Consider the following 576,716-nt stretch of genomic DNA (forward strand, 5'->3'; position numbering starts at 1 on the left):
GTCGTGCTGCTAGCATGTTGATCCCTGGAGTAGAGCAAATTATACCATCCTCTGTAAAGGAGATCGTCATATTTAACCTATTCATTATGTCCCTCCCCAGTATATTTACTGGTGAGGTACTATAATATAAAAGTGGAACTGACAGATCATAATCTCCAATAGATAAGGGAACGTTATCAGTAAAGGGAACCAACCCTTTAGCCCCAGAAAATCCTTGGGTGTTCATGGCTTCGCCTGACATCTTAAATTTACCTTCCCTTATGCAAGACCGGGTTGCCCCGGTGTCAACAAGGAATGATCATTTTTTGTCACCTATCTTTACCTCTATGCGTGGCTCCTCCGCACTATTAGGTGTTACTGACAGGATGGGACACACCAAGGCCGTCTGTGGGCTGTCCTATTGGGGGTACAATGATTGGCCATTCCCTGTGTAAGGGTTGTGTCCCAAGACCGTCACCCTACCCAATTGCGTTTGTTCAGTTTGGGGTTGTTGTGTTAGCGCTACTTGTTGTTGTTGCAGTGGCTGTTGTTGTGTTATTTGTTGTTGTGGCAGTGAATATGTTTGTGGCTGTTGTTGCGTTATTTGTTGTTGTTGTATGCCCTGCTGTTCTTGAGATGGCCTAGGTTGTGCCTGTTCATTCCATGCTGGCGTTCCTGGCCTGACCCTACACGTACGTGACATGTGTCCTAGTAATCCACAACTCCAACACACGGGTGGTTCCCTGCGCTGCCATGGGAAGCTCCCTGTGTTGTCCTGGTATACCGGTTGCCCTGTGGGGTAGGAATTTCCAAGTCCCCCCACCTGCTGTTGGGTATTATATCCGTATCCTCTCCCTCTCATAAATCCTCCTCTCCCCCTGTTATAACTATAATACCCAGCTCCTTGCATTGGGTACCCTCCTCCCACGTTTGGTGCGTGTAATTGCAGTGGCGGCACTTGCTGTATTATACTTTGTGGAGGTGCTGTTTGAGCTGGATCTTGTGCAGCCACTACTTGTGTGGGGCTTTGGGCCATTGGTGTGGGCGTAGTTATTAGTGCCCCTTCCATTATGTATTTAGTAAGTTTTTTCTGTACTAGTTTGGCCTCTTCTGTTTTCCTGTCCTCTTCCTTTTGTTTCATTTTTCCTTGCCATATCCTGCAGTGATGTACTATAGTCAGCTGTATTTCTGGCCATGGTTTTGCTTCCATTCCCACTACTTTCTTTAGTTGTTTCTGAACTCCTTCTGGGAGCCCTTGTACTAGTATATGATAAAATATGGCTGGTGTTTTATCCCATTGTTCTCTAGTTTCCATGCGCCACTTCTCTTGAATATCCTGGATATAATCAACAGGATCCTCATTCTCACGCATCTTACGGGAAGTAATTGCTCCTATGTCTGATGTGTCTGGGTACTGTACTCTCAGTGCCTGCCATAGCGCATGTCTGCAGTTTGCAAATGGCGCCCCATCATGCGATGTGTTCGTCATTGTTACCCCATGCAATCCCGCTCTCTTCCAGATGTCGTCCGCTCTATCCCCTAATATTGATATTAACAGGCCCTTCACATCTCCCACTGCTAGTTTCTGTCCTGCTGTGTGTTTTTCCATTTCATATATCCACTTACCCGCACCTCCACTTAGTGATGGGAGCCTACATTTTATATTTTCTTTATCCGTATGCTTCCAAGGTACATACTGCGGTCTAACCCCTCCTCTCTCCAACAGTGGCATTAAGTTGTGTCTTGTGTCACCCTTTACGCTCCATAATATTGAGTCCTCACACCCCTCCTCTTCCCCCGTTTCCTTTACCACTTCAAATTCTTCCTTACTACCCCTGCTCCTACCTCCCTCTCCGTCCTTTCCCCTTTTTTCGTCATTTCCTGTGTTTAATATGGGTATGTTTATTTGTCTGTCTTGCCTGCGGCTAGGGAGGTCTCTAAGCCGACATGCATAGGGAGTCAATTCGTCCATGAAGGGCGCAAGCTTTATTGTGCGCAGCGAGCGTGTGGCGGTTGAGCATGTAGGGTGCGATGGGGGAGGGCGTGATGGAGATGGCGATGGTGTGGCTTCATGGGTTTGTTTTTCCACTAGTTGTTCCACCCTCTCCTCACTTCGTTCCAGCTCCTCCCTTCTCTTACTGATCCATGGCGAGTCTATGTTTGTTCTAGTGAGGTACAGCTTATCTAAGCTTTCCCTTTCACTCTTTCTTCCTCCCCTCTCTACTCCTTCTTCCTCCTCACTGCAAAAATCAGTCATAAATGGTATCCCCCACTCTGCCTTTTCCCCTTTTACTGTTACTGTTTCTAAGTCTATTATCTCCATTTCTCCTCTTCCTTTGTTACCAACTGTTCCCCCTGGTGTTGATGTTGTTGCTACTTCTCTACTTCTATATACATCCCCCCATTTTTCACTCTCCCTATTACTCCCTCCTCTTTCCCCTTCACTCCTCTCCTCCATCTCCCTACTATTTTCCTCCCTTTTCCTTTTTAGTTCCTCCATCACTTCGTTGCTCATCTGTTCCAATATTCTTTCATCCTCTTTCTTCCTTTCCCATTTCACCCTTTCTCTTTCTATTGCTTTCCCCTCTTCATATTTCTTAGCTGCCTGTGATACTACCCTCCTCCTCCATATTTCCATTTCCCTTTCTTTATCTTCTTCTTCCTTTTTTTTTTCTCTCAACACTACTCTTGACACCCTGTCTGCTGCTGCTTTTACCCTTTCAGCTTCTATCCTTTGCTCCTCATTTCGTTCCCTTAATTTGTCCAATTCGTCTTTACCCTCTTTCCTTTTCCTCACTCTCTCTTTTTGCTCCTTCTCAAGCTGTTTTATTAATTCATTCTGCTCATCCCTTAGCTTTGCCAATTTTTCCTCCAAAATCTCTTCTCTTTGTCGTAATAGCTCCTCCCCCTTCATCTCACTCTCCCTTGTACTATCCTCGTCTGTTCTCTTTACTCCCTCCCTCTCTTCTCCCGTTAGTGAACCCCGTAATTTTAATAATATCTGTGCAGCTACCCACTCATCATGTCCTATCTCTACAATCTGCTCTTCACCAATCCTCCCCTCCCCCACTGTCATCTTCCTATGAGCCACATATGGTGGAGGGCTGTATGCCGGGTTCGAGTATCCTTCAGCCGCCCTTAACTGTCCTTCTATTTCTCCTAATTCTCTTAAAGGGTACAACCCTTCTCCCTCTGTTTTCACTCCCGGTGTTATGGGTATCTCGTTGCTCGGTTCCTTTTTTATGTTGTCTAAGTTATCAATCTTTTCTCCTCCCTCTCCTTCATTCCCCGTATTTTTTGTCCTTTCACACCCCTTTTCCCCATCCATTCCTTCTTTCTTAATCTCCTTTACTTCCGGTGTTTCCCCCATAGTGAACATTCCATTTGGTCCTGGTCGGGACCCCTGGAACATCCTCCATAAGTTAAACACCTCCACATGGCTCGCCAACTTCTTCCCCTTGTATGTATTGTGCAGATGGTTTAGCAGTGAATGTTGGGCATATGGATCGAAACTACCATTAGGCGGCCATGGTGTTAACATTTTGTTATCCGTCCCCTGGGTCCACTCTATGCTGTACTTAATTAATTTCTCCCTATGGGGTGGCAGTGTGGTGCATATGTGTTGTAGTGGGGTAGTGAGGGTGTTCCCCCACCCTCCCGACCCTGTCCCGTATGACATAGTGGTGACCCAATTGTTACTCTTCCCTTCACTATCAGTTTACAATTTACAACCTTATATTGTTTACCTGGCCCCGTAAGTGTGGGGACTTACGACAATCCTTTGACAAATTATACAATAATAATAATTTAAAAAAAAAAATAAAAAATAATAAAACACAAATATATATATATATGTATAATTTTATATTGTATATTCCTTCCCCTACGGCCCCCTGCGGCCGAGGCGCACGCAGCCCCCTGTAGCTGCGTACCCCTTACGACGATCTTGTACAGTCGTCCTGATTCCTCGTTCTCCTCCCCCTTTTACACTTGCCGTGGCCGGCGTTCTCCGTGCGCAGCCACGCCCCTCTCCCCTTCTCCTCTTCCGATCCACTCGTTTATCGTTTATCTCCGTATCCGCTCCCTTATCATGTTTCTCTTCCCCACCACTCTCAAACCCAAGGTTCCTTGTACTCGCGATATTCTATTAAATCCCTACTGGTGACGTCACCGATGTCTTTACGCTACTGGTACATTCTCATTATTAGTTTCAAAATACACTTGCAATCTACCCCCGCTAACCCTACAGCTGTCTTCCTGTCTCTCCTGGAACAAGGTAATCTCATCAATAATATAATCGGACTGCGCACGCTGCGTCGCCTCGCGTGTGATACGCCCCTCAACAGGAGGGCTTAACCAGCCAATTATCTTCCGTATTGGGCAACTATGCAACTAGCTACCGCCTACAGGGAAACGTCATCTACCTATCGAGTTTCTTGCTCGAACAATAGGGAACCTCATCTACTCATTGATCAATAAATGTCAAATCGTAGGAAACCACACACACCCACCCCTACACGTTTGTCGCGATTTAGGCCAATCAATGTCTACGAGCGGCCACACGTGATGTTTTCGTGCTCCGCCCCCCTCTTTCGCGTGACGTAGCCGACTGCTCTCGCACTCGTCTCGCCACCATTCATTCCATTAGCAACACTCAGTTGTTAAACCTTCGCCGCGCATCTGTACAATACCTCCCTCCTCCCTTATTTACTTCCTCCCCCTCCCTCACAATTTCGCATTGCTCGTTGTGCGTGTCATGCTCACCAAGTTCTCTCGATGCAGGGCCGCTCGACTGCGTGCACCCCTCCAAGCGGCTCGCCACCTCCCCTCGTCTGGACCACGTCTGGACACTCGCCAACCGCGGGCGGGATACTTCTCAACCGGCTCCCGAGGGCCAATATCCGGATTGCGCTGTCCGGTCTTCTCGCAGCTCCGCGATGGTCCTGTAGTCCTCAGAAGGGGGCAACGGCAGAGGGGGCCGCGCCGCCGGGCCTCCTCGCAATGGGAGTGCCTGGAAAAAGTAAAAAATAAAAAGTCGATCTTAAACAGATCTCAGCAGTGCCTCCAACTTGTCGGGGGGAAATTCTGCCGGGGTCGGCCGGGCCGTCCGCGGACCTCCAGGCAGGGAGGCCCCAACTCCTCCCGTTTATATCCCAGATGAGATGAGATAGAGTATGAGACGCACACAAGGAGCAAGTTGACTCTGCTGTTTATTAGACAAAACGGCAGGGATGGGTCAAGGAGCGTACGCGTTCGTCCTGACACACACACAATCGTGGGGCTCGCAGGCCCTTTTTACTGTATTATGACGCGCTACTTGCGTCACTTCAGAAAGTTAACAAAAAACCTATCGCCACTCTTAATTGGGTGTTCGAGTGGTAGGGTTAGTATAGCACACATATAGAGAAAGATATTAGTGGACAAGGTGTAGTCAGGTGGTATATCTGGGTTGTCCCTACAATTAGATACATGAGAATTGTTACATGAAGACTCCTGAGGATTGGCTAAATTTGCTGTCGTCAGTGATAAGAGCCCCATGTTCTGATTGGTGCGCCCGTGAGCTTCCCAGCCTGGGACCACCGTCGTTCCCAGCTCTCGGTGTACCTGTAAGTTGCAACAATGTTTCACTATGGGTACATGCAGACAATGTGAGGACTTATTCATAGCTGGACGGGGGACCGCTCCCACTGTTGCAGATGTCCATTGAGCCTTTCAAGTGTATCTGCCAATGTCTCGTAGCGAGGGATCCAGACGCCTCTGTTCTCCTGGGTTTGGCATCTCGTCAGGTTCAGCTTGGTCACGTGGGGAGGGACCGTGAAAGAGGCAGAATTCTGCACAATTAATATTGTTTTTCTACTGCGCGTCTGGTTTAATTTGTCGGTGTGACTTTAACGTTGGTGCGCGGAGTACGAGGTTGCAACATCGTGCCTTTGATGATTTGCTCTTGGAACGTGGGTTTGCAACATTGCGACCTTGGCTGGTTGCTTCGCCGAGCTCATTCTGCAGGATCAGCAACTGACTCTTGCCTTGTTGATGTCCACGGGAGCTCTTGTTTGAGGCCTACTTGGGCCTGGTGCATAAGTTGTCCGTTTGGTGCACAGGTGCTTTAGGTTATAGGAGCATATAATTTCATGACCAGTATTGTCTTCATTATACTTCTCATGGCGGTAACTGGTTTCAAGAGAAGCGTGAGCAAGCTAGTAGAAGAGTTCATTACGCGTCTTGCGTTTCTGCATTCTGAAAGCCTATGTAAAAATAATAAAGATGCACGTCCGTGAATATGCCTGTTGCCTACGTCATAGCACTGAGTATATTCTTCGTGTAGGTTGGTGTGGGAATGTCCAATGTGTACATTTGTACAGATGTGTTTCCCGTTGTCTAGGTCGTCATGGCATCTCTAACGACGTGTAGATTTTAGTCTAGTTGATCCGTGCCGCAGGTGTCGGCATGGCCAGTGCGGGCTGCTGGGCAAGCAGATGGACACATCCGTATGTTCCTGTACCAGGGTATCTGGTCGTCTGGTAAATGGACAAACTCTTCTCGTGGCGGGTGTTTGGGTCGTGACCCTCTAGGCCAAGCGCGAGAGGCGAAGGACGGGAGCCTGGTCTTCCATTCTCCCACTTCAGTCCCCCCTCTGGTCGACTTGTCGACCACAAACATATCCTTCTCGTTATCTCCTCTTACTCGCCATATCTTAGTTATTCCTCCGAGATGTCCATAGTGGTTTACATGATCTTCAAAGGACCAATACATATATTCACAGGTACCTCCAGGAGTACAGTATACCCATCTTCCTATGTAGCTCCTGGGGTTTCTTGGGTTCTCGATCTTCACTGATGGTGGGTCTAGATGGTTGGTAATTATTTGGGTGCGCAGCTTCTCCCTCTCCTGTATTATTACACCTGTATGCTGGCTGTCATCTGCTGGCATCAAGGGGTGCATTCCCACCATTTCCAGCAACTCGTCAGTAGTGCGTGCCTTTCGTGCCTTCCAAAATCTAATTATGATCAGGGTAGCTCCAGCCAATATAGTACAGCCCACTATTATTTTCAGTCCATCTGACAGCCAGGATGGCATCCATGACCATAATAGTGAAAACATGCTCTTATCCTTGTTCACACCGTTGCTTTCATCCATCATTTTGGAGTGCATCTGGGCCAATTGCGAAACTGCTTCTGTCAGTGTACCATTGTCAGCATCATTGGCAGGTATGAACGTGCAGCATGATTGTCCTATCTTTGCACAAACTCCTCCTTCCATTGCTGTGAGAAGGTCCAGTACATATCTGTTCTGGAGTGCTACCATCCTTACAGCTCGCAGCTCCTCTTTTATTGCGTTGAACCCATTTACTGTAGAATTGATGGTCATCATTAGTTCCCATCTAGTTATTTGGAGCCATTTTGCGTTTGCGTAAGCCTGTAGTCCCGGGTGTATTATTGAGGAGAAGAACATTGCTGCTCTGCTAAATAGTCTGTGTTCTGGCGGTATTGATGTTAGTGCCGTTTCCGACCTTCCCCACAGGTAATTTCCTGTCAGCGGCTCTCCTTGTCTTTTTCTTCTATTTAGGACAGTGTCATTGCTGTTGGTCCTGTTCCCTTGCTCCTCCTGAAGTGGTGCAGATCTCTTTCTTCTCTTATCCCCTTCATTCATTCTAGGAAATTTCGCCACATTGACGTGCTTCTTAGGTACCACTAGTGATGGTACATTGACGTGTACCATTGTGCACACACCATTCCACAGGGGAGGCAGTGTATGGTATGCCCTTTCTCCACAGGCCCAATAATGGTCCATTATTACTGCTGTTACCGCTCCCCCCTCAGGTAACTCCGTCACACTTGCACAATTGGTGTTATATCCTACGTCCACCTCTCCTTTATGCTGGTAGCATACCTTGGGCGCAGTCAACGGTAGTATCGTTATTGGGTCTTCATCTTCTTCTACCCACGTGAGCATTGGTACATACTTGATCCACGTCGTCCAACATCGGTGATTGTGTGTCTCGATGGTTGAGATAGTTTCTTTTGTTACCATGTTGCTGCCAATCACTCCTATCTCCCAGCTGTTGTCCAGATACACCTTTCCTGTTATCGTCAGTAGCGGCCTCTCCCAGCATCCTTGTTTACCCGGAACTTCAGTGGCGTACCAATCACATGGTAGATACTGCAGTGTTACTTTCTGTGTTTCTCCTTTTGCAGGGCCACTTGTTATATATTTGAATGCTTCAGCATGTAAACTGTCTTGTGATAACTCAAGTAGGTCTTGAGGAAGTTGTTTTCATATGGGTATGAGTCTCGTGTTTTCCATGTCATGTGCACTACAGTTCCTTGGAATCTTCCTTTCGTCTGGAACAGTGCCAAGTATATTATGCACTGCGCTATCTTCTCATTTATTTCTGTGGCAACAAATGTTCGTGAAGCACTCATGGCGTATGGTATTAATGAGCAGACGTAGCAGCTATCCTCAGTTGTCTGCTTACCAATGCGGGTCATGTGTTGGTACCATATGTTGTTTGTGACGTGTGCTGAATCTTGTACATAATTATCAATACCTTTATTGTCTGAGTATGTGCTGCGTTTAACTCTATTTTGCTTGGGTGCAATGTTACTACTACCACCTGACGTAACACCTGTTGCAGCAAGGAACGGGGGTATATTAGGTTTGGGTGCAGCAACAAAATTGATAGCACAGCTGTACTGCCAGACAGAGGCAGCCAAAAATCCGGTGATCATCAAAATCCCTATTATTTTTATTACAACTGCTAATCTCACCGGCATTTTGCTCTTACCTTGCTGCAGTCCTGGCAGCGTATTCTTGCGACGTTAAAGTTGCCCGCCTAAAAATTCTCAGAAATGCTCGTTTTTAGATGTTAGTTTTGTTTTATTTAAGCTCTCCCTATCAAATAGTCATTCAGTGCCCAGGCGAAGAGCTGCTCCCACGCTACTCTAAGTGATTGGTCTCTTAGGACCGGCAAGTATGGGCGGAGGTGGGGCATGTAATATTCTATGGCCAGGAGGAAGGCTGTGTAGTAGACACGTACCCTTCTTCTCTTTAGGTATGTTGGCCTTTTTATTTCGTATACAAATTGGTGTGACAATTCTTCTGGGTAATCATCGTCTGGGAGTACCATCTACGCCTGGACAGTGGACTTGTTAATTAGCTCTCTACTTAACAATACAATAATACGCAGTTCCTGTATGTGCGAGAGAAAAAAGAGAACATTCACGTGTTTACATGTGTATTTGTGCGAGAGAACATTCAGTTTAAGTTGCAATTATACAATAATACGCAGTTCCTGTATGTGCGAGAGAAAAAGAGAACATTCACGTGTTTACATGTGTATTTGTGCGGCCAGTGGCTTTCAGTTTAAGTTACAACTGTCCTTGGGACTCAATGGGCGGGGGGGGTTTTTTGCGCTCAGATGGCGGAAGTATTTTTACTCTTTGAACGTGTGACCATGGGGTGGGCAGTGTAGGGATCACCCCTTTCTTCATCAGTTGTTGTCTCTGGGGTAGCTGGGTAGTGACACGGTAAGGGAACAATTGGGTCATTGTCTGTGGTAGAACTTTCTTCCGCTGTCGGGGATGTTGTTGCTGTTCTTCCAATGGACCTGTCGTTGGCGCTGGGGCGGGTCTGCAGTTTGTATATCTTTACATCATGTAGGTGGTTCCAGGCACGCTTGTCCTTTAGTTTTACTGCTCTTGTTGATACGTCTTCTACCAGATGTGGGCCGGTGAACCTTTTGTCATTCCACCTCCTATTGAAATTGCGAAGTAGCACGTGGTCACCTTTGGCAAGTTTGCACAAGTTCTCTTTTTCTAATTCTGTACTGGCGCCTTCTTCTTTATTTCTGGTGGACCCGCCCCGCGTGCGCTCGAGCTGTTGAGACACAAACACAACACTAGTAATCAAAGACGACACATATTGATACATTTCATCACCTAGTACACTCGCTGAACTTTCGTGGTCAGTGAATGCCCTTGACGTTGGCGTTAGGGGAAGGCGCATTTGATGTCCAGTAACCACCTCGTGTGGGGTGAGGTGGTGGTCGGACCCTGGCCTGTTCCTTAGTTCGAATAGGGCTAACGGAAGGCAATACAACCAACTTTTCTTTGTTGTTTGTTGTATCTTTGCAATTGCCTCCTTCAATAAGCCATTTAGGCGTTCACATACACCGTTAGCCTGTGGGTGATATGCACATGCAAATTTGTGCTTTATGCTCAGCAGGGCTGTGATATGTTGGAACATTTCGTTTGCGAAATGTGGGCCGTTGTCTGATCTTAACACCTCGCACACTCCCCACCTGGGGAAGACCTCCCTTACTATGAATTTGGCTGCTCTAAATGCATCTGGGTGTGAACAGGGCCCTGCTTCAATCCACCTAGAAAATGGGCATACTACTACAATCATGTACCTATTACCTTGACATATGTTGATCATATCAACATAGTCAATGTGAAGGTGCCGAAAAGGTCCTTCTGGCCGGGGTATGGTACCTCTTATCACTTTTAGGGTATGACCGGCCGTAAACTGTTGGCATGTGAGACAATTGCTGATAAAATTTGACACATGAGAATTTAACTCGGGACAGAACCAATCTTCTCTAATTCGTGCTGCAATTATTTCCTTGCCTGTATGGGCTGGGTGATGTAATTGGCTCAGGGCGGTATTTAAAAGTGCCAACGGTATTACAACCTTCCCAGTACCACCCTGGCGCCATAGTGCGTCGGTTGGTGACATTGTACATCCTCTTTTTACCCATATTTCCTTTTCGGCCATTGGTGCAGCTGCTTGTAATTCCATAATCTGTGTGGCTGGGAGATGGGTCCCTCTCTGTGAGTCTGTGGGGTTCCATATCTCACCAAAGTATGCAGCATATTTCGCATGTGCCTCTGCTGCTGCATTCCCTTTTGAGACGTGGTCTTCACCATTGGTGTGTGCGGTGCATTTTACTAGGGCTAGCTCTTGGGGGTCGTTTATTACTTCAATTAATTCAGCCAACAAGAGGGCATGTTGCACTGGAGTGCCATCAGCTCTCCTAAACCCTCTTCTCCTCCATTTTGATAGCCCTGAGTGGACAGTGGATGTAACATATGCACTGTCGGAATATATTGTTACACGTTTGTTAAAACTTTCCTTTAATGCCAATATTAGTGCAACTAGTTCAGCGGCTTGAGCAGAGTAATGCTGTGGTAACTGTACACACTTCATAGCCACACACACCGGCGCCTCCATCATTTTTACCACTGCTGCCCCAGTCCTCCGTATCCCATCTCCTTGATCAATAGTTGATGACCCATCAATAAACAAAAGCTCACCTCCCTCTAGTGCATTTTCTTCAACTTTTCTAGTGCATGAATATATTTCATTTAGTTGGGTGCAGTCGTGGGCGTAATCTCCCTCCTCAATTATTTCTGCTAGAAATCTTGCAGGGTTAACAGTGCTACATCTAACAATCGCTAGTTCAGCCCTAGACAAAATGATCTCATAACCTGATGCCCTTTGTGTCGTTAGTGTGGACTTGGGTTTATTCAATATTACAAATAGTGCATGTTCCACAAACAGTGTAGTTGGACACCCCATGGTTATTGCTGATGCCTTTTCTACTGCAAAAGCAGCTGCAGCGATACCTTGTTCGCAAGGGAAGTGTCCTAACATCACGGGGTCTAAGTGACCGCTGTAAAATGCTACTGGTTTATAGCCCATGCTTGTTTTTTGGGCCAATACTGCTTTCATTACTGCTGAGTCGCAATGTGAAAATATAAAAAAGCGTCGCTCATAGTCTGGGGATGCCAGTACTGGAGCTGTTGATATCGCGTCCTTCAATTCGTCAAATGCCTCCCTCATTTCCATAGTCCACCCCAAATTTTTCTCCCCTTTATTTGCTTCCTTCAAACCCTCAAGCAGGGGTCCTATGTATGAACTGTAATCAAATACCCATGCTCTACAGTAGTTGCATAGCCCCAGAAATTGCTGCAGTTCTCTCACAGTCTTTGGCATGGGAGTGCTTGAGATGGCCTGTGCTCTTTGTGGTGCAATCTTTCTTCCATGTTGGGATATCAGTTGGCCAATGTAAAGTACCTGTTCCTGACAGTATTGTATTTTTTCCATGTCTACCTTATATCCCTTTTCAGCCAATATAGTCAACATTTTTAAAGAGTCCTCTCTGCATTTACTTTCGTTTATACTGCAAATTATTATGTCATCCACATACTGTAACACTGTGCTTTCCACCTCAACGTTACCCAAATCCATCTGTATTACTCTATTGAAAATTGAGGGTGATTCACAATACCCCTGTGGTAACCTGGTATGTTTCCATTTTGTATTTCGGTAAGTGAAACTTGTCAAATCTTGTGAGTCGGGGTGTAATGGTATTGAGAAAAATGCATTTTTAAGGTCTATTACTGTAAATCGTGATGCTTCTGCTGCAATGCCACACAATATTGTGGCCGGGTTTGCTGTTACTGGATATTCTGCTTCCACTATGTTGTTCAAGGGCCTGAGGTCCTGTATGAAGCGCCAAGACCCCCCTTTAGCCTTGCGCACTGGGTACACAGCCGTGTTACATGGTGATTCTGAGGGGACCAATATGCCATTGTTTATAAGGGCCGTTATAGTTTCATATATGCCCTCATCTGCCTCTTTTGACAATGGGTACTGCTTTACTCTTGGTAGTATGGCACCTTTTTTCAATTTTATCCGTACACCCCCTATGCTTTTTATGCTTCCTACGTCATAAGGGCTAATGGTCCATAATGATTTGGGCACCTTTGACATATCCTCCTTAAAGAAAGGGACTGGGGTGCATGCAGGTGCCTCAAGTGCCATCGCAATTTTCTGCGCTATTTGTTTGTGAGCCACTCTTAACCATATTTCTACACTCATCATGAACACCATTTCCCCCTCCTCCTTTTCTTCTGAGAACAGCTCCTCATCTGACACCTGGGTCAACCTACATCCTTCTGCTAGTGCTATCACTGCCCTCCATGCTCTTCCTTCTTTGTCTTGGGCGTGCACAGCAATATACTCAGCTGTTGCAATAATGCTCTCAATGTCTATTACAAACACCTTTCCTTCTTGTTCATTAACAGGTGTTTCTGGTCGGAACAGATAAGCTGCTGGCCTCCTCCATATTTTCCCTTCTATCCCTGGCATCCATGCAAATGCCATGTCTGTTCCATACTGGAATAGCTCGCCATCTACTGGTTCCGCCCTAATCGCTGTCTGCCCGCAATATGCTTGCATAATCTGTCGTGCTGCTAGCATGTTGATCCCTGGAGTAGAGCAAATTATACCATCCTCTGTAAAGGAGATCGTCATATTTAACCTATTCATTATGTCCCTCCCCAGTATATTTACTGGTGAGGTACTATAATATAAAAGTGGAACTGACAGATCATAATCTCCAATAGATAAGGGAACGTTATCAGTAAAGGGAACCAACCCTTTAGCCCCAGAAAATCCTTGGGTGTTCATGGCTTCGCCTGACATCTTAAATTTACCTTCCCTTATGCAAGACCGGGTTGCCCCGGTGTCAACAAGGAATGATCATTTTTTGTCACCTATCTTTACCTCTATGCGTGGCTCCTCCGCACTATTAGGTGTTACTGACAGGATGGGACACACCAAGGCCGTCTGTGGGCTGTCCTATTGGGGGTACAATGATTGGCCATTCCCTGTGTAAGGGTTGTGTCCCAAGACCGTCACCCTACCCAATTGCGTTTGTTCAGTTTGGGGTTGTTGTGTTAGCGCTACTTGTTGTTGTTGCAGTGGCTGTTGTTGTGTTATTTGTTGTTGTGGCAGTGAATATGTTTGTGGCTGTTGTTGCGTTATTTGTTGTTGTTGTATGCCCTGCTGTTCTTGAGATGGCCTAGGTTGTGCCTGTTCATTCCATGCTGGCGTTCCTGGCCTGACCCTACACGTACGTGACATGTGTCCTAGTAATCCACAACTCCAACACACGGGTGGTTCCCTGCGCTGCCATGGGAAGCTCCCTGTGTTGTCCTGGTATACCGGTTGCCCTGTGGGGTAGGAATTTCCAAGTCCCCCCACCTGCTGTTGGGTATTATATCCGTATCCTCTCCCTCTCATAAATCCTCCTCTCCCCCTGTTATAACTATAATACCCAGCTCCTTGCATTGGGTACCCTCCTCCCACGTTTGGTGCGTGTAATTGCAGTGGCGGCACTTGCTGTATTATACTTTGTGGAGGTGCTGTTTGAGCTGGATCTTGTGCAGCCACTACTTGTGTGGGGCTTTGGGCCATTGGTGTGGGCGTAGTTATTAGTGCCCCTTCCATTATGTATTTAGTAAGTTTTTTCTGTACTAGTTTGGCCTCTTCTGTTTTCCTGTCCTCTTCCTTTTGTTTCATTTTTCCTTGCCATATCCTGCAGTGATGTACTATAGTCAGCTGTATTTCTGGCCATGGTTTTGCTTCCATTCCCACTACTTTCTTTAGTTGTTTCTGAACTCCTTCTGGGAGCCCTTGTACTAGTATATGATAAAATATGGCTGGTGTTTTATCCCATTGTTCTCTAGTTTCCATGCGCCACTTCTCTTGAATATCCTGGATATAATCAACAGGATCCTCATTCTCACGCATCTTACGGGAAGTAATTGCTCCTATGTCTGATGTGTCTGGGTACTGTACTCTCAGTGCCTGCCATAGCGCATGTCTGCAGTTTGCAAATGGCGCCCCATCATGCGATGTGTTCGTCATTGTTACCCCATGCAATCCCGCTCTCTTCCAGATGTCGTCCGCTCTATCCCCTAATATTGATATTAACAGGCCCTTCACATCTCCCACTGCTAGTTTCTGTCCTGCTGTGTGTTTTTCCATTTCATATATCCACTTACCCGCACCTCCACTTAGTGATGGGAGCCTACATTTTATATTTTCTTTATCCGTATGCTTCCAAGGTACATACTGCGGTCTAACCCCTCCTCTCTCCAACAGTGGCATTAAGTTGTGTCTTGTGTCACCCTTTACGCTCCATAATATTGAGTCCTCACACCCCTCCTCTTCCCCCGTTTCCTTTACCACTTCAAATTCTTCCTTACTACCCCTGCTCCTACCTCCCTCTCCGTCCTTTCCCCTTTTTTCGTCATTTCCTGTGTTTAATATGGGTATGTTTATTTGTCTGTCTTGCCTGCGGCTAGGGAGGTCTCTAAGCCGACATGCATAGGGAGTCAATTCGTCCATGAAGGGCGCAAGCTTTATTGTGCGCAGCGAGCGTGTGGCGGTTGAGCATGTAGGGTGCGATGGGGGAGGGCGTGATGGAGATGGCGATGGTGTGGCTTCATGGGTTTGTTTTTCCACTAGTTGTTCCACCCTCTCCTCACTTCGTTCCAGCTCCTCCCTTCTCTTACTGATCCATGGCGAGTCTATGTTTGTTCTAGTGAGGTACAGCTTATCTAAGCTTTCCCTTTCACTCTTTCTTCCTCCCCTCTCTACTCCTTCTTCCTCCTCACTGCAAAAATCAGTCATAAATGGTATCCCCCACTCTGCCTTTTCCCCTTTTACTGTTACTGTTTCTAAGTCTATTATCTCCATTTCTCCTCTTCCTTTGTTACCAACTGTTCCCCCTGGTGTTGATGTTGTTGCTACTTCTCTACTTCTATATACATCCCCCCATTTTTCACTCTCCCTATTACTCCCTCCTCTTTCCCCTTCACTCCTCTCCTCCATCTCCCTACTATTTTCCTCCCTTTTCCTTTTTAGTTCCTCCATCACTTCGTTGCTCATCTGTTCCAATATTCTTTCATCCTCTTTCTTCCTTTCCCATTTCACCCTTTCTCTTTCTATTGCTTTCCCCTCTTCATATTTCTTAGCTGCCTGTGATACTACCCTCCTCCTCCATATTTCCATTTCCCTTTCTTTATCTTCTTCTTCCTTTTTTTTTTCTCTCAACACTACTCTTGACACCCTGTCTGCTGCTGCTTTTACCCTTTCAGCTTCTATCCTTTGCTCCTCATTTCGTTCCCTTAATTTGTCCAATTCGTCTTTACCCTCTTTCCTTTTCCTCACTCTCTCTTTTTGCTCCTTCTCAAGCTGTTTTATTAATTCATTCTGCTCATCCCTTAGCTTTGCCAATTTTTCCTCCAAAATCTCTTCTCTTTGTCGTAATAGCTCCTCCCCCTTCATCTCACTCTCCCTTGTACTATCCTCGTCTGTTCTCTTTACTCCCTCCCTCTCTTCTCCCGTTAGTGAACCCCGTAATTTTAATAATATCTGTGCAGCTACCCACTCATCATGTCCTATCTCTACAATCTGCTCTTCACCAATCCTCCCCTCCCCCACTGTCATCTTCCTATGAGCCACATATGGTGGAGGGCTGTATGCCGGGTTCGAGTATCCTTCAGCCGCCCTTAACTGTCCTTCTATTTCTCCTAATTCTCTTAAAGGGTACAACCCTTCTCCCTCTGTTTTCACTCCCGGTGTTATGGGTATCTCGTTGCTCGGTTCCTTTTTTATGTTGTCTAAGTTATCAATCTTTTCTCCTCCCTCTCCTTCATTCCCCGTATTTTTTGTCCTTTCACACCCCTTTTCCCCATCCATTCCTTCTTTCTTAATCTCCTTTACTTCCGGTGTTTCCCCCATAGTGAACATTCCATTTGGTCCTGGTCGGGACCCCTGGAACATCCTCCATAAGTTAAACACCTCCACATGGCTCGCCAACTTCTTCCCCTTGTATGTATTGTGCAGATGGTTTAGCAGTGAATGTTGGGCATATGGATCGAAACTACCATTAGGCGGCCATGGTGTTAACATTTTGTTATCCGTCCCCTGGGTCCACTCTATGCTGTACTTAATTAATTTCTCCCTATGGGGTGGCAGTGTGGTGCATATGTGTTGTAGTGGGGTAGTGAGGGTGTTCCCCCACCCTCCCGACCCTGTCCCGTATGACATAGTGGTGACCCAATTGTTACTCTTCCCTTCACTATCAGTTTACAATTTACAACCTTATATTGTTTACCTGGCCCCGTAAGTGTGGGGACTTACGACAATCCTTTGACAAATTATACAATAATAATAATTTAAAAAAAAAAATAAAAAATAATAAAACACAAATATATATATATATGTATAATTTTATATTGTATATTCCTTCCCCTACGGCCCCCTGCGGCCGAGGCGCACGCAGCCCCCTGTAGCTGCGTACCCCTTACGACGATCTTGTACAGTCGTCCTGATTCCTCGTTCTCCTCCCCCTTTTACACTTGCCGTGGCCGGCGTTCTCCGTGCGCAGCCACGCCCCTCTCCCCTTCTCCTCTTCCGATCCACTCGTTTATCGTTTATCTCCGTATCCGCTCCCTTATCATGTTTCTCTTCCCCACCACTCTCAAACCCAAGGTTCCTTGTACTCGCGATATTCTATTAAATCCCTACTGGTGACGTCACCGATGTCTTTACGCTACTGGTACATTCTCATTATTAGTTTCAAAATACACTTGCAATCTACCCCCGCTAACCCTACAGCTGTCTTCCTGTCTCTCCTGGAACAAGGTAATCTCATCAATAATATAATCGGACTGCGCACGCTGCGTCGCCTCGCGTGTGATACGCCCCTCAACAGGAGGGCTTAACCAGCCAATTATCTTCCGTATTGGGCAACTATGCAACTAGCTACCGCCTACAGGGAAACGTCATCTACCTATCGAGTTTCTTGCTCGAACAATAGGGAACCTCATCTACTCATTGATCAATAAATGTCAAATCGTAGGAAACCACACACACCCACCCCTACACGTTTGTCGCGATTTAGGCCAATCAATGTCTACGAGCGGCCACACGTGATGTTTTCGTGCTCCGCCCCCCTCTTTCGCGTGACGTAGCCGACTGCTCTCGCACTCGTCTCGCCACCATTCATTCCATTAGCAACACTCAGTTGTTAAACCTTCGCCGCGCATCTGTACAATACCTCCCTCCTCCCTTATTTACTTCCTCCCCCTCCCTCACAATTTCGCATTGCTCGTTGTGCGTGTCATGCTCACCAAGTTCTCTCGATGCAGGGCCGCTCGACTGCGTGCACCCCTCCAAGCGGCTCGCCACCTCCCCTCGTCTGGACCACGTCTGGACACTCGCCAACCGCGGGCGGGATACTTCTCAACCGGCTCCCGAGGGCCAATATCCGGATTGCGCTGTCCGGTCTTCTCGCAGCTCCGCGATGGTCCTGTAGTCCTCAGAAGGGGGCAACGGCAGAGGGGGCCGCGCCGCCGGGCCTCCTCGCAATGGGAGTGCCTGGAAAAAGTAAAAAATAAAAAGTCGATCTTAAACAGATCTCAGCAGTGCCTCCAACTTGTCGGGGGGAAATTCTGCCGGGGTCGGCCGGGCCGTCCGCGGACCTCCAGGCAGGGAGGCCCCAACTCCTCCCGTTTATATCCCAGATGAGATGAGATAGAGTATGAGACGCACACAAGGAGCAAGTTGACTCTGCTGTTTATTAGACAAAACGGCAGGGATGGGTCAAGGAGCGTACGCGTTCGTCCTGACACACACACAATCGTGGGGCTCGCAGGCCCTTTTTACTGTATTATGACGCGCTACTTGCGTCACTTCAGAAAGTTAACAAAAAACCTATCGCCACTCTTAATTGGGTGTTCGAGTGGTAGGGTTAGTATAGCACACATATAGAGAAAGATATTAGTGGACAAGGTGTAGTCAGGTGGTATATCTGGGTTGTCCCTACAATTAGATACATGAGAATTGTTACATGAAGACTCCTGAGGATTGGCTAAATTTGCTGTCGTCAGTGATAAGAGCCCCATGTTCTGATTGGTGCGCCCGTGAGCTTCCCAGCCTGGGACCACCGTCGTTCCCAGCTCTCGGTGTACCTGTAAGTTGCAACAATGTTTCACTATGGGTACATGCAGACAATGTGAGGACTTATTCATAGCTGGACGGGGGACCGCTCCCACTGTTGCAGATGTCCATTGAGCCTTTCAAGTGTATCTGCCAATGTCTCGTAGCGAGGGATCCAGACGCCTCTGTTCTCCTGGGTTTGGCATCTCGTCAGGTTCAGCTTGGTCACGTGGGGAGGGACCGTGAAAGAGGCAGAATTCTGCACAATTAATATTGTTTTTCTACTGCGCGTCTGGTTTAATTTGTCGGTGTGACTTTAACGTTGGTGCGCGGAGTACGAGGTTGCAACATCGTGCCTTTGATGATTTGCTCTTGGAACGTGGGTTTGCAACATTGCGACCTTGGCTGGTTGCTTCGCCGAGCTCATTCTGCAGGATCAGCAACTGACTCTTGCCTTGTTGATGTCCACGGGAGCTCTTGTTTGAGGCCTACTTGGGCCTGGTGCATAAGTTGTCCGTTTGGTGCACAGGTGCTTTAGGTTATAGGAGCATATAATTTCATGACCAGTATTGTCTTCATTATACTTCTCATGGCGGTAACTGGTTTCAAGAGAAGCGTGAGCAAGCTAGTAGAAGAGTTCATGACGCGTCTTGCGTTTCTGCATTCTGAAAGCCTATGTAAAAATAATAAAGATGCACGTCCGTGAATATGCCTGTTGCCTACGTCATAGCACTGAGTATATTCTTCGTGTAGGTTGGTGTGGGAATGTCCAATGTGTACATTTGTACAGATGTGTTTCCCGTTGTCTAGGTCGTCATGGCATCTCTAACGACGTGTAGATTTTAGTCTAGTTGATCCGTGCCACAGGTGTCGGCATGGCCAGTGCGGGCTGCTGGGCAAGCAGATGGACACATCCGTATGTTCCTGTACCAGGGTATCTGGTCGTCTGGTAAATGGACAAACTCTTCTCGTGGCGGGTGTTTGGGTCGTGACCCTCTAGGCCAAGTGCGAGAGGCGAAGGACGGGAGCCTGGTCTTCCATTCTCCCACTTCAGGTGGGTCCAGGGAGGTTTGTTCAGATGTATTTTGTGTTTACAATCTGGCAAGCTAGCTCCAGATGTGAGAAAGGGTTGACGAGGAGGAGCTAATTGAAGAAGAGAGGGGGTAGTACTTGGAAGCAGCCAGGGGACTAGTGGTCTATTACAAGCTTGAATTTCAGATCTTGAAAAGGATGGAGTGGACGTCAGGTAAGACGTCGGGTAAGGCAAAGGAGAGAAAATGGTGGACAGTATAGGGTAGTATTAGCTTAATTAAGGCAGTGGACGTGTGTGCTTGAGTAGCTTTTTGATGAAATGTCGGACCGTTGTTTTTACCTGACATTCAAAGTTCAATTAAGAGTCGAATGTGACGCCCATTGTGTGCGGTTGTGGTTGCTGTCGACTGGGGCTGCATGGATGCTGCCCATTTGAAGCAGAGACTGGTGGTGTTTTAGTTGCCATATGTCAGTATTTGAGTTTTTCTCCCACTCGGGAGCAGGAAAACCATAGTCATCCGATCCTGGATTTGTATCAGGCAATCTGGGATGAACAGGACATTTCCCAGAGCTTTTCCCGGGTGCATGTGGATTTGGTAATTCATTGAATACAATAGGAATAATGTCTTGAAGCAGCGCGCCTTCGTTGCTTCCTTCACCATCGGAGGCACCGTGCCTGTAGATAATGTGGCGTTACACAGAGAGGTCGAGACCGGTGCCAATGTGGCCAGTTGTCTCTCATGGAAGCTGCTACACAAGAGTAGGTAGAATGCCTGAAGCACACTCCAATACTAATTGAACTGGAGGGGTCCAGAAGGACGAGAAGCTGAATTCCCTAGTTGGGGGCTAATGAGAGGTGCTCTCATAAGGGGGTTAAGGGCGCTGATCTTTTTCCTGATTTCTGCAATGTTATTTGTGAAAACAGATCAATGTGCTCATCAGAGTCCAAGGAAGGAGATTTGAAAGAACATGGATCATGGCTTTTAGGTGTTCCTTAAGGAATTTGAACAGTTCTGCAGACACGTGTTCTCAGCTTCTGGAATGCTCATTTGGTGATGGGACTGTTTCGTATATTGTACTAATTTTTGATACTCTCCAACATGGATCCAACATGGATTTTTCAAGCCAATGCATCTCTTTTGCTGATACAGCCGTGCCTCTGTTTCTCAATTCTTCTCTTTTTAGGTAAGCCATGTGTTTGTCATATGATTTGTCCGTGGCTATGTATTCAGATTGTATTATTTTTTTTTGGAGGCATGCGTAATAATTTATATATTTGTCAGATATTTTTATAATGTGATTGTGTTCAAGTAGGAACCCAAAATGGTTGATGTACCCTCAGAGATGCCGCGCCTTAAATTATTTAGTAGATTTTGGGCTGCTCAATATAAATTAGGATTTTATGGCAGCAACCAATTCCCAAACTGGCAGTATTTAACCTCTTTATCTTAGTGCATGTAAAGATATGACTCCTCTTCTTCTATTGAGGCAGCTCGGGTCTCCCTGTAAACCCAAGGCACTTTACCAGCTGTTTCCACCATCTTGGGCACAAAGACTCTCTACAGAGCCCCGTTGGATGACCCTGCTTCCAGCACCTCCTCAGTTACTCTCTGTGGCAGTACAAAATCATCCTTCGCCAGCTGTGCCTCCTCTCCTATTCCCAAGAGGACCCCCAATGGCTCTCCAATCACAGGCAACACCTACTGCGGCTGTCGGCAACCCATCCTTACAACCACAAGACGCACAACATTTCACTCAAGACCCTGCATTTAACGTCTTCCGCAAGTGAACGCCCTTTTCCTCCTCCACCTCTTCCTCCAAATACGATGCCCGGCCGCCCAGGAATTACGCTAGACAAAACAACAAAGACAAGGACCAGGGCACACCAATGGAATCACACAAGACTCACAGACCATTTGAAGTGGCTCTTGGCCATGCAAAGGAAGGCGACTAAAACACAGGAAGGTTTCTTTGGTTCATAAACATGTGGAAAGGTTTTTTATTGTTTTCACATATGCTTCAGACAGTCATATATACATAGAAAAGTAAAGAGTTTTTGCACTGTAAGAGAAAGACATAGAAGAGGCCTAATAGGACAAACACACCGGCAAAAGGAATTAGGAATTCTGAAGGGAGAGGATCGTTTGGGCTTTTTTTGGTAGCACAAAGGGAAAATGTACCAGGGAAAGAACACAGAAAACTCTTTTTACTCTTTTTGAACTATGAGGTAAAATAAGGGTTAAAAAGAAAAGATGACAAATGGGGAATAACTAACAGTCAAACAAAACAGGTGACAAAGAAGCACCAACAATGAATGCACCGGTAATAATAAATCCACCAAAACCTCCAGAGTCCAATCAAACCCCTCCAGAGTCCAACCAAACTCCTCCAGCGTCCACCCAATCTCCTCCAGAGTCCACCCAAACTCCTCCAGAGTCCAACCAAACTCCTCCAGAGTCCAACCAAACTCCTCCAGAGTCCACCCAATCTCCTCCAGAGTCCAGCCAATCTTCTCCAGAGTCCAGCCAATCTCCTCCAGAGTCCACCCAATCTCCTCCAGAGTGCACCCAACCTCCTCCAGAGTCCACCCAATCTCCTCCAGAGTCCACCCAATCGCCTCCAGAGTGCCCACAATCTCCTCCAGAGTGCCCCCAATCTCCTCCAGAGTCCCCCCAATCTCCTCCAGAGTGCCCCCAAATTCCTCCAGTGTCCCCCCAAATTCCTCCAGAGTCCACCCAAATTCCTCCAGAGTCCACCCTATCTCCTCCAGAGTCCACCCAACCTCCTCCAGAGTCCACCCTATCTCCTCCAGAGTCCACCCTATCTCCTCCAGAGTCCACCCAACCTCCTCCAGAGTCCACCCTATCTCCTCCAGAGTGCACCCAACCTCCTCCAGAGTCCAACCAACCTCCTCCAGAGTCCAACCAACCTCCTCCAGAGTGCACCCAAACTCCTCCAGAGTCCACCCAATCTCCTCCAGAATCCACCCAGTCTTCTCCAGAGTCCACCTCTGAGTCCACCCGATCTCCTCCAGAGTCCACCCGATCTCCTCCAGAGTCCACTCAAATTTCTCCAGTTTTAGGGAGGATTCTCTGTAAAGGCTAATTTCCCAAACCAACGAGTCCCCCAGCAGCTTTGCTGGATTTTTGGGGTTTATTTTTTTCTCCTGCTGAGAGTGAGACTCTTTTTCTCCCACTCTTAGACATGATTTGAGGTGTTCCTTTGACTTTGTATGTGTTTTATGGGCTATGGGGTCCTTTACCCCATAGGGCTTCATGTGTTTTTGGTATGTGGGTTACACAGCACCCTCCGTGCAGTAACCCAGGGGTGTCGTAGCGACCCCAAACATAGACTCCATACCCTGGGACTGACCACTGTCTCCAAGGGCATGTAAAGTCACCATTGGCTTTACTAGTCTTAAATTGTGAACAGAACCAGTACAACCCATCATATTGTGGACGTACTGGTCGGGGCAATTCGATTGCCCCGGGGTCTGTTGTTCGAGGGGGCACTGTCCAGTCCCCCCCGACCGAGTTTTGGCTGGTGGCAGTGGATACTACTTTTTATATTCGACCTCAAATATATTCCTATGGGATTATCCCATTGTTCGAGGCTACCACTTTTTAATATAGCCTCGAACATACCGCCGGTTTATTAAATTAATATAAATTCACCGGTTGGTATTTTTTGCCGAAACTCTCCAACCCAAGTCGAGCCCTGTCATGATCTCTGCTTCCAAAAGGTCAGGGTTTTCCCAACTCCCTTGGAAGCAGATCCATAACCCAGGTTCCGAGGGCCAACCAGTCCCAATTGGGACCTTTTGGACGCAGTCCTGGCGCCAGTGGCACCAGGCTCATAAATATGCCCAGTCCCAGCGCTGGAAGCGCCGGGCTCATAATGCTTGGGTGGACTTACCTGCAGCAGACCATGCTGCTTACTTGCCTGCCAGCTGAGCCTCTGATCCTCTTCTGTTTGGAACTACTTTTCCTGTTGGGTGGGGCAGGAGCCACTCCCTAGATTCAGAACACTGGAACTCTTCTGGAAAGCAGGGACTCTTTTCTTACCTAGGCGTGGCTGTGGAAGGAGACACCTAAGCACTACATGAGGCTATTTAAACCACACCCGGTGGATGAATCTTGCTTTGGGTTATTCTGCATCCTCTGCAGCAGAACGCTCATCGTGTCTTCTGCATCGGATCCTGGGCCTAAGGAAAAAGGCTTACCATCCTGAATCCAGTCTTCAGCAACTCCTATAAAGACAAGAAAGAACAGGTTAGCATTCCGGCATCTGAAATAAAAAGGCTTACCATCCTGAATCCAGTCTTCAGCAACTCCTATAAAGACAAGAAAGAACAGGTTAGCATTCCGGCATCTGAAAGACAAAGGCTTACCTACTCTTCGTGCGCACCGGAGGTCTTCACACTGCATTCCGGCATCTGAAAGACAAAAGCTTACCAACTCTTTGCACGCTCCGGAGGCCTTCGGCGCTGCACCCTGCATCTGAAAGACAAAACAAGGTGCGTTTAAAGACATTGGGGCACTTTAATACTCATGTGCCATTACTCCTTTCCACATCAACCCCAGTGGGTATTCCGGCACCCTGCAGCCGCTCCGAACTCGTACCTGCAAAACAAAAGACAGTTAGAGCGCATCGTGAAGCAGGCAACAAGCGCTTACTTACGTGCTTCCAGGCGCTTCTATTCATCACACGGACTCCATCTTCAACTCACTTCAGCCCGTCATCCGCCATCGCCGGAACCTGCAAAACAAGAGACATCATTACTAAAGACTTTAAAGACAATAGAATTACTCGAAACTTACCGTTCGTGCAGTAAACGACGGACAGCAGTCCTCTGAAGTCAAGAGGCCTGCGCTACCGATCCAGTGAATAAACTGGTTACAGCACCCTGTCCCGAGGCAGATGGAGAGCTCGGCATTCACTTACCTAAGGTGAGAGCGTTAACCTTTGGGGGTCTACAGGAGAGCAAAAAAGGAAAGAGATAGGGACACCCCAATAACCCCAGTTCATTAATCCCATATTTTCTATCTGCAGACATCTTACTCTTGAAGTCAGGCATACAGTGCACAGAGGTCCAGCCCAAAGAGCCAACCGGGTGCTACACATCACCTTTGAAGATACGGTAGTCGCCCAGTCAAGACCGGTGCCTCTGCGAGAATCAGGTGAGCGTTACAGAACGCAAAGCCTACCGCAAAACTCTCGCCCAGGCGCTATGGAAACCTCGGATACTGACCACCTAGCCCGGTTACTTGGGGAACTAAGGGCAGAAGTGCATGCAGCTCGTCAGGAAACGAATGCTCTAAGAAGGGAACTAATTATTTCCAAGGAGAGAATAGACGGTCTTGCTAGACAATTGCTACAGTCACAAGCCGGACAAACCCCGTTACCCGCATCAGGGGCAAATCTTCCTTCAACATCCTGTATGAATCCAGTGCAGATCAACCTACCTGGGAATGTACCTCTGGCTCCGCCCGAACGATTTTCTGGTGACCCAAAGAGGTTTGCAGTATTTATCAATCAGTGCCGGTTGCACTTCTTATGCCGGCCAGCAGCCTTTCCAACTGATCAAGTAGCTTTTGTACTTTCGTACCTTAGTGGCAATGCGGCAGACTGGTCGATCCCTCTAGTTAATCAAGATGATCCATTTCTCCATGATTTTCAAGCCTTTCAGCTTAGTATGGAAAAACTGTTCGCAAGACATTCACAAGGGCAGGCCTTGGACAATGAGCTTCTTTCGTTGCGACAGGGTAATCAAGACCTTTTGGCTTATATTGCATCTTTCAATAGACTAATAGTGGAAACTCAATGGCCTGAGGACAAAAGGATTACGCTGTTTTACAGAGGTCTACGTGGAGAGCTCAAAGACGTTTTAGCCCAAGTAGTGAATCCCCCACAAGACTTTTCGGATTATATAGACTTGGTCGTTCAAATAGATCATAGACTGCAGAACAGGAAGGCCGACCCTTCCAAGTTTGATGCTCGAGTATTTTCCAAACCGCCAACTCCTTCCAAAGGAGTAGACTCCGGGGAACCCATGCAAATAGGGGGTCTGAAAGGTCCTCTAACACAAAAGGAGCGGGAAAGGAGAAAACAGTTGCAATTATGCCTATATTGCGGAAACTCAGGGCACTTTCTTCGAGACTGTCGGGTGAAACCTGCCAAGAAGGCAGTAGGAGTTGCAGTTACCAAAGTTACAAACTCTGAGCAGGGAAACGACCTCGCCCGACAAGAATAGAGGTCCTCTTGCCGAGCGTGAAAACCAGTTCCGTGACCTCGCATTTCGTGATACCTATGGTCCTCATTAGCCCTGATAATCCGGATCGATTACATGCAATTGAAGCTTACGTCGACAGCGGTGCCATCGGCAATTATGTGGATCATGAAATGGTTTTGAGGATGAATCTAACTCTTTGTCCCAAGGCTGTAAAGGACGTCATTACTACAGTGGATGGTACGGAGATAGCCTCCGGGCCAGTAACGCATACCACTCAAGAGGTGACGCTAGTAAGTCAAGATGGACACCATGAGAAGATCGTGTTCGATGTGATCAAGGCCCCTCAGTTTCAGATTATTCTAGGAATACCTTGGTTAGAGAAACACAATCCTCTGATCGATTGGCGAGCAAGAACGGTCCAGTTTCCAGAATGTGTCTCTACTTGTCACCCTCCACCTGGTGTTGCACTGGCAGCAATTTCTTCAGAGACTCCCCAGTTACCTCCCGAATACCTTGAATACCAAGATGTTTTCCGGAAGGATCAGGCTAACACTCTACCTCCTCATAGGTCTTATGACTGCCAGATAGACCTGATACCTGGATCTACTCCTCCTTGTAGTAGAATTTATGCCCTCACCGAGCCTGAGAACCTTCAACTTCGACAATACCTGGATCAATACCTGGCAAATGGGTTTATTCGTCCTTCCAAGTCCCCTGCTTCTTCAGCTTTGTTCTTCGTTCCAAAAAAGGAAGGAGACCTTAGAACTTGTATCGATTATCGCTCCCTGAACCAGATCACCGTTAAGAATAGATATCCATTACCTTTGATCCCTGAACTCCTGGACCAAGTCAGAAAAGCATGCATATATACAAAGCTGGATCTTAGAGGAGCTTACCACTTGGTACGAGTAAAAGAGGGCGATGAATGGAAGACTGCCTTCCGCACCAAGTATGGGCTATTTGAATATCAGGTCATGCCCTTCGGACTTTGCAATGCCCCGGCAGCCTTTCAATATTTTATGAACGATGTCCTCAGAGAGCTCATAGATGTGTGTGTTGTTGTTTACATTGACGACATCCTCGTTTATTCTTCATCGGAATCTGAACATCGGAAACACGTGAAAATGGTCCTCGAAAGATTGCGTCAACACAAACTTTTCGCTAAGTTGGAAAAATGTGTTTTCAACGTGACTGAAGTTGAATTCTTGGGATTCATATTATCACCTGGCGGAGTACGTATGGATTCAAAGAAGGTCGATGCAGTTCTCAAATGGCCATCACCATCCTCCGTAAAAGGTGTGCAAAGCATGTTAGGCTTCGCTAACTTTTACCGCAGGTTTATCCCCGAATTCTCTCGAATAGTCCAGCCCATCACTGCCTTGTTAAAGAAAAACAAACGTTTTGAATGGTCTACCGAGGCGGAACAAGCTTTCCAGGATTTGAAGACTAAATTTATCTCTGCACCAATCTTAAAACACCCTCGCCCCGAACTCCCCTACATTGTGGAAACTGATGCTTCAAGCCTTGCCATGGGGGCAGTTCTATCACAAAAGGACCCGGTAACCAATCAGTTGCATCCCGTGGCATTTTGGTCCCGCAAATTCTCGCCTCCTGAAATCAATTACACGATTACTGACAAGGAACTTCTGGCTATCAAGTCTGCCTTTAAGGCTTGGCGGCATTATCTGCTGGGGGCCCGACACACCGTTACTGTGAATACGGATTACCGAAACCTGCAATATTTGAAGACCGCAAAAGCCCAATCCTCTAGACAACTCCGTTGGGCATTATTCTTTGCCGAGTTTGACTTCATAATTACCTATCGACCTGGTACAAAGAACGGTAAAGCTGATGCCCTTTCTCGGATGGGAGTGGAAGAACACTTGATCAACCCTAAACCTGTACCAATCATTCCCGAACAAAGAATTCTGGGTGTAATCGCCACAGAATCCATAGAGGAAGTTAAGGATAAAGCCAGGCAACTTGTAACTCCAGCAGACATACAGAATTGGCATCTGCAGGGAAAGGACTTTGCAGTAAATGACAACTTATTGTATTTCCAAGAACGATTATACCTACCCAGCACAGATTTACAGAAAAAAGTAATCTCCTGTTATCACGATTCTTTAATGGAAGGTCATCCCGGTATGGCCAAGACCTCAGAAAAGATCAAGCGCTACTTCTGGTGGCCGTCTTGGAAAAAAGATATCAGAGACTTTATAATGTCCTGTGGAGTATGCGCCCAAAACAAGAGTCAAAAGGAAAGACCAGCAGGCCTCTTACGCCCTATTGACATCCCACCTCGCCCTTGGCATACGCTTTCTATGGACTTCATCACCGATCTACCTCAATGCTCCGGATACAATACGATTCTAGTAATCGTGGACTTATTCTCCAAGATGGCGCATTTCATTCCGCTCAAAGGCTTGCCAACAGCAGCAACTCTGGCCCGAGAATTTCTCGACAATATCGTCCGACTACACGGTTTTCCTTCGGTTCTAATTTCGGATCGAGGTAGTCAATTTATTTCTCATTTTTGGCGAAGTTGCTGTCGGTCGGCTCAAATTGATGTGAGACTATCGACCAGTCACCACCCTCAGACCGACGGACAAACCGAGAGGACCAATCAAACTCTGGAACAGTATTTACGCTGCATGCTGCAACAAACTGAAAAAACTTGGAAAGACATCCTTTGGATAGCCGAATATGCCTACAATAACTCTGTCCATTCGGGAACTGGGAAAACACCGTTTTTTCTTTTGTACGGCAGTCACCCTCGAACCTCGGAGTTGGATCCCCTCCAAGATCTTGAAACACCAGCAGTAGACTACCTGCATTCTACAATCACCCAAGCCTTTAAGGAAGCTGTTTCTCACCTTCAAAGGGCTAAAGAACAATACAAGAAAGGAGCAGATCAACATCGGAAGGAAGCCCCTCAATATCAAGTAGGGGACCAAGTCTGGTTATCCACCAAATATCTACCTCTAAAAGGGCCACGCACATTCAACCCAAGATACCTTGGTCCCTATTCCATCACTACCATAGTAAACCCAGTAGCGGTCAAGTTGGACTTGCCCCCTCACATGAAGATACATCCGGTCTTCCACGTCTCTCTATTAAAACCCGTGCAACCTCAAACCCGACTAACTAAATCTCCAAAACCCATCCTAGTTGATGGAGAACTCGAGTTTGAAGTCAAAAGCATTCCGGACTCCAAGATCTCAAAATCTAAACTATTTTACCTAATTGACTGGAAAGGCTACGGCCCCCAAGAGAGATCCTGGGAACCTGCTGAATATGTCCACGCTCCTCGCCTAATCAAAAGATTTCACCGAACATTTCCTGACAAGCCAAAACCCCAGGAGAAGCCCGGTTTGGGAGGGGCCTTGAGGGGGGGTACTGTCATGATCTCTGCTTCCAAAAGGTCAGGGTTTTCCCATCTCCCTTGGAAGCAGATCCATAACCCAGGTTCCGAGGGCCAACCAGTCCCAATTGGGACCTTTTGGACCCAGTCCTGGCGCCAGTGGCACCAGGCTCATAAATATGCCCAGTCCCAGCGCTGGAAACGCCGGGCTCATAATGCTTGGGTGGACTTACCTGCAGCAGACCATGCTGCTTACTTGCCTGCCAGCTGAGCCTCTGATCCTCTTCTGTTTGGAACTACTTTTCCTGTTGGGTGGGGCAGGAGCCACTCCCTAGATTCAGAACACTGGAACTCTTCTGGAAAGCAGGAACTCTTTTCTTACCTAGGCGTGGCTGTGGAAGGAGACACCTAAGCACTACAGGAGGCTATTTAAACCACACCCGGTGGATGAATCTTGCTTTGCGTTATTCTGCATCCTCTGCAGCAGAACGCTCATCGTGTCTTCTGCATCGGATCCTGGGCCTAAGGAAAAAGGCTTACCATCCTGAATCCAGTCTTCAGCAACTCCTATAAAGACAAGAAAGAACAGGTTAGCATTCCGGCATCTGAAAGAAAAAGGCTTACCATCCTGAATCCAGTCTTCAGCAACTCCTATAAAGACAAGAAAGAACAGGTTAGCATTCCGGCATCTGAAAGACAAAGGCTTACCAACTCTTCGCACGCTCCGGAGGCCTTCGGCGCTGCACCCTGCACCTGAAAGACAAAACAAGGTGCATTTAAAGACATTGGGGAACTTTAATACTCATGTGCCATTACTCCTTTCCACATCAACCCCAGTGGGTATTCCGGCACCCTGCAGCCGCTCCGAACTCGTACCTGCAAAATAAAAGACAGTTAGAGCGCATCGTGAAGCAGGCAACAAGCGCTTACTTACGTGCTTCCAGGCGCTTCTATTCATCACACGGACTCCATCTTCAACTCACTTCAGCCCGTCATCCGCCATCGCCGGAACCTGCAAAACAAGAGACATCATTACTAAAGACTTTAAAGACAATAGAATTACTCGAAACTTACCGTTTGTGCAGTAAACGACAGACAGCAGTCCTCTGAAGTCAAGAGGCCTGCGCTACCGATCCAGTGAAGAAACTGGTTACAGCACCCTGTCCCGAGGCAGATGGAGAGCTCGGCATTCACTTACCTAAGGTGAGAGCGTTAACCTTTGGGGGTCTACAGGAGAGCAAAAAAGGAAAGAGATAGGGACACCCCAATAACCCCAGTTCATTAATCCCATATTTTCTATCTGCAGACATCTTACTCTTGAAGTCAGGCATACAGTGCACAGAGGTCCAGCCCAAAGAGCCAACCGGGTGCTACACATCACCTTTGAATATACGGTAGTCGCCCAGTCAAGACCGGCGCCTCTGCGAGAATCAGGTGAGCTTTACAGCCCTTTGTTACACTTTTTGGCAGACTTCACCACAGAAGCCTCCAAAAGTGGTGCCACTCTGTCTGGGTACCACAGGAGGTGTGGGAGGGCGTTTAGGCACCCTGGACTGAGTTGCCTTGGCAACTCAAGTCGCACTCTGGTGTGATTGGCCTAGTGGTGAGCCACCCGGCTCACCACTTATCATGTTTGAGTGACAGCAAGGACTGATGAATGGGGGTTTTCTGCATAGAAGCAGGACTTTGGGGACTGGAACTTCAGAAGTCGCCACAGGACCTAAAGAATCCGAGGAGGGAGAAGCCGAGCTGACCTGCAACGACAACACCACCGGTGGAGCCCTGCTGAACCGTCTCACCACTTTTCCCGACGACAGAGGAGATCTCCTGTCCGGAGAGTCTTCTTCCTTTGACTGGTGGGGATAACCAGTTTGCCCGTCTTTTCACCTTCCTGGACCATCTCGTGGCCGCCTTGCCTGTGCCAAGCACCCCGGCAACCGGAATACCACGGTTTACCACTACCGCGAAGAAAAGGGTAGTACCTTGTAACCGGAAAACTCTGTGGCTGGTTTCTTCCCTGGCAGTGCAATGACCTTCATCTTTCCTCCACCTCGAGACCTCCTCTTCCTCTGGACGAAACACCATCTTGCACCTGCTGCCAGGAACAACTGCCCCCGCTGGAGCGTTCTTCCCATTTCAGGTACTGTGTCCCGCCTGGCTTCCCTTGCGACAGATCGTTCGGGGTGACAGTAAATCCTCGACTTTCTAACCTGGGTTAGCCTGGGGCCTGTTAACTAACTTTTCCTGACTTGATCTCAATCTTTTGTGAACTATCTACAAAGACTCTTTGGGCATAACCCCACTGTGTGATCCTGGACACATTTCGCTTGCTCTCTCTAAGAGTGGCCCTGGCATTTGAACTTCCTTGCTCTCCAGTAGACTTTGCCTAACCTGCCTCACTGTGGTTCTTTGAAAAGTATTGAAATTGTGTGCTTTCATAACTCTGCCTTTTCTATCCCTTTTTCTATAACTTATTAGAGTGCCATCTTAGGTTAAGCGCTCACCTCTGTCTGAAAATAAGTGGCGTTTCTCACTAAAACTTGTCTAATAAGTAATTAGGGTTGTATATATATAAAAAGTGACTGTGTGTTGAATTTACTTACCTCTTTTTGTGCTAGTGTAATTTACAAGTGTGTCTTTAAATAAATAACTATATATACTTACACACAAAGCTCTGGTCAGTGTTTGCTTGTGCTACTGTATCTCTGTATCTATTGTGTATACTCTATATACTGCCTAACTCATCTTGAGAGAAGTCTGACTGCTGAGCCACAGCTAGCAGGTAAACCTGGGTGGTACAGACTGCTACCAATTGGGTTTACTGCCAACCACCTGTAGTCCTAAATCTTTTGCAGTGGTCCCTAAGGGAACTGCACAGGTTTCTGCCTAACATCCAGAGTCCACCCAAAATCCTCCAGAGTCCATCCAAAATCCTCCAGAGTCCACCCAGAAGCCTCCAGGGTCCACCCAAACTCCTCCAGGGTCCACCCAATCGCCTCCAGAGTCCACCCTATCTCCTCCAGAGTCCATCCAAAATCCTCCAGAGTCTACCCAAACTCCTCCAGAGTCCACCCAAACACCTTGAAAGAACACATACTGTAGGCCTTCCCTGTACACCCCCTGCTCTTACAGAATAACACACCACACACAAAGAAAATCACAATGAGTTGATCCTGTACGAGGGTCACTAGCCACTGGATCTCCCTAGAAGACTAGGGATTCTGGTTGTCCACCAAAGGAAACCCATGCCACAGTATCCACATGTGGATTTGGCTGGTGTTTGGGGCAGCCAATGAGTTCTGTGAGATCTCACGGGCCCAATGAACCCTGTTCATGGTGTTCTGTTTAGTCGGCGAGGTGGGCTAGGCTGGGACTTCCTCATTCCTTTAAGCCACCTGAAGCATGCTACATTGGAAGTCAGCCTGTAAGGGCAAGTGCTCACGGCATACACGGTTCCTAATGAGTATAGGCCTGTGCCCTAATCTGTTTATGGAGTTGCTGGACATGGGAGGAATAAGCCATGTACCGGTACATGGATGAAACACAGTTTTCATTGCAGGTTAGATCATTGCAAAGTGCCCCCCACTTACAGCAATATTTGATCCAGGGGGCTGTTTTTCTTAAAACGTCCAGCGATTAAACCCAGCTAAGAGTGAGTTCTTGCTTATTTCAGCTAAATAGTGTAAACTCCATGGTGATGATTCCCAAAGAAGTTGATAGTAGTAACTCCTACTTACTATTCGATTCACAAAGTAGTTGCTGATACTATGACTAATGCCTAATGCCTCCCTTATACTATCTTGACAGTTCAACACAACAAGGGGGAATTACTCCCTTCCCCTGGTTTCGGTTATCAGGAGAATGAGGCTCTTGCGCAACCTCTGAAACACTCTTCTCTCTCTCTCTACCACTTGTGCAGGGCCTCCCTCTAGCCTGTACCCCACTACAGAGTCTTTCAAATGTGGCAACCTGTTCCACGTCCCTACTCTCAACTCTCGTTTTGCTGCCACACACTCCTCTGACATCTGCCACCTCCTTGAAGAACATGACCTGGATGTCCTCGCTCTCACCAAGACATGGTACATGGTTCACGGCTAGTTCTGTCACACGTTTTGACATGCTCCTCCCTGAGGGCTATAAGATCCTCTCCGAACCCAGAACCAACCGTCCCGGAGGTGGAATAGCTCAAATGTTCCCGAAGTGGGTTCCTGCTTCTGACATTCCTATGTGGCTTACGATATCCAGTGATTCCCACGAATACAAAACATCAAATGTAAAAGCCTCGATAAAAATGCATCGAAAAAATGCTTTTTTTGTAGGTAAAGGTTTTGTTTTATTAAAATGGGTTTTAAGGGGTAAAAAAACAGGGATTGTGGGGGATCCCCCATTACATTTATTTATTACAAAAATGCATTTTTTCGATGCATTTTTTTCGAGGCTTTTTACTTCAATGCTTTGGATATCGAGGCTATCACGAGAAACTTTGGCTCACTCCTCCTTTGAATGTCTGGTCTGGATGCTCTCTATCTCTCCTGGCCTCTCTCTGACTCTGGCCACCATCTACAAGCATCCTGGCCAGGTTGCCCTCTTCCTCTCAGTGTGGGCTGACCTCTCCACCTCCCTCCTAGCCTCTACCTCTAAAATACGCCTCCTCCGAGACCTCAACATCCACCTGGATGCTTCTAAACCCTCCTCTGGACAACCTATGCAACACTCTTCTCTCTCTCTCTCTCTCCATTCTACCCTCTGGTCCAAGACACTCTGCCGAACACACCCTGGATGTCCACATATTATCTCCTCAGACATCCCCCTCTCTAACCCTCTCACCACGTCACTCTGTTGGACCGACCACGTTCTGCTTTCCTCTAACCTGAAACTCTCTATCACTCAGGCAAAGTCCACCCCATCACTGCCACCTACCTTCACGGTCATTCGACCCAGGAAGCATGTGTCAGTGGATGCCTTTGCCTCTTCTTTCTCTAAACCTTTCACTCCTGCGGTTAACTCACATACAGACAGAGCCCTCTCTAACCTGCATCTTTCTATCTCTAACACACTTGACACCCTTGCCCCTGTCATGAAAATCCGTCTGAAGCCTACCTCCAAGTGCAACTCTTGGTATGACACTGACCGCGCCCCCCTGAAACGCAAGTGCAGGGTGGCTGAGATGAAGTGTAGGGCTCTGGCGCATCCACTAACCGACTGGCCTGCCGCCTGCTCCAAAGGAAAGACAGACTCTCTGTCCTGTCCAAGAAAAGAGTCTACATCCAAGCCCGCATTCCGCAGCCTCTAACAACACAGCCAAACTCTTTAAAATCTACAAAGACCTGGCCAATCCTTCAGCAGTCTCCACCTCTCCTGTTCCCTCCCATGCCCTCTGTACGGCCCTGGCTTCTCACTTCACCACTAAAACATCCTGTCTTCGCTCTCCTCCTCCTCTCTCTCTATCTATCTCGGCCCCCTCTGGCCACCTGTCCATCTCCTCCTCCTTTCTGCTCTTTCTCTCTGACAACACTGGACAATGTTTCTAGACAAGTCTGATCCATGAAAGTGTCATCCAAACAGCTGCTCCCCTGCTCCTTCAGAACCATCAAGGACTACAATGACACCGCTGCTGCAGCCTTGGACGATTTTTACAATCACTCTTTCGCCACTGGATCTCCTCAAGCATTCCTTTGTGCACACCCTCCTCAAAAAGCCTTCTGCCGATCCTACCTGCCCTGCAAACTATCGCCTGATCTCTATCACTCCTTTCCTGGGCAAACTCATGGAAAATCTTGCCATCTCCAGGCTTACTCTACGCACTGAATCTGTTGGTTGTGTCCACAACCATCAGTCTTACTTCAGAGCAGCCAGGGACACAGAAACTGCTCTCCTGAACACCCGTGAAGATCTTCTGTCTAATCTTGACTCCAGCCTTTCTTTTGTCCTCACCCTCCTTGACCTTTCCTCTCCTTTCGACATGGTAAATCATGCCATTCTGATCAATCGACTCTGTGAGAACATGGGCATTACCGACCAGGCCCTGGAGTGGTTGATCTCCTTCCATCCGGACCCACCCTCCCCGGGACAACTTGGGTCCTTTCCCTCCACCCCCTCTCTCTCCACATGTGGTGTTCCCCAGGGCTCTACCATCTCACCCTGGCTCTTCAGTGTCTATTTGGCCCCTTTGGGCCACCTGATCTCTACTTTCTCTGCTAACTTTCAGTGCTATGTGGATGGCACTCAGCTTTCCTTCAGGTTCCCCTCAGCCTCCTCTCCTCTCTCGCTCATTCCAGATTGTCTATCCCGGATTCAGGATTGGTGCGCCTCCAACGATCTCTGCCTTAATGCCAGTAAGACAGAGATCCTTTTCATTGGGACCCCTGCTCCTGTTTTCCCTCTCTCACTGTGGCTGCTCTCTTGGGACCCTATTCCTTCGCCTTCCTGTGAGGCAAAAAACATTGGTGTCATCGTCAACTCCGCTCTCTCCTTCTCTCCTCAGAACACGGACCTTGACAGGACAGCCCACTACCAGCTGAACCTCCTCAGAGGTATTCCTCCTTTTCTCACTTTCCCCCAGAAGCCATCTGCAATTCATCCAGAACAGGACTGCAAGGCTTACACTTGGCCACAAACCCAGACACAGTATCTCTCCAGTCCTAAAAACTCTCAACTGGCTCCTGGTGGCTGCAACGATCAAGTTCAAGACCCTCTTCATCACCCACCAGGCTTTCTGGGGCCAGGGCCTGCACTTCATTCAATTCTCTCTTCTGAAATACCTTCCTTCTCGAGCCCTTCACTCAGCTACCTCCAACTCGCTGAGGGTTAGACGCTTCTTTAGGCAGAGAGTGGGGGTAGAACTCTCTCCTCTGCAGGTGCCTCCCACTGGAACGGCCTCCTTGCCCCTCTCAAAATTGAGCCAGATCATCTGGAAGCAGCTCAAGACCTTCCTTTTTGCCTCTGCTTTCTCTCTCTCCCGCACTTGCTGTCCTAACTGTCTGTTTGACTTACAAGTGCAAGGGAAAAAAGAAATTTAAAACTTACATTGAAAAATCTTAAATATCATAAAGAAGATTATGCTCAATCAAAACAACCTAAATTGAAATTTAGGTTAATGGGACCAAAGTCAGATTGGCCCAATCAGATGCTGAGGCCATGCTGGTGGCGAAATCCACTCAGAGAACGCCAGAGGTGTATAAGATAATTAAATCTGCTGATACTCCACAGATTGCTTTAATGAGTAACCCAATCTCAGAGGGGAAGTGGATAGAACCCTTCAACAAAACATTTTCCGAACGAATAACAGAAGGGTTCTGCACTATCCAGAGAAGGCTGCAAACTGGCTTTTGCCTTTGATCAAGCTGAAACGATTTGACTAATAAATAAGTGCAGTAAATCTAGGGCCCGGGCCCAGATGGGCTAAATAACGCCATTCTGAAACCCCATCCAGAACGGTGGGCTGAAGTTTTGAGTACTATCTTCTCTTACGTTATTGAGAGAAGATGTATCCTGTACACATGGAGAGTGGCGATTGTCATTCCGATCTATTAAAAGGGTGATAGAACAGATCCACACAACTACAGATCTATCGCCCTTTTGGATGCTCCCGGGAAAATGTTCGCCTCCCTCATTCTGCAGCAGTTAAATCTGTGTGTAAAAAGTAGTGGCTATTTTGAGAAGCAGCAGACAGGATTTTTAAAAAGAAGGCCAGTACCCCAATTAATGAGTTACTATTAAGCCTGTACAAAAGAAGAGAGATTTCAAAGAAAAGAAAGATCGATAGCCTAGATCAGAAGTGTTAATGGAGGAAACGGAGAGTGGAACTGCCCGTCCTCTCTGGTAGACATGGTGGAAGGTCTTTATTTAGGAACATCTATGAAAGTCCTTTTGAATCAACAGGGAGATTTAACAGATAGGATTACGACAGGGAGAGGATTGAAACAGGGGTGCATTTGGTCCCCTGTGTTATTCAACTTCACCTTGGATCTCCAGTTGGACTCGGCTTGCAGTTCCCCTAACTGTAACAATGTCTATCCCATTCCTAGATTGGTCTCTGTGGATGATGTAGTCTTATTAGACCAAACTCCCATAGGATTACAAAGACAGCTGTCAGCCTTGCAGATGGATGCCAGTGAGAACTATTTGAACATTATTTGCAGTAAATTAAACATTTTGATGCTAACTACAAAGAGGTCTAAAAAAGTGAGGCAGTATAATGGAAATTTCAAGAAGCAGACTTCCCAAGATTGATTCCTGTAGATACTTACATTTTAATTTTAATAACAATGCTTGTGATGAATACAATATATAAGCATTAAGATTGAAAGCCATGCACTGGCCACTCGCGCGAGTAATTCATGGGACGTTTGGCAGATTTTCTTCCTTGCCAATGATACAGTTTTATAAAATTAAGAAACGTAAGGTTTTCCCAACCCTGACCTATGGAGTGAAGTGTTGCAAAATATCCCAAAGACGATATGGAATACAATTGAAGGGACATTTTTGAAAAAATAAAGTATTTTCCCTTCCTGGTAGTTTTCCAGTACAGATAATTCGCTGGGAGTTGGGTTTATTATCCTTACAGGCAGTCGTAAACTAGAAGGCATTATCAATATATAGGAAAACTATATTAGCTAAGTCTGACAACCTGTTTCATAGATGTGATGTGGAAAAGGTCAAAATGGATGCTACAGTGTCAAATTGGATAAAGGAGTGTCTTACGATAGCCGATGATGAAATGGTAGATATCACTGAAAATCCCCAGAAAGCACAAAGAAAAAAGTATGGAAGTAGACTGTATAACAACATGCCAAGAGTGTGCTAAATAAAACTTTTTTAAGCATTATAATGGCGAAGTGAATACACTCAACTAACTCCCAAGCTATCTGAATAAATTCCCAAACGCTAGGAGTAGATTCGATTAATTCTACTAGTTACAAAATAAATGGTGGGAATAAGAGCTAAATGGGAAAAAAAGACTTGTAGATATTGTGGTAACATCTTGCAATTAGAAACTCTTTTCCATCTTAAAGTAGGGTGTCCAGGTTTAATGGATAAGAGAATACATTGTTTGGGAGTTTTTTGTTACAACAACACACATCATGCACTAATGGGGAAAAATTGTTAATGTTGCAAAGTGGATACTTTGTAAGAACAACTCTAGCTGTGATAAGATTTTTTAAACATTGATTTTAGTACAGAACTATATATTAACATACATGATTGACTGTTTTGGAACTAATTATGAATTCTATTTTGTTTTTATTGTTTTCTTTATTTAAATACTTTTTTTGTGATGAGATTAAGTTGATTTTATTTTAATGTAAGTGATTGTTTGACACGAAGAGTGTTTTGGTTGACTGTAATTGAAAATTTCTTTTGTTTGATTTTAGCAAAAGGTTTGGTTTTCCAAGCCAAACGCTGTAATAAAAATATTTTTCAAAATCATTGATTTATAAAGTCCTTTCACCAAAGCTCTGTACAATAATGAATAACGGTACAAATGTATTAAAAATAATGTAATGAATGGAATAAAATGACAATTGTCAAGAAAATAAGGGACCTTTAAGAATAGAGCAGAAAATAGACAGCCTAGGCGAAGATCGAATAGGAAGGATTTCCAGTGTTTGGGTGCAAGTAGAGAAAAGGAGTTAAAGCGAGATTGTGTACCGTGGCGTAGCAAATGACAAGAATAAAAAGGTTTGAGAGTGTAAGGAGCAGACAGAGACATAGATTGATCCGAGAGAGGAGAGTTAAGGTGGAGCTGTATACATTTAAAGACAACAAGGAAAACATTAAAAATTATGGGAGTCAAAGGTCAGCCAAGAGATGGATTGAAGAGACGCATAAATGGTAGTGTGAGAGGAGAGAGAAAAGAGAGTGTGAATGGAAGATTTGAAAATATAGTGCAAGCGAGTGACTTGACAGACTTGAAGGCCGATTAATAAAGTGGAACAGTAGTCACTGCGAGAAGAAATCAGGGTGGAGATAAGACGTTTAATGATGGAAAGGGTGGGCTTTCCGAATATGGTAGAGATGTAGATGACAACAATGAACAGTACTGGAAATGTGTATTAAAAATTAAACTGTGGAGTCAAAAATTACACCAAGATTACAAGCAGATTGTGAGAGAGGAATGGAGGAAGGGAGAAATAAGAGGGGGTCAGTTAGACAGAATTAGAGCTAATAGACAAGGAACTAGCAGAATGTCAGTCTTGGAAGGGTTAAGTTAGAGGAACAGAGGATGTGTCCATTACTGCTTGGCTAATTAAAAGGTACAAAGGGCAGAGTGAAGGGAATCAGAAAAGGAGGAGAAGGACACAAAGGCCAGAGAGTCTTCAGCATGAGGTGACAGAAAAGACTGAAGGAATTACCCGCTGAAGCTAGAGGAGAAGTGGCCTAGGACAGACAATTAACGCGTACTGTAAAGGAAAGTTAGTGGACATTTTTCTGGCCCAAGAAATTGAAAATCAGCGATCAGACAGATAAGAAGGATACCAATTGAGAACTGAACCCAAAAAGCCCAGAGGTAAAAGGGTAGAGAGAAGTGCTGGGTGATCAACAGTGTCAAAGGCTGATGAGAGATCAAGTAGGATCAAAAATAAGTGTTAAGGAGTCTTGATATTGTGCTTCATAGTGGTGAGTTGGATTTATAATATCACTACTACTAGTATTCTAGTATTCTGAACTACTGATCAATTCCACAGAATATCTAAAGGAGAACACCAAGTTTACACGACCAGACAGGCACAACCGAGGGCCTACTCACAGGTGACGACAGGAAACTGAGCCCCCTCAGACTTGCTTCCACAAAATTACTCAACCGAATATTAATAATACTGATATTAAAAATCCAACTAACCACTATGAACTATAATATCAAGACTCTTTAATGGTCTCAATGTTATGTTATGTTAGCAAAGCTTCTAAAGCGCACGTACACCCGGGAGCATCTTGGCGCTGAGGAGGCAGGCAGAAAGGAACGCAGCTAGAAAAGCAGGGTTTTTAATCCTCAACGAAAAGCAAGATGATTGGTGGTGTCACGTAACGGTAGGGGAAAGTCATTCCACATTCTAGCAGCAGCGACAGAGAAGGCATGGCCACCCTCACGGGCCAGCTTAAAATAAGGTACAACCACCCGCCGGGTGGTAAGAGAGTAGAGAGTGCAAGAGGGCTGATAGGGAGCGAATTTACTTGGCAGATATTCAGCTCCAGATCCGTAAAACGCCCGATGTACTATGCACATAGACTTAAACAGAATTCGCTGAGCAACAGGGAGCCAGTGAAGTTGTCGCAGTACAGGGGTCATGTGGGCTCCAAAAGGAGGGCGGATGATGGAACGAGCTGCAGCGTTTTGAAGCAGATGCAGCCGGCCAATCAGATAGGCAGGTTGCGCCAGATAAAGTGAGTTGCAGTAGTCAAGGACACTAAGGACCAGGGCTGCTACAAACGGTGCTTGACTGGCAGAGGGGATGAAAGGGAGGACTTTTTGAAGAACCCTAAGTTTGAAATGACCTGATTTGCAAACTGCTCCGTCTTGCTCATCCATGGTCAGGGTAGCCAAGAAACAAACTCCAAGGTTTCTAACTGATGGGACGGGTATAGGAAGTGGGCCCAGTGATGGGGGCCAGAAGTCGGCCGTCCAGAACACATGAGGGGTAGAGGTACCCACAACCAAGACTTCAGTTTTTGTGCCATTTAGCTTGAGCCAATTCAGCATCATCCATAGACCAAGTTCCTCCAGACACTTTTTTAATCTGTAGCTGTCAACTTCCTTTTCTTGTTGAGGCTGAGTGTCCCACTTTCCCTCCTCCACCTCCTCACCTGAGTAAACCATGTCCTCTTCCACTGGGCTCAATGATCGGTGGGATCTGTAGTCCTTCTCCTTTTTGTTTTGAAGTTTGAGTCTCGCACGAGAGGAAGCCACAGTAAAGGCTACTAGAGAGCACTTCCCTGAGGACCCCCCTCCCGGGAGGGACAAATTAGGGGGAAAAGCCAAACGTGGCAAAAAACCCTCTGAATTGTGGGCAGCTGGTCTTGAAGGTGCAGGATTCGAGTGGAAGAAAGTATTCGTCCAAATGTGGAAACAGGAATCCGGAATAATTGGAGTAGAGTTCAGACAAGACTGAAAGCCCAAAGCGTTAGGCAGCAGAACAGAAAGTGAAGGGAGGATGCGGCGAGGCCGCTAGGAAAGTAACCTGTATCGTGGCCCACGCACTGGAAAGTAGCATGAACAGGAAGGAGGACAGGCAGAGAGGAGGGAAGAAGAGTAAGAAAACAAGAAAAGAAACCGGAAGAGTCCGGGACACAAAAGCGTAGCGCAACAACGGCAGCAAAGGAAAACACAGCTGACCGAAAGGTTGCAACGCGCAGATGTCAGGAGGAGGAGTTCCTAAATAGGTCTACGTACATGCGACGTAAAAGAACTAGACCGCTGCATGTACGTAGTTGAAGGCGTGCTGGAAATCAGGAAGTGCGGTAGTGAATCCAACGGGGCCATAGACGCCAATATCCGAGGCGTCGCATGACAGTATGCCTCCTCAAACCCCTCGGCTTGCCCGGGTGAGCCCTGTGAAACTTCCTGAGTAGCAAGGGGCATGAATATGCGAAAGGGGTTCCCAGGAGTCTTCTGCAGAAGAGAACCCCTTCCAATGTCCCAGGTATTCTAGGCGACCCTTATGATATCTGGAATCTCTCAAGTGTGATACTTCATATTCCGGTGCTTCAGGAGAGGATGGGACAGAGAGAGGTCGAGAAATGCAAGTCTGGTCAGCACTCCTGAGTAGTGAAGCATGAAAAACCGGGTGAATGCGTTTTAGAGCGTGAGGCAATTTAAGGCGGAATGCCACAGGATTGATTTTGGCAATGATGGGATAGGGTCCAATGAAGCGTGGCGAAAGCTTGGATGGGTGAGACCATCGTGGTAAATATTTAGTAGAAATCCATACTTTAGAACCCACTTCACATTCAGGAACCTCTTGTCGATGTTTATCGGCTTGCCTCTTATAGGTCTTGAGACTCTCTGTCAAATTCTGCTTGGCCTTCTCATGGGTGTCTTTAAGACGAGCCAACACTTCATCCACTGCCGGAAGAGAAGTTGAAAAGGTAAAGTGAGGGATGATAGATCGGGGGTGAAACCCATACGTACAGTAGAACGGGGACATACCACTTGCGGAGTGACTGGCGTTATTATATGCAAATTCTGCTGTAGGTAGTAGGTCCACCCAATTGTCCTGTTCCAAGTTGGTGTAGCTTTGTAAGTACTGCTTCAAGGTTGCATTCAAGCGTTCAGTCTGCCCATTGGTCTGGGTGTGATACCCAGATGATAATGCACGTTCAATACCCAGAGCTTTGAATAGGGATTTCCAGAATTTAGAAACATATTGGCTTCCGCGGTCTGAGACGATCTTATCAGGAAGACCATGAAGTTTAAAGATGTCTCTGATGAAAATCACGGCCATCGCATCTGCCGTGGGCAGGCCTGAAAGGGGAGAAAAATGAGCCATCTTGGTGAGAGAATCCATGGTTACCATAATGCAGGAACAACCTTCAGAACGCGGTAGCTCCACGATGAAGTCGCTAGTAATATGGCTCCACGGACGGTCAGGAACAGTATCCTGTTTCAACAAACCTATGGGTCGTTTAGTGCTATATTTGCTCTGGCTGCACACGCTACAGGTCTCCACATACCGTTTAACATCTCTGGAAAAGCCTCGCCAATAAAAGGCCCTGCTGACCAGATCTAAGGTGCTGGCTTGTTCCCTGTGGCCGGCTGTCTTATGGTCCTGGCACCAGGGTAGCACCTTCTTTTGCAAGTCTTTGAATGGTACCCACAATCTTCCCTTCCTGAACAATAGGCCCTCCACCTTCGCTAAACCTCTTGGTTCGGTTTGCGTAGCTGTGGCCTCTCTAACTTGTTGTAGAAACATAGAGGTGGTTGCTATGATTCGATTCCTGGGGAACAGTCTTTCTGGAGTAGCGGAGGATGCACTGGAGTGATGAGTCTTCCTTGAAAGAGCATCGGCCAATGTATTCTGACTCCCTGGGATATATGTGATGCTGAAATCATACTGAGAAAAGAAATGAGCCCATCGGGCCTGTCTAGAGTTTACACATTCCATAGACTGTAAGACCTTCAGGTTTTTGTGATCCATTCTGATTACAAAGGGATGTCTTCCCCCTTGTAATAAATGCCTTCAGACCTCGCATGCCTTCTTCATGGCCAAGAGTTCTCTTTCGATAACTGAGTAGTTTTGTTGGCTCGAGGTCAGGGTCTTAGACAAATAGGCCACTGGATGTTCTTCGTTGTCGTTTTCTTGAAGCAAAACCTTCCAATGGCGGCTGTGGAAGCATCTGTTTCAAGTATGAACTGTTTCTCTTGATCTGGTTGTCGTAGAATGGGAGCACTGCAAAACCTTTTTTTCAATTGTTGAAAACTCTCTTCTGCTTGGGCGTTCCAGACGAATGGTATGGAATTCTTTTTTAGAAGGTTTGTTATGAGTAGAGTAACCTCGGAGAACCCTGGGATGAAACGTCTGTGGATACAAATTTGCCATGCCCAAAAATCTTTGTACCTCTTTAATGGACGATGGAGCAGGCCATTTGAGAATGGCATCTACCTTCTGTTCGTCCATCTGTACTCCATGTGGTGAGAGAACGAAGCCCAGAAAGGTTACTGTTGTGACTCCAAAAACACACTTTTCTTTCTTGACCAATAGTTGATGTTGTTTGAGCCGCTTTAATACTTCTTTCAAATGAATCAGGTGTTCTGGCATGTCTTTGGAAAAAATCAAAATGTCGTCCAGGTATACGACAACTGACACATAGAAGATCTGAAAAGATTCTGCCTATAAACCTTTGGAACACTGCCGGTGCGTTTACTAACCCAAAGGGCATTACATGATACTCGTATAACCCAAAGGGTGTCCTGAAAGCCGTTTTCCACTCATCCCCGGCGCATATTCTGAGCAGATGGTAGGCGTTGCACAGATCCAATTTGGTGAATACCGAGGCACCCTGGACAGCCTCTAAGATGTCAGGGATGAGTGGCATGGGATATCTATCCTTCTCTCTTACTTTGTTCAGTCCTCAGTAGTCAATACAAGGCCAAAGGTCTCTGGAGTCTCGTTTCGGTATGAAAAACAATGGTGCACCGGCAGGGGATTTTGAGGGTCTAATGAGACCGTTGCAAAGGTTATCATCAAGATATCTCCAGAGTACTTCCTTCTCCGTCTTAGAGAGTGCAAACATCCTTCCAAAAGGCACCAGAGATCGGGGCACCAGGTCTATGGCACAGTCCTCTGGTCTGTGGGGAGGTAATACTGCTGGAGAGCTGTTGGCAAATACCGGATTGTACTCTTCTAACACATGGGTGAGAGTATGTATGCTGACAGTAATGAGGAGCGGGCTGGGAAAGGTCTTCACTGGCTTATACTGCGTCCTGTGAAAGCATTCGGTGTGACAATGGTTTGAATCAAATCTCAAACAGTTAGTCTTCCAATTGATGTTCGGATTGTGTTGACGTATCCATGTAATTCCTAATATTAGAGGGAAGTGTGCGGTTCTGATTATGTCAAAGATAATGATCTCCGAATGCTTGTGAATGCTGAGAGGTAAAGATTCTGTGGTCTGGAGAATGGGTCCCGAACTCAAAGGTCGGCCATCCACTCCTTCGACGTCTTGACCGTGACTTCGATCGATGCATTTAGTAGCAGGTGGGAGAGGAGAGTGAGCAGGTTCATCTTTCAATTCCTCCTTAAGACCACGGCGGAAGATGATATACTGAGATTGATCAGACCAACCGGTCTCCATAGCCAGTCTTTTAAACGAAGAAATGTAAGACCTAACATCAGCCTGACCTTGGCGTGCATCTAACAATTCTTCCCGGGCTGCAAATGAGAGTTCTGGACACTTAAAAGTATGTTTCAAAAGTTCCAAGAACGCCCTGAAATCCTGTAGTATTGGATCGTTCCCAGTGACAAGAGGTGTGGCCCAAGCTAGGGCATTGCCTGTCATGTTAGATATTAGAAATCCTGTTTTTGCATGGTCTGAAGCATATGTGCGGGTTCTAAAAGCAAAATACACTCTGCATGCATCAAGAAACTCTGTTAGTGTCTTAGGGGAACCTTCATATTTGCCCGAGGATAGGGCCATCAGTGGCAAGTCAGTGGACCGAGGTTCTCTTGCCGCTACCATTTGCTTCAGTAGATTGTTCCCGCCTTCATGTTTTGCATCTCTAATGAGAGGCTTTGTACTGCGGCTACCAATTCTTGTACTTGCTCTGAAGTAGCCATAGTGGGTACTTGGCGTTGCAAACTGTCAACTTCCTTTTCTTGTTGAGGCTGAGTGTCCCACTTTCCCTCCTCCACCTCCTCACCTGAGTAAACCATGTCCTCTTCCACTGGGCTCAAGGATCGGTGGGATCTGTAGTCCTTCTCCTTTTTGTTTTGAAATTTGAGTCTCGCACGAGAGGAAGCCACAGTGAAGGCTACTAGAGAGCACTTCCCTGAGGACCCCCCTCCCGGGAGGGACAAATTAGGGGAAAAAGCCAAACTTGGCAAAAAAAACCCTTGGAATTGTGGGCAGCTGGACTTCAAGGTGCAGGATTCGAGTGGAAGAAAGTATTCGTCCAAATGTGGAAACAGGAATCCAGAATAATTGGAGTAGAGTACGGACAGAACTGAAAGCCCAAAGCGTTAGGCAGCAGAACGGAAAGTGAAGGGAGGATGCGGCGAGGCCGCTAGGAAAGTAACCCGTATCGTGGCCCACGCACTGGAAAGTAGCATGAACAGGAAGGAGGACGGGCAGAGAGGAGGGAAGAAGAGTAAGAAAACAAGAAAAGAAACCGGAAGAGTCCGGGACACCAAAGCGTAGCGCAACAACGGCAGCAAAGGAAAACACAGCTGACCGAAAAGTTGCAACGCGCAGATGTCAGGAGGAGGAGTTCCTAAATAGGTCTACGTACATGCGACGTAAAAGAACTAGACCGCTGCATGTACGTAGTTGAAGGCGTGCTGGAAATCAGGAAGTGCGGTAGTGAATCCAACGGGGCCATAGATGCCAATATCTGAGGCGTTGCATGACAGTAGGCTGTTTCAAGTTTGGTTAGGCCAAGACGGAACAGTAGCTGGCTATCATCCGCATATGAATAGAAGCGGAACCCATGAGACTCGATGAGGAACAGCAGATACCTTATATACAGATGTTGAACAGAATAGGGGAAAGCGCCGAACCCTGAGGGACACCACAAGAGAGGAAAACAGGAGCAGAGCAGAAAGGAGGAAGCGAGACTGACTGTGAGTGATTAGTAAGAAAGGCTATGAACCAATTGAGGACTTGACCTGAGATTCCGGCCTCAGAGAGCCTTGAAATAAGAAGAGAATGATCGACGGTGTCGAACGCAGGCGACAGATCTAAAAGCAGGACTGCTCTAACACCCCCCTGATCGACAAGATGCATAAGGTCATCCATCGCCGAGTTAAGAACAGACTCGGTCCCTCTACCAGGTCGGAAGCCAGATTGAAAGGAGTCAAGAAACTTTGTGGATTCCAAAAATGTCGATAGTAGTGGCGATACAAGTGCCTCCATAACCTTCATCAGGAAAGGTAGGAGTGAAATGGGACGGTAATTGGCCATTATTCCGGGGTCGAGAGAAGGCTTTTTAAGTAAGGGGATCACTAAAGCATGTTTAAGTGAATCCGGAATCACTCCCGTAGTAAAAGAGTTGTTAACTGCTGACGTGATCAAATCAATCAGGTCCACAGACGTCTCCTGCAAAAGGGCAAGTGGTATAGCGTCAGTAAGGGATGCAGATTTGAGCTTTTGAATAATAGAAATAGAAAAGTATTGGAAAAGAGGGGGAAAGATGACAAGCAACCTCCTGTCGAAGGGGGTGCTGGGAACGCTGGGGCGTCAGCATTGCTGCAGCCTCCACCATGATATTATCTCGAATGGTGGTTATTTTGGAGAGAAAGAAAGTGGAGATCGAGTCACAGAGCTCTTGGGAAGGGGGGACTGTATCTTGTGCTAATTTTGGCATGGAAAGAGATTGCACTAGATCAAATAGGGCCTTGGGCTTGTTAATAACCTCCTCAATGGTTTGAGCGAAGTAGGCTTTGTTTGCATTTACCACTTCACCATGATAGGCAGCTAATGTGTTCCTGTACAGGATTTTGGACTTAGGAGAGTAGCTGCGGCGCCACTTTCTTTCCATCCCAAGCGCAAGGTAACCAGGAAAAAACACATTCAGATACCACACGAGGTGTGGGCAACACCTCAACCACCGGCAACCTCGCAGCTCAACTAAAACTGCTCAAACCCAAGGAAACCCAGAGTGAAGCGCAAGTTGAGTCAGAGCCTAATGCCCAACCCACCTTTACTAAATAAAATAAGTGTGTTTTGGAGTTGAGAGTTGAAAGAAATGAGTGAGTAACTTTAAGAAGAGCAGTTTCACTGGCGTGAAGAGTGCAGACCCTAGATTGATAGGGAGACAGAAGAGAGTGGTGGTCAAGATAGGTAGAGACCTTAGTGTGCACAACCCGTTCAAAGAATTTGAGATAAATAAGAAATGAGAAATTGCTGATCATTAGCAAGAGTAGATGAATGGAGAGCAGACTTATTGGGGGCAGATAAAATACCTACATGTTTAGAAGTACTGGGGAAAATGGAGGTAGGGCAGGAGAGTTTATAAAGGGTAGTCAAGACATAGAGGAGTTGTGAAAAACCCTTAGGGATAAGGGAAGAAAGAACAGGGTCAGGAAGAGAGGCAGTGGGATGCATTTGAGGAATAAAGCGAGCAGTATCAGAACTAGAAAGAATAGAAAGCAAATGAAGTAGTAACAGATAAGGGCTGGGGGAAGGTGACTCACTAGAAACAGTCAAATATTAAATATATTAGCGCAGGATTTAGACTTTATCAGTAAAGTAATTATCAAAATCAGTAGGCAAAAGAAATGAAGAGGGGTCAGTTAGGGGAAGAAAAAGCATACAATTCAAGAGTTTAAACAGGAAACGGGGTTCAGGGGCGAGTTAAAGAATAAGGTTGTAATAATGTTGTTTTTTGGAAACAAGCAAAGTAGAATCATAGACAGAGTGCATGAGGGAGAGAGAATGAAGGCAATACAACAACAGGGTTTTTTCCAATATCTCTCAGCATGTCCAGTGAGTCTGGGACGTAAACGCAGCAAGCCGACCCCACTAATTTACATACTCCTCCTCGCTTTGCCAGGATGACATCTAATGCCATCCAGTTCTGAAGAGCCACTAATCTTATTGCTCTCTGTTCTAGCGTCATATTATAGAGTATGTCAGTGGTCCGATTGATGGTTCTCTCCAATACTCTCGCTAGTCCCCTAATATCTTCTGAATTCGTATTTTGCCCAAAAAATGGTACAAAAGATTTCATAATATCTCCTAAAGTTTGCGCCAGAGTATCCCCTTTTACACCTCGTCGTGGCGAGTCTTTGAAATTTCTGTAGTACTGGCAATAAATACCCCAGGTAATAGAATCCCTAAATAACAGGTTCCTTGCCAATCCCTGGGCAACCACAGAAATGCCACATTACCGCAAACAAAATAGACAGGTTCGCCTACGTACAGAGGTCTGTTTTCACTAGTCAAATTCGCAACGTTGGCGCACTTTCTAAAATTACCCATTAACCGTGTTCCATTCCTCTGTATGCAGAAGGATACTGAATCGGGGCTGTGATTAACAGAGTAAGATGGAGGCGTGGCATCCTTATTGCCTATCGGAGCCATTTTGAAAGAGTTTAAAGACTGAAAAGGACGAGACAATCTATCAGAGGGCCTAACAGAAGCAGCGTTTGGCTTGCTTCTATTTGCAAAAAGCGAGCATCCCAGGGGCATCAAAACATTATTTTCAAAACTATTTAAATTTGTACCATCAAAGTTCCCTGAAATGCTGTCATTCCATCGACCAAAAAACAGTGCTCTAAGAGAAGCGTTACAGGCAGTTGTCAGAGGCAAAGGGTAAATATACCAACCTAGCCCTTTATCCCCATGTTGCGGTAAATGTGTACAGATACAGCAATTGGTTTTATTAAAAATTGTATGAGTGGCATTCATGATTAATAAAAGGGTATTATTCTGATAATTCCGTCTATGCAAATAATCTCTAGGCGACAAAGTATGCAATTGCACAGAAGGAGTGGGAATCACAGATACATTTTCAATAGGTAAAAAGTCCTCTAACGGATATGCTTCTTCCAGATACCATAACCCAAACCCAAAAGTCATTACAAATCCAGTAATTAGTACGAGAAGGCAACAATACACTTTGGGGGTCCCCTTACATACTTGATCAGTGTCTCTGCTAGTCATATTTTTATCTAAAAGTTCAGTACGAGCGGCAGCGGGTGCAGGCATCGTAGTCTTCAATCGAAAAAACACCAATTGTTTGTTTGCTGGCGACTCCAGTCGCGCGTCTTCTTAATGTCTTTCCCACAACCCTTAGCCGACAGAATCTTTCCGTACAATCGGGCCAAAAAGACAAGCCCTCAAATGATTTTTTCTAGTCGCACAGTCAGACCATGCTGTACATTTATTTCCTTTGGCGCAAATTATATTTTGCCGTTTCTGGTGAGAACAAAGTGTCGTCACTTCCTCCTGGAAGTGGTGAACGGACGGAAATGGGATCAAGAAAGGATTGATTCGGAAGTTCCACTGTTGGGGAGTGCGGAGACAAGATGGCCGTTTTGCCCGGCCCTGCGGATTCTGAAGCGGTCTCCGATTCTCCCTTGTTGGTTGTTGCTGTTTCAGGCACGCGGGTTACAGCAGTGGGAAGAGATTTTGTGTCTTCTGTATCGTATGGCACCGGCTGTGTGATCCGTTTGGTGTGCGTCGCATGGATCCAGTGTTTTCGACCCGCTACCCGCACGGCAGTCTGGGTGACTAGCAGGACTTGGTAGGGACCCCTCCAGCGAGGTGCAAGGCAAGATGACCTCTCAAAAACCTTCATGAGGATCCAGTCCCCCGGTCGTAGACTGTGACCAGGGCCCTCATGGTGTACAGGTAATGCCTCTCGCACCTGGTGATAAATTGAAAACAGATTTTTAGTCAACTGGTTACAGTAGTCTGAAAGAAGCACATTTTCTATATCCCGTAGTGAGCAACTTTTTGGCATACCCCAAATATTAGCAGGTCTCCCCATTACCACCTCAAAGGGATAGAGCCCAGTCTTAGTTTGAGGGGTCGTTCTCATCGATAACACGATCGGTAAGGCGTCTGGCCATTTTAGCTTGGTGCCAGCACACATCTTAGCGAGTTTGTTCTTTATAATGCCATTGTGCCTTTCCACTAATCCGGCACTCTGGGCATGTCTAGCTGAATGGAACCGTTTGTCAATCTGTAGTCCTTTGCAAATTTGCAGGACTACAGTGGCAATAAAGTGTGGCCCATTATCAGACCAGATGACTCTCGGCAGCCCGAACCTAAGAAAAAACTCTTTCAACAGAGTTTTTGCCGTGGTTATGGCCGTTGCATCTTTAACCGGATAGGCCTCAACCCACTTACTAAATGCGCAAATAACAAAGAATACATATTTAAGATTGTTACACCGTTCCATTTCAATAAAATCAAAGTGAATAACCTCAAACGGGACAGAAGGTGGAGCGAAACTTCCTCTAGGAGTCGAGGTACCTTTCCCTACATTGTGCTGCAAGCAAACCATGCAGTTCTGGACAAAACGCTCCGCAATTTTGAAAATCTTATCATTGGCCCATACACTGTGTAGCATTTTTGTTAGTTTCCTCGCACACACATGTGTCGGACCATGAGCCGTAATAACCATCATTGTAATGTAGGCGTCAGGGAGTAACCATTTCCCTTCAAAATTGTCTACCCAACGCCCATCATCATCCAATCTTCCTGCACCCTCGATCCATCTCTTAGTTTCCTCTATAGTAGCATCTGCTTGAATATCTTTTACAACATCAATACTTTCTCCCAAAGTGCAAACATTTACAACTTCTTTTACAGCATACATTTCTGAACTGAAATCAGTGGCAGTCTGTTTAGCTATCTGATCGGCGAAGGCATTCCCTTTTCCTACATCATCTGTAACTTTTTGATGTGCTGAACATTTTATGATAGCTAACTGAACAGGGAGTGCAAGTGCTGAAAGTAATCGCACTATTAAAGTGCCGTGCTGGATTTTCGTTCCATGCGAGGTCAAGAAACCTCGTTCTTTCCAAAGTCTACCGAAATTGTGGGCCACCCCAAAGGCATACTGGCTGTCAGTATATATATTCACTGTACGCCCTTCGGAAAGCTCAAAAGCTTGTGTTAACGCTATAATTTCTGCGGCCTGCGCAGAGTTATGCATAATTCTTTTGGTTTCCACAACCATGCTTAAAGTAGTGACAGCATAAGCAGCCATGGATGTACCGTCTGGAAGTTTAAAACAAGAGCCATCACAAAATAGCTCTCCTTTAGGGCTATTCAAAAGCGTGTCTTTAAAATCGATTCTGCCTTTAGTGTCTTGTTCTGTCATATAAAGGCAATCGTGTGACGTATCGTCATCATCAACAATATTTTGTGAGACAGGTAAAAGTTCCGCCGGATTTAATACGCAACACCTCAAAATTTGAATGTGGGGTGCAAACAAGATCAGTTCATATCTTGTCAATCGTGCAGAAGTGAGGTGTTGCGTTTGAGTTCTATTCAATAGAATATCTACAGAGTGAGGTACCATTAGGATTAACGCATGACCCAGGACCATTCCCTCACTCTGTTTTACAGACACAGCAGCAGCAACAGCGCGCAAACATCTTGGCAAAGGGCATGCTACAGGATCAAGGGCGGAGGAATAGTAGCCGCACAGCCTATTCTTCCCTCCATGTTCCTGCGTTAACACAGCCAAAGCACATCCACCACGTTCATGCATAAACAATACAAAGGCCTTATCATAATTCGGAGTTCCTAAAACCGGCGCCGAACACAGCGCAGATTTGAGCAAATCAAATGCTGTCTGGTGTTCCAAGGTCCATGGCAATGGCAGAGAAATGCCCTTCTTTGTCAAAGCCAACATTGGTTTAATCGTTAACGAAAAATTTGTGATCCACAATCTACAATAAGAAGCCATACCTATCAAGGCTCTAACTTCCTTTTGCGTATTTGGGACAGGCATACCATAAATGGTCTTTATTCGTTCAGGTGTCAACCGTCTTCCCTCCTTTGACAGGAGATAGCCTAAATAGGCGACCTCCTGGCAACAATATTAGAATTTCTTAAGTGAAGCTTTGTGGCCATGTTTTGCTATATGACAAAGAAACAACACGGTGCCTTCTTTACAGGCATTCTCAGAATCAGCAGCCAAAAGGAGGTCATCTACGTACTGTAGTAACGTGCAAGTAGTAGGCAACTTGAGGGTATCAAGCTGCTCTTTCAATGCCCTACTATAAATACTTGGACTCTCAGTGTACCCTTGTGGTGCACGAGTGAATGTAAAGGAGCGTCCACCTAGGGTAAACGCAAACAAATACCTACTATCCTTGTGTATAGGAATACTCAAAAACGCGTTTCTAAGATCAACAACGCTAAAGTGAGTGGCAGAAGCCGGAATCATGGTTAATATCGTTGTAACATCAGGTACAATAGGAAATTGAGGAGCCACAATTGTGTTAATAGCGCGTAAATCAATTATAAAACGAAAGGGAATCGCATTATCACCTTTTTTCTACACTGGCAAAATGGGGCTGTTACATATGCTACCCGTAATCTCCTCAATTACTCCACGATGTACAAAATCAGAAACTATACATTTCAAAGCCTGTTCGCCTTCAACTGAGATCTTATATTGCGGGATGCGAGGCAATTTTACTCCATGTTTCAAAATAATTTTAACAGGTTCAATTTGGAGACTACCCACATCATTATCATCAATTGCCCATAAGCATTCTGGAACATTACTAAATTCTGGTGGTAAAGGTCGAGTCAAAAACTGAGAGGCGAGTGATTGCTGGGGTGAAATTGTTAGACGAATCCCATCCGGAGAACAATGAATTACTGCGTGTAATGCCTTCAACAAATTTAGCCCCAGCAAGTTCTCCCCACAGTTTGTGGTAAGTAAAAATGGACACTGTTCCGTGAAGGGACCCAGTGTTATCGGTACCGGCAAAGAGACCGGATAAACTACAGGTGTGCCTGAAAACCCTAAGGAAACGTTGGATTGCCCTGATAGGGGAATATTTGGAACCCGTGAATGGTCAATGGAACATTTCTGTGCTCCGGTATCTACTAAAAATAGATGCTTCCTATTTCCCACCGCCATCTCAAAGTAGGGGCCTTTCTAATGAACGGGAATAGGTGTAGGTTCCAAATCCTGCTTCGGGCAATCCTAGCGGAACAAAATATTATCAAAAGGAAGTTCTTCGGGGAGGTACGCGGCAGAAGGGTGATCAAAAATGTTTCTATTATCCACATTCGAAACTTGCTTATCTTGTGAAGGAGATTGCTGTGATTCTGGTGCAAACTGACCTCTGCCAGGGCCCCCTGCACCTTGGCGACCTCTGGATCCTCTACCCATGTTCCCAAATGACCTTTGCTGTAAGGTCGGATATTGTGCGCGCCAGTGGCCTTCCTGCCGGCAATAAGCACACTGGTTAATGGTCACCGGAGCCAAGGGCGCACTTCCCTGTGGAATGTACTGACCTCTAAATTGATTACCCCCTCTAAGGTTTCTAACGATCTGCTGCAATAAAACTTTAGTTTTCAAGTCATCCTTTTTTTCTCAAGTTTCTCTTTTTCAGTGTTTACACGATTTTCATAATACTGAGCCATATGCAATACTTCTGATTGGGACTTTGCCTGCCAAGCGCTTTCAGAGGACATAATCTGTAACTGGATGTCAGGCAGCAATCCACGTACAAATTTGTCGACAAACAACCTTTTCCCTGACTCTGTGCCCAAATCATGTCCACTGAAATCCGAGAATACCTGCTCGAACCGATTGAAAAAATCGGTAGCACCCTCAGACTTTCCTTGGACACAGGCCGTAAGCTTGTCCGATATGATTCTTTTTTCTGGAACCATAGTTTTCAATTTTACAATAATTCTATCAGGCAAGGTTAATATCACTTGAGGTGGTCGTTCGCCAGCTGGTCTTTCTCTGTCCAGCATAGTCATGTTATCCCATGTATCTCCCAACCCAGGTATGTCATCTACGGTCCTAATCTGCTTCCACAAATCAACTGGCAAGAGTACGGGAAATAATAGGTCAATATCACTTAGAGTGAATACCGACGACTGTAAGACCGACTCTATTTCTTTATAGAATCCGGTCGGATTTTTTCGTATATCAGGAATAGATTGCTTTATGGTGTTCACTTCCTGTCTTGAAAACGGGACGTGAACAAATTGTGAAACGTAAAGTGCAGGAATTTCTCCGGCTACTATACCTCGTGCAGCATCAGCCGCAATCTCAACTTTTGGGACAAATGTCGGAGGGACCTCTCTCATAGGTAACTGAGAAGTAGGCAGCTCTGAACGCTTACTAAGCAACAGAGCCAAGTCAAGCGCTAAGGCAGTCGAAGAAGTATCAATCGAAAAATCTCTCTTATAAACCCTCAACAATTCTGCGGGACAACAAATCTTTCTTCTTACACACTCATTCTGCAGGTGCTCTACCATCACCTGTATCACTTTCTTTTGCATTTCTAACGTATATTGACTGTATGTGTCATATACTTCATCTGGAGTTATCGACATATCCGAAATCCATCTTATCGCATCCTTTGTACAATTTTGTGCTTCCTCACCTTTTAATTCTCGACGAGGAGAAAACCGTTTCTGTAAGTACATAATACCTAAACTATCACCATCTACTTCCTCGTTCTGTAACTCTTCCAACTCCTTCCTATACTCAAAAATCCTCTCGACATGCTCATATACCTTCTCCGCATCTCTGGACAATGCTAAGGCGTTCAAGTCCCGTAACGCTTGTGGGAAATCTACATCATCTAGTCTATTCCACATTATACTTAAATGAGTCCCTAATCCTTTGATAAAAACATTTTTCTCAGGAATATCTTTTAAATTTTCGAGTGTGGAAGAAACATCAGCTTGTTCACCCTTCTCCATAAAATGTTTAGCCCAAGCAGTCAATTAATTCCTCTTGTCTGGCGACACAGTATTACGAGTCACAACCCTTGGTCTTGCTCCCTGGTCTACTACAAGCGATGCAAGATCACTTGGAAGAGGAAGAGTAGGCACATTCTGAATAGCAACAGGTGAAGGCAAGAGGGCAGGCAAAGGGGCGACGGCTGGAAGAACAACAGGAAGAACAACAGGGAGGACCGGAGGAACTATGGGAGGGGGAACTACAACAGGAAGGGGCAAAGTGCCAGGAGGAGGAACATATGGAGGTGGCGCGGAGGCATCTGGCCTTCGTTCATACAAAAGTTTATTAATCAATTCGTCTGACATATGAAAATCTTTTGAAGGGTAGATTTTCTGAATGCCTAATTGAAATGCCCTGTCCGTGTTCCTAACTGACTCCAATTGCTTATTTTGATCATATAACCGTGCCTTTTTGACACTCGTCATATGTCGACGCATATGTTTCTCTCTACTCTTTTGTTGCTGCAAAGCTTCTATTTTCCAACTGTGCAACGGGTCAAATGCTGCAGGCCTAGCCTTTTTCTTTACTAATACAGACTCTAAATATTCTATACGAGGGATTTCAAAACTACCATTGGTTGGCCACCGAAGATTAGAATTATCTCTGGTTTGTCTGTGCCAAATGACATTAAATGCTATACTACCAAAGCCTTTCTTACAGTACATAGTACATGCCGGCGACCCCTCCTGTGGTGCGGGACGGCTATCTTCCAAAGATTGTCTGTCACTGCGGAAAAATGCCCTAAAGCAGGCAGACAATTTCCCAGGCATATCAAAGTTCTGGTGTTACCTGGTTAAATAATTGTGCTCGCGAGTACAATGCTCCAAATTCAAATTTGTCAGGGTTAAATTAAGAATCAGGACACGATTCACCTGACCAAAGGACTGGGAGGCCCGATCGGGTTACTAAGGACAATGCAAAGGACCCACGTGTCTTGTGATTTTCGGCAAATTTACCCACCTCAAATATATGGACCCTCGTCAAGACGTCGTCTCGGGCTATAGCTCACCGTCCAGGGATCGGATCGTGCAATTTCATTGAGGAATTCACTTCTCGTCTTAGAGTAGCCGGTTCTGTTGACACCGTCCGATCCCGGTCCGCTAGCCGAGCTAACCTTCAACGAGACAAAGTCAATCTTGAGGGTCCCTATTCGGGTGCCATCTGTGGAATCAGAAAAAATACAATATTACGGCTGTTACACCGAGCAAAGGAAAATACACCGACACAGGCTTATAAAGATTCCCAGAATCTTTATTACAAAACTGAACAGTATTCAGCAAAGTACACAAATAGCTATTTGGCCGTCAATACATCACAGAGACCACCAGCAGGTCCAATATGAGCAGAGAGGGAATTTCCTAGTTGGACATCGGTGCTTTTATACAATTTGTAAAATGATGTCCAGCCCCCTTACAGGTTAATCATGCACTGGGCTAGGGTCGCGCCAGGTTCACTTTCCTAATTTACATATCTCGTGCATGCGGTTTACTTTTCAATACATTTACTAACACACTCTATTATTCTTCAATTTAACATTTACACTCTTTATATATATTGCTTTAATACAGACCAAACAATGATTTGCATATTATATTCGGATAGCATTACTGTTCTTGTATACTTGTAGTTTAACATTGCTAATTCAAGTAATCCCCTGCTCCGAGGTCAACAAAGGACAAGGTCTACATGACCCTAACATGTAGCCTGAGGGCAGGTTGGACATTAACTTCCCTACAGAGGTTGCAGAGATTAAGGCAAGAACAAGGACACACGAGACGGCCATATTAGATTACAGGGCGACTTTGTATACAACCCTAAAATGGCGGTTTCTAACCTAAAATGGAGGCTTGATTCAAGATGGCGACTTACATCAATTTCTAAGGTCAAAACCTTGCCGCCGAGAGTTATTTGCGTACAATTTTCAAGCAACTTGGCCTAGGCCAATATACATACAAATCGTTTGTAATAAGAGGCATAATTTAATATCCGGTTTGACAGGAATGTCTCAATGCTTCACAGCCTGTACCTTCGCTCTGAGAGGTTGTTTCTTAGCTCCACCGACCAGGTGGCCTAGGTAAATCACTTTGCCCTTTGCTATCTGGCACCTTGTGGCCTTGATAGTCAGACCCGTGTTCTGCAGCACCTGAAGCACTTGTTTCAGCTGGGATAAGTGATCATCCCAGGTGTGGCTGAACACAGCAATATCTTCTAAATAGACGACACTGAAGTTTTCCAGCCCAAACAAAACATGGTTAACCAAATGCTGAAAAGTGGCAGGAGCATTCTTCAATCCGAGTGGCATCACAGTGAACTGAGTATGTCCTTTTGGGGTTGAGAACGCTGACATCTCTCTCAGTCTATCTGTCAGTCCGACCTGTCAGTACCCTGCCGTAAGGTCAAAGGTACTCATTTACTTGGCAGCACCAAGCTTGTCAATGAGCTCATCTGACTGAGGAATGGGGTGAGCATCTGTCTTTGTGACAAAATTGACCCGCGTGGAGTCCACACAAATTGGAATTCAGTCTTCCCACCACTGTTATTTTTAGGGATCAGTACCACTGAGCTAGTGCAGGGGCTGTGGGATGGCTCTATCCCTTCATGGGACAGCATCTTGGAAACATCCTCCTTGTTGTTGTCCCTGACCTTATCAGACATCCGGTGAATCCCTCGGTGTCCAGTCATTTTTTCGAATACAAAAGTTTCGAATGGAAAACTTTCTATTTTTTTTCTTCTAAATGCCATTCTTTCGAATGACAATTTCTTTGAAAAAAATTCGAAAGTTTGCCTTTCAAAACTTGGGTTAGGGTTATGGTTGGGGCTTGGGTTTGGGATGAGGGGTGGGAAGGTGGTGTGGGGGTTGGGGGGGCTTGCGGGGAACCCCCCCAATATACACTAAAACCTTGAAACGTTACATGGAGATATCCAGTGCTGAAATTACAGCACTGTACACCTCCATGTAACGTTTCAAAGTTAAAAAAAGCATTTAAATGCCAATGTGCACAAAAACTTTGAAACTTTACCATGGAGCTGTCCAGTGCTGAAATTACAGCACTGGATAGCTCCATCTAACGTTTCATCATTACCAAAAAAAAACATTGAAATGCTACTTTTAACATGTAAAAGTGCATTTCAATCGAAACCAATCCATGACTATTGTTGACGGATTGGTTTCGAAAGAAATTGTACTTTGCATGTTAAACATAGCATGTCACAGCTTTTGTTTTCAAAACTTTTGCTTCGTAACTTTTGTTTTTCAAATCTTTTGATTCGAAACTATGAATCCCTCGCTTCACCTGTTTACTGTCTCCAGTGTCCATATCATGGGTGAACCAATCTGCGCGACCAGGAGTCAGCAAAAACAGACCGGAAAACTGTCCCAGTAACAGGTGACAGTCTGTCAGTTGCTGTTCTGACAGGTCATTTGTACGGTTGACACCTTCAAATGACCCATCTGTGGCTTCAGTGTGCAGGAGGTCTGGGAGGGGATCAGTCTCCTTCTCAGTCTTTCCATCCGCTCATAATGCCATGACCAAGTCATCCTGGCTCTAATGGGCTTTTAGCTGCTTGATGTGAAAGACTGTGCACATCTGTTTAGTTTGTTTCTCGTCAATCAGATAATTTACCTCACTGACTTTTTCAAGCACAGTGTAAGGCCCAGTACACTTGTGCTGAAGTGCACTGGGTTTGACAGGTTCCACAATCCACACCTACTGCCCTGGAGAATTAACTGTCACTGTGGCCTTCTGGTCATGCCATTGCTTCTCCAGCTCCTGATTAGCCTTTAGATTCTTTGTCGACTGTTCCATGTGCTTTGTCGTTCTAGACCGAAGGCCAAGTACATAGTCCACCACTGCTCATGTGAGGGATCAAGGGTTGTCCTCCCATCCCTCTCTCACTAGACTGAGGGGACCTCATAAAGGGTGTCCAAACAGAAACTCAAAGGGGCTAAACCCCCCCATTCTCTGGCACCTCCCTACAGGCGAACAGAAGGCATGGCAGGAGAACATCCCATTTTCTCCTCCTGTGCTCTTCCCGGCCACCTGTCATGCCTTTCAGGGTCTTGTTAAACAGCTCAACAAGCATGTTGGTTTGTGGATGGAAGTATGTGGGGAACCGGTAGGTGACTCCACACTCTTCCCACATAGCCTTCATATACTCTGATATGAAGTTTGTTCCCATGTTAGAAACTACTTCCTTGGGGAAACCAACATGGAAGAATATCCCAATCAGAGCCTTCACAACCACCGGGGCTTTGATGCTCCTCAGACGGACAGCCTCAGGGTACCTAGTGGCATGGTCTACTACCACCAAGCTATATCTGTTCCCTGAGCTGGTTTGAGGATCCAAAGGACCCACAATGTCCATACCTATTCACTTGAAAGGTCACCCAACCAAGGATAGTGGGATTAATAGGGCCTTTGTGGCACTGTCTGACTTGCTAGAAGCCTGACAAGTTGGGCACGACAGGGAAAATTCCTTAACATTTACACGGACCTGCCGCCAGTGAAAGCACGCAGACAACCGGTCTGATGTCTTACTCCCAAGGGACATGCAAAAGGAATTTAGTGAGCCAAATCCAAAAGGAATTTCTGTGGCATTAGGGAATCAACAACCTTCTGGTGCCCTCATCCTCAGAGTCTTTTGGCTCACTGTGCACAAGTCCATCCTCCCAGTACACTTTTAAACAGTCCAGGGGCCTCATCCTTAGCCTGCACTGGCCCGCTAGAGTGGGACACTCTCTCTGGATTTTGAAGAAGCCAGTCTGATCTGGGCCCCTAGCTGATGCCAACCTATCCAACTTGGGCAGGCCCATCATATCTGAACTCACATGGTCCTCCACCTCAGGTGCCTGTGCTGTCCCTGCTACCAAAGTTGGGTCGTTAGCGACTACTCCCCTCTTTCCCTCCACAGTAGGTGAGCTAGCAGTCTATGGAACCGGACCAGGGGCTACTGGCCATGCCAGTCTCTCCAACAAGCCTTTGGAAGCACTCGAGGCCCTTGGCCGCTGAGAGACTTCAATCTGGCGGCCTCTTTGGCCCTCAATCTGGTAGCCGCTGAGACCATCTCCAGGTCAAGAAGATCATTACCCAACAGACATGGGACATCGATAGAGTCTTTCACAGCTACACAGCGCTGGTTCATTTGACCTCATTAGCTGAACCCTACTATCGCCGAGGGGGGAATCGTACCAAAACTGCAACCTCATAAGGTCAACTGGTACTGACACTGCGCCTTTGCGCATTACAAAAATGCCGAGCCCCATTACCGCGACTAAGGGAAGCGGGGCTGCAGGGGTTTTCCCTGCTCCTCTTAGTCATGGCAAGTGGGGTCAGGGGTTGCAGGGTTGTCCCCTGCTTCCATTAAATGGAGAGTGGGGGACAGGAAAGGGTAAAAAAAAAAGAAAATAAAAAGGACCCTGTGGCGCCAGCGCTGACCCATGTAAGTGGGTGGGAACTGACGCCGCAGGGATCGAGGGAAGTCAGTGGCACACTTCTGTGTGTGCCACTGTTAAGGTAAGTGGGCAGGGGGGAGTCGGGTGAGGGGGATGCGGGCTACAGTGGTCTATCTGATCACTGCGCCGCACCGCAATGGTCATCAACATTTTCGTCGGCAGAATTACGGGCGGCACAGTGATCACATAGATTCCCAATGGGCACTTACTCTTTCAGTCAAACCCACTGATGCGACAATCAGGCCCATCAATATACTGTTCTGGTTGTACCCCCTGCCATGTGACAGCAGTGATGCTAGCTGCAGTGTCTCCAACTGCCAGTGTTGTCTGTCCATTGATATACACATGTTCTAAAAACAGTTGAGTATTATTGGGAACTGGGATCTCTCTCGAAACCCGGTACCATCCCCACTCAGTGTAACCAATACACATTCAGCGACTCCTTGGCCTACTGGGAAGTCCTCTTCTAGAAGGCCCACACTAATAATGGCATCCTCCATGAGTTCAACATTCACTATGGCTTGCTTGGGTAAGCTCTTGCAAGCAGGATCCCCTTTCATATGGCCCAGCTCCTTACACACAAAACAACCTTTGTGTTATGAGAACACAGATGTCCCAGTTTTAGAGGTGCCTGCGTTCTTCTTTTCTGGGTGCACGGCTGAACTAAGGTTGTGTGATTTCCCTTTATTCTTTCGGGGACCTGACTTTGAAGAGGATTTGGTTGGACCTTTGTCCTTCCCATCTTGGTTACCTTTCTTCTCTGAAGATTTCTCTTCGGGTTTGCGTGTGCTCTCCTGAGCCTTTTTCTGGACTTGAGCACTGACAAACCTGTCGGCATGCTTTAAAAGCTTGCTAGGGTCTGTAATAGTCTTGTCCACAAGATGCTGGTGTATGTCACCCTCACAATTCTTCAAGACATGCTCACACTCAATAAAATTGTACATCCCTTTAAATGTGTGAACTTTGTTACCAGACACCCACCCGCACAGATATTTCAATGACAAGTGTGTGTGAACACTTCAAATGTCTGCCCACTTTTCTTTCCAAGCTCTCTGATGCTCTTTAGATACGGTTCTGTTGTTTTACCGAACTTCCTGAGGAGGGACACCTTCATGCGCTCATAAACGGGCCTTTCCTCAGGAGTTAACTGAAGAATTGCATCAGTCCCTGGTTTCGGTAATCGACTCATCAGGGCTGCACCGCACAGTAACTCGTCCACCTCTTGTAGCTGAAAAGCAAGCTTGAAAGCTTCAAACCAGTCAAAAAAATCCTTCCTCTCCTTGTAACCCTGCACTTAGTCTTTGAGGATGTGGCACCAGGGATTATCCCAAGCACCCTGGTTTGAGCCACTAATGCTGCTTTCGCTAGAGGTAGATCTGTTGGCCTCCTTATTCTCCCTGAGCGCCAGCTTGCTCAGCTCTATGGCGACCTTGTGCTGCTGTTTCTGTTTCTCTAGCACTGGCCTAATCTCCTCCAGCAGGAGCTTTTTAGCTGTTACCTTGTTAACCATGGTGACAATTACCGGGCCATGTAGAGACTGTGCTGAGGCCTGGGACCTGCAGGATGCTGCACGAGCCCCTGTAGTGAAACCACTCTATCTCCCCAGAGGGATGGTTTTTGAGAAACATTGCTCATGCAGTCTTCCTCGTCATCTTCCATGACCCTTCCCGGAAGGTGTTCTTCATTCGGGTGTCTGGGGCCCAACCCGTCCCTTGGGGTCATCTCCCAACTGCCTTCGCTTCTACCCAAGCTTGGAGGCTGGTCAGCAACTCAGGTCTATTAACCTTAGTGCTGTGGGGCTGTCCACTCTCGTGACATAGGACACACATTACATCCTTGGTAATGCCTTTCACTGTCAAGAGCCATGATTATTACAAATGCCTAGCAGTGTTCTAAACTAAGCTGTGCAAAAGGCTCCAATTAGATCCAATCGTCTGCCACCAATGTAATGAATCAACTTCTGGGGCACCAGTGGTCCAGGGATGAATATCGGTTTCTAAGCCATCAATCAGCCATAAACCTCTAGTACACCAGAAGGGAACTGAACAGATTGGAAACAGAAGCGAATTATAAATCTCCTTGTTCAATTTTGGTAACGTGGACGGAACAGCAGGCTTACGTATGAAAGGGTGTGGATCACTGGTTAGTTGCAACACAGCGGAAACACAATTATTACCCAATCATAAAAGGGACTGTCCAGTCAAGGTTGTATCAAAAATATCTACTTTATTTATATCACAACACACATTGTTAACAAGACTACAAAATACAACCCACCCTAGAAAGGAATACAGAGGACATACAGTTTCAAAGAAGGAACAGGGATTCACTCTGGATACTGACAGTCTGTATGGTTAATAAACACAACAGTTTAAGGTTACTTGGCTTCAGCACAAAGGGAGCAATGGCTCTTAAAATGTCTCTAGCTGCCTCCCAGGAAGGACCAGGACAGAACCACAATATACCTTGTGTTGTAGGTTTTCTTTGTTTGGTTTCAGTGCACAAGAGAGCCCATCTTTTGGCACATCATCTGAAGACTTCTCAAGCAGTAGCAAGAAGAACTCACCATTGGACTCTGGCTGAAGGTAAAGTCTGCCTTAAATGTTCCGCTAGTGAAGGAAAGCCAGGACCTCCGAAGAGGGAAGCAAGATCTCTGCCCTTAACATCTCAGAGAACAGAGGGCGATACAGACCTCAGAGGACCCTCTGGCTGCTCCAGAACCGGTACCCAGCCAGTACACTGCATGCCCTGCTAGGCTCTGCATCAAGCTTCCTAAGTAGAAAGCGCCAGAAGGTCCCTGAACCTCCAACAAGGACGACACAAGTCTATTGCAGAAGCTGGGAGAAGTGCCTCGACAAGCACCTACTGAAGTCCGCCTTAAATGACATTTTAGAGCCAGTCAAGGTACCTGAGCTGCAACTGACTGCAACATTGACCATTATCAAGCCACAGTCGCCTAAAGACATACGAGACGTCTTGGCCAGTGCTTCAGAACAGATGAGCGGCACTGAGAAACTGATTCCTGACCCTGAGTTGCTGTGTAGGCCAGCATGTAGCCGTTCGTCAAGTCTTGCTGCCTGGCACCCGCAGCTGACTCCTGTCTTGAACTCTGTCACAGAAGCCTGCAAAGCGCCCTGAAGCCAACTCGACCCTGTCGAGCAAACCATAAACTATTGTGGTTATTAACAATACTGACTACCATCCTGTCAGTATTTAGAGTGCATCCCTTTTCCTTCTTTGAAACTGTCTGTCCTCTGTATTCCTATACAGGTGGTGTTGTATTTCGTAGTCTTACTAGAACTGTCTGTTGTGATATAAATAAAGTCGATATTTTTGATACAACCTTAACTGGACAGTACTTTTTATCATTGGGTAATTTTAGTATTTTTCGTTGAATATCAACTAACCAACGATCCACTACCTTTCAAAGAGACGCCTGCCGTTCCATCCACGTTACCAAAATTGGACAAGGAAGTTTATAATTTGCTTGTTATTCCAATCTGTCTGGATCCATTCTCGTGTGGGGCTGATTGATGGTTTAGAAACCGATATTCATCCCTGGATCACTGATACCCCAGAAGTTAATTCATCAAAGTAGAAGAGATTAATGGTGGAAATCAGGGATCTACGTGGTTATTGTGTGATGCATATTTTGCATAAATTCCGGATCCGAAAATGTCGAATTCGAAAATGGTGCAGTGCAGTGATCACATGGATCACTTTCTCCTGCATCCCGCTACCCCTTCTCCCTCTACTTACCTTTTTGGCGGTACACTTCTGTGTGTGCCGCCGACTCCCCTCTATCCCTGCAGCATCAGTTCCCTCCCACTAATGTGGTACTGAGCTGGCGCTGCAGGGTCCTTTCTTCTTTTTTTCTCCTGCTTTCAATGTCATGGAAGCAGGTGACGCACCCACAACTCCTGAAGCCCATAATGTCGAACAAGGGGAGTGGGGGACATTCCGCAACCCCTGCTGCATGTGTTCGATATTATGGGCTTCATTTTTTCCCATGCCGAATGTGCATTAAATGTGCATTCTGCTTTTTTTATTCTACATTTTCGGCTGACACAGGAATTCGGACCAGAGTGGACAGTCGATGGAGCAGAGTCCGCTGCAAGACGGGAGAATTCAGGGAGAAAGGGAAGGGTGTAAGATAAGAGTACGAACAAGGAATAGCAACAAAATGAAGATTCTGACATGTGTAACAGGGAGAAAAGCTGGAAGGAGGAAGGAATAAAGAGAAGGTGAAAAGGGAATGATCGGAAGAGAAAACAAGGAGAAGCAGTAATAAGTGAGTGAAAAGGGTGAAAAGAAAATATTAAGGGCCTCATTCCGAGTAGGGAGGTAAAGGATACCGGGCCACAGTAAGGAGACCCGTGCCGGTAATCCCTTACCGCCCTACTACGAGGTCCCTTAGCGGGTCCCTCCTTCAACGCCTGGTCTGACCAGGCGTCGTGGACGGGACCCGTTAAGGGACCAGGGTGCAAATAACGGGCTTGACATATGCCAGCCTGTTATTTGCGCCCTCCCCATTGAGACCTATGGTGGCTCGAATGGGAATGGGAAATGGAATTTTCAATAGGGACTTACCGGTCCCGCAAAGGTCGGACTACACCGGTAAGTCCCCATTGAACCAAACTGGAGTCGGTACCGGTATGGGAGGCAGTCATGGCGCAAATAGCGCCATGACTACCACCATACTCGTAATGACCCCCTTAGAACCAGAAATATGGGTCCAGCTTGTAGGATATTGTATAGGATGATAGGATCGGATTTTGGAAGAAATGGAGAGTATGCATGGGTTGTCAAGAGATGGAAGTGAAAGTCACCAAGAAGAGAGAAAGGAATCTCAAGTGGGAGAAGAGGAGGTATTCAGGCATCGTTCCAGAAAGATGTAGGCGGTCCTCGGGGCAATAAATTATCAGGAAATCAGGAGGAAATGGATAAGAAAGAGGACAGGGGATGGGAGAAGGAAGACCATGAAAAGGACGAGAGCAATAGTGCGCCAGTTTCTCTGCCTTTGCCCATGATGTGCTCGTTTGGTCACATTTGGTACTAGAGGAAGTAAGAGAAGCAGGACTTGTTATGTCAGTGGGAACAGTGGTGTGCCCAGGCTCTCCTGACTGGGGTGGCCCAAGTGGGGCACTGACTTATGCAGGGGTGGGATGAAGCATGAGCGCACACACACAGACACACACATACACACACACACACATACATACATACATACATATAAGGGTGGCACCTGGGGTGGCCAATCAGATTCCAGGGGTAGCACGTGCCACCCCACCCCACTCCCTGGACACGCCACTGAGCGGGAAAGGTCTAAGTTTCAGTTCGGCATATGAATTGTACATTTGGTTGAAACCATGACGAAAATAAGATGAGACTTATTGCATATTGAGTCTTTGTTAAGTAAGCCGATAGAAGAGCAAGGGGTAGAAATTAGGTTAGGTAGGTTGTGAGAGCAGAAGAGCGCACAGAGGTGCAGGCGGCGCAATGACTAGGATTTAAAGTAGGCGTCAGCAATGAGAAAGAAAGAAGAACAGTAAGCAAGAAATTCAGTACGTAGTGGAGAGCAGGTTGCAAGATGATTGGAAAAGCACATAAAGCCTGAGTGCAAGTAGACAGGTGGCAAAAGGAAGCTGAATGAACCTGATTGTGAAAGAGAGACAGCCTTTTGGTAACTAGAAAAAAACAGTAGACCCAGAGATGTTACTTAGATTTCCCAAGTAGACCCAATCAGGAACAAATAGGACTAAAGGGAGCCCTTAGAATCAGCACCCTTTGAAGAGTACGCCCAGAGCGAGGTCGCCCTTATGGAGATGAATAAATAGGTGTCGTGACCGAGTCACATGACCAATCGCAAATGGTGTGGTTGGCTGGGACAATGTAGCGGCCAGGAAGTGAGATGGAAACCGCTGGTTGGGACTGAACCCAGCTCACACAAGTCCTCACACTGCACGAAGCAGGGCCAGCATCTCATGGAGACACATGGTGATTGCGCAAGGCCCTCCGCACTATGTATGTATATATGTATGTATGTATATATTTTTATAAAGCGCCGGTAGCCCGAGGGCATCAGGGCGCTTGAACATTACAACATAGAAGAGAAGACAGCAGGCATAAAGAGACGCGAAACAGTTGGCATGGAAGACCTGACAGCCACTAGCGCTAGAGATCTTATCTGAAGGAGCAACATTTACATCCTGGGGGTGTGGGTCACATGACCAGTCGACACAAGCCCTCACATTGCAGGAAGTAGGGCCAGCCGCCATGGAAACAGGTGGTGAGCGTGCAAGGCCCTCAGCGCAGAGAGCAGAAGCTTACATCCTGGGGAAGTGGGTCACGTGACCAGTCCTGACACAAGTCCTCACATTGCAGGAAGTAGGGCCAGAAGCTCATGGAGACACATGGTGATTGCGCAAGACCCTCAGAGCAGGGAGCAACAGTTACATCCTGGGGGCGTGGGTCACGTGACCAGTCCTAACACAAGTCCTCACATTGCAGGAAGTAGGGCCAACAGCCATGGAAACAGGTGGTGAGCGTGCAAGGCCCTGAGCGCAGAGAGCAGACGCTTACATCCTGGGGGAGTGGGTCGCGTGACCAGTCCTGACACAAGTCCTCACACTGCAGGAAGTAGGGCCAGCAGCTCATGGAGACACATGGTGATTGCGCAAGACCCTCAGAGCAGGGAGCAACATTTACATCCTGGGGGCGTGGGTCACGTGACCAGTCCTAACACAAGTCCTCACATTGCAGGAAGTAGGGCCAGCAGCCATGGAAACAGGTGGTGAGCGTGCAAGGCCCTGAGCGCAGAGAGCAGAAGCTTACATCCTGGGAGAGTGGGTCATGTGACCAGTCACGGATGGGTATGGTGGGTGGGCCATGTTGGCGTTCATTTGATAGGAACACAATCTTTTCTGCTTTTGACTTTAACATGTCTGCCTTTTAATTGGGGGACAGACAGTGGGATTGTGCCTCCATCTCGCTATATGTACAGGTTACACCTACATAACAACAGTAGGTGCATTTACTCAGTGCAATGTCATCCCCCACCCATTCCTGTTATGCCTTCTGTGGGCCCATTACATACTTTTTTTTACCGAAATTCTGAGGATATTTTGATTTGCAAAGAGACGTTACTCATTGGGTGGGGGGGGCACTACAACCTGAGCAGAGCAGTGCAGTTGTTGCCTCCATCATGGTGGTGCATTTATATGTGGCCGGCAGGATTCTCTCAATCTGGGCTGACCAACTCCAGGCCTCGAGGGCTGGAATCCTGATGGGTTTTCAGGATATCCCTCATTATTATTTATGAGGAAAAATATGCATGCATTTTGAATCATTGTATGCAAATGTATCTCATGAATATTAATGAGGGGTACCGTCAAAATCCAGCATGGATCCGGCCCTCGAGGCCTGGAGTTGGACATTCTGCATAATCACTCTGCTCACACAGGAAACAGACTTGTTGTAGCCCCTTTTCCATTGGTGCCAGGGAGAGCCAAGGCAGAGTGCGGCTTTCGGCATTCAACTTACTCAAATTGGGAGGGCTTAAGTCCTCCCCACCCCCAAGCTAGTGGCTGGCTCTGCCACCACTGTTGGTAGGTGCCCTTTCTACATTAACCATGACTCAATTGATACATAAGTGATGTATGCTTTCGAGGGCTAATATGGGGATTCTTGATGGTCTTATTTGAATCGCTCTTTGCAGACCTCAATCCTTAGATTGACTCATGTTGTACAGGTCAAAGGTATAAGATTCCTGGACCCTAAGAGCACTGGCTCGAAAATCCCTTTACCGTTCCAAGCACTGATTTTCTTTTTCTTAAAAAGATTTTTTTTAAAGATGGGTAGGGTAAATAGTATATACTGTTGATTTCCTCAATCAAACAGGAACTGAAGCAAATATGAGATTATACAACAGGTGTTCCTGCTTTCGTTAAACCAATTAGAAATTCAAAGAATATTTTTTACTACACAAAATCAAAATTATTAAATCATGGGACACAGACATTGTCAAAAACATCATAGGAAACCGGGATTGTTTCTGGAATAAATATAGTACATATGAAAGAGATGAGCATCTAATAAAGTGCAAAAGGTGGTATCTTACAACGTAGCCTAATAAAGTGTGAAGTGATTTGTGCAGCAAATCAATATACAGGTAGCAGGCTTTTTACCATCAACATATCTGTGGTGGTTGAAAGCAGTATATTCAATAACCACTTTTACCATAGTTACTCATATCCCCTTATTACGTTCTCAATTTCCAAAGTGACAGGTGGCGTAGGTGGTCTATGTCACATTAACGTTTCGGCTTTGTTTTCTTTTTGTACGCCTTCTTCAGACCCGATCGAAATCTCTTCTATAGATCGAAATGACGTCCAAAACCAAAATTGGAGGGTCTTCTGGGAATGTTCATACACTCATACCGTATTTACCTATGTTTAGAGAGACCTATTGTTAATTTCCTTTGTACAATTAATTTTCACCTTTTTTCATATCTTTTACTTTCACTTCCCAAGCGACCAATGTAAGATTTGTGAGCAGACAGGCTGTGTCAGCAAATATTACATAACTCAGCTACAGTGCAGAGGTGGCACACATGACTCTGTGGTCTGTGTTCCTGAACAGATGCGTCCTGGTTGGACTTCAAAACCACGCATTTCTGTATAAAAATACATATGGTATCTCAAAATCAGATATGTATACACTGAGACAGGTATACCAGACATATCACGTGTATTCACAACTATTTTTATAATAATGGTCCCACTCTTTTGGATGTCTAATAGTTAGTTCAAAATGTCTTAAAGCTAAGCATAACATTTTTTTAAATCGTTTGTCTGCCAATAGATAGTAGTCTGTGTATAACATGGCTGTTAACAAAGCAGGTGTAAAAGACTCTTAGAATCACTGCCCCCACACAATTGCGTGTCAAAAAAGGAGCACAAGGGCAAAATATCTTAGTGATATTGTTCAGCTAATTTGGGCGCTCACCACTAATACGTAAGCGTGATACCTAGGATTCACCGCTAATACATACGCATGATACCTAGGATTCACCGCTAATACGTATGTGTGATACCTAGGATTCACCGCTAATACGTACGCGTGATACCTAGGATTCACCGCTAATACATACGCGTGATACCTAGGATTCACCGCTAATACGTACGCGTGATACCTAGGATTCACCACTAATACGTAAGCGTGATACCTAGGATTCCCCGCTAATACGTACGTGTGATACCTAGGATTCACCGCTAATACGTACGCATGATACTTAGGATTGGAATAACGGGTCACGCGTCGGTCTGTGTCATTTTTTCAAGCTGTGGAATAAAAAGATAAACCGACACTATTCTATGGGTTTTGCAGGCTGATTGTTAATTACCTGCACTGTGCCTCCGTTCAAAGTGCACTAGCTATGTTTTAGCCACATAATGGCTCACCTCTGTGGCTTTTTGGCATCCCACATGTCTAAGTGGAAGCTCAGAGCAGTCTGTATAATCAGCTTCAGTTGATGATTCTATGAAAAAGTATGCATAACATCATTGTTGTGTGTTAGTGGGGGAATCCCTGGCCCCCACTGTGATGCTCCGTAAGCCCCGGGCTCCCTCCGCCGCGTGCCTTCCCTTAAGGGGGACAGCACCACACTCCTCCTTTTTCATGAGGACAAATAAACAATACCATAACACACTGCACACATCCAAGTAACACAATGACCACACTAACACCCTTAACCCAACTAACTAAACTTCCCAATGAGCCCCTTTATTCACAGTCGCCCCCTTACCCCGCTCAGCAGGTGTCTCCATGTCGGATCCTTCACGAGTCCAATACAAAGTCACTGAAGCGAGCAGGCTCCCCTCGCCCTGTCCTCAGGGGGTACCTCCTGCTCGCCTCGGAGTTGGGGGTCACATTGTCGGCTGGCGTCCTCACCAGGGATCGAGGGAGGGGATCGGCACCAACGCCTTCGTCGGGTATGTCCCCACAGTCCTGGTCTGCTGGTGCCTCGGCCCTGGGCTCTCCCAGCTTCTTGAAGAAGCTAACGTTCCGAGTGACTGATGCTCGGGCGTCAGACGCAGTCACCATGGACCCCTTGACTGTTATCATGTCAAGCAGCTCAGGTTCATAGGTTAGTAACAGTTTCCCATGGAGGTGCCTGTTCTTTATCAGGACCTCGTTCTCGCACAAGTTGTTGTTGTTGTAGACCTCTCCTCTCATTCTCTTGTGCAGTTCTCAGTTGCCGCTCCAGCTCCACCTGTTGCATGTCAATGACCGCCGGCTCCTTCTCCCCCACTTCAGGTATCAATCCTCTTGGGCATCTCTTGAAGAGAGCTTCGGCAGGGGCTACTCCCGTTGAGGTGTGTGGGGTTGTTCTGTATACTCTCAGGAATTGGTAGAGCGCTCTCTCCAGACTCTGTCCTTGCCCATGCGTGATCCGAAAGACCTTGTTGAGCGTGAGCATCATCCTTTCTGCCTCTACATTGGCGCGTGGCCACAGGGGTGTAACCTTCCTGTGGTGCACCCCGTATCCTTCCATTAGGGCCGCAAACCGCTCTCCTTGAAATTGAGCCCCATTGTCTGAGCAGAGTATTGTGGGAAGACCATGGGCCGCGAACACCTTCTCCACCGCCACCACCACCACATGCTCAAAGGCCACAGACTGGATGAACTCCACCTCAGGGTACCTGGAGTACTCGTCCACGACCACCAGGAAGTGGGTCCCCTGCGAGGTAGACCCAAAGTCGATATGGACCACCTCCCAGGGTTACGTGCCGCGTGGCATGGCCTCTATGGCAGGCTCCCTCTGGGCAGGTGACGCTGCCTGGCACCACACGCATGATGTGACATAGTCATCCACTCGCTTTTCCACCTCGTTGAACCAGACTTTGAGGCAGAGTCGGGCTTTGGTCTTCACCGCCCCTTGATGGTCTTGGTGTGCGAGACCTATCACCTCCTGTATTTTCGCCTGCGAGACCCCGATTCGATCACCTCTGAGCAGCAATCCTTTGTCTGAGAATGACAGCTCTTCTCGCACTCTCCACAGCTGCTCGAGGAACACCTTCGCTTCCTGTGTGCGTCCAGCCAGCGACTCCAGGACAGTCTTCCATTATCCTTGCTGCAGAGCTGCCTTTAGTATGCAGAAACACTCGTCGTTAGCTGCGGCTTCCAGATCCTCTACCGGCAGGGCATTTGGAGTGGCCGCTTCGACTACCAGCTGAACATGGTCACTGGCCCCTTCTGCGCAGTTGTCATCTTCTCCGCCCTGGCGTCTCCCCGGATGGCGAGAGAGGTAGTCGGCCGCATTATTTGCCCCCGCTGATACACCAACGAGACCCCATATTCCAACAGGGCCAGCATCCACCTCTCAATCCTCGCCAGTGGCTTTGAGGAGGAGCCAGCCAGGATCGGCAAGAGGGGCTTGTGGTCAGTGACCAGAGTCACGGGCCTTCCCAGGATGTAAAGCCAGAAATGTCTGCACCCCCACAGGACAGCCAGCGCTTCCCGCTCTATCTGCGAGTCCTGCCCCACTTGCATCAGAACCACTCCAAGGCCAAACGAGCTGGCGTCCACGACAATCTCAGAATGCAGGGCCCGGTCGAAGAAGGCCATTGTGTCTTCCTCAGTGAGGGCGCTCTTAAGGTCTTCGAACGCAGCCTGTTCCAACGGGCCCCACTGCCACACCGTTTCCTTGTTGGTGAGAGCCTGCAGCGGCTCTGACCTGGATGCAAGGTTCCTGATGAACCGGCCACAGTAAGTGACCATCCCCAGCAAGCTTCTCACTCCAAACACATTCTCAGGTGGTTTCGCATCTTTGATGTCCTGCACCTTCCTGGGGTCTGGAGACACTCCACCCTCCTTAAACATGAAGCTGAGTCGCTTGTACCGGTACAGACCCCGGTGAGTCGTGAAGGTCGTGATGTACCTTGACTCTGGATGCAGAGGGACTTGATGGTAACCTGCCCTGAGGTCAAACTTCGAAAGAAAACGAGCACCCTGCAGCTCAGCGATAATGTCATCAATCGTGGGAGTGAGATGGCGTTCTCTCTTGATGGCTTTATTGGGAAGCCTCATATCCACTCAGATCCTCACCGAATTCCGGTTGCTTCAGTGTCCTGGCAATCACAATTGGGGACATCCAGGGTGTCGGACCTTCCACCTCTTCTATAATGTCCAGGTTCACCAGATTGTCTAGTTCTTTGTCCGCCTGATCCCTCAGATGTAATGCCACCCTGCGGTGTTTGAGAGGAATTGGGTGCACCGACTCATCAATGTGAAGTCGTACCGGGTCCCCAACCATTCGGCCAATTCCTTGGAAAAGTCCTGAGTACTTGTCCAGGAGCGTTTGTATGTCCTCCACATACACGGAGTATGCGAAGCACACCAGTCCCAAAGCTTCTGCCGCTGCACAGCTCAATAGGGTGTTGGTACTGACTGGGGTGACAAAGAACCGGGCCTTGATTTCGGAACTTCCATGCCCCACCCAAGCCACAAATGCACCATCCAGGGAAATAGGATGTGATCCCCCAAATGTGAAAATGTGCGCTTTCGGGGTTAACAGTCTAGGGGGGCAGAGCATGCCATCATAATGCTGACGGGCCATAAAGTTGACCGAGGCCCCCATGTCCACCAGCACCAACACTGGAGAGTCATTTACAGCGACAATGCATCTCAGCTGTCTTCGGCCCTTGGACTGGAGGGCATCAATGCTTGAAAAAAAGAAGGTATTCTTCTCTTCCTCCTCATCCTCATCACCGGGTTGGGCAGTTTCCTCCCCTTGATCTACTTGGGAAATGTTGGGAGGGCGAGACTGTCTGAAGAACCCAGACCGGACGGGGCCCCTGGGGATCATCACTGGCAGGGCCGCTCTGCACACCCTTGCAAAATGGTCCATCACACCACGCCGTCCACATGGCCTCCCTGCAGCTGGGCATTCCGGCGGGGTGGGGCAGGTCATACCCGCACTTGTGACATGTCTCACCTGGCTTTCCGCCCCTATCACGGAAGTTCCCAGGCGGTCTTCGGGCACCTCTACCACCCCGACGCACCGCACACGCTTCTTCTGACTTGGTTGCGCAGGACCCCGCCTCCATCCGTGATGCACGTACCTCAGAAACCTCCTGGCAGCGGCCCAGCTCCAGGATGCGGGGAAGGGTGATGCCAGGTATCCTTAGCACCTGTCTTTTTAGCTTGCCCATGGAGCACCCTTGAATCAGTTGATTCCTGATCATGTCATCGGCGTTGTCCCATGCGCAGGCCACAGAAAGTCTCCTGAGGCGACCATGAAAGGTGTCAAGGGTCTCGTCTTCCTTCTGCTTGGTGGAGAGCATTACAAACCTCTCGTAATCCGCATTGGCCAGAGGAAGGAAGTAGTTCTGCAGGGCTACTTTAGCTGCCGCATAGGTGCTGTCCATCGGTGGAAGAGAGTCAAAGATCTCATGAACCGCTGGGCCGGCGGCATACAGTAGCATGGCCAGCTTGCTGTCATCGCTGGTTTCCATAGTGGCCCGAAAATACATGTCCAGGCGATCAACCCATCTCCACCACCTGGGCCCCAGGCTGGATGGGGGGCCAGACACATCAAACTTGGGAATGGGTGGTAGCGCCACCGGAGCCCTCATCTGGGCCATTGCTGGAGGTTGGGATGGTGGGTTTGCTTGTCCTTGTGGAACAGCCTGGACCCCGTCCTGATTGGCCTGGTCATTCATGGGTTAGAGCACACAGGCACAACTTCTTCATGCACAGGGGCCGCAACTCACCCAGCCAGCTTCATCTTCACCTTCCCCACCAGGATCACGGGCCTCCAGGCCACCTTGATCTTCAAAAACCCCCACCGGTCTTCCACCAGTGCGCACATGCACTTACCTGCCTCCAGCCGTAGTGTTGGTCCAGTGGCCAGCTGTTAGTGTCCAGTGAATGGGGATTGTCCAAGAATTGAGTCAGTGAAAAGCCTAGGTCAGAAGACACAGAATAGCAGGCCTCCCTCCCAGGGCTTACACTTCACTCGGTGAAAAGTGTCAAAAAATCACAAAAATATGCAAACCTTTGGCATCTCCATGTGGGCATAGCAGTTAGCTATCCAATGCTCCAAAAACTGTGCCCGGATGGCACTCACAGGCCCCACCAGAGATCGGAGAAGCTCCCAGTATCAGGGGACAAAATGGCCGCCGGGCGTGGGCTGCCCTTCCCCCTGCGTGTAGAACGAAAGATTTTCTCCCTCGTTTGGTGAAAGAATTTGCATAAATAAAATCACCGCCGGGACCGGGCGTAGCGTAATGATCGTTGCCACTGTTGTGTGTCAGTGGGGGAATCCCTGGCCCCCACTGTGGTGCTCCGTAAGCCCCGGGCTCCCTCCGTCCCACAGAATGACTCGGAGACGAGGTACACTGCTCGTGCTTCCCGGTCGCGAATGCCGCAGCCGGCAATGCCCCCTTTATTAATAGTGCACGCGGCACTGTGCAACATCACGCCGCCGCGTGCCTTCCCTTAAGGGGGACAGCACCACAATCATCCTATTTAGCAGTGAGCGTACGTAAGGCAACCGCATACTTTTGCTGTTTTAATATTCTATAAATGTGTAAATGCATACGTTGCTTCAACTTACATTAATGCAATGTTTCAAAAGTTCAAAGAGGCCAATGCATAGATCCGGGCGGGTGACCTCTCGTCCTTAGTGACAAATAGGTATTTTGCAGGCTGAGAGCAAGTTCTATCTGAATGTTGTTATGTTTTTGACGTGCTCTGTGGCCCTTCACAGGCCGTCACGTTGCCTCAGGACACTAGCGTAAAAGCGAGCGCCATGTTTAAGTGCTCATCTCTGTAAATGTTCTTCTTTTAAAGCATAGCGATCGTTCGTATGGGTAATGTACATTTCATTCATAAATGCACGTCTCAAACATAATATGCCGGGGAATTATGAGGTGGGTATTACAGCACCGATTCTGGGCAGTTCGTGGCATGGTGTAAGGCGAAGGGAATGAACACGATGTGTCCCACCTTCGCAGTGATGGAGTTTTTGTTCGCCTTAGCCAAATAAGGCCTACAAGTGGACACGGTAAAGGGGGATCTAGCGGCCCTTTCCCTGTTTAAAATAGTACATCTTTCTAAATTAATCGTCTAAGGATGTATGCTTGGTAAATTAATATTTTGTTCTGTTTGTGCCCCATGTGTGGTTTGGGTGGTAGGCCTCATTTAGTTTCCTTCTTTGTGGATTGCTTGTGAACATTACATTTTGTAATATGTACATGTTTTTAACGTTGTGATGTTGTGTTCTTTACCATGTTGGGCTGTTAACCAAACACAGAAAATTCTATTGTGTTGTTTGTTCTTTTCAAATTAGTTATATTGCTGTAAAATGCGTGATCATTTTCTTTTGCATTATGCCTTTATCAAGTTTAACGTTGCTGTTGGTGATAGATGTTTTTTCAGTTTGTATTAAATATTACAAATTGTTTGCCAACTCATGTATGCATGCAGGAATTTCCTTTCTCATTATGTGATGGGAGGGAGCCATCAACTACACCATGGGCCTGCATCCTGCATCTCTCCAGATGTTTTGGACTACCACTTCCATGATGCTTCACCATTGACTATGCTAGCTAGGGTGCATAAGAGATGTATTCTTCAAAGTGTGGGGATCTTTTTTTGGTGTGTACCTGCTCAAGTGGACCTCAGCGCCCTTTTGCTAATAATTTGTGATTCACAATTCCAGTCGCATGCCTGGGTAACAACGGAGTTTGCCTGGACCCTTACTCTGTTCACAAAATGTATAAAGGAGCTGTGTTACTCGTACTAATATCATGCGCCCTTGTCGTAACGTTGAAAGGTAGGATCAATCAATGCTTCTTGTACTCCAAGTTAAGTTATTGAGCTTTTATTTCTACATTGATTCTTAGAAAAATGCCCTATGTGATTACACGTGTTTCGACAATCTGTCTTTTTCGAATCAGGGCTAATCTGTTTGTTTCAAAGTTCATAAATTGAATGCTTTAGTTCAATGGTCATGGGTTAAATCCCTGCTACCAACGAGCGTGTTCCGTCTCTAACAATCCCCCTGATTTAACCCATGACCATTGAACTAAAGCATTCAACTTATGAACTTTGAAACAAACAGATTAGCCCTGATTTGAAAAAGATTGTCGAAACACGTGTAATCACATAGGGCATTTTTCTAAGAATCAATCTAGAAATAAAAGCTCAATAACTTAACTTGGAGTACAAGAAGCATTGATTGATCCTACCTTTCAACGTTACGACAAGGGCGCATGATATTAGTACGAGTAACACAGCTCCTATGCATAAGAGATGTAATCCACGACACCTGGAGCTCCAAAGGTTGCAGGTACATGAACTACACTCGCTGATGCATCTTACTTTTGGAAAATGCGGATGGCACAGTATTAAACCCAGGTACATGCCTTAAATTGACACCTCTCCTACGCCCCAGTCCGCGTGAAGGCAGACGTCTGAATGATCTATGCCCTATTCTTGCCATACACCTAACAGAATGGGGCAAAGGATATGGGCAAAGGATATGGGTGCCTGAATGCGTCTTCGGAATACAGCTCGGGTGTCAGTGGTGGGCGTTGTTGTGAGCTCGAAGTACTTGTGTTGTGGTGTTTTGCTAACCTTTATCCTGTGAAAAGCCAGGTAAAAGCGTAACCACATTGGGCTAGCATTTGCTCCATTAGGCAGTCATGTCCCTTTGTTCTTTGTTATGTTATGTTATGCTATCAGCATTTATCCCTAATAATATTTCCATGGTCTCCCGGTGCACCGGCAGATCTGAAAGAGAGTTATAGTGGTTGGGGATGGCCAGGAAAATGCAAGATGCCCTTGCTCTTGTGTAGATGCATGCGGACCAGAAGAATTGTGAGCTCTGCGTGCAGGTAGTATGTGGGTATTCTGTGTTGATAGCATAAAAGGCCTCTGTGTCTTGGCAAAGGAACACTGATGTGCCTATGATGCCCTTGGACACTGCACAATGAAAAGTGACGTTTAAGGAAGGAGGTGGATTTGTGCAATAAATAACCAGGTGATAATCTTACATGTCACCCACAACATAAACCTCTCTGAGTCTCAAACTCGATGACTGATTTGTTGGCCCGGTCTTTCTACTCTGCACTTGCCACATTCTGCTGCCAAATTGAGTCGCATGCAAATGTGGTGGTTGATCGATGATTCATCCAATCCATGAGCGAGTGGCCTCCATAGTGTGTTTGAAGAGTCAATTAAATGATTTTCGTGTGCATGTGACATGTTAGGATCTGTAATATGTAGTTTCATGTTGATTGCCGATCTCTGTTACACACACTAACATGCTCAAATTCTACATTCTGGCACACAATACATATGCCAACAAAGCCACTCACACAAATGGCGAATGAACACCCTCTGCATAGTTCAGACATGGCACATCAAAATACTACACCTCGACAACCGAGTTAAATACCATACCACAGACCACAGCACCCTCCCTCCATGAGCAAACAAGGATCCTATCCATAAATGCCTTCATGTTATCAACGCAGAAAACCCAGAAACTGGCCTGCACGCAGATCTCAAGGTTCGTCAGGTCCGCATGCATCAACACAACAGCAAAGGTATCTTGGAGTTTTTCCTTCTATCCCCATCCACCATAACGCTGTTTCAGATCCGCCGGTGCACCTGGAGACCATGGGAATATTATTAGGGATAAATCATAATACCATAACATAACAAATAACAAAGGGAAATGATTACCTAACAGAGGGAGTGTTAGCCCAATGTGTCCATTGCCATGCCACTGCATGCCGCTGGTGGATTGCAGAGGGAGTGTTAGCCCAACTTGTCTACTGCCATGTCACTGGTGCTTTGTAGAGGGAGTTTTCGCCCAATTGTCTATTACCATGTCTCTGTTGGATTGCAGATGGAGTGTTAGCCCAATGTGCCCATTGCCATGCCACTGGCGGCTTGCAGAGGGAGTGTTAGCCCAATGGTCTATTACCATGCCGCTGGTGGATTTCAGAGAGAGATTTAGCCCAATGGCTCTATTCCGATGCCACTGGTGGTTTACAGAGAGAGTGTTAGTCCAATGGGCCTATTACTGTGCAGCTGGTGTTTTGCAGAGAGTGTTTTAGCCCAGTGGGCCTATTACTATGCCACTAGTGGTTTGCAGTGGGAGTGTTAACCAAATGACTCTATTGCTGTGTCGCCAGCAGTTTGCAGAAGGAGTGTTAGCCCAATGGGTATATTACCATGCCGCTAGTGGTTTACAGAAAGAATGGTAGCCTGATGGGTCTATTGCCATGCCGCTGGTGGTTGTGACACATTGCGGGATTCATCCCTTCTCCCCAAGGGGGAACCCCCATTGAGGCTAGGGAGTTAAACCCACTCCACAGTACCCTCCTTAGGGGTAGATGCAAGTGGGACCTCACCGTGAGAGACTCCTTCTTTGGGCACAATTGACTCCTGTTCCATTCAGTAGCACCCTAGAAATCATCCCAGCAATTCAGTTTTGACTATATCTTATGAAGACTTGTATAAATAAAAAGCCAGTATTTGTTATTTTCAAAAGGAAATTGTAAATGCTTCTTTAAATGAAATATCTCATTTAACTTGGATGAGGAGGAGAGAAGCCTTCTGACAGAGAGACACTCTGGTGTACACCGGGGAAGTCCCTCAACTATGTCACATGCGATAGGGGAATAGACTGGATAAGAGAGCAAACCTGCAAGATACAAACCAGCGGGGAAGCTGGTACAGAGGCAAAGTTGGACGCGCAGCATCCTGGACCCAGAGGAGAACAATAAACTGAAGTAGGCATGCTGCATCTTATCAAGAGGTGAACGAGAGAAGAAAAGTCATATGCGGGGTGTTCCGACAACCAGAGAGAGAGAGAGAGAGAGAAGGAAAGTGGTGGTGTGACCACAAAAAGCTTGTGGTGAACCAGGGGGCCCAGAAACAACGCAGAGACCACTCTGCAACTGAAGAGGTGGAACCTAATGGTAACAGAAACACCAAACCACCATCCTTGATGACGGCACAAAGGAAGAAGCATTGAAGGAACAGGAGAGACCAGCCAGGCAGAAGGGAGAGCCAACCCTGAGCGAGTAGAAGCCCTGGTGACATTATACGTAAGAACAGTAGGTAAAAGGGTAAACAGGAGACCCAGGAGGGGGACGGAGAAGTGTCACAGTCAAGATAAATAAACTGTAATATTGAGATCCACAGTAGTGAATAAGAATTGTTATTGAACTAATCATACTGGTCCCAGTAAAGACCAAGAGACTGTAATATTGAAACCCAGATGAGTGAATGGGAATCATTATGGAACTAATCATACTCAACCAGTCACGATAAAGAGGCTGTAATATTGAAACCCAGAGGAGAAACTGAGAATCGTTATGGGACCAATCATACTCGTCCCAGTCAAAGTAAAGGGATTGTAATATTGAAACCTCAAGGAGTAAATGAGGATCATCATTGGAAGGTTAATACTCACATCAGTCAAGACCAAGGAAGTATAATTAAGGAAGAGAGTAAAGCTTTAAGTGAAAAGCACGAGGATAAGGCTGGATCAGAGTATATGTCCAAAGACATATATCAAATAGGATCAAGCATTGTGAACTATATATAATGGAAGAGAATACTAGAGAATTATAACTATTGGATAACTTGACCATGGGAACAGAGGAAAACAACTCTCTGTGGAGAGACCCAAGAGGAGTGGAATAAAGTAGCAGAGAACCCTTTTCTGAGACAAACTAAACAAAAGCCCAATAAAGTATTGAACAAACTGTAGGAGCTGATCAAAATAGTCAGCAGAGACTGAGAATTAGAACTCAAATTGGTCCAAAGTCCAAGATAAGGGAGTCATTTTGCTGTCTTTATTTTCACAGTGTTAGGGTCAGTTAAGGTTAGTTTTGGACAGGGGACAGATTATGTTAAGACATTCACTGATGACTGAAGAGCAATTTAGCTATTTTTTTTTAGGTAGGGACGCCTTATAGAATAAGGGGAGTTAGGCATTTTACTTTTCTTTAGTAAGAACCTACAGTGCAATGGCTTATCTGAGTCTGAATCCTTCATCTGACCCGCCGCATGGTTTGCAGACACAGTGTTAGCCCAATAGGTCTATTACCCTGGAACTTGCGGTTTGCAGAGGAAGAGTTAGCCCAATGGGTCTACTACTATGGCACTTGTGGTTTTCAGAGGGAATGCTAGGCCAAGGGGTCTATTGCCATGCAGATGGTGGTTTGCAGAGAGAGTATTAGCCCAATGGCTCTATTACCATGCTACTGGTTGTTTGCAGATGAAGTGTTAGCCCAATGGGTCTATTAACATGCTGCTGATGGTTTGCAGAAAGAGTGTTACTCCAATGGGTCTATTGCCATGCCGGTGGTGGTTTGTAGCAGGAATGTAAGCCCAACGAGTCTATTACCATGGCACTAGTGGTTAGCAGAGGGAAAGCTAATCCAATGGGTATGTTGCCATGCTGCTGCTGGTTGGTTTGCAGAGGGTATGTTAGCCCAATGGGTCTATTAGCATGCGTCTAATGGTTTTCAGAGGGAGTGTTTGCCCAATGGGTCTATTGCCATGCCGTTGCTGGTTTACAGAAAGAGGGTTGACCTAATGGTCTATTGCCATGGCACTTGTAGTTTGCAGAGGGAGTGTTAGCCCAATGGTATATTACCATGCCGCTCGTGGTTTGTAGAGGGAGTGTTAGACCAATGGCTCTATTGCCATGCCACTGGTGTTTATTTGCAGAGTGAATGTTTGCCCAGTGGGTCTATTTCCATGATGCTCTTGGTTTGCAGAAGGAGTTATGCTATGTTACCAATACTTGGTAAGCATGACGTTCGGCCGAAGGCATATTGGCAGACCTCAGCAGAAGAGGCAGGAATTTAAGCTAAAAAAGTAAATTTTTAAGGGCATGACGGAAAGAAAGATGGTCAACCGTGGCCCGGAGAGGGTGTGGCAAAGTGATCCACAATAGAGCAGCTGTCACTGAAAAATAGGGCACCTCGACCCGACTGTTCTCGATCTTGGGAACAGACACCAAGCAAGCATTTCCAGACCAAAGAGCTCAGCTCGGAACATAAGGACGAAATTTAGCCTGTAGATATTCAGCTACCTGACCTTAGAATGCCCTGTATACCGGGCAAAGGGCTTTAAAATGGATACATTGGGCTACTGAGAGCCCATGCAGTTTCCGTAAAACAGGAAAGATGTGACCACTGCGGGGGAGTGAAGGTCGCCAGCCGCACCGCAGAATTTTGAAGGACCTGTAAGCGTTGTATGAGGTAGCACGATTGGGCTAGGAACAGAGCGTTACAATATTCAATAGAAGAGGTGACAAGAGCAGAGACCACAGGGGCGTGGAGCTGTGCCGGAATGAAGGGAAGAACTTGATGAAGGAGTTTAAGCTGAAAGTAGCCCTGATGACACAGTGCGCAAACCTGTGGTTCCATAGAAATGTTGGAAGAAAGATTCACCCAAAGATCTTTAACAATAGAGTCAGGGGAAGGGAAACGACCCAGAGAAGGTGGCCAGAAATCAGGAGTCCAGCAAGAGGAGGCTGGGGGGGGCTCCACCAACACCTCAGTCTTCTCACCATTCAACTTGAGCCATTTGGTACACATACATTCCCCCACAGCATCCAGACAAACGCAGAACCTGGCCATCGACTCAGGAATAGAAAGGTCAAGGCGTCTCAAGATCTGAGTGTTGTCAGCATATGAATAGCAGAGGAAACCGTGGGAGAAGATATGTTTGGTCAGAGGTTGAACATAGGTGTTGAATAAAACCGGGAAGATGGCAGACCCTTGAGGAACACCACAAGTGATGGCTACCACCTGAGAATGAAATGGAGGTAGAGAGAGGGTCTGGTGACGATATGAAAGAGAAGAGGAAAACCAAGCCAATACGGTACCGAAGAGGCCGCTCCCTGCCCCCCCACTCCCAGCCAATTCAGCAGGACAACATGATCGATGGTGTCAAAAGTGGCTGAAAGATCAAACAGCAGCAAAACACTGATTCCGCCTTTGCCATGTGTCTGCGCCAGATCATCAATCACGGACCACAGCACACTCTTGGTACCCGTACAGGGCGGAAACCAGACAGTGATGCGTGAAAAAAGGAAGATACCTCAAGAAATCTGCTCAGTAAAGGACAGACCAGAGATTCCAAAAGCTCCACCATCTTGTTATGTTATGTTATGTTATGTTATGTTACTTGGCATTTATATAGCGCTTTGTATTTCATTGGTAAGACCTCAAAGCGCTGGTAGGTTGAACGCCCTCGGGAACCGTAGTTCAGGTCAGTAGAGAGAGATAGTGTTGTATGGTGCGTGGGTGCACCGGATATCTGTGCTGCTGGTGTCGTTTTGGGTGATAGCTGCTTCCTAGCGATAGGTGAGGTGCTGAAGATATCAGTTGGATGTGTGCAGTCTGGTGGTTGGACACCCAGACTGGGTTTTGGCTGCGTCAGGCCTGAGGAACGCCTATGTGAATAAGGAAAGGGAGAACAGAGATTGGCCACAAATTAGCTAGGAGCACAGGATCTAGAAAAGGCTATTCCAGCAATGGAATGACTGTCACGTGTTTAAGAGGTACTGGGATTAACCCAGTCAGAAAGGAATCATTCACTGCATCTGCCAGTACATGAGCAATATGTAGCAAAACATCCTTGATAATACAGAGAAGGATCGGATGCCAGGGAGAGGCCCAAAGACGTGTTAGCCCAATGGGTCTATTACCATGTCACTGGTGGATTGCGTGCATTCATGGACATAAGAACAGAGGAACATGTTGACTGGTGGTCTTTGGTGACACTTTTATGCTCTTTCGGGTTAGTGTCAGGGGAGAGGAAGGCCATTTTATGTACACTCAGGACTGAGCCATTCTCATTGAATCAGGAGAAATGGAGGGGTCAAGGTACTAAGGACATCGAGGTACATCCTTGCAGAAGGCCTCATCTCCCCATGTCCATCAGGAGCAGCTGGGCAGATGTTCAAATGGGAAGGGGTTTGCTATGATCCTCTCCGGGAGAGAACTGATGATTACATCATCAGAACATTCTGTGCTCAGACTTGGCAGTCATCCAAATTCTTCCAGCCTTCTTTTTCTGGCGTGGAAAGGCTAGCCCGAGGGAACAGCCTGAGCCCTTTTTTATCTTTCAGATTTGAGCAATATAAATAAACTAGAAATGACACACTTTGATTGCCCGCCTATTGAAGTGCAGCTATTTTGACTAATGTGATGAGAGAGGTTGAGATGAACAACCGAAAATAGCGTACACCACTCCCATGAAATGGCAAGTATCAAGCGTGTATGGTGTTTATGGTTGCATGCCTTGCAGCGGACTTAGTCAGAGAGACCGAGAAGATTCTCTCGGTCCTGCTGCATGCACAAGAGAGAAATATAAAGGATTGTATTCTGATTGGTGAATTCTCCCTCAAATAACTTTCAGTGGGTGGCTTCAATGTTTCCTCCTTGAGATCTCCATGAAGAATTATAGTCATACATTTTGGGTACCTATATACTATGGGTCTAGAACCCTCATCTCCCAAGATGACTTAGACTAGAACTCACCTCAGCACTAGGCAGCACAGTCAGTAGTGATGAATCATGGGATTTGTAGTCCACATCACGTGGAAAGCTGCAGAATGATTTTTATTGTTTGAGGAATCAGTGAATCCGTGTGTAAGGAGCTACTAGATGGAGGATGCGAAGGTTCCCAAGATGTATTAGACTACAGCTCACCTCACCCCAGGCAGCATAGTTAGTGAGGGATCATGGGAGTTGTAGTCCGAATCATATGCAAAGCTGTAGAATGCAGAGACTTACTATTTATCGACTGAGGATTCAGTGAATCCCTGTGTAAGGAGCTACTAGATGGAGGATGCGATGGGAATGCAGTGCCAGCAGGGGCCCGGCCTTGTTCTAGAGCCAAACTCCCTACTAACCAGCAAAACACCTCTTTCTCTGTGGCCATTCCCTGCAGGATGCCCCTTTCAATGATTAGCCAATAACTCTGATCAAGGGGAGAGGCCCAGTCAAAGTGATGGTCACAGGCTCTGGTTCCTGGCTGATGGCGTGACCAGCTTGGCCATGATATTACCTTTCCATGCTGCTTTGTATGAAGGCTGATAAACAGAACAATACTCAACCAAATCCATGAGCATGAGGCAAGGGTAAGGCCTATTAGGTGAAGAAAAGGTATGCTTCTAATGGGGGGCAGCAGCACATTCCCCCAAATTTGGACAGGTAACCATTGCATGCTTTGCCTCCACCCTAACTCTTCAATTTCTATAAAACAAAAGCTGTTTGCACTACATATATTTTGGAAGATAGCTTATCTGATCAGCAGTAGGGACTACATATTAATGTCTTTCACATTTCTGCTAATTGGTGTAAAGGGGACATTATAAACCCATCCTTCACTGGTTTCCCATGCCCAGGATTTGGACAGTGCTAGTGTGATTTACTAAGAATGAGCTGAGCCATAACCTCACCTCTCACAGTGGTGCCACCTCTGCTGTAAGAAATCATGAATGGATCCTGCATGTGCATAAACCAGTCCAAGCAATTAATGTAACAAGTAGTTTATAATAAAAAACAATATTTTTATTTCATCCTTATTTTGTGCGACAAAAGAAATCATACGAGTTCAGAAATACTCAAACAAAACAAACATGACAAGTGTATATATCAAGAAATACTACAAACATGATAGAAAAAGAACAACACAACAACCCCTAAGGTATAGGTTGACCGTAAAAACTAAATGATCAAGACCCCAGATACCCTGAATAGGATATCTATGAAAAGCCTAGTCTAAGTCTAGTCTAAGGTCATCAGAGGTCAGGAGCAGACAATCAATATCGCTAACACACTACTGCTCTACGTACAGTGGCTTACCCCTAAGCAGCATAGGAATGGTCTTCACAAAGCTAAAGCAAAACCGCCAGCTCACAATCGTGGCAATGCGGCATGAAAGGGGCACATCCCACACGTTTCTGCAATATGCATGAATCTTCATCAGGACCAGGAAGGATGAAAGACCCTGTAAATGCAAACATTTAGTGTTTAATACGTAAGGCTGAGTGGACACAGACACGTTGACACACCTGATCCAGTAGTGAAAGAGAGAAAACGTGCCCGTCACCACAAATGTAAGAAAAGACCCCAGAAATGAAGATCCAAGGAGACATGAGTAGCACCAGCCAGTCCATGTAGTAGGACATAATTCAATTGCACCTACCAGAGCTATATAAGGCCTGGACCACAAGTTAGATTGGAGGAGGCCAATAAGTATACACTCCTCTCACAGCCATGAAGCGCAAAGAATTGCCTTATTAGAATCAGAGTATAGTCATGGCTCGCAGCAGATGGACTCCTGGGAATGAAGCGGATTATATCTGTGAGTACAATAACAGAGGAGTCACCAAGTGCGCCCCATCGGATAGAGGGACCAAGCCCTATAAAGAAAAGCTTAAATGTACCTATTGCATGAAGGCCAATGGGCTGTCCCACTCGAACAAAGGGGCAGGCGAAGACAGAGGTGAAACTGTCACACGAAAGCCACCAAAACTAAATCCAAGAAAAAAGAAAAAGGCATGGACTAAATCAGAACGTGACATGTTTGCTGCGGTTACCTAACCCAAATGCAGATCATGCCCCAAGGGCTAAAACCAAGAATCAGGCTGAACCGAGTTCTAAAAAGGCACCCTAGGAATAGGAGTGGCAGGCACATTTTCACAATGGGAAGCTGCTGAGGTAGTCTGAAATGTTCCACGTGCGGTTGATGAGACACTTTGGATCTGAAACCTGAATAGACTGAAGAGCGCATTTCCACGCGGGGATGACCTAAGGTTAAAATCCTGGTTGTGGTTTTGGATCAATCGCTCAATATGAAATCTTATGTGGCCATTACTGTATCTTCCGCCACCTATTATATTAAACTACTGTCCCACCTGCGACATTTCATCTCTCAATCCAACGCAGAGACCATCGCCCGAGCCATTATTGGCTCTAAACTGGATTACTGTTGTAGTTTATTAGCAGGCTCCAGAAAAAAAACCATAAACCGTCTTCAGGTGGTCCAAAACGGAGCAGTCAGAGTGGTATCTGGTCTTACACACAGGGCACATCTGTCTGAGGCACAGAGAGCGCTACACTGGCTGCCTGTGGACTCAAGAATCTCCTTTAGACTCATGGTCATCACATTCAAATGCCTTAAGGGCAAGATGCCCTCCTATCTTCAAAGGTATATTGGAATAAAATCTTCAGTTAAAAATCTTCAGTCCAACAACCAGAACTTGCTCCACCAGCCCAAAGTTAAAACTAAAAAAGCACAATGTGGTGCCTATGCCTGTGCGGCACCGGCGCTCTGGAACACTCTGCCAGATCAACTGAGAAACTCAGCAGCCCTGAGCACCTTTAAGAAGGGCCTTAAAACTTTCCTCTTCAAATAGTCGCCCCCTGTCTGCGGTTCCTTTCCTTAGATTTCCCGGCCGTCTCGCTCTTTTTTTGTGTTTTGTCTGCGCCCTCACACCTATGGGTTTATGGTTGCGCTTTACAAATGTAATAAAGTAAAGTAAAAAGTAAAGGGAGATTGTAGTTGCACTGTGGCCGCATGCTGAGCAGGGAGCTTTACTGTATAGTTCAATTTGCGGGAAAGGCATTCTGGTAGCTCGTGTACAGCTAAGATATCGGGACTGCTTTTTGTGATGACTGAGCCTACTTAGATCACACCTGTAGTATTAACATGCAGAGAATGTTTACGGTGAAGTTGCAAAGTAAACCTGCTCAGTGCATGGATGACAATTCCTTGCATAGTGTTAGTTGTGAGGGGTCAGAAATTTGAGGCGGGCTACTTTGTGAAGGTTTTTCAAAAGATGGCATTTTATTAACTCAAAAGGTTGAATGTTCTACAACAAGATATATGTGCATACATAATACATAAAAAATACAATGTCCAAATACACTAAAAAATAACAAAGCTAATACGGTTGATCTAGTTATGATATGATAGGTTATTTATAATGCGCTTAATACCCAGAGGTTTCTAAGTGCGGACCTAGGGTTCGAACCTGTGGTGTTCTGTGTCGTCTTGCTTCCAAGGCAACCACATTGCCTACTGAGCTATCCTCCCGAGACTAAGTACATATCTTCCAAGCCCTACATACACATGTTTCAGTCCTATTGGCCCTCACGGTGCCAGACATTCATCAGGGGCTGTACTAATAGTTGTATGCAGATGATGAACCTAGTACAATTTATACTTTCTTAGTGTCCTCAATATCTTCTTGGATTATCTTAAACAAAAAAGAAACATATTTTAGTTTCTAACACATTTCTTAAACCCTTATAAATTAGGATATATACAATGTTAAATGTCTCAAAATGAAAGAGTAGCTGGAATACGTTTCTATGGTCACCATCAGGTTTAAATGCTAATCACAGATCACCATTACTCATTATCCTGTGATGCTTCTCCAAAACCTGATACTCTGTAATCATAAAAACACAAACCAAAAAGCCTAAAGTTAGGCCCAGCCATAAATGGAGCATGCCACTTATAAACATAAAAAGTGGACATCTTACCTTGGAGAAGGCAATATAGCACTCAAATTCAGTTGAAGTTACTTGTATCCCTCTGTTTCTATTTCTCTTGGGGATACATTCATCCAATAATACACTAATCTGTACCAACAAAGTAGAAAGTAAAAAGCTGTGCCATGAACCTTAATTGTTTTATATAGTCATGCCCTTCCACCTTATCCCTAATTGAAAACTTACTTGATTTCACCTGATTGTGTAACTCAAGATGTTATAAGAAAGGTCATGAGTAATGCTGTTTTGAACCATTTTCGGCCACCTATAATCCCAACAAAATATACAGGACTAAGCATCACTGTCCACATAAGTGAAGGGCTAGTACACATGGTCTCTAAAATGTAGGTGTTAGCTTACTTTCTCCTTAATTGGAGAGAGACAGCATAACCTGCTGCATCCTGCGTCTGTCCTCAAAATCGCAGGATCTGCAGCATCAAAATGGCCACCATTTTAAACATCACGTTCCGTGTGATGATGTCACAACGCGGCAGCACAGCCAAACAAACCAAAAAAAAGTAAACAAACCACAGCGGCTACCTTATTACGTTTAGGCTATACTCAGCGGTCTACCATTAACGGTGACAAAAGTAGACCTAAGGGATTATGATTGCTTTTACGCATATTATTAATATGTTCAACTTGGGGGACACAAAGATTATGTCAACAAGCCATTACGTACTTTGGTATTGATAGGATGTTCTCCCCAGAGGAAGACAAATACTGCGTCTCATCCCACGGAGTCCTATGATTCCCCTGGACCCTTTCTACTCCCAGGTGATCCTCCTGCAGAAGACCACCCCCAGGGTCAGGATCAGAAAGCGACTGCCGTTCCCTGATCACCTGGGAGGAGACGTTAGGCAGGGGCTTAGTGAGGATTCCGATTAGCTTCAAACACGAGTTTCTTTGGCTGCTGCTTAAGGGTAGTGAAGACAATGAGTCCATGGGTAATGCTGAGCCAAATAACAGTACCCATACCACAGGACCGACATTTTGTGTCCTGCCTCCCCTACCCCCACAACACAAAACTCGTACCTGGCAGCACTCGCCCTCGCACAAACCTAAATCCAGGCATCTTGACTCCAGTCCCCGCAACAACCAAAATAATGACGTGCTTCCTGCAACTCCATACCTAGAACACATAAAACATATATGGCAATTTATTTCCCCACCTCCCACTACACAAAACCCATACCGGACATCCCAGTTTTGGCAGATTGGACACAGTGAGCTAAAATGATGTGCATTAGTATCATAGGGACATGAGTAAGAAGTGTTTCTTGTGAAAATGCTAACATTATACACAATGATGTCACCACGCTAAGACGTGATGACGCCATCACGTCCACAACATATACAAGGATGCTGTCACTTTCACAGCATTTCGAACTTCATCCAAAAGCATCTGAACCACTGTATTTATGGGGTAGAGTAACACCAGCCTTAGCAAGAACTTAAGGAGAAATCCTAGAGCCCGAACGAGTGTTCAACAGAATACTGACACGTGTATGAAAAAATAGAGGAACACGTTTTACACAATTTTATTTAACAGTCAAAAAACAATAACCCCTTTAAAAAAAAGCTCAAATGCAATCCTGATTTTTTTAAAAATACACAGATCCTGTGCACATATTCTTTTTTTTAGAGTTGAGAAGCCTCCAAATCTAAAAATGGAACAAGGGTAACTTTAACTAACGAAAATCCCATGAACATTCGGGAAAAGGCACCCTGTGACCGTGGTCAGAGTGGAGAGTTGCTGATAGTTTGCTATTAGGCCCATCAGCGCTGGGGAGAAAATAAATACATGTGTGGGAGGCAGATTGCTGATATTTAGGGTCTTGTGCCATGGCGAGGATTCGTTGCGTGTTATCCAAAATGGAAGACATGTTGATCACAGGTACTGTAGACAAGAATACCCCCAGCCTGGGACATTTTCACTGGTTTGCATTGAGAGGACTCTGTGATAATTCACTAAGTGATTGGAAAGTTGATGAATATTGATAGATCTCACCTTGTTCCAGCCAGTGTCACTCTGTTTTCATAGTTTGTATGGCGGAAAACCATATAGGTACATGGAAGGATAAACTATTAAGAAAACAAAGTATGCAAAGAAAACATCTGTTTAAAATCTTGGCGGGGCTGTTGGCAGCGAATAAAGAGAATATAGCACAATTTTCAGGAGACAGTAGCCACAGGATCACAAAATGTGGAATGACATTTTGTGGTATGACCTGGTGCTGGTATCTGGAATACGCATGAGTAAGCGCTTGCTTTGTAGCCAATGTTACAAGATGCAGAGTGAGAATGTGGGTGAAGATTGCTCATATGCATCTTTTACAAAAATAGGACATCTGCCTCAATCCCTCTAAATATAAGGCTGGTTCTACAAGAAGGCAGTTCCAAGCAGCTGCTTACTGCACCATCAGCAGAGGGGCCTCATTGTGACTGTTCAAATATAGAATCTACTTCCATGTTATGGTCAGGTGCCAGAATTGCACTTTGCTTGAAGGGGCATAATTCCATGCACCAGCACTGATAAGAGGACATTGGACCCTCAGGAATGTTTATGTGAGGAGCATTTTAGCAGGAACCTCGATGTTCTTCAGCACATGCAATAACTAAGCAGATGGACAGTGGCCTTTTGGTTTAAGAATCATAAAGCTTTTCCAAGAGGCCTGGAAATCATTCCATGATAGCAGATCGCCATCAGAGATGGAGCTCTTTCTCCACTGATACCCCTGATCTGCACTTTAATTGCACTTTAATTGGAGAACGAGTTATGTCTAGGGGTTAGCAACATTTTGTTTTAGCCAGCATAAATGTGCCAAGTTTCCAACTTCACCACTATGTGAAGTTGTGAAATCTGCAAGCTTTTTGCAAGCACCATTGATTTAGAGGATGACATTTCGCCAATTCTCTTTGCATCTAAATACTATCTCACACACATGTATGTCTGTGATGTAGTTCCCAAAAGTACAGGTATGGTGAAGAACTGTGGAATCCTACTCCCATTTGCAAAGTGTATCACTTCCTAAAGTACATCCAGCAGAATCTACCAAACATGTATAATTGCACGTGTGAAAATGATTACTGGCTAAAAGTATATTTAAGGGTAAAGAAAAGAAGCCTAGCCACATGTGCAGCTGTTTATTTGCATATAGTGTGCATGGCGTACAGGAAAGCAGAAATCCATGCATGCACACAAGACAAGTTGGATCCGCCTGGCAAATGCTTTATCTTGCTGATTGTTGCTTGGTGTATGTGGCTTGTGAGAGGGCCCCTAAGGTGACAAAATACAGAGAGGTGGAGTTAGCCTGTCTAATCAGTATTACCACAAAATAATGAGGCATGTTGAACTCCACATACACTGGAGTGGGGTGGGTGGGCAGTGCTCCCTTCAGAAAGGAAGGAATGGTGGGAGTAGGTTGTCTTGAAGCTGGAGGTGGGAACACATCCCAAATATGCCCGTCATAGGTGTGATGGTGTGTTGCACAGTGGCCTCACCTGCTTGTGAGCCTGGGTGTGTAGGTATGAGATGTTGTGGAGCCCAGGCATGCAACTGAGGCAGAAGGCCGCGGTAAGTGAGAGCAAATACAGTGTATAATCGGTGACTCATTCACATTTTTAATTTATGTGCAAAACTAAGCTTTAAATGTAACTCTAACAACTAAAGTATAACTCTAAACTGTAACGCTAAAATGCAACTCTAACTCTGAACTCTACCCAAAAACTCTTCCGAAACTCTAAATTGTAAACCCGCTAAATTAAAAACATTCTAAACTATAAACAATATCATTATAACTGTTAACTTTGAACAACTGTAAAGGCTAAACTATACTAAAGTGTACTTTACTATTTACTAAGTATTATACATGCACAAAAAGGCCTGGGAGCCCCTCTACCGAGGACGAACATGGCCTGTTCTATGGGAAGGTGCCCACACGGGAGGGTCTACAACCATGTTTTAGCTCACTGCAATGAAATATCCATTTGCATATCAGTCTTTGTCCCACCCACCTGTGCAGTCCAGCACCGAAATGCTATGCAATTCTCCTCTGAACAAGAGTGCCAACAGCAACCGCAGACACGTGTTTTGGCCTAGTCTGGCCTCATCAGTGAGGTGAAGCTGTGCCTCTCTAAGCACAGTGAACAAGGGGTCCACGTCTGGATTAGCCGATGTAACTTAGGGTAAAACCCAAAGTTCCTAGAAATGCACAAAAAGGTCTAGGAGCCAATCTACCGAGGACAAACACGACCTAATAACCTGTTACATGGGAAGATGCCTACTCGGGAGGGTCTACAACCACGTTTTAGCTCACTTTACCTATCACAGAGGAGAAATACCCATTTGCATATCAGTATTTGTCCCACCCATTAGGGCAGTCCAGCACCAAAATGCCAGGCAAATCTCCTCTAAACAAGAGTACCAACAGCAACCGCAGACACGTGTTTTGGCCTAGTCTGGCCTCATCAGTGAGGTGAAGCTGTGCCTCTCTAAGCACAGTGAACAAGGGGTCCACGTCTGGATTAGCCGATGTAACTTAGGGTAAAACCCAAAGTTCCAAGAAATGCACAAAAAGGTCTAGGAGCCAATCTACCGAGGACAAACACGACCTAATAACCTGTTACATGGGAAGATGCCTACTCGGGAGGGTCTACAACCACGTTTTAGCTCACTTTACCTATCACAGAGGAGAAATACCCATTTGCATATCAGTATTTGTCCCACCCATAAGGGCAGTCCAGCACCAAAATGCCAGGCAAATCTCCTCTAAACAAGAGTACCAACAGCAACCGCAGACACGTGTTTTGGCTTAGTCGGGCCTCATCAGTGAGGTAAAGCTGTGCCTCTATAAGGACAGTGAGCAAGGGGTCCATGTCTGGATTACCCGGGGTAACTTAGAGTGAAACCCAAAGTTCCTAAAAATGCACAAAAAGATCTTGGAGCCCATCTACCGAGGACAAACACAGCCAAATAACCTGTTCTATTGGAATGTATCCACTTGGGCTGGTCTACAACCACGTTTTAGTTCACTTTACTATTACCACCCAATCATGAGGCATGTTACACTCCACATACACTGGGGTGGGTGGGAGGGCAGAGCCCCCTTCAGAAATGAAGGAATGGTGGGAGTAGGTTGTCTTGAAGCTGGAGGTGGGAACACATCCCAAATATGCCCGTCATAGGTGTGATGGTGTGTTGCACAGTGGCCTCACCTGCTTGTGAGTCTGGGTGTGTAGGTATGAGATATTGTGGAGCCCAGGCATGCAACTGAGGCAGAAGGCCGCGGTAAGTGAGAGCAAATACAGTGTATAATCGGTGACTCATTCACATTTTTAATTTATGTGCAAAACTAAGCTTTAAATGTAACGCTAACAACTAAAGTATAACTCTAAACTGTAACGCTAAAATGCAACTCTAACTCTGAACTCTACTCAAAAACTCTTCCGAAACTCTAAATTATAAATCCGCTAAATTAAAAACATTCTAAACTATAAACAATATCATTATAACTGTTAACTTTGAACAACTGCAAAGGCTAAACTATACTAAAGTGTACTTTACTATTTACTAAGTATTATACATGCACAAAAAGGCCTGGGAGCCCCTCTACCGAGGACGAACATGGCCTGTTCTATGGGAAGGTGCCCACACGGGAGGGTCTACAACCACGTTTTAGCTCACTGCAATGAAATATCCGTTTGCATATCAGTCTTTGTCCCACCCACCTGTGCAGTCCAGCACCGAAATGCTATGCAATTCTCCTCTGAACAAGAGTACCAACAGCAACCGCATAAACCTGTTTTGGCCTAGTCGGGCCTCATCAGTGAGGTGAAGCTGTGCCTCTCTAAGCACAGTGAACAAGGGGTCCACATCTGGATTAGCCGATGTAATTTAGGGTAAAACCCAAAGTTCCTAGAAATGCACAAAAAGGTCTCGGAGCCAATCTACCGAGGACGAACACGACCTAATAACCTGTTACATGGGAAGATGCCTACTCGGGAGGGTCTACAACCACGTTTTAGCTCACTTTACCTATCACAGAGGAGAAATACCCATTTGCATATCAGTATTTGTCCCACGCATTAGGGCAGTCCAGCACCAAAATGCCAGGCAAATCTCCTCTAAACAAGAGTACCAACAGCAACCGCAGACACGTGTTTTGGCTTAGTTGGGCCTCATCAGTGAGGTAAAGCTGTGCCTCTATAAGGACAGTGAGCAAGGGGTCCATGTCTGGATTACCCGGGGTAACTTAGAGTGGACCCCAAAGTTCCTTAAAATGCACAAAAAGATCTTGGAGCCCATCTACCGAGGACAAACACAGCCAAATAACCTGTTCTATTGGAATGTATCCACTCGGGTGGGTCTACAACCACGTTTTAGCTCACTTTACTATTACCACCCAATCATGAGGCATGTTACACTCCACATACACTGGAGTGGGGTGGGAGGGCAGAGCCCCCTTCAGAAAGGAAGGCATGTTGGGAGTAGGTTGTCTTGAAGCTGGAGGTGGGAATACATCCCATAGGAGCGATGATGTTTTGCACTGGAGCAGGACCTGCTTTTGAGCCTCGGTGTGCAGCTATGGGATAAGTGAGAGCAAGCTCATTGTAAAATCTGCGACTCCTTCAAATGTTTAACTTATGTGTAAAACTAAGCTTTAAATGTAACTTTAACGCTAAACTCTAACTCTAACTCTGAACTATACCCCAAAACTCTGTCCAAACGTTTATTTTTAAACTCTAATTTGTAAACCTGCTAAATTATAAACATTCTAAACTATAAATAATATACTCTATAACTATCTGTTAACTTTGAACAACTGTAAAGGCTAAACTATACTATATACTAAAGTGTACTTTACTAAGTATTATGCATAGCTGCTGCCTTTTCTCAGATGAGAAGCCAGGCATTTGGAGAGGTGCATGGAAGTCGCTCTGCCAAAGGACACGGGTGCGGGAATGGTACCTTGCCAGAACCAAGTGGCACTGGCACCAACCTGCCAAGCTCACCACATCAGCCTACAGGTACTGTGGAAGGGAACACATGGACGTGTGTAAACTCCAGAACCAGCTGGACCATATGGAGGTCATGCCTGGGCTCTATATCTCTTCTTGCAAGGGAGTGCTGGGGGGGGGCTGTTATTACTTCCATGTCTTTTCATCTGTTTTCCCCTTTTTTTGCATTTTTTATGATTATTTTACACAGTGGCGAGTTGAACACTCTGTTTTCTTTTGCTTTGCCATTTTTGCTGCTACTCTGGGGGAACAGCATCTACCTAGTATTGTGACATGTGCCATGCCATGTTCTGTTTATCTGCTCACTGGAACCACTAAACTGTTGTCAGAGTGTGAAGGTGAGTGGTGAAAGGATGCTTGAGGGACATTGGGCCTAAGGACCTGGGCTTTATTAAAAAAAACATCTATTGTGCATTTGCAAGGCGCTTATACATAAAGTAAACTGTGTTTCAAAGCGTCCAGTAGCCTTTAGTAGCTTCAAATATGTGTTTCTACTGCTCATTAAGGCTGACATTTGTGAGGTGAGTACTTACATTCCTTTTCCATTTCTGCACAACATCACTGAGTACATTTTATGAAATAATTAACTTGGGGTAAATTGCATTGTGGATTCATAAAACAATCTATATTAAACAGAGACAGGTGAGTCCCAAATAGAACAGTTCATGAGTGAGTCCTCGTGGGATCTTCCTGTTGAAGGAAGGCATACACTCAACGTCCGGTGTTGGTCTTATTTTGTGGTTGTAATGTGTTGTGTGTGTAGGGATGGTTAATCTCCCTTGATAGTGTTCCCTAAAATGGAAATGACCTGCATGTAACAACTGTGTTTAGTGGGGAAGCAATAACGTACTCATCTTTCTTGAACGAACAGATGTAAAATTCTTCCCATGTTGGCCACACCCCAGTATCTCTGAGCCCTCGTGCCGCAGAAGACCAAAGCGGCACGAGCGGAGGATGGTGCCTCCCTCTGCATCACTCTCACCTGAGGCAGCCGCAGAAGACCAAAGCGGCACGAGCGGAGGATGGTGCCTCCCTCTGCATCACTCTCACCTGAGGCAGCCGCAGAAGACCAAAGCGGCACGAGCGGAGGATGGTGCCTCCCTCTGCATCACTCTCACCTGAGGCAGCCGCAGAAGACCAAAGCGGCACGATCGGAGGATGGTACCTCCCTCTGCATCACTCTATCCTGAGGCAGCCGCAGAAGACCAAAGCGGCACTAGCGGAGGATGGTGCCTCCCTCTGCATCACTCTATCCTGAGGCAGCCGCAGAAGACCAAAACGGCACTAGCGAGGATGGTGCCTCCCTCTGCATCACTCTCACCTGAGGCAGCCGCAGAAGACCAAAGCGGCACGAGCGGAGGATGGTGCCTCCCTCTGCATCACTCTCACCTGAGGCAGCCGCAGAAGACCAAAGCGGCACTAGCGGAGGATGGTACCTCCCTCTGCATCACTCTATCCTGAGGCAGCCGCAGAAGACCAAAGCGGCACTAGCGGAGGATGGTGCCTCCCTCTGCATCACTCTATCCTGAGGCAGCCGCAGAAGACCAAAGCGGCACGAGCGGAGGATGGTGCCTCCCTCTGCATCACTCTCACCTGAGGCAGCCGCAGAAGACCAAAGCGGCACGAGCGGAGGATGGTGCCTCCCTCTGCATCACTCTCACCTGAGGCAGCCGCAGAAGACCAAAGCGGCACGATCGGAGGATGGTACCTCCCTCTGCATCACTCTCACCTGAGGAAGCCGCAGAAGACCAAAGCGGCACGAGCGGAGGATGGTGCCTCCCTCTGCATCACTCTCACCTGAGGCAGCCGCAGAAGACCAAAACGGCACTAGCGAGGATGGTGCCTCCCTCTGCATCACTCTCACCTGAGGCAGCCGCAGAAGACCAAAACGGCACTAGCGGAGGATGGTGCCTCCCTCTGCATCACTCTATCCTGAGGCAGCCGCAGAAGACCAAAACGGCACGAGCGGAGGATGGTGCCTCCCTCTGCATCGCTCTCACCTGAGGCAGCCGCAGAAGACCAAAGCAGCACTAGCGAGGATGGTGCCTCCCTCTGCATCACTCTCACCTGAGGCAGCCGCAGAAGACCAAAACGGCACTAGCGGAGGATGGTGCCTCCCTCTGCATCACTCTATCCTGAGGCAGCCGCAGAAGACCAAAACGGCACTAGCGGAGGATGGTGCCTCCCTCTGCATCACTCTATCCTGAGGCAGCCGCAGAAGACCAAAGCGGCACGAGCGGAGGATGGTGCCTCCCTCTGCATCACTCTCACCTGAGGCAGCCGCAGGAGACCAAAGCGGCACTAGCGAGGATGGTACCTCCCTCTGCATCACTCTCACCTGAGGCAGCCGCAGAAGACCAAAACGGCACTAGCGGAGGATGGTGCCTCCCTCTGCATCACTCTATCCTGAGGCAGCCGCAGAAGACCAAAACGGCACTAGCGGAGGATGGTGCCTCCCTCTGCATCACTCTATCCTGAGGCAGCCGCAGAAGACCAAAACGGCACTAGCGGAGGATGGTGCCTCCCTCTGCATCACTCTATCCTGAGGCAGCCGCAGAAGACCAAAGCGGCACGAGCGGAGGATGGTGCCTCCCTCTGCATCACTCTCACCTGAGGCAGCCGCAGAAGACCAAAACGGCACGAGCGGAGGATGGTGCCTCCCTCTGCATCACTCTCACCTGAGGCAGCCGCAGAAGACCAAAGCGGCACGAGCGGAGGATGGTGCCTCCCTCTGCATCACTCTCACCTGAGGCAGCCGCAGAAGACCAAAACGGCACGAGCGGAGGATGGTGCCTCCCTCTGCATCACTCTATCCTGAGGCAGCCGCAGAAGACCAAAGCGGCACGAGCGGAGGATGGTGCCTCCCTCTGCATCACTCTCACCTGAGGCAGCCGCAGAAGAGCAAAGCGGCACGAGCGGAGGATGGTGCCTCCCTCTGCATCACTCTCACCTGAGGCAGCCGCAGAAGACCAAAGCGGCACGAGCGGAGGATGGTGCCTCCCTCTGCATCACATCTCACCTGAGGCAGCCGCAGAAGACCAAAGCGGCACGAGCGGAGGATGGTGCCTCCCTCTGCATCACTCTCACCTGAGGCAGCAGCAGAAGACCAAAGCGGCACGAGCGGAGGATGGTGCCTCCCTCTGCATCACTCTCACCTGAGGCAGCCGCAGAAGACCAAAGCGGCACGAGCGGAGGATGGTGCCTCCCTCTGCATCACTCTCACCTGAGGCAGCCGCAGAAGACCAAAGCGGCACGAGCGGAGGTTGGTGCCTACCTCTGCATCACTCTCACCAGAGGCAGCCGCAGAAGACCAAAGCGGCACGAGCGGAGGATGGTGCCTCCCTCTGCATCACTCTCACCTGAGGCAGCCGCAGAAGACCAAAACGGCACGAGCGGAGGATGGTGCCTCCCTCTGCATCACTCTATCCTGAGGCAGCTGCAGAAGACCAAAGCGGCACGAGCGGAGGATGGTGCCTCCCTCTGCATCACTCTCACCTGAGGCAGCCGCAGAAGAGCAAAGCGGCACGAGCGGAGGATGGTGCCTCCCTCTGCATCACTCTCACCTGAGGCAGCCGCAGAAGACCAAAGCGGCACGAGCGGAGGATGGTGCCTCCCTCTGCATCACATCTCACCTGAGGCAGCCGCAGAAGACCAAAGCGGCACGAGCGGAGGATGGTGCCTCCCTCTGCATCACTCTCACCTGAGGCAGCAGCAGAAGACCAAAGCGGCACGAGCGGAGGATGGTGCCTCCCTCTGCATCACTCTCACCTGAGGCAGCCGCAGAAGACCAAAGCGGCACGAGCGGAGGATGGTGCCTCCCTCTGCATCACTCTCACCTGAGGCAGCCGCAGAAGACCAAAGCGGCACGAGCGGAGGTTGGTGCCTACCTCTGCATCACTCTCACCAGAGGCAGCCGCAGAAGACCAAAGCGGCACGAGCGGAGGATGGTGCCTCCCTCTGCATCACTCTCACCTGAGGCAGCAGCAGAAGACCAAAGCGGCACTAGCGGAGGATGGTGCCTCCCTCTGCATCACTCTCACCTGAGGCAGCAGCAGAAGACCAAAGCGGCACGAGCGGAGGATGGTGCCTCCCTCTGCATCACTCTCACCTGAGGCAGCAGCAGAAGACCAAAGCGGCACGAGCGGAGGATGGTGCCTCCCTCTGCATCACTCTCACCTGAGGCAGCAGCAGAAGACCAAAGCGGCACGAGCGGAGGATGGTGCCTCCCTCTGCATCACTCTCACCTGAGGCAGCAGCAGAAGGAACACGTTCAAAGTCTACCACACGTTTTTTCTCAAAATCAGCCTCACCTGTATAGTTTGAGATGGGAAATGCTAATTAGTCTCTGGCATTCTTAGGATTATTTACTTTTTAGCTGGAAAACTTGACCTTCTGTCTCTGATGATGGCCCTCACTGCACTAAATTCAGTGTCGACTCTGGAAGCAATTCTACAGGAACATACGTCTAAAACATTTTTTTGAAGTATCCCAAATAGTGGAGTGGATTGACGCCGACCTTCACCCTCTGCGCCCTATTATTAGTTCGACATCAGTTGACTAGTCTTGTGTACACGTCGCATTTGTCAAGAGCGATAGAGGCACACACTGCAACCTCTATAGTCAAAACACGTAATGAAGACTCTCTTTCGTGCAAACATGCCACATTAGTTCAATAATATCTCAAAAGGTTGAGATTTATTAGTGAGTACCCATCATGGTAACACGTGTTTCGGCAACATTTGGATAGTGCCTTTCTCAATTAAATTTTACATAGTAATTCATCAAGTGCACAAATCAAAATAAAACAGTAAATAATAAAAATTAACCATTGAATTTCAAGAATTGCCAACAGTGATAATATGCATGTCACTAATTGATTAATGGACAGAAAGCATAAGGGATGGGCGAAGGGGAGGATGTTTAAGGTAAAGAGTATGCAAAAACAAAAACCAAGAAAAAGACAAAACAGAGAAATAGCATGGTAAATAAACATCATCATTATGTTTGAAATTATTTTTATATAACGTGCTCTTCATTTTTAATGTTGAACTTTTACCATTTGCAGTCTGTTGTTTTATCACAGACTGTATTTACTGATTACATGGACACCTGATCTTATATCCGTATGTCATTACTTTCCAACATTAGCATTCATAATGTACGTGATAAATCTAAATTACTCCTAAGTAGTTATATGTGTGTCTCAAAATACCCTCGGAACCAATAATAAATACTTTTGCTTTATATGGACTTAAAAAACTTTTCCAACACCATTTGAAAATACGTTGTTACCCTTGTTACCTGTTGACATGATGCAACTTGATAATATCTTTCTGTCTGTTCTAGAATGTATTAACCGGGTGAAATCCCTGAAATGAAACAAGTCTTGTTATTGACCTAATGAAGCTGCTGTGTCTTTGTCTAATGGCTGATGTTGCCTGATGTTTAGCAATTTAGAAAATCACTGTGAGTGCATTTGTTATGCATAAATACATGTGCTAATAAAATCTTTTTCCTGTTTAAAACAACACACAATGTTGTTGAACACTATTGCTTGCTTTCAAAGCCTTAATGTAACAGATTGCGGAAGGCTCACATGCTGTAAGTTGCTGAGCCCGCTTGAATAGCACTGAGCATTGCACCCGTGCGAAATGCAGAGAAGCCGTATATATAACCTGGTATCTTGAAATACCTAATCTATAGTTTGGACAGTGAAATGTATTGCTTTTTATAATTCTAATTAATATTTTGATTCAGTGATAATTCTACACATTCTATTGTGAAAAGATGCCAAACGTTTCAGAAAAGACAACTTCTTTGGAGACAATTTAGATAAAGAAGAGAGGATAGCAATGAGAAATTTGGAAACCGACAAGTCGATAACAATCAAACCAGCAGACAAGGGAGGAGGGATAGTTGCCTGGGACACTTCTGATTATAACACTGAGAGCCTACGACTCCTGAGTGATCGGGCAGCATATCTACCTTTGGATCATAACCCCACCAAGGACCTCCAAGAAGAAATCACTAGCCTGACACAACATGCACTCACACAAGGCTGGCTATGTGAGGAAGAGAAGAGTTTCTTGAATAAAACTAACCCACGCATCCCGGCCTTTTACATTTTGCCCAAGATGCATAAAAACGCAGAAAAACCACCAGGTCGACCGATAGTATTGGCATGTGAATCCCTCCTGGAACCACTATCCCTGTACACGGATCACTTTCTCAAACCCTTTGTAATTGAAATGCCGTCTTATTTAAAGGACACTGCTAGCACAATAAATCTAAGTGGGATCACCTGTAGTACTGACAGCCTCCTTGCCACAATGTATGTAGAGGCTTTATATACATCGATCCCCCAACAGGAGGGTCTGGAAGCCATACATAGTGCTTGTGGAAATAATTACCCATAGGTAAGCTGTGTTCTAGGACCAATATACATAGATAACTCAGTGCATGATTGAGTCAGTTTATATTAATATGTGCTCGAGTACTCCCCTGATAAGACTCTCCCTTCCCCTGCAGCACAAACTTCACACCGTACAGCATTCCGTCCTGATGAAGGCCGTGTACAAGATGAGGCATAACAGGCCCACCCAAACGGCTGAAACACCCTGGTGTAGACGCACTACCCCTAACTACAGTGTATTGTCACTGTTCACCGCAAAGAGAACTATTGTCATTCACAACTGTATTTTTGTTGTCACTATGTTTAATGGTTTCATTTTATTTTGTGAACTGTCCTGACAAGCAACGACTGCGATTGAGTTTGTCTTACACACACAAATTAGCTGTTATGCCACAAAAATGCTGTGGCCATGTGTGATGTGAATACATATTTTTTGTCTGTACTTCTGGTTAGCAACCGTGTGATGTTATATTTCTAAAAAACGTCCATTTGATGTCAATTCATACAACCTTATATAAAAAAATCAATATATTTGTGCATATATATAGAGAGAGTGATTCTTTTCTTTTGATGCAGAGGGTGAAAAGGAGTATGAGTATTTTGAGCAGAATCCTTACTGGACCTATTCAATTGTAATTTTGTTTCATAAGTAACCCTTCTGGGCAGCATAGGCTCCATACCAGGAGCCCTAGTATTGAATGGACTCTGGAAGCAGGGCAGACAAGGTATTTAATTGCCAGAATGCTTGGTGTTGTCCAGCACTCCATGTTGCTGTCCAATTGAATCAGTGCAGTGTACTTTAAGGTTAACAGGCATTATCTGTTGGATACTGCCCAAACATTTCTTCTGCTGTCTTTCTTGATTTGGCGAATTATTCTATTAGCTGTTTCCTGCCACAAGGTCTAGCAGGGTGATAGTTGAATGGATCTGACAGATCGCCTTTCTTATAGATGGGTGTTATAATGGTGGTTTTCCAAGTCTGGGAATACTGTCTATGCAGGATCAAGCTGTTGAACAGGGCCAGACGTATTTTAGACCGGATAGTAAGGCCTGGAGGATAGCTCAGGGGCAAAACGTTTATCTTGGAAGCAAGCCAACGCATAACAACACAGGCTCAAATCCTGGGCTCACGCTTAGAAACTGGTCCCCGGTATTAAGTGCGTTATAAAAGAACAATCATTATTATTATTACACTTGCTTTATTATTCATTAGTTCACTTTATTTGCCCAAGGCACCCTTTTCGGGCACTTTAAAGCGCTATTTTCTTGATGTAAGCACGCCTTACAAATGCACATTAAGATAATACATGATTTTAAGAAGGTGTTAAGAGGATTATTTTGATATCAGTTAGGGCATATCATTTCTGGTCAATGGTAGCCTCCAGGGCACACTGTCACTCCACCAAGTCACCTCCCCTGCTGGATTCTTATATCACTCTATGAAGTGACTTCTCCAGGCACTCTCAGTCATGGAATTACTTTGCAGATGATACTGTGGCCCTGTATCCTGATTCCCCAAGGACCAGACATTTCATGAGGTTTTTTTAAACCAGAATTCCCAACATTAGTTCTTCCTCTCTTTGAGTCAAAAGCAAGCTGGTGAGATCTACTTCCCTGGGGGTGTGCTGGCTGTGAAGGGGCTGGTGGTGGTGCCAAGTGGACTGCTTGTGTGGAGGAGGAAGAAGAGGACATTCCTCCAGTTCCTTTCCTAGAAAGTTGGAAGAAAACCCTCCCCCCTCTCATGAGCTGCAATTCTGACCAGGGTCCATTTCTCATTTCATCCTATATCACTCTTTGAAAAAAACATGGTTAAATTGTGGTATAGATGAACTACTCGGAGGCAACTATGTCTGTCTTGATCTTGGCATTGGTTCTTCATGTTGGCATATGCTGTTGGCTAGAACCAGAGCTTCAAATTTCTCTTCTTCCCTGATGTTCTGCCCCATGATTTTTATCTGATCTCTGAGCAGATGAACAAGACGGATCACATCACTGATGGTTGTGTTATTATTGCTGACCGCCTATGCAGCGCATTCGAATGATGCTCGAAGTTGGATAAGCAGTTTCACAAGATTGTCTAGAAGTCAAAGCCATGAATGACCCAGCTTCCCCTTTTGGTTGCAACACATACTCTATAGATAAGTGCTAGCTCATGAGGTGTGGATCTAATTGAAGGGTTGGAAGCCTAGGATATGAGGCACAGATGGGGAAGGTCATTCACAGTTTGTAATGTTCTCAGCATCTTCCAGTATTTTGAGAGAATGGCTGAAATAGCCAGCAAAGGTGTGACTTATGGTCATTATGTTGGCAATCTCTGAGTCTTTTTTCAGGAAGTCCTGTCCCGTGAGGTTCGATCATTGCCCAAAGCAGGGCACACAGTGATATTTAACCTGGGGCTTTGCATGCACAATGTTGCCTCCATTGTCACTGACAACAAAAGCAACTGTTTATTTTAGGTTAGGCCATCCCAAAACCTTGGCTTTCAATACTTCCAGGATATTTACTGTTGTGTACTCCTGCTCCATGGCAAGCTTTGAAAGTGTTGCCTACTGGCAATGTTTTTGCAGTATGCCAGTTTACCTTCTTGAAGTTGAGAGGCCTATTTGCAGTTCCTTAAAAGAAGCCCAATGTGCCATGATGCACATGGACTGTTGCTTGATCACTGGACCACGTGTCCATTTTGACATTAATGGACTGCATGGCAGACTCCATCGGTGCCTTTCAAGTTATCTCTAAACGTTTCCAGTAAGATCCAGCACTGCAACGGTGGAAAAATATGCACGGCCGGGCACCTGATGTCCTGGACAGGTATCTTTGAAGAATTCCCCGAATCCATCAGTGTTCACCAAAGAATATGGCAGGAGTGTAAATGCCTACATTTTGGCTAGCTTCCCATTGTAAAAATTCACCCAGGGACGGTTTCTGTAATACTTTGTAGGCTCGCTAAGAAGCTGTCTTGATGCTGGAGTGCTAGACTGTGAAAGTGTTCTGCCAGACTTGTCAACAGGAGTGCCTGGCTCCCCAAGTGATGACCATCAGTGACAGAGCTTCCTGTTTTGGTGGTGGTGCCTGGCTCCCCAAGTGATGACCATCAGTGACAGAGCTTCCTGTTTTGGTGGTGGTGCCTGGCTCTTCGACCCCAAGTGATGACCGTCAGTGACAGAGCTTCCTGTTTTGGTGGTGGTGCCTGGCTCCACAAGTGATGATCATCAGTGACAGAGCTTCCTGTTTTGGTCGCAGTGCCTGGCTCCACAAGTGATGACCATCAGTGACAGATCTTCCTATTTTGGTGGCGGTGCCTGGCTCCTCGACCCCAAGTGATAACCATCAGTGACAGAGCTTCCTGTTTTCGTGGCGGTGCCGGCCTCCCCGACCCCAAGTGATGACCATCAGTGACAGAGCTTCCTGTTTTGGTGGTGGTGCCTGGCTCCACAAGTGATGACCATCAGTGACAGATCTTCCTGTTTTGGTGGCGGTGCCTGGCTCCTCGACCCCAAGTGATGACCATCAGTGACAGAGCTTCCTGTTTTCGTGGCGGTGCATGGCTCCTCGACCCCAATTGATGACCATCAGTGACAAAGCTTCCTGTTTTGGTGGTGGTGCCTGGCTCCTCAACCCCAAGTGATGACCATCAGTGACAGAGCTTCAGGTTTTGGTGGCGGTGCCTGGCTCACCACGTGATGACCGTCAGTGACAGAGCTTCCTGTTTTGGTGGCGGTGCCTGGCTCCCCGACCACAAGTGATGACCATCAGTGACAGAGCTTCCTGTTTTGGTGGTGGTGCCTGGCTCCACAAGTGATGACCATCAGTGACAGATCTTCCGGTTTTGGTGGCGGTGCCTGGCTCCTCGATCCCAAGTGATGACCATCAGTGACAGAGCTTCCTGTTTTGGTGGCAGTGCCTGGCTCCTCGACCCCAAGTGATGACCATCAGTGACAAAGCTTCCTGTTTTGGTGGCGGTGCCTGGCTCGCCGACCCCAAGTGATGACCATCAGTAACAGATCTTCCTGTTTTGGTGGTGGTGCCTGGCTCACCACGTGATGACCGTCAGTGACAGAGCTTCCTGTTTTGGTGGCGGTGCCTGGCTTCTCGACCCCAAGTGATGACCATCAGTGACAGAGCTTCCTGTTTTGGTGGTGGTGCCTGGCTCACCACGTGATGACCTTTAGTGACAGAGCTTCCTGTTTTGGTGGTGGTGCCTGGCTCCCCAAGTGATGACCATCAGTGACAGAGCTTCCTGTTTTGGTGGCGGTGTCGGCCTCCCCGACCCCAAGTGATGACCATCAGTGACAGAGCTTCCTGTTTTAGTGGTGGTGCCTGGCTCCTCGACCCCAAGTGATGACCATCAGTGACAGAGCTTCCTGTTTTGGTGGTGGTGCCTGGCTCCCCAAGTGATGACCATCAGTGACAGAGCTTCCTGTTTTAGTGGTGGTGCCTGGCTCCTCGACCCCAAGTGATGACCATCAGTGACAGAGCTTCCTGTTTTGGTGGCGGTGCCGGCCTCCCCGGCCCCAAGTGATGACCATCAGTGACAGAGCTTCCTGTTTTGGTGGCGGTGCCTGGCTCCCCGACCCCAAGTGATGACCATCAGTGACAGAGCTTCCTGTTTTGGTGGTGGTGCCTGGCTCCCCAAGTGATGACCATCAGTGACAGAGCTTCCTGTTTTAGTGGTGGTGCCTGGCTCACCACGTGATGACCGTCAGTGACAGAGCTTCCCGTTTTGGTGGCGGTGCCTGGCTCCTCGACCCCAAGTGATGACCATCAGTGACAGAGCTTCCTGTTTGGTGGCGGTGCCTGGCTCATCACGGGATGACCGTCAGTGACAGAGCTTCCTGTTTGGTTGCGGTGCCTGGCTCACCACGTGATGACCGTCAGTGACATAGCTTCCTGTTTGGTTGGTGGTGCTAGAAGATGCTGTTGTGGAGAACATAGAAGAACCCTTTCCCCTACGTTTTTTAGACTGTTGTCTATTCCTCCACTTGTGCTTCCACTTGTGCTACTTAATCTACTCTGACTTTCCTTTTATTGGCCAGACAATGGCACTGATGGGTAGTACAGCTGCTTTATGCTTTGTGCTGTGCTTCCGTTGCTCTTCAGTCATGCTTGCACTCATATGTCCAGGGCTAACAGTAGAAAAGATATTGCCATCATTAGAGTCTATCTGCAATTCTCGCATGTTCTTTTAACCAGAGACTGCCGGGATCCATGGTGGGTCACTAACATCATCATCATTATCTCCTGAAAGCATTGATGGTGAGGAATGGCTGCCCTTGTGATTTTCCTTAATTTGACAGCCTTCTCCACCTTTATCTGAAGGAATTGCCTTCTCTGCAATCACAGTTGGACCTTCTTTCTTTTGTTTCAATGCTTGCCCATTCTCATCTGACTGTACCATGGCAGCGGAGGCTGTCTCCAGCGCTACAGCACTAGTCACCTTTGTTCCCAGAAACTCAAACCAGAAGATGCCGTAGTCTGAGAGGCAGTAGCACTTCCTTGTTCACTACCATTTCTAGCACTGGCACATCCACCAGGTACACCAGCCTGCGGCAGCTGTGCTTTCCTAAAGAATTGCAATGGTTTGATCCAAAACCAAGCCCCACTGCTAGTTTTGTTGGAGGTGGGCCCTTTCTTGCCTCCTCCAGCTGGATTATTTGGAGGAATTTTGTGAACGGTGTGACCTCCCAGGAAATGGAATCCCTTGATTGGTCGCTTGATTGGTCTACCTGCATGCCATATATCTGGTCTGCCATATTTGGTTTGAGTTGAGCTCAGATCAAGTATGGTTGCAATATTCAAGACATATTAAAAACATGTTTTGGAACAGCAACTCATCATACTGTAATTACATTTGTTTATAAATATATTGCAAAATGTATATTTGAATCAGACTGAAGTGCCGGAGCAAAGGGTTGGCGCGAAATGAACAAATCAATGACTGTGCCAATTTCATGAAAGTGCATGCACTGTGCACTACTTTAAATATAGTAATAGTTTATTTTGGATTTCCGTGCATTAAAACATTTTTAAATATAAATGCATCATTCAAATGAGATCACAATAAAATAGGTGTACAATTGTGAGAAGCAATCCATGGTGCCAGGATATCAAACAAGTGCATTCATTTAAAGCCTGAGACAGAAACAATAATCCACATCAATATAATTAATATCTATTTAAAACACAGATATTATCATCAGGATTCTAGGAAAAATTGTGATGATGTTTGTGTGACAAAGTCCCCTACCTAACCCTGGTATTCAGAAGCAAGGTTGTCAAAGGAGCCTGGGGCTGCCCCAAACTTGTGGATGCTGGACCCAAAGGGTCCCCAAAACACCCCCACTGCTTCTCCTCACTGAAGCAGTGGTCAGTCAGAGGAACAATATCCCACCTACAATCACCAGTGACAATCAGGGCAAAAGGGCCTGCTACAAACCCTGTAAGGATACCACTAGTCATAATACTGGGGTGCCTAGAGAGTGAGTGCAACCCCTTAGACAGACCTAAACATCCAAAGTATGATTTAGTACCTTTCCCTTTAAGAAAATAAAGTTGCATTTGTTTTTATTCACCTGTGAGTGTGGGAATACATTTACTTCCTAGTGAACAGATGTAGAAGGAAAAATACAAGAGAAAGATTCAGACTTGCGCAGATTGCAGGAGTCCTATGGATGCAAAGTTTATCAAACTGCATTAAACTGCTGCACATTAACAGCAGAAGGGAAATATCAAACAAGTATGTTTCTCCCTCTCCCACTAGCATTGATAGGGTTAAAAAGCATCATTTGTCCACAATGACTGCTTTCACAGAAAATGGCCTCCCTTGCTTGCCAGGGGTTTTCTGGCTTTTGAGTTGCAAGCTGTGAAACTGGAGGGAATCAGTCCACGGCAGACAGTGCCAGCAGTGGAGGGAAGGAGACCTCACTTAAGTCCACGGCGCTTTGAAAATACAAAATCGTAAAAAAGCTCAGGCCAATTCTCTTTCATCGCACATGACCGGCTACCCATGGCCAAATGATAGAAGAGGCATACCTATACTACATCAGTGCAATTCATGTCCCCGAGCACTGCCCAAATGAGAGGCATTATCAAAATATAGTATATAAGCCTGCTCGCTCAGTCAGAGAGTGTTGGGTATTTCAGAATAAGCTGGGGAAAAGGATTGCCGGGGGATTAGCAAGCTAGAGGTTTATTGAAAAGAAAGCTTGGTAGAGATTTTTGTAGAGTAAGAGAGAGTTACCATCTGGAGAGAGTTATACTGAGATGGTTGGATTGAGAGCTACCACCTGGAGAAAGTTACACTGAGTTGGTCGGATTGAGAGTTACCATCTGGAGAAAGTAATGCTAAGGAAGTTAAAGGAAGAGGTACCATCTGGAGAGAGTTATACTAAGGCCCTCATTACGATACTGGCGCTAAACCATGGCGCTATTAGCACCATGGTTGGTGCCGGTATCGTAACAAGTCCACCAATGTTCAATGGGGAATTACCACCCTATTCCAAGGTTTGCGGGGCGGTAATTCCTCATTGAACATTGGCCCTTCCCCATTCCCATTTTTGCCCCATAGGGCTCAATGGGTCTGGGGAAGGCGCTAAGTACGGTACCGCAAATTACGGTACCGTACTTAGTACCAAGGTCCCTTTGCGGGTCCCTACCTTAACGGCTGGTCTAGACCAGCCATTCAGGTCGGGTCCCGCAAAGGGACCTCGTAGTAAGGCGCTAATGGGTTAACAGTGCCGCAGCCTTTTATGGCGCTGTTAACCCATTAGCGCCAGGGTCCTAATGAGGGCCTAAGGAAGTTAAAGGGAGAGTTACCATCTGGAGAGAGTTATACTGAGATGGTCGTATTGAGAGTTACCATCTGGAGAGAGTTATGCTAAGGAAGTTAAAGGGAGAGTTACCATCTGGAGAGAGTTATAATGAGATAGTTGGATTGCGAGTTGTCATCTGAACAGTTGTACTGAGGAAGTTAACGAGAGAATTGCCATCTATAGAGAGTTATATTGTAGAAGTCAGATGGAGAAATACTATCTGTATAGAAGTATATCAAAGAGTCTGAGAGGAACATTATTACTGTATGGTAAGAAGAATGTTGAGGAGACTGGAAGGTGGGTATTGGTTCCAAATGTTGAGAAATGCTAGAGGGGAGATATTATTGCAGGGTAGATGTTAGTCATGGGAGGACGTATGTGTTACTTCACTCTCACTGATGGCCAGGGGTGTCTGGAGTAGCAAGGGAGGGACTGTCCAGGAAAGCCGGGTTGGGTGGAGGAAAGCTCGGCCAGGAAGCGGACTGGCAAACTAGAACCAAGAGATGGTCAGGGGACAGGTAACTGGTGTTGGAACAGATCCAGCTCTGTCCCAGACTTCTGGGAGAGACCTTCAGAATTTGACAAACATAGGAGGTGTTGGCCAAGGAAGTGTGTTTATGAACTCTGAAATCACCCAGACAAGGAAGGAAGGAAGACAAGATCCCGCCTAATCGGCTGGACTGTGGATTTAGGCCACGATGAGCCCAAGCCAAGAATGTTTGCAAGAGACTTATTCCCTTTTCTGCTCATGATTCATTACTTGAGAGTTCACCTTCTATGCTTGGTTTCCGTGGAACTTTTGTGGGCAACTTTTCTTCAGCACACCTTTTTTATTTTGTGCTTTACCACCTCACAATTAGATTCTCTTTCCTGCCAGGGTGTTGAGGGCACATGTACTCCTCTGATTTTATGCCCACTGGTAGTTGTCCATTTCTGCCCATATCCACTGTGGTTATTTACTCCTTTGTCATTTTCCCTGAAACATATCATTCTTCGCTTTTATTCAATAAAACTCTTGGGCTATTCCCATCAAATGTGTCTTGTGTCCACGCTCAGTACAGTCTGTGCCAGTAGCTTTACTTGTCTTGTACAGTTGACTTTGAACTTTAGGAACCTGATTAAAGAGACATTACTTTAAACTGTGCATATATTGGCAGAGTCTCAGGATTGTATTTTTTTTTATGTACCAATCTTGCATAATTGTGTGCCATTTTACCCTGCCAAGGCATCCTCGCTTGTGGTTCTTCAGTACACCCACAAATGTAACCATTAATTTAATAAAAATAATGAATTAACTAAAATGAGTGGGCTATAATAATAATCAAGGTCAATAATCAAGGAACTGTAGCAATTCACCTACAATGTCGGTAACAAAATAATAATAATATTGATCAGAAATAATACAATGTGAATAAAATTGTAGTAATTCATGAAAAATGCTGCAGTGGGAAAACATAATATTGATCAGAAATAATAATAATGGTGAATACAAAAGAAAAGTAATAATTAATTAAAAACACCACAATGGCAACAAATAATATTGAGTAGAAATAATGTCATGGCCACAGAACAAAGGGCCAGTCCTCCCTCATCCCCAGGGTCCAAATGGACCAGGCGCCAGGCTCATGTAAAAGTGCGCCTAGCACACTCTGTGCCTAAGGCACGTGCAGCAGGGCCGGGCGTGGCCATAGAACAACATTGGAAGGCATGTGCAGGAGTCCCTGTGTGGGGCAAGGTGGAGTCACTAGGCGGGGCTAAAGGGAGGGGCCAGGGCCAGCCTATACCCATCCACATGCCTCTGCTTCGCATTGTTCTGCTTATGCAGCGTAATGCTTACCGCTGTTGCTCATCCACTTGATTCCAGCTGCTTCATCTCTAAAGACATCTTACCAGATTCCAGCATCTCCACCGCTTCCAGCCGCTCCATCGTTGTACGCGCCTCTTACCTGATTCCAGCTACTCCATCCCTGTGTGCGCCTCTTACCTGAATCCAGCTACTCCATCGCTGTGAGCGCCTCTTACCTGAATCCAACTACTCCATCGCTGTGCACGCCTCTTACCTGAATCCAGCTTCTGCATCGCCGAAGGCGCTCCTACCTGCTCCCAGTCGCTCCATCGCTGTGCGCGTCTCTTACCTGCATCCCAACACTACTGGAGTTGGAGCCTTCTTCTCACCTGATCCGGGCGTCCAGCTAACCGGAGCTCCACTTCGTTCCTTTTCTTCGTGACGTCTTCACCCTGCAACCGCAGAACTGCATCGAGCATCCGGACTTAGTTCTTCACTGTCGGCCTTCTCCTGCAATAGAAAAAAGAGAACAACAGGTTAGAATTCATAACAATAACGAACGCTTGGCCACTATACCAGTGCCTAGAGTTCCATTATGAAGGCCAACTTACCAGTTCCATCAGGCTCAAGGAACTCCCTGATTCGCTCCACAACTCCAATCTGCTTCTTCATACCTATAGGGATGAGATTAGACATTGCAAGAATTATTATTGAACAGGACAAAGACATTATAATAACCGAACTATAATCACAACCAAAAGACTTACCTTCTAAGTCGATTGGTCTCAGCCGGTCTGGATCAACACTTCCACGGACCAGTGAAGCAACTCGGTCCGCTCTAAGTGCCCCTGCTACGATAAGCAGGACGGATAGCTCAACTTTACAACACAATAGGTGAGCTTGCATGGGAAAACGCTTGCACCCTTTATTTTGGCCCGAGAGGGTCGAGGGAAGTCACGGCACCCCCACACCATTCTCATTAGCTCCCATCTTCTCTCAGGGGCAATACCAGCATCCAAAACAGCAGGCTCTGCAGCAACCGGGAGAGGGAGGCGATCCAGAGGAGCCAAGTCGAGGGATGGCTACAACCGTACCCCAACACCCCCGCAGAGACCAGGTGAGCGTAACAAATAATAATAAAGTTGAATACGATTTTTTGAAATATAGTGATGAATGAAAAATAGAATATTAGTAATACAAAATAATTGTAACACTATTTACCTTTGTTTATAATAAATAAACCAATAAGTAATTAATAATTAAAACAAAATTAAAATCATAATATTGAATTTGATATTTTATATATAAGGCTCACAAGTTCATTAATAATCAAATTACAAAAAAATCATTGCAAAGTCAAAATGTTAGATGGATTTTATATATAGAGTCTTAAACATGCTTAGAAAATACACAATTAAAAGTAAATGGTGTACATTTCTTTCACTTAGACTTAAACAGATGCATAAAATATATAAGAATTACATATGTTTTATTTCTTATATGCCTTCAATGATTTTTAAGTAATATTGTACTTTAATTTTGAACCCTCACTCTGTCCCTTCCCATTCTACAGAATTGGAAATTAAGGGCTGTGGCTCACCGGTCAGCACTGTGAACAGAGAAATGGCTAAATAAAGGAAATTACTTCCATTTCCAGTAGCTTAAATTTAGAATGAACCCTCTGCCCCTTTTCTCTGCCCCCAGACCACAGATTCAGTCTGACACTGCTCACCTCGCTATGCCTCCTGTCTTGTTCTTTACACATTGCACCTACAATGCATTGCATTACAAGATCAAATGTAATCAACATTTCTTTATTGTAGATTCATTAATCAAAGTTAACCTTACTCATAAAACAACATACACATTTAGAAACATGACTTTTTTGTTTGTATAGGATCTTTGTTCTGTATTAAAAAAAAAACAATCAAGAACTAGCAGTCATGATTCCCAAACATACATTTCCTACATTTGAAAATGTATTAAGCAGTTAATCACTGTAAATTCCAATAAGAAAAACATCTTCATCTCTCCTCAAAAGCAAGAAAGTACCTCAAAGATAAAGTGACAAGTGCTCCGTCCAAAGATAAAACTTGAATTGTACCATATCATAGCAAGTGAAATTGGTTTTGACTGCTGTGTTTGTGCCTAAGGGTAATCGTAAGGTATAGAATGTGAGTCTAGCCTGATATCTGAATCCTGATAGTGTCCTCAAACCCCAAGGACATTTTCAATAGAAGTACGAATAAGACCACCAAGAATCATATTCTTAACTCTTGGTATATATGTTGAGATTATGCTGTTTATTCATGCAAGTATCGAGGGATAACATACTAATTGACATCACTTGTAATTAATATTCAACTCATGATGATATGTACCATAATAAAACTGAAACAAGTATACATCTCTTTATCAGATCCAAGTAATATATACCTTCAGGACTATGACTTTCAGTTAATGTAATGGTGGATAGACTCGTGTTCAGATATTTCATGTATTGCAACAGTCCTGCTTCCTCTCCTTTATAAATCAATAGCATATTATCAATATAACGTCATACAATGACATATTGTCCATAAGTGTCATAAATAGTTGCACACATTTCCTCATAATGGCCCATAAATACATTTGCAAACAATGGCGAAAAACATGCCTCCATAGTAATTCCTGAGGTCTGTCTATATATAGCCTTGTTTAAAATGAATATATTATTCTTGAGTGCGAATATAAGTCTTTGATCACATTATATTGAAGCCTATATGAAGCAATGTGTGCTTAAAGTAATAGTCTAATGCATCCATTGCCAACTTATGCCTGATAGATATATATATTGCGGCAACATCCAGGGTGACTAACATAAAGTCTTGCTTCCACTCTAAATGACTAAGTTTCTGAAGAATATGCATTGTGTCCTCTACATGTGAATTTAAATGAATGGCCTCTGGCTGCAAATATTGATCAATAAATCTAAGCATTCTGTTATCCATCCATTCCCACTGACTATTGCTCTGACTGGTGTCAATTTGTTGTAGGTTTTTATGAATCTTTGGAAAAAAGTATATTGCGGGTAAAGTTGGACAATTTTACTCAAATATTCTTTATCCTCATCCGTTGAAATCCTTGATCTGTACCATTTGTAAATGAGTGTGAAATTCATGGAAATGGCAGAAAACATCTTGGATGAAATATACACAGATCTCCAACCTAAATACATAATTTTATGCAGTGACCTACATCTGACCTATCCCCAAACCTTGAGAATAAAGAGTACATGCAGAACAACACCACCAACTGTAGACAGAGGTATTTTGGGGTGCTCCCTGATGGTATCCTGAAATGTACATAATCTCCATGTGACATTGGAGAGAGATATGGAATTGGTACCAACTTGGGAGAGGGAGGCCACACCGCTGTAATAGACCACATTTTTGTGTCTAGAGACTTTCTCCCGCATATCTCATTTTTCACAATAGTTCGGACTGAACATAGCGATCACAGTCTGCTAATAATAGAGTGGAAAACGAGGGATGAGATAAGAACTAAAATGAGAGCAGCAATAGAAAAATGCAGTGGCTGAACACACCTGAGGCTAACCGCAAATGCTGTTAAAAATGTAACGTCTAAATATACCTCAATTGCTACAAACAATGAAGAGCTCGCTCTCCCGAACATTGAATATCAACCTCTCCTAACCATCTACCGAACAAAAAGTAAAAAACTGAATAATGCCTCACAAAAATCAAACTGTCATTTGTATGATAAAACGATTTTTGCTGAAAGGAGAAAATTAAGAAAGACAAAACGACTGGCAGCAAAAACCAAAAATGTGGTACATATAGAAAAGGCCTTAACGGCAGTGAAAACAGATAAAAGTTGCCTGAGATTCCATTGAGCAAAACTGTACGATACAGATGCAGAAACCATGCTAAGATTGTTGTGTGGCAGATAATCGAGGGAATTTTGGTCACTGATAAAAAAACAATAGTGAAAGACACAAACAACTCACTGCAAAACAACGTTGGTGAAGAAGTCTGGATCAAGCACTTCTCAAATATTCTTTATCCTCATCCGTTGAAATCCATGATCTGTAACATTTGTTAATGAGTGTGAAATTGCGTGCCTCTCTACACCAATAAACAACCAATGAACCTGTGACATCCCTTGTGACATGGATTATGGCTAAAATCTCAAAACTAAACACCTCAAGGGTTCCTGGCCCGGACGGCCTTACCAATGCCTGTCTGAAAGAATTTCTGATAGAATGGGCTACCTTTATCTACAAGGTCATTAAATAAAATATACAAACAAGGTCCATACCAACATCATGGACAACGTCAATAGTGGTGCCAATTTATAAAAGTGGACCAAGAGAAATTACAGACGAATAGCATTATTGGACGTCATTGGCAAGATCTTTGGCTCATTGATATTGGATCGTTTTCAAGTGTGGGTTAAAGCAACAGACTCTGCTGACCCTTATCAAACGGGCATCGTAAAGAATGCAGGAACACAAGTGAACATCCTCCTAAGTGCATTGAAGGGTAGGATAATGGAAGGTAGCCTCAGGATTTGTGTAGCCTTCCTTGACCTGGTCCAGGCATTTGATCAGGTCAACTGTGAAATTATTTGGGAGAAACTCTCTGTCAAGAAATGTCCAAGGAGGATTTTGAACCCAATACAATCCCTGCATAGAAATACATCAATGAGAGTTTGGTTGAATGAAGCAGGCACCCTGTGCAAAACAATTCCAACCGCAAGAGGGGGTGTCCCCTCACCCCAGTGCTCTTCAACTCATACTTATGGGACTTCTAGGACTCCGAAGTCGATGTTATATCTTTTCCACCAGCAATAGGAGGGGTTAAATTCTCTCGTCTCCTCTACACGGACAATCTGATTTGAATAGATCAAACTGCGATTGTCCTCCAGCGCCAGCTAGATAATCTGGCAAAATATATCAAAAGGAACAACTTAGAAATCAACAAAAACAAAACAAAAGTTATGACGTTTAAAAAATCAACCAGAAAAAACGAAAAACTGCAGTGGTATTTGGAGGGCTCCAAGATTTAACACGTGAGAGAATTCAAATATTTAGGGGTGATATTGAGCAACAGCCTAAGAGAGACAAATATGCAAGCTAATCTCCTTGAGAAAGTCAAAAAACTATCGGCACAAGCAAGTGCAATTGACAATGTTGTCTCTTTTCCATCACTACAATCATACAATTCTACAAGGCAAGGTTGTTCCTACCTTGACCTACGGATCGGATGCAAAGCCAAAGATCATAGAAGAAATCTGGTTGAGAATGGAAGGCTATTTTTGGCGTAGAGTACTGGGTCTTCTGATGTCGACCCCAACTGCACCAATACGTCGAGAGCTGAATATATTTTCATTGCAAGCAACGGTAGATAGAAATGGTATGATGCTCTATAGAAAAACAATTCTGCCAGATCTGCCAAAAACTTTGAAATCATCAATACTGAAATTCAAGGAAAAAAGAATAAAACATTGACAGACTGGGCACTGAGAAATCAAATTAAGCTAGAAGAGATAAACTTTACGGTAGAAGAGCTTAAGCAAAATCCAACTAAGGTGAAAAAAACATTAGAAGGATGGGATTGGACACAGACTTTATCTAAGGCATCTGGATATAAACTGACATCCCATTTACTGGTAACAACGAAGCGAATATATAAATCAGGGGCATACATGGAAAATGTCCTCATAAGATTTTATGAGACATTTTCATGAGAGCGCGTTTGGACCTGCTCTTGACCAATGAAATTAGGGCCATCAGAGGGATTTCACCCACAAACATCTGTTGATTCTGCAATAAATCGAACCAAGTGGAAACAGTTAGACACCTGTTACTATCCTGCACAGTTCTGACAAAAGAAAGGAACACTCATATGGGTCATCTTTTTCAAAACCAGCAAATCCATGATGAAGAAGATTGGTGGTATCGTTTAATAGAAGGAGAATAAACCTGCTACGTGATAGCAGTGGTGCAGTTTCTTCAAAAAGTGGACCTTTAAAAACAAGAGGAAAATGAAAAAGAGAAAACAAGTCAGACTGTAGAATCAGGGTGGCAGGAAGTCAAACAGTTGGAAGGATCTTCTAATTTACCTTTTCTTTCTGCTTTCTTCTTCTTTCTCTTATTTCACGCTTTCTGATTTGGCTTCCTCATTCTGTTTACTGGACTTCAGACTCCAGTGATGTTGGACTCCCCTTGGACTAACTTGAGAAAATTAGGAACATGATCCACACAAACTTGGTTAACTGGTTTTTCTCTCTTTTTCTTTTGCTAGGATTTGGATGAAACTAACTTGTAAAAATTGTAATACAATTAAATCAAGTAAAAAAAAAGTGAGTGTATTTAACGTCAGTACGCGAAGTTGTAATACGTCAATCTGATGTCATTCTGACGTTTGTATATAACTCCATTAGCCACACAGTCAACACAATTTCACATAATGGAAACCTGATCATATTATGTTGGTTAAACAATTTAGTGATTCATTTTAACGTTATATTATCGTTATCTGTCCATTTAATAGTACAATATAATAAGTAGAGTGTACTTTCCTTTGATAGCTTACTTAATCATTACGATTAAACAAACCATATAAAGCACAGAAGATGCTAATTAGCAGAGGCAAATAAACTCTAATTAGCAGAGGCAAATAAACTGGTAACTGCCTTTCTTTCCCTCTCTTACAATAAATAATAACTTAACTGCTAATGAACAAGGTAGTATTACTAGGATATGGATTTAATTAAAGTGCATAATAATCATAACAGATCATGGGAACAAGTCAAGTTAAATAGACAGAAATAACTAATCAAGAAGAAAGCCATACAAATCACAAGAGAACATTTTAATAAGAAAATATTTTGATGATCATTTGTGAAACAAGCAGGTAGATATTAATAAAATTGACCTGTTATTGTTTTGTGCTTCTTTTATTTCTCCCATTTGTATCTCTGGAGTTGAAGCCACAATGAATCAAACAATGGTATGATAATTGCATTGAGTAATAGGATCTATCAATTCAGTATTGATCAAAACTATGTATTAACAGATCAAGTGTGTTATGGTCAGGTATGTCTTGATAAAGCCATAGTTGGCAAAAAATCTGTTGGCAACTAAAGTGATCAATAGGATCTATAACTCGAGATTGAGTTCCATCACCGTATTGAAATACATTTGCAACCAATGGTATTCGAAATCATTAGTGACCCACAAGACCAATTTGGTTTAGGTATTGAAGATTGCCTTTAGATATGATCATAAAAGATTTACAATGTTTGAAAATGATTTTAGCATATAATAATACTGGAATGCATCAAACATAATAGGATCCATAATCTTTTATTTTGAACTAGCAAAAAGTACCTGTTCTACGAACAGGTTCTGTGGATAGACATGACAACACTCTCATCAATTGTTGAAAATAAATGATCCTGTAGGTCGCTGTTCCAATTCGCTCATCACTTTATGTGCCTTGAACTTTGAAGTAAACTGAACTGCGAATGGGCGTGTGGGGCTGGCTGACATACCCCGGAGCAGACCAGGGAAGGGAGAGCTCGTGTGCTGTTGCATACTGGGACCTACTGTGCTCTCCCCCCTCCCTGATATGGTGAGGTTTGCTGTGGTGCATTGCAGTGCAAATGTCCAAGAAACTGTGAATTATAGGATTGAGGACTGGTCCTGGTACGACCACATTGATGTTTTGCCGATTTCAGGCAACCATCTCATGCGTGAAGGTGCTGAAATCTGGGGAAAAGGGTAGGTTGATCATTAATTACAAATGATGTCAATTAGTATGTTACCCCTCGATACTTGAATGTTATCCTATATGTGAATAAACATCTAATCTGAAGATATGTGCAAGAGTTAAGCACACGATTCTTGGTATCTTGTTCGTATAGGTCCTGGGAGGATAGCTCAGGGGCAATGTGCTTTCTTTGGAAGCTAGATGACAGGGAGCACCAGAGGTTTGATCTCTGGGTCCGCGCTTAAAAACCTCTGGGTATTAAGTGTGTTATAAATAACCTATCATATCATCGCATACCATATCACATACAAAAATGTCCATGCTGACCAACAATGAGAAACACAATTAGGGTAATTCATAGAATTCAGCGCACAAGTGGTGCACGTAGCTGGCGCACAGTGTGCGCATGCAAATTTCTGCGCCAGCCGCATGCGCTAAAATCCATTTCCGCACAGCGTATTCATGGATTTTAGTTTCCAAAACCAGCCGTGGTGCAGAGTGGCGCAGCGACCCTGCAGCAGCGCCAGTTACGCCCCCAACCCCTCCCCGTGCACCATACACAGCGCACAAATCCCATACATGGCGCACAGGTCCCCAACCACGAAAACGCCTGTAAAACTCCCCGCGCATGGGGAGTGTCACACGTGATTGGAGCGGGGTATGTGTATTTTGGTGGTGCGTGGGAAGTTTCACACGCAAAATGTCCTGTGCGAGTGGGGTACGTGTATTCCTGGGGTGTGCGGGAAGTGTCACTTGCAAAATACCCTGTGCGAGTGGGGTACGTGTATTCCTGGGTTGGGCGGGAAGTTTCATATGCGATTGGAGAGGGGAACGTGTATTTCGGGGGTGCGCGGGGAGTCCTACACGTGAATTGGCAGTGTGGGTCCTCCCAGGTGTTCCCTCCACACCCTCCACGGCCCCTGCAGGCAGCCCACACCACAGGGGACTACGCTGCACCCCAGGTCATGTCCCGCAGGCAGCCCATCCACCATGGGCATGCCCCCCAGCCAAGCCACATGTCACCTTGCACTACTGATCACCAACTCATGTTCCCCAGGACCCTCACCCCCCAGCATTCAGAGGCACCTGCCAGCAGGCCCCCACTCATGTCCCACTCATGTCCCCCAGCACCCCCACCCCCCACCAGTCAGGGGCACCTGCCAGCAGACCCCCACTCATGTCCCCCAGCACCTCCACCCCCCAGCAGTCAGGGGCACCTGACAGAAGGCCCCCACTCATGTCTCCCAGCACTCCCACCCACCAGCAGGCAAGTGCACCTGCCAGCAGGCCCCCACTTATGTCCCCCATCACCCCCACCACCCAGCAGGCAAGTGCACGTGCCAGCAGGCCCCCACTTATGTCCCCCAGCACCCCCACCCCCCAGCAGTGAGGGGCACCAGCCAGCAGGCCCCCCCTCATGTCCCCCAGCACCCCCACCCCCCAGCAGTCATGGGCACCTTCCAGCAGGCCCCCACTCATGTCCCACTCATGTCCCCCAGCACCCCCAGCCCCCAGCAGTTAGGGGCACCCGCCAGCATGCCCCCACTCATGTCCCACCCATGTCCCCCAGCACCACCACCCCCCAGCAGTGAGGGGCACCTGCCACCAGGCCACCACTCATGTCCCCACCACCCCCAGCCCCCAGCAGTCAGGGGCACCTGCCAGCAGGCACCCACTCATGTCCCCCAGCACCCCCACCCCCCAGCAGTGATGGGCAGCTGACAGCAGGCCCCCACTCATGTCCCACTCATGTCCCCCAGCACCCCCACCCCCCAGCAGTCAGGTGCACCTGCCAGCAGACCCCCACTCATGTCCCCCAGCACACCCACCCCCCAGCAGTGAGGGGCACCTGCCAGCAGGCCCCCACTCATGTACCTCAGCACCCCCACCCCCCAGCAGTGATGGGCACCTGCCAGCAGGCCCCCACTCATGTCCCACTCATGTCCCCCAGCACCCCCACCCCCCAGCAGTCAGGTGCACCTGCCAGCAGACCCCCACTCATGTCCCCCAGCACACCCACCCCCCAGCAGTGTGGGGCACCTGCCAGCAGGCCCCCACTCATTTGTCCCAGCACCCCTACCCCCCAGCAGTGAGGGGCACCTGCCAGCAGGCCCCCACTCATGTCCCACTCATGTCCCCCAGCGCACCCACCCCCCAGCAGTGAGGGGCACCTGCCAGCAGGCCCCCACTCATTTCCCCCAGCACCCCCACCACCCAGCAGTGAGGGGCACCTGCCAGCAGGCCCCCACTCATGTCCCCGAGCACCACCCCCCAGGAGTCATGGGCACCTGCCAGCAGGCCCCCACTCAAGTCCCACTCATGTCCCCCAGCACCCACACCCCCCAGCAGTGAGGGGCACCTGCCAGCAGGCCCCACTCATGTCCCCAGCACCCCCACCCCCCAGCAGTCAGGGGCACCTGCCAGCAGGCCCCCACTCATGTCCCTCAGCACCCCCACCTCCCAGCAGTCAGGGGCACCTTCCAGCAGGCCCCCACTCATGTCCCACTCATGTCCCCCAGCACCCCCAGCCCCCAGCAGTTAGGGGCACCTGCCAGCATGCCCCCACTCATGTCCCACTCATGTCCCCCAGCACCGCCACCCCCCAGCAGTGAGGGGCACCTGCCACCAGGCCACCACACATGTCCCCAGCACCCCCACACCCCCAGCAGTCAGGGGCACCTGCCAGCAGGCCCCCACTCATGTCCCCACGCACCCCCACCCCCCAGCAGTGATGGACAGCTGCCAGCAGGCCCCCACTCATGTCCCACTCATGTCCCCCAGCACCCCTACCCCCCAGCAGTCAGGTGCACCTGTCAGCAGACCCCCACTCATGTCCCCCAGCACACCCACCCCCCAGCAGTGTGGGGCACCTGCCAGCAGGCCCCCACTCATTTCCCCCAGCACCCCTACCCCCAGCAGTGAGGGGCACCTGCCAGCAGGCCCCCACTCATGTACCCCAGCACCTCCACCCCCCAGCAGTGATGGGCACCTGCCAGCAGGCCCCCACTCATGTCCCACTCATGTCCCCCAGCACCCCCACCCCCCAGCAGTCAGGTGCACCTGCCAGCAGACCCCCACTCATGTCCCCCAGCACACCCACCCCCCCAGCAGTGTGGGGCACCTGCCAGCAGGCCCCCACTCATTTGCCCCAGCACCCCTACCCCCCAGCAGTGAGGGGCACCTGCCAGCAGGCCCCCACTCATGTCCCACTCATGTCCCCCTGCACACCCACCCCCCAGCAGTGAGGGGCACCTGCCAGCAGGCCCCCACTCATTTCCCCCAGCACCACCACCACCCAGCAGTGAGGGGCACCTGCCAGCAGGCCCCCACTCATGTCCCCGAGCACCACCCCCCAGGTGTGATGGACACCTGCCAGCAGGACCCCACTCATGTCCATCAGCACCCCCCCCACAGCAGTTAGGGGCACCTGCCAGCAGGCCCCCACTCATGTCCCCCAGCACCACCACCCCCCAGCAGTCATATGCACCTTCCAGCAGGCCCCCATTCATGTCCCAATCATGTCCCCCATCACCCCCAGCTCTCAGCAGTGAGGGTCGCCTGCCAGCAGGCCCCCACTCATGTCCCCAGCACCCCCAACCCCAGCAGTCAGATGCACCTTCCAGCAGGCCCCCATTCATGTCCCAATCATGTCCCCCAGCACCCCCAGCTCTCAGCAGTGAGGGGCGCCTGCCAGCAGGCCCCCACTCATGTCCCCAGCACCCCCAACCCCAGCAGTCAGGGGCACCTGCCAGCAGGCCCCCACTCATGTCCCCCAGCACCCCCAACCCCCAGCAGTGATGGGCACCTGCCAGCAGGCCCCCACTCATGTCCCACTCATGTCCCCCAGCACCCCCACCCCCTAGCAGTCAGGGGCACCTGCCAGCAGGCCCCCACTCATGTCCCCCAGCAAACCCACCCCCCAGCAGTGAGGGACACCTGCCAGCAGGCCCCCACTCATTTCACCCAGCACCCCCGCCCCCCAGCAATGAGGGGCACCTGCCATCAGGCCCCCACTCATGTCCCCCAGCACCCCTACCACCCAGCAGTCAGGGGCACCTGCCAGCAGGCCCCCACTCATGTCCCACTCATGTCCCCCAGCACCCCCAACCCCCAGCAGTGATGGGCACCTGCCAGCAGGCCCCCAATCATGTCCCAATCATGTCCCCCAGCGCCCCCACCCCCCAGCAGTCAGGGGCACATGCCAGCAGGCCCCCACTCATGTCCCCCAGCACACCCACCCCCCAGTAGTGAGGGGCACCTGCCAGCAGGCCCCCACTCATTTCCCCCAGCACCCCCGCCCCCCAGCAATGAGGGGCACCTGCCATCAGGCCCCCACTCATGTCCCCCAGCACCCCCACCACCCAGCAGTCAAGGGGCACCTGCCAGCAGGCCCCCACTCATGTCCCACTCATGTCCCCCAGCACCCCCACCCCCCAGCAGTCAGGGGCACCTGCCAGCAGGACCCCACTCATGTCCCATTCATGTCCCCCAGCACCCCCACCCCCAGCAGTGATATGCACCTGCCAGCAGGCCCCCACTCATGTCCCACTCATGTCCCCCAGCACCCCCACCCCCCAGCAGTCAGGGGCACCTGCCAGCAGGCCCCCACTCATGTCCCACTCATGTCCCCCAGCACCCCCACCCCCAGCAGTGAGGGGCACCAGCCAGCAGGCCCCCACTCATGTCCCCCAGCACCCCCACCCCCAGCAGTGATATGCACCTGCCAGCAGGCCCCCACTCATGTCCCACTCATGTCCCCCAGCACCCCCACCCCCCAGCAGTCAGGGGCACCTGCCAGCAGGCCCCCACTCATGTCCCACTCATGTTCCCCAGCACCCCCACCCCCAGCAGTGAGGGGCACCAGCCAGCAGGACCCCACTCATGTCCATCAGCACCCCCCCCCCGCAGCAGTCAGGGGCACCTGCCAGCAGGCCCCCACTCATGTCCCCCAGCACCCCCATCCCCCAGCAGTCAGATGCACCTTCCAGCAGGCCCCCATTCATGTCCCAATCATGTCCCCCAGCACCCCCAGCTCTCAGCAGTGAGGGGCGCCTGCCAGCAGGCCCCCACTCATGTCCCCAGCACCCCCAACCCCAGCAGTCAGGGGCACCTGCCAGCAGGCCCCCACTCATGTCCCCCAGCACCCCCACCCCCCAGCAGTCAGGGGCACCTGCCAGCAGGCCCCCACTCATGTCCCACTCATGTCCCCCAGCACCCCCAACCCCCAGCAGCGATGGGCACCTGCCAGCAAGCCCCCACTCATGTCCCACTCATGTCCCCAGCACCCCCACCCCCCAGCAGTCAGGGGCACCTGCCAGCAGGCCCCCACTCATGTCCACCAGCACACCCACCCCCAAGCAGTGAGGGGCACCTGCCAGCAGGCCCCCACTCATTTCCCCCAGCACCCCCGCCCCCCAGCAATGAGGGGCACCTGCCATCAGGCCCCCACTCATGTCCCCCAGCACCCCCACCACCCAGCAGTCAGGGGCACCTGCCAGCAGGCCCCCACTCATGTCCCACTCATGTCCCCCAGCACCCCCAACCCCCAGCAGCGATGGGCACCTGCCAGCAAGCCCCCAATCATGTCCCACTCATGTCCCCCAGCACCCCCACCCCCCAGTAGTGATGGGCACCTGCCAGCAGGCCCCCACTCATTTCCCCCAGCACCCCCGCCCCCCAGCAATGAGGGGCACCTGCCATCAGGCCCCCACTCATGTCCCCCAGCACCCCCACCACCCAGCAGTCAGGGGCACCTGCCAGCAGGCCCCCACTCATGTCCCACTCATGTCCCCCAGCACCCCCACCCCCCAGCAGTCAGGGGCACCTGCCAGCAGGCCCCCACTCATGTCCCACTCATGTCCCCCAGCACCCCCACCCCCAGCAGTGAGGGGCACCAGCCAGCAGGCCCCCACTCATGTCCCCAGCACCCCCAACCCCAGCAGTCAGATGCACCTTCCAGCAGGCCCCCATTCATGTCCCAATCATGTCCCCCAGCACCCCCAGCTCTCAGCAGTGAGGGGCGCCTGCCAGCAGGCCCCCACTCATGTCCCCAGCACCCCCAACCCCAGCAGTCAGGGGCATCTGCCAGCAGGCCCCCACTCATGTCCCCCAGCACCCCCAACCCCCAGCAGTGATGGGCACCTGCCAGCAGGCCCCCACTCATGTCCCACTCATGTCCCCCAGCACCCCCACCCCCCAGCAGTGAGGGGCACCTGCCAGCAGGCCCCCACTCATGTCCCCAGCACCCCCACCCCCCAGAAGTCAGGGGCACCTGCCAGCAGGCCCCCACACATGTCCCCCAGCACCCCCACCCCCCAACAGTCAGGGGCACCTTCCAGCAGGCCCCTACTCATGTCCCACTCATGTCCCCCAGCACCCCCAGCCCCCAGCAGTTAGGGGCACCTGCCAGCATGCCCCCACTCATGTCCCACTCATGTCCCCCAGCACCGCCACCCCCCAGCAGTGAGGGGCACCTGCCAGCAGGCCCCCACTCATGTCCCCCAGCACCCTCACCCCCCAGTAGTGATGGGCAACTGACAGCAGGCCCCCACTCATGTCCCACTCATGTCCCCAAGCACCCCCACCCCCCAGCAGTCAGGTGCACCTGCCAGCAGACCCCCACTCATGTCCCCCAGCACACCCACCCCCCAGCAGTGTGGGGCACCTGCCAGCAGGCCCCCACTCATGTACCCCAGCACCCCCACTCCCCAGCAGTCAGGGGCACCTGCCAGTGCCAGCAGGCCCCCACTCATGTCCCACTCATGTCCCCCAGCACACCCACCCCCCAGCAGTGAGGGGCACCTGCCAGCAGGCCCCCACTCATGTCCCCAGCACCCCCACCCCAGCAGTCAGGGGCACCTGCCAGAAGGCCCCCACTCATGTCCCCAGCACACCCAACCCCCAGCAGTGATGGGCACCTGCCAGCAGGCCCCCACTCATGTCCCACTCATGTCCCCCAGCACCCCCACCCCCCAGCAGTCAGGGGCACCTGCCAGCAGGCCCCCACTCATGTCCCCCAGCACACCCACCCCCCAGCATTGAGGGGTACCTGCCAGCAGGCCCCCACTCATTTCCCCCAGCACACCCACCCCCCAGCAGTGAGGGGCACCTGCCAGCAGGCCTCCACTCATGTCCCCCAGCACCCCCACCACCCAGCAGTCAGGGGCACCTGCCAGCAGGCCCCCACCCATGTCCCACTCATGTCCCCCAGCACCCCCACCCCCCAGCAGTCAGGGGCACCTGCCAGCAGGACCCCACTCATGTCCCATTCATGTCCCCCTGCACCCCCACCACCAGCAGTGATGGGCACCTGCCAGCAGGCCCCCACTCATGTCCCACTCATGTCCCCCAGCACCCCTACCCCCCAGCAGTCAGGGGCACCTGCCAGCAGGCCCCCACTCATGTCCCACTCATGTCCCCCAGCACCCCCACCCCCAAGCAGTCAGGGGCACCTGCCAGCAGGACCCCACTCATGTCCCACTCATGTCCCCCAGCACCCCCAGCCCCCAGCAGTGAGGGACACCTGCCAGCAGACCCCCACTCATGTCCCACTCATGGCCCCCAGCACCCCCACCCCCCAGCAGTGAGGGCCACCTGCCAGAAGGCCCCTACTCATGTCCCCAGCACCCCTACCCCCCAGCAGTCAGGGGCACCTGCCAGCAGGCCCCCACTCATGTCCCCCAGCACCCCCAACCCCCAGCAGTGATGGGCACCTGCCAGCAGGCCCCCACTAATGTCCCACACATGTCCCCCAGCACCCCCACCCTGCAGCAGTCAGGGGCACCTGCCAGCAGGCCCCCATTCATGTCTCCCAGCACACCTACCCCCCAGCAGTGGGGGGCACCTGCCAGCAGGCCCCCACTCATTTCCCCCAGAACCCACACCCCCGAGCAGTGAGGGGCACCTGCCAGCAGGCACCCACTTATGTCCCCCAGCACCCCCACCACCCAGCAGTCAGGGGCACCTGCCAGCAGGCCCCCACTCATGCCCCACTCATGTCCCCCAGTACCCCCACCCCCCAGCAGTCAGGGGCACCTGCCAGCAGGACCCCACTCATGTCCCATTCATGTCCCCCAGCACCCCCACCCCCAGCAGTGATGGGCACCTGCCAGCAGGCCTCCACTCATGTCCCACTCAAGTCCCCCAGCACCCCCACCCCCCAGCAGTCAGGGGCACCTGCCAGCAGGCCCCAACTCATGTCCCCGAGCACCCCCACTCCCAAGCATTCAGGGGCACCTGCCAGCAGGCCCCACTCATGTCCCCCAGAACCCCCACCCCCCAGCAGTGATGGGCACCTGCCAGCAGGCCCCCACTCATGTCCCCCAGCACCCCCACCCCCCAGCAGTGAGGGGCACCTTCCAGCAGGCCCCCACTCATGTCCCCCAGCACCCCCAACCCCCAGCAGTCAGGGGCACCTGCCAGCAGGCACCCACTCATGTCCCACTCATTTCCGCCATCACCCTCACCCCCTAGCAGTGAGGGGAACCTGCCAGAAGGCCCCCACTCATGTCCCCAGCACCCCCAACCCCCAGCAGTCAGGGGAACCTGCCAGCAGGCCCCCACTCATGTCCCACTCATGTCCCCCAGCACCAACACCACCCAGCAGTCAGGGGCACCTGCCAGCAGGTCCCCACTCATGTCCCACTCATGTCCCCCAGCACCCCCACACCCCACCAGTCAGGGGCACCTGCCAGCAGGCACCCACTCATGTCCCACTCATTTCCCCCATCACCCCCACCCCCTAACAGTGAGGGGAACCTGTCAGCAGGCCTCCACTCATGTCCCCAGCACCCCCAACCCCCAGCAGTCAGGGGAACCTGCCAGCAGGCCCCCACTCATGTCCACCAGCACCCCCACCCCCCAGCAGTGATGGGCACCTGCCAGCAGGCCCCCACTCATGTCCCACTCATGTCCCCCAGCACCCCCAACACCCAGCAGTGAGGGGCACCTGCCAGAAGGCCCCCACTCATGTCCCCCAGCACTCCCACCCCCCAGCAGTCAGGTGCACCTGCCAGCAGGCCCCCACTCATGTCCCCCAGCACCCTCACCCCCCAGCAGTCAGGGGCACCTGCCAGCAGGCCCCCACTCATGTCCCACTCATGTCCCCCAGCACCCCCACCCCCCATCAGTGATGGGCACCTGCCAGCAGGCCCCGCTCATGTCCCCCAGCACCCCCACCCCACAGCAGTCAGGGGAACCTGCCAGCAGGCCCCCACTCATGTCCCCAGCACCCCCACCCCCAGCAGTGAGGGGCACCAGCCAGCAGGCCCCCACTCATGTCCCCCAGCACCCCCACCTCCCAGCAGTCAGGGGCACCTGCCAGCAGGCCCCCACTCATGTTCCACTCATGTCCCCCAGCACCCGCAAACCCCAGCAGTGAGGGGCACCTGCCAGCAGGCCCCACTCATGTCCATAGCACCCCCACCCCCCAGCAGTCAGGTGCACCTGCCAGCAGGCCCCCACTCATGTCCCCCAGCACCCCCACCCCCCAGCGATGATGGGCACCTGCCAGAAGGCCCCCTCTCATCTCTCACTAATGTCTCCCAGCACCCCCAACCCCTAGCAGTCAGGGGCAACTGCCAGCAGGCCCCCACTCATGTCCCCCAGCACCCCACCCCCCAGCAGTGATGGGCACCTGCCAGCAGGCCCCCACTCATGTCCCCCAGCACCCCCACCCCCAGCAGGAAAGGGGACCTGCCAGCAGGCCCCCACTCATGTACCCCAGCACCCCCACCCCCCAGCAGTGAGGGGCACCTGCCAGCAGGTCCCACACGTGTCCCCCAGCACCCCCACCCACCCCCCAGCAGTCAGGGGCACCTTCCAGCAGGCCCCCATTCATGTCCCACTCATGTCCCCCAGCACCCCCACCAGTGAGGGGCACCTGCCAGCAGGCCCCCACTCATGTCACACTCATGTCCCCCAGCACCCCCACCTCCCAGCAGTGAGGGGCACCTGCCACCAGGCCACCACTCATGTCCCCAGCACCCCCACCCCCCAGAAGTTAGGGGCACCTGCCAGCAGGCCCCCAATCATGTCCCCCAGCACCCCCACCCCCCAGCAGTGATGGGCACCTGCCAGCAGGCCCCCACTCATGTCCCACTCATGTCCCCCAGCACCCCCACCCCCTAGCAGTCAGGTGCACCTGCCAGCAGGCCCCCACTCATGTCCCCCAGCACACCCACCCCCCCAGCAGTGTGGGGCACCTGCCAGCAGGCCCCCACTCATTTCCCCCAGCACCCCCACGCCCAAGCAGTCAGGGGAACCTGCCAGCAGGCCCCCACTCATGTCCCACTCATGTCCCCCAGCACCCCCACCCCCTAGCAGTCAGGTGCACCTGCCAGCAGGCCCCCACTCATGTCCCCCAGCACCCCCACCCCCCCAGCAGTGATGGGCACCTGCCAGCAGGCCCACACTCATGTCCCACTCATGTCCCCCAGGACTCCCACCCCCCAGCAGTCAGGGGCACCTGCCAGCAGGCCCCCACTCATGTCCCGCAGCACCCCCACCCCCCAGAAGTTAGGGGCACCTGCCAGCAGGCCCCCAATCATGTCCCCCAGCACCCCCACCCCCCAGCAGTGATGGGCACCTGCCAGCAGGCCCCCACTCATGTCCCACTCATGTCCCCCAGCACCCCCACCCCCTAGCAGTCAGGTGCACCTGCCAGCAGGCCCCCACTCATGTCCCCCAGCACACCCACCCCCCCAGCAGTGTGGGGCACCTGCCAGCAGGCCCCCAATCATTTCCCCCAGCACCCCCACGCCCAAGCAGTCAGGGGAACCTGCCAGCAGGCCCCCACTCATGTCCCACTCATGTCCCCCAGCACCCCCACCCCCTAGCAGTCAGGTGCACCTGCCAGCAGGCCCCCACTCATGTCCCCCAGCACCCCCACCCCCCAGCAGTGATGGGCACCTGCCAGCAGGCCCACACTCATGTCCCACTCATGTCCCCCAGCACTCCCACCCCCCAGCAGTCAGGGGCACCTGCCAGCAGGCCCCCACTCATGTCCCGCAGCACCCCCACCCCGCAGCAGTGATGGGCACCTGCCAGCAGGCCCCCACTCATGTCCCACTCATGTCACCCAGCACCCCCACCCCCCAGCAGTCAGGGGCACCTGCCGGCAGGCCCCCACTCATGTCCCACTCATGTCCCTCAGCACCCCACCCCCCAGCAGTGATGGGCACCTGTCAGCATACCCCCACTCCTGTCCCCCAGCACCCCCACTCCACAGCAGTCAGGGGCACCTGCCAGAAGGCCCCCACTCATGTCCCCAGCACCCCCACCCCCAGCAGTGAGGGGCACCAGCCAGCAGGCCCCCACTCATGTCCCCCAGTACCCCCACCTCCCAGCAGTCAGGGGCACCTGCCAGCAGGCCCCCACTCATGTCCCACTCATGTCCCCCAGCACCCGCAAACCCCAGCAGTGAGGGGCACCTGCCAGCAGGCCCCACTCATGTCCATAGCACCCCCACCCCCCAGCAGTCAGGGGCACCTGCCAGCAGGCCCCCACTCATGTCCCACTCATGTCCCCCAGCACCCGCAAACCCCAGCAGTGAGGGGCACCTGCCAGCAGGCCCCACTCATGTCCATAGCACCCCCACCCCCCAGCGGTGATGGGCACCTGCCGGAAGGCCCCCTCTCATCTCCCACTCATGTCTCCCAGCACCCCCAACCCCCAGCAGTCTGGGGCAACTGCCAGCAGGCCCCCACTCATGTCCCCCAGCATCCCACCCCCCAGCAGTGATGGGCACCTGCCAGCAGGCCCCCACTCATGTCCCCCAGCACCCCCACCCCCCAGCAATCAGGGGGACCTGCCAGCAGGCCCCCACTCATGTACCCCAGCACCCCCACCCCCCAGCATTGAGGGGCACCTGCCGGCAGGCCCCCACTCGTGTCCCCCAGCACCCCCACCCACCCCCCAGCAGTCAGGGCACCTTCCAGCAGGCCCCCACTCATGTCCAACTCATGACCCCCAGCACCCCCACCAGTGAGGGGCACCTGCCAGCAGGCCCCCACTCATGTCACACTCATGTCCCCCAGCACCCCCACCTCCCAGCAGTGAGGGGCACCTGCCACCAGGCCACCACTCATGTCCCCAGCACCCCCACCCCCCAGAAGTTAGGGGCACCTGCCAGCAGGCCCCCACTCATGTCCCCCAGTACCCCCACCCCCCAGCAGTGATGGGCACCTGCCAGCAGGCTCCCACTCATGTCCCACTCATGTCTCCCAGCACCCCCACCCCCCAGCAGTCAGGTGCACCTGCCAGCAGGCCCCCACTCATGTCCCCCAGCACACCCACCCCCCAGCAGTGTGGGGCACCCGCCAGCAGGCCCCCACTCATGTCCCACTCATGTCCCCCAGCACCCCCACCCCCCAGCAGTGATGGGCACCTGCCAGCAGGCCTCCACTCATGTCCCACTCATGTCCCCCAGCACCCCCACCCCCCAGCAGTCAGGGGCACCTGCCAGCAGGCCCCCACTCATGTCCCACTCATGTCCCCCAGCACACCCACCCCCCAGCAGTGAAGGGCACCTGCCAGCAGGACACCACTCATTTCCCCTAGCACCGCCACCACCCAGCAGTGAGGGGCACCTGCCAGCAGGCCCCCACTCATGTCCCCGAGCACCACCCCCCAGGAGTGATTGCCACCTGCCAGCAGGACCCCACTTATGTCCATCAGCACCCCCACCCCCCAGCAGTCAGGGGGACCTGCCAGCAGGCCCTCACTCATGTCCCCCAGCACCCCCACCCCCCAGCAGTGAGGGGCACCTGTCAGCAGGCCCCCACTCATGTCCCCCAGCACCCCCACCCCCTAGCAGTCAGGGGCACCTTCCAGCAGGCCCCCACTCATGTCCCACTCATGTCCCCCAGCACCCCCAGCTCCCAGCAGTGAGGGGCACCTGCCAGCAGGCCCCCACTCATGTCCCACTCATGTCCCCCAGCACCCCCACCCCCCAGCAGTGAGGGGCACCTGCCAGCAGGCCCCCACTCATGTCCCCAGCACCCCCACCCCCAGCAGTCAGGGTCACCTGCCAGCAGGCCCCCACTCATGTCCCCCAGCACCCCCAACCCCCAGCAGTGATGGGCACCTGCCAGCAGGCCCCCACTCATGTCCCCCAGCACCCCCACCCCCCAGCAGTCAGGGGCACCTGCCAGCAGGCCCCCACTCATGTCCCCCAGCACACCCACCACCCAGCAGTCAGGGGCGCCTGCCAGCAGGCCCCCGCTCTTTTCCCCCAGCACCCCCACCCCCCAGCAGTGAGGGGCACCTGCCAGCAGGCCCCCACTCATGTCCCCCAGCACCCCCACCACCCAGCAGTCAGGGGCACCTGCCAGCAGGCCCCCACTCATGTCCCACTCATTTCCCCCAGCACCCCCACCCCCCAGCAGTCAGGGGCACCTGTCAGCAGGACCCCACTCATGTCCCACTCATGTCCCCCAGCACCACCACCCCCAGCAGTGATGGGCACCTGCCAACAGGCCCCCACTCATGTCCCACTCATGTCCCCCAGCACCCCCACCCCCAGCAGTCAGGGGCACCTGCCAGCAGGCCCCCACTCATGTCCCACTCATGTCCCCCAGCACCCCCACCCCCAAGCTGTCAGGGGCACCTGCCAGCAGGACCCCACTCAAGTCCCACTCATGTCCCCCAGCACCCCCAGCCCCCAGCAGTGAGGGACACCTGCCAGCAGGCCCCCACTCATGGCCCACTCTTGTCCCCCAGCACTCCCACCCCCCAGCAGTCAGGGACACCTGCCAGCAGGACCATACTCATGTCCCACTCATGTTTCCCAGCACCCCACCCCCAGCAGTGATGGGCACCTGCCAGCAGGACCCACTCGTGTCCCACTCATGTCCCCCAGCAACCCCACCCCCTAGCAGTCAGGGGCACCTGCCAGCAGGCCCCAACTCATGTCCCCCAGCACCCACACCCCCAAGCAATCAGGGGCACCTGCCAGCAGGCCCCCACTCATGTCCCCCAGAACCCCCACCCCCCAGCAGTGATGGGCACCTGCCAGCAGGCCCCCACTCATGTCCCCCAGCACCCCCACCCCCCAGCAGTGAGGGGCACCTGCCAGCAGGCCCCCACTCATGTCCCCCAGCACCCCTAACCCCCAGCAGTCAGGGGCACCTGCCAGCAGGCCCCCACTCATGTCCCACTCATGTCCCCCACCACACCCAGCAGTCAGGGGCACCTGCCAGCAGGAACCCACTCAGTTACCACTCATGTCCCCCAGCACCCCCACACCCCACCAGTCAGGGGCACCTGCCAGCAGGCCCCCACTCATGTCCCACTCATTTCCCCCATCACCCCCAGCACCTAGCAGTGAGGGGAACCTGCCAGCAGGCCCCCACTCATGTCCCCAGCACCCCCAACCCCCAGCAGTCAGGGGAACCTGCCAGGAGGCCCCCACTCATGTCCACCAGCACCCCCACCCCCCATCAGTGATGGGCACCTGCCAGCAGGCCCCCACTCATGTCCCACTCATGTCCCCCAGCACCCCCACCCCCCAGAAATGAGGGGCACCTGCCAGAAGGCCCCCACTCATGTCCCCCAGCACTCCCACCCCCCAGCAGTGATGGGCACCTGCCAGCAGGCCCCCACTCATGTCCCCCAGCACCCTCACCCCCCAGCAGTCAGGGGCACCTGCCAGCAGGCCCCCACTCATGTCCCCCAGCACCACCACCCCCCAGCAGTGATGGGCACCTGCCAGCAGGCCCCCACTCATGTCCCCCAGAACCCCCACCCCACAGCAGTCAGGGGCACCTGCCAGCAGGCCCCCACTCATGTCCCCCAGCACCCCCACCCCCCAGCAGTGAGGGGCACCAGCCAACAGGCCCCCACTCATGTCCCCCGGCACCCCCACCTCCCAGCAGTCAGGGGCACCTGCCAGCAGGCCCCCACTCATGTCCCACTCATGTCCCCCAGCACCCGCACCCCCCAGCAGTGAGGGGCATCTGCCAGCAGGCCCCCAATCATGTCCTCAGCACCCCCACCCCCCAGCAGTCAGGGGCACCTGCCAGCAGGCCCCCACTCATGTCCCCCAGCACCCTCACCCCCCAGCAGTCAGGGGCACCTGCCAGCAGGCCCCCACTCATGTCCCCCAGCACCACCACCCCCCAGCAGTGATGGGCACCTGCCAGCAGGCCCCCACTCATGTCCCCCAGCACCCCCACCCCCCAGCGGTGATGGGCACCTGCCAGAAGGCCCCCTCTCATCTCCCACTCATGTCTCCCAGCACCCCAACCCCCAGTAGTCAAGGGCACCTGCCAGCAGGCCCCCACTCATGTCCCCCAGCACCCCACCCCCCAGCAGTGATGGGCACCTGCCAGCAGGCCCCCACTCATGTCCCCGAGCACCCCTACCCACCAGCAGTCAGGGGGACCTGCCAGCAGGCCCCCACTCATGTACCCCAGCACCCCCACTCCCCAGCAGTCAGGGGCACCTTCCAGCAGACCCCCACTCATGTCCCATTTATGTCCCCCAGCACCCCCAAACCCCAGCAGTGAGGGGCAGCTGCCAGCAGGACCCCACTCATGTCCCACTCATGTCCCCTAGCACCCCTACCTCCCAGCAGTGAGGGGCACCTGCCACCAGGCCACCACTCATGTCCCCAGCACCCCCACCCCCCAGAAGTTAGGGCCACCTGCCAGCAGGCCCCCACTCATGTCCCCCAGCAACTCCACCCCCAGCAGTGATGGGCACCTGCCAGCAGGCCCCCACTCATGTCCCACTCATGTCCCCCAGCACCCCCACCCCCCAGCAGTCAGGTGCACCTGCCAGCAGGCCCCCACTCATGTCCCCCAGCACACCCACCCCCCCAGCAGTGTGGGGCACCTGTCAGCAGGCCCCCACTCATTTCCCCCAGCACCCCTACCCCACAGCAGTGAGGGGCACCTGCCAGCAGGCCCCCACTCATGTCCCCCAGCAACCCCACCCCCCAGCAGTCAGGGGCACCTGCCAACAGGCCCCCACTCATGTCCCACTCATGTCCCCCAGCACACCCACCCCCCAGCAGTGAGGGGCACCTGCCAGCAGGCCCCCACTCATTTCCCCCAGCACCGCCACCACCCAGCAGTGCTGGGCACCTGCCAGCAGGCCCCCACTCATGTCCCAAGCACCACCCCCCAGGAGTGATGGGCACCTGCCAGCAGGCCCCCACTCATGTCCATCAGCACCCCCACCACCCAGCAGTCAGGGGGACCTGCCAGCAGGCCCCCACTCATGTCCCCCATCACCCCCACCCCCTAGCAGTGAGGGGCACCTGCCAGCAGGCCCCCACTCATGTCCCCAGCACCCCCAAACCCCAGCAGTCAGGGGAACCTGCCAGCAGGCCCCCACTCATGACCCCCAGCACCCCCACCGCCCAGCAGTGATGGGCACCTGCCAGCAGGCCCACACTCATGTCCCACTCATGTCCCCCAGCACCCCCACCCCCCAGCAGTCAGGGGCATCTGCCAGCAGGCCCCCACTCATGTCCCCCAGCACCCCCACACCCAACAGTGATGGGCACCTGCCAGCAGGCCCCCACTCATGTCCCACTCATGTCTCCCAGCACCCCCAACCCCCAGCAGTCAGGGGCACCTGCCAGCAGGCCCCCACTCATCTCCCCCAGCACCCCACCCCCCAGCAGTGATGGGCACCTGACAGCAGACCCCCACTCCGGTCCCCCAGCACCCCCACCCTCTAGCAGTGAGGGGCACCTGCCAGCAGACCCCACTCATGTCCCCCAGCACCCCCACCCCCAAGCAGTCAGGGGCACCTGCCAGCAGACCCCCACTCATGTCCCACTCATGTCCCCCAGCACCCCCAACCCCCAGCAGTTAGGGGAACCTGCCAGCAGGCCCCCACTCATGTCCCCCAGCACCCCACCCCCCAGCAGTGATGGGCACCTGCCAGCAGGCCCACAGTCATGTCCCACTCATGTCCCCCAGCACCCTCACCCCCCAGCAGTCAGGGGCACCTGCCAGCAGGCCTCCACTCATGTCCCGCAGCACCCCCACACCCAGCAGTTATGGGCACCTGCCAGCAGGCCCCCACTCATGTCCCACTCATGTCTCCCAGCACCCCCACCCCCCCAGCAGTCAGGGGAACCTGCCAGCAGGCCCCCACTCATGTCCCCCAGCACCCCACCACCCAGCAGTGATGGGCACCTGACAGCAGACCCCCACTCCGGTCCCCCAGCACCCCCACCCCCTAGCAGTGAGGGGCACCTGGCAGCAGGCCCCACTCATGTCCCCCAGCACCCCGCCTCCCAGCAGTCAGGGGCACCTGCCAGCAGACCCCCACTCATGTCCCACTCATGTCCCCCATCACCCCCAAACCCCAGCAGTGAGGGGCACCTGCCAGCAGGACCCCACTCATGTCCCACTCATGTCCCCCAGCACCCCCACCCCCCAGCGGTGATGGGCACCTGCCAGCAGGCCCCCACTCATGTCCCAATCATGTCCCCCAGCACCCCACCACCCATCAGTCAGGGGCCCCTGCCAGCAGGACCCAACTCATGTCCCCAGCACCCCCACCCCCAGCAGTCAGGGGCACCCGCCAGCAGGCCCCCACTCATGACCCCAGCAACCCCACCCCCAGCAGTGAGTGGCACCTGCCAGCAGGCCCCCACTCATGTCCCCCAGCACCCCCACCCCCCAGCAGTCAGGGGCCCCTGCCAGCAGGACCCCACTCATGTCCCACTCATGTCCCCCAGCACCTCCACCCCCAGCAGTGATGGGCACCTGCCAGCAGGCCCCCACTCATGTCCCACTCATGTCCCCCAGCACCCCCACCGCCAGCAGTCAGGGGCACCTGCCAGCAGGCCCCCACTCTTGTCCCCCAGCACCTCCACCCCCAGCAGTGATGGGCACCTGCCAGCAGGCCCCCACTCATGTCCCACTCATGTCCCCCAGCACCCCCACCGCCAGCAGTCAGGGGCACCTGCCAGCAGGCCCCCACTCTTGTCCCCCAGCACCCCCACCCCCCAGCCATGAGGGGCACCTGCCAGCAGGCCCCATCCATGTCCCCCAGCACCCCCACCCCCCAGCAGTCAGGGGCACCTGCCAGCAGGCCCCCGCTCATATCCCACTCATGTCCCCCAGCACCCTTCACCCACAGCAGACAGGGGCACCTGCCAGCAGGCCCCCACTCATGTCCCCCAGCACCCCACCACCCAGCAGTGATGGGCACCTGACAGCAGACCCCCACTCCGGTCCCCCAGCACCCCCACCCCCTAGCAGTGAGGGGCACCTGGCAGCAGGCCCCACTCATGTCCCCCAGCACCCCGCCTCCCAGCAGTCAGGGGCACCTGCCAGCAGACCCCCACTCATGTCCCACTCATGTCCCCCATCACCCCCAAACCCCAGCAGTGAGGGGCACCTGCCAGCAGGACCCCACTCATGTCCCACTCATGTCCCCCAGCACCCCCACCCCCCAGCGGTGATGGGCACCTGCCAGCAGGCCCCCACTCATGTCCCACTCATGTCCCCCAGCACCCCACCACCCATCAGTCAGGGGCCCCTGCCAGCAGGACCCAACTCATGTCCCCAGCACCCCCACCCCCAGCAGTCAGGGGCACCCGCCAGCAGGCCCCCACTCATGTCCCCCAGCAACCCCACCCCCAGCAGTGAGTGGCACCTGCCAGCAGGCCCCCACTCATGTCCCCCAGCACCCCCACCCCCCAGCAGTCAGGGGCCCCTGCCAGCAGGACCCCACTCATGTCCCACTCATGTCCCCCAGCACCTCCACCCCCAGCAGTGATGGGCACCTGCCAGCAGGCCCCCACTCATGTCCCACTCATGTCCCCCAGCACCCCCACCGCCAGCAGTCAGGGGCACCTGCCAGCAGGCCCCCACTCTTGTCCCCCAGCACCCCCACCCCCCAGCCATGAGGGGCACCTGCCAGCAGGCCCCATCCATGTCCCCCAGCACCCCCACCCCCCAGCAGTCAGGGGCACCTGCCAGCAGGCCCCCGCTCATATCCCACTCATGTCCCCCAGCACCCTTCACCCACAGCAGACAGGGGCACCTGCAAGCAGGCCCCCACTCATGTCCCACTCATGTCCCCCAGCACACCCACCCCCCAGCAGTGAGGGGCACCTGCCAGCAGGCCCCCACTCATTTCCCCCAGCACCCCCACCACCCAGCAGTGAGGGGCACCTGCCAGCAGGCCCCCACTCATGTCCCCGAGCACCACCCCCCAGGAGTGATGGGCACCTGCCAGCAGGCCCCCACTCATCTCCATCAGCACCCCCACCACCCAGCAGTCAGGGGGACCTGCCAGCAGGCCCCCACTCATGTACCCCATCTCCCCCACCCCCTAGCAGTGAGGGGCACCTGCCAGCAGGCCTCCACTCATGTCCCCAGCACCTCCAACCCCATGCAGTCAGGGGAACCTGCCAGCAGCCCCCACTCATGTCCCCCAGAACCCCCACCCCCCCAGCAGTCAGGGGCACCTGCCAGCAGGCCCCCACTCATGTCCCCCAACACCCCCACCCCCCAGCAGTAATGGGCACCTGCCAGCAGGCCCCCACTCATGTCCATCAGCACCCCCACCACCCAGCAGTCAGGGGGACCTGCCAGCAGGCCCCCACTCATGTACCCCATCTCCCCCACCCCCTAGCAGTGAGGGGCACCTGCCAGCAGGCCCCCACTCATGACCCCAGCACCCCCAACCCCATGCAGTCAGGGGAACCTGCCAGCAGCCCCCACACATGTCCCCCAGAACCCCCACCCCCCCAGCAGTCAGGGGCACCTGCCAGCAGGGCCCCACTCATGTCCCCCAGCACCCCCACCCCCCAGCAGTAATGGGCACCTGCCAGCAGGCCCCCACTCATGTCCCCCAGCACCCCCACCCCCCAGCAGTCAGGGGCACCTGCCAGCAGGCCCCCACTCATGTCCCACTCATGTCCCCAGCACCCCCACCCCCCAGCAGTGATGGGCACCTGACAGCAGACCCCCACTCCTGTCCCCCAGCACCCCCACCCCCTAGCAGTGAGGGGCACCTGCCAGCAGGCCCCACTCATGTCCCCCAGCACCCCAGCCCCCAGCAGTCAGGGGCACCTGCCAGCAGGACCCCACTCATGTCCCACTCATGTCCCCCAGCACTCCCACCCCCCAGCAGTGATGGGCACCTGCCAGCAGGCCCCCACTTATGTCCCACTCATGTCCCCCAGCACCCCCACCCCCCAGCAGTGATGGGCACCTGACAGCAGACCCCCACTCCTGTCCCCCAGCACCCCCACCCCCTAGCAGTGAGGGGCACCTGCCAGCAGGCCCCACTCATGTCCCCCAGCACCCCAGCCCCCAGCAGTCAGGGGCACCTGCCAGCAGGACCCCACTCATGTCCCACTCATGTCCCCCAGCACTCCCACCCCCCAGCAGTCAGGGGCCCCTGCCAGCAGGACCCCACTCATGTCCCCAGCACTACCAACCCCCAGCAGTCAGGGGCACCTGCCAGCAGGCCCCCACTCATGTCGCCCAGCACCCCCACCCCCAGCAGTGATGGGCACCCGCCAGCAGGCCCCCACTCATGTCCCCCAGCAACCCCACCCACAGCAGTGAAGGGCACCTGCCAGCAGGCCCCCACTCATGTCCCACTCATGTCCGCAGCACCATCTCCCCCCGCAGTCAGGGCACCTGCCAGCAGGCCCCCACTCATGTCCCCCAGCATCCCCACCCCAGCAGTGAGGGGCACTTGCCAGCAGGCCCCCACTCATGTCACCCAGCACCCCCACCCCCCAGCAGTCAGGGGCACCTGCCAGCAGGCCCTCACTCATGTCCCACTCATGTCCCCCACCCCCCACCCCCCACCAGTCAGGGGCACCTGCCAGCAGGCCCACTCATGTCCCCCTGCCCCCACGTCATGACGATCCTCAAACATGGGCCTTATGGCCAGCCACATCACACCCCACGCCACCCCAGCCCAAAGACCCAACCAAGTATTGCATCCACCCACATAGAAATGCTCATTACATGATTTAACCCGAATGGCAAGTATGTAAATGAACACATGTCCGTCACAGCCACAGGGAAGCCCTGAGGGTAGAACTCCATAACCTCCGGCAGAGTCTGCTTGAACTTGAGGCTTCCCGAAATGTTAGGGCAGAACAGCAGCTGGAGCAGCTCACACGTTTGCTCTCAGCTTAGCTGCATGCAACGCGTGAGGAGATCCGGGCATCACGCGAGGCCATGCGTGCAGAAATGCAGGCAACCCGTGATGTGCTGCATGGGGATCTCTGCACTTTAATCCTCCAGAATCAGACCTTCCAGACCCGCATGCTTGCTGCCATGGAAGACCATACCAGGGCTTTGCGTGGGCTGCCTCCCATAGTGCCACCGCCTCCTGATGCAGCAGCAGAGGATGAGCAGAGCGACAGCAGTTCTCCCACAATGGCATAGCCGTGCAGGCCATGAGCCCAAGGAGGTATTTTTTTCTGCAACATCCACAAACCTCCTGGGTATCCTCTTCCACGCCCCCTGGCCCACACATGGACATTTTTGATTTTTGATTTTTTTTTTTTACAGTGTGTTGCCTTGTGTGGCTCCCGTGGGCATCCACTGTATTCTGGCTGGGCACATGCAGGCTTGTCTTGAGTTTGGGTTAGATGCTTTGGTTCGTGAGACACACACCCCTCCTGCTTCCCGTTTCCATGGGCTTGCAAAGGGTGTGACCAAGTGACAGTGTTAGGCTCCCATGAGCTGTGTGGGCAGTCTGTAGTCAATACTGTGTAGACATCCCTAGTGGATATTGTTGTTGTATTGTACACTTCATGGTGTATTGATATGTGCTTGTGCATCCATGTCTTCCTCCTAATCTGAAGGTTCCTTCCTCATGTCTTCACAAGGCCGTCTACTTTGCAGATGCAGTTCATGTGGTATGCAGTACACTGAGACATTTGCGTGGCAGCAACACTCTACAGTTGTAAGGGGTCAATGTGTGGGGGTATTCAGGTTGTAAGACTACCACTACTTGAACTTAATACTGTCATGTTTTTTCATTTTTCCATGGTGTGTTGCAGCATTGTGTTAGTGGTAAGTATTTGGTAATGTGTGCTGTTAGTTATACATTACTGGGAGCATATTGTGTGTGGGCAGTTTCCGTTAGGGACAGTGTACTTTGTGACACTTGTGTCAGGTCTTGTGCATTGCTTTGTTTGCTTTCACATTGCATGCCATGGTGTGTTTGGTGGTGGAGCTGGGAGGGGTTGGGTGACATGGCGCTGTTCTCATGTTGTATTTAGCAAGGGGGTAATGAATTTCGCAGCATAGATATATGTCTTTTGATGACACAGCATTGGTGTTGTTTGGGTAGGTAGGGATGCACACAATGTAACACTTCCAGGTGACCAATCTCAGGATGGTATGGTTGTGACAGTTGAGTGTCCCTGATGTCAACATCATTGATTGTCAGCTGGCATGTGCCAGGGCTGTGTGCACTCCACAGGGGTGTGATTCTATGTGAAGTAATTAGCCACAAGCTGCGTACGGGCTGCCTCACCACGTGCCCTTTCCCCTCCCATGCGCAGCGGGCGTGCATGTGGTTGGGGATGTGGAGGCACCACCATGTCCACCCGGCAGACCCCGGCGTGTTGCAACGTTGTGCAGGACACATGCTGCCACTATGATCCTGCACACTACTGGGGTAGCATAGAACAGCTGCCCACCAGAGCGGTCAAGGGAGTGAAAGCGTGACTTGAGCATTCCAAATGTGCGCTCCACTAGGCCCCGGGTTGCAATATATGCTGTGTTGTATCTTACCTCAGGTGGTGTGGTGGGGTTCCGAATTGGCGTCATCATGTGGGTGCTCAGAGGGTAGGCACTGTCCCCTGGGGAGGTGGTGATGGGTATCATTAGTGGGGTTGTGACATTACTCAGTATCTGACATGCATGCATGTGCAGTGGCATTTATACTCACCAAGCAGCCATATATCGCCATGCCGACCAGCTTCTAGGTCCCGGTTTAGGGTTGACATTCTGTAAATGAAACTGTCGTGGGTGGACCCTGGATAGTTGGCATATACTAAGGTGATGATTCTCTTGGCATCACATACTACCTGCACGTTGATGGAATGCCAGTGCTTGCGGTTTCTATAGATGTGCTCAGATGCCCTGGGGGGACGTAGAGCCACATGGGTGCAATCAGTGGCACCTAACACTTTGGGGAATTGTGCCACCCCATAGAAATCTTGAACGGCAGCCTGCCTTTCTGCAGGTGTTCTGGGCAGGTATATGTGCCTGCGGACTGATGGGCGTGCAGTCATGATGGCCAACACCTGTTGTAGGCAGCGTGACTGCGTGGCCTGTGACACCCCCTCCCACTATAGCACTTGTCCGCTTAAATGATCCAGTGGCCAAGAAGTGCAGTACATTGAGGACCTTCTCCAGGGGGCTGAGCGCTTGGGAGCACAGGGTGGGTGATGTGAGGTCATCCTCCCACTCACCCACCAGGTCGAGTATTATGTGAGGTGGAAACCTGTACCTCCCATACACCCGGTCATCAGGCATCCCAAAAAGGCTGGTTCTGGGTGTAAAAATTCTGGGCCTGACTATCCTCCTCCTCCTGCGGTATCCCACGACAACTGCTGCTAGGAACGGTATATTCATCTTGGTGTCTGAGCTTCTTTGTTGTTTGCGTACACTTTTATGCTGCGCAGGTCCACGTACGCCTGGTTCCTGCTGGCGTACGTGTTTCCGGATTAGTGCGTCTTTTTTGGCACATGCATTAGCCCCATTCGATTCCATGAATACGTGTTGTAGATGCGCGTGTGGGCGTTCCGCGCATTTGCCTCTTGTACTTCCCCTGTGATGCCCACATTTTCACGCGTTGCTCCCTATTCTGCGTGTTACGGCCCCTGTTCCGCCTACTTTTGTTGTGTGCGCTACGCTATGTGCGCTTTCGCTGTGCGCTTAGCGCACACTGTTTGGAGACGTGTGCGCCAGCGTGCGCCACGCAGAATTTTAGAGCACATCCAGGGATTAACACACACATGGACTTCGATGAATCGCTGTGCGTGGTTTTCGCTGCAATTTTTGCACTTGCACTGCGATTCGCACGCTTTTGCACGCTTGCGCCGAAAATTTCAGTGCACATTAATTCCATGAATCAGCCTCAATATCTCTCTCTCTCTCTATTAGGTCTGATGATGGTGTCAGTAGTCCAGATGCTGTAAGTGTATCTGTCCCCCTCAATCTCACCTTCCTAAGAGCTGTAGAGATAAAGAGTTATACATATTAATAGGGGGGCTGATAGAAGTATAAATGGGCGGGCAGTGACAATAGAGCAATAATGCACCAATGTACAAAGCTGGAATACCCTACACATCTGTATGTTCTGCGCTTTATGTAGTGCTAACCTGGCGATAAAGCAATGGGACCCGGTACAACAAGGCTATGCAGCCGGCAGCTGTAACCTACAGCTCTCCAGCTGTTTTGGACTACGCTTCTATAAATAGATGTTGTTGGCAAGATTTGATGGGATTTGTAGTCCAAACCCTCTAGAGGGTCGAACATTGCAAACCTCGCATATGCAGAATAGGGGGCAAATAATATGGATACAGATTAGAAGGATGGGCGGGTATTCCTGGAAGGACAGGGAGAGAGTGGATTAGGAAGTTTAGAGGCAGGGGATAAAGGTTAGGGAGGGGAAAGGTGGACATGTGCTGATGGATCTGCAGCTGTGCTCCCAGTGAAGCTATATTCTTGAGAGTTTCTCACATCCTGGCTTTCCTAACTGCGCCCTTCGATCTGCTGGATTTACACCAGCGATTCCCTCTTTTGCTTTTTTCTGCTCTTCAATCCCATCCAGAAGAGGCCAAAGGCACCTTTCCTATTCAAATGTTTACTGCCTTCATAAAGCATCTCTGGACTACATTTCTCTGGGTCTTGCTAGGATTCTACCCTTCGGAATATAGTGCCTTACTTTGATTTCAAATAAATTGTAGATGGCTGTAATCAGAAGAAAATATCCACCAAAGATACACTTTCTGCCAAACAGTTGTTGTTTTTCAGCTGCAATAAATGGAACACACAGACAGAATTGCAAGTCCAAGTGGGCTGCAGAAATCGACGACAGACTAACTGGATCAGGACAAGCAGGGGCTTTGCTAGGGGGGCGGCTAAGGGGGCTATAGCCCCTGATCTTTTGGTTGTAGCCCCGGATAGAATCTCAGGAACTACAGCCAACAGACTAGCTAGCCCCCAGTCCAAACAGTTCCGACATCAGCTTAGCCCTGGGTCTTTTCCAGACCTAGCAACTCCCCTGCCCCTGAGGACAAGCCACAAAAGCGTTAGCTAACAGTTGTATTTGTGTGCAGCAAATACAGAAGAAAACAGTTGGAAACAGAATGATGCTCTCTGGACGGATCCCACACCATGAGGACATGCCCGGAGGTCGGAACAAACCGCAACAACATCAGCACGGGCCTGAGGGATTTCAATCAGGGATGGATTGCTTGTCAGGCGAGAACCATCATTTACCATCAGAAGCGCGCACACTGTAACAGTCACCCGTCGAAGAGACTCGGCCTTCTAAACAGCCACCTTAGCCTCTCTGGCCTGTCCTATTTCTCTCTGTAGGTAACTTGTGATCCATTGGCACCATGCTAGGGGGGGATAAGGGGGCTATAGCCCCTGATCTTATGGCTGTAGCCCCGGATAGAATCTCAGGAGCTACAGCCAAAAGACTAGCTAGCCCCCAGTCCCGACAGTTCCGACATCAGCGTAGCCCCGGGTCTTTTCCAGACCTAGCAACTCCCCTGGGCACCAACCAAGTTTTAACCATGTCTAATTAGAAAGTAGGGTTACTATTTGAAGACTTTGAAAACATGCAAAATAGAATATGTGTGAGGAAGGGCACGTGTGTGTCAATTTGGGTGCATGGATGAGAGTGAGTTGTGAGCCACAGAATTAAGTTGCAAACATCACAATATTTCACAGAGTTAGTAGGTCATTTCAGATATTTTAACACTGTGCAATCTCTCTCTCTCTCTCTCTCTCTCTCTCTCTTTCTCTCTCTCTCTCTCTCTCTCTCTCTCTCTCTCTCCCCCTTCCCCCCAAGTAGATACAAAACATTGCAGGCTTCCTGGCTGGGGGGGGGCCTAAAGCGGCTATAGTCCCCGGTCTTTTGGTTGTAGTCCCGGATAGAAGCTCACGAGCTACAACCAAAAGGCTAGCTAGCCCCAAGTCCCACCATTCCCGACAATAGCTTAGCCCCTGATCTTTTCCAGACCTAGAAACACCCCTGATTCCTGGGCACCCCCCTTAACTTCCCTGCGTTCCCTGCTAACGGTTCTTTGTAGCATGACTGGTTAGGATGATAAAAAATGCTGAAAGGGATATGAAAAACGCAGGGCCCCTATTTTCCTGTTCTTAGTGTACGAGAGAAAGCAGTGACCAGTCTGTGGCCTCACACTACCTTTGCCAGGTGCTGTGCCCAGTGGCGCTTCGTAATTGCAAAGGCATATACTTGCATAATATGTCATGTGAACTGAAAGCTTGGTCATATGACATAGCAGAAAGGGGCACGTGCTCAGCAAAAAAGGCCCAATTGAGTCAATGAAACGCCAACACCTACGGGAGACAAGAAAAATGAATTAATTTTTAAATACCGGGTTTTCCCGGAGCAAGTGTGCTAAATATTTTAACTGCGATGCTCCAATCCAATTTTTCTTTTTCTCTTTCAATTTGTCTACTTATTCAGTAACATGATCGCTTTGCGGCATGTCCAAATGAGATCTTGAAGCTCATTGGCAGGCAGCTTGGGCTTCCGGTCCCGCTGCTGGGAGGTAGGATATGATCTTGATGTCCGCGCCTGCTGGCGCATTCCTGCAGCCTGGGCCTTCAGACATGGTACAGACCCACAGAACACGAGCTAATGGTAGGGGCTAGGTGTTCCAGTGTTAGCGGCTCACCACAGTAGGAATCCAGCGCTGAGCAGAGGAAGCAAACAAAAGCCTCTTCTAACTCGCTTCAGATGGCCCTCCTAGAACATGTGCACTGAATTTGGGGGTCTCTGCTTCTGGTAGGGGGGTAAGAGGACTTCACAAAAGCAGCACACATGCGCCGCGAGACAGACACCCTTCGCGCCAGAGTCTTAGGGCTGAGCAGATAGGTTGTCTGCAAAATGAGGGTTTGATCTCTCCGGGTCCCCATCGTGAAGCAATTTTAGAAAAATAAACACAACAACTAAAATATCGTCTCGCTTTACAAGGAATCCGTCTGCTCTGGATCAAGGGCGCAGAGCGATTGTGTGGCGGGACAGCGAAATCCGGCATTTTCACACAATGCGAGACATTCCAAGAGTTCTTCAGGGTTCTTGTGTGTTTTGAAAAATGATTATGGGAAGAATAATTGAACTATGATGGGATAGGTTGACAGCCCAGAGTGGCTTGTGCGACTCGGTTTGACTCGGGGAAGCGGCTGATGGCCATTGAATAAGAAATGTGCAAAAAAAAGGGACTTGATGACAGACACCAGGGTGGACATTGATTCACTAGTGAATTATGGCCTCTTAGGCCCTGCTTGACCATGCACCCCCATCTAGCACCACAGAGTGGTCCCCAATGCCTAGATTCCTGGAGATCTCTTTGGACCTCTTCATGGTCTTGAAAGTGTCCTAGCTCAGCCATAAGATCCTGCTGGACATTCCTTCTGGTCCCTTCCGCTCCCCAAACCCCCAGCCCCCACACTTGCTACGCTCACCTTCCCTGTCCTTGTTGAGGCAGTCCATGCACCAATTTCCTGGAATGCCTAACCCCTACATCTATCATCTGTCACCACAATCAACATCTTTATAGATGTTCTCAAGAAATACTTCCAAGAGAAGGAAGAAGCCCCCCCTCCCACTGACCTCCCACCCATGCCTCTGAAATCCAGCACTCCAATGCAGTCACCCCCTCATCCAAGGTTCTATATTATCAACCATCTGCTCCCCACCTTTTTGCTATGAGCCATTCTCATGCGCTTTGATGGGAGATGCAGGCACAGCTTTCCTGTTGGAGATTCCCATGTGTGCAAATACATGCAAGTGCAAAGAAGTGCAACCAGCAGCACAAAGACATAACTCGGGTGCTTCATTCTAATCTGTCACTGTGTGGTCCCTTGTTTATGTTTGGTGTTCTGCTTCTGTATGGAGTCCCTCTGGTCATGTTGGAAAATCACAGGGGACCGCCATTGAGATCTTACCAACGTATTGTTCCACTGTAAATGGGGTCTTATAAACATTTCCCAAACAGGCATGCATGCACGAACTACTGTGCACCGTGTGCATCATATTACGGGACCGGGCCTCACAACCATCAGGTTCTTTCATTCTCAGGGGGGTACAGCATGTTAGGGTGGGGAGTGGAGCGGGCTGAGAGTTCAAATGCTGCCCAAACCTGCCCTTCTTGGTTATGAATGCCTTGGTTGTGTTCCCGACACCTACATTTGCATCGTCCTCCCAAGCGACTTTGGAAGACTCCCGCCTTGCTGAGGTCCGCCGGTCTCCACCCCTTAACCCCCACATTTGCTGGAGTACTTTTTGGGTCACCGGCCATGAAGAGCGTGCCCCTTGAACTCCGGTTTTGCATTTCGCCCCCAACGTAGGGATCGAATTGTTAAACTGAAGACACATGTGTATGGATGTTCATAGTGTGTCACCCCTTAGGCCAGAAGGTGGGGTTCAGAAATGCACCCTATCTGACTTGCGCGCGCCCCCAGCCACTTGCCAAACCAGGTGCAGAGGATATCAGTGGGGGCCGAGTGCCTTTCTGAGGGTATTCCTCTGCAAAGCAGAGCTGTGCTCGATAACACGCTTCCACACCCCTCAGTGGCGACCCTTCAAATGCAAATAGTGCAAGGGCAGTGTTGTTATAACACTGTGCAAATTGTGCATGCATACAATGCATTTTTGATAACCGCTCCTGATGCAACTTGCTCCTATTTTGCAAATGCGCGCACACTTGACACATGTAAATTGGCACATTCTTGTGTCAGTCTGGCCAGAGGTCTTTACTCTTAACTGGGTAGCTCATTTGCTGGCACCAATCAGGTGACCTATCAAAATCAGACATTACTAGTAAAGAACAAAGAGTTTTTCAGGTGGTGTTTACTTTCAAGTTCAGTTTTTAAAAGTATTTATTATTTTCTTAATTTAATTTCACTTTTATATCTCTTTTACGTGCAGGAGTGCTGCAAATCAACATTATAAGGAAATGCCAACTTCATCACACAGTCATTAAGGCATGTTGCAAAAGTGTGCAGGCGTCTGCATCGATTGCCGAGATCCCAGTGTGCAGTTTCCCAACATTATTCTGTTCAATGTTGCACCCGTACATGTCCACAAACATGCATGTTGAAGCCAAGGTGGCAAGTTTCCGCCGTCATGTCTGATGTGCTTTCCAACACATGCTGCCGTTATAACGTTGACGCCAACTCACGCCACTAATTTTCCCTTTTTTCTTGCTGCCTGCTTTTGCTTTTATTTTTTTTAGTTCCTTTTTCTGTCACCATCCTTCTGAGAATCCGCTCTCTTCTGTTCCCCCCTCGCCCCCATCCTAACCCAAAGCCCCGCGAATCCTGCCATCCAACAATCCTAGCCCTGTCTTCCTGTTTTCCCAGTCACTTTCTCCCTCCTTCTGTCCATTTTTAGTTTTGGCTATTAGTCGGCACTAAAGTCCCTCTGCATTGATAACCTTATGAGCTGACCAGTACTCCCAAAATAACTGAGTTGAGCAAGGGAGTAAAGTAAAAAGACTTTTGCTGCCTCCAAAAGTCAGTTCTGGGTTCGAGCCGTTCATAATCCCTGAGGATAGCTAAGGGGCAATGGGCTCACCTTAGAAACAAGACGACTTGGAGCAACACAGGTTCAATCCCCGGTCCCGTGCTTAGAAACCTCTGGGTATTATGCGTGTTATAAAAAACCTTTCATATCATAGCATATAGCTGGAGGTTCCATTGAAAGCTGCAAGAAGAAAAATATTTCCTAACAATGGGCCTCATTACGAGTTTGGTGGTACTTCGGTGGTAAATCTGCTGAAAACCGCCAAATGGAATTAACATTACCACCACTTGGGATAACAAGTGGTGACAAGTGGTGTAAATCCCCATGAGGATTTCAGAGGATTTACCGCCAGCGGTAATTCTGCACATTTTAAAGATTCTGATGGGTGACTTCCCTCCAGCTCTTTTTTCTGTAGGAAAATCATTCACCTTCCCTCAAAATATGTAGTAAGGCAGTGCGGTAATGCAGCAGTAACAGGATTGCCACCATGTTACCGCAGTTTTTTTACCCCACTGCCCTACTCATAATGAGGACCAATATCTTTACAATGTCACACAAATAAAGTCAGTCAATAAACTTTATTTCGTCTTTGCGTCCTAAACGTATACAAAATGCAATAATGACATATAAAACAATTAATAAAAAAATCCCATCATGTACACAATAACAAGATAAAGTTATATTAAGGTACAGAATCAGTGCCCAAGTAAATTAATGATGTCATGTAAAACCTAGTTACGATTTTTCAATAGCAGCCTGGGTTTACATTTATAAAAATGCCCTCTATTACTATAACATAATTACTAGTAGCAAATAGTGGAACAAAATTGATATTAAAATAATCTTTGACAAATCATCGTACAAAATGCAAAATAACTCCCCTGCACTCAGGAGTACATTAGCCACCCCACTTCAAAGTTTAAGTCCTGGAAAAGACAACAACTTTAAGATGGGACGGTGCAGATTTATAATCATTACTGTGTTCCTGATTTCAGCTGAGCTGCCCTTTTTAGGCATAATCTATATAAAAATGTAGAGACCGCAAACACCATTGCTGTACCATTAGACCTTCTGCATAGTGACATTGCATCGTTTGTACGTGTTAATTTACTCCTACTGATAAAAACACAGGCTTCAAATACAACGGCCTAACCTGTTGGCACTGGATTTCTGTACTCGGTACTCTGGCCTGGTTGACGGATGTATAGGAGGCCAACCTAGTTTGGTGACGGTGACAACTCTAGGAACTGTGGCCAAACCAGTTCAGGGTGGCGAGGCGAGTGGTCTGGCCTGGGTCTCAGGAGGGATGGGCCTAGTGGGGTCCCTTACTCTTTTTCTCAGCTCTGACTCCCGAACTCCCCCTCCCCACCTCTTACTCCTCTAGGATCCCACCCTGGAACAAGTTAACTCCCCGGATGTAACCTCCTGCCTTCACACCTCCCTTCCCAATCTCACCCTCCAAGGAGGAAACCCCTCCCCAGACCTCTCTGACCAATTGCTCTCTGATGCTCTTACCGCCTTAATCCCCCTCAAGACCTCCCCCCCACTGCGCAGGTCCTTCACCTAGGTGGTCAAGCCCTTCCTTCAGGACTCTTACCCATTGCCTGGAACACCTTTGGGAGACCAACTCTTCTACCCAGAACAAAGCCACTCTTGATAGACAGATGAGAGCGTACAGATTAGAAATCAGCAAAGCCAAGCATGACCTCTACAGCTACCACATTGCGAGTGCAACCAACCCCTGCAAAGAACTCCACAAGATTATCTCTGAGTTCAAGACCTCCCCCTGCACCTCTCCTCCCTCCCAAGGACTGTGCGTCTCTGTCTGACCAATACTTCAACATAACCATTCAAAGGAACCTCGCCATCATTGCTCTTCCTCCCACTGCTACCAGCCACCCCTCCCACACCCCTGTCCCTCTTCAGCTCTTTCTCAGCAATCTCCCAACCTGAATTCTTTAGGATTCTCTCTTGTAGCCGTCCCTCAGGAGCCCCAGGAGTCCCTTGTCCGCCGGTCCTCCTCAAAAACATTCTCTCCACATGTGCAGGCACCCCTGCCAGATCTATCATCAACCACTCACTAACAGAATAGATCCTCCCAGCAGCTTACAAATCCTCTCACGTCAAACCACTAATAAAAAAGCCCTTTCTCAACTCCCTCGACCCCTCCAATTACAACCCCATTGCTAATAATTGCTTCATAGCCAAACTGATAGATCGCATGGACTATTCCCAGTTCAGCCTCATCGCAGAATCCCCCAGCGTTCTTGACCCTGCCCAGTCTGGCTTCAGACCCCTCCATGGAACTGAATCCTCTCTTGTCTCAATCTGGGATGATCTGAAAAGAACAGCAGACTCTGAGAGCTATGCAGTACTCATCCTCTTTGACCTTTCGGCAGCTTTCGACAAGATCAACCACTCCATCCTCACAAACAAACTCTTCGACTTAGGCATCAGGGACTCTGACCTTAGATCGATCTCCCCTTTCCTCTCTGACAGCTCCCAAATAACATTTCTCCGTCCTTTCTCCTCGGCCCCCCTCCCTGTCCCCCACCGAGTTCCTCAGGGATCCTCCCGCTCCCCTCTCCTCTTCAACCTCCACCTCTGGCTCCTCTCTGCGCTCATCGCTCACACAATCTCACCTGTTACAACTAGGCCGATGAAACTTAGATCATCCTAAAGATTCCCAAATACCCATCTTCACCCTGCCCAGATCTGGCAACCTGCCTCTCAGACATTGAGAGCTGGATGATTAGCAACCATTACCTTCTCTACCCTGGAAAAAATGAAATCCTAACCTGCGGCAAAACAGCTCTCTTTTTCCAACCTACCCCATGGCCACCTTCTTAAGACCCGTGCCCATTGATTACCCCTCAGTGAAAACCTAGGATGCATTTTTTGCTTGGACATGTCCCTCTCCCGTCACATCAATGCTGTCTCCAGATTACGCCTCGAAACACTTGTGTATAGGTGCGTTATAAATGCCATATCATATCATATTATATCATGAACCTTCCATCTCGGCATTCTCAAGCAGATTTTTCCATACCTCTGCTACCCCCATAGTGTTTCCGCAATCATGGCCATCATCCTCTCATGCCTAGACGATTCTAATTCCCTCTATCTAGGCGCACCGGCATCTCAACTCAGAAAGTTCCAACGGATCCAACACGCTGTAGCAAGGCTCCTTCTCGCACTCTACCCCAGAGATACCATCTCCCCGGCACTCAGGCTTCTTCACTGGCTGCCCAACAGCTGACGGGCCTACTTCAAAGCCATGTGCATTACTCATTGTGCTATCCATAAGAAAGGCCCTGAATTCCTCCCGAACAAACTCTCACACTAACACACCACCCAGACTCTCAGATCAGGCTCTGCACTCCTCCAAGTAGTCCCCCCTTTCAAGTTCTCCAGACTAGTAGGAGCCTGCTTCCCTGTCCTTGCACCCACCTTCTGGAACGCCCTCCCTCTCGCTCTCCACCTCACCTGGCTTTCAGGAAAGTCCTCAAAACCTGGATGTTCCCTCCAGCTTCCTGAAACCCCATTCCATGCCCCAGTCCACGCACCCCCTACACTCTAGTTCCATACAGCAGACAGACCACTCCCACACACTCTCCCTCCCACCTGTCCATATTTCAGCTACCTGCCCAGCTCTCATCTACCGTCTGAGCGCTGCCACCCCACCCAAACCACCGCACTTGAGCCCCGCCAATCCTGTACTGAGGACTCAAGAAGGTAGTCAGTACACTTGCAGATGATAAGAATTCTGACAGTGGGCCAGATATTGATCCCAAACGGGCTCTAGTGTAGGCAATGCATCAGACTTAAATGCACCTTAGATCCAGCAATTGAATGAATCTGGAAGAGGAAAATCAATTACAGCTGAATCTTGAATTGTTCTCAGCATTGTATGTTACTCTAAAGCACACGAGGGTGGGCACAGCCACCGCAACTAGACATGTAAGGTGGGACGGTTTCACACTTGAAGGACCTAGGGAGGGTAATTTATCACTTCTGAAATCCACTCTGAGGGTGAGAATCCATCTATTTATTTCCTCATGTGTTTGTTTTTGTTTACAGGTTTATTGCACATAGCTAACCAATTTTACCCCTTGCACCCTGCACCTTCGTAAACCTATCTGAGGGCACAGCCTCACTCCAACACACCTCTGCACTCACATACAACACAAACACTATTGCACAGCACCTCTGCCGTAAGTATGAAGCTACCTTTCATGATAGAAAATTCGAACTGTAGCTACTCACATAATTCTTTTTCCACTTAAACATAACCCCCTGCTTAGTTCATAGTATACCTCCTTTCTGCCCATTCACATGCCATTCAGACATGGGTGACTACCAGGGCCTTGACCACCCTCTAATAACTTTAAGGGCTGAAATGCACACATGCATGATAGCACCTCCCAATTTTCCCTTATCTGGACTTTGGTCCCTCTGAGGGCGTTCAACCAAAAGCGCCTTGAGGCCACAATTATGGTGAAAGGTGCTATACAAATGGCAAAATTAATGAATGAATGACTGCTTATATGTTGGACAAAACAAGTGTCATTTTATATCCTATTCCTACACACCATACACATAAAATAAATGGATTCAATACTTATTGTTGAAAACATTAAAATGATAGTCCTTTTAAGTGGGCAAACATTCATGGCAAAGACAGGCTTTTTTGTCAGTGGTGTCTTTAGGAATGCAACAGCAGTGGTATGCACCTGCAGCCAGATAAGATTAATGCAGGCAGACCACAGTGCAGACGTGATCACCCTTAACTCCAAGCGGCACCTCAACTACGCACCGTCTCCTGTAAATTGCTATCTTTACGTTACCTTTGCGCTTTGGTTCCTATGCACATTGTACTTTGCATCTCTTATCATGTGCTCTTAAGATCAGGACAGTTGCGCATGAGTTTTCCAGACGTGAAGTTGTGCGTTGGAATCCAAGAATTTGGTTAGGTTTGTGCTTGACTGGGACTGTGATTTCTCTGCGTGGCCCATCCCTCACCACGCCCAGTTACATGTGATTTCATCAAATCCAAAATAACTAATTCAATTACAACTAATACCAAAATAACGAATTCCAAAATAACAAATTCCTTTTTTGTTGTTTTTGGGGTGATTCTCCCCCCAAAACGCCCCCACCCCCTTTTTGTTTTTTTTTCCAAATTTGTTATTTTGGAATTAGATATCTTGGATTCGTTATAATTGGATTAGTTATTTTGTATTAGGTATAATAACTGCATACCAGCACATCCACGTTATTCCTTGTTCTTCCTCATTTTGCGGGGAAGAAGGGGTAATATGCCTGTTCTGCCCCCTATTGATTTCTTTGCGTAGACCCATCGCACGCTTTGTGTGATGTGTCACGCAAAGCACTCGACTGCATGCAAAGTAGTGCCCGACCCGCGCAAAGTCTCGGAAAGACACGCAAAGTCTGATCCATGATTCGGAGACAGGGGTTTTGCGCACTGAAGAGTGTGCAAAGTCACTTTTCAGCGCGCAAAACATTCGGTGAATCAAGCCCTTGTAGTTTTCTAAGGTGAATCTTGGCTTGCTCTAAAGTGTCCGCTTGTGATCTCAGAGAGATATCTAGGCTGGGGATCTACAAAGATGCCTCCTGTCGTCTATTTTTCCCAGAGGGCTGATTTGATTGGTTGGCGGGTTCTTCCGTGGGTTGGATTCCCTAGGTTTCCAGTAAATTCCAATAGCGTGGAAATCTTCATAGCATCCTTGATGTCTTTTCACCCGAAAGCAGTTTCAACAGCTTATTCTATCCAAATGTTGTGACCAGTGCAAAATGTGTCCTTGAAAAGTTTGCACAATCCATATAGCTGGACCTATCAATGGTTCATTAATAGGTTTCGGTCTACATTCCCTGATATTCCCCACTTACAGAAAAGGAAAATCCATAAATGAAATCTCATCAATTCTGCTTCACTCAATGAACCAATGGCGAAAAGGGGCAGCAGTGTCTCCTTATAGTTTGGGGTCTTAACACGCTCACTCTTCTTGCAAAAACAATGCACCCATGATGCTTTTTTAGCTGTTGATATGTACAGTTTCAGGCATTATCCCATACATATCAATTTTATGATTTTCCTATGGAAATGTGAATTGCAATCTTATAGGGTATTCTGCAGGAAAACACATGGGATATTTGTATGCACGTTGCCTTTAGGACACTAGGCATATATTTAATCATATGCTGTGTTACAAGGTTTATACACTGGGCCAAATCACCACTGCAGTGGTCCGAGAGGGCCTAGCTGCCTGCAGGTAGGCACATTGTGCCCCTGCCCTGTATTGGAGAAATGATGATATGTTCTAAGCATGTGTGGCATCAAACAGATTGTCCATGTGAAGCAGGTTAGAGGGGCAATAGATGGTTAATAACATGTGACGTTTGGCAGCTTGATGGGCTCGCGGTGTGATCCAGGTACCCAGTTAAATCATGGCGGCTTTTTGCCCCAGGATTACCTTTGACATTGTTCTATGGGGGAAACTCCGGAACAGTAAAGTTGGCAGGCCAAATGTGGCCTGGAATGAGAGAGACTCTGTGGAAGGTTAATGTAGGTGGTGAATAAAAGTGGAGGACAAGCTAATATGGATCTCTGTACACATTCTAGGTTATTTTGCAAGCCAGGGTGTTTTCATGGATCTTGCGATGTACTGTCACAAGGTTTAAGAGCTGTTAGCATGACCCAATTCACCAGTTCTCAAAAGATTCACCTAAGAATGATGCAAGACTGAGGAGCCACAGCCTGAATTCAAAGCAGTGACCTGCACATTAATGAAAGAGCTCAGAAGTGGGCTCTCAGCTTGCTGTACGGCTGCTCATTGGAAGCAACGTCTCGGACTTCCAAGCAAAGCCTGTTGGTTTCTTAGAGTTAGTCATGTAGAAATACAATACGAGGGTTATAGGAATTCTATGGGCATAATTCTTCAGATAAATGAGCACTGCTTTAACATCTGAAATACACCTTTTTGTTTTTAGAAAAACTTGAGTTCTTAGATGGTGCCCCAGCCCAACCGCCCAGGTTGATTAATAGCAAAACGACTAGTTGAGTCTTTCCAGTGGTTGTACACTCTTTTGAAGACTCAGCCCCAAATATTCAAAATTTGATATAATGTTTTTTGATTTCCAATAAATTAGGTCTTTATTTCTTGTTTTTATACTATTCAATTTTTTTCTATTTTCGAGAGGAAAAGGCAAACAATGGGGCTCATTACGAGTTTGTTGGCATTGTAAGAGGATTCAATTCAACACTACAGCTAAGTCAATGCCTAGTCTGGGATACTGAATGGAAACCCTTATTGATATATCTTTATGTCCAGTTCATGCGTTCTGGATGACTACCCCTATATAACACCCCTCCCTTGGAATCCCCCTGACCCCACTGAGCCAAGAAGTAGTTCTGTTTTGCAAGTTAAAAGGTTTATTTGATAATTTAAACAATATATATATATATATATATCACACTTTATAATAATTTAATAATTGAATATCACACTGAATCTGAGCAGTAACCAATAATGGATAGTCTGGCACTAGCACACTTCTTTATAATCAATGATGAGTGGTTATAGGATGGATAAGATAGCAACAAGACTTTATGGTTTCAAATGGATGCAAGGTGGAATGAAAATGCAGTACAGAAAATACTCAATATGCGTTCAACAAAACAATGTAATCACTTTTCTCTGGCAATCCCCTCCCCCTTTATGCAATGCAAGGAAATGGAAGGAAAGCACACAGTTCTCAGAAATGCAATCAACTGTAATTCAGTTCACCCCAGTAAGCTTAGAGTTCAGAAGTTGGAAACACAGGCCCAAAATGCTTTTATATGTGCTGGCAATGAAGTGAAAAATACGCTAAAATGCTTTTAATTCCCTCTAGAGGTTCAGGGTGAGTGGTATCAAGTTAATATTAGTCCAGGCTCACTCTAGCAATGATACAGGGATGGTTCTTAAGAGGCAAACGAATTTTTTAGCAAGGAAAGCAAAGAATCTTCTGTTTTCACACGTGGAGAAATTTGCAAATCGCGGCAAAATCGCGAGTGCGCCGGGCACGATTACAGAGGAACTACAAGGACTATCACTATCGTTTTGGGGTCCTAGGACAGCCTAGGATCTCAGCTTCCAGATGAACATTACTGCAAGTCTCTAGCACAAACGGTCACGGAGATATGAGCGATTAAATAAAGGTCGTTTTTCAGATTTGAAATTTTAAAGTTCAAAAAGACAAGTGCAGCTTGCAACTAGAAAATGACAGGTGACAGCTTTGCAAATGACAGGTGACAGTTAGGAGGCAGTTCTACTTAGATTAAATAGATTGAATTATATTATTTTAACTAAGAGATTGGTTCTGCACAGTTTTGCTATGTACACACAATATATTTAGAAATAGAATGGTCCTCGCCACGGATCTGGTCAGGTTTTAGACTGGACTCTGGTCTCTGCACTTCACAGTGATCTGGGTCAGCTCTCTCTGGTTCTGCTAACAGCGGTCTGGTCTGGGTCTGCTCTCTCTCCGGATTCTGGAGATTGATGGATTTGAAGTCTGGATCTTTCTGCACAGCTTTCTCTAGAGATTGATGGAGGTAAAGTATGGATTTTCCGGCAGAGCTTCCAGCTGCAAATGGATTTGAAGGTCCCTATCTGTCCTGTCTGTCTGCTTTTATCTGTTTTTAAAATGGGTGTGTGTGCAGCATCACTAGACCCTACCCCTCTCCACTTGCCATTGGCCACTCCATCCGCTTCCACTTGATTGGGGGAATGAAATGAAGTGTCATCATGATGAGGTCTATTTATGGTACAGAGAACCCACCCCTGTCAACTTTACACACAATCTATATTTGCTCAAAAAACATATTTGCACAGGTACACATTTGTTTAAAATTACATGCACCCTTCACATATCATAGGAGGTATACCCTGTCCAAATCTGCTCTTCCTGGGAGCTTGCATTCAGAAATGGCAATATTTTGCACTTTTTAACTGATTTGCAATACCGGACATTACCCCAAATTTACACACATGTGCGCAAGGAATATGGACATTAATTGATGAAGTGTCAGATTTTTCACATGCACACATTTTGAGTAATATCCTCTTTTCCGCTAAAACCCCCCTGAACATACCACCGGGTCCTAACACGTCTTAAAATGTGGGCAGAAAAATCACAATAATTATGGTATCATTTAAATAATTTTCACAAGTCCGTACTATGAGTTATTCATCTTTTTAGAGTTATGTTCTGGCCCCAAAAGGGGTGTGGTTTCCCCCCAGCACAAGGTTGAATTTCTGGTTTTTCCAGTTCTGCCAAGCCAGCTTGCTCTCACAGGCAGTGCCCCTCCCCTGTCCTTCCAGGAGGAAGCTCCATTTACGACTCCCGCCAATAAAACATTTGCCTGAGTCAGGACAGGGCTTTTTTCAGAGCTCCTGTATTCGGTGGGGGCTCCCCTTAATTCAATTATCAGAGAGATGGCATATCCTTAGTGTGGCCAGCAAAAGGCAGATAGGCCTGGGAACACAGCTGTGACTCAAGTTTCACTCCTGATGGGGGGTAGTTGCCAGGCAAAATTGGAATCTCTTTAAGCCAGTTTTTAGCCACATGTCATTTCTGTTCCCCAGTTTCCTGCATTCAAATAAAACTAAACATTTTTACATATGCAGCTAGAATGCTGATTCTAAGTTTAAAACTATGACATTTAAACAATTGAAACCTATGTGACACTCATAAGTAGGTCACTCAGTCAATTTAAACATTTAGATTTTTAGTGTCTTTCAGTCCAAATTTACTTAAACTGCTGAAATCCACAGCTCAGCCAGTCTTGTTATAAACCTTCAAGTCACTTCAGAATATAACTTTACATTGGATCCACCTCTCAGTAAGTCTTTCTTTGGCTTGCCTTGGGTTCATTTATTCAGTTTTACACAAAATCTGGTGGTTTTAAAATGCCGGCTTTCTGATAGTGGTGAGTACTGGTACTGCACCCCTTTTTGGGATTTAAGAAAATGAATTCCCAACAGTTATGGGTTTGCTTTTGGCAATCAGCATTGCCATTCCCAATGGTTTCAGACTACTGTGTGGGTAGTCCAATGGTGGTTTTAGGCAGTGTCCTTCTGTGCCCATAACATCGGCAAAAATGAGTGGCAGCCTATTCTTCATGCATTTCCCTGTGCATTTTCTGGGAAGCTCTGGCCATCATGATGTTTTCCATGTCAGTACTGCACAGTTTTGAGGTAGGGCATGGATGCGTGGATAAAAACATCCCACAAGCCCCCCTCTTGCGATGGCCATTCTGTTTCACTGATGGGACTCGCAAGACCTGGGATGTTTCCTCATCTTCTTCCAATAGATGGCACAGTTCAGCATCTTTTTCTCCATCCGGTCGGATCGATCGGTTCTCCTCGCCGGTCCTGATGGGAAGATTGGGCGGTACCCCGGGCCCGTTGCGTCTCTGCTCCCGGTCTCCGGATCGTCCTCCTTGGCCCGTCTCCCGGTTTTCTTTCTCCTAGGACGACAAAGGAAGAGCGGCAATACCTATTCATAGACATTTTTCCACCACTGTTGAGATAGTGGGGCAGCATATGCATTTCATCATAACGAAACATTACATTCTTATTTTGAAAAAAAAAAACAGTATAACTAAGAGACAGTTTCATGCAAATCACAATATTTTAGAGACTAGATGTGTTATGTTTTATGGTTGGAACTGAATTAGTCTGAGACAGTACCCATTAGGATTCCAGAGGATTCCTCCAGTTGTTGCAGAGTGTGCCTGGGATGGCAACATTTCAACTGGTTTATGTGGACCTACTTGTCTTCCCCCTCTGCCAAACCGCCTTTGGGGATGCGGATCTTGTAGGCCACAGGGGAGATCTTGTCGATGATCTCAAAGGGACCCTTCCATGTAGGCAAGAATTTCCGCTGTTTTGCCTGGTTTCTTTGGAAGTTGTATAGATAAACCCGGTCCCCCACCTGATATTCCTTCCTGGAAGTTTTCAGGTCATAGTGGGTCTTCATGCTATCAGCTGATCTTTCTAGATTCCGCTGAGCATAAGCAAAAGCATGTTGAAGGTGTTTCCTTAAATTCTCCACATACTCATGAGTTGTGGAGGCATTTATTAGTGTCTGCTCTTGGGTCCTGTAGAGCAAATGCTTAGGAAGCACCATCTTGCGTCCAGTCATCAACTCGAATGGTGACATTTTGGTTGCAGATGAAGGGGTAGATCTGATGGCCATTAGGACCAGAGGTAATCGGATATCCCAACTTGGCCCAGAATCTGCCACAAACTTCTTTAATATGCTCACAATGGTTCGGTTATATCTCTCAACTGCCCCAGAAGAAGCTGGCCGGTAAGCAATATGCAACTTCCTTTTGACCCCCAGTATCTCCCACATCTTTGTCATTACTTCACTGGTGAAGTGGCTACCCCTGTCTGAATCAATCCTTTGAGGTAGACCGAAACGGGAAAAGATGTGGTTGATCATCAGGGCAGCTGCTGTTTCTGCCTTGCAATTTGGGGCTGGGAGACATTCCACCCACTTGGTAAACAAGCATGTCACAGTCAACATGTACTTATTCCCCCTAGCAGAGCGAATCACGGGGCCTACAAAGTCGATTTGTAAATCTGACCATGGCAGTGTCATCCCCCTCTTTTGGAGAGGCGCACGGTGCGTGAGGGATGATGGCTGAAATTGTGCACACACAAGACACCCCTTCAAGTATTGGTCGAGGTCCTGCCCCATGTGTGGCCAGTATGCAACCTCTCTTAAGATTTCCAATGTTGTGTGAAACCCCCTATGACCGGCGGTGGCCGCATCATGGGCATGACTTAACATCAGGCTTCGGAATGAGGTAGGAACCACCCACTGATCGTGGCCAGCTTTGGATTTCCTTACCAGCAAACAGTCTTGGATCCGGAACATTTTTGGACATTTCATAAACACCCTTAGGTCCTCTTTCCCAATGTAATCGGTATCCGTCAGGGGAAAGTTCTCAGGGTCCTCAAGGTGTTGGTAAAACTTACCAATTATTGGATCCCCCTTCTGAGCGGTAATCAAATCAGCATCAGGGGTCTCCTTACTCCATTGTGCAATTGAAAGGTCGTTGTGAGCATTTGTCTGGGACCTAGTGATAGCAGTGACCTGGATTTCCCCCAACAGGGACTCAGTCTCAATTAGATCCCCTTGGATGGCCCCGGTTTTGGCCAGCTGATCAGCTAAGTCGTTTCCAGTTTTGTCTGGTCCCTCTACTTTGGAATGACCCTTGATCTTTTTCCAATAGATGGTCATCTCATTCGAGGTGACCAGATCATCAATGTTTTGGATCAACTTCCCATGTTTCAAGGGTTTGTTATTAGCACATAACATGCCTCTGGTTTTCCAATTAACCAGGTGCTCCACGAACCCGTTCCGTACATAATCCGAATCTGTGATTATGACCAGTTCGTGGAGTTGATGCTGGACAGCAGTGAGGATGGCCTGATGCACAGCCATCAATTCTGCCACCTGACTACTTCGGGGACCAATTTTGTATCCAGCGGAGGGTTCTGGGGACTCATTCACCCATGCATTCCCTACTCCGGCCACCAGTTCTTTCTCCCCGTTGTTGTCAACATGGTAAGAGCATCCATCCACATATACAGTGGGCATTCCCTCACACATGTCCTCTTCAAAGACTTTGTGTGGGGAATTAAGGTATGCCTCCATGTTGTCCTTGATTTTTAGACTTTCGTCCTCGAGACAGTTTTCTCTGGCACAATCATGCAAGTCAGCCAGACCTTGCGCGAGGGGACTCTTCTTGTTTTGGCCATATCTGACCTCCACAGGAAAGCCTTGCATTGACAGAATCCAGGAAGTAATTCGGGAATTACTCACATTTCCGGCCCGGATTCTGTCACTTTGGAGATATTGCAGAGGCTGGTGTGGAGTCTCCACTATGATGTGTTCCCCCTGGATAAACGGGCGGTAATTCTTCAATGCCCACACCGTTGCCAGGAGTGCCTTCTCACAATCATTGAATTTTTCCTCCACAGAGGATAAAGTTTTGCTCACATAGGAGATTACTTTATTGACCTTGTCATGCTTTTGGTATAATACTGCCGTCAAGCACGTATTAGAGAACCCCGTCTCCAGGAAGAACTCCTTGTTTCTGACAAGGTAAGCTAGGCAAGGCGCTTGTGAGAGGCTTCCTTTGAGTTGTCTTACTGCCTTGGCTTGTTCTGGACCCCATTTCCACTTGACCCCCCCTTCAGGAGATGAATCAGGGGTCTGGTGATCTCTGCGTAGCCCTCAATGAATTTTCTGCTGTAATTAGTCAGTCCAAGGAGGCTCCTTAGTTCCCGCAGAGTTGTGGGGTCTTTCAATTTTTGAAGTGCTTCCACTTTCTTTTCCTGGGGACAGAGACCCTGAGGAGTAATCTCATGCCCCAGGAAATTAACACGGGTTCTACACCACTGTGCTTTCTGAAAGGAAAGTTTTGCTCCGGCGGCCCTCAACTGTGTCAGAACATAACGGATCTCCGCTATGTGTTCCTCCACAGATGAACTTTTGATGAGGACATCATCTACATAAGCCAGGTTACCCCTCGCACCCAGGTCGGGCATGGCCTTATGTAGGAAAATGTTGAATTCATTGCCGGAGTTAAGGTATCCGAAGGGAGTCCGGGTCCATGTATACTGCTGGCCCCCAAAGGTAAAAGCCAGTTTGTATTGGTCCTCCCTACTGACCGGCACAGTCCAGTATCCATTGGTCAGGTCTATTGCAGTGAATACCTGTGACCCCTGGATCTGGGCCAGCCCTTGGTCAATGTAGGGCAGAGGCCATCGAGACGTATGGACCCGTTTGTTGAGTTCCCTAAGGTCAGCGGAGAGTCTCCACTGTCCGTTTGGCTTTAATATTCCCAGCACCGGATTATTGAAGGTGCTTTGGATGGGACGGATTATTCCCCTGGACTCAAGGTTCTTAATTATTTCAGTAAGGGACTCCATTGATGCGAGAGGCAAGCGATATTGCTTCACAAACACTGGAGTCATGCCAGGGTCCGTGGGGATTGTTGTTGTGTGGATGTCAGTGCGACCACAATCATATGAGTCTACCGCAAAGAGATCTTGGAAATCCAAGAAAACTTGTTTCAACTTTTGCTTTTGTTCCAGAGTCACACAGGCATCAGCTAGGTTGACTCTCTCTTCCACCATCTGCCTGAAGCCTGGAAAGACTTCTGATTTGGCTATTTCAGCGGCCTCCTCCAGCTGGGTGGAGAAGTCCCTGGTCAGAGTGCTGATTTGGACTGGAGGCTTCAGGTGGGAAAGGCAGCCCTCATGGACCTGGAAAATCACCTCATCCCTCCTGAAGTCACAAGTCACATCTTCCTTACCATAAGGGCAAGAAGTGTACACCAGGAAGTTCCCCCATGCCGGGTAAAAATCCTGTCTGGTGTTGTATTGTCATCACTGTCACTGTCAAAGCAGTCCTTGGGGATTGGCCCTAACAGTTCATTACCTAAATCTATGGAAAAATGTCGGTCATCAACCGCCATTCCAATAATGGTGCCTGCGGCTAGAGTAATACTCTTTAAGTCGCTGTTATCCACCTCTATTGGAATGGTGTCATGTTCGATGTTGACTAATGGAGTTGGGTTTACCCCCAACCCTAGCTGTTGGAGAGAAGCATTTAGATGTATGTAAGCATCAGGGTTTTTTAACTCTTGTCCCCTTTTAACTTTCACTTCCAGGGAGAATTGTCGGGTCCTTTCTGGGATGGTGACTTCCTCTTTAACCTGAATTTCAACTGCATAAGGTAGCAATTGAGCTGACCTAAATGCTTTTTCTGGATCATCAAAGCCCATGGGATTATCCGCTAATCGGGACCAAGCTTTGAAGTTTATTAGGTCCAAACTAATGGCAAAGCGATTGAGAATGTCACTGCCTAAGTAAAAGGCGGCAGTGACGTCTCGCACGACCCAACAATTATGGACTATGCTCTTGTTGCCAATGGAGATTTTGAGCAAACACCTGCTTGGCAGGGGCTTTTTGGAATTAGGTGCTTCCAGGTCCATTTCCCATTTGTCTATCAGTTTGAATGTGGGAATGGCTGGATCTTTTCGGAGTTGGCGGAACATGGCTTCGCTGATGAAGCTCTTACCGTTGTTCACACACACTCGAGCGAGAACAGAGTCCTTCCCATCATTTAACTGAACAGGGATGAACAACTGCTCTCCAATTTGCTGAATATCAGCCAGGCTCTGAGCTGCTTTCACATCTTTCTGGACTATAGGAGTGGGAGTTTCTGATTGTGGATTAGTATAGAATCTCAGAGTGTTTCCTTCCAGCGTGGAGTACCACTTTAGACTGGAAGGAAGGTTGATTTTCAGAAATAGGGAGGACCCTCCATCACAAGTCTGTTGTCCTACTGCTATTACTGTCACGTCTGGAATTTGGCTATTCTGGAAGTGAAATTCTACTTGGTCAGGTTTTTGTTCAACCATGTGGCAGGTGCCGTTTAAACTAACATGGTCGACACTCTGTTTTAATTTTATTGGTCGGCTAGTCTGGGTCCAGAGGACCTTGTTTACGCAATCTATTAGGGGTGACAACCTCCTCAGGAGGTCATTCCCCAGTAAACAAGGGGTGCCCTCTGGAGTCACAACTATGACCGGGTGTTTCAACTTGTGTCGCCCAATTTTAATGTCCAAGTCTGCAGTCCCCTCAACGGGAATTTCCTTCCCGTCAAAGTTCTGCAGTTGTCTAGGAAGAGAGGTGAGAGGAATTTGGTCATTCTCTCCCCTTCCTGCATTCAGTTCGTCAAAGGCCCTTCTGGACAGAAGGGTAGCTTGAGATCCAGTGTCCACCAGTGCCAAAATTGTACCCTGCCCCTGTACTTCTACCGGGGCATAGTATCTTCCCTCCTTCTCCTCAAGGGGGCACAGATAATGCACATTTTTGGACAACTGGTGGGCTAACTTTCTGGTTTTGGACATTGCTAGCGAAGAGATTTGGGCAGAATTCTGTGGAGAGCCTTGGGAATCTGAAAGAAAAAATTGGCAACTGGAGATCAGAGTCATTGTGGGTTCCCCTGGCTCCGGTTCTGGGCCGCCCCCCCCTTTTTGGAGGCAGTCACCAGGATGGGTTTGAACCATGGGATTTTCTTGCTGTTGGTTCTGGGATGAGATGGTGGGCGGCGTTCGCTCAGTCTCCACCTCTCCCCAGTCTGGATTTGCATCCCTAGGGACCCATTTTTCTTTGGGAGGAGTTCCCCCCTCTCTGAAGGAGAAGATCCTTTTCCCAGGATCCTCTGAGGATCCCTCTCCCTCAAATTGGAAGATCTGTACCTCCTCCTCAAACTGTGTCTGTTTGGGTCTTTTGTTTCTCCTACCCCCCCTCTGTTCCTTAGGAGGCAGACTTTCAGGGGCCAGAGATTTTGTTTCCGGTTCCTGGGTTTCTCGGGGCTGTTTACAAATGAGGAAGGAAGCTTCCTCCAAGGCTTTACACAACCCTTCCCTTTGTGCCTCCTCCCTGGGAACCAGTGAGTTATCGGGGTGCTGCCCCCGTCATTGTTCTGGAGCACCAGGTCCAGAGTTGGGTGCGTTCTGCACCGGCATGCCGATCTGAGGGTTCTGCTGAGCCCTCAGTATGTGACCCAGATCCCGCGCCATGTTTTAAACCTGGCGCTCTAACTGGGAAACCCGCTCAGGCTGATACGGGGCCCTGTTTTCTCCCCTGGGCTGATCCCGGGAAGGGTAGCTATCCCTTCTTTGGTAGTACCCCTGGTTGGGAAGATTTGGATACCCCTCCACCCTTGGCCTCCCCTCTCCCGGATTAGGTTGTCTGGGCTCAGGGAATTGGGGAAAGAAGGATGGATGATTTTGGGGTTGGAAGTTGGGTGGATACCTCGGGAAAAAGTTCTGCCCAGGATTTGGAGAATTTCTGCCCTCCGGTGGGAAGTTAGGAGGGAAGTTCCCTGGGCTAGGTGCTTGGCTGGATCCCCCCCCTTGGGCTGGAGGAGTCCACACATAACCCAGGATGGGTCGATTTCCCTTGTAACGGGGACTTACATAGTCAGGAGAGCGAGGGACCCCATTTGTGGGACTACCTCCTTGACTCCCTGTTTGTGACTGGCCCGAGGACCTTCTGGGCCTAGCATTATTAGGTGCAGGTAGGTTTTTAGGCCCCCCCATCTCCAAATCCAAAACGGGGGTGACCTTTACCTCTGCCACCTTGGCAGCAGCAGGGGTGCTGTTGGCTTTGGGGTTTTTCTGGGCATTACTTTTGCTATCTACCGGTTTCTGCACCTCATAGATCCGGGTAGCCTGTTCAATGACCCAGTCTAAAGATCTTTTCTCATGAAAATCTCTCACGAGCTGGGTCATTATATATTTGGGCAAGGCATGGAAAAACGTATTAATAAATTCTCCGCTATCCGTGCGTACCCTTCTTGTGGTCTGTGCAAAAGCACGCTTTAACTCCTGCACAAATTCTTGTGGGGCCTGATCCTCCCCACATTGTAAATTGTAGGCTGCCTTGCGAGCCTCTTGAGGATTTCTATGAGTAGAAAAATGTTTCAAGATGGCCGCCTTATAGGTGGACCATCTTAAATGATTTTGGTCCTCCAGCCCTGCAAAGAAACTGGAGTACTCTGGGGAGAATGTCCACTGTAAGTATTGGATACAGCTTTGGCTGTCCTTCAAATGAAAAGTCTCCATCATTTGCTCATAGAGCTCCAAGTGTTCCCAAACAGAATACTTGGCGTTCTTATGATAAGGCGTGATGACACTCCTGATTGCCTTAATCTGCTTTAAGGGGTCCTTAATCAAGGCCCTTTTTGCCTTATTGGCCTTTTTGGTTCGGGTAACCCTGGTCCATTCATCTTCTGACTCAGAGGCACTGCTCCCAGAGGTTCCCGTCTGTTCTTCCAGGTTTTCCCGGATTCTGCGAGCCTGGGAATGGCTGGCAGAATGTGGGGACCTGGTCTCCTGTGTCCTGTACCGCTCAGAGGAGTCTTCAGATCCCTCCTTGCAGCCAGGATTTGATGGGTACCCCCCCCCCACTGACCTAACTGGGCAGAGGTTTTCAGGATGCCCTTAATGGGCCTACTCTCCTGGGGTTCCCCATCAAATTGCACTGTGCTTGGGTGCCCATACCCGGATGCCCGCCCCTCCATTCCTGGGTGGTACTGGCCTATGAGCCCCATGCTTCTGGCTGGATAGTAATCTGCCATCCCTGTGGCCCTGTGATCATGTGTGCCAGGGGACATGGGGGTGGCAGAGTCCAGGGACTGGGAGAAATAAAGGCCTCTGGTACTAGGGCTCCTGGGGTTATGCTCAGGAGTTTCTCTTTCCCAGCGAACCTCATCTCTATCCGCCCCTGCTCCCTGTTGCAATGCAGGAGCCTGCGCCTTCAGTTCCTCAGTTAAGGCCTTACTAGACTCTATCAGTCTCTCCTGCATCGCTACCTGTTGTTGGAGTCTATCATTGTGCTGGTAGAGAGCCTCATTCTCTCTCTGCGTTTCCTGATTGGTCCTGGAGCACTGGGCCAGTCTTTGCTGCAGGAGGGTTACCTCCTGAGCTGTGTCCCTATTGGCCTGCTCCTGTCTTGCCAGAGCGTCCTCCACCCTCCTGGTGTGCTCTAGCAAGTCCTGGTGTTCTTTTTGGAGGTCACCCAGTCCCTGGAGGGCCAGGTGATTTTCTTCCATTTTCCTTTTTAAGTGGCAGACTTCCTGGCCTAAGGTATCCCTTTCCTGACTAAGAGCCTGCATCTGTGCCGCCAGGTTGTCCCTTTGCCTTTGGAAGGCACCAGCTTTCTGGCGCGCCTGGTCAAATTCTGCCTGGGTATCCAGGTCTTTCAAAATCAGTTTATTGCTCTCTGCCTTCGCCCTATCTAGGTGGCTTTGCAGGGTGACTACCTGCTCAGCACATGCCCTATTGAAGTCTAACTGTTGCTCCAGCTTTTTCTGGCTCTGCAGTAGGGAGTCCAAACCTTCTTGGTACTCCTTCTGAAAGGCCAGAAATCTGGTATCCTGGTCAGCCTTTTCCTGTTGCAGGATGTCCATATCCCTCTTTATTTTAATGATGTGCTGTCTACTCTCATTTTCTGACTCCTGGCTCCCCTGCAGCCTCTGCTCAGAAGAGACCAGGTCAGATTGGACCTTCTCTAACGCCATCTGTCGCTTATTCGCCAAATCTTGGCTTTCAGTACATTTATCCTGCATGTCTCCCATATATAGGTACAGGTATGCCGCTATCCTAACCATCTTGTCTTGTTCATCCTTAGCTTTAGGAGCCATGTATAGTTCACTCAGGGCCACATGTAAGGGACCCTGATCTCTCCATATATCTGACCCTGTTTCCGTGACCTGTTGCATGATGGCCTGCAACCAGACCATGCGGTCCTGGTGAGTCCACTCACCTCTCACAAATAACTTATGTAAGAAGTGCTCTCTGGCTATTTTCATGTCTACTAAGGTCGTCATTCTAGAGATTGGTCTCTGTCCTGACTTACAGAAGTTTGTATTTTATTTTTGCAAAACAGACCTTTTTCTGAGAGCGTTCCTTTGAGGAGTGCTTTACAGCGTAACACAGCGTGGTGATCCGACCGGATATGTGTATCTGGTCAGCTGGCACGCTGTATTAATCTGCACAAGTGATAGATCTAATCCAAACGTCCGGCACGAGCCCCCAATTTGTAAGAGGATTCAATTCAACACTACAGCTATGTCAATGCCTAGTCTGGGATACTGAATGGAAACCCTTATTGATATACCTTTATGTCCAGTTCATGCGTTCTGGATGACTACCCCTATATAACACCCCTCTCTTGGAATCCCCCTGACCCCACTGAGCCAAGAAGTAGTTCTGTTTTGCAAGTTAAAAGGTTTATTTGATAATTTAAACAATATATATACATATATATCACACTTTATAATAATTTAATAATTGAATATCACACTGAATCTGAGCAGTAATCAATAATGGATAGTCTGGCACTAGCACACTTCTTTATAATCAATGATGAGTGGTTATAGGATGGATAAGATAGCAACAAGACTTTATGGTTTCAAATGGATGCAAGGTGGAATGAAAATGCAGTACAGAAAATACTCAATATGCGTTCAACAAAACAATGTAATCACTTTTCTCTGGCAATCCCCTCCCCCCTTTATGCAATGCAAGGAAATGGAAGGAAAGCACACAGTTCTCAGAAATGCAATCAACTGTAATTCAGTTCACCCCAGTAAGCTTAGAGTACAGAAGTTGGAAACACAGGCCCAAAATGCTTTTATATGTGCTGGCAATGAAGTGAAAAATACGCTAAAATGCTTTTAATTCCCTCTAGAGGTTCAGGGTGAGTGGTATCAAGTTAATATTAATCCAGGCTCACTCTAGCAATGATACAGGGATGGTTCTTAAGAGGCAAACAAATTTTTTAGCAAGGAAAGCAAAGAATCTTCTGTTTTCACACGTGGAGAAATTTGCAAATCGCGGCAAAATCGCGAGTGCGCCGGGCGCGATTACAGAGGAACTACACGGACTATTACTATCGTTTTGGGGTCCTAGGACAGCCTAGGATCTCAGCTTCCAGATGAACGTTACTGCAAGTCTCTAGCACAAACGGTCACGGAGATATGAGCGATTAAATAAAGGTCGTTTTTCAGATTTGAAATTTTAAAGTTCAAAAAGACAAGTGCAGCTTGCAACTAGAAAATGACAGGTGACAGCTTTGCAAATGACAGGTGACAGTTAGGAGGCAGTTCTACTTAGATTAAATAGATTGAATTATATTATTTTAACTAAGAGATTGGTTCTGCACAGTTTTGCTATGTACTCACAATATATTTAGAAATAGAATGGGCCTCGCCATGGATCTGGTCAGGTTTTAGACTGGACTCTGGTCTCTGCACTTCACAGTGATCTGGGTCAGCTCTCTCTGGTTCTGCTAACAGCGGTCTGGGTCTGCTCTCTCTCTGGATTCTGGAGATTGATGGATTTGAAGTCTGGATCTTTCTGCACAGCTTTCTCTAGAGATTGATGGAGGTAAAGTATGGATTTTCCGGCAGAGCTTCCAGCTGCAAATGGATTTGAAGGTCCCTATCTGTCCTGTCTGTCTGCTTGTATCTGTTTTTAAAATGGGTGTGTGTGCAGCATCACTAGACCCTACCCCTCTCCACTTGCCATTGGCCACTTCATCCGCTTCCACTTGATTGGGGGAATGAAATGAAGTGTCATCATGATGAGGTCTGTTTATGGTACAGAGAACCCACCCCTGTCAACTTTACACACAATCTATATTTGCTCAAAAACATATTTGCACAGGTACACATTTGTTTAAAATTACATGCACCCTTCACATATCACAGGAGGTATACCCTGTCCAAATCTGCTCTTCCTGGGAGCTTGCATTCAGAAATGGCAATATTTTGCACTTTTTAACTGGTTTGCAATACCGGACATTACCCCAAATTTACACACATGTGCGCAAGGAGTATGGACATTAATTGATGAAGTGTCAGATTTTTCATATGCACACATTTTGAGTAATATCCTCTTTTCCGCTAAAACCCCCCTGAACATACCACCGGGTCCTAACACGTCTTAAAATGTGGGCAGAAAAATCACAAGAATTATGGTATCATTTAAATAATTTTCACAAGTCCGTACTATGAGTTATTCATCTTTTTAGAGTTATGTTCTGGCCCCAAAAGGGGTGTGGTTTCCCCCCAGCACAAGGTTGAATTTCTGGTTTTTCCAGTTCTGCCAAGCCAGCTTGCTCTCACAGGCAGTGCCCCTCCCCTGTCCTTCCAGGAGGAAGCTCCATTTACGACTCCCGCCAATAAAACATTTGCCTGAGTCAGGACAGGGCTTTGTTCAGAGCTCCTGTATTCTGTGGGGGCTCCCCTTAATTCAATTATCAGAGAGATGGCATATCCTTAGTGTGGCCAGCAAAAGGCAGATAGGCCTGGGAACACAGCTGTGACTCAAGTTTCACTCCTGATGGGGGGTAGTTGCCAGGCAAAATTGGAATCTCTTTGAGCCAGTTTTTAGCCACATGTCATTTCTGTTCCCCAGTTTCCTGCATTCAAATAAAACTAAACATTTTTACATATGCAGCTAGAATGCTGATTCTAAGTTTAAAACTATGACATTTAAACAATTGAAACCTGTGTGACACTCAAAAGTAGGTCACTCAGTCAATTTAAACATTTAGATTTTTAGTGTCTTTCAGTCCAAATTTACTTAAACTGCTGAAATCCACAGCTCAGCCAGTCTTGTTATAAACCTTCAAGTCACTTCAGAATATAACTTTACATTGGATCCACCTCTCAGTAAGTCTTTCTTTGGCTTGCCTTGGGTTCATTTATTCAGTTTTACACAAAATCTGGTGGTTTTAAAACGCCGGCTTTCTGATAGTGGTGAGTACTGGTACTGCGCCCCTTTTGGGGATTTAAGAAAATGAATTCCCAACAGTTATGGGTTTGCTTTTGGCAATCAGCATTGCCATTCCCAATGGTTTCAGACTACTGTGTGGGTAGGAAGAAAAAGTGGCAGAAAAGGCCAGCAGGATACAGCGCATAGCACGGTAACTTATGTGGCTGTGATAGGGCTGCGGCTGAGAGCTTGAGTAGGAGCCTGCCAAATTCCCACTGGAAATTGGAATTAGAGAAAGAAAGGGTTTGCTCTCAAACTGCGCACACACATAGAATAATAAGCAATTGCAAATTAAATGAGTGGTTTTAATCAGAATTGGTGCAGCCTGACACGTGTTTCGAGCTTCCCGCTCTTCTACTGAGGCTTAATCTTGGCTAGTGTGTATTTTGAATACAAAGGTATTATCTTGCAGTACTTTCACTGGGCTCCAGTTCCCCACATAGCAGTGAAAGTACTGCAAGATAATAATTTACTGAAAATTCATTCGTGCAACTGCAAAATAATGGGAGCCCACGCCTAACTTTGTCAGATTACTCAACTTCTACCTTTGTATTCAAAATACACACTAGCCAAGATTAAGCCTCAGTAGAAGAGCGGGAAGCTCGAAACACGTGTCAGGCTGCACCAATTCTGATTAAAACCACTCATTTAATTTGCAATTGCTTATTATTCTATGTGTGTGCGCAGTTTGAGAGCAAACCCTTTCTTTCTCTACTGTGTGGGTAGTCCAATGGTGATTTCAGGCAGTGTCCTTCTGTGCCCATAACATTGGCAAAAATGAGTGGCAGCCTATTCTTCATGCATTTCCCTGTGCATTTTCTGGGAAGCTCTGGCCATCATGATGTTTTCCATGTCAGTACTGCACAGTTTTGAGGTAGGGCTTGGATGCGTGGATAAAAACATCCCACAGCATATCGGTTGTTAAACCGCAGAGATACCACTGAACTGCAATACCGCTACTGCCACTTGGTCTGGCGTTATTACCGCTGGATAACAAGTGGTGGTGGTGGTGTTAGTCCCCATTTAATTGGAGTCCTTTGGACTCCATGTGGATGTGGGATTTAGGTAGACTTACCACAGCGGTAATTCTGCTGGAATTTGGCAAAAGGTGGTGGATTTCCCTACTTCTCTCAGCTGGAGTTGAATCCTCCAACTTAACGCCAAACTGACATTTGGGTGGTGCGGTAATGCAGTGGTATATGTATTACCACTGCATTTTACCACACTGCCCAACTTATAGTGAGGCCCAATGTCTTTCTATGCGGATTTCGAAATTCTCAGGTCCATCTTTACGAGATAATTACCTACAAATAAATGTAAATATGGTTTTGGAAAAGACGGCCGAAATAACATATTTCCAATGCAGCTCGTGTGTATACACAACACATGAAAGAAATATTCAATACTGGCCCCTTTGCTTGTTATAGCGCCTCATTTATCCCACCATCAGAGAAACGCTGACAAGCGCATGTCTTGTGAGACTTGTACCATAAATGAAAATACATTTCCTACTTCTATAAAAACAGACGTGTGTTTGTGTATTGTCTGTGCACCATTCTCCATGTCACACTTGTGTTTAATACACTATGTTTGTGATTTGTAATTGACCCACATAACCCCAAACCTAACCAAGAACTAATCCCAATTGATGCACAGACCGTAACTCACAGTACTGTGCTACTGTTAAAAGATGCCAGTCCATATGCTGGCTACTCACACTCTGCACAGCACTCTGCTGCTCTCAAGCTGGTTCGGCGCTTTAAACAATAAAATAAAGAAATTAAAAAAAAACAAATTAAGGTATTTACATAAAAAACATTTTAAAGGAAAATTTTGAAAACCAAAAAAAAAAAACTCTCCACAAATCTAATTGATTTGTGAACTACAATTTTCGATATTGTTCTATCTTTTATGTCTGCCCTACATTTATGCGTGTGGCATAGTTTCTATTTCACTATGTAAACTCTATGGCTCCTAATATTCGATTAAAATCTGCATACTCAATCAAAACATTTAAACCGTCTATTAATTGAATGAGTCATACAATCCAATATGTCACAAAATATATGCGAATAATACTTGCCTTGTAAATTCAAATGTATTATCTGTCAAATACGATCTAAGAAGAGTGTAACAACACAGAAAGGCCTGACAGGGTCGTCCAACTCCAGGCCTCGAAGGCTGGGATCCTGATGGGTTTCAGGATATCCCTCATTAATATTCATGAGGACAAATGGGCATACATTTGGAATCATTGTATGCAAATGTATCTCATGAATGTTATTGAGGGGTATCCTGAAATCCCAATATGGATCCCACCCTCGAGGCCTGGAGTTGGGCCACGCTGTGTGGGCAACTTGGGGAGATGCTGTGCTATAGTAGTGGTGCTTGAGGTTTGCTTTAGTTGTGGATGTACTGCTCGGTCTGCTGGAGTGGGTAGTTCTTAGAGCTTGATGGGTGGGCACCTGAATGGACCCCCGGGGATCCTGCTACTGATGGTAGCACCCCTCATACAAGGGTGGAACAGACATCATGTGCGTGGTGAGCCTAGCATCGAGTTACAATCAGGTGAGGTTGGGGCTGAATTTGGGAAACCCGCTATTAACCATTGTGGTGTATTGGTACAGCTTAACTGGGGTGGCCAGATGTGCCTACTCTCTGAGGGCTGTAAGTGGAGGCTGCAGAGGATGGTAGGTCAAGAACTCATTAGAACTCAATGCGTTCCTCCTTTCACATGTGAGGGGTGGAGTTCGGATTGTGGAGATCAGACCAATTCTACTGATCTTCGTAAGGAAAGCAGCAAGTGCAGGCTAGGGGTGATTTCTATGAACCCCAGATCCAGGGGTTAGGAAGAATGGGGGCAACAGAAGGAGGAGAGGTCAATAAAGGGCTCAAAACGATCAGGGATGCAATCGGCCTGTTGCAGGGCAGGAGTCATAGCCTGGAGCTCTTTGCATGGCAATCATTTTAGGGAGGGCCAAGGGTGTTTGCCCCCCCCCCCAACTTTCGTGGCACACCATTTTGTCCTCCTCATTTGGCAGGGACCCCATGCCTTTAGATGTCATGTCTACCCCCCTCCGCCCTTAACATTATGAGCAAAGTCATTTGACTGGTGCTTTGTGATGCCTATTGACTCTCATTAGGAGGCATTGGTGGACCTATAAAGACTTATTATAGTGCACATGCCAGGATGGGGGCCTTGAGCACCAGAGGTGCTGGTGCTGAATCCAGTGTGCAGGAGTTGGGGGATTTGAGAAACCCTGATCGATGAGCTGATGCTCCTGGAACGAATGCTTTCAATTCTGACTTGGTTGGACTCCAACTCTTCAGTCTATTCTCGTAGAATGCATTTCGTCGTCCCTGCGGAATGCCGAAAAGGCCAGGTATGGGTGTAATTGTAGGGAGACAAGGGTGTTTGTCCCCCTCAACTTTTGTGGCACATCATTTGGTCCCACTCATTTGGCAGGGGCCCCTTTCATGTTGATGTCAAGTCCGCCCCATCCCCCAGGAAAGTTACTCCACTGAGGGCAGATAAGGACTGCGCCAGAGTCGAGATGCGCCTTCAGGACCCCAAGGACCGGGACGGCTGCCTAAAAAGTGCAGATCTATGGAAGGGGCCTTGGATATGAATGGGGAAAAGCTCCTACTTTTTCCAGGTCTGAGTCCAGAGCCCACGTAGAAGAGCGAATGAATACTAGTAGTGAGGTAGGCCTGGCCTGTCCTTCAGGTCCAGGCCTCCGCCATAGGAGGTCCATAGGAGAACATACATGTTTCGCAAAGAAACAGGCATCGGTGGCATTCTTGCAAAGGCTCCAAGGTGAGGCCCATGTTTGGTGTTTGGCTGGTTGCTGTGCTTGACTTTCGGTTTGTCCTGACAGACCACATCTTTTATTGAGTATTTCTGATTGCCAATTGGCAATACTGGGGAGGTGTTTCCGGACATTAGAGCCTAACTTTGGGGTATTTCTTTTAGAATAATATTGGTTATTGTGTATTTTGGACTGTCATCATGCCAACGTTCGCTCACTGCACCCCCAGTGCCGGATTATCCATTAGACCAAGTAGGCACTGGCCTGTGGGCCCCACTCCTTTCAGGGGCCCGGGTACCTGCCAATGCTTCATTTGGATTTTGTATTTGTGTCCAAATTTCACCACAAACAAATTGAGGAACGTCAAAATGTAAAGTTGTGTTGGTTTATTAAAATTAAAACAAATACATTTGTCTTTAATAACATTTATAATTGTTAATGTTTAGTTTTGTGTAATACACTTGGTTTATTGAAATTGTTGGTGGGTAAAATGCATTAGGAGATCATTTGCGAGGTGGGCCCCAACATTTCGACTGGCAGGGGGGCATCCACAGGGTTTAATCTGGCACTGCGCACCCCCTCTCTTCCCGACTTCCCACTGTTCTATGTGCTGCCCATTTTACATCCGAACCCTCAAGCACTTCTGTGGGTACTGGTTGGCCATCGTTCTTCTGGCATCTCAGCTAGAGTGACACACACACGGCGAAGGTCCTGCTGCTCACACTCGTTACCTTTCACACATCCGCCCCCCCCAGGCCCCCACCACCCGGCCCCCCAGACCTCTGTTTGCTGGGACTTGACATCTTCTGCAGAAGGATATCCCGGAGCCTGATTCACAGATTTAATCAGTTCCCCTGCGCACTTCGATCATCCTCGCCAGCTGTTTTATCTCACATTTTTGTTCCGAGTTCGAAGGGAATCTTAATGGATACATCTAAAATGTCCAATATGAATTATCATTTTTTAGTGTAAAAGAAGTAACAGCGTGAAATAATAAAACCGAGAAGAGTGAAAGGCGTTCAACGAGAGGCCATGGAAAATAAATGTGTCTTATTAAGCCCGATCGAGATTCGAATAATAGTGGCATAGACAGGGCCTTCTTGAAGGGGCCAGGTCTGCTCGAATTTTTCTAAATAATAATAATGGGATGTTTATAGCACATATTTACATACATTATTTTCCAATTGAAATTGGTACACTATTGACCTCGGAAGGACGAGTTAACCTTTCCAGGATTTGAACCTGCAGATCAAAAGCAGATCAGCGCAACGAGCGCTTAACCTGTGGAGCCATCTCACCGGCAAAACATAAACGCCTGCCTTCTCCTCAGATTCTGCTGTGCTTTGCCTACAGATCTCTCCTAGTAACTCTTCCAGAGCCTCCTGCACCCTGGAGGCCCTCCAGAGGGCAGCGGTGCATGACATAAACCCCACTTACATCACATAACATAACACAATGTAACATAACCTCTGGATAAGACAGACCTACACAGGTAAGAGGCAGGGGATCTGGCTATCACATTGGTCGCTGCTCAGAGACACTTTGGGAGAGAGGAGTCCCCACAAATAATAAATAATTTAGCATATATATAGCGCCACGATCCCTCAGGTATTTGAGTGCTGCTTATTATTACCCACGGTGTGTGGTGCTCTTTTATCAACCTCGGAAGGATGAAAGGCTGAGTTTGGCCCTGCCAGGGTTCAAACCTGCTCAGTAGACTCTGCACATGTCAGTATACTCTGCTCAGTAGACTCTGCACAGATGTCAAAGCGAGCGCTCTACTTGCTGTGCTATCGGGCCAGACCATAACAAACACCATTTAATACAGTGGACTTCAAAACGTTGGGGCTGGCCCTCCTTGGCGGGGGGAGGGTGGCTGAAAGGTGTCCTTGTGCCGTGCAAGACTCTTCCAAAAGGGAGTAGGGAGACTGATTTTAATAGAAAATATAAGCAGAAATTACATCTAGGAGGGCCCAGCAGCAATATTTGCACTCAAGGAGGCCTCGGCAACAACATTTTTACTCATGGGGGGCTTGGCATAAAACCGTTTGAACACCACTGCTCCGATACATGTAGTGCCTGCTCATTACACAGTTATTTTAGTGGTTAGGGTTGTGTTGTGTGTTAGATTGGTCTGCAGTTGTTTGACCTACAACATTTTGAAAGTGTCCTGTTTCGTCGTGGCAATGTCTTTGCCACAAACAGACAGACATATAGATAGACGGTAGGGGACTAGATAAATGAAGGGGTGACAGAAAGGGGAGGGGCGTGGTGTGGGGGAAAGCATGCAGGGACCCTCCATTTTCAGAAAGGGGAAAACAGGTTTATGGCCGCAATCAAAATGTCACATTCAAGCAGTCTCATTTTTTTTTAATGCAATGCGAGTATCTACTCATTCAGTGTAAGGCGCTTCCACAGCTGCAGCCGCCCTCCCCCTTATTTCTACTGCAACCTTCTCAATAAATACAGGTCTCGTGACTTCAAGCAGTGTGCCACCCACCCTTACAACAACGCACCCGCAGGAGAGGGATGCCAGGCTGCAGGTACCCACTGATGGGAGATGTGTTTCGATTGCTGGGTGCCAGGAGAACATCGTGGAGTCGACCCGTTTATCAAATTGTGGGAACCTTGTCCCATTTGGCCACCGTGCAGCCGTGTTCCTGCTACACTGTATTGGAAGTACTCGAATATGGGCGATTCCTGAGACTACATTGTGTGTGTGACACCTTCTATGTGTCTGCGCAGTTGACGCTCTGTTTACCTGCCTGAATTATATTCCCAGACAGTCATGCGATGGACACTGCAATTTCTCTTATATATGTAACTACCTCCATTGAAAACCATGTTTAGTTTAACATGGTGAAACTGTACCCCGCACGAGTTTGTCTTAGTATTAGGAGGACTTTTTTTTAAACTTTTTATGTTTTATCCCTGATGAAAGTCTGGTATTGAGCTTTTTTGGACAGAAACATTGGTTAATACCCTAATGTGTTTTAGGCATCCCAGTGGGCACATTCATAAGTTTAACTAGTACTTTTAATATTATACATTAAGGGCCCGATTCATAGAATTCTTTGCACGGATCAAAGTGACTTTGCACGGTTCAAAGTGATTTTGCACAGCCAACACAAACCCTGATTCATGGAACTGTGCAAAGTGTATTTTTGCAGTGCAAAGTCCTTGCAAAGTCAGTGCATAGTCATTTTTGCAGTACAAAATGACTTTGCACAGACTCCAAAAATGCACTTTGCACAGTTCCATGAATCAGGGTTTGCGTCAGCAGTGCAAAGTCACTTTTCAGCAGCACATGGTCACTTTGAACCGTGCAAGAAATTCCATGAATCGGGCCCTAGGTGTTAGGTAGAAGTACTTTACCATATATAAAATCTTACTAAAGACCACCAGTTCTCCTCTAGGGCAGTTTGGACACTTCTTTTCTGAATAATTGGGTGTACAATATATTTTGCCAGTTGTTGCTTTCCTGTGATACATGTTTAATGATGATACCTTTGACTTTTTGTTGTTAATTGTTCTTATATGTATGAATACAATTGCTTTTATTGCATTGATTTGTATGTGAGGCACTTGTTGACATTTTGCTTTCCTTCTTATGTAATCTATGGATCCTTCTTGGTAGGCAATGTCTGAACGCCTTCAGTATAGGGTTGTGACCCGGGCTTTTCAAATAGATTTAAGGAGATTCACAAAAAAGTGAATGCTTTATCAAAAATATAATGCATCTCAGCAGGGGGCAATTGAAACAGGGCATGATGTTCCCCGTTGTGAAACTCACCACCAGCGAATGAGATGTGTGGTAAGAGAGCAGCTGCTGCTGTCTGTGCCTTGCCAATAATACATCGGTTCTTTTTATAATTCAAAATCTCGCCAAAGAAACAGCAAATGTTAGCCTCATGTGATTAAACTCCTTCCACTATCTGGTAAGCGCCATCTAGAGAGGTGTTCACTGGGCCAGGCTACCAGGAGCTTCATTATCCAGACCTAGCTTTATAGCCAACAAAGCTCTGTATGGTGGGACCTGTTGGCACTTACCGTTCATCGGAAAAGCAAAACTCCAAGCCCCAGCGTTCATAGTACTCTGGTTAAATAGCCAGGATAGGACACATTGGCCCCAGGTTTTAACTCTGCACAGAGATTAAAGTAGCACTGCGTATGTATTGTAGTTTAGAATGGATAATAGGTCCACTTTTGAAGACATTATCAACTTGATCCATTCAAGTATTAAACTTTCTCGACTTTATAGTTAACAATAACCACAATCTGATGTGGAGTCATACACTTGCCTAGATCTGCACTGTGCTGGGTTCGATCCAAGAGGGGGAAAAGTGTACCTTCATAGTGAAGCCAGGGTCAACCATTGACTCATTGTGCGCCGGATTCTTTCTGGTGAGTGCCCCCCCCCCATTTGCGCCTATTCAGGCACTTGTGTGAGCCCAGACCCCTCTCGCAGCATTTCCATCCCTCCTACCTCGATCCCTCTCCCTCCCGCAGCCCGCGAACGATCCCCGCTTCCTGGTTCTCCTGTAGCCCGCCTCCCGACCCACCTACCATCCTCTGATTGGCCATCCAGCTTGTAGTGCAGAGTCTATCGACTCGCGGCCTTCCCAGAGTCGCATTGTGCGCCGGATTCTTTCTGGTGAGTGACCCCCCATTTGCGTGCCTATTCAGGCACTTGTGTGAGCCCAGACCCCTCTCACAGCATTTCCATCCCTCCTCCCTCGATCCCTCTCCCTCCCGCAGCCCGCGAACGATCCCCGCTTCCTGGTTCCCCTGTAGCCCGCCTCCCGACCCGCCCACCATCCTCTGATTGGCCATCCAGCATGTAGTGCAGAGTCTATCGACTCGCGGCCTTCCCAGAGCCGCATTGTGCGCCGGATTCTTTCGGGTGAGTGCCCCCCCCATTTGCGCGCCTATTCAGGCACTTGTGTGAGCCCAGACCCCTCTCGCAGCATTTCCATCCCTCCTCCCTCGATCCCTCTCCCTCCCGCAGCCCGCGAACGATCCCCGCTTCCTGGTTCCCCTGTAGCCCGCCTCCCGACCCGCCCACCATCCTCTGATTGGCCATCCGGCCTTCGTTCCCAGGCCATTACTGCAGCTCCCAGGGCAGCCCTCTGCCCGTGCAGCCCTGGGGCTAAGGACCTGAGGCAAAGGACGACTCTTTCAGGGACGACCCCAGATCGTATCTGCAGGTATCCGCAGGAGAAGCAAGAAGCCAACAACCAGTAAGTGTGGCAAGGGCAGGGCTAGAAGCAACTACTTCAGGCCATACTACCCTACCACTCTTCTATCGCAGCATCCAACAATGCAAATGCATTATAGTTGCACTCAGAAACTCAGCGTCCATTGCATTTAGAAGTTGCGCCCAATAGCCACTCTGAGAAAAGTTGAATCTAGAAGTGTTCCCAATTGCATCTAGAAGTGTACCCAATAGCCTCTCTGAGAAAAGTTGTATTTAGAAGTGTACCCAATTGCATTTAGAAGTGTACCCAATTGCATTTAGAGGTCTACCCAATTACATTTAGAAGTGTACCAATTGCACTTGCAAGTTGCGACCAATAGCCTCTCTGAGAAAATTGGATTTAGAAGTGTTCCAAATTGCATTTAAAAGTTGCGCCCAATAGCCTCTCTGAGAAAGTTGGATTTAGAAGTGTTCCAAATTGCATTTAAAAGTTGCGCCCAATAGCCTCTCTGAGAATGTTGAATTTAGAAGTGTCCCCATTTGCATTTAGAAGTGTACCCAATTGCATTTAGAAGTTGCGCCCAATAGCCTCTCTGAGAAAAGTTGAATCTAGAAGTGTTCCCAATTGCATTTAGAAGTTGCGCCCAATAGCCTCTCTGAGAAAAGTTGAATCTAGAAGTGTTCCCAATTGCATCTAGAAGTGTACCCAATAGCCTCTCTGAGAAAGTTGAATCTAGAAGTGTTCCCAATTGCATTTAGAAGTTGCGCCCAATAGCCTATCTGAGAAATGTTGAATCTAGAAGTGTTCCCAATTGCATCTAGAATTGTACCCAATTGCATCTAGAAGTGTACCCAATAGCCTCTCTGAGAAAGTTGAATCTAGAAGTTTTCCCAATTGCATTTAGAAGTTGCGCCCAATAGCCTCTCTGAGAAAAGTTGAATTAGAAGTGTACCCAATTGCATCTAGAAGTGTACCCAATTGCACTTAGAAGTTGCGCCCAATAGCCTCCCTGAGAAAAGTTGAATTAGAACTGTACCCAATTGCATCTAGAAGTATACCCAAGTGCACTTAGAAGTTGTGACCAATTAGCCTCTCTGAGAAAGTTGGATTTAGAAGTGTACCCAATTGCACTTAGAAGTTGCGCCCAATAGCCTCTCCGAATAAAGTTGTATTTAGAAATGTACCCAACTGCGTTTAGAAGTGTACCCAATTGCATTTAGAAGTTGCGCCCAATAGCCTCTCTGAGAAAAGTTGATTCTAGAAGTGTTCCCAATTGCACCTAGAAGTGTACCCAATAGCCTCTCTGAGAAAGTTGAATCTAGAAGTGTTCCCAATTACATTTAGAAATTGCGCCCAATAGCCTCTCTGAGAAAAGTTGAATTAGAAGTGTACCCAATTGCATCTAGAAGTGTACCCAATTGCACTTAGAAGTTGCGCCCAATAGCCTCCCTGAGGAAAGTTGAATTAGAAGTGTACCCAATTGCATCTAGAAGTATACCCAAGTGCACTTAGAAGTTGCGCCCAATAGCCTCTCCGAATAAATTTGTATTTAGAAGTGTACCCAACTGCGTTTAGAAGTGTACCCAATTGCATTTAGAAGTTGTTCCCAATAGCCTCTCTGAGAAAAGTTGAATCTAGAAGTGTTCCCAATTGCATCTAGAATTGTACCCAATAGCCTCTCTGAGAAAGTTGAATCTAGAAGTGTTCCCAATTACATTTAGAAATTGCGCCCAATAGCCTCTCTGAGAAAAGTTGAATTAGAAGTGTACCCAATTGCATCTAGAAGTATACCCAAGTGCACTTAGAAGTTGTGACCAATTAGCCTCTCTGAGAAAGTTGGATTTAGACGTGCACCCAATTGCACTTAGAAGTTGCGCCCAATAGCCTCTCCAAATAAAGTTGTATTTAGAAGTGTACCCAACTGCGTTAGAAGTGTACCCAATTGCATTTAGAAGTGTACCCAATTGCATTTAGAGGTGTACCCAATAGCCTCATTTAGAGGTGTACCCAATGCATTTAGAAGTGTACCCAATTGCATTTAGAAGTGTACACAATTGCATTTAGAGGTGTACCCAATTGCATTTAGAAGTGTACCCAATAGCCTCTCTGAGAAGGTTGGATTTAGAAGTGTACCCAATTGCATTTAAAAGTTGCGCCCAGTAGCCTCTCTTAGAAAAGTTGAATTTAGAAGTGTACCCAATTGCATCTAGAAGTGTTCCCAATTGCATTTGAAGCTATGACCAATAGCCACTCTGAGAAAGCTGAACTTAGAAGTGTACCCAACTGCATTTACAACGGGAAGGTGCCCAACGGCCTCTCCGTGAATTTAGAAATATTACCAATAGCCAGTCTGGAAAGTTGAATTTAGAGACACACCCAATAGCCCGTCTGATAAGTTCCATTAAATTGTGCCCATTAGCTTCTCGGTGATCTTAGAAAGTGTTCCTAATAGCCTCTCTGTGGAAGGTCACCTATTTGAAGTGACTACAATAGCCTCTCTGTGAAAATTGCAATAATGTAATATCATGCCGGACCAAACCGATCAATCTCACTAATAACCTCTCGATACAAAGTCCCAATACCCTCCCTGTATGAAGTCGAATTGAATGAAGTGCACCTACTAGCGTCCCCTAACTAATCGTATTAATATAACTAACAGTATAGCTGTGTAATGTAGAATCTAGATGGCGACTAATAATCTAATACAAAATTGATTTAGATGCATACCTAATACCCTCCCTGTATAAAGGTGAATTGTAAGAAGTACTTCCACTAGCTTGCCCTGCTCAATCCTTTAGGTAACTAACAGTATAGCTGTGTAATGTAGAATCTAAAACGGTGACTAATAATCTAATACCCTCTCTAAGTAAATTGAATCTAGAAACTAACCGAATATCTTCTCCGAGTACAGGTGAACTCAGAAATGTACCTAATAAACTAATATCATCTCTGCCGGCAATTGCATCTAGAGAGCATCAAATAATCTAATATCGTAGCGACCTGTTGAACCTAGAAGGGTGCCTAAAGGCGTAACACCCCCGACCCTAGAAACACAATCAGGAAACCCTCCTAATAAACTAATATAATCTCTGCCGGCAATTGCATCAAGAGAGCATCAAATAATCTAATATCGTCTCGACCTGTTGAACCTAGAAGTGTGCCAAAAGGCGTAACACCCCCAACCCTAGAAACACAACCAGGAAACCCTCCTGAATCAACCTTAAAGCCCACACCAATCATGAGCGCACCCACCCCACCAGAGTCTCTCAGAAACGACCCCCGTGGACCACCCCCACTCTCCGATCTACCTTCACTCCCGCCCCCTCCGTCCCAGATCAACCAACCCTCCTCCACACGTGCTGCCACTCCCCTCTCCAAACACCAAGCCAGAGGGGCACGATGGCGAGCCACTGACCCTAAGACCACTCTTCCCCTGAACCCCACCCCTGACCCGCCAGCATTGCCCATACCTGCTCCCCTCACTATCAGACCCGGCACACCCCACCCCGAAATCACCCACCCACCGCCTTGCCCTCATACCCCTACCACTCTCCCCCCCGACCGCACTCTTTCCCCTCCCTAAAAACTGCGCGCCTAGCCCTAGCACAAACCGAAGCTGCCTCCCTCTCCCCCTCTGAACTCCTACCCTCTCCCACACACCAGTCACAGCAAAGAAACTAAAGAGGAAACGCTCCTGGTCCCCCTCAATCTCTCAGCATTACTCGCCTCCCCTGTCTCGACCCACCACCTCTCTCCCGCAATCTCTGCCTTCCCCCGTGGCCTCCCCCTTCCTGAAACCCCTCTCCCTCGATTTCTCATCAACTGCAACTGAAACTCCCAACCGCCCACACCACTCCCTCAAATCCCCCAACCCAAACCCGATCATCCTAGCACACCCAGCCACCCAGCACCGCCCGAAACCTGCCAACTTTTCCGCCTGCCCACTATTCCTGTCTAATATCACCCACCTTACCCCCCCTCCACTCTCTCCAACACCGCCCCATCCCGCTCCAGCTCCGAGACCTACCTTGCCTGCCGATGTGAACTGTATCCTATTTAACGCCCGTTCCATAGCAAAAAACAGACATTGCATCTATGACCTCCTCGCCTCTGTCAAACCAGACCTAGTTTTCATCACTGAAACCTGGTTCTCTGATGACTTTGGCCCAATCGCTAGTGAAGCCTTTCCCCCTGACTACTCCCTCATCCCACTGAACCGTCCGTCCAGAGGAGGTGGGGTAGCATTCATCTTCAAATCTCTCTTCCGTGCCTCAATCATAGACAACCAACCCTCCATCCCATCCTGTGAATCTCTCCTCGTTAAACTTTCCCTCTCCCCATCACTCTCACACAGCTTCCTAATAATCTACAGGCCACCAGGCTACGATAGACAATTCGCAAACAACATTTGCGAGTCCATCGCCACCCTCCAACTAAACCATCCCAACCTCACCCTCCTTGGTGACTTCAACATATGGCTCGACATCCCAACCAACCCTATGACACACTCCCTGGTTGACGGTTTAGATGCAATTAATCTACAACCCCACATAAACGGCCCGACCCACTACAAAGGACACACTCTTGATGCCATCTTTAGCTCCAACACCCTGATTCATTTAAAGCCCCCCACCCCAATAATCTGGTCCGATCACTTCATCCTCTCGTTCGCCATCCACTCACCCGACCCCCTTCCCGTACTCGCATCCGAACCTCCGAATTTACGCAAATGCTGGAAAAAACTAATGATCAACCCGGACCTAGCCGAGGCTCTCCTCCAATCTCCACCACCCACCTGCCGTCCCAACAACCAACTAACCCCTGAGGCCTTTGACTCATGGCTCAACGCATCTCTTCTGCGACTCGCCCCCCCGTGCAAACCATCAACCCGCCGTGGCCCTTTCCCCAGATGGTTCACTCCTGAGTTGAAGACCACTAAACGAATTTACAAATACCTAGAACTCAAATGGCAGAAAGAGAAAACCCACGAGAGCAGGACCACCTTGGCCCGACACCTATATCAATACAAGGCCGAAATCCGGAAAGCAAAAAAAGCCCACTACAACTCCCGAATCCTAAACTGCAAAAACCCAAGCAAAGAACTCCACAAAATCATCTCAGAATTCACCAATCCGGCCTATAATACAACCGTCCCGACCCCCTCACAATCACTCTGCGACTCACTCTCCCTCCATTTTTACAACACGGCTATTGAAAGAACAAAAACTCTAAATACCAAACTGGCTCTACTACAGCCACCGGGCAACCCTCTGCCCTTACCGGCCAGCCCTTCAGCCGCGACCTCGATGCAACCAACGTTTGAATCCTTTAGTCTAATATCACCAGAACAATTTCTCAAACTTCTATCTGCCCGCAAACCATCTGGATCACCACTGGACCCTTGCCCAGCCACAACCCTTAAAGAAATCTTTGCTTCCACCTGCGCAGGAGAACACGCAAGATCTATCATAAACTCCTCCCTCTCCTCCGGTATCTTTCCCGACGCATTCAAAATAGTGCACGTCAAACCTCTAATTAAAAAACCTTTGCTCGACCCGCTCGAGCCCAAAAACTACCGCCCAATCTCAAACACCAGGTTCCTTACCAAACTCATTGACCGAACTGCCTACTCTCAACTAAATGCCTTTGTCGAAACCAACAACCTTCTAGACCCTGCCCAATCAGGTTTCAGATCACGTCACTGAACTGAAACCACCCTAATCTCGATCTGGGACGACCTTAAAATGACAGCAGACTCCGCGGGATGCGCCGCCCTAATCCTCCTCGACCTATCGGCCGCCTTTGACACGATCAACCACTCAATCCTCCTAGACCGCCTCCACTCCCTAGGAATTCGTGGAACCGCCCTTAAATGGACAGATTCATTCCTCAAAGATAGGCACCAAATAACGACACTCTCCAGCTTTAGAATGCTCATATCTGTACCTAGACAGTCCCTGTTGCCATAATTGCTCCTGTCTGAGTGTATTCTGCATTCTAGGCTACAGTGTAATTTGTATTCTTGATGGTCACGTCCGTTTTGTTACCAGCGCTCATGCCTTTTGGATAGTGCATTTTAGCCCTCATTGGGAACTCTCCATCTCAAAGAATTAGCTGTTATAACTGCTCCTGTCTGTTTGTATACTGCATGCCTTATTGTCATTCTGAATTTAGATGGTCATTGCTGCTGCTGCCATTAGCATTATTGCCTCCTGTTCAGTGCACTTCAGCCCACACTGGGTCTCTTAAACCTAGAAGGACCCTGCTGTTATGTATCTCGCTTGACAATTCATTGCCATCTGAAAGCCGTATTTCGCCTATTTGCACTTTAACTTGCCTTAGGTATGCTTTACGTGCTTCTATGCTGTTATTGCCCACGCTGCCACTTAACTAGATCCTACTAAGGGATTAGTGACATTTCCCTGCTGGCTTGCTTCTATAATCCTGCCTATGACATACCTCTGTATTGTATTCCAGCCTATGACTGTGACTCCTGTTATCATAATATGATTGCCTGTTTGACTGTGTCTGACACGCTGCGCCACATGCTCTAGCTGCCTCACCCATACCTAAGCCTCTATAATACTGAAACCCTCTCCTGTAAACCAGCCTATGCTCATCGCCCAGTCACATTAGCGCACCATTGTCCTGTACCCTTACTAGGCCTCACCACTCGATATAATTACATTGCCCTTGCCACAGAGTTATCTTAACACCGTGGACATGCTGCCCCTGCCCCCGGCAGGCATTCTCCTATCCATCCTAGTTTTAGCTAAGGCCCATTGCGTAACGCCCATCCGACCCACTTGCACTCCTTGCAACATCTCTTGCGCATACTCTACCATAATGCATCACAGCACATCACCACTACCCAACCCCTACACAGACACACTCTCTCCTAACCCTTACCTTAACGATCCCACACTGTGGCTCAAACACTTCGCAACCAAGCCCACTCCTAACCAACCATGCACGCTGCCACTCAGGAATGCTAGACTCAGATCCAGACTGCCTCGTATACCCTGTGCCCAACGCCGTCATACCAACACCCCCTGTGCCTCCACTCAGACCTCACCTAAACCGCTCACGACCACACCTAAAGAACTCAAAGGTGCTCTTATCAATGCCAGATCCCTTACTGCTCACGCCCTAGATATCTCTGACCTCATCACTACCCAGAACCTCGATCTCATTGCTATCACAGAAACATGGCTACATGCCGCTTCTGGCCCGCTCCTATCCCTCGCTATTCCTGACGGATATTCTATCCTCAGAAATGACCGCTTATCCAACCTATCCAAAGGTGGTGGCGTCGCCTTTATACATAGGGACAATATCAACATGAGACCGATCCCCAACACTCACTGTAGTTCAGCTGAATCTCTATCAGTGAAACTCTCACTCTCACCCACCAATACAGCATCACTTCACCTTATTTACAGACCACCCGGTCCCCTCTCCTCCTTTGCAGAAGACATTACGACCATCCTATCCAACAATACTAAGCCAAACTCACAAGTGTTGCTGCTAGGGGACCTGAATCTGGGACTGTCTGACCCAAAGGATCTTATGGCCACAGAAATTGCAAGCATTGTGTCTAACCTAGGCTTTCAACAACGCAACCTTGAACCCACACACAACAAAGGTAGAACGCTTGACTGGATCGTAGACCTGAATTGTAATACTACAATAAGCTCTAACTCAGCCTGTGCCTGGTCCGACCACCATATCATTACTTTCCAGCTACCAGCCACCTCTCCCAGCTCTAAACCTACTATAGCCCCTTCTATTCCCACTAGGAATAAAAAGGACATCACTAGGGACAAGCTACTCCCGCTCATCCTACCTATTTTAAACAACTGCGCCACAGCATACAATGACCCTATGGTCTTAGTGGACTTGTTTAACCAAACTCTGCTTAAAGCTATTGACACCATAGCCCCACTTAAACTCAGGAAAGCCAAACAACGAGCTCACCTGAACTCGTGGTTCACTCCACACCTCAAAGCCCTGCGCAAAGAAAAACGTAAGGCGGAATCACTATGGAAAAGTCTCCCTTGTGCCTCTAACAAAGATAACCTCTTCATCACATCCCTTAATTACAAGGAAGCGATTATACAGGCAAAAAAAGAAACTTACAACCTGCGTATCTCGCAAGCTGAATCCAATACGAAGGAGCTATTCAAAATTCTCAAAGAATTAGAATCCCCTTCACCTATACCAGATACCTTCAACAAAGATAGCACCTGGTGCAATAGTATCCAAAATGCTCTCCTCTCTAAAATAACCACCCTACAAGTCAAAATCAATGCCAAACAAAACTCTCTCCTCTCCAAACCACTTGCACCTCAAACGTCCACCACTTTCTCCCAGCCTCCATTCAGCTTTCATCCTCTTACTATCCCGGAGGTTGAAAAAATAATCAGTAATCTCAAACCTTCCAATTGCCAAGGGGACTCCTGTCCGGCTCCTATCATCAAGGAATCCGCACACGACCTTGCTCCCTTCATTACCACATTCATCAACTCTTCATTTCAATCTGGAACTGTTCCCAACAATCTGAAGGACGCATGGGTCATCCCACTGCTGAAGAAACCCACACTTGATCCATCTATACCGACCAACTTCAGACCGATCACCACAGTTCCGTTCCTCCTAAAAATCTTAGATGGAGCGGCCTACCTCCAGATACAGAAGTATCTGGAGACTAACAACTTACTTGGCACAAGACAATCTGGTTTCAGACCCAGGCACGGGACAAAAACAGCTCTATTAGATCTGAAAACTCAAATAGAGGACTTAAAAGATAATGGCAAACTAGCCCTACTACTACTCTTGGACCTCTCTGCAGCCTTCGATCTGGTCAATCACCAGATCCTATGCCAACACCTGAAATCGGCTGCCCATTTTTCAGAAAACGCCACTAACTGGATCAGATCCTTCCTGGACAATAGACTAATGAGAGTATTCTCACCCACTGCATCTGCGACCCCATCGCCGGTCCCATGCGGAGTCCCTCAAGGGTCGTGCGTATCTCCTACGCTCTACAATGTTTTCACCAAACCATTGTTTGATGTGCTTGACTATCTGGGTGTCACCTATACCAACTATGCGGACGACACCCAGATACTCATCCCCATCTCTGGTGACTACATTGCAGATGCCAAAACTCTGAACGACGTATACCAAGTTGTACAAGCTTGGATGGCTCACCACGAGCTCTGTCTTAATGACGACAAGACAGAGCTCCTCATCCTTGGCACCCAACAAAAACTTAGCAAACTGGACCCATCTTTCAGCACCTTCAACATTGATGGTAACTCCATCAAAGTGGCTAAAGAGACCAAAACTTTAGGTATCTACCTTGATGCCACCCTATCCCTAAATCGACAAACTAATGCAGTCGCCGCAGCCTCGGCTTACACTTGTAAGTTGATTACAGCCTGTCGCCCATTCCTCTCTACCCAGAACTGCATCACTCTTGCCAGAACGCTGGTGATGTCAAAACTCGACTATTGTAACGCACTTTATCAAGGCACCAACCAACGTAACCTTAACAAATTGCAGATCTCCCAAAACAATGCTATCAGAGCTGCCCTCAATATTCCTAGGTCAGCGCACATATCCGACACTAGGAAGAGCTTACATTGGCTCTCTGTAGCCCAAAGAATATCGCTCAAATAACTGACTCTCACCCACAAATGTGTCAACCATCAGGCCCCTATCTACTTAACTTCCCGCTTTTCTCAGTACATTCCTGCACGGACTCTAAGATCTGCCCAAGCACAATCGCTCACCATTCCAAAATACAACTTACAGACTGCTGGAGGCGTTAGCTTCCCAGTCCTCGCTTCCAAACTTTGGAACTCCGTGCCACTGTCCATCAGAACTATCCCGTCCGCCACGCTCTTCAAACACAAAGCCAAGCTCTGGCTATCCTCTACTTCTCACCCACGACCAGCCTAGCCACATGTTTCACTACCCTTGAACTACTGGTATTGTTTGCATGAATAGTTAACTCTGCCTGCACCTGCTTTTATGCTCTTATGCCTAATGTGTACCTCGCGACCTAAATTATGCTCCTGTGAATTTAATCTGTAACTGTATCAATGCCAGTATTGTACCCTGTGCCTCTAAGATATGCACCTGGTTGCCCTCGGGCCTAGCGCGCTATACAAATAAACAAAATACAAATACAAATACAAATTTATTTCACAAGCCCGAACAGTCGACACGGGAGTCCCTCAGGGAGCATGTCTATTCGCACTCCTGTTCAATCTCTACCTGATCACCCTCCCACCAATAATTCATTCACACAACATCCTGTGTTACAACTACGCCGACGACACTCAACTAATTCTAAAAATTCCTGAACTCAAAACCCAACTCCCGACCTGACCTGGTATCCTGCCTCCTTAACATAGAACTCTGGATGACCCAAAGCCACCTCCTATTAAACCCCTGCAAAACAGAAATCATGGTCTGCGGCAACTCCAATCTTCTTCCGCACCCACTACCCTAGCCACCCGCCATGGGCAACTCACCGACACCCTCCAACAACGTGAAAAATCTTGGATGCACCCTGGACTCCAACCTAACACTCTCGCGTCAAGTCAACAATGTCTCAAAATCCTGCCACTACCACCTCAAAAACCTTAGGCACATCCTTCCATACCTCTCATTTCCCAACAGAGTCTCTGCGGTCCAATCAATCGTCATATCAAGACTCGACTAAGGAAAGCCCCTATACCTTGGAATTCATGCCTACCAACTAAATAAACTCCAAAGAGCACAAAACGCGGCAGCCAAAATGCTACTTGCGCTCGGTCCAAGAGACCACGTATCCCCAGCCCTTAAGACACTGCACTGGCTTCCAGTAGCCCGTAGGGTGACTTTCAAAACCTTATGCCTCTTCCATCGAGCACTGCATAAAACTGGACCTCAATATCTTCAAGACAAGCTAATACCTAACCACCCCACTCGCACCCTAACATCAAGCTCAGCCGGCTTCCTAGTAATTCCTAGGACAAACTCAGTCAGGTTAGGCGGATCATCATTCTCAGCCCTAGCCCCAACCCTGTGGAACTCGCTCCCACCCCACATCCGCCTAACTTAAGATTTAACGGCCTTCCGCAAACTACTGAAAACCTGGATCTTCCCCTAAAACTAACCGGTTCCAAACTAGCTTCATCACAATAACACCAACCCAGCAATCAACCTGAAGCAAGAAATTTAAAGCTAAATAAACTTGAATGTAAACTATAAAGACAAACAGTACTAAACGAGTAATGCAGATCATAACAGTGAAGTGGATAAGAGGAATACATCATTGGGAAACTAGGAGATCTGAACCAATGAAACGTGTGTAGGGAATGTAATGAAGAACATAGATGAAATAACTGGAACGGACGAAGCATATAGAACAGATGAACACAATAAGTGGAAGGGAGCAAGAGTGGAAGAACAGACGACTAGAAAGATCAAATGAATATGGAGATCAGAGGAAATAGATGAATATTCTATGGAGAACGGACGAGTATGGAGAGCGAATGAGTGGGGAGAGTGGATGAGTATAGAGAGCGGTTGAATGCGGAGAGCGGTCGAGGGTGGAAAACAGAGGAGCGTGGGGAAAGGAGGAGCGTGGAGAACGGAAGAGAGTGGAGAACAGAGGAGCCTGCTGAACCAAGGAGAGTGCAGAGCGGAGGAACGTGCAGGGCGGCTGAGTGTGGAGAGTGGCTGAGCGTAGAGAGTGGCTGAGCGTAGAGAGCGGCTGAGCGTAGAGAGCGGCTGAGTATGGAGAGCGGTTGAGTGTAGAGAGCGGCTGAGTGTGGAGAGAGGCTGACTATGATGAGTGGCTGAGTGTGGAGAGCGGTTGAGTGTGGAGAGCAGCTAAGTGTGGAGAGCGGATGAGTGTGGAGAGCGGATGAGTGTAGAGAGTGGCTGAGTGTGGAGAGTGGCTGAGTGTGGAGAGCGGCTGAGTGTGGAGAGCGGCTGAGTGTGGAGAGCGGCTGAGTATGGAGAACGGCTGAATGTGGAGGAGCGGCTGAGTACGTAGAACAGACGAGTATGTAGAGGGGACGAGTATGTGACTGAACATGTGAAGCGGACGAGTGAGCGGTGCAGATGAGCATGTGAAGCGGATGAGTGTGTGGGCGGATGAGTATGTGGAATAGATGAATGTATGGAGCAGATAAATACATAGAACTGACGAGTGTGTTGAATGGATTGATACGTAGAGCAGATGAGTAGTATGGTCAGGGTGGACCGGATGAGTGGTATGGACCGCATGAGTGGGTAGACTGGACGAATGAGTAGATTGGGCGAGTGTGTAGATTGATGAGTGTATAGATTGGACGACTGTGTAGATGGGACGAATGTGTAGATTAGACGTATGTGTGGAGCGGACAAGTGTGTGGAGCGGACGAGTGTACAGAGCGGAGGAGTGTGTAGAACGGACGAGGGTACGCAAAACGGACGAGTGTACGTGGAGCAGATGAGTATAAATGAAGCAGATGAGTGTAAGTGGAGCGGATGAATATATAAGGAGTGAATGATTGTATATGGAGCGAATGATTGTACATGGAGCGGATGAGTGTGTGAAGCGGATGAGTACAGAGCAGATGAGTGGCAGAGGAGTGTATGATGCCGATGTACACATGGAACGAACGAGTGCATGGAGCAGATGGGTACGCAGAGCAGATGAGTGTGATGAAAGGATGAGTACGCAGTGCGGAAGAATAGTACATAAAGCAGATGAGTGTGTAGACCGGATGAGCGTGTAGATCAAATGAGTGTACTGAGCAGATAAGCATACAGAATGGGTATGTATACAGTGCGGACGAGTATACAGAGCAGATGTGTGAGTTGACAGACAGGAATACATGCGCGGGGTAAACTGGAGTACTTGCGTGAGAAGGACAGGAGTGCATGCGTATGGAGTACTTGGGAACACACGTGGAGCACACTAGAGAATGAAGATAGACTAGAGCACGCATGGTGATCGAGAGCGCGTGAGTGTGTAGTGCAATCATAAATGCCTGAAATGTCCAAAAATGCATAGTACGGACCTGACCGCTCAGAATTGCGTGACATACATACTATACCTTGGAATGCATGGAACCTTTGAAAGAGCATACCTCATATCACACCCCACGCTTACTCTCTCCTTACACCACCACTCAACTAGAACACAGAGATACTATGACACCATTCGGTATAACTGTTCTCATTCAGCCGCTCACTCCCCATCACTCTAAGTAAACATTGCTGGTCCCACACCCCCAGCCAGGTGTTCTCCTCAGGCCTAACGCTGCCACACTCGGTCTGGATAATTCCAGCCAGATCGAACACATACTCCTGATCCCTCAACCACCACACCTACCGCTAGGAAGCAGCTACCACAGGAATTCCGCACCAGCTGCACACATACCTGGTGCGCACACGCACCTTGGACTCTCTCTTCTCTCTCTACTGACCTGAACTGCGGTTCCCAAGGGCGTTCAACCTACCAGCACCTTCAGACCATACCAATGGTGTATAAGGCAAAATAACATAACATAACATAACATAACATTTCTGAGGAGTGTGTTGTTGGGCCGTTAATGCTAATGGACCACTGCATGGCCATCGACAACATAAACAGTTTGGGGATATTGCATCAATTAAACACCTTTTGGAAGCCATGCTGGTATTCGGTTGGTGTAGACATTGCCTTACATGCCGTCCCCAGCGAGTGACTCCCCCTGCTTTCCCCCCGGCACTCCCTCAACTTTGTGCTGTGGAGTCCCTCAGAGATCGGCTTTATCCCCCATCTTGCTCAATGTATCCCTGCATTCCTTGTTAGAACTTTTGTAATACATTAGTTGAATTATCCTGCCAACAGCCATATCTTCACTCAACCTCTGCATTTAAAAATACTAGTCGTTTTGCCAAATGTCTGATGTTGGATCCATGTAGGTATAGTTAAGCAATTACAAAGTGCTAACCTAGCGCACACGCAAGAGAGCACGGTGTAATGGGTGAGATATGAACATACATCAAATCAGAGGCTGGACAATGAGATATAGGGCCTCATTACAACTCAGGCGGTAAGGGGTTTACGGCAGCGTTAACAGCGCCGACCCTTACCGCCTGATTACGAGGTCCCCTAGCGCCATGGTGCTTTTAACACCTGCTTTTAGCAGGTGTTAAAATCCATGGCGCTAAGGGACCATGGAGTTAATTACGCCACCGTAATTTACGGTGGCGTAATTAACGCCTTCCCCACTCCCATTATGCCCTATGGGGCAAAAATGGGAATGGGGAAGGGTAAATGGGGATTGGGGACTTACCGCCCCGCCTAGGTCGGAATGGGGCGGTAAGTCCGCCAACCACCATGGCGTAAACGTAGTTTACGCCATGGTGGTAAAGTCACGGCCCAGGCGGTAACTTACCGCCTGGGTCGTAATGAGGCCCATAGCCTTAATAGTATGGTTTTTAATTAACTCCTGATGAACAGGATGCAAGATTCTATGCCGATGTTCCTGACCCTTTGATCTTAGTGTGTGTCATAGGAGTGTATGTAGCAGGAGCAGGCACTGTAGTAGCTTGTGTCCTAGGAGGATATGTCATAGGAGCATGTGCTGTAAGAGTGTGTCATAGGAGCATATGTCGTGGGAGTGTGTGTCGTGATAGTGTGTGTCATGAGCACGTGTGTCATAGGAGCTTGTGCAGTAGGAGCATGTATCATAGGACCATGAGCAGTAGGGGTGTCTGTCATGGGAGCATGTGACGTGGGAGCATGTGTCGTAATAGTGCATCGTGAGAGCATGTGTTATAGGCGCATGTCTCTTAGAAGCATGTGCCATCGGAAACTGACATGAAAGTAAACCCTGACCTGGATGTGAGTTTTCAGGAGATGTAAATTGCATAATGGATGAACTGTGCACCTCATACGTCTCTTTGTTAAGTTCATATGAAAGATGCACATTCATTACATCTGCTGAAAACTCACATCGCAGTCAGAGTGCGCTATAATATGTTCTACATGTAGGTGTACATTTTGTATAGAATCTGCACATTTATTCTCAGCATGTGTAATGTATGTATTCTACATGCACATATACATTTTGTATACAAACTAGACCTGATTCTAAATATGTGTGATGTACATAATCTAAATCTACATGTACTTTTTGTATTGATGCTGTATATTGATTCTGAGCATGTGTCATAATAGCATAACAGCACTGGTGTAAGAGTGTCATAATTGTATGTTGTAAGGGTTTGTGTTCCAAGCATGTGTGCCATGTGTTTGTCGTAGGAGCATGTGTTGTAGGTTTGGGCATCATGAGGGCGAGTGGCAGAAGAGTGTGTGTCATAGAAATGTGTGTAGCATGAGTGTGTGTCATTGGACGTGACACATGTTGTAGGAGTATGTGTTATAGGAGCATGTGTCATATGAGTGAGCATCATAGGATTGTATGTCAAAGGAGTGTGTGTCATAGGAACATGTGTCATAAGAGCATGTGTTGTAACAGTGGGTGTCGTAACGGTATGTGTCATAGTAGTGTGTGTCACAGGAGCATGTGTTGTAGGAGTGCATTGCATTGGAGTGCTTGTCATAGGAGTGCATGTTTTGAGCGCGTGTGTTGTAGGATTGTGTCTCATAGAAGCATGTGTTGTAGGAGAGGAGCGCGTGTCATTGGCTCGTCGATATTTAGAGTATGTGTCTTTGGATCATGTGTTGTAGGAGAATGTGTCCTAGGAGAGTGTGTTGCAAGACAGTGGCCCTCATTACGAGGTATGCCGGTAAAGCAAAAACGATGCCGGTATGGTAATACCGGCATCATTTACCGTCCCGTTGCATTCCGACCCGCAAACCCGGTATTAGCGGGATACTAAACAACGGTGCCGCTAATAGCGGCACAGGCGCGTACACGCGCACCTTCAGGGAGAAAATACCGGCATGTCGGTAATAGGGGGAAATCCCAACCTACGCAGACATGCAAATACCGGCATCGCGAACCCGGTAATCACAGGCTGCACAATCCCGGCCATAAAGGCATCGCAGACCACCCGCAAACAGCAATCAGGACACAAGGCAGCTGCCACAGGTGCACACAATCCCCACATGTGGAGTTAATGGAGGCTGTGCCAGTATAAACTGAGCACACCCACACACCACACCCCCCCACACAGGTGTAGGCAATGTAGAGTGTCCCAGTACAAAAGGAGCACACCTACACACCACACCCCTTCCTACACCAAAATGCTACCACTAGCAGTTGCAATCATGGTGCTGGAGGACATGCCTATACTGCTATAACTACAGCAACAACAGCAACAACAACAACAATTACAGCAGCAGCAACAGGCAGCACAGAGGAGACGCAGGAGGAGAAGGAGGTTGAGACAGGCCCAGCAATAAGCAGCCACTAGTGCCTCCTAGGCAGCCATCAATCCCTCGCACCAGACCCAGCCCATTCAACCTAACCCCTGAGCAGATCCCCACCCTGTACCGGTTGGACCGTGACACCATCAGCACCATAGTGGACATGATACATAACGACATTGACAGCCACATAGAAATACGCACTGCCATCCCCCACTACTAAAGGTGTTGTCTGTGCTACACTTCCTGGCCACAGGCACCTACCAACACACAGTGGGCCAGCTGCATGGCATTTCACAAACACTATTTTCATGCATGCTGAACCAAGTGCTGGATGCCCTCCTGAAGCACGCAAGCACCCATATATCCCTACCACGGACTGCCCAGGAGATAGCTGAAACCAAAGTAGGCTTCCATGCACTGGCGGGCATGCCCAATTGTGTTGGTGCCATCGACTGCACCCATGTGGAATTGGTAGTCCCCCATGCCATAGAGGCGGTGTACCGCAATCGCAAGCAATACCACTCCATCAATGTGCAAATGGTATGTGACTCCAGCAAGATCATCACCCATTGCTGCGCCCGATTTCCTGGATCCACACATGATGCCATGGTACTGCGCAACTCCACGCTACCCCGTCACATGGAGCGACATGCTGGACCACGTGCCTGGCTGCTTGGTGAGTTGCACAACTGTCCCATGGCCGTGCTGTGGGGTACTGATGTGTGCGGATGCAGAAGGGGGGGGGGTAATAGTGCACCTGGGTGGGAAGGGGGGGGAATAGTGCACCTGGGTGGGAAAGGGGGGGAATAGTGCACCTGGGTGGAAAAGGGGTGGGGATAGTGCACCTTGGTGGGAAAGGGGGGGGAATAGTGCACATGGGTGGCTATAGCCAGTGAGTGGAGAATGCATGCAGAGCTAAACACTCCTCACCTGAACCAGCCAAACGCAACATGATACATCACTGGGCCACATTTCACAAATAATGCATATGGATGACAACAAGTAAGAGGCACAACCAGGCCACCATGGTGATGTCAAGCAATGCATGACTGAATAGGATGGCAACTGTGGCAATGTGGCTAGTGTGACCATGCATAGTAAATATTATACAGCATTAATTGGAGGCTAAACATTGTCGCTCTGCCACAGCACATCTGACTCAGCATGCATGATTACACCCTGCATCATCTATTCAACCCCATCCAGTGTACCACACCTCATTACAGTATACATTGCATCTAGGTGACTATTTAGTGCACGTACAGGGACATGTGCATGCCCCACAAATAGCTGCTGCCAGTAATGCGCTCCCTGAAGGTGGCAGGACAGAGTGACACACACCTATTTGTATCTGCTTGCAGGTGATGGAGGATATCCCTTGAGGCTGTGGCTACTTACCCTGTGCGGAACCCGCAGAACAGCCATGAAGAGGAGTACAATCGTGTGCACACTCGTACCCGTGTTGTGATTGAGCAGACCTTTGGCCTGTTGAAGGCACGGTTCCGCTGCCTAAGCAGGTCTGGTGGGGCACTCCTATATAGGCCTGAGAAGGTGGCAAAGATCACCATGGCCTGTGTCATGCTGCACAACATGTGCGTCCAAAGGAATGTACCACTGCCACCTGACATTGACATGCATGGGCCGGGTGAGGATGAAGGGGATGGAGACGGAGGCGAAGGAGCACCCCTGCCAGTACATGATGCACGGGATGGTTATGCTGTACGCCAAGCACTAATTGAAGAATACTTTTGAAACACAGGGAACATTAAAATAATGTGCCAGTGACACACTGGCTGCATGTGGACATGCACACTTGTTTCGTTAGAAGTTCCCCACTGTACACCATCACACATTAAATGTACATGCACAAAAAGAAGTATGACCAGCCAATGATTTTCTTGCACACAACGGGTGTATTTTCCAGACATGTGATAATGTTACCATAATCCCCTCACAACCCCAAGTGAACTCCCTCACCCACCCTACATACCCCAACAAGACCCAAGTGAACTCCCTCATCCACCCTACAAACCCAAAATGTCCACGTATGTACAACAAACACTGTTCCCTTGAACAACGTCCATTTTTGCTATGGCATTGTCAGCCCACTCTATTTCTTTTATATTTTGGGATCCGGGGGTGCCATGTCCAAGCGCTGTGCACTCCTCTGCGTCATCCACACGGGGCTCGATTGGGCAGAGGTAGAAGGGGTTGTGGCAGTGGAGGTGTCGGTGGCCGGTCCTATGCCTGCCCCAAGGTGTGTGCGCTGCATTTGAGGCAGGTTTGCAAGCATGGCTTGCGTAAGTGCCCCCAGACACTCCCTCATGGCACTTGTGGATGCCTCAACTGCAGCAGTGTTGGCAGCAATGGCTGTGGCAATGGGCCTCATAGAGTCATTACCATCAGCTATTTGTTGCCGCATTAGTTCAAGCATCGACTCCTGTCGTGCCTCAACCCTTGACAGGCGAGCCTCGAAGGAGTCGTTTGCTGCAGGAGTGCTGGTGGCTGGGGTGGTGGCAGGCCGGATGGTGGTAGGCAGGGTGGTGGTAGGCAGGGTGGTGGATGGCACTTGCGTGGGGCCCACGTCCAGGGCACTGTCCTCCTCAAAGAGGCATATGTCTGACTCTCCAAGGTCCGAGTCGTGGAGGCAGGGATCGTCCATGCTCTCTGCCTCTGTAGGGGTGGGTAGGCTGGTAATGGGGATTGGGGTGGGTGTGGCGGGCATGACCGTGTCACCCTCATTCTCCACCTCTGCATCCACAACGTCCGCGGTGGTTGGCGGAGCGGGCATGGAAACGCCTCCCACTGTTGTGGGTGGCTGCTGCTGAACTGTGGCTGCAGGTGTTTCCTGCAGGGTTACTGCCCGGTGTGGCACACTGCCTGTTGCTCTGGACAGTTTCTGGGGCTGGCGGGTGGCGGTGGCCCTGGTCCCTTACCGTGCAGTGGATGAACTTGCATCCCTCTCCTGCCTGCCATCTTCCTCATCGGTGCCTGGGGGATAGAAGAGATGCAGGTCATCAGTGATGGTGTCACATGGCAGCGATTATCTATTGCGCTGTGATATGTTCATGCATTCATGCATCAATTTATTTCAGGGGTGTGGCATTTGGTGTTCTGAGGGTGCATGTGGGCAATCAATGCATGGCTGGTGGCATGGCATTGGTATGGTGTCTGTGTGGTGAGTTCCATGGGCACGGTTGGGTCATGTTGCACTTGTGTTGGGATTGGGATTGACACTCAGCATGCATTTGTGAGTAGCAGGGTGTGGCACACATTCTTGACTGGATATGTTGATGTGGGCCTCGAACATGCATTGCCTTGCCTAGTCTCACTACCACCTCACTTGTGCAACATCATGGTTTAGCATGCACAGATGTGATGGGTCACTCACCCTCTTCTGTGGATGATGCAGCGCCCACCTCCTGGTCTCCGATTCCCTCTATGGATTCTGGATCAATAAAGGTACTGGCTGTCTTCTCCCATGCTGTCAACTTCACTGGGGAGTGTGGGCCCCCGCCTGTCGCCATGGCGGACCTCCTGTTCTCTGCAAGGATCTTCCTCACCCTGAGGTGGAGGTCATCCCACCGCTTCCGACAGTCGCGCACACTCCTTGGGGTGGTTCCTACTGCCGACACCCTCTGTGTGACCTCCTGCCAGACTTCCTTCTTCTTGGTCTGGGCCGCATGCTTCATGTCGGTGCTCCTGATTGTGTCCGCATGCTGGGCCAGGGTGTCAGCAAGCATACTTAGTTCAGCGTCTGAAAAACGCTGTTTGCGCTTCCTGGGTGTCGCCTTCCTGGTAGCCTTGGACATCCTGGTTCTATTCTGCCACAGCACAACACAAAAGGACTGGTGGTTGGGGAGGATGGCAATGGATTGTGTTTTTAAAGATGGCCGCCGGCCCATTTCCCGTTCCTGCGCGATGACGTAATTTCCGGGTCCGTTTTTTTGCGAACACGGTATTACCATGCCGGTATCACCGTGCCTGTATTTAGGGGTTGTTATGAGGCGGTAACGCTATGGACGGGTACCGCGATGCCGGTATAGGGGAGTTGGAGGCCCTTTAGCGGCATGGCAGTATTGCCACTACCGGCATGGGGGAACGCGTGTGCTCGCGCACTCGTAATTAGCGGGTTCATACGTGCACGGACCCTCTCATTGCGGCATCCCGGCAATGAACCCGGATTTACCAGGATACTCGTAATGAGGGCCAGTGTGTTGTAGGAGCATTTGTCGTATGAGTGAGTCAAAAAACCATGTGTTCTATGAGCTTGTGAAATAGGATTGCAGGTCATAGGAGCGTGTCTCAGGACAGCATGATGTGGTAGCGTGCATAGTAAGAGTGTGTCTCATTGGATAATCTGTGGTAAGAGAATGAGTACTAGGAGAGTGTATCAAAGGAGCATGTGTCATAGGAGCATGTCTCATAGGCATGTGTGTTTTAAGCGTGCACCGTAACAGTGTATGTTGTAGCATACAGAGGTGCCAGCATCAAACATTTACTGTGGATTTTTTATGATGGTTTTTTCATGCAAGGGTTCAAGAGTTAATAAGAAAATTCAATTTCTCAAATGCCACAGACAATTCATCTTAAACTTAACTAGTTCATATGCTAGCACGATGGCAGTATATGTAACTATGTATACATTGTAGGGCAAATATTGAACGGGCGCCTGGTTGCTGCCTTGCTCTGCCCAGGTAGGTACACTTATAAACAACACAATTGAGCAAGGTCATGGAGGTCTAACTGCTGAAATAGAAATACTGAATCCTGAATTTGTCAAAACATGACTCGGTGGACACTGGTATTTTGAAAAGATCTGTATACTGCAGTTCTTATTTAATTTGTGTGCAGTAAGTGCAAAAATACACTTGAATCTATAAAGCATAGGATATTCAACATTAAAACATACATGGTGTAGTACCTGAGTTATACATATCAAATGACAAATACCAAGTTTTCTTTCTTTTACATTCTCTACAGGTCCCTTGGGAAGGAAACTCGAGAACTCAGAAAGAGAGTAGCTCAGCATGGAGCCAACGAGTAGTCTCAAAGGAGCTCTTAAACAATACTAAGTACAGTAGTAATAACCCGTGATGAAATTCAGGAGTCGAATGCAGCAGTGAACATGCTGTGTTGGTATATAAATACCCAAGTGGAAGGGCAAAAGGGCTGAGGTTGCGTAAATAAGGCCAAGTTAAGAAATACTGTGCCCTCATGGTGCGCTACAGATTGGTGTCAGAAGTGCTTGGACGGAATTGCCACCGAAATTCAGTGTCTTTCAACATTATCACAGTGCCAGCATGGTGAGCTAATGGTGGTGCCGCCAAATTAAGTGTCTGACACAATCATTACGGTAAGGTAAAGAAAGCGTAATGTGCGGTGACTGCAGACAACAAAAGTGTTCAAATATAAGGATATCACTTGGACCCTACAAGATCACACCAATTGCAACACAAAACAGTGTGTCTCCATCATAATATGCCCTTGTGGACTCCTGTACGTTGGCCAAACCATGAGAGCAGTGAAAATGAGAATTTGTGAGCATCGATCATGTATAAAAAAACAGGGTGCCCGACAAACCGTTAGTGGAAAACTACCTCAAGAAAAACCACACCAACATGGACATTAAGTGGTTTGTGATACAGAAAGTGACCACCACCAAAAGAGGTGGTGACATTGACAGAACCCTCACCCAACTAGAACAGAAATGGGTCCACAAACTTCAAACTGTTAAAGAAGGTCTAAACATCACTCTAGAGTGGAAGCACTTCTTATAAACAAATGTGACCTACTACTAGTATTTCTGAGAATATTGCAATGTTAAATGACTGATTCCCATGTAAACAATGCTTAAAACCCATGAATATTATCAGGCAACCATTACAATGTTAAAATATGTTGGCACTGTATATACAAATGAAGTTATTTTCTGTTACATGGCTATGACACACAAAATGTAATCTACAGTTTTAAATGGCGAAAAACACCATGCTCTTCTTTATGAACCCTTTTTTCTGCCCTTATGCAACATCATGCACAAGATCTGACTACATGTGCCCACTAGACGTGTTCGCTACACCAATACATAGTTTCCTCATTGTTGGTCCCGCGCCATTGTCTGGCCTACTCCTTCATTTGCAACATCACAGTAATTATGGCACAGTTTAAATTATGCCATAATCCCATACTGTAATTTGTCATTTTTAATTTTATGCCATAACAATAACTTTTATCCTGTAACTAACTGTACACGTAGCTGGCATTTACAGCTACCTCCTAAAACCGTAGCCTTCCAAAATGGCCGCCGCCAGTATAACTAACTAGAAAACTAGAAAGCACTACAGGTGGCTCTCTATACATGACAAAATTGTCCAAAAAACTATCTGCCTCACTCACAAAGCGCTCAACTACCAAGCCCCCCCCCCCCACCTCACAGATAAGTTCACATGGAAGGTTTCCAACAGAATTACTAGATCATCCAACATACCATGTCTAGCGGTGCCCAGATACAATCTAAAAAGAGCCGGAGGTTCTAGCTTCCCGGTATTAGCCACCCAGCTTTGGAACACTCTCCCTCAGAATATTCAGACTATTCAAACCTTCAACAAATTCAGAAGCCATGTTATCACATGGATGCTCAACAAAACATAAATAACAGCTCTTGATACCACTAACCGCTAGGTGGTCTGCACAACTAGTATGTGTTATCCATCCTATACTACTGCTATGGCCTATGTATAATATGTATAATGTTCAATATGTATATATGTACCATTGTAATTTTTCCTTGAATGTTCAAACTGTATTCATGTACACAACTGTCTATACTATGCCATGTAACCATTACTATCCTCTAGCGCCCAATTACCTCTGGGTCAGGTGTGCGATATAAATAAAATAAACAAAGAAACAAACAAACAAATAAACATTTCCATCTCCATGGCAACGGCACACACTGAGAGTCGCGCAGGAGACGACAGACAGACCGCCAGCACTCTCATCGCTGCGGTCCTGAAATGAACATGCGTCTGCAGCAGGTGAGACCCAACAGGCTTCACCGCCGTCTGGGCATTGCACCTGCTCTCCCTCACTAATCATTTACGCCTTACTATACGCGGTCACTTCCTTCATGTACAGATCGCGGTCACACAATCTTAACAACCGTGGCAACTCGTTGCGCACCTCGCGGTTACTATCATTATGACACTGCTATCACCGCTGGCTCCATCCAGCTGCAGTCACCGCACATCACGCTTTCTTTACCTTACCATGATGATTGTATCAGACACTTAATTTGGCATCACCACCATTAGCTCACCATGCGGGCACTGTGATAATGTTGGCAGACACTGAATTTCGGCGGCCATTCCGTCTGAGCACCTCTGACAACAATCTGTAGCACACCTGGCACAGTATATTTTTAATGCGACCTCAACCCCTTCCACTTGTATATTTATTTATTTTTATTTATTTATTTAATTTATAAAGCGCTCACACAGCCCACAGGCATCGAGGCGCTGTTACAGGAATTGTTTGTTTTTCTTAGTTGCGTAATTGTGTTTTATTTTTGTTTTGTTTTAGTTACGTATTTATAACGCGCTTTAACACCCAGAGGCTTCTATGCGCGGACCCGGGGATCGAACCTGTTGTTGCTTCGTGTCGTCTTGCTTCCAAGACGCGCACGCTGCCGCTGAGCTATCCTCCCGGGACAACACAGCATGTTCACTGCTGCATTCGACTCCCGAATTTCAAAACAGGTTATTACTACTGTACTTAGTATTGTTTAAGAGCTCCTTTGAGACTGCTCGTTGGCTCCATGCTGAGCTACTCTCTTTCTTATTGTATCCACAGTGAGAAATACACTTTTGTTTCTCCCAGACTCCAACCGCATTAATTGCGCTGCCTTCTGTTAGAACTCTATCAAATCAACAGGCTCCAATTAGGTAAGACATACCTCCTGTACTACCTACACATTAAATAGATGGTTGCTCACAGCACCACTGACTATTCCATGGTCTTTACCGACAGGAATGGCCGCCCAGCAGAAGTGGAATTCTTCTGCCCTCTTCAGTGTACATAGACACTAAGATGCCTTAAGCCATTGTGCTTCCCCGGATTCTGTAAGCTCCGCAATCCCCATGTTCTCATTGTATACAGTTTACAATTCTACTGCTAGACTGTTTAGATTTCACTGACTCCTGACATATTCTCTGTCTGTTTACCGCAACAGACTACATAGGATACTTCACTCACAAGAATTTTCTGTCCTCATGAAGGCCTACACTACAACTGCTTCCTAAGTTTGGCTCTTAATGGCCGAAACACTGTCGTGTTGACTTGTTGTTTATGTTTTTGTTCAACTTTTGATTGTTTTCACACAACTGTGCTGATGACCTGACTATTACCTCACTGAGTTCTCGAGTTTCCTTCCCAAGGGACCTGTAGAGAATGTAAAAGCAAGAAAACGTGGTATTTCAAATATTTGTCATTTGATATTTATAACTTAGGTACTACATCATGTATGTTTTAATGTTGAATATCCAATGCATTATAGATTCAAGTGTATTTTGCACTTAATGCACACAAATTAAATAAGAACTGCAGTATACAGATCCTTTCAAAATACCAGTGTCCACCGAGTCATGTTTTGACAAATTCAGGATTCAGTATTTCTATTTCAGCAGTTAGACCTCCACGACCTTGCTCAATTGTGTTGTTTATATATTGTAGGTCAGCAGTCGCCACCCAATTATTGAGGTGAGTCGGACTTCCGTAGGAAACCCCCAAAAATGAATGACTAATACCTTTTGACTTGTGCAACGGATTGGTCAATATTCTGAAAATAACTAGCTACACCACCCAGACTGCAAATTCTGTTAACGATTTGTTAAAAAATAAAAAAGGTTATTAAGAGAACCAAAATAAAAACAAAGCCTAAACCCTATTCATTTTCTCATAGACAAAAAAGGTCTAGTTATGCCTGACCACATAGCCCAAACCGCTGGACGAATTTGGACCATGTGTGAAACAACTTGGACACGAAGCGTTGACTCGAGGCCCTTTTGTGGTTTGGGGTTATTCTGTCCAATATGTTTTATAATATTTGATGGAAAAGGGGGTGCCCGCTTCTCCAAAAAAGGTAGCTAGATCTCGTGTAAATTACCAAGAAACTGGGTGTTTAGAAATGAAACAGTCACCATCTTTTTTTTTCTCGATACCAGAGATAGCCATGGGTATCGTAAAATGAAATGCAAGTAAAAATAAACATGCAAATGCCATCAGGCTTGAGGTGTGGGTGAGGCAAGAGGACACCAAGTGAAATTTGGGAGTTTGAGGGGGTCTAGGGACTTAGTTTGCTACATGAAGCTTTTCTGTAACCTCGGCTATCGGACAGAATAGCTGCAGCTTCCCGACATCTCAACTGAACTTGTGTCACAGAAACAACAAGTGTTATATTGGGGAATGTTAGAGGGCAGGGGAGCTGAGGAGGACATTAGCAGAGTGGGGGGAGCTGGCATAGATGTTGGGGGCACTTGGTGAGGGCTGTGAGAAACCTGAAGGTGTCTCACCTGCTTGTCCCTGGGGATCTGTCATCCAGGAGGCCACGACATGGCCATTGCTTTTGGATCCAGTTCCTGGGGTGGACCAGTGTGGAAGGATCACCTGGATGAGGGGGTCTTTAGGGATTGGAAGTTGGACACCGGATGGCAAGACGCAGTATCCCCTTCCCTGTGACACCTTTATCCCATACTACCAGGTAGGATACTTAGGGATTCAAAGCCCCCCCCCTTTTCCAACACAAACCCTTTCCCATGGACAAATCACTGAGAGCGAAAACGGACTAATACCCAAGCTGTATACCTGACATGTCCCAATACAATGGCCAGGCAGGGTCAGACAATTACTGATCATTACACACACCTGACTTGCACCGCACTTCCCCACACAGATAAAAGGCGGAGGACGAAATCCCACTCTGAGCAAGGCAAAGCACACGAGGAAGCAGCAGTTCCAAGATGGCAGTTTAATACAAGGTGGAAGACACAAGACCGAAGAGGATTGCAAGGAGGGAAGTGCCCTTGACCATTTCACTGAAAGACTGCATCTTTCATGAGCCTTCTAGAATAGGAAATGTAAGACCTGGAATTAATGCTGAAGAATCCTTCATTGTGTGTCAGAGGTACCCAGGGCTCTACCACAACGATAGTCAAGGCGGGGCAAAGCGTTTGCCACCGTGCTACTAGCCTTGGCTCCTACAACAAAGTAGCACCATTGAAGTCAACACAGCCGGAGAGTTGGAGAGACTGATACCAGACCGGTCTGTATGGAAACCAAGGTTGCAAGGCGACGTTGTATAAAGAAGATTATTAACACAGCAGATGAGTGAATTCACTTTGAAGCTGAGATACGATACCATAGACAAAGTGGTCCAGCATCACCTGGGTGCTCATTCAAAGGTTTCTGTTAGGTATCCAATCAGAAGAGTGCGAACACTAAAAGAAAGAGAATTGTGAAATCGAAGTGGTCATGCAACGGGTTAAGCCAAACCCTTTGCACATTCGAAAGTCTTCGATACTTGATGTAAAATTGACATTGACCTGAGCCCGGCTGAAGGAGACTAATTGTGTTGAAGGGATCTGAGCCCAGCTGTGGGGTACCCGGGGTGAATAGTGAGTCACCCAAACAACAATAACCTACAAACATTGTGTTATAAACTGAAAGGTGAAAGATAGACTCGAGCCCGGCAGAGGGAAGCCTGTGCAGAACTTTATGCTAAAAGGATCTGTGCCTGGCGGAGGTGAATCCAGTGTGGATAGTGACTCACTTAATGTGAATACTTGTGAAAATCTAAAGAGGAAAAGAACTTGTTTTTTTTTTGGTTTCATCAGGCCCTTTGAGTGAAGAGACTTTGAGAAGCAAGGAGAGTTACGCTCTGAAGGCCCTGATACTGATGATTGATCTGTAACCTCGTGCTAAATAGGCCAGAGACTGTGCTACGCTCGAGTGAACAGACTTACCCCTGATGAAATTGTGGGGAAGGGAGGCCAATGGCCTGAAAACCTGACATATGATTTTGAAAAGTTCTTTCTTTTTCATAACATATTCCCCACACTATTTGTAATTAGAGGTAAGGATTGGCAATAGGTTTTTTTTTCGTCTATGCCCTTTTATTTTGACAAGACACCATTAGGACTATGTTATCATTTTTTGATGGTCGTGGCTTGCTCCCATCTCTAGATTTAGGTTTCGATAGGCATTTATCATACCCTTTCTGAAGTTCAATAAACACCCTTGAACTGTGGTCACTTGTGTCTGTCTTACTGTTGATTTCATGCCTTACTTACAGGGCTGGGAGAGCAAGAAAGCATTTTCTTTCTCCCTCCATTTTTCCTTGTAGCCACGGCTATAAAAAACAGAAGCAAGTAGTTTAATTGGTTATTATCATACACTCGGGTATAGAACATTGCGTTGGCTTTAACCTGGGGTTTACTTGTGGCTAGCCGATGTTTTGACTGAAACTGCATCACAGAAACAAGTTTTTTCTAGGGGGGATGGGAGAGGGCAGGGAGGTCAGGAGGCCCACAGGGGTGTGGAGGAAGCTGGCATAGATGTTGGGGGTACTTGGTGAGGGCTGCGAGAACAAGAAAGCCATTTTTATGTTTGCAGTTTTTCCTGTTAGCCACGGATATAACAACAGAAACAAGTAGTTTCAATGGTTGTTTTCACAAGCGCGGGTATGGAACATCATGCCGGATTTACCCTGGGGTATACCCGTGGCTATCTGCCATTTTGACCAAAACTGCATCATAGAAACAACAAGTGTTATAAGGGGAATGGGAGAGGTCAGGTGGCCATCAGGGTTTTAGTGGGTGCTGGCTTAGATGTTGGGGGCACTTGCTGAGGGCTGAGAGAGCAAAAAAGCAAAATGTTATTCTCGCTGATAGCTGCAGCTATAACAAACAGAAACAAGTAGTTTCATGGGTTGTTTGCATAGCCACAGGTATGTAGCAGGGCACCAGGCACACATAGCACATTAACTTATCTCGTCAGTTGATTGGTTGCTATTGTACACACGGCCATGCAAATAGTAGCGGTATTAAGCAATATGTTTCTTTACAATAATAATATTATTCTGTGAATGTTAGACCACACAATTTTACATTTATTTCTGATGTCATGCCCTCACCTCTATGCTTGTCTCATTAGAACGTTTAAAGGTTGGCAATGTGTGTTTTTAAGTTAGTAATAAATGTAAGTGAATGTACGGCTACAAGAAGGTGTTTATCGCCATGGGTGGAATAGCCGCGGTTATAGAAAGATGACCTAAAAAAAGTTTTGGATGGTTTCGGTTTTTTCAATTTGTTAGTGTTGCTATTGCAATTCTATACTTATCTGTGATAGGTTGCAGTGAAAATGTGTCGTCCATTTTAGTAGTTTGCTTACTACAGTCCTCTTTTTGTGCCATTGATTTTGAAAAATATAATAGGTACCATTTTGTAGACTGTTGCCTTTCTGATTGCAGAACTCACACTGAGAGTCTATGGATGATTTAAAAGTAAGTGGCAGTAAATATTAAATAAAAAGGTTCATTTGCAGTGTGGTGTGTCTCAGCTATATTAAGTAATTGTTTTTTTGTTGCTGAAGATTACAAATTAGAAAATTAGATTTTTAATTAAGATTATATGTTGTGGTACATGGTCATTTAATTTTGATGGGATAACTTTTTAGCTAGTAAGTGTCAGTAAAAATATACAGGTTTATTTGCAGTGGAATTTCTGAGAGTGCAATTGCCCTGTGATTCAGAGCCTGCTATATCATATATTGTTCACCCTCTTACAGATTTCTATTTGGAGACTCAAGAAGATGTGGACATATTGCTTTCTTGTGTTCCACTGCAAATATATTGTTTTGGTGAATTGATCATTGTAGAATGTTTGAGTTGTGGAGGGTTGAAGGTTGATATGAGGTTAATGGTTTATTTGCTTGCACTTGTTCTACACGTTCTCTGCAATAAAATGGTATCTCCCACTGTGATTCCCAATCAGCTAGTGTGGCACCTCCTAGGACAACCCAATTGTGGCATAAATTGCAAAGAATTTTAACCTCTGAATGATCGGGTGCTGATGTTGAAGGAGCTGCGGAAGAAGTGGTAGCTGGAGGTGATGATGAAGTAGGTGCAGAAGTAGATGCACCCTCAGCTGCATGCCGATGTAGTGAACGAGTTTCATGTATTTTCTCCTTGTGGTATTCATGGACCTCTGTGTAATTGTCATCCATGACGTCCCAATGTACTCGTACTAGATGATTAATTAATACAAAGGTGCCCAAGCTCTGTGATGCAACAGTTGATGGTCCATGTCGCAGAAGATTTTTGCAAAAGGCGCGCTGCATCTCCTCTGCCTGCTTCAGACAATGGTGTATGAAAGATGGTGCGTACGATGTACTGCTTATGAGGATCAAAACAATTAAACGTATGTGTACAACTTAACTAATTGTATTTCATAAAATATGTTCTCTAATTATATTTTCTTTTTTTTACAGAGAGAAAAGCACAGAATGTATCCTTTTCATCATACCCAAGTCTCCATCTAATGTATAAAGCTGAATGTATGTATGTGTGTGTCTATGTTTGTCCGGCTATACAAATCCACACCGTTGAACTCACTGCTACCAAATTTTGCATGGATTCCTCAATTGTCTGAGGCAAGATTGTAGTCTATGTTTGGATGCAAAAAACTCACTCCATAGACAATGTCCTTTACTGATGCTCACCCCGATTCACTACAGTAGGTACGAGAAAGCAGCACATTTTGGAAAAGTGTCTGAAGCAAAATGTTCAATGTGTTGGTTATTCCTTTGAAATGTACTAATACTGTATAGAGTTTGAAAGTGTTTATTAAAACATTTTTAAAGTGAATTGAAAAACAAAAGAAATATATATATATATATATTTTTATCACGCCACTCCAAACATGGAAAATGGCAAGGTTACTTAAGTTCATTAACAAGAAGCGAGTACAATCAATCAATCTTTCCTGGAGATTTTCTCAAATGTGCTGAAGCCATTGAGTGACTGAAACATGCCGCACAAAAAACGAACATCACTTGGAAAAGCTTCATCTGGTGCAAAGCAAAAATCAATATCAAGAGCTTCAGAGACACAACAACAAACAGCAGCACAACTTGCCGACCAGTGAACAAGAACAACTTTCCCCAGGGCAAATGAGATGCCAGAGCAAACTGAAGCAAGACTTGCTGACATGAGGACAAGAGCAACATCCTCCCGGGCACGTGAGACACCAGAGCAAACTGAAGCAAGATTTGCTGAACAGAGAACAGGAGCAACATCCTCCAGGGCACATGAGACACCAGAGCAAACTGAAGCAAGACTTGCTGACAAGAGGACAAGAGCAACATCCTCCAGGGCGCATGTGAGACAGCAGAGCAAACTGAAGCAAGACTTGCCAGCAAGAGGATGAGAGCAACATCCTCCAGGGCACGTGAGACAGCAGAGCAAACTGAAGCAACACTTGCCAGCAAGAGGATGAGAACAACATCCTCCAGGGTACATTTGACACCAGAGCAAACTGACGCAAAACTTGCTGGCCAGAGAACAAGAGCAACTTTCTCCAGGTCAAATGAGATGCCAGAGCAAACTGAAGCAAGACTTGCAGACATGAGGACAAGAGCAACATCCTCTAGGGCACAAGCGATCCCAGAGTAAACTGAAGCAAGACTTGTTGACAAGGGGACAAGAGCAACATCCTCCAGGGCACATGAGACCCCAGAGCAAACTGACGCAAGACTTGCCGACAAGTGCAACTTCCTCCAGGGCACATGAGACACCACTCGAACAGGACATGGGCAATGCCGGGTACCTCAGCTTGTACCTAATATGATGCTTATTGCAAATTGTAAGCCCAGTAACCACTTTATTTTATTTGCAATGTTCATATTCATTACATAATCACTGTGCACATAGTATTGTGGCCATGGCTAGTGTCTCTAACTTTGCGCACCTACAGTATCCCACCTTCTCTACATCCATCCAGTTTACCCCCACACTCTCCACCACAACCACCCAACACACTCCCCTCTCTTTATCCTGACCCACCTTACCTAACCCTAACTACCCCAGCCCACTCAACCTACTGACACATTTTATACCACCATCGTACTCTTACCATCTATTCCCTCATCCATACACCCTACCCACCCCCCTCTAGCCCTACCCAGACTATCCCCACCCTCTTGACACCTACCTACCCGCCATACCGCTACTGAATCTATTCATGCTTCTGCACCCTACTCCCACCATCTCTTACACTCTATATATCTTGAAATACAATTTACAAGGACTACTGAATTTACACATATATACATAACGTGGCTACCAATACAACAGTTTTAATTGGGAAAACCGTGCGTGTAGTTAATCTCAGCAACTACTGGAGGTTGTATCCATGGGTACAAAATAACCAATTACAGTGCAGCACACTAAGCCGCGTTTATAACGACGCAGTTCTCTATATCCGCGGCTATCTTCAGGCCAGTTGGATGTCGTGTATTTTGATGGGCTTATGTAGCCGCAGCTATAACGGTCACTATGGCAGCCGCAGCTATCGGGTTCCCCTCCTGTATCCACGGCTATAAAGGTGAAGTAAACCAATATCTGATTGGTTGATGATATATATTATGCAACATGTTTTATTGGAGGGTGGTGTTACTTTGCTTTGTACTGAGAGAGTGACCTGTGTCACTAGCAGTTCAGGGGTTGAAGAGTGCACATTTGATATTTGAGTAGATATTTGCACAACATTTTTATAGGTTGTAAAATAGATAGAAATACTGAAAAAGATGCTGATAACTCTTCTCTTGATTTCTCAGGCCCTGAATCTTTTTCAGAAGATTGCGAAGGACTAGGTGATTTTGACTTAATATCAAACAGTAATGTGGAAGAAATGTGGGAATATTTTGAGAAGCATTGGCTAAGTTAATTTTTTGGTTTGAGGATCGCGATGTGGAAAGAGTACCAGGATGTATGATCTGTGGAGAGTGATTTTTGGTAGGGAGTAGAAGATATTTTATTTTCGGGAAAAGGCATACCTCATAAGGGAATTGCAGTTTGCACATTGTCAGAATAAATAAAGTATAACATAAAAGTAGTACTCCGAATGTGCTGAAATACTACACTTGATGTACCCCAAAACAGTCCTTTAAAGGACTGCCTATTACACAAATATGTATAGTTGTATAAAAACATATAAAACTTTATTTTTTTAACCATCATCCCATAACTGTGGCTATAAAAAAAAGTCAGTGAACACCATATATGCAAGTACAAAGAAAACTTCAGAAAAAATATTTTTCAGCAACACAAATTGCATAAAATAGATTCTTGTGATCTTTTAGTGCAGTTGTTTTTTTATTTTGTCTATTTTTATAACTCAGAGGGTGGCCCTTAAAAGGGCCATTTTGCGGGAGAGGGAATGAGAAGGGTGGATCTGGGAAGGGAAGAACATTAAGGCTGAAATGCATAACACAGGGATTGACAAATCGGGAACATGTATTCTTTTGGGTGTTTTGTCTTTTTATGAATTTTTTCTTAATATTATTATTTTTTTTTAAAAGGGGGAAATAATTTGCCACGTTAAAAAGAAAACTAGTGATGGCAATGCACTTGATGTTGAGAGGTGGCCATTTCCCAATCAGCTAGTGTGGCACCTCCTGGGACCACTCAATTGTGTCATGAAGTGCAAAGACTTTTCGTGGCTGGCCCTGATGATGGAGATGCAGACAAAGTAGATACACTTCCAGATGCACGACAATGTAGTGAACGAGTTCCATGCCTTTTCACCTTGTGGTGTTCATGGGCTTTTCTATAATCATCATCTACGTCGTCCCAATGCATGCGTACTAGATGGTTACTCAATGCCGAGGTACCCAACCCCTGTGATGCAAGGTTGATGGTCCACGTTGCAGAAGCTTTTTTGCAAAAGGTACACTGAACCTCCTCCGCCTCCTTCAAAGAATGGTGCTCGTTCACTAGGAAGAATCTCCAACTGTCTGAAGTTTTCTTTATGACACAGAGCTTCTGGCACCCATATGACGTCATTGTCACTGCTGTCACTTCTGCCAGACATGATCATAATAGTCTGGCAAGGGAGGAACATGTTCAAATAGAAAAATGACAAAACAAAAAGGACAGTGCCCCAACATTGAAAATGTTTAAAAAGAAATAACAAATTAAAACAAAGAATTGACAAAGACAACTAATAAAAAGGGAAGGGATAGAGATTTAGGAAAAACGTGGGTAAAAAAAGGATGTGAAAATAAGGTATAACCAGCTGAAAGTACTTGCAATTGAAGAGAACACCTGTATACTAGCAAGGACTAAAAGCAATAATTTAAATAAAGTACTTTTGTATGAGGTGCTGATTAATATTTGAGGGTACAATGTAAGCCAATCGGGCAATGTGATTCATAGCCGCGTCTACAGAATCCGTAGCCGCGTCTACATAAGTTACGCTCTCATTGGGTTGGGCTGTGGACGCGGCTTTATGTCATAAATACTTGTGTTCGCTCTGATTAATTGCTGCGACATGCATGGATTTCATCATAGGGCATGGACATAGCCGTCTGTACGCAAGTCACGCTTTCACTGGATGGGCGCTGTTAACGCAGCTCTATGTTCTGTGTAGCCACGTAAGTGCAGCATGCGCTCTGATCGGTCTCTTCCGCACACATGGATTTTGTCATAGATCGTTGGCATAGCAGCGAGTATACATGTCCCGCTCTGATTGACTGACGCTGTTGACGTGGCTGTGTAACATGTGTAGCCGCATTACTGCAGCACGTGATCTGATTGGTCACTACCATATATGCAGCTATTTGTTATAGCCTCGGCTATAAAACCTGGTCCCTGATTAGTTTTGGAAGGTAGCCACAGGAAACCCCTTTACTTTACCTTATTGCTTTCTGTATCTTGGTTCCTGACTCTTCTTTGGAAGCTTCCAAGAATTTTCAAAACTTGCAAACCTCATTTTCCCAATCCCCTTTTGCCCTCCCTTACTCCTAAACCTCTTTCGTTAGTCTTCTGTTTTGTTTATATATTTATTATTTTACCTTCTTATTTTCTTTTTTTAAAACCGTTTTGATTTTAAGTGGTAACGTCTTTTTTTGTGGTGTCTTTTTTTGGATTATCTCATTTTCCTCCCTGTTCGACATGTCATCTGAACACAGCAGTGATGAGGAGATTGTTTGGGTCTCAACTGCTGCACCTCCCCGCAAGAAGCAGTGCGGGATGCAAACAACTTCAGAGAGCTAAAAGGAGGTAGAGGGCGCCATGTGCACTTTGTGCCAAAAAACACCCGAAAGGGGTCAGCATCTGTACGTTCTCAGAGTCTGGGGACTTTGGCGCTAATTCAACACCTAGTCACTGCAGTGACGTGGATGAGCCATACTGGCGAGGTCATCATGAACAGAAACTGGAGGCCCATTGAACCCAGTCAGCACAGCTTTACCTTCGACAGTTCCACATTACACAACTGTTTTGACAACCGTAGTATATTGGGAATAACTAACTCGAAACGTCTTGATGCTGACTCAACCCATTTGAAGTACCTACAAGTCTGGCTCATTGCTGTTGACCCCACTATCTACCTGTTTGAAAGACATCTTGGATATACTAATATTGGTGCTAAAATGATTGCCTTGGCACCTCTTTCTTCAGTTTATTTTTAAATGTTTTTATTGGCATTTATATAAGAACAGTTGTGCATATATGAAGTGTCACACATTGTGCCACACACATCTGTATTTGTATAATGACTCATTTTTAACAACAGAATAACAGTTTAACAAAACAGAAAACTGTCTTCACTTGTCAGCCAACAAACTATTTCCGACATCGCTCTTTCTTTATAATTGATCAGGGATCTATTTGCAACAAATATTATTTGCTGCCAGAGAGTAGCTCCCTAGGCAACACCATTTTCATGATGTTTTCGCACCTATTTCTTCAGACCCAGAGTCCTGCCTTTCTTTGCAGTCTTAAAATTCGGTATCTTTTTTACATTGGTCCCCTTTACAGAAGGCTATAAGGAAACCAACCTTCTGTGGAGGTTGGGTTAAAGTGTTTTTTTTTATTTTTGTGTTTGTAATACATGCCTTCTGCAGCACTGCGCATCAAACAGTGGTTAGGACGAAATATTAAGCATTGCCTTGGTTCTCACAGAATAAACAGTGTATTTGGGAGACAAAATTCAGATCTTTCTTGGGAAAAGAAGCTATTAAAAAAGGAAATTATTTAATCGTACTAACTTTGTAAACTGGTTCTTCTTAAAGTTTGGCAATATTCATTTCTAATGATCACTTCGAATATAAATAGTTGTGATAATAATGCTGTATTTTTCTTACTGAGCAAACAACATTGTCAAAACCTAGAACAACCATGCAAGTTATTTTCCGATAAGTTATAAGTCCAAGATTGATAGTCTGGGACACCATATTTGCACTCCTTTGAAACACCTCTCTAGGACAGAAAATGGACATATCAGTGAGGGTTTCTTGAAGATTTGCATAAAAATAAAGTGCATTTTGGGAACATAAGAATAACCACAGATTTTTATATCTGTCAACTATGTGTCTGATTTGAGGATTGTATGCTGGAATCACAGGGTACATAATTCACACTGGGCTTTAATGCCCATTTCATTTTTCACAACAATCACCCTAACATTAAGCTGTTTGTAACCATGAACCATAAGTACTGGTTCTGAGAGCCTCAAGAGTTGGGCACAAGGAAACAATGACTGCAGACATCAGCCCCTCTATTGGGTCTTTAACCTCCTCGCACTTTTGAATGGAAATAAAATCTCTGCATATGGGGCTGTGAATGACCAGTCCTCCATGTCCAGACATCCTTAGAGAATGTTACATGCAGGATGGATTTGGAACAATGTATTCTACCCAGATTACATTACACAAGTAAAACAGCTGGTTTTTATTGGATTTGTTCAGATTTCAGCACTGTGGCAAACACTTACGCCATATGACCCGGGGAGGAGGGCCATTACCGGTCGGGTAATACCCCGGGGCCATAGTTAGAAGTCTGAAGGTCAAATTGCAATTAGTACACCGGCACATCATACCGTGGTACTAATTGCAATTTTTCTCGAGCCGAGAAACGGCACTGCGACCGTTTCTCGACATGTGAAACAAAAAGCAAAGAAAATGGCCACGGGGGTCGGGAGAAGGGACTACGTGTAGTCCCTTCTCCCTTTCCATTGCGTCCAGTCACGGAAGGAACCCGGAGCCACATCAGTGAAGCAGAGGCTCCAGAGCACTCTCAGCGAGGTAAGGCCTGGGCGAGAGGCAATGAGCGTGCTTGTAACAAGCTCATTGAACCTCGTTGGTTACTAATAGATAAACTGGCCCCTTGTGTTCACCTTAGACAGACTAATGGCAGGACTTGCCTGTGCTGGATCTGCCAGTAAGGCATCAATTGGCCATAGTGCAAAGCCCTTGAGTGCTCCGAGGAGTCCTGGCAGGGGACTTTGTAATTCACCCCTTTAAACCACACATAAATGCTTGCTCTCCGCACAGCACCAGGCATGTTGCAGTGTGAGCGCCTTCTCTTTCCAGGAAGATCTGTATCTGGCAGATGGATTTGTCCAGGGCTTAGCAGACGTCCTTGATAAGTCCAGGAAAAGCTGAGCTTTCTGTGGGAACTGCTTAAAAGAAGGATCAACAGGCATGTATTTGTTTTCCTTGTCTGCCATGGAAGTTTCCATTCAGGGTGGTGTTCTGCGGTGAGCTGTCATTCAAAGGTTGTCAACCACACACGTTCGAATAGCGTGTAAAGCCGGGCATTTGCACATTTGTTTCTGATCAGTAAAGATACAGCAAGGGGATAAGAGGATAATGGTGTGAAACCATATCCTAACAAGTTGTTAAGTATTTTCTTACTGTATTGCAAAAAAATGGGGAGCTTTTGAAATCCCCAAAGCATGTCTCTTAATAACAGTCGAAAATGGTGCTTTTGAAAATTGCACCAGGCCATTCTCAGTGATCGAAGCAGACCTAGGGCCTGATTCATGGAAAAGTGCGCATAGATCCTGCAAAGTCTGCGCGCTGAGATCTCCTCTCCACGGCCCCACGCTACTCAGAAAGGAAACATGACTATCCCTGTCATTAACCTCTATTGGAATTCTGTGATCTGTACAAACGTGCATCCCTTGGAGCTTGGGTTCCAACCCCGATGAGCTGTTCTTGGGCCTAGGTCTGTTTCAGGACCACTGTTCCCCGGCAGGAGCTTGCATCCATGTGCTTTGGGCAAACTGTGAGTTGCTGCATCTAAGTTATGACACAACACGTTTGTTTGCATGTGAAATGATGCATTTTTTCATCCAGGGCATTTGCTGAAATCAAGGGAAAATCCACAAATATACGGGTTGGCATTACAGAGGTTTTACACCAGTGCAAATAACATATTATTGCAATTCATTTCTGAACCAGTTGATTTTTTGTTGTTGTTGCATGAGGGCAATGTTTTCCCCAGTGCAGATTGCATTTGCACCGGTGCAACATTTCTTAATACCTCCCCATGGTATCAAGGCAATCTTTGCAAGAATGGGGCAACAAGATACTAGTTAGTGGCATGTTTGATCTGGTTTATTAACCAAAGCACATTTGACTTAAGCATTAGACGATATAGGAGGTTCAATGTTTCTCCCCAGAGAGTATTCCCAAAATAGTTTGGAAAAGTGCAGTGGGGGTGATCGGCTTAGTCAAAGAGTTAAAACAAATGCAATGGTACACACAAAAAATGGGGAGCTTTTGAAACCCCCAAGGCATGTCTCTTAATAACAGTCGAAAAAGGTGCTTTTGAAAATTGCACCAGGCCATTCTCAGTGATCGAAGCAGACCTAGGGACTGATTCATGGAAAAGTGCGCATAGATCCTGCAAAGTCTGCGCGCCGAGAACTCCTCTCCACGGCCCTACGCTACTCAGAAAGGAAACATGACTATCCCTGTGATTAACCTCTATTGGAATTCTGTGATCTGTACAATAGATAACTTCCTTGGGAAACCTACGGGAATAATGGGAGACTGGCTGGCCGATCATGAAGCAGATTTTTTTATTGCTGGGGATCTTAATTCCTATTGCCCCGAGGATGGCAGTTGTAAAAATAAAATCAGTAATAGCAATGGCCATAAATGGAAAGCCTGGTTTGCAGAATGGGAATTAATTAGAGCAAATGGAAATATAGTGGGCGACCTAAAGACCAAGGAAACGTGCACAAAATGAAATCTTCCACAGTTGATTATACTTATCCGTCTATGTACTCCATACAAAAATACTTCTGGATCTAAAGGCCCTCCTGGTAACAAATTCTGACCTGTAATGGCTAATAGAAACTCTCCTACATTCATATAGTGTATCCCTGGAGTTGAGCACACTATTCCTTCGTCAGTAAAGGATATTGGCATGTTAAGCTTTGTCATTAATGAAATGTATGCCTCAAGGATATATGGGCATATACATGGTCACTCTACTCGCGAAAGAATCTCTTTTGGATTATTAAATACTTTTAAGAAAATACTACTTCAATTGAATCCAAATTTTCCAAAAAACAGAAAAAACACCTCGTAATGTCTTTTTTACAATCAATTACATTCTTGGTTCATACAATGTTGAGAACCAAATCTTGAATTTCAGCATTCATTCAACATAATTATTTTTCATGCTTGACTTATCAAATAAAAAGCAACTAATCCTGACAATAGAATAAAATCTTCCAGGAAAACATTTTTTATAGGAAAAAACATTTTTTCAACAAAATTTACTAAGTTGAAAGTTATTAATGTCAATTCAACCACAAAGGTTTTTTTAAAAACACAATCACAATCACATGTTGTTAATCCACTACGTGTTTCGGGGTTGTCTTGACCTCTTCTTCAGGTGCTGATGTGAGTTTTATTGTATTTCTTATTTCCTAAAACAGATTTCAAAGAGAACAAAGATTTGTACTTTATTGGTTTCTAAAGCATAGTGAACAGCAATATATCTTGAAGGAATCTAGAGACGATCTAAATATAAATTTCACTGACCTTGGAAATATCCAGGGTCTATATAGCCATCACTGACTCTCGTGTCACTTCTGATTCTTGCCACTGGTTGAAATCGTGTATGGATAACTACTGGTGGACTGTTGTTGTAAGCAGACTCAGTGGTCCTGTCCCAATGGTCAAGCCAAATGTTGCACCCACTCTAAAAAAGAAATAATCCCATACCAGATTATCAAGACCTGCACTTAATGTTGCACCCCTGCGCTCAAGTACATAGTCCCAAAAAAAAGCTTACCTACAACTCAAGGTATTCCAAAACGCAATGCGGGAACGGCGAAACGGCTGCAAACACAGCCTTTCGTCCCGCAGAGAGTTTATATTTGTTTTTTCAATGCATCACGTGATTGTAACCCAGATCACGTGACCAGGAATCATTCATTCCTTAAGAGACGATTGCCTCAATTCCTCTGACCCAACGTAACAAATCTCACAAAGAAACACCTCATATTTAATCTTCTTTCAACTAACGCTAACCTATATCTAGATGTACATAAAAGGACGCAGTCCCTTTGCCGTTGTGCCGACTCACGTGATCACCCAATGATCACATGATGTCGTATCTGTAACCAGACACACAGTCGAAGGATTTCCGTGTCTTCATTTCTTATGTATAAACCACGCGTGTCGGTAAAATTAAATACGAGTACCTAATGCTGAAATATGTTACTAATGAGAATTTAAACAAGTTCTCCGTTTGGGGAGATTGCGTATTGAATGGCAACTCATCTTGTTACATTAACAAACAGACTCTCTCTTACATGTATCAAGATAAGTAGTGTGAATATTCTACTGGTATGTATCAGATATGACACTCACTGTGGAGCACCTTGCCCATATTAAGGGTAGATCGTATGGTGAATGTAAACACAAATTGGCTCTAATATGTGAACAGATAGACTGGTTGCAATGGCCTGGGTTTTACTCCTCCATCATCCAAATTTGAGGTGTATGAGTAGTTATGATTTCAAACTCAAGTAGCTAAATACACTATGGTGTAATTAAAGCCCTAATTCATTCAGATACCATGGGCGTTCACCGTGCTACCAGAAACATATATAATAATTTCCACTTGTATTGAGTAACACAACCTTCCCTCATTCTATTGATTAACGTACCCTCAAGTGAATCGAGGCACAATTTGAAATTACCACAGTTCTATATGCACTTTTGCCCTAATGGGGAAGGTCCAGAGACAAACAGAAAAAGCAGTTTTCTGACAACTATCAACTCAAAATCATATCAAATAAAACAAGTCAGGTCAAAATCATTGTTCATGCCCTTTGACTCAAGGGCATCCAGCCGCTCTATCCACTCAACCTCTTTTTGTCTTAATAACTTGTGTATGTCACCACCTCTTTTAGAACCTTTTACTTGTTCTAAGATCACAAATTCCATCTGGGCTACTGAGTGCATACATTTTTTAAAATGTTGCGCCAACGGTGAATGGACTGAGCACAATCGGATGTTGGATTTGTGCTCAGTCCACCTCAATTTAACTTTTCTTGTTGTTAATCCTGCGTAAAATAACCCACACTGGCATTTAATTCCGTGGATCACATTACTTGCTTTACATGTACTAGTATGCCTTAAAGGGATCTTCTTGCCAGTATAGGGATGACTACTACTGCAGCCTTTGATCACATTGTGACAATGCTGACAATGATTACAGGGCAAAGTGCCCTTGAATGAGTTAGAGCCGACAGTCGGTATTTGATAGTCAGCTCGGACCACAAAATCTCTAATCGATTTACTCTTTCTATATGCAAATATTGGTTCCATTTCAAACAAGTGTGTTAACAAGGGATCCATTTTTAGCATTTGCCAATTTCTTTTGATTATTTTCTTAATTTTATAACTCTGTTAGGAGTATGTCGTGACACACATCATAGCTTCTGATTCCCCTTTAGGTGACCGCTCCAATGTGTTGGCTGTTGGAACTGCTGAGGCCTTAATTAAGGCGACTTCTAATATATTTGTTGCGTAACCTCTTTTAGAAAATGTGTCTTTCAATTTATTGCATTGAATCTCAAACTCTGGTGGCTCTGAAATTAATCTGCAATATCGCAAGAACTGACTGTAAGGTATGCTTTGAATCGTGGTGGATGGATGAAAGCTGGATGCCACCAGTGTACTGTTTCTGTCCCTAGGTTTATTATAAATGGTTGTATGCAGATGATTGTTTTTGAGGTAAATTTCCATGTCTAAAAACTGGATCCGATTTTTATTAGTCTGGGTCGTAAACTGAATTCATGGTGCCAACTGATTCATATACTCAAAGAATTGAAGAAGACTTTGGTAAGAACCTCTCCAAATGCTAAACATATCATCTATGAATCTCATGAATGAATCTCATGAAACTTCTTAGGTGGGATTGATATTCTGGTCTATAGAGAACAATTGTTTGTTCTAATTAAGCCATGTATATAAGCTTTGTCATTAAGTCATGTTGCAATATGTTGACTGGCGCCTGCCTGGAGTACAATAATGGCATTGACATATGATGTTCTCCTATAGAGATTGGTAATTCATCTGTATAAGGAAATAAACTCATCACCCCAGAGAATCCTTGAGCATTCATGGCAGTACCTTACATTGGGTATTGCCCCTCATGGATACAAGAACAGGTAGCTCCAGTGGCTACTAGAATTGAAAATGTCTTGTCTCCTATTTTCACCTCTACCCTTGGTTCCACCTGGGGGTCTGGTGTCACTGATAGTACTGAACCCATCAAGTCGCTCTGTGGGCTGTCCTATTGTGGGTATAAATTCATCCCTGTACCTGTGAAAGGATTTCCTCCTATCACAGTCACACTCCCCAATTTGGGTGCGGGTGCCTGTTGTGCTGCTGGGGTCATGATCCATTGTGGTGCCATAGCCTGCTGTATCTGTGCTGGCTGTGGCTGTGCCTGTTGTGTTTGCATGGTTACCTGCTGTGGTTGCCTTTGCAGAGATTTGTATTGCAGCGGTGGTGGCTGCTTTTGGTTGGATTGTGGCGCATATGTGTGAGTGTACATGTCATTTTTGGCATAATATTCCTGTGGTTCTACATTATATTGTGGAGCATAACCCATCCCCCCTCTTTGAGCTTGCCAATTCTGTTGCATGCCTTCTCTGCTTCTGCATGTCCTAGCTATGTGTCCCATTCTTTCACAATTGTTGTGGCTGGCCATCATTAAATCCTCCTCTTCTCTGAGAGATTTGAAATCCACCTCATCTTACTCGTCTAGGAACATTCCCTCTTCCTCTTGGCCAAAAAGTGTACCCACTCTGTGGTGGGATATCCTGTAATATTTTGCTGCCCTGGCTGTATCTGCTGTGTCCCCCTCCTTCATTACTTGTCAATACGGCTCCCTCGATGGCTATTTTAGACAACTTCTTCTGAACTAACTTTTATTCCTACTGCTTTCTAGTCTCACATTTCTTCTTATTTCTCTCCTGCATTAATCAGCAATGATGCACGATTGTCAATTGTATTTCTGGCCATGACTTTGCTTCCATTCCCATCTGTTTTTTCAATTGCCTTTGCACTGGCTCAGGCAGCCCCTGACACTAAATGTGGTAAAATATTGCTACCGTTTTATGCCATGGTTCACGAGTGCTGCCATTTTTCTTGAATATCTTGAATATAAAGGATCTTCATCCTCTCCTATTTTCCTAGTCATAATCGCGCCCATGTCTGATGTACCAAGGTATTGCACTCTGAGCGCTCACCAAACGTCTTCTCTACAATTATTAAATGGAGCTCCATCATGTGTCATGTTTTGCGCAGTCGCACCGGCGTATCCTACTCATTTCTAAATGTTGTCAGCTCTCCCCTAGGATAGCCGCTAGCACCCCTTTTACATCACCTATAGCTAACGTCATTCCTGATGTCATACTCTCTAACTCATGAATGCATTTTCCCGCACTGGAGGTTAAACTCAGCAATTTACAATAAGCAACAGCACTTATTAACTTTAAGGGTAGTACTGTGCTACTTTACTTAGTATGTTGCTTCAATGATTATCTTGTACATAGTTGCATTGGTCTCCCCTCCTTTATGTGGCTTGTTGTTTGCCATGAACACAGACATGGATTTAATCTGTAATTGTCTTTTCTATGATCAATTTGATCTTAGACTAAATTTAAGATCTACAGTTAGAATGCAGCCATTGCTTTTTTCATATGTAATCATATGCTATGCATATACTCTATATAGTCTAGCTTTAAATACACAGAATTTAATGAACTATATATATATATATATATATATATAGATAAGGAGTAGGGCCGTCGATAAATGTATTAATAATATGGTAAGCCATGTGACAGTAAGATAGCACAGCAGGGTAAGCCTTCAGCTTGTGATGACTCCTCCCATGAACCTTTGCCTGGAGGTAGGGCTTTCCGCAAAGACTCGCCATCTTTGAGTCTGGAGTGCAGATGGTGCGAGTAGAGATAGGGACGATTACTACTGGTCGCCACTGTGCATGCCTTCTTGGAACAGGCGTGGGCCAAGGGGTAAACAGAGGGCCAAACCTATGTCTTTAGAGGAAAAAGTCTGTTGCAATTAAAACCCTGAGATCCAGGAAGTCTCCAAGCAGAATTCAGTATGACAGTATGACCCCCACTTCCTCCGAGGGGAACAACGCTTCCAGTGGTGCGTCGAGTGGAATATCTTAAGCAGACGAGGTGCGTGGATGTCTGAGACGGTTCCCAAGTCCTTTGCAATGGGAAATACCCGGAGTCACAGTTTGCCTATTCATTGATGAGAACAGACACGGTTTTATTGTCCTTCAGGGGTCAGAGGAAAACTGCTGGTACATTTCCTCCTACCACATGAGGTGGTTATGACATGGCCGGCGGTTCTGGTGTGTTCAGTGCACTAATACACTGACATAAGTGCAAGGCACCTACATTTTATTCACAGTCTTGTCTGGTGAGGAGAACCACATGGTGTCTCATATCTCTAGATTCCCGACCACTACACGCTCTGTCCCTCATGCACAGTGTGGAGTATTCTCTGTGGGAAGCTTTTAGGTATAAGTATGTGTCATGATTCATGTCCCTTATGTCCCCAGCCCTCCAAGATGTCAGGCTGGAGCCTGGCCACGATCACCTACATGGCCCTCAAGGGCCTCTCCATCCCTCCAAAGACCCACTTGGAGTCAGACTTGGCACTTGTGGCACCAGACTCACTCGCTCCCATAGGATAACATTGGGGATTGGACTTGTAGTGCATTGATGGGGACAAGATGGATGCCCCCACATGTTTTGGTTCCCAGAACTGCATGTGCAGTCTAGTCTTTTGGGTGTGGTTCAGCCCAGAGACACCTGGGATACCCAGAGACTATTTAAGCCACGCCCAGGCTCAGAAACATGCTTTGTGTTTTCTGCACCTGCAGAGTGACACTCACCGTGTTCGGATCGGTCTCCAGTAGGCCTGCACCTTTCTTCTGCGCTCAGGTCCTGCAAGAACAAGAACACCGTTAGGAATAGCCTTACCTCGTGGCGCTTCTGCCCATCATTCATCGCTCCTTCTATTCTGCGGGCATCTTCGGCGGTGTCATTCCCGTCCCGGCATGCTGCTTCCTAAGGGAAAAGGGAAAAGAACAGAAAAAAGGCATTAGTAAGCATTCAGCAAATCTTTGCTTATTTTTAAAGACTGTACGAGCTTCAAACGCTTACCTGAATCCCAGCCGCTCTGGGGGAACTCTGTCTCCGGAACTTCTCACCCATCTGCAAGAGGGAAAAGACACTCCAGGTTAGCGTGGAAACATCTAGAGGTGCCGCATACCGCACTTACTCACCGCATTTCTTCTTCATAACCGGCATCCACATTGAAAACGTCACGGCACCTAAAAGACACAGAAAAAGAACTCTGTTCAATACAAATACGAAAGGGTCGCATCGCGCATCGCGCTTTCACTCACCTTCAGCGCTACTCATCTCAGCAGCACGTCGCCATCCCCAGACGCCGGCCATCATCTAAGGAAGGAAAGGAATGAAGTTAGAGAACAGTTCAAAAGACTCATTATACTTACCTGTCAGACTCTTGCCAGTGAAGTAACTAGGCAGCAACGAGCTTGCATCAATCAACGCGTCCCTGCGCTGAAAGCAGGATGGAGAGCACACTTTCCAAGAAAACAAGGTGAGCTGTGGATCAAACGGAAGGGTTGGACCCCGGGGAAGAAGGGGTTCAAGCACACAGAGACAATAGGGAGTTAGAATCTACCAATCCTGTGTTTCAGGCCCAGTCTCCAGCCAAGTAGACTCCAGGGAAGGGTTCGAGGTCGTAAGAGGTAAGAACAGGCTGAGTGACGTCCCCGTGGATACCAGGTGAGCGTTACAGAACATAAAGGTCACCACGGACCTGTTTCAAGATGAACAAGTTAGTCTTGTCCATAAACTCCCTTTTCATTTCCACCCTATTTCTCTTCTTCCATTTCTCTCAAAGCTTCTGTAGCACATTGTCTATTTCCAAGTTTCCTCTTTTATTTACTTGCCCTCTCTTCTACCTCCTTTTCAGTCTGGTTTTAGGCCATGTCATTCCACTGAAACTGCTCTCCTGTCTGTCACAACACACTTCCCACCTCCCTTCAATCTAAACTCTCTTCTCTTCTCTTCTCGTTCTTCTAGATCTTTCAGCAGCATTTGATACGGTCGATCACTCTATTCTTCTCTCTTCTCTTGCAGAACTTGGCTTTAGTCATTCTGTCTTTAACTGGTTTCATTCTTACCTCTCAGGACGCAACTTCTCTGGCTCCTGGGCTGGTCTGGTCACACTTCCTCCATGTTTCCATTGCTACATGGTGTCCCTTAAGGCTCGATTCTGGCCATCTTCTTTTGTTTCTATACACCTCTCTGCTTGGCTGTAGTATCTCGTCTTTTGGCTTTTCTGACCACCTCTATGTGGATGATTCGCAAATCTTTTCATCTTTTACCTCATTTACCAATTAAATGTGTTCTTTCCTGTCTGCCTGCCTTCTCGCTATCCATGTCTTCTCACTACCTCCATCTCAATCCCTCTAAAGGTTATTTTCTTCCCTGCTTCCACCTTTCCCCTCCCTCTTCCCCCTCCCTCAGTTTCTTTTCCCCCTTCTATCCTTTCCATCTCCCCTTCTGCCCATTTTCTTGGTGTCATTTTTTTTTCTTTGCTTTCTTTTTTTGCTATATTTCCCCTATTTCTTGCTCCTGCTACTATCCATTATTCAATATTAAAAAAGCTTGTTGGTTTCTTACCTTTTCTTCTACTAAACCCCTTATCTCTTTGCTAGTTTCCTATAGACTGTTCTGTTGCTCTTCTCTCCTTGTTGGTCACCCAGCATCTCGCCTTGCTCTCCTCCACTCAATCTATCACTCCTCAATTCGGCAATCTGCGCCCTTTCCTCACCTGACCATATTATTTCTGCTCTGCACTCCTTCCACTGGCTTTCTTTGGAAAATCACATACTTTTCAACTTTCTCTGTATTGACTTTAAGTGCCTCTATGCCCTTGCCCCGCCGTTTCTCCCTTCTCCAATCTCTATCTATTCTCCAGCCTGTACACTCTGCTCCCAATCTCTTTTTCTCTTAGTTGTCCCCCGTTCTCCTTGTGGGCCATCCCATTTCCGTTCATTTGTTCAGCTTGCTCCTAAAAATGGAAACTCTCTTCCTTTCTCTCTCTGCGTTCTATATCCTCCTTTCCAGTTTTTAAGTCCAGCCTTAAAACCCACTTCCTTTCTCTGTGATCTGTTGGTTTTGTTTTAATCTACTCATATCACTTAGGTGTAAAGCGCTATAAAAATTCTATACAAAATACAAATACAAACATACTCCTGTCATGTGCTGACAGCTGTAACAAGCCTCCATCAATGGCTGAACAGCTGGCCATCACTTTGCAGAGCACTGGATCTACATTGGTGTGCTCAATCACGTGACACAGCAGCACCAGACCGAGTGGCATGGTTGGAGTAAAATTGTTCAATCAATTAAATCAAACTTCATTATGGTAATTTAATTATACCATTAAAGAATACAAAACCCAACCGTATAAATAAATCCATTACAATACATTTTACAGATAGATACAAACACTAATCTCCATCTGTACAGATTTTCAAAATTCTTCGGAGATTGAATGCAGAATATAGAAATTGCAAAACAGCCCAGTCATAAATGGGAGACATGTAGGGCATAAAAAATATTAATGCAGGATGAGATTGATTAACATTAATTTCACATAGAATAGGGATTATAAAGGTCTTCCTTGGCTCTTTATATAATGGACAGAAAAAGATAAAATGGAGGAGTGATTGTAGCACGCGGAACGCCGCTTTACAACCTGCAAGGAGCCGGGTCTAAACAACTCGGTAAATCACTGACAAGTGATAAGCAATCTTAGATCCACAGACTGTGCTTTGGATTTTCCAAGTCATAAATATAAGAGAAAGGTTGTGCCAGTGACTTTATTACTGATACATTGAATTCAAGGAAGTTTGATATCACTTGTTGCCCTGAAGAGGCCCTTATGTGGTCAAAACACATGTTGGCTGTTTCAGTATTTATTTGATTTTGTGCAATTAAAACCCATACAAAAGGATATGCGAACAAACATTTCTTTTTGCCAATAATCTGACTGGAGCCATTGAGAATATAGTATATTTCATCAATGCCATTTAATGGTGTGAGCGCATTCTGAACTGCAACAATCCTTGTTTACTCTCTTTTGGTGACCTTTGGTTAGGGTCACACCAGTGCCTGGATAAAGGCAGCACATCCACTGCCTTATCTTTTGCAGATTATCGCGAACCGTGGAATAACCCATTGAGTTTTTGGATACTTTGTTTCAATTTTAGTTACCAAGAAGGACAAAGGCCCAACAAGACAGAATTACCATAACATTTTGCACATACTTTCTTAAGAGAGGAACAGATAAAACAAAGTCTGGTTATTGGCATTCTATGTGTGGCATGGGGAGACCAGTTCACATATTCTTGTTTGCCCATCTGGATTAACAATTGGCACAATAAGTATGTTTGGCAATTTGGACAATTCAATTGCTTCACAAGATTTAATAAATGTGCCATTAATTGTTTATTCTATTTTGTGCACATTGTTTTCCCCAAACAGTAAGCTGATAGTAAATTATTTAGTGTCCAATTCACATTTACTGAAATCAGCACCTTACTTATATGTGCCAGCCAGAGTATCCTAAAAACACTGTGTGCCAACGCGCAACTTAGATAGCCATGCTTTATCTCAGTTTAGAGTTTTCAGACACTAATTATGGAAGACCTCACTGCCACTTTAGCATCCCTCAAGGCCACATCGTATGTGGATGACATCCTCCCTGCCTCTTTACTCAAGACCCTTCTAACTGAAGCACTCCTTCCTTACCTGACAATCATCAACAGCTTCCTAACTCAAGGCACCTTCCCCTTGACCCTCAAGACCAGACAAATCCTCCCACTTCTCAAGAAACCAACACTGGACCCTGACGATCTCAGAAACTACCACCCCATCACCCACCTCCCTTTTCTAGGTAAGATCCTTGAGAAAGCAGTAGCCACACAACTACTCCAACACATTGAAGCCAATAACCTCTTTCAATCCTACAATTCAATCCTACCAATCTGGCTTCAGACCGAGATGCAGCACAGAAATGGCTACCATCAAGGTGAACAATGATGCCCTTGAAATCCTTGATGATGGCCATCCTTGCCTCATAGTTCTCCTTGACCTTGCAGCAGCATTTGACACAGTAGATCACCAGACACTCACTAACAATCTACATTGCCGCATGGGGATCAGTGAGATTCTCCTCAGCTGGTCCAAATCCTACCTTGTGAACCACCAACAGTTCATACAAATTGATTCTTCCACATCACCAACTCTACCCATCACCCATGTAGTCTCAGAAGGATCATTCATGTCCCCTGTGATCTTCAATCTTTACATGGAACCGCTCGTAGCCCTCCTCTCTCCACACAACATCCACATTCACCAATACGCAGATGACATGCAGATCTACCTTAAGATATCCTCCATCTAAGACATCCACAGGCTCAAGGCCTGCCCCACATTGATCCAGTCCCGGATGTCCAGTGCTTACCTGAACCGCAACCCTTCTTTCGACTGCTGATCAACAACACTGTAAGCAAGGCATGGTATCAAACAGTGAAGACAGACACAAGTGATCACAGTTCAAGGGTGTTTATTGAACTTCAGTGGGTTGGTAGGACACCTATCAAAACCTAAATCTAAAGATGGGAGCAAGCTACGACCCTCAAATAATAATAGTGGAATCTGTCAAAATAACAGGCCCTTTACTAATAAACCTATTGCCAATCCTTACTTCTGAATACAAAATGGTGTGGGATAACAATGTATGCAAAGGAAAAGTGTTAAAGAAATGATGTGACAGGATAGTTGAGTAGTTGGTTTCCCTTCCCCACATTTTCAGCATGGAGCAAGGCGGTACATGCGGGCTTCGCACACACACTGGTTTCTTGTCCACGTGGTAACAGTTCAACACATAAGCGTCAGGGCTTTTTGCAAAAGTCTCTCTCGTAATGACAGTGTCTTATGGCAGAGGGCCTGATGTAACAAACAAAACACAAAGTTTCTTTGCTTTGTCAGGGTTTCACATTCACAAGTTTAAGATTGGTCTCCCTTCTTCGGACTCAGACCACCGGTCCCCTTCGTCCGGGCTCAGACCCCTTTTCTACAATGTTCACAATTTGGGCTCCCTCATCTGGGTTCGACCATGGATCCCCCTCTTCTGGACTCAGATACCTTTTCCACAATGTTCACATTTTGGTCTCCCTCATCCGGGCTCAGACCACGGATCCCCCTCTTCCGGGCTAAGATCCCTTTTCCACAATGTTCACAATTTGATCTCCCTCATCCGGGCTCAGACCATGGATCCTCCTCTTCTGGGCTCAGATCCCTTTTGATACCAGAATCAAAGACTTTCGAATGTGCGATGGGTTTTGCTTAAACCGTTGCAGGACCACTCCGATTCCCTTCACACAATTACACTTCACATCAATCTTTTACTTTCATTCCCCTTGTCAGGATACCGTACAGAGACCTTCGATTGAGCATATTTTGGGTGCCAGACCACTCTATCAACGGAATCATATCTTTCCTTCTTAAATTCAACCATTCACCAGCAATTTAGTTTGTTCTACAATGTTGCCGCTTCCAACTTTGACTTCAGCACAGACCAGTCTGGCATCGGTCTCACCGGCTGTGTTGTTCTTGGTCGCTTCTTTGTGCTTGGAGCCAAGGACGATACCAAGACATCTGCTGCTCCTCCCCTCCTTGGTCAGTTACACTTGAGGGCCCTCGATATCTCCGACACACAATGCAGGATTCTTCAGCCTGGTTTCCTGGTCTTATGCTTTCTGCTTTGAAGGTTTCCTGAAAGTAACAGCTTACTGCCAAAAAGATCAAGGGAGATGCCCTTCTAATGAACCTCTTGTTCCTTGCCGTCATTCTCCTCTCATTCAGCTGATGACTCAAAACTGCGGTACCTTTGTGTGTTTTGCCTCGCTCAGAATGTGCTCTCGTGCTCCGCATTTCATCTGGGTGGGGAAGTGAAATGGAAGTCAGGTGTGAGTGATTGTTGATAATTGCCTGAACTCGCCTGACTATGGTATTGGGACGTTTCAGGTACATAGCTTGAGTGTAAGCCTGCTTTCTCCCATAGTGGGCTGTCCATGTAAAAGTGTTCATGCAGGAAAAGGGGGGGTGACTTTCTAAATACCCCATCGGGTAGGATGGGGTAAAGGTGTTAGAGAGAAGAGAGGGATAACGATTCTCACAATCCGGTGTCCCGCTCATCAAAGACCCCTTACCCAGGTGATCCTCCCGCACTGGTCCACCCCCAGGGTGTGGATTCGAAAGGCGATGGCTGTGCCCTGGCCACCTGAGAGAGCGATCCATGGAGACTAGCGGGTGAGACACCTTCTGGTTTCTCACAACACCCTCACATCCAAACCTGTCTCTCTGCTCTGAACCTGAAGGGATTCACACTATAGGTGGCCCTTGTGTGAAGTCCCTTGGGTTCACCATCGACAGACACATCAAGTTCAAACAGTACATAGCAAGCAAGAAACAGCCTCTCCTGCAGAAAACCAAGCCATTCATCCCAGAAAACAACTTCAGATCCACGGTCCAAGCCTTGGTCCTTACCCACCTGGATTGTGGCAATGCCCTTTGGGAAGGCCTTCCGGCAACTACCCTGGCACCCCTGAAATGTGTCCTGCATGCTGCAGCAATACTCATTAAAGGACTCCTCAAATTCGACCACATATCCATGACCTTCATTGAACTGACTAAATCCCCAAATGAAAATGGCTTTTAATGCTATAGACCAGGGCTTCACCACATATATATTTAGGATATGATTTACTGGCTATACTTTTAGTTTGTTACAAGATTTAGATATGCGACCAAATGCCAGATTCATATGACCCCTTTGCTTTGTCAAATGTTCTAAAATGGATAGTCTAGGTTCATAAGACACTCCCAAATATTCACACTTATGAATACAGAGGATAAGCATTCCATCAGTATAGCCGGATCTTGTAGGACTGTTTTGTTTCTTTAGTGTACATGTCTTAATCATTTATTTAATTGCGTTTATCTTTAGCTCCAGGTTCTTCATATATAAAGTATGTGTGTCTACTAATATCTGGAGAGAATTTGGGGTGCTGGATAGCAATATGCAATTATCGGCATAGGCTAGCATAGGAACAGCAAACCATCAATTCTGGGGGTGTCATCCTCGGCTGCACATAGAACGTCAAATAAATTATTTCTGAATAAATTAAATAAAATGGTTGCCAGGACACACCCCTGTCTGATAGCACGACACATAGAGGAAAAAAATCAGTAGTCTGACCATCCAAACAATATCCCACCAATCCACAGCTGTTTTTGTAAATTTGAATTAAGATTTATAGAATGCCCCATCGGGCCCCAATGTTTTCTAAGGCCAGCTTCAACTTAGCCCGGTTGACGGGCATTGACAGCGGGTGCAGGATCCATAAAGGGGGCCTGGATGGGTTCCTTCTTTTCATGCTCTGATGAAGACACCAAGAGATATACCTTTCGGCCTCAGTCTTTTTAAAGCTTAATTGTACCGAAGAAAATATATTCTTAGCTTGGGCCCATTCATCAGTCTTTCCAAAATTACATTTCCAAATATTTTAAAGGAACATCAAGGGAATCCGGATGTACCATTCTATAATCATCAGGATTTAATTATTTTCCTGTCATGTGGACAACTTTGAATTCATGTTCCTGCGGCCTGAGACCCCATCACTCAAATCTCAGAGGCGCCTTCCATTTTGTTAGCCATACATTGGTGTTAGGGCATGGAGATCTGTTATTCTGAATGGTGTCCATGAGGTGATCTTATGTAACTTCTTACATGCCCATACTACTCCCAGGCCCCCCTCTGTCTTTTAATATGCTCTTGAATCAGGCAACTTTAACTAGCATGTACAACTACTTGTCTCACTGAGTCTCTTCTGGCTTTATGCCGAGGTGGTATAGCTTGCACCCCAACTGGATTAGCATCAAACGTTAGTTCAGTGCAAAGGGACGACTTGAACTATGACATGAGATCTGCATGTGCACGTCTTACGCTATCTCATTCCCTGCGGCGAACATGAAAGGGGCACCTTGTTTTGCCAGCTCCCTAAAAAGGGGAGTGATTGTTGCTAAGACATTTATGTAAGAGCTGCAGTAACTGTTCACTCCAAGGAACAAGTGAATTTCACTACAGTCCTAGGGGTGGAGGTGCTTCTACATTAGCTTTTATCTTCTCTGGGTCCACTTGCATTCCTTTTCTCCAGAATGTATGAATTTCAATTAGGTTTCATTGAATTAGCATTGCAAGTGCCTTGCACACCTCTTCCCTGGCACTGTTATGATGTTCTAGAGTGTCCTCGAAGATGAAGATGATGCCGCTGTGCCCAATGACTTTCCCGATGCATTCCTGGAAAATGTCAGCTGCTGAGGAAACACCAAAACTGAGTCTCTTGTATCTGCACAGGCCCACACGAGTACAGAATGTCTTAATATACAGGGATTGCTGCTCTCACTCCATTTGGTGATATTTATATTAAGATCCAACTTATACCCAGTATCGTGGAAAATGTTCACTGACCATTCGGTGGATCAATGAACAATTAATTAATAAAAAGCAAGCAACAGGACAAAAACAAACCAATGACAGTGCGAGACTTTGATGTAAGTGACAACCACCCTCCCTCCAAAAGCTGTTCTCTTACACCCGAGGGAACACATGCATTTCAATGGAGGGGGATCTTGAGACAGGGCAGGGAATCATACTGAAACAATGTTACAAGCCGGGAACAAAGCCCCACTATACAAGTCTTTGACACAAACTGCATTCTTACATGTAAGACTTTTTTTTATCAGGAGGGACATGTGATGAATCTGATGGTGTCATCACTCCTTTTTCTGAGGTAGACTTGCAGCATGTGGCCAGGGGACGACAGCCGCTACCTGATCCTGAACCTGGGGGTGGCTATGTGAGGGAGGATCACATGAGGGGAGGTGACTCTCAGGGGGGATTTCAACATCAACAGACGAAACATGGTATCCCCCGTTTCCTTTCAGGGATACCCCTTCCATTCCTCATGTCTTAATGGCATATTGTGACAAGTCCCCTCCCAAAGTTGATAACAATACTCATGGACATTTTCCATCTTTTAAAACAACATGTACTGAGAATAAGAAGAGGACTATAACGAGCAACAATGTGAACCACGACATGCAGTCTAGTATTTGGAAGTATGCGATTGGTCAAAAACACCTTGCAGTTTGGAGGCGGGAGTTTAAATCATCTGCCGGCGGAAAATGGACCGGGTAACCTGTTCCAAGCCTCAGCTTGGAAACGGAGAGGAGATACAGCAGACAGTGCAGAGCAGATGGTGCCCCTGGAGGCGAACCCCCGATGGCAGGGCAGAAGAGGTGGCAACAAAGAAAGCCAACCTCAGCCCCCTGCATCAGCTAGGGGAAACCAAGCAGTAGGCAGAACTATGAACCGTGGCTGCCGAGCATTGTCAGCAGCAGGAGAAAACGTGAAGAGACGAGCTGCAGGACTGTTGTGTAGTACAGTGGGTGGTGGTCAGCCTGAGAAGCCACCAAGAGAGGGAGAAGTTGTGGTGAGAAAGTGAAGCCAAGGCAAGCTTGGTTCCAGTGCTAGAAGTGAGGACGCTCCATACCAACAATAGGGGAAAGCTGTTCGACGACACCAGATATCAAGGCAATTACCAAAATGAGTCTGAATGGTTAGAAAGAGCGCAGTAGTTGTCTGAAAACCCAAAAGGGTGAAGGGAATGCAAAGAAACCCTAAAAGAGTGAATTAGTTGCCAAAGTTGGGGGGAACACGTTATCCTCATTGAATCAGTGTCATCTTCATCGTCCCAGTAGCTGGCTATGAAGTAACTAAGGGAAGACCCATGCCCCTTGTACTGAAAGAGAAAGAGAGAGTCAATGCATTATAAAGTCCTGGCAGGAGAGTATATCAGGCGAAGAGTGAATCCGGGATTCACACCCGTGCAGAATTGTCGATGTCACTTGTACTGAGTGAGAGAGATTGTGTAATAAAGTCCTGGCAGGAGAGTATACCAGGTGAAGAGCAGATCTGGCATTTGCACCCATAAAAAGTAGTCAAAGAGAACCTGACAGGGGAGTATGCCAAGTGTTCTTAGAGTCTGGGACTCACACCCAGAGTATGTTTCCTTAAAAGGAGATTCCTAAGCAAGATGCATGACCTTAAGAATTGAACTACACTGAATGTGGAATCCTGGGAAAAGGAATAATTTCCCCTGGAGTGAATTGCAATATAGGAGGGGAGAAGTATCACATTGATCATCAGAACTTGGTTATTATGTGAACTTTTATTTTGTGGAGAGAATCCTGAGGAAGGGAGTTATCCCCTTTGGAACTGCGAAAGTTGAACATTGTAACCTTTTGGATGGAGTTATACCTTTTGATTGAACTTGAAAATGATGTGCACTTTCTTTTGGAACAAAAGACAGTGGGCCTCCTTCTAAGTCGGCCTGTCTGGCAAAAAAGTGCTAGTATTCCTGCATAGCAGCACTTTACCGGACTGGCCAACTGCGGGTTTGCCGGTGGGGCAAGGGTGTTACCTGCAGCTGCAAGCTGGAGGCAAGGCAGGTGCCATGCCAGCAATAAATGGCATCATTACCGGCACTGGTATTGCTGGGGCCAGTAATGATGGCAAATCCCCTCATGGAGTCCAATGGAACTCCATGAATGGGGATTTACACCGTTACTCTGGAAACTGTATCAGCATTTGCTGGTATCCTGGTGGCACTACCACCAGGATACCAGCAAGGTTGGAATGAGGCCTGTTGTCCCTTCACACTTTAGACGTAGGCATAGAATGTGAGGGTCACAGTAGGATTACGGACACAGGATGAGTTTTTGCTTTGGACATCTTGATGCTTGACAGAGCCTTCGTTTTGGTTGAGGTAGGAAATACCTCTTAGATTACGGATGGTGATGTATTTTCCAATCCTTTTGTGTTATCAATAAAAGTCTATAGCAATGAATATGACCTCTGTGTCCATGTCTCATTCCTGACTTCTCGCCGACAACATAAAGTGATAAATATATTGGAACTGAATATACTTCTCAAAGGTTCACACACGGTGTGAGGTAGGCGAGCATGCTTACAGTATGATGACTTCCGTCCACTAAAGCTGCTTTTTCTGAGAAAGCGACAGCCTAAAACACGCTTAAATATCCAGAAAGGGAAACACGCCAGAAGCGAGAAATGTGGAGACGAGCATAGCAGCACACTAGGCGAAGAGCCTTTATCACAAATACATGCACTGTAAAGCCTAAAGCCTCGCCTCACACAAGCAAAAAACAGTTGTTTAAACATGGCCGTTTGCAGTACCTACTACATATAATGTGGCAGTATGCTAGGGGAGTACACACTGTTTTCAATTCCAGACTTTCCCCACACCAGGCACCTTTCAGGTGATACATGTCATCGCATAAGCATATCTCAATGTTTACATTCTTTTTAGGCTCTATGGGAAATCCACAGTATTGGACCAGTCGCTGGCTGTAAGGTACTATCTTTGAGTATGTTTCTGATCTCCTGTTCTACTTGAGGTTGCAGATGTATCGAAACACTGATGTTCGATTCATCTGTTCGATGTATCGAACAATGATGCCGAGCCACTGGCCTCAGGGCTTCATGAATATGCACAATTGCCGGTGACCCCTGGAGTTTCCTGAGTCCCTGAAGTGACAATGCTATCCGTTGTCCAACAATTGGATGTACTTGTCTCATTGAGAAATTAATATCGGCGATATCCACAGCTCTCACTATTATACAAACACTCTACGTTATCCGGTGGTAGTTTGCCTTGCAATAAGAGTATGTTGCTGGATACCATGTGACCGTAGCATTTTAGGAACACTGTCAATTTTGTATGGTTCTTGGGAGGCCCCTTCACAGCATGTGAATACATTAGCTTGACGATGATAGCACTGGTTTATTCCTCATCCGCTCGTATTCCGATATGCAGATAATGTTGATTATTCTTCCAATGTCAATTACAAATGTGCCAGAATGGTCACCTGCCACCAGCTTGATGTCTTCTTCTTGATGGTGGATGGAATCTGCCATCATGTGTATGCATTCCTACGGGCATCCATCTGACCTGGCTACAGAAGCAGAGCGGCCATGGACTTCAATACGCCTGATGCATCCCCTCTAGTCCTTGGGCCTCATTACACGGTAGGCGGAGAACCATGGCGCTACTCGCGCCATGGTTCATGCTTGTAAAATACCGGCACCGCCTTGGTGGAAAGGGGAATTACCATCCCATTCCAAGGTTGGCGGGGCGGTAATTCCCCCTTCCACAATTGCCCTTCTCCATTCCCATTTTTGCCCCATAGGGCATAATGGGAATGGGGAAGGCGCTAATTACGGCACCGCAAATTGCGGTACCATAATTAGCTCCCTGGGTCCCTTTGCGGGTTGGTTTTTAACGCTTGCAAAAAGCAGGCGTTAAATTCCCCAACCCGCAAAGGGACCTCGTAGTAAGGCGGTAAGGATTTACCGGTACCGGTAAACCCTTACCGCCTACCGTGTAATGAGGCCCCTTGTGTTGGCTTCCATTGTACTTCTTCGGATCAAACTGGCAAACTTTTACAAAGTGATCATCTCTCACAAAATTGCTGTATTTCTGCCCTATTGCCAGACACACTCCTTCTTGCAGGACTGCTCACTGCATACAGAAAACAGGCAAGACACCTCTGCTACCACTACTGAACGAAATAAATGAAGGTAGACCCCGAAAAAGATGGCCGCCATATGTCCAGAGAACTATGACCAACATTACAGCAGGCAACAAGCGGATAAAGGCTCACAATATCACAGGCAACTGTCTGAGTGTGACTGTCTAAACGCGTGTCTCTGGAGATAGTGTGGCCCTCGCGGGTACTCTCATACTATGGTGCATGTTGCCAGTTTGGCGTGCCGCATACCCAGCAGGAGGGGGTGAGGGATTGAAGGTACCAAACTCTGATAGTTGGTGGGTTGAGCCACGCCCACACGCGGCTTGCCTCAGTGCCTTAGGGTGCCCTTAACCCATTGGAGTGCAATGGAAGAGAGACATTGGTCAGGCTCGTCAGTCGGAGCATAAGGAGAGTCTCAGAATACCCATGGATTTCCTTGGAATGTGCCACCTGCACTCAGTTCACTTCTGGGCACCTGAATGTATCGGTGCATTGGCAGGCCACCGGGCAGTTTGCCGGGGGCACACAATGACCTTATGTTCTGCAGCCCAGGATGCAGGTGGCTAGAATGTGTCTCAGGTGTGTCAGTTTCTAGCCAGTTCCACTCGCAGCTGGTCGCACTTTCCATTTCTTGCAATGTTCACATTGCGGTAAGTGCTGGAGGCGAGGTTCCCAGTAAGTCCTCCCTGATGGACAAGCATGTAATCCCGTTGCAACACGGCTCCCGCCTGCTTGATAATGACAGCGCGGGATAAGAGGCTTAAGTCCCTCATGATAGATTTTCAAAGGGCTCTTTTGTGACCGAAGCCCAATCCTGAGCTCTACAAGACTTTACTTTTTAAATAGCAACTTTAAGTAGCAGGTCGTTATCCACAGCTGCATACGGGTCCATCTTTCCAGCTTTGTTTCGACCCTTTGTGGGGCTCCAGGCCTGACAATAATGTGAACCGGAAGAGGTTGCATTCCAAAAGAGAAACAGGGGTCTTGTGCTGGCCAAGCCCTGCTTCGAAGACAAAACTATCAAGCCTTAAATATATATATATATATAACCTTATGGTTTTGCACACTAGCGTTTGCACCATCCTGGTGCAAGCAAAGTGTCAATTATTTGTAACTTGAGAAACAAAAGTCTCAGATGAATTCTGGAAATTCTAAGGGTATGTTAAAAATACAGTACCCAGCCTATATCCAGGAAATAAATGAGTTTGGCGCAGGGAATTACATTTAGCCAACATTGAAGGCCACATGCACATTTCAAATATGTAGTTTCCTGCTCTCAATGTTTTAACTTCTGTTACAATCCCCCAATCAAATGAGCTTTTTTTCATTGTGTTTTTTTAAGCACTGTGTTTACTTTAGTCTGACGTTATGATATGATATGATATGATATGGCATTTATAACGCACCTATACACAAGTGTTTCAAGGCGCGACGAGACAAGGGAGGGGAAACAGAGGGAAGAGAGACAGCGATCCTACTAGGCCAGGTGACACTGAGATCGCGCAAGTGCAGGGGAGGGGGAGGGGGAGGAGGGAAAAGTGCAGGGGGAAAGGGGAGGGGACAGTGCAGTACATAGGATAACAGTAAAATAAATAAAGACAGTAAATAAAAGTGCGCCAAGCTGGTGTCAAGTGCAAGGGTAAGAGCAGACGTCAGGGGTCAAGTGCTAGTAGGGGCTGTAGGGATACAGAAACAGTCCCCAAGTGCAAGGGTTGCCAGGGGGCAGTGCAGGTGTGCAACAGGCGTGGAGGGGACCTGGGCCCGAGATCAGCAGGTAGCCAGGTAACCAGTGCAGTTTCAGATTCAGTCAGGAGATTAGCAGTGGAGAGGGGGAGAGAAAGTAGTGCCAACGAGGAAGGCCTTGGGGTGCTTCTGGAACCGGAGATGGTGCTCCTCAAGTTTCAGAGAGGCAGGGGAGGCTGTTCCAGAAGGAGACCCCAGCAGAAGAAAGAGATCCACCACCAACTCGTTGCTTGGAGAAGCGACTGACCCTGAGAGAGTTTCAGGCGGATGAGCGAAGAGCTCGAGAGGGAAGATATTTAGGAAGAGAGAGTTAAAGGTATTGAGGTCCCAGGCCCCAGAAGGCCTTGTGGACAATGCAGAGTTTTTTTAACGTAATCCTCTCTGCCACTGGGAGCCAGTACAGAGATTTCAATCCTGGAGAGTTACGATCCCTGGGCTTGAGGCCAAGGACAAGTCTCGCAGTCCTGTTCTGGATGAGTTGCAGAGGGCAGAGAGTAGAATCAGGCAGATTTAGAATAGGCTGTTGCAGTAGTCCAGCCTAGAGAGAACCAGAGCTCTGGAGACAGTGGGCTTCTGGAGGAAGGAAAGGAAGAATACCTCTGAGGAGGTGCAGCTGGTAGTGTGACTTCTTAGAATTGTCAGAGATGTGAGGAGAGAAGGAAAGTGTGGAGTCAAAGATGACCCCAAGGTTTGTAGCCTCAGAGGTGGGAGCAGGAAGAGGGCCAAGGGAGGCCGGCCAGAGAGTAACAGGAAAGGCTGGAGCAGGTGTGCCGATGAGGAGAATTTCGGTCTTACTGGCATTAAGGCAGAGATCATTGGTGGCACACCACTCCTGGATGGCGGACATACAGTCAGAGATGAGAGAAGGAGAAGAGGTGGACAAAGGTAGCCTGAAAATGAGTTGAGTGTCATCCGCATAGCACTGAAAGTTGGGGCAGAGAGCAGCGATGCGCTGGGCAAGAAGAGCCAGGTATTGATTGAACAGCCAGGGAGAGAGGTTAGACCCCTGGGGAACACCACAGTTAGAGATAGAGATAGAGGAGAGGAAGGACCCAAGTTGGACTTGGGAGGGTCAATCAGAGAGGAAGGAGGTCAGCCAAGCCAGGGCCTGATCGGTGACACCCAGGTTATCATGGAGACGGTTGATCAGGATGGCATGGTTGACCGTGTCAAAGGCAGAAGAGAGATCAAGTAAGTTGAGACACAGGGGGTATTGGAATCAGGGTTGGAGAGCAGGTCTTCACGGATGTTCAGGAGAGCAGTTTCCATGCTTCTGGAAGCTTTGAAACCAGACTAATGGGCATGGAGACAACCAACAGATTCAGTGTGAAGATTAAGCTGGGAGATGGCCAGCTTTTCCAGGAGTTTGCCCAGGAATTGAGTGATGGAGATTGAACGATATTTAGCAGTGCAGGAAGAGTCGGCAGAGGGTTTCTTAAGAAGTGGGTGCACAAGGGAGTGCTTCAGGGGGAGGGGAAGACTCCAGTGGCGAAGGAGTGGTTGCAGAAATCAGCCAGAGCAGGAGCCAGGGTGTCAATGTGGTCCTTAATGGTTTTGGAGGAACAGGGGTGAACCTGTTTTGACGAGACATTTTTAGATCGGACTTGTCTAGCAACCTTGTCTGGGGAGAACAGGGGAAAGGCAGAGAAGGAGGGAGGAGGGAGGAGAGGTGGCCAAAGAAGGGCCAGAGGATGAGCAGGGAGTAGAGGGAGGAGGGGTAGAGGAAGAGAGAGAGGACAGGATGTCCTGAGCTTTATAGATGAAATGAGAAGCCAGTGCCGTGCAGAGGGCATGGGAGGGGAAAGGAGAGGTAGAGACTGCAGCAGGATTGGCCTGCTCCTTGCAGATTTTAGAGAGTTCGGCTGAGTCGTTAGATGCTGCGGAGATGCAGGCTTGGATGTGGGCTGTCTTCTTAGTGCGGATGGAGAGTGGGTATTGCTCCATTTCCTCTCAGCCACCCTGCACTTGCGTTTAAGGGTGATGAGGTTTGAGTCGTACCAAGAGTTGCACTTGGCTTTGGGCTTCAAGCGGATCCTCATACCACGGGCAATAACATGGAGAGTATCACATATAGCAGAGTGGAGCATGGAAAGGGCTGTGTCATGGTGTGAGTCAGCCATGGGGGGGGGGAGGGTTGAGAAAGGGGCGGCGAAAGCCTCGAACTGGCACACGCTTCATGGGTCGGATAACCGAGAAGGTAGGTGGCAGTACTGGATTTGGCTTGGCCTGAGGGGTTGAGAGGGTGAGATGGGAGGAAAGGAGAAAGTGGTCACTCCAGGATAGAGGAGTGGTGAGAGGGTTCGAAAGGGGAAGGTCGGAAGAGATCAGAACATCCAGGGTGTGCCCTGCAGAATGAGTCGGGCTGCAGGGGAGAATAGAGAGTGAGAGAGAGTCGCAGAGGTCACGAAAGAGTCCAGTGGAGAGCTAGGAAGCATCCAGGTGGATGTTGAAGTCTCCAAGAAGGAGGAGTTGAGTGGTTGAGACCAGAGGGAAGTGGAGAGGTCTGCCCACTCAGAGAGGAAGGAGGAAATCTGACCAGGTGGCCGATAGATGGTAGACACAGTAAGGGAATGTCCAGGAGAGAGAGAGCCTGCAGACGAGGCACTCGAAAGACGAGTAGGCCCGCGTAGGACGACAGAGGCAGGAATCCACTCAGGGAAGTTAAGTGCTACACCCCCTCCAGGACGGTTGGATCTGGACGCAGAGAGGATCTTGTAGCGATCAGGGAGGAGAGTGTCAAAGCTTTTGACAGAGCTGGCCGTGAGCCATGTCTCGGTGAGACGTCAAGTTCCTCCAGGAGGTGGCAGATGTCAGAGGAATGTTTGACAGCTGAGCAAGAGTTTAGAGTGGCAATATGGAGAAGGTTGCCGTCCTTGAAAGACTTCCGGGGAGGGGTACAAATCAGAGGTACGCCCTGCAGAGGTGTAGAAGAAGCCCGAGGGGGGGCAGAAGAGGAAGGAGGAGAGGGCAAGGTAGCCAAGGAGGAGACAGCAGGGTGAACTGAATAACTCAGCCCTTTAAGATGAGTAGCAATTACCATGGAGATGGATGGGATGCAGATTTTTATTCATTCATCAATAATCAAAACGACTCAGGTAGTTGGCAAAAGGATAACTGTTTTAATATCAATTATCTAAAACAGGCAGTACAACAAGCATCAACGAACTCGCTTGATCCTCGCTTGATCCTCGCTTGATCCTCTTACTCAATACATTTCATAAAAAACTGAGATTATATACTCAAAACTCATCATCAGTGACGTTAACCTACGTGGCAAATTACAAAAAGTTAGTGAAGAAAGTAATTGGAAAAGGGGGAACATTTAGATATACGTTCCATACTAGTCTGGGACAATGAGTGAAGATAATTAGTTACTGAACATCAGGTGGGCAACTAAGCCCTTACCTAAAAAATGACCACTATGAACATCACTAAATGTACGACGTCTCATTGGTTACACAAACTATAGGACCCTAAATTACGTGGTCCCCTCTAACCTCCGCCAGTACTTTTCCACCTAGGTCTAGCAGCAGGCAGGCTGGCCATCCAGGTGCTGGTGAGCTCATATTAACCATAGCTTCCCACCAATTACCATATCAATCCATCATCACCTCAGGGGTCTACTGTCAATTAAGCATTGAAGATTGGCCTTGTGTTTGTACTGTGCTGTGGAAAATTCACGGGAGTGAAGGGACGCTCTGCCCTCATGCGTAGGTGTGAGCATCTCGTTTGTCCAATTGCATCCTTCCACGTGACTGAATACCATGGAATCAAGCTTCTAATGTCTTTAAAATACTATTTTTTAATGAACCTCGGATGTCTTCTTTGTTCTGTTCATGCCTTCTGAACAGAAGTTTTGTTCTTTTACACGATTTGTATCCAATGTCAGTTTGCTCCAGTCTGATAAGACTTTGGCTTCTTTGGCTCATCAAACTTCGCCTTCTGAGATTCATTTTGTAATTCAATCTGCCTTTTAACTGCGACACATTAGAAATGAGGCCTTCTTGCTAAAGTCCAGCACTGCTATAATATGTAGTGGAAACATCCATCCTTTACTTTGATCATTTATGTATATATGTATATTGGCGCATGCCGCAATCTATTCACTATAAAGTTAGCCTCATGATTACTCTGTCTACTTGCGTTTCTTTTGCATCTGTACACGTGTAAAATAACTTGATATCTTCATCAGTTCTGTCATAGGTTTCTCACCTTGATCCCAAGATGTCACTTATCTTAGATACTTTCTTTATGCCTTATAGAATATCTTCAATCTCTTTTGTTTGTATCTTCTATATACGTCAGTTCAGCATTGTGTGACGTCACCATTCGTCCTTGCCACTCGTCTGCTCTGTTTCTTCTGGAATCTCATTTAAACGACCATCATATTTCCTTGTATGCAGGTATGGTTTTCTGAATGGGAATCTTGCTTCCAGGATTCTCTTAGGTATCGGTATTCTTAAAGGCACTGCAGAGTTTTCACACTCTGACTCCCAACATATAGGTAATATGGCCGAAACAGTTGGGTGAGGGTCCTTGGCTTCTCCTCTACAAGGGGAAGGCGAGGAAGCTGTGGAGGGGAGAGATGGGACAGCAAGGGAAGAGAGGAAATTGAAGAGGCGCAGGAAGCGTCTATCAAAGAGGAGAAGGTTGTCTTGAGGGCCTTGGACCAAGACAGTACCATTCAAGTAAACATTAATGATGACCTTAGAGGAATGGAAGGAGACCAGGAGGACCTTCCACTGGGTGCCACCATTAATGGGAGAGGAAGAGAAGGGAGAGAGCACAGAGACACTAGTAGAGTTAATTTGTGAACTGCATACAGTGGCTGACACAGAAATTGTCCATAGTGTTAATCCCAGTGTAGGGAGGCACAAATAATCAGGGTTAAAAACTTGGTAGATCACAGTGTAGCCAGGCACAGGATTGTCAAGTTTGTAAACATGATGGTTAGTCGCAGTGTAAGGAGGCACAGGATTGTCAGGTTTGTAAACTTGATGGTGGATCACATTAAATGGAGGTACAGGATTGTCAGGTTTGTAAACTTGCTGGTGGATCACAGTCTATGAAGGTACAGGATTGTTAGGTTTGTAAAAATGGTGGATCTTGGTTTTGCCAGGGATATGACTTTCAGGTTTGTAAACTTGATGACTTATCGCAGTGTAAGCAGGCACAGGATTATACTTGCTGGTGGATCGCTGTATAGGGAGGAATAGGATTGCCATGTTTGTAAGCTTGTTGGCGGTTTGTGGTGCAGAGAGGCATAGGATTGTCAGGTTGGTCAACTTGTTGATGGGAAGTAAAATAAAAATAAATCTTTTGCTTCTGAAATAGATGTGCAACCTGCAACGCTCTTTTGATGTCACTTCCTCCTCTGGTTGTTCAGGGAATCTTGTAAACAACATGGCTGCAAGAGGGGCATTCTCTTAGCACTTCACAGTGCTTGCTCGGCTAAATTCAACAGTCCAACTTCCAAATGCACTAGTTGCTCAATTGCCTGAGGATGAGGAAGAAGGCAGGAATGTCAGCAAAGAGATCTCGCTCCAAGCAATTACACCTGTAAGAGATCATCCAAAAAGGGACCACGCCACTCTGCTGCAACAGTTTTGACTGAGCCGGCATGCTCTTCCCAGCTGAAGGGCCTACACCCAGGAAGTCTCTCACCCTCACCCACAGTGCTACCTCATGTGCAATATTTCCATGGCTTCCTCGCTGTATCTCCACCTTCAGGGTGTCTTTAGCCAGTCAAGACGGGACAGCAACGATGCTTGGTCTGAGAATATTGAGAAGGTTAGGAAGAGATGGCAGCCATGAATACTGTCTACCTTCCTGCAGACCTCAGGATTTCAGTATTGGGTTCTGGATGAAAAGCCTGGATTCTATGACCAGGCCTTGTTTGAGGTGCTTTGATCAGTTCTGGGGGGTCTCATTTTGAAGGTTGCCTATCTGAAGCCCATATCTTGGTTAATGTGCCCAGTCCCTGATGGCACACATTGACTAAAGTGTCCAGCTCTGCAGCCCTTACCAGGGGTATGATACTCCATGTGGGCCTCATTGTGAACAGCACTGAAGGCTACACCTAAAGTACTGAGTCCAGTAGAGTCTTCAGTTCCATTGAGTCTTGTTTCTAGTGCTAGAGTATCCATCTGAGTATTTTGTCTCTATCTGGAGTATATTGTCCAACTTTGACATCTCTTGATATTTGCATCCAGGTTCTCAGCATCACCTCGAGCGCTATGCCCACAACACGTGATTAAAACAGGAGTCTTCCTTTCTGGTTTTGGAGACCATGTCTTGAGCACTGTGGATGCTAAATCTGGAGTACTTTGTTCACTTCTTGGGGTGTCTCTTGGAATACTGGGTACGGTTCTTGTGGTCTCGGCTGGAATATTAGTTCTAGTTCTGGAGCCATCACCTGGATTTTCTTTCAACTCCAGTTCTGGACTCCACTCTTGGGATATTCATCTAGAAAAGTCAACCTGCATTCCGGACATTCCTGGGCTCTGCATGAGGCATAAATGAGCAGCGCATGGGGCATAGTTGAGCAGCTACAAATGAGTAAATGAGATGGAGCCTGAGCGATACCGAGCAGCACCAGCAACAGAATGGACCCAGTGCTGCAGCATGAAAGAGCTGCAGTGTAGGGCCTGATTGTGTGGCACCAGGTGAATAACTGAGCTGCACCAGGATGAGAAATTGACCAACATTAAGGGGCACTGTTGAGCATCAACAGGAACATACATGAGCAGACTATATTATAACTGGATGACCCTTTAATCAGGGCCAGCCCAAGAAAAGTGTCCCACAAACAATATATAAGTGGCAGGCATCTGTGCATACACATGCTGCATGGCCTTCTTCGCTGCACACCATTGGATGTTTGAGGTGTAACACTGTGCACATTTGTGGTTGTAGTTGCATAATGTTAAATTCAGTTCATGGTTAAAATTCAGTGAGTTCCCTGAACAGGTAGACAGCACTGCCAGCAGGTGGCCAAGCTTCCTTCCTAAATACCAAAAGCATCACAGGGAGCAGCAGGGCAAGGTTACTACCCACAGAACAGTTGCAGCAGATGTGGTAGCGATGCAAGCCCCACATGTCTGGCAGCGGCAGCGGGTGTTGAAGCTTCCCTCCCACATAGCATGTACCCCTGCAGGTGGCAGCCTTGCCCAGCTGTTTCCTGTGCTCTTGTTGGCATTTTGGAGGGAGCCCACCTGCTGGAAGTGCTGGCTTTGTGTTATGTTATGTTATGTTATGTTTTGTTAGGTTGATTTATACCACGCACCGCTACCCAAGGGCAGTCTCCATGGAACTGAATACCAGATTGGATTGGGGTGGATAATTATAGGACAATGGTCTCTCACTTGAAAGCAGCATGAACTTTGCAAGGTAGAAATCCGAGGCAGGGCTGACATAGCCTTCCATTCTACTGAGGTTGATCACCAAAGAACCATTGAAAATCTAGTCACAATAGCACATATTGCAGCGTTTAGCAGCTGGGTGAGTCTGGCATGAAGCTGTATTTTTTCACACCTGTCATGAGAGTGTTTTCAAAACATACCAGGGGGGCATTTTCAAAGTGAATGTAGGAGACCCCATTAGGACTTACATGCAGTTGGGTGCCTTGCATTCAATTTAAACATTTTCAAACTGCAGTGTAAAAGTGAATAGTGAAACCTGTCAAAATCAGATTTACTCACCACTTTTACACCCTATCTTGTCAAAATGTAAATATTACGCTTCACAGGAGGCAGTTCCTAAAAGGTTCCTCCTGCTCTTACCAGGTGCTAAATGGAGGATGATTTCCTAGGAAGTCATTTGTTTGGTGCTTTATTAAGAACCTGTGTAGCCATGTATCTATCCCCTTGATCAATGTATCTCTTTCCCATCTCACCCTATTCCATATTACCTACAGGGTAAAGTCTTGGGACACCCGGACAGAGCCCCAGTATACCACCTCTCTGACAAGGTCAGACACTGTAAAACCACTACTGTGGTGATGGGTGCAGTATAATTAATATCACTTAACAGAACATAACATTCAGGTGTAAACAGAACTGCACTTGCAAGACACAGGGGCCGATTCTGAACTCATGATCAGAAGAGTGTGGAAAGCCAACATTCTCCCCTCCGGTTTCCAGCACCGCCATTCTGAAGTGGGTGCAAGTATTGGAGAGGCGATGTCATGCTTTCCAGCAGCAAAAGCTGCTAACACTTCTCGCTGTGGGGCGAACATGTGTTCCAGTGGCATTGCAAGCATTTCTTAAAAGAGAGCCACTTTTCTCATTTAAGAAAGATTTCTTAAACTTTCATTAAACTAGAAAAGTGGCGCTGAGTCTAAGAAATGATATATTTATGAAGAGAAAAAGTGTGCAGTGAAGTTTAACGGCACCTCACAGGTGCCGCATTTGAACTCCTTTTCTGAACGTGCTTACCCAGTGCTGCTGGGAGGAGAATTGCACTCACGTGGCTGCCCTGCATTCCTGATGGCTGTTAGGGCTGTTGTCAAGCAATAAATCGGGCACGTGCAAAAGCCGAGGCTTTCATGTCCCTGCGCCACATTCTTTCATTATTAGGATATGGTGTTAGTAAGGAAAGTGCTCCTCCTTCATGGAAGAACACGTTCCTATGTTTGCACGCAAATCAGAATCAGGCCCAGAGTAGGAAAGCATGGCAGGGATCGAAACTGCACTTCATGTCCCTTCTCCACCTTGGTAGCACTAAAAAAATTAAAGCATAGAAGCACTAGTCCTTGCTTTTACACCTTCAAGTCCTGCACTGTCCCGTGTAAAATGACCCCCAAAGGCACACTATTCTCTTTTAGTCAGTGTTTGACACCGTCATGCACCTGTTTATTCATAAATGAAGTGAACACATTTATTTTTGTTTGGACCAAACAGACATGATCGATTAGACAGCATGACCATATCCACTATCACAGTGCACACCTTGCTGCTGGAAGCTGCACATTTGGGTACCTTCTAGCCTAAAAGTCAATATCACAATAATTCCTAGAATTGCCTATAGGCGATGGGAGATTAATACATCACTGAGAGATGGACCAGGGGAGCTCACTGGGAGCAGAGCCTGAAACACAGCTCGTGCCCTTCCATCTGATATGATGGAGAGCAACCTTTCATTTTAAAACCTGAGATAGCAGCCGGCAGAACCATTCAGAAATTAGTAGTGTGTTGGGAGCCCGAAAATGATTGGGTAGAGCCAAGCCGGGGGGGGGGGGGGGTGGCTTGATTTTAAGATCAAGCACGAGCCGAGATGTCAAAGTTAAAGGTATGAACATAAACAATACATAAGCCCATTTCACCAAATGGGAACCCACGGGCACTAGGATTTTACTTTTATGACAGTTACACAATCCTTTAACAAATAAATATGCCCACCACATTGCCGCTCTCTGCCCCAACTTTCAGTGCTATGCGGATGACACTCAGCGCATTTTCAGGCTACCCTCGGCCCCCTCCCCTCCTTCCCTCATCTCTGACTGTCTGTCTGCTATCCAGGAGTGGTGTGCCGCCAATGACCTCTGCCTTATTGCCAGGAAGACTAAGATCCTCCTCATCGGCACACCCACTCCCTCCTTCCCTGTAGCTCTCTGGCCGGCCTCTCTTGGCCCTCTTCATGCTCCCACCTGCAAGGCAAAAAACCTTGGGGTCATCTTTGACTCCACACTCTCCATCTCTCCTCACATCTCTGATGTCTCTAAGAAGTCACACTACCAGCTGCACCTCCTCAGAGGTATTCTTCCTTTCCTCACCTTCCCCCAGAGGCTCACTGTCTACAGAGCTCTGGTCCTCTCTAGGCTTGACTATTGTAACAGCCTCCTTCTAAATCTGCCTGCTTCTACTCTCCACCCTTTGCAATTCATCCAGAATAGGACTGCGAGACTTGTCCTTGGCCTCAAGCCCAGGGATCGTATCTCTCTGGGACTGAAATCTCTGCACTGGCTCCCAGTGGCTGCAAAGATTAAGTTCAAAACCCTCTGCATCGTTTGTCAGTCTAGAAAAATGAGACACCCCTCAAACGGAAGGGAATGCAGGATAATTGGTTGGACGAAGACCAACCGCCTCATTTAAGGTGTTAAGAATATATGCTCATTAGTCATTAAATAGTTACTAGCTTGCCCATGAAAACAGAAGCGCTGTATTCTCTCAAATAAAGAATGGTGTCTGTAAATTCGAGATTGCAAACTGTTACTAAATATGGTGGTCTAAGGTGTCATATTCGTCACCATGGTCAATCATCGCCTCCAATTCAAAAGGAATGAATTAGGGGCGGCATCGAATGTGTCATTACTGATTGTAAAATGCTCATTTTGTATATATGTAACTGATGTACGTTTTTCACTCTCTTGCGTCCCCCGAGGTCTAGATTCTGGGAATGCAACCTTGTGTCTGGTGTATCAGTTTGTGTGTGGTGTTTGTGCCTTGTTTCCACATCCGAGGGGCCCTCAGGGGCCCCTTCACGTTCACAAGGCCTTCTGGTGCCTGTGGCCTCAATACCTTCAACTCTCTCTTCCTAAATATCTTCCTTCTCGAGCTCTTCGCTCATCCGCCTCAAACTCCCTCAGGGTCAGTCGCTTTGCCAAGCAACAAGTTGGTGGTAGATCTCTTTCTTCGGCTGGTGCATCCCTCTGAAACAGCCTCCCTGCCTCCCTCAAACTTGAGGAGAACCATCTCCGGTTCCGGAAGCACCTCAAAACCTTTCTCTTTGCTTCTGCTTTTTCTCCTCCTCTCCTCTGCTGACCTCCTGGCTGTAACCTGAACTGCACTGGCTACCTGGACACCCTCTGATCTCGGGCCCAGGTCCTTCTCCCGCCAGCGCCACACAACTGCACTGCCCAACTAGCAACCCCCGCACTTGGTGACTGTTTCTGTATCCTTACAGTCCCCCTACCAGGCCTTGACACCTGACGCTCGCACTTACCTATGCACTTGCCAGTTGCTGGCCATTTACGTTCTATTGTTATCATCTTTTCCATGTACAGCACTGCCCTGCCCTCTTTCCACACACTTGCGCGATCTGAATGTCACCTGGTCTAGTAGGATCGTTGTCCATCCTCCCTTTGTTCCCCTCCCTTGCCTCGTCACGCCTCGAAACACTTGTGTATAGGCGCGTTATAAATGCCCTATCATATCATATCATATCATATCATATCATATCATATCATAACATAACATGAAACACCTTGATGCAAATATGACCTGTATCACTAAAGACGTGGCTATTCTCCTATTAATCCCTTTTTTTTATATCATGTCTGTATCTTTACTGGCCAATTATGCGAGGGTAGCCTTTGCCCCCCCTCTTTGCCTATGACTATGTCCCCTGCATGTGACTGGTTTGGCAACTGCGCCCCGATGCCCAAGGGCGTAGGGGCTTTACAAATGTAAAAAATAAAATAAATAAATACGCTAATTGCAGCTCACTGCAAAATGGCACTGCTGCCTTCATGATTTTGTGCCTGCTGTTTCTTTGTACTAATTTTCTCTGCCGCTTGATTGTACGCTAAGGCTGGCGTGGGCAGAGGAGCTCCTCCACTCACAGGCCTCCTCCATCTTTGCATATAGCCACTGTGTTGAATTTAGATGAATATTTAGAGTACAGCACTGTCTTGAACTTAGGTGAATATTTTTTCCTTCCAACCTGCTACCTTTACCACTAAGTTGTTTCACTCAGTGGAGTAACGTATCTGAAAATGTTGAGGGGGGGCATGGCATCTAAAGGAAAGGGGCCCCTTACAAACGAGGGGGACAGAATGGTGTGTCACAGAAGTTGGGGGGGGGGGCAAAAACCCATGCCCACCTAAATGTATGCCCATGGTTTCACTATAAGCACGCAGACTAAGCTGCAACACCACGGGGAGGCTTGCAGCACTGTGAACCCGATGTAACTACAAAACCTAGCAACCTGAGACTCCAAGACCCACAAGACATTGAGACGGAGATACAACCACCGCAGAGAGGCTTACACCACTGTGAAGCAGATAACCATACAGGACCCCATAAGGGACAATCAAATCATTGGGAGACTAAAACCAATCTAAGTCACTCACCAATACAAGGGATCAAGATCCATAACACAATAAGAATATATCACTCAATAATCCAGCTCTGGCAATATTCCAGCCAGGAAACAATTCTACCCTGGAACAGCCATGCCCAGGAACAGCCTTATCCCTGAGATAACTCTGCTTGAAACACCTAAGGCCACAGGTCAGCTCTGACCCTGGGACAGCTTAGACCCAGGTACAGCTCACGCCCCTGCGATAGAGCCCAATCCCTCGGATAGACCTGAACCCTGGGATAGACCACACCCTGTGGGTTAGCCCCCTGTTCCCTGGGTTATCCCCCGACTCCCAAGGTTAGTCCACAATCCCCAAGGGCAGCTCCCAACTCCCTGGGTTAGCCCCTGACCCCCCAGGTTAGAGTGCAGCCCCTGGGTTAGCCCCGACTCCTGGGACAGTCCCGTCCCTGGGATAGATGTCACCCTTGGGATATATCCCAACCACGAGATGCCCCACACCTGGAAAGACTGATGCACGAGAAATAACCGAAAGAAATTGAAATTGGAACAATCTCATAACCGCAGACCCGAGATCCAATCTATGCCAAGAGATGGCACACCTACACATTCACCATAAACAAGTCCCTTCACTGGAACAAGGCCAAATTCACTCTACTTATCACATTACCTGTCAATTTACCACCCACTTGGACATCCAACCAACCTCAAGGACCATAAGCACATACGAGGATAACCGGAAACCCAATGGATAGATGGGAAACATCACAAAAAATGGCATGACACACTTAATCAGCAACGTCAGCAGGGAGATGACTCTGAAGAAAACCACATCTAAAGTTCAAACAATCCGCAGAAAACAAAAGGATACATTGCAACCTAGTCAACACCAGATCAATTTGAAAATACTCAACAGAAATATACAAACTGCTTAGCGATAGAGGGGCAGACATCCCATTCCTCATGGAAACCTGGCTAACTCAAACTTTAAGGTAATAGCATACGACTCCCTTCCCAAACTTAAACAAGCCAACCGAGAAGGATAAAGAGAAGGAGGTCTGGCATAGCATACAAGGACCAGCCAAAAAGTAACAACAGCACCACCTCTAAACATCCCAAACTGTGAATCACTACTTCTGCATCTAGCCATGGATCGCCAAGCCAACCTATCGTTCCTACTTGTCTACAGGTCACCAACATACAACCCTAGCATCACAGAAGCATTTGTGGATGCCATCACCAACATCACCATTAAACAAGATCACCTGATCATACTGGGAGACTTCAACAGCTGGTTCAAAGAAAAGGACACCAACACACCCAAACAATTAACAAATCATCTATCAAAAATGACAACTGTTGAATGGAGCAACACACACAGCAGGACACACTTTAGATGCAATCTACTGCAACAAAAACATGGTCACAGCTGCCCCACCAATGCAAATTCTCTGGTGCGACCACCTCAAAATAGCGTTTATGATCCACCCACTAACACGAAAACTTGTTAACCTCCCTAACAATCCTCCAATCCTGAAAAGAAACTGGAAATTCATTAACAGAGTGGACCTAAATGCGAGACTGGATGGCACAAAACCATCAATCACCATTCTAGACTCAACCAGCATAGAAAAAAGAACAGCCACAATTCAAAAACAGATCACAAATACATTGGATGACATTGCACCAGAAAAAAATATTCACCCCCTCTCTAAAGAAAACAAGATGGTTCACACCCCACCTAGGAGCACTGAAAATAACTTACAAAAAACTGGAACAAGAATGGTGAAAAAATTACGACCAACGAAAAAGCCATGTATACCAAAGGAAGATACGACTATACAAAGCCGAAATCCTCAAAGCAAGAAAGACATTCTACAATGAACGGCCCGCAAACTCAAGCAACACCCAGAAAGAGATGTTCAATATCAGAAATGAGCTAAGAAACCCAGCAGCACGACATACAAACCCCATCACAACAACTATGCGTTGACCTTGTTGACCACTTCAAAAACAAAATCACCAACATCCAGCAAATCATCGAGAGCAAGCCCAAAATCACCAACAACCCCCTCAACCAGCCAACACTAAACTATCTACTAGACTAAACCACCTCCAACCGAAAGAAAAATTCAACAATGAGCAAAAGCAACAGAGCCAGCTCTCCATCAGACCCCTGCCCACCAGACACATAAGAGACTATCCTCACCCAAAAAACACCGGCTGAATATTTCCTCAACCTCTTCAACCAATCACTGGCAACAGGAACTGTGCTACAAACCTTCAAATCGGCATACATCAAGCCGCTCCTTTAAGACCCATCAGGAAACACTGATGATCTAACCAAACACCGACCAATCTGAAACATCCCATTCCCAGTGAACCTACTAGAAAGCTTTATCTACGAACAAATCCTGGAACACGTAGAAAGCAATCGGATACTAATCCAGGCACAAATAGGTTTCAGACCCATGTGAGTTATGGAAACTGCATTATTGTCAATATGGTATGATCTAAAAACCAACGCAGACTCCAACCTGAAATCAAGATTAATACTACTCAAACTATCAGCAGTCTTCGACACAGTCCACCACAAAACGTTCGTCAAAATGCTCGAAGGTACTGGAATCAGCAGCACGGCACTTCTCTGGCTAAAATCCTTCATGAATGAAAGAGCGGAAACAACTTGTATAGCACCATTCAGATCAGCACCTCATAAAACAACATGTGGAGTTCCACAAGGCTCGTTGCTCTCGCCACTGGTTTTCATCATCTACATGACTCCACTGATTAATCTTATCAAGGAACATGGCCTCACCTGCTACAACTACACAGATGACACTCAGATCTTTTCAAAAATATACGCCAACGAAGAACAAAACCCAACCCTTAACTGCTGCATCACTGAAATAAACCAATGGATGAGCACCAACAGCCTTAAACCTAATCCGGACAAAACAAAGGTCATGATCGCATCCAACGACCCATCAAACAATCAGCACATTCCATGCCTATTGGACTGGGAAACCCACCAGAACAATCCAAAGTAGCCACATTCTCAGAAACCTAATGGGCAACAAACTAACACTAGAACCACAAGTCAATGCAGTAGTTTAGAAATGCGTTTTCCACTTGCATATAATCAAGGGGATACTCCCCTTCTTCACCTTTCAACACAGAACAGATGCCGTAATCTCACTCACCATGTCTAGAATAGACTATGCCATCAGCCTATATTTCGGTATGTCAGAAGACCTTTTGAGAAAACTTCAAATAATACAGAACTCAGAACCTAGACTACTACTCAGATTCACTAAGAGAGAACACATCACACCAGCATTAAGAACACTACATTGGATACCAGTCAAAAAAACAAGTCTTCTTCAAAACACTCTGCATAACACACGGAGCAATTCACGGCCAAGCAGCGGAATTCATAGAGGGACAAATCTAAATCTACAAACTAAGACAAACACTTAGGTCCAGCAACACATTTTCGCCTCGAACCGAAACAATACACAAAGCACAAATTCGGGGGTTCAGCATTCTTATGCATAATGGTGAGTCTTTGGAGCTCGCTCACAAAGGAAATATGAACAACAGAAAATCACCTAAAATTCAGAAAACTTTTAAAAACATGGCTCTTTAATTCACCAAGCTAAAGATGGAACACCAGCGAAGACAAACCACCAACACAACATAATTAGAAACTCCGAAACTGGATCACCCAGAGAAATAAAACAACCAACCCCAAAAACTGTGGAATAATATTAACCCAATGGATCAACCCAACCCACAGGAAAAAAAACTCAGACGACTGGCGACTAGCCCTATATACATATACCTCAGCCACAAAAACACTGCACACTAAAAGCACTCTACTAACTCTCCACAACACTCAATACGCCCATAAGCCACTGATATACATCCACGCACCAAACACCACACAACAGCGATCAACTAAAAACAAACCAGCACATAGTGACAGTTTTTTCCCAACTTAAGCTACCAACAGCACATCAAAGCTCTCTTGCGCTTCTTCCTCTCAATTTCACTAACTAACCCATCTCAACCCCTTTCCCTTCCGATCCGCCCGGGCGTCTGGAGACCATGAAAATGTCAGCAGTTTGCGGTAGAAATCACAATAACATAACATCTCAGCCACACTTAGGCAACCACAGTGGATGTCCATTGATGTGCATTTAAAATGTTAGGACCTTTACATAGTCCATCCAGCTTAATATATCAGAGGAGCACTTTTCCTGTCTGAGAAGTTTGGGACATACACATCTCCCAGGTGGACACTTCTTGCCTAGAGCAAGTGTGCTTTCTGATTACTAAAACTGGATACGCGACCCCACTGCAAACAGTTGTTTAAACCCAAATGTCCATCTTTTGGAACTTGATTCCTGGACCACTTAGGTGTGAAAACAAAATAAAAATATCGAGGCTGAGTACCCCAAAAGGAAATACACCCAACAAGGGTTACAAAGGAACATACAAAGTACTTTATTTTATACTGAATCCAGTTACAAAAACAGAGCAAAGTCAGATAGCTATCGGCCCTCAGTACAACACAACAAACTCCAGCGTGGTTCAGTGTGTTCAGTGAGAGACGTTGTACATCAGAATGCATTCGCTTTTTATACACTTGGTGGGCACCATGTCCAGCCCCACTTCGGGTTAATATTCCATTTAATACATCACCAATCTAGGGTTCGTGCCAAGTCTCGAACAACCGCATATAACTGGTTTGCCTTTAATACATGTATCAACAAGCCTATGCAATAACTGTGTATTCTAAGATTTTCCATGCAGGCCTTCTCGAACATTAATACAATGTAGTTAAACAGATGTTCTACGTTCAGTATTTGAATACATTGTTTCAACATATGCTCGTGGATTAGTTTCATTGCACGGTTAATCCTTCTAAACACAGGTCAACGAAGGACAAGGTCTCAGTTCACGACCTCAACAAGTGGCCTACAGGCAAGTTACATATTAGTTATGTACAGAGGTCAAGACGGCTATGTTGTATTCTGGAATGACATCGTCCACCATTTTAACTCATAGGGTGACTTTTACAAAGCGAATCCTAAAATGGCGATTTGACCTAAAATGGCGGCTTACATTGATTTAAGGTCAGGACCTTGCAACACGGATTCTTTCGCAAGCGACTTTCGAGCAGCTTGGTGTAGGCCAATGTTCATATATTTATTGCAATAGGAGGCACGATATGATTTCTCTTTTGCCAAAGCCTCCTTTTGGCCTATGCCAAGTGCTAAAAACTACTTTGGATCTCCTTGCAAATGACTCCATGCATCATCGTCCATGCACTGCACCCTGAATCACTATCGGAAATATCTATTGCCATTAGGTCATTTGCTAAAATATCTTTCAACACATATTCTTTGGAAGTTTTATCCGGGGCATACACTTTATGTCCTATCGAACCTATCGCTTGTGCGCAACATCCCCCTAGCATCGAACACATACCAGGTAGACACTGAATACAGCAACAAAGAAACAACAGGATTCCCAAAATAATTATCAAGACCGAAAGTACCTTCCAATCGCAAGAAGTCCCAGAACCAAGCGCTTAGATCCCAGTTTCCCTCGGGAACATGCACTTCAGAACTAAGGGTGTGCAGATTCTGTATTGCCTTGAAGATAGTTGGGGAGGAATCTGGTACGAAAGCACAGCAAGCGGACCCCACTAATTTACACACTCCACCATGCTCAGCCAGAATGATCTAATGCCATTCGGTTTTGAAGTGCTACTAATCTTATTGCCTTTTGTTCTAACGTCATATTATAGAGTATGTCCGTGGTCCGGTTGATGGTTCTCTCCAGTACTCTCGCTAGTTTTCTGATATCTTCTGAATTTGCTATCTGCCCCCTAAATGGCACAACTGATTTAGCTATATCTCCCAAGATTTGTGCTGGGGTGTCGCCATTCTCGTCCCACCGTGGACGAGCCTTCGAAACTAATCTTGTACTAGCTATAAACACCCCAGGTAACAGGATCCCTAAATAACAGGTTCCCTGCTAATCCCTGGGCAACCATGGGAATGCTACATTACCGTAGACAAAGTAGACAGGTTCGCCTACATACAAAGGTCTGTTTTCCCCAGTCAAATTTGCAACGTTGGCACAACCTAGAAAATTTCCCATTGACTGAGTTCCATTCCTCTGTATGAAAAAAGAAACTGAATCGGGTCTATGGTTAACAGTGTAAGAAGGAGGCATGGCATCCTTATTGCCTATTGGAGCCATCTTAAAGGAAATCAAAGATTGGAAAGGATGAGACAGTTTATCAAAAGGCCTAATAGAAGCAACATTCGGTTTGCTCCTATTTGCAAAAAGCGAGCATCCCAGGGGAGTCAAAACACGTTTCTCAAAACTATTCAAATTAGTGCCATCAAAGTTCCCTGAGATGCTATCATTCCACCGGCCGAAGAACAGTGCTCTAAGAGAAGCATAGCAAGCAGTTGTCAAAGGTAAAGGATGAATATACCAACCTAGCCCCTTATCCCTGTGTTGCGGTAAATGTGAGCAGACCCAACAATTAGATTTATTAAAAATGGCATGCGTAGCATTCATGATAAGTAGTAAAGTGTTATTGTGGTACCTTTGTCTGTGCTGAGAATCCCTAGGTGATAGAGTATGCAAATGTATAAAGGGAGTAGGAACAATAGGTGCACTTTCAGTAGGCAACACAAGTTTTAAAGAATGAGTTTCCTCGATGTACCACAATCCTAAGGCAGCGACTATTAAAAACCCAAATATCATTTTAAAAATACAGCAATACATTTTCGGGGCCCAGGCATTTTGTCCATCGTCCCGGTTGATCACCCCCTTATTTACAAGTCCCATACGAGTGGTAGTGGTAGCAGGCATTGGAGTCTTCAAATGGATGCCACAAAGTTCGTTGCTGGCGACCTCCCGGTCGAGCGACTTCTTAGTCCTTCCACAACCCTAGCCAACAGAATCCCCTTTTTCAAATTTGGGCAAAAACAAGCCCTAAATGATCCTTTTCTTCTTCAGATGCTCAGCTGAACCGTGCCGTAAGTCTATCAGATGCACAGCAAAACCGTGCCGTAAGTCTATCAGATGCACAGCAAAACCATGCCGTAAGTCTATTTTCGTGGTCGTAGATTGTACCTTACTTTTCCCGGTACTGATTGATCCGGAAACAATATGTCATCACTTCCTGCTGGAAGCAACGTGTCGGAAGCAAGTGAAGGTGGCGAATTCGAAATAGCAGTTTCCAGATGCAAAATTTGTGGAGAGTGTGGAGACAAAATGGCAGCTTCCCCAAGCCTCACAGGCTCAGAGAGATTCTCTGACACACTCTCAGTGCTACTTACTGCTTTGGGACAGTTGGTTGCAGTGTCAACGAGGGGTTCTGTTTCTTCTCTAACGTGTGGCACAGGGTGAGGAAGTTTCTTGACGGGGGACGCGTGGATCCAGTTCTTTCACCCAGCGACCCGCACCGATGTCTGGGTGACCAACAGGACTTGGAATGGCCCACGCCAGCGAGGCGCGAGGCAAGAGGAGCGCTCGAAATATTTGACGAGCACCCAACTTCCAGGCTATATGCTGTGGCCCGGGCCCTCCTATCGCACAGGTAAAGCTTCTCGTACCAGGTGATAAATCAATTACAGGTTTTTTAGTCAACTGGCTACAATAATCAGAAAGTAATACACTTTCAACATTTCTTAATGAGTTACATTTAGGAAGGTTCCAAATATTGGCAGGTCTCCCCATTACCACCTAAAATGGAGAGAGTCTAGTCTTAGTTTGAGTGGTTGTGCGCATGGATAACAACACGATCGGTAAGGCGTCCAGCCATTTTAGTTTGGTGCCAGCACACGTCTTAGCGAGCTTGGAACCGTTTGTCAATTCGTAATGCCGTACATATCTGCAGAATTACAGCAGCAACAAAATGTGGACCATTGTCCGACCAGATAACTTTTGGCAAACCGAACCGCGGGAAGTATTCTTTTAACATGATTTTTGCAGTAGTCATAGCTGTAACATCTTTAACGGGGAAAGCATCAACCCATTTACTAAAAGCACAGATAACGACCAGTACATATTTCTTATTATCGCACCGTTCCATTTCAATAAAATCAAAGTGGATCACTTCCAAGGGGACAGAGGGTGGCCTAAAACTACCCCTTGGAGTTACTGTCCCCTTTCCCACGTTGTGTTGCAGGCAAATCATGCACTCTCGGACGTAGCGCTGGGCAATTTCTGAAATTTTGTCATTTACCCAAACTTTCTCTAACATTTTTGTCATCTTCTGGGCACATACATGCGTAGGACCATGGGCCATGATGACCATCATCAAGCCATATGCGTCAGGGAGTAGCCATTTCCCTTCTACTATGTCCACCCAACACCCGTCATCGTCAAGGTTCCCCAAGCCTTCAGCCCACCTTTTGTATTCTTCTAACGTGGCATCAGCTTGGATATCCCGAACAGACCCAACACCCTCATCCATTGCATAAGCATCTACAGATTCCCTTGAAACATACATCTCCATAAGGAGATCGGTAGCAGTTTGCCTAGCTATCTGATCAGCGAAAGCATTCCCTTTCTCTATATCATCTGCAATCTTTCGATGTGCTGCACATGTCATAACTGCTAACTGAGTAGGGAGTGCAAGCGCTGAGAGTAGTTGTACTATTAGGGAGCCATGTTGAATTTTGGTGCCATGCGAAGTTAGGAACCCTCTCTCTGACCAAAGTCTCCCAAAGTTGTAAACCACCCCAAAGGCATACTGACTATCAGTATATATATTTAAAGCAAGCTCTTCGGAAAGTTCACAAGCTCAGGTCAATGCTATAATCTCTGCGGCTTGTGCAGAATTATGTGTGATTCTCTTAGTTTCCACAACCGTGCTCAATGTAGTGATCGCATAAGCCGCTGTGGATGTACCATCTGGAAGTTTGAAGCAGGAGCCGTCACAAAACAGTTCTCCTTGCGGATTATCCAAGGGAGTATCTTTCAAATCAATTCTACCCTTTGTCTCTTGTTCGGTCATATACAAACAATCATGTGGCACTTCATCGCCGCAAGTAGTATCTTGCGGGAAAGGTAGGAGTTCAGCCGGATTAAGAACATAACACCTCTTATTTTGAATGTGAGGAGCAAACAAGATCAATTCATATCTTGTCAACCGTGCAGAAGTGAGGTGTTGCGTTTGAGTTCGGTTCAGTAGAACATCTACAGAGTGAGGCACCATCAGGGTTAGATCATGGCCTAGGACCATTCCCTCACTCTGTTTTACAAACGCAGCAGCAGCAGCGACAGCTCACAAACATCTTGGCAAAGCGCATGCTACAGGATCAAGGGCGGAAGAAAAGTAACCGCACAACCTATTTTTCCCTCCATGTTCCTGCGTTAATACAGCCAAAGCACATCATCACATTCATGCACAAACAACACGAAGGCCTTTTCGTAGTTTGGTGTGCCCAAAACTGGTGCAGAGCATAATGCAGTTTTAAGCAAGTCAAAAAATGATTGCTGGTGTACCGCGTTCCATGGCAATGGCGATGAAATGCCCTTCTTTGTCAAAGCCAACATCGGTTTGATCACTAGTGAAAAATTTGGGATCCACAACCTACAGTAAGAAGCCATACCTATCAAGGCTCTAACTTCCTTCTGTGTATTTGGGACAGACATGCCAGAAATGTGTTTTATTCTTTCAGGTGTCAATCTTCTGCCTTCCTTTGACAGGAGATAGCCTAAATAGGCGACCTCCTGAGAACAATATTGAAATTTTTTAAGCAAAGCTTTGTGACCATGCTTAGCTAGATGGATAAGTAATAACACAGTGCCCTCCTTACAGGCACTCTCAGAGTCAGCAGCTTGAAGCAAATCATCAAAGTACTGAAGAAAGTACAGGTAGAGGGTAATTCAAGGGTATCAAGTTGTTCTTTCAAAGTCCTACTATAAATGCTGGACTCTCTGTGTACCCTTGAGGTGCACGAGTAAATGTGAACGAGCATCCCCCTAAGGTGAACGCGAACAAATATCTACTATCCTTGTGTATAGGAATACTAAAGAAAGCATTCTTTAGGTCCACAACATTAAAGTAAGTAGCTGTAGCTGGAATCATGGTTAGGATTGTCGTTACATCAGGCACAATTGGAAATTGTGGTGCCACAACTTTATTAATGGCACGTAAATCAATTATGAAATGGAATGGAATTGCATTATCGCCTTTCTTGTACACGGGTAAAATCAGACTGTTAGACAAACTCCCTGAATTTTCTTCAATCACCCCGCGATGCACAAAATCGGAAACAATGCATTTCAAAGCTCGCTCTCCCTCAACTGAAATCTTATACTGAGGAATGCGTGGCAGCTCAATTCCATATTTCAAAACTATCTTGACAGGTTCAATCTGTAAAACGCCAACATCATTGTCGTCGACAGCCCACAAGCTCTCTGGTACATTAATGAATTCTGGAGGCAAAGGTCTAGTCAAGAATTGCGAGGCAGAAAATTGCTGTGGTGAAATCGTCAAGCGTACTCCATCAGAAGAACAATAAATCACTGCATTTAATTCTTTTAACAGATTCAACCCCAGCAAGTTCTCTCCGCAATCCGAAGTCAACAGAAATGGACAGTGGCCCGTAAAGGGACCCAAAGAAATAGGTACCGGCAAAGAAACCGGACAAACAACTGGTGTACCAGAAAACCCTACAGAAACATTGGTTTGCACTGACAGTGGAATGTTTGGAACCCGTGAATTATCAATGGAACACTTCTGTGCTCCAGTGTCTATCAAAAACTGATGTTTCCTATTTCCCACCAGCATTTCAATGTAGGGACCTTTCTGATTGACGGGAATAGGTGTAGGTTCCAAACCCTGCTTCGGGCAATCCTAACGAGACAGAATATCAAAGGAAGCTCTTCAGATAAATATGCAGCGGAAGGATGATCAAATATGTTCCTGGTGTCCACACTCGGAGTATGATTGTCCTGCGAGAAAGGTTGCTGAGGGTCCTGTGTAAACTGACCTCCACCAGGTCCCCCTTCACCCGGGCGACCACTGGATCACCTACCCATATTACCAAATGTATTATTTGACCTTTGTTGACGGACGGGGCATTGTGCTCGCCAATGACCCTCTCGATGACAATAAGCGCACTGGTTAATGTTCACAGGTCCCAAGGGCACATTCCCCTGCGGAACATACTGACCTCAAACCTGAGAACTACCCCCTCTGGGGCCTCTAACAATTTGCTGCAATAGCACTTTAGTTTTCAAATCTCCTTTTCGTTTTTCAACCCTATCTTTTTCATTATTGACACGGTTCTCGTAGTACTGAGCCATGTGCAGTACTCCGATTGTGATTTCACCTGCCAAGCGCTCTCAGAAGACATAATTTGCGACTAGATGTCAGGCAGCAATCCACGCACAAATGTGTCCACGAACAACCTTTTCCCAGACTCTGTGCCTAGGTTTTGTCCACTGAAATACGAGAATACCTGTTCGAACCGGTTAAAGAACTCGGTAGCACCCTCAGACTTTCCTTGGACACAGGCCGTAAGCTTGTCCCAAATAATTCTTTTTTTGGGAATTATGGTTTTTAATTTAGCAATGATTCTGTCAGGCAAAGTTAGTATCACCTGAGGTGGTCTCTCGCCAGCTGGCCTTTCCCTGTCAAGCCTAGTTATGTTAGCCCACGTATCTCCCAACCCAGGTACGTCGTCTATAGTTCTAACCTGTTTCCACAAATATACGGGCAGGAGTACAGGAAACAGAAAATCAATGTTGGCTAGGGTGAACACTGAGGACTGCAAAACGGACTCTATCTCTTTATAGAACCCTGTCGGATTTTTCCTAATGTCAGGAATAGACTGTCTAATGGTGTTCACTTCCTGCCGTGAAAACGGGAAATGAACAAACTGTGATACATAATGTGTAGGAATGTTCACAGCGACTATATTATGTGCAGGATCAGCCGCAATCTCAACCTTCGGGACAAATGTCGGAGGAACCTCTCTCATAGGCAACTAAGATGTAGGCAACTCCGAACGCTTACTAAGCAACAAAGCTAAGTCGAGCGCTAAAGCAGTCGAAGAAGTGTCAAGTGAAAAAGCTCTCTTATAAATGCTCAATAATTCTGTGGGACAACTAATCTTTTTTACACACTCATCCTGCAGGTACTCTACCATTACCTGTATCACTTTCCTCTGCATTTCTAGCGTATATTGACTATACGTGTCATGTACTTCAGCAGGAGTTATTGATATGTCTGAAATCCATCTAATCGTGTCTTTCTTACAAATTCGCGTTTCCTCAGGTATCGCTTTACGACACGGAAGGAACCGTTTCTGCACATACATATTTTCCTCCTCGTCATTCTCATTCTGTAACTTTTCTAACTCCTTTCTATACCCAAATAACCTCTCGACATGCTCATTTACCTTCTCCACAGTGTCTCTAGAAAGCGCTAGAGTATTTAGATCCCTTAACCCTTGCAGAAGATCCGCATTATTTATTCTTCCCCACATTATGCATAACTGAATCCCTAAACCTTCATTAAAAACATTTTTCTCAGGACAATTATCCATATTGCAAAGTGTGGCAAAAAAGCTAGCTTGATCATCCTTCTCCATACAATGCTTAGCCCATGCAATTAACTCAGGTTTCTTCTCCGGTGGTACAGTATTGCGAGTGACAACCTTTGACCCTGCACCTCGATCGATTACAAGCGGCTCAGGATAACTTGGAAGAGAGGGAGCAGGCAAATTTGATGGAGGTACTATAACTGGTGCGATAAAAAGAGGTGGAGGAGCTGGACGAAGGGGAACATTAGGCGGAGCAAGAACAACAGGAACAACAACAGGTGGAGCAGGAATAACAGGAGGAAGAGGCAAAGCAGCAGGAAGAGGAACATATGGAGGTGGCGCAGAGGCACCAGGCCTTCGTTCATTTAATAATTTGTCAATAAACTCATCAGAAATATGAAGATTTTTAGAAGGATAGATTTTCTGAATACCAAGTGAGAAAGCCCTATCCATATTTTTAGTCGCCTCAGACTGTTTGTCTTGATCATATAACAACACTTTTTCGGCATTTCTTTTATGATGGCGCGCACTTTTTTCTCTACCTTTAAGTAGCTGCAACGCTTCTGTTTTTCCAGTTCTGCAAAACATCAAATGCTGCAGGTCTAGCCTTTTTCTTGAATAGAATTGACTCTAAACACTCAATACGAGGGATTTCAGAACTACCATTGATTGGCCACTGAAGTTCGGAGGCATGTCTGGTTTGTCTGTGCCAAATGTCATTAAATACTATACTTCCAATGCCATGCTTACAGTGCATAGTACATGCCGACAACCCCTCCTGTGGTGCCGGACGGCTAAATTCCAAAGATTGTCTATCACTGCGGAATAATGCCCTAGAGCAAGTAGACAATTTCCCAGGAATATCTCAAATTCTTGGTGTTACCTGGTCAATAATTGTGTCTGCAGATACAATGTGCCAAAATTCAAATTGTCAGGATTAAATTAAGAATCGGGTCACGACTCACCTGACTAAACCTAAGGAAGTCCGATCGGATTTCAAAGAATCTTACCTAACTAATCTTACCTCGTGTATGGTGATTTCGACACATCTGCCCGCCTCGATAAGTGGACCCTCGTCAAGATGCCGTTTCGGACCACACACTTATCGTCCAAGGATCGCGTTGTGCATCGCTGCTGAGGTGTCGCGTCTCGTTCAGCGGGGCCGCTTATGTCACACCCTCCGATCCCAGTCTGATAGCGTGCGTCAACCTTCAACAATCCGGCATCAATCTTGAGGGTCCCTATTCGGGCGCCAACTGTAAAAACAAAATCAAAATATCGAAACTGAGTGCCCCAAAAGGAAATACACCGAACACGGGTTACAAAGGAACATACAAAGTACTTTATTTTATACTGAATCCAGTTACAAAAACAGAGCAAAGTCAGATAGCTATCGGCCCTCAGTAGAACACAATGAGTCCAGCGTGGTTCAGTGTGTTCAGTGAGAGATGTTGTACATCAGAATGCATTCGCTTTTTATACACTTGGTGGGCACCATGTCCAGCCCCACTTCGGGTTAATATTCCATTTAATACATCACCAATCTAGGGTTCGTGCTAAGTCTCGAACAACCGCATATAACTGGTTTGCCTTTAATACATGTATCAACAAGCCTATGCAATAACTGTGTATTCTAAGATTTTCCATGCAGGCCTTCTCGAACATTAATACAATGTAGTTAAACAGATGTTCTACGTTCAGTATTTGAATACATTGTTTCAACATATGCTTGTGGATTAGTTTCATTGCACGAGTAATCCTTCTACACACAGGTCAACGAAGGACAAGGTCTCAGTTCACGACCTCAACAAGTGGCCTGCAGGCAAGTTACATATTAGCTATGTACAGAGGTCAAGACGGCCATGCTGTATTCTGGAATGACATTGTCCACCATTTTAACTCACAGGGTGACTTTTACAAAGCGAATCCTAAAATGGCGGTTTGACCTAAAATGGCGGCTTACATTGATTTAAGGTCAGGACCTTGCAAGATGGATTCTTTCGCAAGCGTCTTTCGAGCAGCTTGGCGTAGGCCAATATTCATATATTTATTGCAACAGGAGGCACAATATGATTTCTCTTTTGACATAGGAAGGTGGAATATTATACAAAACTCAGGAAGCACGTAAGACCTTGCTTTTTCCCAGCATATGTATGTCATTTATGACAGTAGATAATTATTATTTCGCCCTCACTGTTCAGAGTCATGATGCCCTTCGGAGCATATGTCTTGTGTTTTAGAAATAATTTAAACTATACTAGGACCGCCATCACCCTAGCCATTGTGCTGGATCTAGAACCAGCAAATCAGGCCTGTCATTAAACTATTAAGTGCCAAGGGTGAGTATGTTTGTCATTTTTGCATGGATTTGCATAATAGCGTGGCACTTAGGCCCCAACGACAATATCTCCCAAGCTGCCAGTGCTTGCAAATACCATATACAGACTTGACATATCCTGACAGATCATGCCATGCTATAACATCTTGGCATGATATACCACGCGATGTGATGTCATGTGGCACATCTGGATGCCCAGATGATTGGCAGACAATCACTCCTCACTGCAGCTGGAGTCATCACCTCGGAATCCTGTGTTCTCCATGACTAGGCCCCATTTTCCGGTCAGTATGACATCTGATTGGACCACACTATCCCCTAATCGTGGTTCTGCAGCTCTTGCCACCACTGAACGGGTCCTGGATGCCCACAAGATTATCCTGTCTCGCCACTGCTGGAGTCATCAGCTTAGTGGTCGTGTGTTCACCTTGGCCTGGCCCTGTCCCTGCTGTTAGACCAGAAACGACCCTATAGTATGTATAGTATGTTGGCGAGAAACCAATCGCATCATGTGACAAACATTGCAAACCTAGAATCGTCATTGTAACCAGAGGGCGTCCATTTTGTGAAATGTCGGCCATTTGCTTTTTTTCTTTTCTGTCAAAATGTTTTGCAAATGTATTCTATGCTTCAAACTCACACACAGTGCAAGGCCACGGCCTGAATGCTAAAGTACTAACACAGACAAGAATGTCAAACTATGCAGAAATACATTGTTTTCTCTCTCACTAAGTCCTTGAAGCCGAACAGAAGCCGCATCTAATCAGTAGTCCAGGTGCCGGCCTGTCTTGCAAACGCTGTAGTAAAAGGCCGTTAAACCATGAATTATTTTCTCCTAGCAGTGCTCCTTCGCGGAGAGCGGTATTTTCTGCTTCAGAACTGTCTGACCCTTAGCTCATGAACCGAGACACACAGATAACGTACTAAGGAATGTTTCTCTGCTAAGAACATGATATCTTTGCAGAGCTAAGAGCTCTATGTTCCCCATAACAGAAATCTGTCTCTGCTGCCATTGCTAGAATATCTATGTTTAGACTGAATGAAGACTTGACACAACGTGTCATAATTGTCATGATTGTCAATCACCGAACCCTAGCCTGAATGACATGTTTGTGGGCGGATTGAATTGCCTTCGTAAAGATTATATGTAATGTATATATATTGCTGCTTGAGCGTTGCTCGCTCTCTCGCATCTCACGAGGTCTGGGAACACACGTCGTGAGGCGTTGAGACTCAGTCGGCTGACTGAGAATACTTTGAAATAAACCAGACTTATTTGGAAATCGAACTTCGTGTCTGACGTGTCAGTATAGTGTATGGTTATTATGCCTTAGCTTCCATATGCAGTCTTTATGGCCTAGCACTGCAACCAGCTGTCTTCAGACCAGGCAACAAGCTGATTGGACCACGCAGCTACATTTGCACCCCTAAGGTCCCTTCCTCTATGCACCTCTTCATAGGTCTCCCCTAGCAGGGCAGGATCCATTAGTCTCTGGTTGTGCCGGCTAGGATCATGCGCTGTGCCCCACTGCTTTCCCACTGCTTTCCCCCTTTAAGAGAACCATGCCATCTCTACCATCCATTGCCACTCGTCTCACCAACCCTGACTTCATTTCTCATCTGCTCTAATAAATGAACAGGTTAATATCCTCTGAATATATCTGTGAGTATACAAAATCATTTTGACCTCCTATGTTATGCATTAATGTTGCAGCATTATTCCATACAATGCTAATGTAAATGTCAACATTCTCATCTCTCGTCTTTTCAATGTATGTCGCTCTCTGATTAGATCAGGGTTCTGCAGGCTATGGCTCGCTAGATGTGTTGGACTACAACTCCCATCAGTCCAACCCAGCAGACCCAATGGTGAGGGGTTATGGGACTCCTAGTTTAAAACATCTGGAGAGCTACAGTTTGCAGACCCATGGCTTAGATACTAAGATGCAGCATCTAATGGTAGCACCACACCCACTTTAGCAAACAGACTTAATTTCTAATGACAAATTAATGTTCAATTCAAAGCCAAAATGGTACCCCTTAACAACACCCACCGAACGGACGCAAGGCCTGAGTGAGTGTGCATACATTCACCTGTGCCAGACAGCATTCTTCCAAATGATGGACATTGCCTAGCAACTTGCGGTAACTTTACTGTATCCTCCTTGTGATACCCAGCGTTCTGTGCCTTGGTTCAAGAGCTGGTGGGGCTCGAGTGAAGACTGTCGGTGGTGGCGGACAGGGGGGTAACCCACGAGCTGGAGATGATCAATAATAATAACCATAAGCACTGTAACCAATCTTTTAAGTATAAGCGCCTAGATACCTCCGGGTTTGGTGCGCTATATAAATTATAAAATTAAAATAAAATTAAAAAATAATAAAGGATAACAAGACTTGCCTTGTCTCCCTGATTTCATTGATTGCCACAGTTATCCCTTAATGTCTCAAATAAGATACTCTGAGCAGGAGTGACACTGTCCAAGAGAGGAGGCCAAGGTACCGGGGAGCAGGTGCTGCGGCCGAAAGAAGTGCAGCAGCAGGGAGGATCCGAAAGCCACACCAGGAGAAGGACCCCGGGGTAAAGACATCTTCAGGGGTCCCCTCGAACTAGAGAAATTAAGAAATCCAGAAAAGGTCGTCTTGCAACAAGCAAGAGCACCCACTTAAAGCCCCCTTGCCCTCTTCATCCTTACTAGAACCACACTAATATACGAGGGGTATTCTAAGGGCAATATTATCAGTTCAAGACCAGGGTACTTGTATTCTTGCATAGGTACATGACACGTTTTAAGAACAGCAGCCATGAGTAAGGAGCACTGGCCGTAATATAAATGGCGGACACAGGTGAGTAGCTGTCAGAAAAAGAAACACACACACCCAGTAAAGACACAGAACTGGGAGTAGCAGCTGCCTCACAGAGTATTAAAGTTCTCAAGTATGAATCCAGGAGACAGCACACATAGCATAACACTGAGAGCAGATACAGATAAGAAGCTACCAGGAAGATGTACATATCAGTATTCAGACTGAGACTGGAAGAGGGCCGTGCTGTTCAAGTGCTATTGCTGTGAGTGAGCACAGCAACACACAACTGTGGGGTGTGATATAGCAAAGGTCACTATTATTGCATATAGAGCAACAATATACCAGGCAAACCTTGAAAACGAAATCACACCTAGGGGCTGGCAAATGTGACAGGTCAGTTGACTTGCCCAGGATCACACCCTTTGATTCAGAGGTGTCCAACATGTTTTCCAGTTTTTTGTCATATTGCAAGGTGCAAATATTTGTGAATGTTTGCCTTTATGAATGAAAAGCATGCCCAATCGAACTTTGTAAGTGCGCAAATCATATGATAACACAACATTTAAAATAATATATATATAAATATTCTATACATATATAATTTATCATCTGGATTTTTCCATTGCAATGTATTTTAAAGCTTTCAATACACCAAATACACAGAGTTGTGGATTGTTATTCATGATGAGCAGAAGATCATTTAAAATTGTACAAAAAATCAAGTCTTTTATTGGAACAATTAAGCTTGCCACAGGCCTGTGATGTTGAGCCACCTCTTTTCTGTCTAGGCCCACTTCCAATCAAATGGCCTACATAAACAGAAAGAACAAGCACTGGCCTAAACAATTTCACTAGAATGTACGCCGGCAAACATTTTCACAGAAGACAGCACGGTATTAAACAGTGAGATACGATGATTTGTTCAGGATCACTGTATTGTCTGTGGCTAAAGCTGAAATGTTAGCGTCAGCACTTTGATTTCACAGTCTTGAATGTGACTACCGACTCACCTGTCCTGACTAATGCTCTTCATTGGAGGTTGACGGATAATTTTTGACAGCCCTCTTAAGGAGGCACAGAGATTTGTGTAACATAGTAGGGGTTACTATCACCAAGAATTTGGTTCTTTGATCTGGCATATGAACACAGATCTCTGTAATAAGTGCTTAACACACTGAACTATCTTCGCATATCATCAAAAATCTCTGTAACAAGTGCTTAACACACTGAGCTATCTTCTGAACCATAGTAGCAATCAATGGATCAATCTGTGAGAGCCGCTAAATTAATAACACACCTGCTGTTAGCTGCATGGATCACGATTGCCCATTACTGGAAGGCTCCTGAGGGCGCTATTAATTCTCTGGTGGGTCAAGAGTTGGGATATTCTGGTGGCAGAGAAAGTCACAGCGGCTAAGGTGGGACTTTGGTTTTATAAGTGGCCAATCGATTGTCCACAGAAATGTGACAACGCTACAGGAGCTGTAGTATAATAAATACAAAACTGAACGCAGGAAGCATTACACAATGAACTGATCTGAAAGCAATGTACTCAACAGCAGCTAGGTAGCAGGTGCATAGCCCCAACAGTGCACTATAAAGTAGCTAGCCATGTGCTATTCATATTTTGCGCTTAAAGTGGGAAAATATGTCTTTGTATCAGGTAGCCATGAGGACCCCCCCACACACACACACTTTACGGTGAGGAGGGACTCGTCGCGCGTGTGCCCCATTTTCCCCTCCCATAAAGACTTCTCAGAATTTCTGAGTGATTTTCGTCATTCACCACATAAAGCGATTTAGGCAGTGGTGAAATTGGAAAAATGTGAAGGGGATCCCACAAAGGCCGGGTGGGGGCGGAGTTAGGAGGACACAGTTACGAGGAGGCAGAGCTGCCTGTTGAACTCTGCTCAAAGAAAATGTTAAAAATAGAAGTTTTAAAATGGTTCAATTTCTTTCATGCTGTTTCTTTCCAAACTTCAGACTGTACAGCAATTCCACTTTAAATCACTTCCATGGCAGTGGGTGCACCCAAAAGATGTTATCCGTGCCATATTCACGACTCACTTGCACATCACCTCCCCTTCTGAACCTCCTGTTTGGCTTTTAACAATGGTCTGCTTTATAAAAGAAGGTGATATTTAAGTTTGCATTTGTGTGCGTGTCCTGCTATGGTTTGTGTATTTTTCAAGCCATCTTTTATAAACATATGGTAAATAGGGTAGGCAACAGGTATACAATTATGACATGACATTCCCCCAGAGTCGAGACTGCATAATTCAATGCAGCAAAGCCCCCAGTTTCCTGTGTGTTAACCTTCTCTCAGCGAAGCTGGGGGGTCGGCAATGTAATCTAGATCACTGAGCCCGACTGTGCACCCCTCTGCAGCAGTAACCCACGGACAAAGATACTTCAGTGGTCAGTGAAGACAAGCCCTTTCAGGTGGCTTCAATTCAAATATCGCAGTTCTCGCCAAACCCGAACATCAGAGTTGAATATCAAGAAGGACCTTCGGGCACTGCACAGCGCTGCTTGATGATGGTAAACACGTAGGGGGGGCGGGGGGAGGGGCGGAGCCAGAAGAGCATTTCGGCCCTGGCTGAATCTGCTGCACTCGGCTCCACCACCCCACTCTGTAACACAACACGTGTCTTTCCAATGCCGTGCCAGGCTCCAGGTTGGGGCTGAGGATAGCTGGATCCCGAGATCCGGCCAGACATCTGATGCCGGATCTAGAACCCGGCAAGAGCCGGGCACAATGACGAGCGCTGGATTCAAGGCACAGAAGCCCACACATTCCCAGGCTTCCATGTCTTGTCTTAGGCTCAGCCTGCGCTCAATGCACTCAATCAATGATTGGCACGCAGCAGGGATACCTAATGCCGGCCTCCACGTACAAACATGGCGGACATCATTACATGGACTCAGCCTGCTCTTTTGTAAGGTAGGGATACCAGTCTTTCTGCGCACAACAAAAGGCAAAGCTGGCAGGGAGGCTGCATGCAGAGTGGAACTGCACAGAGTGCAGTTCCTACACTGTGTCTACTCTGTCCAAGGATCCAAATCAAAATGGCCCAGATTTGCAAATACACACTAAAAAGTGTTCCCCGTGCATTGTAATCCCTTAGGGCCATTTCTGCTCTCCTCCAATTCATAATGAGGCCTTTGGACGTAAAAGGTTGTTCTTCAATTATTAGAGCAGAAGGAGGTTCTTTTAATTCTGGACTATACTCAAAGATTATCTGACAATAGAGCCCTAAACTCTTATGGAATTAAGTTCATGACCCAGTGTGTAGGACACAAATTCACTCAACAACTGGGCCTTGAGAAGCACAAAAATCATGACCCTGTCTGTCTGTTAAGACTATCCTCCCGAGTTAATCGTTCCCTGCATTTTGGAATCTCGGGGTAGTGGCAAGGCCTCTCTCTGTCCATGCTCCCATACTATGGAACTCTATTCCTCTGGAAAACAAGGTGATACAATCCAGACTCCAACACAAGAAAGCCTTAAAAACCTGTTTTCTGTAAGTTGCAAAACTCTGTAATGTCCTGCCTCACACAACCCTGTTGGCCTAATCAACCGTAGTGCCTAGAAACAACTCCCATGTCTCTGTGATTCATGAAACCCTAGCAACATAAAATAATATAACCTAGCACAGCATAGCATACCATAAATACTGTACAACCTTGTGTGGAATTCGACCATCCGCATGGTGGATGTGCGCTTGCATGGGTTTTTGTGAAATGTTTAAATAAAATTGAATGAGGGTAGATCAACCTCCGGAAAATGTGTGGGGCTAATCCACACACATGTTCCTTTGCTCACTGCACAACAAAATATGCATAGACCGGTGTACTCTGGGTGTACACTGCGTACAGACACAGTCCCTCCTGTTATATTTAGTTGCGATCTGACAGGTGGAGTACACAGTGCATCTCCAGAAGGGGGAGGGCGAAACCTTTGCCCTGAGATGGCTAGCCTAATTAACTAACAACAGCTCCATAGATCTGCCCTCTTCTTTTGTTGCGCCCTGTAGCCGATGGCAGCATTTACATACTAATCAGAATTGAATTCAAACAGGCTGACTTGGGGCCTGGCTGCAGAGGCTAACAAAGGAAATAGGAAACCCCAACACCATTTCATATGCACTGTGTCAACCTGAAGTCAGCTCCCGTCCTAAGTATCGATTGACAGTGAAATGTAATATCTGGGACTGTGTGTATTACAGTAGTCAACCTTACAGGGGGGCCCCATTCAGAAGGTATGAGAATGTGATTTGGGGGTGCCAGAAAGTCTGGTCTCTCACCACAGCTTCAGGGGAGAACTGCCACTTTAATCAGGAACCAAAGGGACCTCTGTTAACCAGAGGGACCCTCTAATCCATAACAGACAGGAAGATGGGTGGGACTTAGTATTACATGTTGTCACCCCTTTACCGTTTCTGTTGCAAAGCACTCTGGCTATGACCTCACGCATATAGGAGACTGTTGGTGGAAACCCAGGATTGGTTAATTAAGGTAGGCATAGCCTACACCAATCACTGGGGCTCATTTGGCTTTAAAAGAGGGTTGAGCCCCTCTTTTGGGCAGATCATCTGACGACTTTGCAAGAAGTAACAAGAAGAGCTCATATGGACCCTGGCTGAAGGTACAGACTGCCTTACATCTCCCGCCAGAGAAGGAAGGCTAGGACCTCAAAGAGGAAAGCAAGATCCCTAACCTAAACATCTCCCAGGGAACAGAAGGAGATACCAAATCCAGAGGACACTCCATCAGCTCCAGAACCAGTACCCAGCCAGCACACAGCATGCCCTGCATTCTGCAGTAAGCTTCCTAGGTGGGAAGCGGCAGAGAGTCTCTGAACCAAACCCAGGACAGAGCAGCTGCCTGCAACACTCTCCTTGGCTTTGTGCCATCCGACTTAAAGGGCAACATCAGCCCAATGAAGAATCTTGGAGGAGTGCATTGACAAGAAATTACTGATGTCCGCCTTAAAGGACATTTTCCAGCCATTACAGCCCTTGAGCTGCAACCGACTGCAGCGCTGACTGTTGTTAGACTGCATTCACTAAAGCCGTCTGAGATGTATCGACCAGTGCTTCAGAACAGCAAAACAGCGCTGAGATGATTCCTGACCCTGAGCCACTGTGTAGGCCATGTAGGCCAGCATGCAGCCATCCATCCAGCTTTGCGCGCCAAACTGCCTGCCTCTTGATAGCCGCAGCTGCCTCCCATATTGAGCTCTGTTGCAGAAGCTGCAAAGCGCCCTAAAACCGACTCAACTCTTTCAGGCACCATGAACTCCTACAGCACAATGTATATTGTGGTTCTGTCCCACTGGTCCTTCTATGAAGGCCCTCTAGGGACAATTTATGACCTAATATGTAGAAACCAAGTATCTGTTAACTATTGTGATTAATTACTATACCAAATACCCTCCTGTCAATATCCAGAGTGCATCCCTTTTCCATCTTTGAAACTGTCTTTCCTCAGCATTCCTTTACAGGGTGGGTTGTATTTTGGAGTGTGCTAGAACTATCTGTTGTGATAATAATAAAGTACATATTTGTATACAACCTTGACTAGACATTCCCTTTCATTATTGGAAAATAATTGTATTTTCACTGTATTGCAAATAAACAACGATCCACGACCTTTCAGAGATAAGCCTGCCATTCTGTCCACGTTAACAACATTGGACTAGGAGGTTTATAACTTACTTGTGTTTCCAATCTGTCCGGATCCCTTCTGGTGAACTCAAGGTGTGGGGCTGATTAATGCTTTAGAAACCGATATTCACCCCTGGAACAATGGTGCTCCTGTCACAAACCTACCATAGTATAGCATAACGTGCCATACAATACTTAATAAAATAAACCCTAGTGTTACATAATATAACATGAAATATCTTTACATAGCATACCACAGCTTAGCATCACATCAAACAACACAATATAACATACTGTAGCATAACAGAACACAGTAAAAGATAAGCTAGGATAACACATGCCATAATATACCAGAACGTACACATCAACAATGTCAATACATGTCAACTTTTCTTTTCAAATAACTACCTTCCACAATCATAAACAAAACAAAAAAATGTCTTTGTGCTTAAATCTCAAACCTTTTTCACTATAAACCCAGTCATGCCTACCGACATAGGCATTATGGTTTTTTTCGAAACCAGTGCTGCCATCTGAGCTGTTCTGTGTTTGTTCATTACTGTAAACATACTTAAACAGTATAGGAAATCTGTCACTTAAGCATTCATCAACTCCCTGTGGGCTACACGTGCTGGTAATGACCTGAGGCCCAAGTTAAATGCCCGAGGGAAGCGAGGGCCTTAACGCTAGGCCCCGGCACCATTACCGGCCTGTGAAGGCTGTGGGGTGGGCGTGATTATTGCTATTAGCACCCCGGATTTAAAGATGGCATGCTGATTGCAATGTTTTTCTTTGAACAAATGGATCACGATGAGCGTGCAACCTGTTTGGTGAAACAAGTACTCACCCAACATGGCTGCTATGGAAATGGAAGGTGGGACGCCATGTGAAGCCCCTTTTTCATTTCCATGGTGGCCCAGGTGAATTTGAGGTGTGGCACAGCGGCGCCAGGAAACCGACAGGTAAGTTGGCAAGGGGGGAAGAGTAGATTGGATTTGGTAAGAGGAACAAGGAAGATGGGGCGCGGGTGATAAAATAGCGGGCAGGTGTGAGCAGCACGCAGCTTGCTCCGAACCCGGGCTAGGATCATTACATTCAGCCCAGGATTGGAGCATCCTGATTGGTGCTAATACAGCAGTACCAGATGGCGAGTCTCAGAAATCTGTCATCAATGTTTCGAATGTACAGAAGTGACAGTATTGATCTTTATGTCATCAGCAAAATGTGATGGGTGGAAGGTTTTGTGTTCATTTTGACCACTGGCATACATCTGGGTAACCCTCCATAGCACTGTTTAGTTTATCCCATCTGCAGCATTGCAGAAGGGGACCAGCCATACGGAAATCAACACTGAAACTGACACTAATGGGAGCAGACCAGCCCAAACGGCTAAGCCACATCTCATTTACCCAGAAACACAAGCAACCCCAGACATGTTTCAGCCTTGTTGTGCTTCATCGGTGAGGTGCAGATTTGTTCCCTGTGTGAGAGCAAGCAAGGGACCCACATCTGGGCATTGCCTCTCTCACTTAGAGAAACAAACTATCACCAAAAAAGCTGGCCTTTTTGTGCATTACAATGTAAAGTGGGTGCAAATGTGGTCATGTGGAATGCCACCCCCCACGATTTCCTTTCGATGAACTTGAGTGGTTGCTGTCCCATACGCCTCCAGTTCATAAACAAACTCTAAAATCTTCTGGGATTTTGTTGACGTTTTTAGAGGTAATTTAATAAGGTGTTTGACCTCTTAATTACTGCTTGTGCTATTCCTAGGTAATTACCTTATCATTCTGCCAATGGTTCAAACAACGCCTGTTTTTATGCTTACAGCCAAACATAAAAAGAGGACTGGTAAGGCTTGCACTCACTCATCACCTCCATGAGCCACAGATTCAGATCTTGGACCCTCTATGCTCCTCCAGGGGTGGACTGGCCTATAGGGAACTCTGGAGATTTCCCGGTGGGCCTCTGCACCCCGGGCCTCTTTTGTGTGGTATTTCCAAATGTTGTCATAGGAAAAGCATTGGGCTTGCTGAAAATGTGTCATATGGGGCCACTTGAACATTATTTCCAGGGCCTCTGTTGGTCCCCAGTAATTATTTCCAGGGCCTCTTTTAGTTCCCAGTCCACCCCTGTGCTCCTCCAGTTCTGTGAATGCCTCTTCATCATGGCGTTGAGTGGTTGCTGTCCCATATGCCTCAAGTTCATAAACAAACTCTAAAATCTTCTGGGTTTTGTTAAAGTTTTTAGAGGTAATTTAATAAGGTATTTGACCTCTTAATCACTGCGTGCACTATTCCTAGTAATTACCTTATCATTCTGCCAGTGGTTTGAACAATGCCTGTTTTTATGTTTACAGCCAAACATAAAAAGAGGACTAGTAATGCTTTCCCTCACTCATCACCTCCATGAGCCACAGATTCAGATCTTGGGCCCTCTGTGCTCCTCCAGTTCTGTGAATGCCTCTTCATTATGGTGTTTATCACAGTGCAGAACACGGGCAGTCCGACTGTATGCAACCCATACATGCCAGCTCTCCCAATTTAGGAGGTAGACTTCCGATTTTTCAATTAAACATTTTCACTTTCTCCTGCCTAAAATAATAATAATCCCAGTGCATTCCCATGGGAAAATGAATTTCTCTGGATTTATCTGATGAAATCTCCCTCCCAGATTCTTCAGAATGTTGGCACCTATGGTAAGGGAACGGGAGATTTTGCTGCAGCATTTTTCATCAAAGTACATTTCATTGAGGTTTTTTCCCAATGGATTTTGCTGAAAATATGTGTGGTGGGCGGGATTAGGTTAATAAATGTAAGTGGCCCCGCATGTAATGTTGGAAAAAATCAGACATTCAACAACAAAAAAATGGACGAAATCTACTTGACACAATCACATAGAAGCGTATGGTAACCTGCCATCCAGTTCTGTCCTTAATCCCTGTCCATGGGACATCCAGTGGCGTGATGAGCTCACTGTATCCGTACCTGGCTGGTGCCACTCTCACCAGAGCGCATGCTCGGTGTAACTCGACCTCCAGGAAGCCTGTCCCACAGACACCCACCTGGAAGCCTCTCGAATCCTCACCTTGAGCGACAAGACACAGGAGGGCTGTCAATCAAACGATACCTCTGTCAAGGAAGACAATTGCAAAGCTCTTAAGGGCCCACGCGTGCATACCACGCCGTCCGCCACTCTCCCGCCTATTGTAGAGCTCATGGAAAGCACTGCAGTGCTTCATTGTGTTTCGCATAGCTCTGGGCTCTCAGGCCTCCGCTAAACCTTGAGGGTGTCTCGGGCCTCCGCTAACCTTGAGGGTGTCTCACTTCTATTGTGGATTTCGCTGCATCAGCGGCACAACACAACCCTTTCACGAATGGTTGTAGACAGACTGTCAAGTCACGCCTTCTATTCTGGGTAGTCTGGTTGGGTGTCTGAGCTTTTGCCCCCTGCTTTGCGCTTCTACAATGGCTTGTTTACATCTTTTCTGCATTTTTCGTTGTTTCATTGTAAGTGCCATACGTCCTGGAGTTGGTAAACAGTGGTTTCCTTGACACGGATTTGAAAGTGGTATATTTGGTTGACCTAAATTTAGATATATAACGGGGGTGGGGGCAGGAATAGGTAGGAGAAGGGGGGAAGGGCTGGGAAGGGCAGAGGGAGAGAGGCATGGGAGTCCGCCACATTAAACGAAAAACAGAAGAAAACGCAACAGCCAAATTCAGGTATATCAAATTGAGACTTTCATTTTGTGTCCATGAAACAGCATGGTTGCCTGGCCTCCCTTTTTATTTGATTTATTCCTTTTAGCTTCCATTAGAATCGGAGTTTGCCTATGCTCGTATTGCTATTTTGTCTTTTGTTTTCAATGTGTTGTCTCCCATAGCAAGATGGCTGCCTGCCTGCTGTGATTATCTGACCGAACCACCTGTCTTCTCTCTGACACATCCACTCTTCTGGCGCCAGACGTGAGGATAGACACGTCTACCTCTGACTGGCCAGGTCACTGGTACTTTGATGCAGGGACATTCGCAAGTTGGTATCCCCCCTCGTGGCCCTACTTAGGTAAGAACACCACAAACTACTGCTCTTCCTGTTAAACATGTCTCAGTCTACTCCTGTCTCTCTGGGCCTGCCTCTGCTCCCTAGGAATCCCTCATCAGGCTCGTTCACCACTTGCCCAAACAGCGGTCTCTGATTTCTAATATTTTGTAATAGCGCTTTTGTCGAAAAGCGCTTTATAAATTCAATACATGAAATGAAATTTCAGATAACAACCCTCCTACATGCTTCTAAAAGCGTTCGCTCTGCAAATGAGCAACTGCAGACGCTAATGCCCTGACTGCACACCTGCCAGACTTAGTTAAGCAATAATGCTGAATTCTGAGGGCAGTCACTGGGTAGTAATAGCCCTCCTTCCAAGTCAATAAACCTCGGTGAAACAAGAGCCTTCAATGGATGTTACTGCCCGCCCGAGGAGTGTAGCATTATTTTTATTAGACCCCGTGACAAACCCCGGAGGGACAGCATGTTGGGTTGGTGAAGGCCTCAGGGGAGACTTTATTTCCCTCGTCTAAAGCGATCGGAATTTGGGCCCAGAGAGGGTATTGTGGGACCCCTAGACAAATTGAAGGCATTTATTTTTAGACCATTCACTAAGGCAGCAAACTGCTTCCAAAATCCGCTATTTAGGCATTTGCTAATCCCTACTCAGGAGTGGACAGGGCTGAAAAATATAAATAAGTTAAGCAAGCAAGTGAACATTTTCTAAGCAGTTTACTCATTGCTTACAAAATAAATGAACCGCTTGCGGAAGAGACATGATTGAGAACTGTTATCTCAGCATTCCAACTGCTTGATGCTTGCTTGAGAAATCTTAAACAAGCATTCCCCTTTGTCGAGGGAGTATTTGCTGCATGTCCATGAAGCTTGGAGACGATTAGGAAATGAACCTTCTGGAAGACAGGTATGGTCCACCAGTTTTAGAGTAATTATGGGTGACTAGAAATGGCTGGGTGAGTGGGTGGGGCCTTGCATGTGTTGAGTGAAATCCAGACCTTCCATAGTAACCAGTAGTCTAGTGCAGAGCACTCGCTCAGAAGGAAATCTGCGTGCTCCGTGTATTCATGGAATTGTTTCCCCAAAGCAGGCCTATCCGCAAGTCATGGCCGGAACGCCCCCGACACGCCCCGACGCAAAGCCAAAACAGACACATTGACCTACCTTTGCAGGCTCCCCGGACATGAACACATGTGAACCGTGAAAACTGCATGGGGTCCCCCACAACAAGCCAGCACCTCGGCAACACTGCACCGGGTCCCCCGTAACTGTAACCGGTACCCCAAGAACATGCGTAGCATTTACCGTAACTGTTGTCATATTTCGGTCAATCTGTGTGCGAAACCCCGTAAACTGGCCAAGCACGCCTCTACTGTGTACTCACATCCCTAAATCCGATCGGATCCCCGTCTGCGTGCACGCACCCCTAAATCCGACATGCAAACCCACCTCTGTGCTGAGATTCCTATGTCCAAGTGTCTTTACGCCTGCCTTTGGGTGGTGGAGAGATCAAGGGATTTGCGTGGGCATTCAGCAGGCAAGAGGTTGCACACCCACATCCATGAATATGCTTTGTCATGCGCATTTGTGGGCGTGCTATGGACTGCCGGCGGCCTGTCCTTCATAACGCTCACTTTTTCCCTTCTTCCTCATTTTCTGAGTTCCACCCCCTGCTCAGCCCTCTGCGCAGGCCTCGCCCATGCTCTTTGTGGTGCCTCGCGCAATCACTTGACCGCTCGCAGAGATGTGCTGAGCCTGCGTAGAGTCACTACATAGTGCGAAAAAGTACTGTGCAGTTGATTCCATGAATCGACAAACGGGGCTTTGCGTGCAATTTGGCGCGCACAGTCCTATTTTCCCAGCAAATTATTCCTTAAATCAGCCCCTAAGTCTATTGGGAAAGATCCAGGCGATCCCTCCTCCCATTTCCTACTGGGGATTTTTCAGCATGGGCAAAGAACACAGTTTTTGCACATACGGAGAACGGGTGTAGCATCCGTGTGCTGCAGCAGTCCACGCTGACCTTGGAGACAGATCATATAGAGATGAGGCAGCAGCAGTGCAAGCTTCCATCGCAAACAGTCACTGCACAGGAAGCAGAAGTTCATGTATGGAAAATGTGGTTGTGCTTATTCCTTCATGCGCCAAGTTATAATAAAGAAAAGAAACTCCACTCAATTGGAATATAATGATTGAGGTTTAATAGTTAATTAGGATGAGTGCCCTTTGTGATAGCACGTGTTTCAACGGACTACGCCGTCTTTCTCAAATCAGGGCTATTAAATGCAAAAAAAGGGGGGGGATACAAATATAATGTCCAATTGTAGCACAAACATTATAACCATTATGACACACACAAGAAATGTATCCAATGCAACACAGACATAAAAGGAGGGGTGATGGGGAGGATTGTTTAAGGTAAAGAGATTATGAGCATCGAAACGAATCAAACAATATCCGTAATCACAACGAAATTCAAACATTTATAGTGATGGGAAAAAAAAAACACAGGGTAGTGGGAAAGGGAGAGAAAAAAACAGAAAAACATAATGAGTTCATTTGTCTCTTGAAAAAACATGAAAAAAGAAGAAATATGTAGCATCTGAGCAAAAATCAAAGCTTACCTAATGGTATTGTATACAACTGTGGAACGTTGCTTTTCAGCAAAAGAATGGAAATGAAAAGTCTCGGGTTAAATCCCAACCTGTCAAATGAATTTATGATAATATATATGGTATTAATACACCCGTTCCTTCTTAAAGTCATAAATTCAGAAAGTGATAATTACACTGAATTTTAATTTAAGTGTGCTCAAAGGTAAGGGGTGTGTGTATGGTGTCCTTCTCATTAAGTCCCAGGTAACTAAATTACTATCTCTATATTTGCACCTCTTTTTATGGTTTATCCCGGTGGGGGGCCGTTTTGAGAGTTAAATTCATACTATACGTTTGTGAAATGTCAAAGATACTGGTGCGTGAAAACTTCCTAGTATATGTACATATGACATTCAAGATTCAAAAGACTACGCGATAGACTAACATCTGTATCTAATTTACAGGCGGTCTCTTAGTAAGGCAGAGGACTGCCGTGTGACCTTTAAATAAAGAACCCTACGAACTGGTATGTCTTACCTCTGCAATGCAAAAAGAGAGCTCCGTACGATTCTGTCCGCGTTCACCGGACACACAAAAATGGAGGCTTTAAATAGTTGTTTACACCGGTTGCCCTGGTCACCACGAGAGTCCTTCTACAGTTTCTAGTATGAGCGCCATCTTTTGGGCTACAGAAGGCTAAGATATTGGTCTCTATTTTATGAGACCATACTTTGCTCGAATTAGTGCTTTTCTTAGAAATTTAATTTGTAAATCAGTAAATATCGACTGGTTCTAGGAGTTGCATTGTAATAGTTGGATTATATAACTTCAAATTAGAAGGGACATATAGAGTCCTCCGTTATAGGTGCATCAAAACACTGATGATTTTGTTTAACTGGTTGGTAGATAGCCGTGGTTAAACACCACATGTATACATAAATGAAGTCCTTATGTAACCCTAAGTCTATAATTGATCCCTAAGTATATCTAAGTGGCGTTTTTTTATCCCATTACACGTTAATCATGTTTCATTAGCAATCAGATTCGTTCCCGTTAGGTTCTGAATGTAAATCTTACTTTGCTGGAGCTGTTAAATGGAATGCAGAGTAAATAAATTGCAGGCTACATTTTAGAGTCTGGCTCATAGTTCACAATACATAACAATTTACAGGTTTCATAGAAATGAAGACATTTCATTATCCGAGTTCAGACCTCTTTCTACTGAACGAAAACGGCATATTAGTTTTGCTTCTTCTTGTCTTAAATTCTTCTCAAGGTCTCCTCCTCTCGGTCCCAGTGTCACCTTTTTTAAGCCTACATATGTGATGTCTTTTTTGTTGCTAAGTTGGTGTTCTTTTTGCCAGTGGGATGCCAATGGTAAATTAACATTCTGGCTTCCAATGCTTGCCAGGTGTTCCTGAATCCTAATTCTCATTTCCCTAATGGAACTTCCGATCTACACCTTTTTACATTGACAGATTATTGCATAAATCACGAATTTCGTTTTGCAATTGATGAAGTCCGTAATTCTATATTTGATGCCAAAAGAATCTTGAAAAAGTTCTGTATTACCCGTTGCATATTGGCACATCGTGCAGGAGTTACATTTTCGAAATCCTGCTGGTAATTGAGGTAACCATGTGGTTGCCGCTATACATTTGTCTTCTTCTGGTAGTAGAGACGGGCTAAGAATATTTTTTAGCGTTCTTGCTCTTTTGAATATTACTGAAGGTCTCTCTTCAATAAAATTCTGAATATGCGGATCCAACTTCAAAATGTCCCAATTCTTTTTCAAAATATTCCTTATTGCCTCATTATTAGTACAATAGGTTGTGATAAATCTAATTTTCTCCGACTGGCTCTGAATTGGCTTTCTGGACTTCAGTGTCTGTTGTCTGTTGAGTTTCAAGGCTTGCGCACGAGCTTTGATGATAGGTTTCATGGCATATCCTCTGGCTAGAAATCGAGATGAGATCAGTTCACATTCTTGATCAAAGGCTGCTTTTTACGAACAGTTTCTGCGTGCTCTTATGAATTCTCCTTTAGGAATATTTTTGATAACCGGATTGAAATGACAGCTTGTCGCGAACAGGGTAGAGTTCGCTTCCGTTGGTTTTCTATAGGTCCTGGTCATTAGTTCATTTTCGTTAACATAGATTGTCAGATCCAAAAAGTTAACCTCCGATGTACTGGATGTTCCAGTAAATTGGATTCCCAGAGTATTTTGGTTTGCACGTTGTTTGAATACTTGTAGTTGATCGTCATTCCCCTTCCAAATGAGAAAAACATTGTCTATATATCGAGTCCATAAAACAACATTTTCACCATAATTAGGGTCTGAGTAGATATGTTGGTCTTCATACATAGCCATTACCAGATTGGCAAGGGCCGGGGCATACTTCACTCCCATGGCTACTCCACAAGTTTGTCTATAATATTCCTTGTTAAACAAGAAGACATTATTTTCCAAAGTCAAAAGTAACATTTCCTTGAGCATCTGAATTGACTGATAACTTGATGCTGTTTCCTGTGAGAAAGCGTAATCTATGGCATCTAATGCTGTATTGTGCTTGATTGATGTGTATATAGAAGTTCATGTATCTTTCACACGCTGGCAATATTCTCTTAGCATCAGTACAAGCTTCCACTGCAAACAGTCAACAGTCACAGCACAGGCAGCAGAAGTTCATGTATCTTTCACACGCTGGCAATATTCTCTTAGCATGAGTGCAAGCTTCCACCGCACACAGCGAAGAGTCACAGCACAGGTAGCAGAAGTTCATGTATCTTTCACACGCTGGCAATATTCTCTTAGCATCAGTGCAAGCTTCCACCGCACACAGCGAACAGTCACAGCACAGGTAGCAGTTTCCTGTATCTTTCACACAATGGCAATATTCTCTTAGCATCAGTACAAGCTTCCACCACACACAGCCAACACACTGCACAGCAGCAGATGTTCATGTATCTTTCACACGCTGGCAATATTCTCTTAGCATGAGTGCAAGCTTCCACCACACACAGCGAACAGTCACTGCACAGGCAGCAGAAGTTCATGTATCTTGGCAATATGCTGTTAGCATCAGTGAAGGCTTTCATAGCACATGGAACAGGTACAGTGTTGTAAGTAGTGGTGCAAGCATTACTCACACATACCTTTCTGGCCAATGATTTGTCCACCCACAGATAACTCTCTCGTGCTTGGACTGTCTAGGATTTTGAGTACTCATGGGCAATAGTGCGAAGGATTATGGTGAAGTCATCTGGGATCCAGGTTTCTCTTAAATGTAATGTAATTGTCATTTGTATAGCGCTTTTTGCCATTGGTATGGTCTCAAAGCACTGTTGGGAATGCCCTTCGGGGACCGAAGTCCAAGTATGGGAAATTCATCAGAGGAGTTTAGAATGCGCGTGTGCATTTTAGCCAGTATGAAGGTAGGTTGGGATAGCCAAGCCCAACATGCTAACTTTTCTGAATCCATAATACCATCTTACCAGGGTGAGGGGAGGCAGTGGACGTGCACAGGGCTCCATCAATGGCTTGGGTTTGAATCGTGCCCAAGCTGGCTTGCATCTGCTGAGGCCCTCTTAGATGGCACATTGGTCAAGATTTACCCAGGCAGCGGGCATGAGCTGGTAATGTGGGTTTTGGTTCTTCTGAGCCGAGCCAGGCATTGGGAGATAAGATGTGGAAGTTGTTTGAGAGCCGTCTCAGGATAGGTGAGTTTGTATGGATCATTTGCACTGGGGGAAGTGTGAGTAGCCAATCAGGTGGTTGGAACAGCCGGCGATAATGCACATTCTCCGACCACTGTTCCAGCCACCCAAAGCCCTTCCTGGGTGGCGCCATTTATTTTTTTAATATGGGGAGGAAACAGGGAGTCTCTCCCTATTGCCTCTCCACCTCCCCACCCCTCCAAAACAATCCAAACCTCTTCCCAATTCCTTCCCTACCTACCGACTTACTTGCTGGACTGAAGCGCTGTGCTCCGGTCCCGGCGCTCTTCCTGCTCCCGGCCACCATAGAAATGGAAAAGGTGCATAGTCCCTTTTCCCTATGGCGGTGGCCATCTTTGTTTGTTTCTTTTTTTTTCCTATCTGGAGATTGGTGTTTCTTGGGCACCAATTTCTGGAGGAAAAACAAATAAACTGTTCGCACCCCGGTTAATCCCCAAAGTGTGAATGGCTTTTAGCCCTGTTGTGGGGGGCAGACATGACCTTTAACAGCCCCCCCACCCACACTAAGGGCCTCTCTTCACTCTGGCCTACCTGGGATCGGGCTGCGGACCATTGAAGGCCATGTCCACCTCCCACAGCGGGGGTGAAAGCCATATTATGAGCCCCTTCTCCCAGGTGCTGATGGGGAAGACTAGTGAATGAGGCTTGGATCTTTCAGGGAGTGTCTATGGCCAACATTAATTATGTAATTTGCCATGAATCGTGAACATGACATGTATGAGGTGCCTATTTTTGTTTTCAGAGTGGAAACAAGTAAAACAAAAATATATCTTTGTTTGGGGCACATGTAGCATTCATTGAACATTTCTGTGCGGTGTTATTCTAGTACCCATCAGGTTTTACATTTCTTTCTTCTACTTTTGCTTGTTTAGACCCCCTGCATTGTCCACAAGTCTTTTTGGGGCCGAGGCCCGCACTACATCCAACTCTCTCCTCCTAAACATCTTCCTTCTCGAGCTCTTTGCTCAGCCACCTCTGACTCTCTGAGGGTCAGACTCTTCTCCAGGCAGAGAGTGGGATGTCGATCCCTATCCTCTGTAGGTGCCTCCCTCTGGAAGGGCCTACCTTCCCCTCTCAAACTTGAGCCGGACCACCTGAAGTTCCGGAATCAGCTCAAGACCTTACTTTTTGCTTCTGCTTTCTCTCTCTCTGTCCCCTGCTCACCTACCTGTCTACTGTGCAGACATGATGCTTGGCTACCCTCGGACTCTCACTGGGTACCAGCCACCTACATGATCAGTCTTCCCTGCACTGCCTAAGGTACTACCATGCACTTATGGGCTATAACTGTTACATCTACAGGCCCCTTCCTCCTTACACTTTCCCTGGGCTGCGCTGCCCTGGTTGCACTTACTCAGAGCAGTGCTACCCTGATTGCACTTCCCCTTTCCCTGCCCACTGCACTTTGCTTTAAAGTGGTTGCACGATCTGAATGACACAAGACCTAGTAAGATTGTTTGTCTTATCCTCCCTCTGTCTTCTCTCCCTTGTCTTGTCGCACCTAGAAACACTTTTGTACAGACGAGTTATGAATGGCTTATCATATATCATATATTACTGGGTGAGACATTCTGATCATGAATGCCTTCATGCGGACAAACTATATAGCATTCCCTTAAGCGTAAACTTTAAGGTCCTGTGCATTGCTCACAAGACCTTCTATGGCCAAGAGTACCCATTCTGTCCTTTGAGCTCAAATCCCATATTTCCCAGCAATCGTGCTATTCCATTTTGCTCTCAGACCCCAGCAAAGGCAGGTAACCCTCTTCCGTTCTTGTGCCGCAGCGGCGGAATAAACTCCACAGCATGTCCACACTGTCGGAAGCCATCTCTTCTTCCATCAAGGGATGAACACCTCGATTTCCTCACATGAACCCCCTTTTCTTTGATCACTCATAGTGCAGCACCACAATGGAAAAGTGCTCCAGAATACTCACGCGCTACTTATTAGTGCATTGCCTACTTTACGTGGATGTCAATTCCAACTGGTGGCTTGCTTTTCTGTAGTCACCACACGCCAACAAATTTTATATGATTGAATGAACCTGGAATTTCCTGAAGTCAATTTTCCTCAGAGAAAGTTCCCCCGCCACTACTCAATTACTAGACTAGACAGTGGTCTTCAACCGTTGGCTCTCCAGATGTTTTGGACTACAATGCTCATGATGCCTCTCCGTTGGTTTTGCTGGCTAGGGCCGATGGGACTTGTAGTCCAAAATATCTGGAGAGCCAAAGGTTGCAGACTCCTGCTCTAGATCTTCAGCATAGGTTGTGTCCTGGTTGCTTGCCCCTGGATGACCCAGGTCAGGAGGCCATTTAGGTGTCCAGATGGTCCAAATCCTTGGGTCATTAGCTCTATTGCAGCCCTAACTTAACTTTACCAAATATCATCTTCATTTGGTGGTCTGTGTGGTGGACTTTGCGAGAGGAGCTAGGGATGTGGAGTCCTGTTGCTATTGGGAAGGTGTTCACTTCACTTCAACCACCTTCACAACCAAAACTATTGGTTGCCTCGTTGGAGATGGACAAGGATAGGTCAAGTGTGGGTCCTGAACTGATCTTGCATCATTAGGTGGTGGCCTAACCTAACAAAACGATGTCTGACGAATGCTAAAAGGGCTAGCAAAGGACATTTTGCTGCCGTCGCTGCCCCTGAGCTGCACATACATTAGGGTTTTCAAGCCTGACAGCTCTTGGATTGACAGCCATATTTGTTCTTGATACCTTTGACGAACACTTGTTATATTTCTTGGAAAAGGGCACTTTAGTTCTAAAACACAGATTTAGAATCAGAACACAGAGTATGCGGGCAACCCCCAGTAGAAACAAATCTGTGCTAATTGTTGCCACAATTTCATTGGAACATCCTAAAGTCTGGCTACCATCCCCCTTAACCCCCCACTGGGAAAATCACAAGTTGGCTCCCCTGTTACTATTAACCCCTAAAATGCTGAGCTCTATGCAATTCTATTCGTGCATAAACTGCTAGGGATTGTTTTGCCTGGGCACTTACTATATATATATACGTATACATATATATGTATATATAACATGGACTGTGTTAGTGGCCATGTAGTTATGGTTAAGTTGCTAGACCCATAGGAACATCACTTTTTGGGCAGCTTATAACTTCACTCACCCTGGACGAATCCTCACCAAACTTTGTAAAAAGAAAGTCTATGGCCCACTCTGAATTTCTTGGCAAAGTTTGGTGAGGTTTGGTCAAGGGGGGGCGGGGGGGCAAAGTTATAGGGGGGTTCCCAAATTTTTTTTTCCACAGACTGAATGGAGAAAAAACTTCACCTACAGCCCAAACCACTGAACGGATTTTCACCAAATTTGCGGCAGGAGCGGCGGCTTGGTCTTGGTTTGTAAATTTGGTGCTAATCCGTCCAGTAGTTTTTTTTAAAATGACCAAAAAGTAGGTCCCAAAAAATTAGTGATATCTATGTCCGCTCCGCGGACACACTTCCCTGTTCGCTCCGCAGACAGTACACTGCCTTAGAGGGCAACGTGATGTCCGCAGACATCAGATGCACCCACTGATTGGATGGTGAAAAGCGTGAAGTACACTGTAGGATATTTTGTATATATTATGTATTAATAATTTATCTTTTTTTGTCGCAGGAGCAGCGTTACGGGGCAATCCTAGCTGAGGAGGAATGACGCTGTGGATGATGGCCGTGAGCATTACCCGCTGGCAGCAGGAGCCAGGCCGGGAACGACGGGCGATTTCACTTTTATGGGCAGCTGGACTCCTCAACAGTTGCAGGGCCCGGGGGTGGGCTCCATACAGGGGAACGGGAGTCATGAGACTGTTCCTGGTAGAAAGGAAACCAGAAGCATGTTTGACCCGGAAGGACTTAAACTGGATGTGACAGAGGTCACCCAGAAGGAATAAGAACCCAAAGTGAGCTCTGCTGGGGCAGTTGCGAACTCAGGCTCTTTCACCCTCACTCCAATCCTTCTCTGCACAGGAGGAGACGGATCAGGGAGTCGCCACCTTCACGCACTGATGGCTACAGGAACCCTATACCACTAGGGTTACTGTGACTTTCACTGCTTCCATGTAGTGCATCGAACCCAGGGCGGAGATCAGCGATGGCAGCCGCCATGACAAACACGGCGGCCATCATTACCCACTGATTTCTGCGGAATGTGACTACGACTGCTGTTTCCTAGTGCAGGAAAATTCGGCACAGTCTGCAGAACTCCATGGGCCGGCATTGAGGATTTATTAGGCCCACGTGGGAATTCCAGTTCGGGGTTCCCACACTGCGCATGAAATCCACAAGCCTCCACTGGATGGATGGCACAGATGTGGGAGAAAGCAGCATTTTGTTTTTCTAGCATAATAAGGGCCAACAGAATGTCAAAATAATTGATTTATTATGTATTTATTTATTTATGTGAACATTTATAGAGCGCACATAACCCAGGGGTATCTAGGCACTTGAGTTTAAGAATTTGGTTACCGACATGTGATTCATTTTACACAGGTAATGCACTAGGTAAACACGTTACATTGATTAGTCCAAATCACACGTTACATGGGCTTACATTGCATACATTTTCCATGTTCTAATTTGTTGTGCGAGCTGCAGGATTAGCATATTTCTGCAAGTTAGTACCCAAGTTAGATATAGGCTATCAGTGGTCTTTAAGGAGAGTCTTGCTTGAAAAGCAAGGTTTTTAGGTCTCTGCGGAATGACCATAGGGATTAGAAAGGGAGTTGATGTGCGCTTGGTAACTACCCTAGTTCGAGAGAACTGCTTTCTTAACATTTCTTAAGCACGTATCAACAGATGGAATGTTAAAATAACAGTTCCCAACAGAGAAAAAGCATTCCTCTTTTGCCAGCAGTTAATTTATTTCATAATCCATGAGTAAAACGCGTACAAAAGGTTCACAGACTTTTTACAGAGCTAATTTTCATTTTCAATGCCCTATACATGGCTGGGTAGGGCCTAGTAAATGCTTAAACAAGGCATTGTGGAAACAGTTGGCTGCCTTCCCTAAAGCTTAAGAAATGCCTTTCGTTTTGACTATATGACAACAGGGGGCGCCTAGTCCTGTCTCTAACCTGTCACAGGAACGCATTCCAAGAGAGGTTCGATAAGTACTATGCTGACTGCAAGCCAATCACCAGGCCCGCCTAACAGGGCGGCCGCCTGATTGGTGGGATCTGCGCCACCGCGAGACTGCTCTTCACAGCTCCCGCCTCAAGCTGGTGCTGTTCCTCCTGCTTTTCCGCTGCATCCCTGCTGGCTGTGAGCATCCCCGCCGCCCATGCTCGCCTCCAAGGGGCAGACACGCCGGCTCTGCCTTCCGAGCTCTCTGTGTCCCGTGTAACTCCAGCCTTGCGCTTGCAATAATGCGCCCTTTGTCTCCAGTCACTGCAGGCGGCTCTCGGTGTCAGCTGTAATACTGTCAGAAATTCAATCCAGGATGGGCCCTCCTGCTCCCCAGTGTCTCCAGGAGGCATCAGCTCCTTGGAAGCGCTTGCCCAATAACCCTCGGGGCCATTGCGGATTTCAGGGCTGTCTTTTTAAATATATAATCCCCGTAAACAAAACAAAAAGCGACCACTGCACATTGTGTGATGTGACACAGAGATAAGAGTTTTGTACTAGTAAGAGTATTCCATTATGAGGGGGGAGGGTGGCTTCTTGGGTTGTAGTGCTGCCTGACTGTGATCTGAAGCGCCTGTTAAAATGCATGTGTAACTGTAGTAAGGAATAGGCCAGGACAAACTCGAACTCCAAGCAGTTCAGGTGGTCCGCAAACTTTCAGACTTTTTGGGGTGGGCCTGGGAGGGTTTGGGGGGAGAGGGGCCCTCCAAAAATGTTTGAAGCTTGCCGAGGGGTCCACAGTTAGGACACTGTGAGGGAGGGTAGGCTGCAGTCATTCCCCATCAGAAGCGCCAAGTACTTGGGGGCAGCAGCCCCCGCTGCTCTGGTTCGATGGGGTTAGGAGCAGGGCTTTAAGTGGGCAGGCTCAGAAATCTCGTTCTGAGGCGTGGCCCTGTGGGGGCTCACTAATCTCCCCTGGCAGCCTCGGCTGCAACAGGATAAGGCTTTTTTTTCTAAAGCCTGAAGCTCCCTAATGGTGACGCCACACCTGCGAGGCATCCCTTCAAGCAAGAGATGCCCATGGGCTGGTGCCACCATTATGAAAGAAAGGTGAGGCAGCTGCAAGCAGAGGCTGTTTTTTTCTAAAGCCTGAAGCTCCCACTCATTCGCAGGAGTTTCAGGCTTTAGTTAAAAAAGCCTTGGATTCCAGCGGCATCACCTTTTCAGCCTTAATGGTGATGCTGCCCCTCCCCAGGCATGATGCCTGGGAGGGGGGGTGCCACCATTAAGGCTGAAAAGGCGAAGCACTGTCAACTGCTAGGCAAGCCTTTAGAAAATTATGCAGAAATCAGCACTCTCTCCCCTTATCTCTACAAAAAGCTGCCTGGCGGGGGTGCCTATTACCCACTGAGCCATGCTCGTCAAGGCGGCGTGGCCTAACAAGCTGGCAGGCGACGCCCCACCGTTAGGCAAGCCCCCTTGATGAGCCCCAGCTCATTTTCCAGTGCCACTTAAGGCACTGTAGGAGTGGCACTTTGCCCCCAAGTAGTGCCTGAGTGAGAGGAAAAGGAACCCTGCACAGGCTTGAACTGGATATCCCAGCCCTTTAAGATGAGTAGCAATTACCCTGGAAATGGATGGGGATGCAGATTCTATTCATACATCAATAATCAAAACGCCTCACGTAGTTTGGCAAAAGTATAACTGTTTTAATATCAATTATCTAAAACAGGGAGTACAACGAACATGAACGAAATCGCTCGATCCTCTTACTCAAAGCATTTTATAAAAAACTGAGCTTATATACTCAAAACTCATCATCAATGAAGTTCGACCTGTGTGTCATTAACGTTATCCTACATGGCAAACTACAAAAACCTTTAAGCATGGGTGATAGGCTCTCAGTGAACAGCTAGTATGGGATAATGAGTGAAAGTGATTGGTTACTTAACATCAGGTGGGGCAACTAAGCCCTTCCCTAAAAATTGACCACTATGAACGTCACTAAATGTACAAGGTCCCATTGACTACATAAACTATAGGACCCTTAATTATGCGGTTCTCTACAATTGGTTGGCTTCTAACCTACGTCTTTTCCACCAACGTTAGCAGTATGCAGGCTGGCCATCCAGATGCTGGTGAGCTCGCCTTAAACATAGCTTCCCACCAATTAGCATATCAATCCATCATCACCTCAGTGGTCCACTGTCAATTAGGCTTTGAAGCTCGGCCTTGGGAGTGTTCTTAACGTTGAGAAATTCAGGGAGTGAAGGCACTCTCTGCCCTCATGCATAGGTGTGACCATCTTGTTCGTCCAACTTCATCCTTCCACGTGACTGGAGACCATGAAATCGAGCCTTTAGTGCATTTAAAATACTATTTTCTAATAGACCTTGGACATATTTGTTGTTTTGTTCATGCCTTCTGAGCAGGAGTTCTGTTCTGTCACACGATTTGTATCCAATGTCAGTTTGCTCCGGTTTGATAAGACCTTGGCTTCTTTGGCTCATCCAACCTAGCCTTTCTGTTGGGATTCACTTTGTAAATCAATTTGCTTTTTAACTGCGACACACTAGAAATGAGGTCTTCTTGCTAATGTCGAGCACTGCTATAATACGTAGTGGAAACAGCCGTCCTTTATTTGATCAATTACATATATGTATATATTGGTGATTGCCGCAACCTATTTCACTATAAAGTAGCCTCATGATTACTTTGTCTGCTTGCATTTCTCTTGCATCTGTACACTTGTAAAATGGCTTGATATCTTCATTAGTTCTCTGGCATAAGCTTCTTCAACTTGATCCCAAGATGTCACTTATCCTTGATACTTTCCTGATGCCTTATAGAATATCTTTGTTCTCCTATATCTTCATCTTCCATATACGTCTCATTTTAACGACTATCATACTTCCGTGTATGCAGATATGGTTTTCTCAATGGGAATTTTGCTTTTAGGATTCTCCTAGGTATTGATATTCAAGGTACTGCACGGTCTTCATACTCTGGCTCCCAACATATAGGTAATATGGGGAGGTGTTTGTGGTGGGGGTACTTGGCTCCTCCTCTACAGGCTGCACACTGAAGAGAAGCCGGCCATTTTGCAGACATACAGGGGGATCTGTTCCCACATTCAGCCCCAGCGAAATCCACCAGGACGGCCTGGCAAGCGCTGGAAACGGCTGAATCCACGCATGCGTCAGGTGTCCTGGAAGGCGAAACCTTTATTATGCTCACTGACTTTGTTTTCCACCTCCAATGGGTAAAAGCTGAATGAATAGCTGCATAAGACACTGTGAAGAGTGTCCCTTTCACCACAAAATCTCAGCTCTGCATCTGTGTTAAGGTTGATTATTTGATATGCAAATGTTGCTCACGTTACACAAAGCAACAGGATGCATGATTTTGTCACTCAATGAATACAAGCAGATCAGTTTCTCAAAGGCTCTTTTGGGTATGTCTAAGTCTTGAACATAGTTCGACCTTTAGTACATTTGATTGAGGACCGAAGTTTTTCAATGTTAGTTTTGACATAAACTTTTATGAGGTTTTTATCATGTTGCATTCTGGTACTTGTAGTCATTCGTTTATAATGTGGACAGGAATGCAAAATGACAAATGCCAGTATTTACAGACAATGGCTTCAGAGCTATTTGCTGAGTATTTTTTACTTTTTTTTTTTCCTTTTATTGTATATTGGTTTAAAAAAACCTTTACAAATTTTCATTATCAAAGCATAAAATAGTAAAAATGCAGTTATGATTTAACACAAACATCTTAAACCAACATTTTACACATCAAATAAGCATTCTTTTCAATCCACAACTACGTAAGCATTTTCTTTCTAAAAATAGACTCAATCCAGTCTTCAATTCAATACATTTCTTTCACCTAAAAAGACCGACTTGAAACCTTCTATGCAACTTTGCATACATTTGCCAAGAACGCTATCACCCTTATTTTCAATATGATGTTGCGACCATGTAACATTTCAAACCATATTTGCTCTCTGAATACACACAAAGTATCAGTTACAAATTCCGCAAAGTAAGCAAGTCTTTCTTCCTTTAGCATAGGACAACCAAGTAGCAAGTGTGACAATGATTCCGGAGATTCTTCATACATACAGAATCAGCACACTTTCATATTTTCTGGGATCAGTTTTCTTACTGCACCTATTTCATTAGTATTCATAACATTAAATCTAAATCTCTTGATACTACAGTGCAATTTCCGCGATGGACATTTTACCAGATACTGCTCAGGTTCAGGAAACCATTTCCAGATGGAGAATACTTGTGCATACAGTTTTGAGTTCGTTATTACGTAATTATTCGCTAGCCAATCGAAAGCTTTAATCATCAGTTTGATTTTGTCGGGTCTTTCCAAGAAGGAAATCATTGTCACCCCAATGTTACTCATCATCTTTTCCACCTCGGCTTTCAAATCAGACATATATCTCCCCGTATCATTCATACAAACTTGATATATTGAGTTATGCTTAGCAAGCACACATTTTCGATAAAGCATCGCTTTTTTACAGTCCATACAACATTTTAGAGAATTAAAACCAAACTTGTACCTTATTAATTCCATCGGTATGCATTTTGGCAAAAAGAATAATAGCTTTTTCCAGATTTTAGATTCAATACTTTTTAGCTGTAATACTTCTTTCTCTGGATAGAATTCCAAACCATATGCCAACCTTGGAATCACCTTCATGCGCTAGAAATCCCTACAAGCATTCATGGAGAATTTCCCATATTTGCTTTCAATTACTCTCATTTGATTCGCTGCATCGATGGCTTTCACTTCCAAACTTTGTTTCACAAAGCTATATGACATGTTGCTAACAAAAGAGTAGCCCAGATACTTGAATGCTTTCTGTAGGCGAACTGCGGTTCCCTCTACGTACCATACATGATTTGCAGATTTTTTATTGCTTTCCCCTAGGTTAATCACCACTGTTTTATGTGGATTGATTTTCAGTTTCAAATCACTAATAAAACTAACAAAGGCATCAATAAGCCTCTGTAGGGCGATCTTAGTTCTATGAAGGAGCATAAAATCGTCCGCATAGGCTAACCATCTAATCGCAATACCACCAACCTTGGGAGCTAATAGGCCCGCAGATTCCAGTCTAGCATTTGCTCCAGAGACATACAGATTGAATAAAATTGCTGCCAAGGCACAGCCCTGTTTCAAGCCATTCTTTGATAGAATTTCCCTGGACATCAGGCCATCATTATTCAGTCGAACCTTTAGCTTTGTATTTGAATATAGGTGAATAATCATTGCGAGTAGGCCCCCCTCTATGTTTAACGTTACCAGTTTCTGCCATAGAAGTGGCCTATCCACCATAGCAAATGCAGCAGAGAGGTCCATAGATGCAGCATATATGGGGCCATTCCCTATTTTAGATCTTTGACTCTGCAAGATAGTCACTATAAAACCCCCAGCATCGGTTCCCAGGTCTTTACGAAAGCCAATCTGACGGACATCTAAAATGTCCTTTTCCTCCATCCAATCAAGTAAACTTTCAAGTATTATAGCTGAAAATATCTTTGTTCCAATGTTTATTAAAGAAATCGGTCTGTAATTTAACGTACTCTGACGATTACCTTTTTTAAAGATCAGTATTACATAGGAGATTTTCCAGTATACTAGCATAGTTTGCGTCTCAATTACATTTTTAAATAACATATGGAATATTTTCGCCCACAACAAATCATTTTGCTTTATCAGTACCATAGATAAATTATTGGGACCCGGAGTACATGAGGCTTTCATTCTCTTTATAATTGCTAGGATCTTATTCACAGATACATCAAGAGTCCAATTGGGAACCTTTTTTTCAAACACAAACTCCTCATTACAAGAGCTTGTGTATAACTTTTCGAAATGCTCACACCCTACTTTTTCACTTATCGGATTGGTGTTTAATTGAGTTTGTGTAATCTCAGTACTATTGATAAGGGCCCAATAATTTCTCGAGTTACTTTCCTTCATAGCTTTCAGCATTTTTTCACCATCCCTCTGTAATAAAGAGGCTTGATGATGTAGCCTCCAGTTCCTGTAAGCTTGTCGCCTCTTTCTACATAGCTCTCTGTTATCCTCAAGGGGTAGCTTTTGTTTTTTTATGGCACGGAGGTCCTTATTCAACCTGGCCCTTTGTATCTTGATCTCAAGGTCAAAAGTGTGCCTGTGGTTTTTCCTTTTTAACAATACTCTAGACGTTGGTTGCTCTAACTTATCCATCATTATGTCCAAAAACTCGCCAAATTTATCAACCGAGTATTGAGTCTTTTTTACCTCTAGAGCACATTTCTCAAAATCATGACTCATCATGCTATTGAATGTATCTGTTTTGTTCATATTCCACTTTATTCTCGATCCTCTAACATTTACAATTCTTTGCGCACAATATTCTTTATTAAGCCTATTTTGTTTCTTTATATTTAAATTTATAGATAACATTGCATGATCGCTTACCGAATTGATTTCCACATGCATATTTGACCTATTTCCAATTAGGAGATCACTAGCAAAGATAAAATCAATAACAGAAGATATCCCACGCGCATTCCATGTCGGTGAATCATTAAACAACCGTGTCAAGCCCCAAGAATTAGCAAAATTACACCATAACGCTCCTCTATTCTGTTTGTTATTAGGCCCCCTTCCCTGATTACCACCTCCACTTAGTATTGCCGTTCTTTCATCACTTGTTAAATCACAGTCCGCATTTAGGTCGCCTGCCAAGATTATCAAGCCCCTTGGATTGGAGACTGTCCACTCTTCTAGCAATGTATTCAACTCTAACAACAGCTTTTTAAGCATAAAATAATCCTTTCCGCATCATTCCAATAGATATTAATGATCATCAGATGAGTGTTCCCCTCAATGGTTACAATTCGGAAATTTGCTGCTTGGCATGACTCCTGAACATGTCTCTCTTTTATCAATGCTATATCATGATCATTACGATACGCAAGCGCTAAGCCACCCTTAGGTCGCCCTCTTTGTCCCTTTGTACCACATAGGCAAAGTACAACAAAGCCATCCCATAACAGTGGTACACATGCCCAGGTTTCCTGTAACAGGACAAAATCGAATTTCTCTAAATTCATGCATACTTTTTTGTTTTGTACCAGATGTGTGTGTCCTCTTGAATTCCACGACACCAAGTTAAAAAAACTATCATCACTAAAGGGATTTACCCAAACCTTTTAGTTGTTCCAGGGTATCCCTAAGGGAAACCGCCATTACTCTCCATTCATCCATTTCACTTCATGTTAAGTGCTCACCCCCTACTTGATTCATCACCCTTTGTTTCTCTACTATATTCTTATTTCGAGATAATTGCTCCTCATTTCTCTCTTCCATATTCTCACCCGAATCCACAAACTCATACGTGTCAAACCCCCTCTTTTGCAAAAGCCCAGCTTCCTTAAGTATAAGGGCTCTCACCATTGGTGATGCAATCACTAGGCGTACAAAGTCCAACCTATTTGGGTCAATGAAGTCCACTAGCTGTATATCACAAGATGAAACAAGAGCTAATTCAGGTATCTCTCTAAACAGATTCAAGATATAAGATCTATTTAATATAGGGTAGTAACCATCATCGAACACATAGTATAGAATCAAGCATGGTTCAGTAGATCGATTGGTCCGCCGCACTCTATCATATTGGTTACTACTCTGATTTTTCCCATTCACATAGTTTTCATATGCCATATCTTGCATTCTATAAGCGTTCTCCCCTCTCTCCCTAGGAGCATCATCATACTGAGAGCTTATCACCACCGGTACTCTCGCTTCCTGCCTAGATTTCAAGCTGGAGCCTTTACTAAATTCATTATATATGTCATCCTTCCGTATACCACTCTCGGTGATTGCATTTTCTATCATCGCCGATCCTCCAGATTTATTTGACAATAATTCCTGTATTATTTCTCGCACATTTGCCACAGTCAAAGGCCGCTCTTTATCCTCTCTGTCCTCTTTTTTGGATAGTATATTATCTCTCCTTATCAATGTCTCTGATACCGGCATTCCAACTATGCCATACGTACCACTCTCCACAGTGTTACAGATGACTTGCGTCCCTCTAGAAATCGGCGCCTGCTCTATACTCGTACCTTCTTTATGAGTTCTCTCAGGGCTTCTCTCATGATATCTCTCTCTCCTTATTCCCTCTCTTTGCTCACCCATTAGCTCTGTATGTATTTGCCTTAACTTACTGGTATTCTCAGTAATTTTGTTCGATTTTTCAGACATCCTTGTATCACTGAGAGGGATCTTTTTTCGCATCTGTGCTTCAGGGTTCTTGAATAGATCAAAAATGTCAAGCATCCCCATTTCCAGGTTTTTCAGATTAGCATCAATTCTGTCGGTGACTATTGTATTCTTCAAGGCCTCCGATAGTTTATTTACCGCATCAGAGTAACCAGTCTCCTTTAAATCCTTATCTATCCCTATATCAGACACCAGGATCGCCCTAGGTTCAGTACTTTTACCATAATCATTCCCCATCTGGGCAGTGCACTCCTGCTTTTTGTCAGCAGGATTTATTAGGGGGCTTATTGTCATCGTCCCTCCTTTCGCCAGTTTACCATCATCCACACACACTTCCATCACAGCTTTCGACTGTTCAGTATCTTTTTTTTTTCTGTCGTTGCCACATCAGGGTTGCCTATATTAACCTCCCGCAAAAATTTTAAGGAAGATGCATTCAGGGCCTTTTTATCCCGCATCAGTTTTTGTCTATTTCTTTTCATTTTTTTTTGGATATCTTGACATTAAATATATCCGCCACCCTGATAGGCTTGTTGGCTGCAGCAGGAATTAACAAATCATCCGCTAAGCTATTGCTATTTAATGCGCTATGTACCTCAATGACACTCTGCTCATTATCTACATTGTCCGGTTTTGTCAAAAGCAGATCCGACTCACTGGAGTCCTGTGGCTCAGTACTTGCTCTATTAGGTGGAGTCTTAGGCATCCCTTCACCTCACATTGCTTTCCACTTAGTCATATTTTCAGCTAACATACCGGGGAAAGCTGTCAAGGCAAGCAGTATTTCTTTTAGAATAAAAGTCTGCGACTTCACTTCTTTTAGTATATCAACATGAATCCCATCACCAATCCTCCTAGACTCACTCAGAACTTCCTCTGTATTCACCATACAGCCCACCAAGTTGGAGCATTGTGTGGAGGAATCAAAATGTTCAGATATTCCCAGTAAAGTTATTTCTCCAGAAGCAAATATATGAGGTGTATCTATAAATGAGATGGTATTTTGACCTTGATGTGACTGTTTCGCCACATTCCATCCCGTCTCAATCCCTTCCCTTCCTCCCATTCTCGGCTCCTCATTGAACAGAGACTGCGAGGAGGCAGGGATTACATCATCACTCTTTTTATTAGCCAATCTAGCGGATTCATTTTGGGCGCATTCAATTAGATCCTCATCAGAGTCAGAGGGCAATGGCATGGCGATTGCATTAGCATGCGCTATACTCATGCGTCGGGTTTTTATATTATTCATTGCCATTGCTAAATCTTTTTTACCTCTCACAAGCTTTCTTTTCATTACTTCACCAACAAGCTAAAGAAATAAAGAAGTATCAGCTAACGCTTGTATACGCGGGTATACAGTTTTACTCTTCACGTACCTTGCACAAACCAGCCTCCTTCACCACACACCAATCATGTGGCTATATTTCCATGCAACCATGCCTAAAGATATTTTTTTCCAAAATTCCAGCAAAATGCTACTGACTGCACACTGCGCAACGCAGCAAACAGCCAACAGCCGTACTTCGGTTACTTCCCAAGGTGCGCGCGCAGGTGCGCAGTGCAGAGCGTATTTAAAGGCTTCCAATGGCCAGGGGTGGGGGCGGGCTTGATCAAGAAGTTACCAATAAGAGTCTCTGTAAGAGGAGGGGCAAAGAATGAGGGTTAGACACACTGCTTACTTTCTTTCACCTTTAACCATTAACAAGGCAGGTTATTTTAAAGTATGTACTTGGTGTTCAGCAAGGACAGGCAACTTCTGTGTTGCCTTTAAAGACGTCCTGTCAGTTCGAAAAAACGAAGGCTTTCAAGTCCCGGCGAGCAGCGCCAAAGCAAGATTCCACAGCAGAGATCCCCAGCCAACAGCCGTACTTCGGGTACTTGCGCAGGTGCGCAGTGCAGAGCGTATTTAAAGGCTTCCAATGGCCAGAGGTGGGGGCGGGCTTGATCAGGAAGCGACCAATAAGAGTCTTTGGTGTTCAGCAAGGACAGGCAACTTCCGTGTTGCCTTTAAAGACGTCCTGTCAGTTCGAAAAAACGAAGGCTTTCAAGTCCCGGCGAGCAGCGCCAAAGCAAGATTCCACAGCAGAGATCACCAGCCAACAGCCGTACTTCGGGCACTTCCCCTTTACTAAACAAGAGTGTTAATGAAGCAGTGAATTTAGGTGTCGACAGCAGGGAGTGGTTTGTTTTAGAATTCTCATATTGAGCAGAAACTGGGGACACGTTGGTGACTGTGTGCGGCTGAAGTGAAAGCGAGGGGCAGTCGTGTCTGCAGGGGGCACAGTATTCGTTGGCATAAAGCATTATCTGTGGGTGATGTGATGCGTCCGGAAGAGGTGGGCCTTCTGGACCTTTTGTCACTGTAGCAGTAACTGGGCCAATCTAAGGTCCGCTGGGAAGTCGCTCCGCATTGATGGAGCATAGCCAAGGAAGGCGTCCCTATTCAAGGTGAAACGCATATCCTAAGCATTGACTAAGCCAGCAAACTGCTTCCAAGATGCCTTATAGAAAAGCACAGCCCAATGTTTACCCAGGCAAGTATGGGGCACAACAATGTATATATAAACAGTCCGTTAAAATGCTCTAAGCAGTTCACTTAAAGTTTGCTATTTAAACATTCCAACTGCTTGATATGTGCTTGAGGAATGTTCTGGTCGTGTCTTTCTTCCACTTCCGGGTTCTGCTGATATCTTGTCTCTTGGTGTTGTGCTTCTCCGACAGGGAAGGTGGGGTCTTGGTTGCATTAGGTTTGTGACTGATGCAGCTGTTCTTAAAGATGATGGGACCTGAATGGGTAGCAAGAGTAGGTTTAACAGAGGCAAGGTGGGCTTGTTGTCTTTCTATAATCCTTTTATAAGTTGTGAAGCTGTGTGAACTGCACTCTATCATTGAGCCTTGTGATGCCAGGGTGCATCACCTTAGGCCATTGGTGCTGTCGGGAGCCTCAACTCTATTTCTGTGGTCTGTTTTCCACAGCTAAGGCTTTATGTTGGATACGAGTTCTAGTTGGTACCTAGCCGGGTGGATTTCTTTGGCAATGTGGGGTTTGAAGGAGAGACTGTTATTAATGGTAAGCCATTGGGGAATTAGTATGGGCCAGGAGTGTAGCTCGGGGGGGGGGAGCAACAGTTTATCATGGAAGCAGAACAACACAGGTTCGAATCCCAGTCCCGTGCTTAGAGACCGGTCTTCGGTATTTAACTGTTACAAATGTTTCATTCATTAATTAATTGATGGAGAGTGGGAGCAAAAAGCCACCAAGTTTCATCAAGTAGAGAAATTGCCTGACTTTGCGTTGTTGGAAATGAGGATGAATTCTGCTTTGGCTTGGTTGAGCTTCCGGCAGTGGCTTTACACCCACGACTGGATAAATGTGAGGCAGACTTTGAGTCAAGCAATGTCTTTGAGGACACTTTCATGTATAGCTTAGGCTGGCAGCACATTGCTAGTCATATAGGTGAAGGCAAACACTGATTTGGTCTCTTAATTTGATTCAGGGGTGTTGAGTAGACGGATAGTTCCTAAGGATACAGGGTTGATTTGTTCGCTGTTGGGTGACGGGGTGGGGCGTCTGTCCGTCCTTGACTGCTTTTGAGAACACACCTTGTTTGAGGGAGGTGTTGACTTCAGAAGTGGTTCCAGGTCATCGCCAGAGAGGGATCTCATGGTGGTGTATTGGACAGTATATTCTGGTGACTGGGAGGACATTGTCTTCATACATAGTGGCTTTGGGAGCAGGTAGGGTGTTGGAAAGGTCTATGTCGGTGACAGTGTTAATGGCAATCATTTGGGCACCGTGTGAGGCGGGGCAGGAGGGAGACTGCTAGTGTGCTTGAAATTGTTAATGTATTGTCCAAATTTGTCGCTCAACGAAATGAGGTATTCAATGACAATTTTTCATTTGTTTACAGATTGAGATCTGATTGATCGGGTGGAAGAGGAAGCATTTCTTGATTACCTTGAAAGGGGTTCTTTCTACTTCTGTTTGAGATTTAAGTGGGGATGGATTGGAATTCCGTAGCTTAGCAGTAGTGAAATGTTTTCTAATTGGAGAGTCTTCCGCCACAGGGCATCGTCATGGTACTGTGATTGTTTAGGTAGTATTCACACTAGGGTTTTCCCACTAAGTGGTGAAGACACCCTCCTACTAAATGGGAATACAATGTATGAGATTAAACAAAAGGAAGGTCACTATCTAGTCATAAAAACATGTACCCTTCCTAACAAACAGGGACTCTAGTTATCACCCTCTAAACACATATAGGGAGATAATATAGTATTCACAAAAGATGTTTACTTGTTAAAACACATAATCATTGAATTCTTTCATCAAAACGCAAGCATATCCACCTGCTAGTTCATATCAAAACATTAAAAGCATATACACAATTCATTGTAATATAATACAACAAAAAACAAATACAAAAACAAGTATCAATAACTGAATCCTACACAGTGATGGTTTGACTACAACTAGTTTCCGACTCGCTCTCTATTAGCCCGACTTACATACGTTTCTGTCTTGAATCGCTGGTATTAGCGGGACATTCCTCAGGGGCGGAAATGTGTAGAGCATAGGTTGCTTGCAGGTGGCCTGGGACAATTCCCTCTAGTTGTTCTTTATGTTATTCAACGGAATCCCTGTAAAGATGGGTACGCAATTGAAATCATAGATACTTGTATGTGCTTAAACACCACAAGGATACTCAAGTATGCTGTTAATCGTATACCTGAAAGGGTCTGCTTAGTTGAATCATCAGACCAGGGAAGTAGCTCCAAATGTTGCTTAGTCACGCTCTCACGATTGGTAACTCGCACTACAATGAATGCCTAAAAGGAAAAAAACCTTTTTTAATAGAACTCACTTCTTTAGTGATCTAATAGTTACACCCACACCTCACTTAAAAAAATGGAGGATCAGAGCCCTTGCCTTACCTATTACAACACTCAATTGCAGTTGAAATGGCTTCAAAGGGTGGCTGGAACTGCAAACCTGTGTCAAAGGCCCATACATAAACCAAGCGGTATCATCAGTACCTTCTGAATACAGACGGGAATCTCCTAGAGCGCCTCTATCTATGCAAAATTCACTTACTGATAGTTTTAGTAGAATCACTAAGGCCACCCGTGTCTTAACAGAGACTATTCCTTTCCTTTTTCCTTTTTCTTTTCTCTTTGATCTTATTTACAGGGGATGGATTCTATTCTCCAAAAACTGCTTCTTATCGTCTTTAATACAATTAACAGGCACTGGGTCAGTCACTCTATCTGCGCCCTGTTTCTGACTACATAGATTAAATAGCATTAGAGGCTCTATTGGTATCAAAATGTTGCTAAACCAAAGCTCCTTACCTCAGTGTGTGGGTCTATATGTTACAGGCCATCACATCACTTTTGTGGGCCCAAAATCTGCAATATGTATCGGAAGAGAGGCGCTGCGTCAATGGGATTTTTTTGTATTTTTTATGACGTTTATAGTTTTAAGAGGGCCTGAGAATCTCCCCTGCTGCTCAAGGTTTTATTAAGCAAGGAAGATGGGTGCATTGCTCTAAGGGTCCGCTGGGAAAGATAGCTGGGTTACATGTGACTTCTCAAGTCTATGAATGGGGAAGTGATACTGATGGGCAGTGGGTTAAGATTGACCCTGTTTGCTCTGTGGACTGTGGCCAGGAGGGGTGGCTGTGGCTGAGAAGTCTGTCCATTGCAGTAGGGTTGAAGCTGTACGGGACCTGTGGGACTGATGGCTGTGTTATACGTGGCTGCTCAAGTCTATGAATGGGGAAGTGATACTGATGGTCAGTGGGTTTAGAGTGGCCCTGTTTGCTGCATGGTCTGTGGCCAGCAGGGATGGCAGTGGATGAGCAGTCTGTTCATTCCAGTAGGGTTGAAGCTGTACGGGACCTGTGGGACTGATGGCTGTGTTATACGTGGCTGCTCAAGTCTATGAATGGGGAAGTGATACTAATGGTCAGTGGGTTTAGAGTGGCCCTGTTTGCTGCATGGTCTGTGGCCTGAGGGATGGCTGTGGATGAGCATCTGTCCACTCCAGTAGAGTTGATGCTGCCTGTGTCCTGTGGGACCAATGGCTGTGTTATGCATGCCTGCTCAAGTATATGAATGGGGAAGTGATACTGATGGTCAGTGGGTTTAGAGTACCGCTTTTTGTTGCGTGGGTTGTAGCCAGCAGTGATGGCTCTGTATGAGCAGTCTGTCCATTTCAATAGGGTTGATGCTGTCTGTGTCCTGCGGGACCGATGGCTGTGTAATGCATGCCTGCTCAAGTCTATTAATGGGGAAGTGATACTGAGATTAGAGTGGCCCTGATTGCTGCATGTTCTTTTGCCAGCAGGAAGGGCTGTGGATGAGCAGTCTGTCCATTGCAGTAGGGTGATGCTGTCAGGTTTGTTTGAGACCGTTCATTGTGTTATGCATGCCTGCTCAAGTGCATGAATGGGTAAGTGATACTGATGGTCAGTGGGTGTAGAGTGGCCCTGTTTGTTTCGTGTTCTGTGGCCAGCAGGGATGGCTGTGGATGAGCAGTCTGTCCTTTCCAGTAGGGTGGATGCTATCAGGGTCCTGTGGAACTGATGCTGCTCAAGTCTATGAATGGGGAAGTAATACTGATGGTCAGTGGGTCTACAGTGGCCCTGTTTGTTGCGTGGGCTGTGGCCAGCAGGGATGGCAGTGGATGAGCAGTCTGTCCTTTCCAGTAGGGTGGATGCTGTCAGGGTCCTGTGGAACTGATGCTGCTCAAGTCTATGAATGGGGAAGTAATACTGATGGTCAGTGGGTCTACAGTGGCCCTGTTTGTTGCGTGGGCTGTGGCCTGCAGGGATGGCTGTGGATGACTAGTCTGTCCATCCCAGTCGGGTTGATGCTACTGATACAATTAATGGGAGATCTGTGAAGACTAGATCCACAGTGTGGCTTAATGTATAGAGGAGATCAATCAGAGCTTTGGTGCTGATCTTGTTGGAATTGTTTGAGGTCTCCAATGACAATGTTGATGATAACTTTAATAACCTTTAAGGTAACGAGGTTGGTTATTTCTTTAAGGAATGCTTTGCTTGTCCTGGAGGTCTGCGTGTGAGGTGAACGTCTGGGGGGCAGAATTCGGGAAGCGGCAAGAAAGAAGCTCCACAGAGCTGAAGAATGTTCCCTTTTGGAGTTCAGAACAATGGGCCTCGAACCTGATTGAGTTTCCCTTTGAAATATGTCCTTGATCTTCATCTCCACCAATGAATGGCCAGCTGAATACAATGTGCAAAGTGTCACAAAGGAGGGGAGCAGAGTCCTGATCACCTGCTGCCTAAAGATAATAAAAGCATGAACACTATTTAATTAGAGCGCCTAGCTGTTTTATCAATACTTGCCTTCTGTAGCGCTACACATTTATGCCAAATGGTGCTTGGGACAGTGAATGTTTATGCTGAGATGGGGCACTTTGGGGTGCTGGTTACAGGACAGTAGATGGGATGTCGCTACTACCGCTTCAGTGCAACAGAATAAGGGAGGCTGGCATCACCCTGGTACCTTTCCCATAAAGCGAGTCCTATTTAAATGGTCCCCTCCCTCTGGAGTGGCTGCCAAGTGGTGAGATGCCCGCCACACCGAGTGATGGGAGCGTGCCTAGGACTAGGACTTTTCTATGAACTGCACAGAGCTGACAGTGGACAAGATAGTGCCATGCTCCTCCCCTTTCCTCGTAGCAGCCAATGAAATGCTGCTTACATGAGGGGGCGTGCAAGTAGTGAGTGTTCCCCTTCTTTGCACCACTCTTGCTCCTCATGAGTGTCCTAGTAGATGATATGTGGGGTGGCACAAGGGGCGGAGGTACCGAAAGTAAACATGGCTAGCAGTGGCATCCAGTTTGCTATTTAGTGCTGGCTATCCTATTAGCTGAAACTATTCATGTGAGTACTGCTAGGAGGGAGATGGGCTATGAGGAGGGGCAGACAGCTTGTGGGTGTTGTTTGGTTGTTGCCCGCCCATTGCATGCACAAGGCCATGCTACTTCATACGGTCATTTCCACCCACTACTTGCCCCTTCCTGCCCGAAACACATCCTCCTGGGATCTCTTTGAGCTAGCTTTATCAAGAAGTAAGATCAAACCCTGTGCTCTGTGTGCCTGCCACTCTTATTCCAAAGCAGTCTTCAGAGTGGATCCCTTAATTGCAGATATAAAGGTGCTATTGGCATAGCAGAATTCTCTTAACCGAGTGTGCCTTCAGCCTCTTGACTTATTAGCAGTGTGTGCTTTTTCATTGAAAGTCCTTTAAAAACAAGTATTGGCAAAGCCAAACGTTTTGGCTTGCTTGTAAGTATTAGGCATTTGCCAGGCGCTGCATTCATGTGCCCAGGTACTCGCACCATTTTTCAGTTGTTGCCACCTTATGCTCAGCTTGTACCATTAGAGCAGTGCCTGGCAAATGCCTATCTTGTGCTCACACAAATGCCAGAACGGCTGACTTTGTTAATGCGTGTTTTTCCTGGCACTCCCCTTTTGAACGCTGACAGATAAGTTCCCAGCACCAAAGGGGTCCTCAGTATTACCCGCAGGCACCTGTGTGATCCCCCAAATGAGGTCACTGCAAGGAATCAGCATGAGATTATATTTTGTGTCTAGGGGACCCAATCACAACCACCCTGTAACTGGTGGTGTTTATTGGGGGGGGGGTGCTTTAAAAGGGGACTTATATAAGATAACCATGATGGTACTCATGAAGGGTCTGTTTTCGATGGATGGGAGCAGGGTATTTTTGCAGTGAGGATTTTGGGATGTGCGGCCAGACGTCAATAGGGCAAGATGCCTAACCCATTCCAGAGTAGCCCATAAAGTCATCATGACCCTTCAAGTGGGCATGAAAGTGCACAGAGAGTGGCACAGTGGATTGCACCACCAGGCGTGGACAGCACTGCTTGAGGTCCCACTCCTTGACTGTCCTTTTAAAACCTGATTACTCTTTGTTATGTTACATCGCACTTGTATAGTGCCTAATGCCATTGCTATGGCCTCAAAGCACTGTGGGGTGAACGCCCTTGGAGAACCGAAGTCTGAGGTATGAAAACTGAAAGGGGGATTTTAAGGATGCGTATGTCCATTTTAGCCAGCATGAAGGCAGTTAGGGCTATCTAAGTCCCCGCTAGCGACCCATGGAGATCTGGCTAGTGGATGGGTGCTGTGATGGACTGTCAGGAGAGTATCCAGCATGATGGCAGGTAGGGGCGGCTAAGTCCCTGCTAACGACCCATGGAGATCTGGCTAGTGGATGGGTGTTGTGGTGGGCTGCCAGCCGAGTATCCAGCACCATGGCAGGTAGGGGCGGCTAAGTCCCTGCTAGTGACCCATGGAGATCTGGCTAGTGAATGGGTGCTGTGATAGACTGTCAGGAGAGTATCCAGCATGAAGGCAGTCAGGGCTGGCTAAGTCCCTGCTAGCGACCCATGGAGATCTGGCTAGTGGATGAGTGTTGTGATAGACTGTCAGGAGAGTATGCAGCATGAAGGCAGTCAGGGCTGGCTAAGTCACTGCTAGCGACCCATGGAGATCTGGCTAGTGGATGGGTGCTGTGATAGACTGTCAGGAGAGTATCCAGCATGAAGGCAGTCAGGGCTGGCTACGTCCCTGCTAGCGACCCATGGAGATCTGGCTAGTGGATGCATGCTGTGATAGACTGTCAGGAGAGTATCCAGCATGATGGCAGGTAGGGCGGCTAAGTACCTGCTAATGACGCATGGAGATCTGGCTAGTGGATGGGTGTTGTGGTGGGCTGCCAGGAGAGTATCCAGCACCATGGCAGGTAGGGGCAGCTAAGTCCCTGCTAGCGACCCATGGCGATCTGGCTAGTGGATGGGTGCTGTGATAGACTGTCAGGAGAGTATACAACATGAAGGCAGGTAGGGCTGGCTAAGTCCCTGCTAGCAGCCCAAGGAGATCTGGCTAGTGGATGGGTGCTGTGATATACTGTCAGGAGAGTATCCAGCATGAAGGTAGGGGTGACTAAGTCCCTGCTAGCGACCCATGGAGATCTGGCTAGTGGATGGGTGCTGTGATAGACTGTCAGGAGAGTATCCAGCATGATGGCAGCTAGGGGCGGCTAAGTCCCTGCTAACGACCCATGGAGATCTGGCTAGTGGATGGGTGCTGTGATAGACTGTCAGGAGAGTATCCAGCATGAAGGTAGGGAGGTGCGGCTAAATCCCTGCTGGCGACCCATGGGGATCTGTCTAGTGAATGGGTGCTGTGATAGACTGTCAGGAGAGTATCCATCATGAAGGTAGGGAGAGGTGGCTAAGTCTCTGCTAGCGACCCATGGAGATCTGGCTAGTGGATGGGTGCTGTGATAGACTGTCAGGAGAGTATCCAGCATGATGGCAGGTAGGGGCGGCTAAGTCCCTACTAACGACCCATGGAGATCTGGCTAGTGGATAGGTGTTGTGGTATCCAGCACCATGGCAGGTAGGGGTGGCTAAGTCCCTGCTAGTGACCCATGGAGATCTGGCTAGTGGATGGGTTCTGTGATAGTCTGTCAGGAGAGTATCCAGCATGAAGGTAGGTAGGGGCGGCTATGTCCCTGCTTGCTACCCATGGAGATCTGGCTAGTGGATGAGTGCTGTGATAGACTGCCAGGAGAGTATACAGCATGAAGGCAGTCAGGGCTGGCTAAGTCCCTGCTAGCGACCCATGGAGATCTGGCTAGTGGATGGGGGCTGTGATAGACTGTCAGGAGAGTATCCAGCATGATGGCAGGTAGGGGTGGCTAAGTACCTGCTAACGACCCATGGAGATCTGGCTAGTCGATGGGTGTTATGGTGGGCTGCCAGGAGAGTATCCAGCACCATGGCAGGTAGAGGCGGCTAAGTCCCTGCTACCGACCCAGGGAGATCTGGCTAGTGGATGGCTGCTGTTGTGGGCTGCCAGGAGAGTATCCAGCACGATGGCAGGTGGGGCTGGCTAAGTGCCTGCTAGCGACCCATGGAGATCTGGCTACTGGATGGTGTCTGTGATAGACTGTCAGTAGAGTATCCAGCATGACGGCAGGTAGGGGTGGCTAAGTCCCTGCTAGTGACCCATGGAGATCAGGCTAGTGGATGGGTGCTGTGCTGGGCTGCCTGGAGAGTATCCAGCATGAAGGCAGGTAGGGCTGGCTAAGTCCCTGCTACCGACCCATGGAGATCTGGCTAGTGGATGGCTGCTGTTGTGGGCTGCCAGGAGAGTATCCAGCTCAATGGCAGGTAGGGCTGGCTAAGTGCATGCTGGCGACCCGTGGAGATCTGGCTAGTGGATGGGTACTCTGATGGGCTGTCAGGAGAGTATCCAACATGATGGCCGGTAGGGATGGCTAAGTCCCTGCTAACAACCCATGGAGATCTGGCTAGTGGATGGGTGCTGTGATAGATTGTCAGGAGAGTATCCAGCATGAAGGCAGGTAGGGCTGGCTAAGTGCCTGCTAGCGACCCATGGAAATCTGGCTACTGTATGGGTTCGGTGATATGCTGCCAGGAGAGAAGGCAAGTCAAGGAGACTGATCATGCGCACAGCTGGACCTAATGTTTTCCGTGGGACTCAGCTGCATTCTAATGGGAGAGGTGATGTGCGTTATGAAGTTGAGTAGTGAATTGTTGCAGAGGTATGCAGTGAGTGGGTGTGCCCACAGAGGGATATGGCTATGTTAAATTGAGACGGAGTGCTATACATAACAGAGAATCAGGCTGATGTCTAGTTGCGATGACAGTATGCATATCGTATCAAACAGATGGACTGGAATCCTTTCCGTGCTGGCTAGGTACTGTCTTGTTGAGTCTTCAAGTGACTCATCTGTGCCTCCACCTACCTGTCTATGGGTGATAGTTCACGCAGGTGGAGGACCAGGTCTTTCAAGATGCAGAAGGGAAGGGTCAGGTCAATACGCACGCGGAGTGGGTTTGTACTAAATTGAAAAAAAGACATTTCCGAGCAGTGTGCTTTGTTGTCCCCTCTTTTTCATGTTTTAGCTCATGTGTCCTTTTAGTGACATGTTTTTTTAGTCTTGGCATCATGTTAAAAACGATGCCTTCTTTTACTACAGTATATTTTAACCAAAGGAAGGAACACGAAACGACTCTCTATGTCAAACAATTGCTGTACCCTCAGATAGCGGCATCTAAAAACAGCCACTTAACAAATATGGGCTGCATTCTCTGTTTTATGTACTCAATAACAAAAAGTGTTACCAAAAGTATAATTTTTAATACATTATTCTCTTTTAAGCAAAAGTAATACAAACATATACAGATCACATAGTAATATACATGTTAAAATTATTCCACCTCACAACATCAAGTCACCAAATACTTGATCACCAAACAACAATGACAACTTAATTCGTCTTATTCCCCATTGTGTTGAACAAGCCCAACTTATATAAGTTTCTGTCCTATGCGTTACAGGTAACTGGACATTCTTCAGGGGTTGAAGTAATCTTGTGCTTCAGGTAGATCTCCCTCATCTACACACCAGATTCCTATATCTAAGGTTACAAAACAAAAACATATCACTCCATGGGCATTATAGGTCTAATTGATTGACCTAGCCAATCCCTAATCACGAATAGGGTGGAAAGGTATACAGTAAATAATATGCCTGAACCAGTAGTAATAAGAAATAAATGTCTTCAAACTTGATAGCAAAACCAATTCTTGCTCTTCATGTGTCTAGCAAATAGGAGGATTCACTCAGAGTACCTAGAACCAATTACAAAACGGCTAATTAGTCAGTAGAAATCTATAGCCATGCCACTTCCTCTAAAAGGGTTTCTCATACCCACAAGGACACGAGCCCCATATAGAAAAACAGCTCACCCTGAGATATAAATGCCATTCTTCTCCATAACACAACTCCTTAAAGGTAGGGTCTATAACATGTAAACCGCTCAAACTCCAGATAGGCCATCTATTTCCTAAAAGAGAGGTCTCAGTAAATTCCAGCCCTCTATGAACCCTCAGGTATTCCCATGCAGAATCTTTTACTACAGACCAGCCTACTGGAGCACTATGACGGGCAAAATCAGGACCACTCCAGTGTGCCTGCATGGAGGCAGGAACCCAATATCTAGCTCTTTAGGGATCTCCAAGGGATCACTTTGGACCTGCTACTCCTAGGTTTTTACCACTTCTGTAGTAAGCCATTATACATTTAGCATGCCCTTCCACTGACCTCTGTTAACCTTGCATCACGTGTACTGCACTCATTTGCTTTCTAGCAAGGTTTGTGATATAAACATGCAAATACAAATATACAAATTGAAAGCAAATGTTTTTCCTGGTTTAATTTCTATTTGTTTAGTCTTGCATCGAAAAGCAATAGGTCAGGTCAACCGGTATGAGCAAACAATGTCTCTGATTGTTGTAGGTTTATGGGGCTGTTTGTATTTGGTGACAAGTTAAAGAGAGGTCTCTCAACTGGCATTTTACTTAGAAAGTCCTATGAAAAGTGACACTGGATTCTGTGTGATGTAGATGATCAACTTGGATGTTGAATTTCTCCTGTTAGAGCAGAAAAGCAATTAATGTTCTATCATTTCTTACTTCAATATAGCCCTCTACAATGAAAACATCTCTCCTGGTGGTCCTTAGATGCTCTTGATATGGGCGCAGGCAGTGAGCCCTACCCATGATTTCCTACTTGACACCAGGAGGACTGGAAAAAGCAGGTGCTTAATTGTGTACTGTTACAGGGATGAACAATACTGGAGTAACTCTGCTTTCTCCAAGACCCTCATTGCCAGAGGGAGGAAGATATTTTACCAACAAAATGTGGTTAGCTTTCCTCATCCAATACACCCTCTCCTTCCTGTTCCCATCACTTTTCCACCTGACCTACCCTTTCTTCTCCTAATGAAAAGCTACAGAGGGGTACTTTTTGGCAGCATCTGTCGTTATCACTTCCACCCATGCAGCACCCATGATTAACCAGCTTAACATCTGAAAAATCTGCCCTCTTCTCTTACAACTGTGTTAAAGCCTTATATTATCCCAAGTACTACTCACCTGGACTACTGGGTTAGTCTTCTCATGGCGATAGGAAGATTCTATCACAGAAGGTTTGGTCGAATGCAAAACCATTGCATTGTTTTCACCAAATTTGTCCAAAAATATATGTGGGGGTGGGTGAGGGTAATAATTAAGGTTGAAGGGAGGAAGGGGTGGTGTGGGGGGGTCTCCACACATATATTGACAGTGAAGTGGATTAAAAAAAAATGATTCAACCAAATCTCTATGATCAAAGCAGATAGAACTCTTCTCCTGTGCTTCCCACTCTACACATTATCATCCATCACCACAGTCTTAAACATCACCACCTGCATCTTCTACAATGGCCCTCACTCTTCTCCCATCACCAAACACCAAGATGAGAAACTGGTCCTTCTCCAAACTGCCACTGCTGGTCTTCAGTTCTCTGCATGGCCTTTCCCCTGGCCCTCCAACCTAGCCGACATGATCACCCAGTACCCTCTTGCATGCATCCTCCGCTCAAATACCATCTTAAATAACTCTTCTGATGTCTGCCCAGCACTCCCTTTTATTTGTACTCCTTAGCCCTCCGTGTACTGCTCAAATTCCTCGACAATCCACTCTCTTATATCTACACTCAAGCTTCACCTCCTTGGCCTGAAAAGTCTACTCTTTTCCTTCTGTCACAATACTGCCACTCCCAACTATTCGCACTCAACTCCACTGTAAATACCTAATCGAACATAACCCTATCCATTCCATATCCTGTGTCTTGTCCCGTCTCCAGTTTTTGTACCAACTACACCCTTTCGCGCACTTGTCAAATGCACTCTCTGGCCCTCTGTTCCATGGCAACTAAACCACAATTACCTGGTTGACTGTTATGCCTCTTTTTCGTGCTGGTAAGACAGCTCAGCGGGTTGAACACTCGATGCTGTGACCCAGTGTCTGATCTGCAGGTCGCAGGTTCAAATCCCAGCAAAATTGACTCAGTCTTTCATACTTTGAGGTGATAAAATGTCTACCAATTTAGATTGGCTAATAGTAATGTAAATAATGTTTTTCTGTGTAAAGTGCTTTGGATAAAAGTTATTATTATTTTGCGGTTGATTTCTGTTGAATCTCCTTGTTACCTCACTAAATAATGAACAATGAATGTGTTACACTTTGTGTGTCTTCATCCCCTCAATCAACATTGGGAACTCTTGGAAGTGGACTAAATGCTGATATTGAATACTATATGCCTTATGCTATATGTGTATGCTATATACTATGTGACATAGATTTATGGTTTCTGAAAGTGAGAATTGCAGTCCAGTCAAGGTTTCATAAACACGTCAAAAGACTTAACACTTGTAGGCCTTCCCAAAAAAATTGCAACATTGATGCATTTTAGTCTCCACTAATTGAGTAAAAAAAGCTCAGCTATGCTTATATGTTTGGCCTGGTTACACATTTGAAGACGTTTGAAGACATGTCATTGCATACATCAGTATCCCCAGCATTTCTACAGTCCCGGTCTGATTACGCCCTGCCTTTTGGTGCTGATCCAGGACATCCTTTACAAGCTTAGTGGGACTTGGCGCGGCAGCACTTCATTGTGAGACAGAGCAAGCATTCTCTAAGCTTCTTAAGACTTTCTGTTCAACAAAAGCTTGCATCAGCAAATACCTCCCCTTTCCTTGTCCTGTCCTGGGTATACTTAGGGGGATTAGCAGGTTGACAGATCTGGAAGCTGTGTGTATTTTTATGTCACGTGACATCGGCTAGGAAAAGGCATCTTGGCACCCTGCCTCTTTAACCTGTATATTTCTGATCCTCGAAAAGGAATTGTCTTCATTTGCACGTACATCGCCTAAGATTGCCTCTGTTAAATATTTTTGAATGGCATACGCAGATGACCCTATGTTTTTTACTGTACTCAATGTGACCTTGACAGGGTAATTCATAGAAATTCGCACAAAAGTGGTGCACGCGACTGGCGCACAGCGTGCCCGTGCGAATGTCTGCACCAGCCGCGTGCGCTAAAATCGATTTCCACGCACAGCGTATTCATTGATTTTCGCATCCAAAACCAGCCGTGGCGCAGCGTGGCGCAGCGACCCTGCAGCAGCGCCAGTTACGCCCCCAAGAACGCCCTCGCGCAAGGAAAAGCCTTCAAAATCCCCAAATAATCGCAAAGGGCTGCGCTAACCCTGGACCAGTTCACAGGGCTGGCAAACAGCAAACGCCAAGCGGGGAACGTGTATTTCAGTGGTTCGCGGGAAGTTCCACACGCGATTGTCCTGTGTACGTGTGCATCAGGGGTGCGCAGGAAGTATCACACGCAAAATCAGCAGGGTACGTGTATTTCAGGGGTGTGCGGGAAGTATCACAGGCGATTCCAGCAGGGTACGTGTATTACAGGGGTGCACGGGAAGTATCACACGCGATTCCATCAGGGTACGTGTATTACAGGGGTGCGCGGGAAGTATCACACGCGATTCCATCAGGGTACGTGTATTACAGGGGTGCGCGGGAAGTATCACACGCAAAAGCAGCAGGGTACGTGTATTTCAGGGGTGCGCGGGAAGTATCACATGCAAAATCAGCAGGGTACGTGTATTTCAGGGGTGCGCGGGAAGTTTCACACGCGATTCCATCAGGGTACGTGTATTACAGGGGTGCGCGGGGAGCACCACACGTGAATTGCATGTGTGGGTCCTCCCAGGTGTTCCCTCTACACCCTCCACGGCCCCTGCAGGTGGCCCACACCACAGGGGCCTACCCTGCACATGTCCTGCAGGCACCCCATCCACCATGGCCATGCCCCCCAGCCAACTCACATGTCACCTTGCACTACTGCCCACCAACGCATGTCCCCCTGCACCCCCAGCCACCAGGGGCAGCCTCCACCAGGCCCCCACCAATGTCTACCACCACCCCCACCCCCCAGCCACCAGGGGCAGCCTCCACCAGGCCCCCACTCATGTCCCCTATCACCCCCACCCCCCGGCCACAAGGGGCAGCCTCCACCAGGCCCCCACTCGTGTCTCCCTGCACCCCCACCCCCCAGCAGTGCAGGGGCAGCCTCCACCAGGCCCCCACCCATGTCTCCCACCACCGCCACCCCCCAGCCACCAGGGGCAGCCTCCACCAGGCCCCGACCCATGTCTCCCACCACCCCCACCCCCCAGTCACCAGGGGCAGCCTCCACCAGGCCCCCACTCATGTCACACTGCACCCCCACCCCCCAGCAGTGCAGGGGCAGCCTCCACCAGGCCCCCACTCATGTCCCCTATCACCCCCACCCCCCAGCCACCAGGGGCAGCCTCCACCAGGCCCCCACTCATGTCTCCCTGCACCCCCACCCCCCAGCAGTGCAGGGGCAGCCTCCACCAGGACCCCACCCATGTCTCCCACCAGCCCCACCCCCCAGCCACCAGGGGCAGCCTCCACCAGGCCCCCACTCATGTCTCCCTGCACCCCCACCCCCCAGCAGTGCAGGGGCAGCCTCCACCAGGCCCCCACCCATGTCTCCCCCACCCCACCCCCCAGCCACCAGGGGCAGCCTCCACCAGGCCCTCACCCATGTCTCCCGTCACCCCCACCCCCCAGCCACCAGGGGCAGCCTCCACCAGGCCCCCACTCATGTCTCCCTGCACCCCCACCCCCCAGCAGTGCAGGGGCAGCCTCCACCAGGCCCCCACTCATGTCCCCTATCACCCCCACTCCCCATCCACCAGGGGCAGCCTCCACCAGGCCCCCACCCATGTCTACCACCACCCCCACCCCCACCCCCCAGCAGTGCAGGGTCAGCCTCCACCAGGCCCCCACACATGTCTCCCACCACCCCCACCCCCCAAAACACCAGGGGCAGCCTCCACCAGGCCCCCACTCATGTCCCCTATCACCCCCACCCCCCAGCAGTGCAGGGGCAGCCTCCACCAGGCCCCCACTCATGTCCCCTATCACCCCCACCCCCAGCAGTGCAGGGGCAGCCTCCACCAGGCCCCCACCCATGTCTACCACCACCCCCACCCCCCAGCAGTGCAGGGGCAGCCTCCACCAGGCCCCCACTCATGTCTCCCACCACCCCCACCCCCCAGCCACCAGGGGCAGCCTCCACCAGGCCCCCACTCATGTCCCCTATCACCCCCACCCCCCAGCCACCAGGGGCAGCCTCCACCAGGCCCCCACTCATGTCCCCTATCACCCCCACCCCCCAGCAGTGCAGGGGCAGCCTCCACCAGGCCCCCACTCATGTCTCCCACCACCCCCACCCTCCATCCACCAGGGGCAGCCTCCACCAGGCCCCCACTCATGTGCCCTATCACTCCCACCCCCCTGCAGTGCAGGGGCAGCCTCCACCACGCCCCCACTCATGTCTCCCACCACCCTGACCCCCCAGCAGTGCAGGGGCAGCCTCCACCAGGCCCCCACCCATGTCTCCCACCACCCCCACCCCCAGCCACCAGGGGCAGCCTACACCAGGCCCCCACTCATGTCCCCTATCACCCCCACCCCCCAGCCACCAGGGGCAGCCTCCACCAGGCCCCCACCCATGTCTACCACCACCCCACCCCCCAGCAGTGCAGGGGCAGCCTCCACCAGGCCCCCACTCATGTCTCCCACCGCCCCCACCCCCCAGCCACCAGGGGCAGCCTCCACCAGGCCCCCACACATGTCCCCTATCAACCCCACCCCCCAGCAGTGCAGGGGCAGCCTCCACCAGGCCCCCACTCATGTCCCCTATCACCCCCACCCCCCAGCCACCAGGGGCAGCCTCCACCAGGCCCCCACTCATGTCTCCCTGCACCCCCACCCCCCAGCAGTGCAGGGGCAGCCTCCACCAGGCCCCCACCCATGTCTCCCCCACCCCACCCCCCAGCCACCAGGGGCAGCCTCCACCAGGCCCCCACCCATGTCTCCCCCCACCCCCCAGCCACCACGGGCAGCCTCCACCTGGCCCCCACTCATGTCTCCCTGCACCCCCACCCCCCAGCAGTGCAGGGGCAGCCTCCACCAGGCCCCCACTCATGTCCCCTATCACCCCCACCCCCAGCCACCAGGGGCAGCCTCAACCAGGCCCCCACCCATATCTACCACCACCCTCACCCCCCAGCAGTGCAGGGGCAGCCTCCACCAGGCCCTCACGCATGTCTCCCACCACCCCCACCCCCCAACCACCAGGGGCAGCCTCCACCAGGCCCCCACTCATGTCCCCTATCACTCCCACCCCCCAGCAGTGCAGGGGCAGCCTCCACCAGGCCCCCACTCATGTCCCCTATCACCCCCACCCCTAGCAGTGCAGGGGCAGCCTCCACCAGGCCCCCACCCATGTCTACCACCACCCCCACCCCCCAGCAGTGCAGGGGCAGCCTCCACCAGGCACCCACTCATGTCTCCCACCACCCCCACCCCCCAGCCACCGGGGGCAGCCTCCACCAGGCCCCCACTCATGTCCCCTATCACCCCCACCCCCCAGCCACCAGGGGCAGCCTCCACCAGGCCCCCACTCTTGTCCCCTATCACCCCCACCCCCCAGCAGTGCAGGGGCAGCCTCCACCAGGCCCCCACTCATGTCTCCCACCACCCCCACCCTCCATCCACCAGGGGTAGCCTCCACCAGGCCCCCACTCATGTCCCCTATCACCCCCACCCCCCAGCAGTGCAGGGACAGCCTCCACCAGGCCCCCACTCATGTCTGCCACCACCCTGACCCCCCAGCAGTGCAGGGGCAGCCTCCACCAGGCCCCCACCCATGTCTCCCACCACCCCCACCCCCCAGCCACCAGGGGCAGCCTACACCAGGCCCCCACTCATGTCCCCTATCACCCCCACCCCCCAGCCACCAGGGGCAGCCTCCACCAGGCCCCCACCCATGTCTACCACCACCCCACCCCCCAGCAGTGCAAGGGCAGCCTCCACCAGGCCCCCACTCATGTCCACTATCACCCCCACCCCCCAGCAGTGCAGGGGCAGCCTCCACCAGGCCCCCACTCATGTCTCCCATCACCGCCACCCCCAGCAGTGCAGGGGCAGCCTCCACCAGGCCCCCACTCATGTCTCCCACCACCACCACCCCCCCTGCCACCAGGGGCAGCCTCCACCAGGCCCCCACTCATGTCCCCTATCAACCCCACTCCCCAGCAGTGCAGGGGCAGCCTCCACCAGGCCCCCACTCATGTCTCCCACCACCCCCACCCCCCAGCAGTGCAGGGGCAGCCTCCACCAGGCCCCCAAGCATGTCTCCCACCACCCCCACCCCCCAGCAGTGCAGGGGCAGCCTCCACCAGGCCCCCAAGCATGTCTCCCACCACCCCCACCCCCCAGCCACCATGGGCAGTCTCCACCAGGCCCCCACTCATGTCCCCTATCACCCCCACCCCCCAGCCACCAGGGGCAGCCTCCACCAGACCCCCACCCATGTCTCCCACCACCCTCACCCCCCAGCCACCAGGGGCAGCCTCCACCAGGCACCCACCCATGTCTACCACCACCCCCACCCCCCAGCCACCAGGGGCAGCCTCCACCAGGCCCCCACTCATGTCCCCTATCAACCCCACTCCCCAGCAGTGCAGGGGCAGCCTCCACCAGGCCCCCACTCATGTCTCCCACCACCCCCACCCCCCAGCAGTGCAGGGGCAGCCTCCACCAGGCCCCCAAGCATGTCTCCCACCACCCCCACCCCACAGCCACCAGGGGCAGCCTCCACCAGGCCCCCACTCATGTCCCCTATCACCCCCACCCCCCAACCACCTGGGGCAGCCTCCACCAGGCCCCCACCCATGTCTACCACCACCCCCACCCCCCAGCAGTGCAGGGGCAGCCTCCACCAGGCCCCCACGCATGTCTCCCACCACCCCCACCCCCCAACCACCAGGGGCAGCCTCCACCAGGCCCCCACTCATGTCCCCTATCACCCCCACCCCCCAGCAGTGCAGGGGCAGCCTCCACCAGGCCCCCACTCATGTCCCCTATCACCCCCACCCCCCAGCAGTGCAGGGGCAGCCTCCACCAGGCCCCCACTCATGTCTGCCACCACCCCCACCCTCCATCCACCAGGGGCAGCCTCCACCAGGCCCCCACTCATGTCCCCTATCACCCCCACTCCCCAGCAGTGCAGGGGCAGCCTCCACCAGGCCCCCACTCATGTCTCCCACCACCCTGACCCCCCAGCAGTGCAGGGGCAGCCTCCACCAGGCCCCCACCCATGTCTCCCACCACCCCACCCCCCAGCCACCAGGGGCAGCCTACATCAGGCCCCCACTCATGTCCCCTATCACCCCCACCCCCCAGCCACCCGGGGCAGCCTCCACCAGGCCCCCACCCATGTCTACCACTACCCCACCCCCCAGCAGTGCAGGGGCAGCCTCCACCAGGCCCCCACTCATGTCTCCCACCGCCCCCACCCCCCAGCCACCAGGGGCAGCCTCCACCAGGCCCCCACCCATGTCTACCACCACCCCCACCCCCCAGCAGTGTAGGGGAGGCCTCCACCGGGCCTCCACTCATGTCTCCCACCACCCTCACCCCCCAGCCACCAGGGGCAGCCTCCACCAGGCCCCCACTCATGTCCCCTATCACCCCCACCCCCCAGCCACCAGGGGCAGCCTCCACCAGGCCCCCACTCATGTCCCCTATCACCCCACCCACCAGCAGTGCAGGGGCAGCCTCTACCAGGCCCCCAATCATGTCTCCCATCACCCCCACCCCCAGCAGTGCAGGGGCAGCCTCCACCAGGCCCCCACTCATGTCCCCTATCAACCCCACTCCCCAGCCACCTGGGGCAGCCTCCACCAGGCCCCCACCCATGTCTACCACCACCCCCACACCCCAGCAGTGCAGGGGCAGCCTCCACCAGGCCCCCACGCATGTCTCCCACCACCCCCAACCACCAGGGGCAGCCTCCACCAGGCCCCCACTCATGTCCCCTATCACCCCCACCCCCCAGCAGTGCAGGGGCAGCCTCCACCAGGCCCCCACTCATGTCCCCTATCACCCCCACCCCCAGCAGTGCAGGGGCAGCCTCCACCAGGCCCCCACTCATGTCTGCCACCACCCCCACCCTCCATCCACCAGGGGCAGCCTCCACCAGGCCCCCACTCATGTCTCCCACCACCCTGACCCCCCAGCAGTGCAGGGGCAGCCTCCACCAGGCCCCCACCCATGTCTCCCACCACCCCACCCCCCAGCCACCAGGGGCAGCCTACACCAGGCCCCCACTCATGTCCCCTATCACCCCCACCCCCCAGCCACCAGGGGCAGCCTCCACCAGTCCCCCACCCATGTCTACCACTACCCCACCCCCCAGCAGTGCAGGGGCAGCCTCCACCAGGCCCCCACTCATGTCTCCCACCGCCCCCACCCCCCAGCCACCAGGGGCAGCCTCCACCAGGCCCCCACTCATGTCCCCTATCACCCCCACCCCCCAGCAGTGCAGGGGCAGCCTCCACCAGGCCCCCACCCATGTCTCCCACCACCCCCACCCCCCAGTCACCAGGGGCAGCCTCCACCAGTCCCCCACCCATGTCTCCCACCCCACCGACCCCCCAGAAGTGCAGGGGCAGCCTCCACCAGGCCCCCACCCATGTCTCCCAGCACCCCCGCCCCCCAGCAGTGCAGGGGCAGCCTCCACCAGGCCCCCACCCATGTCTACCACCACCCCCACCCCCCAGCAGTGTAGGGGAGGCCTCCACCGGGCCTCCACTCATGTCTCCCACCACCCTCACCCCCCAGCCACCAGGGGCAGCCTCCACCAGGCCCCCACTCATGTCCCCTATCACCCCCACCCCCCAGCCACCAGGGGCAGCCTCCACCAGGCCCCCACTCATGTCCCCTATCACCCCACCCACCAGCAGTGCAGGGGCAGCCTCTACCAGGCCCCCACTCATGTCCCCTATCACCCCCACCCCCCAGCAGTGCAGGGGCAGCCTCCACCAGGCCCCCACCCATGTCTCCCACCACCCCCACCCCCCAGTCACCAGGGGCAGCCTCCACCAGTCCCCCACCCATGTCTCCCACCCCACCGACCCCCCAGAAGTGCAGGGGCAGCCTCCACCAGGCCCCCACCCATGTCTCCCAGCACCCCCGCCCCCCAGCAGTGCAGGGGCAGCCTCCACCAGGCCCCCACCCATGTCTACCACCACCCCCACCCCCCAGCAGTGTAGGGGAGGCTTCCACCGGGCCTCCACTCATGTCTCCCACCACCCTCACCCCCCAGCCACCAGGGGCAGCCTCCACCAGGCCCCCACTCATGTCCCCTATCACCCCCACCCCCCAGCCACCAGGGGCAGCCTCCACCAGGCCCCCACTCATGTCCCCTATCAACCCCACTCCCCAGCAGTGCAGGGGCAGCCTCCACCAGGCCCCCACTCATGTCTCCCACCACGCCCACCCCCCAGCAGTGCAGGGGCAGCCTCCACCAGGCCCCCAAGCATGTCTCCCACCACCCCCACCCCCCAGCCACCAGGGGCAGCCTCCACCAGGCCCCCACTCATGTCCCCTATCACCCCCACCCCCCAGCCACCAGGGGAAGCCTCCACCAGGCCCCCACTCATGTCCCCTATCACCCCACCCACCAGCAGTGCAGGGGCAGCCTCCACCAGGCCCCCAATCATGTCTCCCATCACCCCCACCCCCAGCAGTGCAGGGGCAGCCTCCACCAGGCCCCCACTCATATCCCCTATCAACCCCACTCCCCAGCAGTGCAGGGGCAGCCTCCACCAGGCCCACACCCATGTCTCCCACCCCACCGACCCCCCAGAAGTGCAGGGGCAGCCTCCACCAGGCCCCCACCCATGTCTCCCAGCACCCCCGCCCCCCAGCAGTGCAGGGGCAGCCTCCATCAGGCCCCCACCCATGTCTACCACCACCCCCACCCCCCAGCAGTGTAGGGGCAGCCTCCACCAGGCCTCCACTCATGTCTCCCACCACCCTCACCCCCCAGCCACCAGGGGCAGCCTCCACCAGGCCCCCACTCATGTCCCCTATCACCCCCACCCCCCAGCCACCAGGGGCAGCCTCCACCAGGCCCCCACTCATGTCTCCTATCACCCCACCCACCAGCAGTGCAGGGGCAGCCTCCACCAGGCCCCCAATCATTTCTCCCATCACCCCCACCGCCAGCAGTGCAGGGGCAGCCTCCACCAGGCCCCCACTCATGTCCCCTATCAACCCCACTCCCCAGCAGTGCAGGGGCAGCCTCCACCAGGCCCCCACTCATGTCTCCCACCACCCCCACCCCCCAGCAGTGCAGGGGCAGCCTCCACCAGGCCCCCAAGCATGTCTCCCACCACCCCCACCCCCCAGCCACCAGGGGCAGCCTCCACCAGGCCCCCACTCATGTCCCCTATCACCCCCACCCCCCAGCCACTTGGGGCAGCCTCCACCAGACCCCCACCCATGTCTCCCACCCCCCCCACCCCCCAGCCACCAGGGGCAGCCTCCACCAGGCACCCATCCATGTCTACCACCACCCCCACCCCCCAGCCACCAGGGGCAGCCTCCACCAGGCCCCCACTCATGTCCCCTATCACCCCCACACCCCAGCCACCAGGGGCAGCCTCCACCAGGCCCCCACCCATGTCTCCCACCACCCCCACCCCCCAGTCACCAGGGGCAGCCTCCACCAGGCACCCACTCATGTCCCCTATCACCCCCACCCCCCAGCCACCAGGGTCAGCCTCCACCAGGCCCCCACCCATGTCTACCACCACCCCCACCCCCCAGCCACCAGGGGCAGCCTCCGCCAGGCACCCACTCATGTCCCCTATCACCCCCAGCCACCAGGGGCAGCCTCCACCAGGCCCCCACCCATGTCTACCACAACCCCCACCCCCCAGCAGTGCAGGGGCAGCCTCCACCAGGCCCCCACCCATGTCTACCACCACCCCCCGCAGTGCAGGGGCAGCCTCCACCAGGCCCCCACTCATGTCTCCCTGCACCCCCACCCCCCAGCCACCAGTGGCAGCCTCCACCAGGCCCCCACCCATGTGTACCACCACCCCCACCCCCCAGCCACCAGGGGCAGCCTCCACCAGGCCTCCACTCATGTCTCCCTGCACCCCCACCCCCCTAGCAGTGCAGGGGCAGCCTCCACCAGGCCCCCACTCATGTCTCCTATCACCCCCACCCCCCAGCAGTGCAGGGGCAGCCTCCACCAGGCCCCCACTCATGTCTCCCACCACCCCCACCCCCCAGCAGTGCAGGGGCAGCCTCCACCAGGCCCCCACCCATGTCTCCCACGACCCCCACCCCCCAGCAGTGCAGGGGCAGCCTCCACCAGGCCCCCACTCATGTCCCCTATCACCCCCACCCCCAGCAGTGCAGGGGCAGCCTCCACCAGGCCCCCACTCACTTCTCCCAGCCAACATGTCACCCCAATGTAGATCCCTGGCCCTTATGGTCAGCCTCCAAATGGCAAACAACCACCCGAGTATTGCATCCACCCTCTTAGAAATTGCAAAAACATGACAGAAGCCCAATTGCAAGTTTTGAAATAAACACATGTCCCTCACATACACCCAATGGGTGTCAGTGAATGTCAAAACCCATATCATGATATGCATGAAACCAATGAGATGATACTACACATTGAACTTTGAAGAAAAAATATGTATTAAACGCAACATAAATTGAATCAAAAATAAACAAACAATAATAGAAATTAAAAAAAAAAAAAAACAGCAGGTCCGTGAAAAAAATGCTAAACCGCAAATCATAATGCAAAGGAAAGGTGTCCAAAGTCACAAATTAAAATCGAAAACCATTGCTCCATGGCGAAATCATAATCAAAATTGAAATTCCAAAAGTGAACTATGTACAGATAACTATCCAGGGTCCATGATCCCAAACGCAGAAATGAAACCTATCTAATAACACTACCTAAAACAAATAACTATATACAAAAATGTGGCCCATTGTCCAAAAGGTCCAAAAATAAAGCCAAACCAAAGGAAACCTAACACTAACTATATAACTATTTACAAGGGCAGCGGGCTAGTCCGACGGCTCACTTCGGGATGTTCCGGGCCAGGGCATCATCGAACTCCTGCTCAATGTCCCGGAGGCGCTCCTCCTCCATGGCCCCGAGGGTCCGCAGGGCCGTCCACATGTTCCCCCCAAACTCCCTGCGGATTTCCTCGAGGCACTCGGCACGCCTCAGGGCCCTCCGCATGGAGTTCTCCGCCCTGACCATCGTGAGCCGTGCCTCTTCCGCCCGCTGCCGCTCCGCATCTATGGCGTGGCCCAACAGCTGCCACACGGAAGACACTTCCCGTCCTGGGTCCTCCTGCCCTCCGGCCGATGCCTGCCCCTCCAATGTGGAAGGCCCCGAGCCATCATGGCTCCCACCACGTTGCTGCTGCGCCTCTGCCCGTGCACTGCCTCCTGCTGCCTGCACATCCTCCGCTGGCTGGGGTGCAGTCGTTGATGTGGCCACCCCTGCTGGACATCCGACTCCCGACTGTGGTAGGGATGCCTCCTCCACCAGCCTGGCCGCACCGTCAGAGGCAGCTCCACAGGGCACCCAGGTGACTGATGGGTGGGAAGATGGCACGGAGGACGACTGGCGCATAGTGGGTTCAGTTGAGGAGGGGGTCTGAGCAAGCCCCATCAAACGGAGGAATCCGGCCTGGGTGACCTGTCCCTGTAGGCCGACGCGGTCAACGAGCCATTCGAGATGACATGCAGTCTCCTCATGAAAAGACTGCAGGTCACCTTGCATGGCCCGTTGACGCAACGCCACACCAGTCAGGACAGGCTCAACCCGGACCCGGATAGCCACGTCCACAGGCAGAGGAAGGCCAGTTGTCGTGATCTCATCCCCTGCCTGAAAACGGGTCTGGACGTAGGCATCCCTGCTGGTGCAAGATGATGCAGTGACAGGATCATGGACAGGATTGCACACAGGCACCTCCGCGGCGACCTGTGCTGCCTCCTGTCCCTGGTCCTGCACTGCACCACTAGCACCAGTGGAATCCCCACCTCCAGACCCCGTCTCTGTTGCTTGCACAGCCTCCTCCTCCACCAAACCCCCCACCAACCCGGATGACTCCGTGCCATCTTCCCCCGTTGGGCCCTGTGGGGTCCCAGCTGCCCCTTCTGCTGCCGAGGAGTCCAACTCCGACCTCTGCCTCTTGGACCTCCTCACTCCCCGACGAGATCACAACATGGGAGGGGAGCCGGGCCTTGCGTCTCCGGCTGGCGGTGCGATCCCCGCCGCTGTGCTTCACAGCACCTTCTCCGCCCTCTTCATCAGTTGACGCTGCAGACAGGGAGAAATTAAACACAGGCATCAGGGCACTGTACAATGGACACATACACACATGACAGTTGCATATGAGTGGCATTGTCAAACCTCAGACATGGCATCACAATCGGCAACCCACATGTCATTTCAACTTGCACACATGAGCCATACCACAGCCACATCCCAACTGCCAGCACCATCCATACACATACAACAGCATGAGCAGGCAAAGGTGAGCCAGACATCACATGCAACACAGGGAGTGCACTACACATGCACGCACACCACCATACTTGCATGCATGTGTACACCTCAGCCAACTGTCGCAGTGTTCCGATGGGCAGGGCATCCATGTCACATCTGCCAATCAGGCTTCCACATCCCGCTGTCACATGCATCCATGTTGCATCACTGTTGCACCCTTGTTAAATACACACACATGCACATGTACACAGTGCTGATACATGCAGCTGAAAACAACATACATGCGTGACATCACGAACATGCCCACTTAAATACACATTCATCCAAACATGTGTGCCCACACAACTGCATTTGGCATGCAAGCCTACACACACAAGCACCATCCATGTCTCACACATGACAGCCCTCGCATGTGTTAGCCTCACAGCCCTGTAGACCCTCACCCATACTTGGCCCATACAAACAGATGTGCAACTGGCACACTACTGGCACATCACCACACGCACAGCTTACAATCATGATGCATGTACACTTACCGCTCGACTCCAGACGGGTCTGCCTCTCAAGGACCTGGACGTGGAGTGCTGGGGATATGCGTTCCAGGACCCACATCTGATCTTCCGACAAGTGGCCCCGGCGCCCCTTAGCATCCGCTGCCTTCAAGAGGCGCCGGGCCTTGTCCAGGGTCCTGGACCTGAAGTCCTCCCAGCGCTCCTTGACATGTTGGAAGTCACAGACTGCCACCCCCTCCGCGTTGATGGCAGTCACGATGTCCGTCAAGATCCGAGTCCGTCCTTCCTTGTCGGCGCGCACACTTCCGTAGAGGGCATCATACTGCCCCAGGACTTGCTCCACCAGGACACCAACTTCAGTGGCACTGAAGCTGGTGCCCCTCTGCCTCTCTGGCCGGGGGTTGTCAGTGGTGCCAGATGTTGCAGTGCCCGACATGACAACCCCAGAGGCAGGAGTGGGTGGGCAACTGGGTCCTGGGGCTGGGCTGTGGAGCGATGGAATACCAGTCGGGAGTCTTCGGTTCCAGCAGGGGTGGTCACAGCAACAGCACCCCTGGCTGATGTGCAGGCAGCAAATGGCATGGCAAGTGGGCAGCAGGCAGTCAGGCAGCAGCAGATGGCAGGTGGGAGCGTGCTCGGGGATCTGGGGGGCAGTAATTCGGCCTTCTGGGCAGGAGCGTGGTCTTCCGTGTGCTTACGCATGGCCAGCTTGATACGGGGTGATTTGGCACGTGAAAATCCTGCACGTCTGCGTGTGAATCGAGGAAAGGGCCTTAGCACGTATGCACGTCAGCACGCATATGCAATTTCATTGGACCAAAGGCCCTTAGCGCGTAAGCGCGTCTGTGACGTGACACACGCGGGTGTTCCCCTCATTACACATGATGACAGAGCACACGTGGATTTCCACCAATCGCGTGTGGAACTTCCTGCGCACCCCAGAAATACATGTACCGAGGCCAATCGCATGTACGCTCACTTCCCTCCGATTACACGCGATGACACTCGGACGTGCAGTTTTACCACGTGTGCTCGCATATGCGATTTCATTGGCCCAAAGGCCACCATGCGCAGCTGTGACGACACGCGAATGGCCGTAGAGAATGGCGCGTGTAAAGAGATACACGTCCGAGTGTCAAAGCACGCAATCGGTGGAAATGGCCTCATCGCGTATGCGCGTCTGTGAAGTGTGTATAAAAAGTACATGTAGAACGCCATTTCCTTGTACTTGCTTTTCGTGGAGAGCGAGTGGGTGAAATCTGTACTTCTTGTCGGTTCACACGCGATTTACTTCACGGCGTTTCCAGTTCGTACTCCCTGTCACCTCTGACAGCTTTTTCTCTTTTCCTCTTTTTCCTGGGCCTGTTTCCTCAAACAGCGTTCCCTTCTACTGTTGTCCTGTCTCCTCAGACAGCGTACAATTCTTCTTTTGGCGGGGGTGTTGCCAACGCGCACACGCGCATATTTTTCACGCTTTTGTTCCTGGCAGACGGTGAGTCGCGCACGTATTTAACATCTGTGCTTGCCCCGTGTGTCGCGTACCCCTTCAGAGGTCATTCTGGGCTGCGTGTGACACGCATACGTTCATTCTTGTGTTTCTGGGTGCCACAGCATAGTGCAGGTTTATTTTTCCACGCACGTGGTCTAGGAGGGTTTGCGTGCACCTTACTTCGCTTTTTTGGGGTACCTGTGCGTTGCATGACCCGTCATCTTTCCCCAGGGGTGACATACAGCCTTGCTAGAGCAATAGGGTACAATTACCATCTGGTACCCAACCCCTTTGACCCCCAATTGCCCAGGACAATAGTTCACAACGACTCCCATATGCACAATAACATCAGTGCCATGGCTGGGAGGCGACCAAGCCGTAAGGGTGGCAAAGGTGGCCGAGCCCCAAGTGGTGGCCGTGGTGGATCCAGTAGGGGACGTGGCTGTGACTTGCAGGGTGCCCCTAGCCCCCCATGTGTGGAGGAGCAGTCAGGGACACCCATGCCCCCCCCCGGTTGAGGTTACCGTGGCTGACACCATCAATGCTCAGCCCTTGTTGGACCAGCCCACTGTGGAACCAGACCTGGCACAGGGTGACTCCATGGCTGACTTCCAGGTCAGCAGGTCTAGGCCAAGTGCGCCGGTGAACGTTGGTGTCATCAGGCGACGTGGATCAGGGGCAGCTAGGTCATCTGCTGCCCCACGTAGGCAGACTGGGGCGGCTGCAGGGGCAGCTGCGGCTCCATCCACCCCACCTCTCACACACCCATCCAGGACAGTGTCGGTCCAAGTCCATCATGCTGACATTCCCCCTGACACAATCACGCTTGAGGTAATGCCTGCACCAACTCCCATGCTGAGTGTGCAATCCCACGCTCCTGCCCCTAGTGTCCAGAGCGGCGTAGGACACTCAGGATCCCCACCACCTTCCGATCGGAAGAGGAAGAGTGCTCGTCCAGTAGAGGCTGATGACCCAGACACGGCTACACAGTCCGGCCTGTCAAGGAAGCCCAGCTTCAATGAGGCCGAACTGAATGCACTTGTAGAGTATGTGTCCGCACATGACCGCGAAATGGTGATTGTTGCAGGATCCAAGACCACACCTGCACAAAGTCAGGCACACTGGCAGACCATTGCGGACATCATAAGTGCCCTTGGAATCGTGAGGCACACAGCTAATGAATGCTACAAGCGCTGGAATGACCTGAAGCGCAGGGCAAAGAATAAGCTGGCCTCAAGTCATGCCGCAACTCTAGTGACTGGAGGTGGGTCTCCAGCAGACGACATAGAACTCACTCCACATGAGCAGGTTGCTGGGACCTACGTCACGGAGGAACAGATCCAAGGCGTGGACGAACTGGCAGATTACGAGGCATTGTCCGGTGAGTGCACATGCATCTGTGTGTCATCCATGTGCATGGTGTGTGTGGGAGGGCTTCTGTTTGGGTGCCAGGGGAGGGTGTGTGAGCCTGAGTGGTTCGGCTCACCCATGTGCCTCTTCCTATACGTTCTTGGCACCAGCATTTGGGTATAGCAGCATCCCTTTGGCCAACATTAGACATCCAGCCCAACACCACGCCAGTTGCCCTTGGAGTGTCATCTTGCCACAACACTGTTGCTTATTTACCTCTGTTTATTCAGGCAGATTGTTTGCATACCACCACTTTTACTCAGGATTTCTCAGTCCTATTGTCACATGTCTGACATGGCTATGGTACAGTGGACTGGCTCAGTTTCGGGGACATGATTAGTTTAGACATGTCCCTGTGCTATAGGACCATTTTTGACTGGCAGCTGCAGGTTAAACATTTGAACCATTACAATGAAAATAATCAATTATATGAGTAAACTGGACTGAATGAACAATTGGTGACCTCCTCTCCCTCTTCACTTCATGGCTAGGGTACATGCCATCTGTGTGATGGCATGTGTATTTGACCTGCCAATCACTGGCCAATGTGTGATGCCACTGCTAGACAGCATGCAGCAAATGTGTTCATCTTCCATCTTGGTGTCATCAATGTGTGCCATCCGCCTCCCCATCACACGCAGTGACGGTGCATGTATGGGAGTGTTTTAGTCATGTGGGACATGTGTCAATCAAGTACTGCTTCTGTAGCCTCTCAGCCCTAATTGTGTGCCATAGTGCTAATGCCTGTTTCCATTTGTTTTCTTTTATGTCTTTGCAGGGGAAGACGCACTTGATACTGCTGGGGTTGTGGAGATGGTGCAGACCCAGGAGGGGTCTGAGGGCCGACCGACCACCAGTGAGGGACGTGGTGTGGTGGTGGGTGAGAACCCACAACTGCTGCAGGTCGTGCTCTCAAGGGGTGTCTCTGGCTGCACCTCCCCGAGCTGTATTCAGGTGTCGATTCGGATGATGAGACCTACGTGCCGTCGCAGGTGAGTGTTCCTGGGAGGGATTCTGTTCTGTCCGACCCACCTGCACCAGGGTTAGAACCCTCAATGGGGATGTCAGTGTTGGCAGGTACGCCTTTGGTGGTTACGGATGCAGGGTCACACTCCTCGACATCTGATCCTGTGCCTGGGCCAGCAGATCAGAGGGGGAATGCAGTCCTGCAGCCTCAGGCAGTGCCGGCACAGCAAGGCGGAGTTCGCCTTGCACCAGGCAGGTGTGGTGCCCGCCGACGTGGTGGCCGTACGCCACCTGGCAATACCGCATGGGAGCAATCCATTTACGGTATGGCAACCCAACAGGCAGCATCATCAGAGATGATGGCTCAGGCCATGGATAGGGTGGCCACTTCCATTGTCCCCCCCGAAAGGCTGATGGAGCGACTACAGCAGGCAACCAACTCCATCTGCCAGTCACACAGGGAGGACATGTTGGCGTCCGACAGGGACAGGTGGGCGGCACTGGCGACTCTGCAGGAAGCCATCTCCATAGAGTCCCAGGGCCAAAGGGAAGCCCTGAGGCTGGAACTCCTTCACCTCAAGACGACTCTTGTTGAGCTTGAGGATTCAACAAACTGAAGGACAGAACAATAGCTGGAGCGTCTCACCCGTAAGCTCTCAGCTGAGATGCAGGCAACTAGGGCGGAGGTCCGGGCATCCCGTGAGTTGTTGCATGGGGACCTCCGCACACTTATCCTCCAGAACGAGACCTACCACACCTGCATGCTTGCAGCCATGGAGGAACAGACTAGGGCTTTGCGTGGGCTGCCTCCCATAGTGCCACCACCTCCTGATGCAGCTGCAGAGGGTGAGGATAGCGACAGCAGTGATACTCCCACAATAGGGTAGCCGTGTAGGTCATGAGCCCATGGAGGTGTTTTTTTTCCGCAAGATCCACACAGGTGGGTTTTGGTGTGCACCCTGTCCTCGGACCTCCTGGGTGCCCCCCCCACCCCACCCCCCCGGGACCATTAATGGCCATTTTTGATTTTTTTTTTTTTTTTGGGACAGTGTGTTGCCTTGTGTGGCTCCTGTGGGCATACGCTGCATTGTGGCTGGGCACATGCAGGCTTGTCATGGATTTGGTTCAGATGCTTGGGTTTTTGTCACACACACCCCTCCTGCTTCCCGTTTCCATGGGCTTGCAAAGGGTGTGCCCAAGTGACATTGACGTACATGGTGACATTGGACTCCCATGAGCTGTGTGGGTAGTCTGTAGTCAATACTGTGTATACATTCATAGTGCATATTGTTGTTGTATTGTACACTGCATGGTGTTTTGATATGTGCCTCTGCATCCATCTCATCCTCCATATTTGCAGGTCCATTCCTCATGTCTTCACAATGCGGTCCACCTTGGAACTGGAGTCCATGTTGTAAGCAGTGCACCTACACTCTTGCGTGGTGCTAACACTGTATACTTAGAAGTGTTCGGAGGGCTGTCATCATCAGGTGGTGAGGCTAGCTAATTTTTAAGTCTGTAATGTCATGTTTAAGGTAGGTTGGAGGTTGTGTAGGTGATTGGTATTCTTGGTAAGTATTTGGTAATGTGGGTTGTAGGTCATGCATTACTGTGAGCATTTCATGTGTGGACATGTTTCCATTAGGGACACTGTAGCTGCTGACACTTGGGGCATGTTGTGGGGATTCATTTCTTTCCTCTCACATTGCATGACATGCCATGGTGTGTTGTGTGGCCGTGCCGGGGAGGGGGAGGGTGACATGGCACTGTTTTCATGTAGTTGCAAGTGGGTATTCATTTCTGCAGCATGGAAGTGTCTTTTCGTGACACTGCATTGGTGGTGTTTGTGTAGGTAGGGATGCACACATTGTGACACTTCCACATGAAAAATCTCAGGCTGCTATGGTTCTGACAGTTTACAGTCCCTATGTTCGTCTTAATTGTCAGGTCGAGTCATCATTGCTTATCAGATGGTATGTGCCAGGCCTGTGTGCACTCCACTGGGGTGTGATTTCGATGTGAAGTAATTAGCCACCAGCTGCGTACGGGCTGGCTCACCCCGTGCCCTCTCCCCTCCCATGCGCAGCGGCCGTGCATGTGGTTGGGGATGTGGGGGCACCACCATGTCCACAGCCAGGCCCCGGCGTGTTGCAACATTGTGCAGGAAACATGCTGCCACTATGATCCTGCACACTACTGGGGGCGCATATAACAGCTGCCCGCCAGAACGGTCAAGGGAGCGAAAGCGTGACTTGAGCACTCCCAATGTGCGCTCCACTATGCCCCGGGTTGCAATATGGGCTGTGTTGTATCTTAGCTCTGGAGGCGTGATGGGGTTCCGAATTGGCGTCATCATGTGGGTGCTCAGAGGGTAGGCACTGTCCCCTGATCAGGAGGTGATGGGTATCATTAGTGGGGTAGTGACATAACTTTGCATCTGACATGCATGCATGTGCAGTGGCATTCATACTCACCAAGCAGCCATGTATCGCCATGCCGCCCAGCTTCTAGGTCCTGGCTTAGGGTAGACATTCAGTAAATGAAGCTGTCGTGTGTGGACCCTGGATAGTTGGCATATACTGAGATGATGATTCCCTTAGCATTACATACTACCTGCACGTTGATGGAATGCCAGTGCTTGCGGTTCCTATAGATGTGCTCAGATGCCCTGGGGGGACCTAGTGCCACATGGGTGCAGTCAATGGCACCTAGCACTTTTGGGAATTGTGCCACACCGTAGAAATCGAGGGTGGCAGCCTGCCTTTCTGCAGGTGTTCTGGGCAGGTATATATGCCTACGGACTGATGGGCGTGCAGTGATGATGTTCAAGACCTGGGGCCTCATTACGACCCAGGCGGTAAGGGGTTTACGGCAGCATAAACAGCGCCGACCCTTACCGCCTGAGTACGAGGTCCCTTAGCGCCATGGAGCTTTTAACACCTGCTTTTAGCAGGTGTTAAAATCCATGGCGCTAAGGGACCATGGAGTTAATTACGCCACCGTAATTTACGGTGGCGTAAATAACGCCTTCCCCACTCCCATTATGCCCTATGGGGCAAAAATGGGAATGGGGAAGGGTAAATGGGGATTGGGGACTTACCGCCCCGCCAACCTCGGAATGGGGCGGTAAGTCCACCAACCACCATGGCGTAAACGTAGTTTACGCCATGGTGGTAAAGTCACGGCCCAGGCGGTAACTTACCGCCTGGGTCGTAATGAGGCCCCTGGTGTAGGCAGCATGACTGCGTGGCCTGTGACACCCCACCCACTATGGCACTTGTCCGCTGAAATGATCCTGTGGCCAAGAAGTGCAGTACATTGAGGACCTTCTTCAGGGGGCTGAGTGCTTGGGAGCACAGGGTGGGTGATGTGAGGTCACCCTCCCACTCACTGACAAGGTCCAGTATTATGTGTGGGGGAAACCTGTACCTCCCATACACCTGGTCATCAGGCATCCCAAAAAGGCTGGTTCTGGGAGTGAAAATTCGGGCCCTCACTATCCTCCTCCTCCTCCTTTGGTAACCCACGGCCACTGCTGCTAGGAATGGTATATTCATCCTGGCGTATGAGCTTGTTTGTTGTTTGCGCGCACTTTTATGCTGTGCGGGTCGACATACGCCTACTTCATGCTGGCGTACATGTCTCAGGATTGGACCATTTATTTTTCGGCACGTCGTAGGCGAATGTGTGAATCTTCCCGCCCACCCCAGGAATACACGTAGCACGCTCTCCCAGGCCCAGTCGCGGGTAAATCTTCCCGCCCACCCCTGGAATACATGTATCCCACTCTCACAGGCCCAGTCGCGTGTGGAAGTTCACGTGCACCCCATAGTACACGTACCCAGGCCAATCGTGTGTGGAAGTTCACGCGCACCCCGAAGTACACATACCCAGGCCAATCGCGTGTGGGACTTCCCGCGCACCCCGAAGTACACGTACCCAGGCAAATCGCACGGCTGGGGGGTGGGGGTGCAGGGTGACATGAGTGGGGGCCTGGTGGAGGCTGCCCCTGCACTGCTGGGGGGGTGGGGGTGCAGGGAGACATGAGTGGAGGACTGGTGGAGGCTGCCCCTGCACTGCTGGGGGGTGGGGGTGCAGGGAGACATGAGTGGGGGCCTGGTGGAGGCTGCCCCTGGTGGCTGGGGGGTGGGGGTGGTGGGAGACATGAGTGGGGGCCTGGTGGAGGCTGCCCCTGCACTGCTGGGGGCTGGGGGTGCAGGGAGACATGAGTGGGGGCCTGGTGGAGGCTGCCCCTGGTGGCTGGGGGATGGGGGTGCAGGGAGACATGAGTGGGGGCCTGGTGGAGGCTGCCCCTGCACTGCTGGGGGGTGGGGGTGGTGGTAGACATGGGTGGGGGCCTGGTGGAGGCTGCCCCTGCACTGCTGGGGGGTGGGGGTGCAGGGAGACATGAGTGGGGGCCTGGTGGAGGCTGCCCCTGGTTGCTGGGGGGTGGGGGTGGTGGGAGACATGAGTGGGGGCCTGGTGGAGGCTGCCCCTGCACTGCTGGGGGCTGGGGGTGCAGGGAGACATGAGTGGGGGCCTGGTGGAGGCTGCCCCTGGTGGCTGGGGGATGGGGGTGCAGGGAGACATGAGTGGGGGCCTGGTGGAGGCTGCCCCTGCACTGCTGGGGGGTGGGGGTGGTGGTAGACATGGGTGGGGGCCTGGTGGAGGCTGCCCCTGCACTGCTGGGGGGTGGGGGTGCAGGGAGACATGAGTGGGGGCCTGGTGGAGGCTGCCCCTGGTTGCTGGGGGGTGGGGGTGGTGGGAGACATGGGTGGGGGCCTGGTGGAGGCTGCCCCTGCACTGCTGGGGGGTGGGGTGATGGGAGACGTGAGTGGGGGCCTGGTGGAGGCTGCCCCTGCACTGCTGGGGGGTGGGGGTGGTGGTAGACATGGATGGGGGCCTGGTGGAGGCTGCCCCTGGTGGCTGGGGGGTGGGGGTGGTGGGAGACATGGGTGGGGGCCTGGTGGAGGCTGCCCCTGCACTGCTGGAGGGTGGGGGTGCAGGGAGACATGAGTGGGGGCCTGGTGGAGGCTGCCCCTGGTGGCTGGGGGTGGGGGTGGTGGGAGACATGGGTGGGGGCCTGGTGGAGGCTGCCCCTGCACTGCTGGGGGGTGTGGGTGATAGGGGACATGGGTGGGGGCCTGGTGGAGGCTGCCCCTGCACTGCTGGGGGGTGGGGGTGCAGGGAGACATGAGTGGGGGCCTGGTGGAGGCTGCCCCTGGTGGCTGGGGGGTGGGGGTGGTGGGAGACATGAGTTGGACATGAGTGGGGGCCTGGTGGAGGCTGCCCCTGCACTTCTGGGGGGTGGGGGTGCAGGGAGACATGAGTGGGGGCCTGGTGGAGGCTGCCCCTGGTGGCTGGGGGGTGGGGGTGGTGGGAGATATGAGTTGGACATGAGTGGGGGCCTGGTGGAGGCTGCCCCTGCACTGCATGGGGGTGGGGGTAATAGGGGACATGAGTGGGGGCCTGCTGGAGGCTGGTGGCTGGGGAGTGGGGGTGATGGGAGACATGAGTGGGGGCCTGGTGGAGGCTGCCCCTGCAATGCTGGGGGTGGGGGTGATGGGAGACATTAGTTTGACATGAGTGGGGGCCTGGTGGAGGCTGCCCCTGCACTGCTGGGGGGTGGGGTGCAGGGAGACATGAGTGGGGGCCTGGTGGAGGCTGCCCCTGGTGGCTGGGGGTGGGGGTGGTGGGAGATATGAGTTGGACATGAGTGGGGGCCTGGTGGAGGCTGCCCCTGCACTGCATGGGGGTGGGGGTATTAGGGGTCATGAGTGGGGGCCTGGTGGAGGCTGCCCCTGGTGGCTGGGGGTGGGGGTGATGGGAGACATGAGTGGGGGCCTGGTGGAGGCTGCCCCTGCACTGCTGGGGGTGGGGGTGATGGGAGACATTAGTTGGACATGAGTGGGGGCCTGGTGGAGGCTGCCCCTGCACTGCTGGGGGGTGGGGGTGATGGGAGACATGAGTGGGGACCTGGTGGAGGCTGCCCCTGGTGGCTGGGGGGTGGGGGTGGTGGGAGACATGAGTGGGGACCTGGTGGAGGCTGCCCCTGCACTGCTGGGGGTGGGGGTGATGGGAGACATGAGTTGGACATGAGTGGGGGCCTGGTGGAGGCTGCCCCTGCACTGCTGGGGGGTGGGGGTGATGGGAGACATGAGTGGGGACCTGGTGGAGGCTGCCCCTGGTGGCTGGGGGTGGGGGTGGTGGGAGACATGAGTGGGGGCCTGGTGGAGGCTGCCCCTGCACTGCTGGGGGTGGGGGTGATGGGAGACATGAGTTTGACATGAGTGGGGGCCTGGTGGAGGCTGCCCCTGCACTGCTGGGGGGTGGGGTGCAGGGAGACATGAGTGGGGGCCTGGTGGAGGCTGCCCCTGGTGGCTGGGGGTGGGGGTGGTGGGAGATATGAGTTGGACATGAGTGGGGGCCTGGTGGAGGCTGCCCCTGCACTGCATGGGGGTGGGGGTATTAGGGGAAATGAGTGGGGGCCTGGTGGAGGCTGCCCCTGGTGGCTGGGGGTGGGGGTGATGGGAGACATGAGTGGGGGCCTGGTGGAGGCTGCCCCTGCACTGCTGGGGGTGGGGGTGATGGGAGACATTAGTTGGACATGAGTGGGGGCCTGGTGGAGGCTGCCCCTGCACTGCTGGGGGGTGGGGGTGATGGGAGACATGAGTGGGGACCTGGTGGAGGCTGCCCCTGGTGGCTGGGGGGTGGGGGTGATGGGAGACATGAGTGGGGACCTGGTGGAGGCTGCCCCTGGTGGCTGGGGGGTGGGGGTGGTGGGAGACATGAGTGGGGGCCTGGTGGAGGCTGCCCCCGCACTGCTGGGGGTGGGGGTGATGGGAGACATGAGTTGGACATGAGTGGGGGCCTGGTGGAGGCTGCCCCTGCACTGCTGGGGGGTGGGGTTGATGGGAGACATGAGTGGGGACCTGGTGGAGGCTGCCCCTGGTGGCTGATGGGTGGGGGTGGTGGTAGACATGAGTGGGGGCCTGGTGGAGGCTGCCCCTGGTGGCTGGGAATTGGGGGTGATAGGGGACATGAGTGGGGCCTGGTGGAGGCTGCCCCTGGTGGCTGGGGGGTGGTGGTGCAGGGAGACATGAGTGGGGACCTGGTGGAGGCTGCCCCTGCACTGCTGGGGGGTGGGGGTGATGGGAGACATGGGTGAGGTCTTGGTGGAGGCTGCCCCTGGTGGCTGGGGGGTGGGAGTGGTGGTAGACATGGGTGGGGGCCTGGTGGAGGGTGTCCCTGCACTGCTGGGGGGTGCCGGTGATGGGAGACATGGGTGGGGGCCTGGTGGAGGCTGCCCCTGGTGGCTGGGGGGGTGGGGTGGTGGTAGACATGGGTGGGGGCCTGGTGGAGGGTGCCCCTGGTGGCTGGGGGGTGGGGGTGCGGGGAGACATGAGTGGGGGCCTGGTGGAGGCTGCCCCTGCACTGCTGGGGGGTGGGGGTGATGGGAGACATGAGTGGGAACCTGGTGGAGGCTGCCCCTGTTGGCTGGGGGGTGGGGGTGGTGGGAGACATGAGTTGGGGCCTGGTGGAGGCTGCCCCTGGTGGCTAGGGGGTGGGGGTGATAGGGGACATGAGTGGGGTCCTGGTGGAGGCTGCCCCTGGTGGCTGGGGGGTGGGGGTGATAGGGGACATGAGTGGGGGCCTGGTGGAGGCTGCCTCTGCACTGCTGGGGGGTGGGGGTGCAGGGAGACATGAGTTGGACATGAGTGGGGGCCTGGTGGAGGCTGCCCCTGGTGGCTGGGGGGTGGGTGTGGTTGGAGACATGGGTGGGGGCCTGGTGGAGGCTGCCCCTGCACTGCTGGGGGGTGGGGGTGATGGGAGTCATGAGTGGGGGCCTGGTGGAGGCTGCCCCTGCACTGCTGGGGGGTGGGGGTGCAGGGAGACATGAGTGGGGGCCTGGTGGAGGCTGCCCCTGGTGGCTGGGGGGTGGGGGTGGTGGGAGACATGAGTTGGACATGAGTGGGGGCCTGGTGGAGGCTGCCCCTGCACTTCTGGGGGGTGGGGGTGCAGGGAGACATGAGTGGGGGCCTGGTGGAGGCTGCCCCTGGTGGCTGGGGGTTGGGGGTGGTGGGAGATATGAGTTGGACATGAGTGGGGGCCTGGTGGAGGCTGCCCCTGCACTGCATGGGGGTGGGGGTAATAGGGGACATGAGTGGGGGCCTGCTGGAGGCTGGTGGCTGGGGAGTGGGGGTGATGGGAGACATGAGTGGGGGCCTGGTGGAGGCTGCCCCTGCAATGCTGGGGGTGGGGGTGATGGGAGACATTAGTTTGACATGAGTGGGGGCCTGGTGGAGGCTGCCCCTGCACTGCTGGGGGGTGGGGTGCAGGGAGACATGAGTGGGGGCCTGGTGGAGGCTGCCCCTGGTGGCTGGGGGTGGGGGTGGTGGGAGATATGAGTTGGACATGAGTGGGGGCCTGGTGGAGGCTGCCCCTGCACTGCATGGGGGTGGGGGCATTAGGGGACATGAGTGGGGGCCTGGTGGAGGCTGCCCCTGGTGGCTGGGGGTGGGGGTGATGGGAGACATGAGTGGGGGCCTGGTGGAGGCTGCCCCTGCACTGCTGGGGGTGGGGGTGATGGGAGACATTAGTTGGACATGAGTGGGGGCCTGGTGGAGGCTGCCCCTGCACTGCTGGGGGGTGGGGGTGATGGGAGACATGAGTGGGGACCTGGTGGAGGCTGCCCCTGGTGGCTGGGGGGTGGGGGTGGTGGGAGACATGAGTGGGGACCTGGTGGAGGCTGCCCCTGCACTGCTGGGGGTGGGGGTGATGGGAGACATGAGTTGGACATGAGTGGGGGCCTGGTGGAGGCTGCCCCTGCACTGCTGGGGGGTGGGGGTGATGGGAGACATGAGTGGGGACCTGGTGGAGGCTGCCCCTGGTGGCTGGGGGTGGGGGTGGTGGGAGACATGAGTGGGGGCCTGGTGGAGGCTGCCCCTGCACTGCTGGGGGTGGGGGTGATGGGAGACATGAGTTTGACATGAGTGGGGGCCTGGTGGAGGCTGCCCCTGCACTGCTGGGGGGTGGGGTGCAGGGAGACATGAGTGGGGGCCTGGTGGAGGCTGCCCCTGGTGGCTGGGGGTGGGGGTGGTGGGAGATATGAGTTGGACATGAGTGGGGGCCTGGTGGAGGCTGCCCCTGCACTGCATGGGGGTGGGGGTATTAGGGGAAATGAGTGGGGGCCTGGTGGAGGCTGCCCCTGGTGGCTGGGGGTGGGGGTGATGGGAGACATGAGTGGGGGCCTGGTGGAGGCTGCCCCTGCACTGCTGGGGGTGGGGGTGATGGGAGACATTAGTTGGACATGAGTGGGGGCCTGGTGGAGGCTGCCCCTGCACTGCTGGGGGGTGGGGGTGATGGGAGACATGAGTGGGGACCTGGTGGAGGCTGCCCCTGGTGGCTGGGGGGTGGGGGTGATGGGAGACATGAGTGGGGACCTGGTGGAGGCTGCCCCTGGTGGCTGGGGGGTGGGGGTGGTGGGAGACATGAGTGGGGGCCTGGTGGAGGCTGCCCCCGCACTGCTGGGGGTGGGGGTGATGGGAGACATGAGTTGGACATGAGTGGGGGCCTGGTGGAGGCTGCCCCTGCACTGCTGGGGGGTGGGGTTGATGGGAGACATGAGTGGGGACCTGGTGGAGGCTGCCCCTGGTGGCTGATGGGTGGGGGTGGTGGTAGACATGAGTGGGGGCCTGGTGGAGGCTGCCCCTGGTGGCTGGGAATTGGGGGTGATAGGGGACATGAGTGGGGCCTGGTGGAGGCTGCCCCTGGTGGCTGGGGGGTGGTGGTGCAGGGAGACATGAGTGGGGACCTGGTGGAGGCTGCCCCTGCACTGCTGGGGGGTGGGGGTGATGGGAGACATGGGTGAGGTCTTGGTGGAGGCTGCCCCTGGTGGCTGGGGGGTGGGAGTGGTGGTAGACATGGGTGGGGGCCTGGTGGAGGGTGTCCCTGCACTGCTGGGGGGTGCCGGTGATGGGAGACATGGGTGGGGGCCTGGTGGAGGCTGCCCCTGGTGGCTGGGGGGTGGGGTGGTGGTAGACATGGGTGGGGGCCTGGTGGAGGGTGCCCCTGGTGGCTGGGGGGTGGGGGTGCGGGGAGACATGAGTGGGGGCCTGGTGGAGGCTGCCCCTGCACTGCTGGGGGGTGGGGGTGATGGGAGACATGAGTGGGAACCTGGTGGAGGCTGCCCCTGTTGGCTGGGGGGTGGGGGTGGTGGGAGACATGAGTTGGGGCCTGGTGGAGGCTGCCCCTGGTGGCTAGGGGGTGGGGGTGATAGGGGACATGAGTGGGGTCCTGGTGGAGGCTGCCCCTGGTGGCTGGGGGGTGGGGGTGATAGGGGACATGAGTGGGGGCCTGGTGGAGGCTGCCTCTGCACTGCTGGGGGGTGGGGGTGCAGGGAGACATGAGTTGGACATGAGTGGGGGCCTGGTGGAGGCTGCCCCTGGTGGCTGGGGGGTGGGTGTGGTTGGAGACATGGGTGGGGGCCTGGTGGAGGCTGCCCCTGCACTGCTGGGGGGTGGGGGTGATGGGAGTCATGAGTGGGGGCCTGGTGGAGGCTGCCCCTGCACTGCTGGGGGGTGGGGGGGTGGTAGACATGGGTGGGGGCCTGGTGGAGGCTGCCCCTGGTGGCTGGGGGGTGGGGGTGGTGGGAGACATGGGTGGGGGCCTGGTGGAGGCTGCTCCTCCACTGCTGGGGGGTGGGGGTGCAGGGAGACATAAGTGGGGGCCTGGTGGAGGCTGCCCCTGGTGGCTGGGGGGTGGGGGTGGTGGGAGACATGGGTGGGGGCCTGGTGGAGGCTGCCCCCGCACTGCTGGGGGGCGGGGGTGCAGGGAGACATGAGTGGGGGCCTGGTGGAGGCTGCCCCTGGTGGCTGGGGGGTGGGGGTGGTGGGAGACATGAGTGGACATGAGTGGGGGCCTGGTGGAGGCTGCCCCTGCACTGCTGGGGGGTGGGGGTAATAGGGGACATGAGTGGGGGCCTGGTGGAGGCTGCCCCTGGTGGCTGGGGGGTTGGGGTGATGGGAGACATGAGTGTGGGCCTGGTGGAGGCTGCCCCTGCACTGCTGGGGGTGGGGGTGATGGGAGACATGAGTTGGACATGAGTGGGGGCCTGGTGGAGGCTGCCCCTGCACTGCTTGGGGGTGGGGGTGATGGGAGACATGAGTGGGGACCTGGTGGAGGCTGCCCCTGGTGGCTGGGGGGTGGGGGTGGTGGCAGACATGAGTGGGGGCCTGGTGGAGGCTGCCCCTGCACTGCTGGGGGTGTGGGTGATGGGAGACATGAGTTGGACATGAGTGGGGGCCTGGTGGAGGCTGCCCCTGCACTGCTGGGGGGTGGGGGTGGTGGGAGACATGAGTGGGGGCCTGGTGGAGGCTGCCCCTGGTGGCTGGGGGGTGGGGGTGATAGGGGACATGAGTGGGGGCCTGGTGGAGGCTGCCCCTGGTGGCTGGGGGGTGGGGGTGATAGGGGACATGAGTGGGGGCCTGGTGGAGGCTGCCCCTGCACTGCTGGGGGGTGGGGGTGCAGGGAGACAGGAGTTGGACATGAGTGGAGGCCTGGTGGAGGCTGCCCCTGGTGGCTGGGGGGTGGGGTGGTGGTAGACATGGGTGGGGGCCTGATGGAGGCTGCCCCTGGTGGCTGGGGGGTGGGGGTGCAGAGAGACATGAGTGGGGGCCTGGTGGAGGCTGCCCCTGCACTGCTGGGGGGGGGGTGGTAGACATGGGTGGGGGCCTGGTGGAGGCTGCCCCTGCTCTGCTGGGGGGTGGGGGTGCAGGGGGACATGAGTGGGGGCCTGGTGGAGGCTGCCCCTGGTGGCTGGGTGGTGGGAGTGCAGGGAGACATGAGTTGGACATGAGTGGGGGCCTGGTGGAGGCTGCCCCTGGTGGCTGGGTGGTGGGGGTGGTGGTAGACATGGGTGGGGGCCTGGTGGAGGCTGCCCCTGGTGGCTGGGGGGTGGGGGTGCAGGGAGACATGAGTTGGGGCCTGGTGGAGGCTGCCCCTGCACTGCTGGGGGGTGGGGGTGCAGGGGGACATGAGTGGGGGCCTGGTGGAGGCTGCCCCTAGTGGCTTGGGGGTGGGGGTGGTGGTAGACATGGGTGGGGGCCTGGTGGAGGCTGCCCCTGGTGGCTGGGGGGTGGGGGTGCAGGGAGATATGAGTGGGGGCCTGGTGGAGGCTGCCCCTGCACTGCTGGGGGGTGGGGGTGATGGGAGTCATGAGTGGGGGCCTGGTGGAGGTTGCCCCTGCACTGCTGGGGGGTGGGGGTGGTGGTAGACATGAGTGGGGGCCTGGTGGAGGCTGCCCCTGCACTGCTGGGGGGCGGGGGTGGTGGTAGACATGGGTGGGGGCCTGGTGGAGGCTGCCCCTGGTGGTTGGGGGGTGGGGTGGTGGGAGGCATGAGTGGGGGCCTGGTGGAGGCTGCCCCTGCACTGCTGGGGAGTGTGGGTGATAGGGGACATGAGTGGGGGCCTGGTGGAGGCTGCCCCTGGTGTCTGGGGGGTGCGGGTGCAGGGAGACATGAGTTGGACATGAGTGGGGGCCTGGTGGAGGCTGCCCCTGCACTGCTGGGGGGTGGAGGGGTGGTAGACATGGGTGGGGGCCTGGTGGAGGCTGTCCCTGGTGGCTGGGGGGTGGGGGTACAGGGAGACATGAGTCGGGGCCTGGTGGAGGCTCCCCCTGCACTGCTGGGAGGTGGGGGTGATGGGAGACATGGATGGGGGCCTGGTGGAGGCTGCCCCTGGTGGCTGGGGGGTGGGGGTGGTGGTAGACATGGGTGGGGGCCTGGTGGAGGGTGCCCCTGGTGGCTGGGGGTTGGGGGTGCAGGGAGACATGTGTTTTTGATCAGTAGTGCAAGGTGACATGTGGGTTGGCTGGGGGGCATGGCCATGGTGGATGGGTTGCTTGTGGGATATGAGCAGGGGTGCAGGGTAGTCCCCTGTGGTGTGGGCTGCCTGCAGGGGCCGTGGAGGGTGTAGAGGGAACACCTGGGAGGACCCACACGGCCAAATCACGCGTAGCATTCCCTGGTACCACCTAAATACACGTACCCTGCTGAAATTGCGTGTGAATCTTCCCGCGCGCCTCATAATACACGTACCCAGGCCAATCGCGTGTGGAACTTCCCGCGCATCCCGAAGTACACATACCCAGGCCAATCGCGTGTGGAACTTCCCGCGCACCCCAAAGTACACGTACCCAGGCCAATCGCGTGTGGAACTTCCCGCGCACCCCGAAACACACGTACCCAGGCCAATCGCGTGTGGAACATCCCGCGCACCCCGAAACACACGTACCCAGGCTAATTGCGTGTGGAACTTCCCGCGCACCCCGTAGTACACGTACCCAGGCTAATTGCGTGTGGGACTTCCCGCGCACCCCGAAGTACACGTACCCAGGCCAATCGCGTATGGAACTTCCCACGCATCCCGAAGTACACGTACCCAGGCCAATCGCGTGTGGAACTTCCCGCGCACCCCGAAGTACACGTACCCAGGCCAATCACTTGTGGAACTTCCCGCGCACCCCGTAGTACACGTACCCAGGCCAATCACGTGTGGGACTTCCCGAGCACCCAGGTACACACGCACACGCTATTTTTCACACAGCGGGTGTCCGTGTTTGTCAGTACCCCTTTGCACTTCATTTGTCCTAGAGGGCCACTGTATGGACCATTCATCATGGCTGTATATGGGTGCTTTTTGTTATCGCACATTTTGGCGCACATTTTTTTCAGGCGCAGGGACGCTACCGCCTGCTTTCTTGTGGCGTACTTGTTTGGCCCTGTGCGCGTCTTTGACCGTGCACTGGTTTGCCCTATTCGATTCCATGAATATGGGTTGTAGGCGAGCGTGTGAGCGTTCCGCGCACTTGCCCCCTGTACTTCCCCCGTGACGCCCATATTTTCACGCGTTGTTCCCCATTCTGAGTGTTACGCCCCGTGTTCCGCCTACTTTTGTGATGTGTGCCGCGCTATGTGCGATTTCGCAGTGGCCGTGGCGCAGGGTGATGGATGACCTCTGCGCCGGCGTGCGCGGCGCACATTTTCAGCGCACATCCAATGTTTTTCTCACGCACGGACTTCCATGAATCGATGTGCGCTGGTTTCCCTGAGATTTTCGCACTTTTACTGCGAATCGCACATTTTGGCACCTCTGCGCGGGAATTTTCGGCGCACATTAATTCCATGAATCGACCCCTTAATATTTATTATCTGCATTTGCACTTTATGCTGAAAAATATTGTTTAGCTATTAATTCCTCCAAACCAACGATTGGGCACTTTACTACGGCCAGGCGTCAAACTGCTTTTACTTCGATTTTAAATAATGAGAAAGTAAGTACTGTTGCAAACCTTATTTATTTGGGGTTCCCGATTCTTAATAAACCTTGTAAATCTAAATTTTTGAATTATTAAAACATAAAGCTGAGTGCCTGGTGGGTCAAATGAGTGCACGCAGAACACATTTGGGAAGTTTTCAATTGTACCAGCTTCACCATTCTATGAAGGAAAAGTTATTCCTAAACTTCTATATGGAATCGATGTGATGCCGCAATGGGCACAGGAGAAATGTGATTATTTAGAAGCCTTGACATGGAGGAGAGTCTTGAATCAGCCTTCCTGTCTGCCCAAGGTAGGCATTAGGAATGAACTGAGTTTGAAATCTATGGCTGCCAGGGCTGACTGGAAATATCTAACTCTACTGCACTGATGTATTTGGGCGGCAGGACATTTGTTGGACTTAGATGTATTTGGGCGGCAGATATGTGCTGCATTTGAATGAATTTGGGGGCAGGAAATGTGTTGGATATAGACGTATTTTGGAGTCAGTAAATGTGTTGGACTTAGATGTACTTGTGCGGCAGGATATGTATTGCACTTAGATGTATTTGGGCCAGGGACATCAATTAGGGGTCGCCAGAGGTCACATCTGCGACCTCTGATGTCTCCCTTGCGACCTCTGTGGTCTCCCCTGCGACCTCTAAAAAAAAAAACAGTTATTATTTTTTATTATTATTTTTTTTTTTCTAATGCAAGTTCCTGGGCTGTGGCCAGCAATGTGTGGCTCTTTAATTCTGGAGTGGCTGGCTTTCTTGTTCAGGCCCCTTAAAAAAAGAAGAAAAATAAGAACAGGAGTCCCACAAGTCTAACACTTTCTGCACTGACCCTAAATAAGAAAGCATAGGAATACCAAATAATGTAACTTTCTGGAGTTCTATACAATAATTGCTAGACTCATTAAAGGTTTAATTCAGGCACACTTCAGGGGGTGAGTCACTGATTTAGTCTGTTCTTAAATGCCTCAATTCAGCCTTTCATCCTTCTGAGGTCGATAAATGAGTACCAACACAGGTTGGGTGATATTGGGTGTATATTTTTTCTATACGCTTAAGCGTAAGTGCTATATAATAACACATCATTATCATTTGGTCATGGACGTCTGCTTGCATTCACAGAAATTTAGTAATATGGGCCTATACACACTGATCTTAATGATACATATGGTGATCCATTCTTGTATGAAAAGTACATCACATTATAGTGATATGTAACCATATTTTTCTTAGTGTACAATGCTATGTGATGCCACTTCGTGTTTTGTCAATGGGTGAAAGGTTGTGTTCCATCGCTTCCCGCAATATCACTTCGAGGTGGGGTCAAATGACATCACTTCCTGTGATGTCATCAGTCGTCAAGGGTCGTGTCATGTCACTTCCACTACTCCTGGCATTTTGGTGAAATGACGTCCCTGATTTGGGCAGCAGGATATGCATTGCACTTAGATGTATTTGGGCGGCAGGATATGTATTGCACTTAGATGTACTTGTGCAGCAGGATATGTATTGCACTTAGATGTATTTGGGCAGCAGGATATGCATTGCACTTAGATGTATTTGGGTGACAGGATATGTGTTGCACTTAGATGTACTTGTGCAGAAGGATATGTATTGCACTTAGATGTATTTGGGCAGCAGGATATGTATTGCACTTAGATGTATTTGGTGGGCAGGAAATGTGCTGGACTTAGATGTGCGCCTAGAGGACTCTCTCACACGGACAACCTGATCAAACAGCGGTGCCAATAGTAAAGCTCCATCAGAGCCTCAAGGTACGTATAAATGCACCACTTTGGTGGACATCTCCTGCAGGCATGGCTACCCCCACGCACGCATCAGAATGCAGCAACAACCTACGACAAATTTGGTCTAGCTGGGCACATAACGTTTTCGCCTCCTTACGCCAGATTAAGCATCATCACCTCCGCCATCAGAATACAGCGATGACCAATGACAAAAATTCAGTCTCTTACACTCTCACACTCTCCTGACCTCCCTCAGCACCACATGCCTTATCTCTTTGGTTTCTTACTGGAGCCCTGCCAGAGCACCTAATTCCTAATCTTGGCCAAATGCACACACGCATTCTAAGGCTTTTCAGAGAATTTCCCATACTCTGGACTGCAGTCTCCGAGGGCATTCCCACCACAAGCGCGTTGAGACCATACACTTGGGAAAAGGCGCCATATAAATAAATGACTGCAGGTTCGTCTGTCCACCTGCTAACTCAATCTATTGTGATATGCGACAATTAATTTGTGATACAAAGGGTACAACAGTGAATTAATTTGTAAACATTTGCTCAGATGTTTTGTTGTATCTTGGGTTTTGCTATTGATGGCATTCCTCATAAATTAATGTGTATTAAGCAGATTCTTTATGCTGGAGGATTGAGGCGCACAGTTGACCCGATGCATGGTTACAAATCCCTAGTTCATCTAGAAAATGATCGCAAGAGTGTTGGCGATTCATCATCATATTTGAATATATTTCCAAATAAGAAGGATCATATGCAATTTGTGAGATTTTGTTTCAATTTGTGGCCGACAGGTGAGATTTTAGGTAGAAGGAAATTCATGCCAAGCAATAATCTCCGTTGTAGATTCTGTAAAAATCCTACTACTATTAAAACCTTAAAGGATTACATAATATTGTGTCTGTTTTTAATATTTAAGTGCTTTTTGTATTTTAGGCATTTTATTTATGGATCTGATTTTACTGATTGTGAAAGACTGCACTTTTTTCTTGAATGGTCATTCACTTTCAGATATTTTCGCAGTTTTAGGATATATGAAATCTTTGAATTTACCTATGGATGTTGTTTTAAGCTAATATTCTTCATCGATAGGCTGTAAACATCTTGTGAGTTTTCCCTTTTTTGTACATTTTGTTAATTAACTTGCTGCTTGTTTAAGAGTTTTTTTCTGCTATTTACTGAATATTGATGTTGATGAATATTGTAAAGTACTTTTTTTCCCATAAACAATAAAAAAATTAAATATATACAAGGGATGAAGGGCAAACATGTCAGGGGCCACTGGAATACCCATGTTACACGGTCAGGGGCCACTGGAATACCCTAGTTACACGGTTAGGGGACACTGGAATACCCTAGTTACACGGTCATGGGCCACTGGAATACCCTAGTTACACGGTCAGGGGACACTGGAATACCCTAGTTACACGGTCAGGGGCCACTGGAATACCCTAGTTACACGGTCAGGGGCCACTGGAATACCCTAGTTACACGGTCAGGGGCCACTGGAATACCCTAGTTACACGGTCAGGGGACACTGGAATACCCTAGTTACACGGTCAGGGGACACTGGAATACCCTAGTTACACGGTCAGGGGACACTGGAATACCCATGTTACACGGTCAGGGGCCACTGGAATACCCTAGTTACACGGTCATGGGCCACTGGAATACCCTAGTTACACGGTCAGGGGACACTGGAATACCCTAGTTACACAGTCATGGGCCACTGGAATACCCTAGTTACACGGTCAGGGGACACTGGAATACCCTAGTTACACAGTCATGGGCCACTGGAATACCCTAGTTACACGGTCAGGGGACACTGGAATACCCTAGTTACACGGTCAGGGGACACTGGAATACCCTAGTTACACGATCAGGGGACACTGGAATACCCTAGTTACACGGTCAGGGGACACTGGAATACCCTAGTTACACAGTCATGGGCCACTGGAATACCCTAGTTACACGGTCAGGGGACACTGGAATACCCTAGTTACACAGTCAGGGGACACTGGAATACCCTAGTTACTGTCAGGAAATCACGGCGATCAAGGAGTTCTGGTATTTTACCTCACGTTCAGAATTCACCAACTTCCATCGTTTCTACAACTGTTTCACACACTCCTTGTAACACACAGAAACAGCTTGTGCACAAATCACTCAGCACTATCCCAATGCGCTGCAGATCTTTTCGGGAGCATTGGGCATTGCCGTGGAAATGTTGGCATTCCGCGTTTCGAGGATCACGCGTGCGATCACGTTAGACCCGTTTTCAGCAGGTCACATGTTTGTTTTCATTCATTTCTATGCTCCGCCTACGTCACTTCGCTGCTACTGAATTTGCTTCTGCAGCCTTACTATACTTGCGACTCTCCGTCTAATGATTTTGACCTTTTGCTATGTTTTACAGACTTCTTGTGCCTATCCCTTTTGTCCTGGAAGAAGCCTCCCTGTTGCCGATCCTTGGAACGCTCTCGACCTGACTGTATCCTGTGATTCTGTCTTTGTCATTTTCCAGCACGTTACCGAAACAGACTTCCCAACAGACTCTGCGCTTCTTGTTCTTCGCTTTGGAACTGTTTGATTATTTCCTTAAGTACCACGCTTCGAATCTCTGTTTCCTCTAGGACCCAGAGAACTGTGCCTGCTTCCTTCCCAATCTGCCCACTATCATCGACGGTCCCACTCAGCCCACTATCATCGACAGTAATACTGCTCGGACTAGAGAAGGCCTTAAGGAGCACTTTTAGGGGCCTCGTGCCGGTGGGTCTCAGGTGGTTTTGGAATGTTGCCGTTCGGACTGGAGACTGCCTTGTGGAACATTTTAGGTGTCCTCGTGCCGGCGGGTGTTAGGAGGAGATGCCTTTGTCTTCCACCTCTGGATTCTTCAAGGCTTCAACATTTCTCACCAAGTCTCCCCACCTTTGGTAAGATTCTCTAAGTACCTTGAATTGTATATTGTTTATCATCCTGTAGCAGTTGTGTTTAGGGTTTCTCACGTCACTCAAATTCATTTTGTTGTCCTTGCTCACAGGATAACGCCTAAACTGATTAAGAACAGACATCTTTACTACTATCACGGATCTACCTGTTGGCTAAGGTATACATAACAACAGTCCTTGTTGCCATTTTGCACTCATTGGGCCTCATTACGAGTGCGGCGGTAAGGGGTTAATGGCGCCGGTAAGGATGCTGGTGCAGTTAACCCCTTACTTCCGCATTCCGAGATCCCTTAGCAGGTCCCACTAAGGCAGGCTGGTAAAACAAGCCATCCTTAGCGGGAGCTGCTAAGGGACCAGGGAGCTAATAACAGGCCCGCTATTTACGGGCCCGTTATTAGCTCCCTCCCCATTCCCAATGAGCCCTATGGGGGCTCGAAGGGGAATGGGGAAGGGTATATTGAATGGGGACTTACTGGGTCCTCCAAGGTTGGAATGACCCGGTAAATCCCCATTCAGAGAACCCGGACCAGGACATGACTTGGGAGGCAGCCATGGTGCTAACAGCACCATGGCTGCCTCCAAACTTGTAATGACCCCCATTGTCTTTTCCTTGTGGTGTAAACTGTTTGTTTCTTTTTCAGGCCAGCGGTATCTTGTGGAGTCCATCCATCTTTGGGTCAATATACTTCTGAGGTAGTCCTTACGTACTCCTGAGAGGTACATTGGCACAAAGAACTCCTCGACTACACGACGGGTTTAACTGGCTGAGCAGAACTGCTCTCTTGGAAGCCCAGGGTAGTTCTCACATATTCAGAAGCCTCCATTATGGAAGCCACAAATGATCTGCTGGCAGCCTTGCCTCAGTTGGTGGCAGGTCTACAGGCTGACATGACAGCTGCTCATGAAGCCACCCAACGTCAGATCCATGATTTACAAGTCAGTGTGCAGGCGGGAGGAGCCGGCGCCCCCGTTAATACTTCTGGGTCTGCTTCTGTTTCTGGTGCACCACCCCCTAGGCAGGAAAATGCCCCTCTGTATATGGCTGCCCAATTTCCCCTAGCTCCACCAGAACAGTTTTATGGTGATCCAAAGGCTTTCCGGACCTACATCAATCACAGCCGCTTGCATTTCTTGTGCCGTCGGTCCTCATTCCCGGACTCCACTACTAAAGCGACATTTGTCTTATGGTATCTGGGCGGAACAGCGGCTGTCTGGGCTAACCTGTTGCTGGAACAGGCGAGCCATTTACTCTATGATTGCGATGCATTGATCACTGCCATGTCACGTGTCTTTGACACTAGGTATACGGCCCAGGCCACTGACTTGGAACTGCTTGCTTTACAACAAGGGGATACCCCCTTGTTGGCTTATCTAGCCAAATTCAACCAACTGGTGGTCGAAACAGGTTGGCCTGATGATAAGAAGGCTGCCTTGTTTTATAAGGGTTTATCCGATGGGTTGAAGGACGTTTTGGCTATTGTAGCCGTGGTTCCTACCACTTTTCCAGAGTTATTGGATCTGGTCCTCCAAATCGACGCCTCTAGGGCGGAAAGGGGAAAAGAGAGGACCAATTCCTGCTCAGTCTGTCGTTGGTCTCCCTTCCGCAGGCAATGGGGAAGCCATGCAGATTGGGGTGATTCAGGGTCCTCTGTCATCCGAAGAAAGAGAACATTGTAAGAAAAGCAATCTATTTTTCTATTGCGGCTCTTCGGCGCATTAGTTGAGAGCATGCCCTAAACAACCCAAGAAGCAGGGAAATGCCAGGACCTGGCAATAGAAGGAGCCCCTTTGCCGAGCAACATGAACCAGGGCTCCTGTGTGTCGGTTCCATTTGTTTTGCATACCTCACTGGCTTACCCTTCTAGGGAACCATGGCCCATTAAGGCTCTTTTGTATTCTGGAGCAACGGGGAACTACATTGATGCACAATTTGTGCACGATTGGGACCTCCCAATTACACCTAAAGAACATCTAGAGTTGATCAATGCGGTAGATGGAACCACACTATTATCAGGTTTGGTCACAGACTGTACTATAGACCTAACTAAGACTCTTGACACTGGACATACGGAGAATACACGTTTTGATATTATTGCAGCACCTCAGTTTAAAGTCATACTGGGGTTACCATGGTTAGTGTTACATAACCCATTGGTTGATTGGCAGACTGGGTCGGTCACGTTCTCCTTGGGGTACTTTGATAGCCATTGTCTGGCCTCGGTGGCTAAGTCCTTTAGTCCATGTCATCCATTGATGGATTAGGGCTCTGTAATTGGCAGCATATCGACGGTCGTTCTTCCTCAGGAGTATAAAGCCTTCAAGGATGTATTTGACAAGGCCGGAGTGGAAGTTATACCCTCCCATAGCTCTTATGATTGTCCCATCGATCTTGTGGAAGGGGCCCGGATTCCATCGGGGCGTGTTTATTCCCTCACACAAAAGGAAAACATTGTGCTCAAGGAGTATCTGGACAAGGCTCTGGAAACCGGCTTGATATGCCCTTCTCGCTCCCTGGCCGCATCTCCCCTCTTCTTTGTGCCTAAGAAGGAAGGGGATCTGCGGCCATGTATAGACTACCACAAGCTCAATGTGGTCACTATACGCAACCAGTATCTGATTCCTCTCATATCGGGCTTGCTGGATCAGTTGGGGTCCTCTGTGTACTTTACGAAGTTTGACTTACGAGGAGCTTACAATCTCGTAAGAATGAGGAAAGGGGATGAATGGAAGACGGCTTTCAAGATGAAATATGGCCTGTTTGAATATCTTGTTATGCCGTTTGATCTCTTTAACACCCCAGCGACGTTCCAGAGGTTCATCAACGCCGTGCTGAGCGATATGCTAGAACAATATGTCATAGTATACTTTGATGACATCCAGGTCTATTCCTCGTCCTATGATGACCATGTAAAGCACGTGTCTGCTGTTCTGCAGCGTTTTCAAGAAAAACGTCTGTACGCTAAATTAGAAAAATGCTTGTTTTATGTCAAGGAGGTCTAATTCCTCGGTTATGACATCACGTGTAAAGGCATCCAGATGAGCAATACCAAGGTTAAGGCCATATTGGACTGGCCTACGCCTAGCACTGTGAAATCGTTACAGTCCTTTCTTGGCTTTGCAAATTTTTACCAGCGGTTAATCTGCTTTTTATCGGTAACAGTTGCTCCATTGACCGCACTGACTAGTATCAAACATCAGTTTGTTTGGGGTACTGAAGCCCAACAGGCTTTTGATGTTTGGAAAGCTGCCTTTACCACTGCACCAGTACTTCAGCACCCTGATCCCAGACATCCTTTCTATGCAAAAGCCGATGTATCGGAAGTAGCGGTCGGTGCGGTATTATCACAGTTGTGCAATGATTCTAGTCTCTTGCATCCAGTAGCCTACCACTCATGCAAACTTACTCCGTACAAGCAAAACTACACGGTCAAGGAGCGTGAGTTATTGGCTGTTAAGGATGCCTTCACAGTCTGGAGACATCATCTACCTAGTACTGCAACTCCTATACAAGTGTACACTGACCACAGAAATCTACTAGCCCTGAAATCAGTGAGTGAAGTGTAGTTCCGCTCGTCATGCCAGATGACACAAGTTCTTTTCTATGTTTAACTTCACACTGACATTTCGCCCCGGCTCGTTACATTCGAAAGCTGACGCCTTGTCAAGGATGCACGGCTCTTCACCGCGTGTTTGTGATGGCAACATCCTCTTGGGTAACCAAGTAGTCTGTGCTTGCACCCTGCAACCATCATTGAACACCACTATCCAGGAGTGGGTAGCTAAATAGCCTGCTGAAATCAAGGAATTCAACAAGGACAATATTCAGTCTCTGCCTTACGTTCAAGGTCGTGTCTTTATCCCAGATCAAGCTACTAGGCACATTGCTTTGAAATGGTGCCATAATTAACTAGCTCATCCTGGTAAACGCAGGACTATGGAACTGTTGCGGCGGTGGTGCTGGTGGCCATCCATGCACGGGGACACTGCATTATACATAGCCTCTTGCTCCGTATGTGCACAATGTAAAGGTACCACGACTAAACCAATGGGTCTCTTGCAACTGCTTCCGGTTCCAGGGCATTTATGGTCCATGATCTCGATGGATTTCATCGTAGAACTACCCCGGTCAAGGGTTATGATATGATCTAGGTGGTGGTCGATTTCTTTTCTAAGTTAGCCTTGTTTATTCCTTGCCAGAGGTTGCCCACCACTACTGCTCTTGCTGAAAGCTTCCTGCAAAACGTGTTGCATTTCTTTGGCCTTGCTGATATTATTGTCTCAGATCGAGGAACACAGTTCACCTCTCGCTTCTGGAAACACCTCACACAGCTCCATTGCATCGAAGATCGGTACTCAAGTGCCTATCATCCACAGACAGATGGCCCGACTGAGCGTTTGAATGCCACGTTAGAGCAATATCTGCGCTGACTCACCTTACAGTACCAGGAAACGTGGTCTTCAGTTCTCATCCATGGCAAGTTCGCTTATAACAATTCCATTCATGCTTTTACTGGTTCTATGCCTTTTTTTGTTATGTACGGCCAGAACCCACAAACACTTCCTTTGGATCTGACCCCTGAAACAGCGAACACGGCGGTGCACGGTTGTCTTCGTGATCTCTCTACTGTTCAAAAGGCAGTGGTAGCCCATTTAACAGAGGAGCAAGAACAGGCCAAAGTGTATGCTGATCAACATCGGAAAATGGCTCTGCCGTATCAGCCTGGTGCTAGAGTGTGGCTATTTACTAAAAATATCAGTTTACCCGGACGTAGGTGTCTGCTGCCTCATTTTGTGGGTCCATATCTGATTCAGGCAATCATTAATCCGGTTGCTGTTAAACTGGAGTTGACTTTGTCATGGAAGATACACCTGGTCTTTCATGTGTCCCTAATCAAGCCTTGTGTAAGTGGCACTAGATTCACGGATCGTCCTCCTCCTCTCTAGATTCAGGGTTCCGAGGAGTATGAGGTGAATGCCATCCTAGATACCAAGGTCTCTAGGGGTACTCAGATGTTCCTGGTGGACTAGAAAGGGTCCGGAAGACCGTACTTGGGAACCTGCTGCGAACATCCATGCCCTATTGCTCTTGTCCCGTTTTCTGGCCTCCAAGAGAGGGGTGGCATCATTGGGGGAGGATGCTGTCAGGAAATCACAGCGATCAAGGAGTTCTGGTATTTTACCTCATGTTCAGAATTCACCAATTTCCATCATTTCTACACCTGTTTCACGCACTCCTTGTAACACACGGAAACGGTTTGTGCACAAATCACTCAGCACTAACCCAACGCCCTGCAGATCTTTTCGGGAGCATTGGGGGTTGCCGTGGATATGCTGGCATTCTGAGGATCACGTGTGCGATCACGTTAGACCCATTTTCAGCAGGTCACGTGTTTGTTTTCATTCATTCTTATGCTCCACCTACGATCACTTCGCTGCTTCAGAATCTGCTTCTGCAGCCTTACTATACTTGCGACTCTCCGTTTTCTGGTTTTGACTTTTTTGCTACATTTTTTACGTAATTCTTGTGCCTTGCCTTTTGTCCTGGAAGAAGTCTCCCTGTTGCTGATCCTTAGACCTGCCTGTGTCCCGTGAATCTGTCTTTGTCATATTCCCGCACTTTGCCGAATAGGACTTCCCAACGGACTCCATGCTTCTTGTTCTTCGCTTTGGAACTGTTTGGATTATTTCCCTAAGTACCACGCTTCGAATCTCTGTTTCCTCTAGGACCCTGAGAACTGTGCCTGCTTCCTTCCCACTCAGCCCACTATCATCGACAGTAATACTGCTTAGTGCTCGGACTAGAGACTGCCATATGGAGCACTTTTAGGCATCCTTGTGCCGGCGGGTCTCAGGTGGTTTTGGAATGTTACCGTTTTGACTAGAGACTGCCTTGTGGAACATTTTAGGCGTCCTCATGCAGGTGGGTGTTAGGAGGAGCTGCCTTTGTGTTCCACCTCTGGATTCTTCAAGTCTTCCACATTTCTCACCAAATATCCCCACCATTTGTAAGATTCTCTAAGTATCTTGAATTGTCTATTGTTTATCATCCTGTAGCAGTTGTGTTTAGGGTTTCTCACGTCACTCAAATGTATTGTGTTGTCCTTGCTCACAGGATAACGCCTAATCTGATTAAGAACAGAAATCTTTACTACTATCACGGATCTACCTGTTGGCTAAGGTATACATAACAACAGCCCTTGTTGCTATTTTGCACTCATTGGGCCTCATTACACGGTAGGCGGTAACCATGGCGCTAATAGCGCCATGGTTGCCGCCGGTATTTTACCGTGTCCGCCTTGGTGGATGGCGGAATTACCGCCCTACTCCAAGGTGAGCGTGGGCAGTAATTCCCCATTCACCAAGGCTCTTCCCCATTCCCATTTTTGCCCCCATAGGGCATAATGGGAATGGGGAAGGTGCTAATTACGGTACCGCAAATTGCGGTACCGTAATTAGCTCCGAGGTCCCTTTGCAGCACCCTACTTTAACGGTTGGTAAAACCAGCTTTTAAAGTCGGGTCCCGCAAAGGGAACTCGTAGTAAGGCGGTAGGGGTTTACTGGTACCGGTGCCCTTACCGGTACCGGTAAACCCCTACCGCCTACCGTGTAATGAGGCCCATTGTCTTTTCCTTGTGGTGTAAACTGTGTGTTTCCTTTGCAGGCCAGTGGTATCTTGTGGTGTCCATCCATTTTTGGGTCAATAGACTTCTCAGGTAGTCCTTACGTACTCCTGAGAGGTACATTGGCAGAAATAACTCATCGGCTAAACAACGGGTTCAACTGCCAGAGCAGAACTACTCCCTTGGAAGCCCAGGGTAGTTCTCTCAGTTACCCGGGTTCATTTTCAGAATTAAATCAGAAGAGGGACATTACTTCACCTATTGAAGTGCTCTTTAAACTGGGGGGGGGTGGCCCCCCTAGAGGCATCCAAAGGATGTCCAGGGGAGCCTAGACTCTTTAAAAAGGGGGTTAAGATTACTGTTTTTAAAATATAAAATATAAAACGATTTTCTACTGCTCATATTTTCTATTAAAAGCAGTCACCTTAATCTCTTTTTAAAGAGCCGTACCCCCTCCCGGACATCCTTTGGGCTATCTAGGGGAGGCCAACCCCTAGGTGGGGGGGCATAAACAATATTTTTACTCAAGTGAGGGGAGCTCTTTATGAAAATGTTTGAATACCACTGACCTACTGGCTGAATTACTGTCTTTGAGATCTGGGCACTGGAGTTGTAACCCTACCCTCGACACTTCACTAAATAATTGTCAGAATCTCATATCACTCTGTCTCGGAGTATAACTATATGTGTCATGCAACATAAATAATTGAACCCATCACTACAGTCTGCCAACTAGTGCTGCCTGAATTGCATGTTGCCACCCCTTCCACATAGCATCTTATTGTATGTAATTGGGACCCCATACACTGCCAGCATCACACCTCATTGTCCTAGTCCACATTTCAATGGGCTCCCTTTGTCCTAACTCCCTGTTCTCTTTCCACTACCCAAGCAAAACAAAAGAGGTGATGGCTGGAAGGTTTAGAATAAATCTTAACCTCTGGCATTGCTCTGGGCAGCCCTACAGACCACTGTTCTTCGCCTGCCAGCCTATTACAAAAGGGGAAAGACCATATGCATACCAGGCTTGATCCCACCTCAAAAGGGGTAGTCCAGCCCGAACTGCTAGGTCACATCCCTTCTGCTCGAGACCACAAGCATCCCCAAACATGTTTCAGCCTCATCAGTGAGGAGTAGCTTGGGTCTCTAGGCTCAGCAGGCACAGGACCCACGTCTAGGCAAACCCGTCCCATTCGGGGTGACTGCAGCAAAACAAGTGTTTATGGCTGGAAGGTTTAGAATTAATCTAAACCTCTGGCATTGCTCTGGGCAACCCTCCAGACCATCGTTCTTCGCCTGCCAAGCCATTACAAAAGGTGAAAGACCGTATGCAAATCAGGCTTGGCCCCACCCCAAAGGGGTAGTCCAGTCCGAACTGCTAGGCCACATCCCTTCTGCACGAGACCACAAGCATCCCCAGACATGTTTCAGCCTTGTTGGGCGTCATCTGTGATGAGTCGCTTGGGTCTCTAGGCCCAGCAGGCACGGGACCCACTACCCAACAGTAATTTCTCTCTATGCCTCAACCCTTTCCTTCCACCTCCTTTCCTTTCTTCTATTACCCATCCCGCCTCCCTTGCTCCTCTCCAACAGCGCTTGGAAGGCACCAAGGAAGGCTATAAAAAACAAACAAAAAACGACATGCATACACAAAGACATAAATATTGGTATGTTCACATCACTGCATGTTTTGGATTATGCATGGGCGAAGAGGTACGTCTAAAAGCCGCACACCTCAAACATTTTCTTTCAAGAAATAAATAAATAATAATATGGGATGATTGATTTTCGAAGGTTGTGCTGTTGAACAACACTGTAAAAGCCTCTTTGTGTTTTGGCAGAAAGAATAACAAAATCAGAAAACGAAAACATGCAAACAGCAATATAACTGCACCATAATCACTCAGCTACACGGCTGTGCACCCCCCATCTCACATCTGCATTGCAAAAGAGGCCATGTCTTTATGCACACCATTTTGAAAAAGCTGCCTAACCTCATACACTGAGGACATGTCTATGGGATCAGAAAATGTCAGCCATTCAGAGAGATGACTCTTGCTCCTGGGTGCCGTTTAGAAGCAGGGACCATACAGTGCAGAATGCCATTGGGGCCTGTCTGACAGCTGCTGCTGTTTTCTCCCTATTTTTTGTTATTTTATTTATTTATTTTGCCTAATGCAAAACTCCACTCGAGCAGGCACCAAACCTATTTTTCATGGCTGTGCCTTGTGCCCACGGTGAGTGTGCTGCCCCTGAGCTACTCTCTTGGCCTAGCTGCCTTACTCCTTGTTTTAGCCACAATAGGTCTACGGTTGAGATTTCAGAGCTTTTTTAAGAGGGATCAATTTTAAGCCCATTCTCCACCAGACAATGCGCTATCAATTTGCTTCTGCTTGACTGCCTCGGCTAAATGTCTGCAGGGTCTGTCTGACAGCTTTTGTCATGCAAAATTGCCAGGTTAAACATGTTGGACCTCCAGGTGAAAGCAGCCCAAAACTGGAACTCCTACCACCTTCCTTAAAGACACCTCAAACCTACCCCCACTTTAGACGTAACTACATTCAGTGGATAAAGAATAATGATCGATAATTTACCCTGCCTTTGTAAATGATGTAAATATGTATACTTGTAAACTGTATATCACTGCATCTATCGCAACTGCTTTAACCTATGTACACACTGTAAATTACTGTACAGTACTGTAACAAAGCTGAGAATAACATTACTGCTCCTGCACCCTTATACCTTCGGGTCTGGCGCGCAATATAAATGAATTAACATAAACATAAACAAACTTTGCTTCTACCAGAATGCCAAGTATATTAATTGACCCCATCGGCATTGCCAAGCAGGGCAATGTGTGAGTCCCCAGGTAGCAGGACCCAGGCTGTGGGTCTTATCAAATTAACCACAGTGCCCCAAAAGGAGTGAACCCAGGGGTATTATCACAGATATAGGACCTCATCACAAGTCCGGCAGTAAGCATTAAAAGCAGCGATAACGGTAATAGTGCCGCCAATACCGCTCTGCCGGATCATGAGCCGGCGCAAATACCGCCCACTGTAAAAGCAGCCGGCACTATTTCAGCCGACACTATTACAGACGGCGCTAACACAGCTGGAGCTTTTACAGCCACCCACACAAGGCGCGAGCACAGTCACATCAAAAGTCCATCCCCGGCTGTATTAGCACCCCAAACTAGTGCAAATCCTGCTGAAAACACGGCGCAGTTAGCTCCAGCATCTAGCTGTAGGTAAATCAACACAGATGCCTGAAATGAAGTCATAAGTGATCCCAATCCACCCCAGAGGGCTACATAAGGCACACCCCTACCCCAAACACTGTTTCCAACACCATGCTGCCACTAGCCACTGTGAGCTGGGACAAGCAGTTGCTCATGCTGCGCCTGGAAATATAGAGGTAGGACAACCAGGCCAGGGTACAGGGAGTACATGGGCGGGGGGAGGAGGAGGAGAAGGAGAGCCCAGGCAAGGTGTGCACCAATCTCCAGGGTTAGACCCTCACCCTGGAACCTCACCAACAGCCAGTCGGTCACCCTCTACTGCCTCAACAGGGATAACAGAGCTGGCCAACAGAATATAGGATGACATAGGGAGCAGGATCAACATCCGGACAGCTGTACCCTCACTGCTGAAGCTAGTGTCCGTACTACAATTCCTTGGAACTGGTACCTTCGACTACTCTGTGGCCATGATGCATGGCATGGCACAGTCCACATTTTGTGCAGTGTTGGGCCAGGTGCTTGAAGCCTTCCTGCGGTAACTGCAACACCACATCTCACTGCCTGTCACCCTAGTCCAGCTCAATGCCATGAAGGCACAGTTCAATGCCATTGCCCAAATGCCAAGTGTGATTGCTACCCTGGACTGCACCCATGGTGTGCTGTTGGCACCCCAGGTGCACAAAGCAGTGTACCAAAACCACAAGCACTACGACTCCCTGAATGTGCAGAAGACCTGCAACCCCAACCTGTACATCATCCACTGCTGTGCCCGCTACCTTGATTCCATGCATGATGCCATTGTGCCATGGAACAGCACACTGTTGGGATACATGGAGCAGCACAGAGGACAACTGACCTGGACAGTGGCTGAGTTGAAAAGACAGTACACATGCGCTGCAAAGCTCATGCCCAAACAGTTGGGGGGATGCAAATGACTACAGAAAGGATGACATGACAAGTGCAAGCAAAAATCTGTACTTCACCTCCTCCTGCACCAACGTCAAATTACAGGCCATGGAGCAGATGTCAGAGTTACCTGCATGGAGAAGCAGTAATACACATACAGTAGCAATCATCTACCCTGACATGACTACAGCTACCACAATGCAACATGCACTTACCAAATCAATGCTGGAAATGGCCATATTGCCAGACACAACAGCTCTGCCAGTACCACAGCCATGTAACGATGTGCGGCCAGCCCACAATGCCCACCAATTGGCACCAGATGCACACCCATGGTGAACCCAGCATGCCACTGGAATGGAGGAAATACACTGACACATGTCAGACACCATGTCTGCAGCACATGTCACTGACATACCCCTAATGTAACATATGCTTCAAGGTGACAGGGTGCATGTGAAGCACCACCAATGCATGACACAAGTGACACTGCATGCACAGACACAGAATTGACCCATACCATGGAATGAAGGCCCATGTGCATGCACAAGTAGTACATAGAACAAATATTGTGTACGTCCACCCCCACGCCTTACACCATGTCTAATGCCTGTGCCTCCCCACATACAGGTGACTCTGGATGCCCACAGCTACCCAGGCTGATGAGCCCTGTTCATGATCCACAAACACTGCAGGATATTGCCTACAACTACACTCACAGCATGACCCGTGTTTGCATCGAGCAAACCTTCTGATAACTGAAGGCATGGTTCTGCTGCCTCGATCGTACTGGTTTAGCCCTGATGTATGCACCAGAGAAAGAGGGTAAAATCGTGCTTGTGTGCGCCATGCTTAACAATATCTGCCTGAGGAGAAATGTCCCACTACCCCCTGACGTGGACATGCCACCCCCAGAGGATGCAGAAGTAGGGCCTGTGGCAGAGGCAAATGCACGCATTGCCGGTGATGACGTGCGGGATGGGAGATTGGCACTCCAGGGACTTGATAATTTCTTTTTACATTTCCACATGGCACAAGGCATGCTCCACTGTGCATCTCCACTCAAACAATAAAGTTACAATGACACAATCAGGAATGTCTTTGTAACGATGAAGTTTAACAGTGTTTATGTAGAGTTTTGCCCCAACAGACCCCGCCACCACCAACGCCCCGGCACACAACCCCCCGTCCTCCTCCCACCACCAACTCCCCGGCACACAACCCCGCATTCCCCCCCACCACCAACTCCCCAGCACACAACCCCCCTCCTCCTCCCAGCACACAACCCCCCTCCTCCTCCCACCACCAACTCCCTGGCACACAACCCCGCACTCCCCCCCACCACCAACTTCCCGGCATGGACCCTCATGGCGCCCGGTGTCCCAGTGTCATTCACTTTCGGGCCTCTTACCTCCCTGCTGGCCCCAGGTGATCTCGGGCACAGTAGTCACTGTGACTGTCATCATGGCATGTCCTGCTGGGACCCCTCCGTGGGTGTGGCGTAGGTGTATGAAACAGACTCCGCCACCAGGTTCTGCAACGGCTGTAACTCATTGCTCTGCTGTATGGATTCCACTAGGGCAGAGATACCCTCATCATTTTACGGACACGTTGCGCATAGAGTGTCAGGGTGGACGTGTTTGCACTGATCTCTGCCCTGTTCCACACCATCTGATGCATTAACCTGCAGGTGGCCCCCTGAATACAGTCTCTGATAGCCTGCAGGTGTGCAGAGTGAGTGCGCCCGATAGCTTCCATCTCGCACTACCTGCGCTCCATCACATCCATCCTTTGCAGCAGCACGCTGCGAGATAGGCTAGGTTGTCTGGGTGTGGGGCTCTGCACTGTGCCTGTGCTGTAAGCAGGTGAGCCAGGTGATGACATGTCCACGTCAGGCGTGGACATGTGCTTGCGGCCCGGAGGGCTTCTTGGGGTGTGTGGGCCTGCTGCTGGTGCTGACTCCGGCTACTGTCCCCATGTAGCCCTGGAAGCAGGTAATGCCTCTGTGTCCGTGCCTAAGGCTGGTGGTGTTGGTACAGGGCCTGCTGTGCCACCAGCAGGCTTGATTGATTGATAGTTTATTTGTATAGCGCCTATACACATGTGTTTCAAAGTGCTTCAAGGCAAGGGAGGGAGCAAGAGAAAATACAATATATTCTTACAAGGCCTAGAGACAATAAGAATGTGAAATTAACTATCGTACTTGGCCTGAAGGCATTTCAGATAGTGCAAGAGCATTGACAATGATTAAGGAGGGGAGGTAGGGAGGAGGAGTAAGGAGATGAGACAGACAAGTAGCTATCATACTAGGCCTGACGACATTTCTGAAACTGCAAGGGGAATGACAAAAGGTGAGGGAAGGGGGGTGGGTGGGAGGAGAGGAACATCACAAGTGACCATCGTACTAGGCCTGATGACATTTCTGCTAGTGCTGAAGATGGACAGAAGGTGAGGGAGGCAGGGAGGGAGGAGAGGAACATAAGTGACAGCTCGGCCTTGCTGGCTGCAGGCGTTGAACGGCGGTCCATGCACCATGGCGAGGATCGTGTGTGCCTTCGTGGGGTGGTGGTTGCAGACCTTGAGGATCTTGTAGAGCCACTCCCTGGTGGCTATGTGGTGTCCTCCTCCTCCGAGGCCTCTGGCGATGCGTGTGTGCCTGTAGGGGACATAGAAGTGTCATCAGGTATGGTTCACCCACATATGTTGGCATGTAAGACACAATTGCAAGGGTACAGAGTGTGACCCCACACATATGGGCAGATGGGCATGGTTGGCCGTAGGAGGATGCATGTGGGACCACCATCATGGGGTTGCCTGTGGGGATGGGTGTGAGACCCATGGCCTGTTGGTCATTGGCCTGTGTTTGTGTAGGTCAGGGTGAGCATGCTTTTGGACCTTCATGGCTGCACATCACCTCACCGTGTGGCACTGATATGGTGGGGTTGGGGGGGTGGGTGGCCTATTCCATGGCCCTGGCATGGCTCCATGGGGTAATGCTGTGCTGCCAGCAGGGCTGTACTGTGGTTCACAGTGATTGGCAGGCTGGGCACACGTCTGTGTGTGGGACATGTACTTCTCTGTGGCTTGTCTGACGTGCCCTGGCAGGCCTATGGGGATAGCTTCTTGCTGCAGTGACTGCTGCACGTTGTCATGGACATTCATGCACATCATTCACACTGGCAGAGGTTGCACCAGTGGGGGTGTGGTGCGCATGGCATTTGTTTTGTTCACTTGCCTGCCCTTCCCGCTGCTGTGATGCTCAGGGGTGACCTTGGTGCCATGCCCCATGGCTGATGTGGAGGGTGGCTGATGTGCCAACCCATCACTCTGCCCTGACGGCATGCTCCGCTTCTGGGTATGCTGACTTGTGTCCCTGGTCAATGGCGCTTCTTATGTGCTGGGCCGGTCACTGACCTCCTGCCTCCTGGCTGCTGGCTCCCACCTGCGCACTGTCGACTGCCTCTATCCACTCGAGATCCAGCACTGTGCTGGATTTCTCCTCCAAAGCGGCGAATGCTAATGGGCCAGCAGTGCCTCCTCCTGTCGTGCCAGGCACTAATAGTGTTACTGTCGGAGTCAGGGGTGCGTGCATGCCAGGTTGTGATGCAGCGCTGATACCAATGCACGACCCGGTGGTCACGCTGTTTTTTCCTTGTGGTAATTGCTCCGATTTACTGACAAACTTGTGATGAGGCCCATAGAACATTTGCCTCATTACGGGTTTGGCAGTGTGGTAATAAATAGTGGTAATACAGTGGTAGCAGAGTTACCACTGCAATACCATCGCATTACCACAACACTGAGTGACAGGTATTGAGGTAAGGTAGAGGAAACACCTCCAGCAAAATGCTGGAGGTAATTCTTCCGCCTTACAGCCTAAAACCGGTCAAATCGGCAGTATTACCACTGTTGGTAATACTGCCAAAATCTCCATGGAGTCCTATGGAGTCCAATTAATGGGAACTAACACTACCACCAATTTTAATCTAGTGGTAATAATCCCATGAGACCAAGTTGTGGTAACGGTAATACCATTTGTTGGAATCTTAGTGGTATTATCGCAGAGATACCACCAAACTTGTAATGAGCCTGATTACATTCCCACAAACCCGCCAACAGTCTCTGGGAGTCCCACATGGTGTTCAATTTGTTGGGAGTCATATGCCATCGGCAACACACCCGCTTTGTACATTTTTGCTCTCCCCTGGAGTCTCACAGACCCAGCCACGCCTACAAACTACAGACCCATAACCACCATACCTTCTAAAAATCTTGGACAAGGTCACCTACGTACAAATACAGAAGTACTTGGAAGAACATAACCTTTTAGGAGCTAGACAATCAGGCTTCTGTCCTCAACACGGTACAGAAACTGCTCTCCTCGACTTAAAAGCACAGATCGATAAGCTCAGAGATAATGGCCTAGCCGCCTTACTCCTCCTCCTTGACCTCTCTGCTGCTTTCGACCTGGTCGATCACTCGGTCCTATGCTCACACCTCCACACATCAGCCCACTTATCTGCTGAGGCCATCACTTGGATTAGTTAATTCCTCAATGGCAGAACCATGAGGGTCTTCTCACCTACAGCGGCAGCAGACCACATACCTATCACCTGTGGCGTGCCACAAGGCTCTTGTGTCTCCCCCACATTGTACAATATATTTACTAAGCCCCTTTTCGATGATTTGGATCATCTTGGTATCACCTACACCAACTACGCAGATGATACCCAAATCCTCCTCCGCTTTCTGGAGAAAATGGAAAGGATTTGGCCTTGGTAAATAGAGTGTACATCATCATCCAATCCAGGCATGGATGGCCACACACGGACTATGCCTGAATGAAGATAAAACTGAACTCATCATTTTAGGCACTACCACCAGTTTAAAGAAACTAGGCCCTGCCTACTGCTCCTTCATGATTGATGGCAACAACATTAAAGTGGGACAAGAGGTCAAAACTCTAGGCTTTTACCTGGACTCCAATTTCTCCTTCAACAAACAGGTGAGCTCCCTAGCATCCTCCACGGCATACACGTGCAAATTGATCCGTGAGCGAACAAATTACTCATGTTCCTTTGGAAGAATTATTACCCTCGCTAGAGCCCTCATACTGTCCCGCCTAAAGTATTGTAATGCCCTCTATCTGGGAGCTTCTAAAGCCATCACTAGTAAACTACAAACTCTTCAGAATAACGCTCTTAGAGCAGCTCTGGACATCTCCAGAAGAGAGCATATCACAGGCTACAGCTAACAGAACAACTGGCTCTCCATCAAAGACAAAATTCTCCTAAAAAACGGCATCACTCACTCACAAATCCCTTAATAAGGCTGCCCCAACCTATTTGATCGACAGATTTCATAGACAGTCCTCCCTTAGACCCTCAAGAAAAGCCTACAAAGATTGCCTCTCTGTCCCTAACTTCAAACGCTCTACCATAGGTGGTAACAGCTTCCCCGTGAAAGCAGCTAAATTATGGAACTCCTTGCCACTCCTTGCAATTTCTTGGAAAGAGCCTCAGAATGGAGGCCGCTTCGTAAATTCATAATAGATACGGACGTCTTTTTCCGTGCACCTGCATGGGGTAGTCTGGCTCTTTCTAAATGCAAACAATGGCCAGATGTGTCTGCATTGCATCTCTTTTAGACTACAGTTGGGGGTCCAGAACTGGAACCTCGTATGCTAATGGTATCGGGTGTGTGTTTTAGGGTGCTACTTTGTTAAATTGTCCTTTAACGATGCACATACACTATTTAACGACCTCTTAAACTATTACAAATAAACACATGCGATTGATTGCTGATTTAGAAATGCGTTTCATCTTCTGAGGCATAAGCACTTCACCTGCTGGCCACACTTTTTATTTATTTATCGTCTTATTGATCTTACTGTTATCCTATGTATTGCACTATCGCCTCCCCTTTCCCCTGCACTTTTCCCCTTCCCCCTCCCCTGCACTTGTGCAATATCAATGTCACAGGGCCTAGTAAGATTGTTGTCTATGTCTTCCCTCTGTTCTCCCTCCCTTGCCTCGTCGCGTCTTGAAACACTTGCGTATAGGCGCATTATAAATGCCATATCATATCAAGGTGATCTCAAACAGTAGAATCTACATGATTCTTTCCCATACCTTTATCAGATACCAACTATGCAAGGTTATCCCTGACAACAGTCTCCGCCCTTTACTTTTCCATTAATTGCATTGTGGGAGTTGTAGTGTGGGGTCAGTGCAATTGATTGGCATGTACTAAAGTAAAAGCAAAGCGCAGGCCTGGCGTAGGGTGTCCCTCGGGGCATAGTGTATCTGATGACCATAAACTCCAGGTGGCCCAGTCCCAGAATGCTGTGCGTGCAACATTTATCATTCAACTGCTGGGATTTTGTTTACATATATCCTGCCTTAATAAATGCATTAAAAGCCTTAGAATAGCTTCTTGTGGGGGTCCCTCCGACCCCCAAAGTGGACCAGATGGCGTAATTCAAAAGCTGGAGCTGCGAAATCAGGAGAATTCTCAATCATTTTACAGACATTGCACTGGTGACGGGCAATTTTGCACCATTGCAGTGAGGCTTTGCAACATGTGCACCTATGGACCAGTGTGAAAATAAAATGTTATTAGACTGTCCAGTGCAAAAAAAGATATTTTGAACAACTCATTATTTTCGAATGCCAGTGAGCACTTTCGCAGAAGTGGTGCAACCTTGCCTGCCATCAAAGTGATGAATGTGATGCCCGGGCAAGTTACCCCATGCCTGCCAGTCACTTATAAAACATATTTGAAACATACACACTAAGATAGACATCAGAAATGGTTCCTTGTGTCACGATGTTGATGTTCGAATTAAGTTGTGCATTTATTTATTAATTTCTTGTTTTACAAAAGTGTATTAGTACCCGGCGAGAGTCAATCAGAACGTAACAAAACATTCTGATTGGCCCTCTCCGGGGCATTACCCGACCGGGAATCCCTTGGCCGGGATTCCTTGCCATTGTTCCCGGCGGGGGGCTGGGGCCATCCCTGCTCGAGCCTCCACACGGCTGGGGGCTGCCATCCTCCCCCACCGGGGATTCAGATAAGTGTTTTTTTTTCCTCCCCCGTCCCCTGCAAATAATCCCCTCCCAACCACACTTACCTTCTTATTTCTCCTTTTTTGGGAGAGAACGCGCTGGGAACAGTTGTGTTCCCAGCGCATCCGCTACCGTTGGCCTCAATGGAAAGGGAAAATGGACTCCATTTTTCCTTCCCCGGCAGCCATTTTCTTAGACTGTTTTTTTCTGTTCTGAAATGCTGCAGCATTTCGGAACAGAAAAAATGCTATTAGTACCCCGGTCTTGCGGGCTGCAGCGTTTCAAAACAGAAAAAATGCTATTAGTACCCAGGTCTTGCGGGCCGGTGTACTACTAGCAATAAGCCCCTTGCCATGGGGGCATTACCGAGTCAGGTAATGCCCCGGTGCCTTCGATAGCCATTACCTGGCTCGGTAATGCCCCTGTGGCTCTGGGCTTATTGCTTAAGTATTATTAAACCAGCTTACCAGTGGTTTAATACTTTCTAGGTGGTTTTGATGGTTACCAAAGATTTTTTTCCCCCTCTTTTGGTCCTGCTTGGATCCCTGGACCCCGGGAGATGTTAGTTGGCGTCCTTGGTTACCATCCCGTTCACTTAGAGTGGTATTTGAGTTCACGTTGCGACCTCTATGCAGCACTGCAACTGGAGGGTAAGCACTGCCAGCAGGGTGGCCTTGCAGGACCTCAAGGGCTGCACCTTGAGGGGGAACTCTGAGTGTGGCATGGAGATATTCCCCCAGCTCCAGGCGGTCTTTGTTGATGGAATATACGTTCACAATATTCACCCTTACAAACATCGTGTTTAGAAAATACTAAATGAAGAGAGATTTTATTAAATATCTGAATTTTAACCAATTTGCTCCTGATAATACAATTTAGTTAAACTGAGGGGCGCCTGACAAACAGCTGATGGTTATACCTCAAACCTACTGCTAGATTTGGACGGCTTTGATGATAGCATGAAAATATTGTGCACAGTGCGGCTGCAAAGTGTCTCGAGGAAAGCAGATGCACAGTGCACCTTGCAGACTGGCATTAAAATCCGGCTGTAATTACCTACTTAGGGACAGCGTCAGGACCTTTCAATCTTTTCAGTTGAAATGGGCACACGGCCCAGGGGGGTTGACCCAAAGGAGCTGCTACAGGTTGGCAGACTTATTACACAGCAACATGTTATTTATTTAAAATCATGATATTTAATGTGCGGTTTGGACACGCACAATAGCAAGTGCCTACGCTGCATTTGTATCTCCTCGGTGCCCTTTTCTCCGTTTCGTCCACATTAGCACCTTCCTGACAAAGATGATTTACTGCCTCTACAGTGGACATTCGACGCTTCAGCTCCCCGCAGAACATGCCCTTTGCATTTCTTTTTATCCGTTATTAGTTAAGCACCCCACGGGTTCCTCCTCAAGAGGATCCCCCGAACATCATACTGAAATGGGCCTCCACACATCTTCAGCCGGCCCTGCATCTACTCATCTCTGGCCACTTGAGAGCGCTCTGTGCAACAAGCAGTCCTGTGCGATTTGCCGCTCGCTACTCACTGGAGAAGATGCAGGTCCGTTCTGCCTGCAATGGGAACTTTCCCTTCGATTTGAAATAACTCGCATCCCAATGAAACATGGCGGCGGAAATGCGAGCACGAGGTGAAATGGATCCAGTTATTGTCAGTTCTACTGCATATTGCAATGCCATTATGACCTATGGATGATTCTGTCATCTGTTGAAGACTCCATGCAGTCTGAAATGACTTGAGACACTTTAAAAAGCTGCCAATCGTCTTGCCGCCGAAAACTGCTCGACGGATATGGCTCGCATCCAGTGGTGGAGTCTGGGCAGGGGTGTGGGGGCGGCCGCTCGCCCTGGTTTGGTTCACCCTAGGAGCTGCCTCCGCCACTGCTTCAGACTACTGAAATCCAGGTTTCTTTGCCTGGGGGGAGCATTGATGTATGCCCCCCTACAAGGTTCGCCTCACTGTCATAGAATGTTTCGTGCTCCACAAATCTGTGCCTACAGCGCAATGTGCCAATTGCGCAGAATGTCATCCGCAGTACGGTGATGAGGAGGATGAAGAAGAAGCCCCAGCCGCATGCCCAGCATAGCATGTGCGGGAAGCGCAGTTCACAAGACCGTAGGGTGATGAGGAGGATGAAGAAGAAGAAGCCCCAGCAGCACGCCCAGCATAGCATGTGCGGGAAGCGCAGTTCACAAGGCCGTACGATGACGAGGATGGATGATGAAGAAGAAGACCTCCAGCAGTATGCCCAGCATAGCATGTGCAGGACGGGCCATTCACAAGGCCGTACGGTGACGAAGAGGATGAAGAAGAAGAAGCACCAGCCACAAGCCCAGCATAGCACGTATGGGAACCGCAGTTCACAAGGCCGTACGATGACGAGGATGGATGAAGAAGAAGACCTCCAGCAGTATGCCCACCATAGCATGTGCAGGACGGGCCGTTCACAAGGCCGTACAATGATGAAGAAGAAGCCCCAGCCGCACACCCAGCATAGCATGTGCAGGAAGAGCAGTTCACAAGGCCGTACAGTTGTCAAACTGGATATTAAATTATGCCTCCTATTGTAAACGATTATATGTACATTGGCCTACGCCAAGTTGCTTAAAACTGTACGCAAATAACTCTCTACGGCAAGGTCTTGACCTTAGAAATTGATGTAGGCCGCCATCTTGAATCAAACCGCCATTTTAGGTTCTCTTGCTGTGTAAAAGTCACCCTGTACATCAAAATAGTGGATGATGCCATTCCGAACAGAATCTGGTCGACATGACCTCCGTACAGCTAATGTATAACTTGCCTACAGGCCACTTGTTAGGGTCGTGAACTGAGACCTTGGGCCTCATTACACGGTAGGCGGTGAGCAATGGCGCTATTAGCGCCATGGCTCATGCCAGTAAAATACCGGCACCGCCTTGGCGGAAAGGGGATTTACCGCCCCATTCCAAGGTTGGAGGGGCGGTAAATCCCCTTTCCGCCATTGCCCTTCCCCATTCCCATTTCTGCCCCATAGGGCTCTATGGAAATGGGGAAGGCGCTAATTACGCCACCGCAATTTTGCGGTGCCGTAATTAGCTCCGAGGTCCCTTAGCGGGTTGGATTGTAACGCCTGCAAGAAGCAGGCGTTAAATCCTCCAACCCGCAAAGGGACCTCGTAGTACGGCGGTAAGGGTTAACGGTCACCGTTGCCATTAACGGTGAACGTTAACCCTTACCGCCGTCCGTGTAATGAGGCCCCTTGTCTTTCTGTTGACCTGTGTGTAAATGTATTACCTGTATCAACGGAACTGATCTATGCACATACTGAAGAATATACTAAAGTTGACCTGGCAGAGACCCTAGACCAGTAATACATTCATGGAATGGTTAACCCGCGAGGGGGTTGGACAATAGGCTGGAGAAATGTATAAAAGCCTGAATGTCCCAATGTACAGTCTCTCACTGAATACATCGAACCCCGTTGAAGTTCGTTGTGTTGTACTGAGGGCCGATAGCCATCCGATCTGTCATTGACTTTGTCATTGCTTGACCTTAAAATAAAGTGCTTTGTATGTTCCTTTGTAACCAGTGTGTGGTGTGTTTCCTTTGGGTTTCCCGGCCTCATATTATTTTTCTCTTTTCACAGTTGGCGCCCGAATAGGGACCCTCAAGATTGATAACGGACCATTGAAGGTTGACGCATGCTATCGGACCGGGATCGGACGGTGTGATACTACGGGCCCGACTGAACGAGACGCGACACCTCTACATCACTGCACGATCCGATCCTTGGACGATAGCCGTGCGGTCTGAGACGGCATCTTGACGAGGGTCCACTTTTGAGGCAGGCAGATTTGCCGAAATCACCAAACACAAGGTAAAATTCGTTAGGTAAGTTCTTTGATAAACCGTACGGTCCTCCTTAGGTTTGATCAGGTGAGTCGTGACCCGACTCTTAATTTAACCCTGACAATTTGAATTTGGCGCATTGTATCTGCAGACACAATTATTGACCAGGTAACACCAAGTTTTTGGAAATTGTCTTGCTGCTTTAGGGCATTATTCCGCAGCGATCGACAATCTTTGGAATTTAGCTGCCCGACACCACAGGAGGGGTCGCCGGCATTTACTATGTATTGTAAACATGGCTTTGGAAGTGTAGTATTTAATGATATTTGGCACAGACAAACCAGACATGCCTCCGAACTTCAGTGGCCAATCAATGGTAGTTTTGAGATCCCTCGTATTGAATACTTAGAGTCGGTCTTGTTAAAGAAAAAGGCCAGGCCCGCAGCATTTGATGTTCTACAGAATTGGAAAAAAGAAGCATTGCAGCAGCTTAAGAGTAGGGAAAAACATGCGCGCTGTCATAAAACGAATGCCGAAAAGGCGTTGTTATATGATCAGGACAAACAGTCTGAGTCAGTTAGGAATATGGATAGGGCTTTCTCACTCGGTATTCAGAAAATCTATCCTTCTAAATACCTTCATGTTTCTGACAAGTTTCTCGACAAATTGTTAAACGAGCGAAGGCCTGGTGCCTCTGCACCACCTCCGTATGATACTCTTCCTGTTGCTTTGCCTCTTCCTGCTCTGCCTGCTCAACCTGTTGTTCCTATTCTTCCGGCTGTTGTTCCTCCGCTTGCTCTACTACCTCTTCCCATTGCATCAGTAATAACACCTCCATTGAATCTGCCTGCACCTCCACTCCCGAGTGGTTCTGTACCGACTACAGTTGATCGGGTGCAGGGTCGAAGGTTGTTACTCGTAATACTGTCCCTACAGATAAAAAGCGGGATTTGTTTGCATGGGCTACGCATTGTATGGAGAGAGATGATCGAGCTAATGTTTTTTGTGAGGAAGTGAGGAGGAGGCACCACTGTAGGTTACTTGCACATTTCTATTATTTCTCCCGAGCTAATGTTTTTGCCACACTGTCTAATATGGATAATTTTCCTGAAAAAAAATGTTTTTATTGAAGGTTTAGGGATTCATTTATGCGTAATGTGGGGTAAATTAAATAATTTGGATCTCCCACAAGGGCTGAGGGATCTGAATACTTTAGCTCTATCAAGAGATACTGTGGAGAAAGTACATGAGCATGTCGAGAGGTTGTTTGAGTATAGGAGAGATTTGGAGAAGTTACGGAATGAGGATGACGAAGAAGAGAGTATGTATGTACAGAAACGATTTCTTCCGTGTTGTAAATGGGCATCTGAGGAAGCACAAATTTGTACAAGAGATGCGATTAGATGGATTTCGGATTTATCGATAACTCCGGTTGAGGTATATGACACATAAAGTCAATATACGCTAGAAATGCAGAGGAAGGTGATTCAGGTAATGGTAGACTACCTGCAGGATGAATGTGTGAGGAAGAAGGTTAGTTTTCCCACAGAGTTACTGGGTATTTATAAGAGAGCTTTTCACTTGACACTTCTTCGACTGCTTTAGCACTCGACTTAGCTCTGTTGCTTAGTAAGCGTTCGGAGTTGCCTATATCTCAGTTGCCTATGAGAGAGGTACCTCCGACATTTGTCCCAAAAGTTGAGATTCGCTAATGTTGCAACAGGAACAGCTGCTGTGGACATTCCCGCACATTATGTATCGCAGTTTGTTCACGTCCCGTTTTCGCGACAGGAAGTGAACACTATTAGGCAATCTATTCCCGACATTAGGAAAAATCCGACAGGATTCTATAAAGAGATAGAGTCCGTCTTGCAGTCCTCAGTGTTCACCCTAGGCGATATTGACTTGTTATTCCCTGGACTCCTGCCCGTAGATTTGTGGAAGCAGGTTAGAACAATAGATGATGCACCTGGGTTGGGAGATACGTGGGCTAATATAACTAGGCTTGACGGGGAAAGGCCAGCTGGTGAGAGACCGCCTCAGGTGATACTCACTTTGCCTGACAGAATCATTGCGAAATTAAAAACTATAATTCCCGAAAAAAGAATTATTTGGGACAAGCTTATGGCCTGTGTCCAAGAAAAATCTGAGGGTGCCACCGAGTTCTTTAATCGGTTCGAACAAGTATTCTCGGACTTCAGTGGACAGGATTTAGGCACAGAGTCTGGGAAAAGGTTATTTGTGGACAAATTTGTGCGTGGATTGCTGCCTGACATCCAGTCACAGATTATGTCTTCCGAGAGCGGTTGGCAGGCAAAATCCCAATCAGAAGTACTGCACATGGCTCTGTACTACGAGAACCGTGTCAATAATGAAAAAGATAGAGTAGAAAAGAGAAAAGGAGACTTAAAGACTAAAGTATTGTTACAACAAATTGTTAGAGGCCCCAGAGGGGGTAGTTCGCAGATTAAAGGTCAGTATGTTCCACAAGGAAACGTGCCCTTGGGTCCTGTGAACATTAACCAGTGTGCCTATTGTCGCCAGGAGGGTCATTGGCGTGCACAATGCCCCGTCCTTCGACAGAGGTCGAATAACACATTTGGGAGTATGGGTAGACGACCCAGATGTCGCCCCGGGGTGGGGGCCCTGGTAGAGGTCAGTTTTCGCAGGATCCCCAGCATCCTTTTTCACAGGACAATCAGACTTCGAGTGTGGATACTAGAAACATATTCGATCACCCTTCTGCTGCTTACCTCTCTGAGGAGCTTCCTTCTGATGATATTCTGTTTTGTTAGGATTGCCCGAAGCAGGGTTTGGAACCTACACCTATTCCCGTTAGTCAGAAAGGTCCCTACGTTGAAATGGTAGTGGGAAATAGGAAACATCAGTTCTTGATAGACACTGGAGCACAGAAGTTCTCCATTGATCATTCTCGGGTTCCAAACATTCCACTGTCAGGGCAAACCAATGTCTCTGTAGGGTTTTCTGGCACACCAGTCATTTGTCCGGTTCCTTCGCCGGTACCTATTTCTTTGGGTCCCTTTACGGACCATTGTCCATTTCTTTTGACTTCGAATTGTGGAGAGAATTTGTTGAGGTTGAATCTGTCGAAGGAATTAAATGTGGTAATTCATTGTTCATCTGATGGAGTGTGTTTGACGATTTCACCACAGCAGTTTTCTGTTTCACAATTTTTGACTAGACCTTTGCCACCAGAATTCAGTAATGTCCCGGATTGTTTGTGGGCAGCTGATGACAATGATGTCGGTGTTCTACAGATTGAGCCTGTTAGAATAGTCTTGAAACATGGTATTAAGCTGCCACGTATCACGCAGTACAAGATCTCGGTTGAAGGTGAGCGAGCTTTGAAGAGCATTGTTTCCGATTTTGTGCATCGTGGGGTGATTGAGGAGATTACAGGAAGTTTGTGCAATAGTCCGATCCTCCCCGTGTACAAAAAAGGTGATAATGCTATTCAGTTTCGTTTTATAATTGATTTGCGTGCCATCAATAGAGTTGTCGCTCCACAATTTCCAATTGTGCCTGATGTGACGACGATATTAACTATGATTCCAGCTACGGCTGTGTTGTGGACCTGAAGAATGCTTTCTTTGGTATTCCTATACACAAGGACAGTAGATATTTGTTCACGTTCACCTTAGGGGGACGCTCGTTCACATTTACTCGTGCACCTCAATGTTACACCGGGAGTCCTAGCATTTATAGTAGGGTCTTGAAAGAACAGCTTGATACTCTTGAATTACCCCCTACTTCTACGCTGCTTCAGTACTTTGATGACTTGCTTTTAGCAGCAGATTCTGAGAGCTCTTGTAAAGAGGGCACTGTATTGTTGCTCATCCATCTAGCTAAGCATGGTCACAAAGCTTCGCTTAAAATGTTTCAATATTGTTGCCAGGAGGTTGCCTATTTAGGCTACCTCCTGTCAAAGGAGGGAAGAAGATTGACACCTGAAAGAATAAAACACATTTCTGGCATGTCTGTCCCAAGTACACAGAAGGAAGTCAGAGCCTTAATAGGTATGGCTTCTTACTGTAGGTTATGGATCCCAAACTTATCACTAGTGATAAAACCGATGTTGGCTTTGACAAAGAAGGGCATTTCTTCGCCATTGCCATGGAAATCGGAACATCAACAATAATTTGAGCTTCTGAAGACTGCATTGTGCTCTGGACCGGTTTTGGGTACACCAAATTACAACAAGGCCTTTGTGTTGTTTGTGCATGAATGTGATGGATGTGCTTTGGCTGTATTAACGCAGGAACATGGAGGGAAGAATAGGCCATGCGGTAACTACTCTTCCGCCCTTGATCCTGTCGCATGCGCTTTGCCAAGATGTTTGCGAGCTGTTGCTGCTGCCGCATCCGTAAAACAGAGTCAGGGAATGGTCCTAGGCCATGATCTAACCCTGATGGTGCCTCACTCTGTAGATGTTCTATTGAACAAAACTCAACGCAACACCTCACTTCCGCACGATTGACGAGATATGAATTGATTTTGTTTGCTCCCCACATACAAATTAGGAGGTGTTGTGTTCTTAATCCGGCTGAACTTCTACCTTTCCCGCAAAATACTGTTTGCGGTGATGATGAGTCACATGACTGCCTTTATACTACTGAACAAGAAACAAAGGACAGAATTGATCTTAAGGACACTCCTTTGGATAATGCGCAAGGGGAGCTATTTTGTGATGGCTCCTGCTTCAAACTTCTGGATGGTACATCCACAGCTGCTTATGCAGTCACTACAGTCACTACATTAAGCACGGTTGTAGAGACCAAGCGAATTACACATAACTCTGCGCAGGCCGCAGAGATTATAGCATTAACCCGAGCTTGTGAGCTTTCCGAAGGGCTAACGGTGAATATACATACTGATAGTCAGTATGCTTTTGGGGTGGCTCACAACTTTTGGAGACTTTGGTCAGAGAGAGGGTTTCTAACTTCACATGGGACCAAGATTCAGCATGGCCCCCTGATAGTACAATTCCTCTCGGCGCTTGCGCTCCCTAGTCAGTTAGCGATCATGAAATGCGCAGCGCATCGCAAAATCACAGACGATGTAGGAAAAGGGAATGCTTTCGCTGATCAGATAGCCAGACAAACTGCCACAGATCTTCGCACAGAAATGTATGCTCTAAGAGAAACTAGGGATGTCTATGTAATGGACGAGGATATTGGGTCTGTGCGGGATATCCAAGCTGATGCCACAATGGAAGAATCTAAGAAATGGGCTGAACGCTTGGGGAAATTAGATGATGATCGGTGTTGGGTGGACACAGTTGAAGGGAAATGGTTACTTCCTAATGCCTACATAGTCATGATGGTTACTATGGCACACGGTCCCACACGTGTGTGCTCAACAGATCGCGAAAATGTTAGAGAAAGTCTGGGTAAATGATAAGATTTCGAAAATTGCTCAGCATTATGTCCAAAATTGCATGATTTGCCTACAGCACAATGTGGGGAAGGGGATGGTAACTCCAAGGGGTAGCTTTGGGCCTCCTTCTGTCCCGTTTGAAGTGATTCATTTTGATTTTATTGAGATGGAGCGGTGCAATAGCTTAAAATATGTCCTTGTGGTCATTTGTGCCTTTAGCAAATGGGTTGAGGCTTTCCCTGTCAAAGGTGCTACATCCATGACCACTGTGAAAATTATGATAAAAGACTACTTCCCGCGGTTTGGGTTGCCCAGAGTCATTTGGTCGGACAATGGTCCACATTTTGTTGCTGCTGTAATTTTACAGATATGTACGGCACTACATATTGATAAGCAATTTCATTTGGCTAGACATCCTCAAAGTGCCGGGTTGGTAGAGAGACATAACGGTATCCTAAAGAACAAACTCGCTAAGACGTGTGCCGGTACCAAACTAAAATGGCCGGACGCCTTACCGATCGTGTTACTAGCCATGCACACTACCCCTCAAACTAAGACTGGGCTCTCTCCATTTGAGGTGGTGATGGGGAGGCCTGCCAATATTTGAGGTCTTCCGAAACCTAAAGCACTGAGAAATGTTGAGAATGTATTGCTTTCAGACTACTGTAACCAGTTGACTAAAAATCTGTATTTCATTTATCACCAGGTACGATCAGCTTTACCTGTACGCTATGAGGGCCCAGGTCACAACATCCGGCCTGGAAGCTGGGTCCTGGTGAGAGCATACGAGTGGTCCTCTTGCCTTGCGCCTCGCTGGTGGGGACCATTCCAGGTCTTGTTGGTCACCCAAATGGCAGTGAGTGTGCCTGGAAAGAAGAACTGGATACATGCAACGCATGTCAAGAAACTTCCTCACCCAATGCCGCACGTTACAGAAGAAAGAGAACCCCTCACTAACGCTGCAATCGATGATCCTGAAGCAGCAAATAGCACTGTGAGTGAGTCGGAGAATCTCTCTGAGCCCGTGGGGCTTGGGGAACCGTCCATGTTGTCTCCACACTCTTTGGAAAAGTAATTTCCGGAAACCATTACTCCGAATTCTGCAACTTCCGTTGCCTCTGATATGGTGCTTCCCTCCGGAAGTGACGTTACCTTATTTCCGGATCAAACAGTACCGGGAACCACCAGATATAATCTTTGGCGGAGAAAATAGACCTACAGCACGGTTCGACTGTGCATTCAAAAAAAGGAAAGGATCATCATGGGCTTGCTTTTGCCCAAATTTGAGAGAGGGTTCTGTTGGCTAGGGTTGGGGAAGGACTAAGAAGCCGTGCGACCGGGGGGTCGCCAGCAACGAACATTGGGGTTTCCATCCAAAGACTACGATGCCTGCCACCACTACTGCCCGTATTGGACTTGTAAATAAGGGGGTGACCAACTTGAACAATGAACAATGTGCCTGGGCCCCGAAAACGTATTGCTGTGTTTTGATGATAATAATTGGGGTTTTTATAGTAACTGCTTTAGGATTCTGGTACGTCGAGGAGATTTATCCTCTAGAGCCTCTTTTGCCAACTGAAATTGCACCTACTGTTTTTACTCCTTTTGTACATTTGCATACTCTGTCACCTAGGGACTCTCAGCATAGACAGAAGTATCACAATAATACTATGATGTTGATTATGAATTCGATACATGCCATTTTTAACAAAACCAATTGTTGGGTCTGCTCGCATTTACCACAACATGGGGATCAGGGGCTAGATTGGTATATTCATCCCTTACCTTTGACAACTGCTTGTTATGCCTCTCTTAGAGCACTGTTCTTTGGCCGATGGAATGATAGCATCTCGGGGAATTTTGATGAAAATAATTTGAATAATTTTGAAAAATGTGTTCTGACTCCCCTGGGATGCTCGCTTTTCGCAAATAGGAGTAAACTCAATGTTGCTTCAATTAGGCCTTCTGATAGACTATCTCTTCCTTTCCAATCTTTGGTTTCCTTTAAAATGGCTCAGATAGGCAATAAGGATGCCATGCCTCCTTTTTACTCTGTTAACCATAGCCCCGATTCAGTTTCTTTCTGCATACAGAGGAATGGTACCCGGTCAATGGGAGATTTTAAAGGCTGTGCCAACGTTGCAAATTTGACTGGGGAAAACAGACCTTTGTATGTAGGCGAACCTGTTGCCCAGGGATTGGCAGGGAACCTGTTATTTAGGGATCCTGTTACCTGGGGTATTCATAGCAAGCACTTGTGAAGTTTCAAAGGCTCGTCCACGACGGGACGAGAATGGTGATACCCCCGCACAAGTGATGGGAGATATAGCAAAATCAGTTGTGCCATTTTGGGGGCAGATAGCAAATTCCGAAGACATCAGGAGACTAGCGAGAGTGCTGGAGAGAACCATCAACCGGACCACAGATATACTCTATAACATGACATTAGAGCAGAAAGCGATAAGATTAGTAGCACTCCAGAACCGGATGGCATTAGATGTCATTCTGGCTGAACGTGGTGGAGTATGTAAATTAGTGGGGTCCGCTTGCTGTGTTTTCGTACCAGACTCCGCCACAACCATTTTCAAAGCAATTCAGAATCTGCACGTCCTTAGCTCAGAAGTGCATGTTCCCAAGGGGAACTGGAATCTTAGTGCTTGGTTTTGGGATTTCTTGCGATCTTGGGGTTGGAAGGTACTTTCAGTTTTGCTGATCATTTCGGGAGTCCTGCTATTCCTTTGTTGTTGTATCCAATGTCTGCCTAGTATATGTTCAATGCTAGGGGGATGTTGTGCTCAGGCAATAGGTACGATAGGACATAAAGTATATGCCCCGGATAAAACTTCAAAGGAGTATGTGTTAAAAGAGATCTTAGTGAACGACCTGATGGCCATAGATATCTCTGACAGCGATTAAGGGTGTATGGATGATGACATATGGAGTTACTTGCAAGGAGATCAGAAGTAGTCTTAGCACTTGGCATAGGCCAAAAGGAGGGTTTGTCAAACTGGATATTAAATTATGCCTCCTGTTGTAAAAGATTATATGTATATTGGCCTACGCCAAGTTGCTTAAAACTGTACGCGAATAACTCTCTACGGCAAGGAGTTGACCTTAGAAATTGTTGTAGGCCGCCATCTTGAATCAAACTGCCATTTTAGGTTCTCTTGCTGTGTAAAAGTCACCCTGTACATCAAAATGGTGGATGATGCCATTCCGAACAGAATCTGGTCGACATGACCTCCGTACAGCTAATGTATAACTTGCCTACAGGCCACTTGTTAGGGTCGTGAACTGAGACCTTGTCCTTCTGTTGACCTGTGTGTAAATGTATTACCTGTATCAACGGAACTGATCTATGCACATACTGATGAATATATTAAAGTTGACCTGGCAGAGACTCTAGACCAGTAATACATTCATGGAATGGTTAACCCGCGAGGGGGTTGGACAACAGGCTGGAGAAATGTATAAAAGCCTGAATGTCCCAATGTAAGTCTCTCACTGAATACATCGAACCCCGTTGAAGTTCGTTGTGTTGTACTGAGGGCCGATAGCAATCCGATCTGTCATTGACTTTGTCATTGCTTGACCTTAAAATAAAGTACTTTGTATGTTCCTTTGTAACCGGTGTTTGGTGTGTTTCCTTTGGGTTTCCCGGCCTCATATTATTTTTCTCTTTTCACACAGTGATGAGGAGGATGAAGAAGAAGCCCAAGCCGCACACCCAGCATAGCATGTGCAGGACGGGCTGTTCACAAGGCCGTACGATGACGAAGAGGATGAAGAAGAAGAAGACCCAGCCGTACACCAAGCATAGCATGTGCGGGAAGTGCAGTTCACAAGGCCGTACGGTGAAGAAGAGGATGAAGAAGAAGCCCCAGCAGCACGTCCAGCATAGCATGTATGGGAAGGCAGTTCACAAGGATGTACGGTGAAGAGGAGGATGAAGAAGAAGAAACCCCAGACGTACCCCCAGCATAGCATGTGCGGGAAGCACAGTTCACAAGACTGTATGGTGACGAGGATGGATGAAGAAGAAGAAGACCCCCAGCCGTATGCCTAGCATAGCATATGTGTGAGGGGCCGCTCAGTAGGCCGTACGGTGAAGAGGAGGAAGAAGAAGAAGAAGAAGAAGAAGAAGAAGAAGAAGAAGAAGAAGAAGGAGAAGAAGAAGAAGAAGAAGAAGAAGAAGAAGAAGACCCAGCCGTATGCCCAGCATAGCATGTGCGGGAAGTGCAGTTCACAAGACCGTATGGTGACGAGGATGATCGAGAAGAATAAGCCCCAGCCATACGCCCAGCATAGCATGTGTGGGAAGCGCAGTTCACAAGGCCATGCAATGATGAGGAGGATGAAGAACAAGAAGCCCCAGCCGTACGCCCAGCATAGCATGTGCAGGAATAGCAGTTCACAAGGCCGTACAGTGATGAGGAGGATGAAGAAGAAGATGCCTCAGCCGTACGCCCCACATAGCATGTGCGAGAAGCACATTTCACAAGGCCATACGGTGATGAGGAGGGTGAAGAAGAAGACCCAGCCGTACACCCAGCACAGCATGTGCGGGAAGCGCAGTTTACAAGGCTGTACAGTGACGAGGAGGATGAAGAAGAAGACGCCCCAGCCGTGTGCCCAGCATTGCAAGTGCCGGGAGAGCAGTTCACAAGGCTGTACGGTGATGAGGAGGATGAAGAAGAAGAAGCCCCAGCCACACACCTAGCATAGCATGTGCAGGAAGTGCAGTTCACAAGGCCGTACGGTGACAAGGAGGATGAAGAAGAAGAAGCCCCAGCAGCACGCCCAGCATAGCAAGTGCGGGAAGTGCAGTTCACAAGGCCGTACAGTGATGAGGAGGGTGAAGAAGAAGACCCAGCCATACGCCCAGCACAGCATGTGCGGGAAGCGCAGTTTACAAGGCTGTACAGTGACGAGGAGGATGAAGAAGAAGAAGCCCCAGCAGTATGCCCAGCATGGCATGTGCCAGTAGAGCAGTTCACAAGGCTGTTCGGTGATGAGGAGGATGAAGAAGAAGAAGTCCCAGCTATACGCCCAGCATTGCAAGTGCCGGGAGAGCAGTTCACAAGGCTGTACAGTGATGAGGAGGGTGAAGAAGAAGACCCAGCCCTACACCCAGGACAGCATGTGCGGGAAGCGCAGCTCACAAGGTGTATGGTGACGAGGAGGATGAAGAAGAAGAAGCCCCAGCCGCACAAACAGCATAGCAAGTGCGGGAAATGCAGTTCACAAGGCCGTTCGGTGATGAGGAGGATGAAGAAGACCCAAGCGTACGCCCAGCATGGCATGTGCGGGAAGACCATTCACAAGGGCATACGGTGAAGAGGAGGATGAAGATGAAGAAGCCCCAGCAGCACGCCCAGCATAGCATGTGCGGGAAGTGCAGTTTACAAGGCCGTACGGTGAAGAAGAGGATGAAGAAGAAGCCCCAGCAGCACGCCCAGCATAGCATGTGCGGGAAGTGCAGTTCACAAGGCTGTACGGTGATGAGGAGGATGAAGAAGAAGCCCCAGCAGCACGCCCAGCATAGCATGTGCGGGAAGCGCAGTTCACAAGGCCGTACGGTGATGAGGAGGATGAAGAAGAAGCCCCAGCCGCACACCCAGCACAGCATGTGCGGAAAGTGCAGCTTACAAGGCCGCCTTTAGTCACCTCATTTTCCTGAGAGTATGTTTGCATGGCCACAGATCACAACGTGACACAAACGTGCATGAACCCCGCAGTACCAGGCCGTGTGCACCAATATGAACTGAGCACTGTAACATTTACATATGTATTTTACAGCTTAACTCCCTTTATTCAACATACTATCAAGCCATGTGCACACAACCACTGTAACCTCTCCCCTCCCTTGTTCACAACACAACCTTCACATCCCTCCACATGGCTCCACGTCAAAACACCCACCAACCTCCCTCCTCCGCAATGCATTCCTAAGCCTCGCCAACATTGGTGACCATTAGGCAATGGTCCGCCCTTGCACCCGGGTTTCTTCTCCTTGCCAGGCAGGCTGTCTGGTAGACCTATGGGGTGGGCTGCAGGGGACATACCCACCCATAGTGTTGGTGGAAGTGGATGTGGTTGGGTTGGTGGCGGCTAAGGATTGTAACTCTGCGAATAAGAACATACAGTGCACCTCGCTTTTGGTCCTTTCACCTTGAATTTTATATAGGCTGAGTAGTGGGGGTTCCCCCCCAGCTCTTGACCCTGTTGTGCTGTGCCCTGATCCAGAAATGATGAAGCATGCACAGCTCTGTTTGCGTGGAAAAATTAGTGGCCGTAGGCCTTTTTATTTACATACAATAATGGCACTGTACACTGGTTATGACAACTGTACAGTAGCTAAACACTTTTTGGGCCCTCGTGTCCAGGGGTTGGGATGCCCCCCTTCCTTTAGCCTCCCTTTCGTTGTCCTGTGGCATCCTTTCCTGGACACGTGCCGCCGCCTACGACTTTTTCTTCTACCGTGTATGGTGAAAAGTACTCGGCGTTCCTGCTCCGGCTTCCTCTTTTCTTTTTTGCAGGGCGGGTTGGGTGGAAAAACGAATCCTTTACCGCCTTATCCATGCCCTGGGAGCTTACCCGAGTGAGGTGAGCTCCTAACCTGGTTGTGCCTTGGTCCTGCTTCTCTGGGGTATTTGTACCCCTTCCACCTTTGTTACTGCTCTCACCTTGCCTCTATCTTTTTGTGTGTCTCTTTGCGCGCCGCGGGTGGGGGCGCCGCCTGGCTGCCCCTCCCTTTTTCTTTCCTGCTTGTTGTGTTCCCCCACCCTGCGCCTAACCCCCCAGGCCCTCCATCGTGCCGCACTTCGTGCAGCACGGGGCCTGGGGCATAGGCTGAGTAGTGGGGGTTCCCCCCCAGCTCTTGACCCTGTTGTGCTGTGCCCTGACCCAGAAATGATGAAGGGTGCACAGCTCTGTTTGCGTGGAAAAATTAGTGGCCGTAGGCCTTTTTATTTACATACAATAATGGCACTGTACACTGGTTATGACAACTGTACAGTAGCTAAACACTTTTTGGGCCCTCGTGTCCAGGGGTTGGGATGCCCCCCTTCCTTTAGCCTCCCTTTCGTTGTCCTGTGGCATCCTTTCCTGGACACGTGCCGCCACGCCTGAGGGGTTGCTTGTCTAAACCGCTCAGGTCCCCCCAAAACAGTGACCCTGCTGCCCTACCTATTTGCAACCCTGTGCCGCTAGCGCTGAAAAAATGTTGTCTCCAAATCTGCCCCAGCCTTGATCTGCCCAACCCTTTGTTGGATAAGTGCACGCTGTCCTGATGGAACCACTCGGGGTCATTTTGAGACAGCCCATGTTTTATGAAGTGTAACCCCGTGCTCCTACAATATTTCCCTACAGCTTTGTTTAGCTTTTCCCGTGCCGTCTCAATGGCCTGCCGTCAGCGTGCCCCATACCAAGTTCTGCGGGTAATTCTTTCGGACATGAAAATTTCGGTATTCCACCGACATTGGGCTATTGCCCTCAATGACTCGCATATGCTGCGCGTCAGCCCGCCCCTATTGGTATACTAACCTTGCTTTTTGCCTGGCCCTCCCCATCTATCGTGTTACGGGCCATTAGTTCCCCTGCCCTGAAAAACCCCATGGTATGACTCGGCCCAGCTTTTCTTTCTCCCTTTGGCCAATGCCTCTTACCAACATTCACCCCTTTTTGCCGAAATTACGCCCACATCCTGCGCTCCTGTTTCCACCACTGCATTTATTACCTGCTTCTCGTACTGCTTACCTGTTTTGTACATTAGGGCGTTCCTTGCTCGCTTGTTTATGACCCGTCCTGTATCCTCTTTCCCTTTTGAGTTAACCTTTGTAGTCAACCGTACTTTCCTTTCCAGGTTTTTAATGGACTTTTCTTTTTCCTTTTGGCCAATGCCTCTTCCAAACCTTCACACACTTTCTCTGCCGCACTTAGTTTTTTTTTTTTTTTTTTTACATTGCACTCCCCTGCGGTCTTGCTTTTCCTTTTAGCGTTAACCTTGTAGTTAACCGTTCTTATCCTTCCAGAGCTTTTCGTGGACATTTCCACTTTTCCTTTTCCCTTTGGCCAATGCCCTTACCAAGCATTCACACCTTTTTTTTTTTATTTTTTTTTTATTTTTTGAGTTAACCTTATAGTCAACCGTTCTACCCTTTTCAGAGTTTTTGATGGGACCCATGCCTTCTTTGGCGTGGGCGTTTTCTCCTTTCTGGTGCCCGGCCTTAGCTCCCTGCATTTCTCGCCACTGAAAATGCGCCAAGGTGACCGCTACAGTTTTAATACAGCTGGGCATGATGCACCCCCTTTACTCGACCCGTGCACCACTGCCATGTTATCCGACTGCACCGCTATTTCTTTTTTATTCAGCACCCCTCCCGCTGCACGTAATGCTACCCAGCTAGTGAACAATTCCCGCCGTATTTAGCTAATGCTTGCCGTTCTGTCACGGTGGCCTTGTTCCTCCCTTTTAGCAGGCTGCCCCTTGCCGGACTGAACCTCCCCTCTATCCATATGCCATGAGCTGGCACGCCCCATATGTAGACATATTCCTCCTCCTCTTGCATACCTAGCCATTTCTGTGCTTCCTTTTTCCTGATCAACTCTTCTTTTAATACGTTAAATATGTCAGGTTAAAAAAGTCCCATCCCATATCCGGAAAGCAATCCATTTCTCCTCTAAACTCGTGCTCCTCTTCATTCCATGCATTCCCCCCGCATGCCTTGTATACTTTTAACGCCCTCTGCTGCTATGCTACCAATGCTATCCCGTCCTCTGGGAATTTCTGTAATATAATGGTGGGCATTTGTCTGGAAGGCAGTCATCCAGCTGTCGAAGCTCTTTACTACTGTTGCCCTCCTCAGTACACCTTCCTGCCACTGGTTCTGCTGTTGCTCCTATAGGTCCTATTGGCTGTGGGTTGGTACCTTGTGGTACCCCTCCTGAGTTTGGCACTATTCGTGCCCCCTGAAGTGTTGGGGCCGGAGTCCCTCTGGGTTCCGACCCTGCCTCCCCCTCCTTGTTTGCTACACCTTTCCATTTATCCTATGCCTTCCAATGCTCCCCTTCCTCATTATCGCTGCTCTCTGTTTCGGATGATGGAGCCCCTTGCCCACTACCTCTTTGTTCTCTAAGGTGGATTTCAGATTATTTGGGGTGTTCTGAGACCCTTGTTATTCTATTTGTAATCACTTCTGTAATCGTTTTGGCAGTATTGCTTTCTATAATATCCACCCGCACTTTGCTCCCTGGTGTCCCATTTCTCCTTTAAAACCTTAAATATGTACAGGTTGAAGTGTTCCTCATTCCAACCTAAATCTGGGAAGCAAACCATTTCTTTCTTAAATTCTTGGTCCTATTCTTTCCGTACTTCCCCCCCTAAATGTTTTGTAACTTCAATACTCTCTGCTGGCATTTCACCAACGGTACCCCGTCCTCTGGGTATTTTTGCCGTATAATAGTGGACATTATTTGAAAAACCGCCATCCATTTAAAAAACTCTTTGGTACCTTAATAAGCCTTTCTCATCCTCCCTCTATTGATGCAATCTGTCTTCTCTTTTGGCATTCTAGCAGGGCAAGTCTGATGCTCTACCGACTGAGCTATCCGGGCCCTTCACAAAAATATCTATGAACTCTTTTCTCCCTATTTTCTCCTTTGCTTTCTCCCTAATGTGCCATGACTGTGCCTTCATGTACCGGCCTTGGGTGTCCTTACCAACCGTGGGCCTACCCTACTGGGTCACCCTCCTTTCCTGCTGTGCCAGTGCGGCGCCCTGCTGGGACTATGACTGTCCCTTGTATTGGTACGTGGGTGAACCCTACGGGTGTCACCAGTAAGCTAGGGTTCGCCCCCTGGTGCTGGCTCCGACCTCGCTGTCCCGTTACTCCCTTTACCACCCCCTTGTGCCGTCGGGGATATGTTGCTCTGCCACCCTCTCTACTCCGAAAATTCTGCTCCCTTGATCTGTCATATGGAGTCTCGTATCTCCTGTTGCACCTATACTCGTTACCATAATCATTCTGAACATACTGTTTCCTATAATAGCTCTACCATGCTTGTGCCTTTAAGGACCGACCCTGCGCATCCTTGCCTATAGTTGGTCTGCCATATTTAGTCATCACTGAGGTAGGCTCTGTTATTACGCTACGGGCGGCTCTGTCGTAGTTACTGCTGCATTGGCAGGTGACCCCTGGGGACCCGTATTTTGTGGAAGCCCTTGTGGTATTGGATCCCCGCTGTCTGTTGGCCCTTGACCTGCCTTATCTGCTTTCTGCTTTTCTTTACTTATTACCCCTTTTGTTTTCACCCATGCTAACCCCCCCTTGCAGGTGATCCCTCTCCTCATCTTCCCTACTATTTGTATCAGATGCCACATTTTAGTACTCCTTCCTTCTCCCTTTGTTGGCTCTGGGCGACTTACCCTGAGCCGTGATACCTGCATTTAACACTTTCACCATTTTGTTAATATTGTTATTCAATTTTACGATACCTTTCATGGTTCCTTTCTTCCGTTTATCTTAGGGCTCTTGTGGCTCCCTTGCGATCTCTCTTAACCTCTTTTGGTCTTGTGGTACTGCCGCTTCTTCGTCGCTGCCAGCGGATTCCTCAAGCAGCAGAGGCGACATTGCCCTAGCCCTTTCTTCCGACTGAACCACATTCATTACCCACTGCGCTCCATCTTCCTTTTCAGCCTTTTTGGCCCATGCACTGAATTCCTGTGCTCTTCTTAGTCTTTCTTCTTGTGGCTCCCTTGAGATCTCTCTTAACCTCTTTTGGCATTGTGGTACTGCAGCTTCTTCGTCGCTGCCAGCGGATTCCTCAAGCAGCAGAGGCGACATTGCCCTAGCCCTTTCTTCCGACTGCACCACCTTCATTACCCACTGCGCTCCATCTTCCTTCTCGGCCTTTTTGGCCCATGTACTGAATTCCTGTGCTCTTCTTGCTCTTTCTTCTTGTGGCTCCCTTGAGATCTCTCTTAACTTCTTTTGGCCTTGTGGTACTGCAGCTTCTTCGTTGCTGCCAGCGGATTCCTCAAGCAGCAGAGGCGACATTGCCTTAGCCCTTTCTTCCGACTGTACCACCTTCATTCCCCACTGCGCTCCATATTCCTTCTCGGCCTTTTTGGCCCATGCACTGAATTCCTGTGCTCTTCTTAGTTTTTCTTCCATCCTTCCACTTTTTTGACCAATGTTCAAAACTGAAAAACTCAGGGATCAGCCTGTGATTTTGCTGTTCTTTTCCACCTGGCTCTAACCACTGAGCTATACTGCCAGCTTGGGTTAGTGCCTGGCTTCATGAATCCAAATGCTTGTTGCCGTGGCCGCTCTCTGCCTGTGGCACCACTGCCTGCTGCGGCGCGTTATCCGGGCCGTTTGTTTCCTAAACAATTTTTTTTTTTTTTTTTTATCACTTCCTGTTGGCCGCCGTTGGAGTGTTAGCGTGAACCGCCACCTTCCTGATGCCAGCTGACGCCCCTCCTTCCTGCTCCCCACTTTTGTTTTTATGTGCTGTGGCTTTAAGGCCTTATCTAGCCCCGCCTCCAAGGCACGACGTTCCGCGTGTGCCTGCTTCCTGACGCTGGCCGGCTGCTTCCGCTTTGCTCATCGCCGCCACGGCCTGGATTTCCCGATGTCCGCTTCCTTCACTCCGCAGCCTGGTTTCCCCCGATGTCCGTTGTGCGGTCTTCTTTTTTCTTCCCGCCGCTCCGGCTTCCCGGGTCCTCCGCTGCTCTCACCGCTTCTCCCAGCGTTCCGCTCTTCTCAGCTGGGTCCGCTGAACGCGGTGTGGTAGGTCTTCCTTCTCCCGTCACCGCCTCTCGCCAGCCGGGGTCCCGCTCTTCTCAGCTGGGTCCGCTGAACGCGGTGTGGTAGGTCTTCCTCCTTCCGTCCCCGCCTCTCGCCAGCCGGGGTCCCGCTCTTCTCCGCTGGGTCCGCTGAACGCGGTGTGGTAGTTCTTCCTCCTTCCGTCCCCGCCTCTCGCCAGCCGGGGTGCCGCTCTTCTCTGCTGGGTCTGCTGACGCGATGTGTTTCGGTCTTCCCACGCAGCTCCGGCTTCCCGGGTCCTCTGCTGCTGTTACCGCTTCTCGTCAGCCGGGGCCCCGATCTTCTCCGCTGGGTCCGTTGTCCCCACGAGGTTGGTCTTCCTTTCTCTTCGTTCCGTGACCGTTCTTCCCGCCGTTTAAACCCGCAGAGGTGAAAACGACCAGGGAAACGCTCTCAAATCCGCTTAAGCCCGCAGAGGCAAAACGAAATGAAAGCAAAGCAAAAACGAATCCTTTACCGCCTTATCCAGGCCCTGGGAGCTTACCCGAGTGAGGTGAGCTCCTAACCTGGTTGTGCCTTGGTCCTGCTTCTCTGGGGTATTTGTACCCCTTCCACCTTTGTTGTGCTGATTACGGGCCGTTGGTGCTCCTTCCTGTCCTCCCCACCCCCCTTTGTTACTGCTCTCACCTTGCCTCTATCTTTTTGTGTGTCTCTTTGCGCGCCGCGGGTGGGGGCGCCGCCTGGCTGCCCCTCCCTTTTTCTTTCCTGCTTGTTGTGTTCCCCCACCCTGCGCCTAACCCCCCAGGCCCTCCATCGTGCCGCACTTCGTGCAGCACGGGGCCTGGGGCATTCATGGCTGGATACAGCACAGCGGTCTGATCACCTGAGGGCATTTTCGGAGGTTTGGGAGATGGTATTTAATGACATACAAGGATCAGTGTAAGTACACCTCATATTTGTGATCACACCTTACTCTCCGGGTACACTGCTACAGATTCGTAGCACGCACCCTCTTTCACCGTAGATTTTGTTGAACCAATTCTGCGTCCATTTCTTTGCTCTAATGATATGGGTTGTGGAACAAGTTTATTTAGGACAATCCCGTCACTTTACTGAGTCTTAAATATTCATCAATTAATACGCCTATTCCCAATAGGGGGGAACATTTTTATTAAGCCCGCAATGAATGGCAAAGTTCTTAGTTTTGAAACCAGGAAATTCAGAGGAACTGCATTCTCCTACTTGATAGCCAAACTATGGAACTCGGTACCGAAGGAAAAAAGAACGACGGAAGATCGCCTAACTTTCAGAAAATGACTGAAAACCTGGATTTTCAACTCACTGAGACAAGCATCAAAACGTACACCCCCACAAGCCATACTCTGGCTCCAAAGCAAACATGGGACAATACGGATCGAAGAACCAACAATAAAACAACCACACACCCAGAGCCAAACAAAAACCTACTAACAAACCCACATCCTCTTCTCCACACTCGCATACCTCCAGGGCCAGCTATAGTACACCAAAACCACACAAACCACACACCCACCACTAACCACGCCACAAGACCAAAATGTTGCAAACAACAAACCCATACACTGGACGCTACCCCTCCAGACACAAGCCCAGTGCACACAACAAAGCACACCCAGAAAGCTGACACACATAGACACCATTTTCTCCTGGTTCTGCAAGCATCAACAGAAGAGCACAACTTCTATCCTATCCCCCTTCCCTCACTAACCAACCCCACCCACTTTTCATACAGAGCCATGTGAGCCACTGGAGACCATGCAAATGGCAGCGGCGTGTGGTAGAAATCATGACATAACACCTGTAAGCCGAATCTACAGCAAGGCAGTACAGCTAGGAAGGAGATGACGTGTGAGGAGGGACACACAGCTTGTGGGTTTTTCTGACCCACACGTTGACTGCCCATGGCCATACTAATCCCTAAGGCCATTCCCACCTACTAACTGCCCCTACCCACCCAAAGCACATCCTTCTGGGGCCTCTTTGAGCTAGCACTACCAAGCAGTAACATTTGAGCTAGCACTACCAAGCAGTAACATCAAACTTTGGTCTGCCAGTTACGTTTCTAAGCAGTCTTGTGAGCGTTAATGGCTTAATTGCTGCTTGACCTGGTCTATGGTGTAATACAAATGTCTTAACCAAATGTGCTTTCAGCTAATTGATTTATATATGTCCATACACTGAAACCCTTTTAAAACAAGCAGTGACAAAGGGAACCATTTTGTCCTTTTTTTTATAAGTATTAGCCGTCTGCCAGACACTGCTGGCCAAGCAATCACACCCGTTGTGATCTTATGGCCAGGTAGCACCGATATGGGTGTGCCTATCACATGCCGACCCAAGGCCCACACAGAAGCCAGAACTGTTGGCTTTTGCCAATGCTTGTTCTGTAATTGTACATAACCAATTCATTCTTGTTTTGTTGTGGTTTCCAGTGAGATCCTGCCGATTGAACAGATTCCAGGAGTTGGGAATACCATCAGAAACGACTCATCTGGCCAACCTTCTCCTTGTTATTCCAGGCATGCGGTTCTGCAATGCACTGTGCATTTACCCTTAGGCGTGCACTGCGCTGAGTGTAAGCCTCTCTAAGCCTTATACATAGAAGGGTATATTTAAAACGCCGAGCTTTGAGGGGCACGCAGACCAAGGTGGCGGGGGAGCCCGCGTCTTCATTAACAGTCCTTGCTTGCGGGCTTTGTGTACCCGTGCTAACAAGTGCTTGTTTTGTATTAATAATCTGCCGGGCCCGATGCGGACGCCATGTCAGTCGGCATAACTCTTCTGAAGAGCCCTCTCCCCGCTGGGGCGGGTAGCGTCCCTACAGGCCCTGTGGCCGGGAAAGCTCCGACTTCCCGCAGCTCACACATTCACTCCTCCCGCCGCGGAATCCCGGGAATGCGGCCGTTGCAGACCCAGAGCCTGGAATGGACCCCGCGCCGCAATTACGAGCATGAAAGCGAAGGGCCGCCGCGCGCTGCGTTAAAGCCCCTTCCGAAATTCCACCGTCGACGCCCAACTGGGCACCCTGCCCTGCTTGAAATAAACACAATGCCCAAAATTCCACACCCTGGGGGCATGCCTGTACAGCAGCCCCACTAACGATAACCAATGACATTGCACGTTTCTTGTGTTTCCATGCAAACTCCTGGTGGGTTTATGAAGTATCAGACCCCTACTTCGGATATCACACGGTAAGAAGTGGATGTCTTTTGGAGAAAGTACTGTACCGCCCTCCCTCCAATCTTCGTTTCCCCCCCTCCCATCATATCTGAACTGGAGACAGGTTTCTATGTATAGGTCAAAAGTGCTTCCTCTGCAGAAGTACTTATTTTTAATTAATTTATTTATTTATTATGATTGTATAATTGTCCAGAAACTGAACTTTTACAATAATAACATTTATAAACACATTTTACAAATACTTAACACAAGCTTTCACATATATCATCTTTCAATGTCATCAATACAACAAAAACCTAAAAAGAAGTCCTTATATGAGGATATGAGAACGGAGTTGATAGAGGGGAATAAACCTGGTTTATGTAAATTAAACTGCTTAGTGGGAGTCATTTTGATTGGCTGTTCTTGCTCAGTAGGCGATCTGATAGCAAATCCAGGCGAGGTTAAATTGACCATTGTATAGACACATTAAACACGATGAGAGACCAGCAATCACATGCTTCCTTTCCCAGGCTGGGCACACCGCTGCAGGGTTTTACACTTGTATCTACTGAGATTGCCAAATGTCTATTGGCGAGGTCCATTTTTAAGATTTCCCAATAATCTATTGCTAACTGGCCAGATTTTGGCAGTCCGAGCTAAGGGTGAAAGCTGTGATGGTCAATGCACATGTTGCAATGAGGAAAAGGCACAGACGTGGAAGCACTTTTCAGTTTCCTGCCCAGCTGCGCCAGTGTTGCAGGATTTTCATTTCAGTGGTTGTGTAAGTGACTCGGTTTTGTTGAACACTGAGGACTTTTGGGAACGATTATCCTCGGGACACAAAACTTTCTTGACTATGGAAGTCTTGAAAATGTTGACTCAAGTGGGACTCCTAAAGATGACAACATTGGGGATTTGCATTGCTCTGCTTTATGTGACATTTTGATAATTTTCCAGTCTCGGGAGGATAGCTCAGATGCTACACGCTCGCCTTGGAAGCAATACGAGGCAGAGCAACATAGGTTCAGTGCCAAGGACCTCCCTTAGAAACCCCTGGATATTAAGCATGTTAAGGATAATAATAATTTAGCATAACATACAGGAAAACAACTTGGAGATTAACAAATCCAAAACAAAAATAATGATCCTACAAAAACCAACCAGTAAAAAGAAAGAGCGGTTTCACTGGCATCTCAATGAGACACAAATTGAAGTGGTGGACTCTTTTAAATATCTGGGAGTTCATCTCGACAGCTCGAAGAAATCTGGCACTATGCAATCCATCCTATGGTCGAAAACGAAAAATCTAACTGCGCAATTGAGACTTGTTGGCCGGAAATATGGGAAGTTCTCACTTCAACCGGCAATAAATTACTATAAATCAAAAATTGTTCCGTTGTTGACCTACGGCATGGATGCCATACCATCAATCCCTCCGCTACTCTGGCAGAAACTTGAAGGCCACATATGGAAAGCTGTCCTGAGTCTACCAAACTCTACTGCGATAGCTCCTATAAGGCGTGAACTTGGCCTTCTGTCTCTGAAAGCAGTGGTAGACCACAGTTCGCTCCAGTTATACAGAAAAATCATTCACCCGGAGAGTCTCGAAATCTATCAAATGATGGCAGAAGAACTTGAAAATGGCTCCAACCATACTATGAACCAGTGGGCTACGGATCAAAAACAAAAACTACTGACAATAGCGTGCACAGAAGAGGAACTGAAGAAGAATCCAACTAGGATAAAAACGAAACTGGAAAGTTGGGATTGGATCAATACGATCGAAAAAGCCGCAACGAACAAACTTCTAGCTCACCTTCCCACAAATACCAATAAACTGAAAGAACCCATGGAGTATTGCAAAAAATACCCCGACAAACTATTGATGAGAACCCTCTTAAAAGCCCGCCTAAATGTCTTACCAACTCAAGAAATTCTAGCGATTAGAACGGGTTCAGAGGAAAAAACCTGTAGGCTATGTGCAAACTCCGAAGAAATTGAATCAATAAAACATCTATTGATGCGCTGCCCTTCACCAAGCCAGGATCGCCTATTTTTCCCCTTTGACGGCCTCCTCATTTGTGGGGAACGAACATATCTGGTGGAATCGGCTAATCACAGGAGAAAAGACTCGATGGCACACGGCTGCTGCGAAACTTTTGAACCTGGCAATGGAAAGAACAAAAGTGAAAGTGGAGGTCGGAGGCTCAACGAACCTTCAAATAATCTAATTGCAAGGATCGTACCAAATGTGAGACACTAGGCAAAATAAAATTGTGAATATTGAAAAGAAATTGTGAAGATTGAAATGCACTCTTGTAAAAATCTTTTTTTTGGGATTAAAGACAAGTAAAAAAAAAAACACAATTTTTTTTTTTAGCATTTATATAGCGCTACGAAGGCTGAGTGCGGCCCTGCCGGTATTCGAAACTGCATCAGCAGTCTCTGCACAGATGTCAAAGTGAGCACTCTACTCGCTGTGCTACCGCAGGTAATCTAGTTATTGATAACCTGATTACACAATCTAGTTATTGTATATAATAGGGTATCCTATAGATAACCTATTATACACAATAACTCGATTAAATATATATACATATAATGATGGTTTATTGGTTGTACTGTTTGTATTGCGTGTGTTTAAATTTATGTGAAAAGTCAGATGTTTGACTAACACATATTAATAATAATTAAAAAAGAGAACAAATCTCCCGCCCACTTTCTCTTTCAGATCAAAGAGACAATGCAATGGCGGTGCTGCACGATGTAAAATCCTAATGACATAACATGGCCCAAACCTACATGGACTCTCCAGACCCCAAAGAAGTATTTAAAGCAGGTAGAGTCAGTCAACCAGCATCCATGACTCCCCTTGCGCATTAAAATGCTTGTACGGTGGGTGATGAGCTCAGATGCCCTGTACAGGGTGGAGAACCTGAACACAAATAGCAAGGATGCCAACAGACCTGAAGAAAGCTTGCTTCCACAGGGCCTTCCTGCCATCAGCCCATTTCCCAGCTCATGCTAAATTAGACCCTAATATGGTTTTTCCAATAAGCCAATTCATTGTTTGGCTGAGAAATAAAATGTGTGACCTTGGCAGCTGATTCCCGTGTTGGTCACAGTGCATACATGGGCACGGTAATGACTCTCTCATGCTCTCTCTGAAATGTATTTTATTATTTTTAAATGTTACTAGGGGAATTTACATATCACATACCCGGCCTCCAGGAGTATCAAAGTACTTTAGGTCTACAGGTTAGAGATGCAGACAGCCAGAGGTTACTATGGTGGGAGGGCAAGACACACATTGGGTTGGGGGGAAATAAGCACAGGGTAAGGTCATGTAGGAAAGTTCCTTTAGGGTAGCAACAGTTAGTGTCCAAAACTTGTGGACACCCCCTTCCCATACCATGCACACCTATTACACTCAGGATAAACTCAGTCAAAATATTTTAAGGTACGTTGATTATAATTCCAGATTGTCATATTGATGTTGAGTGTAACACATATTTCGTAGTTCTACTGAGCTAAGTCAGTATTTTTTTTGATACAATATAAGTCAGTTAATCACATGGTACACATTCATAGACAGATACAAAATAAAAATATAAATTCGAAATAACAGTGAAAAGCCAATTAGAAAACAAGTCAAGCACTGAGCTCTACGCATTTCGAGATATCCATCTCTTCATCAGTAGCTAGAGGTGGTATTTGCCACATTTCAATTCTGTGTATCTCGGTTCTATGAACAAACATGAAATAATATCAGAAAGAGTAGTCTCAGCAGATTCTGTAATCTTTTGACTGCTTAGGAATATGTCTGAAATCAGTTTGGTATTACTCTAATATTTCACCTAGTCGTTTCTCATAACGTGGATATTTTTCTGGATGAGCAGTCCAAGAATGTGACAGCTGTGCGGTATTTGCAGGGACAACCTGAAGATTATATTGAAGTCAGAATGGGATATTACCATGGATATGATAGAAAGCCCTACCTGGTCGGGCAACTTGGCATGCGCTGCCCCACTTCTCCGTCTATGTCCACACACATCACCCATGAAGTAAGATGGGCTTGCCATATCCCAGTTAAAGTTCCTGTAGGGGCCTCGTCAACTGAAGTGCTTCAACCTATAACTGACAATGTTTCAGGCAACACGTTTAGGATTATCTACAACTCACTTATGGGGTCTTGTGAGGTCCACGTACAATGTAGCACAGTTATGTCTCTTTGTTTCATGACTTGTTTACCAGATATGGCAAATGAAGAATAAGGAGACAAAGCAATGTGCCCAGGATCACACAATGTGGTAATATTGGTAATTAAAGATTAGGACAAAGGTCTCTAGATCCACAATAACCAACAACGCCTCTGTACCACGCTTTCCCGTGGCTGCAGATGCCCGACCTCAGTGCTGCCCAAATAACTATACAAGCACACATACTGTGCAACGTTGATATACACGTGGGCGCCCTCTGAAACCTTTGGGTATCAGAAGCGAGCACGCACACTGGGCCACTGTCCCCTTTGCAATGTCTGACAGTGTGAAGAGTTGCACGTACAGATTTAAGAAACTGGGTGAACTTGCTCCAGGTCCATGAAATATTGCACTGAATGTGATCAATTTCACACTGTTTGAGACTTGAAAGAATGTAATGAATGCATTTGCAGGAATGAAAGCAGCAATAGGCTTTGTGGTTTCCAAAACCTGCAAAACTTTGTAAAAGAGGTACGACGTTCATTCATCGTCCGTTTTTATTCGCAGCACTTTTTTGGCGAACCTTTTTTGCCGAAAAAAACCATCGAAAAATGTGGGGGGTGCATATAAGCGTTAGGGAGGTGTATAGGGAATAAATAATAGGGGAAGGAAAGATCCCCCCCAACAAAACAAAAAAACGTTTTTTTTTCGGCAAAAAGCAACAACACTTTGTGGAGAAACTACGAGAAATGTTGTACTTAAAATCTTCATTAATTTGCCTGAACAAATAAGCCACACATTTTTGAAGGATTTGTTTTAAGACATTTTTCAGCAGAAGCTTAATTAGAAACTGAAATGATAATTCTTTCAAGGACATATGTGTCAGTGCTACCCAATTATGTTGCCGGGATTTAAATTGCCTTGTTACCCTAAACGGTGTTTATTTCTATCTAATACAGAACACTCGACTAACATCAATAATGTAGCATTTTAAACTTTGTATTGATGCACATTTGAACTTTAAAGTGCTCAACAGATTTCATTTGATGGTTTGCTGGTATTAAGTTCCACTGCTTCTGGGTTAGGAAGAGATAGACCTAGGCATGGTGCTCGAGTATTTGAAAACCGTTCTGCTGGCATGAACAAAAACATTTCTTTAACCTGCCAGTTCAACCAGAAAATCATGGTGTTTGGCAGATCGTGAATGGTTTGTAAATGTGTATTTACCTAAGGAAGGGCATTCTATTCCATTAATCTTTTCCCCTACTTCCGTGCACACTTGTGCACAATGACTTAATCCCATTTGCATGCCCGGTGACTAAAAGGAGTTGGAAGTGCTTAGTAGTTTGTGCAAACTTTACACAACTGCTTGGTTGAAGAGGATTCTAATGGTGTGACTTCATATTTAAAGAGGCTCATTGTTTGTACTTATTGTCATTCCTCTTGATTTTTTTTAAAATGCGAGAGGAGCTGTGGTCCAGTCTCTGTCGCCTGACGATTTGCGCCAGCATTGGTTCTACAAGAGCACATCGCAATCATGTGACTGCAGCATCTATAGCGACTAAGATTCCATTTGCAAGAGTCCTGTGATCACATCTACATCGTTGATCTAGATGACTCAGGTTGGGATGACCAATGAGCATCTCTACCCTCCCCCCAGTCAAGTTGAGTGGGAATATCTGCAAGATATTCCACCGCAAGACTCCACCGTCAATGGATCTGCCCATCTAAACTACTTATTTTCTGTCCTGATGAAGGCCGACCATACTGGGTGCACATAAATTGCTTGTTTTAAGACCGAAACACAGCATGTCGACTATAGACTATAGAGTCTGGTTTTGAAGAAATGCACAAAATGTACAATTATGTATTTGGACATGTAACAAGAAACAAGAGCTACAATCCCATGATTCATTTTGGGGGTTATCTAACTATCACAATCTACAGTGTATGGTTTTATGTTATTGATGTATATGGGGTTGTGCTTGTTCCTTTACCATACCTATGTTCTGTGGCATCCTGTTTTACGGGGTGTGAGACTACATGTTTTACAAATGAGACTGTGTTTCAGTGATTGTACTAGATTAATAAAGATAATTTATTTTTGTTAACTCTGTGCATGGGTGGTATATAAATTCAGTACAGAACCCTAGTCTAGCCAAAATCGGGACCCTGATCATTTGTTTGTAGTTTATCTCCTGATGGACCCTTCCTTTTCCTAACAAACAGCGACATATCTCTGACATACATCCCTTTGTCATACCCTATTTGTCCTGCCCTCCTGTGTGGGTGCTCCACCTCGCTTACACCTAGTTCACCCATTCTCCACCCAATGAACCTTCCCCCCTTTTCTACTACGGTCTGGTTATCCACGCCCTGAGCGGGGCCACTGCTCACTCACAAACGGACAAGAACTCGATGCTTTAAGACCACTACGGTGGTGACTGGCACAGTACAAAAGTCACACAACATAACATATAAGGTAGTTAAAGGACTTTCGAATTATGAATTTCTCCCAAAGCAATGTCGACAGAAAGCAATACTGACAAACGTTCTCTACAAAGAACATGAATTATGTTTTAAAAAATAGGAAAAATGAAAAAGGTATCTAAAGAGGGAAGAACAAAGAAAGGTGTTGGGGGAGGGGCACAGGGACTGTGAGATAGAACCGATGGATTAAATGAGTTAAGGGCCAATAGAGAAAGAGATGAACAGGGGTGACTATGTTCATTCTTATGAAGTGGAAAGTGGTGAAAAAACACTGAAAAGGTCCTAAAAATATAGGAAAGGAAAAAGGAAGTGGAGGAGTCGGGGCGTGGAGTCACAGGAATAGAGCGGTTTATCGCCACTCGGCAAATCCATTTGGAGGGAGGGGTGGAGATAAAAATAAAAAAATAAAAAAAGCATTTGGGACCAAACACAAAAGTCCAAAAACAACAACAAGAGCATCTTAGTGGTACTTTCCAAAAGATATGTCCAAAATCCCAAATTCAAGGTCTCTAAAGAAATATTGTCACTGTGGTAAATTGTGACACCAGCAAAGAGCTATGATCTTCTGGCCACAATAGCATCATTACAACAAACATAACTGACTCCTAACCTTGACTCCCTCAGTAATGTATTTCTGTATTAGTTCATGTGGGTTTTTCTGTAGTGTGCCGCGTGGCATCAGAAATGGTCACTTCAGGTCATGGCATAGTGATGGGGTGGACTGAAGCATGACTAGGACCGCCACTTGACTCAATGTCAGGAAGGACACATATGCGCTTTGCTTTTACCATAGACTTATTTCACTGTATTCCATTGAATTCAAGTGACCTAACACTACAACTCCCATCAGGCAACAGAGAAGTGAATGCTCAGCACTGGGGCATGGTGTCCTTCCTGGCATGGAGTCGGGTGGCAACCCTAATCTCCACACAAGTGACAGCGGACATGGAACCAGTAGGGCTCCAGATTGGGTGCTTCTTGCAGTAGGCATTGTATAATAGGAATTCCTTTAATCATCTTCTAGACTTTAACCCATCAGGTCCTTGGAAAAGGATGTAGGGAGAAATCGCCACATGGAGAAGCATTGGTGTTGGAGAGACCTACCACTAAAATGTTTGTATCGGGGCCGGTGGCAAGGAAACAGATTTTGGTAAGCAATGACTGGGAAGCAGGTAGAGGGAGCAATGTGATTAGTATATGGCTTCCGCTAATAGACGGCTCTATGGAGCAGACTCACGGCCCGATTCTGATTTTGGCGCAGCGAGCGTGCTAAAGAGCACGCTTCACTGCGCCAAATCTGGACGCCCAGGCTCCACCACTATTCTCAAGTGGTCCTGGGCGTCCTCGTAGTGCACGACAGTACACCGCCTTCATTGCACCTTTTTCTGTTGAAAACAGCCGCTATGTAAATTCTCGGCAGCACTTTCCTTCGATAACAGCATAATCGTTATTTTACGAAAGTGCTGCCGAGAGAACACCTTAAATAATGACATATTTGTTATTCACATGCTTTAAAACAATGTGCCCACTGTATGCCAATATTCACAATTACCCACATATTACATTACAAATTAACCAGCCCAACTATTAATCTTTGCCCACCCACCTGCACTGCGACCGGCTTCCTGTGGCACGCCTCCACAACATCGGCACCGAAATGGTACCGTATATGTGCGCCACTTTAACGCACATTAAAAAGTGAAGGAGTGCCACAAGAATACCCGTCTTAAATATCAGGTAACGAATGTGGCGGTTGCTAGGTTGGTTTCCAACCCATCCTTGCAACCGCCACATATATTTCGAAAGTGATGCATTCATACCAACCTCGGAAGAATGCGCCACCTTCAGAATAGGTCTTAACTAGTTAGCGCTTTTTCCAACCTTTTCAGTACTTAAGTCCCACATGAGAAACACCCACATGAGAATCGGGCCCTGAGTCTTGAACCCGATGCACTGCTTGATAGGCAGCCGCTGTAGTGTTTTCCGCACTGGAGTAATCTGGTCGAGCCACTTAATACAGCGATGAAGTGTGGTGCATGGTTGTGTACCCTTGGGAGCATGGGCAGAGTTCTTTTAGGTATATGCACTACCTGGTACCTGTCTGAGAGGTAGGAGGCAAAATAGTTGAGGACTGTGCCTGTGAATAGGAGTCGGCGAAATTACTGCCGGCCTATCGAAACTGTCAAAATCCGTCACCAGTTCCGTTTTGCCAGCCGGGCAATCTTTTTCCTGTCCCACCACATTTTTGGGCAGATTTTCTTTTACTCAGGCATTCCCTTTTCCCAAAAGATTTTGTGTTTTGGATCCCGACACACTTTAAAAAATAAAATTTTGAGGAAAAGCAAACATTTCAGGAAGGAAAACAACAGAAATGTAGATTTAGGTTTTTCCATGGCAAATACATTTTTTTTTAAAAGAATGGGGAAAAGGCCTAAAATTGGGCAATTTCGCAATGTGGGTGAAAATGTGCAGATTGGTCGATTTTTGCCCAAAATGTTCTAGTTTTCCTGCAGATCGGAATTCAGCCATTTCACCCAGACTGCCTGTGAACCCAGCCCCCTCTGCAGGTGGCCTTATAAGTGTGAAGTGGCTGACCGTGTGGAACACGCAAAGATGTCAAGGAGGCCCGAAAGGCAGGAGTCACATTTATCCATGATTTGGAGAGCATCATCTAGGACCTGGGTGGTGGCAGTTTCCGTGCTGCATTTGCGTCTAATGGTCAATCCGATGACAGGGCCGGTTGGTGAATACCTTCTCAATGATTTTACCAATGAATGGATGGTTAGTGATCGGCCAGTAGTCCGCAAGGTTAACTGGGCCCAGGGTGGGTTATTTGAGGAGTGGGCCAATTAATCCTGCTTTTAAGGTGCTGGGGGGGGATGCACTGTGTGGGCGAGACATTGGCTATTCTTGCACAAAGCACAACTCTGAAGTCAGTCTGCCACTTATCATTTTTACTTAACTAGGCACCTACTTACCTATGTTTCAGACACCCCACCCCACCCCCTAAACAAGCCTCCTCCCTCCAAATATGGGAAATACTTTTTTATCCGGTGTATGTCCTCTCCTGATCAAATCCTAATAAAATGTATTTATGTTTTTGAAATAAAAGTTAGTGTCAATAATCACAAGTGTAGCAGACAGGACGGAAGAACCGAACACATTACATTCAGTGAAGCTTTCTAAAGTCGGAAAACATTGGCATAAAAAGATGGGAAACCTCAGAAAGAGATGCGTAATGGCTGCCTTCCTCTCTGAAATCAGAAGAAGCCAAGGCACTGAATCGCTGACCAAGGCCTAGAGACTCTCTAGTGCAGTTGGGAAGTCCCATGTGACACTCACAGGGAGGGCACTTCAACAGAAGCACAGCTGTGGATTCACCCACAAATCAAGACTGGGTCTGTCTTTCTCTTTCTAACCTTATCCCCTGCCTATACCCATCGGTGTTCCCTCCATGTGTACCCTTAACAGTCTATACTCATTACTGTATGCGTATTATTGCAGCCTTCCTCTGTGTTCTCTTATTGTACAGCACTCTGTTGCTTCACAGCTAGCTTTGCGCAGTAGGAAAACTAGGGCATACACACCGCACATACTCCAAGTGTGACATGAATGCTGCAAGGACAACGCAATCTTCGGAATAAAACAAGATGGGTTCCCCTAAATAACTTCACGCGTTAGTGGGGCGACTTAAAGACTGCAAATGACAGTGATGTATCCAAAGATATTCCAGATGACAAACTTTGGATTCCGGTGCAGGACGCGGCCCCCACGCGGATGCGCACCTGAATGACAGGAAGAGGTAGTCTGTATCGATTCAGCCTACTATCATGCACGCACCCTCTGGAACTCGATCCCGGTGTGGGCTCAGAATGCCCCCACAATTCTTCAATTTAACAACTCTCGCCAAACATGGCTCTTTGAACAACACCTGACCAAGGACTAATTCCAATGGACGCACATACCTCACAGTACTGCACTACTGTTTAATTTTTTAACATTTTAATTGTTTTTTTTATAAAGCGTTTAATACCTGAGTTCGGTTTCTAAGCGCAAATCTGGGATTCAAACCTCTGTTGCTCTGCCTGATCTTCCTTCCAAGACCAGCACGTTGCTCCTGTGCTATCCTCCGTTTAAAGATGGCAGCCCAAATGCTGTCGACCCACACTCTGTACTGCGTTCCGCTGTTCTCAAGCTAGGTCCGTGCTTTAAACAATAAAATAAAATAAAAATAAAATACTGTTTAAAAAGCACGCTGGCTAAAGGTGTTGGTGTGCACCAAATCTTAGTTGCATGAGGCAGCATGCTAGGGTCTAGCGGGCACTGCTGCTTTCATGCATTTTTACACGCTACTGATTATTGTCAGCATATATATGATATCCGACCCTAGGGCAGTTGAGCATGTGTGCCAGAAGGGTCATGCAGACTTTGAAGAGAAGTGGCAAGGACGCTGAACTTTGCGGTATCCCACAATCCCACAGGTGATCGTTGTGGGTGCAGACAGGAAGAAGGCCAGTTTCACCTGCTGGGTTATCAAGCCACAAAGAGTAGGGATCCAGTTGGGGGTATATTCTTTGACTCCCACAGAACCCTTCAGGTGACATAATAATCCACTGTATGAAAGGCTATTGAGAGGTCAGGTAACTCCAAGGCACACGTCTGGGACTCAAGGTCTCAAACAGTGAGGAGTTCTTCTAATATCTATTTCTGGATATTTGGGACGGAGGACCGGAGAGCTTCTTTCTTAGCCAAACTTCCTCCAGACTGTTCTGATATTAATGACCTAAAGAACGGAGAACCGAGGAACATATTGTGTTGAGTCTAGCAGGGGCAATTATTAAACCCCAAGTACACGATGCTAGGATGGAATGTGTAGTCAGAACTTCCTCCAGACTATTCTGATATTTATGACCTAAAGAACGGAGAACCGAGGAACATATTGTGTTGCGTCTAGCAGGGTCAATTATTAAACCTCATGTACACGATGCTAGGATGGAATGTGTAGTCAGAACCTCCTCCAGACTATTCCAAAATGTATGACCTAAAGAACGGAGAAGCGAGGAACATATTGTGTTGAGTCTAGCGGGGGCAATTATTAAACCCGAAGCACACGATGCTAGGATGGAATGTGTAGTCAGAACTTCCTCCAGACGATTCCGAAATGTATGACCTAAAAGAACAGAGAAGCGAGGAACATATTGTGTTTAGTCTAGCGGGGGCAATTATTAAACCAGAAGCACACGATGCTAGGATGGAATGTGTAGTTGAACTTCCTCCAGACGATTCCGAAATGTATGACCTAAAAGAACGGAGAAGCGAGGAACATATTGTGTTGAGTCTAGCAGGGTCAATTATTAAACCTCATGGACACGATGCTAGGATGGAATGTGAAGTCAGAAGATATAAGAAGTAAGATAATTGCCCTTTGCTAGATGAGTCTCCATCTTGTTTGTGGATTGTCTGGAGGAAGGAGGCTAAGTACTAACTCTGGTGATTTGCAAGAATTCCCCAAGTTGGTAAGTAAAGGAGTGAACCACTAGGGACGAGGCTAGTCCAGTTACCATCTGAGGTGCCTCCAACGGGTGAAAGGAGTAGGATACCACAGGCTCAGCTCTCCCACCAAGATGCAGCAGCGCTGCAAACCACGTCTTGCAATTCCCTGCATAGACTAAGCAAGTTATATCAGGGATTCTGGTGGAGACCCTCAGATACAATCTTAAGCAACTTTGTGACAATTGACCCCTCTAAAAAGAAACCACAGCATGAGCACTCGTCGCCAGACCCATAGCAAATAACAAAAGAGTATTGCCGAAGGTAACCAGCATAGAATTGAGACATGGAAGAATGAAGCCAGCGTAAGGAAACCAAAGAAGGTACTGCACTTATAAACAAAAAGATTTGACTGTTGCGGTCCCCTAGGTGAAGCAGCAGCCCTACACCATGGAGCATCCTCCAGTAGCCCCGATATGCTGTGTGTGCCCTCGCTCGAAGCATCTCCCAGTCAGGAATGGCCTTGCACAAACATTCAAATAACATTTTGTGTCAGTGCCATACTTGTCAACATGACCCATACCAGTCTGTAGGTGCTTATCCAGTCCTGTTTCTTTTCTTCTTTGCATTCTGGGATTTGTAGTTCCACTTTTCCCATCATAAAACTCAAACTACAAGTCCCAGAATGCAAAGAAAAAAACAGGTCTGGTTTGGTTCACAGGGCTTACCCACCCACAACACTTCTCAAGTTCTTCCACAAATAGCCTCGCAATTCTTTGCCAGCTCCCCCATAGACCACTGCCACTCTTACAGGTGAGGAGTCTCCCTCTGAGGCTAGATCCGCCCCCCATGACTGCCTCCTTTCTTTCCCCAACACAACACCCTCCAGGAGGGTAGAGCCTCAGGTTCCAACTATGGTTGCCCACCACCCTTATGCAGTGCAGCCCCCTTGGTTAACGGATTGGCCATAATAAAAGCAGTACAGGCCTTCAAGCCTCATAATGTAATCATGAGGGTCCTGCCCAAATACGGGCAATGCTGGGGGTGCACTGCCTTCCAACCACTTGTTGCAGTGGCACCGGAAACAGATGCTTGCCTCTGGTTTTGAGTTGCCTGTGCCACTGGCACCACGTGCGCAGACTAGATTTGTGTGCGGATTCTAGTTCAGTGTGCCCAATGTTGCCATTTTGCTGCACACTGGCCTTGTGAAGTGGTATGAGTCTCTCCCGCCTCCTTACCAATGCCACTGGAAGGGGCAGTGGTGGATGCCACATCACTATTGGCCTAGACAGAAGCCAGGCAGTCTTTCCTGTGCCACCAATGCACGTGGTTCCTCGTGGCCATCATACCTATTATGTGGACATTGCTACTGCCCTTCTTACCTCACTTGCTGCTTTCACTACAGTCCTGCACCAGGCAGAAGACTCAGGCTCCTCCTTCCTGATCTTCTACCTTGGGTCCACGGCAAAATAGTCCCACAACCATGACCATGTGGGCTGTGCGTGTGTGGGAGTAGAGGACTCAGGTTCCTGGGGATCCTCCTCTACTTGGCTGACCCCCACCACCAAGCCAGGTCCAGAAAATGATCCAACACCACTTCATCTACCTGTTCCTGCTTGTCTTCCTCAGGTGTGTCCACCGCCTGCTGTGGCACTTCCAAAGGCTTGTCTTCTCCCCTCAGCCTACCCCTGATGGGCCTCCCCTCGTTCTCAGCAGCACCATTGCCCTGATGGGTGGAGACAACATCCCATGTGAAGAATCCTACGGATCCCTCACTGAAACGGGGCCTGAAGTCTCCTCCCAGGTGGCCAAGGAAAGGCAGATGCTTCCTGATCCTGACCTTGGGGGTGGTGTACTGCGGGAGGATCACCTGGGATGAGAAAAGGCCCAGGGTGGTGAGGAGATTCCGTGGGATGAGACAGAGTATTTTTCCTCTGAAAGGAAGGCCCATTCTAGTTTACCAAAACAGGTAATGGCGTATTGTCATTATAATGTTCATGGCCCACATATAAGATCTGTGATTCTGAGCACAAGTATCATACAATCTGAACAAGCCTTACCAATGGAAAGATCCTTCAGGGTATTTCAAACTAAACACCCTCCTTACTCCCAATGGTATAATGTAAAGGAATCTAGAAATGATGCCTTGAATACATTACTGTCCTCTGTAACATCTAATTCTAAAGGTTCCATTTTAAATGACTTGAAGGGAAGCAATCCTACCCTTAATGTCAAGCAAATACCTAAAAGAATTAACTTTGTTGTTGGGGACTACATGTCTCATAATCCTATGAGTACTGGGGCAAGGAATGTGGGGTGAAAATACAGCCCCAGAGTGATAGAGATTGAGAGGCCATGCAAGGCACCATTATAAGAATGGAGCTGGGTGATGTTGATACCCATTGGAAGATACAGGCACCGTGAGAGGACACAAATGGGCCTCCCTCAACTTTGTCAAAATGGAAGGGCACTCAGCTGAAGGAGAGCATGCCTCGGAACTGTAATATTACTAACTGTGTCCAAGGGATTTCCAAAAAGACATGTGGTGCTGCAGATGCTGATTTTGTGTAAACTGGGAAAAGGCACATTTTGAAAGATTCAAAACTGCAGCAGTTCACATGGGAAAAGATACATTGACATGTTGTGCATTTGAAAAATACAAATGAGGAATTTTGCCTTACATTAAAAAAAAGTGTAGCCAAGTGACATATTTCATTTGCTACGGAGAAAGACACTTACTTTCCACAAATAAACTGATATTTAAATGAAAAGGCCTATTTGTTGTAGAAGTAAACAATAGTTGCCTATGTTAACTGTGGCCTAAGGGTGAATAATACCAAAAGTGAAGTTATATCTGTTTAAATATTGTATTGTAGTTATAAACAGCAGGACCAGATGCAATACAAAATGTCATGTTGAACACATCTTTTCAATTTAAAATGCTATTCTGTTAGAATGATATATGTAGCTTGTTTTCCCCACTGAACTGAACGGCCGGCACCTCAAACTCTGACCTGAAGACCTTTGGGCTGGGCCCACGAGAAAAAGCAGGGCTGGTATGCAGCTTAAAATACAAAGAAATATAAAGAGTAGATCAGAATTGTGGAGGGTACAGATAAGTCGGCCAGCAGAAATGAACTTTAAGGTCAGACCTCCCAATTAACTGTGCATTAGCTTTGAACAGAGACCTTTGAAGACACTTAATGGCAGGTTGGAATAACATGAGCCTGGCAGATGTCCATGTCATGTGACCAGGGAGAAATGAAACTTGTGAGGGGCTTTGTTGAAAAAGTGAAACTACAGCCTTCCATATTTATGCATTGCTATTGATTAACGATGGACTCCTTTTTCCTTAATAACAGGAGAACTGTGTGTCACAGTGAACTCATCCAGGACTCATATTAAAGATCACAGAATGCCTGTCGGCTCTATGTGTCTCTTAATATTCTGTGATGTATAGGATTTGAGTTAGGAAGAAAACCATGATCCTGACCCTCTCACAATTCAGAGGAATTTGAAAGTTTATGAACTTATAGATTGCAAAATTAATGTTTGAATAGTGGAGTGGCATATTTTTCACTATTTCGGCTCAGGAGCATATCCCGAAAAAACAATAGCTCTTCCCAGGAGGGCGGTGCCGAAATAAAATTTGTATTCCCAATTCATCATAAAATGAAGAATTCAAAAATATATATGTTCATGTAGTTATCTGAAAAATAGAGGTAGTTGCTGGGAAAACAAGGTCTCTTTTATGGTGTATATTCTATCAGACTCAAGGAGTTCAATGATCATATTTTCTCCTTCTGGTGGTATGACGATTATTACCATGGGTTTTACATTTTTGTCAATTGACTCATATCCCACTCCTGCACACTTGTAAGGAAGGCATGATATTAAACAGTGAAGAAAGACACAAGTGATCACTGTTCAAGGTTGTTTATTGAACTTCAAATGGGTTGGTTGCCGATATAAACCAAAAGCTAAGGATGGGAGCAAGCTACGACCATCAAATAAAAATAACGCAGTGCCAGTAGAATCTGTCAAAATAAATGATGTGGGATAACAACGTATGCAAAAGAAAAGTGTTAATGAAATGATATGTTAGGATAGTTGAGCAGTTGTCTCCCCTTGCCCACGTTTTCAGTACGGGACAAGGCAGCACAGTTGAGCTTTGCACACACTCTGGATTCTTGGCCACGAGGATACAGTTCAAAGCACAGACATCAGGGCTTTCTGCCAAAGCCTCTTTTCCAATAACAGTCCGTTACTGCAGAGGATCTGTTGTAGCAAACAAAGTCTCAAAGTTCTATTCCTATCAGGATTTTCACATGCACAAGTTCTCGCTTTCAATGTTCAGCATCGGTCTCCCTCTTCAGGCTGAAACCCCCTTTTATCACAATGTTCACACTTGGTCGCCCTCGTTTGGGCTGCAGCTGCTTGGCCATGCCACCTAGAGTCCCTGTCTCCATGGTAGCATCCACAAGGGTCCCTGACATCCCTGCCTCTATGCAACATATTGGGGCATCCTCCGACATTCCCTGCCTTGTACCCCACTCCACCTTCTGTGCCCCCCCATTTCCTCAGCCTCCCCCTACCGACTCAGAGGATCAACGATGCTGCATTTCCTAGGACATCGAACTGGCAAAGAGCACAAGTTTCCCATACTTTCACCCACTATGGGGCATCCTCTTCCTCCTGCAAGGAGAAACACACCCGCTCCTCTGCTGCACCTTTATCTGCCATGCACACCATGAGCATTACAAATGGCAAGTCTCAAACCTGGGACCTGTGCATGAGCACAACCCGCAAAGCAAACGTATAAAACACGAACTCAGCCCAAGTAGCAAAGCACAACCCCAATATAAAAAATAAACTAATCCAACAAATTACTACAATAATACAAACAACACTACACAAGAAACCTACAGCACAACAACTGGAGAGATGAGACAACAACAAGAAACAGGAAAAACTGGGAAAAGGTAAACACATTTTCTATTGTGTTTTTCAGTGGAGCGTAATGTTGTCAAGAAACCTTTATGTCTATGTTTTACATTTTAAAAGGGGACACAAATGTAAAAGCACACAAGTAAAAGGCAGAGTAGTTTTTCTTATTTTTAAATGGGGAAAGTGATAACATATTATCAACACACTGATGTAGCCTTTGGCCCCAAGGGGCCTGGCTAGTAGGGGCTGCATGCTTGTCCCCTAAGGGACCCTAGAAATAAGGACTCAGACGGTAGGGTAATAAAAGTATTTTAATAAATGTATGTGTTTTATTTATTTTTGTGGTGTGTTCATGTGTATTGTGTTGAATCAAACCATCCAGCCCATCATGGGGCTGGATGGATTGTTTAAAAGAGAAAAGAAGGTCAAACGAAGGAACAGAACGCACCCGCCCACGAATGGGCTAGACAGTTGAGAACAGAATCCAATGAGGATTTGAATAAGAAGGAACAATTACAAGTGACAATTAAAGGGAGAGATATAAAGGAAAGGAGAGAGAAACAGTGGGAGAAGAAACAGAAAATACCCCCTTTCGGGGAACACTGCCTTGAGCGGCCCCCCGAGGTATAGATGCCATAAACTGCCAGGTGGTGCCTGGGGAAGCCTGCCAGAGAATGAGCCAGGGGGCCAAGCTGCTTGCCAGGGACATCTCAACCGCCCCGGGGACGTGGTGGATGTCGGCCCGCCCATGGGCCAGACAGGACGGGCACCAGCATCATCAAAGGCATGGTGCACGGTGCTGCCAAGGCTGAAAACAAACAGACCAACCTGGGTTACGTTAGGGGGCGGCCCGAACCAGGCTGCCTGGCTGTACCCCCAGTCGGCCATCGAGGTGGACCCCTTCCAAAAGTCCTCCCGGGATGCATATGTCAGGCGCGAAACAGGAGCTGAAGAGAGGTGGAATCTGCTCCACCCGACAGGGCGGATTGGTTAAGAAAGCCCCGGGCTGGCATCCCTGGGCAGCACGGGGTGAGCATGGCAGAATAAGACCTGGGCTGCTCAGTTGGACAACCCAGATGAAGGAAAGCCCTGGGCTGCCTAGTGGAGCAGACCAGGTGAAGGCCAGCGGTCCACTTCCTGTGTCTAACGCCACATTGCTTAGGGGTGGGCCAAGAAGCCACAACAGGCAGTGGACACACTCTGCTGAAAGCCTCCCTTGTTGCCATGGGAACTTCGTCTGAAGTCAACGTGGCCTTGGGAGCATGGCAGTGAGGATGGTGGCACCCCCACAGCACATGGGACACTGCCTGAAGTCAAAATGGTGGCGCAGACCACACCTGTAAGGTGGGGTGGCCACCACGCCAAGGGGGCCACCCCAAAGCTTTAATTTAAGCCATGGGTATGGCAATGAGATCAGCTGGAACCCCCCACCCCCAGACTAAGGGGCACGTGCAGAAAATTAAAAAGTGCCTGGGGCACAACAGTGTTTGTGGGTGGCCCCCACTCCTGCAGGGGGCTGCCCAGAAAACAAAGCAGAGCATGTGCTGCATGGTGGTTGTGGGTAGCCCCATGTTGTTATGGGGCTACTCTGAAGAACGAAGAGGGGCCAGGCCCCCATTTAGCATCAGGGGCAGGCACCGGCCAGCTCTGTGACCAGCTCCAACCCAGCCCTGCAACTAGCCCTGAAGTCAGCCCTCAGGATTTCAGAGCCACCAGAGACAGCCCTAAAAGGTACTGTGGAGAGGGTGACTGACTTCATCCCTCACCCCATTGTGACATAGTGTTATAAGTTGTATATATGTTTTATGTAAATGTATAAATGTATGTGTATTTATAGGTATATATTTAATTACAGTTAAGTAGAGAAAAGTAGAATATGGGTTTACGTAGTGGGGGAATGTTATGTAGGGTTAAAGCTAAGTAGGAGTAGGACGATATAGGTAGGGGTAGGATGATAAGTAAGTGCAATGATATTAAGTAGATAATAGAGGGTTGAGGGGAGGTACCCTGGCATGAGGAAGGGGGATAGTGTGACGGTCTGCCTGAGGCGCCTAGATAGATGGGCCCACCCACAGAGACCATTCTCTGGCCTCACACTCCATTTTCTTTTATTAATGTATTTATTAAATTTTAGTAAGCATAAGCTGCAAAATAGCAATAATGATATTGCATTTCATAAACAAAACATTTATAACTTTCCGCCCATCCCGCCCACCCCCCCAAAACCTTTGTCTGTACTTCAGTTCAGTTCACGCCAACTGCGATCATGAGCTGCTCGCGTCGCTTGAAGCGTCCTCTTTCTGCCTGGGGCTTAATAATAGCGCTGTGATCGCCACCTATTGATGTAGGTCCTCGCTAGTATCCAGTTTCTGCTCATGCAGTGCATTTTCCCATGCCCCAGTTTCTGCTGTTACCCATTTGTGAAGGTCCTCCCACCACAGTGCGATGCTTGGACCCCTGGCACTCTTCCACCCTAAAGCAATCCGTCTCTTCGCTAGAATGTACATCAGGTCTTTAAGTTTGTTAAGTGGTTTATTCTTTTTGCCTCTTTTGTAACTACCCAGGATGCATGCCTCAGGTGTTTGCACCTCTAATTCTATGTCTGCGACTGCCACTTTAGTGGCAATCTGCACCCAAAATGATTGTATCACCTGGCATCCCCAAAACATATGCGTCATACCTGCATGGGGTTTGCGGCACTTAGGGCATTCGATGACCCCTGCCCCGTTGAATTTGGAGATCACTTCCGGCGTGAGGGATGCTCTATTGAAAATGTAGAATTGAATGAGTTGCAGTCGGGCGTTCCTGGAAACCTTTTTGTGGTAGTGGCCGATGTGTTCCCATTCTTTTTCCTCAAATTCCAATCCCATTTCGCGTTCCCACTTAACTTTGCTCTTGAGGCTTGTGTTGGTTGTGCTGTTCAGTAGTTCAGTAGCGTGTCATAAAGCCTTGAGGTTTCATGTCCCCCTTCAGCAGACAGCATGTTTTCGATGGTCTGATGCCCAGTCTCTAAGTTTCCTTCACCAGGCCACCGGTCCGTGAGCTTACTCACCAGTGCTTCATGGAGCAGGAACTGTCCCAGTGGTAGCCCCGAGGTTGCCTGTAACTCGTCGAATGTTAGTCTACCAGGTCCCCTAGGGTGGCCACTCCGCAGGACTCCCATCTTCGCCGTACCTCATTTTGACCCCAAGATCCGCCCGCCTTGACGGCCGCTATGGGAATCTGCAGGGAATATGGGACTTCCATCTTAGCTACTTTACAGGCCCGTTTCCAAATCAGTATTCCCAGTTTCACCAGGTAGGGGCAGTTGCGGGTCACCTCCGCTGGGACCCAGATTAAGTCTCTGAGCAGCAGCTGGGAGACGGCCGGTTGCAGAAGTCGGGTGTCAAATGTGGTTTGATCAGCCATCCATTGTATGACATGTTTTAATTGGGCTGCTAAGTAGTACAGTTCGAAGTTGGGGATTTTCAGTCCTCCCCTGTCATAGAGTCTTTGCAGCACCTCTAGCGAGACTCTGTTTCTGCCTCCTTGCCAAAGAAATCTCCTGCAGAGTTTGTTTACCTCTGTGAAAAAGCGTGGGGGGATGTTGAATGGGACATTTGGTAAAGTGATGTCGAGGGAGCGCTACCAGCTCCTCCCGCCACCGAAAGTGGCAATTTCCCCCAAAAGGCCATTGATTTTTCTAGGTTTTCTTTGGCTCTAACAGTGTTTAAGGTGTGTTCCATGTTGGGGTCCCGGTGAATGGTGATCCCCAAGTATTTGAAGGATGTGGTCGTCCATTGAAAGGCCAATGGGGGGATTGCGTCGGGGGTGTACCTGGTCAGGGCAGCTATGGGGTAGCTGTTGAATTTGTTGATTTGGATCCCTGTGAATCTTTGAAACCCTTCTGTCGTCTCTAGGATGTATGGTAGTATGTGTTCTGGGTTGTTTAAGTATAGGAGTGTATTGTCGGCGTACATTGACACCAGGTGTGTCACCCCATCAATCACTATACCTCCATCGCCATATTCCTAGCGCAGGTATGCCGCCACCGGTTCGACTGCTAAAATGTAGAGCATGGGGGAGAGTGGATAGCCCTGCCGTGTACCCCTGTGGAGGTGCCATTTGTCAGAGAATGTGTTGTTTGTGTGCACTCTGGCCGTAGGGTCTGTGTATATTAGTTTGGTCCACTTTTGGAAGGCAGGGCCTATCCACATTTTTGCCATGGTCGCATATAACCATTCCCATCTAACCGAGTTGAAAGCCTTAGTGGCATCTAAAGACGCCACTGAGCATTTCTCGGGTCTGCCATTGGTGCTATAAATAACATGGTGTAGTCTACGTAGGTTCTCGGTGATGGATCGCCCGGGCACGTAGCCCGTTTGGTCCTGGTGGATCAGAAGGGGTTTACTCTATGCAATCTCCCTGCCAGTATTGCCGTTAGGATTTTGTTATCTGAGTTCAACATGGACAGGAGCCTATATGAGCCACACTCTTTTTCGTCCTTGCCTGGTTTCAATAGGGGAATGATGATGGCTTGTCTGGGAGGATGCCCACTTCGTACGCATCATTAAACACTCTGGCCAGGAGAGGTGCCAGTATGTCCTTGTATGCTTTATAAAACTCCCCCAGGAGCCCGTCTGTACCTGGGGCTTTCCCTGTGGGTATGGACCTAATGGTGGCTATTACCTCTTCCAGGGTAATTGGTTCGTCCAGTGCCTCATCCAAGTGTACGTCCAAGCTGGGTACTTTGATAATGTCTAGGACATTGTCAAATCCGATGGCTTTGGGGGATGGGGTGCTGGCATGCAATTCCTGTTAAAACCCCGTAAACACCGCGTTTATGCCTAGCTGCGTGTGTACTGTGGCGCTGTCGGGCCCGCAGACATGGCAGATAGGAGTCCTGGGGGTTTCCCGTTAGTAGAGCCATGCTAATACCTTCCCAGGTTTGTCTCTGAGGGCATGGGTTCTTTCAATGGGTTTTGTATAGCTGAGCTTTCCCAGCTTGTCCCAATACATTAGGCAGGTCTGTTTAAGCTCAACCATTTTTTGCACGTGGTCAAGCTCTAGGGTGTCTGGCCTCACACTCCATGTGGGTGCCACCTGAGTTTAGATATGGGGTATGTTACATCAGACTGACTCTAAGGGTCGCATGACCACTCCAAGCAAGGCTGAGCCTATGTAGCAGGTCCCCGTCTAGTTGGTGCTCACACCAGGGGAATCCTAGGGTAAAAGGTTTAAAAGTAAAAGTGTGTTTTATAAATAAAGAGGGGTCTCCATTGTGATCCCCATAATATTCACACTGGTGTATGTGTCCATTAGCCATCTAAGAACTCAGGGTGCAGCCCATCTCCTGTTATCAGCGATTTAGTTTGGCAGATGAAACACCCTTCGCTACCCAGCGAGCTGCTGGGTGGGGGAGGTGGTTTCCATGGGAACTGTCCCTTGTCTGTGGTGAAGAAGTGTGCACCTTTAGTCCGACCAGGGCCTGAAATCAGGGACTACGCTTAACTAAAACTAAAATGAAAGGGCTCAACAATGTCCTACAAAAACACACTAAAGATCAAGAAACTAGACAAAAGACCAAAGCCAAATCACTACTGCTCCTCAAAACCATGTTTCAAAGCTCCAAGACCCGTCGAATCGCCCTCTGAGTTCAGATCTTTCAGCTTGCACACTTTTGGCAGGTGTCATATGCCACTGAATCATTTCACTCACCCCCACTACAATAGGTCCTCACCCACTAAAAACGAAATCATCAGTTTTCAGCAACCGTGAGGGGCAAAAGGTTTGAGCGGTATTCATGTGTGACCCTGCCCTCTATACACCTTCCCTCAAAGCCTAGTACAACCCTCAAATGAAAAGGAAGTGAGCTGGGCTTTAAACAAGGGGTCATACTTCCTTTAGGAGATTCTAGACCTCTGATTGGCTGAATGTATCCAACAAATAAAACTGACGAATCGTTGCACGATACCCGGAAGTCCGCCTCAAGTTCCTACCAGGATTCGTCAGTGGCAAAAACCCATCCCATTCCCGCTGTAAGGAGAAATCTACGCTAAAAGATTTGTGGAGCCGGCTGGGATGATTGTTTTTTAAAAAAAAGTTCATACAGGCTTAGCAGCAACTGCCCTTTCTGACAAGGACTCAATATAGCAAAGTCATACCGTTGGCACTTGTCCAGTATACAATATATGCAAAACAAATTTGAGACTTACTGTCACGTGACTTGTACATATTTGAATACAAGTTGCATTCCTACAAAAATAGCTGAACAGGGGTTACGACTTATGGCTTTAAGGTTTTTACCAAAGGGGTTCACCTTGTAGTTGAGCTTACTTTTTTGATAGGAATGTTGCCCAGGGAAGTAGATAGCCCATTCTACTGCTAATGACCCAGACATGCCCTGCTGTGCTTGCTACAGTCCTCAATAAAATACCCAAAGCAAGCAACGAGTGGGAGAAAAACAGTGATGAAAAGTAACTGTCGGCCAGTCGGCGCGCACGCTGATCTGTTATAACGGATCCGAGGTCGTAGCTGGGGGAGAGGCGAGAAAAAGCCCAGGCCCCCATGGAGTTGGAGCCTATGGCTGGAAGCCTTTGTCGAGAGTGTTTTGTGCAGTGCGGTTCTGCGGTTTGCAACCGTGGACATAACCGGTGTCCAACTCAACCTCCAGGGCCTCACGTTGATTAAATTGCTGTAAGTCATCTCGAAGAACGCCCTCTCCCACCCCCTGAATGTAACCCACCACCAGGAAGCCCACTTACGGGGGTAGGGGGGGCTAGATTGCCAAGGACATTTTCCCTTTCCCCAAACGCGACGTGGAATCTTCTGGAACTTTAATTAGTGAAAGATTCAATTGGGAGAAGCAATAACTTGGTCTCAGCAGAGAGGACAGGACAGAACAGAGGGGAGGTCACTTGCGAGTCAGCTGCAATTTCATGTTCTGTTCTCTCCAAAGTAAGGCCTGGGGTGGTTGGTGGAGTGAATTGTGAGAGCCAAGCAACTCCCAAGGATACCTCAGTCAGGTTCCCATGGCATGTCCTAACCCCGATGTGAACATCTTTAACTATTCGGGGGGCCTGCTTTCTACGACGTTCAGTCCTCCCCCATATACCTCTGTAGCGAAAGGTGGAAAGGGCAATTTTACAGCAAGCCTCTGTATAGTCCATATGCAACCAAATAGCCAAGCCTCTATATAGTCCATATGCAACCAAATAGCCAAGCCTCTATATAGTCCTTATGAAACCAAATAGCCACACATAAGATCTACCATGTACAGGACAGCAAAATCCCATTGTGCAATAGTGCACTTACACCAGATTAGCCACGCATTCGAGTATACAGCCTATTTTGTCTCGGGAGGATAGCTCAGCGGCAATGTGCTCGCCTTGGAAACAAGACGACACAGAGCAACAGAGGTTCAATCCCCAGGTCTGCACTTAGAAACCTCTGGGTTTTAATCGCATTATATATAACCTATCATATCATATCATACATGCATCTCTAGTTATGCGTGACCTTGTTGGGCCTCAGCCAGCCCTTCCCCCTTTTTATTATTTTTCAGGAAGGTCTCTAGGTGTTGATGTTTGCAACTAAAGTGACATCTAAGCTAAGGTTTGCGGCCAACTACCCACACGCGTGAAAGCATGTCAACTGACCACACAGCTAGAAGTCCAACATCAGACTGTATAGGTCCGTCTAAAGAATGTTTGCCCAGGTGTGGTTTGGAAAGATAGACAATCCTCATGGTTTGGCTACAATGTTTGCTAAACAAAACTACAAAGTGCATAAAAAAATAAATACGTATGTTTAAATCATTCTTACCAAACTCACATACTACTTTCAGTTTTTACATTGTCTTTTTATACCTTAATCTGTCTTTAGTTAGTCTTGTTTTAGTATTCCATAGCATTATTTTTTGAAGGCTAGCGTATGAAAACTCTTTGACATGCTGAATGTTCATTGATCACTTAAATAATGCTAGACAATTACTTGTCTTTTACTCTTCATTTAGTATTGAATAGTACATTGCCACTATTGAGAAGACTAAAAAAGATGAAAAGAGTATGCTCCATTTTGGTGAGGGATATTGCACTTCATCATGTAGGAAATATTCTTCCCCTACAATAGCCACACCAGGTACGCCTCAATCCTAACCTCCCTGTGAGCGGGAGCCAGGCAATCAGGGGGTGTCGCCCGCGTTCTAAGCCGCCTGATCGCCAGCTCCCCCAGCCCGCCATCTTCCCCCGCCGCCACAGCAGTGGTTTTGACCCTGAATCTCCACTTACCTGTTTGCTGATGCGGTGGGAACTGCTGCTGCAGCTCGTACAGCTTCTCTGCTTATTCTGTTTGGCTGCCCTGGAAAGGAAAGAGAGACTCCTTACGGAGCACCGCCTTCCTCAACCATGGTGGCCATCTTTGCACAGTATTTTCATTCAATGAACGGGAAGCCGCGCGCGTCCCATTCTTTGAATGAAAATACCTTTTTTTAACACCCCGGGTTACCGCTTTAAAAGCGTTAGTAAAGCATTCGTGGGACTATACCGGGGGTAAAGTCCTACTGCTCTTGTTAAACACTCTTGCTTCGCTTAGGCCTTTAACTCGGGGTGTCGGGCCGTTACCGCCCAGTATAGCCGGTGGAACAGGTTACTAATGCTATATTAAACATGTTGAACCCTGAATTATTTGAACTGTACTATGTCTGAACTGATATTATGCGCAGAGATACCTATGTGTCTGAACTGGCAATGCCATGGCATAACCTTTACAGAATATCCTTCTGCCAGCATGTCTTGCCAGCTATATTCCACCCTCTCAATTAGCACTATTGATTTTGCTGACAGTAACACCCCCTCCTCCATGGCGTGCCACCCTCATTCTGCTTGCAATGGGTTATTGCACTGGTGGGGCCTTTACCTTTGTGAATGGACCCCTTAAGGGATTTCCAACTCCTGGTCACAAGGGCCGTATCCATGCTGTTTTCAGGATACCCCTCATTAATATTCATGAGATAAATTTACATATACTGATTCTAAATGTATGTAAATATTTCCTCATGAATATTAATAAGGGATATCCTGAAAACCTGTCAGGATTCCGACTCTCGAGGCCCGGAGTTGATGACCATTAAATCATACTTGGGAGAAAATTCAGGGCTGCTAAGATGCTGCGAGAGGAGAGCTATCTCACTGCTGAAATGGGCTCCACGGTTTTAGGCACAGAAGTATAATGTGGAGGGGAGAGGAGAGGTGTCTGTGGGCAGTTGATAATAAAGGGGTATCTCACTCCCCAGTGTCCAAGTAATCTTTCTCCCCAATCCCCGGGTTATCTCGCTCCCCAGTGTCCTGGTAATCTTTCTCCCCAATCCCTGTGGCATCTTGCTCCCTAGTCCTTGTGTCATATTTTTCCCCAGTCCTTGGTGTATTTCTCCCTATCACCGTTGAGATACTTCTGACCCCAAACTCAAGGGTGTATCTCCCATTACCAAGAATGTTTCTTTCTCTGCTGTCACCATCCTTCCTGCTCTCAAGCTGTTTCATCTCCTCCTTTCCTCCATCACCTCCATACCTCTCCCAATAATCTGTTCTCCTCGTCTCCGGTTCTCCTCCTGCCCCTTCCTTCTCTCTATCATCTCCTCTCCTTTTCTCTGAGCTTTCATCCGCCTCTTCTGGTCTTCCAGTCAACTTCTCCCCTCTCCTCCAGATCCCCTCTTCGTCTTTTCTTTACCTGTTCACCTCCTCTCCTCTGGCCACTTCCAAAGCGCTCTCTTCCCCTTCTCAGTCCTTCTCCTTCTCCCCACTTGCTCCAAGTTCCCACACTCTTCTTTTTCCTTGGGAGCCTTTTGCACTCCCCAGCCCTGCACACAGGGTTAGTCTCAGATGCATTGTACATAGGTATGAAGAGTCCAGCCCCTTGATTGGTTCACGTTTCTTCTGGGAAGTGTTTCTTGAATGTTTGTATTTCGGACTCTATCCCGCTGGCTCTGCAGAGCGAGGCTTTTTCTCAGTGTCCTGCCGTCTTGGATTCTGAGAAGTCAAATATGACTGGAGGAAGTGCCCAGTAGTCCTCAGACTCAGCACGGACTTCTCTGCATACCTTTGAGCTGCATGGTAGAGTGCAGGCAGACAAAGCTGTTACGTTCATGGGAGTCCAATTCCACGAACAAGCTGGTTTGGGCATAGGGGTTAAGAGTTGACCCCAGGCATATACACCTCAGTCTCTGGTGTGTAAAATGGGGGAGTCCATAGGTATCGCTTGAGCTTGCATTGCACCATTTGACAATGCTACCCTTGTGCCAAGTACCTGTCAAGCTCACAGGTGGGCTTGGGGTTGGAAAAGGGGCCCGCCCAATGCTGCCCCCAGGCTCGGCATCACATAGTGGGCTGTGATACCAAGTCCCCTAGCGCTCTCCATATCCCAATGCCTAGAGCAAGGCAGGGCATTTCACCACATATTCCAGCTCTTTACTTTGGCTCTCCTCTTCAAAGAGATCATGTTGGAGTTTTTGGGGGCCAATTCCTGAGGCCCTGGGTGTCTCCCGAAGTTCCATGTCTTCAGAAGATCTCCTTATCCAGCTGTCAATCTGCTCCTTAGGATTCGGCCTCAATGGCTCTTCTTGGTGCGGCTCCTTCTGTTGTTGACTTCCCTGGCAGAGATGTCCTGACAATGACCTCCTCGGGTCACCCAGCCATTACTGCTACCTAGGCATTAGAGTGTTCTTCATCAGTCCTGAAATTCAGGTGGACTATTAAGTAAACTGCCTGGTCTGCCTGGACTCAAGACATGGGTACCAACTTCCACGGCAGTAACGACTCGATACAGAATGCCGGCCCTTATTGCTTTTAGCAGACATTCTAAGTAGAAGAAGGCTTGTATAGTGTGTCCTTCCAATTCAAAGATGATATAGTACATGCCCACTCCTTTCCCCTGGGTTAGAGTATTCCACCCGCACAAATCTTCTGGGTTTGTCATTGGGCGCCAAAGAAAGCCACTATTCTCCATCTTCTTCCTCTCCCAGTTGCACAGGAACCCAATAACTAGTGTCCACTGATTCTGCACAAGGGTGAGAGGGACAGGTCCTCTCTAAGTGACCCATGGCCCCACACACATAGCAGTTAAAAGGTGGTAAATCGGACACAGCTGTTACAGGCTTCTTCTGCTCCTGCCGATGTGTTCATGGGCTTGGTGGAGGCTGGACCTCATCGTTGGTGTGGATCCTGTTCTTGGAAGACAATTTAGACTACGTGGGTCTCTTCTAAAAAGTAGGCTGGGCGGAGGGAGTCCTGTGGGTAGTGTCTCGGGACACCCTGTTTTCTACTTTTGGACCCTCAGGTAGCCGGTAGTCACTTGGATGGCGGTCTCCTAGGATGAATATTGCAACTGCCAGATGGCCTCTGTAGTCCATCAGTTGGGAAGCCACAAATGGTTCCAAGAATAGTGCTCGTCCTCCTCCATCGCTGTTTTCCCCCAAGATCTTTCCAGCATATTCTGCGTCTGGTAGCTCATTTGACAAGTTGTTTCTTATAGGAGGCCACATGACTGTTGTCTATGATATTGCTTATCAAATCACATTAGCAGTAAAAGGCACGTCTTCTTTCATAATATGTGGGGTATTGTTAAACGCTAGCTATGGGCATAGAGGGCAGTGGGCAAGTGAGCCATGATGGTTCACCAGGGATGTGGGAAGAGTGGTTGGTGGCCTGGGTACTAGAGAGGTTGTTTTCCCTGGTCTCGACCCAGTGCTCATTTTGTTCTTATTGAAGGCCTGCAAAATTGTTTCATCTGCCTCAAGACCCCCCAGGCAAATAGGCTCTACCTCCTGCAAACCACGAGGCAATCCTGCAGCCGTGGCACTTTGCTGTATGTGCCTCTGGCCCAATACCCACCGTAATGTCCTTGGACCTGTGCCGGGACGATAGATCAGGAGTATTTGGTTTCAATGCAGAGCAACACAGTTTCGAATCCCAGCCCTGCACTTAGAGACTCGTCTCTGGTAATAAGCGGGTTATAAAAGATGACTTAATTAATGAACCTGCACTCACAACAGGAGACGTTCTGTATGTAGCTCACCTTGCATTTTAAACATAATACATGCATTGCTTGGAGACTGATTTCTATTGACAGTCAAAATAATCCTCTGTAGATTCTGTGTAAGAAGAATTATGCTCGCTTGGACTATATGACCAAGTACATGTGCCATGAAAATAGAAGAAATCCTGAAGGCGCTCCAGAAAAAAACACTTCATTTAGTCAAGAATCACACATTGTGCGCTGCCTTCCAGAGTCAGATGATGTTTTCAATACAAACTTGGAAAGAAGATCTGTCAGAAAGAGTATTTCTACCAACCATTGCTGAGATAGTGGGTTCAGGTGCCTGAGATGCAGCCTGGTCTTGGGTCCTGGCACTGCCATTTGGTGGGTGCGTGTGCTCCCGCGTGGGTCATTTTGTCTCACTGTGAATTATCTCCCAAAATGTGAAGACTCTGGTACTGGTCCAACATATACTGTCTGCCCCTCCAGGAGGAGCCTAACTCATGCTGCTGACACATATGCAACAGTGGCCATTCGCCAACTAGGCATCAAAAGGTTTATTTGTCTATTAGCTTACAGCAGGCAGCCTCCAATGGTGTAGCTTCCTCGTATCCCCTGGAGAAAAAAAGACACGCTCTATGACTTCATTTTCAGTAATGTCACTTCGGGGTGGGGTCAAATTACATCACTTCCTGTGATGTCATCAGAGGTCAAGGGTCGTGTGATGTCACTTCCACTACCCCTGACATTTTGGTGAAACGACGTCCCTGGCCAGTCCGTATGCAACTTGGGGGTCCCACATGTCCTTTGTAGTCCAGGTCCCAGTAAATCCTAGGGCTGGTCCGTGCAGGGGTCCTTTTTTTCTGACTCACAGTACGGCATGCTTGATAGTTTTGTATGGAAGGCAGGAACCTGAAGACCTCGCTCTGCTTACTCAGCCCTCCCATAACAGGCAGGACTATTTGTGAACGCTGAATCTGTGGCTATTGCATCCATATCCATTGCCGGGTTTGGCGCACATTTTTGATACCATGTAGACCAGTGGCCATCAAATTGTGGTAGTCATGATGGTGGATCCCGGGTGTGAATCCTATAGATCGAAGCCACGTCTATACTTGCTCAGCCAGGACACCTGTGCGATTAGCCTCCCACCTAGATTCTGAGCAACCGTCCCCCATTATGGACGAGCCGCCCTCGAGGGGTAAGGACACAGAGTATGAGGTGAAAGACAGGAGATGGAGAGAGAGAAAAGAGAGCAGAGCATGAAAGGGAGAGCGAAGGAGGAAGTCAGAGGAGAAAAGGTCACGTGAGGGAGAGAGAGAGAGGAAGGAGGCAGCATAGGGCCATAAGAATATAGAAGTTAAATTATGGATGAGGAGTAGGGAACGGGAAGAGGACAGAGCAGGCAGGTGTGGCAAGAGAGACAATGACAGTTATGTATCCAAAACAAGCAAAAGTTGCACAGTCTCTGGCTGTGTTTATTCTTTCCTTGGTGAACACTCTTTTGATGTTTTCATGATGGAACTTACACTGTCCTCACCATACATTTTGGGGTACCAGACTCCCAGAGAATGTCCTACACACCTCGCCCTCCGCCTACTCACACCTCTGAATGTGGTCTCTGTCACTCTCCTTGGACACGATTCCACCCTCAAAAGAAACCAGTTGCCTCCTTCTGTCTGCAACAGATTTCCCTTAGAAGCAGCTGGCTCATTGGGGATTCAACAGGTTGAGGAGTATGCATGAGAATGGCGCATGTGAACTCATGGCACGTCTCCTACCCCGCCGACATCCTTTGGCTGGGATCAGGAGCTTGCTGGGCACAACACCCGCAATCCCACCACCCCGCATTGTCACCAAACCACATCACCAAAGCTGATGAACTGGGATATCTGGAAAATATTTTGAAATACGTGGGATTATTGACTCACTCAACAGTATTTCCCCACATCACCAAGCTGCGTTTGCGCAGAAACAGCAAATTGGCTGCACTGGCCCCTGTGAGCGTCATGGCCTCAAAACTGCATTTTACAGCAACAAAAAGATGGCTGCACCTTCTTGCCAAGCATACATTGGGCAGGATGGAACAAGGGGACACACGGAAAGAGCTTGCCAGTGTGTTCAGACATGTACAAAAGGAAGAAAGTGAAAAGGTAGCACTGCTTTGCTGAAAACACCAAAATCCCCATTCAAAAGGGAACTTTTTCACCTTTTAAAAAAATGCTACTTTGTCGCTAATTCCACCTTTTCTTTCTTAAACCACTGTGATCAATAAGGCCCTCCCATGCCCAGGATTTCTCATGTGCTTCGGCAAAACCAGGCATAATTTCTGGATGAGAGGCACTGTCAAACCAACTTTGAGAAAAATCAACTAGGAGCTTCACTTTTCCCGCACAGGAAAACGGGTTCATTTCTTTAGAAATGCATCAAAGCTCATTAGTTCAAAAGAGACTCCAGCTATCTGAGCCATGTCAGTTTCAATGCATCCGTGCTTCAGATAAAACCCCTACACTGAGGAAAATAACTATGGCTGAAAGGCAATATTGGGAAGTCAGATGGCAAAAACGAATGTAAGAGGAAATGCCAGCTGTGCGCCACGTGTAAAAAAATGAGCTTTGCAAAACTAAAGGAGAAAAATGCCCTTTTAAAAAGTAAACTGTTGAATGAGAGCCTGTCATTACCTAGCAATGTGAAGTTTTTTTTTTGTTGCTGGTGAAAATACATACATGGGTTATTTTATTCGACAGGCTTGTTTTAATTCAGGACCAAATATCAGAAAATAAAGGTTTTAAACCACGTTGGCTGGATTTGCAAGCTGTCAAAAACAGGTTATTCTGGTTGGCAGAGTTAAAGCTTCCGCCTTGGAAGGGAGCCACACCATAAACTCTCAGCAGAGACTAACACCCCACTAATAATTACTAGTTTGGAAAGAATTTAGTCTGGGCTGAACCCACTGACAATGGAACTCCAAGGGTCAGGAAGTGTGAAGATGGGAAGGGGGCAATAAACCTTCAATCAAGCTGTAATCCACCCATCTTGCTCTGGAGGAAGTGACAGTTGGTGGCTACTGAAGAAAAATAAAATGGTCCAGTGACAAAGGATTGACATTTGTTTCCAGAGACCATTTCATAAATAAACTTTAAAGACTTTTATCTCTGCAGCAAGACTTTGTAAAAATGCGAAAATGTTATAGTTTAAATATGATCTTATGGGCTTTCATTGAAGACATGGTAGAATTCATTGACACCTTGGGAATAGAAATGGCAAAGTATTGCGGATTACAGCATCCATGTTGCAAATGTGAATGTTTGTATATACATCCCTTATGATAATCCACATCCATGTATAAAGTTATAGAATTTTGAGTAATATAAATTCCATTGAAAAGTCTGGAAAACTGGTGGAAGGGCGAAACAAGGTCTCACTGCTATGTGATGCATAAAATATGTAACCTGCTTCTGTAAGTGTTTAGATATTTCCACTGTATGAAGTTGCCATTTAGGGCAAAAATGGATTTTAAGCAAAGTAATTGTGGGAGGTTTTGGACATTGTAAAACTCAAATCATAAATCTGACATTATTTTCTGAAAATCCAACCAGCTGAGAGCGAGGCTGAGACTATCATCCTTTTCCAATCCAGTTGTTAGAGGAATGTTTAGTTAAGCCTGCCCCAGCCATATACTTTGATGATTTCACTGTGCATTATAAATAAGAGTCCCTAACAAGACTCTAGACAGACACTCTTCCTGACGTTCCTGCGCTGCGTTCCTGTTCCATTCATCATCTAGATTCCAGACCCCAACTACAAGGCCAAAGCATTGCTGAACCTACTCCAGGGAATACTGCAAACCCAAGCAGTGCTGATCCTATTCCCAGGAAGGCCTCAAATCTGAAAATTCACTAATCTCCCATTAAAAAGGGGAAAGCTGTAGTATTCTTTTGGGAAGCATACTGAATCAGCCTGGCTTGCTGCCCCCTATCTGCATGCCCACTGCAATCCTGCCATCTAGCTGACCTTTAGTATCCAGTGACCAGAAATGCCAGTCCAGAAGTGCCATCCGGTGACCAGAACTGCCCAGCTGTTTGCCAGGTGCGCCGCCGTGTAGTGACCAGAACCTGCTGACGGTCCAAAAATTCCCAAACTAGAAAGTGGACTGTGAGTATAATCGCCACCCCATAGAAACCCATAGCCTATCTTGTCTTTGTCCTTATTGCACTCTCTAAGCCATCCGATCCTTATCCTGGTAATTTGATGAAACTGTCAGACTCATTCTTGCAACCCTGCCCTTGATTTATAGTGCTAGCACCATCTCTTTAATTTGTCTTGTTTAATCCTAAGCCATTAGTCCTATTTCGAGTGATCGGAATGGTTTCCGCCAAGGTTGGGCACTGGGGTGAGAGGGTTGAACTTGCGAATCAAACTTGGATCTTACTGTGTCCCTCTTTCGTGGGCTAGCCTGAATACTCTAGTTCAGAGTAAAACTGTTCTTGTCACAACTGATTTCCTTTCCTATTTCACTGCTTCATTTTACTCAAAGCACACCTTTTTATATCTTGTATAACTCCTACAATTTACCAGCTAGAGACCTAGTTTCATTTCTAGAATATCCGTGGGATATACCTCTATCGCCTGCACTCCAAGTCAGTGTATTTCACCTGTTTTTATTTAGGAAAGTGACGATACAATCTAAAGGACCTGTGTGCTGTGTTTGAGGTATGCTCCTCAATCTTTCGGACATGGTCCAATATCTGGGCTTTAATCTTTCAGCCTATAGGGGATCTAAGATAGCAATCGAAGCCCTTATCCATAAGGCAAAACTGCTGGAAGCCCAGACTGTGAAGATCGATCGAAAATTTGGAAGATTCTCCCTCAAACCCGCAATAATGTTCTATGAAAGAAAAATTGTCCCTAAATTAGTCTATGGGCTAGAATTAAAATCTGATAATATTTATAAAATATTGAACAGAATTGAGGGGAAATAATGGAGGAGAATACTTGGGGTCCCTAACGCAGTGCCGATATCAGCTAGCTGCTTTGAATTGGGCATTGGCCCTGATTACGACCCTGGCAGTCCGGATACAACAGCACCGGTAAGACTGCCGGTGCCGTTGCATCCGGACCGCCATACTACGAGTTGTGCTCGTGGGTGTCACACTGCCCGCCAGGTCGGACCTGGTGGGCAGTGCGGGACCCGCAAGCACAACTCGTCGGATTTTCGGGCACCATTATGAATGGTGCCGGTGTATCCGAGCTCACCATTGAACCCTATTGGGCTCAATGGGAATGGGGAGTTCCACATTACCGGCACCCACGAAAGGGCAATTACTGGGTCCGCTGAGGTCAGCATGACCCGGTAATTGCCCATTGGAGGGTGCCAGACCCGGATCCGAGTTTGGGGGTAGCCTTGCCGGTTTTACCCGTAAGGCTACCTCCAACCTTGTAATGAGGCCCATTGTGTCCTTGTGGGCACGGGTGCAATGGGCCTTTCTCTCTTTGTACTCGAAAATGAAGGCTCCTATTCGAGACTCGTTATACCATTTGATGGGCAGAAATCTAGATCACTCTCGAGTACTAAGTATTTTTAAGATTAGATCAGAACATGTCCTAAATACGATTGGTGTGACCCTGGAGACCTTGATCTCGAATCCTATGAAGGCTAAGCAAGCCTTGCTTGATTTTGATTGGATCGAGACGATTGACGCCTTTCATTCTTACCCGTCTTTGAGTCACCCAGCTCATGAGCATAGACGTAGAGGCTCTTTAACCGAGATCCTGCTCCTATTTCCGAATCACTTCTACCGAGGTATCCTATTAAGAGCTTGGTGGAATGTATTACCTACCAGGGAAATCCAACTGCAGAAATCCTTAATTCTGGCAGACTTCGATGGCTGCAGGTTCTGTACGGAGAAACTGGAGTCTCTAAGACATCTTGTGGTTGAATGTGCACCATTACAGGACCCGAGAGTTAAGTACCTGGGGCCCTTAGTAGTAAATGTAACTATGTTTGACAATGATTTTATATGGAAGCGCTGTCTTGAAATCCACAATATTTGTGGTGGACTAGCTCTTTCGGGTTTCTTGAAATCACTGAATCTCTAGATTGGTCAGTATTTGGAATGTATCTACTGGCATGTATTGTACTTCGATAGAACTCTTTGAGAGGTGTGAAACAAATGCACACTTGATTTTTGTTTTGGTATTTTATTAGTTTTAATGTTTTTTATTGTCTTTGCTATTGCAGCTTTTCACTGTATACTGTGTATATATATATTGTGAATACTCTTTCTTCTATTATGTTATGATCTTCTTCAATGTATTTCTTAGATTGCTTTTTTTCTTTTCTCTTTTCATAATATAAAACTAAATGAAGTATCTATATTTTATTGTGTTGCTGATTTAATTATTTGTAAAGGTTTGAAATAATTGAAATAAACCAATTGCAATAAAAAATTAAAAAATAAAGTAGGTGGTGGCAGACGGGCGTGTAGGGGACAAACGATAAACCCAGCATGGCATGGGGATCTAAAATAGGATTAGAAACATTCAAGTAGCAGGAACACTTTGTAACAAACACCCTCCACCCCTATGCTCAAACGCAGCATGTACCACTTTTGCCCCACAAATAACCCACAAACACGTGTGTGCACCCACACACACCCCTTCACACTCACCCTCATCTTTTTCATGTTGCCCGTGCAGAACAGATTGCAAATTGTATGGCTATATATCCAATATTTCACAGAAAAGGGTTTGCTGGAAAATGCACTATGTTAACCTCTTTTCAAAATAAATCTTTTGACGATTTCAGTCTACATCCCTTCCATAACGAGCCATGCTGGATCACCACTGGGCATGAGAGGAGACATCCCTGGCATAGCAAGCCACACAGGATCACCACTGGGCATGAGAGGAGACATCCCTTGCATAAGAGCCACACTGGACCACCAGTGGGCATGAGAGGAGACCTTCCTTCCATCACGAGCCATACTGGATCACCACTGGGCATGAGAGGAGACCTTCCTTTCCTAACGAGCCATACAGGACCACCACTGGGCATGAGAGGAGACATCCCTTGCAAAAGAGCCACACTGGACCACCACTGGGCATGAGAGGAGACCTTCCTTCCATAACGAGCCATACTGGATAACCACTGAGCATGAGAGGAGACATCCCTTCCATAGCAAGCCACACAGGATCACCACTTGGCATAAGAGTAGACATCCCTTCCATAGCGAGCCACACAGGATCACCACTGGGCATGAGAGGAGACATCCCTTGCATAAGAGTCACACTGGACCACCACTGGGCATGAGAGGAGACATCCCTTCCATAAAAAGCCATACTGGATCACCACTTGGCATAAGAGTAGACATCCCTTCCATAGCGAGCCACACAGGATCACCACTGGGCATGAGAGGAGACATCCCTTGCATAAGAGCCACACTGTAACACCACTGGGCATGAGAAGAGACTTTCCTTCCATAACGAGCCATACTGGATCACCACTGAGCATGAGAGGATGCATCCCTTCCATATCGAGCCATACTGGATCACCACTGAGCAATAGAGGAGACATCCCTTCCATACAAGCCATAATGGATCACCACTGTGAATGCAAGGAGACATCCCTTACATAGCAAGTCATACTGGACCAACACTGGACATGAGATGAAACATCCCTTCCATGGCGAGTCACAATGGATCCCCACTGGGCATGCCAGGAAAGATCTTTTCAATAGTGACCTAGTGGATCGCCATTGGGAACAAGAGAAGACATCTCTTTAATACTGACCAAGTGAATTACTGCTCTGCATGAGAGGAGGTATCCTTAGATAGCGAGCAAGACTAGATCACGACTGGTCATGGGAGGAGACATGCCTTCCATGTCGAGCGATACTGGATCACCACTGGGCATGAGAGGAGACATTCCTTTCATAACGAGCCATACAGGACCACCACTGGGCATGAGAGGAGACATCCCTTGCATAAGAGCCACACTGGACCATCACTGGGCATGAGAGGAGACCTTCCTTCCATAACAAGCCATACTGGATCACCACTGAGCATGAGAGGAGACATCCCTTCCATAGCAAGCCACACAGGATCACCACTTGGCATAAGAGTAGAGATCCCGTCCATAGCAAGTCACACAGGATCACCACTGGGCATGTGAGGAGACATCCCTTGCATAAGAGCCACACTGGACCACCACTGGGCATGAGAGGAGACTTTCCTTCCATAACGAGCCATACTGGATCTCCACTGAGCATGAGAGGAGACATCCCTTCCATAACAAGCCATACTGGACCACCACTGAGCATGAGAGGAGACATCCCTTCCATAAAGAGCCATACTGGATAACCACTGGGCATGAGAGGAGACATCCCTTCCATAGCAAGCCACACAGGATCACCACTTGGCATAAGAGTAGACATCCCTTCCATAGCGAGCCATACTGGATCATCACTGGGCATGAGAGGAGACATCCCTTCCATAAAGAGCCATACTGGATCACCACTGGGCATGAGAGGAGACATCCCTTCCATAGCAAGCCACACAGGATCACCCCTTGGCATAAGAGTAGACATCCCTTCCATAGCAAGCCATACTGGATCACCACTGGGCATGAGAGGAGACCTTCCTTCCATAACGAGCCATACTGGATCACCACTGAGCATGAGAGGAGACATCCCTTCCATACAAGCCATAATGGATCACCACTGGGCATGAGAGGAGACAGCCCTTCCATAAAGAGCCATACTGGATAACCACTGGGCATGAGAGGAGACATCCCTTCCATAGCAAGCCACACAGGATCACCACTTGGCATAAGAGTAGACATCCCTTCCATAGCGAGCCATACTGGATCACCACTGGGCATGAGAGGAGACATCCCTTCCATAAAGAGCCATACTGGATCACCACTGGGCATGAGAGGAGACATCCCTTCCATAGCAAGCCACACAGGATCACCCCTTGGCATAAGAGTAGACATCCCTTCCATAGCAAGCCATACTATATCACCACTGGGCATGAGAGGAGACCTTCCTTCCATAACGAGCCATACTGGATCACCACTGAGCATGAGAGGAGACATCCCTTCCATACAAGCCATAATGGATCACCACTGTGAATGCAAGGAGACAGCCCTTACATAGCAAGTCATACTGGACCAACACTGGACATGAGAGGAAACATCCCTTCCATGGCGAGTCACAATGGATCCCGACTGGGCATGCCAGGAAAGATCTTTTCAATAGTGACCTAGTGGATCGCCATTGGGAACAAGAGAAGACATCTCTTGAATACTGACCCAGTGAATCACTGCTCTGCACGAGAGGAGGTACCCTTAGATAGCGAGCCAGACTAGATCACGACTGGTCATGGGATGAGACATGCCTTCCATATCGAGCAATACTGGACCACCACTGGGCATGAGAGGAGACATCCCTTGCATAAGAGCCACACTGGACCACCACTGGGCATGTGAGGAGACATCCCTTGCATAAGAGCCACACTGGACCACCACTGGGCATGAGAGGAGACTTTCCTTCCATAACGAGCCATACTGGATCTCCACTGATCATGAGAGGAGACATCCCTTCCATAACAAGCCATACTGGACCACCACTGAGCATGAGAGGAGACATCCCTTCCATAAAGAGCCATACTGGATAACCACTGGGCATGAGAGGAGACATCCCTTCCATAGCAAGCCACACAGGATCACCACTTGGCATAAGAGTAGACATCCCTTCCATAGCGAGCCATACTGGATCACCACTGGCCATGAGAGGAGACCTTCCTTCCATAACGAGCCATACTGGATCACCACTGAGCATGAGAGGAGGCATCCCTTCCATAACAAGCCATACTGGATCACCACTGGGCATGAGAGGAGACATCCCTTCCATAAAGAGCCATACTGGATCACCACTGGGCATGAGAGGAGACATCCCTTCCATAGCAAGCCACACAGGATCACCCCTTAGCATAAGAGTAGACATCCCTTCCATAGCAAGCCATACTGGATCACCACTGGGCATGAGAGGAGACCTTCCTTCCATAACGAGCCATACTGGATCACCACTGAGCATGAGAGGAGACATCCCTTCCATACAAGCCATAATGGATCACCACTGTGAATGCAAGGAGACAGCCCTTACATAGCAAGTCATACTGGACCAACACTGGACATGAGAGGAAACATCCCTTCCATGGCGAGTCACAATGGATCCCGACTGGGCATGCCAGGAAAGATCTTTTCAATAGTGACCTAGTGGATCGCCATTGGGAACAAGAGAAGACATCTCTTGAATACTGACCCAGTGAATCACTGCTCTGCACGAGAGGAGGTACCCTTAGATAGCGAGCCAGACTAGATCACGACTGGTCATGGGAGGAGACATGCCTTCCATATCGAGCGATACTGGACCACCACTGGGCATGAGAGGAGACATCCCTTGCATAAGAGCCACACTGGACCACCACTGGGCATGAGAGGAGACCTTCCTTCCATAACGAGCCATACTGGATCACCACTGAGCATGAGAGGAGACATCCCTTCCGTAGCAAGCCACACAGGATCACCACTTGGCATAAGAGTAGACATCCCTTCCATAGCGAGCCACACACGATCACCACTGGGCATGAGAGGAGACACCCCTTGCATAAGAGCCGCATTGGACCATCACTGGGCATGAGAGGAGACCTTCCTTCCATAATGAGCCATACTGGATCACCACTGAGCATGAGAGGAGACATCCCTTCCATAGCAAGCCACACAGGATCACCACTTGGCATAAGAGTAGACATCCCGTCCATAGCAAGCCACACAGGATCACCACTGGGCATGTGAGGAGACATCCCTTGCATAAGAGCCACACTGGACCACCACTGGGCATGAGAGGAGACTTTCCTTCCATAACGAGCCATACTGGATCACCACTGAGCATGAGAGGAGACATCCCTTCCATAACAAGCCATACTGGACCACCACTGAGCATGAGAGGAGACATCCCTTCCATAAAGAGCCATACTGGATCACCACTTGGCATAAGAGTAGACATCCCTTCCATAGCAAGCCACACAGGATCACCACTTGGCATAAGAGTAGACATCCCTTCCATAGCGAGCCATACTGGATCACCACTGGCCATAAGAGGAGACCTTCCTTCCATAACGAGCCATACTGGATCACCACTGAGCATGAGAGGAGACATCCCTTCCATACGAGCCATAATGGATCATCACTGTGAATGCAAGGAGACATCCCTTACATAGCAAGTCATACTGGACCAACACTGGGCATGAGAGGAAACATCCCTTCCATGGCGAGCCACAATGGATCTCCACTGGGCATGGCAGGAAACATCTTTTCAATATTGACCTAGTGGATCGCCATTGGGAACAAGGGAAGACATCTCTTTAATACTGACCTAGTGAATCACTGCTATGCATGAGAGGAGGCATCCTTATATAGCGAGCCAACTGGTCATGGGAGCAGACATGCCTTCCATATCGAACGATACTGGATAACCACTGGGCATGAGAGGAGACATCCCTTCCATAGCAAGCCATACTGGACCACCACTGGTCATGAGAGGAGACATCCCTTCCATAGCGAGCCACAAAGGCTCGCCACTGGGTGTGTGAGGAGACATCCCTTCCACAGCAACCCACAAAGGATCACCACTGGGCATGAGAGGAAACATCCCTTCCATAAAGAACCATACTGGACCACCAATGGGCATGCGAGGAGACATCCCTTCCACAACACGCCATACTGAATCACCAATGAGCATGAGAGGAGACATCCCTTCCATAACAAGCCATACTGGACCACCACTGGGCATGAGAGGAGACATCCCTTCCATAAAGAGCCATGCTGGACCACCATTGGGCATGAGAGGAGACATCCCTTCCATAGCAAGCCACACAGGATCATCACTGGGCATGAGAGGAGACATCCCTTCCATAGCGAGCCATACTGGATCACTACTGAGCATGGGTGGAGACATCCCTTCCATAGTGAGCCATACTGGATATCCACTGGGCATGAGAGGAGACATCCCTTCCATACGAGCCATACAGGATCGCCACAGGGCATTAGAGGAGACACCCCTTCCCATATGAGCCATACTGGATCACCACTAGGCATGAGAGGAGACATGCCTTCCATAGCAAACCATACTGGATCACCACTGGGCATGATAGGAGACATCCCGTCCATACGAGCCATACTGGAACACCACTGGGCATTATAGGAGACATCCCTTCCATATGAGATATACTGGATCACCACTGGGCATGAGAGGAGACATCCCTTCCATACGAGCCATAATAAATCACCACTGGGCATGAGAGGAGACATCCCTTCCATATGCGCCATTCTGGATCACCGCTGGGCATATGAGTATACATCCTTTCCACATGAGCAATACTGGATCAACACTAGGCATGAGATGAGACATCCCTTCTTATATGAGCCATAGTGGATCATCAATGGGCATGAGAAGAGACATCCCTTCCATACGAGCCATACTGGATCACCACTGGGCATGAGAGGAGACATGCTTTCCATATGAGCCACACTGGATCACTGCTGGGCATGAAAGGAGGCATCCCTTCCATGCGAGCAATACTGGATCACTATTGGGTATGAGAGGAGACATTCCTTCCATAGCAAGCCACACAGGATCACCACTGGGCATGAGAGGAGACATCCCTTCCCATACGAGCCATACTGGATCACCACTGGGCATGAGAGGAGACATCCCTTCCATAGTGAGCCATACTGGATCACCACTGGGCATGAGAGAAGACACCCCTTACATACAAGCCATACAGGATCACCACAGGGAATTAGAGGAGACATCCCTTCCCATACGAGCCATACTGGATCACCACTGGGCATGAGATGAGACATCTCTTCCATATCTTCCATATGAGCCATACTGGATCACCACTGGGGATGAGAGGAGACATGCCTTCAATAGCAAGCCATACTGGATAACCAATGCACATGAGAGGAGACATCTCTTCCATACCAGCCATACTGGACCATCACTGGGCATGAGAGGAGACATCCCTTCCATAGTGAGCCATACTGGATCACAACTGGGCATGATAGGAGACATCCCTTCCATACGAGCCAGACTGGATCACCACTGGACATGAGAGGAGACATCCCTTCTTATATGAGCCATAGTGGATCATCATTGGGCATGAGAGAAGAATTCCTTCCAATATGACCCATTGTGGATCATCAATGGACATGAGAAGAGACATCCATTCCATACGAGCCATACTGGATCACCACTGGGCATGATAGGAGACATCCCTTCCATACAAGCCATACTAGATCACCACTGGTCATGAGAGGTGACACCCCTTCTATGTGAGAAATATTGGATCACCACTGGGTATGAAAGGACACATCCTCTCCACATTAGCCATACTGGATCAACACTGGCCATGAGAGGAGAATTATTTCCAATGTGAGCCATAGTGGTTCATCAATGGCCATGAGAAGAGCCATCCCTTCCATATAAGCCATACTGGATCACAACTGGGCATGATAGGAGACATCCCTTCCATACGAGCCAGACTGGATCACCACTGGACATGAGAGGAGACATCCCTTCTTATATGAGCCATAGTGGATCATCATTGGGCATGAGAGAAGAATTCCTTCCAATATGACCCATTGTGGATCATCAATGGACATGAGAAGAGACATCCATTCCATACGAGCCATACTGGATCACCACTGGGCATGATAGGAGACATCCCTTCCATACAAGCCATACTAGATCACCACTGGTCATGAGAGGTGACATCCCTTCTATGTGAGAAATATTGGATCACCACTGGGTATGAAAGGACACATCCTCTCCACATTAGCCATACTGGATCAACACTGGCCATGAGAGGAGAATTATTTCCAATGTGAGCCATAGTGGTTCATCAATGGCCATGAGAAGAGCCATCCCTTCCATAGCAAGCCATACTGGATCACCACTTCGCATGAGAGGAGACATCCCTTCCATAAAGAGGCATAGTGGACAACCAGTGGGAATGAGAAGAAACATCCTGTAATGTCTAATTTCAAATCTTGTACTATTCATCAAACTCAAGCGTCAACATACAAGATATTACCCACATCAAGACTTGATTGTTGCCTGGAGCTTGAAATTGTTCTATTGAAGGCTATGAGGTTCCTCCTAGGGATCCCTTCACCTCCCGCTCCAAGAGGCAGGACGCAAAGGAGCCCCCAGGGAAAACCCCCAATGGGGGGAAAAAACCCTGTGTTGGGCTGCTAGGGTCCGTAGAATCCTGAGGACAGCTAGGGTGATGTTCCTCAGCCAAGGGTAGTTGGTGATCGTCAGTGGAACAGGAAACTGAGTGTAATAATACAAAAGGTAACAGGCTAGTAAATACTTGAGAGTAGAAAGGATAAGGAAATGAGAATAGAGTGGAAACAAGGATTACCTGGGTGTTATTCGGTCAATCCTAAATGTAAGAAAAAAGGCGGGAAGAGGCTCACTCCTAATCTAAAAGAGCGCCTGGGCCAATAAACCGAAGGGAAATCACTTTCCTGTACTTCCGGGTAGGATCTCCTACTTCTTCTGGTGCAGTGGCTAGAATCAGAAGTGCTGATAGAGTCGCTGAAGAGGCTAGCAGAACCCGTAAGGGTGGAAAGATCATTGGCTGGAAGCCCGGTGGGTTTCAGGAGCGTACAGCTACTCAGAAGGAGAGAAGCAACGCGCCTTGCCACAGGTTGAGTGTCCGGATATACTGTGCGGAAGTCTGGGGGCGTGGCCAACCTTCGTTTGAGATCCGGTAAGAACGCTAGAGCATTACAGCTCGTTCCGCAAACACCCGGAACAGCTCGCGCCGCGTACGAGAGTCGGGATATAGAACCGACAACCATATTAGGTGTAACACATCCCTTCCATAGCTAGCCATAATGATCCCTGAGCATGAGAGGAGACATCCCTTCCATTTGAGCCATACTGGATTACCACTGGGAATGCAAGGAGACATCTCTTCCATAGCGAGTCATACTGAAAACCACATTATTCTAGTACCAGACAATTCAATAAAACTCTCCTATCCATGCAACTAGCATCATGATGCCTTCGGGCGTACGTGCGCTCAACAAATTCAGTTAACATAACATAACATAACATTCTGGACAACCACTGAGCATGAGACATCCCTTCCATTGCGAGTCACAATGGATCACCACTGGGCATGCCAGGAGACATCTTTTCAATATTGACCCAGTGGATCACCAATGGGAACAAGAGAACACATTGCTTCAATATTTACCCAGTGGATTACTGCTCGGCATTAGAGGAGATATCCTTCCATAGCGAACCATACTGGATCACCACTAGTCATGAGAGGAGACATGCCTTCCATATCGAGTCATACTATATCACCACTGGGTATGAGAGGAGACATCCCTTCAATAGCAAGCCATACTGGACTACAGCTGGGCCTGACAGGAGACATCACTTCAATATTGACCCAGTGGATCACCACTCGGAATGAGAAGAGACATCCTTCCATAGCAAGCCATACTGGATCACCACTGATCATGAGAGGAGACATGTCTTCCATATGAAGCCATACTGGATCACCACGGGGCATGAGAGGAGACATCCCTTCCATAGTGAACCACACAGGATCATCACCGGGCATGAGAGGAGACATCCCTTCAATATTGACTCAGTGGTTTACCATTGTGCATGACAGGAGGCACCTCTACACTATTGACCCAGTAAATCTCCTCCATACGCATCCAGTGTAGCTCCTCCGGGCATGAGAAGAGACATATCTTCAATATTTTCCCAATGGATCACCATTGGGCATGAAAATATACACCCCTTCCATACTGAACAATAGAAGATCCTACTAGGCATTTGGGACAAAAAATAAAAATATACATATATAGGCATCGAGGCACTGTAAAGGAGGTTTACGAAGGCTTGCTTGAGGGTTACAATAAGCGGCCCATAAATAGATGCTTAAAGACAGCTTGATAGGGGTTACAGTTACTCAGAGGTTTCATTACATAGTACAGTGAATGCAAAGTAAAGTGTGTCATATCCATCATATCATGTGTCATATGTGTCATATCCATCCAATTACAGTCAAGGGTGATGGGAGGTTACATATACAATACATAGCTCGTAGGGACAAGCCCTTTCAGACAAACAGCCTAGTTTTTAAGGCCTTACGGAAGGCTGCATGAGAGTCGATTGACCTGATCTGGGCTGGGAGGTTGTTCCAGAGGGTAGCAGCCATGGTTGGGAAGCTCGAGCCTCCAGCATGCACTCTGCATGTGTGAGGAACCGTGATACGGTTGGCATAGGCAGAACTCAAGGGTCTGGATACTGTTTGTTTGGTGATCCTCTGAGCTAGGTACATAGGTGCCAGACTGTGTAGACATTTATGTGTGAGGGCAAGTGTTTTGAAGACAACCCTTTCCTTGATGAGTAGCCAGTGTACTTGCCCCCTGACCCCTGAAATGTGCTCCTTGCACGAGATGCCTGTTGCGGCCCTTAGGGCATTATTCTGTGCAATCTGGAGTTTAGCCAGATTTTTTTGGGAAGTTCGAATAAAGAGGGCATTGCAATAATCCAATCTAGAGCCAATGATGGCCCTGGCTATGGTGATACAGTTCTGTTGGGACAGTAATGGCCCCACAGCATTGATCAATTTAGAGTGATATGCTGCATAGGAGGCGATGGCATTGACCTGCCTATCCATGGTAAAGCTAGGTTCAAGGTACACGCCCAATGTCTTGATCGCTTGGGAAACTGTGATAGGGATGTTGTCAATGGTGAATGAGTGATACTTCTTGTCAAGTTTGCCCAGTGCGGATGGAGACCCAACCAACAGAAGTTCACTTTTCTCACTATTTAGACATAGCCAATTATCTGCCATCCTTGATTGAATCGTGGAGTAAATGAAGTTTAAGGTGTTCATATCAGTTGGATAGTCCCCAGAGAGTGGGATGAGCACCTGGGTGTCATCTGCATAATTGGTATATGAGATGCCCAGGGAATTAAGGATTCTGAACAGGGGCCTGGTGAAATGGTTATAAAGGGTGGGGGCTATGCAGGAGCCTTGTGGGACACCACATTTAATAGGACTGGGGATGGCACTAGAAGACTCTGAGAAGACGTTCGTTACTCTCTCCTGAAGGAACAAGGTTATCCATTCACAAGCCTCTGGGGAGATGTTGGCTGTGGAGGAGAGATGGTGACATAAGGTTTTATGATCTACCAGATCAAAGGCCACTGAGAGGTCTAGGAGCAGGAGGAGTGCCGGTTTGCCTGCGTCTCTCGGGTCATCTATTTGATATTTTAGGTCAAGTAGTGCCGTTTCGGTGCCACAAAGAGGTCAAAAGCTCAACTGGCATAGTCCAAGAAGGTGGTTGCCCTCAATGAATTTTTGAACTTGCAGGTAAGCTGCCTTCTCCAAAATCTTTAGCAGGAAGGGGACCATTGTAATGGGTCTGTAGTTCCCTCAGACCAGAGGGTCATGAAACGTTTTTTTTTAGGAGTGGTCGGACGTAGGCTTCTTTGAGGGAAGTCGGTACATGAGACGACTGGAAGGACGAGTTGATGAAGGCAGTGATGAACGGGGCAAGGGCTGGATCACAGTCTTTGATGATGTGAGCCAGGCACGCGTCGCCCTTACAATTGGATGGCTTAATAGACTTTATGAGGGTAATGACTTCAGATTCGCTCATGTCAGGGAATTCAAACTTTGGTACCTGGCTAGAGGTGTTACCAGTTGGGGGTGCCGTGGGACAGGCTAATAGCGAGGATAGAGGTTTTGGTGAGCTAGAATTTTGGTATGCAAGGAGTCGAGTTTGTCTAGCATAACTGCTTGAATTTGGTTGCACGTTAGCCTCTTCCTTGATAAGGGTGGATGGGGAGCTGATGGCGACTCCAGCTCCCTGACAATGGCAAAGATTTCCTTTGTCCCAGAGTTGGCATTGTTAATCCTAGTGTTGTAAGATGCAGCTTTGGCCTGTGTGATGGCAGTTTTATATTCTCTAGTAATGGCCTTAAAGGCAGTTTTGGAGGTTTCAGTAGGGTTTCTCTTCCATGTGGAAAGCGATACCCTCTTTTTGGTGCAAAGGTGCATGAGTTCTTGCGAGAACCAGGCATTGGAGTGCTTAGTTTGCTTTGCCTTTTTGGAGGTGAGGGGGGGCGATGGTATCTAGTGCTGTAGTTATGACCTGGTTAAACGTACTGGCTAGGAGGACGGGATCATTGGGAAATGGTGGTTGCATAGCTGGAACAAGCAGGTGGGGAAGGAGAGTATCTCTAGTCAACTTCTTCAAGCTCCACGAGAGTGCGGCAGGGAGAAGGATGGTAGGTTTAGATGGTCCCGTGGAGGTGTCGATGTGATATCCCATCCAAATGCAAATATACACAGTGGGTCACCGCTGGGCATGAGAGAACACATCCGTTCTATTTTAAACCAGTGGGACATCATTGGACATAGGAGAAGACATCCCTTCCATATCGAGCCATACAGGATCAACATTGGGTCATGACAAGAGACATCTCTTCAATATTGATCCCGTGGATCGCCACTGGGCATGAAAGAAGAAATCTCCTCCATACTGAATCAGTGCAGCACAACTGGGCATGTGAGGTGACATCTCTTCAATTCTGACCCAGTGGATCACCATTGGGCATGATAAAATACAGTTATAAACAGAAGGGCACTCAAGGTGCAGTAAGCAGGGTGAAGCCCTAACAGACTAATCTTGTATCACAAAAGAGGGCAACACACAACTGTATGTCATTACGATTAGGCAGTGGGAGAAACCCATTAGGTATAGGGCAAAAAAACCACTAGAATGCAGTGGACAAGGAGGTACAGGGTCAGTCGGAAGACAGTAGGATAGAAAAGGGACAAGCTGTCTGAACCTGTCCTAACCCTAAGGTTTAGGAGAAAACCCTTTCCCTAGGAAGCGCTGATGTGCCGCTTACAAACAGGGGGGGACAGTAAAAGAAGTCAAAAGAGAATTCATTTTTGAAAAACAACAACAACATGAAGGTTGTTAGACTCCTGCATGTCCTTGGTCACTGTAGGTCCTCACAGAGGAAAAAATAGTAAGCAGAAAAAAGAGGCGTAAAAGTAAAGTTTACACCTTGGTCTAGAGATCCAAATAGATAAGTACAAATCTGAGCTGTCTATTGTGGGTACATTTCACTTTTACTATCCCATAGACAGGTCAAGACTTCCCAAGGTGACTCTACAAATAAAATTATGGAGACAATTATAAAGAAAATGGCTCAACACAGTGTTGTTGTATTGCTGTAATCCAAGCTGATTATTCCAGCAAATACCCCCTGGTGGGGATGAGCCAGTTTCAAGTGAAGACAAAACATGAAGACAAACATGTGGGCCACGTTGACCATTCCTATAGAGTGTTTGAATAGTAGGAAGGGGCGTGGAACCTCATAAAAAGACATAAAACAGGTTGTTCATGGTAAAGGTAGAGCATATTTTGGCTCTCCACCATGTGACAACCACCGTCTACCGGTTTCAGTGGTGTAGTTTTGGTGTAACCACTTTCATCAGGACAGTCTTCTAAAACGAGGGGGACGTTTTTTATTTCGATGCTCAATATTCCATCACCATATTGCTGCCATAGGGTTTTAAATACTTTACCCCATTTTCTAGTGTCAGTGCAGGAAGGTTCAAGAAGAAAACCTTAGCCACTGCAATGGATGCGTTCAAAAGTTGTAGTGCATCTAGGCAGCAATAACGCATAGATTGTTCCAAATCGCTGTGCATTGCGTTGTGTCGTACTTGTCGACTCGGCGCAGCTGTTGTAACCCCCGGTTCAGACAGCTTTTCCCTTTTCTATCCTACTGTCTTCCGACTGACCCTGTACCTCCTTGGCCACTGCATTCTAGTGTTTTTTTTGCCCTATACCTAATGGGTTTCTCCCACTGCCTAATCGTAATGACATACAGTTGTGTGTTGCCCTCTCATGATAAAATACATCCCTTCCATACTGAACCATAGAAGATCACAATGGGCATGAGGGAAGACATACCATCCGAATTGAGACAGTGGATCACCACTGGGCATGAGAGGAGACATCTCTTCAATATTAACCCAGTGGATCAGGACTGGACATCAGAGGAGACACCCCTTCCATAGTGAACAAGTGTATCACCACTTGGCATGAATGAAGACATGTATTTCATATGGAACAATTAGATAACATCACTACTTGGCATGAGGGAAGACATCCCTTCCATATTATATTTGTGGATCACCACTGGTCATGAGATAAGGTAACACTTCCTTATTGAACCAGTGGGTCACCTATGGGCATGAAAAGAGACAACCCTTCCATGTATAGTGTATCCCACTGGAAATCCCTTCAAAGGCAAGCTATTAGAACAACAACAGAGCTGACAGAAGACTACCGTTCCATCTTAAACCAGTGGATCTTAACTGGGCATGTGAGAAGACATCCCTTCCATATCGAGCTATAGTAGATCCCACTGGGCATGAGGGAAGACATCCCATCCAAATGGACACAGTTGATCACTGCTGGAAATGAGAGAAGACATTCCTTCTATTTTAAACCAATGTATCACCACTAAGCATAAGAGAAGACATCCCTTCCATAGCAAGCCATACAGAATCCCCACTGGCCATGACAGGAGACATCTCTTCAATACTGACTCACTGGATCACAATTGGGCATGAGGGGAGAAATCTCCTCCACACTGGAGCACCACCATGAGAGGAGACATATCTCCATGAGAGGAGGCATCTCTTCAATAATTTCCCAGTGGATCACCATTGGGCATGAGAAAATGCATCCCTTCCATAATGAACTATAGTAGATTCCACTGGGCATGAGGGAAGACATCCTATCCAAATTGACAAGGTGGATCACTGCTGGGCATGAGAGGAGACATCCCTTCTATTTGAAAATAGTGGATCATCACTGAGCATAAGAGAAGACATCCCTTCCATAGTGAGCCATACACGATCATCAATGAGCATGACAGGAGACATTCCGTCTATATTGACCCAGTGGGTTACCATTAGGCATGACAGGAGGCACCTTTTTTATATTCACCCAGTGGATCGCCACTGGGCATGAAAGGGTAAATCTCCATCATACCTATGCAGTGGAGCACTACCAGGCATGGGAGGAGACATTGATTCAATATTTTCCCAGTGGATTACCATTGGGTATGAAAAAATGCATCCCTTCCATACTGAACCATAGATGATCCTACTGGGCATGAGGGAAGTTATCCCATCCAAATTGACACAGTAGATCACCGCTGGGCATGCAAGGTGACATCCCTTCTATGTGAAACCAGCGGATCATCACTGGGCACAAGAGAAGGCATCCCTTCCATAGCAAGCCATACAGGATCACCACTGGGCATGACAGGAGACATCTCCTCAATATTGACCCAGTGGCTCGCAACTGGGCATCAGAGGATAAATCTCCTCCATACTGAATCAGTGGTGCACCACTGGGCATGAAAGGAGACATCTCTTCAATTCTGACCCAGTGATCACCATTGGGCATGAGAAAATACATCCCTTCCATACTGAACCATAGAAGATCCCAATGGGCATGTGGGAAGACATACCATCCAAACTGAGACAGTGGATCACCACTTGGCATGAGAGAAGACATGTATTTCATATGGAACAATTAGATCACATATTGAACTAATGGATCACTACTGGGCATGAGATAAGACATCAATTGCATATTGAACCAGTGGATCATCAGTAGGCATGGGAAGAAACAACCCTTCCATAGTGACCCACAGTGCATCCCCCTGGAAATCCCTTCAAAAGCAAGCTAGTAGAACAACAACAGAGTGGACAGAAGGCAATCCTTCCATATTAAACATGTGGATTACATCTGGGAATGAGGGAAGCAATCCATTCCATAATTAAACCATAGTGGATCATCACTAGGAATGAGGACATCTTTTTTTAAAGTTTTTTTTTATTGTTTGAATTGAATTAACAATTTTTACGCAAAGGCAGAAACCATTTAAATCCATATCCATGTCCATGTTGGTACCTAAAAAGATGAGTGGGACAAGGTAAGACGAAGTAAGACACCCTCCCTTCCGAATAAAAGAAGCAAAAGGGATCCCTTATTTACATAGGTCCACACCCGAGCAGTCCGACTTCTCTTTGATAATTCAGAGTCGCTTTTTGGTCCTCTCGAGCTTTCTTGCATTACATTATTTCTCCTTACTCTCTTTAGCCGTTTGATTTAACAGTTTCCCAGCTCGAAAAGGCTTATAGGTCCGGGATCTCCAGAGAAAGTTTTTTCAGTCTTGACCTTGTAGGGGTTCCTTCATCCCTCCGGCTTTTTGCTCCAAATCAATACTTTTAAAAAACAAAGTTACCCCTATCACACATCGGGTATCATCGCCACTTGTCAGAATTCTCCAGCAGTCTACTTCTGTTAAAGTTGTGAAGACTGCCATTATTTGTCCCAAGGTTGTCTTTCTGGCTTGGGAGGTTCCTTCACACCATCTGGAGATGTCTGCTTGATTCTACTTCATCCTTTTTACAGAATCTGCATTTATTCATTACAGTTTGTTTCCTTATGAACAAAACTTCATTTATTTTAAGCTGGTTCAAACAGAATCTTAAAAAGGTCCTACTACTGGTTTTATCCGGAAATTTTTCCAGGTAGCTTCTGGTATCATTTAGTCTCTTTCCTGTTGTCGGGAAGTACTTTGTTAGTCCATAACTGTTGGCAATTTCACCTGTGGCAATCCAGTCCAATTTCAAAAGTTTTTTTAGACACGCTGTCTGGATTTCTTATCAGCTGATCTGTTGTGACATCAATCTCAGTCAGTAATTTCATATTTTGATTTTTCCACTCCATCAGTTGTTTAGTATTATCGTTCTCCATTTCTCTCCCAATCAGCTCCAGGACCTTTGGTTTGTTTTCCTGTATGATCTTCCGATACAGCATCAGCGTGTTTCTTTCTTTAATCCCTCTCAATGATGAAATACATAGTTCTAGTCTGATGAGTGGCATAAGAGTGCTTTGTGACAATCCAAGCACTTGTCTCCAAAAAAAACTCTCCAGTTTAGACCACAGGCTTTCCTGGAGGGCAAGCATAGCCTCCGTTCTGTATAGTATAGCAGGAACTACCTTTGCTTTATAAAAGGTTATTATTGCTTTGAGAGAGAATTTCTCATATTTTTTGTCCATGATTTTTGCTTGCGAGGTTAAGGCTTTCATTTTGGTCCAAATCATGTCCTGCATAGGTTTCTCCTTTAGTTTATTACTTAGAGTCACTCCAAGGTATTTAAAGATGTTTACTCTTTCCAGCTTTTGATTGTCTACGAACCAGTTTAGTGTTTGTTTAGTTCTGCTGGAGGGTTCCCACGTCATCACCTTGGTTTTTGATATATTCATTTGCAGATTGTTTTCTTTCAGATAGTCGGCCAAGTTGGACAATTGCCTCTGCAATCCCACCGATGTAAGATCTAACAGAATTATGTGATCTGCATAGAGCAGACGTGGTACGGCTTCTCCTCCTATCTTTGGTGGGAAACATCTCACGTTGTCCTGCGTCTCTGCGAAGTCCACCACATATGCATTATATAATGCGGGCGCAAGGGGACAGCCCTGTTTTACACCTCTTGATGTTTTAATATCTTCAGACAAAAGTCCCTCTCGACTTAGCCGCACCTTGATTGATGGATCTTGATAGAGTGCTTTGATTGGAGCTAGTATGAGGTCAGGACATTTTAGATTTTCCAGCTTTTCCCACAGTAGTTGTCTATTGACCTGGTCCAAAGCTTGGACCAAGTCAATGAAAGCCACATGCACTTGTTGGCCTGTTTGAGTAATCTTTGCTTTTATTACGCTCATCGTGAAGATGTTTGGAAGCGTCCCTGCATTCTTAACAAATCCCGTTTGAAAGGGGTCAGATCTATTTTCTTCTTTCAGCCAAGTTTGAAATGCTTCCAGTGCAAAGTTTCCAAAGATTTTTCCGATTACATCCAAAAGCGAGATCGGGCGGTAATGTCCCGGGTCCTCTCTGTCCCCTCTCTTAAAAATCGGGACCACTACTGCCATTCGCCAAGAGTACGGGATGTTTTTTTCTTGATTGCATTTCTTAAATAGCTTGCTGATAAACATTGCCCACAGCTCTGGATTTAATTTAAGATCACTGTTTGCTATCCCGTCCGGTCCCGGAGCCCTTGAATTACTAATCTTCTTGATTTGCAAAATGAAATCTTCTTCATTGTGTGGGATGTCCCAATGCGGTGTTTCTTCGCTTTTTGACACTATCTCACTTTGGGTCTGGCCATCGATGTTGTTTACTGGACTATATCATTTCTCAAAATCGGATATCCATTTGACTTCGCTTATGTTGTTATGTAGTGCATTCGTTGTTGAGATTCTTCCCTTTATAAGTGCCCAATATTCTTTCGATTTTCGGCTGCATAATATTTTTAGCATGGATTCCGCATCTTTTTGGTATAAGTAGGCTTTCTTTTGCCATTTCCATGCTTTATATTCCTTACACGCTTTATGCCATTTCATATTATTCTCCGGCCAATGTGATGTCATTGCTACTCTTTTCAATTTTCTCTGTATTCTTCTTTTTAACACTATTTCACGGTTATAGGCATGTTAATGGTCTGTCCTAGATGTTTTCTTCTAGCCCTTTGCCATGTATAGAGTGGTGTGTATTTTAAGGTGTTTTCTTCCTTTTCCCCTCTCTTTAACTTTGTGTTGCACATTTCAGTGTAGTTTTTTGTGAGTTCAATGATTGAGTTTCCTGTGAACTTGAGTCACATTTTTTCATCCGGCCTAAGAGGTCTCTTGAAACAAACATGTGGTCTATAGTACCTGTTTGATCGCCTCTTTGCCATGTTGGTATATTCGCGTTGCTTTTTGATTTCAACCAATGTAGGTTGTGGAGGTCTCTTGTCGCTAATGTTTGTTCTAAACATCTGCCTCTTTCCAGTTATTTAGCCGAGTTATTCAGGTGTGGTCTTTGGTTTCCAATTCCGGGGCATATGGCATTGACGTTTCCTGTTATTATTGTGTAGTTATGCCCATAGTTTACACATGCTTCATCTAGGCTGTTATTTAAGGATTCAATATATGCCTCTTTGGTAATAACTTCTGGATTCCAATATGTGTTTATTATGAGAATGTTTTCATCCCTCTCCTCCATCTCGTCATTTTCTATATATTTCCAAGAAAGTAGCACAACTTGGAATAAGTACATTGTTGGTAGCTCTTCCATCACCTCCAGACCAGATCCTGATTTAATTTCTATTAATAGTCCGGCCGTCGGTCTCCCCATTAAACCTTTTTTCGCTGGTATGTTGACTATCGTATATCCATCCAGATTTGGTTTGTTTAGGAGCCATTTCTCTTGAAGGCAAATTATATCCCATCTACTAAGATTTACATCATTTTTTGTCATTAGGTGGTTGAAGCCTCTGGTGCTCCAAGACATCAAATCCATAGTTTTTTTCAATGTTATCTTCAATTCAACATTTTTATGTCTGTCGCTGGTTTTCGCTGTCCATTGTTTCTTACCTAGTTGCTAATCTTCCTTATTTAAATGGGGCATTGATGATTTCCAAGTCCACTTCACTGGTGTAATTTTGATATTGTTCTTTTGTCTTACCAGCCTCTCCCGGTTATCCTTATTGTGGTATTCCCCTCTCACTTGTTTGCTGTATTCTTTCTTATGTACCTCTTCTGGTCGTCTCAGTTCCTTTCTTTCCGTTCTTTTGTGATCCTCCCCCGAGTCTGATGGTACATATTCTCTTGAGGTTCTTGAGTTTCTCCTTCTTCAATGCCACAAACGCTCTTGGACTTCTCTCTCTCTCCTATCCCCTTTCCTTATCATTTTTTCCGTTGGCTTTTCTTGTCTTATTTTATGTTTCCACATGTTTTCTTCCCTGTTCGTAGATCTTTCATAGATCTTTGTGTCTCTCGTTATCCTTTCTCGGTCTTCTGCGTTTTGATTTTCCTGCAGTTTCTGTCCCTCTCTGTGTTGGTCCATTTCTGTCATGACATAACCCAATATTTTTAGATGTTCACCACCCTTTTGTAGCAATTGTCGGATACCTTGGGATCTAATGTGTAAATAGGATTTATCTTTTCTCCCCCTTTCACACGGTTCGACTATCCATAGATCCTGGGTCTGGATGTCCTGTAGTTTTGGTATCTGAGAAAACATTTTTATAATGGTACGTCTGTTCAGGGTTAGGTCATCGTTTTCTCGATGTTTACGTTCCAATTGAAAGATACAGGTACTTTTTATTTTCAGTACAGCCGCGTTCTTATCCTCTTTCATTCTTGGTGGTGACTCTACAGATTTATCTTTCAGTAGTCTTTTGCATCGTAATGGTGATTTTCTGGTTTGTCCGCGTCTAGCTTTGTTTTCCGACGTTAATGGTGTATTATTCATCCCGGTGTTATTCATTTTTCTATCCACGTTTTTCTCCTTCCTTTCCTCCTTGTTGCTTTTATTGCTTCTTCCATCTGATTTATTTTTATTTTTATTGGCTTCTTCCCTCGGGTCTGTTTTCAGTCTGTGGCTCCCGTGGGTGTGTGTCCGGTTCCTTTTCTCTAATGCAGATCTTCTTTCTTTGATCCATCCTCATGTCATTTAGATTTAAGGTAATTGCTTTTCTTTTGTATCCTGGGGTTGGTTTGGGTCCGAATCCACCTCATCTACTGTGTAAATACTCCATTCTGTTGTATCTCCTGATGAGTTTATTGAATTTATTGACTCTGCTGCTGGCCGAACACAGTTGTTAGTTTCTTTTGTTTGCGCAGCAAATTTGTTTTTTTCTTTCGCCTCTTTTTTCTTTAATTCCTTCATGTTATCGCTCGACATATTCTTATTTTGAGGTGTTGCCTGTTTGTCAAAAACAGTTTTCTGATTAGTAAAGATTAGTAAATATTCCAAATGTAAAAACACTTGGTTTTGCTGACTCCTTTTTTTTTATAGTGCTTTTCTCCTTAGGGTTGTTCACATGGGTATCAGTCATTTGTTTCGCTGTGATCTGTATCTCCTCTTTATTCGTCTGTGTGCCTATTTCTCCCATTTTTTTTTTCTTGGGTTCCTTGATATGGCAAAGTTAATTCTCTCTTCTTCGCGCTGTTTGCTTCTTTAGCTAGTATATATCCCTCCATCAGCATTAGCTTAGTGTTAATTGTGGCTATCAATGATGTTTCATCCCTCATTCTATCGTTCAGTGTCTCATAAAGTTTAGAAAACGGAGCTAGGGCTATGGTGATAGTCGACATTATTGACATTAAATCGATTTATTTTGTGGTGATTCTTTTAGCCCTTCTGACGACATCTGGCTGAGTCTTCTATTCTGAATTGGTGTAGTTAACAATGTCACCAGTCTCATGCCTGGATTCGTAATACTCTTGTTTCCTTTTGTTAGATTTTTCCATTGTTCTCCTCTTTATTTTGCTGTAGCAAAGTTTGTGTTCCAGTCGTTTGGCAAATGCTTTTCCAAGGTGTCCATGCTGTCTGAGTGGCTGTAGCAGCTATACCACATTCCGAAGGCCTTTTTTTCCTTCCGGAAGAGTCCTCCTGTATTAGGGGTATTTTTGGCTCTGTCTCCTTTACGTTTTCTTTTATATTCCTCTTTTTAGGGGTTTCAAGTTGGGATTATAACGCTTCTTTTTTAGGGGTATGTACTTTATGCTCCTCTTGTAAGTCTTTGCCAGTTGGCATTTTTGGCTTCTCCAGAAGTGTATTTGGATTATTTCTTGTTTTATTGAAGTGCCATCTGATTGGGGTTGATGTTGCATTCTTCTTTGGGCTCGATTGTCCTAATAGTGGTGTCATAAATTTCCCCTTTTCCTTGGGTATTTCTGTGTTCACATCTCCAAATTGAAAAAGACTATCTAGTAGTTCAATGTCTGAGATTTCGCTTTGGTTTTGGGGATTAATTACACGAACTGCACCAAATAGTTTGTTGATTGAGTCCACTTTTTCTTAATTTGTTAATACCCTTTTATATATTGTCGGTTTCACTCTTTTGTTATTTCTTTGATAGGCTTTTGTTAATTTTCCTGCCATTTTTTTTGCATTGGTTGGAGTTCTGTTTGTTCATGGCACCTTTTTGTCCCCTTTGTTTGACCTTTTCTCTATTTGTCTGATAGTTGGGCGTTTGATCTTGGTCTTCCCACTCTTATTCTTGCAATTTGTCTTTGATATTATTCAGTTCGGTCTCTTTGTTATTACTCTGGGGGATTTCCTTCTTCATCGGCGGCAGGATTGAATTCCGTAGTTCTTTATTCATTTCATTGTGTATATTTTCTTGTAGGTCCTCTGTACTTAGATGGTCTGACATATGATCCCGTTCTTCAGAGGTTTCGTCGTGCAGGTCTCCTTTGTTTCTGCATTCGGTCCTTCCCAGATCTACCTCTTGTTGATTCATCTCAGAGGCAGCATCCTGCCTTTCAACCTCGTGTATTTCAGCTATAACCTCTTTCTTATGTGGATAGCTGTTTTGAGCTTCGTCAGATCTTGCCTGTTGCTGGTCAAGATTCTGTTGTGATTTGATTTCCTGTTGGTTTTTGTCCCTGATCATTCCTGTTTTAATTGGAAGGTTTTCTTCTTGAATCTCTACGCTTTCAATTACAGGGTTTAACTCTGGTCGCGTTAGTGGATTCTGAGTGATTGGGCGGGCTCAATGTTCTACCAGATTATTCCTACCCTCCTGTTTATTCTCCCACTCTCTTCTTTGTTCCTCCCGTGATTGTAAATCCTAAGCTTCCGTTTGTACTGAGTTTTGTGATTTCTCATTCTTCCTGAGTCCCTTTGTATGTTGATTGACTCCTCCTCTAACTGGGACTGTATTTCGTGCTTTAAGTCTTCCCTTTATTCCTTCCTTCCCTAAAAGACCCCCAGCCTTTTCACTCCTCCTCTCCTTAGTTTCTATAGACTTATCTACAAACAGTTCGCTCAGACTTTGGGTCGTAGATAAGGTGTTTTTATTTCTTGTCGTTCTGGCCATACGTTTTGTAGGGGCCCACTTTAGCTTGCTCTGCAGAGGCTTTTTTAAGGGGTGGAGTACACGCTTCTGTGATAAATCTTTGATGTCTAAGTTGGGACAGTCACTTTCCATACTATCGGTGCCACATTCATCCATTTTTTTCTTACCTTCTGGGTCCTCCATACGCCGTGGGTTTTCCAGCTCTATCAGGACAGGAGATGTTTCCACCGTGCTTCCGGTAGGCAGGATTTCCAGGTCCATCCCTCTCTCCTCCACTAAAACCTTAGATTCTTGGCTTCCACGTCTCTCCAAAATCTACATCGAACTACTGCTGATGGCATCTGCGCCTAAAGGGCCTTTGCTCGAGGTAGTAACTTGCTCCTCTCTTGCTGTCTCCATATTTCGTTTGTGGATAGTTCAGTCTTGTGCTACGCACTGCGTAACCAGCCGTAAACAGTGGTAAACAGTGAATCCAGTCGCCCTTAACTCCTCACGGGCTTCACGCCGCAAGGGCTCTGGTATGGTGCTTTTATCCGCCTTTCCACTTCCTGTGGGCGTGGTCTACACGATCAGCTGTGCGGCACTGCGGGAGACCGCGCTCGCTTTCAAACTGCTTCTGGGAAGACCCAGAGGTCTTACGCGAATTGGAGCGTGATTCCGCTGATCCCTCACACAAAACGCCTGCACAGCAGTCAGCAGGCTCACGAACAGCAGCCCCAGACAGGGATGTAGGTTGGTAACAGTGTTCACGCTCAGTCTTTCCCACCAGCCGAACAGTGGTAAACAGTGAATCCAGTCGCCCTTAACTCCTCACGGGCTTCACTGAGTACATATCACTTCAATAGACTCAGGGGATCACCATTGGTTGTGGGAGGAGACATACCTTGAATATTGACCCAGTGAATAACCATTGGGGGTGAGAGGAGACATCCCTTCAATATTGACCCATTGGATCACCACTGGGCGTGAGAGGAGACATCCCTTCAATATTGACCCAGTAGATCACCATTGAGCATGAGAGGAGACATTCCCTCAATATTGACTGAGTGGCTCATCATTGGTTGTGAGAGGAGACATCCCTCCAATATTGCCTCAGTGGATCACCATTGGGCATGAGAGGAGACATCCCTTCAATATTGTCCCAGTGGATCACCATTGGGTGTGAGAGGAGACATCCCTTCAATATTGACCCAGTGGATCCCCATTGAGCATGAGAGGAGACGTCCCTTCAATATTGTCCCAGTGGATCACACTTTGTCATGAGAGGAGACATCCCTTCAATATTGACCCAGTGGATCACCATTTGTCATGAAAGGAGACATCTCTTCAATATTGAACCAGTGGATCACCATTTGTCATGAGAGGAGACCTCCCTTCAATATTGACCCAGTGGATCACCACTGGGCCTGAGAGGAGACCTCCCTTCAAAATTGACCCAGGGGATTACCATTGAGCATGAGAGGAGACATCCCTTCAATATTGACCCATTGGATCACCATTTGTCATGAAAGGAGACATCCCTTCAATATTGACCCAAGGGATCACCATTGAGCATGAGAGGAGACATTGCTTCAATATTGACCCAGTGGATCACCATTTGTCAAGAGAGGAGACCTACCTTCCATATTGATCCATAGCCCCTGGGGATTAAATTGCTCCTCCGCCGGCATCCATTTTGTCATAATTGCACTAGACAAACAGATCCAAGAAGTGCAAACCTAAGGGTGTTTGTGAGGACATCTGCAGAGTGAAACCTTTCACAGATTTCAAAAGTAGCCCTGCAGAAAGTCTCGGCCATAGAACCCTTTCCACCTACGTGGACTGTCTGACATGGGAAAGCTATATGCCATGTGGCATAATGTGCAAGACAATCTATGCCCACCACACGCCTGCTCCTGGAAACGCAACGCTGCAGGTGCTGGAATTGCACACATCTAATTATCTATGGGGTGTTTTGTTTTGGTTCATTTTTTGAGGTTGCCAAAATATAACCTGTACAGGGCCCACGCCTGATGCCAATGCTCTACGAGGTGACCTTTCAAAACTACAGGCCATGTTTGCAGAACATTTCAGGGCGCTTCACACATCAGCCAAGGAGACCGGCAAAGCTGGACATTTGCCAGCGAGTTAAGACTGGGCTGTGATTGGGCAGTAAATCTGCCAGCTCAGCCATCGCCATCCTTTCGATGACCCGTGTCTTTACATGCCCCCGTTGGGCATGGCATTGCCCCCTACGGTGCCCTGTGCAGCTTCCCACCTCCTTACAATGGGCGTTTCCAGAGTTTATTGTGCATTTTAATGAGGGCATGTTAAAATGTGTTCACAGCTCTGTAGTGTCCCACCAGGGCCAGGTCTCCTGATGGGAGCCATTGAAAGAAGAGGTTAGGAGACAGGCAAGCTGTTTGTAGCGCAGTAGACAGTCAGACAGGCAGGCACTTCACGCCCTTACTTCTCAAGAAACAAATTCCAACAGTCTCACAAATCTCCTGCAAGGGGATAAGCATTTCACCGGAAGGTGGAATATGGATGGGGGCTGCGCAACGAGTGGGAGATGTGTTAGCCCGGAAAGCGATACACCCGCCCAGAAAGGCATTTATTCGTTTCATTCTTTCATTTGTGAAATGTAAATTCATGTCTGCTTTTTTCGCTTTTGACAATGGCCGAATTCGCCAGAATTGGCCACGGTATCGTTCAACTCCAAGCATTCATCTCTATGCAATTGAATTGTAATAATTATATTCGTACTACCTCCGATTCGTGGGGTTGAGAGTGCGAATGACCCCCCCCCCGTCCCCCGCACCCCATCGCGGAGACAAAGATCCATGCACCTATGACCAGTGAGAGCAAAATCCTTTTTTGGTGGAAGAAATGTCTCTTAAGGCTGAGGTGCTGATGGGCGCAGGAATTCTGTGCGCTATGTGGTGTCTTCATCAAAACACTGTCCCTTCAAATACATGTGGAAAAAAAAACTGGGCCTTATTGAAAGTATCAATACTAGAAAAGTACTATCAGAAAAATGCTTCCTGTTTGGAAGTGAATTGCCTTTCATCCCTGGGATATACTTGGTGAGGTTTTCTTATTTATTTATTATTTTTTTCTGTGCAGAGGCCTCCATTCTGCACGTGGCCGTCGTGAATTAAAAACAATGGAAAGAGCTGTCTTTTGTTCTGCTTCCACCCTTTTCGATCCGTACTGGTGTGAGGATTTCGACAGAGGTCACCCCCAGAATGATCACCTGCAATTTAGGGGGTGGATCCTGGGTTTCCCCTCCCTGTACCGTGCGCTCTCAGCAAATGCCTGATCTCTCTCTACTGTGTGTGATGCTGGAGGACCATAGCCGGTACCGGCACGGCCGCACATGCAGCGCATTTCTGTAGTTCGACCACAGCCATAGATATGGGGGCGGAGAGTCCACAGTGACTGCACGGGGACCATTAATGATACACTAGGGGCAAAGTCTCTTCCAGCATCAAAATCTATCCAATTCCATTACTGGAGCAAGTAGGCAATGGGCAACTCACTAAGGCAAGACCGCACCAGTCTTCTTCTAAGGCAGTGTTGTCCCACTCCAGGCCTCAACGGCCGGAATCTTGACAGGCTTTCAGGATATCCCTCATTAATATTCATGAGAAAAACTGAGCATGGATTCCAAATCATTATATGCAAATTTATCTCTTGAATGTTAATGAGGGACATCGTGAAAACCTGTCAGGATTCGGGTGGGGCCCTCGAAGCCTGGAGTTGGAAAACCCTGTTCTAAGGTCTTTGCATTAAGTACCAACCTCAGGAAGAACCGAGTGCACATTTTGGTATATAAACAACATTACCAGCAAGGTGCAGCCTTTATGTTGGAGCCACTCCCACCATAGATTCTTAAACACTGATTGGGCTCTCACTGCAAATTTTGGGAGGAGCTTCTGCTTTCAGAGAGTAGGAAAGGGTGTTGGAACTAGGTGCGGGTGAATTCAGGGAATTCTCTCTATGGAAATCATGGGAGAAATCTGTTTACTTTATCAAATTCTTTCTGCATAACATTTACATGAAATATTTCCATTATAATGCAAATTTTGCAACCAAAATTGCTTTAAAGTTGCATTTAATTCATAAGCAAAAGGTTTTTTTCGGGTTTTGCAAGCCACATTTCTTCCACACAAAATCCGTTTTTTCCGATGGTATAGGCAAAGCAAAATCTTAGCTGAAATTCACCAATTTTGCTTTTCTTGAGGACATTTCTTCCACCCCTATTTGGAAAATGCCCTGTGCAACCTGCTACTGCATGGAATATTCTGCCATCATTCCTCAGGAACATTCCTTCTCTGTCTGCTTTTTGAAATCCAGTCAAAACCTAACGGGACGAATCAACTTCCGGGGCACCAGGGGTCCAGGGGTAAATGTCGGTTTCTAAACCATCAATCAGCCCCACACCTCTAATACACCAGAAGGGATCCAAACAGATTGGAAGCACAAGCAAATTATAAACCTCCATGTCCAATTTTGGTAACGTGGACGGAACGGCATGCTTATATCAGAAACATTGTGGATCGTTGGCTAGTTGCAACACAGCGAAAATACAATTATTACCCACTGATAAAAGGAGTGTCCAGTCAAGGTTGTATTAAAAATATCTACTTTATTAATCACAACAGACAGTCTAACAACACTAATAAACACAACCCACCCTGTAAAGGAAAGCAGAGGACGGTTTCAAAGAAGAAAAAGGGAAGCTCTCTGGAAACTGACAGGAGGGGAGTCGGTATGGTTAATAACTACAACAGTTTGTTATGGTTTCTTGGCTTCAGCACAAAGGAAGCAATTAGTCCTAAAGTGTCTCTAGGGGCCTTCTGGGAAGGACCAGGGGGAAAGAACCACAATATACCTTGTGCTGTAGATGTTCTTGGTACTCACAGGGTCGTGTCAGTTTCAGGGCGCTTGGCAGGATTCTGTGACAGAGTTCGAGACGGGAGTCGCTGCGCGTATCAGGTGGTAAGACAGTTCGGCAAGCAAATCTGGATGAAAGACTTCAGGCTGGCCTACACAGCAGCTAAGGGTCAGGAATTATTGTTTCAGTGCTGATCAGCGGTTCGAGATGTTTTGGATGTCTTTAAACAAAGTCTGATTGACAACTGTCAGCATTGCTGTCTGTTGCGGATCGAGTAACTCAACGTGCTCGAAAATTTCCTTTATGGTGGACGTCGGTAGATGCTCGTCAAGGCACTTCTCCCAGCTTTCTCATTGGGCATGTGTCATCCTTTAAGGTGGATGGCCCAAATCTGAGGAGTGTGTTGCATGAGCTGCCTTGTGCTTGGTTGAAGGTTCAGAGACATTCAGGCACTTCCTATCCAGGAAGCTTGCTGCAGAGCCTAGCAGGGCACGCTGTGTGCTGGCTGGGTACCAGTTCTAGAGGGACTGGAGGGTCCTCTGAGTTCTGTATTTCCCTCTGTTCCATGGGAGATATTTGGGGGAGGGATCTTGCTTCCCTCTTTGGAGATCCTGGCCTTCCTTCACTGACGAAAGCTGTAAGGCAGACTGTACCCAGGTTAGCAAGGTTGAGTTCTTCTTGCTGCTTCTTGCGAAGTCTTCAGATGATCTACTGAAAAAGGGGTTCAGCCCTCGTTTAGAACCAAGTGGTACACAGTGATTGGTGTAGGCTAATCCTTCCTTAATTAACCAATCTTGGGGTCCCTGCCAACAATCTTCTGTATGTGTGAGGTCATGACCAGAGTGCTTTGCAACAGGACAGGTAAATGGGTGAAAACAGGATAGAAGGTGTCCCGCAACACTATGATGGCAGAACCCTTCTGTTAACAGATAGAGCTCTGGGCTCACTCCCCTGTTACTAAGTTCCACCCATCTTCTTGTCTGCTGTATTCAAAGAGTCTCTCTGGTTAATCGCCCTCTCTATGTGGTCCCTGTTCAAGTGGCAGATCTCCCGTGAAGCTGCAGCGAGACCAGACTCTCTGGCTCCTGAAAACCACATTCTTGCACCTGATGAATTGGGGCCCCCTAACAAGGAGGCCTACCGTAAACAACAGTCCCAGACATGACAGTTCACTGTCATTGATACTGATGGCGGGAGCTGGCTTCAGGTTGACATATTTACAAATAAATGAACGGTTGTTGGGTTTCCTGTCTCCTTTGTTAACCTCTGCAGCCAGCCATGTGTGCCTGTTTGAAGTAACCTCTATTCGTATGTTAATTGCTGCCACCAGCTGTCAAGCCTAACAAAAGAGCATGGCGGATGCATAGAGCCTTTGTTGGTTAATCAGGCTTCCCATGGCAGGGGGAAGGTTGGTCTTCCCTCTTCCTGGAGATGACATTGTGCACTCCTGGCTGTCATAATCCAAAACTGGGCACCAATGGTGAATATTCTATTTAACATCTGGGCCCTAATGAAGATCATCCTGCCAAAACGGACCAATTCTGTTCTTTACAATGGCAGTCAACAAAGGAAAATAAAGAAACGGAGCTTCTCCAATGTAGAACTCCTATGATTTTTGCTATGGCTGGAGTTGCTGGACAAAGTTGCTACCCTGGTGCTCCCTGTCATGGTGGATAATGCATGTCAAACTAATACTCGCCGGACTCCTTGTATGGTCCATTTGGGTTGCCAAACTTACCAGCAGAAATATGTTTTTCTGTGGCTGAGGATAAAAGTAGCCAAAACGAGTTGGGAGCTCTGAACCTTATCAAGTCGTCGACAGCTGGAGATCTGATCTAAAGCTTGTCTACTCCCATGTCAGTATCCACCTCTTGGGGTTCCAATAGGTCAATTGTTAAAGGGCTGGCTTTGGTGGATGTAGTCCCGGGCCCAGCCCCCATTTGTGCTACTCCTGGAGACCGTACCAAAATTAAACTCAACCCCTTCAGGACTGCTCGACGTTGGAAATCTGAGATGCCATATATCAATGATAAGTCACTCAGAGAGCTTGCGTTAGATTCTAGAAACATTGTCATCACTAACGTATTGTCATCAGTGAAGCCAGAGCCAGAGAGGCCCTCAGGAACAAGGTCCTGGCTTGGCTTCGTGAAAGAACTGGACCAGGGATAGTTAGAGGTTGGGATCTGAAGGTCTTGCATAGGATTAAGCTGGGGGAGTGGTGTATGCAAGCCAATAGGGATTGTACAATCTTTGGCTGTGGCCACAGTAATCTCCCTTTTTTCCTGGCAAAATGTAAGAATTCCACCAATTTACCTTCTGATTTGAAATTCATAGTGGACCGTGGATAATTTCTTTCTTGGTTCCTTTTTTCCTCTTCTGTTTTTATTATGTTTGATTAAGATTATGTTTGTTTGTGTGTTTTGTTTGTGTGCACTGAGGCCCATGGGCATGTTGTGCAATATAAGAATCTAAATAAATGAATACATTAATTAAATATGACAGGGTGGACTGTGTCTGTAGGCTGCGTCCACCCAAAGTACACAGGCCTGTGCATTTGTCATGGTGTGAGCATAGGAACATGTGTGTGGACTAGCTCCATTTTCCTAAGGTTGGTCTACAATCATTCCATTTAATAAAACATTTCAAAATGACCCAGGTGAGTGCACGCCCACCATGCAGATGGTCGAATTCCTCACATCCTGGCTTGTTACACAATGAGGATGGACATGGTTCCTCTGTGATGTTCCATGGCAGGCTGTCGGGAGTCATACTGTGCTAACATGTTGGGCCCACAGTTCAAAAGTATTGCTACAGTTAAACAATTGTTTATTCATATTCTAATCTGTGTATTGAAGGACCGGGAGTTGGGGGGGGGATTAATACCTAAAATGTTGCCATAAGTAATTCTGAGTTACTTCTGGGGATATACTCATCGATACTCAAATAAGTTGGGTGATAGAGGTTTAAAGCGAAAGAGATGGGAGATGATTGAGTGAGGCTGGCTTTGGGGGCAGGGAGAAAGATGACTTCCGTGTTGGAGGAGTTTAGCATCCGGAAGCAAAGAGCCGTGCAGTGATTGGCAGTTGTGCGACAGCTGATGATTTGCTCTGAGATGGCAGAAATACAGGTGTAAAGGGAGTGAAAGACCTGAGTGTTGTCCGTAAAGCAGTCATACTGGGTGTTACCAGGAAAAAGAAGAAGGGCCCCTTTAAGGAGAAGAGACTCTGGTCAATGGGAGAGGCGGGAGGTGGGAGGAAGGGGAGGGACGGCGGGAAGAGGGTACAGTTTGTATCAAGAAGAATAAAGAGAAGGCTGGCAGAACGTGGGCTCATGTGTCATTTGTGGTAAGGCCCTGTCGAGGCCTAACAACTGGCGACAAAGTCTGACGAGCCCCACATTGTGCCCAGCGGAGACATTAGGCGAGTGAAGGAAACCCAGCAGAGCTGCCACACACGCAACACAGCGGGCAAACTTTGCCCAGCAGGAAGGAGGGTGCGCAGTGCCCAGTGCTCTGCACCCAGCAGAATGGAGGGTCAGCAGGGCCCAGCAGAAGGAGCTACACCCAGCGAGTCGGAGGGTTGGTAGAGCACAGCAGGGGGACAGGTGTGCAGCACCCAGCAGAGCAGAGGAGACTCCAGCCAAGCAGACCGCATGAATCCAGCCCAGCGACAGTACATACCGCGGAGGAGGAGTGGCTGCAGAGGACAGCCCAGCAGCGCGGGCAAGCCCAGCTGCACACACCGCGTGGGAGGTGCAGTGAGCGAGAAACCGTCCAGCAGCAGCGATAGGGCGCCAAAGGGAAGAGCAGCCTCCAGCGACACAGAGACCACACCGAGGGCAATGCACAAGCCGTGTACGCACCTGGAGGGCACAGCAAGGGGATTCTGGGCCCCGACGAACAGACACAGACCCAATAGGGTCACCAGGGTTACTGTACAACACCCCACCGGCCATATCAGAACATTCCAAAAGGGGGCGCAAACAGAAACGGACCCAGTAGGGTCATGAGGGTACAGCACGACACCCCACCGGCTGCATCAGCATGTTCCAGAAGAGGGCACAAACAGGAACCGCTGGCAGCCGAAACAAGTGGTGCCAGCACATGTCAAAGCCCAGAGACCCCACATACACACAACACCCGACATGACACCAACAGCCACAATAAGGACGGACCCACAACGGTGCCACTGCACAGCCCAAGGCGTAGCAAAGCCACATGGTGGAAAACTCAGGGACGCGCCTCAACACATACCACCAGTATCCACAACACGTATCGGCCCACGACAGTGCCGCCAAATAACAATCCCGGGCCAACCGACTCCAAGAGGATAGCCCTACACAGCAGACACGCACTAAGCAGCAAGAGCCCACAGCTTAACCATATAACGCCGGCTGCACCGCTGCTGGTCGCGTAGAACGCCCAGCAAGGGCAAGACCAAAGGAGGAGGACAGATCCAGACGGACATTCCACCATCAGAGCCTACTCACCCGGCTCCACCACACGACCCCACCAACATGACGGATAACGCACAAGGAGCAGCAGGTGTAGGCGCCCAGGCCCTCCAAATCCAATTCCAGCGTCCCGCGCCTCTTTCCTAAGGCGACCCAACCCATTCGCCCTACACCCACACCACGACCAAGGCCAAAGGTGGGAAGAATGGGTCGAAGAATTTGAAGACTTCATGAGGGCAGTAGGAGACCACGACTCGCCAAACAAAGTGGACATCTTCGCCAACCTGGCAGGTAAAGAGATCAAAAGGATCATGAAAACGATTCCCGCACCAGAAAAAAAGCACATATCAACGCCTTCTCGCTGCAGTCAACAACAAGCTGATAGTACTCCCCAACAGAGAATATGAGAGATATGCATTCAATCAGTGCATGCAGCCACCACATGAGTCCATAGGAGAGTTTGTCATCCGCCTCCAGAGGAAAATCACACATTGTGATTTCCCAAACTTCAATGATGACGAAGCAATTTGACTGAGAATCATAGAAGGATGCACCTCGTCACTGTTCAGAAAGCATCTACTCAAGAAGCCCCTGTCCCTGCAAGAAATCATTGACCTAGCAAGAATATATGTTGCAGCAGGACAGCCGGGGTACTTGAGAACTGCAAGACCCTGGGGAAGACAAGGATTCAGAAGCCCACAACACCGCCCCCAGAGCGACAAACAATGCTACAGGTGCAGGTTCGAGCTCCCCCATAGAGGACCCTGCCCAGCCATTGAACGGAGGTGCATGCAATGCGGACAAGAGAAACACTTCCAGGTGATGTGCAGAGAAAGACTTCTCGCACCTGCCACCTACTGAAAGGCACTGCCACCAAGCCCGGCCAGACGACCAGAACACATAAGGGGACCCAACGACCGGCTAATCCACGAGAGGGACCAGGAACCACAGCTCCAGTAGAGGAACCTGATGCTGCCGGCAGTACGGCCAGACGTCAGAGCATCGACCCCACCCAGGCGTCACTCCGACACATACAACTATCTGCGCAGTCCACACACACACGAGTACATACTCAACCCGGAGCTGAGTTACCCAGGAAGTCATGGACCTGACCAGCAGTACGGCACACACTCCCAGCCCACCCCGTGATATGATCATGACCCGTACGAAAATCCAGCACCTTACGAGATGCCAGAACAGGAGAAAACCACTACTACTCCCATGACAGATACAGCAGAGAAAACGTGAGCCTAATCAGCACCACATCAGATGACACCATGGCTCCCAAGGTCATAGTCCGAATCAGTAGCCTGCACAATCAGTTTGTTGTGGACACGGGGGCTACAGTCAACGTTATGAATTAACAACTTTATCAAACCATAGCGGAAGCATATCCACTGTGCAAATCCCAAGCCCACATATTCCAGTGGGGAGCAGCACAGTCACTACAGTCAACAAGGCAGTTCCACTGTGACCTAACCCACAGAGGCCACAGAGTACCTACCGCAATCCATGTGATACATAGTCCCTCCATAGAGTGCAGCCTTCTCAGTTATAGGACTGCAAAAGCCCTTAGCATAATCGACTTGCAGTACGAACCATCCAAAGTCATCCAGGGCCTCCCGCCGGGTGCACAGATGATACAATCAATATCCCACCAATCGCTGGACATCAAAGGGGCTCAAAACCATGTACTTCGTCTGCCATGCCATTACAAAAGGGGAGAGACCATATGCAAATCGGACTTGGTCCCACCCCAAAAGGGTCAGTCCAGCCTGAACTGCTTTGTCACATCCCTTCTGAACGAGACCACAAGCATCCCCAGACATGTTTCGGCCTCATTGGACCTCATCAGTGAGGAGTATCTTCGGTCTTTAGGCCAGCAGGCACCGTAGGGACCCACAACTGGGCATACCCGTCCTACACAAGGTGACTATAGCAACACAAAAGAGGTGATGGCTGGAAGGTTTAGAATAAATCTTAACCTCTGGCATTGCTCTGGGCAGCCCTACAAACCACTGTTCTTCGCCTGCCAGCCTATTTCAAAAGGGGAAAGACCATATGCATACCAGGCTTGATCCCACCTCAAAAGGGGTAGTCCATCCTGAACTGCTAGGTCACATCCCTTCTGCTCGAGACCACAAGCATCCCCAAACATGTTTCAACCTCATCAGTGAGGAGTAGCTTGGGTCTCTAGGCTCAGCAGGCACAGGACCCACGTCTAGGCAAACCCGTCCCATTCGGGGTGACTGCAGCAAAACAAAAGTGTTTATGGCTGGAAGGTTTAGAATTAATCTAAACCTCTGGCATTGCTATGGGCAACCCTCCAGACCATCGTTCTTTGTCTGCCAAGCCATTACAAAAGTGGAACAACCATATGCAAATTAGGCTTGGTCTCACCCCAAAAGGGGTAGTCCATCCCGAAATGTTTGGTCACATCCCTTTTGCACAAGACCACAAGCATCCCCAGACATGTTTCTGCCTCATTGGACCTCATCACGGAGGAGCAGCTTGGGTCTCTATGCCCAGCAGGCACGGGACCCACATCTGGGCCTACCCGTCCCACTCAGGGTGACTACAGCAAAACAAAACAGGTGAGTGTTGGAAGGTTTGGAATGAATCTTATCCTCTGGCATTGCTCTGGGCAACCCTCCAGGCCATCCTCCTTCGCCTGCCAAGCCATTATAGAAGGGGAAAGACGGTTGCTTTATAGATTTCTGCCAAAGAACTGAACTGTCATCTTGGAGATGGGCATATGCCTGCATGTGCCACCTTTCCTAGGTGACATCTTTGAGTGAGGTTTCTCAGGAAAATAATTCATTACTGATTGATGTGTCAATGTGCAAGGGAAACTACCATAAGTATACACTATGCAGTACTCGGTTTGGCATGAAAAATACAAACTTTGATGAATATACTATGATAAAAGTGATTTAAAAATGTATTGCCCATGAGAAACTGCCTGTGCTACTTGACATGTCTGGAAAAAGGAGTGTGCAAAAATGGGCGATTGCCACTGTGCCGTTTTCATGAAATTGTGCGTTTAATCCTATATATAAAGCTCTAAAGATGTCTGTGCATTGAGGCCTGGGCATATGCTCTGAGAAGCTTAGCCTGAAACACAGCTTCTGTCCTGAGCCCCCGCTCTTCCACAATCCTTTCTCAACAAGGCAACTAGGGGTCCCCTCTGGAGTGACAGAAATCACAAGCATTTTACCCTCACATACAAATCCTGGTGCTGTTTGAACGCGTACACGTGGTTCATGGTAACAAACACTTTAGTGTTAGGGTAAGTGCTGTGAACAATGAAACAAGCACCAAGCCCAATGTGCATTGTCTATTTATACCTTGGGAGGATAGCTCAGGGGCAACGTGCTCGCCTTGGAAACAAGAGGACACAGAGCACCACAGGTTCGATCCCCGTGCTTAGAAACCTCTGGATATTAAGCGTTATAAATAATCTATCATATCATACCATTCAAGCATACAATCCTAGTATCAGAGACTTATTTGTGAAATATTAACATCTGTAATCATTCCTATGTTTATCATTCTACGCTTCAGGTGCAGTCCTAAGGTACTCCATGAGAATGGGAAATAACCGTACTGCCACTGCCTGTGACATACCGGTAGCACCAGGATGTCAGGCTGCGGTAACGGTGGTGTTGCCGGTAACCTGCAGCCTACTGGCGGGTTTTACCGGCAGCCTCACAATGAGGCCCAAAGAGTCAAGGACTTGGTTCTTGAGACTTTGAAGTAAAGGTACGCTCTGTAAAAATTAAAAGAACTAGTGGTACAACCTACCAATGATGTATATTACACTTCCATCTCTGCTTCAAATGCCAGGCCAGTCCCCAACTCCAAGGATGCTTCTGGTACTTCTGCTATCATTCTAATTTTAACCAGTAAGAACAAGGCCCCCTGCCCCTCTCCTTCAGGATATCGTGTTGTGTCGCGTATGACATGTATTTCATATACATGTGGCTCTCTGATGAAACCCACTGACTAGTACTGTTGTTGCTAAGGGGGGAAAGGGAATGGGGAAAGTGACGCGATTCTAACACGCGATGTGATCCTGCAATGCTCACACTGGGCAATGAATGTTACATGGCGGCTTTGAGGCTCTGGGTTGCCATGGAAACACAGGCGCATCCAGATCCGTTAACCTCTGCCCCCCTACCAGTCCCCTGGGGCGGGAAAATGAAAGCCTGGATCACCAATCAATCGGCTCCCAACTTGTACAGGGGGTTTTATCCGACATTTTTATGTCCCATGTATTCCCTCGCATTCCGATTCTGACCCCGTTAGTGTTTAACAGCGTGAACGCTCGAGATGCGACTCCTAGTAATTAGCTCACGAGTCACAAGGGGGCCGTATAAACCCCGTTTTCATTACACGTGTTTTCAGGCAATAAGAGGCTTCTGATTTGCGCCCTGTTCACAAGTGAGAATGCGGATTAGAGGCGAGCAGAATGTTAACCATCACTTGTGACGTCACACGATCAAACACTGAAAATGAACGCATGAGCCCAAAATGAACCGTGACATCACACAATCGAACGTTCCAGCTGCCCATGAGAGGGTGGGCGCTTCACAGAGGAATAAGAAACCGAGGGTCTGCATGAGACCCAGTCCATTATGACATCACCCCGACATTCAACCCGCAAAGGGGAGGGTCAGAGGATCTACCCAAGCTCAAGGAATCACACAATCAAAGCTTCTAAAGGAACAAGTGAGCGCTATAAGAATAGTGACATCACACAATGTGACATTCTACCTGTGATTCCCAGGGGTAATGACATCACACAAACAAATGTTCTATGATATGATACTGCATTTATAACACGCCTATACACAAGTGTTTCAATATAAGAACCAGGGTGGCTGCAAGAGCCAACACCCATTCTAGCATCACACAATCACACAACCCTCTTCCAGATCCACCTGTAACACATTCCATCCAACCGTCCACTGCCACCAACTCTTTCTTCATCAACAAGAGCAACACGATCCGCCAACACATAGACACCAACCCCGCAACTGACAGCAGAGAGCACATCCCATCAGGCAAAACCACAACTACATGGACAACTTTCAAGACACTAACTATGGAAGACCTCTCTGCCACCTTAGCATCCCTCAAGGCCACATCGTATGCAGATGACATCCTCCCGGCCTCCTTACTCAAGATCCTTCCGACTGAAGCACTCCTCAATTACTTGACAATCAGCAACAGCTTTCTAACTCATGGCACCTTGCCCTCGACCCTCAAGACCGGACAAATCCTCCCACCTCTTAAGAAACGAACAATGGACCCTGACAATCTCATCAACTACCGCCCTATTCCCCATCTTCCCTTTTTAGGTAAGATCATTTAGAAAGCAGTAGCCACGCAACTCCAACAAATTGAAGTCAATAACCACTTTCAGTCCTAGCAATCTGGCTTCAGACCCAGATGCATCACAGAAATGGCTATCATCAAGGGGATCAGCAATGCCCTTAAAGTCCTCGATGATGACTCTCCTTGCCTCCTAGTTGTCCTTGACCACTCAGCAGCATTTGACACAGTACACCACCAGACACTCAACAACAAGCTACATCTCTGAATGGGGATCAGCAAGATCGTCCTCAGCTGGTTGAATCCTACCTTGCAAACCACCAACAGATCACATCAATTGATTCCTTCAGATAACCAACCCCACCCATCACCTGTGAAGACGCGCAAAGATCCATTCTGTCCCCCGTGATCTTCAATCTTTACAAGAAACCTCTCTTCACAGAACATCCATATTCTGGTGAATAGGCATGATGACACGCAGGTCTACCTCAAGATATCCTCCATCGAATACATTGGCAGGCTCAAAGCCTGACTCACATTGATCCAGTCCTGGATGTCTAGTACTTACCTGAAGCTCAACCCCTCCAAGACTGAATTCCTACTGCTGACCAACAACACCGAACACCCAGACATCCAGACCTTGCCCTCTGTTTTGAAGCTTGAGGTATTCACATCCCAGCTGGCCCCCTTTGCCAAGTCCCTTGGGTTCAACATCGACATCGACAACCAACTCACGTTCAAACAGCACATAGCAAGGAAGACACAATCAACCTGGCACCAACTTTCTTTTCTGTGGAAAATCAAGCCCTTCATCCAAGAAAACAACTTCAGATCTGCTCTCCAAGCCTAGGTCATCTCCCACCTGGATGGTGGCAATGGCCATTTGTAAGGCCTTCCAGCGACTACCCTGGAACACCTGAAATATGTTCTGCATGCTGCAGTAAGACTCAGTAAAGGACTCAGCAAACTCAACCACATCACCCGACCCTCAATGAAATGCACTACCTCCAACTGCAAGTATGTATCATCTTCAAATATTGTTGTATAATCTACAAGGCTGTCTTCCTGAAGTCCCCAACCCCACTGAGAATATCTGCATCTCCGGAGGCCTGCGATCCACCAAAAGTAAAGAAATGTGCATACTTGAATTACGACAATGCCGGAAGGAAAGAACCAGAAAACAGGCCTTCTCTATCTACGCTCCAAGGCTCTGGAACCACCTGCCCGTCAATACCATACATACCCAATCACTTCTACAGTTCAGGAAAGAGCTCAAGACCATTCTCTTCAAGGAATCCTCCTTAACACCTAGGTCCACATACCCTGCACTCCCTACCCTACCTGAGACTAGGTGATCTGCTTCCCACTGTCTTCCCCCCATTTTGCCAATTGCCCAGCCTCTCCTGTTTACTCCCCGCTCATTTTTTCTCTGATCCCCTGTCTGTGTTCTTCCCCCTATGATTGTTAATCCCTCTGTTGCTTCCGAAACGACGTCTGCGCTTCCCAGGGGTAATGATGTCACACAATCAGACATTCTAACACCAAAGGAAAGGGTCAGAGGAAAGCTTATAAATCAACACTTGAACCCTATATGAACTGTGACATCACAACATGTGCCATTCTACCTGCAAATGACGAGGTTATGGGTGATTCCCAGGGTTAATGACTTCACAGAAGCAAACATTCTATATAAGAACCTGGGTGGCTGCAAGATCCAACATCCATTCTAACATCACACAATCAAACATGCTAACACCAAATGAAAGGGTCAGAGGAATTACCTAAGCACAATGGCATCACACAATCAAAGCTTCGAAATGAACACGCGAGCCCTATATGAACAGTGACATCATACAATGGGACATTCTACCTGCCAATGAAAGGGTCATGAGTGATTCCCAGGGGTAATGATATCACACAATCAGACACTCTAACACCAAAAGAGATGGGTCAGTGGAACTACCGAAGCTCAATGACATCACATAATCAAAGCTTCTAAATGAACATGTGAGCCCTACATGAACAGTGACATCACACAATGTGACATTCTACTTGCCAATGAAAGGGTCCAGGGTGCTTCCCAGGGGTAATGACATCACACAAGTAAACATTCAATATAAGAACCTAGGTGGCTGCAACATCCATTCTAGCATCACACAGTCAGCTATTTTAACACCAAAGGGAAGGGCCCGAGGAAGAACCCAAGCTCAATGCTTCTGCTCAATGCAATAGCGTTTTGTTGTGTTGTTTCTTGGCACTCTCTGATCCACCCCTTTCCTGACTTGTGGATTGGATTTTCTTGGCTATTCAACCAAGAGTTTTTTTATGGCTCCCTTTTCCGGTGCAGTCAGCATTCGATCAAGGGTGTCTCTTGACCAGAAGGTCTCTAGTGAAAGGCAGATGAAGAAAAGGGCAATTCCTGTTTACACCTATTTGGACTGAGAGGACCCAGGACACAAACCCCTGCACAGACAAATGTAAGAATGTGACGACATGTGTTTACTCCCTCTGTCCCCACATGCCAACCCCACCATCACCAGGCAATGCCAACATCAATGACGTCGTCCCTCCTATGTGGACTCCGCAATGCAGCAACCACACCCACTTCAGCCTCAAACCATCAGCACCCCCTCACATCCACAACACAGAGGTTGATGCTCACCAATGTCCAATTAGCTATCATCCATGCAGCAGACAATGCTCACCTCATCACTACAAACTACCATGATGCCATCTTCATCACTGAGACCTGACTGACCCACATCCTAAATATCCTTTTCCCGACAGCTACAGCATTCAACACAGAAACTGGCCGAACAAGACAGGCACAGGCCTCACAGTCATCCACAAGACATTGTGGCCCTGCACCAGACTTGACGTCAACAACATTGGCTTCTTCAAAGTCCTCTCCTGCCACTTCCTGCCCTCCCCGAAGGACACTGTCACCTTCCATCTCATGTACAGACCACACAAACCCGACACTGCCCTCATCAGAGACTTCACCGACCTGGTCATGTCCATGTCCCTCACGCACACCAACAACATCATCCTAGGAGATTTCACCTGCCAGGCAACAAGGCCATCAAACCAATGAAGGAAGCTTTCCTCAGCCTTCTCGACACAATCAGCCTCACGCAGCACACAAAAGACCCAACGGACAAGAAAGCTTACATCCTCGATCTAATCATCATTGCACTGCCTTGCTTCCACTACAGCTCTCCTCTCCCGCTTGACTAGTCTGACCACCTGGCTGTGCCTTTCAACATCCTGCACACCACCTCAGTCAAGCACTCCTAGCAGAAACCCATCAGACAAACCTTCTCTGGAAACCCTCACAGAAGACCTTGCCAACCTTCATCTCACAAAGACCGAACACCCCCAACCAAACTGTGACTCTCTACTGGAAGCACTCAACGCCACCCTCTCAGCCTCAGTGGCCGAAGTGAGGGGAGCGGTCAGGAGAGGTGCTCCTCTACTTTTTAAAATTACCTTTTACAGCTCCTATACTTTTATTTTAAAAATAAACTGTTCTGGAATGGTTTCGTTTTAAAATAAAAGTGTAGGAAGACGTTGCAGCTTGCACTTACAGTGCACTGCACTGAATGTTCCCTTAAACAGTACACCTCGACCACTGCTCAGCCTCCATCGACCGACACACACCTCTGAAACAATGCACCTCCAAAGCGAAACCATCAGCACCCTGCTACACGCAAGAACTAAACCTCAGCAAAAGAGTCATCAGGAAACAAGAGAAAACCTGGTGCCTCTCCAGGACCGCATTCGACCTGGCACTCCTCAAGGAACTCTGAAAAACCAGCTAAAAACGAATCAACACAGCCAAGGTCTCCTGCTATCAGAACACCATAGCAGAAGCCGACAACAAAAGCAGAGCCCTCTTCAAAGCGATCAAGCACTGCGTCAACCCGCTACCCGACCCTGCCATACCACACTCCATCGAAAAATCCACCAACATCAACACCTTCTTCATCGACAAATTCAGCAAGAATCATCAGCACATAGACACTAGCCGAGCTGTGCATCCACAGGTCCACCTCAAATCCCTCCCTGCTAAATCCCCACACCCTGGACAACGTTCAAGACACCCTCTACAAGTGAAGGCCTTTTAAGATTAAAAAAGAAACAATTCTGAAGGGAATTGTATGGGCACACACTGAAAGAATATCTCAAGGCAAACACTATCCCTCTTGGTTTACAGGTTAAAATGATACCTTGTTTATTCCAGGATGATGCAGACTATAAAATTGCATTTAGTCAGGTGACAACAAAATGTAGTCGTGACCTACTGGTGATAATGGTTATGACAGCACAGCGAATAAGTAAGAAAATAGTGGAAGATATAGTACTTCAAGAGCAAACATTTGTGAACAAAGTTTTAATTTCTGAGGCTAAGAATAAACTTGAAGTGGTTAATAAACAGATTGTAGAATTCAAGTTGGTAACAATAAGTAAAAAAACTAATAAACTGAAAAGAGATACTGCAAATTTCAAAAAAGAAAGCGTGTACCCTTATTTGGCAGACAACTTTATCCCTCCATTGAATTGGAAACCTTACCATGGACAAACATATCCAGCAGGCCAAAGAAAATGGGTTATTTTTTGCAACACTTCGAGCAGCACCTCAGAGGAAGATATGGACAATCAATCCGGCCCCAGCCGCAACCCTCAGGGGCAATCTTTTTGAGGCAGAGGCAGCCAATGTGGACGCTTGTCCTTCCAATCGGCACCGACCACACAAGGGTTGTTTCAGCTGGGAGCCGCACCAACCCCTCTGGTAGAGTCATTCATGGACTTCAAAACACGCAGAAGAGGATATCGCTGGTAGAGGAATCTATGCCTATTTTTAATCTATTGCAGCATGTACTTTCCGTGAATGAAGAATCGGTATTGAGACGTGGCCTTTCATTTGTGCCTACTCAGGCCCAGTGCAATGCTCTTCAGAACCGAGGTTAAACAATTCTTGATATGATATGATATGGCATTTATAAAGTGCTTATACACAAGTGTTTCGAGGCGCGAATAGGCAAGGGAGGGGAACAAAGGGAGGATGGACAACGATCCTACTAGGCCAGGTGTCAATTCAGATCGTGCAAGTGCATAGGAGGGGGCAGGGACAGTGTAGTACATGATAACCGTAATAAGTACGGCCAACAAGTGGCAAATGCAATGGTAAGTGCAAACATCAGGTGCCCAGGCCTGGTAGAGGGACTGTAGGGATACAGACAGTCCCGTAATGCAGGGGGTGCCAGGTGGGCAGTGCAGGCGTGTGACGCTGATGGGGGGGGACCTGGGTCCGAGATCAGAGGGTGTCCAGGACGCCAGTGCAGTTGCGGTAACAGCCAGGAGTTCAGCAGAGGAGAGGAGGAGAAAAGTCAGAAGCAAAGAGAAAGGTTTTGAGGTGCTTCCGGAACCGGAGATGGTTCTCCTCGAGTTTGAAGGAGGCAGGGAGGCTGTTCCAGACGGAGGCACCAGCCGAAGAAAGAGATCTACCACCAACTTGTTGCTTAGAGAAGCAACTGACCCTGAGGGAGTTGGAGGTGGATGAGCAGAGGGTTTTGAACTTAATCCTCGCAGCCACTGGTAGCCAGTGCAGAGATTTCAGTCCTGGAGAGATACGATCCCTGGGCTTGAGGCCAAGGACAAGTCTTGTAGTCCTGTTCTGGATAAGTTGCAGAGGGCGGAGAGTAGAAGCAGGCAGATTTAGATAGAGGCTGTTGCAATAATCCAGCCTCGAGAAAACCAGAGCTCTGGAGACAGTGAGCTTCTGGGGGAAGGAGAGGAAAGGAAGAATACCTCTGAGGAGGTGCAGTTGGTAGTGTGACTTCTTAGAGATGTCAGAGATGTGAGGAGAGAAGGAGAGTGTGGAGTCGAAGATAACCCCAAGGTTTTTATCCTCAAAGGTGGGAGCACGAGGAGGGCCAAGTTAGGCCAGCCAGAGAGCTACAGGGAAGGAGGTCCGACTTAAAACATACTTTGCAGACTTTAGTACTTACTGTGAGTGAACCCAATATTACTGGATTGGCCCTACATTCTTCATTCACTCCCGCTAATGCAGACATGCCAGCAGAGGTGCTGACATTTGAAAGGCTGGTCCTTACTGAACTAGATAAAATCCTCAAACGATGTACCAACAATGCCCAGCCCAATATGAAGCTAGCAGAATTCCAGGCGCCTGACTCCCTATCGAAGGAGACTTTGGTAGTCATCAGGGGGATGGATAAAGGGGGTGGCATTGTGATCTGTGATGCAGAAAACTATGATCAAGAGGTATATCGGCTCTTGTCCCTGGACATTATGAGAAAATTAACTACAACCCCTCAGCTGAGATCAAAGCTAAAATCCTGAAGATAAGCAAGCATGGGTATGAGGAAGGCTTTCTGTCTAAGAGAATATGATTTCATAAATACATCTGAGGGCAGAATTCCTCTCTTCTAAATCTTACACAAGATACATAAAGATGCTGGCAATCCACCTGGATGCCCAATTGTTTCAAGCTGTGGTTCGATTTTGGAACCTTTATCTCAATACATTGATTTCTTCCTTAAACCACTAGCTACCTCAGCTTTGACTTTTTTGCTTGAGGCTAGAGCAGTGATTAAGTTGGTAGAAAATGGCCTATTGATCAGCTGCTTGTGTCAATGGATATTGAGGCCTTGTACACAAATATTTCTCAGGAGAAAGCGCTATTGATTTTGGGAGTCATGCTCAATAGACGGCCAACTGATCATTATGTGCCAACTGACTTTCTGCTGGCATGTATAGAGGTTGTACTGCAGAATAGATTCTTTATGTTCCAAGATAACTATTTCTTTCAACACAAAGGGACTGCTATGGGCTGTACATTCGCCCCTAATTTGGCCTTCCTACATATGGCACTTTTTGAAGAAACATCAACTCTGTCTATTTTAAACCCATACCTGCAGTGCATCTCCCAATACCGTCATTATATCGATGACATTTTCTTTGTTTGGAGTGGTACATCAATACAATAACTTGAATTTGTAGCTTGGGCTAACAACGTGGTGATTACATTTCACCTATGGTTCTCAAAATCCAGTATTACATTTTTGGACTTGAGAATCTTTGAAGAGTGAGGCATTCGCCAGCCTGAACTTTTTAGAAAAACCACACAACGGAATACCACGTTACACTTTTCAAGTCAACACCCTCAGAGCCTATTGAATAAATGTTACATCACAGCGTGGTTCGCATGCCACACCAGATCGCAGAGTGTCTTTTCACCCAAAACGAGGTACAAACATGAAGCAACGCGCACGGTTCTCCTGTAAAAGTATATTTGTGCATGAATACCGCCTGATAGTAAACATTGGCCTAAGCACATTCGCACCACACTGTAAATCGCATTTGAATGAACCTGAAATAGGCTGACTACGCCGCCATTTTAAAGTTATCCGCCATTTTGATTAACTCCTGCTTTCTGTCCCATGTTAGAAATAGTGTTTTTGGCTCCAGCAGAGCAAAATGAACTTGGTACTATGTCAACGTAGATAAGCATGTTGAATCTGCTAAGGTGGATTGTTTGTCCTGCACTAAGGAAACCTTGGAGCTAAACAAGAGCCATACTACTCAGCCATTTAGATGCCATCTGTACCAACAGTGTCTTCCCCGTTTAAATAGCCAAGTAGAATGATGAGTAGCTGAACATGTGCTTTTGCAGAAATCTTTGTCTTTGGTCCTTGAAACTAAGCTGACTTTAAACTCAAGAACAAATGGTAGACAAATATAAGCAAATGAAACAAGGACTGAACCTTTGTGCCTCATATTTGGAAAACATGTGAAGTGTTTAACAGAAAACAACAAACTATTCAAAGAATGTTTGAACATGTATTAGTTATTTGGAAAGGCTATTTACTCTAGGTAAATGTGTTACACGAAGAGGGGCTGTACGATGTGTCTGGGATTGTATAAGTACTCATGTTTTTGAAATGTCCAGCACTCTCTCATCTCACGGTGTCTGCTTGCACATATTGCAGGGTGTTGAGAGCCAGACAGCTGTTCTGCTAAAGGAATGTGTACTTGTACCTTAGTACTTGTGACTGTCGTATTTCTATTATGTAGTATTAAGCCTCGATATTCTTTTAATATTTCACTCCATCTGGCAGCGGTGGAAGTTGCCATGGAGACTATCCACACAGGCGAAGCTTCGTGTCACGAGACTTTGCAGCTTGTTCCAGTCTGTCACGTGTAAGCAGAAGCCACACCCTCAGACTGTTTAAATCTGGCATTGGCGTCTACTCGCTGCTTCTAATTGGGGTGTTACGTACTACTGTGTGTTTTCATATTCCTGACCTCTGATTCTCGTATCCGGATTCCTTTCCGCTCAACCCTTGCCTGTTATTACGCTCGTCTATGCACTATCCTTACCTGAAATTCCTCGTTGCCGACCTTGAACTGCTTCCCGGACTGCTTCGCCTTCTGACTTTGTTTCTACTGGTATCTTCGCTGCTGACCTCGGATTACTTCCCGGACTTCTTCGTCTTCCGATTCTGCTTTTACTCATAACATCGCTTCTGACCTCGGACTGAAAACCGGACTGCCTTATCAACTGAAAACGTAAGCACACCAATCAATTAGCTTCCCTTTTGCACTCTGGTTTTGCTCGTACCCGTTACTTGCAAGTTAGTGTGCTTATCCTCAAATCAAGAGCTATTGTGTTGAACTGTTCAAATGTTTATCTTCAGAACCTTTACTACTCTGCATATTACACTGTGCATCTGGTGCATATTACACCTGGACATTAATTCCTTGTTTACAGAACTACACAAGTGCACGTCTGAACGCTCTGCTTCCCAGTGCACCAACCCGTTTCTAGTGCGTCCCTCATACTGCCAGGTTTAATCACCTTTACTAATCTCCCCTTTTTGTTATTTCATCCCATTAGTTTGTTCTCCTTTCGTGGTCCAATTCAATACCTCTGAGGATAAGACTATGCTCTTAATATCTTACTATCAGATCTTACATTAACATTCCCAGGGTTCTCATATATATTAATTTCTCTGATAGGTTCTGATTCTTCACGCCCTATCAACCTAATGCCCAGGCATTGCTACTCTTGGGTCTGGTGTGTTTAGTACTACAATTCATAGATTGGTATAAATCTCTGTGTGGTTTCTCTGCAGAATTGGTTTGGCGGTGCGCATGTTCCCCGCTCTTTTATGTGATCAACACCTCTGTCTGTCTTTGCTAGAACAGCAGAGTGGTGTATCGTGGAGAACAGTTTCCTCAAGTTGAGGAGGCCTGGATCTGTAGTTCCTGTCAGAATCCAGGCTGATTGGTGGTCCGAAAAGCCTTTACTTGCTACTACACCAACATCCCGAGCTGATTCGGTGTGGTGAGTAACAATAACATCCCTTATGGATGTTTTTGAGACTACGACGAAACTGCTCTACGTTGTTGAATTTCAACAAACATGCAACAATCTTAAAAAAGGCTTACCTACAGAGACTACCCCAAAATATGGTTCGACATTGCTTCAAAAGAAGCCGTAATGCTGATCGGGAATCACTTTTGAGTCCAATACCTAAAGACGGACAAATTGATTTGTGCCAGCAAATTTTGCCAATTTAGTCCAGCTATATGTGGCATGATCCTAAAGAACTGGAGGATCCTTACTAACATGGAAACTGGGTTGGCCAAACCCATGTTTGCCTTTAAGAAAAGCTGAAGTCTCAAACAAAGCCTCACGAGGGCTGGAGGGAAACCGTTGGTAGGCGTGTCTACTATGAGAGATGTGAACAAAAGAATAGTTATAGGTCACTACCCATGCACTTCGTGTGTAGTGTGCAAAACATCTTTGAAACTTCAGTCCTTTGAATATTTGGAGAAAACATGGGACCTCAGAAGTTTCACCACTTACAAAAGTAAAAATGTGTTTTTGGTATTTCATGCCCATGTAAAAAGTTGCATGTGGTAAAACATTGAGAGAAATACATGTGAGGATCAATGAGCATTGTTCTAAAATCCGTAATAAGACCATTAATGCACCTTTGGTGGCACACTGTTTGGAGCAAGGACATGAGGAATCGGACCTCAGGTGGTTTTGTATAGAAAAAATCCAGGAATCTAATAGTCTGCGAACAGCTAACAGACAAAGTTGTAAGGAAAAACTATGGATCTTTTTACTTAAAACCCTTGAAAATGGTCTGAATTCAGCAGAGGAATGGGAATGGCTGAGCAATTAAGTCTTCCAGCAATGGTGTACTGGTCCCAATTTACTGTTGCAGCTTCACCCATACATTCCTCTCTTGTGAGCCTCTTCTCCATGTTGTGAGTACATTATTTTACAGCACCACTCCAACATGGTGGCCGCTGTGGGCTGAATGTTTTGGGTCCTACTTTAGTGTTTATTCATGTGATGACTATTGGTGCTGGGGCATTAACAGCATTGTTGTGTCTCCATAGATCTGCACAGTCGTGCTCCAGTCATGGAGAGCAACGCGCTGACACCTCTGTTTGAATTGATAGAAACCTTGGGTAGGTAACCGCTCCCAGTGCTGTCCGCCTGCTTTTTCAGTATCATGGGAATGCTTTGTTTCTCTACACTTAGCCTGCCCTAGTTTAGCCTCATATCTCATGTGTTCTTTGTGTTCAGTGCGGTGCTAGTTTCCAGCCCGACCGTGCACTTTTGCATGGATATTTTGATCACTGTGTATTCATTAGCTTGTGTCTAATGAGTCCTCTTCTATTTGTTTAGGTGACTGCCCGGCACGGAGGAGGACTGACCCCCCGGACATAGGGACCACTGGTTCCAGACCAACCGTGCGCAGTGCTCCTCCCCCCTCGTTTCATATAGCATATTGGCTGTGCCCCTGCAGTGAGTGCTCAGTTTCTCTGCAGCCCGGATCACAAGCATGGCAGCCACGGCTGTTGGCAATCTGGTTCTTCACCGAGACTCCCTCTCATGACTTTAGCGCTTCATTTGTTGTGGTTATTTTGTATCCATTCAATTGTTTCTTATCTCTGGTTAGTTTTTAATCCCTGGTTGTTCCTGGTTGTTCCTCACCTTGGTGCAGCAAGTCCTTGGCTCCTGGGGAAGAATTGTGGTGAACTCTGGCCTGCATCCTATTGGCACGTGACACACGCAAGAGGTATATGTCCAGCCCTTGTGGTACTGTTTCACTCTAAGACCTTTAGCTTGTGAGCATGCCATAGGTGAGCCGTGTTACAGCTTTGGTGATGGTGCACCAGGTTGCACCTTCATGAGGAGGAAGTTTGGTGCGTAAGTCTTGGCGGTGGATGTACATTCACCATATTAGGGTGCCATTATTATTATTTGTCACATTGGGTTGGGTGAAGGTGATTCCGCCTACAGTGCATGTTCTGTTAGTGTCCCCTTTCTTTAAATCCATCTCTCACAGCAGGAACACATAATCTTTGATTGGTACCTCTGCTCCCTAGTTACCAGGCCCGGAAGTTATGTGTGGCTCTTTTTCTGTTTGATCTACACGGCTGTGAAGTCAGTCGTCCAGGCAGCCTCACACTCGTGTTAATGCGAGTTAACCGGTGCTAAACACTAAGCAGAAAGGATTAACCTCCATCTTGCTCATGTTGTACCATTAATTCCAATCAGTCAGTTTGTGGCACAATTCTACCATAATAGAATTTTGTAGAACTCATTATCTTGGTGTCTGAAGAAATCAAGAAAGTCTCTTGGGCGTTGAGCTACTTACCTTTCACTGCCTAGGAAATCACAGAAGTATCTTCTGGAGTGGGACCAGGTCATGCATTATTTTGCACACTGGTTTTGAATAGACAACCGCCAGGCCTTGGTTAAACGCGATTATACCCTGCAGCAATTACTACATGATTTACCACTCCGTTAACATAATAACTGCGCACAAATATCAACCAGGGGTATAAAGGAATCACTGTTTTATACTGAAGAACTCATTGTCCTGAAGATGGCCTAACATCTAAGAGTTAAAAGACACTCGGGATAGTGTACAATGTATTAAAATATGCCGAAACATGTCGACAATCTGAGATACCCAAACAATAATTCTGTGTTCTTTCTTTTTGAAACTGAATGTTGATTAAGTTTCTTTGAAACCAACAGGGTAATTCATAGAATCCAGCGCACAAGTAGCGCACGCGGCTGGCGCACAGCGTGCGCCTGCGATAGTCTGCGCCAGGCACGTGCGCCAAAACAGATTTCCGCGCACAGCGTATTCATGGATTTCAAGCTCCCAAACCAGCCGTGGCGCAGAGAATCGCAGCGAGCCTGCAGCAGCACCAGTAACGCCCCCAAGAACGCCCTCGCGCAAGGAAAAGCCATCAAAATCGCTAAATCATCGCTAAGGGCTGCGCTAACCCTGGACCACTTCACAGGGCAGGCAAACAAGGAAAGCAAAGCGGGCAATCTTCAAATCAGGAGTACGCGGGAAGTACTACACGCGACTAGGCAGGGAACGTGAATTACAGGGGTACGCGGGAATCATCACACGCGAACAGCCAGGGTGCGTGTATTACAGGGGTACGCGTGAAGTAGAACACGCGATAGGCCAGGGAACGTGTATTACAGGGGTACGCGGGAATTATCACACGCGAACAGCCAGGGTGCGTGTATTACAGGGGTAGCGGGAAGTTCAACACGCGATTGGCCAGGGAACGTGTATTACAGGGGTACGCGTGAAGTAGAACACGCGATAGGCCAGGGAACGTGTATCACAGGGGTACGCGGGAATTATCACACGCGAACAGCCAGGGTGCGTGTATTACAGGGGTACGCGTGAAGTAGAACACGCGATAGGCCAGGGAACGTGTATTACAGGGGTACGCGGGAATTATCACACGCGAACAGCCAGGGTGCGTGTATTACAGGGGTAGCGGGAAGTTCAACACGCGATTGGCCAGGGAACGTGTATTACAGGGGTACGCGTGAAGTAGAACACGCGATAGGCCAGGGAACGTGTATCACAGGGGTACGCGGGAATTATCACACGCGAACAGCCAGGGTGCGTGTATTACAGGGGTAGCGGGAAGTTCAACACGCGATTGGCCAGGGTACGTGTATCACAGGGGTGCGTGGGAATTATCACATGCGAATAGGCTGGGTGGGCCCTCACAGGTGTACCCTGTACACCCTCCACGGCCCCTGCAGGCAGCCCACAAAACAGTGGACTACCCTGCACACCTGATCATGTCCCCCTGCACCCCCATCCACCAGGGGCACCCTCCACCAGGCCCCCACCCATGTCTCCCACCACCCCCACCCCCCAGCAGTGCAGGGGCACCTGCCATCAGGCCCCCACCCATGTCTCCCACCACCCCCACCCCCCATCCACCAGGGGCACCCTCCACCAGGCCCCCACCCATGTCTCCCACCACCCCCACCCACCAGCACTGTGGGGCACGTGGCCAGCAGGCAGTCAGGCAGCAGCAGATGGCAGGTGGGAGCGTGCTCAGGGCTCTGGGGGACTTTAATTCGGCCTCCTGGCCAGGAGCGTGGTCTTTCGTGTTTGAACGCGTGGACAGCCTGATAGGGAGTGATTTTGCACGTGAAAACCCCACACTCAGCGAATCGCGCGAAAACCCGTCACCAGCATATGTGCGTCTATAGTTACCTGCACGTGCAGTGTCAAAGCGTGTGATTGGTGAAAATGGATCTACACGCAGGAGTGACAAAGCGTGTGATTGGTGAAAAGTGAGCTACACGCAGGAGTGTCAAAGCGTGTGATTGGTGAAAAAGGATCCACACGCAGGAGTGACAAAGCGTGTGATTGGTGAACATGGGCCAAGCACGTACACGCCGTAAGTGACGCTGTACGTGTGGGCCTGTATATAAGGTAGTGTTGAACACCATTTCCTTGTACGTGCTTTTCGTGGAGAGCGAGTGGGTGAATTCTGTACTTCTTGTCGTTTCACACGCGATTTACTTCACGGCGTTTCCAGTTCGTACTCCCTGTTACCTCTGACAGCTTTTTCTCTTTTTCCTCTTGTACTGGTTTACCTGGGCCTGTTCCCTCAAACAGTGTCCCCTTCTACTGTTGTCCTGTCTCCTCAGACAGCGTACACATCTTCTTTTGGCGGGGGTGTTGCCAACCAAACGCGCTCATTTTTCACGCTCTTTTACCTGGCAGACGGTGAGTCACGCACGTATCTAACTTCTGTGCTTGCCCCGTGTGTAGCCTACCCCTTCAGAGGTAATTCTAGGCTGCGTGTGACACGCATACGTTCATTGTGTTACTGGATGCCACAGCGTAGTGCAGGGTTTTCCATCAGCACACGTGGTCTAGGAGGGGTATTGTGCACGTTCCTTAACTTTTTTGGGGTGCCTGTGCGTTGCGTGACCCGTCATCTTTCCCCAGGGGTGTCATATAGCCTTGCCACTGCACTAGGGTACGAATACCATCTGGTACCCAACCCCTTTGACACCCAATTGCCCAGGACAATTGTGCACACCGACTCCCATACGCACAATACCATCAGTGCCATTGTTGGGAGGCGTGCAAGCCGTAAGGGTGGCAAAGGTGGCCGAGCCACACGTGGTGGCCGTGGAGGATCCACTAGGGGACGTGGTTGTGACTTGCAGGGTGCCCCTGTCCCCCCCAGTCTGGAGGACCAGTCAGGGACACCCATGCCCCCCCCCCCCCCCAGTTGAGAGTCATGTGGCTGATACCAACCCTGATCAGCCCTTGTCGGACCAGGCCATTGTGGCACCAGACCTGTCCGAGGGTGATCCCATCGCTGACATCCAGGTCAGCAGGTCCACTGCACGTGCACCGGTGCACATTGGTGTCATCAGGGCACGTGCATCTATGCCAGATAGGTCATCTGTTGGCCCCCGTAGCCAGGGTGTGGCTCCATCCACCCCACCTCTCATACACCCTGCCAAGACTGTGTCGGTCCTAGTTCATGCACCTCAGATCAGGCCTGACCCCATCCCACTACCCCCAATGCCTGCACCTACTCCCATGCTGAGTGGGCAATCCCACACACCCAGTACTGAGTCCACCACGGCTCCTGCCCCTAGTGTCCACAGCGGCGTAGGACACTCTGGATCCCCACCCCCTTCCAAGCGCAAGAGGAAGAGTGCACGTCCGGCACAGGCTGATGCCCCAGGCACGGCTGCACAGTCCGGCCCATCAAGGAAGCCAAGCTTCACAGACGCCGAACTGAATGCACTTGTTCAGTATGTGTCAGATCATGATAGGGAAATGGTCATCGTTGCAGGGTCCAAGACCACACATGCCAGACGCCAGGCACACTGGCAGACCATTGCTGACAGAATAAGTGCCCTTGGAGTAGTGAGGCGCACAGCTAGTGATTGCCAGAAGCGCTGGAATGACCTTAAGCGCAGGGCAAAGGATAAGCTGGCCTCAAGTCATGCCGCAACCTTGGTGACTGGAGGTGGGTCCTCAGCACAGGAAATAGAACTCACACCACACGAGTCCGTAGCTAGATCCTACGTCACCGAGGGACAACTCCAAGGTGTGGGAGATCTCCCTGATTACGAGGCATCATCCGGTGAGTGCACATGCATGTGTGTATTATCCATGTGCATGGTGTGTGTGTGAAGCATTCATGTTGGGTGCCTGTCAAGGGGGTGTGTGGCAGAGTTGATAGTGGCACCCATGTGCCTCATCCAGTATGTTCAGTGCAACACCATCTGCCCACAGCACAATCCCTACTGGCAACAGTGCACATATGGCCCGACACCATGGAAGTTGCCCTTGAATTGTCATTTTGTCACTACATTGTTGCTCATACTCCCCTGTCTATTCATCTGATGTCTTACATACCATTCCTATACTTTCCCCCAGCCATTCAAGTTTCATCTTCACATGCCTGACATGCAATGATACCACATGCTAATGCGTCCTCTGTATATAAATGCCAACCAACATGCTGTCATACTGTGGATGTTGCCTTGACATCCACCTCCTACCTGTGGGCTTTGGTACCGTCTGGTTTCGAGCCCCATTCCCTCACACTCCATGCTGCTCTTCATGGTCTATCTTCCATGACTTCTACAGTTCAGACCATCGTGCCCTACTCACGACACCTGCTTGCCAAAAGTCAAATGACGGCACCCTGCCCTACAATGCGACCCACCCTATTGCTGACCAGTGCATCTGAGCCTACTCAAAGCTAACTCTCACTGACATCTGCTCATACATGCCTTTGCCTGTCCCATAGACCCTTCACATGGTCCCTGTCCTCTCTCCTTGCTCCTCTTCCACCATCAATGGTGGGACCCGTTGGGGTGTACTCCTGGCCTCCTTCCAATCCTCAGAGGCCACTATTGATGTGCATGGTAATGGGAGCGTCTCAGTCCAAGGCCCTTAGGCCAACCTCAATCTCCTTGAGAAATGCTACCCACATCTCATCAACTTCCTTACCTCTCCTGCTGTCCCCCCTCCTCTCTCCTCATCAATCCTGCACTGCCTCCCTGCACCCTCCCATGAACCTTCTCCGCCTCCCACTCCAACTCCTACACATGCTGCACCTCTGATCTCTAGCACTCCCCGTAAGTCCTACAAGGCTGTCAACCTCCTCCACAATTACACTCCTTTCACTGCGGCTGCATCAGGCATTCCTCCGATATCTGTCACTTACATGAGGTTATGCACCTTGACATCCTTGGTCTCATGGAAACATGTCTGACGGCCAGCTCTGTCTGCATCCTTCACACACTCCTACCTGATGTTCAGGAGACCCTCTCCTTGGCCCGCCACTACTGTGCAGGGGGGGTGTGCCCTTGGCTTCCCTGAGGGTATTCCTGCCACTGTCACTCCTACTTAGACCTACTCCACTCTGGAATGGCTTGTGTGACGTCTCTCTCCACCACACCTTGACATTCACAAACTGTGCGTACTGTGTCTGGGAAAACTGGTCAAATGTACTACTTCCTTTCTGAGTGTCCTCACCTCTCCTCCTCACTCATGTCCCCAGACACAGAAATCCTCTTCCTTGGTGCTGTACGCATCCACCTGCATGCTTGTTGACGCCCCCACGTGACCTTTCTGTGACCTCAGCAACTCCCTCTCACCCTCTAGACTCCCGTCTGTCCCTACTCATTCTGCAGGGCACACTCTTGATGCTCTGATCTCATCTGACTTTCCCCTCTCCGTCCATCTCTGCACTCCTCTCTCCTGGAGTGATCACATTCTCCTATCCTCCCAGCTCACCCTCACCACCCCACAGGCAAAGCCACCCTCACCACTGTCACACACCTTCTTGGTATTCCGACCCATGAAGTGTGTGTCAGTCGAGGCTCATGCTGCCAAAATCTCCCCCCCATCCAGCTCCCCCTTAGGCTCACTCCCATCCTGACAGGGCCCACTCCATGCTCCACTCCATGTCAGGTACACTGGATGTCTTTGCCACGGTCATGACCACCTGTCTGAAGCCCCATGCCAATGCAGAGTCCTGGCATGACTCGGATCTTGTGAACCCAAACCACAGGTGCCGGGTGGCAGAGAGGGAATGTCCTGCATCATGGCCATCCTCTGGCAAACTGGCCTGCCACATGCTCCAAAGGCAATAGCGCCTCACCCTTTTCACCAAGATGAGATCCCCAATCCAAGGGCACATATCTGCGGCATGTGACAACTCTGCAGGACACATAGAAATCTGCAAGGACCTTGCCGAGCCAGATGCAGTGTGTACCTCCCCTGTCCCCTCCGAGCCCACAGCACTGCATGATTGTCTCTGTACCCCTATAGGCCACCCCCCCAGCACTTGTCTGCGCCTAACACCATCTGCCCTTGACGTCAAGTCCTACTTACCTTGTACAGCACTTCCAGCCGCCACTTCCCCTTGCACTTCATTGTGCCACCCACCCCTGCACTTGCGTGACATGAATGAGACCAGCACCAGTAGGATTGTTGACTGGCATCCCCTTCTGCCCCACCACCCCTCAGTGCTCCGCTGTACCTTCATACATTTCTGGACCGGTGCTTCACGAATGCAATATGAATCCTTTACAGGTGATGGGGAGGTGGAATCACATTGTTTACTGCATTTTGTTGATGTAGACAAGGCACTGTGCATCGTGGCCAATTTGGACTAGCAGATCCATGTACAACATGTTTACTTATTGATGTGACGATGCAATGTCAGGACCAGAGTGGTTGAAATCCAAAAAAGTAGCCCTCCTCTCCCTCTTCACTTGGTGGCTATGTCACATGCCATGTGTGTGATGGCATGTGCCTTTGACATGGCAATCACCGGCCAATGTGTGATGGCAGTGCTAGGCAGCATGGTGAGCAGGCGTTGCTCTCCAATCTGTACATTGTATGCCCTGAGCCTCCCCTACAGACCCAGTGATGGTGAATGCATAGGAGGTCTCCCAGTCATGTGGGACATGTGTCGTAGAACTACTGCCTCTGTTGTTCATCAGCCCTTGTTGCATGCCATGGTGCTAATGCCTGTTTCCATTTTTCTCTTTCATGTCTTTGCAGGGGACGAAGCACTTGTTGATGCTGGGGATGTGGTGGTTGAGCCGTCCCAGGAGGGCAACCCGGGCCGACCTACCACAAGTGAGGGACGTGGTGTGTTTGTGGGTGAAAACCCACAAGTGCTGCAGGTCGTGCTGTCGAGGGGTGTCTCTGGGGGTTCCTCCCCCGAGCAGTATTCAGGTGTAGACTCGGAGGATGACACCTATGTGCAGTCGCAGGTGAGTGTTCTTGGGAGAGAATCTCCTCTGTCCGACCCACCTGCAGCCGGGCCATTGCCCTCAATGGGGATGTCAGTGTCGGCAGATCAGCCTCCGGTGGTTACGGATGCAGGGCCACACCACCCAATCTCTGATCCTGTTCCTGGGGCTGCAGATCAGAGAGGGAATGCAGTCCTGCAGCCTGAGGCCTTGCCGGCACAGCAAGGCGCAGTCCGCCTTGCCCCAGGCAGGTGTGGTGCCCGTCAACGTGGTGGCCGTATGCCACCTGGCAATACCGTTTGGGAGCAATCCATCTACGGTATGGCCACCCAACAGGCAGCATCATCCGAGATGATTGCACAGGCCATGGATAGGGTGGCCACTTCCATTGTCCCCCCAGAAAGGCTGATGGAGCGACTGGAGCAGGCTACAGAGTCCATCTGCCAGGCACACAGGGAGGATATGTTGGCGTCCAACATGGACAGGCGGGCGGCACTGGCGACTCTGCGGGAATCACTTTCCATGGAGTCCCAGCGCCACAGGGAAGGCCTGAGGGAAGAACTCCGTCACCTCAGGTCGACCCTGTTAGAGCTTGAGGCTTCATCCCATAGAAGGACAGAGGAGCAGCTGGAGCGTCTGACACGGACGCTCTCGGCCGAGATGCAGGCAACTCGTGCGGAGGTCAGGTCATCCCGGGAGTTACTGCATGGGGACCTCCGCATGATTATAACCCAGAACCAGAACTACCAGACCCGCCTGCTTGCAGCCATGGAGGAGCAAACTCGTGCTTTGCGTGGGCTGCCTCCCATTGTCACACCATCTTCTGAGGCAGCTCCCCCACCTCCAGAGTCAGCTGCAGGGTCTGGCCAGAGCCATAGCGACTCATCTCCCACAACAGAGTAGCCGTGTGGGCCACGAGCCTATGGGGTGTTTTAGTTTCCCATGATCCACACAGGTGGATTGTGGCGTGCATCCTGTCCTCGGACCTCATAGGTGCCCCCCCCCCCCCCCCCGCCGGCCCTTTCATGGCCATTTTTTCTCAATTTTATTTTTATTTTGCAAGAGTGTTGCCTTGTGTGGGTACCTGGGCATACACTGTATTGTGGCTGGGCACATGCAGGCTTGTCCTGAGTTTGGTTTCGATGCTTGGGTAGCAGACATCCACACCCCTCCTGCTTCCGTTTCCATGGGCTTGCAAAGGGTGTGCCCAAGTGACAGCAAATTACACGGTGACATTGGACTCCCATGAGCTGTTGGCCAGTCCATAGTCAATACTGTGTAGACATTCATAGTGTTCATTGTTGTTGCACCTAACTATGCATGATGGTTTGATATGTGCCTCTACTTACATATGTTGCTCATGTTTTGCAGGTATTTCACACAGATCTTCACAAGGCCATACTCTCTGGAGTCAGACTACATGTCGGTAGATGTGCACTGACACTTTTGCATGGCGCCATCACTGTACATCTGGACGGTGAGGACATACCAGCAGAATCAGGTAATGAGACTACCATTGATTACATGCATTGTGTCTTGTTTGGGTGGGCTTCAGGGTGGGTTGGTGTGTAATTTGATTGAAATTACTCTTACACAGGTGTGTAGTAGTGGCTCCAGGGCGGTTAGCTGCTCAAGTGCGGCTATGTTCCATTTGGGGCACTGCTATTTGTGACACTGGTGTCATGTTGTGATGGCCAGTTTGTTTGCTGTCACATACCATGACATGGTGTCCTCAGTGGCGGGACTGTGAAGGGAATGGGTGACATGGCAATGTTGTCATGTAGTGAATTGCTTGTGGCAATGCATATTTGATTGATGGAGTTGTGTCTTTGCGTTGTGATGCATTGCTGGTGTATGTGTAGCTAGGGGTGCACACATATTGACACTTCCATGTTAACAATCTCAGGCTGATGTGTATCTGACAGTTTATTGTCAAGTAATTTTCAGACATTGTCAGGTAGTGTCATCATTGATTGTCAGATGGTATGTGCCAGAGCAGTGTGCACTAGCCAGCACTGTGATTCCTAGGTGAAGAAGTTGGCCACCAGTTGCGTACGGGCTGCCTCCCCCCGTGCCCTTTCCCCTCCCATGCGCAGCGGCCGTGCATGTGGTTGTGGATGTGGGGGCACCACCATGTCCACGGGCAGGCCCCGGCGTGTTGCAACGTTGTGCAGGACACATGCTGCCACTATGATCCTGCACACTATTCGGGGAGCATATAACAGCTGCCCGCCAGAACGGTCAAGGGAGCGAAAGCGTGACTTGAGCACTCCGAATGTGCGCTCCACTATGCCCCGTGTTGCAATGTGGGCTGTGTTGTACCTTACCTGGGGTGGCGTGGTGGGGTTCCGGATTGGGGACATCATGTGGGGGCTGATAGGGTAGGCACTGTCCCCTGCGGAGGTGGTGATGGGTATCATTAGTGGTGTTGTGTCATGACCCAGTATCTGACATGCATGCATGTGCAGTGGCATTCATGCTCACCAAGCAGCCATGTATCTCCATGCTGGCCAGCCTCTAGGTCCCGGCATAGGGTAGACATTCTGTAGATGAAGCTGTCGTGGGTGGACCCTGGATAGTTGGCATATACTGATGTGATTATTCCCTTGGCATTGCATACAACTTGCACGTTGATGGAATGCCAGTGCTTGCGGTTTCTATAGATGTGCTCTGTTGCCCTGGGTGGACGTAGAGCCACATGTGTGCAGTCAATTGCACCAAGCACTTTGGGGAATTGAGCCACACCATAGAATTCCTGGATGCACGTCCGCCTTTCTGCATGAGTCCTGGGGAGATATATGTGCCTGCGGACTGATGGCCGTGCAGTGATGATGTTCAAGACCTGGTGTAGGCAGCGTGACTGCGTGGCCTGTGACACACCACCCACTATGGCACTTGTCCGCTGAAAGGATCCAGTGGCCAAGAAGTGCAGTACATTCAGGACCTTCTGCAGGGGGCTGAGTGCTTGGGAGCACAGGGTGGGTGATGTGAGGTCATCCTCCCACTCACTGACCAGGTCCAGTATGATGTGTGCTGGAAACCTGTACCTCCCATACACCTGGTCATCAGGCATCCCGAATAGGCTGGTTCTGGGTGTGAATATTCTGGCCCTGACTCTCCTCCTCCTCCTCCTTTGGTAGCCCACTGCCACTGCTGCTAGGAACGGTATGTTCATCCTGGCATCTGGCTTGTTTATTGAAAAGTGCGCAAATTAATGCCTTGCGCGTGTTGTAGGCGAGCGTGTGAGCCTCGCACCCCTGGAATCGAGTTCCCACTCCAATCGCGTGTGGAAATTCCCACGCAGCAGGCATACAGGTGCGCTGACGTACTTGCGTGTGTAAGTGGCCGCGCACCCCTGAAATACACGTACTTAGGCCAATGGCGTGTACGCGCACTTTTGGCCAATTACACGCGATGAAATACACGTACATAGGCCAATGGCGTGTACGCGCACTTTTGGCCAATTACACGCGATGACACTCTGACGTGCAGTATTTCCACGTGTGCTCCGTCTTCACGTGCTGAGTGGGGAACGCCCGTGCGGATCACGTCAGACGCGCTTACGCGATGAGGGACTCTGGTCCAATAGAATCGCGTATGCGTGCTGACGCACTTACGCGCTAAGGGCCTTTCCTCGGATTTCACGCTGACGTGCAGGAATTTCACGTGCCAAATCACTCCGTATCAAGCTGGCCACCCGAAAACACACGGAACACCACGCTCCTGCCCCGAAGGCCGAGTTACTGCCCCCCCAGTGCCCTGAGCAGCCTCCCACGTGCTATCTGCTGCTGCCTGCCTGCCTGCCTGCCTGCTGCCACCGTGCCCTGCCATTTGGTGCCTGCACATCAGCCATCTGCAGGGGTCCAGTTGCTGTGTCCACCCCTGCTGGAACTGAAGACTCCCAACTGGGATTACATCGCTCCACAGCCCAGCCCCAGGACCCAGTTGCCCACCCACACCTGCCTCTGGGGTTGCCATGTCGGGCACTTCCACATCTGGCACCAGTGGCAACCCCAGGCCAGAGGGGCAGAGGGGCACCAGCTTCACTGCCACCGAAGTTGGTGTCCTGGTGGAGCATGTCCTGGGGCAGTATGATGCCCTCTTTGGATCGTCCCGCGCCAGCAAGGAAGGACGGGAGAGGATCTGGGCCGACTGTGTGGTTGCCATCAACGCGGAGGGGGTGGCAACCCGCAACGTCTTGAAGATCAAGAAGCGCTGGGAGGACTTGAGGTCCAGGACCCTTGTGAAGGCCCGGCGCCTCGTGGAGGGGGGCCGGGGCCACATGAGTTCCATCCAGAAGAGGGTCCTGGAACGCGTACGCCCAGCGCTCCACGCCCAGATCCTTGAGAGGGAGACCCGTCTGGAGTTGAGCGGTAAGTGTCCAAGCATTACTGTGTGAGACAGGGCATGTTGCGGTGTGCTGGTTCTATGATACTTGCCTGTATGTGTGCCATGGGCCATGTATGCATGTATGTGTGCTGGGACATCATGGTAATGCATGTGCGACCAGTGATGTGTGACCCACATGGTTGTTGCATGTGTTGAAATGCGGCATGGGGAGCACTATGCAGATTTGGGACATGAGAGCATGCCAGTCTCTGTACCTGGACATGGATGGGGGTGAAGGATGGGTGCTGATGCCAGGTACATATATGGTAGCCATGTCTGTGTGCCTGACCTGCATGTCTGTGACTTGTGCATGCCATGGATGCATGACACATGTGTGTGACAATGCACAGATTCAGTGACGCACCCAACTTACCCTTGTTTCGCCTGTGTTCGGTGTGATTGGGGCCAGATGGATGTGACTGAGGTGAAGTGTGTGCATGTGATATGCATGAGCCATGATGCATGTGAGTTACATATCATTGAATGTTTCAAGAGTCAATTGGTCATGCATGGAAATGTGCATGGCATGCACCATGCCTGTTACTGTGTGTGTTTTGCCTGGACTGACCCATGTGTTGTGGAGGGACATGATGGAAGTGTACTTTGACAGGGGTGCTCATCTGCTATTGCTTCCTGTCTAGGGGACCATTGTACAGTAGCCTGATGCTTGTGTCCTTTGTCTCCCTCTACGCAGCGGCTAGTGAAGAAGAGGGCGGAGACGGCGCTGTGGAGCAAGGCGGCGGGGATGCCCCCACGGCTGCAGCGGAAGGGGTGGGTGAGCCCCCACAGGGGCCTGCTACGGCGGGAGACGGTGAGGAGCCATCCAGGTTGGTGGTTTGCACAGAGGAGGAGGAGGCCGACACTGGTGCACACATGGGGCCTGGTGGGAGCATCCCTGCTGGTGCAAGTGGTGCAGTCCAGGGCCAGGGGCAGGAGGCAGCACAGGTCACCGTGGAGGTGCCTGTGCATGTCGCTGTCCCTGACCCTGTGAGTGCACCACCATGCACCAGCAGGGATGCCCCGTCCCAGGCCCGTCCGCAGGTAGAGGGGATGTCCATGTCAACTGACTCCCCTCCACCTGCGGCCGTGGGAACCCCTGGCCGCGTGGAGCAGGTCCTGATTGGGGTCGCGATGCGCACGGCTGTGATTCGTGATGCCGTGCGTGCTTCCCGGGAGGAGCACGCACGTCATCACGAAGTGCACCGTGCCGACGTGGCCCAATTGGGATCGGCCATGTTCGGGGGGTTCCTGCATGTGTTGGCCAATCTGACGGCCCTCTCCTCCTCTGTGCAGGCTATCCACCGGTCGTTCTCCTTGCCGTCTTCCGGCCCAGATGCCACCATGGCCCCCTGTGGACCTGCCCCGACCAATGCAGCCAGCTCGGTGGGGATCCCATCCCTGCCGCAGTTGGGAGTCGGAGGTCCAGCAGGGGTGGACAACACAGCAAGTGGACCCCAGCAGATGGAAGATGTGCCGGCATCATCGGGCAGGGCACGTGCACGACGGCGTCGGTGGTTACCATCAGCCTGGATGCCGTCGTGCTGGCAGAGGCAGTGACGTCGGAGGCAGCAGCGGGCTCGACGTGGGAGGCATCATGGCTCAGGGCCATCAAGATCAGAGGGGCAGGCATCGGCCGGAGGGCAGGGCAACCCTGGCATGGCGGTGTGTTCCGTGTGGGAGGAGTTTGGCCAGCGGATAGGTGCGGAGCGGCAGCGGGCGGAAGAGGAGCGGCTCGCCATGGCCAGGGCGGAGATCTCCATGCGTCAGGCATTGAGGCGGGCTGAGTGCCTCGAGGAGGCTCGCAGGGAATTTGGTGAGCACATGGGGTTGTCCCTGCGAGACCTCGGGGCCAGGACTGAGTCCCGCCTCCAGGACATTGACATGGAGTTCGAGGATGCCCTGGCCAGCATCACCAAGTGAGCCGCAGGACTAGCCCGCTGCCTTTGTATATAGTTTTTTAGTTAGTTAGTGCTAGGTTTCCTTTATTTCTTTTTATTAATTTGGACCGCTTGGACAATGGCCACTTTTTTGTACATATTTTTTAAATTAGTTAGTATTAGGTTTCATTAGTGGTGTTGGGCTCATGGACCCTTGAACATTCCTGTATATATTGTTATTTTTTGGGAGATACATTTTTTGAATTTCATATTGTTTACACCATGTCGTAATGGTTTTTCTTTGATTTCATGCTACATGTGTTTGCTTTGGACAAAATCTATTGATTTTTCTATCCTTTGTTTTTTGATTTATCATTTTTGTTCTCGGACATGGACCTTTTATTTACTTTGCCAGATAGTTGTATTAGTTTACTTATTTTTTGTTTTTAATGCATTTTTATATTATCTTACACTTGTGTCATTTTTTCTTTGGTTTCTTACATGTCATGATATGGGTTTTGACATTCACTTGCACCCATTGTGTATGTGTGTGTGACGGACATGTGTTCTTTTGCATACTTGCCTTTGGGGTTGTGTCATGTGATTGCATTCACTATGTGGGTGCATGCAATCCTTGCCTGGGTGTTTGTGCTGGGTATGCTGGCCATTACTGCCATTATTGTGTATCGTCAGGACCTGGGGCCAGGGGGACATGGGTGGGGGCCTGGTGGAGGGTGCCCCTGGTGGATGGGGGGTGGGGGTGGTGGGAGACATGGGTTGGACATGGGTGGGGGCCTGGTGGAGGGTGTCCCTGGTGGATGGGGGGTTGGGGGTGGTGGGAGACATGGGTTGGACATGGGTGGGGGCCTGCTGGCAGGTTCCCCACAGTGCTTGGGGTGGGGGTGGTGGGAGACATGGGTGGGGGCCTGGTGGAGGGTGTCCCTGGTGGATGGGGGGTTGGGGGTGGTGGGAGACATGGGTTGGACATGGGTGGGGGCCTGCTGGCAGGTTCCCCACAGTGCTGGGGGTGGGGGTGGTGGGAGACATGGGTGGGGGCCTGGTGGAGGGTGCCCCTGGTGGATGGGGGGTGGGGGTGGTGGGAGACATGGGTTGGACATGGGTGGGGGCCTGCTGGCAGGTTCCCCACAGTGCTGGGGGTGGGGGTGGTGGGAGACATGGGTGGGGGCCTGGTGGAGGGTGCCCCTGGTGGATGGGGGGTGGGGGTGGTGGGAGACATGGGTTGGACATGGGTGGGGGCCTGCTGGCAGGTTCTCCACAGTGCTGGGGGTGGGGGTGGTGGGAGACATGGGTGGGGGCCTGGTGGAGGGTGTCCCTGGTGGATGGGGGGTTGGGGGTGGTGGGAGACATGGGTTGGACATGGGTGGGGGCCTGCTGGCATGTTCCCCACAGTGCTGGGGGTGGGGGTGGTGGGAGACATGGGTGGGGGCCTGGTGGAGGGTGCCCCTGGTGGATGGGGGGTGGGGGTGGTGGGAGACATGGGTTGGACATGGGTGGGGGCCTGGTGGAGGGTGTCCCTGGTGGATGGGGGGTGGGGGTGGTGGGAGACATGGGTTGGACATGGGTGGGGGCCTGCTGGCAGGTTCCCCACAGTGCTGGGGGTGGGGGTGGTGGGAGACATGGGTGGGGGCCTGGTGGAGGGTGCCCCTGGTGGATGGGGGGTGGGGGTGGTGGGAGACATGGGTTGGACATGGGTGGGGGCCTGGTGGAGGGTGTCCCTGGTGGATGGGGGGTTGGGGTTGGTGGGAGACATGGGTTGGACATGGGTGGGGGCCTGCTGGCAGGTTCCCCACAGTGCTGGGGGTGGGGGTGGTGGGAGACATGGGTGGGGGCCTGGTGGAGGGTGTCCCTGGTGGATGGGGGGTTGGGGGTGGTGGGAGACATGGGTTGGACATGGGTGGGGGCCTGCTGGCAGGTTCCCCACAGTGCTGGGGGTGGGGGTGGTGGGAGACATGGGTGGGGGCCTGGTGGAGGGTGCCCCTGGTGGATGGGGGGTGGGGGTGGTGGGAGACATGGGTTGGACATGGGTGGGGGCCTGCTGGCAGGTTCCCCACAGTGCTGGGGGTGGGGGTGGTGGGAGACATGGGTGGGGGCCTGGTGGAGGGTGCCCCTGGTGGATGGGGGGTGGGGGTGGTGGGAGACATGGGTTGGACATGGGTGGGGGCCTGGTGGAGGGTGTCCCTGGTGGATGGGGGGTTGGGGGTGGTGGGAGACATGGGTTGGACATGGGTGGGGGCCTGCTGGCAGGTTCCCCACAGTGCTGGGGGTGGGGGTGGTGGGAGACATGGGTGGGGGCCTGGTGGAGGGTGCCCCTGGTGGATGGGGGGTGGGGGTGGTGGGAGACATGGGTTGGACATGGGTGGGGGCCTGCTGGCAGGTTCCCCACAGTGCTGGGGGTGGGGGTGGTGGGAGACATGGGTGGGGGCCTGGTGGAGGGTGTCCCTGGTGGATGGGGGGTTGGGGGTGGTGGGAGACATGGGTTGGACATGGGTGGGGGCCTGCTGGCAGGTTCCCCACAGTGCTGGGGGTGGGGGTGGTGGGAGACATGGGTGGGGGCCTGGTGGAGGGTGCCCCTGGTGGATGGGGGGTGGGGGTGGTGGGAGACATGGGTTGGACATGGGTGGGGGCCTGGTGGAGGGTGTCCCTGGTGGATGGGGGGTGGGGGTGGTGGGAGACATGAGCAGGTGTGCAGGGTAGTTCCCTGTGGTGTGTGCTGCCTGCAGGGGCCGTGGAGGCTGTACAGGTAATGCCTGGGAGCACACAGCCAATTCGCGTGTGGAACTTCCCGCGCACTCCTGAAATCCACGTACCCGGCCATATCGCGTGTGCAACTTCCCGCGCACCCCTGCAATCCACGTACCCGGCCATATCGCGTGTGGAACTTCCCGCGCACCCCTGTAATCCACGTAGCCGGCCATTTCGCGTGTGGAACTTCCCGCGCACCCCTGCAATCCACGTACCCTGCCATATCGCGTGTGGAACTTCCCGCGCACCCCTGAAATCCACGTACCCGGCCATATCGCGTGTGGAACTTCCCGCGCACCCCTGAAATCCACGTAGCCGGCCATATCGCGTGTGGAACTTCCCGCGCACCCCTGAAATCCACGTACCCGGCCATATCGCGTGTGGAACTTCCCGCGCACCCCTGAAATCCACGTACCCGGCCATATCGCGTGTGGAACTTCCCGCGCACCCCTGAAATCCACGTAGCCGGCCATTTCGCGTGTGGAACTTCCCGCGCACCCCTGCAATCCACGTACCCTGCCATATCGCGTGTGGAACTTCCCGCGCACCCCTGAAATCCACGTACCCGGCCATATCGCGTGTGGAACTTCCCGCGCACCCCTGAAATCCACGTACCCGGCCATTTCGCGTGTGGAACTTCCCGCGCACCCCTGAAATCCACGTAGCCGGCCATTTCGCGTGTGGAACTTCCCGCGCACCCCTGCAATCCACGTACCCGGCCATATCGCGTGTGGAACTTCCCGCGCACCCCTGAAATCCACGTAGCCGGCCATTTCGTGTGTGGAACTTCCCGCGCACCCCTGAAATCCACGTACCCTGCCATATCGCGTGTGGAACTTCCCGCGCACCCCTGAAATCCACGTACCCGGCCATATCGCGTGTGGAACTTCCCGCGCACCCCTGAAATCCACGTACCCGGCCATATCGCGTGTGGAACTTCCCGCGCACCCCTGGAATCCACGTAGCCGGCCATTTCGCGTGTGGAACTTCCTGCGCACCCCTGAAATCCACGTACCCGGCCATATCGCGTGTGGAACTTCCCGCGCACCCCTGGAATCCACGTAGCCGGCCATTTCGCGTGTGGAACTTCCCGCGCACCCCTGAAATCCACGTACCCGGCCATATCGCGTGTGGAACTTCCCGCGCACCCCTGGAATCCACGTAGCCGGCCATTTCGCGTGTGGAACTTCCCGCGCACCCCTGAAATCCACGTACCCGGCCATATCGCGTGTGGAACTTCCCGCGCACCCCTGGAATCCACGTAGCCGGCCATTTCGCGTGTGCAACTTACCGCGCACCCCGGTATGCACGCACACGTTTATTTTTTCTCTCTGCGCGTGTCTGTGTTTGTGGGTACCCCTTTGTACGTCATTTGTCCTGGAGGGCCACAGTATTGGACATTGATCATGTCTGTATATAGGTGCTATTTGTTGGCGCACCTTTTAGCGCACATTTCTTGCAGGCGCAGAGACGCTACCGCCTGCTTTCTTGTGGCGGTCGTGTTTGTGCCTGTTTGTGCCTGTGCGCTGCTTTGAGCGTGCGCTTTTTTGCCCTATTCTATTCCATGAATACGTGTTGTATGCGAGCGTGTGGGCGTTCCGCGCACTTGCCTCCTGAACTTTCCCCGTGCCGCCCACATTCTTCCCCATTCCGAGTGTTGTGCCCCATTTTATTCCCCATTCCGAGTGTCCCGCCCTGTGTCCCGCCTACTTTAGAGCTGTGCGCTGCGCTCGGAGTGATGGCGCAGTGGCCGTGGCGCACGACGTTGGTTGACCTGTGCGCCGGCCTGCGCCGCGCGCTTTTTCCGCGCACGTCCTCTGCTTTTCTTGCGCAGGGACTTCCATGAATCGACGTGCGCTGGTTTCCCTGCGCTTTGCGCTAATTTTAGGCGCAGCGCACGTATTGGCCCCTCTGCGCCGGGATTTTCGGCGCACATTTATTCCATGAATCGGCCTGTAAATGTTGATTAAGTATCTGTATTGTTTCACCTAATTCCCCTTGTTTTTTAATTGTTGTGATTTGCTCTATTTTGAACGTTTTTTATTTGTTTTTTCTCTATGGACATTGTTCAAGTCCAGTTTTATCTGTGTCAATCATGACAAAACAATGAAATCTAAATGTGTGTTTATAGTACATCTTATTTTTTATCTATTTGGTGATGACTAATAAATCAGGCTTTCGCATAAGTTACTGTCTGGGCTCTATCACATCTTTCGTTTGTAATATGGACTATTTAAACCATATTTGTCTGGTCTGCAAGCATTACCACTCTAATTGCTCGGTAGCGTAAAGAGGGATAATCAGTCTCGTTGTTGCACATATCCTTTTTCTGTAAGTAAAACATGTGTTTAGAAACCATCTCAGTTGCATTATTGGCCAAATATGGACTCCTGATAATGTATATGTTTTCTTAGGTTTTTGTCAAAATTCTTGTTTTCCCCTGATGAAGACATTCCAAATAATGTTATAAACGTCGAAACTGGTTGGTGTATTCTGAAGTAGCCGGAAGACATTAACATCTTTTTGAATTATTTTTGTTTCCAATTGGCTATGCCTGTGTTTCAACCAGGATTTGCATAGTGTTAAATCTGTGATAATCCTCTGTGCTCAAGTAAATTTGCACACTTTTATGGAATTGTGTTTTTTTTTAAATATCTTATGTATATTATGTGGTGTTATTAGATAGCTTCATGTTAGTTAGGATTGTTTGTTTTTCCTTTTTTATGCTTGCTTCATTAGCCCATTTTCTGTACTGATGATGTATTACTGATGTTTATTAAAGAAAAAAATAAAACATAGTCTTTTTAAGTGATTTAAGCAAAGGTGGGGTGTATCCGTATAGCAGGAGAGCTGTTGCCCTTAAGTCTTTTCAGTAGACTGGCTGTGTTACAGTACTGGGCGGTGGTACCCAACCACCCCAGAATCTTGAAAAATGTAAACAGTGGGTTAATACAGTAAATGCGCACACTGCCCAAATACATTTCAATAAATAAATATAGCCGCAAGTGTTCAGCGGTTTATTGATATGTTCAGCCAAAACATGATTCGACGCAAGGTCGATCTCAAGGCTTAATACATGTAAGAGTATATAGCAAAAAATAATGTTTTTATTCAGTCAGAAAATATAAATATCAAAATAGTTTTTGGCAATAGATTAAATGAAATCATATCCATCAAACAATAAAATAATATGAATATAACATACCAAAGTGGGCCGTTGGTTAGGGCAGAGGAGAAAGTACACAGAAAAAAACTTTTCAGCAGTTTTCTTGCACATTAGATAATAAATTCATGGGATTAAGCACATAGTGCACTTTTGGACTTTTAAAAACTCCTTGTTGCTCTGTTATTATAAGCATGGTTACATATGATTATGGTGCAGTAGTGAGCAGCACTCTGAAACCCATGCCAGGTCTATAGTGGACTTAATCTATTACAGCTGGTGCTGTAATGCATTCCTCTAACATGCCAACACAACTCCCATCCACCTCATTGGTATAAGATCGTGCAATCCAATCATTTCTTCCTTGTTTTCCTTACCCACACGTTCCTGGTATCAATGCCTATTGGTAAAAGGAAATTACTTTAGCAATGACTGTTAGTTTATGTCCTTCCTGACATGTCACGTAGTGTCTCCCAGTTTCTAATCACTTACCCAATTTCTGTAGTTGGAGGGTCTACCCTCTTGCTGCCCTGATTTACGTGTTTCTTATGTGTAATAACCATGGATAAATATCCTGTAAACTATAATAGCGGGCATAACTACTTTGTGTGTGTCCACATTGACGTCACTAAAATTACTGCATTCTGTTTTACAAGAGACGTGCTCAGGATTTTATGTAGTGCAAGCACTTCGACTAAAACCAGCTTGTTATCCAATATTCATTTAGCGTATTAAACTAAACCTCTACTCGAGTCGAATAGATATTAGCCAAAATCCCCGTTCCTCATATCGCATCCAGCTTACCATGTTTCCTGGAACCATTAGACGGGAAAGATCCCGGGCACTGCGAGTGTCACAGCACGCCGGCGCCATTAGCTTCATTATTGATATAAGTGTGATGTGTGACGTTAAAGCATGCATGCGCGTGCTGTTATGGTGACGCATCCCGATGAATACAGCCTTCCTAATTCTGAGTCAACAATTGTAATCCCTATTACTTCTGTATACGAATCGTTACTTATTAATAGAAATTATCTTACAGACTTCTTTGAAATGCCGATTACACCCATGATCTATTTCTCTAACTCCCGAGATGGTATAAATCCCTTCTGTTGATACTATGCTATCTTTTTTATGCAGTTAGCTTAATCCATTATTCATGATAGATAAATTATTAGAATTAAAAACCTATAACAATGGCACTCGGTTACATAATTGTACTGGTGAGCCCTGATTACCAATGGGTTCTAAGAATCATCCAACATACCACATCCTTTTGCCTCATATCGCAGAAATATGTTTATAACGCGAGTTGGAGTGTATACTTCATAAGTTCTATTACTTAGTAGTATCATTTCTCCGTCCAGCCACTATAGCCGGTACTGGTTGGTCGGGTGCCACACACAGGTTAGATCTTTCAGCTAATTAGTAAGACATTTGATACATGATCACAAAGATTAGTGCTCAGTTCACAAGAAAATGTTTATTTTGTGTTCAGCACCCAGTCCCGGTTTAACACATTGTAAGAGACATATACATTTTGATTCCATTCTACTCAGTTTCAGTTTGAGGTGCCCCCTCTTTTTCCGCTGTTGGCCCCCACCGGGCCTATGAATTTCAGATCATTTCGGTTTGCCATCTGATGGCATTGCTGCCAGTGAACGGTCAATGGTAGCCTATTGTCTTGGCTAATAAGATTGGCCATATGTTCCCTAATTCTCGCACGCAGTTGTCTAATCGTGCTGCCCATGTACATGTTCTCACATACTCAGATAATAGCATACACAGTATATGTAGTTCAAGAATTGATAAAATCTTTAATTCTAATCACAGTACCAATCCCGTTTCTAAACTCACGACAGTCAGCATGTGCAAACTTGCACATACTACATGTGACGCATTTGTGGAACCCAGTTGTTTTTGTCAACCAATCACTGCCCCTTGTTGGTTTAATATTCGGAAATGAGGGACAGCGCTTGTTCTTGATGGTAGGTGCTCGTATAAATATGAATTTGGGTTTCTTGCCCAGATAAGGAAAAAGTTCTGGGTCCATAAGTAGTATTTACCAATGTCTTTGGACAATCCTGAAAAGTGTATTAGAATCCTTTGAATACTAAGCGATAACAATGATGTTGTTCGGAACTGTCTTGGATTTCGTGCATGTTTGTAACATGGACGTCGTTTCCTTAAGTACTATTTTACGCGGGGACTCCTCTATTATGTCCGCTGTATATCCTCTCCCCTTAAATCTTTTAGTCAGTAAGATACATTCTTCCAAAAAACATACTTCCTCACTGCAGTTACTGCGTGCCCGATGGAACTCGCCAGCAGGTATATTACTGATGGGGAACTTACAGTGGCATCTCCCTGCATACAGGGTTGAATTCACCTCTGTGTCTTTACGAAATGTTTTGGTTTCAATTTTCCCTTGTGCAATATAAATGTGAAGTTCAAGAAAATATATGCATGTGTTGTCACAATGACCCTTTGGCGTGAAACCAAACACTTTTTGTTCACTGATTGCATGTACAACTCAAAGTCCTCTGGCGACCCATGCCATATAATGAGTATATCGTCGATATAACGCTTCCACATACTCACATTTTGAAAGAATCCATTGTTTGTTAACGCATGCGTCTGCTCATATTCAGCCATGAATTAATTAACGGGGAATGGTGCATATTCTGACCCTATTGCCACTCCTTGTGGTTGAGCATAGTAGTTCTCTAAGAACAGAAACACATTATCAAGAGTAAATTTCAGAAAACTTGAGCATTTCAACATGCAATCTGTATGATGCAGAAAAGTCTTGGTAAGTGTAATCAATCGCTCTGATTGCCAAATCATGGTTGAGAGATATATACAGGGCCGTTACATCCAAGGAAGCCAAAAGATAGATGGTGCACGTTCTTTAATTGTATTGTCAATATATTATGACAGGCCCTCCGTTGCCCACCCCACCCATGATGGGGCGGACCTCTGGTAGTACGGTAAATGGTTTATGTATCGTGGGCAGAAAATCAGTTATGATCAAGAATCTTCTCTCATCATCTGATAGGAGTCCCTTAGCATGCCAATCTTGGATTAATATTTGAAGATTTTGTACAATATCTGAGGTAGGGTTCTGAAAGAGGCCCATATATCTTTGAGGATTTCAAGGGATGCCTTTCTCTCACGCAGGCCACTGATAGAGGCCCATACATCTTTGAGGAGCTCAGGGGATGCCTTTCTCTCATGCAGGTCACTGAAAGGGGCCCATATGTCTTTGTAGAGCTCAAGGGATGCCTTTCTCTCATGAAGGTCACTGAATGAGGCCCATATATGCTGTTCTCTCATGCAGGTCACTGAAAGGGGCCCATATATATTTCAGGAACACGAGGGATGCCTTTCGCTCATGCAGGTCACTGAAAGAGGCCCATACGTCTTTGAGGAGCTCAAAGGATGCCTTTCTCTCATGCAGGTCACTGAAAGAGGCCCAAATGTCATTATACAGCTCAAGGGATGCCTTTTGCTCATGCAGGTCACTGAAGGAGGCCCATATGTATTTGTAGAGCTCAAGGATGAACTTTCTCTCATGCAGGTCACTCAAAGTTGCCCAAATATCTCTGTAGAGCTCACGGGATGCCGTTCTCTGTGCAGGTCACTGAAAGAGGCCCATATGTCATTATACAGCTCAAGGGATGCCTTTTGCTCATGCAGGTCACTGTAAGAGGGTCATATGTCTTTCTGGAGCTCAAAGGATGCCTTTCCCTCATGTAGGTCACTGAAAGGGGCCCATGTCTTTGTAGCACTCAAGGGACACTTTTCTCTCATGCAGGTCACTGACAGAGGACCATATGTCTTGGTAGAGCTCAAGGGATGCCTTTCTCTCATGCATAATGCTTTCTCTCGCAGATAACAGAGACTCCAAATCCAACCAACGCATGAGGGTTTCTTAGAGGACTTCCCGACCTCAGGGTCAAGTCTCGGTGTAGAGAGAATGTGCTCCCATCGGGTAGGGGTAGCTGGCAAGGGTGCAATCCCTAGAGAACCAAGTGTGGCTGTATTGGGAATACTCCCTACAGAGTTTTTTCTTTTTAACATTATTCTGCTGAACCAGGATGAATATCGAGCCGCTCATCTGATCGCAGCCAGGAACACAGACCGGAAGTACATCCGAGAGCAGGAAGCAGAAGTCAGGAGGCGGTGCCAGTCCAAACCTTTTCCTGATCTTTCTTCACACGCATGCCCTAGCACCGAAACTGCCGCTCCCCCCACCCCCCCCAGGCAGTCAGGCGTGTGCAAACGCAGGTGCACCCCGTTACAAAAAAACAAGGCATGCAATACCCAATCAGCATTCCAAATGGGCCCTGCAAGGCAGGGAAAGCAAAATGCCCCTGGCCTGGCATTGTCCATGGCACATGGATAGGCTGACCGCATCCGCACAAGGGGGGTGGGAGGGGTTGCTTTGTTCCCCTGAAACACGGGCTGCTCCGGAGCGTTCCATCTTCGAACCCTGAAGGTAAGGGACGCTGCCTTTCCGCTAGGACTCCCCTCAGGTTTGTCTGTAATTGGCTTCAGAGAACCAGTGGGGGAGAAAGAATTGTACTGATTTGTTTCTCGAATTTTAGATGGTCCCTTTGTCTTTTTCGTTTAGAGGCCCGTGAGTAAGTGCCTTCCCGTCATCAGTTTTTCACTACCCATTTTGGACTTTATGTGTTAATGTTAAAGGACATTTGTACTGCGCACTATCACCACTGGAGTGGTCCCCTGGTGCTCTGGCGGCTCTTTAAGAAGGAGAGGGGGTGGTTAGTGGGAGCACGCTGAAAAAATGCAAGAGAGCAGTGATGTGCTGTTGGCAGCCACAGCCCGGTGGATCCGTTGGCTGGGCCTGGGGTGTTGGCGGCCGGTAGTCGTCGTGTACTGTTGTGCGAGTCTATGTGTGTTTTTGGTTTTTTGTTGCAATGTAGTGAAGTGTGTGCGGTTTGCTGTGTTGTTGGTTTGCGGTTGTGTTTGGTTTGGAGTATGAAAGGTGTATGCAGAGGGGGAAATTGTTAGTGCAATTGGTTAGTTGACATCTTTATCCTAACTTTGAGGCGTTGACGTTCTGTAATCTCCCATGGTGGGGTTCAGGTGCACCCCTGCGTCCTTGTCCTGAACTGAGTTTGAAGATATATAGTCGAAGATCTGAGTGTAAACTGTGCACTGTATTTTGTGAACAGTCTGCCCTTGAGGTCAGCAACAAAAAAAAGGGTCATTTTCCATACATCTGTACAGGAGCCACATATGAAGTACATAGCTGTTGCACCCTTTTTACTGCTTGAAACATATGAAATGGAGCAAACTGTTTTTTTTTTGCCCAAACGTAGTCTTCATTTTTGCCAAATCTCTTTTAATAATATGTTATTTATATAGCGCCTTTATCCAAAGCGCTTTACAGAGCACATATTTACAAACAATATCACCCAACAGAAATTGGTACTCATTTATCGACCTCAGAAGGATGAAAGGCTGAGTGGCGGGATTCGAATCTGCCACCTGCAGATCACGCTCAGATCGCAGGAGTGAGCGCTCAACCCGCTGAGCTATCTTACCGGCTGTCGATCAATGTCATCCAATGCTTTGTAATGGGAAACATTTCCTATTACAGAAACTGCCCTGGTGCAATTAGTGTTAGGGCAGAAAATTCCCTTAGTGCAAAAAACATATTTTTCCAAAGATTTCTACACCAGGGAAATGTTCACTCAAGTGCTATTCCTTGGTGAAATTTTTCTCTGAAGGAATATGCGTTCACACTACAGCAACGTTGGCTCTAGTGCTAATTGCACTCGCATCAGTGCAATGTTTCTGCAATACTGCATTATGCAAAGTCCGTTGTTCTCCGTTAATGCCCGTAACAGCATTTTATGGAAAATGGCCTGAAATGCTCTGCAGGTCCATTGATTTCATACTGTAGGGTTCGAGCCCCTTCTCTCCTCGAGGCAGGGACCCCACGATCACAGAGTATCGGGGCTCCCTTTGAGCTTGGTAGGCCTAGATTTCTGCTGAGACTGTGTTTCTGTGTTGACTTACTTTTCAGTATTCCTCTGTCCTGAAAATGGCAAAAGAGCAACAGGGAATGACAACAACTTTCCTCTGCAACACGGTTCGTGTATTGGCGCGCCATGCCACCACTCTCAACTTCTTGGAAGCACTGTAGCAATTCCTAAAGAGGTCATAAGTAATGTTACCGGGCACATCCTTGTCCCTGCTTCTGAAGTAGTTCCCTGAAGAAGCAGCCGATGTGATGGGCACCCTTTACTCAGTGCCCCTTTGGGAACAATACCTGAGTGTGTGTTGCTTCAACAGTAACACGGCCGCATGGTTCAGTGGACTACTAGCCCGTCGCCATGCTATTAGATAGATTCTTTCGAAGCTCCAAGCGCAACAGTGAACACTTTCAACTTTATAATTTCAAAGACTTCGACAATGTGTCCTCAAGCACCAAGGCCACTCGGTTCTCCAGAAAAGAAAGACCTTTAATTAGGAGACCCTGGAGAGTCATCCCCGGTGCCGCCTCTTTCATCGAAGTCAGGCAGCATGAATTCATAATTGACTGCTTGGATAACAGTAATTTTGAGTAATCTCCAATAATTTGCAGGTCTGCGCATCTCGAGAAACCATGGCCTTTTTGTTTCATGGTTTCTCAGTTGATGCCAACCTTTGGATCCGTTTACAGGCCCGGCACACCCCGGTGAGTGCGTATTGAGCATCAAAGATCCTCACAGCCTCTTTGGTGCTTCCAACCTGTTCCCAAGAAAGAAACAAGCTCATTGTTCCAAGTGGCCACTTATTGGAGGCCTGGTGCGTGGCCGCTGTGTGACGCTCACCTTATGACCGGGACAAGGGGTCGCGGAAAGAGCAGTGGTGGCTGGTGTCAACTGCTCTAGTAGAGTCTTGATGGAAACAGCTCAGGAGGACTGATGCTTGAGCACACCTGGCGATTTCGGGCCACAATTGGGGGGCGGGGGCGTCGTATGTTAACATCTTAGGCAATGTCTTAGGTCCTCTGTAGCGCTTTGAAACACTTTGTGTATAGGCGCTATATAAACTATCATATCATATCTGTACCCATGACACAAACTCAAGGAAGATCTGATTCTTAATATATAGTAGAGAGTTATTTCGGGTGATCTGGCGCGTTATCAAGAATTAAAATAAATAAATAAATACATGGTGGGACAGTGAGACGGTTCTGTGAGACATAGGTCCATGTGCTTCATATAACGTGGACCTAGCAGCAGAGAGCAAGGCTATGCAAATAGGACACGTTTTCTCGTCCTCAGCACTTAAGGGGTTAAAGAAACATTTTTAAAAGTAGGGGCAAATGAGGTGCTGTCCATAGACAAACGTGTTCTAGGATTGTGAACTGATTACAGAAATCCAGAATGAGATCTGGAGTGGGGGAGCGAGTGGCAGGGGATGGCAACAGGTTTTTGGTTTCAGTACAGATGGTTTATTTTGAGCTACTACATTGCACATATTATAGTTCGGAAAAACAGGGCAATAAACCTGATTTCCAGATGACGAAATTAATCTTTCATGAAGCTGCGACGTGGGGATGAGGATCCAAGCGTGCAAGTTTCAAGGGTAGTGACGTAGGCACTGGATGTCAGAAGTATTGCTGTTCGTCTTCGGAGACCCGTGAGACATCCTCTAGATCAGGGTTGTCCAACTCCAGACCTCAAGGGCCGGATCCATGTTGGGTTTTCAAGATACCCCTTGTTAATATTCATGAGAAACATTTGCATATAATGATTCTAAATGTATGCATATTTTCCTTTTGAATGTTAGTGAGGGATGTCATGAAAACCCGTCAGGATCCCGGCCGTCGAGGCCCAAAGTTGGATAGCCCTGCTCTAGATTATAAATAAGGCTCCCGCTTTTATGGTATTTATTTTTTCAACATTTTTGTCTGTATTTATCCACGTTTATTTTTGGTTAATTGTATCTATATTAATCCACATTTCTTTTTTTGCTGTGTAATAAAAATAAAATAGCAACTAGTATTTATTAAAATAAAAAATGTAGTGCTTTGATGCCTGCAATGGAATGCTCGCAGAGCTGGGTTCTTGCACATCACGCCACAATCCGTGTTCACCTTCAAAACACATGGCCTGCCATTGCTGCTGACCTGAGAAATATCTCTGCAGTCATTTAAACATCTAAAATTAGAAATATGTTGGTTTGTAAAGTCTCTCCATTGTGGTATTTTCAACACCTATTGGACTGCAAGACATGACTGACAGCATGAAGGCCTAAAGTTTAAGAAAAGTCTGAAGACATATCTCTTCAACCTATCACCTGACTAATCTCTTGCCTCTGCTCTTTTCTGCCCTCTGTTTCAGGATCTCTGGCCCTCCTTTATTTGTTCTGTCTGTCCTGTTTCTTCTTTATGTCTGCGCTCTGGGGCCTCGGGGCATGTGGCGCGGTTTATAAAAAAAATGTAATAAATTAATAAATAATAATTAAACAAAAGGCCTCCATTTCTGTTTTTTTTCTCCATTTCTGTGAATAAACTCTGAAAGGGAACAGAGTGATTGCCATCTGTATTCATATGTTGAAAGATCAAAAACCTGAAACATAGAGCTATAATTATATCATGTCCTGTAAACTCTGATTTTCCTCTTTTCTAGATCGAGAAAATGCACTTCATTGGCTTGGCTATGAAAGCGAAAGTGCTGGCCCCATAGGGAATTAGAGGTGCCAGATAATAAAATATGCAGGGCCTAAAAGGGGCATTCATTCCAATTGAAAGGTCTCAGGCATCAGTAATAAGATTCTGGGTAACAAAGAACCCTTGATTTCTCCTGTACTTACTGGCACATTAGCATCAGAAACCCTTCTATTTGGCACATTTGCTCTTTTATCTGGAACTTGCAGGTCTGGAATTCTTCTGTTCTAGGCAATAATGGTCTGGATATGTGTAAATGGTAAACAGGCAATTGGACACTAGAAGCGGAATCGACCGGTGCAGCGCTAAATTATTAGGTAAGTGGTATATATGATATCATGGTTTTGATGGTTAGACCTGCAGCAAGATCATGGGAGGGGGAGGCGTTGCCCACACCTCATGGATTGAGTTCGTAAGGAATGAACCCCGGCTCTCTCGCGCTTAAATTAATCGTAATTTCCAAAATGTCCCAAAAATGATTTAATTCGTTTGAATTGGTCAACCGACACGTGTTTCAACCCATCCGGGTCTTTCTCAAGGCTAGACTATTTGCAGAATTCCCACGGTGGGTGGGTTTATTAGATTGCTGGTTTGTTTGGATCCCGAGTGGGACTGGTAAGGATCGCACTCCTGTACTTATCAGTGTTGCCTGTTTCTACTCAAATCTCTGTAAATCAGAGGATCTAGAAGTAAAAGGCCCAGGTGGGGATATAGGAGATGCGCCTTTCGGCTATCGAACAGGATGAGTGGCTTCTCTCGGCTCGGCTGGCGTCCCATGTGTTTTCAATGGTATATCTCGAGTATTCCATGGAAAGTGGCAAAGGTTCCAGAACTTCTATACAGGGTTCAGTTACCCATGCGTGTTGCTTGGTGCTGCTTGCGGACAGAAAAGACACACAGCGAATAGATCAAAATGGACTAAGCCTGCTAGACCCTTTGCGTGTAAGGTTATGGCACATGACAACACTTTTGAAGAGATGTAGAAATCAATACCTGATCATGGGACAGATGATTAAGAGGATATTTATTACCTTTGATGCTGACCGTCACATAAGAGATCCTGCTTTCCTAGTTCGAATAGGCATTGAATATACCTGTTTAGTTACAACAAAATGGATTAGAGTCAATTGCCTTGAAAAAGCCTGGAGGGGGAAGTTGGCACACCAATGTAACTTTTGTTAAATTAAGTCACCTTAGTAACACAATCACAGCCTTTAACGGTCTATACTTTGAAATCTATCAATACACAAGTTGTATAACAAAACTATTAGATGGTCTTGTCTATATATAGTCAAAGAAACTACATGATTTTGGGATGCGCTTAATTACATGTAGGGATACCAATCATGTTTAGTTCACTTTCAGGCTTTTGGTTGCGAGCTTTCCCTTAGCCGAGCAGCACCCAATTACTACCCACTATGTAAACAGACTCACAACCATCCTATGCATGAACATGTGTTTAGTGCAAGTACCGCTTACAACTGCAAATTTGGCAAAGCTTGCCAAAATGTCAAAAAGTGTGTATGGAGTTTTGTCGGAAACCAAGGCATGTCAGCTGTTCAACATATGAGCCTTGATGCATGAACTTTTTATGTCGTGTTGGGGCGTTTTGAAACTTTTCTTTGTGATATAATTTGTAGGTTTTCGTTTAACTGTTAATAACACTTCTGCTATAATACACATTGTGAAAGTTGTTTTTAGTGTTTGTGTCTGCAGCTTTAGGCATGGCGACCTGATCGGTCACCCACTGTGCCACGTTAGCCCCCCTTACAGGCCAGCTTGGGGGAGTCTTTCAAGGGCTCCACTGAGCTGGCCTGGTGAAGGTGTCCTATTGAAATGAAATGTGCACTGCTCTCGTGCCGGGCACTCCAGCATGGAAGCAGGCTGTGAGGAATTCGAGCATCCGCACAGTGGATGTGCGCTCACCTGGGCTTTTTTGAAATTTTAAATGAAATTGAATGATGGTAGATCAACCTCCGGAAAATGTGTGGGGCTAATCCGCACACATTTTGCCATGCTCACTGTACAACATATGCATAGACCTGTGTTCTCTGGGTGGACAAAGCCTACAGGCGCAGTCTACCATCTATTATATTGAGTTGGGATCTAACTGGTACAGTACAAAATGCATCTCCAGAACGGGTAGGGCCAAACCTTCCCCCTGCCATGGCCAGCCTAATTAACTAATAAAGGCTCCATGGATCTGCCCTGTACTTTTGTTGATCTCTGTAGCTGGTGGAAGAATTCACATACTAATCAGAGTTTAATTCAAACAGGCCCACATGGGGCCTGGTTGCAGAGGCTAACAAAGGAGACAGGAAACCCTAACACCCTTTAATATGCACTATGTCAACCTGAAGCCAGATCCTGCCCTCAGTATCAATTAACAGTGAAATGTCATGTCTGGGACTGAGTATATTACAGTAGCTGTCTCCCGATAGGCGGACCCCAGTCAGAAGGTATGAGAATGTGGATTGGGGAAGCCAGAGAGTCTGGTCTCGCCACAGCTTCAAGGGAGACCTGCTACTTTCATCAGGAACCACAGAGAACTCCATGAACCAAAGAGACCCTGTGATCCACGACAAACATGAAGATGGGTGGGATTTAGTACTACATGTTCTCACTCCTTTTACTTCTTCTGTTGCAAAACACTCTAGTTATGACCTCATGCATACAGGAGATTGTTGGTGGGGCTGCAGGATTGGTTCATCAAGGTAGGCTTAGCCTACACCAATCCCTCTGGTCCATTTGGCTTTAAAAGAGGGCTGAGTACAGTCTGCCTTACAGCTTCCGCTAGTTAAGGAAGGCCAGAATTTGTCTGCACATATTTTTGATGTTTAGACCGAGGGACTGATTCACAGAGCGTTTTCCAATGGGATTTCTCCATTATCAAACATGTCTGTAAATCAGGACCTTAGTGTTTCTGTCTTGACATTGGCATTCCAAAGTTTCTAGCCATCACTTTTTATAGGCAGTAATCTTAACTCTATAAAATACAAATCCACTTCTTGGTGCCTCTGGAGTAACTTCAAAAGGGTGTATTTTTAGAGGTCATTGATATATAATGCACTTTTTGTGTGTCCTGGTGGTGCTGCACCAAATCAACAACAAAGCTCTGTCTAATGAAAAGAAATGGCAGGTTAAGACACATTACCCCAAGGATTTGCCTTTCCAAAAACTTACATCGCTTCCACTATTGACCCAATATGTGGTGGGTCCTACCATTTGGAGTGATACGCAGTTAAGGATGTCATGCAGAAGCTTTGGTCCACCGCGTGGTTTAAAGACAGCCATTAGGATCAGAGAAGCATCTCATGAGACTGAACAGTCATGCAACTGACCCGGAAGTTGACACATCCCTGATAAAGCACAGTCACCTATGGTTTGCCAGCGGTTTTAAACAAGTGCATACACCAGGCTCAGAAAATGTTGTACCTCATTTACCCTAAACTTTTGTAGTGTTGCCCCGATGACAACGCATTGCACCTCCTTAAACACGACTGCGTCATGCTCATCACAGTCACGTTTTTCAAATGTTAAACATGTTTGACCATGATTGGTCGGTATTACCCAAAAAGACAGAAAATACAAGTCTGAATGGGAGATATGGCCACATTTCAGCCGTACAAACATTTCGAACAGCTGAAAAAATGGGACCAAATCTCCCATTGGGTGCCCATTATAGTGAACAAAGGTAGCAGGGGCTCCCGGGGGTGTCCATCACACCGTTGTTCACTATAATGTCAACAGGGGTTGTCCCCAGCACCCCTGCATATAAAGTAAAAGATAAAAAAAAAGAAAAAAGAAAAGGACCCTGCAGCGCCGGTTCCCGATAACGGAAGTGAATGGGAACCGGTGTCTCAGGGACACAGCGAGTCGCTGGCACACAGCGGAGTGTGCCGCCTTTGGGTAAGTAAGAGGGTGGGTGGGATTTGGTTATCTAAAATGGCTGCAGTAGGAAATACCAAATATCCTTTTCGAACAAATAACATTCAGCCATTTCTTCCTCGGTCATTTTGGATACGTAGAAATCACTGAAATTCTATTGGTCCATGAAATCAAGCATGGGTGAACTCATGGCATGCCCTGCTCCATGCCATAAAAAGAAAAGAGTTATTTTTTGCAGCCGTTTCAATATTGCACTAAAAAATATTTTTGGGGGACATGTGGACTCAACTAGTCAAAATTATCGGCAAAAACATATCGGCCATTCTCAGAGTGATATCTGCCCAGGAGATGAGAATCGCGCGTCTGGTCCTTTTCTGAAATGGCAACAGGCGCAGGTGAACCTCGGTGCATCCAGGGTCGAACTGGGCCATAAAATTGTTTCGGGCGTCAATGAAAAAGTGGCCCACAGTTGCAAATGGCTATTCATTCCTTTTGACTGTTTGAATAGTAAAGAGCAGGGAGTTGTTTGATAACGTGTGATGCAAATTGTGCAAATTAAAGATTATTTATTCAGCAACACTCGTCAAAACGACTAGACGCATAGGGAAGCAACTCATCAAACTGGCACAAATTGGCCAAAAAAGTGGCCCACTTTGACCAAAAAAAACTGTCCCACACCAGGATTTGTTTTTTTTTTTTGGTTGGGCCCTGGTTGCCCTACAGGCCAGTCGGTGTCTGGGTGCACCACTGTGGCACCCTGGACAAAGGTTACTGGGAAATAGGTGTAACCCGGTATCGAGACAGACACCACACATTCTGGGACTTGGGAGCAACACGTGCACGTTACCTGTGTTCCCATCTCACAGGTGCTTCTGCTGTCCTTCCGTGGCGGTCACGCGTTCCGAGGCAAATAGCAGCTGCACTCATACGCCCACTTGCCTTTAAGACTAGCGAACGGCCTTTTCCTGTCTGTAAGCAAATTCTTACAAACTTCAAAATACATTTGTGAGTTGGGGCCCCGTGAAAACGGAACTCCTTCAACTGCAAACTCGGAAACATCCAAGTCGTTTCCCGATTACGAAAACGCATTAAATCGCACCTTTTCCCACGATGAGCATCTAATAGGATGAGTTTCGGTTTCTGATTCAGTGCCAAGAAACCGCTTCCGATGCATGCAGCGCTTAGCAAAGGCGTCATCATTTAACACGATGTGTTCGGCCTTATCGGCGGCGTTAATGTTTGCGAGATCATTTCAAGGAGCTGGAGCGGACAGTCCACGGAGGGGTTATCGCGGGCGTACTGCGCACTTTGTGGGCAGCTGCATGCCAGGGCAGACGGGCAACTGCCACACAAATGTAACATGTTTATGGAGCCTTGCATGAGTGCACCTGCAGCGGAAGCCACGCTGAGTTGAGTGCACGCCATCTTGGGATACTCAACCCACGCCTAACAGTCCTGGGCTCACCTGTCTTCTTTCTACGGTTAATCCTTCTTTATTTTAAATTCTGTCTCCAACCTAATTTCTTTCAGTGTCCTCACCTCTATAGAGTTGTGTCTATGTTACTGTCGAGTAGGTGTCTCTGTTTGAACTTTACTTTGCTCATTTTATATATGTTGTTATTTTACCTTGTTCTACTTTCCTTTCATTCCTTTGCTTTTTTTTGTTGCTTTTTTCATTTTTCTTCAACCTTTCTTGCGCCCTCTTTCGGTCTTATTGTTCTTTCTCTCCTTCTCCAGTCCCAACCCTTCAGTTTTTTATTTAATTCGTCTCCCTTTCTTCCTCTCTTCATTTCCCTCGCCCACTCCTTTTATCTTTCTTTGTTTATTTTTTGTATTTAATGTTGTCTTTTTTTCTCCTTATATATCCCTCCCTCCCTCCCTCCCTCCCCCCCTCCCTCCCTCCCTCCCTCCCTCCCTCCCTCCCTCCCTCCCTCCCTCCCTCCCTCCCTCCCTCCCTCCCTTCCTTCCTTCCTTCCTTCCTTCCTTCCTTCCTTCCTTCCTTCCTTCCTTCCTTCCTTCCTTCCTTCCTTCCTTCCTTCCTTCCTTCCTTCCTTCCTTCCTTCCTTCCTTCCTTCCTTCCTTCCTTCCTTCCTTCCTTCCTTCCTTCCTTCCTTCCTTCCTTCCTTCCTTCCTTCCTTCCTTCCTTCCTTCCTTCCTTCCTTCCTTCCTTCCTTCCTTCCTTTCCTTTCCTTTCCTTTCCTTTCCTTTCTTTCCTTCCTCCCGTCCCTCCCTCCCTTCCTCCATCCCTCCCTCGCATTTTAGTAAATATACCAACACTTGCTGTATTGGCATGTGTATGATCCCAACCGAATTAAAGCAAGTTTCTCCACGTGTAGAGTACATATGGAGCAAGTGTCCTGACCCAGAAGCTGGGGCGCGTTTGTCTAAACCTGTCCCTTGTCTGTATGGTGCACGTGTGTACAGTACGTGCACTGCCAGCACGCCCCAAAAGTGCCCGGAGTTGTATCGTTTGAGCATTCTCTGCTTTCAAAGCTGCAGGAGGGGTCACGGGAGGTCGCGAGTCCTGACCCCGCGCTGACCTGCGGGAGACCGCGCTGTCTGTTTGAAGCTGGGACAGGGGTCGCTGATCTGAGACTTAATATCGCCTCCCCGTGTCTACGAGCCACGGCCCGTGCAAAACAATTGTGAAATGGCCACTGGCCCGGGGATGTCTAGACTCCAAGGAATGCGGAGAGGGGGTGCCCTACCGGGGAGACACCCTGCACGGATCTAAGAGACAGGCTGTACAACTGCCTCTGCAGCTCCCAGACCAAAGGTGGGACTCCCCAATGCACCCTGCCGCCTGCCGCGGGGGATTCGCATGACCCCCGTCTATAGGCCTGGGAGAACGTGTAACCGCTTTATTGCTCTCACCGATTATAAAGGAGTTTATGGGCTCTTTAAATCACCCTGCGCGGCATGCGTCTCTTTAAATCACCCTATCCTCTCTTTAAATTACCACAGCATCGTTTTGTTGTTTATTGTCTGCTTTCCGAGGGGAACACCTATTTTCGAGGCATATTCTGGAATTGGCTTTCTGAGGACAATGTCGAACATTAAGACATCAAAACTCGTAGAGTGTTCTAATCGATAACTCTGCTCTAGACCAGCCTTTGAATCAGGCCACTGGTGTTCTAATCGATATCTCTGTTGTAGACCAGCCTGTGAATCAGACCCCTGGTGTTCTAATCAATAACTCTGTTCTAGACCTCCCTATGAATCAGTCCGCTGGTGTTCTAATCGATAACTCTATTCAAGACCTGCCTATGAATCAGGCCCCTGGTGTTCTAATTGATAACTCTGTTCTAGACCTGCCTATGAATCAGGCTCCCGGTGTTCTAATTGATAACCCTGTTCTAGACTTGCCTATGAATCAGGCTCTCGTTGTTCTAATCGATAACTCTGTTCTAGACCTGCCTATGAATCAGTCCCTTGGTGTTCTAATCGATAACTCCGTTACAAACCAGCCTATGAATCAGGCGCCCTGTTGTTCTAAATGATAACTCTGTTCTAGACCTGCTATGAATCAGGCCCCTGGTGTTCTAATCAATAAGTCTGTTCTAGAACTGCCTATGAATCAATCCCCTGGAGTTCTAATCGATAACTCTGTTCTAGAACTGCCTATAAATCCGGCCCCTGGAGTTCTAATCGATAACTTTGTTCTAGACCTGCCTATGAATCAGTCCCCTGGTGTTCTAATAGATAACTCTGTTGTAGAACTGCCTATGAATCCGGCCCCTGGAGTTCTAATCGATAACTCTGTTCTAGAACTGCCTATGAATCCGGCCCCTGGAGTTCTAATCGATAACTCTGTTCTAGAACTGCCTATGAATCCGGCCCCTGGAGTTCTAATCGATAACTCTGTTCTAGAACTGCCTATGAATCCGGCCCCTGGAGTTCTAATCGATAACTCTGTTCTAGAACTGCCTATGAATCAGGCTCTCGTTGTTCTAATCGATAACTCTGTTCTAGACCTGCCTATGAATCAGTCCCTTGGTGTTCTAATCGATAACTCCGTTACAAACCAGCCTATGAATCAGGCGCCCTGTTGTTCTAAATGATAACTCTGTTCTAGACCTGCTATGAATCAGGCCCCTGGTGTTCTAATCAATAAGTCTGTTCTAGAACTGCCTATGAATCAATCCCCTGGAGTTCTAATCGATAACTCTGTTCTAGAACTGCCTATAAATCCGGCCCCTGGAGTTCTAATCGATAACTTTGTTCTAGACCTGCCTATGAATCAGTCCCCTGGTGTTCTAATAGATAACTCTGTTGTAGAACTGCCTATGAATCCGGCCCCTGGAGTTCTAATCGATAACTCTGTTCTAGAACTGCCTATGAATCCGGCCCCTGGAGTTCTAATCGATAACTCTGTTCTAGAACTGCCTATGAATCCGGCCCCTGGAGTTCTAATCGATAACTCTGTTCTAGAACTGCCTATGAATCCGGCCCCTGGAGTTCTAATCGATAACTCTGTTCTAGAACTGCCTATGAATCCAGCCCCTGGAATTCTAATCGATAACTCTGTTCTAGAACTGCCTGTGTCATTGATGCAAAGTGTTACTTTGTTTACATATAGCGCATATCTAACTAGAAGAAGTATCACAGGGCTTAAAGGGAGCATCTGGAACACGAGTGTGGCCTCCATTAGGTAGAACAATATGGTGTGCGGGGGTCTTGACTGTGGAGGGAGTGGGTGATATGTAATTGGGAGAGTTTAGGAATGCTACGTTACATCCCATATTTATTATTCATAATGTGCGGCATGTGAAGTTAAATTGGCTCAAAATCACACAGTAGTTCTGAAGAGAGGGTCCCAAGGATGCCCCTGCTCACCCCCATGCACACGACAGGCTGAAGAGCCAGGAATGTTCGAAGTCACCTACCTATTTCGGACGAACCCCAAGTGTACCACTGGCTGACACGTACACGGAACGGTATCCCCTTAGTCAGCCATTCAGACCTAATCCGGTGCATATCCTTTCAGGAACAGGGGACTCAACAGAGATTGTGGATGGGAATAACCTAATGGATTGACTTGATTAAGCGCCAAGAAGCTGCTATGCTGACGTCACTAGTGACAACACGACGTAGCAGCGTTAGTCATGAAGAATACTCACAGCCCTGCATAGCATTACACAGACACATACTCACATACACACTCACATACACAAAGAACATGCTTACACAGTTCTATAGATGGATGGACACATATACATACTGTCAAAGCTTTTATTATTTTTCTCATTAGCCAAATGCAGTAATGCAGAAACGCAAGGCAACAAGAGATCCTGAACAAGCCTGCAGATGCTTATGGCGAATAACCCTATGGGACTAAAGGAGTATATATGGAGCCTGGTGGGACCACATATGACTAACTTATAGGTAACATAGCACAGTAATAGCATGTAGAAGTCACATTATAAACCTAAGGAAAATTACAGAAAGCCTCAAGCAACAGAACACGAGACAAGAGGTCCTGGCTCAGACTACCCAAAGCCTTTAGCAAGTTCACAGCCAAGGTCAGAGATAAAGACCTGCATTCCAAACTCCAGATGGCAAGGGGACCCGCTGCAGGAGAATGGAATAAATCCTCATCAATACAGACCCAGGAGCTCCATTTTGTGGTCCACAAGCATGTGATGCAGCCGGGCTGGACAATGGCCATTCACCCTTGGTGGGAAGGAGAGCCGTCTCAGCAATCCAGACAACGAGTGAAACAAGTGTTGCAACAGGGAGCGCACTCTCATAGGCACAGGTGGTCTACTACCAGATACATTTCAGACACATAGTCGTTTCACTTCACCTTGAAGAGGTGCACAGTGGGCTGAGAGCCAAACTGGGTCCCAGGCCTGGGGAGCCCTGCTCCAGCTAATCAGGAGATAGAAATTCAGGGGTGGATGGCAAGGGGCAAGAGCCAATGGTAAACCCACTACTCTGCAACAATGTAATAGCTTCTTGGGGACCGGGCAGGTCCGCCAACTGACATGCAACGACTTGTAGAATAACTTCTATAGGGGACCACTCTCAGCACCCAAAGTGGTGATGCTGAGATTAGCACCTGATGGCTCGGAACGCACTCTCTATCCGCCAGTAAAACCGTGGATTCCATTCCTGCCTCCTGCGCTATTCCCTTGGGCAGCTGGGCCTATTCAGACTTCCAGCCATCCTAGGTCAATAAAGTGAGTAATATTGATCTGGGCAAAACAACAATTATTTAAGTTCCAAGATACATTTATCTTGTAGTATACACAAAATAAGAAGCCATTGTTATTATTTTTTATAAAAGCTGTTACAAAGAGACTCCTGTCATATATATATAAGCATGTTTTACTTTGGGACATTTATCTACTCTAAAAGTGCTGTGATTGGGGCCAACCCGCGGAAGCGCCTGATGTGGGTGGGTAAATTGTCATGGTCAATTGCACTATTCAAGTTTTTAAAAGAAATATTCATAACTCTGGGGGATATACCATTTTAATGAGTTTATTTTAAGGGTGTGCAAAATTATTGGTTAAAAAAGGGCCATTTTTAATATGTTTGATCAAGTCTATGTAATACTGTGGACATTTCATTGTGGAATGTATTTCTTATTTCCTTCTTTTTTATGTACAGTTAAATTTGGTTCGTCTCGAACATTCCCCCCTAGAATAAATGGGCGCCAGGTGGAGTATTTGCTCTATGCAAATGATTTTGTTCTCATTGACCAAACCCCAATAGGTCTTCAGCACCAATAAGCAGCTCTGCAGCTATATGCGGATATAAATAAGTAAAGTATAAACGTGGAAAAAACAAAAACAAAATGATAGTACAATCAGCAGTGGGGAGAAAGGGAAAACCAGGACTTGGTGTCTAAAAAAAGGAACAAATTGTCAGTGTAAAATCCTTCACTTATTTAAGCATGTTGGTACATATTAGTGTGACTGATGGACCGAGGATAGTATAATTGAGGATACAAGCAAACCGTCTGGCTGCTCAGGGCTTTATTCTTCTTAAGAGGTTTGGCCGATTTTCATTATTACTGGTAATAACTTTCTATAAGATGAAAGTGGCTGCTATGTTGACTTATGGTGCAGAAGTCTTTTTCGACTGCGCACTCATTATGGGCAAGTCTGGAGGGCTTGTTTTGGAGAAGGGTCTTGTGCCTTCCACAAGGTACTCCAATGCAAGTCGTAAGATACACATTGGCTCTTACACTCGTTATATGCAATGGTGGAATGGAAGTACCTGTCACTATACCGAAAATGTATTATCACATCGCCCGTACGAAGCTTTGGATGATTGAAGGAGGCCTTAGCTTCAGAATGTGAGCTGATTTTAGAGGAGTGGAGATTAGCATGTTCTTTGACTTCAATTAAGTTAGGTACATTAGAAGAAATGCTACTCTCCAACCCAATGGCGGTAAAAACAAAATGACGGAGAAGAGATTGGGTGGAGACAACGGACAAAGGGTCGCAATACAAGCTCTATCAAAACTCCAATGTGGAATGCCGATCCCATGATACTCTCCCAAGATATTTGAGACTGTTCCCCAGTTGTTTTTATAGATTATGATTTTTAAGGTTTCGTATGAACTTATATCCAGCAAAGGAGATTTTAATGGCTAGGACACAATGGAAGGGGATGAGTGTGTTTTATAGATTTTGCAGTAAGTTGGGGTCGAGGGAAACATTACACCATTTAGTTTTATCCTGCTGTCGGAAAAAAGAACCCTGTATTTGGAAAAGATCTTTGAAAAATCAAAGATGTCTAGTGTAGACGATTGGTGGACCATGATCATTTGTGGTGAGAGTGTGTCAACAAGCATTGCCTTGATTAACTATTTAGAGGACATTTTTAGGGGAGTTAAAGTAGAAAAGGAGTATCCTGACCACCATGGGCAGTGATGGGATACAGGAAGAAAGGGGTTATTCACCTATAGACTGTTTTTTTATACTGTTGTGTACTGTGATTTTAAGGATGGTTGGTTAATTATTACGGTATTTCTGTTTGGCTGATTTTAAGTGTGCAAAGGGTGAAGGGTTTATATTTAAAATAAAACAAATACAAAAATTCTTGGAATGATTGTGAAAGGTTTTAATAAAAAAACAATAAAATAAAAAATAAAATAGTGAATATCTAAAATGACACGCGCTTCCAGGCACGAGGACCCATTTCAACAAACGGACTAGTCTATTGTTAATACAACACAGCTTCATCCAAGGATAAGACCACCCCATGCAATGCATGCAAGAGGTGGGAGCCCGGACTCTGCTCTCATAAGGGATAGATACTACTATCGTATCTGCGCTCCAAGCGAGGAGAATCCCAGATACTGACACATAAGCATCAACGGGTTTGGTGCTGCTCTTTTATTCTATGGTCAACACACACCTTTACATGCATAGGGTAACATCCCTGAGCCTAGGTTGCAAACCTTCAACACCCACATGAACCTTATATTACACACTTCACCCAATAATGCCATGAATCGCCGTCACTCCCAAACACGCATAAGCAAGCATGAAATATCTGGAAAAGGGGGCCGCCATGACATCTAGTGTGCACCCCCCACCAATAGGGTACTCAGCGGTCAGAAACCAGATGCCCGAACTGGCCCTCGCCTCCATCAAACAGCACCTCGCCTCTCCCACTGCTCCCACTAAGTCCCCTCCTCACCACACCGCTCGCAGAACATGGCAGGACTGAGCCGCCATTCATTGACAGAAGTCACGCTATACAAGACCCAGTTAAATTACATCACATTAAATGAATGTAGAAATCATGGAATCTAGAGCCCTCTGCAAAGAGCAGATTCGAGTCATTTGCATCTATTCATGAATGCAGAGTTGCCAATCTAAGCCGTTGGAATTGGCGAAGAGGACTTTTATGCTTGTTTGGATTGCTCGGTTTTTTTGTACATAGCTCCCACCTGCCTGTTCAAACATGCCACCTTATCCTCCAAGGGCCCAGCCTGTTTCAGGGGAAAAGGAGTGGCCTTTCAGAGGCATCTGCCTGTGTGGGACGGAGAGCCTCCATCTACTGGGGTAAGGAGAGGTGTACTGTCTGGTCTGGTGGAATAGGCAGACTTCCTAACATGCAGCTACATTCCTTTACCTCTTAAGGGTGGGCCATTGACACGTGACTGACACTGTTCCCACCCTATCAGCCCCTCAGAGGAACGTTCCCATTTAATACACAGCTATGGTCGAAAATTTGCCAAAACATGTGGTGTTCATCCAAATATTATAATTGCTACTATCTGTACCGTACTATTTACATATGGATTTTATCATGTAATTTACAGGCAATAAGCTCATTTTTATGCACTCCCAAAGTTGGAACATATAGAATGAGAGACACAGAAAGAGGGAAATCAATTGAGAACTTCCCACAAGATCACAGAATGTTGTCAAGTCGGGTGTCTGGATTCGAAGTCAGGTTCCTGGTTCCAAAGTTTATCATATCCCAATGTCTATGCAGGTAATAAGCAGATCCATGGAACCAACTTTCCCCAATTCTGCGCAGTGCCCATTTGACCAGCAATTCGGACCCCCTGGAGCTTCTGTTATCCTGATCTAAACATGGCACTGCGACTTTATCCCCGTTGATCTTTCCTTCACTTGGAGAAACTGGACTTGCATTGGCAGCAAGGGTTCTCCCAGGCGTAACCTGTAATGCCGCTGTAGGAATAGGAAGCTATTCTACTAGGGGCAAACTGCAAGCAGTCAGCAGGTACAGGCTGGCACCGCCCATGTATTTGTGATGCACTACTTCAGATTGTAAAGCCTGCCCTACTTGAGGAGTAGCCTACCAGTCACCCTCCAGATGTTTATGCCCAAGACTTCAATGACACCTCACCACTCACTATGCTAGCTGGTAGAAATAAAGGTTGCGTGCCGAAGCGTCTAGAGTTTGACAGGTTGGTTCACTGAACCGAGTTGCATGCTACAAAATCTGGTTGGACTGCGTATATTCAAACCTCACTAAACGCGGTCTCTCAGAATTTCTACATATTGGTGATGTCATCAACTATGCATTTGTGATGTCATCTTTGTCAAAGAAAAAAATTAAACTTGAATTTTGGGGAGATTTGTACGACTAATATTTAACAGCAGATCTGAAAAAAAGTGTATGACTTTAGAAAAGCCTGCTTAAAACAGTGCATGTTCTTTTTCATATGAATTCATTTGAATTAACATGTAAACCTACATTCATTTGAGCCCTTGGTTCACCCATTTGTATTTTTCTTTCACCTCTGCAACATCATGTGTGTTGTTATGGGCAGTGCATCTTTGGGAGTGCACGTTATAGTTGCACAATTTACCATAACTGTTGAATTTCATTGCCTTTATGTTTTTTTGCCAGCAACCTTAACATACATCCCTTTATGATCACTTTTCCGACTGAGTATTTGAAAAGAAGCCTTTTCTGGGTTGTACTCATTATACTTAATTGTGTAAAGTCATTATAGTGATCAAGCGCTCGGAGAAGCGCGAAACGCGTCGTTAAGGACACTGCCCTGGCGTTCTGTTTTGTTTGCTGTGTGTCTTTTGCCTACTATTTTTAACCATCTATTAAACTCGTCTTTTTTGGCACTTGGATTCGAGTTTGCTACTTTGTTTACTGGGACCTGCAGACCTTATGCTTGGAGTGCAGTGTTATCCCCTAGTATGGTTAAAACCAGGCCAGTACCTAATACACATATGATTCAAAGGAATAGTTTTGGTTTTTTCAAATGTGCCCATTGTAAATTGTGTAAACATGTATCGATGGTTCCTTTTAGGAGTGCCAATGGTGAATGTTGGAAATACAAACATAGAATTTCCTGCATCACCAAATATGTCGTATATGCCATCACTTGTGCCTGTGGTCTTCACTATATAGGCTCTACAATTGGTCCCCTGAAGATGAGGATCTTTCAACATTATAGAGCCATAAAAAATGGTGATCTAACATACCCTTTGACGAGTCATTTTCAGGAAAAGCATAATGGTGATGTTCAATTTCTATCTTTCACGGGGTTGGCACATGTACCTCCCAATAAAAGACTGGGTAACCGTGAATTGAAATTGAGGCAGTTGGAAGCCACACTCATATGTAAATTTGACACCTTGAAACCTAAAGGATTGAATATGGATGCTGAATTATATGTGTTTTTGCAATCATGAATAGGCTAACATCAAGAAGATATTTTATATCGTTCTATTTTCTCATTTGTTTTACAGCATTACTATACTCTTTGCATGAGCAATGAAATTTCAACAGAGGACTTGTTGTTTCTATATCATGAATAGTAGTGGTTTTATTCATTGCACTGCACTTTATTCAACTGTGACCATATGGAGGAATAGTCATTCACATGTTGGTAGGGATATAAATAGGAACATCTATATTCGCCATTTTATGACGTCTCATCTATTTGGAGCTGCTATTGATTTGCACTGAGGTATTGATATAGGAAATATCGTTTGCTATTTTGCACCATGTAAGAAGTGTCCATATTGAGCAGTTATGGTTTTGCACTGGGGTACCGACATAGGAAATGTTGTTTGCTAACTCGCACCTTATAAGAAATGTTTACATGCTTTATCTATTTTTAGCAGTTTTTTCTAAATAGAAACATCTATAATATCCATTTCATAGTAGTCAAAATTGAATTGCTGTTGTTTGCACTGAGGTATTGACATAGGAAAGGCTGATTGTTCACTTGCACTTTGTTAGATATGAGTACATGTCTTATTAACTTGCAGCTGGTCTTCATTTAGATTACAGGCACTTGCCTGGAACACTATGATAATAATTTTTTTTTGCATATACATAACATAATAGGGCATTGACCCTAATATCCAGGATTTTTCTGATGCTCAGTTCGCAGTCTCCTGGCTTAGGAGCACTCACCCTATTGGGGGGGCGGATGTCTAGTAGTGGCCATTTTGAGCCACTGTTAGTCATCTGAAGGATATATGAGCACACTTGTGCGTAGATGTTACACATCCAATTATATTGACAATGTTTTAATTAGAAGCAGTTCCGAGCAACTCCTCCGTGCGATTTGCATTATAGTAGCCTATCAATGGTCCCAGTATGTCTATTTAGATATGCTTCGGTAACTATGCCTTTATATATATTGACCATATAGACGCTTGACCATTCCAATATGGAGGTCATTGTGTTAGAGAGATCACTTCTCCTATTCTACTAGTAGTCACATGACTCCCATATAGGCACGTGATGCGTAACGCACGGAGGTGCTCTGGAATTGCTTAGTGGTTTTATATTCCATGATGTGTTAGCCGCATTTGGATTTTAGAAGGTCTGAGGAAGCCTGAGCATTCAGGCGGAACGCGTGACTTTACATCCACCCGTGGGGTGAGTGCTTTGTGGCACCTTGTGTCTGTCACAGGGATGTATTACTTACTCCCTGTCTTTGTAATGTGCTGTATTATGCCTAAATAAAATGACATTTTAGAATAGCTAAAGTCTTGTGTGCTGGAATATTTTTTTGCATATGCCTACCTGAGCGGTTTTTTGAAGTGCTACAACCGTTCAGGGGCCTGTGTGTTTTTCCCTATATATATATATATATATATTTATTTATTCGTATTTAATCAATTTAGATTTTTACAAAAACATTTTGGGTATAGAAGAGAGAAAAGTGACATTTCTGTGTCTTTGTAAGTTTCTCGGAGAAAGTCCATTATATTATGTACCGAAACTCAGCCAAAACTTCCCTTTGATAAAGGGTTTTCCTGCGTTTCAAGGGTATTTTGAAAGTAAGCTTTCTGTAAATGTTACTAAACAGACATAACTATCTATAGTCTTTTGAATTATGCAAGGAAACTCAGACCATATGTCAATTTGACAAAGACTTTTCAATGAATTTGAACATTGTCTTTAACAAGTTGTAAGTTGGATTAATCACACATAACATTGTAAAGTTGTTTGTATTGTGTCGGAAAAAGCAACCACAAAGTCCCTGCAACAAAGTTTTTATTCTGCTGAATTTAAAGGATTTTAAAATTACGTGACTTTATCCTTTACACAAATATGTAAAGTTAACAGGAAACCTTCATTTTCTTTCCTTCAACAACCTACACATATTCACCTAGATGTGCCTTTACCACACTGCAACATTAAACAACATAATGAAATTCAGTTATGTATTTACAAAACTTGTACTCTTAACAATAAATTGTATATTTGCCTCTACGTCTCCGAATACAATAACCCCAACCCCAACTTGTGTCACAGACATGACAAATACCTTACACTCCAGTAGGCTAGCTATATTTCTGTGAATTTGTGTTGTAATGTACGGGTGTAGTTGAACTTTTTTGATTCTCTTTTAATTATCTTGAAAAAAAAGAGTTAATTCAACAGAAGACCATTAAGTATAAACAATGTATTATTTTAGACCCTTATACTTCACACACTGTTCATGTCCCTAACGGTGTGCTTTACAAGTACATACCATGTAGCATTGAAAGTATACTCATAGAGTCTTGGGGGGGAAACATTCCATTTGGGATGTAACAAAATGCTTACATATGACAGTGGTACTACATGTGCACAATCGGTCTTTAGAAATTCATACTTAAAGTACACAACCACTATTTTCACTCCCCAATGTCTGCTGAATACGATTCTTCACTCGCTCGCTCGATTCTAATCCTAGGAACTGTTGGCAGCATCCCACATACTCCCAACAGATCTTTACCATGTATTGACAAATAGTGTGCTAAATACACAATACTTACATATTTTTGCCTGGCACATATCACAGCATTGCATGTACTTTTTTTTGGAGCTCACTCTTTATTACTGCATAACTCATCAGCCATTCCTTTTTCTGGCAGCTACGCTAAGCATTGCAGCATGTTATTTTATTTTCCCTTCAAGAATTATCTCAAATATGATTGAGGGGATGCACTGCCTACAGATAACACATGTATTACCACATTTCTACCTACCAGTTTCACGCCTTACTATAGCTGTGTGCTTCTCGGAGGATGTATTCATTCCAGCCTCATAAACAATACCTATTGTACTGAAAGCACACCCACTGAACAATACTTGTGCATTACTGAATTGTGTTAATTCACAATCAAGCTTCCTACCATAAGACCAGTATCAACGACATTTCACGGTGCTAAATTGCCAGTTTGTAACACTTTTAAAGTAGATCCCACATCAGATTGGCAAATAGAACAAGTCATGTTCTGATTCACTTTGTATACAAGTTGCTGAACTTGAATATTTGTACTATTTGCTATTGAAACATACACAAACCGTTCATTGGAAAAACAGATGCACGCATAGCACTGCAATGAATGCATGTGCCTATCAACCAATAATGTAGATTTAAAAAGGCCTCCTACAGGAAATGTCCTCTTCTAGAAATTGCAGAATCTGCATTAAAATGGTGCGAGGGTCTTGTTTCAAATTATGAGTAAACTGAGCATTATGAATACACACATCCAGTTAATCTCTTATTCCTGAAAAACTCTAGTGTTTATTTGGATGTGTTTGGGATAGTTTAGGCAAACTGGTTAAGCCTCAACTGTGCTGTTTTCATTCATGAATGCAAACACCCTCATCCAGCTGTGTCAACGGAAACAGTATATTGACAGTTACATTTGTGTACCAATTAGCACCACTGGAATGTTCAAATCTGAATTGGCCAGTTTGAGGTGTCTGTGACGCAGCACTATAGTGGCATTCTCATCTAGTTGTAGAGTGTGCACTTTCACAAGGCGAGCAAGAGCTCACTTTTGGCAGAAATAAATGAAGTCTTTAGTAAATTCAACTGTGTCAATGAGAACAGTGACACAAGAACTCTATGAAGGCAACCTCTTGTTGCTTACATACCATTTGCCACGGAAATAGTACATTGTCAAGTGGTTCACGTGGAAACCCATATTCAATCAAAAGTGCCATTCCTGCGTACCTCTGATATGGTCAATACCTCATTCATCCACTGTAACTCCTTTTCAGACTTTACAAAGTGCCTGCACTTTCAAACACCACATTAAAGCTGCATTTCCCATAAACATATCACTTTAAAACAATTAAAATTCCTTAAAATTAAAACAATGTTCTATTACTTCATACGAGTGTGAAGGAAATACACAAATATAAACAAATCAATACTCAAAGAATGTTGATGGAAAATGTAATTGTAAGTGAATTTTAATCTAAGTTTAAAGAGCCTGCTGATTCTTCATCTTGAGATTTAAAATTAGCCCCGAATACACCTTAGTAAAACAATCCAATTTGAAATGTGTCTCTGTAGGTGGAATAGGGAAGAGAAACTTGGCACTAACAATGTGACAGACTAACACCCATTACAAGGGTGGGAGTCTGGAAACAAGGGTGCCGGTAAACTCACCACCACGCCTGTTTCCGATTGCGACACTACTAGTCTGCCTTCCAGGGCCGCTGTGCTCAACAGGTCTGACCATGGGAGAGCAGCAGCCCCAGTAGGCAGATTCGTCATGGAAGCACCGGCACCGTTAGAAACGTGCCGGTTCTTTTTCCGTCTTCCCACTCCCATGGAGTCCAATAGCACTCCATGGGAATTGGGACTTTCAAAATCCCGCCCCTGACTTCCCGCGCCACCGGGACTTGTAATGTCCCGGTGGCACCGGGAAGTTGCTGCCAACCTCGATTTGATGTTACGGTGGCACCAGCGGGTTACCGCCAACCTCGTAATGAGGCCATTGTATACCTTTATAATATATTTACTCAAACATTTGTATTCTGCTGTCCTAGAAAATATTTATAAAAACACTAACATGTCAAATGTACATTAATGTTTGTCACATAGATAATGTTACTACAAACAGATGTTGCTAGAAGATGTGTAGGCTGAATTATTTTAGCAGTGCACATTTGCATTGGTTATCTGCTGGAGATTGGAAAATTACCTTTTGAGTGTCTAAGTTTGCCTTGCTCTAAAGATACTGCCATTGTGTTAATTGGGGAAAATAGAACTTTTCCCAAATGAGGTCATGAAGTCTTCCACTCAGTCTTTTGAAGTCAAATGTACTGAAAAGGTATAGAGACCAGTCCAGTCGTGAAAGAGATGGGACAGCACATTCTTGGAGTGAATGGGAATTGAATGCTCATCTTGTTGTTCAGCATGGAGCGCTGCTATTAAAGATTGGGCGAACTAACCGCACCTGAGGTTTGAGATCCTCTTTTGTTTTCTGCAACAATTCTGGTGCCGTGACCCAGGTTGCATTGGCCAAAGAATGCCCCAGAGTAGTCAGCCCGTCAGTGATTTCCCATAGCCACCAAAGAAGGTAAGACATTGGGCCTCATTCTAAGTCTGGCGGTCCGGACTACAACTATGCCTTCAGGGGCCGTTGTTCTTGGAAGGTCTGACCTGCTGGGGGCCCTGGCCCCTGCAGGCATGGTTTTCACTGAAACACTGGCACCGTTAGCAACAATACCAGTGCTTCTGTGTCCCCATTCCCGTGGAGTTCTACAGGACCGGGAATGGGGAATGGGGAATACAGAGTTACACTTTCCGCCACCTGATATCCCGGGCCGCCGGGACTTGTAATGTCCCAGTGGCACCAGGATATCAGGCAGCAGAACAGTGTTAGGTGTTTGGTGGCAACACACAAGTATCGCCGGCATGTTACTGCTGAAATCGTAATGAGGCCCATTGTGTCTTTTGGGGAATCTGCTGGATGGAACATCTGTGGGTAAGGGCCCTTTGGTCAACTGAACAGCGAGCCGGTTATAATCAGAGGTGTGTTCCGTAAATATATTAGATTATGATTGCTTGCTTGGATTTGTTTATTGTGTTTGTCTCTAGAAACTGTTATCCAGGGTCTGTCAGGAACAGCTGTTTTAAAACCCCATTTGGCCAGGGGACAGTCAACTGTCAGTAGTATTAAGCATTGCATCCAGGCACTACTTTTGGAGTAGGTTATCTTAAGTCTTGGAAGTCAGTATTGTTGTGTGAATGATTCTTGGTTGAATATAACAAAAGATTTTGTATGCACAGTTCAAAATCACCAGACATCTGTTATACCTATTCCGCGCGTCCCACCAAATATTACAACCAGGAATAGGTTGGCTTACAGGGCTTGTGAAAGGGAATACTGTATGGCTGCCAAAAAGAGACTCTGTGAAAGAGTTTGTTGTCTGTCCATCCACTTGTTCCAAATTCGAATAATGTGGCCGGTCATAGACCCAATCCTACACCATACACGCCTATGGTTAAGATTATATTTCTTTCTCTCGAGTTGCCACAGTTTTGGTTTTACATGGCAGAAGAGCAAGTCACACATACTCTCATGTTACTCCCCCTAGTTGCAGTGGCTTATGTAAAGAAGGCACTAGTGGCAAAGACGCTCATGTAATATCTTTTCTATGTCTATTTTTCACTGCTTTATTACCTAGCAAAGGGATCTGACTAGGTGCAACTATTTTAGGCCATTGTGTGTGTGTGTGTGTGTGTTAGCCCTTTCTCATTCCATACCCCATCTCTGGACCACTATCTGCATATAGACCGCATCCCTACACTATAGCACGTGTATGGTAACTGAGTGGATGTCATAAGCTATTGTCTGTCTTGCTGTGTTTTGGCTCTAAAGCACAGGGCATTGCAAAGCGTGGCCCACACTTCCTCAAAAGCCAATCCTTGTCTTAACCCTGTGAGAATGGGAACAAGTCAGTCGAAGCAAATGCTACTTCTCCCTAAGAGGAGTTTAGCTTATTTTACATAGACACATTATTCACCCAAGACTTTCAGGTTTCTGCATTAATGAACTATTTTACACAAGGGAACATGATAAAGTAGTTTCACGAGGAAGGTACATTTTATCTTGATAAGATTGGTTAATCTAAGAGGAGCTCTAGTGTCCCTAGGATTAAAAGTTCATCAAAGACATTAGGAAGCTTTCTTTGAATGGTGTCCAAAGGCTACAAAAAGATGCCGCAAAGCTAAGACCAGAGCTCCGAAAGATGTCAAGGGAAGCAGGGAGGACTAAGAGTCTACAGGGGGACCAAAAGGGGTAATTCCCGGCACCGGATGTGAACTGTCCCAACAAAGGCACTCCTAAATGGGGTACCTGGCTTTTAAGATGATGGCTCTGGTAGAGCCATGAATAGAACTTTTTCAGACTGATTTCTTAATTCTTTTTAGCAACCAAACATTTGCACAGCCTTTACACAACTACACGATTTGGTATGATTTCTGGGATAAGTATTACAAAGAGTAGTATGAAAATAGGGGAAATGGGGGAAGGAATGGGAGGTTTGAGCAGATATTATATATGTGAAAATATCCAGATAAGAGTATTTATTCAAGACTTTACAAATGTAAGTGCAGGTCGTTGTCAATGAGGATGAAAACTTATCTTTCTTAGTCTGGGAATGTTTTTTGGAATAGTAGAGCTTTCACTAGAGGACAGGTTATTGCTAGCCTTCTCTTCCCAAATGTTTTTAGTGTAATGTTTTTAGGAGCCAGTTTGTTGCCTGTGCTGGACCCCAGGACTCTCTTTGGGCTCTGATTAAACAACAAGCCTGTCAAATCAAACAATAGAGATCAGATTGTCCATTTGGTGGGTCTTCACCTGGGCCCTCTTGTGGGAGGTATTATCCACTGGGCAATTAACAATATCGATGCCATCTTTGTTTGTTTAGAAATCTCTTTCATTTAGTTTTGGATAGATTAAAGGCAGACATTCACAGAATAATAGAGATGGGTTTAGTGTACGCTTATTGAAACTGAACTAATTGGCCGTATACAAGCCGAGATATACTCACTGAACTCAACGCGAGAAAGTGAAAGTGCTGCCTTCTCTGCATGGGCCCTCGCAGGGATTTTAGTACTTATTATATGGCTCTTGCAATGTTCATTTATGTTGTCTTCCAACACATTTTTTCCGGGGGGTTAACTTTGATTGGGAAAAATCATTGAAGTGTCAAATTTTGCTATGGCTGCCTTGGGAGAAGGGACGAAGGGGGACAGTTTGCGTATATGTACTCTTAATGTTAAGGGCATCAACTCCCCTACTAAGAGGTCTCTGGGTGCCAGGGAATTTAGATGGTCTGAGATCGATGTCATATTCCACCAGTAGACCAAGTATCTGAGGGGCGCGGGACGTAAGATTCCCTATGGCCAGGTTGGGTGCGAATACTGGAGTTCTGGGATAATGAGAAAAGCGGGAGTCGGGATTCTGGTTCGTAGAGGAATCAGAATGGAAGTTACTAAAGTAAGGTCAGACTCTGAGGGGAGGGCTGTGTGGATCTCGGGTTTGATTAAGAAGATAAGATTTACATTTGCCTCAATTTCTACCCCGAATCTGGGTCAGACGAGATTCCTACAGAGAACCCTAGCGAAGGTAATTAACAAGGGAATGGGTCACCTTGTAGTCGGCGGGAACCTTAGTGTTTAGATGGACGTCATTTTGGATAGACATATTGTGCACCCCATACTGGAATCCCAGAAACAGGGTTGCAGGGAGTTTTGTACAGCTATGGAACTATATGGACTGAGCGGGATATTTGGCGCTACTTCCACCCACATGAAAAGGGGTTCACCTTCTATTCTGCCCCACATGGAACCTCAATGAGATTAGACTATCTTTATATATCAAGTTAATTATGGGATGTGACACAGGCATCAGGAATTTACCAAGTCAGTTGGTGGGTCATGACACGGTATCAGTCGACATTGGGTGGAGCGGTTTGTGCCCTAGGAATTCTAAATGGAGGTGTAATGAATCCCTCTGGAAAGACCCTCTGTTCAAGGAAGAAATGGAGAATGGTATCAAATATTTTTTTCCTTTAACGACACAGGGCATGTTCGAAAAGGGAAACATCTTGGATGCTGCGAAGGCCACTTGGAGAGGCATGTTGATTAAAGGGAGGGCCCCTAAAAAGAGAAACACACCCTAATTGAGAATAGACTGCAGAATAAAATAGGAACTCTGGAAAGGCTAGCACAGTAATCCACTAGTAGAGGGGAGGACCACATTCAGGAGACTAGGGGCTTGATGTAAGAGCTGGGACTGTTGCAGGAGGGGAAGATAGCACCATAAATTAACGTTTTTTAAACAGAAATTTTACAAATAGGGTAAGGGGACAATGTGCTGACAGATGGGTTTCCGAGATAGAGTGACGGGACGAGACAACAGAGGTTTCAGTAGAGGGTATCCATGAGGCATTTGCCTCATTTTCTGAGGTGTTATACAAGGGTGAAGTGAAGGCCGATACGGGAGATAATGAGAATTACTTAGATGAGATGCACCTCCCATTGTTAACGGCAGATGAGTCCTGTGCCTTGGATACTCCAATCACCGGGGCGGAGATCAAGAATGCCATAGGCCTTCTTCATTTGGGCAAAGCACCAGGTGAAGATGGTTTCACCTCTAGGTTTTATAAATCGTTCGTTGCTGTCTCCCTGCTCCCTTTCCTGATGACATTGTTTCATGATATTATGGCGACAGGCAGAGCCCAGGACTGTTTTGTTCAGGCCCTCATCACAGTAATACCAAAGGAGGGCAGGGACCCTCGGGTGTGTGGTTCCTACCACCCAATCTCTCTTTTGAACATAAATGCTAAGATATACGTTAGGGTCCTGGCGGCCAGGTTAGAGGGACATCTACCGAGACTAGTACACTCTGATCAGGTGCGTTTTGTTAGAGGGCGTCAGGTTGGCAGCCCCAATGAGGAAGTCATTATATTTGATAAACGAGGCTCAAGGTTGGCCAGGCGATCCCACGCTCCTCTCTGTTGATGCCGAAAAGGCCTTTGATAGGGTAGAGTGGGACTTCCTAGAGGCAGTGCTTACTAAATTTGCGATAGGCAGGAGATTTATGCGTGGTATAATGTCAATCTACTCATCCCCTAGGGCATGCATGGCAGTGAATGGAGAATACTCACGTTGGTTTCGACTGGGCAGAGGGACAAGACAGGGTTGCCCACTTTCTCCAGCTCTCTTTGTTCTTCCTTTGGAACCCCCACCCCACAGGTTGAGGAGAGAACCACTGAGTTGAAGGATTTGTGGTGGGAGTAAAGAATATACATTTGGACTCTGTACCGGTAGTGGGTAGTTTGAACAATATGGCCAGATGGCATGGTTTAAAATGAACACAGGTAAATCAGTCCTTTTTCCCTTGGACGGAAACAGGGATGACGATATGGGTCGTTTCTCACCTCTAGGAATGAAAATTTACTTGGGAACACTACGTTACCTGGGCCTTAACGTCACAAAAGACCTTAGGGGATTATATGGGGCAAACTCCCCCCCCCCACCCTCTGATGGCTGTATTGGACAAAGAACTGGAGAAATGGAACAAGCTGACAATATCGTGGTGGAACGTTTGAATGCCCTGAAAATGGTGGTTCTCACTAAGATTTTATACTTATTCCAGATGCTGTGCATTCATATTCCTGATCTCTATTTCAAAGTAACAAAGGGGACCCTTCTAAGATTTCTATGGCAGGGGAAGAAACCTCAGGTTTCTAATGAGGTCCTGAGCCTTCGCAAGTAAAGTGGGGGAGATGGGATTACCACACATACACCTGTACTATAAGGCCACCCATCTTAGAATTTTTATTCCACAAGGAGACCTGCGACCGGCTACCGTAGGAGAATGGTTCTGGGTTCCTAGGGTGCAGTTACCCTGCAGGATACGGGAACACCCCATTTTGGGAACCATTTGGTCTATTTGATGACAGGGAGTGGGATTAAGACGCGTTACAGCATGGCCTTTAGTGGTAGGACGCTTTTGAGTACCGGGAGTTAGGGATGCAATTCCGAATCCAGAGAGGTTCCAAACCTAGTTTGAAGCAGAAGAAGAAAAGGTTGGACACATGTGGAGGGATGGTAGATTCATTAGAATAACGGAATTAGAGGAGGCCTTGGGAATAGGTTTGTTCTCTATTTTCTCATTCATACAACTGAAGGGGGTACTAACGAGCGAGGCATGGAGAGGAAAATATACAGAGGGAGCTCATACCCTTTGAGAAGCTCTTAGATACCTTGTCTGACTTCAAGGGACTGATTGGTGCATTATGCAGGGCTCCGGCAGAGACGAGAAAGGGCTCTACGGACAGGTTGAGAGAGCGCTGGGAGGAAGACCTGGGAATGGAGCTTGACCCTCAAACATGGCAGAGACTATGCAGGGGTGCCTTCCAGACATCAATTTCCTGTTCATTCAAATTGCATGCCATTAAGCTTTTGCACAGATGGCAATATGATCCCGGTAGGCTTTCCAGAATGTATCAAAGTGTGAGCACGACGTGATGGCACGAGTGTGGATCAAGGGCAGACTATTGGCACATGTTGTGGGGTGGGGTGTGCTTCAATCTAACTGGGATGAGGTGTTAAGCTGGGATAGAGACCTGGACGGGATCTCAAGAGTGAAGACCCAGGTGCTGGCTTTGTTTGATTTACAGGAATTTGAGGGGAATATATTAGGCTACCGAAAATGGTCCACGGCTGACTCCAGGTGGGAAGGGCATGTCTGGCGGCACAATAGAAAAGAGAGTTGCAGCCAGGTAGGAAAGAATGGATTAACACAGTCTGAAAACTTATACACAATGGAACGCTTGACTGCGGCATTCCACAGAGGGCATGGACACGTTGAAATGGAATGGTCAGATTTTTGTTGTAGATAAACCTGGAGGGTGGAGAACCCAATCCGACTGTTGGAATAGGGGGAGAACCATGACGCACTCCGTACACTACATGAAAGGAAAGGGTTTTTAACCTGGTGGTGGGACACAACTTATGTGGACAACAAACTGACAGGGAATGTAGAAAGGGAGAAGAAACATGTGAGTGCCATGTTGTTAATGGGTGGGGGGGTGGGAGAAGACACAAGGGTGGTGGGGTGGGATGGCGCGGGAGTTGAAAGATGAATTTCACATTAAACCTGAAAATATGTTTAGTTTCCGTGATTAACGGATTCACTGTATGTAACAGTGAACTGTGTTTTTCTTGAAAATGTAATAAAGAAGACATTTAAAAAACAAAAAACAAATAAAAGTCAGCACTGATGCTTTCACAACGTTGCAAATACACAATGATGTAAAAGCTCATATGTAAAGACTTAAACTTTATTTAAAACTCTGACAATGCTTTAATGTTCCTAATATTGTTTCAAGTGCGATAAACTCATCCGTAATATCAGTTAAATTGTCAGATCTCAATTAGTGTGAATTTCATCTGAACCTTCTATTCTAACATCTCAGTGAAGATGTTAAAGTGGAGGTCTAGAGGATTACATAGGTATCCCTTTAAACATTTGTTTTTTTCAATTTCTCCTTGAGTTCTTCTATTCATGTCCACCAAGGCTCTTGACCCCATCTTCTTCAGCACATCTAATTAATTGATGGCGTCTTTGAGGTCTCCAAGCCAATGACCCTTCCTTTGTTAGACCATAAACTGTCCCTTTGAGGGCCATTGCCTCCCCCAAAACTCAGCTCCCCCATTAAGACGGTACCTCCTATTCACTTCCGAGTTCAGAATACCATGAAGGTGCCAAAAGACTCAACAACTGCATCAGACTCTAGGACATCATCAATGCCATTGCAATCTACTCTGGAACCTTGCCGGATCTGGAAAGAATCCCAAAGCAAGTTTCAGAAGCCTGAGCTCAACAGGTCCAAAGCTAGTCACAGCACACAAGAGTTGAAATGTCACAAACGCTCAATATCTGCTTACAGACTGACTTATCATTCCTAGCTCAGACACCACCATGCCATGGTGCTTAATGCCAAAAGACGCACATTAGTCAAGGCACTTAAGCTCCCATCACAATCATTTTACAAGTCTTTCTCTAACAAGGCCAATCTGAAATCCCTGTTCCTTCACAACCACATTGTAGATTAACCCAATGCTTATATCCCTTTTCTAATACGGCTTTGGCACCAGCCTTTGAGCTCAATGCAACTACCTTAACCAGTTATCCCCGACTCCCTCCCGAGAGCTTGCAGAACAGAACCACTTACAGACCAATATCCGCCAGTGCTTCCCAAGCCAGTCCCTCTCCTCCACCTCAGTAGCATTGGCCGTTGAACTCTGGGACTTGTTGCTCATCTGCGGAACTCATGCCATCAAACTCAAAGGGCCTCATTACACGGTAGGCGGTAAGGGTTTACCGGTACCGGTATTTTACCGGTACCGGTAAACCCTTACCGCCTTACTACGAGGTCCCTTTGCGGGTTGGGGGATTTAACGCCTGCTTTTTGCAGGTGTTAAAAACCAACCCGCAAAGGGACCCACGGAGCTAATTACCGTACCGCAATTTGCGGTGCCGTAATTAGCACCTTCCCCATTCCCATTATGCCCTATGTGGCAAAAATGGGAATGGGGAAGGGCAATGGTGGAAGGGGGAATTACCGCCCCTCCAACCTTGGAATGGGGCGGTAATTCCCCTTTCCACCAAGGCGGTGCCGGTATTTTACCGGCATGAACCATGCCGCTAATTGCGCCATGGTTCACCGCCTACCGTGTAATGAGGCCCAAAATGTCTTTCATTAAAACATTCTTCAAGAATGTAAGGATGAATCCTGATGCCCACGGTTTATGGTCTTTCCATCGAATCCCAACCATCGAAAAGCAAATGCATTGACAAAAATACAACAATGATAAACGCATTGAAATGCTATCTTTTACATTTAAAAGTACATTTCCATTGAAACTTGTCCATCAAATATAGGAATGGACAAGTTTCGATGGATATGTACTTTTAAATGTAATAGATATCATTGCAATGCATTCATTCTTAATGTTACATTTTACATGGAGCTGTCCAGTCCTGAAATCTTTAAAGTATTTCGGCACTGGCCAGCTTCATGTAACATTTTCTTTATTGGGGGGGTTTCCACCTCAACCCCCCGGACCTCTAAGGGCACCAACCTTAACCCTAACCCCAACCCCAACCCAACCCTAACCCTAATCGAAATCCAACGAAATATATTCAATGAAAGTGCATTTCGATGGAAATGACTTTCAATTAATACATTTCATTGGATTTCAATTCGACGAATCCATGTTCGATGGATAGTCCAGATACCGATGCCCACACCATGCACTGAGCAAAAGCCAATCATGATGTTTTTTTAATAGCAAAGCTTTGAACAGATGGTCAGTTTCCAGCCTTAGGCCAGACAGCATGGCATTCTTCAGCTCTGAGCTGGTCACTTCCAGCCCTCTCTTCTTGAATCTAGTCACTTTCTTGCTGGACCTCTGGACTCCCTTCAGGCTTTGCTGGCTAAACAAGTGAGAAAGGGCCTCATTACGACCCTGGCGGAGTGGGTTTACGCCAGCGGTATTCGCGGCGGACCCGTCCGCCCCACTACGAGTTCCCGTAGCGCCATGGAGCGTTTTCCGCCTGGTTTTTCCGGGCGGAGAAATCCATGGTGCTACGGGACCTTGTTGTTAATTACGCCACCGTATTTTACGGTGGCGTAATTAACGCCTTCCCCACTCCCATTATACCCTATGGGGCAAAAATGGGAATGGGGAAGGGTAAAATGGGGAATGGGGATTTACCGCCCCGCCAACCTCGGAATGGGGCGGTAAATCCGCCAACCCCCATGGCGCTATCGGCAGCTTTCCGCCGTGCTCCATGGTGCATTTGGCGCCACGATTTCCGCCAGGGTCGTAATGAGGGCCAAAGACTTTTAGAGGCAACGTTTCTATCCTACTGCCCAATGCATCCTTAAGGAGTCAACCAGCTCTAATCTCATTCTTCAACATGAAATGCTCTGAGAGTAACAATGACACTCAGATTATTCTGAGTCACCAAACTCAAATCCCAGTGGCCTGGAAAGATGTGTGCTCCAAGTCAAACGAGGAACGACTAAAAGCGACCAGAAACTGAATGCAGGCAACACCCAGGTCATGACCTTTGGCAACAACCCCCTTCTATCACATGAAAATGTAGTAAAACCTTTGTGTTTTAACCTGATCTCATATCTTCCGATGGCACTTCATAGCATCTCAGTGGTCAGAGCATCCAATTTCTGCCCCAACATCTTGAGGCACAGTTTCTCTTTCCTGGACTCCAACAACTTCAGGCGGCTGTAGTCATCTGACCCAGTGATGCAAGTGGCTGTGTTGGTGTAGCGCCCTGATGCCTTTGGGCTTTGGCGCTCTATAAATAAATACATAAAATATCCTAGGGTGCGTTGGTGTGTTTCCTCTGCAGGGCATTCTGAACACAGCAGCTAAGCCCCTTCCACACCTCGACTCAAAAGATGCCCTTTTATGTTGTGTGCTGCCCACCAGACGCCCGCTTCTTGGTCTTAAAGTGCTTCTGCCAAGCACACCAGACTCTGCATGATGTCGGCACATAACAGATACCTGCCAAAAGTGGTCTCACCCTAGACAAAGAGAAATGCTTGCTTAACATTTATCAAGCACCTGTCAAGCAGTTAGAATGCTTAAATAACAGTTCCCAGGCAGGGAAAGGCATTTGTTTTCTACTTGGGTGGAACCTCCTTCTCCATCCACAGTTCTAAACTCTGGAACACCCCTTCAATAACAATTTGCAGCAGAGATATCCACCGTACCTGCTAAACAGCCCTTAAAACATGACTTATTCAAAAGTATGGACTTGCAGGCAGAGAGAGAATGGTCATCTGGTGAGTATGGGATAGCCCAAGCGTTTTTGATTTTTATTCACATTATATGATGTAGTGGGTTATTCTAGAGCTGGAAGAGCCAGGTATCTCTTGGCTAGGGCCAAGCCAGTGCTGAGCCAGGGGCACTGGCTGGCTCTTAGGGCCAAACACGTGCCAAGGAAATTGCCATGCCAAAAGCAAGGGCGAGGGCTGTGTGGGGGGGCTCTGAGAGGGGGTGTCTGTGTTATGGGGTGGGGGCATAGAAAAGAGGCAGGGTGTGGAAAAGGATGTGTGAGAGGTCGGGGTCAATAAAAGAGACATGATGAGGTTTGGTGGCTGGGAAAAGAGGTATGAGGGGGCTAGGGGTCAGAAAAAAGGGATGCAAGGGATCTACGGGCATGGCATGGGTGTGAGGAGACTAGGGGTCAAGCAAAGGGATGCTAGGTGACTAAGAGCCAATAATAGGGGCATGAGGGGGCTAGAGGCTGAGCAAAGGGATGCAAGGGGGCTAGGTACAAAGCAAATGAGTGTGAGGGGACAGGGACTGAGCATAGCAGTGAGAGGGGGCTAGGGGCCAAGCAAAGGGGGCAAGTGGTCTAGGAGCGTGAGGGGGCTAGAGGACGAGCAAAGGGTGTGAGGGGCTAGGGGCAAAGGGGTGTAAGGAATTTTGGGGGACGAGCAAATGGGTGCGAGGGGGCCATGCAAAGGGATGTGAGCGGGCTTGGGGTTGAGCAAAGCGGTGTGAGGAAGATAGGGGCCGAGCAAAGGGTTGTGAGGGTCTAGCAGCGGAGCAAAGGGGTCCTAGGTGCCAAGAAAAAGAGTGAGAGGGGGCTAGGGGTCAAGCAAAGGGGATTGAGGGGCCTAGGGGCCAAGCAAAGAGGTGAGAGAGGGCTAGGGGTCGAGCAAATGGGTGTGAGGTGGCTAGAGGCAAATGGGTGTGAAGGTGTCTTGGCAAAGGGGTGTGAGGGGTGTTGGGGGCTGAGCAAGGTGTTGCAAGGGGCCACGCAAAGGGGATAAAGGGGCTGGGGATTGAGCAAAAGGGTGTGAGGGGGCTAATGGCAAATCAGACCCCCCCTTTCATAAATGTTCCATTCCAAAACGAGTGCACACAGATGCCTTTGCTGGAACAGCCAACAGCTGCTTTCAACTCCTGCCCCCGCCCCCACACCCGCTCTGCAATGGCAAGGGACAGGTGCAAAGGTCACACAGGCCTCTCTGACAACTGCTGGGACACAAGGTTCCCACAGCCAGTGGTGGCTTATAATCTTCTGCTCCTCTGCTGTGTTCCAAAACCATTTCCACAGAACAGTGGGGGTAAGTGATGTCAGACCAAGACTTCACTGCTGGCTGCACTGGAACCAGGCATCTCTTCCCTGAAGGTGAAGGATTCCCTGTAGGTGCAATTCAATCTCCCTATAGTGGGTGTGCAGAAAGGTACCACTGACTCTCCTTGCATCTCCAAACTGCATCAATATCATTTTGGGCAACTCTGATGCCATCCAATCTGCTGCATGGATGGGAATCACTGTAGACCTCTCCGACCTCAATGCCCATCCAACTCCGCCTCTCTGGGTTTGTTTGATGCTGAAGCCTCATTGGGCCTCATTACACGGTAGGCAGTAAACCATGGCGCTATTAGCGCCATGGTTCATGCCAGTAATTTACAGGTACCGCCTTGGTGGAAAGGGGAATTACCGCCCCATTCCAAGGTTGGCGGGGCAGTAATTCCCCCATTCCACCATTGCCCTTCCCCATTCCCATTTTTGCCCCATAGGGCATAATGGGAATGGGGAAGGCGCTAATTACGGTACCGCAAATTGCGGTACCGTAATTAGCTCCCTGGGTCCCTTTGCGGGTTGGTTTTTAACGCCTGCAAAAAGCAGGCGTTAATTCCCCAACCCGCAAAGGGACCTCGTAGTAAGGAGTTAAGGATTTGCCGGTACCGGTAAAATACTGGTACCGGTAAACCCTTACCACCTACTGTGTAATGAGGCCCATTGTCTCCACATCTGAGAACTGATGAGTATTCTAACAGCTTGACAACAGTACCTGGTCTCCAACTTCTTTTAGCTTAAGCCGAATGCCTCTGCAATACCTAATGCTGTGTTGAGCACGCCAATCTCACTTGCCGGCAAAGACTAGTCTTTGCTTCTCTATACACGAGGCCGCTGAGTCTTCCACCACCCCCGTCTCAACACCAGCCCAGCGACTGAAGCACGCAGACTCCCGACTCTACACTGAAAATCCTGGCTCAACCCTGTTGATCCCCAAAGACAAGATTATAAGGTACTGTGAAGGAGCCCTGTCACCCTGGTGCAGTTTGGGACCACCGTGACTTTTAAGGATGGATTCTCTACCTTTTTCTTAAAGACATATCCTTTGAACCACAACGTTGTGCCGATCTTGTGCCTGAACAACCCATGTCATCTATCCAGAGTGCCATTTCTCAAAAGTCTGCATTCTCTGTGCTCTTTTACCAGGTGGGTTCTGCTTGTGTTTTCTGGTTTGTTTTCATTTTATAATTTGAGTAAAAGTCTATGGGCCTCATTACAAATTTGGAAGTGCAGGAAATAAGTGATGGCAACTCTGTTTTTGCCATTTGTTTGGCGGTAGTGGAATTACTGTCATTTTCCGCACACCGCTGAATTAGAAATGTAGCAGTAAAGTGGAGGATGTACCTCCAGCAACAAGCTCGCGCAATATCCACCACTCTACGTCCAAAAATCTTCAGATTTGCTGTGCTGTGAATTTGCCAGTGGTAAATCTGGCAAAGATCCCCATGGCACCCTACAAACTCCAAAAATGGGGAATTAGCCACTCTACCGCTACTTGTAATGCTTCGGTAAATCCACAGGACCCTAAAACAGGCACAGCAATCAAGTTGGGCAGCAATTCGGAAAATATTGATTGCAAAGAAGAAGGTGCCCAAAGGGAGGAAGAAGTTGGGAAGGTAGTGGGTATTTCGGGGAAGGTGCCCAAAGGGGCAAAGACAGCAAGGAAGAGAGTGAAGATTTGAAAGCAGAGATGTTTACGAAGATAGAAGAAACTGGAGGAAAAGGGCCAGGAGCAGATACAGGAGTTGCTTAAGGAAGTGTAGGAGTGGAAAGGAGAAGGATGGTCAAGAAAACAGGATTTGGTACAGGAGTTAAGGCAAGAGAATGGGGAGTTGGAAGCTGGAATACTGTTATGGGAGCAGTTAGACCAGCTCGGGTTCAGGGAATGGGCTACAAGTTGTTGGCGAGGAGCCAAGATATAGATGAGCCAGGGGAAAGAACATTTGAGTAGATGGCCCCGCTCCTGCCCTACCAAGCTGCCCCGGGTAACATCTAGCTCTGTGGGACCTTCACGCCTACTCTGCAAGCCGGTCATCCCCTGCTAAGCCTACAGGAAAGCAACATTTAAGATAGAAATCAATCGACCTATCCTGTCACATCTCTGTTGCACGTTGTGCTATCCCCATTCATTATTTTGCACTTTGTGCTATCCCCACTCATTATCGTGCCCGTGTACTGTTGTTCTTCTCTAATATGCCACATTGAACTTACATTTTCTGGGTTTATCCGGTCATTGATCCCCATCAGAATGCTGAAATAAAGCCCACTCAAAGCCAGGCTCCCCCTCACTTTCCATGATGTGCAGCCAGATTCCTGGTGGCTGCTCGCACTGTGCCTCATCCTTCTCAGTGTGTGCCCAGATTCCTGCTGGCTGTTGGCACTATGCCTCAACCTTCTCAGTCATTCTGAGTTGGGCGGTGAGGGACACCGGGCACCGTTAATGAGAACGAAGGCGGTAATCCCTTACCTCCCAATTCCGAGGTCCCTTAGCGGGAACCGTAAAGGACGTGTCGTCTGACCAGGGTGCTAATAACGGGCCTGCTATTTGCAGGCCCGTTATTAGCACCTTCCCCATTCCCGTTGAGCCCTATGGGGGCTCAAATGGGAATGGGGAATGGTTGGTTTAATGGGGACTTACCGGGTCCTCCAGTGTCGGAATGACCCAGTAAGTCCCCATTGAATCAGACCAGTGCCGTATCCGGTATTGGAAGCAGCCATGGTGCAAATAGCGCCATGGCTACCTCCAATCTCGGAATGAGGGCCAGTGTGTTTCCAGATACCTGGTGCCTTCTGGCACCATGCCTCACTATTCTCATTGTGTGCCCAGCTTCATGAGCTGCTGGCACCATGCCTGATCCTTCACAAGGTGTGCCCAGATTCCTGCTGACTGCTGGCCCTGTGCCTCAACCTTCTCAATGTGTGCCCAGCTCCATGGGGGCTACTGGCACCATGCCCAATCTGTTTCCACATTCCTGGTGGCTGCTGGCACCATGCCTCACTCAATGTGTGTCTAGATTCCCGAGGGCTGCAGGTACCATTCCTCTACCTTCTCAATGTGAGCCCAGATGCCTAAGGTTGGCTGGCATGGTGCCTCACCCTTCTCAATGTCTGCCCAGATTCCTGCTGGCTGTTGGCACTGTGCCTTACCTCTCTCAATGTGTGCCCAGATTCCTGCTTGCTGCTGGCAGCGTGCCTCACCCTTTTGAATGCGTGCCCAGATTCTTAGTGGCTGCAGGCACCGTGCCTCAACCTTCTCAATGTGTGCCCAGCTCCATGAAGGCTGCTGGCACAATGCCCCAACTTTCTCAATCTGTTTCCACATTCCTGGTGGCTGCTGGCACCATGCCTCACTCTTCTCAATGTGTGTTCAGCTTCCTGATGGTGCTGGCGACATGCCTGATCCTTTTCAATGTGTGTCTAAATTCCTGGGGACTGCAGGTATCATTCATCACCCTTCTCAATGTGAGCCCAGATTCCTACAATGGCTGGCCCCGGGCCTCACCCTTCTCAATGTCTGCCCAGAATCCTGCTGGCACTGTGCCTTCCCTTTCTCAATTTGTGCCCAGATTCCTGCTTGCTGCTGGCACTGTGCCTCACCCTTCCGAATGTGTGACGAGATTCCTGATGGCTGCGGGCACCGTGCCTCAACCTTCTCAATGTGTGCCCACATTCCTGAGAGCTGCTGGCACCTGCTTGTGAGTGGTGAAATGGCATCTCTTATATTGTCTCCCAGCTTTCCTACTCCAGCATTTATACCTCCTGACCTACCGCCTTCTCTTGCTACCTTTGCTGGGATCCTTCTTCCACTCCCTGCAATTGCCTATCAGCAGCAGGCGCATGATCTTTCTCAGTTGTACTAGGAACGTCCTTACCCTTCCTCAGCTGTGCATCCCCTACGCCAGCCGTCATCATTCTAGCCTGCTGTGGGTATGTGAAGGTGGGTCGCCTTCTCTATTTAAAAATATTGTGCACACTGTTAAATGAGGAAACACTTGAAATACTATTAACATTACAATTGTGTTATGGCCCATGTTGGTGGGCTGTAATGGGTGTTATCGACCCTTTCCATTTGTTGATGGACCTCGGCTTCATTTTATCCCAGCAGTGGAGTGGGCTGTGCCAGTGGCCAGATGCAAGATGGCGCTGCATGGCCTTCCAACACATTCCAACCAATCGCCAAGGCTGACTCTTACATTCTAGACTATATCTAGATCTAGGGACCAAGAGCATGTCCTCGGGCCGCAACGTGCACAAGGTCACGTTCTCTGTAGCGCCATTTCAGGAATGACAATCTGCCCATTGTCTCTGGGGCTAATCTCCCCTCTGAATCATCGCCAAAACGAGCTCTAAGGCAAGGCCAGGAATCCTAGTCCTCAGCCGCAATCAGATAGGCCGCTGGATTTCTATAGGTGTTCATTAAATGGAACGCGATTATCCCTGTGACTGAGTTTTCTTGTCTCTCGCGGATCTTGGTCGCACCGCGGCGCTTCGTGCGCGGCTGACAAGCTTGACAGATGCACGCACGAGTACCCAACCCTACGTGAGCGTGAGCTCCAGCCGGATATTGCGCGAGCTTGCCAGGTTCCGAGGGCCCGCAACCGGATCTGTAAAAGAAAACTGCAAGAAAAGGGGCCATAAACAAGTTACATTTGGCAAGAAATTGAAGGAGGGCTTGGACAAAGCAGTCTTCATACACACGTCCTCTTCAAGTTCTTTATTTAAAATTAACATTTGAGCCCATTTTCCATGTGTGCATATTGCCAAATATTAAACATGACTGAGTTCAAGGACACTGACCCTTCCCTACCCACCCTCCTTTGCCCCCGCTTAATCCCCGCCCACCAGGCTTCCATTGGGCTAAGTAGTCCACCCCTTCTTAAAACGGGCACCCTAGGCAGTGGACTCAAGCATCCTCCTCACAAATTGTGGTAGTTACATGACACTGTCCAAGAAATTGCCCTACATAGCTCCAAAAACGTGTCTCTTTTTTGGCAACTATATTCTCTCAACCATTGCTGACGAGTGTTACTGCAGGACCCATTCAGCCTCTGTTGGTGGTCTGTCTGCCTTCCACCCTCAGTACTATCTTCTTGGCTGTCAATGCTGCCCTGAACAGCCAGTTCTTTTTTTGATTGCAATAGGTTCCTCAGAAGGTAGTTGAGACAAATCAACTTCCGGTCACCAGTGGACCAGGGGTGAATATCGGTTTCTAAACCATCAATCAGCCCCACACCTCTAGTTCACCAGAAGGGATCCGAACATATTGGAAACACAAGCAAATTGTAAATCTCCTTGTCCAATTTTGGTAACGTGGATGGAACGGCAGGCATTTCTCCTGAAAGGTCGTAGAGTGTTGCTTAGTTACAACACCGCAAATATACAATTATTACCCAATGATAAAAGGGACTGTCCAGCCAAGGTTGTATCAAAAATGTCTACTTTATTTATATTACAACAGACAGTTCTATTAACACTACGAAATACAATCCAACGTCTAAAAGACTGCAGAGGACAGACAGTTTCAAAGAAGGAAAAGGGATGCACTCTGGATACTGACAGGAGGGTCGTTGGTACGGGTAATAACCACAACAGTTTAGGGTTTCATGGCTTCAGCACAAAGGTAACAATGGGTCTTAAAATGTCTATAGGCAGCTACTGGAAAGGACCAGCAGGACAGAACCACAATGTACATTGTGTTGTAGGTGTTCTTTGTGCTCGACAGGGTCAAGTCGGCTTCAGGGCAATTTGGAGGCTTCTGTGACAGAGTTCAAGATGGTAGTCAGATGCAGGTATCAGGCGGCAAGAGGGTTCGGTGAGCGAAGCTGGACGAACGGCTGCAGGCTGGCCTACACGGTAGCCCAGGGTCAGAAACTGTTGTCCCAGTGCTGATCAGCGGTTCTGTAGCACTGGTTGAGACGTCTTGGATGTCTTTAAACGACTGTGACTTGACAGCAATCAGCGCTGCAGTTGATTGCAGCTCGAGAAACTTGACTGGCTCAAAAACGTCCTTTAAGGCCGACATTGACAAATGCTCATCGAGGCACTTCTCCCAGCATCTTCAATGGGCTTCTGTCATGATTTAAGGAGGACGGCCCACAGCTGAGGAGTGTGTTGCAGGCAGCCGCCTTGTCCTTGGTTGTAGGTTCAGAGACCTTCTGGCACTTCCTCTAAAGAAAGCTTGCTGAAGAGCCTAGCAGGGCAAGCTGTGTGCTGGCTGGGTACCGGTTCTGAAGCATCTGAGGGTCCTCTGAGCTCTGGATCTCCCTCTGTTCCCTGGGAGATGTTAAGGGGAGGGTTTTTGCTTCCCTCCTTGGAAATCCTGGCCTTCCTTGATTGGAGGAAGGTGTAAGGCAGAATACATCAGCAATCCCACTGTAAAAGGTTCATGATGCATTATACACAATATTAGTCAGCATTTGCACTGTAAAGCACTTGAGGATGCCAGTGCTCACAATGTATGCCAGCATTTCCTGTGTAATTCACTTTTGTGGATCTGGTGAGCATATTGTATGTCATCATTGCCAAACTTTCGTGATGCTGCAGGTGCCCCCACAAAATATGTGCCAGCAAAGTAATATTCAAAGTATTGTTCTATTTTTTCTTACTGTCCAGAATGGAATTGCAAGCGCTCCCATCCCCTTCAATACAGGGACAGAGAAGGGGGTGAGAAAGTGGACATTAGTGGTACTAAACATTGCCAGATTAGAATGCAAAGCAGAAACCAGGAGTTATCTGAGTCAATCCATCCAACACTGACCAGTTTGAGAATTCTGCACTTGCACAACAAACAGTCTCTGAAAGTGAACATTTAAGGTAAGAAGCGTCTGCCTCTTAACAACTTATTCTCACTGTGTGTATAGGAGCACATCACAGCTTCATCAGAATATCTATTTATAAACAAATTGCCCTCCACACATACATCAAATGCTACAACCTACCCCATGCGCACGGCCACGTTTGCAAGGGGCCTGCCAATGATACCTTTGCGGGAAATGGGCTCCTCGGCCCATTTTACCACTCAGCCTGTCAGAGAGAGATTATGTTGCCATGCATGCCAACATGACCCATTCCAGTCAGGTAAAGATAGTCCAGTCCAGGTTTTCACACTGCCGTCTGGGACTTGTAGTACTGCATTCATAATGGAGAAATCTTGGACTGCAAGTCCCAGAATGCAAAGTTACAACCAGGACTCGACAAGCATTTCCAATATTAAATGGGGCACAGTGGCATGTATGTGCTGCATAATCCCTTTCCTGCTGATTTGCCCATCAGGCGAGCATTATACCGCCCAGCAGGCTGCCATCCTGTCCATGCTGCCAGCAGATGGTGCATCTACTATGATGTTGGCACACGCCTTGTTCCCTAATGGCCTTGAAGCAAAAAACGGAGCCAGCCGCCTTACTCGGTTTAGGCGGGCTGCTAGGACTGAAAGACTCATTCTGATCGAACTGAAACATCGACTCCAAACTATACGAATTTCATTCACCCTCCAAAATCGGATTTAGATTCTAGAAAGATCCCAGTGCAGTAACTTGGCAGAAAATGTTGGGGGCGGTGAGTGGCAGGGGTATGCACCACCTCACATTCTCCTGAGACTACCAGTCCTGTCTAATAAATGTCCTTAGTGTCTATGTGCGCCCTTAACCCAGAAGGTTCCCGGCACTATATAAGTAAATAAATATTAAATACATACATACATAAATAAATCTAAATGAAAGGGGCCCCTGTAAAATGAGTGGGACGAAATGGTCTGCCACAAAAGTTGGAGGACACACACACGCTTCTCCCCTCTCGACCCCCCTTAAAATTACGCACATGATTAGGATCCAGAAATGTAGAATCTTCATGCCAAGGCCAATTGCCAACTCCCTGCTGTAGGCCAATGTCTGAAGGCAGCCAAAATTCCGCTCATTGCACACAGTCTCTTTGCAAAAGGTGTTTTGTACACACAGCTCATTTCTAGAGTGCAGGGACCTCCCAAGATTAACTCTGGCAACAGTGAAAGAGGGCAGCTAGTGTGCGGTATGAGTGTGTTTAGCGCTGCAATCGACGCAGACCCTGCTAGAGCAGGCCCGCCCCTCAAGAGTCAGGCGTCTTACCTTCTTTATCCATCGCAACGTTCTAGATGGTACATTGTTTCATTCGTACACTTGGACAAAAGCCTTCCTGCACAAGAATGCATGGAAATGTCATTTTCTGTTTATATGTTGTGATGTAAACAGAGCATTGCCATTGCTGGGTGCACAAAAAGCATCTAGCATAGATCGTAAGAAACAGAGAGCCTGCTGATTCTGGTGGGAGGCTGGGTAACATCAAAGTCAGACGAAGGTAACATGAAAGACAGAGTTTCAATATTAACACTCTTTAAAATAATGAAGCGCCTACTGCCCCCGCGCCCCAAAAATAAAACAAAATAACTCTCGCCAGCTAGCCTTTCCCAAACGACGACCTGCCGTGAATTGCGCCTGCCCAAAATCTCATATTCCTAACAGAACTGGAAGGAGCGGCGGTGGCAAGTGGAACAGGTAAGGGACAGGGAGGGTGAGTAAGCATGGCTGGGGGTTAAGGAGGGGGTAGAGAGCAGGGACGTCAATTCACCAAAATGCCATGGCTAGCGGAAGTGGCATCACACATTCGATGACAACACAGGTAGTGATGTCATATGACCTTTGACGCTAGCGTGGCATGCTTAGAAATAACTCTGTCTGCCCAAAGCTTGAATTTACTGCTTGATAGAGCAAGCTCAAAGAGATCTAGGGAGGATGGGTTTGGGCAGGTAATGTCAGTAAGTGGTTCTGTGGGGTGCATTTAAAGTCCTCAAACAGAAATCCCTTTCACCTGAAAAGCTGCATTTAAGCATGGCCACCAAAAACTGCCTGCTTTGCTTTTATTTCACGTGAGTGGCAAGAATTGGAACACGATAAGCAAAATCGGCCCTGCTTGCCTTTATCTCACCTGAATGACAAGAAATTAAACACTGCATCCAAAAACGACCTTGATTTACTTTTAATTCACACGAGGGGCAAGAATTTCAACACTACAACCAGAAACGGCTTTTGCTTTCCCTTTCACTTGAACAGCAGTACTTTAATCACTGCAAACGAAAAACGGCTTGGCTTTTTCTTTTGTTCACTTCAAATTAAAGAACCATGTGGAAGGGGGCCTACCCCTCATTATAAATGGACCAAGAGCAAATGCAAACTTGCTAAAAAAGGAGAACTCAAAGAATCCTGTGACCTGGAAGACAGGATTTTAAACATTAGAAGCAAAAAATCTGCACGAGTGTGAAAAGAAAAACAGCTTTAAAAAGCCACAGTGGAAAGATAGCACTGCTCACACAGAAAATGTCAGGGAAATATGATGTGGGGGGGGTGAGCCGACCAAAGCAAATGTAGATTCTGTTCCCACCCACAAAATTCCATTCACCTTTGAAGAGACACTTACTGCAGGAAAACCCAGTTTGAGCTGAGGCAGGAAATGTCACAATTAAAAGCCCCGCTTAAGTCACACCTACCAGTGAACCACCCCACAATGAAATGTGATGCTGCTGAGGGCCTCATAATGACTTGCTTTGCCAGGCATGAAGGCAGGAGCCCACAGATTTCCAAGAAGGCAAATTGTGGCTAAAGCATGACCAGGAGGTGTGGGCCCTTACTGCACCCACCTCAAAGAGCAAACTGCAAAGTTGAAAAGGACTAATAAAAATCTCTGTTCACCCGCTGAGCCCAGAGGAAGACAAATGGCTGTAGGGGATGAAGCGACCCTCCCACAGGGGGACCGACACTCCTAATTAACATGAAAAAAATGATTTTATTTTAGGCATTTTACACAGCAATCAGAATGAGAATTAATTTAGTTTCATGCTATTTTTTCATGTAATTTCCAGGCGGTTTTAAATAGGTAAATTGCATTTACCTAGGACTTTGGGGACTTAAATGGGCAGTAAAGACTAGTTTATGGCTCATATGAACATGTGACGAATGGGACAGTTGATGAAAGATGGAACATGAAAATTAGGAACATGTTTGATCACTTGCGGAGTCATAACTATTGTGCATTTTATGAAAATGACAAAAATGTGCCAAAGGGCAATGCTACCTCGTACGGAGTTGGCGGTTGGCTTACCTAATCCCCTATGACTAACTAAAATCACATATCTAGTTCATATGGCAGGGGCTAGTACAATTATGAAGTTATGAGAAATAACTTGTTTTTGCCAAAAAGTGGTAATGAGAACAAAGAGTTGTAATACATGCAAAAAGACAGATGGTGCTCTCTTCCCTTGAACCAATCATGCCAGGTGGCATAGAGAGGAATGGTAAACTGTCCAATCCTAGTAGCAGGGATAATTACAGGGAACTGCCCCCAGATTGTAAAGTTAGTGATGTCATTCCTGCTACTTAAAGGGGGACTGTACTAGGACTCAGGGCAGACAGACAAACATCCGGGGAGACAGGAGAAGGGGGATTGACAGAAGGCTGCTGAACCATAGCACTTTGAGAGTGCAGTGACCAGACCCCTTACCCTAGCTGTCCAGCGTGTTATGAGATACAGCTGGCTTTCCTGAATCCTAAACCAAGGCTTGCTTTGTAAGTAGCATATACCCCAGCCCTAAATTTCATAAGCACTTCATTTTTGTAGCATTGGATCCAATATTTCTCCCATTGAAAACCCAAATTAACACCCCAAATTGCCAGTGTAACCCAGTCTTCCTCCTATAGAAGAATCTATTATTAGCTTGTGTATGTTAGCAGATCTCCTTTAAAAAAACCTCTGTATAAATCCTTAGTATTTTTCTCAAGTAAATCAATTAATTTCCCCATTGAAATTCATGGTTCAAGATTGTTGAAATTCAAAATCAACCATTTTGTCCCTGGTGTTATATTGAATTATTATAGTCATTAAAGTGTTGGCACAAAATAATGAGTCTCCTTGTAACTGAAAACCAAATTTGTGTGTGTATTATGTACATTACCAACTGATTTCCCATTTGCATCTGTCCTATTAAAATCCAAACCATTGTTCCATTGTGAGCAATCCCTTTTGCCTAGAAGTCAACCTGTTATGTGCCTCTGTCCTTGTCATTGAAAACTGAGATTCCTATTTTAAGATAAACCCCTTACCTGTGCTGCCTGTTAGTGTAAACGACTTTCCATTTGCCACTGTATTTTTCCGTTTTGCATTTGCTTTCTACCAAAACCAATTTTCGCACTTCAATTCTATTTTTGCCCTGGTGTGCTGATTAGTATTCTGTAAACCTTCCCCATCTCCTAAAGTGTAATCAATATGAGTTTCCTTGTATTCTGTCCGCTAGCAGTTGTGAGTAATAATCAAAATCCCATTCTTCCATTTTGCTCTAAAAACAGGTTTTCACTTTCTTTGCTAGCTCCCCACCTTGTGGTGGTGGGCTTTACACCAAATCCGATTTTCTCTCTCTATTCCTACTCCTTGCCGCTTCTTTCCGTTTAAAGGAATCAAGTTTAGCTGATGTTTGGGGGTGAGTGTTGCAGGGAGGAGTGTTTAACTGTTGCTTCTACCATTTTGTGATCAATTATTCTTGTTCTTTTCTGCCATTAAAAAAGGAAGTAACTGTGATAGTATATCTTAACAGTGTGGTTTTTGTATAGATTATTGCATTTTCTGTTGCCACAATATTGGTGTCTGTGAAATTGTTTTATTTTCCTTCTTCATTAAATAATACATTAATAAATATATTATTGGTAAACACTGGCCTGGCTCCTAGTCCATTGTGACACTGGGTGTTCATGGAGGTTGGGTGCAAGACTGGTTGGAGGCCTACTCAAAAAGAATCCGTAATATATTAAAAATAAACAGTGTCTTATAGAGCACCACATCCATTGTAGGGCAAGGAGTTCCCTAGTTGGCATGTGCCGTGTTATAAACTGTGATAAAGTGGGGGCTCGTGCTCTGATTGAGAAAAAAGTTTTCACCCGTGACAGTGCAACACAGCAGACTAACCCATTGAAGGTAGTGTTACTTTTAGTGGCTAGAAAGCTGGGCTGCATTGTAAAGGTGCCATCCAAAAACTTGTACCCTAGACATCAGAGCTGTGTCTCATAAAAAAATATTGTAACCATAAACTAGGCAGGAGCAGGGTGGAGATTTTGTCGTTGCACAGAAAACCCACCAGCCGTAGAAAACACTTCACAATGAGCACCGTGGAAATTAACATGGCTAGCCAGCACCTCCTACCCAAACTGTTCATTAGAGGGAAATGGGCAGATCAAAAACATGAAGCTTGGATATATAGTATGATGTAACAGGTGACCTCTATAAATATGGATGTGTGGCAGGACAGTGGCCTGTTACATCAAGCTCTGACCAAGTTCTATATTATGCAGAACATCAAAGATGAGCAAATTAAGATGGTACAACTCACTGCATACATGTACTTCCATAGGATAATCATGGAAGAAAGGTACCGGGAGAGTGTAATCTCTGGGCAAAATCAATCTGAGTTATTGGAGCAATTAAAAGGGGAGTTAAGGGAGGTAGAGGAGAATGTGCGAGAGAACCAGCATTCTCAGTTAGAATTAGGAAACATCATTCAGTGGCTCAAGAAGGAGTTGGCAGTTCAGCAGCAAACTAATTCAGAACAGGAGGCCCAATTGTCTGCACTGAAAGAAGAGTGCCAAGAAATGGTTGACTCTCTGTAAGAGAGTTAACTGAAATTGAACCAACAAGTGACATACAATAGAGCCTGCTTAGAGGATATGATTACATTTCAAAAGCAGATTAAGCCATTGAAACAGGAGAATAATCAGTGGGCTATAAAGGAGGTCCATTCCCAAGCAGATTTTGACCAAGAGTGCCATAAATTGTGTGCTATAAAACAACAGGGAGATCACCTCAGTGAACATAATAGGCTGTGTCATGAAAAAGATGTCCTGTGTCAGGAAGTGTGCCAGTTGAAGGCAGACCTAGAGAAAGGAGAGTCGGGTCTTCAGGAACTGACTGACCTAAAAGCAGAGTATGAAAAATTGATGGGACATATCAGGCGAATAGAATTTGATCTAGAGCAGACAATACAGGCAAAAAATGCACAGAGTGAGGAGATGGGTCTCCTGCAACAGAAATGGTCTGAGTATTCCTAGACAATACAAGAAGCACAGAAAGAAAATGAGGCCCTTTGTGATTAGAACAGGGGATTCCAGAGCCAAGTAGTAGCACAAGGGAAGGTCATAGAAGTCAGTCAAGTCCTTCTAGCAGAGCACAAGGCTCCGGCCTTTGCATACTATCAAGAAATAGGGTCTGAGAAAGAGTAATTTGAGAGGTTAGAAAAAGAGTGTGCTAGGTTTAATAAGGACTTGAGGAACACCAAACAGAGAGTGACAGGGCAATCCCTAATCATGGTGTAGGGCCCTCTGTACCAGGGGCCTCAAGCCAACTTACCACCTTGTATGCGCAAGGCACTGCTAAATTCATGTCCACCAGTTCACAAGAAGCGGGAACCATGAGGCAGCCGGGCTCAAGAAGGACTAGCATTATTGTGCCTCAGGCCAGCCTCCATCAGAGATTGATGGACGTGTATCCCCGCTTAGGTTCAAACATATTTTGGCCAATGTATCTGACCAGGAGTGCTCCCATGAAGAAAAGATCAGGGAGTTAGACTGGCATAAACATCAGCTAAAAAGGGACCACTTTTGACCACCTTGTCCGCTTTGCAGATAAAACAGAGTCTGAGTTTAGGCCCGAAAAGAGCATCCTGAAAACCTCCACCCGATCAGGAAGGTGGGGGGAGTTCTCCTAGAGAGTCCACAATAAAAAAGGAGAGAAGAGACTAGGCCCTGTCATTCTGGGAGAGACTCTCAGTCTCTAAGAAACAGGGAGAGCCTAGTGGATACGGATGGGACCTCAAATAGCAGCAGCTCTGAGTCTGAGGACGAATGGACTCAGGTGCAGCGGAAAAAGAAGGCTGCAGAACAAAATAGAACTTTGGTAAAATACCCCATTAGACAAATAAAAGCCATTAGAAACTTCAAGACCCTTTACCATAAAAATGCCAAGTACTCATTCTGGGAGCATCTGGAGTTGTACGACCAGATGATGACGTCATTTGGCATTAAAAATGACCTGAAGGAATTCTATGGAGTTTGCCAAATGGACATTGTCCCCAGAATAAACCCGCATCTTTACTGGGCTGGAGGATCTGAATCATTCAAGGTGGTCAACCTACAAGGTGGCCATCTTGTAGCACTTCTCCGTACATCCGGAACCCCCAGGAGGCTTGCAAGGTGGTCTACAACCTGCAGTGTGGAGAGGATCAGGCCCCAAGAGAATTTGTCCAAGAATTGAAGCAGGCATTTGCACAAACCACTAGGCGGGTGCGCACGGAGAGTAGGGAGTTCATCAATACCTATTTTCATGCACTCGCTAAGTACATTATGATGCAGTTGGTTAGGGACCTCCACAATGAAAGGAACGTGGACTGGGTAATAGAACAAGCTACCCAGATCTATGAGGTCCAAAAGCTGGTAGAAAATAAGCATTCCCCTAAAATCCCAAATCTCCCAACACCCCCGCAGCTGCCAAGGTGGCAGAGGTGAAGATTACCCCCATTTTGGACCTTGAAATGTGGGGGTCTAAAAATACACCTCCCGCTAACCAACCAAACCAGAGGCAGAGAAGACCTTATGACCAGTCCCAATCAGTGTCAAACGGTAATTATATAGTGCCTCCTTAGTATTTATATTGGCCTAAGCCCAATCGCTTTACATGGAAAACCGCGTTGCAAAGGTCCGATTTTTTCGTTAACTTCGCCGCCATTTTAAGATTCAGCTTCCATTTTGATTTCTACTTGTGTGTTCTTCATTCTAAAATGGCGGACTATGTTTTCAGTTTACAACCAAGCCTTCGGAACTTTGAGTTCTGTTAATGTTTAGGCTGTCCAAGAGCCAACTGTTTAGACTGGGTAAATAGCCTTGCGCTCCATATGAACTGTCATCTAAGTATTGTCTGCGCACACAAGCCTCATCCTTGTATAAACATTGGGACAATATAAAGCAAACCTTGAGCGTGGACACAGGCCGAATGCAATTGTGAGGAGACAACAAACAGTGCTTGCTGCAGGATTTGAGAACATACATCGTCATTGTTTCTTCATGGAAATGCAAACCTATGTAATCCTTTGCATATTATTGTATAAGCTGTATGTGAACTAGGCACAAACTCTAGACCACAAATTGTTAACATGTAGAGAGGCTGGACAATATTAGTCAGAATTGTATAAAAGCACAAAAGTTTCTAATGTCCAGCACTCTCTCTCCTCTCTTTGTTGGGCTAGTACTAATTGCGGGGTGTTGAGAGCCAGATCGCTATCTGTGTTACTTTGTAGCTGTACGGAATTAAAGATCTGTGAATCTTTTCCAGCCCGTGATTGGTGTATTTCATTTGTGGTACTCAGCCTCGTTATTTCCTTGTTTTTACAGATGGCGCTCGAATAGGGACCCTCAAGATTGATGCCATCTCGTTGAAGTGTTGATGCGGCTATCGGACCGGGACCGGACGGTGAGAAAGGGGGCCCCTTCTTGGATGAGACGCGACACCTCAACAGTACTGCACAATCCGATCCCTGGATGGAGAGCATGCGGTCCGAGACCGCATCTTGACGAGGGTCCATATATCGAGGCGGGCAGTTTTGCCGAAATCACCAACCACAAGGGTCCTTTGTTGTCCTTAGTGAGTCGTGCCACAATTCCTAAGTATCCTGATATTTGATTTGGAGTATTGTCCTCGCGAGCACAATTATTGCCAGGTAACACCAGTAATCTGACATGCCTGAGAAATTGTCTGCCTGTTCCTGGGGGTTATTCTGCAGAGACAGATAATCTTTGATATTTGGCCAACCAGCTCCACAGGATGGGTCGCTGGCATGAACTGTAAGAACAGCATTTGGTAGTAGAGTATTCGATAATATTTGGCACAGACAAACTAGACATGTTTCCGAATTTTAGTGGTCAGTCAATGGTAGTTTTGAGATTGCCCGAACAGAGTATTCAGAAACTATATTTTTAAAGAAAGGGAAAAAAATGCTAGACCTGCAGTGTTTTGATGTAATACAGAATTAGAAAAGAGAAGCTATGTAGTAACTTAAGAGTAAATAGAAGAATGCATGTCGTCATATGTTAAAATTCTGAAGAAAACCATAATTTTATGGTCAACAAAAACAGTCAGAGTCTGTTAGGAGTGTAGATAGGGTGCTTTAAACTTTGTGTGTATAGAAAATATATCTGTCTAAAGATTTTTATGTCTTAGATGAACTAATTGATAAACTCCTAAATGAACGAAGGCTTGGTGCCACTGCACCACCCCCTTATGTACCTATTCCTGCTGTCTTACCTCTTCTTGCTGTTGCTCCTTCTCCCGTAGTAATTCCTTTTCTTCCTGTTGTTCCTCCGTCACTAGTTATTGCTTTGTTTTGTAGTGTTGTTTCTCTACTTGTATCTCCACCTTTTCCGACTGTTATTGTTCCAGAAAGTTCATCTTTTGTTGTCAGTAGTAATGTCTTCACTATTTATTGTACAGGATTTGTCTACTCTCTTTCTTTCCCAAGCGGTTTTGCTTCGCTTATAGCTGATAAAGGGGCGAGCACTGAATCAAAAAGTTGTAACATAGGACATGGTTTCCAAAGAGAAGAGGAAAAGATTTGAATGCATGGGCTAAGCAATGAATAGAGAAAAGAGAAAAATGTACTGTCTTAGCTAAAACTCCTTATTCTAGACGGTATTCCCGATCAGGATGTCTTTATTGAGGGGATGGGGATACATTTAGTTGAAATGTGGAATAGATTGACGGATGCGTATGTCCCACGAGGGTTGAGGGATTTGAATGTTTTAGGCTATTCAAGGGATTCTGCGGAGAAAGTACATGAGCATGTCGAGAGGATTTTGAGTTAAGAAGGGAGTTAGTACGGTTACAGAATGATGAAATAGATGGTGATAGTTTGGATGCTTTTCATGCGCAGAACAGTTCCTTCCTCCTTGTAAGTCAAACAGTGAAGAAACGCAAAAATCCATCTAAGGGATGCGCTTAGATGGATTTTTGAATGTGTTGATGTTTCCCACAGAAGTACCACGTATAGTTAGTATACTCCAGAAATTCAGAGGTAAGTGTTACAGGTAATGATAGAATACCTGAAGGATGAGTGTATAAAAATGAGATGTGTTGTCCCGCAGAATTGATGATTGTCTATAAGGAAGCTCTTTTGCACCCGATATTATTCCTACCACTTTTTAGCGCTTGATCTGTTTTTTTTTCTTTCTTAAACAAATGATCGGAGTTGCCTAATTCTCAGTTGCTTATGTGGGAGGGTCCTCCGACATTTGTTCTTAGAGTTGAGATTCAGATAGTTAGAGGGATTGGAGGTGGGAATACATAGTTTTGAGGTTAGTCTATTCCACAGAATAATGAGCAGCTGAATCCTGTACACATGGACCAATGTGCATATTACAGACAAGAGGGTCAATAGAGAGCACAAGGTCTGATCCTTTAGTAGAGGTTGAATAACACCTATGGTGTCATCGGTAAATGGCCCAGAGGCTGCCCTGGAGTAGGGAGTTCTGGGGGGAGCCAGTTTGCTCAAAATTCTCAGTTCTTTTCGCGAAATAATCAGCAATCTAATGTAGATAGTAGAAATATCTTTGATAATACTTCCACTGTCTATCTATCTAAAGATCTTGTCTTTGACGACATATTGTTCCATTAGGATGGCCCGAAGCGGGGTCTGGAACCAATGCCTATTCACGTTAATCAAAGAGGTCTCTACGATGTGATGAAGGTGGGGAATAGGAAGCATCTATTTTTTCATAGATATGGGGGCACAGAAGTGTTCCATTGATGATTCACGGGTTCCAGACATTCCACTGTGACGGCAGAATAACATTTTTAGGATTTTCTGGTACGCCAGTGGTTAGTTTGATTTCTTTTTTTTGGTACTGATTTCACTGGGTCCATTCGCGGATTACTGTTCATTTTCTTTGACATCAAACTGTGGTGAGAATTTGTTGGGGTTGAATCTGTTGAAGGAATTAAATGCGGTAATTCATTGTTCTTCGGATGAAGTGCGTTTGACGATTTCACCACAGCAATTTCTGCCTCACAGTTTCTGACTAGACCTTTGCCGCCGGAATTTAGTGACGTTCCGGAGTGTTTATGGGCGATTGATGACAATGTCAGTGTTTTACAGATTGAGCCTGTTAAAATAATTTTGAAACATGGAGTAAAGTTGGCACGTATTGCACAGTATAAGATTTCGTTTGATGGTGAGCAAGCTTTGAAGTGTATTTTTGTACACTGTGGGGTAATTGAAGAAATTGCAGGTAGTTTGTGCAATAGTCCGATTTTACCGGTGTATAAGAAAGGGGATAATGCAATTCCTTTTCGTTTCATTGTCGATTTACGCGCTATCAATAAGATTGTTGCTCCACAATTTCCTATTGTGCCTGATGTAACGACAATACTGACAATGATTCCAGCGTCTGCTACTCCTTTAAGTATTATGGATCTTAAGAATGCCTTCTTTGGCATTCCCATGTACATGAATAGTAGATATTTGTTCGCGTTCACCCTACGGGGACACTCGTTCACCCGTGCACCACAAGGGTACACAGAGAGTCCGAGTATTTATAGTAGGGCTTTGAAAGGGCAGTTTGAGACACTTGAGTTGCCTTCCGCTTGTACATTGTTGTAGTATATTGACGACCTTCTCTTAGCTACAGACTCGGAAAGTGCTTGCAAAGAGGGTATCGTGTTATTGCGTATTAATCTAGTAGAACATGATCATAAAGCTTCATTTGATAACATTTTAGTACTGTTGACAGGAGGTCGCCTATTCAGGCTATCTCCTGTCAAAGGAGGGAAGAAGATTGATACACAAATAAAATAAGCATTTCTAGCATGTCTGTCCCAAATACACAGAAAGAAGTTAGAGCCTTGACAGGAATGGTGTCTTACTGTGGATAGTGGATCCAAAATTAAAAAAAAAACAATGTTGGCATTGACAAAGAAGGGCATTTCTTTGCCACTTCCGTGGAACTTAGAATACCAGAAAGCTTTTGATCTGCTCAAGACTGCACTGTGTTCAGCACCAGTTTTGGGCACACCAAAGTATGATAAGGCCTTTGTGTTGTTTGTGCATGAATGTGATGAATGTGCTTTGGCTGTGTTAATACAGGAGCATGAAGTGGGGGAAGAATAGACTGTGCAGTTATTTTTTCCTCCACACTTGATCCTGTTGCATGCGCTTTTGCTGCGCTGTCTGAGAGCTGTCACTGCTGCTGCTGCATTTGTAAAGCAGAGTGATGGGAGGTTCATTGGCCTTACTTTAACTGGCATGACACCTCACTCTGTAGATGTTCTGTTAAGAATAACGCAAAACGCAACGCCTTACTTCCGCACGATCAACAAAATATGAATTGATCCTATTTGTACCGCATATTCAAATTAAACAGTGTTGCGTATTTAATTTGGCTGTATTGATTCCTCTTCCGCAAGACATTGATTGCAGTGACGAAATGTCACATGATCGCATTTATACCGCTGAGTAAGAAATTAAAGGCGGGATTGATTTAAATGATGCACCTTTGAAGGATCTAACAAGGGGAGCTGATTTTCGATGGCTCCTGTTTTAAAACTTTCGGATGGTACCTCCATTGCTGCTTCTGCCATCACTACACTAAGCAAGATTGTGGAGACCAGGAGAACGTTTGCATAACTCCACACAGGCCGCAGAGATCATTGCACCGATTTAAGCTTGTGAACTTTTAGAAATATTTAGAGTGAATATATTTACAGATAACTGGTATACCTTTGGAGTGGATCATAACTTGGGTTGATAAAGGGTAGAACGAGGTTTCTTGACCTCACACGGAAAACAAAAAAATCCAACATGGCACCCTGATAGTTCAGCTGCTCTCAGCACTTGTGCTTCCTACTCAACTTGCGATCATGACGTGCATAACACATTACAAGATAGTAGATGATGTAGAGAGAGGAAACATTTTTGCTGACAAGATAGCTGTACGGATCTCTATTGATCTGTACTTAGAAATGTATGTCAGGAAATAAACCAAAAATATATGTACAGTAGATGAAGGGATTGATTTGATGAAGGATATTCAAGCTGATGCTACTCCAAAAGAATTTAGATACTGGGTTTTAGCGAGTTTGGATGAGGAAAGGTGTTGGGTAGACAGTTCAAAGGGGAGACAGATGCTACCCGATACAGGCCACCTCCATGATCACAAAGGCTCGTGGTCCCGTTTACATACGTGCTAGAAAAATCCATAAAACACTAGAATCTGTCTGGGTAAACGCAAAACATCTCAGTAATTTGAAATAACTAGAAACTTATGTATAGCTCCATTGTCCATATGGATGACCCCACAGATTAGAACTGGACCCCCCCGCCCCCGGGTGAAACCATGGAGAGGAGGCCAGCTAATATTTGAAGTCTACCAAAAACCTAGAGTGTTAAAAATATGTGGAGTATTTGCTTCTTACTAAATGCTGTAACCAGTTAACTCAAGACTTTTATTTGATTTATTAACAGGTGCGAGAAGCCCTCCCAGTTAAGTACGAGGGGCCAGGTCACAGAATTCGACCAGGTAGATGGCTGCTCCCGAAGTTATTTGAGAGAGCACCCAGTCTGGTACCATGCAGAAGAGGACCGCTCCAGGTCCCGTTGGTCACACAGACTGCTATCTTCAAGGGTGCTTCGGAGATACTTGCTGAGCCCGTGGGGCATGGTGAGACAGCTGCTTTGTCTTCGAAATCTTCTTTGGATTGTCCTGCACCCTTGAGCAATCTTTCCCTTGTTTCATCACTTCCATCAGGAAGCAACGACACTCCGTTCACAGATCACGCAGTACCTGGAGTCTTAAGGTACGGTCTGCACCAATGGCACTAGACTTACTGCACAGTGCGGCTGTGCTCACAGGAAACGATTGTTGAGCGTGTCTTTTGCCATTTTTGCGCTGAAGTATAAGCAAGTGGTTAGGGACTGGGAAAGACTATCTTCAATCACCAAACCACGTGATCAGGAGATCACCAGCAAACGGACTACAGTGTTTTTCGCAGGAACGTTTCAGGGAAGAGCTGTGAGGAACAATGCCTGTCGTTATCTCTACTCGTACGGAGCAATTGATTGACTGTGTGGCTAATAAGGACATTGGACTATCAAATACATAGTCAGTGAGGACGTATTGTTTTCTCGTAATTGTGTTAACCAGTCTTACAGTATTGATCACTTTTAGGTTTTGGTACATAGAAGGGGGGGGGGGTGCGTCTGCTCAAAACATTGACACCTGTTGATAAATGTTTTTATTATGTCTTTTCCTTTCGTGCATCTGCACACTCTATCCTCTAGGGAGTCCCAACATAGATGGGGCTATTACAATAATACAATTTTGTTAATTATGAATGTGATCCATGTAATTTCCAATAGAATTAATTAATGGGTATGTTTGCATTTACTACAATATGGGGAAAAGGGTGGGGCTGGTACATTGATAATTTGCCTTTAACTACTGTATGCTATGCCTCTCTAAGGGCACTATTCTTTGGTCAATTGGAATGACAGCATCTCAGGGAATTTAGATGGCACTAACTTGGATGAGTTGAAAGGCGAGTTCTGACGCCACTGGGATGTTCTCTTTTTTTAAATAGGATTAACCCTAACTTTGCTTTATTTAGGCCTTTTTGATACATTTTCTAAACCCTTCTAATCATTAGTTTCTTTTTCAAAATGGCACCCAAGCCTCCTGACCTTTGAGTTCTGTTAATGTTTATGCTGTCCAAGAGCCAACTGTTTAGACTGGGTAAAGAGACCTTGCGCTCCATATGAACTGTCATATAAGTATTGTCTGAGGACACAAGCCTCATCCTTGTATAAACATTGGGACAATATTAAGCAAACCTTGAGCGTGGACACATGCGGAATGCAATTGTGAGGAGAGAACAAACAGTGCTTGCTGCAGGATTTGAGAACATACATCGTCATTGTGTCTTCATGGAAATGCAAACCTGTGTAATCCTTTGCATATTATTGTATAAGATGTATGTGAACTAGGCACGAACTCTAGACCACAAATTATTAACATGTAGAGAGGCTGGACAATGTTCCTCAGAATTGTATAAAACCACACAAGTTTCTAATGTCCAGCACTCTCTCTCATCTCTTTGACGGCTGGTACTTATTGCGGGGTGTTGAGGGCCAGATAGCTATCTGTGTTACTTTGTAACTGTACAGAATAAAAGATCTGTGAATCTTTTTCAGCCCGTGATTGCTGTTTCATTTGTGGTACTCAGCCTCAATATTTCCTTGTTTTTACATCAGGTGGTAGCCTGGCAGGGTACCCCACAAATGGGTCACCTGACTCTGCCACGAGAGATATCCTTCATAATTGCCAAAGGGACCACATCACTGGGAGAGCCTGATTTAATACATTGTATCGCCGAGCATACTATCTCCTCAGAAAACGACCAGCCCCTCGACCATACCCGAGGAGGGGGTTGTCTAATGGGTGACAATCCAGGTTTTATTATACAGGTCACCAAAAAATGGTCAGACCTCAGAACCGGCTCCGTAGCAGAAACAGATAGCAGACCTTCTCTATCCAGTATCACAGTCTTCTCTTTCAAGGATGGGGGTATTCCTCCCAAAGAAAAATGGGTCCCAAAAGACCATAACTTAGACTGTGTAGGTATGGGGACTGACCTAAAACCGCTTATCCCTGAACCCCAGAAATGTCATCCGGAGAGCTCATAAATGAATGAGGGACCCCGCCCCCACAAACCGGTTCAAGTGACTGTCCCCAGAAAAAGGGGAACAGCACAGAATAAAGGGAAAAAGAGGATTCCAAAATCCCACAAATCTCTGGATGCCAAATTTTGTTTACAGATTCCCGAACTCCGACACAGAAAATTGCCCACGTCACAGAGTGTCGGAGTTCAAAATAAAGAAATTGACTGCCCAGCTGGCCCAAAAAGTCAATTTCCTTTGCCCCCTGGAGGAGAATGGAGGTAGGTTTTATGCCCCTGTCCGGGTGCAAGGGCACTGTGCAATCTCAGCACTGGTGGATACCAGATACCATGCCAACCTCCTGTCCAGAAGTGCATTTGAGCAACGTAATTCAGGAAGGGGGGAGAGTCACCAAATTCCCCTCACACCTCTTCCTGGACAACTCCAGAACTTCAATGGGAAGGACATTCCCATCGAGGGGACTGCAGATCTGGAGATTAAAATTGGGCGACACAAGCTGAAACACCCAGTTATAGTCGTTACTCCAGAGGGAACACCTATCTCTTAGGGAATGACCTCCTTCTGTGGCTGTCACCCCTAACAGACTGTGTGAACAAGGTCCTCTAGACCCAGACTAACCGGCCAATAAAATTAAAACAGAGCACAAGCTCTGTAATTTTAAATGGCACATACCATATGGTTGAGCAGCGGTCTGACGAAATTGAGTTCCACTTTAGGAACAATCAAGTCCAAGACATAACTGTAATTGCTGTAGGAGAACAAACTGGTGATGGGAACCCTTTTCCATTCTTGAAAATCAACCTTTCCCTTAGTTTTTAGTGGCATTCCACACTGGAAGGAAATACCCTGAAATGTTATACTGATCTACAATTTGAAAACCCAAACCCCATGATAAAAAGTGATGCAAAACCAGCTCAAAACTTGGCTGATATTCAGAAAAGGGGTGAACAGCGGTTTCTCTCCATTCAGGTAAATGAGGGGGGATCCTGTTCTTGCCAGAGTATGCCTGAATAATGGGAAAAGCTTTACCAGTGAAGCATTATTCAGGAAACTCACAAAAGATCCGACCATTCCCACATTTAAATTGATTGATAAGTGGGAAATGGGCCTGGAAACTCTCAATTCCAAACATCTCCTGCCTTGGTGATAAAAGCATAGATCATAATTGTTGGGCCGTGTCATATGTCCCCTCTGCCTTCTACTTAGGCAGTGACATTCTCAATCGATTTGCAATTAATTAGGACCTCATTAATTACAAAGTCTGGTCCCGTCGTGGGGGTGAGGAGTAACCCCATGAGCTTTTACAATCCTGACAAGGCATTTCGGTCAGCTCAATTGCTACCATATGCAGTTAAAATTCAAACTGGAGAAGAAGTCACCATTCCAGGACTGACCCGACAATTCCTAATCCTCCTAACAATTAAGAGAGGACAGAAACTCCAAAACCCGGACGCTTATGTACACATACGAACCCAACACCATTCCCATATTGGTGGATAACATCGACCCTAGGAGTATCACTCTGGGCGCATACACCTTTATTGGAAGCGGTTGATGCCCAACATGTCTCCATTGACTTAGGGAATGAAATCCTGGGACAGATCCCCAATGACTGCTTCGACTGTGACAATGACTTAGCGCCAGAAAAGATCTTCACCCAGCAAGGGGGGAATTTCATGGTGTACTGTTCCTGCCCTTAAAGGGGAAAGAGGTGACCTGTGACATCAGGAAGGATGAGGTGATGTTCCAGGTCCACAGTGCCTGCCTCTCCTACCTGAAACCTCCTTTCGAGGCCAACACCATAACCAGAGTTTTCGCCACGTAGCTGGAGGTTACTGCAGAGAATGCAAAACCCAAGGTCTTTCCAGGCTTCAGGCAGATGGTTGAGGAATGGGTCAAGCTTGCTGATGCCTGCGAGACCGAGGAGCAAAAGCAAAAGCTGAAGCAAGTGTTTTTAGATTTTCAAGACATCTTTGCTGTGGACTCGTACGACTGTGGTCGCACCGAGATACATGCTACACCATACCCATGGACCCTAGGATGACTCCCGTATTCATGAAGCAATATTGCTTGCCTCTCGCGTCTATGGAGCCACTCAGGGAAATCATAATGAACCTAGAGTCCCATGGAATAATTTGTCCAGTCCACAGTACCTTTAACAATCCGGAACTGGGGATATTAAAACCTAATGGCCAATGGAGACTATGCGCAGACCTTAGGGAGTTGAGCAAACGGGTCCACATGTCCCGGTTGACTCTTCCCTACAGTGACCAGGGACTGGCCCATATCCAAGGGTCAAAGGTGTATACCGCCATTGACATGACCAATAGATACTGGGCAGTACAAGCTGGTCTTTATCTTCGGGGGCAGCAGTACCTGAACTCCCTTGGATATAGAAACTCCGGCAATTAATTTAACATCTTTCTGCACAAGGCCATGCCTGACTTGGGTGAAAGGGGTAACCTGGCCTACGTGGATGATGTCCTAATTAAAAGCTCAACTGTGGAGGAACACACAGCGGAAATCTGCTATTTTCTGATCCAGATGAAGGAAGCCACAGCAAAACTGTCCTTCCAGTAGGTGCAGTGGTGTATGAACTTCTTAGGGCATGAACTCACCCCTGAGGGTCTCTGTCCCCAGGCAAAAAAGGTGGAAGCACTATTGAAATTGAAAGACCCAACGAACTAAGGAGCCTTCATGGACTAACTAATTACAATTGAAAGTTCATTGAGGTCTATACAGAGGTCACAAGACCCCGGGTCCATTTATTAAAGGCCGAGGTCAAGTGGGCGTGGGATCCTGAGCATGCCGAGGCAGTGAAACAACTGAATAGAAGCCTCTCAGAAGTGCCTTGTCTAGCTTACCCTGTCAAAAACAAGGAGTTCTTCTTGGAGACGGGGTTCTCAAATATGTGCTTAACAGCAGCATTATACCAGAAGCATGACAAGGTCAATAAAGTAATTTCCTATGTGAGTAAGACTTTATCCTCTGTGGAGGAAAAATTAAATGATTATGAGAAGGCACTCCTGGCAATGGTGTGGGCATTGAACAATTACCGCCCGCCCATCCAGGGGGAGCACATCATCGTCGAGACTCCTCACCAGCCTTTGTGATACCTCCAAAGTGACAGAATCAGGGCAGGGAATGTCATTAATTCCAGAATTACTTCCAATATTCTGTCCATGCAAGTCTTTCCTGTGGAGGTCAGATATGGCCAAAACAAGAAGAGTCCCCTCGCGCAATGTTTGACTGACTTGCATGACTGTGCCAGAGAAAACTGTCTCGAGGATAAAAGTCTCAAAGCACAAGACAACATGGAGGAGTACCTGAATTTCCCACACAAGGTCTATGAAGAAGACACGTGCAAGGGGATGCCCACAGTTTATGTGGACGGGTGCTCCTGCCATGTTGATAACAACAGGGAAAAGGAACTGGTGGCCGGCATTGGGAATGCCTGGGTGAATGATGGCCCGGAGCCCTCTGCCGGGTGCAAGATCTGTCCCCAAAGTAGTCAGGTGGCAGATTTGATGACGGTTCAACAGGCCATCCTCACTGCCGTGCAACACTGACTCCACAAACTGGTCATAATCACTGATTCAGATTATGTCCAGAACGGGTTTGTTGAGCACCTGATTAATTGGAAAACCAGAGGCATATTGTGTGCAGACAATAAATCACTTAAGCATGCAAACTAATACAATACATTGATGATCTGGTCACCTCTAATGAGATGGCCATCTACTGGAAGAAGATCAAGGGTCATTCCAGAATAGAGGGACGAGACCAAACCGGAAATGAGCTGGCTGACCAGTTGGCCAAAACCAGAGCCATCCACGGGGATCTCCTTGACATGGAGTCCCTGTTGGGGTAAAGCCAGGTCGCTGCAGTCACCAGGTCCCGAACACTTGCCCAAAATGAACTCTCAACTTCCCAGTGGAGTAGGGAGACCCCAGATGCTGATCTGATTATGGTACAAAAAGGGGATCCGATTATTGGGAAATGTTATCAACACATAACCCATGACTATTCCTCTGACTAAAACCGATTACATTGGGAAAGAGTATCTCCAGGTGGTGAAGAGGTTTCCCAAAATGTTCTGAATCCAAGATGGTTTGCTGGTACAGAGATCCATCTCTGGATGTGATCAGTGGCTGGTACCTACCTCATTCCAAAGCCCGATGCTAAGTCATGCCCATGATGTGGCCACCGCCAGCAATCAGGGGTTTCATACTACTTTAGAAATCTTGCGAGAGGTTGCATACTGGCCACACATGGGTCAGGACCTCGACCAATATTTGAAGGGGTGTCATGTATGTGCGCAATTTCAGCCAAGTTCACTCACACACTGAGCTGACCCTCCAGAAAAGGGGGATGACACTGCCTTGGTCATATTCCCAAGTAGATTTCATCAAGTTTGTGATTCGCTGCTCTAGAGGAAACAAGTACATGTTAATAGTAACATTCTTGTTTACCAAAAGGGTGGAATGTCTCCCGGCCCCAAATTGCAAGGCAGAAATAGCAGCTGCCCTGATGATCAACCATATATTCTCGTGCTTCGGCCTTCCCCAAAGGATTGAGTTGGATCGAGGAAGTCACTTCACCAGCGAGGTGATGGCAAAGATGTGGGAGATACTTTGGCTAAAGACAAAACTCCATATTGCCTACCACCCAGCCTCTGGTGGGGGAGTTGAGAGGTAAAATAAAATTATTGTGAGCATTCTTAAGAAGTTTGTGGTGGACTCTGGGCCTAGTTGAGACATCCGACTACCGCTTCTCCTGATGGCCATCAGGCCTACACCATCTTCTGCGATCAAAGTGTCTCCATTCGAGCTAATAACTGGATGAAAAATGGTGCATCTGCTCTACAGAGCACAAGAGCAGACACTGGTTAGCGTGTCCACAGCACATGAATATTTTGAGAATCTTCGAAAACACCTTCGGCATGCTTGTGCGTATGCTCAGCAGAATCTGGAAAAATCAACAGAGGGGATGAAAACCCACCATGATTTAAAGACTGCTAAAAAGAATATCAAGTAGGAGACACCGTCTACTTATACAATTTTCAGAGGAAATAGACCAAGGAGCGGAGGTTCCTCCCCTCCTGGCGCGGACCCTTTGAAGTTGTAGACAAAATCTCACCTGTCGCCTATAAGATCTGCATCCCCAAAGGAGAACAGACAGAAGAAAAATGGGTCCACATCAATCAGTTGAAAAGCTTTGCGACTGATTGATGAGCCAGATGAAAGCCGAGCAGAGGAACCATCTGAAGAATGAAAAAGGCAGAGGGAAAAAGCAGACGGAAATATTTAGATGCATGTGTATATCTATATAACACGACGTAATTTACTTGGTGTTATTGTATTAATGGAGAAAAAAGAGAAAAGTTGTGTATGATACAAAAAGAAAATGTCATATGCAAATTGCAAGTTGTTGTCGTTGTAAATTCTTTGTAAATCTTCTGGGAAAAAGTTTGTAAAAAGTACAGAAACTTGTTTTTGTATCTTCTATTAGAGAACTAACATCCTTAAATTCCAGCCTGGAGAGGAAAACCCTGGGGAGCTGGAAGGAAAAGAAGAAAGGGGGTGCCGTGCCACACTCTCCAACCCAAAGACGGAGGGGATACTGGAGTGCCCACTGCCAAAAGAAGGAAGAAAAGGGGGTACCAAGCCACACACTGCAACTCAGAGATGGAAGGGGATACTGAAGTGCCCACTCCCTGATGAAGGAAAATTACGCCAAAGGAAACTCTATTCTGCCCTACTCTTCCACAACAAAGAGCATGGAGGGATTTGTGGGGTGCATTTAAAGGCCCCAAACAGAAATCCCTTTCACCTGAAAAGCCACATTTAAGCACTGCCACCAAAAACGGTCCTGCTTTGTTTTTAACTCACCAGAATGACAAGAAATTATAAACTTCATCCAAAAATGGCATTGATTTACTTTTAATTCATTTGAGGGGCAAGAATGTGAACACTACAACCAGAAACAGATTTTGCTTTCCCTTTCACTTGAACAGCAGCCCTTTAAACACTGCAAATGAAAAACGGCTTGGCTTTTCTCTCTTGTTCGCGTCAAATTAAAGAACCATGTGGAAGGGGGCCTACCCCTCATTATCAAAGGACCATGAGCAAATGCAAACTTTCTAAAAAAGGAGAATTCAAAGAATCCTGTGACCTGCAGACAAGATTTTCAACATTAGAAGCAAAAAGCCACAGTGAAAAGAAAATTGGCTTTAAAAAGCCACAGCGGAAAGATAGCACTGCTCACAGAGAACATGTCAGGGAAATATGATGTGGGGGGGTTGACCCAAGCAAATGTACATTATGTTCCCACCCACAAAACTCCAATCACCTTTGAAGAGACACTTACAGCAGGAAAAAAAACGTTTGGGTTGAGTCTGAAAACTTTACAATTAAAAGCCCTGCTTCTAGCTGGAAGTTGCACCTACCACTGAACCATCCCATAATAAAATATGAGGCTGCTGAGGGCGTCATAATTCCCTGCCCTGCCAGACATGGAGGCAGGAGCCCAGAGATTTCAAAGAAGACAAAGTGTGGCTAAAGCATGACCAGGAGGTGTGAGCGTTCCTGCAACCACCTCAAAGAGCAAACTGCAAAGTTCAAAGGGATTAATACAAATCTCTGGTCACCGGCTGAGCCCAGAGGAAGACAAATGGCTGTGGGGGATGAAGCGGCACCCCCACAGGGCGGACCTACACTCCCAATTGACATGAAAAGACTGATTTCATTTTAGGCATTTTTCACAGCAATCAGAATGAGAATTCATTTTGTGTTATGCTATTTTTTCATGTAATTTCCAAGCGGTTTTAAAGAGATAAATCGCATTTACCTAGGACTATGGGGACTGAAATGGCCAGTTAAGACTAGTTTCTGGCTGATCTGAACATGTGATAAATGGGACAGTGGTGAAAAGATGGAAAATGAAATTAGGAACATGCTTGATCATTTGCAGAGTCATAACTATTTTACATTTTATGAAAATGACAAAAATGTGCCAAAGGGCCATGCTACCTCGTGTGGAGTTGGCGGTGGCTTGCCTAATTCCCTATGACCAACTAAAATCGCATATCTAGTTCATATGGCAGGGGCTAGTATAATTATGAAGTTATGAGACATAACTCGTTTTTGTCAAAAAGTGGTAATGAGAACAAAGAATTGTAATAAATGCAAACAGACAGATGGTGCTCTCTTACCTTGAACCAATCATGCCAGGGGGCGGAGAGAGGAATGGTAAACTGTCCTATCCAAGCAGCAGGGATAATTAGAGGGTACTCCCCCTATATTGTAAAGTTAGTGATGTAATTCATGCTATATGAAGGGGGACTGTACTAGAACTCAGGACAGACAGACAAAAATCTGGGTAGACAGGAGAAGGAGGACGTAGAGAAGGCTGCTGAACCTAACCATCTTTGAGAGCGCAGTGATCAGACCCCTTGCCCTAGCTGTCCAGAGTGTCCTGAGATCCAGTTGGCTTTCCTGAATCCTAAACCAATGCTTGATTTGTAAGCAGCATATACCCCGCCCTAATTTGCATAAGCCCTTCATTTTTGTAGCATTGTATCCAATATTTCTCCCATTGAAATCCCCATTGAAAACCCCAAATTGCCAGTGTAATCCAGTCTTCTTCCCACAGAGGAATCTATTATTAGCCTGTGTATGTTAGCAGATCTCCTAAGTAAATCCTTAGTATTTTTCTCAAGTAAATCAAATAACTTCCCCATTGAAATTCACGGTTCAAAATTGTTGAAATTCGAAATCAACCATCTTGTCCCTGTTGTTGTTTTTAATTATTATAGTCATTCAAGAGTCGCCTCAAAAGAATTAATCTCCCTGTAACTGAAAAACGAATTTGTCCGTGTATTGTGTGCATTACCAAACGAATTCCTATTTGCATTTGTCCTATTAAAACTCAAACCGTTGTTCCATTGTGAGCAAACCATTTTGCCTAGACGTCAGCCTGTTATGTGCCTCTGTCCTTGTCATTGAAAACCAATGTTTCTTTTTTAAGCTAAACCCCTTCCCTGAGCTGCCTGTCATTGCAAATCCCGGGTAAAACGGATTTCCATTTACCATTGTATGGTTCCCTTTTCCATTGTTTTCTCCCAAAACTGATTTTTCTACGTTATTTCTGTTGTTGCCCTGGTGTGCTCAATAGTAATCTTTAAGCTTCCCTATCTCCTCAAGTGTGAACAATACAAATTTCCTTTCCTTCTGTCCCCTCACAGTTGTGAGTAAACATCAAAATATCATCCTGCCATTTTGTTCCAAAAGCAGGTTTTCACTTTCTTTGCTAGCTTCCCATCTTGTGGTGGTGGGCTTCACCCCAAATCCGATTTTCTCTCACCATTCCTACTCCTTCCCACTGCCTCCCATTCAAAGGAATCAAGCTTAGCTGATGTTTGCGGTTGAGTGTTGCAGGGGGGAGTGTTTAACTGTTGGTACTATCATTTTGTGATAAATTATTCTTGTTCTATTCTGCCATAAAAAAAGGAAGGAACTGTGACAGTATATCTTAAAAGGGTGTTTATTTTAGAGATTATTGCATTTTGTGTTGCCACAACATTGGTGGCTGTGAAATTGTTTGGTTTTCCTTTTTCATTAAATAATACATTAATAAATATCTTATTGATGAACACTGGCTTGATTCCTAGTCCATTGTGGCACAGGGTGTTTGCGGAGGTTGGGTGAGAGACGGGTTGGAGGCCTACTTAAAAGGAATCCATAGTGTATTAAAAATAAACAGCGTTTTGTAGTGCGCCACATCCATTGTGGGGGAAGGAGTTCCTTAACTGGCATGTGCCGGTTTATAAACCGTGACAGTTCCAATGGCTATAGGAATTAACAAGGCCATGGGCAGACAATGGGTTGGTAAATAACTAAACAACTCATGCAGGCTGCGCGTCTCTCCTCAAATGCCACCTCCCTTCCTAGCTGTAGTCCAGTGCTATAGACATAAATAAAATGAGACTGAAGTAAATCGAAGGCAAAAGCAAATCTATCCGACCAGCTACCACTCTGCTCCTTAGCCGCTCTGCTCCGTCGCCCCTCTTCTCTTTGGCTGCTCTGGTGAGTAACTCTCTGCTGGTCCTTGGACCCCTTCTGAGTTGCTCCTCGGTCCATCCCTCGTTTGGTCTTTAGCTCCCTGGTGGGTCACTGGCAAAAACAACCAGTAGCAAAACACTTCAATGTTCTGTGTGCTGTTGCTGCTTCAAGTGCACTTCAAAAGCCTTAAGTTGCCACTCTTGATCGTGTGTGCATGCTATAAAATTTTGCATTGATTGTAAGAAAGCAATGTATGTAACAATAACCACTTCAAAAATAATTCTACCTCCAACGCTAACAGACCATATGGCACTCAACCCATTCACCTAAATACCACATGTTAACAATGGAACACACACCATCCAAAGGCACGTGTAGGCCCTCAATTTCCCTAAATAGCAAACCAATCCACCCCGAATACACACAAACACAACTCCGCAGACTCCTCAAGCAGCTATTTGACAGACTTTTAGACAATCACACAAGCCAGTACCTTAGCAACATGAAAGGCCCATTTAACACTTCTCCACACAGCTCACAGAACTAAGAAAGCCCTATCTTTTCAGATCCCCACATATCAATGATGTAACAAACCAATCATGCACTCACCCCTCCTCCCCCCCCCCCGCTATGGCATTAACCCCCTACCTTATCACTTGCAGATCCGGAAGCTCATAGAAAGTGTGAAAATGGCAGATGGTGTGCAATAAAAGATGCAATGGCAGCATAACAGGACATGGCAAAGGGTTTCACTCATTCTTGTGTGGAGCAGTACTTTGGTAGGCCCGAGCAACTTGTGTGACTAGCAGCAACAGGGAAGAGCATTCCGTTTTGTTTCTGCTCTACCAGACTCTCCGGCGCACTGACTTGCTAGTAGGACTATATATCTGCATGTCAATTCAAGTAATATGGGACTGAGGGTGGGACGGTGCAACAATAATGCAGTTCTAGGTGACAGTCTTGGGGGCTTTGAAAAGAAGAGCAGCGGGGTACGCCATTGTGTCCCAGAACTCGTTCAATCTGCCCCATTGTAAGAGCGTGAACGTAATCACTTATATGCACTCATATGTTGGCAGTTAAGTCAGCGTGAGATTGCATTATTTGCCCAGGATCACACACTTTTGCTGAACAGTGACTCAGGGATTCTGACCCACTCTGCAATTTACGCACTTGACCACATACCTTCCTAGCACTGCTTGGTGCATATTTTTAAGTTTTGGATGTCAAAACCTACAACAATACTCTTATAGGTTTGCTTGCAGAAATACACAAATTGCATAGGAAAGGAACATTACAACATGTAAATCCTTATACAACATGTTAAAACAACATATTATCATTGTAGCTTAATTTCCCACATCCTGAATGAAAAACGAGAAGTCCCAGAATGCAAAATAAAACAAACCTGAAATATGTATTTACCCACTGTACTTTCAGTACTTTAAGACACACAATACAAGACGTGCACTAAACTCTGTTAGATACGGAGATGCTTTATCACAAACTTGCAGAACATTCTTATGCATGATGTTAAGAACATTTGACTAGCTACACACAAGCAAACTTTCTTTTTGTTGCATGTCAACCTAGTTGATGTCATAGATATGAACGCATCTTTCAAGGGGTGCTTTGTTGTGTTGTTCCTTTAACTTTCACAGATTTGTCCGGTGCTTTTCTTGGAGCTCGTTTTCTTTTAGGAAATCACTGAAGTTTGTCTCAGGCTCTAAGACCCCTGGTGACCCCCAAATGATGTCCATGGTAGGGAGGCTGGGCTGCACAGCAACAATACAATTGGGCGGGGCCGGGAGAGAGACCAGAGATTCTGTGGGTGTACCCCACAGGAGAGGTTGGGCTTTGATGCGGGGAAGTGGGGTGGGGTGCCATTGGGATTTATCAGAAGGGGTGGAGTGGGCCCATGCATGCACATCGTATGCATCAAAACGCTATCCAGCGATTTTACCGAATACATTGGAGAACATTTTTTTTTACCGGAAACATGAACAATTAAAAAAAATACCAAAATGTAGTAAAATGTATGTGGGGGTAAGGGAGTAAAATGAGTGGGGATGAGGTTGGGGTGAGCTTAGGCTTCCAGAAAAACAGGTTTTTTTCCTGTTGTTTTGGGTTCGGTAAAACACATTGGGCCTCCGTTAACCCCATACCGCCCTATTATGAGGTCCCCTTGCAGGACCCGCTTTGGATGTCTGGTTTTACCAGTTATTAACGGGCCCATTGTTAGCATGCTCCCCATTCCCATTGAGCCCTATAGGGGCTAAAATGGGAATGGGCATGGTCCGGGTCTGGGTTACCTGAATGGGGAAATACCGGGCCCTCCAAGGTCGGAATGGCCAAGTATTTCCCCATTCAGGGAACCCGGACCCGAGTTTGGAGGCCCTTTAACTGTAATGGAATTCATTAAAATCACATAGATTCGTCAAAACTATTTTGTTGAGAAGTTGCGGACAAACCGACTCGCAATCATATCACATGGCGCCTAAAATAACAGGAGTAACCAAAATCACCAGGGTTGAGAAATCCCGCAAAAGCATGATGCGGCTGAACATTGTTTGTTGTTCTTCTCCAGCAAACGGTTTCTATTTCATGATTTTGAATGCGGACTGCGAGCTTGTGTTCTTCTTTTTAGGGGTAGCGCGTTTCAGTGGTGGGGTCCTCGAGGGTTGCATGCCTGAAGCAGACTCAGGGTGGAGGGCGTATGACTAATGGCTCAGGGATGAAGAGCCGAGTTAATGCTGGTGCTCTTCAAGAGAAAGGTGATGTTGCTTGAGGACAGATATAATTGAGTTATTGGTGGTGATGTTTGCAAGTCTGGGGAATGGGGTTCCAGTGGTAGGAAGTAAGATGGCGGAAGGAGAGAGTGCTGCAGGCAATGCTTGGAGTGTGCGGACAGGAAGATTCAGAAGCGGATTAGAGGAAATGGTGCAAGTTGAGCGTATCAGTAAACTGAGGATGGCAGATAGGAGGAGACTAGCCCATGGATACATTTGAAGATTGATGACCTCATTTTTAAGGGGGTGCAAAATGGCCAGGAGGTGGTGCAGCACTCGGAAACAAACTTTCTGCATGCTTCCCAGATTCCAGGCCATTTTGTATAGTCCAGCTTCTACAGTTGGGACAAAGAAAAGGAAATCCACTTTGCACGTTTTCCTACTCCCATGCAGAGAATACGTCAGCAGCTCTGTCTGAAATAGACACTGACACAGGCAGAGAGCTGGGATTCCTATGGATTCCACCCGCTTTATTATAACAGGAAAAAGCAGGTGGAGTCCATACGGATCTCATATAATGGGTGCTGCCATATTTCTCCATGGAACCCACCGCTACAGATTACCACTGTGCGACTGTCCAAATTCCAATACTATTTCATGCCCCGCGCAGAAAAGTATCAAAATCTAGCAACTGGACAACATAGACCATCGTGCATCTTAAGGGAGACTATTCCACTGCAAGGGGTGGGCCATTGAAAGTGAGCTGCTATGAGGATACATTTCAATAGGTATTGTCAATAAGTTGCCATTCAGATGGAGGGCGGGGTATGGGGGTGAGGGAAGTTCCAAAGCAATGGTCAGCAACCTTAGGCCTTCTAGATATTTGTACTAAAATTCCCATCATCCCGAGCGATCATAGTGAGTGATGGGGGTTCATGGAAGTCATAGTGAAAGCCACCTGGAGAGCCGCAGGTTGCAGCCCTTGATATTAAGAGTGGAAAATGCAAATTTAAGAATGGTGCTTAGGGTGTTATTGGAGTAGGGAGGGAGGTGAGAGGAAACTGGAGCAGTATGCAAGCCTGTTGAGTCTAACAGAAAAGGTGAATGACTGGGTAGAATGGGGGGAAGGGGCAGATCGCCCTAACTTTCAACGATTCTGTCATGCAGCTGTGCAGGTGGAGGTGATTGAATTTACGTTGGCTGTCAAAGAGTATCCCAAGGAAAGGATATAGGACAGGTGGTGCTTTAGAGGCGGGTTGGTGGATGACTGTGGCCTAGGAGATGTTGAGCAGGAGATATCAAAGTACTGTGCATTGGTGTATTGAGACAAGGAAAAACATGGGGATCGTTTAGGGCACGGCTGTCATGATGCCTACCTCTAAGGAGCCAGGCCGGGCCCAGCAACCCCAGAGGCAGACATCATTTTCCCCAGGGAAGTCTCAGCGGGCCCAAGTCGGGGCCCTTTGGACTCAGTCCTGGCGCCTTAGGCGCCAGGCTCATAGCGGACCCCAGTCCTGGCGCCTTAGGCGCCAGGCTCATAGAAGAGGATATGTGTTTAAGTGCTTGGGTGCACACTTTCCTGATGCAGACCTTGCTGCTTCATCCAGGCCCTCTTGAGGCCTGAATGGGACTACTTAACCTGTAGGACTACTTCACCACCCGGGTGTGGTCGGGGAAGGATACATACCTGATTGGTGGAAGGATACATACCAGGAACTTCTTCCAAGGCTATTTAAACCCCACCCGAACAGCCACACATGCTTCGCGTTGTTCTGCACCTAGCAGCTGGACGCTCACCGTGTCAGCTCCTGCATCCTGACTTCAGCCACGCCTGCCAGCACCCTGGAACACCTGCAAGGGGAGAAAGGAAGAGAATAGGAGAAGAAAAGCCCTTACCTGCTAAATCTGCATCCCGGAGTCATTTCTCCAACGGCCCTGAAAAGGAAGACATCATTTTAAAGGCATTTCGTTTCGATCGCTGCAGCGCTGCATTTTACTCACCTTGGCAAGGCGCTTCCATCTTCAGCAGCGATCTTCCGGATTCAGCTACGCCCCGGCGCCTAGAGGAAAAAAGACAAGAACAAAGGTGAGAGGGAGAAAAGGAATAAGGAAAGCTCAGTTTCCTTTTAAGTCTTACCTGTTGGATTATTCCCACTGCATTTCGGGTCCTGCCGCTTCCTGGCATCTCCGGACCCCGGCCCCTATGGGGAAAAAAGACAAAGACATTGAATGAGCGAATGCAAAGACATTACCTGAGCGCTCATCCAGAACTGTTTCACTTCGGGTCGGCGCCATATCTCCGGCACTCCGAACCCCGGCCCCTAAGGGGAAAAAGACATAAGCATTAGCGCTTGCTGCAATTAGACAACGAACATTATTATTAAGCTTGAACTTTTGAACAGAACTTTTACAGCGCCTTACCTGAACAGTCAAGCTTACCTGAACTCCCATCAATCCTCAATCCAGTGAAGTAACTGGGTTTCAACGCGCCCCTGCATCAGAAGCAGGATGGAGAGCTCATCCTTCCAAACCCTAAGGTGAGGCTTCACGGGGAATCGTGGAGGAGGTATCGTGGAGGGTTGGAAGGGAGTGGGAGGCTTGAGCATTGTTCCACAGTTGGTAATACTCCCTTTTCACGCACAGGAGGGTATCCAACGAGCCAGGGAAGCCAGAATAGAGGGGCCCTTCCTGTCCATCTTCAGAGTTCTGCGCCTTCGACGCCGCGCCTCCGTGGGAACCAGGTGAGCGTTACAGAACGCGAAGCCTTACCACAATTTCCCACCTGGGCGCTATGGAGACTTCCGAGACAGATCAGCTGGCCCATCTTTTAGGGGAATTACGGGCAGAAGGGCACTCAGCCCCCCAGGAGACTAATGCTCTCAGAAGGGAACTAATCCTATCCAAGGAAAGAACTGATGATCTGGCCAAAAGGTTATTGCAGGGCCAGGCAGAGCACACTCCTTTACCTGTTTCCGGAGATATTTCTACAACAATGGGTTCGAATAACCCGGTACAAATCAATCTACCTGGACACATGCCTTTGGCCGCGCCGGAACGTTTTGCGGGGGATCCCAAGAAATATGCCGTTTTTATGAACCAATGCCGTTTACACTTTTTATGCAGGCCCGGGGCCTTCCCCAACGACCAGACCAAAGTAGCCTTTGTACTATCTTACCTCAGTGGCTGTGCTGCCGATTGGTCTATTCCATTGGTAAATCAGGATGATCCCATTCTCCGGGATTTCCAGGGCTTCCAGGCCAGCTTGGAAAGATTGTTCGCTCGACACTCGCAGGAACAGGCCCTTGACAACGAACTGCTATCCTTACGACAAGGTAATCAGGATCTTTTGTCCTATATCACCACCTTTAATAGACTAGTTGTGGAAACCGGATGGCCTGAAAATAAAAGGATCACATTGTTTCATCGAGGCCTGCGCGGAGAGCTTAAAGATGTTATAGCTCAGATAGTAGATCCACCCCAGGCCTGCGCAGACTACATAGACTTAGTGGTTCAACTTGATCACAGACTTCAAAATAGAAAAGCAGATCGGCTCAAGTATGAAACCAGAGTACCTATCGAGACCCACGTTAACTCCAAGAGTACTGACGTTTCCGAACCTATGCAAATTGGCAGTGTTAAAGGACCATTAACGCAGAAGGAACGAGAGAGAAGGCGACAAATGCAACTTTGTCTGTATTGCGGAACTTCCGGTCACTTTCTTCAAAGTTGTCCAGTTAAACCACCCAAGAAGGTGGTTGGAGCCACTGATAACGAGTTATTGACACCTGGTTCGGGAAACGACCTAGCCCGACAAGCATAGGGGTCCGCTTGCCGAGCTTGAAAACAAACTCTTTGACCGCGCATTTTGTCATGCCAATGGTGCTTGTGAACCCAAAACAGCCTCAGCGGTTGCATGCTATAAAAGCATACATAGACAGTGGAGCTATTGGAAATTACATAGACCGTGAATTGGATTCCAGGATTTAGCTTCCTCTCCGCCCGAAAGTAACCCAAGATGTAATTACTACAGTTGATGGAACCGAAATAGCCTCAGGGCCTGTAACGCATTCCACAGTTGAAATCACTCTGGTGGGTCAGGACGGACATCGGGAAGCAATCGTGTTTGATGTGATCAAGGCCCCACAATTTCAAGTACTTCTTGGAATCCCTTGGTTAGAAACACATAATCCGAGAATAGACTGGCGAGCAAAGAAGATAACTTTTCCTGATTGTGAACCAACCTGTTACCCAAGGAATCCAGCTATGGGTCTAGCCTCTGTAACTTCCACCCCTGTACAGCTACCATCTGAATACCAAGAATTCCAAGACGTTTTTCAGAAAGAGCAGGCTAACACCTTACCTCCCCATCGATCTTACGATTGCCAAATCGACTTGGTACCCAATGCACAACTACCTTGTAGTAGGATTTATGCTCTTACTGAACCTGAGAACCTGCATTTGCGCCAGTATTTGGATCAATACCTGGCCAATGGTTTCATTCGCCCATCAAAGTCACCAGTCTCTTCCGCTTTGTTCTTCGTACCTAAAAAGGAAGGAGACCTTAGGGCCTGTATTGACTACCGCGCCCTAAATCAGATAACGATTAAGAATCGTTACCCTTTGCCCCTGATACCTGAGCTTATCGACCAAGTAAAAGATGCTCGTGTGTACACCAAGCTAGATCTCAGAGGAGCTTACCACCTGGTACGTATAAAAGAGGGCGACGAGTGGAAGAATGCATTCCGCACCAAATTTGGGCTCTTTCAATATCAAGTAATGCCCTTCGGTTTGTGCAACGCACCTGCCGCCTTTCAGTACTTCATGAATGATGTTCTTCGGGAACTTATCGATGTTTGTGTCATCGTTTATATTGACGACATCCTGGTGTATTCCTCCTCAGAATCTGATCACAGAAACCATGTTAGGGCAGTTCTTGAGAAATTGCGCCAGCACAAATTATTTGCCAAGCTCGAAAAATGCGTTTTTCATACCACAGAAGTGGAGTTTCTCGGATTCATCCTGACACCTCAAGGAATCCAAATGGACTCGCGGAAAGTGGACGCCATTCTCAAATGGCCATCTCCTAGCTCTGTGAAGGGAGTGCAAAGCATGCTTGGCTTTGCCAATTTCTATCGAAGGTTCATCCCGGAATTTTCTCGAACTGTTCAACCCATCACAGCTCTCCTAAAGAAAAACAAACGCTTTGAATGGACTCTTGAGGCTGAACAAGCCTTTCAGGACCTGAAAACCAAATTCACCTCTGGACCTGTATTGAAGCACCCGCGCCCAGATCTCCCTTACATCGTGGAAACCGATGCATCCAGTTCGGCCATGGGAGCTGTCCTGTCGCAAAGAGACCCAGAAACTAACCAACTACACCCTGTAGACTTTTGGTCCAGAAGAATTCTCTCCACCTGAACTCAATTACGCAATTACCGACAAAGAACTACTGGCTATTAAATCAGCTTTCAAGGCTTGGCGTCACTATCTTCTCGGTGCAAGACACACCATCACCGTAATTACGGACCACAGAAATTTGCAGTATTTAAAGACGGCCAAAGCTCAATCTTCGCGACAACTCCGATGGGCTTTATTCTTTGCGGAATTTGATTTTGTAATTACCTATCGCCCTGGCTGCAAGAATGGTAAGGCAGATGCCTTATCCCGGATAGGCATGGAAGAACCCAATTCGAGTTTAGAACCTGTGCCAA

The 576,716-nt window shown here is 47.7% G+C and overlaps 1 protein-coding gene across 1 annotated transcript; it reads left to right on the forward strand.

Annotated features, from left to right (window-relative positions):
• Positions 1-22,122: 22,122 nt before the first annotated feature.
• Positions 22,123-22,917, forward strand: LOC138471444 (uncharacterized). Its single transcript, XM_069609076.1, has one exon. The coding sequence runs from the start codon at positions 22,123-22,125 to the stop codon at positions 22,915-22,917; it is 795 nt and encodes a 264-aa protein (XP_069465177.1).
• Positions 22,918-576,716: the final 553,799 nt, after the last annotated feature.

This window comes from Ambystoma mexicanum, chromosome 8, assembly GCF_040938575.1.
Source record: "Ambystoma mexicanum isolate Mex_15411 chromosome 8, UKY_AmexF1_1, whole genome shotgun sequence".
NCBI lineage: Eukaryota > Metazoa > Chordata > Amphibia > Caudata > Ambystomatidae > Ambystoma > Ambystoma mexicanum.

Excerpts from the sequence above, each read along its gene's own strand:
- LOC138471444 (XM_069609076.1), top strand. The coding sequence starts at position 22,123 with ATGAATGCACCGGTAATAATAAATCCACCAAAACCTCCAGAGTCCAAT.